The sequence below is a fragment of the Thalassophryne amazonica genome, chromosome 11 (assembly GCF_902500255.1).
Source record: "Thalassophryne amazonica chromosome 11, fThaAma1.1, whole genome shotgun sequence".
NCBI lineage: Eukaryota > Metazoa > Chordata > Actinopteri > Batrachoidiformes > Batrachoididae > Thalassophryne > Thalassophryne amazonica.
The window spans coordinates 74,696,937-75,273,652 of NC_047113.1; the positions used below are offsets into that span (position 1 = coordinate 74,696,937).

General features: G+C 42.2%; 1 protein-coding gene across 2 annotated transcripts; it reads left to right on the top strand.

Moving 5' to 3' along the window:
- Positions 1-34,935: 34,935 nt before the first annotated feature.
- On the top strand, positions 34,936-313,244 carry LOC117520851 (protocadherin Fat 4). Of its 2 annotated transcripts, XM_034182185.1 has the most exons (17): positions 34,936-40,542; positions 190,776-190,907; positions 217,904-218,165; positions 220,847-221,197; positions 223,916-224,838; positions 228,230-228,404; positions 261,096-261,276; positions 264,082-264,332; positions 264,624-268,973; positions 273,517-273,621; positions 275,978-276,285; positions 292,886-292,971; positions 295,811-295,990; positions 296,418-296,542; positions 300,227-300,444; positions 307,874-308,135; positions 309,900-313,244. In XM_034182185.1, exons 1-17 carry the CDS (start codon positions 35,440-35,442, stop codon positions 311,804-311,806), a joined length of 14,919 nt encoding a protein of 4,972 aa, XP_034038076.1. In that variant the 5' UTR covers positions 34,936-35,439; the 3' UTR covers positions 311,807-313,244. The 2 variants fall into 2 exon arrangements, with proteins under 2 accessions (XP_034038076.1, XP_034038077.1); XM_034182186.1 differs by lacking the exon at positions 273,517-273,621.
- Positions 313,245-576,716: the final 263,472 nt, after the last annotated feature.

Genomic DNA, 576,716 nt, shown 5'->3' on the forward strand with positions numbered 1-576,716 from the left:
GACAGATGATTTTAACTCCTTAAGTGTTATTTTGACACTCTTGATGTCGAGCCTTGCAGGTTGTTGTGGTTGTTTCTCAGACTTGATTGTGTCACTGTTGTTGCAGTTATTTAAGTCTCTAAAGGTGTACTGTTAACTGTCTAGCAGTTGACGGAGTACTCACAGGCAAGGCTGGACTGTCATCTGAAAAGGGCTCGGGCACTTTCTGATCACCTGAGGGCCCAGCGCCGTTATATATACGATATATATATAGGCCTATATATGATGTCTGGAAGCATATGCTAAAGAAGAATGTATGTGAAGTTCTGTATATGTATGTTTTTGAGGGTGAGAGATAGAGAGAGAGGAGGATAAGGTCACTAACTTTTTTTCCCTGATTATGAGCCCTGATATGAGCCCTGGCCAGTGAATCTCAATGTGAAAAAAAAATATATATATTCATACCATTTTCCTTAGGCAAAAACTGAAAACGGGTTTCACAGACCCAAACACCTTACGAGGGTTAAGCAAAGCAATATTTTACTAACACACGCAACACTGTAAGTTGGACACCAAATCTAGTCAGAGCATTATTTGACACCAAAGCTAAGGCACCACACACACACACACACACACACACACACACACACACACACACACACACACACACACACACACACACACACACACACACACACACACACACACACACACACACACACACACACACACACACACACACAGGTGCTCCAACTCCTAATTCCCTAATGTATTATGTCCATAAATATAGATGGTCATATGAATAACATGGAAACAGTAGGGAAATTGTGCTGCATAGGCCATGAGGTAAATATGATTTCTGTTAATAAACAGTAAGAAAAGGGCCGTGTTGTGCACAACTCCATCTGGGCCGCTATTGTATGTTCTAAGTCTTACTGAATAAGATTAATCCCTTAATAATAATTTCCTAGGTTAAACATTTTCATACTTTCAGTTTACAATTGCTCCAGTCGAGAGATACTGTCAGTGAGCTTACTGAATGGAATGTTAATAACAACCAAAAATATTTTATGCCAGTTCCACAACGTATCACACATGTCTTTCTGCCCCTTCTCACCAGGCTGGCAGTAGCTACTCCACCTTGGAACGGCTACCAGTGATTGCTAAACAGTAGCACAGCTAGTCGGCTTCTTACCTATCCATCTACCACGCCACGAGGCAGCTAATACTTAATACCAGATGTCTTGATAATGACATGGCATGCCATTACAGAAGGAAAAGATTACAAAAATACATTTTGTATAAAATCATAGTTGCACAACACACGACAAGCAGTAGAGCAGAAATAAGATATTAGTTGGATTTGAGAAAGTGAAAGGGGAATGCCATAACTAACACGTACTAGCAATTACTTTAGACACACAGCACAGGTTGTCCTTGTGACAGTTCAAGACAAATGGAAGAGTTCTATATGCTGGCGCAACAATACAAGAGAAGTCAAAGTGTATGAAAATAAATCAAATGGGTACATGTTTGTGACTGATTTGAGAAAGTCAGGATGACGACTTAGTTTCAGGTAATAAATGGGAAAGGAAACGCCAAAGCGGTGAATAGCTACACTGCATTGGCTAGCTACTAGCAAGTGTTGAGATGAATTCTAACCTCAATCTCTCCCTGCCTGGGTCACGTCTCTCTCCGTCTCCGTCTCCATCTCCTCTTCACTCTCCACCACCTGTGCTCTCGACGCCGGTCCCGGGCTAGTTTGAAATGATGGACCGGGGGCCCCACTACCCAAACCCGAGGTCGAGCTTGTGGTTTTAAACATATCTGTGATTTTGGCACATTTTGCTGTGTCGTCTTTTAATTTCTGTTTTCTTTTTTCCTTTCGCTTCTCAGCTCCACTCTTTTGCTTCTCCATTTTGTGCACAACTCTCCGTTCTCCACTCGAGCTCGGACCGAATAGCCAAAACTTTGAATGATGACTTGGATCAGGTGGGGGCCTGTAGGGAGGGGCGGGCCTTCGAGAACCAAGGAATTTCATTGGACTAGCCCAATGTGCCTCAGGAGAAGCATCCAATGGGCCTCTATGTGTCATTTTTTACTGTCGCAATCAATAAAAAATATAATTATATACATATATTTTTAATGACAGACCTGAGGGGGCCAACAATGCGCGAGGGCCTGGCAGAATTTGCCGGTACGCCAGATAACCAGTCCAGCCGTGCTCACAGGTGTTGGTGCTGTTGCCTCATAAATACAGGGTTCTTAGTTCAAACCCAACCTGATGTCTTTGTCTGAGGTTTTCCCATAGTTAATGACCAAACATTTATGAATCCAAGCAGAGTTAAAATACTCTCTATAATGTTGAAAATCAAATTGGTGGTGGAGTATTGAGTGTATAAACCCTGATTGTTTTCAAAGACAGGTCACATTTGGGAGCATGCAACTACCAGGGGTCCTGGATGGAAACCACCCGAGCAGGACAATGGCCCATCCCCACCTATAGAAAGTAACCATCCATCTGCATTTGCCAGATGATATGTGGGTGACCCGTTGCCCTTTTCCAGTTGCTGTGGTCTTCAAGTCTGAGGCACCAGCAGGATGGATCATGCATGAAGAAACATCATGTGGCTAAAATGTTGTAGCTGATACTCCTTCAAACAGTGACACAAAGTCATTCCAATGGCATTCAAGGCTCCTCCAACGAAACCTAGTGCCAAAGACATCTAGTCATCTAGTCCAACTCCAACAACCAGGACCCTAAAGACTTCAACCTATGTTCTTTTGCAAAGGTATCAGCAACACCAAACATCTCCCTCTTAAGAACTCATAACTCCATGAAGCTACTCTGAGGTCTTTATGGAACTCAAATATTGAGGACCCAGAGGCATGAATGTCTGGATAAATTTGACACTTTCACCACATAAAGAGGCACTCCTGATAGCCAGATCTCAGACATCTTAATCTTGATACAGGACAGCAATGTCTAATACTTGATATCAACTCTAGACCTTTTATTTGCACTTTGTAACAGAATCATTCATGTCATTTTTGACTTGTTCTGAATCAACTCAAACCCCAGTTAAAAATATATCTAAATTAAGACTTCCACGTGTCCATTTACATTCTGATGTCAGTGACAAAAGACATCTGTTCCAGTAGGTTATCTGTTCAAAAACTTGTGTGGTCTGGTTTGAGCAGATATACTTCTTGGCAAATAAAGAGATGAACTTTCCAAGCATTAAAATTCCATGTCAAGCGTGCCTTGGGGTTTGTCACTATGCCGACAACACAAACTTAAACGGCACAGAGAAAAAAAAGAGGTAGGAAGCTGATAAAGCCCCCTTTTTATTACCCAGAACCCCACTGTTTCCCGGGGAGCACATATTTAATTACAGACGTGACGAGGAAGACATGAGGGATTTCAAATGCAGGGAGTCTGTCATCCGCCGCCCCGAGTGGAAATCGCACTCTCACCACACAGCATGCTGTACAGATTAGCTCGGGGTCGGAAATTACAGAACATCTCCCGACCTCAGTGGAACTCTCTGCAGGAGCTCGCCAACTTTCAGGGCTGGCTTCCTCCAGTCTAATGAATCTCTTTTTAGATGTAAAAAGAGGCTGTTTGTGGCTCCTGCAGAAGATGCATATTGATTTTGCTTCACGCTGAACACGTCGAGCATTGGGTTTATAAATAGATTTCGTCCTTATTTAACTATTTTTCAGCAACAGCTCAGGACCGGTCTCTGACTAGAGCTTTTGTTCGCACTTGAAGGGCATATCCCGAGGCAACTCGAGCAGCAATGCATCTGATACGGGTGTAACTGAAGAAATGCTTATGATGTTAAATGTAATGGGGTGCCTCAGGGATCCATCTGCAGCCCGTCTCTTTTTCACCCTCGTGACACCATTTATGATACGTGATCACTGAATCGTAGGACACAAATCAAGGGATCCCCTTTTCCCTGGCGGGAGGTACGCGCTCACCCACAGTCAGCACATTTTAACAGGACTTTTCTTTCCACATCTTTCATGGATGAACATTACACTTTCAACAGCTATTATTTTCTGCCTTGACAAACATGAAATCTATCCCTTGGTAATAATAGAACTGCGGGAGGCATTTTGAAGAGGTGGCTCAATGTACAGTAAAAGATTTACACACTCCTCCAATGACAGCTTGAAGGCTTTTATAAACCACACAGTCCACAGAGGTACCAGGGGGAGCACACCTGACTACACACAGAAGTATGCAGGACACCACACAACATATTCTCTGTGAGCTGCGACACATGATAAAGCTGACAGTGACGCTTTGCTTAAATTAAATTGAAAAAAAAATATGAGAAAAAGCATATTTTTATTACCTTTGAATTTGCACAATGTTAAATTGCACAAAAAAGCAAAAAAAGTGTAAATGTTAGTATGAAGTGGTTTTTCAGGTGATTAAAAAACAACAAAAAACCGACAATGGTAACTTTTCTCTGCTTTTACAGGTCACATGACTTCCAGAAAGAGTAATATGACATTAGAAACAAGAGCAATCAGAGATTTCTGACATCCGCCAATCCAGTTCACCTCCAAAATTCAAGTAATGATGAAAGGTGAACATAATTAAAGGCTTCTGGAAACATCAGTATGCTTCACCATTGTCTGGCCAGTTTAGCTACACTATCTGTGGTGCAAATTTAGTGATAATCCGTCAAGTACTTCTGATGTAATCCTTCAAACCTATATAAATGGGAAATCTTGATCCAGAATCTGGATCCGGATCCAGATCACCTCCAAAATGCAGTGGAGTCTTCCATGCCCTAATATCTATCTGTGGTGCAAATTTGGTGAGAATCCGTGAAGTAGTTTTGCTGTAACCCTTCAAAGCCTATATAAAGTGAAATTTGATCCAGAATCCAGATCCAGATCACCTCCAAAAATTGAATGAGGTCTTCCTTGGCCTAATATTCATCTGTGGTCAAAATTTCATCAAACTCTGTGCAGTAGTTTTGACATAATCTTACCAACAGTCAGACAGACAGACAAATAAATATTGGTGGACGTAAATATTTGGTGCACTATGTGGAGGAAGAGAGCAATATCACCCAAAACCTTACAGGAGATGGAATTACGGCATTATTAGATTCAAAACAACAATGAAATGACAATATTGAGCCAGACTTGCACGTTTGTCACTATGATCGTGTAAGGTCTGCTAGAATTACAATTATCAGAAGATGACAAAACCCATTTTCATCACTCAGTGAAAATGCTGTCATTTCTCTATTGTGGTTTGTCATAATTCTGAAAATATTGCTTATATTTTCCACAAATCTGTAACTGAAACTCACCACAGCTCCATTAATAATTCTAAAATTTTTCTCATGTGTTTTATGAATCTTTTACAAATAAACACAACTATAAGTTTAATTTACTAGAATCAGTAACTGGAGGCCATTTACATGTCTTTCTGCCCCTTCTCACCAGGCTGGCAGTAGCTACTCCACCTTGGAACGGCTACCAGCGATTGCTAAACAGTAGCACAGCTAGTCGGCTTCTTACCTATCCATCTACCACGCCACGAGGCAGCTAATACTTAATACCAGATGTCTTGATAATGACATGTCATGCCATTACAGAAGGAAAAGATTACAAAAATACATTTTGTATAAAATCATAGTTGCACAACACACGACAAGCAGTAGAGCAGAAATAAGAGGCCATTTACATTAACATTTACGTTCAGTTATGTTCGGCTTTCTTTAACTGTAGCTGTTTTAGATTTGGCTAGTTTTATTTTAAGGTAGCCGTCTGTTCTGTTAAGCTTTGATTCACTTGAAGATACAATTAGCTTTTTAATTAGCTGTATCTTCAGTTTCACATTTAGGGAATAACCCTGTTGTGACTGATGATTTGCAGATGTTCATGCTGGTTATATGGTCGCAAATTGAGCCTTACTGGCGACACGTAAGCAGAGCCTGTAAAAGGAGTTTTACAAAGCTGTAAAATGGCTATTGGACCCTTTATATCTACTTAAGCTAACTAAATCTAAAATGGAAAAATATTGCGCTAACATTCAGATAGCTTTATGTTTAGTTAGATTTGTGTTAAACTTGTTCAGATTTGGCAGTTTTAAATTAAGTTTGATTTAACTTCAGTTAGTCGTTTACGTTCTATTAGCTTTTTGGTCATATTTATCCAGTTAGATTTTATTCATTTACTTTAGTTCTATTAGCTTTTTGATTACATTTATCCAGTTTGGTTTTATTTATTTACTTTGGATTCAGTTACCTTTATATATTAAGTTCTTAAAAGCAATACAGCTAGATAATCGCTTTAGCTTTATGTATGTTTCATGGTCAGCATGGTGTAGCTCAGTTTGATTAGATTTTTTGATTGCAATCAACAAGCTTGTTTTCATGTCAGCTAAATTGCCAAGTAACAAAGTTAGCCGACTCGAGAAGCCACAGGGGCTCGACTGTTTGTATATAGTCAAAAGGTCATACTTGTAGAGACGTTAACTTATCTTAGGGGTGACGTTCATGTAGTGGTGGGCAAAGCCAAACAAAAAGTTAGCTTTGATAACCATTAAACTGCTAACTGAAAAGTTAACTTTTATAACGCTAAACCGCTAAAAAATTTAGTGGAAGTTACCGCTAGACGCTAACTTTTGGTATTGACTCGGTCACGCCACATCGGATTACACTGTTGGCTACTGATAAGCCAGTTTCGAGCAGAAGCACCGCATGGGCTGCTGGACACTCAAACGATCACAAAACACAAAATTAATGCATGAAAAATCAATAAATAAAAAATAAGACGCCAAACTTCATCTTTATCAAAAGCAGTAAATTGCAGTACTAGAAGTCACAGTTTATATAGTTACAAAATTGTTAACAGCACTATGGCTCATCCATATTGCATTCACAAACACAAAACAAATGCACGAAAAAAAAAAAATAAAATTACTGACTTTTAAGCTGCTTACCGAGTGTCCACAGTGTAACTTCTTTCGGCTCTATCTTGCAACAACAGCAGGGCTTGTGTGCTTTGACCTGTGAACTTTAAGTGTTAGCTAGGTAGCTCTCTGCGTTCATAAACAGGAACTAACATGTATGATTTTAGGGTTTACAAACATTTTGGACTGTTAAACTTATTCACTTTACCAGCAACAAACATGTTAGCAGACTGAAAGTTAGCAGAACTAAATTTAGTGGAAGGTAACTGGTCTGCTGATGGTTTTCAAAGTTAGCTGAAAAGCTAATCCGCTAACAAAAACTTGAGCTTTGCTAATTAGCAGTTAGTGAATTTGGTCACTGGTGACCAAAGGTGGCAATTAGAGGGGCTTTGTTTGTCAAATGAAACGTTGCTTAGCAATGTAAACTTTGATATTTTAGCCATTTTTGCACGACCCAGCATAAAAGCACATTGAGAACCATGCTTGACACCGCTTGACTAAATGAACAGCTTGGATGTTCTCATCATATGAAAAAGTCACTTTGTATGACTAAAAAAGGTTTTTTGTTCACTAATTATAAGAAAATCATTTTTCCAGGCGCACCTTTGCTAATTTAGTCAAGATCATACAAAGTGTTAGTAATTAAGCAGTGACTGGTGATGTAAGGGCAGGAAAAGGTTACATAGTCACAACAACAATCCTCCATGTCAGCCTCAACAGTGCTACGCTTTCCAACAAACTGAGTATTCAAACTTAATTGCAAGAAAGCTTTGTGCAGTTTAGTGCAGATTATTTCATTTTTCAGGTGGTTTTTAGCATTCAAGCCCTGTCCTGGAGGAAATTCTATTGGAAATCAAGACAAAATGCAATGATCCTTCACGCTATAAAAAGCTCTGCAACACCCCTGAGAATAATTCAAACATGAACTTATCTGGAAGGGTAGTCGGGCCTCGCTCAAGTAAATTACCCGATGATTCTCGCGAGTGCTTAACCCAGGAAGCCATCAGTCTGACATCAAACCCAGTGTGCCATTTAGACCTCCTAATTTAGCCCATGTCATTAAACCAGCATCATAAACTCTCCCAAGTACAGCTTTCTACAATTGGAATATTTTCATGGTTTAGAAAACGGCACCTCTGCTGATGTGGTACGTAATACCTTCATTTTGGGTTTTGCCAAGCCATTACCTTTTATTTGTGATGAGGGAAAAAGCTTACGATATGATATACATCTTTACAGCTTTAGAAATGTTGCCGGAGTGGCATTGCAGCAATGAGCAGAAAACTGTTGATGTGTGCTTGCACCTGCAGGAAAGAATGTCAACAGGTTTAGAACTTCAAATGGCACGAAGAAACTTGCATTCTCCTCAGTAATTTCCTATAAGTAGTGGCACATTACATGTGTAGCATGAGACAAAAGTACAAGATCCTAGCAACAAATAATACTGTATCCTTATATGACTGTAAGGATACTCTTTAAAGTAGACCTGCATTGAAATAAATGTGGTCAGATTTCAGAAAGAAATAGCTGATATGTATTTATAAGACCCTTGTGAATGCAGTAAAGTAAATCTGTAAGCCCAAATTTCAGCGGCGAAATCTTCGTTTAAAAATGACAAATTTGCAGCTAAAATTTAGCCCTCTGTGAAAACAGTTTGTACAGCCGTATCATTTCCATGACGTCAGGGACAAGACGACGCGCTCCTGCCTTCAGTCCGATCCCGCATTGAAATTGATTTTATCTGTTAGTAATGTTACTTATACACGTCCTGGTTTCAACATCCAAAAGTAAGCTACAATGAATGTGAGATACAGATCTGTGTGCTCAGATCAGCAACGACATCGACAGCGGGCGCCGTTCTTCCTCTCCCGCTCTCTGCCTCCGCTGCGCTTATTAAGTCTGCGGGCTCGTTAACGAGCTCGTTAACTGCCGACGCGGGCCACTCACATCGCCCGTGTCTGCTTTGCAGCTGGTGTTGTGCCAGATTCAGCGCACAACACCGGCATCACCTCTCTGTCTACTGAATGGAGCTGCAGCACACTTGGCACAAGTCCTGAGATTACGCTCACTGCTTTAATGTGAAGCGGTGGTACACCTGTTGCAAAATCCACAGCACCGCACGTCTCTGCAATCAGAGCCCCAGAGCTCCATGGACGCTGAGAGAGGTTTATATATTTTTAATGACTGGGATTCTTTGTGGGTTTCGCCTCCATATCCTGCGATAGTACCGGAGGCGAAAGACAGTAAATTTTCATTGCGACACCACTCAATCAAACGGGCGTATGAAAAAGTCCCCCAAAATAATTTTCAAGCACAAATAAAAGAAATGTGTACTCACCAAACGTACCGCAAGACAATATGAAGTTTTAAAAAACCGTCGATCCTTCCGTATAAGACAAAAAGGTAAGCGATGCAAACTGATGTAAATCCACTAATTACAACTGGCGCAATGCATGCTGGGAGAGGGTCTTGTCCGTGACGTCTTGGCAGCGTCCATGATGAGAGGGACAATTTGCGCAGGGCTAAATGTTAGCTGTAAATTTGTCATTTTCAAATGAAGATTTCTCCGTTGAATGACAGATCTGGGCTTGCAGATTTACTTTACTACATTCAGAAGGATCTCATGTATAAATGTAAGTCATTTTTTGTTCAAAAAATCTGACTGCATTTTTTTCAATGCAGGTCTCCTTTAAAAGGACAAGTACAGTTATTTAGAACATTTAGCTAGTCTCCTATTGCCGATGTATAAAGGCTGACTGGCAATGTTTTAGGTGCAAAACATAATCGGATACCCAATCGTGGCTTGACATTAGGTATAAGCGGTGTTAAAAGTAGAACTACAGAACATTTTGAGCTATCTTAACATTTTTGACCATGTTTTTGTGACATTAGGATGCATCAGGATCCAAAATAGTTAACAGTCGGATGTAATTTGTGCAGAGGTAGTTAATATATCTCCTTGACAGAAGACAGTTGTGAGATATAAACAGATACATTTTAGCTTTGTGGAAAACTGGTAAAAAAAAAAAAAGTATCGCATAGATTATATGATGTAGCAACCCAGTCACCCAGTCTCACGGCATGTCGGGATTCAGGAGCGTGAAATATACATTAATTTATTGGTTCATGATATTGTGACAAAAAGCGCCTCATTTTCGTCACGGCAGCACAAATTAATTCTCATTCATTCCGTGATGGCTGCGCGAAATTAAAAGTGAAGTGGGGGGGGGGGGGGGGGGTCAGGGGTGGTTATGGTTAGGGGAAGGAGTAGGGTTAGTAATAGTGAGTTTAAAAAAAGTCACGAAAATTTGACTCATTTCGTGACGGGAGGACGAAAAAAATGTGACACTGGGCTGGCTGCAGCATTGTGTCCATGTGCATAAACATTTGTGTAATGGGACTTGTACATACAGCAATGTGTCCAAACTAGTCAAAATTTTGGAAAATGTGTCTAAACTTTTGACTGTTATCGAAATAGTGAGAAATACCAATTTTGCCTGCTATTTTAGTAAATCAGGTCAATTTCCTGCATTTTTGGAATCGAGATTTCAATTTCAATTTATTTTTTCATTTATATCGCACCAAATCACAACAGAGTTGCCTCAATGTGTTTCACACAAGTAAGGTTTAACCTTACTAACCCCCAGAGCAGCAGTGGTAAGGAACAACTTCCTTTGAGGAAGAAACCTCAAGCAGACCAGAATCAAAGGGGTCACCCTCTGCTTGGGCCATGCTACAAACATAAATTACAGAGATCAGCCATTCCAAGCTAACCTACACATCAAAGCCTTTTTTTTCAGATTTCACCAAGTGTTTGAAACTGTAGCATATTACAAACATATATATCTGAAGTTACTACACTCAACAAAAATATAAACGCAACACTTTTGGTTTTGCTCCCATTTTGTATGAGATGAACTCATAGATCTAAAACTTTTTCCACATACACAATATCACCATTTCCCTCAAACATTGCTCACAAACCAGTCTAAATCTGTGATAGTGAGCACTTCTCCTTTGCTGAGATAATCCATCCCACCTCACAGGTGTGCCATACCAAGATGCTGATTAGACACCATGATTAGTGCACAGGTGTGCCTTAGACTGTCCACAATAAAACTCTGAAAACCACTCTGAAAGGTGCAGTTTTATCACACAGCACAATGCCACAGATGTCGCAAGATTTGAGGGATCCTATGGGCACCACACAGATTAAGGAGCAGTACAACTGGTTTAAAGACGGCTGCACAACGGACATGTTGTGACATGCCATTCGGAAGATTCAGACGGCTGTCGGTGGCTTTTCAGTCGTGTGACTATCCGAGAAATTGTGGAAGAGCTGGGCATGTCACAACATGTCCTGTGAGGCTTCAACACGAAGGCGCTTTTGCTGCGCCATCAGCTTCGTGCCGATGAATTTCGCTGCAACTCTTTTCATGGCAAAATCTTCTGTCACAGTGGAATGTGCCGAAAAAAGTGCTGATGTCGACCTCTTCCACAGTTTCTCGGATAGTCACACGACGGTCCCGCATCACCACAGAGTTCACTTTGGAAATGATCCGGTCATTTCAGCATGTTGATGGCCGACTGGAGCGTGGTTCGCTCTCCACGTGCGGCCGTCTTTAAACCAGTTGTACCGCTCCTTAATCTGTGTGATGCCCAGAAGATCATCACCATAAGCCGTCTGAATAATTCGAATGGTTTCCACTTGGCTGTCGCCCAGTTTCTGGCAAAATTTGATGCAGTCGCGCTGCTCCAGTCATTCCGCCATTTCCTTGCAAAGAAAAAAAGAGGAGCGACTACACCCATCCTCACACAAAGGCTGCTTACAATCAAATGACGCAATCGAAAGGCGTGAAAAAACTGCGCACGAAGGTTCAAGGTTGGCTCATGCAAGCACACGTGATTCAAATCCATCAGGTTTTTGAAAAAAATAAAAAGGTCGGATACTTTTCTAACAGACCTCGTATATATATATATATATATATATATATATATATATATATATATATATATATATATATATATATATATATATATATACACACACACAGTAAGGAAAATAAGTATTTGAACATCCTGCAATTTTGCAAGTTCTCCCACTTAGAAATCATGGAGGGGTCTGAAATTTTCATCTTAGGTGCATGTCCACTGTGAGAGACATAATCTAAAAAAACAAATCTGAAAATCACAATGTATGATTTTTTTTTAATAATTTATGTGTATATTACTTACTTATTAATAAGTATTTGAACCACTACCAACCAGCAAGAATTCTGGCTCATACAGACATTTTTCTTTAAGAAGCCCTCTTATTCTGCACTCTTTACCTGTATTAATTGCACCTGTTTGAACTTGTTACCTTTATAAAAGACACCTGTTCACACACTCAGTCAATCACACTCCAACCTGTCCACCATAGCCAAGACCAAAGAGCTGTCTAAGGACTACAGGACAACAGGTAAGCAGCTTGGTAGAAGACAACAACTGTTAGGATTATTTATTAGAAAGTGGAAGAAACACAAGATGACTGTCAATCTCCCTCGGTCTGGGATTCCATGCAAGATCTCACTTTGTGGGGTAAGGATGATTCTGAGAAAGCTCAGAACTACACAGGAGGACCTGGTCAATGACCTGAAGAGAGCTGGGACCACAGTCACAAAGATTACATTAGTAACACATGATGCTGTCATGGGCAGCAAGGTCTCCCTGCTCAAGTCAGCACATGTCCAGGCCCATTTGAAGTTCACCAGTGACCATCTGGATGATCCAGAGGAGGCATGGGAGAAGGTCATGTGGTCAGATGAGACCAGAATAGAGCTTTTTGGAATCAACTCCACTTACCATGTTTAGAGGATGAGAACAACCCCAAGAAAACCATCCCAACCGTGAAGCATGGGGGTGGAAACATCATACTCTGGGGGTGCTCTTCTGCAAAGGGGACAGGACGACTGCACCGTATTGAAGGGAGGATGGATGGGGTCATGTATTGCGAGATTTTGGCAAACAACCTCCTTCCCTCAGTAAGAGCATTGAAGATGGGTCATGGCTGGGTCTTCCAGCATGTCAATGACCCCAAACACACACCCAGGGCAACTAAGGAGGGCCTCCGTAAGAAGTATTTCAAGGTCCTGGAGTGGCCTGGCCAGTCTCCAGACCTGAACTCAATAGAAAATCTTTGGAGGGAGCTGAAACTCCAAACCTGAAAGATCTAGAGAAGATCTGTATGGAGGAGTGGACCAAAATCCCTGCTGCAGTGTGTGAAAACCTGGTGAAAAACTACAGGAAACATTTGACCTCTGTAATTGCAAACAAAGGCTACTGTACCAAATATTAACATTGATTTTCACAGGTGTTCAAATACTTATTTGCAGCAGTAACATACAAATAAATTATTAAAAAAAATCATACATTGTGATTTCTGGATTTTTTATTTTTTTTTTTTTGATCATGTCTCTCACAGTGGACATGCACCTAAGATGTAAATTTCAGACCCCTCCATGATTTCTAAGTGGGAGAACTTGCAAAATCGCAGGTTGTTCAAATACTTATTTTCCTCACTGTATATATATATATATATATATATATATATATATATATTTATTTATTTATTTATTTCAGCTCTTATTTCCCAAATATAAGTTTGTTCAGGCAAAAGCAACAGAGTATTAAAGTGTGGTTTTCTGCATTTTGTTGGTGAAAACCTCCTTACATATCGACTTTATGCGTCACTGCTGTTCACTTCTACACGCTCCACCCCCTGCAGTTCCTTGTTGTACCATGAAAAACACAAGTCTGGGGTGGCAGGGCGTTAAAGACCCCCATGTTTTAGGTCTTCCATTGGAAACACACATTGCACCTTGACAAATCAGGTTCCTGCAGTGGAAAGTGCCAAAAGGTCCTGTGTATAACTGTCTCCTGCACCAGCGTCAGGAGTTCCTCCGTCCAAAAAGAAGGTCCAGTGCAGCTGTGAAATGGGATAAGGGGTCTAATGAACAGCAGCACACTCCAGTCGCTGCAATTTGTCACTGTCCTCCTCACTCCTCTGCAGCCTCCGTGTAAAGTTTCACACTCGTCTCACAGGATCGGCCTTCTCCATTTTCTCGTCTCCATCCGCCACATCAACAGAGCGGTTTGTTTGCAGTTTGTGTTTCTGTTGGTCATGTCGACTGTAAGAGCCCATCTGTGTCTATTAATGCTTAAACTGTTTCATTTCTGCTTCATAGCACATTGCTAATGCTGTTGTGGTTAGAAACTGCATTAAAACTTCAGTGTTTCCCTGTTAAACATAAAGAATTTTAATGGCCATGCTGAATTTGCAGCGCACACGCGGCTTCCCAGTGTGATACCGAGCGAGACGTCGCTGAACCCCGAGCAGGATGATGATCAACACTTTAATTTATTTATTTTAAAAAGTCAAACGGTAAAGAAAATAAATAGGGAAGAAATGGATGGATGGAAGCAATAATACATACATATATATACACATACATATATATATATATATATATATATATACATATATATATATATATATATATATATATATACACAGTGGTCCCTCGCTATAACACGGTTCACCTTTCGCGTCCTTGCAGTTTCACAGATTTTTTTAGTCCAATTTTACATGCTTTTTTTTTGTTGTTGTTTTACAGCGCATTGTGTTCTGCGTCCTCATGAAGCAGGCCGGTCACGGCACCGCGAAGGGAGAGTACGCGCACTGTGTTCTCTGTGTCTGTTTATAAGAATCTTCTCGCCCAGAAGAAAAAAGAGCGCCAACAACTACCCATAACTGTGTTCTTCACTCGGAAAAAGACACCTGCACCGAGGTGTGACTCAGTGGAAAAAGGCACCTGGAAACCATTCGAAAAATTTATCTGGCTTTTGGTGAAAATTTTATGGGCTTCACAGAGAATAAGGTCTGTTATTACAGCTTTAAGGACCCCTTTAAGGACGCTCAGCACGCCACGCTCCGAGCTGCGACGACGCAGCACAAGCCACCGGACCATTTCTAAACGGATGGCTCTGTGGATACGAGACCGTCGTGTGCGCTTTCTCTGGTTATCACAAGAGCTGGACATCAGCCATTTTCCGGCAGATTTCACTTTTAACAAGAGATTTTGTCATGGAAAGCCGTGCGGAGGCTTCGCGCGTCACGACCGATTCGCTTTGGAAGCAAGACAAAGGAACACCTCCGTTTTGGCATGTCAGAGGACAAGTTTGAAACATATGAATGAAATCCATATAGTTTTTGAAGAAAATAAAAAGGACCGTTACTTTATTGCCAGACCTCATATACATATATACACACACACACACACACATATATATATATACACACACACACACACACACACACACACACACACATATACATACATATATATACACACACACATATATATATATATATATATATATATATATATATATATATATATATATATATATATATATATGTGGAGTGTCCTTGCCTCAAGAGGAGGAGTTTGAGTATCTCGGGGTCTTGTTCACGAATGAGGGACGGATGGAGCGTGAGATCGATAGACGGATTGGTGCAGCATCTGCAGTGATGCGGTCGCTGTATCGGGCCGTCATGGTGAAGAGAGACCTGAGTAGGGGGGCAAAGCTCTCGATTTACCGATCGATCTACATTCCGATCCTCACCTATGGTCATGAGATTTGGCTCATGACCGAAAGAACGAGATCGCGAGTACAAGCGGCCGAGATGAGTTTCCTCCGCAGGGTGGCTGGGCGCTCCATTAGAGATAGGGTGAGGAGCTCGGTCACTCGGGAGGAGCTCGAAGTCGAGCCGCTGCTCCTCCATGTCGAAAGGAGTCAGTTGAGGTGGCTCAGGCATCTTTTCCGGATGCCCCCTGGATGCCGCGCCGGAGAGGTGTTCCGGGCACGTCCCATTGGGAGGAGGCCCCAGGGAAGACCCAGGACACGCTGGAGGGACTACATCTCTCGGCTGGCTTGGGAACGCCTTCCACGGAGGAGCTGGGGGAGGTGTGTGTGGATCGGGAGGTCTGGGCGGCTTTGCTTGAGCTGCTGCCCCCGCGACTCGACTCCGGATAAAGCGGAAGAAAATGGATGGATGGATATATATATATATATATATATATATATATATATATATATATATATATATATATATATATATATATATATATATACACACATACACAAACACACACACACACACATATATATATATATATATATATATATATATATATATATATATATATATATATATATATATATATATATATATACGTGGTCTATTAGAAAAGAAACCGACCTTTTTATTTTTTTCAAAAACTATATGGATTTGAATCACATGCGATTACATCAGACAAGCTTGAACCCTCGTGCGCATGCATGAGTTTTTTCACGCCTGTCGGTTGCGTCATTCGCCTGTGGGCAGGCTTTGAGTGAGGAGTGGTCCACCCCTCCTGTCTATTTTTTCGTTGTTTAGGAATGGCTCAGAGACTGCCACTTTGCTTGATCAAAATTTTTTCAGAAACTGTAAGGCACATCCGAGTGGACACCATTCGAGAAATTCACCTGGTTTTCGGTGAAAATTTTAAGGGCTGATGAGAGATTATGGCATGTTACTGTCGCTTTAAGGTCAACCCACGGAGCCGGAGGGCGCGCCGCGCTCCGAGCCGCCGTCAGCCTGTTTTGAGCTGAAAACTTCCAAATTTAAGCCTCTGTTGACCCAGGACGTCGTGAGAGAACAGAGAAGTTTCAGAAGAGGTCGGGATCAGCAGTTTATCCGGACATTCCACTGTTAAAGGAGATTTTGTAATGAAAGACGTGCGGACGGATTCGCGCGTCGGCAGGCAGCCGCTCATGGCCCGGCGCCACAGAGAAACATCTCCGTGTTGATAACCATTCGTAAAATTCAGGCGGCTTTCGATGGTTTTCAGTCGAGTGAGTATCCGAGAAACTGTTTAACAGCTGGGCATGTTCAAACTTGTCCTGTAACACTTCCTATATATATATATACACGGGGTCTGTTAGAAAAGTATCCGACCTTTTTATTTTTTGCAAAAACCATATGATTTGAATCACGTGTGATTGCATCAGCCAAGTTTGAACCTTCATGCGCATGCATGAGTTTTTTCACGCCTGTCGGTTGCATCATTTGCCTGTGAGCAGGCTGTGTGTGAGCAGTGGTCCACCCCTCTCGTCGGATTTTTATTGCGAATAAAATGTCTGAACGATTTGGAGCTTTGCTGCATCAAATTTTTCCAGAAACTGTGAGAGACCTCCAGGTAGACACCATTCGGAAAATTCAGATGGCTTTCAGGGACTATTTTATGGGGATTACACAAATTAAGGAGTGCTCCAGCCGGTTTAAAGACTGCCCACAGCGTGTGAGAGCGCGGCGCACTCCGAACGCCGATCGACAGGCTGAAACCCCGCTGAAACAACCAGATCATTTCCAAAGTGCAGGCTTTGTTGATCCGGGACGTCGTCTGACTTCCACAGAAATGGCATTGCTTTGCGCCATGCAGCTCCGTCTCGACGCGCGAATTTCTCTGCACGTCTGTCTCAATGTGCCGAAAAATTGCTGATGTCCACGTCTTCTGCAATTTCTGTGGAAGTCAGACGACGTCCCGGATCAACAAAGCCTTCACTTTGGAAATGAACGGCACATTCCACTGTTACAGGAGTTTTTGTCATGGAAAGAGGAGCGGAGAAATTTGCGCGTCGGGATGGAGACGCATGGCGCAAAGCAACGCCGTGATGAAGCCTCACAGGACATGTCCTGGCATGTCCAGCTCATTCACAAGTTCTCGGATAGTCACACGACTGAAAAGCCACCGAAAGCCGTCTGAAAGCCATCTGAATGCCGTCCTGTGAGACCAACACGGAGGTGCTTTTGTCCGCGCCATGAGCGGCTCCGTGGCGCATCCCTCCGCTTCTCTTTCCATGACAAAAACTCCTGTAACAGTGGAATGTGTCAAAAAATTGGTGATGTCCACGTCTTCTGCCATTTCTGTGGAAGTCAGATGACGTCCCGGATCAACAAAGCCTTCACTTTGGAAATTATCTGGTTGTTTCAGCCTGATGAGTGGGAGAATGAGTCAGAGCAACCAGAGGAGTGAGAGGAGACTCACGTGCTGCCCGACATCTCTGCACCTCCTCCAGTCCGGTGGAGGAAGAAGCGTGCGCACAATTAAACCCTGCTGCACAACATTCAGTTTGATTGCTGACACCAAGTCAGCTAAAAGTCAAATTTCAGTGCTCTTCAGCACGCTCCTGCAGGTGTTGCACCTGCTGCATGTGCCTGATGTTTGGGAAAATGCGCCAGACGAGAGCCGCATGAAGCCACACATCTGGCGCTGTCCTCCTCCTCCTCTCTGCGCCACTCCATGGCACAGAGCCCAACTACGCATGCAATCACAAAGTTATTCTGAAAAACTGGAGCGATCTGAATTCGGTTGGATGAATATGGGTGTGTGTGTGGAGACAATTCACCTCGTTCACAATGTGACAGAACTTAACGATGCACTGTTACGCGCAATAGCACGTAACAACGCGGAACACTATTCTTGACCGTGCGTAATGGTTCCTGATAATTCTCCGGTAACATGTGCCATTAATTGTAAGGTGTGGTAACAGGTTGCAGCAGTTCCTGAGGACGCCTGACGCCTCTGCCCCGAATAATCACATTCGTGATCAGCAGCCAAGAATGTGTACTTCGTGGCATTCGTGACTTGTCGTCGTTATGTGTAAACGCAGCATAAGGAAGGGAGACGAATGAAAGACGACATTTAACACCCCCTTAGGGCACTTTAAGTACCTGGTCATGCCGTTCGGCCTCACCAACGCCCCCGCGACGTTCCAGGCTTTGGTTAACGACATTCTGTGGGATTTCCTGCACCGATTCATCTTTGTATACCTAGACGATATCCTCATCTTCTCACAGGACTCTGAGACTCATGTTAGGCATGTCTGTCAGGTCCTTCAGTTGTTATTGGAGAACCGGTTGTTTGTGAAGGCCGAGAAGTGCGAGTTCCATCGCACCTCTCTGTCCTTCTTGGGGTTCATTATCTCCTCCAACTCCATCACACCCGATCCGGCTAAGGTAGCTGCGGTGAGAGATTGGCCCGAACCGGTAAATCGTAGGAAGCTTCAACAGTTCCTAGGGTTCGCCAATTTTTACAGGAGGTTTATTGAGGGCTACAGTCAGGTAGTTAGCCCCCTTACAGCCCTGACCTCCACCAAAGTCCCCTTCACCTGGTCGGATTGGTGCGAAGCCGCGTTTAGGGAGTTGAAACACCGGTTTTCGACTGCACCAGTTCTGGTGATCCTTGCTGCCAGTTTACTGTTGAAGTGGATGCCTCTGACTCAGGGATAGGAGCCGTGTTGTCCCAGAGCAGGGAGTCCGACAGTGTTCTCCACCCCTGTGCTTACTTCTCCCGCAGGTTAACCCCCGCTGAACGGAACTATGATGTTGGCAATCGGGAACTCCTGGCTGTGAAAGAGGCCCTTGAGGAGTGGAGACATCTGTTGGAGGGAGCTGTGGTCCCGTTCGTGGTTCTTACTGACCACCGGAACCTGGAATACATCCAGACTGCTAAGCAGCTGAACCCCAGGCAGGCCCAGTGGTCATTGTTTTTTGGTAGGTTCAACTTCAAGATCACCTATTGCCCCAGGACTAAGAACGTCTGGTCCGTCGCACTGTCCCGGGTGCATGAAGAGGAGACCAAAACCAGGCTGTTGGACCCACCGGACACCATCTTGCCGGAGTCCGTCGGTACCCTCACGTGGGATGTGGAGGGAGTCATCAGGGAGGCCCTGACCCGACACCCAGATCCGGGAGGTGGACCATCGAACCGGCTGTACATGCCACCTGACGCATGGACTGCTGTATTGGACTTCTGTCACGGTTCCAAGCTCTCCTGCCATCCGGGTGTGCGAAGGACTGTGGCAGTGGTCTGGCAGCAGTTCTCGTGGCCATCAGTAGAAGCGGACACACGGGACTACATCCGGGCTTGCACCACCTGCACCAGGGGCAAGGCAGTACACCAGCCGGAGAAGGGGCTCCTCCAGCCAGTGCCTGTGCCTTGTCGCCCCTGGTCCCACATTGGACTGGATTTCATCACGGGCCTCCCTGCGTCCCAGGGGAAGATGGTCGTTTTGACGATAGTGGACCGGTTCTCAAAGGCGGCCCATTTCGTGGCCCTCCCGAAGCTCCAGACTGCCCAGGAGACTGCAGACCTCCTGGTCTACCACGTCGTGCATCTGCATGGCATCCCCACAGACAATGTGTCTGGAGGAGCTTTTGTAAGGAGCTTGGGGCCATGGTGAGCCTGTCGTCCAGGTACCACTCACAAACAAACGGTTAAGCAGAGCGGGCTAACCAGGACCTGGAGCAAGCCTTAAGATGCGTCACTTCTGCGTACCCGACAGCCTGGAGTCAACACCTGGCCTGGATCGAGTACGCACACAACAGCCAAGTGTCATCCTCTACCGGCCTCTCCCCGTTCGAGGTCTGTTTGGGGTATCAACCCCCGTTGTTTCCGGCCGTCGAGGGAGAGGTCGAGGTGCCCTCGGTCCAGGCCCACCTCAGGAGATGCCGTCAGGTGTGGAAGAAAGCCCGCTTTGCTCTCCTGAAGGCCCGGACACGGGCTAAGAACCATGCGGACCGCCGACGAGCCCCAGCCCCAGCTTACCAGCTTCTGGGCAGGAGGTTTGGCTATCCACGAAGAACATCCCTCTGCAAACAGACTCCCCAAACCTGGCCGACCGTTTCATCGGACCTTACAAGATCATCAAAGTCATCAGCCCAGCTGCAGTGAAGCTTCAACTCCCGGCCTCACTGCGGATCCACCCGTTTTTTCATGTTTCCAGAATCAAGCCATATCACACATCGGACCTCTGCTCCCCTGGACTGACGCCACCTCCTGCGCGGATCATCGACGGAGAACCGACTTGGACAGTAAAGAAGCTCCTGGATGTCCGTCGGAGGGGCCGGGGGTATCAATATCTGGTAGACTGGGAGGGGTATGGCCCAGAGGAACACTCCTGGGTGAAGAGGAGCTTCATACTGGATCCCGCCCTCCTGGCGGAGTTCTACCAGGAGCATCCGGACAAGCCGGGTCAGGCACCGGGAGGCACCCATTGAGGGGGGGGTCCTGTTGTGTGGGCCGCTGAAGAGGAGGTACTGCTGGCCCACCACCAGATGGCGCCGTGCCATGCAGGCACCTTTTTGCCCTGAAGAGGGCGCACTGGCCTGTTGGCCTCTTTTGGCACCATCTAATCTCTTTTAGTGAACTAAACTCACTTAGTCGACTCATCTTTTGACGGTAGTCGTTGCACAAAGAGCTTAGTTGGCTAAAGTTTTGCGTTACCCAACTAAAATTTTTAGCCTGCTGCAGACGAGGCTAATCTTATTTTAGTCAACTAAACCAGTGTCTCACCTCAAAAAAGGTGGCTATCATGGAGGACGAAAGAAAGATACTTGCGGCGGACGCGGGTGTTCCGGAGCTGGAATAATACATTGGAGATGTTTATGGACTCTGAGGTCGTGAGCGCTTCTCCTTTGCTGCGTTGGACTTGGACATGTTTGTAGCAGAGGGACCAACCCGGACGTAAACACAACTGTCACGCATTAGAGGCATTTCTTGGCAACGGCACTTGCGAGGCTGCTATAACCATAAAAATTGTTAACTAAAGTAAAATCTAATGTAGAAGTTTAGCCGTCGATGTGAAACAGAGATTAGATGGATAGTGTTGGGCAACTAGCCTTAGTCGGCTCAGTAAGTTTAGTAGACTAAAAGATTAGACTGTTTTATGAAACTGAGCCCAGAAGACATGTTTTCAAGCAGAATGGGACAAAATAACTCCTGAAACGCTTTAGTTTTGGTGTCCTCAATGCTAAAATATCATTTAAGTGTTGTGAGAAGGAACGGTAAAATTACAAAGTGGTAAATGCTTCAATGTTCCCAATTTTATTTATATATATATATACTGTATTTATTTGAATGTGTTGCCGACCTGGAATGCAGGAATGAATGTAATGAAATGAAGTTGACCACAAAAATATGAAATATTTTAGGTTCATATTGTTTGCATGGCCATCAAAGTAAATGGCCCCTGTTTTCCATACTGCCCCAACTTTTCTGATTTGGGGTTGTACTGTGGGATTGTACTTAGTGTTGGATTTTCATTTGTGGAATATGAACACAATGTTGTTTTTAAAATTATTTTAATATGAATCATTCAAATATACCACATTCCAGGTTTTAAGGCTCCACAGTCAAAGCCACAGCTGTGATCAATTATCATTAAATATGTTGCAAACATAAATCAACTAATTTCCCTGTTGACTCGAGTGCAGAAGTGTCACTTTATGGAGGTTGAGAAATGAAAAAAGCAGATAAATAGAAACATTTTGGTTTTCCATACAGCCTAACTAATATGAAGAAGCTTTTTTCCCTCCAGAGAAACAAACCAGTTTTAAAGAACTATTTCCCAAATTCTGCTGTGTAATGACAGTTTTTACTTTCTTCACCATGATGCAACACTGACACCTTTAGGTCACAGCTGAATATTTCAGACAGACTGTGAACTGTCATTTTTATTGAAAACAATTTGCATGTTTCCTATCTTTTTTTTTAATCTTCACAGTTTGTATTGTGCTGATATTTATTGAACAAATTCAACAATGAAGGATAAATACAAATTGAAAATAAAACTTTTAAACCTTACTGCCTGCACACACTGAAATATGTCGATGTACAACCCCAGTTTCAATGAAGTTGGGACATTGGGTAAAATGTAAATAAAAACAAAATACAGTGATTTGCAAATCCTCTTCAACCTATATTCAATTGAATACACCAGAAAGACAATCTGCACAAATATGTTTTACTTTAATAAAAGCAATATGATTTGAATATTAGCTGGTTTTAATCCCTTCCTAATACATAATGCAGCAGATAACTGAAACAATGCTTCAAATGGTGATACAAGCACCAAATGTGGCACAAATACACCGTAGACATTAACTCTTTAGAAAGAAAAAAAAAACTGACTGGCCAATTGAATTTTCAATAGGCAGCCAGGTGGGTCATTGAACCGGTGACACAGGGGTCAAAATTTAAAATGTTCCAATCAAACTTAAAACTACACCACATTATTTGTCTGATCATAAAGACCCCAAAAAGGTACAGTTTGGACTATCTATGACTGGGAATGTTATGGGGTAAAAACAGAAAGAATGGTGACAAAGAGGGGTCAAAAGTTAAAGTTGCTCCAATTTTGGTAAAAACTGATGCAAATTATTGGTTGAACTAATACGATTAATAAATGGGATAGTTTTGACTGTGTTGAATGCTTGGTCTCCAAAGTAAAGGTCAAACAATGTCAACATCTGTTGCATTCTGTCAGGACTTGTGGCAGCTTGACACAGGAATCATTAGGAGACACATGCAGACTCACAGGCGTGGTCGGTTGAGATGAATAAAATGCTTTATCTCAAAACCAGGCATTAGATTTGGTACACAGGTAGTCAGACATAGAGACAGAAGTATCAGACATGGTACAGGCTGGGACATGGTCCATAAACCAGGCTGGGTTCATACACACGACGTAGAGGAATAAAGCAGGCAAAACAAATGCAGAGTCATAAAATAGGCAGAGTTCAGGATACAGCAAGACAGAGGTTGGAGCAAACTAGCAAGGTCAGTAACCACAGAGCAACAGGACATGAACGAAGGCGAGAAAGTGAAGTCAACAATTGGGCAGTGAGCTGTGGAACTGTGAGGGCTTAAATAGGGAGGAGACTAATTAGGGTGTGATGAGGTGCAGGTGTTCCACTAAAACTAGAGTGGAACTGATACTGGCTGATACACAAAAGTGAATACAATAAAAGTGGCAAAACAAACTATTGGTTAAACAGAGAATAAGTGATGAACAGAAATAAAACCGGTGACTACAGAATAAAGCAATGACACACGATAAAACGATAACAGAAAATAAAACCCAAAACTAACAGAACACAACATGACAATAAGACACTGAAGAGAAATAAAGCAAAATGAGAGAATATATAACTACTACAGAAGATCATGAATAAATGAATGACTGCAGAACTAAATGATAACCAAAGAATAAACCGGTGACTAAGGAATGCACAAAGAAAAGCAATAAACTGAGACTTAAAAGTCAAAGTATAAACATATGAAAAGTAAGGCCAAAAACCACAGACGAAATTAAGCAATAAACTCAGACCTAGATCCTGAGCCGGGGCTGTACCTGACACATTCTATGACATGTGACATATGTTATCCTGTAATGTGATAACTAAGCATGACACATGGTCCAAACTATTCCTTTTTAAAACCCTGTTAACTCAACTAATAATTTGCACCACTTTTGCCAAAACTGAAGAAACTTTGACTTTTAACGCCTGTACAAACTGAAGATGACCTTTGTCACCATTTTTGCTGTTTTTATCCCATAACTCCATAACATTCAGTCATAGATAGTCCAAACTATACCTTTTTGCAATCTTTGTGATCAGGCAAATAATGTGGTGTAGTTTTCTATATGTTTGGAGCATTTCTTAATTTTGACCCCTGTGTACTTTTTTAATGACCACTGTTTTTTTCAAAAGAGTAATGTCTAAGGAGTATTTGTGCCAAATTTGATGTTTGTATCACCATTTGCAGGATTCTGCTCTAAATATTCTCTTATCTGCTGCACTAGTGAAGTTCATGCAGATGACTTTTTCAAACCACGAATCCATCTGTCAATTTGTGAACAAAAACATTTGATCAGAACTGAGGAGTGAGACCTGCTCAGAGCAGCACCCCTTGTGGCAGAACCCCCACACTACCAGCTATTACATTTCCATGCACATGGCTGCTCGTCACTGTCGTTACCTCTGGATATATTTAGCTCATTGTCCCAAACCAACAGACCGTTTGATTTATTTGGGAAAAGTTGGGCAAACTGTCTCGATCCCTGTGTCCGTGCACCCTGCAGCAGACTTTCCCAGTTGAGATTTAGGCCCTCGTGGTGAGAAGCAATGCACGCCAGGAAACAGCAGGCCATCACATTAGCAACAAGGGGTGGCGGGGCAAAAACCAGGATGACAGTTTAGAAGCCAAAAGCATGTTAACCAAAGACAGACAATGTCAGCGTTAACACTCGGCTGTTCACGCACCAGTTATTAGAAAAGAGGTGGTGTTGTTTTGCAGGCTCCTGCCTCCTCAAGGCACACAATAACCTTTTTGTAGCGTGCATTTTAAGGGCCTATTCAACCCAAACTCCCGCTGCCTGAGAATGAAACTAATGATTTGCTTGTAAAAGTACCAATTTAGCCTCTTTTTTTTTCTGAACGTGGCTTTACTGCCGAAGATGAGACAACAAGGCCAACCCTGAAAACCAAGGACAAAGAGCATCTCATCATCTGCGCTCATATTTCATTTTATTCAATTTCAAACTTGATTGCCCTTTTTTTTGTCTGGATGGTTTCGTTCAGGTCCCATTTCTATGCACTTCACAATGACAGGACGTGGTGCAGGAAGGGCTGCAGTGCTCCGTCTTCTCATTGTTTCCTGCATTTAATCTTTATGACTAAACTTTGACTTTAAAGTACGCTGATAGATTTTATGAGCACTACTGTGCTTTTTAAAATAATTTATTTATATCTCACTTTGTGACCCTGCGACAGAGTGGCGTCCTGTCCAGGATGCACTCAGCCTCTTGCCCAATGACCATTTAGATAGATTCCAGCTCTCCCGTGACCCTTAATTGGAATGCACGGGTATAGAAAATGAATCAAAGCATTTCTCCCTTTCTGACATCACAAAGATAAATGTGACTGTTACCTTAAACCAGACAAATCCAGACTAAAGACTGTCTGTTCTCACTTTCACAAAACATATATATTAGTGTTATTATATTACATATATTAGTGTTGTACTGTACTTTAACCTCCATCTTCAGTTATGTTAATTATAACTGGAGCAGGAGTTGATCTCATCATGTCTAAATTCTGGGACCGTCAGGGAAACACAGGGCAAGCTGGCGGCGGCTACATTAGCATCCTGTCCATCACTTTGCTGGCGAGAATTCATGTTCTGTGAGTTGTTTCTTCCACCTGACTGATTCCTGCTCTGTCTCTCTGTTTTGAGGTGCTGTCTATGAAGTCTTCACTGATATCCCTACCTGACCATGTCATGTCTGGACTGAAGTCACTGGACATTGTTAATCATCACTCATGATGAATTGTGTATCATGATGCTTGCTGGGCTTTACTGTGGGGATCCTTATTCCTGTTTTGCATATTTGTCCATTCTTATTGTTGTTTGTTTGGCCAGATGCTGACCCCTCTGAGTTTGTTCTACTTTAGGTTTCTTCTTGAACTGTTGCCACTGTTGCCGATGTGGTATGATTGGACCTAACCCTTGTGCAGGGCCTTGGGGTGACTTTGTTTTGATTTGGTGCTATAAAAATAGTTATTTATGTTTTTAGGAGTAACTCCAAAATAACTTCTCCACTACTTCTTCTTTGTTTGTTTGTTTAATTTCAGCCATTTTGGTGATCATGGACAGTTTGAGAGGGTGAGTTTCCACCTGTAAATCTTCTATACCATTGTCACCAACCGAACGGTTCCCCTAAAAATCAGTCCCTCCTGATGACGCAGTTCATGACGTGGTCACAGATTAACACTTTGTTTCTGCTTCAAACTGCACACCAGTCATCATCTATCTCAGCTACAGATAGCTGAAGCTTTTGTACAACAATAATTTCCACATAAATTCAGCATTATTTCATAATAAAAGGTTGCAGAAGCAATCAGAGTGCCACGGCTAATGAGCTGCTAGATGATGCATTCACTGCGCATCTGACATTTCAAAGCATGATGGAATTTCACTGAGTTTCTGCTTAAAAGGGCCTCACTTCTTCTTAAAACTGACTTTAAAATGATTTAAGAGGTTTTACCTTTATCATCTGATGGGTCATAATCCCATTAATCCATTTGATTGCTTTGGGTGAAGAGACTCTGTCTCAGACGTGCTGCTGTGGTCCGAAATGATGCATGCGCAGATGCAAAAGGCGGACTGATTTTTAGGGCCAGACCGTTCGGTCTGTGACACCATACTACAGTGCATCCAGAAAGTATTGACAGTGCTTCAGTTTTTCCACATTTTGCTATGTTGCAGCCTTATTACAAAATGGAGTAAAATTTATTTTTCCCCTAAAATTCTACTCACAACACTCCATAATGACATGAAAATGTGTTTTTTGAAATTTTTGCAAATTTATTGGAAAACAAAAAATAACAAACTAAGAAATCACATGTACATAACCATTCACACCCTTTGCTCAGTACTTTGTTGATGCACCTTTGGCAGCAATAACAGCCTCAAGTCTTCTTGAATGTGATGCCACAAGGTTGGTTCACCTATCTTTGGACAGTTTTGTCCATTCCTCTTTGCAGCACCTCTTAAGCTTCATCAGGTTGGATGGGGAGTGTCGGTGCACAGCCATTTTCTGATCTCTCCAGAGATGTTCAATCAGATTCAGGTCTGGGTTCTTGCTGGGCCACTCAAGGACATTCACAGAGTTGTCCTGAAGCCACTCCTTTGATATCTTGGCCGTGTGCTTGGGGTCACCGTCCTGCTGAAAGATGAACCGTCACCCCAGTCTGAGGTAAAGAGCACTCTGGAGCAGGTTTTCATCCAGGATGTCTCTGTACAACTCTGCATTAATCTTTCCCTCAATCCTGACTAGTCTCCCAGTTCCCGCTGCTGAAAAACATCCCAACAGCATGATGCTTCACTGTAGGGATGGTGCCTGGTTTCCTCCAAATATGATGCCTGGCATTCACACCAAAGAGTTCAATCTTTGTCTCATCAGACCAGAGAATTTTGTTTCTCATGGTTTGAGAGTCCTTCATGTGTCTTTTGCTGCAGAGATGGTTGTCCTTCTGGAAGGTTCTCCTCTCTCCACAGAGGAATGCTGGAGCTCTGACAGAGTAACCATTGGGTTCTTGGTCACCTCCCTAAGGCCCTTCTCCCCAATCGTTCAGTTTTGACAGGCGGTCAGCTCTAGGAAGAGTCCTGGTGGATCTGAACTTCTTCCATTTACAGATGATGGAGGCCACTGTGCTCAATGGGACCTTCAAAGCAGCAGAAATGTTTCTGTACCCTTCCCCAGATTTGTGCCTTGAGACAATCCTGTCTCAGAGGTCTATGGACAATTCCTTTAACTTCATGCTTGGTTTGTGCTCTGACATGCACTGTCAACTGTGGGACCTTATATGTAGACAGGTGTGTGCCTTAACCAAATCATGTACAATCAACTGAATTTACCCCAGGTAGACTCAAATTAAGCTGTAGAAACATGTCAAGGATGATCAGTGTAAACACAGCTCAATTTTGAGCTTCATGCCAGAGGCTGTGAATATTTATGTACATGTGATTTATTCATGTTTTATTTTAAAGAAATTTACAGAAATCTAAAAAAAAAAAACAACCTTTTTCACATTGTCATTAAGGGGTATTGTGTGTAGAATTTTGAGGAATGAATGTCATCCATTTTGGAATAAGGCTGTAACATAAAATATGGAAAAAGTGAGGCACTGTGAATACTTTCTGGATGCACTATTTGAGGTGGCAAAAAGCGGCATTGAAAGGTTGATGTTTCTAAAAAATTTTAAATTCTTTTTCTTCTTATTATTATTGCTGTTGTTTGTTGTTGTTATCATCAAATGATGACCAGTTGTTTTGTTTTTTTTCTGACACCACTCTTTGGGTAAGCAGATGTCAATTTGGTCTACTTGCTGTAGCTTGTTGAGATATTGATGATCCAGCAGATTGCAGCTTTGTATTCTGTGTCCATTTATCACACAAAACAGGCAAACTGCAAAGTGTGTTTTGGTAATTGCTACCAGAAAGACCTTTATTTTATTTATTTAGTTAACATCACACATTGAAATAGTTGTGACATGACCTGTGGCCGGTCATACACCCATTTTCCAACAGATGACCAACACTTTATAAGGACTTTTTAACCCACCACATCCATGAAACCGTTGATTGTCAGAGAAAGTTACCAGGTCACAGAAGATGAACTGTCAGCTGTTTTAATCTGGTGCACTTCTGAAAACCCAAATTGAACACTTGACGCAAAGGTGCATCGATGATCGAACACTTTTCTGAGCACAAATAAACATTAGATCCTAAAACTAACACTGACCGTGTTAAATTAACACGGCCAGTGTTAATTTAACACTGGTGATTTTACTGTGTGGCATCTACATTTTCCAAAGGCTGTGAATTTTCTCAGCAGATTTCATGGTGATGTTCTGTGTTCTTCATGCAGTCCAAAGGGACCAACAGAAAATAAAATTCAAAGAACACAAATGGAAATAAAACCATCTTCATGATTGTTTGACTCCGAGTCAAAGAAGTCCAGGTTCAACGTTAAACCCAGACAACATAGAATCTGTTTTGGTGATGTGACAGCGAGGCCAGAAAGATGATTTCAAATTTTATTCTCAATCATCATGTCAAGTTGACTTCTAGGATTTGTGGCAGTGTGTGAAAACACTGGTCACCCAAACATCACACATTGATATCAAAAGCCTCCTGAGAACTGGGGATTGAGCCAAGCTAATCAGGTTAGCCTAGCGCATCCTGTGATGACTAATCTACTTTGATGCTCCGTCTGCTCCCAAAACAGTGAATCAGTGTCAGACTGCACTGGTCGAACAGCTGCCAGCAGTCCAACCTGCGTTCTAATTCAATCACATCAGTCGATTCATGTCCAGGCAGCTGCAGAGCTGATGATGGAAGCCACAAATTGTCAAATACCAAACCTGTAGGAAAGTTGTAATCACGCTCTGTTATGCTATTTCACAGGACAAATCAGGTGCAGCACTAATGTTTCATTAATTATCAGATCATCTGCATAGAAAATCATTCAGATATAACTATTCATTATATATGCTAACAGCTTCACTTCTCACATACAATCACTTCCTCGTTTTAATTCGTAACTTTACTTTATTTAAATCCTCGTCAAGCCTCTGAGAACTATATTCATCTTTGGCAATTGCTGTGTTTGTGAGAAATTATGATTTTAGAAAACTGAGCTTTGGAAGTGAATCCATGAGAATTAACAGGGCAAAAATCCACCATATACTCAAAATGGCTGCGAAAGAAAGAAAGAAATATATGGCCTGAGTTCGATGCGTGTTCACGTCAAATTTCCTATAAAGAAATTTTGAAAACAAATGCAGTGGTGTTGCACTTGAGTCCTCACTCACTTATCTACAGAACCAGAACCACGACACTGAATCATGCTGGTTGAGAATCCAAAAACCTTCACTGGCCAGGTTCAAACAGAGTGAAAAATACAGTGTTTTGGTATTTGAAGTACTTCACAATGAAGTCCCTCAGGACTCCGACAGGTTGGTAGAGTATGTATAGCATCAGTAAGAGGTGTCCGCCTTGTTTAGGATACAGTTTCCCATTAGACATCACACTTCACTGCCTTATGGAATATCATCTGTGACTCCAGTGACCTTGACCTTCACATGTATGACTGACCTTTGATTGTCGCCAGGAATATTCTGTTTTACACCTGCAAATCTGGGTCTGTCAGGATTTGGCCCTGACCAGGACTTCGATTCCATTTTTCCCTCTTTCATTTTTCCACCATCTGCTCCAGCTTTGATTTACTAGTTATTTTATTTTCATCATGTGTTTATTCTCTGTTCTATTTTGTTTTGCCACTTTGTTTCTTTGTTACTTTTCATTCTTTGGCCATAGTTCAGTTCTGTTCTAGTTTTGTTCTGCCAGTTTGTTTTCATTTTTATCATGAGTGTATCACTTGTTTATTTAGGTCCTTTCATTTGTAATATTATCTGTTGTGCTTTAATGTCGGGTTTTGTTTTCTGTTATCATGTCGTCTCTGTTTTGCTTATAGTTTGCTTAACCACTTTGTTTTCTTTGTCAGTTCCTGTTTCAGTTGTGCTTTAATGTTTCTTTGTGTTTTCATGTTCATGTTCGGTTCCTAGTAATTTATTATTCTGCCCTCGCTTTCTGTTTGCTTCTTGTGCTGTTTTCCCTCATCCCAGTTGTTTGTGTTCACTCTCACACCCATCTGATTGTGTTCTCACTTCATCATTGCACCTGTCTCGTGTCTTTGTCTCTCACCTTTATGCTGTCTACTCTGTGTTTTCCATCACTCATTCTCTTGGTACATGTTCACGTATCTCTGTCTTTTCATCACTCCACCTTGTGTTGTCCTCCCTATCTTGCACCATGTATAATCTTGGATTCACGCAGCCACACCCCTTTCTTGAAACTTCTCCCCACACCTGTGCTTTTTTCCAATCACTTCCTGTTCTACGTCCATTATGTTCACCTCCTCACTGTTAGGTTCGTTGCACTTCACCGTCTTCGTCCCAGCTCTGTTTTTGCCTTTTGCCTGATTGCCAGTCAGTGTTTGATCCTGCATTGTTTTTTGGACTCAGCCTTTGTTTTGCCCTCTGATCACTGTGACGCCGTGTTTTTATGAACTTTGCTTGTTGAATGACCACACCCCAGCCTGTCGATTGCCTGTACCGTTGCCATGCCAACTGCCTATCTGTGTACCGTACCTGAATTTTTTTTGATAAAGCCTTTCTATACCTGTGTCTGTGAGTCCTGCATTTGTGTCCAGCCACCCAGTGTCTGCAGTTGTGACAGGGACATTTTTGGCCCAAATCGGACTGAAAATCAAATGACTTGACCTTAACCTTTGCCAAAATGAAACCTTGAAATGACCCCAGGCAATTCTGGTGTCATCCACATACTAAGTGTTGTGGAAATCGGCTAAAGAACCTGGGAGTATCAGGCCAACAAACTAACTGACTTCCATTTGTAGTACTGAAAATACTTTCTTGAAATAACGGTATTTGAAAAAATACTGTTAAGCTAACTACTTTGACAAATATTACTTTAAAGAAGTAATGATGAAATTTATTGTATTTTCAAACACTGCTGGCACAGCAGTATTTTAAATACTGATTCGTTGTGGTGGTCTGATGATAAAGATCAAATCTTCTGGGGCATCATGACCTTCCACAGGATAGTCAGATTAATGTCAAGGTTGGGTTTTTTTGGTTTTGTTTTTTGAAAATTGCAGCTGTCACATATTTCACTCAAAGAAGGCTCTATCAAGTGTAATAGTAAAAATACCAAAATACAAATGATGATTCCAACAAGCTTGTGGAGTGTTTGAAATACCAACATGATGAAATTCATGTATCAAAGAAATGCAGCCAAACTGTTATTCACAGCTGTAAGCTATGGTTGTCAGGAGAAATTCTGTTCTTCCATAAGCCCTTCCGGTGATCTTTGGTATCTTAAAGCTGAAGAACCGTAAAACTCTCAAAATCTAAATTTTATACATTAATACTGTGAGGTTACAGCTCTGTCTGCCAAAACAAATCATGCATTTCTGCCATTTATAGATGCTTTTTTTAACAGAATTTTGGGTTTCACAAGTAGGAAATGTACCAGAAGCCATAAAAAGCTCACATTGCCCACTAGATGGCGACAGAAGCTGCTCAAATGTGCATCAAGGTTTCAACTGTTAACGTTTTTCAAAAAGTTAACGTTTGACCAAAATAAGATGGACTGACACCCAAAAGTCATCTTATAGTCACATCCCTGCCCTTGTTGTTGTGTGGGCCGCTGAAGAGGAGGTACTGCTGGCCCACCACCACCAGAGGGCACCCTGCCTGGAGTGCGGGCTCCAGGCACCAGAGGGCGCTGCCGCCTAACAGGAGTAGCCGGGGTGACAGCTGTCACAGCTGACACTCATCACCTATGACAGCTGTCACCACTCATCTGATCAGCATCAGTATATCAGCAAGACGTCATCTCCACCTCTTTGCCGAGATATCGCTTTACCAGGAAGGTAACGTTCTCAGCTGGCTGTGAGATTTATTCGACAGTAACCTTTTGTGACTTTTTGTGTATCGTATAACAGACTCTTTTTCCAACAAGAGGTGGAGTTGGTTTTCCTGCCGTGTGAATTGCTGGGTGCATACGCGCCCACATTTAATTGTTTTTTGTTCCTCGCCAGCAGTACCAGATCCGACACGCGGAGGCAGTGGCCACCTGGGAGTTCGGGACTTGGCGGCTCCAGTGTTCCCGGGGTCTGGTGGCGGAGGAAATCGTGTGGTTCCGGTTCTACTTTGGACAGACGTCTTCTATCTTCGAGCCTGCCCACACGACACCTTTTGTAATTTGACCTTTTGTCTATTGTTGCAATCTGTTGTGTTTGTTGTGCCCTTTCACAACAGTAAAGTGTTGTATTTGACTTCCTCCATTGTCCGTTCATTTGCGCCCCCTGTTGTGGGTCCGTGTACCTACACTTTCCCAACACTTGTGGTCAATTTACTTGGACTCTGGGCTGAGCAGGTCGGATCACAGCTGACCCTTCTCACCCTGCACACGGTCTATTCAAACCACTCCCCTCGGGCAGGAGGCTACGGTCCATCCGGACCAGAACCTCCCGCCATAAGAACAGTTTCTTCCCCTCTGCCGCTAGACTCATGAACACCTCATAACTCAGTCACCTTAACCTTAACTCTGTCACTTTATCATTTTATCACGGGTCACTTTAGACAATGTACTTTGGTTTTTAATTGCACTCCTCCCACTGCACTGTTTTTTCTGTTTCTCTGTTTTTCTGTTGCACACAGCCTTTCATATTTCATATTTCTTTTTTTTTTTATCTTAGATTTTATCTTATTTTGACACATATGTTATATTTTATCTCTTCTTAATGTTGCACCATTGTACCGAAGCAAATTCCTCGTCTGTGAATCCTGTTCACTGGCAATGGCAATAAACTTCTTCTGATTCTGATTACTTGTTTAGTTTGTGTTTTTATTGTTATTATTATTCATCCATGAACTCAAATAGTAGGTGCATACATGCTTTTGCTGTTTTGTGGATTCCAAATGATTACAAATAATCAAATAAATGATTCCATTTTAAAGGTTATAAAATATGAACTGGATGTCTTCTAATTTTGGACCTTTGAAAACAAATCAGGCTAATTTTTGTTGGTCCTGCTGTTAGAAACAAAACTAAGAACAATAAACTCTGTCACTCAAACTCTTCGTGTGATTTCTCACCAAAAGTGTGTGACTTTACAGCTCAAACCCAAAGAAATGTGGGATAAACTTGGAAAAATAGTTTACTGGAACTTGCAGCATTTTTCCAATAGATGGCGCCACGTAATCACGCAAATGAAAGTGCTGCTGCTGTCAAATATCTGACTCATTACAATAAATTCTGTTATTAAAATCAAAGCTTTATCAAAAAAGCAAAATTACAAAAGAAGCATATTGTTCATAATTGTGTCAAGCAAATCAAAATGCAGAGCAAATTTTCAACATGCTAAATAAAATAATTATGAAACCTTGCAACATCAAATCAAGAAAGCAAAAATAAACGAACCAAACATCTTATGTTCCTTTACAGACTTTGGGATATAAAGTATTCAGTGTAAAAAAAATATATATATTTAAATTAGCCGTTGTTCCTTCTGGATATTTCAAATCTGGCAACCTATTGATGGACAGCTTGTGCACAAAATCAGATTTTTGTTGAAATGGGCAATCATCTGCTTTGATCAATCAGTAACTGACTGTTTTACTTTCACTCATGTTTGTTTAAATATTTAAATAAATGTGCACAGCGGCTCGGACTGGCACCATGTAGATTTCTACACACTACTCATGAAGCTCTCACACTTTGTGGATTTTAGATATGTGAGGGATTATTTTTTTGTTTGTTTTTGAAGTTCACATCCTGACGTCATCACCACAGTTCCGTGTGGAGCTCTGACGACATCCTCACCTGTCAGGTTTGAATGACAGCCTCCAGCACGAGCGCGGCGCGCTGCGCAAATGTTGGCGGAGCAGAGCGCAGGAAGGGCGGGCGGGCAGCGGAGCAGCCGTCCAATGAGATCAGAGATGGGAGGGAGTTTGCAGAACTCCCAGCTTTGTCCCAAGTTAGTGGGACTCCTCCTGAGTGCAATATGAGTGAAACGCCTGCACCGTTATTCCACGGGACGGTGCGTAAAGCGGACTTTGGATAAACTTTTTACGCATCACAAAGGGAGCCGGCAGTTACTGTTTTCTCATACAAAAAATAGGGGACTGTAAGCATTCCTTCCTGAGCATGTTTGTCCTCCTGAAGAGCTGAAGTGAGACTTCCCTGATCACACCGTTCAGAGAGGATTTAGTTACGCTGGATTTGTGCGCTGCGCAGGATAAACTTGTGGGCACTTCGTGGGAAGAGGCGCGCCGCGGTTCTCGTCTCCCATTTAGTTTCTTTGCAATTTTTTTTATTTTTTATTTTTTACTGGATTTAAACATGTTTTAGCGACTTCTCCAAGCTGAATAAAGTGGATGCATCTTAGGCATGGACTCTGTCTGAAAAAGGAGGACCGGATTACTGAGAATGGCGCGCGCAGGTAGGAGTTTAGACCGGCTGCATTTGATTTTGCTCATGCTCTGGACTTTGTCCCAGGACTCAGCATCCAGTCAAGTCCGACAAGAGTTCCAGGTCCTGGAGGAGCAGCCCGTCGGCACCTATGTGGGCACGATAGAAACCAAACCCAGCTTCACGTACCGCTTCAGCGAGAACCACAGACTTTTTGCAATTAACGGCACCACGGGAGTCATTTACACCTCGTCAGTGATTGACAGAGAAATTCTGCAGAGTGATGTCATCAACGTGGTGGTGCTGTCCAGTCAGCCCACCTACCCCACTGAGGTCAGGATCATAGTGTTGGATATAAATGATAATTCTCCAGTGTTCCCGGACGCGTCCATCGTGGTGTCCTTTAAGGAGGATGCGAGCAGCGGCCGGCAGGTGATCCTGGACACGGCCACAGACTCAGACATAGGAAGTAACGGAGTTGATCACACCACCTACAGAATCGTGAAAGGCAACGAGCAGAGGAAATTCCGTTTGGATATTACAGTCAACCCTAGCGGGGAGGGGGCATTCCTGCACCTTGTTTCCACCGGAGGCTTGGACAGGGAGGTGACCCCCTTCTACCAGCTTCTGGTTGAGGTGGAAGACAAAGGAGAACCCAAAACGTTTGGCTACTTGCAAGTAAATGTCACCATTCAAGACATAAATGACAACCCACCGATTTTTGACCAAGAGCAATACCAAGCCAGTGTTTTTGAGGATGCGGCAGTAGGGTCGAGCATTCTGGAGATCACAGCATCAGATCAGGATGAGGGGGCCAATGCTGAGATTAGGTACTTTCTGGATGAGGGGTCTCCTTTTCAAATTGACCCCAAAGCCGGTACTGTGGTTATAAAAGAGGGTTTGGATTATGAGAGCAAAAAAGAGTACTCTTTGACCATACACGCGGTGGACAACGGGGTGCCTGCCCTGTCAGGCCGGACAGAAGCCACCATCAAACTGTTGGATGTGAACGATAATGACCCAGTGGTTAAGTTTCGCTACTTCCCCACCACTTCCAAATTTGCCTCTGTTGATGAAAATGCACAGATTGGCACTGTGGTGGCTTTGCTGACCGTATCAGATTCTGACTCGCCTACAGCTAATGGTAACATATCGGTTTCCATCTTAGGAGGCAACGAGCAGAGACACTTTGAAGTTCACACTTCTCCAGTGCCTAATTTGAGTTTGATCAAAGTGGCCAGTGTGTTGGATAGAGAGCGAATTTCCTCTTACAACCTGACCGTGTCTGTGTCCGACAACGGCAAACCCATGGCCAGGTCCTCTTTTGCCAGTCTGGTTATTTTTGTTAATGATATCAATGATCACCCGCCCATATTTCAGGAAATGCTGTACAGAGTAGATATCAGTGAAGACATACCAAAAGGCAGCTACATTAAAGGGGTTTCTGCAACAGATGGTGACTCTGGGCAGAATGCCAACCTGCGCTACTCCCTTGTGTCTGGAAATGCTTTAGGCTGGTTTTCCATCAGTGAAAACAGCGGTCTGGTTACCAGTGCCGCCTTACTGGATAGGGAAATAGCATCTGAAATAGTTCTCAACATTAGTGCCAAAGATCAGGGGCTGCAGCCGAAAATCTCTTACACCAAACTCATAGTCAACATCACTGATGTGAACGACCAAGTGCCCACATTTACACAGAGCACATATCACATTTCCCTGGTAGAGCACGCCCCTGCCGGCACGGAGCTGCTGGTGCTGTCTGCCTCAGATGACGACCTCGGGGCCAATGGAACGATCCGGTTCTCGTTTGATGCAGACACTCCAGCCGGCATCCAGGAGCTGTTTCGCCTGGACGCCGTGTCAGGCCACTTAAGCACAGCCGTGGAGCTTGACAGGGAGGATCAGGCCACCTACTTACTCCACATCCAGGCAGCAGATTCAGGCAGCCCCCCTTTGCACTCTGTTGGAAAAGTCAACATCACCGTGAAGGATATCAATGACAACAGGCCCGTTTTCTACCCTGTGCAGTACTTTGCCAATGTGAAAGAGAACGAGCCCTCGGGCTCTTATGTAACCACAGTTTCAGCCACAGACCCTGATTTGGGTAGAAATGGCACAGTCAAATATATAATTACGGCTGGAGACACGTCCAAATTCCGCATTAATAGCAACACGGGGAAAATCGCCACGCTCATCCCACTGGATAGGGAAGAAAAAACTGCCTACCAGCTACAGGTGACAGCTGCAGATGGCGATGGCCTGCGCTCACACACCCACTCCATTGTGACTGTAACAGTCACAGACATGCAGGATAACCCTCCAGTCTTTAGTCAGAGAGCCTACAGTTTTGTCATGTTTGAGAACGTGGCTGTTGAGACGGTTATAGGCACCGTGTCGGCGACCACTGTAGATCTGAACACAAATATCACATACCTAATCACATCAGGGGATCAGAGGGGGCTTTTTGCTATAAATGACATAGGTCAGATCACAGCATCAAGTCAGATAGACCGAGAGGAGCAGGGTTTTTATCAGCTCAAAGTTGTAGCCAGAGCTGGGGAGATCACAGGAGAAGCTTTCGTTAATGTCACGGTGAAGGACTTAAACGACAATGCTCCTCATTTTATTCACGCTATGGAGCATGTCAGCGCAGTTGAAAATTGGAGCACAGGGCACGTCATATTCCAGGCTAAAGCCTCAGATCCCGATGAAGGTATGAATGGTATGGTGGTCTACAGCCTCAAACAAAACCCCAGTGACCTGTTCCACATTCATGAGAAGCACGGGCTGATCACACTGACCAGGCCGCTGGAGGTCACCATGAGTTCCTATGAGATTGAGGTTATAGCGTCGGACATGGGGGTTCCTCAACACACGTCCAGCCTCATACTCATCGTTAGCGTTTATGACGTCAATGACAACTCCCCTGTGTTTGATCAGCTGTCGTATGAGGTCATCATCTTGGAGTCTGAGCCTGTCAACAGCCGCTTTTTTAAAGTGGAGGCCAGTGACAAAGACTCTGGCCTTAATGGCGAGATCATGTACGACATTGCAGGTGGCAATACAGGTGATGTCTTCGGCATTTTTCCAGACGGGCAGCTGTACATCAAAGCAGAGCTGGACAGAGAGGTACAGGATCGATATAACTTATTGATCATGGCCACAGACAGAGCAGTGGAGCCGCTGTGCGCCAGCGTCAATGTTAGCGTGATTTTAGATGACGTAAACGACAACCGTCCTCTCTTCAACAGCACAAATTACGTCTTCCATTTTGAGGAAGAGCAGAAGAGGGGGTCACTCGTCGGACGAGTTTTTGCTGAAGATAAAGACTTTGGTGCAAACAGTGAGGTCAGATATTCATTTGAGACTCCGCAGCCCAACTTTGAGTTGAACACAATCACGGGGGAGTTGACCAGCACGCTGCGGTTAGACCGCGAGTTGCTCATGAGACAAAGAGGCGCTGCAGTGTTCAGCTTTGCAGTCGTCTCATCAGACCAGGGTCTCCCTAAACCCCTCAGAGACCAGGCCAAAGTGCAAGTTTACATTCAAGACATCAACGATAACTCACCCAAATTCACCAAAGACATTTACCAGGCCTCCATCTCTGAGTCGGCGCAAAACATGACACAACTGCTACGGGTCTCTGCCTCTGATGTGGACGAGAGCAAAAATGGACTGGTTTACTATCACATCACTGAGGGCAATGAGGAGGGACACTTCACCATTGATGATGCCTCTGGACAGATTACTCTAGTTGGAAAGTTGGACTATGAATCTACGTCCTCCTACTTCCTGAAAATCATAGCTGTTGATGCTGGAGCTGTGCCCTTGTCATCCTCTTGTATGCTCAGCATCAGCATCCTGGATGAGAATGACAACGCCCCCTCCTTCCCGAAAGCTTCACTGTCTGTGGATGTACTAGAGAACATGAGGATCGGTGAGCTGGTGGCCTCTGTGACCGCCACTGACGCCGATTCTGGCCAGAATGCTGACATAACGTACAGCATCACGGCCTCAAACAACCACGGCACTTTCAGCATCAGCCCCAACACCGGCAGCATTTTTCTGGTTAAAAAGCTTGACTTTGAAACTCAGTCGCTTTACAAACTCAACATCACAGCAAAAGACAACGGCAGACCGTCCCACTCATCATGCATTCCTGTGGTCATTCATGTCAGAGATTTTAATGACAACCCTCCCATATTTTCTCCAGGTGATATTTTCAAGTCCATCCCTGAAAACCTTCCCCTCCTAGCCTCTGTCATGACGATTACAGCTCATGACACAGATGCAGACATAAACGGGCAGTTAGAATACTCCATTGTCCAGCAGATTCCCAGAGGAAGCCACTTCAGCATCGACCCAAGCACCGGGCTCATATACACCAGCAAGGAAATCGACAGGGAGTTCTCCAATCTGTTTGAACTGACAATCAAAGCCACCGATCAGGCTGTTCCTGCAGAATTCCGCCGCTTTGCCCTGAAGAATGTCACAATATGGGTCACGGACCAGAATGATAATATTCCCATGTTCGTGTCCCAGAACGCCCTGGTGGCAGAGCCCAACATTCTCATTGGTTCCATCCTTACAACAGTGGCAGCTGTTGACCCCGACGAGGGTGAAAATGGGGAGGTGGAGTACGAGCTTGTGGAAGGGGACTCTGACACTTTCATCATGGATCGGTACAGTGGGGACATTCGCCTGGCCTCCCAGCTGGTACAGTCCAAGCTCATGTACACCCTGACGGTATCCGCTACAGACCACGGCACTGAACGCAAGGCCTCCAGAACAGAGCTGACCATCATCCTGCAGGGGATCGATGGGCCGGTTTTCTCCCAGCCTAAATACATCACCATCCTCAAAGAGGGACAACCGCCGGGCACCAACGTGATCTCCCTGGATGCCTCGAGCCCGCGGGGCTCTGCCACCAAAGTGGAGTATTTCATCGTGGCGGTGCACAGCGGCGGGAAAGCTGTAGGGCGCCTGTTCACCATCGGGCGTCACACTGGAGTGATACAGACGGCGGCAGAGCTGGACCGAGAACAAGGCTCCGACCTCTACCTGGTGGATGTATACGCCATAGAGGCCGACGCCAGCCAGCCGAGGACGCAGCGTGCTGAGGTTAGTACACCGCCGAGCTCTCGGGTCTCTGCAGGTGCCGTAGAGCCGCTTTGTGTTCTGGACTGTTGGTTGTTGTGATTTGTTTGGCAGGGAGAGGGAACAAACTCAACCACTGGCATTTGTTTGAGACGTTTGGACGGAGTAAGTGTGATGAGATCAAGGTCTGAAGTGGAAGAAAATAGTCTGTCCAAGCCAGACATGAAACAGAGCCTCTTACTGCATTTGTCTGCTCATTAATTCCATTTTTTATAACAGCTTTGTGTGTGTGTGTGTGTGGACATGTTACTCTTTGGCGTTTTTAACTTTATCCTTTCAGAACAGCCATCAGTTTTCCTCTGCTGCTTTTCTGAGCTGAAATCTTCTTATCAGTGTGCACAAAGTGTGGGGGAGGTCCACACTTTTAAAAACCCCCACAATAGGTGTAAATCATTCCAGGCTGCTGTTTCTGGGGTCGAGGCCCGTGATACTTTGCTTCATTGTCTCTGAAGCAGCAATGAAAAAGTGTTTTAGTGCAGGATTGCATCACCGGTTTGTCTTTGAGCCGGGGGCTATTTTGACACCAGGGTGGTCCTCAGGTTCTCTGACACCTTCGTGAACTTCTCCACAGGCAATAAGTGACCACTGAAACTAGACGCCCGTTTAAAACTCTGTGACACAATGCTGAGGTTGCAGGAGAACGAGAGTGAAATTTAAACTGTCTCCTACAGGGCGTGGCCACGACTTTCTGAGAGAGGAGGGGCTTAGTACTAACTAAGCGCCTCCTCAGTTGGAGTAGAGTGGAGTTCAGTCTGAGTACTAGCACTCAGGCTGAAGTTCATTCTTGGTCTCTGGTCCACCTTTTCACTTCGTCTGTCTTGTCTCAGAATTGAAAGCAGTTCCACTGCAGTTGCTCTGAGAGTGACATAACGCCGTTAAACATGTCACACTTTGTGAAAATGAAATCTTAGCACACTGCAGTTATTAACAGACTCTAATGTCAGCAACAAAAAGAGCTCAATATCTGTCTCACGATTTACAACATGTTCTTGGTATACTTTTTTTTTTTTTTTTTACCTTTTGGCCTCATGTAATTGTAAGTTGACCCCATTTGAGCTGCTGAGCCCATTTCCTGACATAAATTCACTTTTGAATAATAACAGGGTTGATGTTAAATCTAATTTAATCATGATCTTCATAATTTACTTTTTAATGTCTCAGTCTCACCTCCTCCAAAAATTTGCTCTTGACTTGGTCTCCACCACTCCAAAATTACTTTGTCTTGGTCTTGACTCACATTTGACCTTTTAAGCTCTTGGTCTTGACTTGGATTGCAATCACTTTTATATTAATGATTTTTTTTATTTAATTTTTTTTATTTATTTATTCAGCACACAGAATAACAACACAGACAACAACAAAACTCATAAAAGAACAACATACATTGAACCCTTGTGGTCAAAAGGGTGAAGGTAGAAGCAAAGCTTATATAGATACACTCCTCTTATACCATAAAAAATAAAGAATATATATATATATATATATATATATATATATATATATATAAAAATAAAAAAATACATGCTGCGACGGTTCCGTGCACGCGGAAACACAGCAGGTTTTCCCCAGCAGCTGAAAAGTACACGTCACCCACGAGATTCGAACCTGTGCCTTCCAAAAGCTCTGATTGCAGCCAGAAACCTTACCAAGTGAGCTACCATTGCCATCCTGTAAAAGGTGCTGAACACTGCCTTATATCAGGAAGCACATGGACATATTAAAAAATAAATAAATAAAACAGCACACCATATAAAAACATTGCATTGTATTAACTCCCTCTCATCAAGCGGGCAATAGAAATATGATTCATCTGTTCCTATGTAGATGACCCATGGTCACTGACGTATAGTCATGAAATCACAAGAATGAGAAGCTGTTTGCTCATCTCATTCATGTCCACATCTGCTGGTGTGTGTCCTGCCATCCCGCACGTCTTGCTGGCTCGCACGCGCGTCTTGCCGACACACGTGTCTTGTGGACAACACGCCGCAGGACATCGGCGCGTCACGTGGAACAGAGCTCACGTGAGTGACATGACAGTCAGATCGCCTGCTGTGTGTTATGATCTGACGATCCATTTCAACCTGGGGGCAGCCTGTCCATGTGCATGCCATGCATGCGCGCGCTCGCTTGCTGCAGCCTGTCGCCACAGTGATATATGTTTTTATTTTTGTCCACTTGATGACAGCAAACAGACACACATGTCACAGTGGTCAGTTGTTAGTCCATGTCCATCTAAACACAGTACTATCCAGCTGGGATGTCCAGAATGACAGATCTCCATGGCTGCTTCTGTCATAGCCACACCTCCTGTCAGTTCAATGAGCACACACACCAAAGCCACACTTAGACAGATTTGACTGCGAGTACGACAGTGATTGTCTGCAGACTGTTGTGATGCCAAGAGTGCAAATGGCCACACATTTTCTAAGTGCCATGCGAGCGGTGTTAGATGTTCGTGCATATCACCTGGAATTTGGCCGACACCTGCCGCGAGAGGGTTCGATGGGCTCGCGCAGCGCACGCTCTGTCTTTCAGCTGCTGGTGTGTGCAAATAGTTGTAGCAACAGGTGTACAAGGTGTTGGAAGCAGCTATGGAATCACATGGTTTGCATACAATTCCTGCTTCATGCGCACTTAATGCGCAATTCGTCCAAATTCACACTATGTCTGAAGGGGCCCTAATGGAAACACAATGACTTTTTATAGTAGTTCGGATCTTTAGTTTCTCAAATTGTAGCTGGAATCCCTCATTTTAAACAGATCCTGGACATGTAGAAGCAAAAGTTTATTTTTGACTTTATACATAATTTGTATTGTGATCTAATCAACCAAGTCCCAGAATTTTTAAATTTGTAAACAAGCAAATAACAGATTCATTGGCTCATGATATGGATTATTACTGATAATTCTTATAGCTTTCTTTTGCAACAGAAATATTGCATTAGTATTAGTTCTATATGTATTTCCCCAAACATCAACACAGTATGTCATACATGGAACAAATAATGTACGATACAAAATGGCCAAAGAATGTTGGGAGAGGAAGTCTTGTGCTTTATGTAGAATTGCAATGACTTTGGCATTTTAGATTTAACATGTACTTAATATGCGTTTTCCAGCTTAATTTATCATCAATATAAACACCAAGAAATTTTGTATCTGTTACAATTTCATTTTCGATATCATGTAGTAATACATTTCTGCTTAAGTTTCTGGACTTATTACCAACTATGATACACTTAGTTTTACCAAAATGGAGTGATAATTTGTTTGAATCGAACCACTGTTTAAATTTATGGAACTCATTCTCCATCATGTCTAGGAGCTGTCCCAAATAATCCCCACTATAAAACACACAGTCGTATCATCAGCAAACAAAATACAACTTGCTGACTAAGAAACCAAACATATATCATTAATGTACAAAAGAAACAGCAATGGCCCAAGGACTGGACCCTGGGGCACCCCACATGTAATGCTCAAGAACTCAGAATTTGTCCCACCAATGTAAACACACTGATACCTATTGTGTAAGTAAGTCGTTATCCAGTCATGTGCCAATCCCCTGATACCACACATCTTTAATTTGTCCAATAGCAAAGTATGGTGAATACTATCAAATGGTTTCTGTAAATCAAAAAGACCCCTAGTACAGTATATTGCCTGTTCTCAATGGTGTTGGAAATTTGATCAGCAAAATCCATTACTGCCAGAGAAGTAGTGCAATTTTTTTTTTTCTAAAACCGTATTACTGCTTGCTAAGGATATGATGTTTAGCTAAGAAATCATTACAAATACCTTTTCCAAAATTTTACAAAATTCTGGTAAGAGGGAGATTGGCCTATAATTTGAAAAGACATGTTCGCACCAGATTTGAACAATGGTATCACTTTAGCTATTTTAATTTTGAAGGGAAATTTCCCAGTCATTAATGACAAATTACAGATATATGTTAAAGGCGTAACAATATAAAGGTGTAACAATATGATCAATAATATTTTTTATCAAAAATATTTCAAAGTTATCACTATCAGTTGATTTTTTTTCCCCTTTAAGTTTATGAACTATGTCAATAATCTCTTTTTCATCTGTTCCTTTAATCAACATTGAATCCACAACTGTTTCAGTTGTATTGCTGTAATCCAAAGACCACATGTTTAAAGATACAATAGAATTTGCTAAATTTTTGCCCATGTTAACAAAATAACCATGAAAATGATCTGCTATAGCTTTCTTTTCTTTAACAGTTGTATCAGTATTTGTATAAAAAGCAGGATATTCTTTAACAATTTTTTTCTTATGTATAATTTCATTTAAAAACTTCCAAGTACTCTTTATATTACTGCTTTACTGTATGTTTTCAATAATGTTGCTCAGATTGTAACTTTATCTTCTGTGTTATGCACAAAAAACCTTTCCCAGATTTTTTTTTCCATTCGATTATTTCCAAACCTCCATCTTTAGACGTCTCTATCTAAGGGTTGAAGTGTCTGGTAGCATGGACAGCGTCTCTGTGAAGATAATTGTGGGTGTTTTAAAATGACTGATGATACAGTTAACTGCTTACCTTAGCTTAGCCATCATCCTCTGGTGCTGCTGTCCACTAAGTGATTACAAACTGACTGCGGCCCGTTTTGTAGGACACAGCTCATCATCAACAACTGTTTTTATGTTTTACTCATTTTCAGGACACACTAAACTGGCAGCATTTATTAAATTATATATTGTGATAAATCTTCTATTGACCAGCTCTAGCTCTTAAGCACTTTAAAAAAAAAGTCACGCTCTGTGTTTACAAATGTCAACTTGAACATTAGCAGAACATGCAGGTTTGATGCAGAAGGTCCAGACTTTCATTTATGACCTTGGCCTGGCCATCAGACGTGTATCTGTGTGAGGTGGAAATGTTGTACAAATATTCATTTACCTCAGCAGTGATGTTCATGTTTGTGGGTCCTCTACCTTTGAGACGGGAAGACGCCTGTGAAGACTCCTTATGGAGTCATGAGGTGTTTGGTAATATGCAAACACTGATATCTTTGTAGGAGGATGAAGGTTCAAGTCTTTAGGGACTTGGTGCTTCCAGTCTTACTGTGTGGTTGTGAGACTTAGATGCTAACCAGTGACCTAGGCAAATGGTAGATGTTCCTGGTACTAGGTCTCTTCATTGGGTACTGCTGGAGTGACTTGATGTCAAATGAGCAGTTAGTTAGCGAAACTTCAATGAGTATCGCTTGCATTGTGAAGGAGTGGCAGATATGACATTTTAGACATGTGGTGTATTTCGCTGGTCATGATCCAGCATTCAGGGGCCTCAGTCTTGAGAAACCCAGAGGCTAACGACACACCCATTTTTTTACGGTAGGTGGGTTATGGACCAGTTGTCTGCCTGGGTGGTTCCCACCCACGACCAAAGATGGATCTGTGGTGTGGTGGATGCATTGAAGGTTGGCATCAGGCCATGCTCCCAGACCTGACCTAGCCAAGTTTTTGGTAAACCTGTGTTAGTTGTCTTAATTTAAAAGGTTTGATCAGCCAAATGGAAACATCAAATCTTCACCTCGATCAGCAATCTGCTCTCCTACCACCCATTTTCCTACTAACCCTAAACTTTGTCACCCATTGGACAGGCTTTACTACGCCACCTCTTCTCCTCCATGAGACTCAACAACAGTCATAAAAACAAAGTGGACAAATTCACACTGAGCCTCAGTCCATCAATAGTTCTTCAGTGAGGTACAGTGGTGTCAACTTTTCAAATAAGACTAATGTTTTTGCAGTCCAATGTTTATACACCAGAAACCCAGTAGCGACCGGAGGATAACTTCTCTCCCTGAGGTCATGACCCCTTCACATTCTCTATTTCCCGTTGATTGGATGCATGCAGAAAGACGGCGTTTTCCTCCTCTGTTGCCATATGTGATGGTTTGGAAATACTCAGAGGATTTGGCTGAACACATTTTATCGATGGTTAGAATCTTAATACAGCTGTACGGGGCTCGAGTTCTTCTTCTTCTTGGCATTTTAGTCAGATTCGTTGTTAGTGAGTGTTGGATTGATCCACCAGTGCTGGATTGTGTTTGAGGTCTGGGAATCGTTTTTAACATTTATTTTGACCAGGAGATGGTCATAATCAGATCCACAAAAGTCTGGTCATCACAAGCAGAAAGTGTGTCTTTAATTAGTTGAATGACAGAAAAGTAATCAGTAAGTTTTACAAACCGGTGTGTAGATTTTCATTTACAAGATTTAACTGGCTTTAAACTTCCAATTATGCACTGGTTTAAAGTGCTTTAAAAATGCTTCAGAAATGCTTAAAACAAGATTTAACGAGACAATGATCCAAATGCCTTCAAACAATCTAAACCAACAGTAGATTGTCTAAAAGTATTTATTTGAACTTAAAAGTACTTTAAACTTCTAGTTTAAAGTACTTTTAAGTTCAAACACTATCTAATTGTTCCCTCACTCTAAATTACTTGAATTCTGGTTGAACTGATGTACATCAATTTAAAAGTGTTTTTAAGCAACTTGGATTTAAATGAGATATATCAGCTATTTATGGGTTAATATAAAACACTTCTAATCAACCGTTTAATGTCTGGATCTGTAAGTGATTTAAATTATGGTTTTAAAATGTTTTGTGTCAAAGACGTATTTAAGATGCATTTAAACCATATTCATCATATTTAACAAGATATTTTGTTTTTCTCTGATTCTAAATGGCCCTAAACAACTACAAAAAAGCAAGATTCAAATTATCTTTAATCTGCCTAAATTAGACATAATCTGCTGATAAAGTGCTATCTGTCAATGAGTAACTGTCTTAAAATACATTTAAACACTTAAAGCAGGTTTTAAAGTGGTTTAAGTAGAGAGTGTTCTAGTTTAAAATGACTCTAATCTAATAAAATATTTCCAGATCTGATTTTAAAATACTATATAACAGTGAGGAAGCGGTAAAATGCTTTTAAATCCATTTAAACACTTTTAACCTTCATTAAAGCTACATTCATAATATGATTTTAAATCTAGTTTCAGACAGCGCTGATCCAGAGGAAACTGATTTAAAATATACAATCCGACTAAATGAATGTGTTTTTACTGTTAAAACAATTATCTTTGGATTTTGAGGTTTTATTTTTAGTTAAAATCGTCAATCTGAAGACGTCTCCTTTGGTTCTGAGAAACTGTGATGACATTTTTAAAAACTTTTATATTGACCATATGATTTGTCATTTCATCGTATTCCACAGCTAAAGCGATCCACAAAGTCAACCCGGGGACATTAAAAACTCCCAGCAGCCCCTGCTGTGTTGGTCCTGTTGGCATTTTGGAGGATGTTTAATGTTTCACTGCTTTGTGTCGTCACAACCTTCTGTGTCCTCGTGAAAGACAGAACCAGCATCCGAGGCGGCGCTGGTGGAGGAGGTCGTTGTCTTTGCGTTTTATGGCGGCTGGTGAACTGTTGTTGGCGTCTGGAAAACGTTTAGTCAGCAGGTGTGTCACATGAGCCGTTAAAGACGAAGCAGCTGCACGGTGTTGATCGGAGCAAAGCTTTAAAGGTGGCAGAGACAAAAACGTCCTCGGTGCGACCTATTGGTGCACGTGACCTCTGGAGGTCCTGATCCTGTTTATGCACGATTCCTGTGAGAACTGGTCAGATTCACAGCTTCAGTTTATCACTTGCAGAGCTGCAACTATTGATTGTAATCATTATTGGTCCTTATTGATGAATCTGTTCAGTGTTCGATTTGTTGAATTTATAAAACGTCAAAGTGAAAAAAGCCACTTTCTCAAAACTTCAGCATCTTATTTCTTGATTTGACTGAGAAAAGGGTCCAAACTGGTTGAATGTTGTTCTTTGACACAGGATTTAAAAAAGTTCAGTTTGCAAATTTCACGGCAGATGTTGAGTTTTGTCCATTTGTAGATGATCTTTGGGCTTTCGAGTGTTTGTTAGACAAAAATGGTTTGTTTTGTGTTTGTCAACCGTATGACTGATTGGACATGAAGAAGAACAGTGAAACGTCTGACACACCTCGTTGTTTCGTCCTGATTGGCTCTTGCAGTCGTGCACGTTGCTGTGATTGTTTTGAACTCACTGGGAACATAAATGTTTTTTTGGAGGGGCCCTTCAGGGCCATGTCCATCCTCATTGTTCCGGCTGCACAGTAAACACTGTGAGTGTGTGTGTGGAATGGACCTTGTGTGTTTTTGGCAATCAGGAGGATGTTTGTTTGTTTTTGTTTGTTGTGTTTGTGGTGCGTTGCACATTTGGGAGCGTGCACGATGCTGACACATCTACAGTTTTCAGATTAAGGAAAACAGACGTGGAGTGACTCCGGGGGTGGGGGTGGGGTGAATTCTGTCTGTTCCGGAGCTGCAGGAATGACGGAAGAGGTGGTAAATATTTGGAAGTGCCGGACAAAGGAATACTGAAAGGCATTGTGGGAAATAGCAGTAACAATGTTTGTGACCACGTCAATGCAGCTGCAATTATTTTGTGAAATTTTTTTAGAGCAGATGTCATGTGACTGTGTGCAGTTTGTTTTTCAGACTGGCTGTAGGAGGCGCTACATTCACTTGAGACATTGTTTACATAAAGGGCCTGTCCACACGGAGACGAGTTTAGTCTTATTCACAAAGGTTTTAGTATTGCATGAGCATTTCCTCCACATGGAAATTGCATTTTTGGAGCCTGAAAATGCTACTTTTTGAAACCAGGTTCCAGGGTGGATTAATCACAGATCTTTGCCTTTGTGTTTATGTGTCCAAAAAATGTGACTTTTGTGAAACGATAATGTTGTCGTCTTCTTCTACCATGTTTGCATACAGCGCGTAAGGTGTATGCACATGCGCTACATCTTCTTCATTTTTCTAGTGAGAGCATTACAACGCCACATACAGGCCTGGCATATATAGTACAGCATTATTTTTTTGTTTGTTTTGTTTTGTTTTTTCAGTGGTTTTGTGTATACGTAGATATTTCTCAAAACGGTGCTGTGTTTACAGAAAACGTTTTCAAAATGGAAAAAAGAACTTGTATAGAGAAAGTTCCAAATCCGTGTGTACAAGGCAAATGTTCAACAGCCGCCATGTTTGCATGAATGCTAATGAGTAAGATTCGGAATTGATAAGATTTTAATCTGTCAATTCTGTTTATGTAGTACAGTGTCTTAGTGGTTAGAACTGTTGCCTCACAGTGAGAAGGTCCCAGGATTGCTACCGATCTGGTGCTTTCTGTGAGGAGTTTGCCTGGGTTTTATCCGGGTGCTCTGGCTCCTCCCACTTCCAAAGATGTGAAGGTTAAGTGGTCGCATAGTGATCACTTGTCTCGTCACTGTAAAATGTCCACTCTGATTACAAATGAATGGCAGCTGGTTGCTTTGCCTCTGTCTCCTTTAGGTAATATGTCCAAAGGGTGATTTGTTGTCATTTATTCTTTTGACTTCTTCCATTAGGGGGCGCCAGAACAGATCATCTGTCTCCGTCTCACCCTCTGCATTTTCCTCTGCCGCAGCTATCACCTGTATGTCCTCCCTCGCTACATCCTTAAACCTCCTCTTTGGCCTCCTTCTCCTCCTGCTTGGTGGCTCCATCCTCAGCATCCTTCTCCCTATCTACCCTGCCTTCCTCCTTCGCACATGTCAAAACCACCTCAGTCCCCTGTTTCTCTGTATCTGTATCATCCCTCTGATATGTTAATTCCTAATCTTGTCTATTCTCATCACCCCCTCGTCATACACGATGGAAATTAGGAGCAGGTATGGTTGAAGTTGCATGTAGCTTGAAAACAGCTTGTTATTTCATTTGTTCCACTTCCAGATTCTCGGCCTGGTGGCCACCAAAGCCACCACTGCTCATCTAAGAATATGGTCAGGCTGTAAATTCAGAAACCACATATTGCAATAACATAAACAAGCACATTCAATAAAACTGTAAGTAACAGAGGTTGGGGTTTTGCAAGTACAGCTTTCTTTATTTTTTCTGTGTTTTGATGCTGCTGTGAGGGGAAAGTGACTGCACCATTAGAGGCCATGTTGAGGCTTTAGAGAGAGAGAGAGAGAGAGAGAGAGAGAGAGAGAGAGAGAGAGAGAGAGAGAGAGAGAGAGAGAGAGAGAGAGAGAGAGAAAATTCTCTGAAACCTAAAACCTGTAAAGGTAGTCGAGGGAACGAGGTGGCGAGGAGAAGGTCATGCAGGAAGGACAATATGATCCGCGTCTGTGTGAGAGCTGAAAAGTGAATTGAATAAAAACTGAAATATTGATGACTGCACTCCTGGAGAAAGGTCAAACAAAGCGATGCATTTAATATTTTGCTTCTGATTTATTAGAACCCAAACTGCTTTGATAGTCAATTTTCAGTCAATAGTTCATTTTCCTCATCAAAGATTTTTTTTTAAACAACTGTAAAAAGACGTAATGTCGATCAAATGAGATCTGTGTTGTAATTCATGCTTTGAAATTTTGAAGGTTTATGTTGGTGGGTGGTATCTGTACTGAGCTGGTGAAATCGGGACATGCAATTCGAAACGGTAATCAAAGAGGTGACAGCTGGCCACTAGAGGTCAGGGATGAACTGGTGCTGAGGACAGCCACGCATCTGTCCATCTGTAATATTACTTGTGGGCATGGAAACAGTGAGGGCTACAGCAATTTGACATTTGACCCCAGTGACCTTGACATCTACCCAGATAATTGTTCTCCACCCTGATAAGGTCAGCCTCTGGCTCTAGCTGACCTTATCAGTGTATTTCTGGAGCTCACCCCTTGTTTGGGCTAAGTTTGATGCAAATCGATGTGGAAAAACAAATACTGACCTTTTGACCCCAATGATCGTGACCCCAGTGTTTGACCTTTGTTAAATTCTTATCTCACCTGGTTAATTCCACAATCCACCTACCAAGTATGGTGCAAAATGAAGTGGATGGAGGGGAAAAATGTAAATTTTGACCTTTCACCCAATGACATTGACCCCAGTGTTTGACCTTTGCTAGAGTCTTATCCCACCTGGTCAATTCGAGGACCCATGTACATATGTGTAACAAGTTTAGCACAACTCTATGTGGGGGAAAAACTGACCTTTTGACCCCAATGTCCTTGACTCCAGTGTTTGACCTCTGCTCGATTCTTATCTCACCCACTTAATTCCAGGACGCACCTACATATGTGTAACAAGTTTGCCGCAAATCAGTGTGGGAAAAATTGACCTTTTGACGCCAGTGACCTTGCTCCCAGTGATCTTTGTCAAACCTGACCTTGAGTGGACCATTTCTGGAGCCCACCTCCGAATGTCTGCCAAGTTTAGTGAACATCTGAGTGGAAAACCAAAATTTTGACCTTCAATGAAACTGGCTTTTGCCAAAGCAAACCCTTTAAGGATAACTCCAGACTCACCGTTCATCCACATGACAAGTATGAAGGGAAGAACCAGGAAGGGAGAACAAGCTAAGTTTTCAGAAATGACAGTATGATGCGAGCAAACGGCAAACTCACCACAATGTTCAAGCACAAATGGAAGAATATTTTTATTGGTTGCTGCAGTCAAAATAATTCACTTTGGTACGATTTACGAGGTCTATTAGAAAGTATCCGACCTTATTATTTTTCAAAAAACCATATGGATTTGAATCACGTGTGATTGCGTCAGACAAGCTTGAACCCTCGTGCACATGCGTGAGTTTTTCCACGCCTGTCGGTTGCGTCATTCGCCTGTGAGCAGGCTTTGAGTGAGGAGTGGTCCAGCCCCCTCAGCAGATTTTTATTGTCAGGAAATGGCGGAATGATTTGGGCTTTTTTTCCATCAGAATTTTTTCAGAAACTGTTAGAGACTGGCAGCTGGAAACCATTCAAAAATTTTATCTGGCTTTCGGTGAAAATTTTACGGGCTTCACAGAGGATCATTTCTAAATGGATGGCTCTGTGGAGCCGGGACCGTCGTGTGCACTTTCTCTGGTTATCACAAGAGCTGGACATCAACCATTTTCCGGCAGATTTCACTTTTAACAAGAGATTTTGTCATGGAAAGCCGAGTGGAGGCTTCGTGTGTCACGACCGATTCGCTACTGGAGCGAGACAAAGGAACACCTCCGTTTGGTCTCACAGGACGGCTTTGAGATGGCGTTCAGACAGCTGTCGGTGGTTTTTCCATCGAGTGATTATCCGAGAAATTGTGGATGTGCCTGGACATGCCAGAACATGTCCCGTGAGGCTTCATCACGGCGTTGCTGTGCGCCATGCGGCACCGCCGCGACGTGTGGAATTCCTCCGCAGGTCTGTCTCAATGTGCCGAAAAAGTGCTGATGTCCACGTCTTTTCACAATTCCTGTGCTAGTCAGACGACGTCCCGGATAAAACACAGCATCCAGTTTGGAAATGAACGGCACATTCCACTGTTACAGGAGTTTTTGTCATGGAAAGAGGAGCGGAGGCTTCGCGTGTCGCGGCAGTGCCACATGGCACACAGCAACGCCGTGATGAAGCCTCACGGGACATGTTCTGGCATGTCCAGGCACATCCACAATTTCTCGGATAATCACTCGATGGAAAAACCACCGACAGCTGTCTGAACGCCATCTCAAAGCCGTCCTGTGAGACCAAAACGGAGGTGTTCCTTTGTCTCGCTCCATCAGCAAATCGGTCGTGATGCGCGAAGCCTCCGCTCGGCTTTCCATGACAAAATCTCTTGTTAAAAGTGAAATCTGCCCGAAAATGGTTGATGTCCAGCTCTTGTGATAACCAGAGAAAGTGCACACGACGGTCCAGCTCCACAGAGCCATCCGTTTAGAAATGATCCGGTGGTTTGTGGCTCTTGATGGCGGCACGGAGCGCGGCGTGCCGAGCATCCTTAAAGCCGTCCTTAAAGCTGTAGTAACAGTCCTTATTCTCTGTGAAGCCCGTAAAATTTTCACCGAAAGCCAGATAAATTTTTTGAATGGTTTCCAGCTGCCAGTCTCTAACAGTTTCTGAAAAAATCTGATGGTAAAAAAGCCCAAATCATTCCACCATTTCCTGACAATGAAAATCCGCCGAGGAGGCTGGACCACTCCTCACTCAAAGCCTGCTCACAGGCGAATGATGCAACCGACAGGCATGGAAAAACTCACGCATGTGCACGAGGGTTCAAGCTTGTCTGACGCAATCACACGTGATTCAAATCCATATGGTTTTTGAAAAAAATAATAAGGTCGGATACTTTTCTAATAGACCTCGTATATTGCTGCCAAATAGGATTATTGGGATTTTTTGTGATTGGTGCTCGTGTGCATCAACACAACAGGAGAAACAGTTTGTTTTATTCTCCGACTGTTTGTCTTTGCTCGATGTATAGACTCGCTAACTCCATAAGTATTTGGACAGTAACAGGTTTTTGTATTGTTGCTTCTTTGCACCAACACAATGAAGTTGAAGCAAACAACATATTGTTGTTTTAATTAAAGCAGTTTAACAACGTTTGACGAATTATAGTCATTTTTATGCACACTGCCATAGGTAATTGTGCAAAATAAATTATTATTAATAATTATTTTTAATACAAATAATCATTTTTTTAGCCAGTGTTCTTTCATGTGATCGACCACCATGAACATTTCCAAGTCACTGAATATGTCTTGGACTTCATTTATGTCATTCATTAAGAATACATATACCATACCATATTTACCATATAGTAAATATGTCTGGACCAGGAAATTCTTAAAATCTGAGTGACTGTGCACGAAGGACGGGTGAGGGAAGCCACCAAGACACCCAGACAACTCTCAAGGAGTTCTAGGCTTCTGTGATGTGAGAAACTATGCATCATACAACTTTAGTATGTCAGTTATACTGCACATAGAGAAGGATTTTCTTGGACAAAATGTAGAACTGCACTTAGTTTGCCAGAAGGCACATGAGAGAACTGGACTAGACTTGATTGGATTTCTTGTCTAAAAATCCTCCACTGTTCCACTCCACCATGAGGTCGAGGCAGGTGGTGCAACGGCCAAAAGTTGCACCAGGCATCTCGTTTATCCAATCACAGCCATCGAAACCTAAAGAGTTGTCTTGGTGGCATCCCTCACCAGTCTCCTTCTTAGTGATGTCTGCTGAATGTGCAGTTGGAATAGAAACCTTTAACTTTAGATGCAGATAATGTGGCAGAGCCTTTAAATTCCGGTGTTGAGGCTTTTATGTGCGCTGCAAAGATGACATGTTGGATGTGATGTCATATTTGTCATCAGGAGTGCATTTGTTGCTCCATTTAGGCACAGCGCTTTGGAAAGCATCGCTTCATATACAGTTTTTTCATAACATCTCTGCAAAATGTCACTCAGAGTTGTTTTTCTCTGCTCGCTCCCAGGAGCACGTTGTTTTGGAATCCATATATGGTTTTTGGAACGTTCTGTGACCTGAGTCATGTTCTGCAACAATAACGTCCCAGTGATGTTAAATCCAGAAAATTAGCCCTGAGATTTGCTCTGTATTGTGTAAATAGTTGTGCGGTAAACTGAATTGTCGCTGTGCGGCGGCTCCACCCTGCTGCGACTCCAAACAGGGTTTAAACAGAAGTTTCACACACTATTTTTGATCAACCGCTCCGTTTGCATGCAGAAAACACACATATATTTGAAGAAAACCCTGTCTGCTCTGTGGTAAACTCCTTGGCTCCGCCTCTTTTTGCCCCCCATGCAAACTCAGTTCATTTTCTGGGCTTAGAATAATAAATGGCTGCGGCCTGCACCATGCACGCTTGGCAGTTTTTGCATCATCAGGTTTATTTTCAAATCACAGATACATTTCTCTTGTTTTGTGACTTTGATTGTCACGCCTCATTAGGGAGGGGTCGCTCCGCCATCTTCAGCACACGCGGTTGACCTAAAATGCAGAGTTCGACCGCCGTGAATCTCCTCCGGGAACGCTTTTCTCCTTTGGTCCACGGAATCAGGCGTGATCAAAAGGGAGCCATCGAGCGGCAAAAGCAGAAAAGTCCATCAGGAGTCGTGATGTAAAGTTTCCAAGCTTTACTGTCACTCAACCGCAACAAGGCTGATTGGGAGACGCTGACGCAGGAACGATCAGGTATACGATTTAAACTTTCGCCGAGCGAGTCCTACATACAAAAATAAGTCTTAGTCTGACTATGACTCTGTCCAAGATATTTCTCCATCACTTTTCTCTGTGACGGGACTATAAAATCTGCCCGAGTCTGTCCAGCTTTGAGAAAAATAATGTTCCACTGCGTTCACTTGTAAAATGGAGGGAGTTGGACAGAAAAAGGGGAGAGTGGAGGGTTGATTTTGGCACGTATTGGCTGCGGTAATAATGGATCCCAGCTCCGGAATGATTTGTTCGTGCACGTGACTTCCACAGTTCTCTCAGCAGCAGATACACACACAGCAAATTCTCATTGTTTGCAGAACTCGATGCTCGTCTGGTTTTTGCACATCTCACCCCCCCTGACTGTCCATCAGCGGCGCCTCCAATGTGACATTTAGCTTGTCACCTCCTGCGCACGTCCTCCCACCTCCAGGGACATCAGACGAGAAGGGAAGATGGGACGTGTATGGCTGCAGAGTAACATGCACGTGCACTCACCTCCACAGTCTGCAGTCGAGTCCGGACAGGTAATTTAGGAGTTCAGGAAGGAAAAGAGGAAGATTGGTGTGGGGAGGGCAATGAGGTAATGGGTTTGGGGAGGGGAGGGAGGCAGCTGGAATAGAACTTTAGTGTCAGATGGAGGAGATGAGCTGAGATGCAGTGACATGAAAAAGATCAATCCCAAAAGCAACTTTCATTTTTTCCTTTGTAATATTCCATAGACGTATCTGCCACCTGCTGGTTGGCTAACAGATGCTGGTTTGCTGATTGATTGCGATATAATGTGGTCGACCATTTCCACACAGGAATGCCCTAAATTGGAGAAATAAACAGTTATATTCTGATTGTTTATCAGCATCGAGTCACGTAGTCAGAACTCCAGACAACCCTGCAGAAAGTACATATGAATTCGGGTCGTGCATGTTGACTGTATAACACTATGTGATACATATTTTGATACATGGGATATGTACAATTAAGGAACAATACTTTTTATTATGGATTGATTTGTTGTGATTTGATTTAGATATTCTCGTCTGTTTTGGACCCACCTAGCTGGCAGCATAACAACCACTTATCACTTTTTACTGTAAAATGCCCATTCTGACTGAAAATGAAAGGCTGCTGCTTGCTTTGCCTCTGTCATTTGTCACTAATGTGACCAAGGAGTGATGGGGTCCCAGCCATACTTGTCAGCATTGTAAACAATGCTACCGGAGTGCCCTCTGCTGAATATACAACATAATGACATGATTTCCAAGCGGTAACGTGTTTTTCTGCATTCTTTATGTGGTAAAATAAAAGTTGTCGTAGCATTAAAAATAACAAATAATGTTCATGAAAGGCTGATATCGCCTGATATTATCAGCCATGCGATGCATCTGTCAGGCTCTAATTTTAATATTGTCCTGAGATGATCTGAAACCAGTAGCTTCAATGGGTTTGGAAAGTTGTGCGCCAGTTAATGTAACTTTTATGGACATTAGAATGCCCAGTGCTTTAAGAGTCACACGTCAAGACTTTCTGTGCTGCATTCATCATCATCATTTGTGAAGATGTACTTTTCAGGGTTTTTGTAGTTGTGCTGTAATGTGACTGCTGCAAAGTGTTTTTCTGCTCTGCTGTGCAGGTCTGAACTCCTAAACAATAAGCCAAACCACAGTCAATTTGCAGCTGTTTTCCATTTTACAATTGAAATATTTCACCTTTCAAAATGTCCCTGCTTGACTTTTCCGGCACCCGGTTCGTGTGCAAGTAGTTAAATATTAAGAATCTTGCAAGATTCCTTGTAATTCTGTTTACGCTCTGTGTTTGACAGCTTGCTGGCCTTCTGGTGGACCTTGACAATCCGCCGGCCCAGTGTCAGCTAATGGATTTTTCCTGTATCATAGCTTGTTTAGTGTTTTATTCTTGTTGTTTTCACGATTTTATTACTTTTTTTATTTTGTGGGCTTGGTTTACGAAGAGGAGTGTGTTTCATGCAAATGCTTTGAGCATATTTTCCATCTCTGATTGGCTACATAAGGTGTGTCCAACAATGTGAATCCGGGAAACAGAACGTTTTGCCCGACTATAAACACCTGATTAGTTAATCGAGTGCGAGCTGTTCAGGTCCAGATGGAACGTGACCAGGACAGGAAGCCCTAGGACCAGCGGCAGCAAGGAACATAATACTTTATAGCAACTTATTGCATTTTTCAAGTAGACAGATGTAAATAGCGTCAAATCTGCACAAGATGCGATTGATTGGCTGATTTCATCAGGAGGTCAAACCCATCAGGATCTGGTGTCGCAGACCGAATGGTCCCCCTAAAAATTGGTCTCCCCTGATGATGCGGTTCACAGATTAACACCTCGTTTCTGCTTCAGACTGCACTCAGTCATCATCTGTCCCAGCCACAGATATCTGAAGCTTTTGTACAACAGTCATTTCCACATAAATTCAGCATTATTTCATCATAAAAGGCAGCAGAAGTGATCAGATTGATGATGCTAAATGAGCTGCTAGCTGATGCATTCACTGCATGTCGGACATTTCAAAGCATCACGGAATTTTGCCTTGTTTCTGATTAGAAAGGCCTCATTTCTGCTTAAACTGACTTTAGAATGATTTAAGAGGTTTTACCTTTATCATCTGATGGTTAATAATCCCATTAATCCATTTGATTGCTTTGGGTGAAGAAACTCCGTCTCAGACGTGCTGCTGTGGTCCCAAATGACGCATGTACAGATGCAAAAGGTGGACCGATTTTTAGGGTCGGACCGTTCATTCTGCAACACCGGATCCATTCAAGTAAAATTCCACGTGCATGCAGCTGCGTCTGGTGTTAATGAAGACACTGCATGGGAAGAAACAGAGCTATAAACTTGCAGCAATGTTGTAAAAACGCAAATCGAGCTTGCAGGGTTGTTTGGCCTCGGTGGAGGTGTGCATGCTCTCTACGTGCACTTCCTGTTTGCGCTACAGCACCTTACAAAGTTCCAGCAATAGATTTTGTTTCTTGGTAAATTTGCAAAAAGTCCGTGGTCGGTTTAACATGTAGCTGAGCGGAACGTCTCAGCAAAATAGCTTGTGGTCACCAAGACAGTCGGTGGTGAGCCGGAGCGTTGTTTTGGTATCATTGGAGCAGAGCTGGCTTGGTGCTCGTGCTACACTCTTCTGTTTTTCCGACACGGTCGACTGATCATTTTCTCTTTTTTGTGCCGAGGTGATCATGCACACTCCCTGTAAAAGGTTTGCATTCAGAAAATTGCATCTTGCACGATACGCGTCGTCTCTGCACGACACCCAGATGAGGCTGGCAGCCCTCGATAGCAAACACAACACTGTGTTTATGCAAATTTCAAACGGGCCTGTCAGAGTCCTGGCTTGAAATAACGAGACGTTTTGGTGAGCGCGGCCTTCCTTTCCCCTCCACTTTAATTGAAACCAGCTGCAGAAGGTTCTGCGACACGCAGGTCCAGAGATTCAGACGCTCACTCTGCATTGTTGTACCTGAGCTGTTCTGCACGCCGTCCTCAGACCAAAGTTGGCTTTTTTGTTACATTGGACGATATCTCAAACTGCAAACAAAGGACCGTCTGACTGTTTGCAGGGTGACTCTGGTTTCTATTATGTTAGTTGATATGATTTTTCTCTGTATATATGTAAATAGTTGCATTGGCCCGATCGTCTGAAGATGCTGAGATGTAATTTACCAAACTGCTCTTCTCAAACTCCTTTTTATGGCCTTTCCTTTCAAAGCGAGGCTGTGATTTCATTGTTTGTGGCTGTATTTGTGTTTATGCATAACCTCTCTTCTTTCTCACTTGCTATTTGGAAAAAAATACACCAAATTTTGGCGCCTCTTAATCATTTTTCTGCAGTTATCCTGAATCGTTGACATGTTGGCTCGCTATGCGGCAAAATGCGAGCCAACTGAGAAATGAGTTACCCAGGGGTTTGTCTAAACTTGGCTGTCCTGTCGTTGACAGACAAACAGTAATGAAGTCTTTCTCCCCGCACACTGTTTCTTACGGTGCTACGTGAGGAGTTAATACACAGCATGCCCTGTAGGTGGCACCACTTTGTTTATGGTTCAGTGAGAACAATAATCAGCTGTTTTCATTATCAGTTATTTGTCTTAAGTTCATTTCTCAAGGGGCAAAATGTTAAATTCCTTGATAACTAGCGCAGCCGTAGTTGGGATTCAACAAAGTTCCGTAATGAGGAGGCTCTTTGAGGAAGATGATCATATTTAAGAAGAACTTTTTGACATACAGGTAGCAGAACTTATTCTCAGCATTTAACTAATCCTATTTCTAACTTGAATATTGTATAATTCAGACTAGAAGATGGCCCTGATTACAAGGTGATCCTGCTTCTTCAACACATTTTGAGGAAAAAGAGTTTTCCAAGACCTTTTTTTTAAATAAAGAAAAAATGCAAATACATGTACATTTTATGCCCCCCCCCCCCCCCCCATTTCTTTGCTTTTTTTAACCCTCTGGGGCTTACGCCGTTGTATACGATGGCTAAGACCAAGCTTTACTAAATTATAAATAACTTTTTATGATATGAGATAGAAAGGTACTTTTTTTTTTTTTTTGCTGAAAAGTTAACTCCGCAGACTTTCAAGCCAGCCATTGGCCATCTTTGTACTCCTCATAGAAGCTGTGTGATGATGTGCGCAACGTGAGTGTCCAATCGGAATTGGTTCACCGTCACATGGTTTTCCAGAATCCAATCGTAGGGCAGATTTACCTCATGTGAAAAAGCCAAAGATCGTTTTCAGGAGTGATATATTACTACTTGGCCCGTTTGAATAGCCCCCTGAGTCCTCCAATGAGTACATACTATTAGTACATACTCAGTTTGCCCTGTGCCATTACGCACAGCGATCAGTGAAAGCAGGAGCACACGGAGAGCCTCTGATGACAATCTCACGTGCTCAAACAAAGAATGTGTAACTATCAGGATTGCTACACTAGTTTGCATGTGAATGTTACTGGATAACGCTGTTGCTTTCTCTGCGTAAAGCACTGTTTACCATATCAATGGACAAAAAAAACACATAGACCATTTTGTATATATTGTTCAAAATGTGCATTTGTGTTTATTTTTTTACCTTTTTGTTGTACAGTCTTTCACACAAGACCTCAAATTACCTTTATAAAGTATCAAAACCGTTGTTTATTATAGTTTGCTGTGTGTGGAAAATTATTTTTCGCTTTATTTTTTCCTTGCCTATTTTTGATTGTAAACCTTTATTACACTTATAAAACACAACAAAAACATGTATATTCTGAAAGCACAGGTTGTCCTGAAAAAAGAGAGACATAAAACTTGATTGTGGGATGCAGGGAGAGCTGTTAACAGCAATAATAAATCATTTATGCCAGGCGAGTGAACTGTCCAAAAAATGCCCTCGGACCCCAGAGGGTTAAGCTAAAGGCTAGTTGAATGTTAGCATTCATGCATGGTCTTTTTGAGCTTCTATTTTCTAACATTACGTGCTTGCACAATATTTCTTGTTTACTTGGCAGTTGTTTGATGATTGCTGAGATTATCACCATGAGATTAAACTATGTCCCATAACTTCTACTTAGTTGCTAGTTAACGTATACCGCCTTTCAAGGGACTACCCACCAGGATGGTCCCTGTGTCTCTTCATTATGGAGCACTGTAAGTTGGTTTGGGTGGATCCTGGGAAGGGAGTTTAGTACCATGTACTGTTGCAGATGTATGTGACATAAATATATAGGTCTTGAATACAAAACAACCATTTTTTTATTTCCAAGAACAAAAGTCTTTATTTTCAGAATAATATACTAATTCTTCTTGATTTAGTGATACCATTAATTATGGTTTCTGGACATTTGTGTCATCTGACCAATAGAAAGGTGATATGACTTCATTAATGTTTAATAGTGAGCAACAGTCATTCTAAATATCCACTACACATACGAGGTCTGTCAATAAAGTATAGGTCCTTTTTATTTTTTTCAAAAACTATATGGATTTCATTCATATGTTTTTACGTCAGACATGCTTGAACCCTCGTGCGCATGCGTGAGTTTTTCCACGCCTGTCAGTGACGTCATTCGCCTGTGAGCACTCCTTGTGGGAGGAGTCGTCCAGCCCCTTGTCGGAATTCCTTTGTCTGAGAGGTTGCTGAGAGACTGGCGCTTTGTTTGATCAAAATATTTTCTAAACCTGTGAGACACATCGAAGTGGACACGGTTCTAAAATTAAGCTGGTTTTCGGTGAAAATTTTAAAGGCTGATGAGAGATTTTGAGGTGATACTGTCGCTTTAAGGACTTCCCACGGTGCAAGACGTCGCGCAGTGCTCTCAGGCGCCGTCATCAGCCTATTTCAAGCTGAAAACCTCCACATTTCAGGCTCTATTGATCCAGGACGTCGTGAGAGAACAGAGAAGTTTCAGAAGAAGTCGGTTTCAGCATTTTATCCGGATATTCCACTGTTAAAGGAGATTTTTTTTAATGAAAGACGTGCGGACGGATTGCAGCGTCGGCTCGCAGCCGCCGCGATGCTCCGCCACAGGAAAAACACCTCTGTTGAAAGCCTTAAGGACAAGTTGGAACATGTCCAGCTGTTAAACAATTTCTCATATACTCACTCCACTGAAAGCCATCAAAAGCCGCCTGGATTTTACAAATGGTTATCAACACGGAGGTGTTTTTCCTGTGCCGCCGCACCGCGCCGGCTGCGTCCCGACGCGCGGACCCGTCCGCACGTCTTTCATTAAAAAAATCTCCTTTAACAGTGGAATATCCGGATAAAATGCTGAAACCGACTTCTTCTGAAACTTCTCTGTTCTCTCACGATGTCCTGGATCAATAGAGCCTGAAATGTGGAGGTTTTCAGCTTGAAACAGGCTGACGACGCCGCCTGAGAGCGCTGCACGACGTCTCGCACCGTGGGAAGTCCTTAAAGCGACAGTATCACCTCAAAATCTCTCATCAGCCTTAAAATTTTCACCGAAAACCAGCTTAATTTTTCGAACCGTGTCCACTTCGATGTGCCTCACAGGTTTAGAAAAAATTTTGATCAAACAAAGCACCAGTCTCTCAGCAACTTCTCAGACAAAGGAATTCTGACGAGGGGCTGGACGACTCCTCCCACAAGGAGTGCTCACAGGCGAGTGACGTCACCGACAGGCGTGGAAAAACTCACGCATGCGCACGAGGGTTCAAGCATGTCTGACGTAAAAACATATGAATGAAATCCATATAGTTTTTGAAAAAAATTAAAAGGACCTATACTTTATTGACAGACCTCGTATAATGACTGAGCCACAATGTTGGCCGTAGCAGCTTAGCCCGTGACCTTAATCAAATTCAAATCACTTTCTCCTTGGCAGATCCTCAGTTGCTTCAGTAAGTTTTGTCGAATTAGGAACCAAACTCTTCAAGTTACTTTGTTCTCTCTCTCACACACACACAACACACACACACACACGCACACACACAAACACAGATAACCTAAACCAAGCCCCACACGTGCTACCACACAGTGGCTTAATTAGATGCATGAAAACCACTGGAAGCATCAGGCAGTCACAGTCCAGCACCCAGGTCCGGGTCTACAGACACCACATTGGTCAAAGGCAGCGAACGGAGCATGAACCTCATGCATGTTTTGATGGTGCACGAAAACCAGCACAGAAAAAAAAAGTATATGTGGAGTTGAACCCAGAATCTTCTTGATGTGAGGTTCTGGTCTGAACCACTGTTCTACCTCAAAAATGTGATGCTTTTATCTCTTTTTCTTTCACTGTGAGATGGGTTTCCTTTTGATCTTCTCTGGAAGATTCTTTCCTTATGATGACGCAAAGGTCTGGAATGTGACACACTCTGGACACGCCCCCTACTGTTGGAGTTGAAATTACATCAAGATTGGATTTTAGCTTTTCCACTGAATCTAGATTAGAGTAATAATATAAATGCATGTAACTGGTAGAAACGCTGACTGGTTAACAAAGCGATTACCTTCATCAGCCAGCAGAGGGCGGAGGATTTTAGTTTGTCTGTGTGCAAAATTTCAAAAGTGAGGACAGATTTTGAAAAATTTGTGACATAATTGTGTGTAAATAATGAGCCAGTTCTGCTTTAAAATCATATTTTATCTTTGTCCCTGTATTTCAACTCAAGTACCTGCCTTATGATGTCATAAAGACCAGTAGAGATCCAGATTTTTAAAGTGTTCTCACTCACCTTTTTATCTCAACTGGTTTTAAACTACTTGTCGTTTGTTTGACAGTAGATTTTATCAGATTTGCTCCCGAGTGGTTTTGCAGTCACAATTTTTAGGGAAAATCTAATTAAAATGTTGAAGTTATTCGGCCACCCTGCTCCGGCTGTGCTGTGTTTAAGTGCGGTGAAGCTTCCGGTGTAAAAGTAGACCTAAAAGCTCTGCAGCTGCCCCGTTTCAGATCTGTCGTCCTGCAGATTTACACATGAGCCTGAAGAGGATTTGGCTCATTTGATGCAGTTATTTGATAATGAGTTAGTGATGCGAAGGAACAGCAACACTCCCAGGGCCTTCACAGCCAGTCCGCTGACCTCTGACCTGTCTTGGCAGCTAAACACCCAGCTGTGTGTGTGTGTGATATTTCAGACCCTGTGATTGTGTGTCGGCAGGCTGATAAATGTTTGTGTGTGTGAGAGCGTGTGCACGTGTGACAGAGTCCCGCGGCACCTCAAGCTGGCAGCTGTAGCACAAACGCTGCACGCTTCCTTTGCTCCTGCTGATGTCTGAAGAGGCGGAGGCACTGTCGTAATGATGCGGTTATTACTTCCCATCATGCACCACTGCAGGCTGGTGCCGTAAAGCAGTGCAGTGTGTGTGTGTGTGTGTTTCTGTTTGTCGCTCGTCAAGTGATGTTGTGATGTAACCTAAAATTATAGTATTTGCTGTCACCCACATGTTGTTTGAGCTCCTTTTTCAGTCCCCCCCCCACCCCACCACACACACACACACACACACACACACACACACACACACACACACACACACACACACACACACACACACACACACACACACACACACATTTAATTTTGGAAACCATCTCTTTGAGAGCACCTTAGTGCCCCCTGCTGGGCCTCTGAGGACGGCGTCTTTGCATCAGACCTGGCGTTTTGCCAGCCAGACTCATGGAACCAGTTTGATCCCCTGAGTGTCGAATGCCCCCACCCCCCGCCCCCCGGCGTTCTTATCCCCGCAGAGGTCGCATGGACACGGTGCCGTTTAACAGCAGGTCCAGTCTCTCCCAGCAGCCGGGATTGTATATCGACCTCGTTTCTCTATTCCCGCGAGGTTTAAATGATTAAGGAGGCAACTGTTTAAATATGAAGCAGATTTGACATCGACACTGAGCAAATATTCAGAGGATTGTCGTGGTTTTTAGGATCTTGATCCCCAACACAGGAATTTCATCTTTGGTATTTTCTGTCCGGGTGGTTCAGCCTGAAGCTATGAAATATTTTACAGTTAATATGTTTTTCATTTTGCCCTCATCACACGACTTGAACAGGGGTGGATCCAGCTTCAGGTGAAAGGGGAAGAGATGGGTGGGGGTGTGGGGGTCTTGGTGAATGCTATACCTGCGCAAAACAAATTAAAACCTAACGCTTTTTCCCCTCATTCTCATGCAGTGTGGTAAGCTCAGTCCTGATCATTTTTCATACAAAATTTTTACTTTAAACATAGTAAATGTTCTGTAAAAAGGGACCCAAGTGGGTTCCATGATGTGGTGGATATGTCAAAGTGTGGTGCCATCACATGATCCCTGACCTGACCTAAAACGTGGATGATGAATTAGCAGTTGATGAATTACAGCTGTTTCTCTTAGTTTTGTCTATTAGATGAACTAATTTAGGATGCTAATTTTAGCATCTTAATAGATTAAATTCAGTATTACAGTGCTGTTGTAATTTTGGACCTGAGATGACACTTTGTAAATAGGAAACAAATGAAAATTTACAGCACGTAGAGGTGAAATAAAGCATATTTTAAAGTAGCAGTGGGCGGTACACCGGTGTCATAGTCATCACCGCAGTGATGGTACGTCACAATATGGATTGTGCAATACCATCAACGCAGTCATAATACAGAAGACATGTTGGGACAATTTTTTTCATATGGCAAGGAAAGCTAACACAGAGAAAATAATGAAAAATAATGCTAAATATCCATTAATTTTGAGATCAATAAGTGGTTTAGTGCAGCTCTGATGAGCAGCACAGCGCTACTGCAGCTGTGATCAGAGCTGCTGCAGATGTGATCAGAGCTGCTGCAGATGTGGTGTGTGCACTGCCATTCATTGTCTGCTCCCTCTGTCAATATTCTGGTGAGTCAAAACACCTGTTAAAATATACGTACACATAACTTGTGGGCATGCATGCTAAAAACAAACACTGCACAGCAGAAAACATGGAGGGAAGCTATTTTCCTACAAGCTGTCGTCCTTGCTTTCCTCTTTAGAAGTGATTTGCTTCATGTTTTCTGCTGTGCAACAATTACATTGAGCATGCATGCGCACCAGTTATGTGCATGCATATTTTAACAGGTGTGCACTAGTTACATGTACATCAGCACAACTCATTCTAAAATAATTTTCACAATAACACATACATACAATAACACATGCAGCACATCCAAGAAGGACACGTCCAGGCTGGACAAACTGATCAGGCGGGCCGGCTCTGTGGTTGACAGGAAGCTGGACTCTCTGGTGATGGTGGCAGAGAAGAGAACACTGTAAAACACAATGCCAGTCACGCTCTGCACACCAGCTGAGCCTCTTCAGCCACAGACTGCTCCTTCCCAAGTGCAGGACCAACAGACTGAAAAACTCCTTTGTCCCTCAGGCCATCAGACTGTACAACTCCTCACTCGGGGGGAGGAGGAGTAACAGGAAGACAGTGGGCAGGAAGGAGAGGAACAGTAGTAGCCAGTAAGCCAGTAGTGAGCAGTATTTCTAGTATTTATATTTGTATTTACATTTGGCAAATAGTTTTTACTTCTACTTTTGATACTCTGTGTGCTTCTTACCCTGATTGCTGCTATACAATGCTGCTGGAACCTCAATTTCCCTGAGGGCGTCTTCCCAAGGGATTAATGAAGTTCGATCTAATCTAATACAGCAGTTGTCGAAATGTTTCAACAGAACCAATGGAGGTTTTGCGCTGCAAACTCATTCAAATTTAAAAAGCTGAGCCTGACCGACATATCAGTTATGAGTGACCATATTTTTTTTGAAAGACGTGAGGACGGATTGCAGCGTCGGCTCGCAGCCGCCGCGACGCTCCGCCACAGGAAAACACCTCCGTTGGAAGCCTTAAGGACAAGTTGGAACATGTCCAGCTGTTAAACAATTTCTCATATACTCACTCCACTGAAAGCCATCAAAAGCCGCCTGGATTTTATAAATGGTTATCAACACGGAGGTGTTTTTCCTGTGCCGCCGCACCGCGCCGGCTGCATCCCGACGCGCGGACCCGTCTGCACGTCTTTCATTAAAAAAATCTCCTTTAACAGTGCAATATCCGGATAAAATGCTGAAACCGACTTCTTCTGAAACTTCTCTGTTCTCTCACGACGTCCTGGATCAATAGAGCCTGAAATGTGGAGGTTTTCAGCTTGAAACAGGCTGACGACGGCGCCTGGGACCGCTGCACGACATCTCACTCCGTGGGAAGTCCTTAAAGCGACAGTATCACCTCAAAATCTCTCATTAGCCGTTAAAATTTACCGAAAACCAGCTTAATTTTTCGAACCGTGTCCACTTCGATGTGTCTCACAGGTTTAGAAAAAATTTTGATTAAACAAAGCGCCAGTCTCTCAGCAACTTCTCAGACAAAGGAATTCCGACGAGGGGCTGGACGACTCCTCCCACAAGGAGTGCTCACAGGCGAATGACGTCACCGACAGGCGTGGAAAAAACTCACGCATGCGCACGAGGGTTCAAGCATGTCTGACGTAAAAACATATGAATGAAAGCCATATAGTTTTTTAAAAAAAATAAAAAGGACCTATACTTTATTGACAGACCTCGTATGTTGGTATCATCATTTTTTATTCAGCTGTGTAATATCAGTATCAACATCGATCCACAAAAAGAAAAAAATCCGGTTGGGCTCTTCTTATTAATTCATTAATTAACAACCATGGAAGTTTTAAACAAATAAAACTGTTCAAAAAAATCTTTGGTTAAACCTTTGTTATTAAAAAACAAAACAAAAGCATAATGATTACAGGGGTCGTGTAGTGCAAAAGTAGTTGTCCCGTAATATGATACCATCATCATCATCCAAAAAGTGAAAACTTCATATGGCATATGGCACCTCCCCATTTGAATAATGTTTTAATATTGACAGCGTTACCTCGTATTTTTAGTTCTGCTTAAAATTATGAAACAAGAACCAGGAGCATTTAAAAACGAAAAAAAAAAAATAAAAATAAAAAAGTTTTTGTTGGGCTTCTTTAATTAAGCTCTCCTAAAAAAAAAAAAACACAAACAAAACAAAATCAAATCATTAGGACACAGATTATCCTCCTCGGCACTCATGATCCCATTGTTGGTGTTGTTTACGTTGTTGTTTTGGTCTCTCATCTGCATGCTTCAGTTCTGTCTCACTTTAATTAATTCTCGCTCTGAAATTAGCTGAAGTCCCGGGATGACTCATTTAGGATGTATATGATTAGGACCAGCCCGGAAGATCAGAGGGTTTTTTTTTATGTTAATTTATCTACCAACCCCCCCCCCCTCAGCTCCCACAATCCTCTCTATCTCGATCAGTCAGCGGCCGAACCTTGAGTTGGTGTTTCATTCTTTCCGATCATAAACTCCGAGGCTCTGGAGTTCAGATGGAAATGAGGTCTGTCCTCTTTCTTCGCAGAGGGGCAGATGAACAGACAGCTCACGGGACGGACGGGTGAAGTGATGGCGTCCCGTGCGGCGGCTCCCTCGCTCTCCAGGTTTCCATTGAATGGAGATTACATCGCCTCTGAACCCGCCTGGCAGACACCAAACAGGACTCACAGGAGTCTTTTCACACCCCGCCATTGTTAGCCAGGGATTATTCTTTGGGTTGTTATCCCATTATACTCTAATGGAACCAATTTTCTGCTTTGGAATTCAGCTTTTTCATTGGAGCAGAACACGCCAGAATTATTTTTTCTTTCTTTAATGTGCTATTTATCATCTGCAGTACATAAAAGTTTGTTTTCTTGCACTGGTGAATTTTTCAGAATGAGCTCAGTGAGGTTTTGAATCCAAAGAGAATGAAAGGCATCAGAGGTCTGATGCACTGTGCGCTATAGAAACCAAGTCAAACATAAATATACTTACATATGTCTAATGGTGGTTTTGACCTCATATAACCTCAGAGGGACTTCATTATGAAATTATTCAGACCAGTCAATCACAGGCTTTTTGCCCATCAATATATGCTTTAGATCACCCATCAAGACGTCTTGGTGAGATATACAAACAAAAAAAAAAGTGTTTTTCAGGTCATGTTTCCTTGACCCTTTGACCTTTGACCAAACTACTCCATACTACTTCAGAATCTAATCATCTTTATCCAAGTAATATTCCCACCATGTTTGAAGGAAACCTGTCCAGCCGTTTTGGAGTTATCTAGTCCACAGACACACACAGTAAACACCCTGCTGCCGTCTGCACACCGGTTATAAAGATGGGTGATTTTATGGAGACGTGCTAATTATTTTTACTGTGATAACATTAAACAAATGGTGAGAAAATCTGCAAACAGACCACTATTTAAAGATCAGTGGGACACGTCTGTTGATGTCACAGTTCTTCACCACAACATCTGCAACATGTAACCATATTAATTTAATTCTGTTTTTAGATAACTCCAATTAAAATCAAATAGAAATCCGTTACTGTCAGCAATGAAACCATCAGCTGTTTGAGTACCACATGAGCACAGTGCTGGTGGGAAACTGGCAGTGGCGCTTTTGTAATTGTGTGATTGTCACCAGTGTTGGTCTGTGTGTTAGGCAATGTGACCCCAAGAAACCTATTGGTTTTCGGGTCAAAAGGTCAAGATCACTGGAGCAGAAGAATCCTGTGAGCACAGTAACTTCTTTTTTAACTGGCAGAGTCACCAAACTTAGTGTGTGTGTGTGTTGTGTGTGTGTGTGTGCGTGTTAGGTAAACTGACCCTGACCTTTGACTTTGGGGTCGAAGGTCAGGGTCATTGAAGAGGACTTTCTAAAAAAATATTGCGAGTGCAATAACTACTTTCCTAAATCCACAGTTGTCACCAAAGTTGGTATGTATGTTAGACATGGTGACCCCAAGACGTCTGTGACCTTTTGGGGTCAAAAGGTCAACATTACTGGAGAGTACTTTGGAAAAAAATCTTGTTAGCACAATAATTTTTCTTTCTTTTTCTTCTTTTTAACTACCTAGATCACCAAAGTTGGTGTGTTCAGTGTATTGACCCTAAGAATCCTCCTGATGTTGGGGTAAAAAAAAGGTAAAGGTCACTGGAGCGAACCTTGTAAAATTTCTATGAGCGCAGGAGCTTCTTTCCTGGTTGTGTGATTGTCACCATTGTTGGTATGTGTATTTGGCACTGTGACACCAAGAATCCTATTGCCTTTAGAGTTAGAAGATCAAAGGTCAAGGTCACTTGAGTGTAAAAATCTTATTTTTTTTAACTGTCACCAACTTTGACATATGTTTTAGGTATATTGACCCAAAGAAGGCTATTGACTTTGAGGTCAAAGGTCAAAGTCACTGGAGCAAAAGTTATTACAAAATATTCTGAGTGCAATAACTACTTTCCTAAATCCACAATTGTTACCAAAGTTGGTACATATGTTTAGACACAGTGACCCCAAGAAGTCTATGACCTTTTTGGGTCAAAAGGTCACCATTACTGGAGAGTACTTTGTAAAAAAAATCTTGTTAGCACAATCATTTTTCTTTCTTTTTCTTTATTTTTTTTAACTACCCAGATCATCAAACTTGTTATGTGTGTTTGGTGCATTGAACCTAAGAATCCTATTTATGTTGGGGTAAACAGGTCAAAGTCACTGTAGCATAACTTTGCAAAATATTGTGAGTGCAATTACTTATTTCCTAAATCCTTGATTGTCACCACCATTTGTATGTGTGTTTTGCATGATGACCCAAAAAATTTGATTCCCTTCGGGGTCAAAAGGGCAAAGGTAAAGGTTATTGGAGCAAACTTTGTAAAAATCATATGAGCGCAGCAATTTCTTTCCTAACTGCGTGATTGTCACCCAACTTGTTATGTATGTCAGCCATGGTGACCCCAAGAAGCCTGTTGATTTTGGAATGAAAGGTAAAAAAAATAAAAATCAGTGAACTGTACTTTGTAAAAGCCTCCTGCAGAAAAGTGGCACTTGCCAGTTGTACTGAAACTAACTGTAACAGTTATGATTTGGAGGGTGGTGGTGGGGTGTGTGTGTGTGTGTGTGTGTGTGTGTGTTGATCCTTCTTAACTCAAATTCCTGGAATATTTTAGGTATTTTTTTTTTTCCGACATCCTCCTTTTTTCATGGACAGGACATCAACTTGGCTTTTCAAAGTAAAGCTCTTAACAGGTCATTAAGCTTTTTTTTCTTCTGTTTTTAAAATGTTTTTTTTTCTCCTTTTTTATTTTAGTTTTTCGCCACTAAAACCGTCTTTCACGTCTGATTAGTGACACTTTAATAAAGTCGTTTAAAGTTCAGCGGACTGAATTTTCCACCTTTTCTAGTGTTTCTATGGTCACGGGGAAACGACCTGCATTCAGGCTGCATGCAATCTTTTAAATGCAAATCCTTTAAAAGTAACTGTGTAATTCTGTCTATGGCGGCTCTCCCAACTTGGCGGCGAGAGAAAGTGTTTTTTTTTTTGGGGGGGGGGGGGGGGGGTTATTCCGGCTAACCACAGCAGTTTTTCTTTCTGTCTTCTTGATCTGACAGCGATTGTCTAAGCCAGTTCTTAAGGCGTGACAAAAGCTTGGCAAAATCTTTACATTTCTTTTCCTACTTTCCCTCTTTTCCGTCTCTAACTTTTCCTGGATGGGCCAAGGTGGACAAAGGCTGTTCTCTCTTCCACTTGATTGGGTCAGAAGGCTGAAGTTAAATGTTTGGTTCGAAATTGTCTTAGCATTCCCAGCATCATGTATTCACCCCCCCAAACCACTTTTTTTTTTTTTGCGGCCCTGAAGGAAAGCTCGGAAAACTATGTCGAATCGGCCACAATCGAATCACTTACGGTGAGCTCACAGCGAAGGAATTAATGCATTTTATATGAGGATGGCGAGTCTGAGGCAAAGTGCCCCAGTCACGTGAAAAAAGTCTCCCTCTCTCTCTCCTTGCCATTACTCTCCTGCCTCGCTCGCCCCTCTGTTTTAGTTATTGAAGTTATAGCTGTCACCCACTTCACAAGGAGCAGAGCCAGGGGAAGCAGGTCATTGACTTGATTTTCATGGGAAGGCTGATGCGGCCATTCAGGGTCTGATAGGTCTGGTATTGACAGCCCTGTGGGTGAGGGGAGGGGTGCACGCCGCCTTCATTGTGCCCACGGTTTGCTGAGGAAAAACAAGAGAAGGCCTGCGAGACAAAGAGCTGAATGGGAACAGTAGCCCCTGTGTCCCCTTCACTCTGACTGCTGCTGCTGGGAGGCTTGTGTCTTCCTTTCTGGCCTCAAGTGCTGCTCCCACCCTCTCTCAAACACCCCACCACCTCCGACTCCCGCTCTTTTTTCATCCTGTCAAGTGGCTGCAGAGGTGTTGCCGTTTCATTGTCTGACCCCTGACACCCTCCCTCCGAGTCCCATCGCCCGTGAGTGCGGAGGTTGTTTGTTATCTTCATTTGCAGAAGAGTGGCGTCCGCTTGCATCTATCGTATACCGTACGGGGAGCCTCAGCGGGGTTAGACTCGGGCTTCGGGCCAATATTTACTGATTTTAAGGGGACCTGTTGTCCAAAATCTGATTATATCGGCCTTTTTGCATTTAAATTTGATTTGGCATTTTATTTGAGCCATTCTCAAAAAATGCTATGCACAAAAATGTGCACAATATTTAAAATAAAGAAACAAATAGACAAACAAAAAACCTCAAGCCTGAACCAGCTTATTTTAGCATTGCCCAATGCACATTGATTTACTTAAGAAAAGGACTATGTTGTCCAATGCACATTTACTTGTCCATCTTGCCTATTTTTGGAATTTAAAAGTACTTATGTTAAGTAACAGCACACTGTAGTGTGCACATCCGCAAGGAGCTCATGTGCACATCACAGCGTGTGTTGCTACTTAAGAAAAGGACTATGTTGTCCAGTGCACATTTACTTGTCCATCTTGCCTATTTTTGGAATTTAAAAGTACTTATGTTAAGTAACAGCACACACTGTGGTGTGCACATGTGCTAAGAGCTCCCCCCCCATGGAAATGCTGTGTTAAAACACGAGTTTTGAGACTTCTCATGCTGTTTCCATAAACGTCTTCAAATGTTTGGACAGATCTATTGGAGACAAACAATTAAATGTAAAAACTCATACGGTAGAGAAGATTTGGGCAACGTACCACCTTTCATCTCAGAAAAGGGTTTTAATTTGAAATGGTTCATTGTTTGCCTTTCATCAGAGAGGTGGTTGTTGGTGCAGTCCTGGTCTCAGTCATGGAGCTTGTTTTTTCACCGAGGCCTGGCCTCTTATCAGAGATGTAGAACACTAGTCTAGGTTTAAGGTTATCGGGCCACTTTTATCAAGGCGTCTCTTTGAAGTCAGCACTGGCTTGACTTCCCTCGTGATGAATACTGTATGTGGGCTTAGTCTGGGCAGGCGTCCAGGATGTGTGAAGGATGGAATCACTTCTGTTGGCTCGTGTTAATATGTTCCAAAACGTGAAATATTGCTAAAGTTTGCCAAAGATAATTATAGTCCAGTTGTTTTGTTTTTTTTGGGGGGGGGGGGGGGGGTTACCCCCACCTTTATGTTTGTACATACACTTACATGCGTATTTAGTCGTACAACTAAAGTAATAAAATCCTCATCAGTGTCCATGGCGGTGTGTTTGGGTTTGAGTTGAAAGCAAATAATGAATCTGAGCTCATGGTGCAGACTGTCAGATTTAATCTGAAGTAATTACATCCAAATCAGTTAAGTGGTGAATTATTACACTTTTTGGACTGTGGTCCCAGCGAAAGTAATTGGATGATTGGTTGCTGAGCTGCTTCATGGCCAGATGTGTTTTGGGTGGAGGCCTAAAGGTGAGACGACGTCAAAGACATTGTTGAAAAGAAGACACACGATGTCTAGGCTCGAGTTTGTCACAAGACTAGATTTTATGGTTTTGTTTTTAGTTTAAGTTTAGTTTAATGTCTTTCTCGGTGCTGATCTACCGTAGCAGTGACGAGGGAAGCAATAGGACAAAGGGCCTTATCTTGATGATCTACGGTGTATGGTTGAATGCATATTGTGCACTTTGTTTTGTGCAGGTCATCCAATTTAAGCACAAAGTAGAGTGAAATGACTGTCATTATGTTTATATATATATCACCTGTATTCACCTGATAGAGAGAGGGCTGTTCATTTCCATAGATATCAATAACAGTCGTTGTCCAAATATATATGGACCAAACCTATCCACTGACATGAAAATGACATAATGAGTTTTTTTGTCGTGAGTGTGATGTAATCCTTCGGCCCTGTCAGAGATAAATGTGTGACCTCACACTCAGATTAAATGACTCTCATCTGAAGGTGTCTTGATTCCAGGCGTCAAACGTGATTCCCCCCCTTTTTTTAAGTAACTGCTTTTTTTTTACACGCAGCGACTTAACTTTGACCCCTCCCGCCTATAACCTTTGTGGAGCATTTCCTGACCTCTAACCTCCGCTCGCTTTGGCTCAAACCAGAAAATGGGGTCAGCGTCGCCGTCTTTCCGACAGCCGGTAAACGAGAACTTTTCAGATCATGAGAGTTCTAAAGTCAGAACATCAAAATGACGATAAGGCGACTGGTAACCATTAAGCCTCTTGAAACACAATCCTGGATCCCTGAAAGAATTTGGGAGAACGCACACATACCTCCTCACGTCGGTGACCGCAGCGGATTGGCACGGCAGACTTTGTCAAGAGACTCTATCCTCCTGACCCCCCCCCCCCACACACACACACACACACGTCTAACACTGGCTCCTTTTGAAGTGTGGATTTTCTGGAGAAGTGTTCTGCGGCCCCCGTCAAATCCAACACCCAAATCTGCCCATTGATGTCTGTGAGCCCCCGTCTTTCAGACGGGGGATGTGGTGGCTCGGTTTTGGGTCGTGAGCTCTTTCTGGTAATGTACTGTATCAGGGAGTGCTTCTCTCCTGGTATGTGGGGATTGAAAGGAATGGTCATGTGCCGGACTGATTAAGACGTCGGCGCTGACCCGGGGTTAAACACCCCCCCCCCCCCCCCCCCAAGAGCAAAAACCACCAGGCGACAAGTTTGGATTGATGCGGTAAAATGGGTCACACAAAAAGTGGGACAGTATCTTGTCCCCACTTCAGAAGTTTAAACTTTACCAAGACTTGGATCAAGATTTCTCTTAAAAGAAAAAAAAGCCTCTGGCTCGCCTCGTTGAATCCCCATCCTGACTGTAAAGATGCCTTTTTGTTTCTTTTATCGCCCCCTGGTGTTTGGTGAGAATCAGATTTAGTTGAGGTTTGAGCGAATGTGAGTCTACATCCTGAGACACTGCAATTTAGGAGTTTGCAGGCAGACGTGAGACATCCTGGCTGCTTTTTGTGGATTTTAATGGCTCTGTCCACATTACTGGATGAAGTGACCTAGACCAGATTTTTTTTTTTTTTTTTTCATTTTAAACACAACCCAGTCTCATGCCATTTCATGATGGCATCACAGAAAGTAAATTAATCTGCTCCCGTCATGAAAAATGCCACATTTTCGTGACGGGAGCATGAATTAATTTTGTGACATTATCACGAAATGATGAGTGACGTGAGGGTGTCTGTGGGGGTTAGGCTTAGGGAAATGGAGAGGGTTAGGTTGTGGTTACAGTTAGGGTTAGGGGAATGGACAGGGTTTGGTTAGGGTTAGTGGAAGGTGTAGGGTTAGAAATAGTAAAATAAAAAAACTAAAACCAAGTCATGAAAATTTGGTTAATTTTGTGGCGGGAGCACGAAACAAAAGCGTGACACTGGACTGGCTAAAAAAATGCCTCTTGACGAGGAAAAAACACAAGTTGCACCAGAATACAAGTCATATCTTTTTTCTGTATATCAACTCTTTAAATTGGAATTTTTGTACATTGCTGTAGCGTACTTTTTAATACTGTCACTTATTCTTTTATTGTTGGCGGTTTGTTTGATTAGTGGTTTGATTCCTGGGAAAGCCCTACATAAATAGTTATTATAATGAATATTTCTAATAAAGTAACCTGTGAGTTTTCAGTATAAAGTTGCTGGACCTCCCAAACTTGTAAAAAAAAAAAAAAAAAAGAAGCAATTTATAATCCAGAAAATATAGTATGTAGATGAATTATATTGACACCTGGCCCGTTTAGTCATCTTCACAGCCACCATCCAATTCGGGAATTGACAACGATACCATCTTTCTTGACACTGAGAAATTGCCATGATGACCAGTCAGAGTGATCATTTAGGCTACATTCACATTACTGGCTGAAGTAATCTGGATAGGATTTTGTTTTTTAATCTGAAGTCTTCACATACAAGGTTGTAAATGATTTACATACTTGGGGAAAAGTTCCCATCTTTTCGAAATAGTGTGGACATCCTACGTATCCTGTATTTTAAGAAGTATTTTGTTCTCCTCCTCCGCCCAAACTTGGAGCTCATGTGTGTGTTGTTTCTGGAATGGGCCATGTTATAGTCAAAGTAACAGCCCAACAAACAGACATGAACTTGACTCCAGTGATTGAATTTTGGCAGATTTGACCCATTTCTACAAAACCTAGTATGTCCATTGTGGTTGCCGCTTAAATGTTCTCCAAAGGGTTAGTGTTGGTGAAGGTCATGGTCGCTGGTATCAAAGTTAAACAATTTTTTTACTCTGATGTTGACATGAGAATTCCAGAATCCACTTGCATATCTGTGATGTTGGGAGCAAATCAGTCATTTAGGTGAAGTTGTGGATCACTGGGGTCAACTGGTAAAAACATGTAAATATGTCTTCATCATAAATGTAAATGTGGAAATTCAGGATGAGAGTACTTGAGTCAGTAATTTGAATCAATCCAGAATATGAATGTGAACCACCGCCAGAAATCAGATTTGGTGAAAAATCTATTTCCGGCCACTTCAACAGGTCATTCAGACACAGCCATATTCAAGTCAAGATAAGAAAATATCAGACTTGGCATATTCACCCAAGTTTTGTAAGAAAAAAAAAAAAAAAAATAGAAGCAACTTCAGCCTGTAATGTGAACGTAGCCAGAGGTTGCTGATCAGTTTTCCAGTATTAATAATCAGTCGCTGATTAAACACTGCACCAAAGAAAAGGGGAATATACTTGTGACTTATCAGCGTGGCCAAAATTCTTTTTTTCCCTCTCTGTCCCATTTTCTAGATGATTGACAGCACGATCCTCAAAACTCTGTCAGAAGACAAGTGGAAATCCTGCACTCCGTTAATTCAGGACTGCTGTCCTTCCTGGCAGTGAAGTCACATTAAAAAGTCGTGACCTCTTTTGATGGTTTACTTAAACTCGGCTGAGCCGCATTTGCGCCAGCAATCAAACGTAACGCCATCTGACGTTAAATTAAGAAAAAAAAAGGCGAGAGTCAGATCCTTGTGCGTTTTAACTACAGGGAGACGGATTCGAAACTTCTCTGTTGCCAAACCGGTGCTCAGTGTTGGAGCTCCCTCGTTTTATCCAACCTGAACAGTTTGTGAAGATGTCTCCGAGATGTCTTTGTTGTTAAATCTGTCAGTCTTGTGAAAAGCGTGCAAAATCTCGCTAAGTGGAATTATGAGGGAATCTTGCCCCTGAGACTGTCTTTGTTTGTTAAAGTGAAGGTTTTGACTGCAGCCCGTCGCCCTGGCATGGGGCTTCTTGCCAGGATCTCTTGGGTCCAACAGGTAATTCCCAGGCATTTCCTCTTGTTTGGCTAAGGAGTGGGGGGGAAAAAGCAACGTCTATCCATTATATCCATGCCTGCATGGTAAAGTCATCAACCAGCTGGAAAAAAAAAGTGCTGCAAAAACCAAAGCTGGAGAAAGTTCTTAGCGCTCATTACTTCAATCAGAGAAGACGTGACCCATCGGGGAATGTTTGTAAATTGAGATGTGAAGGAAGAGAATAGGCTTTTTTTCATGATACATTTAGCTTTTAGTGATGAAAATAAAGTTTACACAAGAAGAAACCGTTAATTGCCAGTTTTTCCACTCGGGTCCTTGTACATCTGAAGAAAATAAAAGAAGACAAATTGCTTTCTGAGAGCCATCAAAGCTTCAAACTACTCGTGTGTCTTAGGCAGCAACAATTAACACTGCTATTTATTTTTAAGAGAGCAGAATTGAAGGGCTGCCCTCATGATGAAACATCTGCACCCAGTCTCAAATCCATCACTTTCAGAGGACAGAAGAGTGAAAATACAGTTTGCCCCCCCCCCCCCCCCCACAAATATCCTGCGTGTAGAATTACTGTACTTTCTAGAGTATAAATTGTACCTGTGTTTCTGCATGTGGGGCTCACTTGTAACACTCATTTTCTTGGGGGCAGGTTTAACAATATAGAGGAAGTCAGTGGAGCACATGTGCACACCACAGTGGTGCTGTTATTTAACATAAGGACCTTTAAATTACACACACAAAAAAAGCAAGATGGACAAATAAACATGCTTTGGACAAAGTACTGGATGTTATTTGATGTGGATGAACACAGATTGCTAAACCACTGCGTTAAGACACCACAATAATTTTTAACAACTTTATCATTGGGGACTTTTGTGCGTTGTTGTCATGTGCTTTTATTATTGGGGTTTATTTTGATGCGTGCATTCACTTCTGAGAAAGCCATTGTTGTTGTTATTAATGAAGGCCTGAGTTTTCTTTAAGTAATGTGCAGGACCTCCCAAGCTATTAAAAAAAGGTGACTGATATTCTGGAAAACGCAGTAATCAAATACTATTTAACTCATTTTCAAGAACCAAAGTGAAACAAAAAAAACAATTTGACATTAATTTAATCCTGATATTTAAAACATGTTTTGAAAACAAGCAAGATAAAAAAAAAATCTGTAAAAGTTGTTGAGTGTCGTTGTCTTTGAAATGATTTATCTTAACAGATTCCAGGATGCTTCTCATAATACACACTGGAGTTATTTTAAAGCATATGAAGATAATCTGGAACAAATAAAACCATAATGCACATCTGCTCCCCTTTCACCACAGCATCCGCATCCAAGATACCGCTCAACCTCCTCGAGTCCTGGGTGGCAACCACCCAGGCAGACAACCAGTCCATCCCCACGTCTTGAAAGTAGCCGTCTCTCTGCTGCAGCCGGGTGAAGCGTGACCATGTCTTTCGCCTTCTCCAGCCATTCTGGCATGTATCACATCAGAGTGACTGTTTCTGAATTCTGCATGAAAAACATACATCTGAATGTACGTGTGTGTGTGTGTGTGTGTGTGAGAGAGAGAGTGGAGGTTGGGCTTCCCTTTGTGGGTCTTAGTGGGATCGTCTCGGCCCCCAGTGGACCAAGATAAAAGCCTTGTGCAACACTGAATTACTGGCCTTTAGAGGATTTCCACAGCACTGAAAAGCTAGTGTGATAATTCAGCCGCGATGCTTCCCTGGTGGTCTCCTCCTTGGCATCCCTTAATAACTATATTAGCAATTAACATACCAGGCCGCACCACAATCCGACCCTGTAGCCGCACTCTCAGATTGTCCCTTCTTTGTCATCTCACCCAAAGGGATGACTGCGGCCAGCCTTAAAGAGCTGTGAGAAGACATCATCCATGCACTCCCTCACCCTCATTCATTACGGCCTTTTGCCATAATGGATAACAGACTCCAGATAATGTCACTTGACAATATAACGCAGTGCACGCTGTTTATTTTCAGAGGCCTTTCCTCGAAGATTGCACGAGATTAATGAGCACATTGAACAGCTGAAGGCAAACAAGGTTCGAGAAATGTGAATTTAATTCCTGTTTTCAACACCGTTGGCACAGTGAGTGATGTGGGGCCCCACCAGGATTACAGGATTCTGGGCAGCATTCCTCCAGCCGGGCATTAATATGATGTCATTTTGACTAAATCAACAACAGGATAAAACAGCATTCTTGGCGTAGGCAGGCTGTTTTTAACTAACGAGTCTCGACTTATGTCCTTATGAGCTTCTTTCGGAGTTTAGGCTGTTTTGCAAAAAATGTCTCCAAAACGGCAAAAAACCACACCAAAATTATTACGATCATACTTTTTAAATGTGCATTCATTCATTTTCTGGGTGTCACATCTTAAGGTGCCCTGAATTAAGTACAGTGCACTGCTAGCGGTCTCGCGCGAGGTGCATTTCCTTTGTCGACATCGGCCTTAATGAGGGCTGTAAACATGGTGAAGTCAGTGTGTTTGACTGCATTTTGCTGATTTACTAATGGAAATTATTACAGAATGTATTAAAAATGAACTTCTCCATATAGAGCAAATATATGGCAACAATTTCCCATGATGCTCTGCATATTTTGGACTATCTCTACCAACCGATACAGTTGGATTGTAAAACTGGTCAGTTCCCAACAACTCCAGGGCTTCTACTCTGGGCCAAAATACATTGTATTTATGGGGCGTTCAGCAGGGTTCATACCTCCACCTCAGACCCACCGTCCCTTTAAACAACATCAAGCCCCAAAACTAAAACCCAGTCTTCAATTTACTCTAGTGGACCAACCCTGTTTGTCTACAAGGAAGAATTCCATATTTTTCTGAAAATGGGGAGATAAAAACGGGGAGGTCTATTCCAGTGACCTTGACCTTTTGACCTCCCAATCAGTGGGCTACTTGGGGTCACTATGTGTAATGTACATTTCAAGTTTAGTTACAATTGGCCAAATACAACTGAAGTAATCTCGCTCGGAAATGAAATGTCGGACTGAGCAGCCCAGCCTCACACGTTTTTTTTCATGATGCATTCAAGAAATGCGTCACATTTTTGTGACGCATTTCGTGACTGTATCACAAACTAAAAGATCCAATCACGTTTAGTGATGTCATCATGAACTGGCGTGAAATCAGTTGGGTCGACTGCCCACACATCGTGACGTCTCGCCCACTGGCTGCACCTTGGGTTAAAAAAACAGCAGATGCTGGTGATCACATGATCTGTCTCCGTCACTCTGTCGTTATCTCCGACTTTATCTGTCTGTCTCCATCAGTCATGGTTGAAGTGTTTCCCAGTCTTTAAAATGAATATCACGGGACTGGCTCCTTCTATGCTGAATTGTTTCCTGCATCATGTTTCAGACGTTGTAAATTTCTTCGAGGCACAGCTTGTTTCATTTTGTCTAGAAGGAACAAAGTAAATAAAATAAAACTCCACCCAGTGAATCCTTTCCCCACAAAAACAAAATAAAATTTGCTATAAATGTTCAGATGCTGCACGTTTTGTTTCCGTCCTTATCCCGAGTCCAAGCATGTCCTCTCCTCTCCATCATTGCCACACAAACCAGACGATCACTGAACGATGAGACGTACGAGCGGGATGATACCGCCGATGATTACCCACCTAATTTACTTTGTCCTAATAGGAAACGGGCCGATTCGTCCTCCAATCTGCTGCCCGCCCCCGGAGGCCTGTGATTGGAGATGTGTATGGTGCAGAAAAACCAGGGATGACAAATAAAGTCTGAACCCTTGAATGCCAAGGTTCTGCTTCCCGTGGCTGTGTTTGCAGTATGGACCCCAGAGGCTGTAGCCCCTCCGCCCGGGGGGTTGTCAGTTACTGATGGCACTGTTGTTGGTTCCAGTGTGAAGGGGGCCGAAGAAGCCCCACCACGATCCCACTTGTTAAATAGCATGAATTAATGAAGTGGCAGAGCTGGGAACTTCCTACCCCTAAAAAAAGAAGGCCACTTCCTTAGCATTTCTATGAGCCCCCGATTTTCTTTTCATCTTGTTGCTCCCCCCCACCATAACCCCACCCCTGCCTACACCCTCAAAAACATTTCTGGAAGTTTTTTAGGTTGTGAACAACAGCTGATCAGCAGCTTCAACAAGCAAAACACTACATAATTGTCTGTTGTATCACTGAAAGTGGAAATGCAAAAGTTACTGGCAGTTATGGCTAACCACGCAGACGTTAACATGAAACAGAGCTGCAAATGAACCTTTCCATTTAGGTTTTTTTCTCCCTCATGCAGATCCCACAAGATTTGTTCTGATTTGACTATTTCGGTATTCACACATGCACGTTACATAGCTAAAAAAAATGGATTCTGATGTAATTCACCGCAAACTGTAGGTTTGACATAGGAGGCGATATATTCAAATTCAAACATCACTTTATACATTAGTGAACTTTGAACTGGGTCTGAGTCTGGGTAAGGACCCATCTGATGGACCTCATGTCCTGTGTAGGCTATACTTGTTCTTCTTCTGCTTCTTTTTGTCATATATTCTAATTTTCATTTAGTCATTTCCTACCAAATCGCAAAAAATACAAAAAGTGCATTATTGTAGTTTTTATAATCAATTGTATCAAAACACCTAAATGTAGGTTTGTATATACGTGAAAACAAATTGCATCTCAGCAGTAACGTCTATGTCTCTGGGTTCTTGAACTTTCAGATCAGGAGATTTCTGCGAAGACTTGTGCATTCATGAGGTGTTTGGTGATACTGAGATCATTGCAGGAAAACAACGGGCCCAGTTTTTTTGGGTCTCACTGTGTGGTTGTGAGACATAAGGCGACGACTGCACTGCAAACCTGAACAAGTTAGCAGAACTCAAAAATATTGAGGCAATCAATTGCCACAAAATTTTTGAGATCATAAGCTTAAAAGTTGATTGTTCCCAGAACGTAAAAGTTTGTTTATATCTTTGATTATATGTTACTCATGATTACAATTAAATTAAAGTGTTCATTAAGTAAAGGTAAGTTCCTTCAGCTGTTCCCTTGTTTTTTCACTCAGGGATATTGCATGTTAATTTGGCACAAGTTTTACACCGGATGCCCTTCCTGATGCAACTTGAAGAAATGTTACAGGGGTGGGGTTTGAACCAGGAACCTTCTGCTCTGAATCAAGCACACTAACAACTTGGCCACCACCCCTGCTAAAGTGTTTATTAAGTCAACTCATATTTTCATATATAATTACTTAATTCTTTTAAGTCATGCTTAAGTTATGCTTTGAGGTTTGCTTACTTAATTCAGAATTAGTTCAAGTCAGTCAACAATTCTGTTTCATTTACTCAAAAAGCAAGACGATGTTACACAAACTTGAAATATTTAAAGAAGTAGAACTTTTTCTTGAAATTTTGAGGATACACTAAATCTTTTTAATTAATTTGAACATTTGGCTTTATAGTGTGGATGTTTTTGGTACTAGGTCTCTTTGGAGGATCTTTGTGTGCCACTGGAGTGACTTTGTGTCAAACAAATGCTTATTTAAGAAGACTCAGGGTGCTTTCACACCCACCTTGTTAGATCCAGACCTCAGGACTTTTCAGTTTGGTCCAAATCAAAATTTCATGTGTGAACACTTCCCCGGACCAATGTTCTGAAAAAAGGACCGAAAGTTAGTCCAGCTGAAAGAAGTTTGAAAGCATTTTCAGTGTGAAAGCATGTTTTGGATAGTTTGAACTTTTGGACCAGTTGACGCAGTTTATCGTCACCCATTAAACAGTAGAAGAATTAACTAAACACATCAGTTTCGTCCTTATCTCTGTGGCAAATGGTAAAAGTTTTTTTTTTATCTTTCGATGGTGTGATGCTGGTAAAAACAAACCACATTAATAATAGTGTAATTACAATGAAACAAGACCAATTATACTTTTCTGTGTGTTCCAACGGAGCTACAAACCAAACGGACAACAAGCAGACGTTAGACGCACGGAGGTCTACAAGCCAATCGATGTCAAGTACAGACATGATGATAAGGTCAGGATATAATTGAGTCGTGAGAAGTTTAATCTGACTGCAACATTACAATGTGAAACCAAACACACAAGCATGAACCTTAGTTTGGACCTTGCTCCAGACTTTCAGGTGTGAAAATGCCCTCAAATGAAGAGTATCGCTTGCATTGTGAGAGAACGTGAGCTATGACATTTTGGTCATGTGGTGCATGTCTCTGTGTGTGATCCAGCATGTAGGTGCCTCAATGTTGAGGACCTGTGTTGTTTGAGAAGGTCGAGGAGACACCCACATTTCACCTGGCTGCAGGAGATAGATGGTCACTTTTGTGAGATAGGGATGGAGATGGATTGGTGGCTATCCAAGACCCAAGGCAGTTCCATGGTGTGGTGGATGTGATAACAAGCTGCACCAGGGCATTCTCCCAGACCTGATGTGTCCACTCCTTCATACTGCCATCAGCACCAGAAAATCTCCATCGGTGCGGCTGTACTACAAATACATGCTTATTTAATGCACATTTAAGATGCTGAGCACGCACATGGCATATGTGGACAGGAGGTTCACGTGGCTGTAGACATGTTGACACCCCTTGTTCTTTCATTTGGGGCAAACAAGTCAATTTTATGGAGACAGATTGGCCTCACAAAGGCCGCACCTACCCTGTCTCATCTCAAAGTCCTCTGAATCTGGCCCTGCAGTGAATCACTCGGACGCAGACCGGGCCGCTTTGCAGATAACACAGAACCTTTTGAGGTAAAGCTGGTTGGCCGCCAGTTCTCTAATGGGAGCGTTTTATACTTTGAGTTTTATCTGCTGCAAAGGCCCCTCCAACGTACAAAGGCTGGAATTCCACTCGTAAAAGCCGGATACTGCAGAGCAAAATCACATAAATAAATAAATGAAAGGAGCAATCGGTCAAGGTGAGTGGAAGGGCAACAGTGCGTCCATTGAAGCCAGCAAAAAAAAGTCGCTTCGATGGTATCTCGTCCCTGGAGCAGACATGCACACTTTGCCACGTCGGGGCGGTGCAGACGTGCTCAGAGCCTCAGCTCTTTTGTGCAGTTTTTAGAAGCACTTTAAAGATCCTGATCCTGAGATTTGATAGGAATGTTTCCACCGTGCTGTCTTTCCAGACGAGCAACATTTTCATGGCGACTACTGCGAGTAGAGTAACTGATGTAGACGTCCGCCAACACTATTTTCTCATGCAACCAGCGACATTATTGCTATTGTGGAAAAACAAAGGGGCTGTGTAACTGTTCAGGTTGGTGGATGGTTCTCCACCAAGATATCTTAAAAACTGTAAAAGGCATTACCAGAAATAAGAAGCATATGGGAACTCAGGCCCCTGGCATGCAAATGCATTTTAGACTATCAACCTTGACTTTAAAAATAAAATGCAAAAAAAAAAAAAAAAAAAAAAGGATTTTTTTGGTGGGGGTTGCATAACTCTGCCTATAAAGGAGTTTGACGACTAAAACAACAGCGAAAAACGTCCAGCAGTATGTCAGTTGTCAGGAGGAGAAAGTTGTAGAAGACAGACGGTGGCAGCGCTTCGGCCCGTGTCCACATAGCATGTTTTTTTTTTTTTTACTGGCAAAGAAGTACTGAGAGGGAATACTTCATCTCACTACTTACTTAAAATGAAAAATTGCTCTTAATAGAGTTTGTTTCTATGAAATCAAGAACCAGTTAACTTGCTTGCAGTGTTGGGCTGGTTTCTTTAAAACGTAAGTCGTTATAGTTACTCTCCACTTCTCCCAAAAAGTAATGAAGTTATGGAGTTACAGCATTATAGATGTAATGAATTACTACGGAGAGTAACGATTGCGTTACCTAAGAAAAATGTTTAATGAATTACAACCCCAATTCCAATGAAGTGTGTAAAATGTTAATAAAAGCAGAATACAATGGTTTACAAATCCAATTCGACCTATATTCATTTGAATACACCACAAAGACAAGCTATTTAATGTTCAAACTGATAAACTTTACTGTTTTTGTGCAAATATTTGCTCATTTTGAAATGGATGCCTGCAGCATGTTTCAAAAAGCTGGGACAGTGGTATGTTTACCACTGTGTTACTCAGTAAGCGTTTGGTAACTGAGGACACTAATTGTTGAAGCTTTGTAGGTGGAATTCTTTCCCATTCTTGCTTGATGTACGACTTCAGTTGTTCAACAGTCCGGGGTCGCTGTTGTCATATTTTGCACTTCATAATGCGCCACACATTTTCAGTGGGTGACAGGTCTGGACTGCAGGGAGACCAGTCTAGTACCCGCACTCTTTTACTATGAAGCCACACTGTTGTAACACGTGCAGAATGTGGCTTGGCATTGTCTTGCTGAAATAAGCAGAGACGTCCCTGAAAAAGACTTTGCTTGGATGGAAGCTTGTGTTGATTCAAAACCTGGATGTACCTTTTAGCATTGATGGTGCCATCACAGATGTGTAAGTTGCCCACGCCATGGGCACTAACACACCCCCATACCATCACAGATGCTGGCTTTTAAACTTTGAGCTGGTAACAATCTGGATGGTCTTTTTCCTCTTTTGTCTGGAGGACACGACATCCATGATTTCCAAAAACAATTTGAAATGTGGACTCATCAGACTATAGCACACTTTTCCACTTTGCGTCTGTCCATTTCAAATGAGCTCGGGCCCAGAGAAGGTGGCGACGTTTCTGGATGTTGTTGATGTTGTTGATCTTGCTTGCCTCTACTGGTGGTTGGCTCTCACTGCGGTATTGTATGACTGTTCCGGAGCACAGCGGTGTTTTTCTGTATCTGTTAGCTGTTTAATCTGCGCAGTTAGATTGATCTAGTTATCTAGATTACGATTTGTTTCCCAGTGTAATCTTTACGTGCCTTAACTAAAGCACTCCTTCTGAATCACCTCTAAATTATTTACACATTATTCACTTTGCGTGTTTTTAGGAATCCGCTAGCTTAGCGTAGCTACTAGCTCTTAGCCGATTTAGCATGGCGGCTTCTCCTGTCTCTCCCACACTTTTCTGCTCTGGGTGTGAAATGTTTAGTTATTCCTCGGCCTCCTTTAGCAGTAACGGTACTTGTAATAAGTATAGCTTATTCGTAGCTTTGGAGGCCAGGCTGGGCGAATTGGAGACTCGGCTCCGCACCGTGGAAAATTCTACAGCTAGCCAGGCCCCTGTAGTCGGTGCGGACCAAGGTAGCTTAGCCGCCGTTAGTTCCCCCCTGGCAGATCCCGAGCAGCCGGGAAAGCAGGCTGACTGGGTGACTGTGAGGAGGAAGCGTAGCCCTAAACAGAAGCCCCGTGTACACCGTCAACCCGTTCACATCTCTAACCGTTTTTCCCCACTCGACGACACACCGCCAAGGATCAAACTCTGGTTATTGGCGACTCTGTTTTGAGAAATGTGAAGTTAGCGACACCAGCAACCATAGTCAACAGAGCAGGCGACATTGAAGGAAATTTGAAACTGCTGGCTAAGGCTAAGCGTAAATTTGGTAAGATTGTAATTCACGTCGGCGGCAGTAATGACACCCGGTTACGCCAATCGGAGGTCACTAAAATTAACATTAAATCGGTGTGTAACTTTGCAAAAACAATGTCAGACTCTGTAGTTTTCTCTGGCCCCTCCCCAATCGGACCGGGAGTGACATGTTTAGCCGCATGTTCTCCTTGAATTGCTGGCTGTCTGAGTGGTGTCCAAAAAATGAGGTGGGCTTCATAGATAATTGGCAAAGCTTCTGGGGAAAACCTGGTCTTGTTAGGAGAGACGGCATCCATCCCACTTTGGATGGAGCAGCTCTCATTTCTAGAAATCTGGCCAATTTTCTTAAATCCTCCAAACCGTGACTATCCAGGGTTGGGACCAGGAAGCAGAGTTGTAGTCTTACACACCTCTCTGCAGCTTCTCTCCCCTGCCATCCCCTCATTACCCCATCCCCGTAGAGACGGTGCCTGCTCCCAGACTACCAATAACCAGCAAAAATCTATTTAAGCATAAAAATTCAAAAAGAAAAAATAATATAGCACCTTCAACTGCACCACAGACTAAAACAGTTAAATGTGGTCTATTAAACATTAGGTCTCTCTCTTCTAAGTCCCTGTTGGTAAATGATATAATAATTGATCAACATATTGATTGATTCTGCCTAACAGAAACCTGGTTACAGCAGGATGAATATGTTAGTTTAAATGAGTCAACACCCCCGAGTCACACTAACTGTCAGAATGCTCGTAGCACGGGCCGGGGCGGAGGATTAGCAGCAATCTTCCATTCCAGCTTATTAATTAATCAAAAACCCAGACAGAGCTTTAATTCATTTGAAAGCTTGTCTCTTAGTCTTGTCCATCCAAATTGGAAGTCCCAAAAACCAGTTTTATTTGTTATTATCTATCGTCCACCTGGTCGTTACTGTGAGTTTCTCTGTGAATTTTCAGACCTTTTGTCTGACTTAGTGCTTAGCTCAGATAAGATAATTATAGTGGGCGATTTTAACATCCACACAGATGCTGAGAATGACAGCCTCAACACTGCATTTAATCTATTATTAGACTCTATTGGCTTTGCTCAAAAAGTAAATGAGTCCACCCACCACTTTAATCATATCTTAGATCTTGTTCTGACTTATGGTATGGAAATAGAAGACTTAACAGTATTCCCTGAAAACTCCCTTCTGTCTGATCATTTCTTAATAACATTTACATTTACTCTGATGGACTACCCAGCAGTAGGGAATAAGTTTCATTACACTAGAAGTCTTTCAGAAAGCGCTGTAACTAGGTTTAAGGATATGATTCCTTCTTTATGTTCTCTAATGCCATATACCAACACAGTGCAGAGTAGCTACCTAAACTCTGTTGAGATAGAGTATCTCGTCATAGTTTTACATCCTCATCGAAGACAACTTTGGATGCTGTAGCTCCTCTGAAAAAGAGAGCTTTAAATCAGAAGTGTCTGACTCCATGGTATAACTCGCAAACTCGTAGCTTAAAGCAGATAACCCGTAAGTTGGAGAGGAAATGGCGTCTCACTAATTTAGAAGATCTTCACTTAGCCTGGAAAAAGAGTCTGTTGCTCTATAAAAAAGCCCTCCGTAAAGCTAGGACATCTTTCTACTCATCACTAATTGAAGAAAATAAGAACAACCCCAGGTTTCTTTTCTTATCTCACCCCACTTAATTCCAGGACGCACCTACATATGTGTAACAAGTTTGCCGCAAATCAGTGTGGGAAAAATTGACCTTTTGACGCCAGTGACCTTGCTCCCAGTGATCTTTGTCAAACCTGACCTTGAGTGGACCATTTCTGGAGCCCACCTCCGAATGTCTGCCAAGTTTAGTGAACATCTGAGTGGAAAACCAAAATTTTGACCTTCAATGAAACTGGCTTTTGCCAAAGCAAACCCTTTAAGGATAACTCCAGACTCACCGTTCATCCACATGACAAGTATGAAGGGAAGAACCAGGAAGGGAGAACAAGCTAAGTTTTCAGAAATGACAGTATGATGCGAGCAAACGGCAAACTCACCACAATGTTCAAGCACAAATGGAAGAATATTTTTATTGGTTGCTGCAGTCAAAATAATTCACTTTGGTACGATTTACGAGGTCTATTAGAAAAGTATCCGACCTTATTATTTTTTCAAAAACCATATGGATTTGAATCACGTGTGATTGCGTCAGACAAGCTTGAACCCTCGTGCACATGCGTGAGTTTTTCCACGCCTGTCGGTTGCGTCATTCGCCTGTGAGCAGGCTTTGAGTGAGGAGTGGTCCAGCCCCCTCAGCAGATTTTTATTGTCAGGAAATGGCGGAATGATTTGGGCTTTTTTCCATCAGAATTTTTTCAGAAACTGTTAGAGACTGGCAGCTGGAAACCATTCAAAAATTTTATCTGGCTTTCGGTGAAAATTTTACGGGCTTCACAGAGGATCATTTCTAAATGGATGGCTCTGTGGAGCCGGGACCGTCGTGTGCACTTTCTCTGGTTATCACAAGAGCTGGACATCAACCATTTTCCGGCAGATTTCACTTTTAACAAGAGATTTTGTCATGGAAAGCCGAGTGGAGGCTTCGTGTGTCACGACCGATTCGCTACTGGAGCGAGACAAAGGAACACCTCCGTTTTGGTCTCACAGGACGGCTTTGAGATGGCGTTCAGACAGCTGTCGGTGGTTTTTCCATCGAGTGATTATCCGAGAAATTGTGGATGTGCCTGGACATGCCAGAACATGTCCCGTGAGGCTTCATCACGGCGTTGCTGTGCGCCATGCGGCACCGCCGCGACGTGTGGAATTCCTCCGCAGGTCTGTCTCAATGTGCCGAAAAAGTGCTGATGTCCACGTCTTTTCACAATTCCTGTGCTAGTCAGACGACGTCCCGGATAAAACACAGCATCCAGTTTGGAAATGAACGGCACATTCCACTGTTACAGGAGTTTTTGTCATGGAAAGAGGAGCGGAGGCTTCGCGTGTCGCGGCAGTGCCACATGGCACACAGCAACGCCGTGATGAAGCCTCACGGGACATGTTCTGGCATGTCCAGGCACATCCACAATTTCTCGGATAATCACTCGATGGAAAAACCACCGACAGCTGTCTGAACGCCATCTCAAAGCCGTCCTGTGAGACCAAAACGGAGGTGTTCCTTTGTCTCGCTCCATCAGCAAATCGGTCGTGATGCGCGAAGCCTCCGCTCGGCTTTCCATGACAAAATCTCTTGTTAAAAGTGAAATCTGCCCGAAAATGGTTGATGTCCAGCTCTTGTGATAACCAGAGAAAGTGCACACGACGGTCCAGCTCCACAGAGCCATCCGTTTAGAAATGATCCGGTGGTTTGTGGCTCTTGATGGCGGCACGGAGCGCGGCGTGCCGAGCATCCTTAAAGCCGTCCTTAAAGCTGTAGTAACAGTCCTTATTCTCTGTGAAGCCCGTAAAATTTTCACCGAAAGCCAGATAAATTTTTTGAATGGTTTCCAGCTGCCAGTCTCTAACAGTTTCTGAAAAAATCTGATGGTAAAAAAGCCCAAATCATTCCACCATTTCCTGACAATGAAAATCCGCCGAGGAGGCTGGACCACTCCTCACTCAAAGCCTGCTCACAGGCGAATGATGCAACCGACAGGCATGGAAAAACTCACGCATGTGCACGAGGGTTCAAGCTTGTCTGACGCAATCACACGTGATTCAAATCCATATGGTTTTGAAAAAAATAATAAGGTCGGATACTTTTCTAATAGACCTCGTATATTGCTGCCAAATAGGATTATTGGGATTTTTTGTGATTGGTGCTCGTGTGCATCAACACAACAGGAGAAACAGTTTGTTTTATTCTCCGACTGTTTGTCTTTGCTCGATGTATAGACTCGCTAACTCCATAAGTATTTGGACAGTAACAGGTTTTTGTATTGTTGCTTCTTTGCACCAACACAATGAAGTTGAAGCAAACAACATATTGTTGTTTTAATTAAAGCAGTTTAACAACGTTTGACGAATTATAGTCATTTTTATGCACACTGCCATAGGTAATTGTGCAAAATAAATTATTATTAATAATTATTTTTAATACAAATAATCATTTTTTTAGCCAGTGTTCTTTCATGTGATCGACACCATGAACATTTCCAAGTCACTGAATATGTCTTGGACTTCATTTATGTCATTCATTAAGAAATACATATACCATACCATATTTACCATATAGTAAATATGTCTGGACCAGGAAATTCTTAAAATCTGAGTGACTGTGCACGAAGGACGGGTGAGGGAAGCCACCAAGACACCCAGACAACTCTCAAGGAGTTCTAGGCTTCTGTGATGTGAGAAACTATGCATCATACAACTTTAGTATGTCAGTTATACTGCACATAGAGAAGGATTTTCTTGGACAAAATGTAGAACTGCACTTAGTTTGCCAGAAGGCACATGAGAGAACTGGACTAGACTTGATTGGATTTCTTGTCTAAAAATCCTCCACTGTTCCACTCCACCATGAGGTCGAGGCAGGTGGTGCAACGGCCAAAAGTTGCACCAGGCATCTCGTTTATCCAATCACAGCCATCGAAACCTAAAGAGTTGTCTTGGTGGCATCCCTCACCAGTCTCCTTCTTAGTGATGTCTGCTGAATGTGCAGTTGGAATAGAAACCTTTAACTTTAGATGCAGATAATGTGGCAGAGCCTTTAAATTCCGGTGTTGAGGCTTTTATGTGCGCTGCAAAGATGACATGTTGGATGTGATGTCATATTTGTCATCAGGAGTGCATTTGTTGCTCCATTTAGGCACAGCGCTTTGGAAAGCATCGCTTCATATACAGTTTTTCATAACATCTCTGCAAAATGTCACTCAGAGTTGTTTTTCTCTGCTCGCTCCCAGGAGCACGTTGTTTTGGAATCCATATATGGTTTTTGGAACGTTCTGTGACCTGAGTCATGTTCTGCAACAATAACGTCCCAGTGATGTTAAATCCAGAAAATTAGCCCTGAGATTTGCTCTGTATTGTGTAAATAGTTGTGCGGTAAACTGAATTGTCGCCGTGCGGCGGCTCCACCCTGCTGCGACTCCAAACAGGGTTTAAACAGAAGTTTCACACACTATTTTTGATCAACCGCTCCGTTTGCATGCAGAAAACACACATATATTTGAAGAAAACCCTGTCTGCTCTGTGGTAAACTCCTTGGCTCCGCCTCTTTTTGCCCCCCATGCAAACTCAGTTCATTTTCTGGGCTTAGAATAATAAATGGCTGCGGCCTGCACCATGCACGCTTGGCAGTTTTTGCATCATCAGGTTTATTTTCAAATCACAGATACATTTCTCGTTTTGTGACTTTGATTGTCACGCCTCATTAGGGAGGGGTCGCTCCGCCATCTTCAGCACACGCGGTTGACCTAAAATGCAGAGTTCGACCGCCGTGAATCCTCCTCCGGGAACGCTTTTCTCCTTTGTCCACGGAATCAGGCGTGATCAAAAGGGAGGCCATCGAGCGGCAAAAGCAGAAAAGTCCATCAGGAGTCGTGATGTAAGTTTCCAAGCTTTACTGTCACTCAACCGCAACAAGGCTGATTGGGAGACGCTGACGCAGGAACGATCAGGTATACGATTTAAACTTTCGCCGAGCGGAGTCCTACATACAAAAATAAGTCTTAGTCTGACTATGACTCTGTCCAAGATATTTCTCCATCACTTTTCCTGTGACGGGACTATAAAATCTGCCCGAGTCCTGTCCAGCTTTGAGAAAAATAATGTTCCACTGCGTTCACTTGTAAAATGGAGGGAGTTGGACAGAAAAAGGGGAGAGTGGAGGGTTGATTTTGGCACGTATTGGCTGCGGTAATAATGGATCCCAGCTCCGGAATGATTTGTTCGTGCACGTGACTTCCACAGTCTCTCAGCAGCAGATACACACACAGCAAATTCTCATTGTTTGCAGAACTCGATGCTCGTCTGGTTTTTGCACATCTCACCCCCCCTGACTGTCCATCAGCGGCGCCTCCAATGTGACATTTAGCTTGTCACCTCCTGCGCACGTCCTCCCACCTCCAGGGACATCAGACGAGAAGGGAAGATGGGACGTGTATGGCTGCAGAGTAACATGCACGTGCACTCACCTCCACAGTCTGCAGTCGAGTCCGGACAGGTAATTTAGGAGTTCAGGAAGGAAAGAGGAAGATTGGTGTGGGGAGGGGCAATGAGGTAATGGGTTTGGGGAGGGGAGGGAGGCAGCTGGAATAGAACTTTAGTGTCAGATGGAGGAGATGAGCTGAGATGCCGTGACATGAAAAGATCAATCCCAAAAGCAACTTTCATTTTTTCCTTTGTAATAGTCCATAGACGTATCTGCCACCTGCTGGTTGGCTAACAGATGCTGGTTTGCTGATTGATTGGCGATATAATGTGGTCGACCATTTCCACACAGGAATGCCCTAAATTGGAGAAATAAACAGTTTATATTCTGATTGTTTATCAGCATCGAGTCACGTAGTCAGAACTCCAGACAACCCTGCAGAAAGTACATATGAATATCGGGTCGTGCATGTTGACTGTATAACACTATGTGATACATATTTTGATACATGGGATATGTACAATTAAGGAACAATACTTTTATTATGGATTGATTTGTTGTGATTTGATTTAGATATTTCTCGTCTGTTTTGGACCCACCTAGCTGGCAGCATAACAACCACTTATCACTTTTACTGTAAAATGCCCATTCTGACTGAAAATGAAAGGCTGCTGCTTGCTTTGCCTCTGTCATTTGTCACTAATGTGACCAAGGAGTGATGGGGTCCCAGCCATACTTGTCAGCATTGTAAACAATGCTACCGGAGTGCCCTCTGCTGAATATACAACATAATGACATGATTTCCAAGCGGTAACGTGTTTTTCTGCATTCTTTATGTGGTAAAATAAAAGTTGTCGTAGCATTAAAAATAACAAATAATGTTCATGAAAGGCTGATATCGCCTGATATTATCAGCCATGCGATGCATCTGTCAGGCTCTAATTTTAATATTGTCCTGAGATGATCTGAAACCAGTAGCTTCAATGGGTTTGGAAAGTTGTGCGCCAGTTAATGTAACTTTTATGGACATTAGAATGCCCAGTGCTTTAAGAGTCACACGTCAAGACTTTCTGTGCTGCATTCATCATCATCATTTGTGAAGATGTACTTTTCAGGGTTTTTGTAGTTGTGCTGTAATGTGACTGCTGCAAAGTGTTTTTCTGCTCTGCTGTGCAGGTCTGAACTCCTAAACAATAAGCCAAACCACAGTCAATTTGCAGCTGTTTTCCATTTTACAATTGAAATATTTCACCTTTCAAAATGTCCCTGCTTGACTTTTCCGGCACCCGGTTCGTGTGCAAGTAGTTAAATATTAAGGAATCTTGCAAGATTCCTTGTAATTCTGTTTACGCTCTGTGTTTGACAGCTTGCTGGCCTTCTGGTGGACCTTGACAATCCGCCGGCCCAGTGTCAGCTAATGGATTTTTCCTGTATCATAGCTTGTTTAGTGTTTTATTCTTGTTGTTTTCACGATTTTATTACTTTTTTATTTTGTGGGCTTGGTTTACGAAGAGGAGTGTGTTTCATGCAAATGCTTTGAGCATATTTTCCATCTCTGATTGGCTACATAAGGTGTGTCCAACAATGTGAATCCGGGAAACAGAACGTTTTGCCCGACTATAAACACCTGATTAGTTAATCGAGTGCGAGCTGTTCAGGTCCAGATGGAACGTGACCAGGACAGGAAGCCCTAGGACCAGCGGCAGCAAGGAACATAATACTTTATAGCAACTTATTGCATTTTTCAAGTAGACAGATGTAAATAGCGTCAAATCTGCACAAGATGCGATTGATTGGCTGATTTCATCAGGAGGTCAAACCCATCAGGATCTGGTGTCGCAGACCGAATGGTCCCCCTAAAAATTGGTCTCCCCTGATGATGCGGTTCACAGATTAACACCTCGTTTCTGCTTCAGACTGCACTCAGTCATCATCTGTCCCAGCCACAGATATCTGAAGCTTTTGTACAACAGTCATTTCCACATAAATTCAGCATTATTTCATCATAAAAGGCAGCAGAAGTGATCAGATTGATGATGCTAAATGAGCTGCTAGCTGATGCATTCACTGCATGTCGGACATTTCAAAGCATCACGGAATTTTGCCTTGTTTCTGATTAGAAAGGCCTCATTTCTGCTTAAAACTGACTTTAGAATGATTTAAGAGGTTTTACCTTTATCATCTGATGGTTAATAATCCCATTAATCCATTTGATTGCTTTGGGTGAAGAAACTCCGTCTCAGACGTGCTGCTGTGGTCCCAAATGACGCATGTACAGATGCAAAAGGTGGACCGATTTTTAGGGTCGGACCGTTCATTCTGCAACACCGGATCCATTCAAGTAAAATTCCACGTGCATGCAGCTGCGTCTGGTGTTAATGAAGACACTGCATGGGAAGAAACAGAGCTATAAACTTGCAGCAATGTTGTAAAAACGCAAATCGAGCTTGCAGGGTTGTTTGGCCTCGGTGGAGGTGTGCATGCTCTCTACGTGCACTTCCTGTTTGCGCTACAGCACCTTACAAAGTTCCAGCAATAGATTTTGTTTCTTGGTAAATTTGCAAAAAGTCCGTGGTCGGTTTAACATGTAGCTGAGCGGAACGTCTCAGCAAAATAGCTTGTGGTCACCAAGACAGTCGGTGGTGAGCCGGAGCGTTGTTTTGGTATCATTGGAGCAGAGCTGGCTTGGTGCTCGTGCTACACTCTTCTGTTTTTCCGACACGGTCGACTGATCATTTTCTCTTTTTTGTGCCGAGGTGATCATGCACACTCCCTGTAAAAGGTTTGCATTCAGAAAATTGCATCTTGCACGATACGCGTCGTCTCTGCACGACACCCAGATGAGGCTGGCAGCCCTCGATAGCAAACACAACACTGTGTTTATGCAAATTTCAAACGGGCCTGTCAGAGTCCTGGCTTGAAATAACGAGACGTTTTGGTGAGCGCGCCTTCCTTTCCCCTCCACTTTAATTGAAACCAGCTGCAGAAGGTTCTGCGACACGCAGGTCCAGAGATTCAGACGCTCACTCTGCATTGTTGTACCTGAGCTGTTCTGCACGCCGTCCTCAGACCAAAGTTGGCTTTTTTGTTACATTGGACGATATCTCAAACTGCAAACAAGGACCGTCTGACTGTTTGCAGGGTGACTCTGGTTTCTATTATGTTAGTTGATATGATTTTTCTCTGTATATATGTAAATAGTTGCATTGGCCCGATCGTCTGAAGATGCTGAGATGTAATTTACCAAACTGCTCTTCTCAAACTCCTTTTTATGGCCTTTCCTTTCAAAGCGAGGCTGTGATTTCATTGTTTGTGGCTGTATTTGTGTTTATGCATAACCTCTCTTCTTTCTCACTTGCTATTTGGAAAAAAATACACCAAATTTTGGCGCCTCTTAATCATTTTTCTGCAGTTATCCTGAATCGTTGACATGTTGGCTCGCTATGCGGCAAAATGCGAGCCAACTGAGAAATGAGTTACCCAGGGGTTTGTCTAAACTTGGCTGTCCTGTCGTTGACAGACAAACAGTAATGAAGTCTTTCTCCCCGCACACTGTTTCTTACGGTGCTACGTGAGGAGTTAATACACAGCATGCCCTGTAGGTGGCACCACTTTGTTTATGGTTCAGTGAGAACAATAATCAGCTGTTTTCATTATCAGTTATTTGTCTTAAGTTCATTTCTCAAGGGACAAAATGTTAAATTCCTTGATAACTAGCGCAGCCGTAGTTGGGATTCAACAAAGTTCCGTAATGAGGAGGCTCTTTGAGGAAGATGATCATATTTAAGAAGAACTTTTTGACATACAGGTAGCAGAACTTATTCTCAGCATTTAACTAATCCTATTTCTAACTTGAATATGTATAATTCAGACTAGAAGATGGCCCTGATTACAAGGTGATCCTGCTTCTTCAACACATTTTGAGGAAAAGAGTTTTCCAAGACCTTTTTTTTAAATAAAGAAAAAATGCAAATACATGTACATTTTATGCCCCCCCCCCCCCCCCCCCATTTCTTTGCTTTTTTTAACCCTCTGGGGCTTACGCCGTTGTATACGATGGCTAAGACCAAGCTTTACTAAATTATAAATAACTTTTTATGATATGAGATAGAAAGGTACTTTTTTTTTTTTTTGCTGAAAAGTTAACTCCGCGGACTTTCAAGCCAGCCATTGGCCATCTTTGTACTCCTCATAGAAGCTGTGTGATGATGTGCGCAACGTGAGTGTCCAATCGGAATTGGTTCACCGTCACATGGTTTTCCAGAATCCAATCGTAGGGCAGATTTACCTCATGTGAAAAAGCCAAAGATCGTTTTCAGGAGTGATATATTACTACTTGGCCCGTTTGAATAGCCCCCTGAGTCCTCCAATGAGTACATACTATTAGTACATACTCAGTTTGCCCTGTGCCATTACGCACAGCGATCAGTGAAAGCAGGAGCACACGGAGAGCCTCTGATGACAATCTCACGTGCTCAAACAAAGAATGTGTAACTATCAGGATTGCTACACTAGTTTGCATGTGAATGTTACTGGATAACGCTGTTGCTTTCTCTGCGTAAAGCACTGTTTACCATATCAATGGACAAAAAAACACATAGACCATTTTGTATATATTGTTCAAAATGTGCATTTGTGTTTATTTTTTACCTTTTTGTTGTACAGTCTTTCACACAAGACCTCAAATTACCTTTATAAAGTATCAAAACCGTTGTTTATTATAGTTTGCTGTGTGTGGAAAATTATTTTTCGCTTTATTTTTTCCTTGCCTATTTTTGATTGTAAACCTTTATTACACTTATAAAACACAACAAAAACATGTATATTCTGAAAGCACAGGTTGTCCTGAAAAAGAGAGACATAAAACTTGATTGTGGGATGCAGGGAGAGCTGTTAACAGCAATAATAAATCATTTATGCCAGGCGAGTGAACTGTCCAAAAAATGCCCTCGGACCCCAGAGGGTTAAGCTAAAGGCTAGTTGAATGTTAGCATTCATGCATGGTCTTTTTGAGCTTCTATTTTCTAACATTACGTGCTTGCACAATATTTCTTGTTTACTTGGCAGTTGTTTGATGATTGCTGAGATTATCACCATGAGATTAAACTATGTCCCATAACTTCTACTTAGTTGCTAGTTAACGTATACCGCCTTTCAAGGGACTACCCACCAGGATGGTCCCTGTGTCTCTTCATTATGGAGCACTGTAAGTTGGTTTGGGTGGATCCTGGGAAGGGAGTTTAGTACCATGTACTGTTGCAGATGTATGTGACATAAATATATAGGTCTTGAATACAAAACAACCATTTTTTTATTTCCAAGAACAAAAGTCTTTATTTTCAGAATAATATACTAATTCTTCTTGATTTAGTGATACCATTAATTATGGTTTCTGGACATTTGTGTCATCTGACCAATAGAAAGGTGATATGACTTCATTAATGTTTAATAGTGAGCAACAGTCATTCTAAATATCCACTACACATACGAGGTCTGTCAATAAAGTATAGGTCCTTTTTATTTTTTTCAAAAACTATATGGATTTCATTCATATGTTTTTACGTCAGACATGCTTGAACCCTCGTGCGCATGCGTGAGTTTTTCCACGCCTGTCAGTGACGTCATTCGCCTGTGAGCACTCCTTGTGGGAGGAGTCGTCCAGCCCCTTGTCGGAATTCCTTTGTCTGAGAGGTTGCTGAGAGACTGGCGCTTTGTTTGATCAAAATATTTTCTAAACCTGTGAGACACATCGAAGTGGACACGGTTCTAAAATTAAGCTGGTTTTCGGTGAAAATTTTAAAGGCTGATGAGAGATTTTGAGGTGATACTGTCGCTTTAAGGACTTCCCACGGTGCAAGACGTCGCGCAGTGCTCTCAGGCGCCGTCATCAGCCTATTTCAAGCTGAAAACCTCCACATTTCAGGCTCTATTGATCCAGGACGTCGTGAGAGAACAGAGAAGTTTCAGAAGAAGTCGGTTTCAGCATTTTATCCGGATATTCCACTGTTAAAGGAGATTTTTTTTAATGAAAGACGTGCGGACGGATTGCAGCGTCGGCTCGCAGCCGCCGCGATGCTCCGCCACAGGAAAAACACCTCTGTTGAAAGCCTTAAGGACAAGTTGGAACATGTCCAGCTGTTAAACAATTTCTCATATACTCACTCCACTGAAAGCCATCAAAGCCGCCTGGATTTTACAAATGGTTATCAACACGGAGGTGTTTTTCCTGTGCCGCCGCACCGCGCCGGCTGCGTCCCGACGCGCGGACCCGTCCGCACGTCTTTCATTAAAAAAATCTCCTTTAACAGTGGAATATCCGGATAAAATGCTGAAACCGACTTCTTCTGAAACTTCTCTGTTCTCTCACGATGTCCTGGATCAATAGAGCCTGAAATGTGGAGGTTTTCAGCTTGAAACAGGCTGACGTCGCGCCTGAGAGCGCTGCACGACGTCTCGCACCGTGGGAAGTCCTTAAAGCGACAGTATCACCTCAAAATCTCTCATCAGCCTTAAAATTTTCACCGAAAACCAGCTTAATTTTTCGAACCGTGTCCCTTCGATGTGCCTCACAGGTTTAGAAAAAATTTTGATCAAACAAAGCACCAGTCTCTCAGCAACTTCTCAGACAAAGGAATTCTGACGAGGGGCTGGACGACTCCTCCCACAAGGATGCTCACAGGCGAGTGACGTCACTGACAGGCGTGGAAAAACTCACGCATGCGCACGAGGGTTCAAGCATGTCTGACGTAAAAACATATGAATGAAATCCATATAGTTTTTGAAAAAAATTAAAAGGACCTATACTTTATTGACAGACCTCGTATAATGACTGAGCCACAATGTTGGCCGTAGCAGCTTAGCCCGTGACCTTAATCAAATTCAAATCACTTTGTCCTTGGCAGATCCTCAGTTGCTTCAGTAAGTTTTGTCGAATTAGGAACCAAACTCTTCAAGTTACTTTGTTCTCTCTCTCACACACACACAACACACACACACCCACGACACACACAACACAGATAACCTAAACCAAGCCCCACACGTGCTACCACACAGTGGCTTAATTAGATGCATGAAAACCACTGGAAGCATCAGGCAGTCACAGTCCAGCACCCAGGTCCGGGTCTACACACCACACTTGGTCAAAGGCAGCGAACGGAGCATGAACCTCATGCATGTTTTGATGGTGCACGAAAACCAGCACAGAAAAAAAAAGTATATGTGGAGTTGAACCCAGAATCTTCTTGATGTGAGGTTCTGGTCTGAACCACTGTTCTACCTCAAAAATGTGATGCTTTTATCTCTTTTTTTTTCACTGTGAGATGGGTTTCCTTTTGATCTTCTCTGGAAGATTCTTTCCTTATGATGACGCAAAGGTCTGGAATGTGACACACTGGACACGCCCCCTACTGTTGGAGTTGAAATTACATCAAGATTGGATTTTAGCTTTTCCACTGAATCTAGATTAGAGTAATAATATAAATGCATGTAACTGGTAGAAACGCTGACTGGTTAACAAAGCGATTACCTTCATCAGCCAGCAGAGGGCGGAGGATTTTAGTTTGTCTGTGTGCAAAATTTCAAAAGTGAGGACAGATTTTGAAAAATTTGTGACATAATTGTGTGTAAATAATGAGCCAGTTCTGCTTTAAAATCATATTTTATCTTTGTCCCTGTATTTCAACTCAAGTACCTGCCTTATGATGTCATAAAGACCAGTAGAGATCCAGATTTTTAAAGTGTTCTCACTCACCTTTTTATCTCAACTGGTTTTAAACTACTTGTCGTTTGTTTGACAGTAGATTTTATCAGATTTGCTCCCGAGTGGTTTTGCAGTCACAATTTTTAGGGAAAATCTAATTAAAATGTTGAAGTTATTCGGCCACCCTGCTCCGGCTGTGCTGTGTTTAAGTGCGGTGAAGCTTCCGGTGTAAAAGTAGACCTAAAAGCTCTGCAGCTGCCCCGTTTCAGATCTGTCGTCCTGCAGATTTACACATGAGCCTGAAGAGGATTTGGCTCATTTGATGCAGTTATTTGATAATGAGTTAGTGATGCGAAGGAACAGCAACACTCCCAGGGCCTTCACAGCCAGTCCGCTGACCTCTGACCTGTCTTGGCAGCTAAACACCCAGCTGTGTGTGTGTGTGATATTTCAGACCCTGTGATTGTGTGTCGGCAGGCTGATAAATGTTTGTGTGTGTGAGAGCGTGTGCACGTGTGACAGAGTCCCGCGGCACCTCAAGCTGGCAGCTGTAGCACAAACGCTGCACGCTTCCTTTGCTCCTGCTGATGTCTGAAGAGGCGGAGGCACTGTCGTAATGATGCGGTTATTACTTCCATCATGCACCACTGCAGGCTGGTGCCGTAAAGCAGTGCAGTGTGTGTGTGTGTGTTTCTGTTTGTCGCTCGTCAAGTGATGTTGTGATGTAACCTAAAATTATAGTATTTGCTGTCACCCACATGTTGTTTGAGCTCCTTTTTCAGTCCCCCCCCCCCCCCACAACACACACACACACACACCACACACCCACACACACACACCACACACACACCACACACACACCCACACACACATTTAATTTTGGAAACCATCTCTTTGAGAGCACCTTAGTGCCCCCTGCTGGGCCTCTGAGGACGGCGTCTTTGCATCAGACCTGGCGTTTTGCCAGCCAGACTCATGGAACCAGTTTGATCCCCTGAGTGTCGAATGCCCCCACCCCCCCCCCCCGCGTTCTGATCCCCGCAGAGGTCGCATGGACACGGTGCCGTTTAACAGCAGGTCCAGTCTCTCCCAGCAGCCGGGATTGTATATCGACCTCGTTTCTCTATTCCCGCGAGGTTTAAATGATTAAGGAGGCAACTGTTTAAATATGAAGCAGATTTGACATCGACACTGAGCAAATATTCAGAGGATTGTCGTGGTTTTTAGGATCTTGATCCCCAACACAGGAATTTCATCTTTGGTATTTTCTGTCCGGGTGGTTCAGCCTGAAGCTATGAAATATTTTACAGTTAATATGTTTTTCATTTTGCCCTCATCACACGACTTGAACAGGGGGGATCCAGCTTCAGGTGAAAGGGGAAGAGATGGGTGGGGGTGTGGGGGTCTTGGTGAATGCTATACCTGCGCAAAACAAATTAAAACCTAACGCTTTTTCCCCTCATTCTCATGCAGTGTGGTAAGCTCAGTCCTGATCATTTTTCATACAAAATTTTTACTTTAAACATAGTAAATGTTCTGTAAAAAGGGACCCAAGTGGGTTCCATGATGTGGTGGATATGTCAAAGTGTGGTGCCATCACATGATCCCTGACCTGACCTAAAACGTGGATGATGAATTAGCAGTTGATGAATTACAGCTGTTTCTCTTAGTTTTGTCTATTAGATGAACTAATTTAGGATGCTAATTTTAGCATCTTAATAGATTAAATTCAGTATTACAGTGCTGTTGTAATTTTGGACCTGAGATGACACTTTGTAAATAGGAAACAAATGAAAATTTACAGCACGTAGAGGTGAAATAAAGCATATTTTAAAGTAGCAGTGGGCGGTACACCGGTGTCATAGTCATCACCGCAGTGATGGTACGTCACAATATGGATTGTGCAATACCATCAACGCAGTCATAATACAGAAGACATGTTGGGACAATTTTTTCATATGGCAAGGAAAGCTAACACAGAGAAAATAATGAAAATAATGCTAAATATCCATTAATTTTGAGATCAATAAGTGGTTTAGTGCAGCTCTGATGAGCAGCACAGCGCTACTGCAGCTGTGATCAGAGCTGCTGCAGATGTGATCAGAGCTGCTGCAGATGTGGTGTGTGCACTGCCATTCATTGTCTGCTCCCTCTGTCAATATTCTGGTGAGTCAAAACACCTGTTAAAATATACGTACACATAACTTGTGGGCATGCATGCTAAAAACAAACACTGCACAGCAGAAACATGGAGGGAAGCTATTTTCCTACAAGCTGTCGTCCTTGCTTTCCTCTTTAGAAGTGATTTGCTTCATGTTTTCTGCTGTGCAACAATTACATTGAGCATGCATGCGCACCAGTTATGTGCATGCATATTTTAACAGGTGTGCACTAGTTACATGTACATCAGCACAACTCATTCTAAAATAATTTTCACAATACACACATACAAAACACATGCAGCACATCCAAGAAGGACACGTCCAGGCTGGACAAACTGATCAGGCGGGCCGGCTCTGTGGTTGACAGGAAGCTGGACTCTCTGGTGATGGTGGCAGAGAAGAGAACACTGTAAAACACAATGCCAGTCATGCTCTGCACACCAGCTGAGCCTCTTCAGCCACAGACTGCTCCTTCCCAAGTGCAGGACCAACAGACTGAAAAACTCCTTTGTCCCTCAGGCCATCAGACTGTACAACTCCTCACTCGGGGGGGGAGGAGTAACAGGAAGACAGTGGGCAGGAAGGAGAGGAACAGTAGTAGCCAGTAAGCCAGTAGTGAGCAGTATTTCTAGTATTTATATTTGTATTTACATTTGGCAAATAGTTTTTACTTCTACTTTTGATACTCTGTGTGCTTCTTACCCTGATTGCTGCTATACAATGCTGCTGGAACCTCAATTTCCCTGAGGGCGTCTTCCCAAGGGATTAATGAAGTTCGATCTAATCTAATACAGCAGTTGTCGAAATGTTTCAACAGAACCAATGGAGGTTTTGCGCTGCAAACTCATTCAAATTTAAAAAGCTGAGCCTGACCGACATATCAGTTATGAGTGACCATATTTTTTTTGAAAGACGTGAGGACGGATTGCAGCGTCGGCTCGCAGCCGCCGCGACGCTCCGCCACAGGAAAAACACCTCCGTTGGAAGCCTTAAGGACAAGTTGGAACATGTCCAGCTGTTAAACAATTTCTCATATACTCACTCCACTGAAAGCCATCAAAAGCCGCCTGGATTTTATAAATGGTTATCAACACGGAGGTGTTTTTCCTGTGCCGCCGCACCGCGCCGGCTGCATCCCGACGCGCAGACCCGTCTGCACGTCTTTCATTAAAAAAATCTCCTTTAACAGTGCAATATCCGGATAAAATGCTGAAACCGACTTCTTCTGAAACTTCTCTGTTCTCTCACGACGTCCTGGATCAATAGAGCCTGAAATGTGGAGGTTTTCAGCTTGAAACAGGCTGACGACGGCGCCTGGGACCGCTGCACGACATCTCACTCCGTGGGAAGTCCTTAAAGCGACAGTATCACCTCAAAATCTCTCATTAGCCGTTAAAATTTACCGAAAACCAGCTTAATTTTTCGAACCGTGTCCACTTCGATGTGTCTCACAGGTTTAGAAAAAATTTTGATTAAACAAAGCGCCAGTCTCTCAGCAACTTCTCAGACAAAGGAATTCCGACGAGGGGCTGGACGACTCCTCCCACAAGGAGTGCTCACAGGCGAATGACGTCACCGACAGGCGTGGAAAAACTCACGCATGCGCACGAGGGTTCAAGCATGTCTGACGTAAAAACATATGAATGAAAGCCATATAGTTTTTTAAAAAAAATAAAAAGGACCTATACTTTATTGACAGACCTCGTATGTTGGTATCATCATTTTTTATTCAGCTGTGTAATATCAGTATCAACATCGATCCACAAAAAGAAAAAAATCCGGTTGGGCTCTTCTTATTAATTCATTAATTAACAACCATGGAAGTTTTAAACAAATAAAACTGTTCAAAAAAATCTTTGGTTAAACCTTTGTTATTAAAAAACAAAACAAAAGCATAATGATTACAGGGGTCGTGTAGTGCAAAAGTAGTTGTCCCGTAATATGATACCATCATCATCATCCAAAAAGTGAAAACTTCATATGGCATATGGCACCTCCCCATTTGAATAATGTTTTAATATTGACAGCGTTACTCGTATTTTTTAGTTCTGCTTAAAATTATGAAACAAGAACCAGGAGCATTTAAAAACGAAAAAAAATAAATAAAAATAAAAAAGTTTTTGTTGGGCTTCTTTAATTAAGCTCTCCTAAAAAAAAAAAACACAAACAAAACAAAATCAAATCATTAGGACACAGATTATCCTCCTCGGCACTCATGATCCCATTGTTGGTGTTGTTTACGTTGTTGTTGTTTTGGTCTCTCATCTGCATGCTTCAGTTCTGTCTCACTTTAATTAATTCTCGCTCTGAAATTAGCTGAAGTCCCGGGATGACTCATTTAGGATGTATATGATTAGGACCAGCCCGGAAGATCAGAGGGTTTTTTTTTATGTTAATTTATCTACCAACCCCCCCCCCTCCCACAATCCTCTCTATCTCGATCAGTCAGCGGCCGAACCTTGAGTTGGTGTTTCATTCTTTCCGATCATAAACTCCGAGGCTCTGGAGTTCAGATGGAAATGAGGTCTGTCCTCTTTCTTCGCAGAGGGGCAGATGAACACAGCTCACGGGACGGACGGGTGAAGTGATGGCGTCCCGTGCGGCGGCTCCCTCGCTCTCCAGGTTTCCATTGAATGGAGATTACATCGCCTCTGAACCCGCCTGGCAGACACCAAACAGGACTCACAGGAGTCTTTTCACACCCCCCATTGTTAGCCAGGGATTATTCTTTGGGTTGTTATCCCATTATACTCTAATGGAACCAATTTTCTGCTTTGGAATTCAGCTTTTTCATTGGAGCAGAACACGCCAGAATTATTTTTTCTTTCTTTAATGTGCTATTTATCATCTGCAGTACATAAAAGTTTGTTTTCTTGCACTGGTGAATTTTTCAGAATGAGCTCAGTGAGGTTTTGAATCCAAAGAGAATGAAAGGCATCAGAGGTCTGATGCACTGTGCGCTATAGAAACCAAGCCAAACATAAATATACTTACATATGTCTAATGGTGGTTTTGACCTCATATAACCTCAGAGGGACTTCATTATGAAATTATTCAGACCAGTCAATCACAGGCTTTTTGCCCATCAATATATGCTTTAGATCACCCATCAAGACGTCTTGGTGAGATATACAAACAAAAAAAAAAGTGTTTTTCAGGTCATGTTTCCTTGACCCTTTGACCTTTGACCAAACTACTCCATACTACTTCAGAATCTAATCATCTTTATCCAAGTAATATTCCCACCATGTTTGAAGGAAACCTGTCCAGCCGTTTTGGAGTTATCTAGTCCACAGTCACACACAGTAAACACCCTGCTGCCGTCTGCACACCGGTTATAAAGATGGGTGATTTTATGGAGACGTGCTAATTATTTTTACTGTGATAACATTAAACAAATGGTGAGAAAATCTGCAAACAGACCACTATTTAAAGATCAGTGGGACACGTCTGTTGATGTCACAGTTCTTCACCACAACATCTGCAACATGTAACCATATTAATTTAATTCTGTTTTAGAATAACTCCAATTAAAATCAAATAGAAATCCGTTACTGTCAGCAATGAAACCATCAGCGGTTTGAGTACCACATGAGCACAGTGCTGGTGGGAAACTGGCAGTGGCGCTTTTGTAATTGTGTGATTGTCACCAGTGTTGGTCTGTGTGTTAGGCAATGTGACCCCAAGAACCTATGGGTTTTCGGGTCAAAAGGTCAAGATCACTGGAAGCAGAAGAATCGCTGAGCACAGTACTTCTTTTTAACTGGCAGAGTCACCCAAACTTAGTGTGTGTGTGTGGTTGTGTTGTGTGTGTGTGCGTGTTAGGTAAACTGACCCTGACCTTTGACTTTGGGGTCGAAGGTCAGGGTCATTGAAGAGGACTTTCTAAAAAAATATTGCGGAGTGCAATAACTACTTTCCTAAATCCACAGTTGTCACCAAAGTTGGTATGTATGTTAGACCATGGGACGCCCAGACGTCTGTGACCTTTTGGGGTCAAAAGGTTAAACATTACTGGAGAGTACTTTTGGAAAAAAATCTTGTTAGCACAATAATTTTTTCTTTCTTTTTCTTCTTTTTAACTACCTAGATCACCCAAGTTGGTTGTGTTCAGTGTATGACCCTAAGAATCCTCCTGATGTTGGGGTAAAAAAAGGTAAAGGTCACTGGAGCGAACCTTGTAAAATTTCTATGAGCGACAGGAGCTTCTTTCCTGGTTGTGTGATTGTCACCATTGTTGGTATGTGTATTGGCACTGTGACACCAAGAATCCTATTGCCTTTAGAGTTAGAAGATCAAAGGTCAAGGTCACTTGAGTGTAAAAATCTTATTTTTTTTAACTGTCACCAACTTTGACATATGTTTTAGGTATATTGACCCAAAGAGGCTATTGACTTTGAGGTCAAAGGTCAAAGTCACTGGAGCAAAAGTTATTACAAATTATTCTGAGTGCAATAACTACTTTCCTAAATCCACAATTGTTACCAAAGTTGGTACATTATGTTTAGACACAGTGACCCCAAGAAGTCTATGACCTTTTGGGTCAAAAGGTCACCATTACTGGAGAGTACTTTGTAAAAAAAATCTTGTTAGCACAATCATTTTTCTTTCTTTTTCTTTATTTTTTTTTAACTACCCAGATCATCAAACTTGTTATGTGTGTTGGTGCATTGAACCTAAGAATCCTATTTATGTTGGGGTAAACAGGTCAAAGTCACTGTAGCATAACTTTGCAAAATATTGTGAGTGCAATTACTTATTTCCTAAATCCTTGATTGTCACCACCATTTGTATGTGTGTTTTTGCATGATGGACCCAAAAAATTTGATTCCCTTCGGGGTCAAAAGGGCAAAGGTAAAGGTTATTGGAGCAAACTTTGTAAAAATCATATGAGCGCAGCAATTTCTTTCCTAACTGCGTGATTGTCACCCAACTTGTTATGTATGTCAGCCATGGTGACCCAAGAAGCCTGTTGATTTTGGAATGAAAGGTAAAAAAAATAAAAATCAGTGAACTGTACTTTGTAAAAGCCTCCTGCAGAAAAGTGGCACTTGCCAGTTGTACTGAAACTAACTGTAACAGTTATGATTTGGAGGGTGGTGGTGGGGTGTGTGTGTGTGGTGTGTGTGTGGTGTTGATCCTTCTTAACCTCAAATTCCTGGAATATTTTAGGTATTTTTTTTTTTCCGACATCCTCCTTTTTTCATGGACAGGACATCAACTTGGCTTTTCAAAGTAAAGCTCTTAACAGGTCATTAAGCTTTTTTTTCTTCTGTTTTTAAAATGTTTTTTTTTCTCCTTTTTTATTTTAGTTTTCGCCACTAAAACCGTCTTTTCACGTCTGATTAGTGGACACTTTAATAAAGTCGTTTTAAAGTTCAGCGGACTGAATTTCCACCTTTTCTAGTGTTTCTATGGTCACGGGGAAACGACCTGCATTCAGGCTGCATGCATCTTTTAAATGCAAATCCTTTAAAAGTAACTGTGTAATTCTGTCTATGGCGGCTCTCCCAACTTGGCGGCGAGAGAAAGTGTTTTTTTTTGGGGGGGGGGGGGGGGGTTATTCCGGCTAACCACAGCAGTTTTTCTTTCTGTCTTCTTGATCTGACAGCGATTGTCTAAGCCAGTTCTTAAGGCGTGACAAAAGCTTGGCAAAATCTTTACATTTCTTTTCCTACTTTCCCTCTTTTCCGTCTCTAACTTTTCCTGGATGGGCCAAGGTGGACAAAGGCTGTTCTCTCTTCCACTTGATTGGGTCAGAAGGCTGAAGTTAAATGTTTGGTTCGAAATTGTCTTAGCATTCCCAGCATCATGTATTCACCCCCCCAAACCACTTTTTTTTTTTTTGCGGCCCTGAAGGAAAGCTCGGAAAACTATGTCGAATCGGCCACAATCGAATCACTTACGGTGAGCTCACAGCGAAGGAATTAATGCATTTTATATGAGGATGGCGAGTCTGAGGCAAAGTGCCCCAGTCACGTGAAAAAAGTCTCCCTCTCTCTCTCCTTGCCATTACTCTCCTGCCTCGCTCGCCCCTCTGTTTTAGTTATTGAAGTTATAGCTGTCACCCACTTCACAAGGAGCAGAGCCAGGGGAAGCAGGTCATTGACTTGATTTCATGGGAAGGCTGATGCGGCCATTCAGGGTCTGATAGGTCTGGTATTGACAGCCCTGTGGGTGAGGGGAGGGGTGCACGCCGCCTTCATTGTGCCCACGGTTTGCTGAGGAAAAACAAGAGAAGGCCTGCGAGACAAAGAGCTGAATGGGAACAGTAGCCCCTGTGTCCCCTTCACTCTGACTGCTGCTGCTGGGAGGCTTGTGTCTTCCTTTCTGGCCTCAAGTGCTGCTCCCACCCTCTCTCAAACACCCCACCACCTCCGACTCCCGCTCTTTTTTCATCCTGTCAAGTGGCTGCAGAGGTGTTGCCGTTTCATTGTCTGACCCCTGACACCCTCCCTCCGAGTCCCATCGCCCGTGAGTGCGGAGGTTGTTTGTTATCTTCATTTGCAGAAGAGTGGCGTCCGCTTGCATCTATCGTATACCGTACGGGGAGCCTCAGCGGGGTTAGACTCGGGCTTCGGGCCAATATTTACTGATTTTAAGGGGACCTGTTGTCCAAATCTGATTATATCGGCCCTTTTTGCATTTAAATTTGATTTGGCATTTTATTTGAGCCATTCTCAAAAAATGCTATGCACAAAAATGTGCACAATATTTAAAATAAAGAAACAAATAGACAAACAAAAACCTCAAGCCTGAACCAGCTTATTTTAGCATTGCCCAATGCACATTGATTTACTTAAGAAAAGGACTATGTTGTCCAATGCACATTTACTTGTCCATCTTGCCTATTTTTGGAATTTAAAAGTACTTATGTTAAGTAACAGCACACTGTAGTGTGCACATCCGCAAGGAGCTCATGTGCACATCACAGCGTGTGTTGCTACTTAAGAAAAGGACTATGTTGTCCAGTGCACATTTACTTGTCCATCTTGCCTATTTTTGGAATTTAAAAGTACTTATGTTAAGTAACAGCACACACTGTGGTGTGCACATGTGCTAAGAGCTCCCCCCCCATGGAAATGCTGTGTTAAAACACGAGTTTTGAGACTTCTCATGCTGTTTCCATAAACGTCTTCAAATGTTTGGACAGATCTATTGGAGACAAACAATTAAATGTAAAAACTCATACGGTAGAGAAGATTTGGGCAACGTACCACCTTTCATCTCAGAAAAGGGTTTTAATTTGAAATGGTTCATTGTTTGCCTTCATCAGAGAGGTGGTTGTTGGTGCAGTCCTGGTCTCAGTCATGGAGCTTGTTTTTTCACCGAGGCCTGGCCTCTTATCAGAGATGTAGAACACTAGTCTAGGTTTAAGGTTATCGGGCCACTTTTATCAAGGCGTCTCTTTGAAGTCAGCACTGGCTTGACTTCCCTCGTGATGAATACTGTATGTGGGCTTAGTCTGGGCAGGCGTCCAGGATGTGTGAAGGATGGAATCACTTCTGTTGGCTCGTGTTAATATGTTCCAAAACGTGAAATATTGCTAAAGTTTGCCAAAGATAATTATAGTCCAGTTGTTTTGTTTTTTTTGGGGGGGGGGGGGGGGGGTTACCCCCCACCTTTATGTTTGTACATACACTTACATGCGTATTTAGTCGTACAACTAAAGTAATAAAATCCTCATCAGTGTCCATGGCGGTGTGTTTGGGTTTGAGTTGAAAGCAAATAATGAATCTGAGCTCATGGTGCAGACTGTCAGATTTAATCTGAAGTAATTACATCCAAATCAGTTAAGTGGTGAATTATTACACTTTTTGGACTGTGGTCCCAGCGAAAGTAATTGGATGATTGGTTGCTGAGCTGCTTCATGGCCAGATGTGTTTTGGGTGGAGGCCTAAAGGTGAGACGACGTCAAAGACATTGTTGAAAAGAAGACACACGATGTCTAGGCTCGAGTTTGTCACAAGACTAGATTTTATGGTTTTGTTTTTAGTTTAAGTTTAGTTTAATGTCTTTCTCGGTGCTGATCTACCGTAGCAGTGACGAGGGAAGCAATAGGACAAAGGGCCTTATCTTGATGATCTACGGTGTATGGTTGAATGCATATTGTGCACTTTGTTTTGTGCAGGTCATCCAATTTAAGCACAAAGTAGAGTGAAATGACTGTCATTATGTTTATATATATATCACCTGTATTCACCTGATAGAGAGAGGGCTGTTCATTTCCATAGATATCAATAACAGTCGTTGTCCAAATATATATGGACCAAACCTATCCACTGACATGAAAATGACATAATGAGTTTTTTTGTCGTGAGTGTGATGTAATCCTTCGGCCCTGTCAGAGATAAATGTGTGACCTCACACTCAGATTAAATGACTCTCATCTGAAGGTGTCTTGATTCCAGGCGTCAAACGTGATTCCCCCCCTTTTTTTAAGTAACTGCTTTTTTTTTACACGCAGCGACTTAACTTTGACCCCTCCCGCCTATAACCTTTGTGGAGCATTTCCTGACCTCTAACCTCCGCTCGCTTTGGCTCAAACCAGAAAATGGGGTCAGCGTCGCCGTCTTTCCGACAGCCGGTAAACGAGAACTTTTCAGATCATGAGAGTTCTAAAGTCAGAACATCAAAATGACGATAAGGCGACTGGTAACCATTAAGCCTCTTGAAACACAATCCTGGATCCCTGAAAGAATTTGGAGAACGCACACATACCCTCCCTCACGTCGGTGACCGCAGCGGATTGGCACGGCAGACTTTGTCAAGAGACTCTATCCTCCTGACCCCCCCCCCCCACACACACACACACACACGTCTAACACTGGCTCCTTTTGAAGTGTGGATTTTCTGGAGAAGTGTTCTGCGGCCCCCGTCAAATCCAACACCCAAATCTGCCCATTGATGTCTGTGAGCCCCCGTCTTTCAGACGGGGGATGTGGTGGCTCGGTTTTGGGTCGTGAGCTCTTTCTGGTAATGTACTGTATCAGGGAGTGCTTCTCTCCTGGTATGTGGGGATTGAAAGGAATGGGCATGTGCCGGACTGATTAAGACGTCGGCGCTGACCCGGGGTTAAACACCCCCCCCCCCCCCCCCCCCCAAGAGCAAAACCAGCCAGGCGACAAGTTTGGATTGATGCGGTAAAAAGGGTTACACAAAAAGTGGGACAGTATCTTGTCCCACTTCAGAAGTTTAAACTTTACCAAGACTTGGATCAAAGATTTCTCTTAAAAGAAAAAAAGCCTCTGGCTCGCCTCGTTGAATCCCCTCCTGACTGTAAAGATGCCTTTTTGTTTCTTTTATAATCGCCCCCTGGGTGTTTGGTGAGAATCAGATTTAGTTGAGGTTTGAGCGAATGTGAGTCTACATCCTGAGACACTGCAATTTAGGAGTTTGCAGGCAGACGTGAGACATCCTGGCTGCTTTTTGTGGATTTTAATGGCTCTGTCCACATTACTGGATGAAGTGACCTAGACCAGATTTTTTTTTTTTTTTTTTTTTCATGTTAAACACAACCCAGTCTCATGCCATTTCATGATGGCACACAGAAAGTAAATTAATCTGCTCCCGTCATGAAAATGCCACATTTTCGTGACGGGAGCATGAATTATTTTGTGACATTATCACGAAATGATGAGTGACGTGAGGGTGTCTGTGGGGGTTAGGCTTAGGGAAATGGAGAGGGTTAGGTTGTGGTTACAGTTAGGGTTAGGGGAATGGACAGGGTTTGGTTAGGGTTAGTGGAAGTGTAGGGTTAGAAATAGTAAAATAAAAAAACTAAAACCAAGTCATGAAATTTGGTTAATTTGTGGCGGGAGCACGAAACAAAAGCGTGGACACTGGACTGGCTAAAAAAATGCCTCTTGACGAGGAAAAAACACAAGTTGCACCAGAATACAAGTCATATCTTTTTTCTGTATATCAACTCTTTAAATTGGAATTTTTGTACATTGCTGTAGCGTACTTTTTAATACTGTCACTTATTCTTTTATTGTTGGCGGTTTGTTTGATTAGTGGTTTGATTCCTGGGAAAGCCTACATAATAGTTATTATAATGAATATTCTAATAAAGTAACCTGTGAGTTTTCAGTATAAAGTTGCTGGACCTCCCAAACTTGTAAAAAAAAAAAAAAAAAGAAGCAATTATAATCAGAAAATATAGTATGTAGATGAATTATATTGACACCTGGCCCGTTTAGTCATCTTCACAGCCACCATCCAATTCGGGAATTGGACAACGATACCATCTTTCTTGACACTTGAGAAATTGCCATGATGACCAGTCAGAGTGATCATTTAGGCTACATTCACATTACTGGCTGAAGTAATCTGGATAGGATTTTTGTTTTTTAATCTGAAGTCTTCACATACAAGGTTGTAATGATTTACATACTTGGGGAAAAGTTCCCATCTTTTCGAAATAGTGTGGACATCCTACGTATCCTGTATTTTAAGAAGTATTTTGTTCTCCTCCTCCGCCCAAAACTTGGAGCTCATGTGTGTGTTGTTTTCTGGAATGGGCCATGTATAGTCAAAGTAACAGCCCAACAAACAGACATGAACTTGACTCCAGTGATTGAATTTTGGCAGATTTGACCCATTTCTACAAAACCTAGTATGTCCATTGTGGTTGCCGCTTAAATGTTCTCCAAAGGGTTAGTGTTGGTGAAGGGTCATGGTCGCTGGTATCAAAGTTAAACAATTTTTTTACTCTGATGTTGACATGAGAATTCCAGAATCCACTTGCATATCTGTGATGTTGGGAGCAAATCAGTCATTTAGGTGAAGTTGTGGAATCACTGGGGTCAACTGGTAAAAACATGTAATATGTCTTCATCATAAATGTAAATGTGGAAATTCAGGATGAGAGTACTTGAGTCAGTAATTTGAATCAATCCAGAATATGAATGTGAACCACCGCCAGAAATCAGATTTGGTGAAAAATCTATTTCCGGCCACTTCAACAGGTCATTCAGACACAGCCATATTCAAGTCAAGATAAGAAAATATTCAGACTTGGCATATTCACCAAGTTTTGTAAGAAAAAAAAAAAAAAATAGAAGCAACTTCAGCCTGTAATGTGAACGTAGCCAGAGGTTGCTGATCAGTTTTCCAGTATTAATAATCAGTCGCTGATTAAACACTGCACCAAAGAAAAGGGGAATATACTTGTGACTTATCAGCGTGGCCAAAATTCTTTTTTTTCCCTCTCTGTCCCATTTTCTAGATGATTGACAGCACGATCCTCAAAACTCTGTCAGAAGACAAGTGGAAATCCTGCACTCCGTTAATTCAGGACTGCTGTCCTTCCTGGCAGTGAAGTCACATTAAAAAGTCGTGACCTCTTTTGATGGTTTACTTAAACTCGCTGAGCCGCATTTGCGCCAGCAATCAAACGTAACGCCATCTGACGTTAAATTAAGAAAAAAAAAGGCGAGAGTCAGATCCTTGTGCGTTTTAACTACAGGGAGACGGATTCGAAAACTTCTCTGTTGCCAAACCGGTGCTCAGTGTTGGAGCTCCCCCTCGTTTTATCCAACCTGAACAGTTTGTGAAGATGTCTCCGAGATGTCTTTGTTGTTAAATCTGTCAGTCTTGTGAAAGCGTGCAAAATCTCGCTAAGTGGAATTAATGAGGGAATCTTGCCCCTGAGACTGTCTTTGTTTGTTAAAGTGAAGGTTTTGACTGCAGCCCGTCGCCCTGGCATGGGGCTTCTTGCCAGGATCTCTTGGGTCCAACAGGTAATTCCCAGGCATTTCCTCTTGTTTGGCTAAGGAGTGGGGGGGGAAAAAGCAACGTCTATCCATTATATCCATGCCTGCATGGTAAAGTCATCAACCAGCTGGAAAAAAAAGTGCTGCAAAAAACCAAAGCTGGAGAAAGTTCTTAGCGCTCATTACTTCAATCAGAGAAGACGTGACCCATCGGGGAATGTTTGTAAATTGAGATGTGAAGGAAGAGAATAGGCTTTTTTTCATGATACATTTAGCTTTTAGTGATGAAAATAAAGTTTACACAAGAAGAAACCGTTAATTGCCAGTTTTTCCACTCGGGTCCTTGTACATCTGAAGAAAATTAAAAGAAGACAAATTGCTTTCTGAGAGCATCAAAGCTTCAAACTACTCGTGTGTCTTAGGCAGCAACAATTAACACTGCTATTTATTTTTAAGAGAGCAGAATTGAAGGGCTGCCCTCATGATGAAACATCTGCACCCAGTCCTCAAATCCATCACTTTCAGAGGACAGAAGAGTGAAAATACAGTTTGGCCCCCCCCCCCCCCCCCCCCCACAAATATACCTGCGTGTAGAATTACTGTACTTTCTAGAGTATAAATTGTACCTGTATGTTTCTGCATGTGGGGCTCACTTTGTAACACATCATTTTCTTGGGGGCAGGTTTAACAATATAGAGGAAGTCAGTGGAGCACATGTGCACACCACAGTGGTGCTGTTATTTAACATAAGGACCTTTAAATTACACACACAAAAAAAGCAAGATGGACAAATAAACATGCTTTTGGACAAAGTACTGGATGTTATTTGATGTGGATGAACACAGATTGCTAAACCACTGCGTTAAGACACCACAATAATTTTTAACAACTTTATCATTGGGGACTTTTGTGCGTTGTTGTCATGTGCTTTTATTATTGGGGTTTATTTTGATGCGTGCATTCACTTCTGAGAAAGCCATTGTTGTTGTTATTAATGAAGGCCTGAGTTTTCTTTAAGTAATGTGCAGGACCTCCCAAGCTATTAAAAAAAGGTGACTGATATTCTGGAAAACGCAGTAATCAAATACTATTTAACTCATTTTCAAGAACCAAAGTGAAACAAAAAAAACAATTTGACATTAATTTAATCCTGATATTTAAAACATGTTTTGAAAACAAGCAAGATAAAAAAAAAATCTGTAAAAGTTGTTGAGTGTCGTTGTCTTTGAAATGATTTATCTTAACAGATTCCAGGATGCTTCTCATAATACACACTGGAGTTATTTTAAAGCATATGAAGATAATCTGGAACAAATAAAACCATAATGCACATCATCTGCTCCCCTTTCACCACAGCATCCGCATCCAAGATACCGCTCAACCTCCTCGAGTCCTGGGTGGCAACCACCCAGGCAGACAACCAGTCCATCCCCACGTCTTGAAAGTAGCCGTCTCTCTGCTGCAGCCGGGTGAAGCGTGACCATGTCTTTCGCCTTCTCCAGCCATTCTGGCATGTATCACATCAGAGTGACTGTTTCTGAATTCTGCATGAAAAACATACATCTGAATGTACGTGTGTGTGTGTGTGTGTGTGTGTGAGAGAGAGAGTGGAGGTTGGGCTTCCCTTTGTGGGTCTTAGTGGGATCGTCTCGGCCCCCAGTGGACCAAGATAAAAGCCTTGTGCAACACTGAATTACTGGCCTTTAGAGGATTTCCACAGCACTGAAAAGCTAGTGTGATAATTCAGCCGCGATGCTTCCCTGGTGGTCTCCTCCTTGGCATCCCTTAATAACTATATTAGCAATTAACATACCAGGCCGCACCACAATCCGACCCTGTAGCCGCACTCTCAGATTGTCCCTTCTTTGTCATCTCACCCAAAGGGATGACTGCGGCCGGCCTTAAAGAGCTGTGAGAAGACATCATCCATGCACTCCCTCACCCTCATTCATTACGGCCTTTTGCCATAATGGATAACAGACTCCAGATAATGTCACTTGACAATATAACGCCGTGCACGCTGTTTATTTTCAGAGGCCTTTCCTCGAAGATTGCACGAGATTAATGAGCACATTGAACAGCTGAAGGCAAACAAGGTTCGAGAAATGTGAATTTAATTCCTGTTTTCAACACCGTTGGCACAGTGAGTGATGTGGGGCCCCACCAGGATTACAGGATTCTGGGCAGCATTCCTCCAGCCGGGCATTAATATGATGTCATTTTGACTAAATCAACAACAGGATAAAACAGCATTCTTGGCGTAGGCAGGCTGTTTTTAACTAACGAGTCTCGACTTATGTCCTTATGAGCTTCTTTCGGAGTTTAGGCTGTTTTGCAAAAAATGTCTCCAAAACGGCAAAAAAACCACACCAAAATTATTACGATCATACTTTTTAAATGTGCATTCATTCATTTTCTGGGTGTCACATCTTAAGGTGCCCTGAATTAAGTACAGTGCACTGCTAGCGGTCTCGCGCGAGGTGCATTTCCTTTGTCGACATCGGCCTTAATGAGGGCTGTAAACATGGTGAAGTCAGTGTGTTTGACTGCATTTTGCTGATTACTAATGGAAATTATTACAGAATGTATTAAAAATGAACTTCTCCATATAGAGCAAATATATGGCAACAATTTCCCATGATGCTCTGCATATTTTGGACTATCTCTACCAACCGATACAGTTGGATTGTAAAACTGGTCAGTTCCCAACAACTCCAGGGCTTCTACTCTGGGCCAAAATACATTGTATTTATGGGGCGTTCAGCAGGGTTCATACCTCCACCTCAGACCCACCGTCCCCTTTAAACAACATCAAGCCCCAAAACTAAAACCCAGTCTTCAATTTACTCTAGTGGACCAACCCTGTTTGTCTACAAGGAAGAATTCCATATTTTTCTGAAAATGGGGAGATAAAAACGGGGAGGTCTATTCCAGTGACCTTGACCTTTTGACCTCCCAATCAGTGGGCTACTTGGGGTCACTATGTGTAATGTACATTTCAAGTTTAGTTACAATTGGCCAAATACAACTGAAGTAATCTCGCTCGGAAATGAAATGTCGGACTGAGCAGCCCAGCCTCACACGTTTTTTTTCATGATGCATTCAAGAAATGCGTCACATTTTTGTGACGCATTTCGTGACTGTATCACAAACTAAAAGATCCAATCACGTTTAGTGATGTCATCATGAACTGGCGTGAAATCAGTTGGGTCGACTGCCCACACATCGTGACGTCTCGCCCACTGGCTGCACCTTGGGTTAAAAAAACAGCAGATGCTGGTGATCACATGATCTGTCTCCGTCACTCTGTCGTTATCTCCGACTTTATCTGTCTGTCTCCATCAGTCATGGTTGAAGTGTTTCCCAGTCTTTAAAATGAATATCACGGGACTGGCTCCTTCTATGCTGAATTGTTTCCTGCATCATGTTTCAGACGTTGTAAATTTCTTCGAGGCACAGCTTGTTTCATTTTGTCTAGAAGGAACAAAGTAAATAAAATAAAACTCCACCCAGTGAATCCTTTCCCCACAAAAACAAAATAAAATTTGCTATAAATGTTCAGATGCTGCACGTTTTGTTTCCGTCCTTATCCCGAGTCCAAGCATGTCCTCTCCTCTCCATCATTGCCACACAAACCAGACGATCACTGAACGATGAGACGTACGAGCGGGATGATACCGCCGATGATTACCCACCTAATTTACTTTGTCCTAATAGGAAACGGGCCGATTCGTCCTCCAATCTGCTGCCCGCCCCGGAGGCCTGTGATTGGAGATGTGTATGGTGCAGAAAAACCAGGGATGACAAATAAAGTCTGAACCCTTGAATGCCAAGGTTCTGCTTCCCGTGGCTGTGTTTGCAGTATGGACCCCAGAGGCTGTAGCCCCTCCGCCCGGGGGGTTGTCAGTTACTGATGGCACTGTTGTTGGTTCCAGTGTGAAGGGGGCCGAAGAAGCCCCACCACGATCCCACTTGTTAAATAGCATGAATTAATGAAGTGGCAGAGCTGGGAACTTCCTACCCCTAAAAAAAGAAGGCCACTTCCTTAGCATTTCTATGAGCCCCCGATTTTCTTTTCATCTTGTTGCTCCCCCCCCACCATAACCCCACCCCTGCCTACACCCTCAAAAACATTTCTGGAAGTTTTTTAGGTTGTGAACAACAGCTGATCAGCAGCTTCAACAAGCAAAACACTACATAATTGTCTGTTGTATCACTGAAAGTGGAAATGCAAAAGTTACTGGCAGTTATGGCTAACCACGCAGACGTTAACATGAAACAGAGCTGCAAATGAACCTTTCCATTTAGGTTTTTTTCTCCCTCATGCAGATCCCACAAGATTTGTTCTGATTTGACTATTTCGGTATTCACACATGCACGTTACATAGCTAAAAAAAATGGATTCTGATGTAATTCACCGCAAACTGTAGGTTTGACATAGGAGGCGATATATTCAAATTCAAACATCACTTTATACATTAGTGAACTTTGAACTGGGTCTGAGTCTGGGTAAGGACCCATCTGATGGACCTCATGTCCTGTGTAGGCTATACTTGTTCTTCTTCTGCTTCTTTTTGTCATATATTCTAATTTTCATTTAGTCATTTCCTACCAAATCGCAAAAAATACAAAAAGTGCATTATTGTAGTTTTTATAATCAATTGTATCAAAACACCTAAATGTAGGTTTGTATATACGTGAAAACAAATTGCATCTCAGCAGTAACGTCTATGTCTCTGGGTTCTTGAACTTTCAGATCAGGAGATTTTTGCGAAGACTTGTGCATTCATGAGGTGTTTGGTGATACTGAGATCATTGCAGGAAAACAACGGGCCCAGTTTTTTTGGGTCTCACTGTGTGGTTGTGAGACATAAGGCGACGACTGCACTGCAAACCTGAACAAGTTAGCAGAACTCAAAAATATTGAGGCAATCAATTGCCACAAAATTTTTGAGATCATAAGCTTAAAAGTTGATTGTTCCCAGAACGTAAAAGTTTTGATTATATCTTTGATTATATGTTACTCATGATTACAATTAAATTAAAGTGTTCATTAAGTAAAGGTAAGTTCCTTCAGCTGTTCCCTTGTTTTTTCACTCAGGGATATTGCATGTTAATTTGGCACAAGTTTTACACCGGATGCCCTTCCTGATGCAACTTGAAGAAATGTTACAGGGGTGGGGTTTGAACCAGGAACCTTCTGCTCTGAATCAAGCACACTAACAACTTGGCCACCACCCCTGCTAAAGTGTTTATTAAGTCAACTCATATTTTCATATATAATTACTTAATTCTTTTAAGTCATGCTTAAGTTATGCTTTGAGGTTTGCTTACTTAATTCAGAATTAGTTCAAGTCAGTCAACAATTCTGTTTCATTTACTCAAAAGCAAGACGATGTTACACAAACTTGAAATATTTAAAGAAGTAGAACTTTTTCTTGAAATTTTGAGGATACACTAAATCTTTTTAATTAATTTGAACATTTGGCTTTATAGTGTGGATGTTTTTGGTACTAGGTCTCTTTGGAGGATCTTTGTGTGCCACTGGAGTGACTTTGTGTCAAACAAATGCTTATTTAAGAAGACTCAGGGTGCTTTCACACCCACCTTGTTAGATCCAGACCTCAGGACTTTTCAGTTTGGTCCAAATCAAAATTTCATGTGTGAACACTTCCCCGGACCAATGTTCTGAAAAAAGGACCGAAAGTTAGTCCAGCTGAAAGAAGTTTGAAAGCATTTTCAGTGTGAAAGCATGTTTTGGATAGTTTGAACTTTTGGACCAGTTGACGCAGTTTATCGTCACCCATTAAACAGTAGAAGAATTAACTAAACACATCAGTTTCGTCCTTATCTCTGTGGCAAATGGTAAAAGTTTTTTTTTTTATCTTTCGATGGTGTGATGCTGGTAAAAACAAACCACATTAATAATAGTGTAATTACAATGAAACAAGACCAATTATACTTTTCTGTGTGTTCCAACGGAGCTACAAACCAACGGACAACAAGCAGACGTTAGACGCACGGAGGTCTACAAGCCAATCGATGTCAAGTACAGACATGATGATAAGGTCAGGATATAATTGAGTCGTGAGAAGTTTAATCTGACTGCAACATTACAATGTGAAACCAAACACACAAGCATGAACCTTAGTTTGGACCTTGCTCCAGACTTTCAGGTGTGAAAATGCCCTCAAATGAAGAGTATCGCTTGCATTGTGAGAGAACGTGAGCTATGACATTTTGGTCATGTGGTGCATGTCTCTGTGTGTGATCCAGCATGTAGGTGCCTCAATGTTGAGGACCTGTGTTGTTTGAGAAGGTCGAGGAGACACCCACATTTCACCTGGCTGCAGGAGATAGATGGTCACTTTTGTGAGATAGGGATGGAGATGGATTGGTGGCTATCCAAGACCCAAGGCAGTTCCATGGTGTGGTGGATGTGATAACAAGCTGCACCAGGGCATTCTCCCAGACCTGATGTGTCCACTCCTTCATACTGCCATCAGCACCAGAAAATCTCCATCGGTGCGGCTGTACTACAAATACATGCTTATTTAATGCACATTTAAGATGCTGAGCACGCACATGGCATATGTGGACAGGAGGTTCACGTGGCTGTAGTACGACATGTTGACACCCCTTGTTCTTTCATTTGGGGCAAACAAGTCAATTTTATGGAGACAGATTGGCCTCACAAAGGCCGCACCTACCCTGTCTCATCTCAAAGTCCTCTGAATCTGGCCCTGCAGTGAATCACTCGGACGCAGACCGGGCCGCTTTGCAGATAACACAGAACCTTTTGAGGTAAAGCTGGTTGGCCGCCAGTTCTCTAATGGGAGCGTGTTTATACTTTGAGTTTTATCTGCTGCAAAGGCCCCTCCAACGTACAAAGGCTGGAATTCCACTCGTAAAAGCCGGATACTGCAGAGCAAAATCACATAAATAAATAAATGAAAGGAGCAATCGGTCAAGGTGAGTGGAAGGGCAACAGTGCGTCCATTGAAGCCAGCAAAAAAAAGTCGCTTCGATGGTATCTCGTCCCTGGAGCAGACATGCACACTTTGCCACGTCGGGGCGGTGCAGACGTGCTCAGAGCCTCAGCTCTTTGTGCAGTTTTTAGAAGCACTTTAAAGATCCTGATCCTGAGATTTGATAGGAATGTTTCCACCGTGCTGTCTTTCCAGACGAGCAACATTTTCATGGCGACTACTGCGAGTAGAGTAACTGATGTAGATGTCCGCCAACACTATTTTCTCATGCAACCAGCGACATTATTGCTATTGTGGAAAAACAAAGGGGCTGTGTAACTGTTCAGGTTGTGGATGGTTCTCCACCAAGATATCTTAAAAACTGTAAAAGGCATTACCAGAAATAAGAAGCATATGGGAACTCAGGCCCCTGGCATGCAAATGCATTTTAGACTATCAACCTTGACTTTAAAAATAAAATGCAAAAAAAAAAAAAAAAAAAAAAGGATTTTTTTGGTGGGGGTTGCATAACTCTGCCTATAAAGGAGTTTGACGACTAAAACAACAGCGAAAAACGTCCAGCAGTATGTCAGTTGTCAGGAGGAGAAAGTTGTAGAAGACAGACGGTGGCAGCGCTTCGGCCCGTGTCCACATAGCATGTTTTTTTTTTTTTACTGGCAAGAAGTACTGAGAGGGAATACTTCATCTCACTACTTACTTAAAATGAAAAATTGCTCTTAATAGAGTTTGTTTCTATGAAATCAAGAACCAGTTAACTTGCTTGCAGTGTTGGGCTGGTTTCTTTAAAACGTAAGTCGTTATAGTTACTCTCCACTTCTCCCAAAAAGTAATGAAGTTATGGAGTTACAGCATTATAGATGTAATGAATTACTACGGAGAGTAACGATTGCGTTACCTAAGAAAAATGTTTAATGAATTACAACCCCAATTCCAATGAAGTGTGTAAAATGTTAATAAAAGCAGAATACAATGGTTTACAAATCCAATTCGACCTATATTCATTTGAATACACCACAAAGACAAGCTATTTAATGTTCAAACTGATAAACTTTACTGTTTTTGTGCAAATATTTGCTCATTTTGAAATGGATGCCTGCAGCATGTTTCAAAAAGCTGGGACAGTGGTATGTTTACCACTGTGTTACTCAGTAAGCGTTTGGTAACTGAGGACACTAATTGTTGAAGCTTTGTAGGTGGAATTCTTCCCATTCTTGCTTGATGTACGACTTCAGTTGTTCAACAGTCCGGGGTCGCTGTTGTCATATTTTGCACTTCATAATGCGCCACACATTTTCAGTGGGTGACAGGTCTGGACTGCAGGGAGACCAGTCTAGTACCCGCACTCTTTTACTATGAAGCCACACTGTTGTAACACGTGCAGAATGTGGCTTGGCATTGTCTTGCTGAAATAAGCAGAGACGTCCCTGAAAAAGACTTTGCTTGGATGGAAGCTTGTGTTGATTCAAAACCTGGATGTACCTTTTAGCATTGATGGTGCCATCACAGATGTGTAAGTTGCCCACGCCATGGGCACTAACACACCCCCATACCATCACAGATGCTGGCTTTTAAACTTTGAGCTGGTAACAATCTGGATGGTCTTTTTCCTCTTTTGTCTGGAGGACACGACATCCATGATTTCCAAAAACAATTTGAAATGTGGACTCATCAGACTATAGCACACTTTTCCACTTTGCGTCTGTCCATTTCAAATGAGCTCGGGCCCAGAGAAGGTGGCGACGTTTCTGGATGTTGTTGATGTTGTTGATCTTGCTTGCCTCTACTGGTGGTTGGCTCTCACTGCGGTATTGTATCACTTCCTGTTCCGGAGCACAGCGGTGTTTTTCTGTATCTGTTAGCTGTTTAATCTGCGCAGTTAGATTGATCTAGTTATCTAGATTACGATTTGTTTCCCAGTGTAATCTTTACGTGCCTTAACTAAAGCACTCCTTCTGCTGAATCACCTCTAAATTATTTACACATTATTCACTTTGCGTGTTTTTAGGAATCCGCTAGCTTAGCGTAGCTACTAGCTCTTAGCCGATTTAGCATGGCGGCTTCTCCTGTCTCTCCCACACTTTTCTGCTCTGGGTGTGAAATGTTTAGTTATTCCTCGGCCTCCTTTAGCAGTAACGGTACTTGTAATAAGTATAGCTTATTCGTAGCTTTGGAGGCCAGGCTGGGCGAATTGGAGACTCGGCTCCGCACCGTGGAAAATTCTACAGCTAGCCAGGCCCCTGTAGTCGGTGCGGACCAAGGTAGCTTAGCCGCCGTTAGTTCCCCCCTGGCAGATCCCGAGCAGCCGGGAAAGCAGGCTGACTGGGTGACTGTGAGGAGGAAGCGTAGCCCTAAACAGAAGCCCTGTGTACACCGCCAACCCGTTCACATCTCTAACCGTTTTTCCCCACTCGACGACACACCCGCCAAGGATCAAACTCTGGTTATTGGCGACTCTGTTTTGAGAAATGTGAAGTTAGCGACACCAGCAACCATAGTCAATTGTCTTCCGGGGGCCAGAGCAGGCGACATTGAAGGAAATTTGAAACTGCTGGCTAAGGCTAAGCGTAAATTTGGTAAGATTGTAATTCACGTCGGCAGTAATGACACCCGGTTACGCCAATCGGAGGTCACTAAAATTAACATTAAATCGGTGTGTAACTTTGCAAAAACAATGTCAGACTCTGTAGTTTTCTCTGGGCCCCTCCCCAATCGGACCGGGAGTGACATGTTTAGCCGCATGTTCTCCTTGAATTGCTGGCTGTCTGAGTGGTGTCCAAAAAATGAGGTGGGCTTCATAGATAATTGGCAAAGCTTCTGGGGAAAACCTGGTCTTGTTAGGAGAGACGGCATCCATCCCACTTTGGATGGAGCAGCTCTCATTTCTAGAAATCTGGCCAATTTTCTTAAATCCTCCAAACCGTGACTATCCAGGGTTGGGACCAGGAAGCAGAGTTGTAGTCTTACACACCTCTCTGCAGCTTCTCTCCCCCTGCCATCCCCTCATTACCCCATCCCCGTAGAGACGGTGCCTGCTCCCAGACTACCAATAACCAGCAAAAATCTATTTAAGCATAAAAATTCAAAAAGAAAAATAATATAGCACCTTCAACTGCACCACAGACTAAAACAGTTAAATGTGGTCTATTAAACATTAGGTCTCTCTCTTCTAAGTCCCTGTTGGTAAATGATATAATAATTGATCAACATATTGATTGATTCTGCCTAACAGAAACCTGGTTACAGCAGGATGAATATGTTAGTTTAAATGAGTCAACACCCCCGAGTCACACTAACTGTCAGAATGCTCGTAGCACGGGCCGGGGCGGAGGATTAGCAGCAATCTTCCATTCCAGCTTATTAATTAATCAAAAACCCAGACAGAGCTTTAATTCATTTGAAAGCTTGTCTCTTAGTCTTGTCCATCCAAATTGGAAGTCCCAAAAACCAGTTTTATTTGTTATTATCTATCGTCCACCTGGTCGTTACTGTGAGTTTCTCTGTGAATTTTCAGACCTTTTGTCTGACTTAGTGCTTAGCTCAGATAAGATAATTATAGTGGGCGATTTTAACATCCACACAGATGCTGAGAATGACAGCCTCAACACTGCATTTAATCTATTATTAGACTCTATTGGCTTTGCTCAAAAGTAAATGAGTCCACCCACCACTTAATCATATCTTAGATCTTGTTCTGACTTATGGTATGGAAATAGAAGACTTAACAGTATTCCCTGAAAACTCCCTTCTGTCTGATCATTTCTTAATAACATTTACATTTACTCTGATGGACTACCCAGCAGTAGGGAATAAGTTTCATTACACTAGAAGTCTTTCAGAAAGCGCTGTAACTAGGTTTAAGGATATGATTCCTTCTTTATGTTCTCTAATGCCATATACCAACACAGTGCAGAGTAGCTACCTAAACTCTGTATCTCTGAGATAGAGTATCTCGTCAATAGTTTTACATCCTCATCGAAGACAACTTTGGATGCTGTAGCTCCTCTGAAAAAGAGAGCTTTAAATCAGAAGTGTCTGACTCCATGGTATAACTCGCAAACTCGTAGCTTAAAGCAGATAACCCGTAAGTTGGAGAGGAAATGGCGTCTCACTAATTTAGAAGATCTTCACTTAGCCTGGAAAAAGAGTCTGTTGCTCTATAAAAAAGCCCTCCGTAAAGCTAGGACATCTTTCTACTCATCACTAATTGAAGAAAATAAGAACAACCCCAGGTTTCTTTTCAGCACTGTAGCCAGGCTGACAGAGTCAGAGCTCTATTGAGCTGAGTATTCCATTAACTTTAACTAGTAATGACTTCATGACTTTCTTTGCTAACAAAATTTTAACTATTAGAGAAAAAATTACTCATAACCATCCCAAAGACGTATCGTTATCTTTGGCTGCTTTCAGTGATGCCGGTATTTGGTTAGACTCTTTCTCTCCGATTGTTCTGTCTGAGTTATTTTCATTAGTTACTTCATCCAAACCATCAACATGTTTATTAGACCCCATTCCTACCAGGCTGCTCAAGGAAGCCCTACCATTATTTAATGCTTCGATCTTAAATATGATCAATCTATCTTTGTTAGTTGGCTATGTACCACAGGCTTTTAAGCTGGCAGTAATTAAACCATTACTTAAAAAGCCATCACTTGACCCAGCTATCTTAGCTAATTATAGGCCAATCTCCAACCTTCATCTGCAGAGGAATGGTCTATTTGAAGAGTTTCAGTCAGGTTTTAGAATTCATCATAGTACAGAAACAGCATTAGTGAAGGTTACAAATGATCTTCTTATGGCCTCGGACAGTGGACTCATCTCTGTGCTTGTTCTGTTAGACCTCAGTGCTGCTTTTGATACTGTTGACCATAAAATTTTATTACAGAGATTAGAGCATGCCATAGGTATTAAAGGCACTGCGCTGCGGTGGTTTGAATCATATTTGTCTAATAGATTACAATTTGTTCATGTAAATGGAGAATCTTCTTCACAGACTAAAGTTAATTATGGAGTTCCACAAGGTTCTGTGCTAGGACCAATTTTATTCACTTTATACATGCTTCCCTTAGGCAGTATTATTAGACGGTATTGCTTAAATTTTCATTGTTACGCAGATGATACCCAGCTTTATCTATCCATGAAGCCAGAGGACACACACCAATTAGCTAAACTGCAGGATTGTCTTACAGACATAAAGACATGGATGACCTCTAATTTCCTGCTTTTAAACTCAGATAAAACTGAAGTTATTGTACTTGGCCCCACAAATCTTAGAAACATGGTGTCTAACCAGATCCTTACTCTGGATGGCATTACCCTGACCTCTAGTAATACTGTGAGAAATCTTGGAGTCATTTTTGATCAGGATATGTCATTCAAAGCGCATATTAAACAAATATGTAGGACTGTTTTTTTGCATTTACGCAATATCTCTAAAATCAGAAAGGTCTTGTCTCAGAGTGATGCTGAAAAACTAATTCATGCATTTATTTCCTTTAGGCTGGACTATTGTAATTCATTATTATCAGGTTGTCCTAAAAGTTCCCTAAAAAGCCTTCAGTTAATTCAAAATGCTGCAGCTAGAGTACTGACGGGGACTAGAAGGAGAGAGCATATCTCACCCATATTGGCCTCTCTTCATTGGCTTCCTGTTAATTCTAGAATAGAATTTAAAATTCTTCTTCTTACTTATAAGGTTTTGAATAATCAGGTCCCATCTTATCTTAGGGACCTCGTAGTACCATATCACCCCAATAGAGCGCTTCGCTCTCAGACTGCAGGCTTACTTGTAGTTCCTAGGGTTTGTAAGAGTAGAATGGGAGGCAGAGCCTTCAGCTTTCAGGCTCCTCTCCTGTGGAACCAGCTCCCAATTCAGATCAGGGAGACAGACACCCTCTCTACTTTTAAGATTAGGCTTAAAACTTTCCTTTTTGCTAAAGCTTATAGTTAGGGCTGGATCAGGTGACCCTGAACCATCCCTTAGTTATGCTGCTATAGACGTAGACTGCTGGGGGGTTCCCATGATGCACTGTTTCTTTCTCTTTTTGCTCTGTATGCACCACTCTGCATTTAATCATTAGTGATCGATCTCTGCTCCCCTCCACAGCATGTCTTTTTCCTGGTTCTCTCCCTCAGCCCCAACCAGTCCCAGCAGAAGACTGCCCCTCCCTGAGCCTGGTTCTGCTGGAGGTTTCTTCCTGTTAAAAGGGAGTTTTTCCTTCCCACTGTAGCCAAGTGCTTGCTCACAGGGGGTCGTTTTGACCGTTGGGGTTTTACATAATTATTGTATGGCCTTGCCTTACAATATAAAGCGCCTTGGGGCAACTGTTTGTTGTGATTTGGCGCTATATAAAAAAATTGATTGAATTGAATTGAATTGAATTGAATGTATGGCTTTCGCTTTGCATGGCAGAGTTTTAACTTGTACTTGTAGATGTAGCGACGAACTGTGTTTACTGACAATGGTTTTCTGAAGTGTTCCTGAGCTCACGCAATAAGATCTTTTACACAATGATGTCAGTTTTTAATGCAGTGCCGCCTGAGAGATTGAAGGTCAATGTTGGTTTATGGCCTTGTCGCTTACGCATAGAAAGTTCTCCAGATTCTGATTATATTATGGACTGTAGATGATGGAATCCCTAAATACCTTGCAATTAAACATTGAGAAACATTGTTCTGAAACTGTCGGACTATTTTTTCACGCAGTTGTTCAGAAAGTGGTGATCCTCACCCCATCTTTGCTTGTGAACAGCTGAGCTTTTTGGGGATGCTCCTTTTATATCCATTCATAACACTCACCTGTTTCCACTTAGGTGTTCTTTGAACACTCATCAACTTTCCCAGTCTTGTGTTGCCATTATCCCAACTTTCCCAATGTGTTGCAGGCATCTTTTTCAAAATGAGCAAATATTTGCACAAAAACAAAAAAGTCTATCAGTTTGAACATTAAATACCTTTTCTTTGTGGTGTATTCAATTGAATATAGGTTGAAGAGGATTTGCAAATCATTGTATTCTGTTTTCATTTTCATTTCACACAACGTCCCAACTTCATTTGAATTGGGTTTGTAAATGTATCCTTAATAGAATCAATTATTAACAGAAAACTTTGTACACTAATCTACACTATTTTAATGTTGCTGTGGGACAACGTGAGACAAGACACCCATCAAATTTAATATATCATTACTATGTTTATAATAGTAGAACAATCAAACATAATAGATACATTGCATCTGGAAAGTATTCACAGTGCTTCACATTTTCCACATTTTGTTATGTTACAGCCTTATTCCAAAATGGATGAAATTTTTTTTTCAGCAATCCAAAGATTTGACATTTATTGCACCTCAACAGACCACAACTGGCCATCAAACCAATCTAAAATTAAATGATGCTTGTTCGCATGTATATTCTTGCCTTTTGTCTCAGTGAAGAGGAAATAATGTCTGTAGTTCAAGTTGAAAAACACTAATGATGCGTGTGTGTCTCGACCGCTGGAGTCAGCGAATGCGTGTTTGTGTTTATGCGTGAACTCCTGCCCACCTCTGCCTCTGGTTGGTTAACCATGAAATTTTACTCTTCCTTAGCCAGTCACCATCACTTATGCCATTGTCTCACCCCTCCCTCCCCCTTACTAAAGGAAAAAAATAAAACTTTTGCAGCTCAGCTGTGGCTGAGAGATGAAAATGGCTTCAATGAGCTTAATTATAGTAACTCCCCGCATTTATTGTCAGTAATGATAACGGCATTGTAACGATGGCAACAGTAATTTGTTAGATTACCTGTTTCGGAAAAAAAATGCTATTTGTAACACCCATATTTTAATACCGTTATTCCCATCCATGCTAGCTTCTACTTGTAATATACAGTGATATAAAAGTACTCACCCTCAGCACCCTCAGGTGTCTATCGAATCTGCTATCACAGTTGATTTTTTTTTTATCTCAATTGTGACAGATTTTGTGTGGTAAATTGGCTGACAGTAGACTAAAACTAAAAATTAACTTCTCATTCTGTGAGGTTGAAAACTTTTGCTCCATTTCATTATTTGCCTGAAAAGGTGCTGCAGTGACATTGGACTGCAATTCTGAAAAGTTCAGAAATTTTCTATAATGCTGTTGGAGCAGCACTACAAAAAAGTGGAGTGCTCTGAAAAAAAGACCCTGGGTGCAGCACGTTTCCTGAAGGCAACTGCATGCGGCCACATACATTCTGTTCTCATTTAGACGCTGCCACCTGGGGGGGAGTACAATATGGACACGGTCCTTAAGTGATCCTCATCATAATATCTTTGTGTGCAAATTATCTAAAAAACAAATGTGCAGATTTTGGGGACTCGTGTTGGGAAAGGCAGAGAAAGGGGTTGACTTTGCAGCGAAGGTTTGATATTTGCAGAATTCTCGATGTTTTGCAAGGCACTACTGCTGAAATACAGTTTCTCTGCCGGCACTTTGTAACTTCCACGTAGAAGGAGGGACAGTTGGGCAAATCCTTGTGCTTTGGCACCAACACCCGAAAGAGAATTCTGAATGTTTTGTCATATGTGATTATCGTTTAGTCAGTCAATGTTATTTCAAGCAAACCAAATCTATTTTCGGCCTCATATAGAAGAAAACGTCTGCGGTCTGTTGGCAAATAAACATTAACACGCTTGTGCATGATGCCAGGTGACTCAATGTGCACGGAAACAAAAATCTGAGTCTGAATTTGTTGTGGTGACTTTGGCACATAAAAGGTCTGTATGTTTTGTACAGTATATTAGAATCAATTGAACCCTCAACCAGCTTATTTTGACCAGTTTTCTGGAAGTTAGTTTTGAAATGTAATAGGTTACAGATGAATAATTACTCTGTTCAAAGCATAATAAGTAATGTAGATTTTAAATTACTTTGTCAGAGTAATGTAACTACATTTCTAACAAATGTTTATAACTGGACACTGAAGGAATGATTACGGCCAAACTTTTATCCAAAGTTCTTCAACATGACTTGAATTAACATTTCATTATATCCAACTGTAATCTTAGTAACTATATTTTCATATACACATTTTCTCAATAACTGTAATGATTGCAGTTACATTTATTTTGTAATTTAATAACATGCAAATACTTACCCTGCATGTTGGCGATGCAACAAAGCACGTTATTGTTTTCACTTGTGCGTGTGGACAAGAAAACTCAAAAATATCTGGACAGATTTCCTTCAAATTTGGTGGGAATATCACTTAGAGATGATTACATTTTGGAGTTGTTTGGTCCAAAAACACCTTTTTGGTATATTTGAACAACAAAAAAGGCTCAGATGGATGATCTAAAGCAGGGGTCTTCAACTCCAGTCCTCGAGGGTTGGTGTCATGCACCTTTTAAGATGTGTCCCTGATCCAACACACCTGAATCAAATGGCTGAATTACCTCCTCAGTGTGCAGTCAAGTTCTCCAGAGTGCTGCTAATGACCTCATTAAGTGACCCTGATCTAAAGCATGTACTGATCTGCAAAAGATTTCTGTGAAGGCTCTCAGTTGTACAGGTGGTTTCCATAGTAGAGAAGCTTGAATCTTTGACTGGCAACAAGCAACCCAGTCCAATCGAAGATTCAAGCTTCTCTACGATCTGCAAAAAAATTTTTTTTATATTTTTGGTCCTTTGACTCCACCAAGCACTAGCACACCTAACCTTGAGTGGACCCACGCAGTTTGCTACCCAGTCTACAAAATGATTCTGCCGTGATAGACAATGTCCAACTCAGAGCTACCACGTTGGTGGCACATTTGAGGGACACCATATGAAAACCGCTTAAAATCATTGACGTTGCCAAGTCTACAGTATAGAGGAGTATAGTTGAGTTCCAATATTTGAGAGCCTCCGATCTCTGTATGGTGTCGATAAACCCGAAGGCAACCCACTGGGATAGGGCAACTCTTCCAACAGGCTTTTAATGACTAACCTTGAGGAGAAGAGGACATGAAGTTATCCGACAAAGTCACATATAGTCAAAAACACTATTATAGACATATACTGTATATGTACTTGTACATTTATGTCATGGTGTGTGGAGCACGTGGGGTATCAGCCTTCCGATGCCTTAAATTAATGTTCGTGACTGCAGCAGTGAGCCGGTCATCAACTTTTCTCATTCCCCCCCCCCACAAAAAAAAAAAGAAGTGACCAGCTTCCACCCCGCAAAAACATTCCCCCTGCCTCGGGCCTGAGCTCATTATCTCCGTGCTGTATTTCCCGTCGTAGGAACCCCGCGGCCACCGTCTGACTCTCATCCTTCTTTGCAACAAAGACACGAGAAACCGCAGGTACTGATGCTAAACTAAATCCTGTTTTTCAGTGAAAGCAGGGAGGGCCTCTCTGAGCCGGCCCTTTGAGGAGTTTATGAAATTAACCAATTAAGAGTCTGGGCATAAAGAGATAGAGACAAGAAAGAGGCGTAGTGAGAGAGGGGAGGAAAGAAAGGCCCTTCTCTTTACCCCAATCTCTCTCTCACTCTCTCTCTCCCACAGCCCAGCATGGATTAAGCAGCCTGTCTCAAGGAATGAATGGTTGTTCACATGGCCGAGGCCTGTTACTCACAATGAAGTAGTGAGACAATAAAACTCACGCCATGGAGTCTGCTCTGTCCTCCACTTCATAGTTTTCCACTTCGTCTGCAACGGCCGTTTTCATCGTTCATTAATCTGTCAAGGTTTGTTTTGTTTTCTTTTAAAATGATATTAATAAATCTGTTTTTCATCTAAAAAAAGAGTAAGAAATATAATGCAATGCTAAAATACCATCGGCCGTATGAGCATTGCCTTCTTTATAATTTGCAGTTGTTTAATTGGTATTGCAGTGCAACGTGTGTGTGTGCGCGTGTGTGTATATATATAATTGTACAATTATTGTTATTTACATTAAGTATTAAGATCATATTCGGTACTTCAGCATTTCCCATAATCCCCCTGGCGGCCCCCTGTGCTTCCCAGAATGCACCGCGGTGCCAGCAGAGTTCTGCTGTCTCACAGCGCATGTAAACAACAGCAAAGCAAGGATGTGGATGGTGTTGATTTAGCGACTTCACAGGCGATTGTAATGATGATACATTCTCCCACGTTGAGAGGGTTATCTAGACGAGGTGTAGCACCTGTGATGGACATCTGCTGTGCCCCGATGTTGATTTATTGTCCATACTTCACTGTGAGTGCTGAGCTCCTGACACCGGAACTCTGTTGAAACCAACCTCTTGCGTGAGTTACGGGCCGCAAGATGGCGCATGATTCACAACTGCGAAACGCCGAATTGTTTTACGTACAGTTTGTACATGTTCAATAAAGCCCCTCTATCAATCAGTCAATCAGTCCATCAAAAACAATATTTATATTTTAACTGCATCTGCAGGATGCCGTGCGTATGCATATACGAGGTCTATTAGAAAAGTATCCGACCTTATTATTTTTTTCAAAAACCATATGGATTTGAATCACGTGTGATTACATCAGACATGCTTGAACCCTCGTGGGCATGCAAGAGTTTTTTCACGCCTGTCGGTTACGTCATTCGCCTGTGGGCAGTCTTTGAGTGAGGAGTCACCCACCCGCTCGTCGATTTTTTTCATTGTTTAGGAATGGCTCAGAGACTGTTGCTTTGTTTGATAAAAATTTTTTCAAAACTGTAAGGCACAACTGAGTGGACACCATTCAATAAATTCAGCTGGTTTTCGGTAAAAATTTTAACAGCTGATGAGAGATTTTGGTCTGGTAGTGTCGCTTTAAGGACGGTCCACGGCGCCTGACGGCGATCTGCGCTTCGAGGCGGCAGCGTCTCGCCGTTTCAAGTTGAAAACTTCCACATTTCAGGCTCTGTTGACGCAGTAAGTCGTCAGAGAACAGAGAACTTTCAGAAGAAGTCAGCATGAGGAGTTTATTCGGACATTCCATTGTTAACGGTCATTTTGTAATGAAAGAACGTGCGGGCAGAGTCGCATGTCGGGCCGGACCCGACCGCGGGGCGTCGCGGCAGGAAAAACACCTCCGTTGGAAATCTTAACGGGCAAGTTGGAACATGCCCAAGCTGTTAAACAATTTCTCAGTTGAATGAATGAATGAATGAATGAAAACTGTTTATTTCGAACATTTGATACAACAACAATTACAAGATAGATCAGTAAAGACAACAACAAAAAAGTTCCTACTGTGTACCCAACATGTCCGAAAAGGGGTAGGGTGAAGCATCAGCTTATTTATCCCTACCCCTTCTTCCCCACAACCAGTAATACCCTTTGCCACATATACACATAAATTCCTACACACCTAAACCGATATCAATATATATATATATACATATATATACACATACATATACACATCAACATACATACACATATACATATATACACATATATATACACAAACATAAATATACACCTACACATACCTACTTACATACAAAATACTATATATTTACAAGCCGAAGCAAAAAACAAAAACACCCTAACCCTCATTACCCTTCCTCCTCCCTATACCCAGAAAAAAACATATTTTTGTACCGCTGTTTGAACTGGTTCATGCTTGGACATTGCTTGAGCCCCACTCCCAATCTGTTCCACATCCTCACCCCACAGACAGAAATACAGAAACCTTTTAATGTTGTTCGTGCCCACTGATGCTTTAAATTAAATTTCCCCCTCAGACTGTAATCCCCTGATCTGTTAAAAAACATATTTTTAATATTTGCTGGAAGTAAATTGTTTATTGCTTTATACACAATTTGTACTGTTTGAAAATGAACCAAGTCTGTGAATTTTAAGAATTTGGATTGTAAAAATAGTGGATTTGTATGATCTCTATAGCCAGTATTATGAATAATTCTTATAGCTCTTTTCTGCATTACTGATAGTGATTGTGTTGTACCTTTATAAGTATTACCCCATACCTCTGCACAGTACTGTAAATATGGTAAAACCAGTGAGCAGTAAAGAATGCGGAGTGAGTTGTGGTCCAGAATATGTTTCGCTTTGTTTAGAACTGAAATGCTTCTTGACAGTTTACTTTGTATATGTTTTATATGAGTCTTCCAGTTTATCTTATCATCTGTTATCACCCCCAGAAACTTATTTTCATGTACCCTTTCAATATCTACCCCCTCGACTTGTAACTGAACCTGTATGTCTGTATTACAATAGCCAAATAACATGTATTTTGTTTTACATAAGTTTAATGATAATTTATTTCTGTCAAACCATATTTTCAATTTTCCCATTTCTATACTGATCCTCCTCAGTAACTCCTGCAAATCCCCCCCTGAACAAAAAATGCTTGTGTCATCTGCAAATAATACTAATTTTAATATTTTGGAAACATTGACAATATCATTTATATAAATTAGAAACAGTTTTGGACCCAATACTGACCCCTGTGGGACGCCACAAGCATTGTCCAAGCATGATGATGTATATTCCCCCAACTTCACAAACTGTTTTCTGTTACTTAAGTAGCTTCTCACCCAGTGCAACACCAACCCCCTAATCCCATACTGTTCAAGTTTATTGATTAATATGTCATGATTAATTGTATCAAAAGCCTTTTTAAGGTCTATAAATATTCCAACTGAATGTAATTTGTGGTCTATGGCGTTTGTAATCTCCTCAACTGATTCTATTAATGCAAGTGATGTTGAACTATGTGCTCTGAATCCATATTGACTATCAGTAAGTAATATATGTTTATTTATGAATTTGTCTAATCTATTATTGAATAACTTTTCTAATAATTTGGAAAATTGTGGAAGCAAAGAAACAGGTCTATAATTTGTGAAGTGGTGTCTATCCCCAGTCTTATACAGCGGCACAACCTTAGCTATTTTCATTTGATTGGGAAATTTACCGGTTTGAAATGATAAGTTACAGATGTATGTTAATGGTTCTACAATCCATTCAATGACCTGTTTTACCACCACCATATCAATTTCATTTAAATCGGTAGATGTTTTATATTTACAATTATTCACAATGTCTATAATTTCATTTCCATCCACTGCTGTGAGGAACATTGAACAGGGATTTCTTTCTATGAGATTATTATCCCAATCCTCAGGTTGGGAATCTGGAATTTTTTCTGCCAAGCTTGGTCCAATATTTACAAAAAAATTATTAAAACCGTTGACTACCTCATCCTTATTTTCCTTCTTGACATTATTATCAATGAAATACTGAGGGTAACTCTGTTTTTTATTACCATTTTTGATAATGCTATTTAATATATCCCATATTCCTTTAATATTGTTTTTGTTTTTATATAATATGTTACTATAATATTCCTTCCTACATACCCGTATAATATTAGTTAATCTATTTTTGTATTTCTTATATCTATTTTCTGCCTCTTTAGTCTTTAGTTTTATGAATTCTCTATACAGTGTATTTTTCTTATTACATGCATTTCGTAACCCTTTCGTCATCCATGGTTGAGCTTGGATTTTTTGTTTTCTGTAGTCTTGTTTAATTGGACAATTTTTATCATATAATGATGTAAATATTTGTAAAAAAGTTTCATATGCACTATCAACATCACTTTCACTGTATACCTTTTCCCAGTTTTGCTCCTGTAAATCCTTCTTTAGTGTGTTCATGTTTTCCTCTGTCCGCACTCGCCTGTATTTTATTTTCTCCTCTGGCTGATTCCGCCGATGGTTTCTATTATAAACGATGAAAACTGGTAGATGATCACTAATGTCATTGATTAATAATCCACTCACAGTGTTATTCTCAATATCATTGCTGAATATATTATCAATTAAGGTGGCACTATGGGATGTAATTCTGCTTGGCCTGGTGATTTTTGGATATAAACTCATACTGTACATTATACTGATAAATTCATCTGTTATTTTATGCTTATTTGGATTGAGCAGATCAATATTTAAGTCACCACAAATGAACACAGTTTTTTGATTAGTTTTTGAGAACATTTTTCCCATACAGTCAGTGAATGTTTCAATACAAGATCCTGGTGCTCTATATATACAGCTGACTAATACATTTTTGCTTTTTTCTTCACATATTTCAATAGTTATACATTCTAATAAGTTATCAATCACAGTTGTCATATTGTCTACTATTTTATAATCCATGTTCTTATCCACATACACAGCCACTCCTCCTCCACTCTTATTTTTTCTGTTTACACAATTAAATTCATATCCATCCAGTTCAAAATCCATTCCTTTATCTTCATTGATCCATGTTTCTGATATAGCAATTATGTTAAATATTTTTTTAAACTGACTTAAATATTCTTTAATGTTGTTAAAGTTTGCATATAGACTTCTGCTGTTGAAATGGATTATTGATAATTTGTTATCCGTTTTAATGATCCGATTAAACTGTTCATCTGTATAATAGCAACAACTGTCATTGATATTTGAGAAGAAATTATTGTCCGGGTCTATATCGTGCTCCAAGTCCAGTACATTGTGGTCTGTGTATTTAAATGTTCTCAGTTCTACTTTTCCATGATCAGCAATCCTTTGAGTTATATCCTTCTTGTCTCCAGATGTAGATGAATAGGTTCCTCTGGTCTGTGTCATGGTGATGTGATGTGTTTGTGTCCTCATACCTTATTGGTCATATTTGTCCAGATCCTCACTTTAAGAAACACTATTGTTCATATTTGTCCAGCTCCTCGATGTTCCTTATTGCCATGACTTTTGCTTGTTCTGGTGATCCGTTCAGTTTGATGAATATTTTACAGTTTGAAGTCCATGTGTGCTGGATTTTTCCCTGTTTCTTCAAGAAGCGTGCTTTCCTGGCGATGTCGGCATTCCGTTTGGTGAGATGTTCATTGATGAATACGTTTGTCCCTTTCAGTTTTCTTCCTTGTTTTAACAGTGCTGTTTTGTGTTTTCTGTTGATGAATCTCATGATGACGGTTCGTTTATCACCGTCATTTCTCCGGGGCAGAGGGTGGCATGCTTCAATGTTATTTAAATCCATTTCTATACCTTTAGATAGGAGGAAATCAGCAACCTGTTTTTCCACAGAGCTGACCTCCTGTTCACTGGGCTCCCCTCCGCTCTCATCTGTTACCGCCCGTGCGTAGGACCGTGGTTTGATATGAAGACCTGTGATGATGACGTCGTTAATTCTGGTGTACTGCTCCAATTCAGCCACTCTATTTTCCAGCTGCACCAGATGCCGGTCTTTCTCGGCATTCTGGAGCCGTAATGCCTTCACCTCCTCCACCAGATCTATGATTGATTTCTGTTGCTGCTTTACAACAGAAATCTCCTCTGATAAAAAGTCCAGAGATTTTTTAATATCGTCACCTTCCTCCGCTGTCAGAACCTTCTTAGGCCCCATGGTCGGCTTATGAGCAGCTTGTCGATCGCCGATGTTAACAGCCTGCGTTGTTTGTCACCGGGATGGATCTGCACTGCGCTGGTGCCGCGCGGCCTCGGTGTTTCCGCGCTGATGGATCCGCGGTGGCTGCACGAGGCCTCGGGGAAGCGGCACTCGTGACGCAGCGCGCGGCCTCAGTGAATTCACCACGTTGGGCCTCGGACGTTGTTGCTGTCCAGTCGCTGGGCTAAGTTGCTGGTTGAGGTGGTATTCCCACTGTCCGGGTTGGCAAACACCGGCGTGGCAGATGGCAACTACAAACACCACCTCTGAAAACTCAGGTACAAACTTTTTGCAGCTCGCTCTGACGACACGCAGCTCTGACTGACTGTGACTGACGCAGCTCTGACTCTGACTCAAGTTACTCACTTGTTGAAAGCCATTAAAAGCCACCTGAATTCTACAAATGGTTTTCAACACGGAGGTGTTTTTCCTGTCGCGGCGCACACAGATTTGCCGAGTCGTCACGGAAACGACTCGGCGAATTTGCGCGTACGTCTTTCATTAAAAAAATGTCCTTAAACAGTGGAATGTCCGCATAAATTCCTCATGCCGGCCTCTTCTGAATCTTCTCTGTTCTCTCACGATGTCCTGGGTGAATTAAGCCTTAAATTAGGATGTTTTCAGCTCGAAACAGGCCGACGACAGCGCCTGGAAGCGCTGCAGGACGTCCCGCTCCGTGGGAAGTCCTTACACCGACAGAAACACCCCATAATCTCTCATCAGCCATTAAACTTTTCACAGAAAACCAGCTTAATTTCTCGAATAGTATCCACTCGGATATTCCTCACAGGTCCAGAAAAAATTTTGATAAAGCAACGCGCGCCGTCTCGAGCAGCGTGTGAAACAAAGGAATTCAGCCGAGAGGGCGGGACCACATCTCACTCAAGGCCTGCCCACAGGGAAATGACGTCACCGACACGCGTGAAAAAACTCATGCATGCGCACGAGGGTTCAAGCATGATTGGTGTAATCGCATGTCATTCAAATCCATATAGTTAAAAAAAAATAAAAGGGTCGGTTTATTATCTAAGAGACCTCGTACATGAACTTTTGACAAGAGCAGAAGTTAGCTTTGAGTTAGCAGAAGATAGCGCCCACGCTGATATCCGTGAAATGTCTTCTGAATCACTCCACAGGTGTTATCAGGTTAAAAAAACAGCGTTTTCAGTTTTAGAAGTGTTTATTTTTTGCTAGCTTTTACATAATATATGAGAAAGAGGTCGTATTTACACACAAACGAAACAGATGCTTGTAGCTAGCTGGACCAGCCGCTGATGTCACGGTGCAGCTCTACTCTGATGGCTACTCTGGCTGTCACATTGCCCCTCAAAAAAAAAAAGAGGAACAGAATGAAACAGAATGTGACTTTTTAACATCTTAAAATACCTCTTTAAAATAGGTCACGAGTAGCCAGATTTGAACTTGTCCAAGGTCTGTGTCCCAAAAATGCTCCCTGTGAATTTGAAGACTCTGGCAGTAACAGGACTGGACTATGCTGAGCACAGACAGATGGGTGGACAGACAAATGGATGGACAGATGCAAAGTCTTCCCAATATCCTATGGCCATATTTGCCGGTGTCACAGAACGAACAGTCCCCCTAAAAATCGGTCCCCCCTGATGACGGCGTGATGACGCGGTTCACGGATTAACACCTTGTTTCTGCTTCAAACTGCCTCCAGTCATGATCTATCTCAGCGACAGATATCTGAAACATTTGTACAACGATCATTTCCACATAAATTCAGCATTATTTCATCATAAAAGGTGGTGGAAGCGATCAGAGCGCTGCGGCTAAACTAGCTGCTAGCTGATGCGTTCACTGCGCATCGGACATTTTAAAGCGTCACGGAATTTTGCCTCGTTTCTGTTTAAAACTGACTTTAGAATGATTTAAGAGGTTTTACCTTTATCATCTGATGGTTAATTATCCCATTAATCAATTTGATTGTTTGGGTGAAGAGACTCTGTCTCAGACGTGCTGATGTGGTTCTAAATGATGCATGCACAGATGCAAAAGGCGCACCGTTGGGTCTGCGATACCGGTAACCACTTTATGTCCACTGTGTTTATGGCGTTGACATGTTATTCTCAATTTTCACCGATATGCATCCCGGAAGGCCACAGTTTGAATCCTGGTCCTTCTTGGAAACTTTACAGAGTCTGGGAGGGTGTTGGTAATCACCTGAGATGTTCCATCATTGTGCCGTGGTGTTTCATCCTTGGCTCAATTTTCAAAATGTTCATAAGTTCTTTTTTCTGTTGTGAGGTTTGATATATTTTGGCAATCTTTGCACTCCCACAGAACTTGCAACATTGTTATAAACAGTGTTGTGAAAAGTAACTTTGACAAGTTACTTTTTAGTTACTTTTTTAGTTGCTTTATACAGTTGCTTTATGCAGTTACTTCATTAGCAGCATTATGCAATTACTTTATTAGAATCTGCCGAAAACTTGCAACTGATAAGTAATGTAACTAATAAGGTAACGAGTAATATAACTTGGTTACTCGTAAGATTGAGCAATCAGAAAAGTAACTCATCTGCAGAGTAACTAATACTTACTTTTTTGAGTACTAAATCTTAAAAATAACCAAATTAGATTATGAGTAACTTTATTAATTACATTCAGCAGCTGCCGACAAGGTGTCCGCAGCTGCTAATGAACTAACTGTATGAAGTAACTGTAAAATATAACTGTATAAATTAACTAATGAAGTAACTTTCCAAAGTTACTTTCCCCAACGCTGGTTATAAAAGCCACAGTGTCAACAGTTATCATGTTGTAGACTGTGTACTTTTTTGGACGTACGTCCGTGAAAGTGAGAACGGGGCTAAAAGGGTCTAGCTTGATGATCAGTGGTGGAGGGATTAAAACCCATAGTGTAAGTATGTTTGGGGTGTGTCCAACTCCACTTTGCTATTTACAAGGTACGTAATCAGAGCACCAATGAAAGCGTAGAACACTAAGAAGTTATATTTAGTCACTAAGTTAGTAATGGGCAGAAGATGAAGATGATGAGGAGAAGCAGCAGTAATGCACAGCTCTGCAGAGTGAAGATGTTATGAACCCATCTACATAATGCATATCGAAACAGTGCGCAGTAAAAATCACAGAGAAACACTGCACTGGATTTAAACCAGGTTTTTGGTGGTCTCAAGCACCATCTATGCACCTCATGTTCAGACCGACATGCCCATGAGGTCACAGAGGAGCGAAAATATAATGTTAGTTAAACAATGGGAGCACTGGAAGTAAAATGACAAATGCTGGTCAGAAACTAGCAATGACACTTTAAAACCTTCTATATGGCACTTTTTTCTTATCCCTTCTTCAGTGTCAATGTGGACATGATCTGGATGTGAAATAGATCTTTTTTTTACCATGACAACACAAACAAAGCTCCAGAAAACAAACCGACGTGGAGAAAAAACAGTACAGACACAACAAATCACATTCCTGCTGGCACACTCACACACTAAGTCCTGGTGGTCAGAGGACAAACGATGACTTGTGTCCAGCATTACGGTAAGATGTGTCCCCGGAGAGTCAGCATTTACTACAAAACAAATAGCAGGAAGCTGTGCTGGCGGCGTACTGAGAAGTCAGACAATCCTCGCCGTTGTTTTTCGATCCTTCCCTTCTCCTGGTGACTTAACTTTATGACCTCGTCCAGGGTCGGGTCGTCTCTGTCAGATGTGTTTACATCCAGGCTCGAAGTGGTTTGACACACAAAAAAAGTGGTACTGGCTATTGTTTCGCTCACATCGTGACTCAGAGATTGTTTGTTTGTCAAGTTTGTTTGTTCAGAATAGAAACAAAAACCAAAGAAGGAAAAGTTCAGCTTCCTTCTGAAAGGATTTTTGACTCACACACAATGAAATAGACATCAAAGAAATCCGTGACCTGGTTCCAATTGATTTGGCCTATGCTGATCTTAGCATCTATTTGTGCTAATTGTTCCTATTTGGTTTAAAAACTCTATTTGAGGATCTTCGATAGTTTTCTAAGATTACTGACACAGAGGCAAAGCTCTGACACAAAGTGTTTTGCTTTCAAAACAGAAGGTTTCCAGTTCAAAACCACTCGTGCCCATTCGCTATGTAATGTAGAGTTGTAGCAGGTGTAAAACGTAACGACGAATGTGTAATTTTTCAGTATATAAGTTGCACCAGAGTATAACTCGTAGGATCCTCCCAAAAGTGACTTATACACCGGAAAATATGGTTCTTTTAGTTGATGCCTCCAAATCAGGAACAGGTGGGCAGAAACACATTGGGTCTGGGAGCTTGGATTGGTGCCACATGTTACAACACTGACTACACTATAGAACCAAACTGGGCCCTGGATGGCAACCACACAGGCAGAAAACCAGCCCATCCTCACCTCTCAAATATAGCATCTATCTGCCACCGCCAGGTGGCATGTGGGCAAGTTCTTGTCCTTCTCCAGCCACTTGGGTCATCAACACTGAGGCACCTGTGTGGTGGATTAGAACACATGGCCAAAATGTCATAGTTGGCATTCCCTCACAATACAAGTCATAAATTGTTGTACCATAAAGATTCAGAGGACAAGAATCTTAGATTTATACATTATCAGTATGAATTAAAGAGTAATCTTTGACAGAAGTCCCTGTCATGACAGTGTAGGGATAAAGACATCTCTGATTCTGCCATCCAAAGAAGGCAGGGGTGGAGCCTACCCCAGCATCAGACAGTGACTGATTTGTGGCTGTGAGGTGGAGGAGGTAGCATCCAGGTTAGTGACTGCAAGCAGCAGAGTTGAGTTGGAATGGCCATTCTTTTTAAACTAATGTGCATGTTTCCTCTTGGTCATGAATTGATGGCTTCAAGGAGGACCAGCTGCTTCCTATTAACTACAGCCGTTGTTGATTAGGTGAATCTGAATGAAATCTTGGAATCTAAGTCTTCATAGCAATATTTATGCTTGACTATATTTCTCACCTGATTCTCCTGAAGTAAGCGGTTTTGGTTGACACAAAGTCAGTCAAGCATATTTCTATTGGTGTCATTAAATGAGCTTTTGTAGTTTTCAGGGAGCTGATGTATACCTGAGAGTCTGCAAACTTTAAAAAGCAGAAATGCCACTTGAAAAGATTTTCCCTGTGGATTCTACTTTTAGTATTAAATAGATACATTGCTAAATTCATATTATGTGACTGCATTAGCTGTACTTCATAAAAAAAATATATATCTGTAGTTCTGCAGCATTAAACATTTTATTTCGTCTTCACCGTAATCTTTCCACGTACTGTAAGCCTTATATCAGCACAGCTTCGAGCAGCGAGTACCGGCGGTTTGGTTGTAAATCCTGCCCAGTAGTTTTTAAAGCTGATTTACAGACATGATGGCCACAGTCTGTTACAGAGGGAACTAAAACTGCCTGTGCTCTGTTTATCTTCTAAATCTGGATTCTTAAACCTTTAATTAGTGTCAAAAGTGGTTTAATTAGCCTATTAATTTTCATGTCTTCAGTCCAGGCCAAGATATTGCTTTGCATGAATACACTTGCGGAATGCGTGGAAAGTGACCGAGACGTATGTCATCGCTGAGAATCTGATTCCTCCACACAGCAAATGCATCCACCTCCACCACAATGACTTTCTGGAGAAGCGAGTTTACTCCTGCAGTCAAGTATTTATGCTGCTGTGCTTTTCTTTTCAACAGAAAGCAGATTTAGCCTCATTGTGTTATCATAACGCAGGAGCAAAGATTTGGAAATCCTGATGTTTCATACTTTTGGACAATGTCATCAAGATAGAAATAAACAACCTGGCAAAGCGAAGGCGGAGCGGTTTGGAAAACTGATTACAGGCCATCGATTTGTAGCCCACACTTGACCAAAGAATCAACATATTTACTGTATAAAATTTCAGGAATAGACGAGTTTGGAGTGACTAAACTAAAAACGAGACAAAGAAAGAAGGAACACGCTCAGCAGAAAAAGCTCAGTCTTTGCCAGACGCTGGCCAACAGCAAGGTCGATGGGAGTGTGCTGCTCAGAGTGGCATCCTCCTTTCTGTGCCGGATTTCATTTACAACCTTTGTTGAAAGCTGCCCAAAAATAATAGTCGTCACTGGTGGAATCCATAGCAGCGCGGTAAAACACTCGACCATATCTCATCGCTCCCTCCACCATGATTCAGTCAGTTCTTCCTTAAAGCAGACGTACCTCTCTTAGGTTTTTCATGTGTGTGTCCTGCACTTGGTTTGATGTTTAGTGTCTGTAATGCATTTGTTTTTAAGTGAGTGAGTGTGGGTGAGATAATCCCGAATATGTCAGCTTCCATTTGGTTTACAGACCATTCTGAGTGATTCACTGCAGCCTTATCTTAAGACTTTTAAGATAAGGTTGACAGGTCTCATACCCCCACGCACAAGGTCCCACCTGTAGTCTTCACACTGTGGGAGTTGGGTCAGGTCAGTTCTGGGAACTTGCACTGATGGTGGTTGCCCCCCATCCAACACTCTATACAACCACTTTGGACCCAGGCAGACCACCCATCTATCCAACCTTGCTTAAGGTAGATGGAATGTGGGCATCCCCTTCGCTTTCTCCAGCTACTGGGGTCCTCAACACTGTGGCACCTGCACACAGGATCACACCCAGAGAAACGCACCACATGGTCATAATGTTGTAGCTGAAGTTCCCTCACAGTGCAAGTGATACTCCTCATCATCTTCCAAAGAACCACTTATTTGACACAAAATCATTCCAGTGGTACCAAAGGATCCTCCGAAGAGACCTGGTACCAAAGACATCCAGTCATCACCTAAGGTCAGTGCTTACTGTTCAAGCCTCACAATCATACAGTAAGCCAGGAAGACTGCAAAGATATCACTATCACCAAACACGTCTGTCCAGTGACCTCATGACTCCATAAGCTCTTCCCAGGCATCTTCCAAACTCAAAAGCAGAGGACCGAGAGAGATGAACATCACTACCGTGATAAGTGCTGTGATAACTCATCTGAGTCTCTTGAAGCAACTGCTTGTTTGACACAAAGTCATTCCAGTCGTACTCAAGGATCCTCAGAAGACTGTGGGAATTAATGGTAATCGTTGGTGGGGACGCAGTTATTTGCTGTTAGTTGATGTGGAATCTGTAAAGGAGAACAGACACATGGAAACTAACACACAAATCTTATTGCTGCTAAGGCATGAGTTGTAAGGAACATGGAGACCTGAGAATCCCATTGGTATGTTTTGGGAGCTGAGTGATGGCTCCTAAACCTGCGGTGCATCATCTTGAGGAATGCTCACTACTTGAGACATTTTTTTCACTTCACCCACTGTTTGACATATTCAATTCAATTTATTTTCAATTTATTTCATTTATATAGCACCAACTCACAACAAAGCTGCCTCAAGGCACTTCACACAAGTCAGGTTTAACATTACCAACCCCTAAAGCAAGAACACAGGTGACAATGGTAAGGAAAAACTCCCTCTGATGATTTGAGGAATAAACCTCAAGCAGGCCAGACTCAAACTGCCACTGACCTTTCACTGGCACAACCAATGACAGAACAGTGGTGTGCGACTTCATCAGACTTGGCTAAACTGTGCATGATCCATTTAGTGTAATTTCTCAAGATGTGCAAGCAATACATTTTCATGTGACAATATTACTAAGACAATTTAATAGGAACACAATATACTTAAAGTATATTTTATTAAATTAACGAAACGTCATGTTTACTTCCTAAGTATACTTTATGTTATACCTGTAAATGTACTGTGTCAATAGTTCTTGCATCTAAATTGGCCTAATTTTTGGTTTACAAAATATATTTGTAAGAGTAGGAAAGTCTAAGTACACAATAGTTTTATTTTACAGTGCTAGTGAACTTTTTTCTTATAGTTATATACTTGTATCGCACATTTTGGTTTATGAAAGTACACTTATCAAAGGGATTTTAGTGTTTTGCCGTCTGATTGGAATTTGAACCAAGGACCCTATTGTCACAAGTACACCTCCCTAAAAACTCAGGCCATGGAGTCCAGTTTTGCAGCAAGTGATAAATGTATACCTGAAGACAGTTGCTTCTTATACAAATATCAGCCACTAGACATATATAGTTGTCAGTTTACACAAGTATAGGTACATTTTCATATGTACTGTCAGTATAACCAAAGTATACTTAAACTTTCCGCTGTACCTGTCGGTATACACAAAATATGCTTACACTTTTCCTTATATTTGACAGTATACACCATGTGTACTTAGATATTTCCATACTTGTCAATATACGCCAAATATACTTTGACTTTTTATTTTTTGTATGCTAAGCTAAGTATACTCTAAGCACATAAGTACATCACAAGTAAACTGAAAGTAGACTCATTTATTTTTAGTTTAAAAGAGGTATACTGCTAGTGAACTTTGTTGGAAGTGATCGCTATAAGCTAAGACTGTAAAACTGCGTTGTCAAACATTATGAACACACTTTGTCAGGAAGTCATTTGGATATATTGTCTGTGAAGCAGGTTTTATTACGTGTGACTAATCGGGACGCAGGAAAACAGAGGTTATGGTCGTTAGCTTACATCCTCATAACCGCTAACATTTAGCAGCCGCACTCCCTTTTGCATGACTTTTGCATGACTCAGCAAGTTTGTTTTATTGAGTGAGGGAGGAAAAAAAAATCCTCAACCAAAAAAGGTGAACAGATAAGATGAAGATTTTTACAGTTTGGACAAACAAACAAACAGCTTGTGAGGAAGCTGAGTCAGTCCTTTTTGCTAGCGCTGCACACATGGTCGACTTGTTTCTTTGGTTGTTTTATAGCGGTTCTCTTCCCTAGTGTTGCACTGATGCCATCTTCTGGAATCAATTATGTCCACTTTGTCCAGCTGATCACTGCAGCACGCTAAGGTCTTTGCACACATTTGGGTTTCATTGTATTGCAACAATCCATCTTATAGTCAAAGTTCAGGAAATGATCTTTTCTCAAAAGACAAATAGTGAAACATTAATACAGATTGTTTTCTTAAACTTGGCCAAACTGTAATGAACATCTGCAAAAACTGCACATCTTAATATGCTGCTAAATGTGTCTCAGTAGTTTGTCACTTCAGCTCCTTCTCTGCACTTTTCCCCTAAAACTTTAATTATTCATGGAACATTTCTCCAAAACTTTCTCCAGCTCCGAGCCGGGCGTTCCCACTCACGGTGACAGTTACCATTCATTAGCGTCTCATATTTGCCGGCACTGTTTTAAACAAAGGAGATGAAGCAAACACTGGCGAGTGTCTAATGGTCTCTCCAGCTGTTGATGCTCTAATTGCAGAGGCCTCGGCGTGCGGCGTATCCGTCTTTGAGGCCGTGGCAGAGCGCTGAGAACAGTTGGAGATGAGACGACACATGCCGAGTTCAGGTTAGTGCAGGCTAGCGTACAGTATATCACTCACCATTGTGATAAATAGTTTCCTTTCCCAAACACAGCTGCCTAGGCAAATCTGACTCCCCCCCCCCCCCACGCTCCTTCACTTCCCCAAGAAAAACGAAGAAGGTTGGGATAAACGTTAGTGTCCATTCCCACCTGAAATCACTCAGTGGTCTATGAAGAGGTCTTGTCTAGGATCCAGTGTGGGATGTATTATCCATATCCGCCTCTGGAACACTGTTTGACCGTCTTCCACAATAAATTTTCAACGTGTTGTCCCAACTGTGGACAACCAAAAGCCTTCAAATGATCATTTGAACACCTGTGAAGATGTTACAGACAATGACTTTTTTAAGAGTTTATTATGCACAAAAGGACCACAAATTTAAATAGAATCAGTGTTCTACAATCAATGAATGGCCCGATTTGTTGCACTTGAGTAGGTGTGTGAGGACTTGGATTGTCTAGGTTCTTGGTTGTAGTGTAACTGTAAGATCCAGGCTTCACTCACGTCCTCGAGTCAGCCCCATCAGAGGTGTCTGTTTGTGGTGAAACTGTCGAATTTGGTGAAAAATTAATTTACTTCGGCAGTGACAATCCTGTCTCTGGGACCTCAGTCTTTGATATCGAGAGAAACCTTGGGAAACTTATGAAGATGCTGGCGACCATTGCAAGAGAATGAGGGTCCGCACATTATGTTGGTCCTGTTGCTTCCATTCTTACTGTGTTGTTGTGACACCTGAATCCTTTTGTTTTCCTTTTTCGTGGTACGAAAGAAATCCAACACTAGCTGTGTACAAACTAGCTGTTGTTCTTATTGCATGTTCGATAGTCTGGCAACTCAATTTACCTTTCTTGTGGTTTTGTTTTTGCATCCATCAGTGCATATTCTATGGATGTGAAACCTCTCTTTGCTCACATGGAGTGGAGATGATGTGAAAAGGAAAACAAGTGAAAATTTTGCCAACACTGAAACATATGCTCTCCTTGAGGAACAGAGGTTGGTTCTACATTCTTGGGTTAAATTTTAATATGTTAAAACTACATACTAATGGATTCCTATTTGTGGTACTTGGAGAACACGGTAAGAAACTGTGAAATTCTGGAACCAAAAATGAAAATTTTATGTCCAATTTTCTTATTTTCATCCACTGGATAAAATCAAAATCTATCCTTCAACTCATGAGTGGAAGTCAGAGTTCTGGCGATTTTTAAAACCCTTTCTCAAAGTAAGTGTCGCATCATGTCTGTGTTTTGAGGCACTGCTGTCTTTTCCTTAGACCAGTACAACAGGCTAAAACCATCTCAAATGGGTGGTCTAAATTTTAGACCATTGGACTAGAGTTAGATGGGTCTAACTTGCTAAGTTTGTCTCCTCTTTGACTAAACTCTAAGTATTAAGACTTTGTCTTCATCTATCTCCCTGAGAATTGCTTCATACAACCGGGTCTTGGACACTAGCCATAACCTAAGGTAAGGAGTGAATGGTTGTGGTACTTGACTTTGTGCTCGATGGATATTTACTTAACGAGACTCAAATCAGGTGGAACACTTTCCTCATGAAGAAATAGACTTTGGACCAAGGTTCCCTTCCCAACCAATTTTCACTGTTGTCAACAAATGTAAAAGTATATAATTTTACTTCAAGCTTTCTTTCCCCACTAATTTTCATTGTTGGCAGCAAATGTAAATGTGAATAATTTTACATTATTATCGTACTGCTGTGATGATCCAAGGTGTCAAAGTAATTAAATAAAAAGCAAGAATGGTAACGATTCACTGGGTCATTTGGATCGTCTGCAATGACTGAGCTAAAAATTGGAATGCCTGGTTCCAGGTAGACACTTTTCAATGCAAACACAAAACTAGAACGCAAGTTTTTAAAAATCAGATGTCTCAAGATAAACTAAAGAATAGCAGTATTAAAACTGATCAATACTTCAAGACAAAGCAACTCCACAACATCTTCAACACACTATTTTTTACCCTAAGAATAAGAACTTTTGCATGCTTTCATTGTAGTTTCACACAATTTTTACCAGTATTTCTTGAACAAATGTCCTGCTGTTGCATTGAGATGATGCATAATAGCACAAAAATGGAATTGTCACCAAAGCAACCGAGAGCTATTTGCAAATGTTGCTTGTCAGTGCTGCTGTCAGTAAAGCAATGTCACTGAACAGGTCATTATTTCAGGGAGCAAAGATAAGACTGTTAACGAAAGACAGAGGGCGAGAAGGTTGTGTGAATGTTTTGTAAAATACATGCAAGAGAGCATGTTTGCAAGTAAAACCAGTGAGATTATGAATTAGCTGAAGCACCGCCACAAAGAAAGCAATCATCTATCAACTAGCACTCATTCTTGCACCTCTCCTGGACGAACCCCATGCTTTTCTCATGCTTTCCTGATTTCAATCCTTAATCTGGCAGAAAACAAACAAACAAGCAGTCGTTTGTGTGAGATTACGCCAAAATCTTTTTCATGCGTGACAAAACCCTTTATTCTGTGTGCGTTTGTTTCACACGTGCATAATGAGCCCAGTCGTTAAATATACCCAGCAGGCCAGGCGCGGTTTTCCACACTTGTGCTCACCGTCCATCTGACCTTAATCTGGATTACTTGATTTTCTTTCTTTGGATTAACGTCTTGTGGTTCAATTAAACATCACGCAGCCCACTGACTTTGAATCACGGTATTAGAGTGCTGCAGGGAGCTCGAAAAAAGCTTCAGTGTTTGTTGCTCCGTGGGAATCCAGAGCTCGGCTGTCCGGCCAAGCCATCTGGCCTGAAGAGATTTTCTTTGGCCCACTAAGACTATGAGTTTCATGCTTTGTGTAGACATTCTGAGACAATGTGGAGACACACAGCGAGGTGGCCAGATAAAGACCTCCAAAGACTGGAGTGTTAATGATGAATAGCAATCCTCAAAAATATTGTTCCTCTGATTGAGTTAAAGCTTCATAGACAGAGACCTGTTTTTTTTCCTGGAGAGCTAATTTTAAAATGGAGTGTGGAAAGAAAGTAGTTTAAAAAAATGATCTTGGTGGATGAATGCATTCAAATATCCATGTACATTTTCTCGGTCCACCCCTATAATCTACTTGAATCTATTCCAGGTTCAAACCGATTTAGCAACAAATGAACAAATCAGTGAGATCTCTGTAACTCTGTAAGAATTATAATAATGGATAGATTTGGCCAGGATACTTAACCACTATTGTAGTAATTATTACAATAGAGGGGAAACTATAATTGATTGGAAAACTAAATAACTTGCAGCAGTTATCAGGAAAGTGACTGTTTGCAGATTTGTAGTCAGATAGCAGATGTATATTCATTGAAAGTGGCATTTACATGAGTTTACTAACATTATTACAGTGGTGAGTGAGGTTGCTCTGTTATAATTATTACAATAGTGACAATTATTACACTGGCGTGCTGTCCTTGATGTACCCCGCCTCTTGCCCAGTGACCATAGGGAAAGGCTTCAGTCCCCTGTGACCCAACCAGTACAAAGTGCGATCAGAAAATAAATGAATGAATGAACGACTATTATTACAACAGCAGTCGTAACATTGATAAGAAGTTGGGCTACCATTATGTAGAGAAGGGTTTGATTTCTGGACACACTACCTGTCTGTGTCCTTGGACAAGACACTTTTTTCCCAGTCTACCAGGCTGCCAATGGGTGAAGGCTCTGGAATCCTGAGGTAAGCACCAGCACCACCAATCAAATGACACTCTCACTCATCTTCAACTGCTTATCTGGGACTAGGTTGCAGGTGACAAGGATCTATTTAGGCATTAGATAATTAGTAGTATAATATAATGCCTAAATAAATGACATTTGATTGGTGGTTCGTATGTCACATGAAAATTCAGTAAGGTATATCTTATATATTATATTCCGATTCTAAGGTGGAACTATGCCAGTATACAAAGGTATATCTAAACAGGAAGAGTAAAATAGGAGAGTAGAAAAGAGCAGAGTAGAACCACTTAGGTGCCTGGTCTTGACATTGATTCTGAGGTCAAGTCACCTTGTCCTTGATTATTCTGCTCCAAAGGTTAACCATCTGGAAACACTCACCTGAGGAATATTCAAACTAAGTTTGGTGAAAATCAACTCACCCATTTCCACGTTACGTTGTACACACACAGACAGCTGAGTGATTACAATGCCTAGTGCTCTTGCTGGTGGACTGGGTAATCATGTTGAACCTCAAGTAATTTTCCACCATGTTTCTGGCTTTGGTGGAGGTACCCTTTTATTTCCAGTCTTTTCCTTTCCTGTCTGTGACAGCGCCCAGCCACCCTGCGGAGGAAACTCATCTCGACCGCTTGTACTTGCGATCTCGTTCTTTCGGTCATGAGCCAAATCTCATGACCATAGGTGAGGATCGGAACGTAGATCGATCGGTAAATCGAGAGCTTTGCCCACCTACTCAGCTCTCTCTTCACCACGACGGTCCGATACAGCGACTGCATCACTTCAGATGCTGCATCGATCCATCTATCGATCTCACGCTCCATCCGTCCCTCACTCGTGAACAAGACCCTCGAGATACTTAAACTCCTCCACTTGAGGCAAGGACACTCCACCGACCTGAAGAGGGCAAAGCACCTTTTTCTGGTCGAGAACCATGGCCTCGGATTTGGAGGTGCTGATTTTCATCCCAGACGCTTCACACTCGGCTGCAAACCGCCCCAGTGCACGCTGAAGGTCCTGATTTGACGAAGCCAACAGAACCACATCGTCTGCAAACAGCAGAGACAAGATTCTGTGGTTCCCAAACCAGACCCCCTCTACACCCTGGCTGTGCCTAGAAATTCTGTCCATAAAAATAATGAACAGAACCGGTGACAAAGGGCAGCCCTGGCGGAGGCCAACGTGCACTGGAAACAGGTTTGACTTACTACTGGCAATGCGAACCAAGCTCCTGCTGCGGTCGTACAGGGGCCGGATAGCCCTTAGCAAAGGGCCCCGGACCCCGTACTCCCGGAGCACTCCCCACAGGGTGCCCCGAGGGACACGGTTGAACACCTTCTCCATATCCACAAAACACATGTGGACTGGTTGGGCGAACTCCCATGAACCCTCGAGCACCCGATGGAGCTTGTAGAGCTGGTCTAATGTGCCACACTGCTCCTCCTGAATCCGAGGTTCGACCATCGGTCGAATTCTCCTCTCCAGTACTCTGGAATAGGCCTTACCGGGGAGGCTGAGGAGTGTGATCCCCCTACAGTTGGAACACACCCTCCGGTCCCCCTTTTTAAACAGAGGGACCACCACCCCGGTCTGCCAATCCAGAGGCACTGTCTCCGATCGCCACGCGATGTTGCAGAGGCGTCAGCCAAGACAGTCCCACAACATCCAGAGACTTAAGGTACTCAGGACAGGTTTCATCTACCCCAGGAGCCTTGCCACCGAGGAGCTTTCTAACCACCTCGGTGACTTCGGCCTGGGTAATGGATGAGTCCGCCTCTGAGTCCCCAGTCTCTGCTTCCTCTTCGGAAGACGTGATGATGGGAATTTAATTTGTCATTTTTTTTCATCCTGGGATCTATTTTAGATGTTTTGGGGCTCATATTTTCACTCTGGGCAAAAGTAGAGTTTCCTTTTAAGGAAGGAAACAGGCTAGTTAGAAATCTAGCTACTGTATTCCACTCAGCAAAGCTAGCAAGGTTAGATAATTAGTGTGTAGCTTGCTCTTAATATAAGCATGTGAACACAGTAATATCAGCTCAAATGTTTTAATCAGGTAAGATTGGAAGGGCACAGACTAAAGGACAATCATTTCACCATTTGGCATTTTCATTTTTGGGGGGGCTTTTTTCAGCTAAAATGATTTGTTTTCTAAAGTTGTTTCTTTTCCAGGCAACACCTTTCCAAGTTTCATGATCATTTGCTTCATTATTTTTGGACTAATCCTACTAACAGTCCAACAAGAACATGTAAAAACATACTTTCTTAGCGGGGTTAATAATGCCATAAATTCTGTGACGTTATTACGGTATTTTCAGTTATATTTTGACCATAATTCTCCCCCGACTGCTCACATTGCCAGCGAGCCACTTTAGTTGTGGTTCCTTCTGCATGACCATTGACGTCAACTCATTTGGTGACATTATCCCTTCTAGAATAACTGAGACTGTGAAAAAAAGAGTCTGTGTAACGACAATAAACTCAATTTTGCAACCAGAAAGGCCAAAGTTTGAACCTGTGGATCTTCTGGGAAAGCACGTGGTGAAACACTAACATCCAGGTACCCTTGAGAGCAGTTTTTAACCAATTATGTGACCCACAACCACCCAAATAAAGCTTCTTGGCTACCAGCAGCAAAATGCTGAGCAGCTTCCAGGTGTGAATGAGTGAGTGACTGAGTGAGTTTGTGCCAAAATGACCACCAACCATTCTGTGATGAAATAACCTATGGTTGCGTCAGATGGAAAACAAACTTCTGAGTGTGTGATGGAGAATCTCCGTGCAGGAACATTTCTTGTCATCAGAAATGTAAAGAAATACAGTTTGCTTATTGTTTAACTGGTGAAAATAAACAGCGGTACAGCAGAACTGAAGTTAGGTGAAACTCGAGCCAGTTGTCAGTGGATTCTCAAATGAAAGAGGAGCGCTTGTGTACAGTGAAAAATAGAAACAGGAATTAAGAGATAGAGAGTGAGATGTTCACAGACAGGAAAGGAAAAGACTGGAAATAAAAGGGTACCTCCACCAAAGCCAGAAACATGGTGGAAAATTACTTGAGGTTCAACATGATTACCCGGTCCACCAGCAGGAGCACTGGGCATTGTAATCACTCAGCTGTCTGTGTGTGTACACGTAACTTGGAAATGGGTGAGTTGATTTTCACCAAACTTAGTTTGAATATTCCTCAGGTGAGTGTTTCCAGATGGTTAACCTTTGGAGCAGAATAATCAAGGACAAGGTGGTAAAAATATAGTCTGAAACATTTTTCAGGGTATCTCCACAACCAGTAGGGCTGGGGGGACTATTTCAAGGTTACATCAATCAGTAAATTATGTGAAATCAAATGGCACGAGTGACATTATAATAATGTCACAAAAACATCACCAAATGGCACAATTGTTATAAAGATACATTTCCAGGATACTTGTAACCAATAGGGTTGGATGAACAGTGTCTTTCTAATTGGTCTTGCTGGTACCACTCCTCTTGTATCTTGAAATGACCAGTGTATTCTTATAGCACAGAATTATGTGTACACAGAAGACAATATTATCCCCACTGGGGGAAAAGGCCAATAAACACAAATGTGGATCTGTTATCTGTAGATGTCTGTCTGTCCATCTGGTGCTAGATCTCAAATGCTCATTAGATTTCCTTCATTTTAGTTTGCCTGTGCTGCCAATTTATGTACACAAAACAGAATTTTTGTAACTTGTTGGCCAACATTTCTGCAACTAAGGTTGGGCACATTTCACATATGACTTGATACTGGTACCACTACAGTTTTTGCAGCATTTTACTCGCTCTGAAATAATAAATACAAAATTTTGTCTTGTATGATACTATAAAATTCTATGATCCAGAAACATTAGATAAAGAAAAATCTACAGCAGTTAATTAAACTGTTAGTTTATATGGAGAGTTATGATATACCGTAACTAGTCAATAATGACTGTAATATTAGTTGCTGTAGATGCCCAAAGAACATCCCATAAAACGCAGGGGTGGTGGCCAAGTGGTTAATGCGCTTGGTTTCAGTTCAGAAGGTTCCGGGTTCAAATCCCACCCCTGCCACATTTCTCCATGTAATGTGGAGTTGCGTCAGGAAGGGCATCCGACGTAAAACTTGTGCTAATTCAACATGCAGATCCACTTTGGATTTGCTGTGGCGACCCCGAGTGCAAACAAGGGAGCAGCCGAAGGGACTTACTTACATTGTCAAGTAATTATTTGACCAGTAGATGTCAGGATGACAATGAACTGCTGTGGCAACACCAAACATAGCATAATCTCTTCATATCTAACACTGCTTTAGAACTTTTTTCTTTGGCTAGCTTTCAGTTTTATTACCAATAGCAACGTTACATCGCGATGAGCCGCCGTTGACTCCACTGTGTTTCTGAGCCAGGTGCTACGAAATGCTGCTTCATGACGCAGTCATGCTAGGCTAATTCACAATTCAAACATTGTCCAGCTCGGTCAAGACAGCCGGGTTGCAAATCCATTTCTGCTCCAGCAGCAGTTTTTTTCCATGTTTAGAATTTAAGGGCAGTTGTGTAAAAACTCTGTCCATGGTTCTGACGATACTAACAACACAATAACAATCCAGATGTGCTCCAGTACTAAAATTCAGCACAGATTCATTTAGTGTGACTCGGTAGTTGGAAATACTGATGTAATTTTTTCAGTACCGATTTCTGTACCAACTCTATCTGCAACCATGTGGTGGATTCGTGGTTGGTTCTGTGTGCATCATGATATCATGAACTATACCAACTTCTTGCCGTTAAATGTTTCATTTCTTGCTGTGGTTTTCCATGTGGACGTTGCTACACTCTGTTGCTATGATGGATTGGTCTACTGCGATTGGATTCAGATCCAGTCGGGCAGCAGAGAGAGGGACTGAGAAGTGTGGAGGTGGAGGAGGCACATGGGGGATAAGAGCAGAGAGGAGCAAGGAGGAGCCCCTTTTGATCGAAGGGCCTCACTTTAAATTTTTTGTCTCCCAGTTGTCGCCCTCATTCCCTTTTTCCACTTTCTAACCCCGACCCCCTCCAGTTTCATCTGTTTGTGCCAAGCGGCTAGTTTGGGCCGTGCTCGCGAGGTGGAGGCAGCGTGTTGGGCGGGTGGAGGTGGAGGTGCCGAGTGCTTCTGTCTGTGACTGGATCACACATGACACTGTGAGCCCTTTTACCCTGACGAGCTCTTCTTAAATCCTCCTGACTGACGGCAGCCAGACGTGCACCAGCTTAGACCTAACCCCCCCCAGCTCATCCATGAAAACAGTGTTTCCGAATGTCTTCATGATGCTTGATGATCACATTTTCCTGAATCGCTTTCTGCAAAAAGTTGCAGAAATGTTATGTTGGTTTGTTCTCGGTGTCTAATTAAAAATGTCCCAAAGCTGCTCAGTCTAAAAAGGTCTCTCAAAGATTCCACTCTGCCCTTTGGTGTGAATGTTGGATTAATATTGACTGCGTCACGGGTCTATTTGTTTGGGTGTGGAGTGACTTTTGGATGGATTGTGTATCTTATGTTTCATCCCCACGTCGTTGCTGTAGATTATTGATATTGACTTTTGACTTTGTTGTTGGTAGACTAAACAATGTGCTCACGACTAAACCTCAACTTTGTTCGACTGTTTTAAGAAGCCTTTTCTCCGGGTGGCTGCTGATTGCTGGTTTCTGTTGTGAGTACAAAAGAAAAGCTTTTCTTTTTTGTTCTCTCAACAGTTTGTCCTCCCCGATAGTCAGCTTGGTTTCACTCCCAAAGCTTCAAAAAATGACACTTTCTCAGAGCTTCTTGGTGTAACTATGTGCATGTGGAAGACGCCCTTTGGTGTGTACGCAGTACTGTGCTAGTATTCAATCTTCTTTTTTTTTCTGCTTTTGAATTGTAAACAGACATTAGGAGGCTTTTTTGGCACAGTTTTGAAGGTGTGACCCTTGTAACGTCACTAGGACATTCTCTGAGGACCTTTTGGTGTATATCTCCGTGATGTTGAAGACTGTCAGACACCAGTGGAACTTCCTTTGGTGTTCCACTTTGAATTGATGCATTTATTGGCTGAACATTTGGCTTTCCGTGCATATTTTTTCATGTTCAGTCAAGTCGAGGAGCATGCGCCAGTGCTCTGCAGCAATGCATCCACTGCACCATAGAACCTTTTTAGGTCCTGGATGGCAACCACCTAGACAGTGACATTAATCAAACTGTTATATTTCAGAAATACTCGATCTGCTCCACCTCTCTTGTGGCCTTTATAATAAGTGTGTACAGAATATGAATGAATGAATTTGGCATTTTCCTGCTAAGTTAACAGTTAACTATTTTTCAGTAGAGCTGTAGTAATTAATAGATTAATTGGTGATTAATCAACTATTACATTTATTGGCAATTACTTTCATACTCAATTACCAAAAAAAAAAGTGTCCAAATTCTCTGATTTCAGCTGCTTAAATGTGATTTTTTTTTTTTCTTTTTCTGGTTTAATTGCTAATTTCGTCACTCCTCTTGGACTTTAAAGGGAATATCTTTGGGTTGCAGCCCTGTTTTTGAACTAAATCTGAAACACTTCTTTTATTTAAGCAGTAGTGTTTCTGAAAGGTGACCTGACACAGCTTAGTTTCGTGCATGGACATAAAAAATATTTTAGGAGCTCCCACAAGTCTTACTGTCATCAAGTAACGGATTCCACATGCAGATGGGTTCCAGATCCGCTGCAGCGACCCCGAGCTAAACGGGAGAATCCAAAAGAAATCTGCTGATGTTAGAGATGTAAAGAAATCATCCCTTCTTCACTCCGCCCTCCGTTCTGTTGTTTCATCAAAATGCATGTCAGAGCTGCTGCAAAGGTCAACTAACAAATGACACTTTTGTGCAAAACTGGGGGTTTGCCCCCTGAGTCACCGAGGGCCCCTACAATGCAACTGCTCTGAGGAATTAATGGTCACCTCCTGACCTGGCACGCTGACCCTCTAAACTCTGGAGAAAACCCATAGGTGTTATGGATGATGGAGAGAAAGGAGTAGGCTGAGAAAAAGCCATCTCGGACTATGAGCCGCTTCCTCTCACGGGCGTCTTTTATGAGTTGACAATTAATAGTCGCTGTAGGTTCCCTGAATGCAGACTTTAGCCCGACTGTTTCTCGGCCATTCAGCTGCATTCAAGCGTGCCGCCAGACAAAAACATTAAAAGGCAAGATGCCTGTGAAGCTGATTGCCCGTAAAGGCTGTTTTTGAAACTTAAACTTTTGTTTTGCAGACACTGACGCTGGGATGACCCCCACCGCCGTCGCCATCACTGTCGCTGTCGTCGCTGCCGCTCACTGAAGTAACCGACCAGACACATGCCAAAGCACAGCCACTTAAAAATACTCATCTTTCAACAGCTCTTCTTATTGCGAGCCTCTTCAGTTTGGGACCACTGAGAGAAAACAGATCGTATCGTAGACGACATTTGTTTGCTCGTGCTCGACATCGGCATGCAGGAGTTACAGTCATTTTCAGCTGCCGCGTAACGACACGCTACATGTCGGTCGTTTTTTTGCCGCGCAGACGGCGAGGTGTCGATGGTTGTAAATCACGAGGAGAGCACCTCAAATTATCTGTGTGGGAAGAAGGGGGTCTAGTTTCACTGAGTGAATTTTGGTTTGCATCTGTAAAATGCAACGCTGGGAATGAACGTGAACAGCGAGAGATAATGAAATGTGCAGGCAACACAGGAAGACCATTGAAGTTCTTTAATCCGCTAATGATGCCTCACAGGCTGAGAATTCTTCTTTGGCTGCAACATTTCTTCCCATGCTATTTTGTCTTGGTTGGGGGTGTCTGGGGGGGAGGGGGGTGCATTCAAATACCTCATTAATTAAGATGGATGGGACTTCTAAAATTCCCATCATCATGATAATAAGAGAGTGTGAAACATGTGACGCCTTATAAGACCTTCTTGCATGAATCACATTGCGCGTCCGGTGCGATGCAGGAGGGGCAAGCTTCCAGTTAGTGCATGCATATGTTCAATTGGTGCATGGTTTGCATTTATTTGTGAGTGTGAAAGAGAGAAAAGAGGCAAAACCATCACAGGGTTGTGTTTCTATGAATGTCCTCTGCAGGAAGAACTGTCCCTCATTGTCAAGTCATTTGACAGAAGTCTTTTTCTTTTTTAATGCCACCTCATGTTAAATTCATCAGCATTTCTCTGTCATTTCTCTCTTTCTCTCTCTTTCGCTCTCTCTCTTTGCCTGACAAAATGTCTTGGAGTCAGGCAGCCTTGTTGAGCAGTTTCCTGCTGTAGCCTAAATGATCGCTGCAGATGTACCGTGCACCAACACAAAGACCAAACACTTTAATAGTTAGGAAACAAAAAAGGAATATGTTTAGCCCAACATGGACAATTGGCCATAAATGCTAATTTTCTGGTAACCACTTTCCAAACCATATAACTGGAGAGGTGAAGTTAAAACATTTTTCCCCATTTATGGGTGCGATTGGGTTCAGTTGAGTCCAGTCCTGTTCAGGCCCTGAGGCCCTTTGGTGCTTCTCTCCAAAAAGTCTACAAGTCCCCCTGGACGCGATACCAGTCTGACTCAGGTCACTTCCCCAACCAAGGCTTGTACCATTTACAGTTGGGTGGACTGAGACAGTGTAGATTAAATGTCGTGTATAAGGACACAGACAAACAGAATGAGTGAGATTCAATCCCAGGTCTACATATTGGCAGGCCAGATCCTTATCCACTGAGCTACCTGTTCTACAGTCCAGCACATTACACTATGTAACAAATTTTTATTTTTGTTTTGTTCCTGGGTACACAGTGTGTTTTCCTAACCTGATATGCCTTAAATAAATAGAAAATAGCTGTTATTCCACAGAAACTTTGCTTCTGTGATCAGGACAGTGATATTTTGAAATGTGTCTGTTTTCAAGAATATTCTCCATTTTCCTTGACTACTACTTAACTGCTAGAACTGTCCAGAATTTTCTAGAAGCTTCCAGAATTATCTAGAAATTTCAAGAAACTTTTAGAACTTTCTAGAACGTAAAAAAAAAAAATGAAATCAAAGTTTGTGCTGAATGTAGTCATTTTTCCATAGACTTTAGACATAAGCAGTTGAAATGTAACACTTAGAAGCCAGGAACAAAAATTATATTACATAGTGTTATCAAAATCAACTTTGGCTAAATGTTACACCTTTTTTCTGGCTCTGATGTCATCAACTAACCCGTTGCTACAGACATGCAAAAGGGGCCTTGACCTGTAAGATCGAGACATGCCTGGGAAGAACTTTTTTCCTGTGCCGCCGCACCGCGCCGGCTGCGTCCCGACACGCGCACGTCTTTCATTAATAAAATCTCCTTTAACAGTGGAATGTCCAGATAAACTGCTGATCCCGACCTCTTCTGAAAGTTCTCTGTTCTCTCACAACGTCCTGGGTCAACAGAGGCTTAAATTTGGAAGCTTTCAGCTCGAAACAGGCAGACAGTGGCGGCTCAGGGCGCGTCGCGACATCCCGCTCCATGGGCAGTCCTTAAAGCGACAGCAACACTCCATAATCTCTCATCAGCCGTTAAAATTTTCACAGAAAACTAGCTGAATTTCTCGAATGGTGTCCACTTCGATGTACCTCACAGTTTTTGAAAAATTTTGATCAAGCAAAGCGCCAGTCTCTCAGGAAGTTGTCAGACAAAGAGATTCCGACGGGAGGGGTAGACCACTCCTCACTCAAAGCCAGCCCACAGGCGAATGACGTAACCGACAGGCGTGAAAAAACTCACGCATGCGCACGAGGGTTCAAGGTTGTATGATGTAATCACACGTGATTCAAATCCATATAGTTTTTGAAAAAAATAAAAAGGTACTTTAGTTTTATCACAGACCTCGTATGGTGTGTTTCTCGGGTTGCTATCCAGCACACAGGTACCGCAGTGTTGAGGACCAAAAAACAAGTGGAAAACGCCAAGGGGACAACCACCTTCCACCTGGCTGTGGCACATACTTGGCTACTTTCAGGAAGTGGGCAGTAGTCTATCCTGGTGGTTATCTGTAGTGTGATGGTCAATGTAGCAGTGCACGATCCCAGACCCAGATGTTATCTCCCTGTTGTGTAATTTTTGTGAGTTACTTCCTTAAAATGCAGGAATGGACGAGGCACAGAAACTCACGTCCCTGCCCCCACCCCGTTATGCGTCTTGTTAATTTTTTGGGAGGGTTTTCACATAAACATCGGTCTGCAGGGGGTTCCTGGAGTTTTTCACACAACAACCCTCCTGTAAGTTCTGTTTTGGATTAAAGACGGTTTCTGCCACTCCCCCATTTGCACCCATTCTTACATTCCGGACTCGCTGTAGTTCAGTCGTCCGCTTGTGTTTGTTTAAATGATGCAAACAGCAGTTCAGCAGCATCTTTCTTCAATTATCATATTTTCACCTCACTGATTAACACCACTGTGGATTTCTGTGTTTCCAAATGCTGATCGATGACCTCAAGCCAGCTTTTTTCCATATTAATCGAGCTGATTTCTATCTAGCATCATGAACAAACAAGCAGACTGCAGTCAGACTTTTGGAACAAGTCTTTTGATCCTGGCTTCAGGCCGTAACATTAACAATGATGGAAATAAGACCTAATGAACTGATATTGAAATCAGTCCCAAACCTTATTACAGTAATTATTTAACTGAGCTTTCTAGGTCAAACTGTTCCCTAGCGCAGGGAGGAACTGTGATCACAGACGTGACTTACTAATAATCAGGTCAAATCCAGACAAAGATTTTTCACTAATGTGTTTTTTGTCCGCCCACAGCTCCTGTAAATCTCATTCATTCATCACTGGCTGACAGTTGCTATGAAATTGATGCCATAATAGTTGAAAGCTTCTTGCAGTCCTTCCAAATGACTTGAAAACAAACATTAGACTTTAGAGAAACATGTTAGACATCTTCGGGATATCAGTGTTTAGCTGTTAACCAGCAGCAGTGTCCTTGGCGGCCACCGGACCACCAAACAAACTCGACAAACAAGCTCATTCCAAACTACATGTAACTTCAGAACCACATAAATGTTCAGAGGTGCTCAAAGTCTTTCCATTGAAGGGCCAGAAACTAATCTGGATGGAGGGCCAAGGGCAAAAAGTAAATGTGGATGTTATGTGAATCACATACGTGCAGTTATGTTTAATATTGAGAGAAAATTAGCAACCCACTAACTACACTGCTCTTTAATGTGTTTAACAGTAATTTATTCATTTACATTGAATGTGACAATTACATCCTTCACCAACCACACGCTTGGTTGGTTGTGCTGTAAAAACCCAAATCGCACAGTTTAACAATCAGAAAATAACAGGTTGTGTCTCTGAGTTAGTACATTCCTGTGAAGAAAACATTTTTTCTTTCACAGACCTCATGAGCTGCATACCTTACTCAACGATTGGCCTCATTTTATTCTTTCCTTCATGGCTACATTCATACAAAATCCTTTCTGCAATGTCGTGTGGAGGTATGACCCTGGTTTTTTTGTTTTAGAACATAACCGTTGTCATGGCAATCTCTCAGCGGCGAGAATAATTATCATTCCTGGATGGGATGATGGAATTCTACATCCAGGGTCAATCTAGACACACCCATGTGTAGGTTTGTTTAATGTGGGAATGTTGTTACACGCCAACAAACAGGGTCCTTGACATAGCTTCAGCTTGGTCCAGTGGCTGGGAAATCCCAGACGATGGAGGTCTGAGGACCTGCTGCAGCCTTCATCAGCCTTCAGAGCTGTTGGATTGTAAACCATCTCCTCCTCTGCCTGATCTCAACAGTGGTTAGAACATAACTGCTGTTAAGCAATCAGAATGGCCTGTACCAACTTCACTTGCTCCTAATTCATCATCAATCCAGCATCTACTAGTCATCCAGCAGTTTGCAGACACGTTTTTTACTGTTGATCTGGTGCATCAATGTGTTCTGACTCCTACACTCTTCAGTGCTTGTATGGACTGGATGTTGGGTTGGGTTGTGGAAACCAGTGACTTAGGTGGTTTTGTTGGTGACAAAAGGTTGACTGACCTTGACTAAGTGGACGATACTGTGATGTTTGTTGAATGAATAAATACCCTGATTGCATCAGTTGAGAAGCTGAGTGAGGAATCTTAGTGTCTGGGTTGGCTATTGTCCTGGATCAAGACTAAGATCTCTGCTTTTAATGACTTCCTGCACTCGGCCACCAGAAGTGTATCTATAGTGTATATGTATGTGGTGAAAGTGTTGAACTTGTAGAGGCATTCAGTGACCACGGCAATGACGTTCATCTCTCTTGGTCCTCGGTTTTTGAAATCGGAAGATTCCTGGAAAGAGGTTATGGAGTCACAAGGTCACTAGACAGATGTTGAGGTCACCAGACCTGATTATGGAAGACCCCATTGGTTGGAGAAGATGAAGTGGACCTGGCTGCAGCAGATAGGTGGTTATTTTGACAGTCAAGTCTCACATTTTTTTTCATCCTCCCGTCACAAAATAATTAAAATTTTTCTGATGGGTTTTTTTTTAACTCACTATTACTAAACCAACTCCTACCCCCAACCCTAACCTTAACCATAACCTAAGCCTACACCCTCCCCCAACCCTAACCATAACTACCCGACCCCCATGCCCCCCTCACTTTTAATTTTGTGCAGCCATCGCGGAATGTATTAGAATCAATTCCTGCTGCCGTGACGAAAATGAGGCGCTTTTTCTCACAATGTCATGAACCAATAGATTAATGTATATTTCTTTGAGTTTTTATATATAACAAAATACACACAAAAAAACAAAAACCAACCAAACAAAAAAAAAAAAAAAACCCACAAAAACATGACAAACAAACAAGCAAAATAACAAAACCCCACAGGGCATATATAAAAAGCATAACTAAGTACACTGCTACATCAATAACATTAACATCTTAGCACGGATACTTAACAATAAGAGGTGGATGGGACTCTAAACTTCCTTACCAATCAGGGTCAGTGTCATAATTAGAAAGATGAGCCAAAAATGGCTGCCATATCTCTGAGAATTTAATATGATTGTCGATTATACCGTATCGAACTCTCTCCATATGTAAAATACCAATGAGCTCACTCAACCAAGTCTTAAACTGAGGTACAATATGTGACTTCCAGAGTCTTAAAATCAGTTTCTTTGCAATTACCATTCCATACATAATTGTGCTCTGTACCGAAACACTCTGTCTAAGTAGCAAAGGAGAAATCCCGAACAATACTGTCTCCGGAACAGGTTCAAACACACAGTCATACACATCAGAAAATCACTTAAATATGTCACACCACAAGTTATACAGTTTTGGACATGTCCAAAAAAGGTGGGTCAGAGATCCCTCTGCTGATTTACATCGATCACATAGTGAAGAAATAGTAGGTTATAGTAGTAGATTCTGTCCAATTTGGTATTTGAATAATGGAGCCTGTGCATCACCTTAAACTGGATTAACTGGTGCTTGACATTAATAGAACAAGATCGAATCCTGCCAAGGCCCTCCCTTCAAATATCATCCCCAATCTGCATTCCCATCTCCTCTTCCCAATTTTTTTTCAAAAAGTGTGTGGCACAAACCACATGTTCTGAAAATATATTTACAAAACCAGACAGACCCAAAAAAAGCTTATGAAGCATTTTTCCTTCCGGGAGAGACTCAGCGTTAGGCACATATTTACGGACGTAATTCCTGATCTGCAAATATTGGAAAGAATGTGTTGTGGGAAGAGAAAACATATTTTTTAATTGAGTGAATGTAGCAAACTGTTTATTAATATACAAATCTTTCAAAGTGACTAAACCTTTTAACCTCCAAGTATTAAATGACCCATCCGAAAGGGATGGGGAAAATGCATGATTGCGATATATTGGGGCATGAATACAAGTATCTGGCAACCCACAACTCTTTTTAATTTGCCGCCATATTTTCAGGCTATTAAATACTATCATATTATCCACCTTAGTTGCCGTGGGTCCAGGTGTTGCGAAGAGAAGAGCTGGAAAGGAACTGTTCTTAACACCACAAATTTCAATGGCAACCCAGGGGGAGTATCAGCAGACACTTGCATCTTGTAACTTGCCTGCCAATAGACAAGGGCCCTGGCATTCGCTACTCAGTAATAATGCAGGAAATTTGGTAATCCAAACCCTCCCATTTCTGCTGACTTATGTAAATGAGTTTTTGAAATTCTATGAGTTTTGAAGCCCCAAATAAAAGGCATAACTATCAAATCTAACATTTAAAAAAAAGAATGTGACAAGAAAATAGGTAAATTTTGAAAAAGATACAAAAACCTTGGCAGGGAGATCATTTTAATAGCATTTATTCGACCCACCATAGAAAGAGGAAGTATCCTCCATTTTTCAATATCCCTCCTCAATTTTTCCACTTTCTTAAAGAAAATTCAACTTAAAATTAGCTTAGGATCTTTTGACAGAACTACTCCAAGATATTTCAGTTTATCTGTAATTTTGAATGGGAGATTATGCAAAAATTCAGGATCAAGATCAGCACCTAGCGACATAAATTCACTCTTCCACCAGTTAATAGTGTATCCCGAAACCTCACCAAATGTTCTTATAAGATATAGTAGAACTGGAACAGATTTTTCAGGGTGTGACATGACGAGAACATCGCCCGCATATACAGAAATATGATTCTCCATGTTACCCAGTCGGATGTGTTCAATAAATAGATGGTTCCTAATACTAATAGCAAGAGGCTCAATGGCAATGGCAAAGAGCAATGGGCTGAGGGGACACCCCTGGCTTGTCCCACGAAGTAACAAAAATGATATTGACCTTTCTTGATTTGTCAGGATAGAGGATGATGGATGGGCATAAAGTATTGTAATCCACGAAACAGAATGACTACCAAACCCAACGTCCTCCTTCACCATATAGGCCCATTCCACTTGGTCAAATGCCTTCTCTGCATCTAAACAGAGGGCAGCCACCCTAGACACCTTGCTATACCCACTACACATTATATTTATTAATCTCCTAACATTAAAAAAATGAAAACTTTGGGAACAAACCCAGTTTGGTCTGTTATGTGTTGGACGCAGCTCGGAGAACCGACCAGCGTTTGAAGGACCCAGTATGAAATAAGCAGAGCACGGTACAAAGGCTAACTGAATTTAATACATAACAGTGATACAAAACAACAAAAGAGTGTGCGGTCTGGCATGGTGGTGATACGGTGCGCTCCCAGCAGCGCTAACGGTCCGGAGCCAGAAGCCGTTCGGACCCAAGGACCCCGCCGACACCCCCCAGGTGGCCGCAACAAACCGAGTCTGTGAAAGAAGGAACCATTATGTGAGTCCACACTCTACACACAGAGAGACCACTCAAAGGTGTACATAAACAGCAAACACTTCCTGGCTTAATTGCTAATCAGCTTCCCAACCTGCAGGCATGGAACATCCAGTTCACAAAACTCCACTGCAGTGGAAGCCGATACATGACTAACGTACAGCTCAATACAATAAGGTGTGAGGGACACCACATTTACTGACTGTATAAACGTTAGTCACAAAATCTAACGTACCTCAGGAAGTGTGCTGACGAGCGTGAGACCTCACCCCCTCCTCTTTCACAGACCGTGCATCAAACCCTGGATGTTCTCTGCATCCACTGATGATGAGATGGCTCCGAGACGACGATCTCACCAGTCTGGTCACAAGGTTGAGTCTCTGGCAAATACACACTGTATACTCCAGTCTTAAATGCCACCATGTTCCAATCCATATAGATGCACCACAGCTGTGAGTCCTGACGAGCCGCAGGTGATCAGGGTGAGGTCCTGATAACCTCAGCAACACAGCCACTCAGTCCCAAATGCAAGCCACCTGGAAGGAAAAAACAAAAGACAGAAACAAAAAGGCAGCCAGGCCCCCCCAGCCATACAACAGTACCCCACCCTCACGGGAAGCCTCCCGGCGACCACACAAACCTGGCCCAGGAGAAACACCCCCCTCCAGGGACCATGGCTGGAAACCGCATCTGCATTCGTCTTCCAACAGAATGGTTGATGTCCTCTCCTCTGGCTGCATCCTTGCCTTTGTTTCAGTCAGTCACTTAGCACAGGTGTGGCCAAGAGTTCTTAAACCTGTGTGGTCAGCCTTTATCCAACCATGTTCGGTTATTAGTCATAAAACAAAAAAGACAAACACAAACAACCAAACCACCCCCCCCCTCCCCAGGGGACCGTCCTATCAAACCCCGGGAAGAGGAGAAAAGAAAAACCCCAAACTTAAGCTTACAAATAAAAGCGCTAAACCCCCCCCCCCCCCCCAAACGACATGTAGGGACGAACACCCCCCAGAGGACTTCCCGCCAGCTCCAGGAGTAATAACCACAGCCGAGGTCCCTCTGGGATCCAACGTCACCCACGGGGACTCCCAGCGCCTCCCAGAGGACCACTCGTCAACCCCAGGAGACGCCTCCCCTCATGACCAACGGACCCAGCCCCGGCCGTCTATGGCTAGATGGACCCACAGCCCTTTCCCCCCCAGAGGACACCACAGTCAAACCCTGAGGGCGGAAACTGGGGGGAAAAACAAGAAGAGAGAAAAAAAAACATACAAACAAAACAACCCCAACCCCACCCCCTTGGCGCAGTGGAAACTGGAAGCACGTCCAGTGTCACCAACCGTGACTATACCCCAGAAGCCAACCGGGAGGAGTGGAACAGCGGTTATGGCAAACGGCACAAAACGGCGCCACTCCTCCGACTTCTACACCAGCCACTAGCTGCGGGTATATCCCACTGCCCCAAACCTCAGCCACGCCGATGGCAGACGGCCAAAGGCGTGCTGAAGCCGGAGGTGGAACAGGGAATCAAAAAACACCCCCCCCCCCCCCCCCAGGTGCAGAGGTTATCCAGGAAACGCCCAGTATAACCAAACTGCACCACTCCAGCAACGCCGACACTACGGCTCACCCGGCTGGAGCCAGAGGAGAAGAGAGGGAAGAAAAAGAAAATACCCCAACCCCCCCCCCCCCCTCCCGGGTGCAGAGGCAATCTGGGAAATGCCCAGCACAACCAAACTGCACCCCTCCAGCAACGCCGACACTACGGCTCACCCGGCTGGAGTCAGAGGAGAAGAGAGGGCATAACAAAAACAAACAAAAAAAAAGAAAAAAAAAAACCCAAGTACCACCCCATCACCCCCCAGGGGACCGTCCCATCAAACCCTGGGGAGGTGAAACAAAAAGAAATAAAAAGAAAGACTAACAGACCAACATACAGCTGTTTGGGTCCTTTTTTTTTTTTTTTTTTTTTTTCTCAGACAGGCTGCAGGGTCACAACCCCAGACACAAACAGTGGAAAAAAAATAAATCCCACACAAAAACCAACTCAAAAAACACCCACACGAAATGAACTAACACAAAACAAATCAGTGACGTATACCGTTAAGCTCAAACAAATCGAACACACCTGTTCTAACTTAAGAGCTTAACGGTAATGTGACTAAGTCACCAAAAGAGGGAGCCAAAGTGCTAAAAATGAAAAAAAAACCCTTTGGTGACAGAAAACAAACGAGCTGCATCTCCGTGTGCAGCTGTGTGCAACACACAACCAAAATGTGCTCAACTAAATAACGCCGGAGCTGATACAACAGACGCAGTAGTTATCTTTATCCGGGGAAACGGGGCTACAACTGTAACACAGGAAGCTCAGTGACCCGTGCCACAGAGCTCTGCCGTGCGCGTGCACCCATTACAGACACACTCTTGCAGCTCCCGTTTAAACCTCTTATCCGGTCGGAGCGTGACGCGAAGCCATCGCCAGTCACACTCCACCACGACCCACGGATAAGGCACAAACACAGGAACACGGCTGCAAGAGAGCACAAATCAGTATTCAGTAATGGGTCTCAAACACGCACCATCCGGGCGGAGAGCACCCGCAACTGATCCGGATAACTACTGAACGTCTGCTGCCGCCTTCCCGGCGCGTTACCGTCTCTGCTACCGCTGGGTCCGTGATGTTTGGCCAGAGACTACTGTTATGTGTTGGACGCAGCTCGGAGAACCGACCAGCGTTTGAAGGACCCAGTATGAAATAAGCAGAGCACGGTACAAAGGCTAACTGAATTTAATACATAACAGTGATACAAAACAACAAAAGAGTGTGCGGTCTGGCATGGTGGTGATACGGTGCGCTCCCAGCAGCGCTAACGGTCCGGAGCCAGAAGCCGTTCGGACCCAAGGACCCCGCCGACACCCCCCAGGTGGCCGCAACAAACCGAGTCTGTGAAAGAAGGAACCATTATGTGAGTCCACACTCTACACACAGAGAGACCACTCAAAGGTGTACATAAACAGCAAACACTTCCTGGCTTAATTGCTAATCAGCTTCCCAACCTGCAGGCATGGAACATCCAGTTCACAAAACTCCACTGCAGTGGAAGCCGATACATGACTAACGTACAGCTCAATACAATAAGGTGTGAGGGACACCACATTTACTGACTGTATAAACGTTAGTCACAAAATCTAACGTACCTCAGGAAGTGTGCTGACGAGTGTGAGACCTCACCCCCTCCTCTTTCACAGACCGTGCATCAAACCCTGGACGTTCTCTGCATCCACTGATGATGAGATGGCTCCGAGACGACGATCTCACCCGTCTGGTCACAAGGTCGAGTCTCTGGCAAATACACACTGTATACTCCAGTCTTAAATGCCACCATGTTCCAATCCATATAGATGCACCACAGCTGTGAGTCCTGACGAGCCGCAGGTGATCAGGGTGAGGTCCTGATAACCTCAGCAACACAGCCACTCAGTCCCAAATGCAAGCCACCTGGAAGGAAAAACAAAAGACAGAAACAAAAAGGCAGCCAGGCCCCCCCAGCCATACAACATTGGTCAGCATGAATGATGGATGACATACATTTATTTACCCAATTTGCTAACAACTTAGTAAAAATTTTCATGTCTGAGTTTAACAATGCAATAGGACATTAAGAGGAAGGATCAGTCTCATCTCTGCCCTCTTTTAACAATAAAGAGATATTAGCTTCATAAAATGTGGAAGGAAATTTCTGAATATCAAATGAGTGATTGAAATCCTCATAAAAGTGGAGCAATCCTCTCAGAGTACTTTTTATACAGTTCAATACTAAAACCATCAGGGCCAGCTGCCTTGCCATTAGGGAACAATTTTATAGAATCCAAAATCTCTTGAATGCTAATGTCAGAATTTAAAGCCTCTTGAGCAGCATCATTCAGATTAGGAAGCCTCAAATGCCCTAACCATTCAGAGACATCTCCTTTTGCTTTTGACATGTACAACTCTGCATAATATTCCCTAAAACGATCATTTATACACTTAGGATCAACAACCAACTCCCCAGATTTTGATTTACTACTAGCTTGTAGACCTCTTAATTGTTGGGGCTTATCCCCTAATTCAAAATCTTTCTGTCTAATCTTAAACAATTGGTCACATACCTGACCATAAAGGATAGTATTACATTCATATTTTAACTTAAAGATATTTTGTAAAATGGGAGAACTGGAGGACAACCTATAGTCGAATTCCAGCTGTGATAGCTCAGTTTCAATCTCTAACAGCCGTTTTTGCCTTTCCTTTTTCAGTAAAGATTCAAAGGAAATGATGTGACCACAAATCACAACTTTGAAAGTTTCCCATAAAAGGGAGTCTGTGACGTCTGAGTTGTCATTATTCTCCAAAAATTCAGAGATCTTAGTAGATATATACTGACAAAATGAGCACCAGAAAGCAGTGTTGGGCGAAAACGCCAGGTATACTGCTGATTTTTATGATTAAGGTCAAGAACCAGTGTAGTCAGAGAATGATCAGAAATTAAAATATTGTGATGTCTTGAAGAAACCACATTTGATATCAGTTTAGAATCAAGTAGGAAATAGTCGATTCTTGAATAGGACTTATGCCTTTGTGAGACAAAGGAGTAATCTCTATTTGTAGGATGTCCAAGTCTCCAAATATCAACTAGATTCAAGAAAGCCATCAAGGTATTTAAAACCGCAGAAGAGGAGGATGACTGATTCAGTTGGACTGATCTATCCAAGCAATTATCAAGCACACAGTTAAAATCACCACCTATAATTAAATTTGTATCAGAAAGAGGAGGCAGTAAATTAAATATGTTACGAAAAAAGGCTGGTTCATCAAAATTAGGACCAGACTGGGTTGTATTTTGAAGATATGGGGATGTACCAGTTGTGTGCCTGAGTAGTTGCCATCCTGGACCCAGTGCAGCTCCATGGTCTTGTCATGGTTGGGGCAAAGTATAGGACTAGCGCAATCTTCCAGACTTGACTTGACTTGGTGCATCAAAGTTCACCATATGTGGAAGGGTGTGTTCTCTTTATATTCCCTTTGAATGTGATGAGTCACAAGATGATAACATTTATTGTTTTTGAATTACAGTGTTCATGAACTGGAGGGGATGACACATTCATTTATTTATTCATTCACTCACTGCATTGTAGAGGATCCATGCCTAGGCTTTTTAATATTCTGGAAAATCCCAAGGAGGTAAAGTTCAACATTACTTAGCACACATATAAAAAAACCCAAGCTTTCAAATATATTACATTTTATTTATTATTTTGATTGTTTTATTTAGTTGGGCTGTAAAATGTCAGCAGTAGTATGGGGAAGTGACAACCTAAATGTACAAAAAAAGCTGATTTGTGACCAAAGTGTTAAAGGTTAAACATCAATGAACAACACTTATTCAGTGATTAAGGAGCCCTTGAGCAAGAGTCTGAGGTTTTCATGCATTCCAAATTAAAAGTATAAATGTCACATAGCTGATTTTACTGAGGCTCTACATGTGCTAGTCAGATGTTCGGTGATTGATTTCAAGCTTTTAGCTTGTGATGACATGTAGCACAAATATTTACGATTGTATATCTTGAAATAAACATCACATAACAGAGACTTTTGGGTAATTTTGGATCTAAATCATGCATTTATTGCCATTTATTCAAAAATTTGTGATTTGTAGAAGAAATTGACTTTCATAATTTTCTCTGTAAGTAACTGTGACTTCATAGAATTATTAATAATTGCAACTCAGCATGTATACTATTTATAATGGCTTTAAATTCACATAATAGCAGAAACGTCTACTTAAAAAGATCAACTGACTACCATGTTATCGAAATGATTAACAATGGAACAGAGTCATTTTTAGTAAATGTGGCAGAAAAATACAACTACCCACTGAAGAGATTCTTTGAGCAAAAGTATTGTGGCACTTGATCATCAGATAGTCACTTTTCAAGTTTAAAATAGTTTGTTTCGTAACCTGCAAACTATCTTTTGACTGTCATAAATCGTCCAGATGGTGCTTACTCTGACTGCATAATGATGCTTTTGGACAGTTTTGATTCTGTTAATGTGTTCTATTTCAGCTGTCTGGCCATAGCTGGAACTTGTATTTCCAATTTTGGAGATTTCATTGTTTTCATATCAGTGAAAGAATCACAAGCTCGTCTACCATCTGGCAAAACTCTCTGGAAAAAAAGAAAAATCAAAATGAACACAGTTTTTCAAAAAGGTTCTGGCAGTGAACACAAAATATTAATCTCTAAAGTAATGAGTGAATGTCTCTCTTCTAGTACTGATGCCCAAAATCAGCTTATCAGACATGTGATATGATACATCATGATGTGAAACATCACTCCTGTATTTGCTATATTTATCTGCTATATTCGAAATTTGTGTGTGATTACTGTGTTTAACATAACTTGATGACATAGCTATAAATCATGTCGGAACAGTTTAATTCTTAAAAATATGTCCCAGATGTACATAAATGTTTGGTTTCTCTAATATGAGATAACGTTACTGGAGTTATATTATATCAGTGCAAACCTTACAGCTGGGCGAATTTGGTCTCTTTTTCCAAGACATGGGACCTTAAAAAACCCCAAACATTTGCCAAGTATTAAATCTCACCTGTATCCCCATGATGCCATCAATTATTTGAATTTCCCCAACCTCCTCACCCTCTACTGGTAGGATACATCTGCAGCCGATGCCCCTACCAAAGGTGTCGTCTTTTTTTGAAAACTGAAATATGGTCACCCTAAATAGTAGTAAATAAATGTGACTGTCAGTCCTCTTTTGTCTTTATCCTGCTTTGTCACACATGCCAGAGCATCTTAATAATGGTAAAGCCAACTTTAAATCACAGAGGACAGGATTCAACAACATTTTGCGGAACTGGACTTTAGGTCAGGGAAGAATTGGTTCAATTATGAGTCCCAGGTTAGGTCTATGAGTATCTGCCATTGCAGCATGCAACTGCAACTGCCACATTGCCAAACCTCCACAGGTCCGGGATAGCGAAGACTCAGACAGACAATCAATCCTTCCCCTCTTCTCAAAAGTGACCGTCCATCTGCCACAGCCAGGTGAACTGTGGGAATCTCGTTGGTCCTTTCCAGTTGTTGATGTACTCAACACTGATGTACCTGCATGCTAAGAGAAGCACACCACACTACACCACTGATGCCCTCATTGGAGTCTCCCAAAATAACAATCGAAACAATAATTTATTTAGCAAAAAAATAATTCTTGGATTCTTAGAACAGACAGAATACCAAAGACATGCAGTCATCACCTTCTGTCTCTGGTTAGCGTCCAAGTCTCACAGCCATACATGGACAAGAAACACTAGTTGGCCTTTTACTCTCCTGCATAGGTATAAGCATCACCAGGCACCTCTTTTGAGGGACCTCCATGACTCCATAAGCTCTTCTCAGTACGCTCTTCACCTCAAAAACCCAGGTCCAGGAAAACTGAAACACTCTCATTCCTCACTCAGCTTCTCCAGTGCGTCAGTCAGAGTATCACTGATTACGCAAAGATCACAGCATTGTTCACAAAGTCAAGGTCAGTATACTTTTTCTTGTTGACAGTGGTACCTAAGCTGCAATTCTGCAGAACCCAACCCAGCACCCAATCCTTGCAAGCACTGGCCAGAGTAGGAGACAGAACTTGTCCCTGAGGTCAGAGACATATGCATATTTAATTCTTCAATTTCTTTCCTTTCCTTTTCTCTCCCAGTATTTTGAGAGCCAGCTTTATGACATCACAATGATCTATATGTACGCTGGCGAGTCAGACATCTGGGTTTAATCTCAGGCTGCCTTATGATTACTCAAAGACCTTCTGACCCATGTTTTATGTCCTCTGTATATTGGTTGAGGTAATAATGGTTGGTCACTGCTGCGCCTTCTAGTTTCTGAGCAGTTTTCCACCAAGAATGGTTGATCATTAGCTTTACGTTTTTGTTTTTTCGCTTTGTGTCCCTTCCCTGGTCTGCATGGTCTGAATGGCGTAATTGCGGAGAGAGCGATAAGATGCCACTGGCACCAACATGCGACTGTGAAGCGGCCGGCTAAATCTTTGCAGCGTCCTCTCTAAAAAGACAGACAACTGATAAAAGAAAACAATTCTTTCCTTCTGTCTTCAAAGCCTACTTTCACAAATAGGCTAATTATTTTGTTTTTACCTTTCATCTCACAAGAAGGAAAAAAAAAATGCTTGTTTTGATGTTTTCTAACCTTTGAATCTGCAGATGTGGAATGCGTTGCGTTTAATAAGCTTTGGTAATTTGGATGATAATTTTGAATTGTACTTCAGCTTCAAGGACAGCAATCGCGCATCGCGCCTCCTTTAGCTCAACTCTGATCTTGCATAAGGTCCAATTAAACTTTCCATCGAACTCTCTGAGGTACAAATAATAGGAAAAGAATTATGGCTCCGTGCAGGGAGGAAAAATCCAACTTCACACTGCTGCTGGCCGGATGCAGGACCAGTTAAAATGACAATCCATCACGATTTGTTTCCACTCTCCTGTGTGCAAGGACGTGGACGAGACCAGATCCTCTGTGAAACAGGACGCTGGTCCAGAAGATGTGGCGGGTTATTCGTTTTGCGGGATTATGTATCCCAGCAGAAACGCTCAGAGGGAATCCTGCTTGGCAGAGGGGTGCAGGGGTGCTGCTGTAGACAAACAATCTTTTAACAGTTGGTGAACTGCTCCACAGAGAGGACAGCATTCCCCTTTATTAAAACCACTTGTCCAACACTGTCTCCTCTTGATGGTTACATAAGGACAAGGTGCTTTGTGATGGATTGCAGACTCTCCTGTTTTGTTTTGTCTCTTTCTTTCACTCTCCTGCTTCTTTCCGTGCAACTGCAATAGATTTGGGGGGTACTGGCCGGAGGGAGGGATTCGATCGCATCCTGACTTCTCTCTTGTGCAGTGTGTTGAGGTTTGGCTGGTGTCCAGCTTTGTCTGCTTCTTCCCCAGCACATTCCCAGCTCACTCAAATTCCTGTCTCCGGAGCGCGCACACACATGTTGCCGAGCCTGATGACTGCGGTCGGAAGATGAATGATGCTGCAGGCGTTTGTTTGACAGATCGAGCCAGTCGCGAGTGCACACGTGTTAAGAAAGCTGTACGCAGGAGCGCCTTGTGACCCGCGTCTTAATTGTTTAGTTGTGTCGCACTGTTAAGAAGCAGACCAAAGCTGGCACTCTCACCCGTGTTCTTGACCTAGAGAACCCTTGAAGTCCAATGCCAAAACACCCATAAATCTGGAGCTAAGAGGCTATGACGTTATAACTAAACAGTCGAAATATCCACAAGGAACAGTCGAGGGCTGAGCAAAGATGAAGTGAAATCAAGATGGTCTTTGTCAGCAGGAAATGAATAATGTTGAATGTGGCATTCTGTCACCACGGTGAAACTTTACAGTTGCTCTTACATAGCAGGGCATTCATCAGATGTGCATGGATCGTGCCATACGGTTTTCAGATTAAGTGAGGCAAACACAGACGCAGGCCTGGGCTTTTTCTAGACGCTCGGTAATCCATTTCCAAAGTTGAGAGGATGACCGTTTCCTTTATACAATTCAGTAGCTCTTAAACAGTGCAGGAAATTTGGGGAAATATGATTTTCCATCATGCAGGGAGTAAGTTAAAAGCCCCTGAAAGTTTGATCCTTTGTTTAAGTGGTTGTGGGAATTGGGCTGGGATGTCCCTGCTGACCTGGGTGCGGTTCTTTGAAGGTTTTTGCAGTTAGTGGTTGGAAGGGATGCCACCTCTCTGTCTGAATATGAGAAGTTTCAGTGATGAGTCTCTGGCTCCATTTGAACTTGTTATAATTTTCTGCTTCTGTTGGAGTACTCTGTTAAACGGCACAAACTGTGCCATCATTTCTGTCTTTTCAGTCTCAGAGCCCCATCCTTGAGTTACCTAAAGTAATTTCAGATACCCATCATGTCAATGTAAACAATCTGTGTTTTTTGTCATGGAAACAATGTGTTTGAAATGGACAGAATGGAATAGTTGATTTAGGGTGCATCCGGAAATATTCACAGCGCTTCACTTTCCACATTCTGTTATGTTACGGGCTTATTCCAAAATGGTTGAAATTCTTTTTTTTTTTTTTGCTCAAAATTCTAAGCACAATACCCCATAATGACAATGTGAAAAAAAGTTATTTAGTTTAAATTGATCAAAAATAATAATAAAAAAAATCCCAATAAATCACTTGTACATAAATATTCACAGCCTTCACCATGAAGCTCAAAATTGAGCTCAGGTCATCCTTGAGATGTTTCTACAGATTAATTGGAGTACACCTGGGGTAAATTCAGTTGATTGGACATGATTTGGAAAGGCACCCCTGTCTACATATGAGGTCCCAAATGTCAGACCACAAACAAAGCATGAAGTCAAATTAATGGTCTGTAGACCTCTGAGACAAGATTGACTTGAGGCACAAATCTGGGGAAAGGTACAGAAATATTTCTGCTGCTTTGAAGGTCCCAGTGAGTACATTGGCCTCCATCACCTGTAAATTGAAGAAGTTCAGATCTACCAGGACTCTTCCTAGAGCTGGCCGCCCATCTAAACTGAGCAATTGGAGAAGAAGGGCCTAAATCAGGGAGGTGACCATGAACCCAATGGTCACTCTGTCAGAGCTCCAGCATTCCTCTGTGGAGAGAGGAAAACGTCCAGAAGGACAACCATCTCTGCAGCAATCCACCAGTCAGGCCTGTATGGTAGAGTGGCCAGACGGAAGCCATGCCTTAGTAAAAGACACATGGCAGCCTGGAGGACTCTCAGACCATGAGAAGCAAAATTCTCTGGTCTGATGAGACAAAGATAGCGGTCTTTGGCATGAATGCCAGCCATCATATTTGGAGGAAACGAGGCACCATCCCTACAGTGAAGCATGGTGGTGCAGCATCATGCTGTGGGGATGTTTTTCAGCAGCAGGCACTGGGAGACCAGTCAGGATGGAGGGAAAGACAAATGCAGCAATGTATAGAGACATCCAGGATGAAAACCTGCTCCAGAGCGCTCTTGAACTCAGCCTGGGGCAATGGTTCATCTTTCAGTGTGGACAATGACCCTAACCACACAGCCAAGATATCAAAGGAGTGGCTTCAGGACAACTCTGTGAATGTCCTTGAGTGACCCAGCCAGAGCCCGGACCTGAATCTGATTTAACATCTCTGGAGAGATCAGAAAATGTCTGTGCACTGACGCTCCCCATCCAACCTGATGGAGCTTGGGAGGTTCTGCAAAGAGGAATGGACAAAACTGCCCAAAGACAGGTGCACCAAGCTTGTGACATCATATTCAGGAAGACCTAAGGCTGTAATTGCTGCCAAAGCTGCATCAACAAAGTTACAAAGGCTGTGAATAGTTATGTACCTGTGATTTTTTAAATTGATTTTTAATAAATTTGCAAACATTTTAAAAAAAACTTTTTTAATGTTCTCATTATGGTGTGTTGTGAATAGAATTTTGGGGCAAAAATGAATTTACTCCATTTTGTAATAAGTCTGTAACATAACAAATTGTGGAAAAAGTGAAGCACTGTGAATACATTCTGGATCCACTGTACATACTTGATCCCAGTCTGTCTCCCTTAGTACTGCTTTATAACACCATGCCCTGGATTTGAGAAACCATTGATTTTGTAGCAGAAACACTTTGAACGGTCTGCATTTTTAATCCAGCGTAAGCACAGATGCCAGTGGAAATATTCTCAGCAGGCTGGCACTGTGTTGTGAAAAGAGTCATTGATCATCTCACATTTTAAACCATAATCATTTCAGTGGATTTCAAAAAACTGAAGTCAGGTCATGTTTGGGGGCATGCAGTGGTGCTGTTTGGTGTTACATCCATCACTGCAAGGAGCTGCCTTGACTGACCTGAAAAGTTGACACTTGACTTGAAATACCAATCAATGCTAGTCAGTGAAAATAAAACTTTTTAAGACATTATGAGCTCATAATTTGGGGGTGCCATGGAGCATCTGCTTTCTTGTAGCAAGGTAGAAGCCAACGACAGCAGTGTTGTTTGGCAGATGAGTCCAATCTTTTTTTTCAACCTCTGATAAGGGACAAGGTCACGGAGGCAGCAGACCAACCAAGTTAGCCCAGATGTCCCTCCCACAGCCACATACTAAACTAATTCCTGGCCAATCTTTGGCCAAATTGGATATGTGATCTATCAGGCATTTTTGGAGACTTCCTAGGTCAGGGGTAGGCAACCTGTTCCAGAAAGAGCCATGAGGGTGCAGGTTTTCTTTGCAGCCACTGACTCCACCAGGTGATTTCACTGATTAACTGATTCCATCTGCTCAAAGTGATATTAATCAGTAAAATCACCTGGTGGAGTCAGTGGCTGCAAAGAAAACCTGCACCCTCATGGCTCTTTCTGGAACAGGTTGCCTACCCCTGTCCTAGGTGGTACTTACTGTTGGACGTTGGCCTTTTCTGGAACCCTAATGTCCATCCCTAATCTGGAGCAACACTTAGATGGCAGGTGATGGTCAAGTGGTTAAGTGTTGGGCTTGAGACCAAAGGATCCTCGGTTCAAATCCCAGGCTGTCACTAAGGGCCCTTCGGCAAGGTCCTTAATCCCCTAGTTGCTCCCAATGTGTAGTGGGCACCTTGCATGGCAGCAGCCTGACATCGGGGTGAATGTGAGGCATTATTGTAAAGCTCTTTGAGCATCTGATGCAGATGGAAATGCGCTATATAAATGCAGTCCATTTATGGCAGTATTCAGTTTTAAGATGGACTTTTTTTCTATCTGGCTTATCACACCTGTGGGATCTCAGTGGCATTCACTGAGGTCTGAACGCAAATGTGGCTAGAATCCGACTAACTCTGGGATCATGATGTCAAACCTCTTCACTACATCGGCGCCCTCGTCACTGTGGCAGCGCTCAGCACAGCTGCAATGACAAAGGCAGCAAACAACTTTCTTTCCAGGGGATGCCTTGATATCAAGAAAATCTAGACACCTGCCACTTCCACGTCCAGATCCACACACACACGCGCACACACACACACACACACACGAGCTCTCAATTCCAGACACATCTGTTTTGGCTTGAACCAGATTGAGTTTGGACGCGTGTGACCTGGATTTGAAAAACTGATCTAAATGCTATCTGTCTAGAAACCGAATCAGATTGAATCTGGCTCGAGCTGCATTGCCAACCCCAGTCTGAGCGGTGCCTTATTAATGCGGATGCTGCCCCAATCTGCCTTTTGACCATTGGCATTAAGAGCTATGAATTTCTGACTGCAGGGTAAAGCAGTAAGTACCTTTGGCTTCTCCCTTGTTTTACTTGGGGTCATCACAGAATATCCGAGGTGGACCTGCATGTTGATTTGGCACAAGATGTAACCAGATGCCCTTCCTGACACAACTCCACCTTACATGGAGAATAGACAGGGTTGGCCTTGATCCAGGAAGCTTTCACACTTCTCACCAAGACTCTTTACGGATTGAAAACGAGTTGGCCCAACAAATTCCATTGTATTGACTGCTCCAGACCGCCTTGTAGCAGCACCTATGTTCATCGCACTCGCAGGAGATATGAGCATTTTAAGTAAAATCTTTGGCAGCAGCTGTAATTGACCTTTCCTGGAAGTTAAGACAGCAATCTATTTCTTTTCATAATAGCACACAGTCATAAAATCATGTTAAATATTTATTTATTGTATTCTCAGTAGAAAGACTCGTCCTGACTGTTCAATTAATTTAATGTTGTTTTATGTGATAGAAAGCCAAAGTTTGTGTCATCTATTTTAACAGTGTGTGATTGTTGTTCTGTTGTAGGATGACATGTTATGTTTGGAGTTACATTGTGATCCGAGCTTTCGAGACTTTCTATCCAAATTGGGCTCTTGTGCACATCAGTGAAAAATGGATGATGCAAAGTGGACTCATTCAAACGCATTTGCCAAGTACAGCGAAAGCTGGAAGCTCCAGCCTTTAACCCCAAGTCATCAACAGAATCTAATGAGACGTTTCATCTTTCTGAAATGATTGTTTCCTGCAGGAGGTGTTCGGCGTTTCCAGTTTCAGGACCAGATCAGCTTTTACAGTCCAACTGTTACATCAGCGCCACTCGGAGGTCACAGTTGTTTTCCATGAAGTCTACTCACGGATAAATCTTGTGGGTTATTGATGCACGTTTTTCCCTCTTCATTCAGAGAGTTGTTGTCTTCAGCGGGATAAGCGTACACTGTATTACTCATCCGTAATGAAATCCAGCGCTCAATTATTCAAACCCTGTAGTGGTTAAGGAAGACAACTGACATGGCAACTGACAAAACGTGTGCTGCGTACGATTGCAATAGACAATAGACTTCCTCCTGCTGTGACTTTCCCCTTGTCCCTGTGGTAAAGACTTGGCAGAACGTCAAGTAGAAGTAATTTCTTTAAGGCAGAACCATAAGGACCCATAGCTTTGATTTATTTTTAAAAGGGTTGTGATGTGATAAATCATTTTTATCTGCCCTATGAGTTTTATATAGCTTCTAGGGCCCATTGGTGCTGTTGCTTATACACGAAGAAGATGAAAGTCTACCTGCCTTTCATATTTGTACCAGTAACTACAATTTTGTGTCTTTTGGTACTTTATTGGCTGTATGCCTGAGTGAGTGCATTGGCTTGTGGCAGAACAGGAAATCATGGAAAATGTATAGGTTTGGTTGTACGTGAGGACCGTTTTGAGAACCAATACCTTAGGTCACTGGTCAGCATCCAAGTCTCACACCCATAGAGTCAGGCTGGAAGCACCAGAAGCCCAAAAGACTTTGGCAATGCCAGTATCTTTGCATGAAACTGAAGGTCAAACAGCTCTGTTCAACAACCTTATGACTCTCCAGATGTCACTCAGAGAGTGCATACCTCCGCCATGCCCACGTATCTTCTAGATCAAATTAAAATTAAAATCCCTCATTTTCTAGGACATTATGTTCACCAAATTTTATTGAAATCTACTTGTTTCCTTTTGAGTTATCCTGCTAACAGATAGACAGACAAACAAACTAACAATGGTGAAACCATTACCTGAGTGATGGATTTCTTCTGGGGTGTCTCTTGATCTCAAAGGCTGAGGACCCAGAGACGTGAATGTCACCTGCTGAAATTTGCATGTCAAAGATTACAAAAATCCAACTTGTTGCAAGTTGTTCGCACAGATTTCTCAAGCAAATGTAGCTTGTCTGTGGAAATATTCAGACACATCCACAGATCACTAAATTGAAACAAATTTAAAATTAAAAAATTAAAAATTAAAAATTTTTTAAAGCAAAAAATGCACACATTATTATACTATTCTGTGATCTGAGATCCTACAGATGTTGTTCTGGACCATCGTGGTGAAGAAAGAGACTCATATACACTACTAGTCAAATGATTGGACACCCTTTCCCATTCAGAACTGACTGGTGCTGTACCAGTCAGGTTACACTCCTGTCCTCGCCTATGAATCTTCATGAACTTTGGCTAATGACCAAAAGAACATGGTTACAGATATAAGCAGATACATATGAGGTTCCTGGGTACTAGAGGTATGAGGTACTAGACTCAGGGACATGATGAAAAACTCAAATATCTGAGGAGGAGTGATTAGAGCCACTGCTTCTTCACATCGAAAGGAGCCAGCTGAGGTGTTTTGGGCGTCTGATGAGGATGCATCCTTGTTGTCTCCCATGGGAGGTCTTCCAGGCAAATCCAACTGGGTGGATTCCTCAGGACACACAAAAGGGATTATATTTCTCAGATGGCTTGGGAACATCTCGGGATCCCCCTGGAAGAGTTGGAGGACTTGGCTGAAGATATGCAAGTGTGGGATGAGCTGCTTGGTCTACTGTCACTGAGGGACCCTTATTAAGTGGCAGAAAATTAATGAATGAATGAATGTCTTTGTCTCAAAATTCAGAAAAATGGCTTCAGAATTTTTCTTTTTGGAATAATCTGTAAATCGGCTTCTGTAAACATCTTTAAATCAACATCCATGCAAAATTATTTATTCTTTTATTTATGTAGCCCTTCATTGTATTTATTGCAAAAAGTGCAGATTTTCATCAGGAAGTCTTCTTATAATAGCAAGATGTATAAATAAAAATGACCTGATTAAATGAGATTTTCTGAATTAAAAAGGAAGCTAGATCACATGACAGAGTCCCAGAAATCTAAATCATCCCACCTTTCAGTCCCATGTATTTCACGCTAGCTCTGGGAATTCAGTGGTAAGATGAATTTACCACTGCTCGGTTCGTACTGTTGTCTCAGCCTCTTGTACAAACACCTTCCATCACTTGAGGTATCATAATCGATGGTGCTAAGAAGCACTCGATGCATGAGTCATTCAGACCGACTCATAAATAATGACACGCTGGCAGCCAGTTAGCAGCAGCTGCAACTTGAAACAGTAGTTGATGAAACACAATCGCTGAGCTTGTAAGCTAATGTGTTTCACCTGCCACGGTCCGGTCGTCTGGATCCGCCGCCACAGACAGGTACACACGGACCCAAACCTCCTTTTGCCTTCCTGCGGCTCCCCCTCCTGACCTCACCTCCTCCTCCTCCTCCTCACCCTATGAATTTTTCCACTAAAATCAAATCAAATTTATTAATTTATATAGCGCCAATTCACGATAAAATCGTCTCAAGGCGCTTCACACAACATAAAAAACAATTAAAAATTTAAAACACATAAAAACGACCATAAAAGAAAGACAACCATAGAAGAATACAAGAATAAGAACACATCATAGCACTAATGATAAAACAGGGAAAACAAATGAGTCTTTAACCGTGATTTAAAAGTCTCCACAGTGTCCGACTGCCGAATGTGTGCCGGCAGATCATTCCACAGAGCTGGGGCACGATAGGAGAAAGCTCTGTGACCGGCAGACTTTTTATTCACCCTGGGAACACACAGAAGTCCTGCACCCTGAGAACGCAGGGCCCAAGCTGGTACATAGGGGCTTACCAGGTCAGCCAGATAGGGAGGTGCAAGTCCATGAACAATTTTATAAACTAATAACGGTACTTTAAAATCTGATCTTGCAGGAACAGGAAGCCAGTGCAGGGACGCCAAAATGGGCGTAATGTGGTCAAACTTTCTGCTTTGTGTCAAAAGTCTGGCAGCAGCATTTTGAACCAGTTGAAGACCCCTAATCCTGGACTGCGGTAAGCCAGAAAATAGAGCATTACAATAGTCCAATCTAGAAGAGACAAATGCATGAATCAAAGTCTCAGCATCAGCCATAGACAGGATGGGACGAATCTTCACTATATTTCGCAAATGGAAGAAAGCAGTCCTAATGTCTCTATTGTGGAGATCAAAGGACAACGTAGGATCAAAAATTACTCCAAGGTTCCTCACTTTATCCGTATGATGTATAACACACGAACCTAAGCTAAGTGCTAGCTGATCAAATTGATGCAGATACCTTGCTGGACCAAGAACCATAACTTCAGTCTTATCAGAATTTAAAAGTAGGAAGTTACTAGACATCCAACTTCTTACTGATGCAACTAGGCCACTAGTTGCATCAGCACTAGTGGCCTAGCACTAGCACTGCCGGCCACTAAAGTTCTTTGATATGCTCTTGTCCCACGAGAGCACAGAAATTGCAAAGTAGGATTACGAGGCCTGATTATTTCTCCAAACTGCACTTCTGCCCTAATTAGTTCACTCCTCAGAAGTGGGCTGTGCATTATTTACACATTAAGGGGACACGCAAACCAGGAGATGAATATTCATTGTTTGTTGACTTTGTTCCAGTCCCTCAGGCAAAAGTTGAGTCAAGAGCCGATGTCATTGTGGCTTGTTTATGCTACTTTTGTAGCATCGGTGCCGGGAAGGTAATCTCTTATTCTTCTGTAATTATGTGCATTCATGCAAATACACAGACACAAGCAACAAAAAAAGTGGGTTTAATAGCAGGAGGTCACATGTGTTCCGTGATGAGATTTGTTGTAATTGTGGCCTAACACACAAGCTGGTGTCATATCTGTAAACTGCGCAAAGAAGGATGTGTTCAGTCACAGATCTGCAACGACTTTCTGATATCATGCTCTGGTTCTAATGAGCGTAGCTTGTTTTTGCCTTCTTTGCAGGATTACTCAGCTACAGAAGACATTTTCCTGATGCTTAGTGAAAAGCTCTGCCTCTCTCTGGAATCTATGCCATTGCAATTTGTGGCTGATTTGCAAAGAGGGACCACTGGCTCTCGTCACTAGAACTGGCTTTCACAAATGTTAATGAAGTGGTTGGGAACTTGAGGTGGATCTCAACAAAGGCACAGAGCCTGGACACTTAAAAATGTTTATTCTCAAACCACTTTTCCAGTGCATGCTGAAAAACCAAGATGAAATAGATACAGTTTAATTTTTATGCCTACATGTAGGGTAGGAAAAATGAATTCTGTACAGATTAAGTCTGGGAACATGCACTGGTTTGGTGCATCACCACATCCACCACACCAAGGAACCGCCTTGGAGCTTGTATCGCAGTAACCCAGGAAACCTCATCATGACTCCATAAACTCTTCTCAGGCGACTCGCGAACACAAACCAGAGAAACTAGACACATGAACATCTGCAATTTTAAAATGACATTTAAAAAGGGGCATGTGCAGAGGAGAGATGTGGGGTATATAGGGAGACAGATGCTGAGGATGGAACTGCCAGCTGGAGAAGAAGGAGGCCAAAGAGGAGGTTTATGGAGGTGGTGAGTGAAGGCATCAAAGAAGATGCAGAGAGGGGGGTAAGACAGAGATGGGTGCTCCTTTGTGGCTCCCCATAATGGCAGAAGCTGGACAATAGCAAAGATGTGTTTTTTATGAGAAGTGATTCTCACAAACATTGATGACTTTTGCTTGTGACCAAAACAGAACCGAACCCAGAGACTAGTTTAGTTAGTCTATACCTTCTGTGATGTGACACATTTTTAATTCATCCACAGGAATTCATGTCATAACTGATTTATTTGTACCCTGTTCACTAGCAAAGTGGCAAAATATGGTAGGTATTGTTTTCATTGATGTCTGTATGTGTGTCTGTAGACAAGATAACTCACAAAAACTTTTGAGAGATGGGGAGGGGAGATAATATTTGCATAGATATCTAGAAGTGATTACATCATTATTATTATTATTATTATTATTATTATTATTATTTTTTTGGTGTAATTTGCTCCAATGTCAAGGAAAACATGGCCTGAAAACTTAGAAGCCTAGATGGATCAAACTTGCTGCCAATATTACTTGGATAGATATCTAGAGGTGATTTGATTTTGGAGTATTTTGATCAAAGGTCAACATGGTCCAAAAATGTCATCTTTTTTTCATATATCTCAACAACTAAGAACCCTAGATGGATGATCTAAAGCATATTTTGATCAGCAAAATATTTGTGATTGATAGGCATGAATGACTTCATAATGAAGCCACACAGACGTCATATGATGATGTCATAAATGGTCAAAAACACCATTACAGACAGATGTATATTTACTTGTGCATTTATATTGTAGTCTTCAGAGTGTGGAGGGTGTGCAACAGCCCTCTGATGCCTTCCATTACATTCAAACACTTAAATTCGTTGACACCAGTCTCTAAGAAACTGGATCCAGTTGTGTTTTGTTCTGCTTCACTTTCATCTCTTAATCTCTGTTTCACCAATAAATATGAATATATGCAGACAGGTTAGATGATAACCAAAGCACTGCATGAGACAAAAAAATCATTTTTTTTTTTTTTTCTTAGCTGACACTGAGGCAGATGCTGCTGTGGTCGATGATGTCACATCACGGATACATTTAGATTTGTATGATCGGAGCCGATCACTAAATCACATTTGAATGGATCAGCATCAAACTTATTTTACCATTTTCATGAAGAGAACAGAGGAAATTTTTCTTTAACATCATTTTGGAGCAGATATACCACAGCGGTACATTTCACGTGCATCCATGCCCCCCCCCCCCCCCCCCAAAAAAAAAAGCTACAAGATGACACAATAGAACATTTTGGCCCAAAGTTTCCACTCCGTGTGCCTTTTGTTTGTCTGCAGAAAGAGTTGATGGCATTTGTTAGGTGGTTTCCTGCTACTGTTGTTGGGTAAGAATAAACCATTGCATAGCCCCCCGCACCCCCACCTTGGTGGTCTTATGGCCTTGAGGCTCCATTCTCCTGTGTAAATGGTATCAGGAAAAACCAAATAACCTCCAAACCTGCACCCATTGTGGACGTTTAAGACCTGATTTCCCTCATTTCCTGCTTCACTTCAGTAAGGCGTCAGGTTTTATATGCATCTTTTTTTTGGGGGGGGTGCAGAGAGGAGGCAAGGTGGGGGCCCTGTACAGGAATTACCATAATCAGTGTCAACATTAATGGAGATCGTCTCACTGCAGAATTCAAACATTTCTTTTCCATATTTATGGGAGCAATAAACAGCCGATGTGCAGCAAAATGTCTGTTATGATTCCAGAGTGCGTCGTGTTTACGGCCTTTGAAATGCATATTTGGGTTACTGGATGAGGTGGAGGCAATCACAGCTTTAACTTGTGGGAAAGGAGTGGAAATGTAATATCGCCACTCCAGACAGAGAACATCTGAAACCATAAATGTCTCACTTTCACTGTCTCCATGGTTTCCTTTTTCTCTGACATTTGCATAGCTAAGTTTAGACAAACGACTTCTCATCGTCTTCCTGCTCCAGGGCTCAAAAATAATGTTTTAAATGCCTTTTTGTTCCTTTCTTTCTTTCCAGCCCTCCGCTAATTTGTGGTTTGAATTCAAAATTTCAGTTAAGTCCCTCAGATTTTGTTTTTCTCCTTTTCTTATTTTTCTGTTTTCCGCACTGTTCACTGTGACATTGTTATTGGTTTGTGTAAAATAATTCAGCTGCCATTTAGAAGAAATAAATAAAAGAAAACCACTGATGGGTTTCAAAATGGAAAACTGGTTCTTGCAGTTAAGAAGATGAAAAATGGCTTCTGCTGCTCTGTAATTACTTCTTTTCTTGCATATTTCACGGAGTATTAGTTTTTCAAAGACAATCTTTTTTTAAACTGTATATTCAACAAACCAGGCCCGAGACAACCAGTGACCGAAGGCGATGACTGGATGGTTTTGGATCTCTTTGGAATGACTTTGTGCCAGATTTAAGGAGACTCAGACGAGGAGCATCACTTGCATTATGAGGAAACATCAGTTTGGCGCTTTGGCCATGTGGTGGTTGGACCTCAATGCCCGGGGTGCCTCAGTGCGGAAGATAGATGGTTCCTTTTCAGAGATGGGGAGAGATCAATTGTGCTTCAAGACTTGACTTGCTTCAACAAAAATATAATGCAGCACTTGTTTTCGCTCTCAATTTTTATTTATTTTTTGTTTGTGCACAAAAAGTGTTTCTTTGTATGAAATTTTGTTCACAAATTTGTTAAAATCCATTTTTGTGATCACTTGACCTTTGACAACAAAAAGAATCCATCCACCTGGTTGTTGAGATGTACCTTAGTCTGGCCTGCATTGTGCCGCGTATCTGCACTATGCTGCGCCCGGGGAGGGGGAAGCTTTGGCCTGCCTCTTCTTCTTCTGTGGTTTTGAAGCTTTACTGCCAGCAAAGTTTAGCAGAGTCCAATGGGATGAATAAACTTTAGCAATACAGGTATGTACTGATTAAAAAAAAAAACCTATAAAGATTTTTTGCCAGATTGGCGTAGGGTAGCATACAATTTCAGAGGCTTGGTGTACAGTAGCGCAGTGTTATGTCGACTTGCATACGTTAGCGGAGTGTTGCATAGACTTGTGCAGAGCACTAGATGCAGTGCTCTACGGCAAATGTACGGAAAAAAAAAATTAAACATGTTTAATTTTGTGCATCCATTTCGCGGACCCCTTTGCATCCCTCAGCGTATTGTCACGTAAAGGTGCATAAGCTCGGTGTAGTTGGTACGCTGCATTACACTACGTTAGCCGGGTGTGAACGGGGCTTACAGCCTGCTCTGAAATGTGCAGCGGATCTTAAAAATGATCGCAATTAGATGAAGGATCTGGATGTGGCGTTCTGGCCTGGTGCGGTTACACGCGTTCTACAGTTATAGTCTGGCTGGAAACAACAACAGATGCTGCTTATGGTTGTGAAACAAACTTTCAGTTCACATGCAGCAGCTCTGGTGCACATTCCTGCAGCCGGCATGTAAATTACACACTCCCTGAAATCTCGTGACATGTGTGGCCTCGTGTTATGTGAGAAAACTGCACATGACCACAGGTTTGTGAAAATGGGTCCTTTTTTTAACAACTTAAACCGGTTTCCCATTGCAGATTTTTGACACCCGAATGTGTACTCCTTTTATTGTGTGTGTGTGTGAAAAAACAGTCGGACATCAAATGAATACATGAAGACATGCAATCTGTGACGTTGTAGAATGTTGTGACCAATCAGGAAGGTTTTGAACACCACAAACTGAACAATATGACAGTTTGGTGCTGATCAGGGCTAATGTTGAAGAGTTTGTGAAAGTAGACAGCCTGGTGTAATATGCAGGAATCAAGACAATCCTGGTTTAGTCATGCACAGTGTGCCGTGAGAGCATGTCACGCTGTTCCACTGCCACAGAGATATTAGGTGTTTGGGCAGAGTGGCTAGAAGTCATGGTTTGTTAGAGTGCCACCAATTTTATTCAGTTCAGTTTATTAGTGCCACTTCACAACAAAACTGTCTCAAGGTGCTTCACATGGCAAAGGTCTAATTTTTACCAACAGGCCAACCATTATGTACTGGGGATCGTACGTACTCAGGTGTATTTGGCAATAGTTGCGCTCGATGTCACAGGATTTGTACCTACTTTTTTAAACAATCGGGCCCAATTTCCTCATTTTTGACATTGTGACAGCGATCGCGACCAGAAATTTGCAACAGAAGATGGACATAAGTTATTCAAAATTGTAAAATTGGAAATCATTGTCATGAATTGAAATTTGTGACTACAAAAATGAAAGTAAGTCCCTTCAGCATCTCCCAAGGTGGATCTGCATGTTGATTTTGAATGTTTTACACCGGATGGTCTTCATGATGCAACTCCTTGTTGGAGAATGGGCAGGGGTGGGTTTGAACCAAGAACCTTCCACACTGGAAACAAGTGCACATAACTGCTTGGCCACCACTCTTTAATGTGTGAGTACATAATGGTCATTTTTTAAGGATAACTAACAACTTCTGCTCATGCAGATTGATCATTTGTCATCAGAAATTAGTAATTCAAGAGCAAATGTGTAAATGGGTAAATAACAGTGCAAGAAGACAAATAATTTGTCTTATGAACATCTAAATTATATGCTTTCTTTTTTGGTTTTTCTTCACAATATTCTCACATTCCCATTTCGACTGTGCAAAATCCAATTTAATTAAATATAATTTTGATATTAAAGTAGTCAAATCAGCTAAATACTTCAAATAGACTATTAAATCTTTGAGACGAAATTGGCCATTTAAAAAGTCTTCACATTGGAAATCTGTTTAAATCTGTTTTTATGTCATTTGTGAGGCCATGAGGAAATGTGTAAAATGTTCAGTTTTTAGTTTCCATGTTTAATGACCGTTTCTGTATCAGTGGGATGTAGGAGGTTTGCCGTAGTCCCACAGTTTAATTTGGTGCATGTCAGTGTGTACCATTTATCACAACCACTTCTGGTCTTAACTGTACTATTACATATTTTGTACATTTTATTCTGATGTTTGCATTAAAAAGTAATATTTTTTTTTACTTTTTAGGTTTCCAGTTAATGTGCTCCAGTTAATCACTTGACATTTTCCTCTCCAGCCTCTCTGGGGTTTTATGAAAAGCTGCAGAATGATAACTTCTCCCTGCTGTCATCTGAAATCCAAGAAGATGGACATGTTTTATTTCTTTGCAGAGACCTTAACCGCTGCAGCAGGCAGTTTGTCCGACTGTAACGGAAAGGCCAATGTTTATTTTTTCTCTGCAGGTGGAGATTACACTGCAGGACGTCAATGACAACCCGCCTGTTTTCCCCAAGGATATTCTTGATGTGACCATTGAGGAGAACATCGGAGATGGCTTCAAGATAATGCAGCTAACAGCCACGGATGCAGACGAGGTAACGGCTCCCTAAGATTTTGTTTTATCTCGGCTTGTCTGTGTTTTCTACGCTTGTTTTTCACTCAGAGCCTCTCACAGTGTATGTTCTGGAAGAAGACGTAAGTCCTGTATTGTCACTGAAGCATGCTGGTGCTGGTGCTTGTCCCCTGATTCCAGTCCTTCACAGGATACTTCTCCATCCATGGCTGGTACTCCTTTACAGCTGGGTGGACTGGAACAGATGAAGAAGAAGTGTCTTGTTCAAGGACATAGATGGGTATCATGACTAGAAATTGAAGCTAGATCTACATATCGGTAGTCCAGCTCCTGTTCACTTGAGTTTTACAGGTGTCTGTACTGGTAAAGCAGGTAGCTGAGAGGGACAAGAAGTTGGGCCCGTTTTTATGGGACACTGAAAAGGTTTGTGTAAAGTCATATTCCGAAACTCATTAAGCCAGTGGGTAAACATTAACATCAGATGAAATAGGTTCCACACTAGAAAATCTTTATGACAGATAACCGATAACTTTTAGTATTGGTTCGGACGCGGCCATGACAGATTACACTGTCGGCTTCTGATAAACCAGTTTCACTTTCACTTTTCGCTGCTGGGTAAATTCAAGGATCACAAACACATAAGAATGCACGAAAAATTTATAAATAAATAAATTTAACCCCAAACACTATCATCATCTTTCAAAAGCAGTAAAACATAGTATTAGAAGTCACAGTTTATCTCGGTATTAGACACACTGTCATTTATGAACTAAAAAAGCTGCTGCTTTTTTCACACGCTTAGAACCCTGCTGAACCGAAATACGTCCATTAATGCATTGATTGATTAAAAGACACGTAGTAAATATAAATTCTTACTTGTTAGTTTCTGTGGGATTCATCTGAATAAATAATCCACATAAAAGGTTCCCTTTTTTAAATCCAAACAGTGTCTAAACGGTGAAGAAAAGTCCCCTGCACCATGAGAGCTCCTCTCCCCCTCCGAGTCTTGGTGATCAAATTATACCGTCAGCCACAAAAAATAAAATAAAATAATGTTAAAATTAGTCTGTTTTGTTTTTGTGTTGAGCCGACGACACTCACTGTAATAGCCAAAGTGAACCTGAACTACACTACCCACAATGCTTCCTGCATCAACCGGCCAATCACGTTTTGCGCTTAATGATGACCTCATCAGCAAGCGACAGGCAGCCAGTCTGCCACAAACGCACAACAGATGGGCAAAAATGTTTGATTTTAGGGATTACAAACATTTTTGACCATTAAACTTGGCTCACTTTACAAGCAAAAAAAAAAAACAAAAAATGTTATTGGACTGAAAGTTATCGGAACTAAATTTTTCGGAAGGTAATTGGTCCAATGATGGTTTTAAAACTTAAATGAAAAGCTAATCTGCTAGCAAAAACATTAGCTTTGATAATTATCTGTTATCGGATTAGTTGAACTGTGCCCACCACTGAGGAAATGTGACTCCAACAGTTACTGCTGTTGTCGAAATTAAACAACATGACAAAAATAACAACAAAAAAATAAAGGTTTTTTATATATTCTTAGGTTAAAATTTTAGTATTTTAGAGCTAAATACTAGTCGATTCATGTTTAGGGTACTTGGAGTACAACCCCAATTCCAGTGAACTTGGGACGTTTTATAAAATGTAAACAAAAACAAAATACAATGATTTGCAAATTCTCTTCATCATATATTCAATTGAATACACCACAAAGACAAGATATTTAATGTTCAAACTGATAAACTTTATTGTTTTTGTACAAATATTTGCTCATTTTGAAATGGATGCCTGCAACACGTTTCAAAAAAGTTGGGACAGTGGTATGTTTACCTCTGTGTTACATCACCTTTCCTTATAACAACACTCAATAAGTGTTTGGGAACTGAGGGCACTCATGATTGCGTATAAAAGGAGCATCCCCAAAAGTCTCAGCCATTCACAAGCAAAGATGGGGCAAGGATCACCACTTTGTGAACAACTGCATGAAAAAATAGGCCAACAGTTTAAGAACAATGTTTCTCAATGTTCAACTGCAAGGAATTTAGGGATTCCATCATCTACAGTCCATAATATAATCAGAAAATCCAGAGAATCTGGAGAATTTTCTACATGTAAGCGGCAAGGCCGAAAACCAACATTGAATGAATGACCTTCAATCCCTCAGGCAGCCCTGCATTAAAAACCAACATCATTGTGTAAAGGATCTCACCGCGTGGGCTTAGGAACACTTCAGAAAACCATTGTCAGTTAACACAGTTCATCGCTACATCTACAAGTGCAAGTTAAAACTCTATCATGCAAAGCAAAAGCCATACATCAACAACATCCAGAAACACCGCCTCCTTCTCTCAGCCTGAGCTCATTTGAAATGGACAGACGCAAATTGGAAAAGTGTGCTGTGGTCTGATGAGTCCACATTTCAAATTGTTTTGGAAATCATGGATGTCGTGGCCTCTGGACAAAAGAAGAAAAAGAACATCCAGATTGTTACCAGCTCAAAGTTCAAAAGCTAGCATCTGTGATGGTAGGGGGGTGTGTTAGTGCCCATGACATGGGCAACTTACACATCTGTGATGGCACCATCAATGCTGAAAGGTACATCCAGGTTTTGGAGCAACATATGCTGCCATCCAAGCAACGTCTTTTTCAGGGACATCCCTGCTTATTTCAGCAAGACAATGTCAAGCCACATTCTGCACGTGTTACAACAGCGTGGCTTCGTAGTAAAAGAGTACGGGTACTAGACTGGCCTGCCTGCAGTCCAGACCTGTTGCCCATTGAAAATATGTGGCGCATTATGAAGTACAAAATATGACAACGAAGACCCCAGACTGTTGAACAACTGAAGTCGTACATCAAGCAAGAATAGGAAAGAATTTCACCTACAAAGCTTCAACAGTTAGTGTCCTCAGTTCCCACACACTTATTGAGTGTTGTTAGAAGGAAAGGTGATGTAACACAGTGGTAAACATACACTGTCCCAGCTTTTTGAAACGTGTTGCAGGCATCCATTTCAAAATGAGCAAATATTTGCACAAAAACAATCTTTATCAGTTTGAACATTAAATATCTTGTCTTTGTGGTGAATTCAGTTGAATATAGGTTGAAGAGGATTTGCAAATCATTGTATTATGTTTTTATTTACATTTTACAAAACATCCCAACTTCATTGGAACTGGGGTTGTACATCGTAAGGAACTTTCAATACTATGGGGTTAAGTTCAGGAACCAAAAACAAATTGTTTTGTCACGATTTCCCTATTTTTGCCCACTGGAAAATTGTACAGCAATTTCAAAGACAGAAACTGGAGTCATTCAGCTGTCAAACACGCATTTTCAACCATCGTCCAATCAGGGACTGGATATGTAGTGACGTGGAGATGTCTGGAGTTTATACTTGATGTGGACATGTCCTGTCTCTGGCAGCCAGCCTGTGAGCAGGACTTATGTCCCTTTTGTCCTTTATTTCACAATTATGACAGAGTTTGAGGGGACAGCAAGCAGCAGCACCGCAGCAGCAGCAACAGCCAGTTTCTTTTTTTTTTTCACCTGCGCACACAATCATATCGTCTGTGAAGATAATTTTATTAACTACACAGATGTATAATAAAACAAATGTTGACTGGTTTATAACACAATTACTACAGAGTTGGAGGGGACAACGAGCAGCAGCACTGCTGCAGCAGCAGCCAATTTCTTTTTTTTTCACGTGCACACATGAACAAATCGTCCGTGAAGATAATTCTATTAACTACACAGATGTATAATAAAACAAATAGTGACTGGTTTATAACACTATTATGACAGAGTTGGAGGGGAGAGCTAGGAACTGCAGCGGCAGCCAGTTTTTTTTTAATTGTTCACATGTGCGCGTGTGAACGGGACAGGAGGTTCTCAGACTGGGTCCTGGAGAGGTGGAAGTACCGCTGAAAGGGGCCATCATCCAGATGCAGCTCCTGCAGCAAATAATAAACCTCCCCGAATTGGGAACGTCTCATGAGGATGTTGTGAACCCAGGGACGGTGCTGCTGGGGACATTTGTCAGCTTTCCACAACATATAGAACACAGCAGCTCGCTCCGTGTGATCAAGGTCCGCCATGTTGACTTGACAGCGAGCGGAATGGAAGCTCCTCCTATTTGATGACACACTGGGGCGAATTTTCGCAGCGAAAGCACACACCGGGCAACGGTGGCGCATTCATCGCCAGGTGAGGGACGCGAATTTGTCGCGTGGTGTCCGACGTGAATGCGGCATGAAAGTTGCAGGACACTGACCCTCGACACTGGAGTTGAAGACCCCTGCTTTAGAACTTTGGACTAAAGTTAGACGAGTCTATCTTGCCTAGTCTGTCCCTACAGTGCACCACCATTTTTAGTCTAGCCAATTCCCCGCAGTACTGCTTCATAAAACCGGGCCCTGGGGTTCAGTGATAGTCAGGCTACCTGTCTGTGTCTTTGGACTAGACACTTAACATGCATTACCTCAGTCCAACAAGCTGTGGTAACGTGTCCTGTCTTGGATGAGGACGTAACCTGTGATGGACTGCTGTCCCATCCAGAGGAAGTTGTAGTTCTGTCCACTTCACATTATGGAATCCGGGGATAAGTACCAGCACCAATGGGCCTCAGGGCCTATACCAGACTTACCTCTCTCCTATTTTGTGTTTCTCCGTGTCTTGAGCCGCAGTAGACGGGTTTTAGAGGCCTGTACAGGTGTCAGTGTTGCAATTAAACTGGTGAAGGACAGAAAAAGGTTTTTTAATGACATTTAGTCTACAATGGGAATATTAACCTGGCCTCTGGGAAACCTACAAATCTGCAATATTTATTATTAAACCTATTTTCTTACCACATCCATCAAGATCCTCCACAAAGCCAAAATTAAATTTGTAAAATGAAACCAAAGTGCTGCGGCATCACTTTATGTGGTGTCACAAAACTTATAAAGTCTATACATCTCTTTATTAGTATAAAGAGACTCATAACAAGAGCAAAGTAAACTTAATTCAGCTCTCCTTCACATGCGCTAACACCAGCACGTGCACTTTTAACAGTCTGGAAAAAAAAACACACTTGTAACTATTTCTCTCTGGTGTTGTGATGTTATCTGAGCTACGTCGGGGCCACTGGGGCCACACAGCCAGGAGGAGAGTGTCCAGGCATTGATTTTTCATCCTACCGCCCCGATAGTCTCTTCATGGTCCCCAAAGTTCACATTACCTCACCGGCATCACTCTCAATTACTTGAAGGCTCCATCTTCAGCTGCTTTAGGCAGGATACGGACATTAAATTGTGCGGCCAGCCAAAGGCAAAGTCTCACAGCATCTCCAAGGCCTGCGGTCCTTCGCCAAAGCCAAGGGACACAGTTGAAGCAAATGGAAAAAGTCAGGCCGTAGAGGGGAGGGAGATCAGAAATATGGACTCAGATTTAATGTTAACTTCAGAGGCCACACATATTTTATTATTGCACAGCTGCAGCCTCACCACCGTCTTCTAGCTCTCAATGTGAGAAAACTCAAAGCAGGCCCACGTCTGGTCATTTGTCCTTATCTGAATCATGTATTGGCTGTAAATCTCAGACCTGGAGTCGGGTCAGTGTTTTCATTACAAGGACTTTAAAGGTATTATTGGATTATTGTTGTTGTTGTTTTTTTTCCTTCTTCTTCACTGCCAAACTCTTCATGACTTTTATCTTGAACAGTTCAGCATCTGGGATTCGAGTCAAGCTGTGCTGTTTGGTCATTACAGCGTACTGGTGCCTTGAAAGGATGATGACATACACTGGTTTTGCTGATCAGACATATGATTTTCTAAAGGTTTGTGCATGTAAAACTGCAGTGGCACTCACCAAAAATTGTGCATGCTGATTCCCTCATGGCGTGCACTGAGGATGTGAAAACACCATGTATCGTCCATTTGGCACATTTGCTTTTATGCATATGCAATTTGAGGTGTGTCCACCTGAGGCTGTATGTTGTGGGTGTCGAACGTGCAAGTAGGTGAGGTTTAATGAATTATGAAGGTCATGGGGGAATTTAGCAGGTTGTGATATCAGGGTATAAACTTATTGCACTTGACAGACTGCTGTTTCTGCTGCCAAGACAAAAAGAAAAACCTCTCATTTTAAACATCAGGGATATTAAAAGAGTTAAAGGTGTTGTGAAAGTGTAGGAACACGGACCCACAACAGGGGGCGCAAATGAACGGACAATGGAGGAAGTCAAATAACAACACTTTACTGTTGTGAATAGCACAACAAACACAGCAGATTACAATAATAGTCAATGAAGTCAATTCACAAAACTGTGTCGCGTGGGCAGGCTCGAAGATAAGAGACGTCTGTCCAAAGCAGAACCGGAACCACACGATTTCCTCCGCCACCGAACCCCGGGAATACTGGAGCCACCAAGTTCCGAACTCCCAGGTGGCCACTGCCTCCGCTTGTCGGATCTGGTACTGCTGGCGAGGAACAAAAACAGTTAGATGTGGGTGCGTCTGCACCCAGCAACACGTATGGTGGAAAACCACCTCCACCTCTCGTCGGAAAAAAAGGAAACAAAATATCTGCTATCCAACACACAAAGCAACAGGTATTCCTGTCAGGAAGACAACAAAGTCGGCTGAGTATGTTACCTCCTCGGTAGAGCGATTGTTGTGTGGGCCGCTGAAGAGGAGGTACTGCTGGCCCACCACCACAAGAGGGCGCCCTGCCTGGAGTGCGGGCTCCAGGCACCAGAGGGCGCTGCCACCTTACGGGAGCAGCCAGGGTGACAGCTGTCACCCATCACTGGACACAGCTGTTCCACTCAACACAGAGGTATATCAGCAGAACGGCGTCTCCACCTCAGTGCCGAGATATCGCCTTGAGATTAAGGTAACCTTCTCTGCAAGCATATACTGAAGACTCTGATAAACCTTGTTAAACCTTTTCAGGACAGCTGACTACAGAAAGCGACTTGCTTGGATAAGTACTCACCTTCCTGCTTCATTGTGACAAGAGGTGGAGGCGGCTTCTCCCCTCTCCGTCTACTGGGTGCTGTCGCATCCATACCTGTGTGTTTGTGCTCTTTCCCGCCAGCAGTACCGGATCCGACGAGCGGAGGCAGTGGCCACCTGGGGATTCGGGACTTGGCGGTTCCAGTACTTCTGGGGTTCGGTGGCAGAGGAGATCTGGGTGGTTCCGGTTCGACTAGGACGGACGTCTCCTACCTTCGAGCCTGCCCACACGACACCAGCAGATTTCGGCTTTAAACTCCAAATTATTAATTGTTGTATTGGTTGTGCTCTTTTCACAACAGTAAAACTTGTTATTCACCTTTCTCCATTGTCCGTTCATTGCGCCCCCTGTTGTGGGTCCGTGTACCTACACTTTCACAACAGCGATATCTCGGCAAAGAGGTGGAGATGTCGTCTTGCTGATATACCACTGAAGATCAGATGATTGGTGACAGCTGTCGTAGGTGATAAGTGACAGCTGTCACCCTGGCTGCTCCTGTGAGGCAGCAGCGCCCTCTTGTGCCTGGAGCCCGCACTCCAGGCAGGGTGCCCTCTGGTGGTGGTGGGCCAGCAGTACCTCCTCTTCAGCGGCCCACACAACAGGACCCCCCCCTCAACGGGCGCCTCCTGGCGCCCGACCAGGCTTGTCCGGGTGGCGGCGGTAGAAATCGGCCAGGAGGGCCGGGTCCAGGATGAAGCTCCTCTTCACCCAGGAGCGTTCTTCGGGTCCGTACCCCTCCCAGTCCACCAGATACTGGAAGCCCCGGCCCATCCTACGGACATCCAAGAGCCGGCGCACAGTCCAAGCCGGCTCGCCATCGATGATCCGGGCAGGAGGCGGTGCCGGACCCGGAGCACAGAGGGGTGAGGTGTGATGCGGCTTTATCCGGGACACATGGAAAACAGGATGGATCCGCAGTGAGGCCGGAAGCTGAAGCCTCACTGTGGCTGGATTGATGACCTTAAGGATCTTGAAGGGACCGATGTAACGATCCTGCAGTTTGGGGGAGTCCACTTTGAGGGGGATGTCCTTTGTCGACAACCATACCTCCTGCCCTGGCCGATACGCAGGGGCCGGGGTCCGCCAACGGTCTGCATGGACTCTTGCCCTCGTCCGGGCCTTTAGCAAAGCAGAACGGGCGGCGCGCCACACCCGACGGCACTTCTGCAGGTGGGCCTGGACCGAGGGCACACCGACCTCTCCCTCAACCACCGGAAACAGCGGGGGCTGGTACCCCAGACACACCTCAAAAGGGGAGAGGCCGGTGGCTGAAGACACCTGACTGTTATGGGCATACTCGATCCAGGCCAAATGGGTACTCCAGGCCGCCGGGTGCGCGGCCGTCACGCAGCGTAGGGCCTGTTCTACTTCCTGATTGGCCCGTTCTGCTTGCCCGTTGGTCTGAGGATGATACCCGGACAAGAGACTCACCGTGGCCCCCAGTTCCCGGCAGAAGCTCCTCCAGACTTGCGAGGAGAACTGGGGACCGTGATCGGAGACGATGTCTGTTGGAATCCCATGCAGCCGGACGACGTGGTGGACCAGGAGGTCCGCTGTCTCCTGGGCAGTCGGGAGCTTCGGGAGGGCCACGAAGTGGGACGCCTTGGAGAATCGGTCCACTATCGTGAGGATGGTAGTGTTGCCCTGGGACGGTGGGAGGCCCGTGACAAAATCCAGGCCGATGTGGGACCAGGGGCGATGAGGCACAGGCAGCGGCTGGAGCAGTCCCGATGCCCTGCGGTGGTCAGCCTTGCCCCTGGCGCAGGTGGTGCAGGCCTGGATATAATCCCGGACGTCGGCCTCCAGGGACGCCCACCAGAAGCGCTGCCGGACAACTGCCACGGTTCTTCGCACCCCCGGATGACAGGAGAACTTGGAGCCGTGACAGATGTCCAGGACTGCAGCTCTGGCCTCTGGTGGGACGTAAAGTTTGTTCTTCGGCCCGGTTCCGGGGTCCGGGCTCCGTGCCAGGGCCTCCCGGACGGTTTTCTCTACGTCCCAGGTGAGGGTGGCCACGATAGCGGACTCCGGGATGATTGGTTCCGGTGGATCCGACAACTCCGTTTTGACTTCGTCTTCATGCACCCGGGACAAGGCATCCGATCTCTGGTTTTTGGTCCCGGGGCGATAGGTGATCCGGAAGTCAAAACGGCTGAAGAACAGTGACCAGCGGGCTTGCCTGGGGTTCAGCCGCTTGGCGGTCCTGATATACTCCAGGTTCCGGTGGTCAGTGAAAATCGTGAATGCACGGACGTTCCCTCCAACAGATGTCTCCACTCTTCAAGAGCCTCTTTCACCGCAAGGAGTTCTCGATTGCCGACGTCATAGTTCCGTTCGGCCGGGGTCAACCTGCGGGAGAAATAGGCACACGGGTGAAGGACCTTATTGGTCTCTCCGCTCTGGGATAGCACGGCTCCTATCCCTGAGTCCGAGGCATCCACTTCAACCACAAACTGGCGACTAGGATCGGGCTGCACCAGAACGGGTGCAGACGAGAAGCGCCGTTTCAACTCCTTGAACGCAGCATCGCACCGATCCGACCAGGTGAAGGGGACTTTTGGAGAGGTCAGGGCTGTCAGGGGGCTAACTACCTGACTGTAGCCCTTAATGAACCTCCTGTAGAAATTCGCAAAGCCGAGGAACTGTTGCAGCTTCCTACGGCTGGTGGGTTGGGGTCAGTCTCTCACCGCCGCAACCTTGGCCGGATCAGGAGCGACGGAGTTGGGGGAGATGATAAACCCCAGGAAGGACAAAGAAGTGCGGTGAAACTCACACTTCTCGCCCTTAACAAACAGCCGGTTCTCTAACAACCGCTGCAGGACCTGACGTACATGCTGGACATGGGTCTCAGGATCCGGAGAAAAGATGAGAATATCGTCCAGATATACGAAGACGAATCGGTGCAGGAAGTCCCGCAAGATGTCGTTAACCAAGGCTTGGAACGTCGCGGGGGCGTTGGTAAGGCCGAACGGCATGACCAGGTACTCAAAGTGACCTAATGGGGTGTTGAATGCCGTCTTCCATTCGCCTCCCTTCCGGATCCGAACCAGGTGATACGCATTTCTAAGATCCAGCTTAGTAAAGATCTTGGCTCCATGCAGGGGGGTGAACACGGAATCTAATAATGGCAACGGGTATCGGTTGCGAACCGTAATCTCATTCAGCCCCCTGTAATCAATACATGGACGAAGTCCGCCATCTTTCTTGCCCACAAAAAAGAAACCTGCCCCCATCGGGGAGGTGGAGTTCCGGATCAGCCCGGCAGCTAATGAGTCCCGGATGTAGGTCTCCATTGATTCGCGCTCAGGTCGTGAGAGGTTGTACAGCCTGCTAGACGGGAACTCAGCGCCTGGAACCAAATCAATGGCACAATCGTATGGACGGTGCGGGGGAAGGGTGAGTGCCAGATCCTTGCTGAAGACATCAGCAAGATCGTGGTACTCAACCGGCACTGCCGTCAGATTGGGAGGGACTTTGACCTCCTCCTTAGCCTGGGAACCGGGAGGAACCGAGGATCCTAAACACCCCCGATGGCAGGTTTCGCTCCACTGAACCACCACCCCAGACGGCCAATCGATCCGGGGATTGTGCTTTAACATCCATGGGATGCCCAAAATCACGCGGGAGGTAGGAGTTACAAAAAACTCAATCTCCTCCCGGTGGTTTCCAGACACCACCAGAGTTACTGGTTGTGTCTTGTGTGTGAGTAAAGGGAGGAGGGTGCCATCTAGTGCCCGCACCTGCAACGGCGAAGGAAGTGCCACCAGAGGGAGCCCTACCTCCTTTGCCCATCTGCTGTCTAGCAGATTCCCTTCTGACCTTGTGTCCACCAGTGCTCGGGCTTGAAGGGTTAAATCCCCGCTCAGGATTGTGACTGGGAGTCGTGTGGCAATTTGTGTGTGTCTCACTTGAATGTCTTGACCCCCCCTTAGCCCAGTCTCTAAGGGCGAGTGTTGACGTTTTGGCCGTTTGGGGCAGTCTCTCTGTGTGTGCTCTGTTGAGCTGCAGAGAAAACACTCTCCACGGATCAGCCTCCCCATTTTGGCCCTGTGCGTCTCCCTAACAACGTCAACAGGGGGAGCTGTTGCCCCACAAAGCGCTGCGGCTGTGGAGCGTGGGGAGGGCGGCCCCTTTTCGAACCCGGAAGGGAGAGGGGCGGCGCGTATCCGGTCACGTCCTTCGTCTCGCTCCCAACGGCGTTCCTCTAACCGATTGTCTAATCGTATAACGAGATCAATAAGCCCGTCCAAATCCCGCGGTTCGTCCTTAGCCACCAGGTGCTCCTTCAGGACCAACGACAGTCCGTTTACGAAGGCGGCACGGAGGGCAGTGCTATTCCAGCCGGACCTTGCAGCCGCGATGCGGAAGTCGACTGCATAAGCAGCTGCGCTTCGGCGCCCCTGTCTCATTGACAGCAGCACGGCTGAAGCGATTTCTCCTCTATTTGGGTGATCGAACACTGTTCTGAATCCCCTCACAAACCCATCATACATCAGAAGGAGCCGTGATTTTGCTCCCAGAGCGCTGTAGCCCAAGCGCGTGCCTTACCGTGAAGCAGATTAATCACATAAGCTATCTTACTAGCATCAGTCGCGTACATGACGGGACGTTGTGCGAAGACGAGCGAACACTGCATAAGAAAGTCCGCGCACGTCTCCACACAACCCCCGTACGGCTCCGGAGGGCTTATGTATGCTTCAGGGGAAGGTGGGAGGGGTCGTTGAACGACCTGTGGAACATCACTGTTGCGCACAGGATCGACAGGAGGGGGAGCCGCAGCAGCGCCCTGAGGGCGCGCTTCCACCTGCGCGGCGAGAGCCTCCACCCTGCGGTTAAGGAGGACGTTCTGCTCGGTCATTAGATCCAACCGAGCCGTAAAAGCGGTGAGGATTCGCTGCAACTCACTGATCATGCCTCCTGCAGACGCCTGTGCGCCCTGCTCTTCCATTGGCCATTCAACAGCCGGTTGACGCCCCTCGGGGTCCATGACGTTGGCCGAGATATCCTGTTGTGAAAGTGTAGGAACACGGACCCACAACAGGGGGCGCAAATGAACAGACAATGGAGGAAGTCAAATAACAACACTTTACTGTTGTGAATAGCACAACAAACACAGCAGATTACAATAATAGTCAATGAAGTCAATTCACAAAACTGTGTCGCGTGGGCAGGCTCGAAGATAAGAGACGTCTGTCCAAAGCAGAACCGGAACCACACGATTTCCTCCGCCACCGAACCCCGGGAATACTGGAGCCGCCAAGTCCCGAACTCCCAGGTGGCCACTGCCTCCGCTTGTCGGATCTGGTACTGCTGGCGAGGAACAAAAACAGTTAGATGTGGGTGCGTCTGCACCCAGCAACACGTATGGTGGAAAACCACCTCCACCTCTCGTCGGAAAAAAAGGAAACAAAATATCTGCTATCCAACACACAAAGCAACAGGTATTCCTGTCAGGAAGACAACAAAGTCGGCTGAGTACGTTACCTCCTCGGTAGAGCGATATCTCGGCAAAGAGGTGGAGATGTCGTCTTGCTGATATACCACTGAAGATCAGATGATTGGTGACAGCTGTCATAGGTGATACAGCTGTCACCCTGGCTGCTCCTGTGAGGCGGCAGCGCCCTCTTGTGCCTGGAGCCCGCACTCCAGGCAGGGTGCCCTCTGGTGGTGGTGGGCCAGCAGTACCTCCTCTTCAGCGGCCCACACAACAAAAGGTTTACATTGTGATTGTCTCATTAAGTACAAATGACTCCATGCGTAACAGGTGGACCACAGTTCTGTGCTTTTCTACACTGAACACAAAGTACATTTTAAAGTAACTCATGATTATGACTGTCATTGATGTGTCACGTGTTGCCCGGGATGATCATGGCTAACGTGATTTGTTCCCTGTGCTTTTCGCCAACAGAACACAGCATAATTATTCACCAGTTTGCTTAACAATAATTGGATAGAACAATAATTAAATTTCTGAAATGGGCAGATTTTCTCGTTGCCCGTGCGTTAACTTGCTCGGTTATGTGTCATAGTTTGAGCACGTGGCTGGTTGAATTTGATTTTGTACTCACAGTCATTAACAGACACAAAAATTCTCATTCGTACACACGCCCGCTGACATGTGTACGTCTTTTCTTACTCACCCGCAAGCATTCTCTAACCTAACCCTTCTTCTTCAATGTTGCACTCATTATGTGAGGTCTATAGAAATCAGGCCCTGAAGTTCATGGCCAAGTAGTTTGTGCGCTTGGTTGCAGTGCAGAAGGTTCCTGGTTCAAACTTCACCCCTGCCACATTTCTCCATGTAATGTGGAGTTGCATCAGGAACAGTGATGCCAGTAATGCGTTACTTAGTAACGCGTTACTTAGTAACGTGTTACTCTAATCTGACCACTTTTTTTGTAACGAGTAATCTAACGCGTTAATCTTTCCAAATCAGTAATCAGATTAAAGTTACTTCTCCAAGTCACTGTGCGTTATTATTATTTTTGCATTGTGGGTCGATAGCAGCATTAAACTTGGTCCGTGGGCAGGGGGTTGGGGTTCGACTGAACTGCCCACTTTCAGCGGGCTGTGAGCTTTTCATCCGCAGTTTTCTGCAGCAACTCGTCCTCACCTCTTAAAGCACAGTGACAACAGCACTGAGCTTTACAAAGACATTTTTATGTTTTTTTCTCCTTTATTTAGAATTTTGAGCTGAGCCGCTCCGTATCTGGTCGTTAAAACCAGCTGGTCCTCCGCGACGCGTCAACAACTAACACTATTTTCCACTCAAATGCACCTAAACGCTCTTTCTGAGGACCACATGATGTGAAAACGCAATAAAACTTTCTTACTTGTAAATCTGGTCATGTTTTCTGCATAAATAAATGTTATCCATTCTTTGTGCTCAAACGCCAAAGCAGGGGCGAATCCAGATGGAATGGGGGCGTGGGGCAAGGATGTGCCCCCCCCCCACAACACCCCTAGATTAAAAGGTCCAGTGTTGAAGCCTTTTTTTACTACAACTACTAATACTACTTATAATAATAATAATTTCGACAAGTAAAATGTTTAGACAGAATTTAAATGTTAGAAAAATGTTAAAAAGAATTTAATAGTTACATTTATAAACAATGTAGGCTAGAAATTGCAAGTTTTACTGTTACAGTGCTGTCAGCAGTTAAATATGAGGTCAAGAAAGAGGTCTTTATTTTACTTTTTATAAAACAAGTATTTATTTTCATTGAAGTCAAGAAAGGGTGACTATAAAGTGAGTTTTGGCAAAACAAGTATCATTGTCATGTTGAGGTGGCAGAGGGTTGTTGTCGACAGCTGAGGAAAGTAACTAAAAAAGTAACTAGTAATCTAACTTAGTTACTTTTACAACTGAGTAATCAGTAAAGTAAAAAAAAACTGCCAAAATTCAACAAAGGGAAAAAAATGAACGAGGGAGCAGCTGAAGGGGCTCACTTTTTACTTGAAGGTTTTTTTTTCCTAACAGCTAGCAGCCAAAATTTTTGAATTTTTGTTTTGATACCAGCGACAGGTAGACGTCATGGATGCAAATGTCAAAAGCAGAGGAAAGTATCACGCATCAGCCCTTTTTAAACAGACATCCTGCTACACTGCTGTGAAGACGATCCCTTCTTAGCCCATCGTAGTTTGTTTACACTGAACCAAATAAAGCCAACATAATTCTGCCCCCAGCGAGTGGTTTTTAGACCGCAAGCCAGCGTTCGGGAATCAGAGGCATGATGTGGACATCATCGTCATCCTTCAAATTTCAAGACATTTTATGCATTTTTGAGAAATTAAACCCTTATATCACAATTTGGAGAAGAAGCTTCATGCCTCGTTCTAGAACCAGAAGGTGCACTGCAGCCTCTGGGAGTTGTGGCCAGTTTCTGAAACACAAAACCTTCTGATTTAGTCCACATTCTGATATTGCACGGAACACATTGATTACATCGCCATTACCATATGTTCAATGGCCTTATTTGTGAACACAGTATGTCAGAGTTGAACCAGATGTGGTTGAGGGTTAGGACAAGGTCATTTTACTTTGAGGAAAATCAATTAAAACTCAAGTTCACAGGCACGTTTTGGGCCATTACTTATGAAGAGGGGGCATTTAAAATGTTTTTTCCAAGGAGCTGGTTCTAGATACAGCTATCTTCTATTGGTCATATGACCTTTGACCTTGGGTAACAGTAAAAGGTCAAATTTAAGTTCATAATGGTTTAACTTACAGAGTTTGAAGCCAATATGGATTAAACCTGGTAGGAGATGTGTGTGAATTTTCTATTGTCTTGTCATTGAAAACAACACAACATCTGGTTTACTGTCACCCAATCAATCAATCAATCAATCATTCAATCAGCATCATGTGTTTATCTACTGATTTTCTTTAATATAAGTGGTTCTGTCTGTAGGATGCTACATTTTGCTTTCAGCCCCAGATTGAAATGCAAATGAAAAAAGGCTGCTGCATTTACAGAGAATGTAGAAGAGGCTTTCAGGAATTACAGATTCTGGAGAAGTTTACTCCAAACTTCAGTACGGCCATGAATAGAAGCCCACACGTCTCCCCAGCCTTTCTCAGAGTCAGGACAGGCCAGCCAAGTCTTTACCCACATCCTCACGCAGGAAGCTTAAGTTGCACTGACACTGAGCGCAGGGAGTGTGTTGAAGCTCTTGTTGAGAAAGCCACATGTGTGAGTCTGAAGAGCGGAGCTGAGAGTGCGAGCTGCTGCCCGGCTGAAGCCTCCATGCAGACATCGTGATCCCATCCCATTTACCAACATGTGGGGTTCATGTGTGCAACTGTTAAAATGCTTTTTCTACACAGCCACTTTTACTATTCTTGTCCAGCACATTGCAACCCAAACAACTGGAACGACTTGGATTTGGAAGGAAGTTGAAATAAGGCTTGAACCAAGTCCCTGAAAGTAGACGTGTCACAACCACCTAAGGTGGAAAACTCACCACACATAATTTACTAGGTATATATCCCTCATTGATTATGTACAGGACCCGTCAAACATTTGGACACACCTTCCCATTCAATGGGAAGGTGTGTCCAAACAACTGATTGGGAGTGTATAATAGCGATCCCAGGGTGGTGGCTGTAGTCAGGTGTGCATCAATGAAGGATTACAAAATCAAAAAATGTGCCAGTCATATTGAAAGGTATACCACATTATTTGTCTGACTGTGTCGACTCCAAAAAGATGTAGTTTGAACTGTCTATGATAGAATGCTATGGGGTAAATACAGTGAGAATGGTGGTAAAGGTCTATTTCAGTTTGTACATAGTCAAAAGCTAAAGTTGCTCAAATTTAGTACAAAGTTTAAATTATTGGTTGAGCTAATACGTAGGGCTCTAAACACATATAGTTTGGAGTTTGGTTGAGCTATGGGATAAAAAACAGCAAAATTGGTGACAAAGGTATATTTCAGTTTGCACAGGGGTCAAAAGTCAAAGATGCTCCAATTTTGGTAAAAAGGTGATGCAAATTATTGGTTGAGTTCATAGGAATCTATCAAGGTATAGTTTGGACCATCTGTCTTAGTTATCATGTTATGGGATAACATATGTCACATATCATCGAATCCAATGGACAGTGACCTTGTTTGACCTTTACTTTGGAGACCAAACATTCAACAGTCACAACTATTCCATTTATTAATCCTATTAGCTCAACCAATAATCTGCATCACATTGACCAAAGTTGGAGCAACTTTAACTTTTGACCCCGTACAAAATAAAATTGACCTTTGTCGCCATTTTTGCTGTTGTTACCCTATAACTCCTTAACAGTCAACCATAGATAGTCCAAACTATATGTATGGAATCTCTATGTTCAGACAATAATGTGCTGTATATCTCAATATGATTGGAGAAATTTTACATTTTGACCCGGTCTATTGACACTAGTAAGTCCCTTCGGCTGCTCCCTTGTTTGCACTCGGGGTCGCCACCGCAAATCCAAGGTGGATCTGCATGTTGAATTGGCACAGGTTTTACGCCGGATGCCCTTCCTGACGCAGCTCCACATTACATGGAGAAATGTGGCAGGGGTGGGATTTGAACCCGGAACCTTCTGAACTGAAACCAAGCGCATTAACCACTTGGCCACCACCCCTGCTACCCCATCTACTGACACTACTGTTTCCCAAAAACACAAAATGTTTCGGCATTTGCAAGAAATACACTGCATTTTTGTGCTTTTGGAGAAACCACAAAGGTTTTATTAGTTTTCTGAGCTGATGTGGAAAGTATGCAGCAGGTTAAACCTTTCTTAATGAAGAAAAGCGTAACAATGGGTGTTCTCTGGGAGTGTTGGCTAATGTGTTCCAGAGCCTCACGCCGACACTCCTGAACACATTTCCACAACACACCAGCCATCGCTGCACCTTGTCCCAAAGCTGTTGGCGACGAGGCGCTGCTTGTTTTTCAGGCGTCTGTGTTGTGATTGGCTCATTTGTTGGGAGCTCTCGCATACAGGAAGTTGGCTATCCCCGCCGGCGCTGTCTGCTTCGCACTTCTCATAGGTCCTGCACGCTCCCCAAAAACCACTCATCTGCTAAATGAGTTTTCCTCTGCTCCAGTCTGGAGCAGCTCTGCTTCAGTGGCCTCAGGATGCTGACATTTGATTGGTCAACTCTCTTTTTTTCCACTCCAGAAACCCACCGTGTCTTTAGAGGGCTGTAAAGTCGACCCACTCATAAGTGGAGGTCAGGAGGGCGACCGCGGGGGCGGCGTTTATTAGTCTGGGTGTATATGGCAGCACCTTTTAATATTAACTAGAATTCACATCATCTATTAATTTATAACTAGTCAAAACTTAAACTGTAGGAAGAAAATCTACATCTGGAGAATCTAAACATTTATAAAAAAATAAATAAATTAGACAATTAAATGAGAATTATCGGTATCTCACACTTAAAGCTGTAGTTCCTTTTTTTTTACCATGTAAGCCATAAAAAGTATTTTCTTTGGCAATACTGCATTTTTTTTCCTTCGTATTCAAATAAAGGATTCCCAGTCTTATTCCACAAATATAATCAAAATTTGCCTTGTCTGGAAACAGTTTAGAATTTTGACCCATGTGGGTTCAAACACAAAGCCAAGTTGCCATGACACTTTCTGTGGTGATGTCACTGATGGCGTTGGTGGATTTCCCCTCCGTCAATGGCATGCAGGGAAACTTGGTCAGCGTTCCATCTTGGAGCCGAAGAAACATGGGGTAGATGTTTAATTGTAACAGAAAGGGCCAAAAAAAAAGTAAAACTAATTGGGCTGAATGCATTTGTGGCTCATAAAAATTTGTGTGGCAACGCCAAACAAACGGGCGCAGCGGGACTTTTGTATGTCTCTGGCAGTATATCCTGCTCTTGGGGCACTTAAATTCATCGTCTTAATTTTCAACATTATTGATAAAATTGTTGATTGAACTGCTTTCATATGTATACACAACATCGATCATGAAGACCATTTGTCCGACTTAACAATGTGGTGAAGGCAGTATGACTATTAATGACATGATGACCACTATTCTACAGTCAGCATGCTAATGGATGTATAAACGGAAGTATGACAGAAGCATAATTTATTTCTGAATTTTCGTTGTTCGTCAAATTATGTTTACAAACATCCTGGATTACAGACTGCAACCAGTCAAAATACAGTTTAAGCTTTCTAAAAGGGAACTTCCCACTAGTCTTAGGGTCCACTAGTCCTAGTCGTAGTATTAAGGAAAGCATGTTGAGTTGTTTTGAGATTTATGGTAGGCTTACAAAAGTGTGACAATTAAAAAAAAATTGAATTATGGTGAATTACCATTATTTGTTGAAATTATTAAATTTATTTGTGAACTTTAAAATCTGTTTGGGGTTGTAATATACATCATCAAATACTATAAAGAGGTTAGGACCACTGGGCCCTAGGACTAGTGGACCCTCCCCTTCCAAAAGGTAATCATGTCACTTTGGGAGCAAGTTGTGCTAAACAGTATTAGCTTTGTTGCTAGCGTCATGCATACCTGGAGATACAGGTAAAGATTTCTTAATTAGTTGCTAATTCATTGATTGTCAGTGCTTTTCCTGTTTTGTTTGTCAGTTTCATGCTAATATCCAGCGCCATAGCTAATCCAAAGTGATCACAGTTCGTTGTGGTCATTGCGTTGTAGGCGTCTCACTACTAACAGATTCAGGTTCAATGTCCAATGCAGATATGTGTCTTGGTTATTATGATCAGCCAGTACTGAAGTATTTGATGTTAAATTAAAATATCTGTGACATTCTAGACACCTTAAAGGAAATTCCAAGTAATCACAACATATTTAGAGACATCTTAAATTACTGCCATTGCAAATTGTTGGAACTCGGTGGCGAGGAAGATCATCTCTTGATCAGTTCCTCAATGGGATATCTGTGTGTTGGTTTGTTTAACGTACAAATGTCGTTGCGCACCGACAAACACATGGTCCTTGACACATCCTTAGCCTAGTTCGTTAGCTGGGAAATCCCAGGTGATCGGGGTGTAAGGACCTGCTGCTGCCTTCACAGCCTTTGTGTTAGAACCATCACTTCCTCTGCCTGATCTGCTGTTGAGGACTTCATGTTTCACCAGAACCCGGTTAGCCGTTTCATGTTCAGGGTTTCTGTTGGGCCTTCAGGGTTACCATAGCGGCCATGAGGCACAGAAGGTCCCCACCGTATTTCACCCCAACAGGCAACTTACTACTTCATCCGTTACCCAGCTGTGATGGTGCGGATGAGAGATTGGATTTTGACACCAGAAATTGTTGGAACTAATCATATTGTAGTTGTTACTGTTACGCAAATTGCATTTTTAGTTAAAAGTATATAAAGTGTGTTTTTGGCTAAACAAGTGAAGCTTATATGTTAATGCAGTTTCTTGTTGAGTCTTGCGACCGTGAGGCAGTCGGAGTGCGTGGACATTTTTAAGTCAAGACTTAAAACCTATTTTTATTCTCTTTCTTATGAATAGTTTTTATTTTTTTAATCTGTTATATTATCTGTTTACTTCTGTTTTTAATTATGTACTTGAATTTTTAAATTTTTATTCATTTATTTTAATTTTAATGTTGAACTGTTTTGTGTGAGGCGCCTTGAGACAGTATTTGTTGTGATTTGGCTGATTGAATTGAATTGAAATTGTCTTAATTATATTATTTTCAGTAGGAAACTTATGATTCACATGCTTGTCTGTGTTAATATTTGTTCTTTATGCGCACGGCCATTTATGTCTGTGTGCACGTTGAAGTCTCTTGCTCTGTCTTTGAACCCTATCAGAAAAATAATTGTCAAAACTGCAAATGTTAAACTTGGGACTGTAGCCCAGGTGGCTGATGGGATTGCCAGATCTGGAGCCGGTGATTGATGACAGCAGGGTCCTCAGATGAGTGGAGCCACAATCTGTCCTCATCCGCCCCATTGTTACTGAACCTAATCTCAGACAAGGTCAGAAAGACATGGTTTTATGATCTGCCATAAAACAAGCATCAGGAAAGAGATTGGACCGAGTCGTGAACTCAGACGTATGATATCAACTTCAGGATTGCCGAATAACTGCCATGCTAGGGCTGAATGGTACATTAGCATTTATGCAGAAGGGTGGATTTCTTTTCCGCTTTTAAATTGGGGTTTGATGGAAAAAGTTGTGAAGTGGGACCTGCTGTCATAAAGGGACTGGGTAATTAGATCCAACACAGAATGTGGTTGAGCCAAACGGACTCAACATTCACATTGGCAGCACCAAATTGCACAAGAAACTATTTTTCCTGCACCCATAATAAGAGACCATAGTTTCTCTAATGCACTTGAGTCCACTCGAACCCAATGTGGTGCAATGATTCCAAAGGCAGACGTAGCTAAGCTGGATGAAACTTTGAGCTGACAACAGCAGGCCCTGGTTGCTATGGCAGTATTTACATTGTCAGCTAAATGGAAAGAAATCAGAGTGAGGTCACTGCAACCGGTAATGTGAACGTGCCTCCACATCAGCCAGTTGGACTTGTGAAGACCACGACTCCAGCGTCTAACATTATCCCCTCAAATCTCCACTTGGATTTAATGCTGCTATTACAGCCAGTGGAAGTATATTTTAAAAGCAGTTTGTAATGCGAGCACCAGTGTCTAGCTGGGCAGTGAACGTGTTGGTTTGCAGGTGCATGAATGGATTAATGCAGCGCCTCTCCTCATAAGCCGTACCATTGTCCTGCTAGGATCAAACAGCAGCAGGCAAACATCAGGCGCAGATGAAAGTCTCTTTTGGATTCACTCCTAACCAGCCCGTAACTTAAGCTGTTGCTTCATGTCGCTGAAAAGTGCTGGCTTTTGATGTTGCTTTTTCTTTTTTGGCAGAAGAAGCTCGGAGAGACAGTTGGTCTGATCTGCTATTGTCTTTGTCACAGATATAAAAGTCGAGCTCTGTCATCAGGCTCATTCAGTTGTCATATCACATTCAGTCACCCTCTCCCGTTCCAAAGCCTTTCTAAGTATCACATGTGTCGTGGCGCTTGTGCTCTTCCAATGTAACCGGGGAGCTATTAGTCGCATTTACAGAGGAACACTATACCACAGACACCAAAAGTTCAAAGATTAAGAGCAAGTCTCAATGGAACATCGCCATTAAATGTCTGTTTCTTTGTGTCTTTCTCTCTGATGGGGCTGTTCTTCTTCCAGATAAGTTTTGGTAGAACATTGGGCCATAATCAACAATGTCTTCCGAAGGGCATTTTGACATCTGACAGTCTAGAACAAGATTTGTAACAAAGTTCATGTTTTCATACTTATGATGCAGTTATTTGCTTTACATTGCAGTTCACACTAAAGACGTTTTCAAGACTTGTGTTCTATCTTCATCATCTGTGTCAGCTGCATTTGCTTATGCTTGACATAGTTTGGTTTGTCTACATGCCCGTGTGAGATGTTGGCTTGTTTTCAATGTATCAGTTTTTTCCATTTGAATGGAAAAAAAAATTGTGCATCTTTTCATATTGAATTTGGCTTCTTCTTATGACCAAATCACAGTTAAAAACAGGCACTGTCTCACAGTTCAGGGGCTGCATCCTTTTAAGGCTGCATTCATCATAGTGGTATGACTAGGCTGCATCATTCCAAAGACTCCTTGGAATGTGGTCAACGGATATAAGGATACAACAGGTGTATCCTTCCTTTTCAGTGAAAAAAGGCTGCATTCATTGGCCGCACACATCGTAGTGGTTTGACGAGGCTGTTTCATTTTCAACCTCCTTGGACTGTGGCCAACGGTGGCAGACTTCTCTTCACTTGAAAGGAAGGATACATCAGGTGTATCCTTTGTTGCCCAATACCTTGAGTTTTTTTGTTTGTTTGATTGTTTTTTCAAGGCAAAATGGATAATTTCAGCCTCCATATGTACAATTTTAAATAAGCAATGTTTCTAAGTAAAGTATAAATAAGTATTAAAAATGATTAACTGAACTATGGGTTACGCCCACTGTAGCTTTTCACACGCAGCTGTCAAGCCGCAATGACACAAGAGAAAAATGATCATTCACTTTCAAAATGTTTGTTTTAGCCTCAGCGGTTGCAGAAAGCCAAATCTTCACAGGATGCAGCCTAAGAAGGATGCAGGCCCTGCAGTGGGACACAGCCTTGGTCTCCTCCTCTCCCCATGTGCTACCACGCCTATTTGTTACTACTTTCATTTCTTTTCTTCTTTTACTGTTTAGTGAGTGATGATACCTTGTTTCAGCTTTCTGTAACTGGTCCGAAAGTTTGAACTGTCCAACTAGAGTTTTCAAACTGTAAATGAACCGGACCGTGGTTCAGTTTGACCCAGCCCGGGACCACCTCTTTTGACCGGACGAAATGTTGGTCCTTTTGTCCAGACCATGGTCCCACCTACTGCTTTGTTTAGCAACAACCTGAAAAATCCAACCATCCAGACCAAGCCAGGTAGACGTGAACGCATCTTAAAGGGGTGAAACCACCTCCCACCCCATCAACACTATCTGTTAAAAAATCATGTACCAGATTATGAGTCATTACTTCCAACTCTTTAATTTGTGTGAGTCCTGATGTAGCTAATAAAAGTAAAATTAGCCGTACGGCATATGAAAAATGCGCACAGATTCAGAGCTATTTTTAGCCGGGAAAGTGACATAACCTCAGGTGCTGTCTATTACCTGTCTGAAGGTCAGTCCACTTCATGTCTTACTCCAGGACACACTGTCAGTCGGGGCTGTTTTTGTCTCCAAATGTAATATGGCTTTAATTTGGGTTTCAAATCAAATTCTTGTATTTTGCGATCAACAAAAGTCCATCTCACCTGTTTGTAACCCACAGTGTATTCAGAAAAAACTAAACAAAACAAAACAACATTGGATACGTTTCATGAAGATTGAATAATAATGATTACATATGTGAAAGTGGTGTCTCTGATTTCACTCCTGCTGTGTTCACACAGAGAGACTTAGAATTATTGTTCCACTGTGTGGTGCTGCTGTCTTTTTTTACCCACAGGAAAACAGTGTTGCTTCACCAGAACCCAGTTGTCTGTTGCCCGTAGCTTAGCTTAGCCATCGGTTTAGTTCAGCTTGGCCAGTAACACAAACGGTGAAGCTGGTCCACGTCCAGTTGTTCTGTTAACAGCGGCCACTCGTCGCCATGTTCTGGCGTCTTGCATGTAGCATCTTAGCTTAGCCTGGCACGATGTGACGCCATGGCACAAACCACAAACATGACCGGATCTATGCTTTTGGGAGAGGAAACATGCTCTTTAAGAATTTTCTCCTGGCCACACAAAAGGACAGCGTGGCAGCGTGTTGTTGGATTACCACAGAGATCGTGCGATGGGCGCGCAGTTGGATATATTGTATATATATATATATATATATATATATATATATACTCGTATCCACAGAGCCATCAGCTCAGAAATGGTCTGGTGGCTTGTGCCGCGTCGTCGCAGCTCGCAGCGCAGCGCGCTGAGCGTCCTTAAAGGGGTCCTTAAAGCTGTACTACCAGACCTTATTCTCTGTGAAGCCCGTAAAAATTTCACCGAAAGCCAGATAAATTTTTCGAATAGTTTCCAGGTGCCAGTCTCTAACAGCTTCTGAACAAATTCTGATGGAAAAAACCCCCAAATCATTCTGCCATTTCCAGACAATGAAAATCCGACAACGGGGCGGGACCACGCCTTCCACAAGGCGTACTCACAGGCGAATGACGTCAATGACAGGCGTGGAAAAACTCACGCATGCGCACGAGGGTTCAAGCTTGTCTGATGTGAAAACATATGAATCAAATCCATATAGTTAAAAAAAAATAAAAAGGTATGATACTTTATGGACAGACCTCGTATATACGTATGTGTGTGTGTGTGTGTGTGTGTATGTGTGTGTGTGTGTAGCGCCGATCTTGTGTGTTGTAAAATGCGTAGCATCATGCCCGGTCCTTCCTCTATTGTCTCACTCAGCGCTTGTCTTCTTCTCTGCTTTCTTCTCTCCCTCTTCTGTTGAACCTCTTCCTCAGTCGTCCCATAGTAATATGTGCACGCTGTTTTAAAAGAGGTTAACAACACAACAACCGCCACTTCCATAAAATCATCAAATTATGTTGTATTCGTGGTGCGCCTTTTAAAAACTTCAGACACACTGCCATACACTTACAATACATGTCCCTGAGTCAAACGTGTCGGGGACGGGGTGCATCGTGGACCGACTGTGTCGGAGTGTGGCGGGGTGTGTCTGACAGTGTGTCGTCACAGGTGGGTTGAACCTTTAAGTCTGTTCCTTTGTTTTCGAGAACGCGCCACAGAAAAGTCTTACAATGCAGGGTTGTTTGCACCTGTGTTCTGTTGTTGTCGTAAACGGAAAATATGTGCCAATTGTTTCTAATTAGCATCTGTAAATGCCCCGCCAATCCCCATTAAAGGGAATGAAGCTGCAGGGCTGAGAGTACACACACATACACACAAATGGAAAAGAAAAGTTGAGGGAGAAGTCAAGAATGTCACAACAAAGATCTAAAGACAGTGAAGTGCCGGAGTCCAAACATAAGATGAACCTCAGAAGTTCTGCTGCAGAAAACGAGCAGCAAATGAGCTGCCATACTGAGTAGAAAGTAAAACCATGTATGGAATGGTGTTACTCCTGCAGTGAGCACGTTAGCTGGAAAATCACACACAAAGAAAGGTTCTCTGCCTCTTCTGGAGATCCTTAGTTACTGCTGGATGACTTTGTGTGAACGATGAGTCTGGCAGATTCTGGTGATCACTTGGATAGTAAGGGAATGTCTGTGCCAGTGTTTTGGCCTGTTTTTCTTTTCTGTGATCCAGTATGCAGGTGCCTCTGTGTTGAGGACCATAATTACTGGAAAAGGCCAATGGAATGTTCAATTTTCACAGTGTTGCAGCACAGAGACTATTACTTTTGAAAGGTCCCAGTGTCTGTCTGGGTTGTTGCTACCCATGCTCCAGGGCAGTCCTGTGGTGTGCATGCTCCCAAACCTTTATCATTTCTAAAGACAAAAGTCCCCAAAATGTCTTGACCCATCTTACTCCTTAGAGCCCAAAGGGTATTTTATTGATTTTACTATTCCTTAAGAAATTCCCATTTTAAGGTACTTTCTTTATATATAATGCTCATGTGGTGCACATGAAAATGTTCAGAACAATCTTAGCTTTTTGCATGTCAGACATATATTTGTCTGGAACACTGTGTAAAGATATGACATATTAATATAGAAACTAACTCATTGCCCATGGGGTCCCACGGGCTCTGGATTGGGTAGTTTTTATAAAATAGGTAGCTGTCATTTTGCAATTATGCAAAAGTTCTATCACGATTTTAACTGAAAGTGCAAGAAATAAAATGAGAAATTTTTGTGAATAATTGTATTTATTAAATGGCACATTTAGTTGATGTCATGTTTGAGATATTTCCTTTGTTCAGAGCTTATCTGGTTACCAGAGAGTGATTAATGGTGATAGCAGCATCCATTGTTCACTGTTGTTACCTAATATCCCTAATTTCTCCCAAAATATGAGTCCTATCAACTTTGCGTTTTCGCTGCGTTCATCCTTGACCCAAAATACATAAGCATACCAAACGGCAAATATAAGCTCTCCCCACATTTTCCGTGATCGACATTATACACACACACACACACACACACACACACACACACACACACACACACACACACACACACACACACACACACACACACACACACATACACAGAGGCCACTAGATGATTTACCGCCCCCTGCTGGAATGGCGTGTGAGTCCAAAATTTAATTATCAATGTCTATTGTTCACTGTTGTTCCCTAATATCCCTAATTTCTCCAAAAATATGAGTCACATCAACTTTGCGTTTTCGCTGCGTTCATCCTTGACCCAAAACACATAAGCATACCCAACGGCAAATGTCCGCTCTCCCCAGTTTCTCTGTGATTGAAGTTATACACACTCATGCACATACACAGAGACCACTTGCCTTTTACGCAGGAGAGTGTCATTGAGACTCTGAGGAAAATATTGTTTTTAATTCATATTCTGTGTTGTCATCTTGTGATTTGTTTTCATTCTTGAGACCGCCAGCCTTGCCCTTAAGGAGTTGCTCCTGAGTAGAGTAGCATGGGGTAAACTGATTTCCCACTCGATAAAGTTGCTTTGATGCTTGTAATCACGTTGCCCTACTTCTTCTTGGCCTGAGAACTCACTTCGGAAACAAAGTTCAACAACAAGTACATTTAACCTACTGGCATTTATTTTGCTCTGCTCCCTGAGAATAGTTGGGACAAAGATTCAAGAAGATTGCAGGAAAATATGCTTGGCTCGGGTTACATTCATCCATCAAATATAAATGTGTGCTGCAGACTAAATTATATTCCTATATTTGCTGTATTATGTACTCTCTCTAACTCTGTAACCTATAAAACTTTGCAGCTGTTTTGCTGACAATTAACAGTTTGTTGTTCTTTCACCTTAGGGTCCAAATGCTCTTGTGACATATACCATCATCAGTGGGGCTGATGATAGTTTTCGGATTGACCCTGAATCTGGCGATCTGATTGCCACCAAGAAGCTGGATCGGGAACGCCGTTCAAAATATTCCCTTCTGGTACGTGCTGATGATGGAAAACAGTCGTCTGACATGAGGCTGAACATCACCGTCAAAGACGTCAACGACCACATCCCCAAGTTCTCACGTGCTACATACTCGTTTGATATCCCCGAAGACACGACACCAGGTAAAGTCCAGGTTAACATAACGCAGAATCAACATGAAAGCAACCATATATCAGTCTTAGAAAAATAAAAGTAAATATATTTTACCCGGTTTGCAGTGGTGGCCACACTTCAGCTGACAGCAAATTCAATTAGCTAACCTTTTCATGAGTAGATTACCTTTTCAACCATCTTTGGAAACTAGTAGAGGACCAATTAGCTTTCAGTTCAATCACTTCTGCTGACTTTATGTCAGCTAACATTTTTTGAACAAACTTTAATGGTCACTGGCGGCCTGTCCAGGGTGTACCCTGCTTCTTGAGCAGTGACCGCTAGGATAGGCTAGATTAGATTATTATTAAATTGCATTCATTAGAATATTATTTTTCATATGTATTTTTATTGCTTAATATTTACTATTTGTTGAATATTTTCTGCACTGTGAATAAATTCTGTGCTGTATTGAAAACTTCTGTTTAATTTCATTAAATCATTAAAATTTTACATACAATACATTTATACATTCATACAATAACATTTTGATTAGCATCAGATCTTGGGGTGCTAAAGCTTGTTGGGAGCCTCCATGTTTATTCTGCAACAACATTTTAGTTCTTTGAGATCAGTTTTCAAGATTTTAGAGCCAAAATACCAATCCAAATCTAAATTTCTATAATAAAACTTAACAGATTAACAGTTATTGCAGCTAATTTTTAGGTTATCTGTGTCCACCACTGGGAGGCTGTATATTCTCTCAGTCTTGCCACGCAAACATGCTAGGCATTGGTAAAGATAATTTTTTCAGGGCAGTACACTGACATTGGCCTCGTGAATGATTATTAGAATACATCATTCACTCATTGAAAACTTCAACAAACTATTTTTGAGTGAATTACATCTCAATTAGCCTAACATGCTGTCGTGGACTAGCTAGCTGGTAGGTAAGTTATCAATGAGCTAGCTTTTCCATGGCAGCATACTAAGCTAATATCTTATGACTTAACAGCAAACTATGGACTTTGAACTTGTTTTTGGAGCAGTTTAGACTTTAGAAAGTTTGTATTTTATTAACTTTTTGGATTAGCTTCTGTGATAATGACAGTAATTTCCATGTTGGACACTATTTATGTCTTTCGCTTCAAAGGACAGTCATATCAAAGGCAGTAATGTGTTTGAACCACCGAATCAAAATACCTTTGTTTAGTCTTTAATGCTGAGGATTCTTTATCATAATGTATTTGATATTTAGAAACCTTTTTAATGTTTTTGAAGCATCATTGATTTAGGATTCATACTCTGTGCCATACCTTGATACAAAATGAAATTTAAGCCAAACACAACTTGGCTCAGGATTTAAGGAGCTCCCAAACCACTAAGGAGCAAATCATGTGTAATACATTTAAAGAATATCTATTTTTGTCTCTTCCCAGCCTGTGTGCTAGAAGAGAGTACTGAGATAAGTTCCATGTGCCTCAAATGACAAAAAACTGCTTGATAATCGGTCGGAAACATTTCTGTGCATAACTCAAACACTTTGTTTGGATTAATCCCCCCATGGCAGTCCTCTTCCAAGACCACCTGGATCTCAGTTTTAAATTATTGCACAGATTATTTGCTACTGATAAATTAGGCAATGTTCAACATTTTGGACATTTGTCTCAAGTGCCATCAGTCTGATTGAAGGTTTTATAAGCTGTTGGGAGTAACCGTGGATCAATTTAATTCTGTTCCAAGATCAACGGGATTTGGCCCTGAATCCTGAGTCTTCAAGGATCTGAGCTAACTCATAAAGAGTTGCACATATATTCATGTAATTCACTGTACAGGGGGGAAAAAATAGTAACATTTTGGATAATGTCAAAAAAGAAGTTGTGGATCAGTGTTTAGTCATTTTGGTTCTCAAACGAGACAGATTCCGTCTCCAGATGGTCTTCAGTTTCCTTTATGCCTCCTGTTTTTGACAAATGTTAATGTGAAAGGAAAGAATTAAGAGTTTTAAAGGACATCTGACTTACTCCAAAATCAACAGGATTTACACCAAACTGACAAGAACCTCCTTTGCTTTCGCTGCACCACTTACAGGAGAGTGAGAGAAGTTAGATCAGAGGGTGTGGAGTTGGGGTCCCAAAATGGGATACATGAGAACTTGGCCGCCAGTGTGAACTGGGCCTGGGGCTAACCTGTAGACCTGTGTTCAATACCTGGTTATGCTACAGTACCTGTGTACTTGGACAAGAGGGTTAGGGTTAGGGTTAATCTGCTTTGTCTCAGTACATCCTGCTATATATTTGGTACCATGATCCAAACAATGAGGTAGTAACTTGTTGGACTGGTGTCCTGTGCAGGAGGAGTCATAGACCCTCATCTGCTTTATGGTACGGAATCTGGGGATAAACACCGGCACAAATGGGCCTCGGAGCCTGTATGGAACTTACAAGAGAGACAATTAAGAGACAAATGCATATAAATACTACACACTGTAAAAAGTCATGAGCTGAATATTAACTCGAGGAGGTTCACTGTCATTAGACCGGAGGCCAGGAATTAAGTTTTAAACTCATTAATTTCAGTCACTGGCAAAGCCATCACTGACTTATTGGTGTTCATGAATAACTTTAATAACCCCCCACAGATGTGTCATTTTGTGCTATAAGGCAGTAAAACCTTAAATGGTGCCTTTATGTTACCGTGTTGCCTTGCACAGGCTCCATCGTGGCAGCGATTCTGGCCAGCGACTCTGACTCAGGGGTGAACGGCGAGGTCACTTACTCGCTGGAGGAAGATGACGAGGACGGTACCTTCCTTCTGAATCCGGTGACGGGAGTTTTCAACGTGACACGCTCACTGGACTTTGAAATGCAGCAGTACTATATTCTGACCGCGAAGGCCCAGGATGGCGGCGGACAAGCGAGTGTTGTCAGGGTTTATTTCAATGTCCTGGATGTCAACGACAACCCGCCGATCTTTAACACCACCGTGTACAGTGCCTCTGTGTCAGAGAGTCTGCCGCCTGGCTCCAGCATCGTCACTGTCGGGGCCAGTGACGCTGATGACGGTACGTACCCGGCAGAAATTACATGGAAGAACCAAAAAGTTTATTGATTCTTCGACTCCTCACAGGTCCTCAGTCTGTTTTCCACTAAACTTCATATTTGGATGACGGTCAACCACAGAATTGACCTTAAAGTGCTTGTTTTGTAAAATTGTCATTGGGATCAAAGTTTAAAATTTAAGTTTTACACTTGGATTTGTGCTAAACGCGGAACACATATGGGCATGGGTCCTTTAATTGCTCAGATGAGATCAAATTTGCCAAAATTCAATCATTGGGGTCAATGTCATTGGGTCAAAAGTCAAAATTTAGATTTACACTCCGATGTCCATCAAGCTTGGCACACATATGTAGGTGGGTTCTGAAGTTGTCCGGGCAAGATCAGACTTACCAAAGAGCCATCATTGGGGTCAAGGTCATTGGGTTCAAAAGTTAAAATGTGGGTTTTGTACTTGGATTTGTACCAAACATGGAACACAGATGGACATGGGTTCTGGAATTGCTCTGATGAGGACAAATTTGCTAAAGGTCAGTCATTGGGGTCAAGGTTATTGGGGTCAAAAGGTCAACATTTAGGTTTCCCCCCATCATTTGCCTGAGAGTTTACCTCATCCCAAGTCCTTTAGCTGACTTCTACCAAACTTGCTATATCAGTGAAGCTCAGCTCTAAAATTGTTCTTAATTCAGGTCTCAGGATTTGTTTATCAACCCAGTTTGGTTGAAAATGTGCGCACACTTAAGTGGATTCCAGAACTGCTCTGGCAAGGTCAGCCAAAGATCAAATATTTGGGTGAAGGTCATGGTCATTAAGGTACTATTACTTTGTACTGCTACAATGTATTACAGATTAACCACATTGTGATATTTATTGGTTAACTTGACTTCACTCCAGTTTAGATGTGACACTTGAATTAAACTCGGCTGATTTGTCCACTTTTGGAATATTGTTTATTTAGAAACCGGCCAGTATTTACTTGTGTTATTACTTTGGTTTTAATTCCCCAGACTTTCAAGGATCATCTATTAAGCAGTACTGTACTTTAATATTCTGTAAATTTGAGGAAGCTGTGCCAAAATGAATTTCATGTCAACCTGTCATTTTGGTTGTGGTAGTGAGACATTCTGAGCCTGTGTTTATTTTTCATTTTGATTTTGCATAACACACAAATGATTCCGGTGACGTAAAACATCCTCAGTGTGTGATTACGTTGGCTTGAAGTTCAGTTATTTCTGCATTCAGGTGGTGGGTTTAGTGTGTCTGAAGTGCCATGTGGTATTTGAGCGCTCAGCGCTCCTCTTCTCTGCTGTAATTATGGCTTCATCTGGGCCTAATGTGGACATTGTGACCTACATTCCTGGGAAATCTGCTGTGTAGTTCTCGACCAGAGTCTGGCTTCTTCCTGCGCTGTCCTCACAATCTGGCCGCCTCGTCCACACACTTGTATGCTTCCTCCTTCCTAGCCCTGACCCCTCTGACCCTCAGACCTTCTGTCTGCAGACGGCGAAGCCTAAACTCAGGTGGAAGTAGTTTTGTTGATAAGCGCTGACTTGTGTACTGAGAATACACACTGCGGTGTGGGAAGGTGCCGGCGGTTTCCACGTGAATACAATTACAGACGTTCCTGTTTAAGCTTATGTCAGCTCCCCATGGGTGGCAAGCCATGTGCTTTGGGCCACATTTCAAGGTTGCATACTTTCCTCCATCCATCCATTCGATTATGCTGTAGTTATGTCATTTAAATAAATGTTCCAATTGTTTGGGCGATTTCTGAAACTGCACGACTGCACTATCGCTTTAGGAAGTGGTTTGCAGTGCTGTTTCTCTTTTGATAGCAGTCCGGCAAGTTCCACAAATAGACCGCCCACGAGGACAACAGCAGCAGGCAGCGCTCCAGCTGTTGTGCCTTTACAATTTGTGGAAATGGATGTTGATAACATATAAGAGGGTAATTCAGACATATATTTAACAAGTACTGTACATATTAATGCATTCGATATCAGGGTATAAAAAGTACTTGGCAATAGTACCTGTGGACATGAAAACTGTAGGCTCTATGGCAAACAAGTAACATATGGCATCAATAATGATGTTATCATCTTATTCAGCAACATAAATCTGACTTGTGCCCAAGTGCCCTTCTCTTGAATGACTGACCTTTGGTTGACCAATTCCAAAATCCACCTACAGCCAAGTTTGTTCCCAAATGGGTTTAAAATCAAGAAGGTTGCCCTTGAACTTTGCCTATACGAACACTTTCAGGGAAATTCCAGGGTCATTCTTCATCCACATACCATGTTTGGTTAAAATTGGCCAAAGGACCTAGGGGGAGTAGGCAGACCCCAACTAACCCTTGACAAATTTGACCTCAACCAGTATTTCTCAACATTGCACCCAGTGAGTTAAAACTTTATACAATCTCAAGAAATGTTGGTTTCTTAGCATGCAAATGATGGAAAACCATGCCTTACTTTTTCTGGGTCAAAAAACTTCAAACCTCAAAACCTCAAAACTTCTCCATTGACCCTCATATATGTGCTGTATTTATGCAAATTAGTTCAAAACAGTATTGTGACTTTTGAGTCCAATGACCTTAACATTAAGGAAATAACAAATAAACAGACAAATGCTCAATTTGGAGCATGAAATTCAGCAGAGGGCAGATTAGTGCAGAAAAACACAGCAAAAGGTGTCTTCTGATCTGAGTACCTTTTGTTTTCCAGGTACAAATGCTGAGCTCTTCTACAGCATTGCATCCGGTGACCCCCAGGGCCAATTCGAAATCACCAAGGATGGAATCCTCCAGAGTAAGAAGGATTTGGACAGGGAAACCCAATCCTTCTATAACTTGGTCCTTACTGTCAACGACATGGCTCCGCCTCCTGTGACCCGCTTCACCAGCACTGCCCAGGTATCAATCATTCTCCTGGATGTCAATGACTGCCCACCAACATTCATATCCCAGAAGATGACCTACATCCAGGAGAACACACCCGTAGATACGGTTGTCTTTACTGCCCAAGCCGCAGATGCTGATAGCGGTCCCAACAGTTACATCGAGTACTCCCTCCGAGGACCTTTTGGCAATAAGTTCAGCATCGGAACAATCGATGGAGATGTCAGACTGGTTGGGGAACTTGATCGGGAGGAGCTTTCCAACTATACTGTCACAGTCATAGCCACAGATAAAGGTGAACCTCCCTTGTCTTCAACCATGGATGTGACTATGATGGTTCTAGATGTCAATGATAACACGCCAAGCTTTTCACAGAATATCTACGACATAGAGATTGAGGAGGACACTTTGACAGGGACTGACGCCATCCAGGTTTTTGCCAGCGATGCAGACGAGGGCAGCAATGGGCAGATCCGGTTTTCTATTTCAGGGGGCAACACTAACTCTGATTTCAGAATTGATTCTGTCACAGGGATGATTTCGGTTGCCAAACAGCTGGACCGTGAGGTGAGGACATCTTACTCACTGGTGGTCCAAGCTACCGATCGAGGCAGCAGCCCGAGGACAGACCGGGCAACAGTCAACATTGTGTTGCTGGATGTCAACGACTGCTCGCCCGTGTTTGAGCTCTCGCCTTACACTGTGAATGTTGAAGAGAACATGGAGAACCTACCACGAAACATTCTCCAGGTCAGTCTTTGATCTTTTTTCTTTTCTGTGAAATGCCATTAACTTCATGAACAAACAGGATCTTCTTCACTTTCATAGGATCTCACTAAAATATGAAATGCACGACAACGCAGTTCATGTCCTAACCCCCTGTTTACTACATGAGCCATGACTTCACTTCCGTTGTTTTCCCCCTGGTGTACCTTTCAATGAAATGAGGCTCCAGTTATGTGTTGTGCAGACTTGGTGGGTTTACCACATAAGACCACACATCTGTAGGCTAACCTGGCAGTGCCTCTTTCTGTGGCTATGAAGTGCAGGAAGGGCTGGGGCGCCCACAGTGAATTTGGGTTGACTTGCGGTAGTTAAATGCTGCAGCATAAGGGGAAAAATCCGACTGTCTAATAGTTTCATACAAAGAAACCATTAATGCCCACAGTGTCTGTACTTAATCTCCAGACCAGCCGGAGGGGCAGAGAAATTTGTGCGGTTCTTTGTAGTCTCCCTGAGCCGGCTGGAAAGGTCTGATTAGACAGAATGAACTGGTAATGATCTTCCCTGCCTCAACAATTACTTTCACACTGCCATGGAGCACAGTGCAGTCATTTGCCTTCAATGTTTCAGTAGAGTGGTGAATAGAAAACGGTAGCGACTCTGTATTTTCCCAAATTTAAATTTGTGTGGTTGTGTGAATCCAGTAGTGTAGGAGAAGCAAAGCTAACATTTCCCTCACAGCACATATCTAAACGGTAATTCTCTGTCTATGTTAGTCTATCCAGCAACAACAACAACAAAAAAAAACTTTGAAAACCAAACAAACTTAGAATTAGAATGTTGCTGAGAGAAATTTTAAGACACATCTTCAGGAAATTTGACATGTTGGCTGACAAAAATGACAATCTAATTGTTTTTCTGAGGCACATTTTAAATCCTCTTGCTCACAGTAGAGGTTCTCAGCTCATGCTACCTTTAGGCTGTTAGCATTATATTAAGTGATGCAAATGAGTTTTCATGCTAGCGTTAATCTGTTACCATCACAAAATATGATGCTAGCAAGTTTTTAAGCTAAAATTAGCCCGTTACCATCACATTATATGACACTGGTGTGTTTTTAAACTAATATTAGCTCATTTACATCATTTCATGTGATTCTAGTGATGTTTCATGCTAGCATTAGCCAGTTAGCATCACTTTATGTGATGCTAATGGGTTTTAATGTTAATATTAGCCTATTTGCATCACATTATGTGGCACTGGTGAGTTTTCAGCTAATATTCACCCATTGGCATGATGTTTTGTGATACTAGGGAGTTTTCAAGATGTTTGAACAGTTAAATCCATCATGCTTTAAGGCACTCCCCTCACTCAGGTCCTCAGCCACCACAAGTACATGCTTTTATTAAAAGCACATTATAAATACTTTTGCTCACAATGGAGAAATTTGGCTCATGGCCTAACACCTAAGCCTATTATACGACATTGTAGAATGTAACTTTATTAAAGTAAGGAAATGGTGCTGCAACACAGTGATGGCATTTACTAATTATAAACTGCAACTGGATTAAATATATAGAATTTGTAAAGACCTTGGAACAAGTTTCTCTGTATTTTTCCAATTGCTTGAATAATAATTATTTTATATTATATTATATTATATTATAATAATATGATCACAACAGAAATTGCTGTGATCGTAGTAAAATATATATTTACTTGCCAACTCATATTTCATGAATACTATGACTAACCCAAGTTATCCATTGCTATTTGGGAGATTTTATATAATTCAAAAACTTAATTTAATTCATTTATTAAAACATATATTTTATGTATTTTTATTTGGGTGAATTTTGACTAGGTTAGAAGGGATTTATCCACAGGGATTTTATGACTTTTCTTATTCTTTATTTTTGAAAGAATGTGTTTTCATTAGATTGGTGACATCTGTTTGATACCCAATACATGCAACAAGATCAGTATCATTGCCCATACTGATCTAATGTTTTGGCTTATTGCATCAGTAAATCATTGGAGTCAGTCATTGGAGTATATCTTGTATTTTCCCTTTGATATTGGTAGAGAAACAGAATTGGTTTTCTGGGAAAACTCTCAAGCAATAATGTCTTTCGTTGCTATTATTAATGGTTACAGTTTGGGTGAATGTTTTGTTTTGTGGCAACATTTACAGACATTAATAAAAGTTTGATGTTAGAAGTGTTTTTGAAACCTAAATTCCATTTATGATGGTCTGTAGCTGTGAGAAAGTTGACTTGATGAAATGGAAATGAGATGAGGCTCAAAAGACTTAGCCAGTTAGTAAGTCAGTGGTGACATTATTTTATATTTAATAATAATAATAGTAATAATAATAATAGAAGTATTCTTTTAAATAAAACAGCAAATATATGTGCATCCAAAACCTATTAAAACATTCTCTACAAGGGGGAGGCAGGGCACCCCCCTACAACTCCCCTCCCACTGGTTGTCACAATGCCTAATGCCAATAATTGGTAGTTAGTTCAATTAACTTTATTTATTTAGCACCAAATTATGAACCAGCAAATGTTTCAGTATTACATTTCTTGTGTTAAGGCATTTGAGTGTAAAATGTTGTGATTCTGCTGTTTATTTCAATGGACTATGATGTCACATCTTAACAGTGTTGCTGTTAATTCAACTCTCAAGTGTTCATGAATGAGTGAAAAATGACAAAAAGAAGTTCTTGAGTATTTTACAAATCCAAAACAGTTAAAATTCTGGTGTTGATCAAAAACACAACAGCAAGGTGTTATTCTAGTTACGTCTGGAGTTAATTTGTCGAGCATTTTTTTTATAATATTATATATATATATATATATATATATATATATATATATATATATATATACTTAAAATATAAATATATAAATACATATAAAATCATCATAAACTTTGATTGTTTTTATAAGCTGTATCCTGTTTCCTGGGTTTAGTTGCAGTATTTGGACTCCAAACAACAGTCATGTGACTTTTTCCATGTGTGTGACTTTCATTACTACTATATCAATGGATATAGTAGTAATGGCAGTGGAGGACTGCAACACGGACACACAGATCGGATCTGGTCACCTGCTGAGTATAATGTGGACAGTCAACTAGTGACATCAGATTTGAATCAGCTGGCAGCCTGAACATTTTTTGATTTTTTTTTTTTTTTTTTTTTTTGCCATTTCTGCAGCTTTAAAATTCTTAAGTCATCATTTACTTATCCAAAAGCAGCTGTTTCTCTTAGTGAGTGATTAAAATGCACATTACTGGTATATGGCATGGGCAGTGAAGGGAGTGCACAAGGGAGTTTTGAATGTGGATACATTGACAGTGATGAGATTGTGTGAAAAGTGATAAATTGAGAAAATCTTAACACATTTTCCAGGTTGTTGCCAGAGATGATGACCAAGCTGCTAACGGCCAGCTAAGCTACATGCTAAGTGGTGGGAATGAAGATGGAGCATTCAGTCTGTCATCGAGTGGACAGCTAAGCCTGACTCAGACTCTGGACCGCGAGATTCAGGGGAAGTACACGCTGCTGATCACTGCAACTGATTCAGGTATGACCACAGTTGAAGCTTTGAGCCGTCAGAGTATTTATCCTGTGAAGACGTCGCTAATCAGGACCATTCAAGTCGTCCCTATGCGGACATTGTTGAGTTTTGCTAAAGCTTTTGTGATCCGCCAGCAAAACCGAGCTGAAAAAGAATATTTTCACAAACTACCAGCAGTGTCAACAAACAGCATTTTGATTTCATAGTGCGCTCTTTTGTGTGGCATGATAAGCTAAACATTCTGGCGTTTTTAGCTTGCAAAATAGTGGGTGTTTTTTGGACCTGTCCCCCAGAAGGCCTTTCAGCGGCTTTGATTGAATAGTGTCCTGTGTTTATTTAGATACGGCGGTGGAGCTTGTTATAGCCAGATAAAAGGTTAACTTGTTATTGCATAGAGGCCAGTTAATGTGCAGTTGAAGGAGTACATGCGTAGCCCCGTAGCCAAATCACATGGTATCCCAGTTAAGTATATGTTCTCTGAGTCGGACTGGCACAGCCGTCGGGGTCTGAGGGTGGTTCTGATTCATTCCTGAATTGACCATGTGACCATTTTGTAGTGCCGTGTATTTTTGGCCATGTACAGGGTTTTTGGTGAGAATTTGGACAATGTTGTCCAAAGTGTAAGACGTTTGCTTAATGTGTAAAATATTGTACATATTTATTAGATATATATAGTTAATTTTTTTTAAATCAACATTCCATCAGCTTTCAGCTACTTGTTTAGATTGTCTTGCTTTTTATACCATTGGGTGGTTTGTGCCACATGGACAAAGTTGCCCAACAAGCATACATACTAATTAGGATTCAATCCCTTTTTATACGTTTCACAAGGAATCCATATTTAGAGCCCTGACAACAATTCCACAATATTTTGACAAGACTTTTCAGTACATTGTTGTTGAGAGGCAGAAAAAGGGATTTGGGGTAGAATAACAAAATATCAGAAAGCCCATAATCATACGGGCCAAATTATCCAGCAGCATTTTCTCACATTTTTGAGGCCTGGGCTCAGACGGCAGGGGAAATGGTTCTCCCAGGCAGGCACAATCTGGCAGGAAATGTTGAAGGTGGACGTTGCAGACATGTCTCCATGTCTGCTGTCTGCCGTGGGCCATTTTCAACCGCAGACATTCATCTTAACATGTTAAAGTGCGCGTTTATCTTCCCGTGCTGCCGTGTGTGACGAGTACAGTTCAACAAAGCATCAACCAAAATAAGAGTGCTCTTATGTCACAGTTTGTTTAAAAGTCTTCCAAAATTTGGTAAAAGCAGCGGCTGACACAACTGCGGCCTGAGGACAGACACTTTGTCGTGAGCTTATTTTTTAACACTGGAGAAGCAGTCCTATATCGGCCCTGAGGCCTGTTGGTGCTGCTGGTGATCCCTGGATTTAGAAGCGTGAAGGAAATGAAGACCTACGACTCTGTGGATGGAACACCAATCCATCACAGGTTATTTTTCCCCAGTGAAAGCTGGTCCTCATTTATAGCTGGTGGACTGAGACAATGCAGATGAAGTGTCCTGTCCGGGGGGTTAAACCTACATCTACATAGCCCATTTCCTTGTTTCACTGCGCTAAAAGAGACAGATACACTCGCATTTTACACACACAAGGGCAGAGCAAGTATTATCATTAGGACATTAGGCATGTGAAGCTCATCTCTGAAAACGATTCGATATGCACCCCGATACACTACGAGCGATACAATACATATAGCGATACATGACGATACTGATGATACGATTCACCCCTGTTCCCGATTTGATGCGATCTGATGTGTATTTGATGGCGATTCAATTTCTCACAATGCGATATGATGCGATTTGCTGCAAAACGATTAATGATGGGTATTGATAAGATTTTATCGATATCGATGCCATTGTCGATTCCGTTTATCGTTCCGATTCTTTATCGATTCCCTTATCAATACCTCCAGTGAATTTTCTGTGTACTAAATGTAGGCTTTACAGGTTTTCTGTGTCAACAACATTTTATTGAGTCTTAAAGTAAATAAATATGAAATTGATCACTGGATCCTTGATCTCTGGATATAAATAAAAATGAATAAAATCTGCACATGCTCACTGGATCCTTGATGTACATGATGGATCCTTGATCTCTGCACATAAATAGAAATAATCAAAATCTGTAGTTTTTGTCAAAAGCATTTCCTTTCAGATATTAATGACACAAATGTAACTCCATAGACTTTGAGCTGACTTTGAGCTGAGCTCTTCAGCCGGCTGTGCTGCATGTCAGGATGTAATTCATAAGAAATGGAGGACATCTCATTTTGGGAGAAAAAAATGTTTTGGCCGCTGTAGTTTATTTTCTGTATTATAACATTTGGAAAGAGGTGTCGTTTGATTCAAAACAGCGATTTGCTCTGAAGTTATTAATTCCGACCGAAATCTGTGCGGCTCTTTGGAGCTGTGCACTTAGTCCCACAAAACAGAGGATATACACATCTTCAACCACTTAGTCCAATTAAGGGTCGCGGGGGGCTGGATCCTATCCCAGCAGTCATAGAGCGCGAGGCGGGACCCTGGACAGGACGCCAGTCTGTTGCAGGGTCACATATAGACAAACAAACATTCACACCCACACGCACATCTACAGATTTAAATTTTCCAATCCACCTATCCTGCATGTCTTTGGACGTGGGAGGAAACCGGAGCACCCGGAGGAAACCCACGCAAACACGGAGAGAACATGCAAACTCCACACAGAAAGGCCACAGGCGGGAATTGAACCCATGACCTCCTCGCTGTGAGGCAGCAGTGCTAACCACTAATCCACTGTGCTGCCCAACAGAGGATATTATTATTATTATTATTTCCATTACCTGATGGACAACTTCAGTTTGCGCACCGGCTGGTGCTCACACCAGAGAACCATCGCGTAAAACTCAGGTGTGGAACGGAGGACGATTCTCGTTTCTTGCCCACAACAACACGAGTCACAGTTCGTGACTTTAATCCACACAAAGCGACTCATGATTGACATCTTTAAATGGCTTTGAGAGGGGTTAATGAAGAAATTGCGGACTTGCCGCTTCTGAAAACCAGTGAAGCAGAGAACCAGCGAACAGCGAGTCGAAGCACTGCATTGTTGCTTCAAGCTTCAAGCAGACTCACTGCAATCTGCAATCAACATAGAGACATGATCATTTCCTGATAATTACCCTCAAAACAACGGCTGCTCCAGTGTCCCAAACTGAAGGACCGATAAGGGAATCGCGAAGCAAAAAGGCTATTGATGTCATCATTTTTGTCCTTCCATGGTGCATTCAATGTGCATCGGAAAAAAAATCAATGTGAGCAGGCAGCAACCGATCCATCGCGATTTCACCCATCAATTGAATCGATGCACACTGAATGAATCAATGCATTCGCATTGCGCACGTTTTTATCTAGATACCGATTCGTATCGATTAATGTCCACATGCCTAATGGACATGTGTCATCACTACTGTCTGCCACAAATATGCCACTATTTGCCACAAACAAGTCACACAATGCCATACAATTGCCAAGGTTTGGCGAGTGATTAGGTCATGTTGAAAACACTTGTCACGCAGTTTGACTCATCACAGCCTGAAAATGTGCTCCTGTGGACAGTGGTTCCTCCTGCCAGGACGTTTCAGTGTTTTCGGTAATGATAAACTCATTAATCAGAGTTTGGGTTCAGGAGTCTCAGGCTGCAAATCGATGATATGAAAAGAACTCTTCAGATTCTGGTTCTCATAAAAGGTTCTGGCTCAGATCACCACCACAGTTTGGCACACTTGTGTCATTATTTGAAAGATCTAAGTGCAGCTATGAAACATGGCATCCATGCAAGCTGCATAAAAGTGTTTTACAAGGAGTCATGGTGGGAGGAAACATGGAGATCTGATCTGTGATATTGTTTTTTTCCCGTTTCTCTGATTGTAAAAACTTGTTTGGAGCATTTCTGAATGTAGGAAGATCATGTGGTTGCAGGGATCATGTTGGGGTAAACAGGAGATACATGAAGCTCAGATCTACAAGCCAAACTGTAGCGTATAATGTTAGGTCCATATGTATTTGGACAGTGATGCCCCCTTATTGTGTTGTCTCTGAACACCAACATGAAGGGGGCGAAATGAAACAAGATGTGCTCGTAAAGTAGACTGTCAACACTCATTCATTTCAATTCTACACGGCACAGTGGCACCGATAAGGATTTTCACACAAGAACACAGAGCAAATTGATTCTCCCATGTGCCTTCTGGCAAACTGCAGACATCACATCTTGTTTTGATTAAAATCCTTTTCCATTCCACTTGACCGTAGAGCTGAATACCTGGTGATGCAACAGACAAATGCTACACAGACACAGAAGCCTATAACTCCTTCAGAGTTTCCATACTAGGTGCCTTGGTGGCTTCCCTCACCAGTCACTCTGTTTTTCAGACCTGCTTTTTCCAGACAGATTTAACATACAATACCACACTGTTTGCATTTGCTGATTCATATTTTTTTCCCTGCCACCTTAGTAACACACTTCTAAGGGTGAAAAAAGATGTGATTTCCAAAGTGTTTGACACTGTAATGAAGTAGCTCTCAAAAAAGTGAGACTATATTTATAACAACTGTATAGTTTCCCGAGAGCTTGATAGATGTTGGCCGTGACCTCCTGTCTGTCTCTCACTTCCTTCTGTCACGCTCTTGTTGTTGTTACAGTTTGGCAACTTGAGAGTGCAGTCCTGTCTGTCACATCCCAGTTTATTTAATTTTTATTTTATTTTTTGCGCGCTGTGCATTAGGATGACAAACCATCCTAAATCTCTGTGGTGATGCAAGTGCATGAAGAAGATGAGCTAATGAAACCAGAAGGCGAGATGAATGTATCAAAACAGCGATTTAGATCTGTCTATGTCACAAAAACTTAAGCGCAAATGTCAAATCTCTGCTGTTTTCCACGCTGATTGTCTGCCGGAAATATAAAGGAACTTTGGCTTTCTCCATGTTCTCATCCAGCAGAAGATATGAAACAGGAGTGCTGGAAGGTGTGCAGATAAACTGTTACACAGCTGTGAAAAATAAACCCACTTTTGAGGAAAAGGCAAAAAAGTTGCCCCCCCCCCCCCCCCCCCCCAAAAAAAAAAAAACACACCTGACTTTAACTTGGTGAAGATCAAATGCCAACACAAAATTAAACACCTAAAAGCTTTTTATAACAGCCCATTTTACAGTTCCAGTTTAGGTCTGTTTCCTTTTATTTTTGCATTTTGTTCACAATGATGAAATCTGTTTTTTTTTTTTTTTTTAATTGTCAAGTGTGAACCAAATGTATGTCTGACCAAACTGAGATTTGAGAAGTTGCATAAAAAGTACAGTATTACCAACGGGAATTTTTTTTTCTGCTTTGTTTGATTTTAGAAGATGCAATTTCTTAAATGTGTCGTCCTTCACAGACGTAAAGCTTGAGTGAGATGGAAAGAAAAATCTTTAAAGGGGGGATTTTACACAGGATGTCAAGTGGATAAGCAGATGGAAAGATGGACAGATAGATAAGTCTATCCCCTCCAGTATGTTTACATGATAACTCGAAAATGCAAAGTGCTGTTATTTTGTAACTCACCAAATTAAAAGGTCATATAATGAGGACAACTCCTTTCAAAACTGGTGTACTTTGATGCCTCAATTAACTAAAAAAAGAGACAGAAATCTTTGTTTTTTTTCTGTGAGAAGGAAAATATTTTACAACCCTGAATCTGAAAAAGTGGGGACATCATGGTAAATGGAAAGAAAATAGTAAAACAACATCCGTTAAAAAAAGTAAAAAAATAAAAATAAAATGAGTCCTCACTTCACTGCTTCACCGCAGGGAGCTTTGGTGGCCTCTGCTCACTCTGACAGGCTTGCACTGACCTGCCAATAAATCAGAAATCTTTTTACTTGCTTCCTCTTCCCCCCAAACCGCCACACTGTGTGCCTGACACGTTCCAAGTTAATGGGAAGTGCAGGTTCCATGCAGATAGGGTGATATATTTTGGCACGAGTATGCAGTTGAATAATGGAAACTCTTAATGTAACCCTTTTGCACCCAGTGCAAGGTTTTGCTCAGGTATTTCTGCCTGGTCTAATAGTAAAGTGTACTTGGGCACACCCCAAATGGATTTGAGTCATCTGCACAGCTCATTTTAGCATCTGCGATCAAAATAGGGCCCTAAACCCCATATGTATTCAACCATACAAAGCAGATAAAAGCCAGTTTTTCATAATACGCCTCTTTAGTTTGTTGTATTTATTCACTTTGCACACACACAGTTTATTTTCAAGGTAAATTGCATGTGGTTAATGAAAAGTGAGATTTTGATTTCACAGCTGACATATTTGAAAGAATGTGAAAGTTAATTTCAGGCTGTGTGTGCACATAAACCTCTGCATCTATACAGGCCTGACCGCACAGTTACATGCATGCATGCATTTTTGTGTGTGATTGTGCGACTGCGCTCGTCCGCTTCAGGATGCATTAGCATGCACCGCATTTGGTCTCACGTACAGGAAAAAGAAAGCACAGTAAATCCCTTCGTCCACGCCTGTTATGGTGGAACTCCCATGTCTTTCACATCACTCCATAATGCCGCACTGTTTGTATATGGCTTGTTTTTTTCTTCTTCTTCTTTCTGCTGGTGGGTGAGTATTGGAGGGGCTAAACCAGTGCTTAGCAGACAAAGAATTTCAATGAACATCCCTATTTAAAAGCCAGATCTTTCATTCAGTTAAACAGCTCCCATCAATCTGGAGTTTAAACATTCCAGTCGTCTTGACTGTTTTTTTCCCAGCCTTCAGTGTTTGGATAAAGATCTGTCAAAGTCCAGTCAATTAAATGCCAATTTCTAAGAGGAAAAGCTTTGCTGTGTATGTGTCCATCACACCAATTAAAGCGGAACATAACTAGAAATACTCACACTGTGACCCCAAAGGTCCAATTAACTGATGTATAGAATGTTTCCAGTAAAAGCAGAAACCGCTTTACAGCTGTATCACAGAACACGGCGTTAAAGCTACACTGTGTAGGATTTAGTGACGCCTAGTGGTCATGTTGCAGGTTGCACTATGGTATTGCCAGTCATGATATTTTTTTCCTTTTCACATTGTTGATGATGGGATTTATGCTCATCCACATGGAGATGATTTAAGGCGTATCCACAGACGTTTTGATTCATATCGGCATTTCTGCTGATATGTAGGACCAATACGCAACCTTTGTGAAACAATGAAGTTATAGCGCTACCTCTCTAATGCCACACGACATCACGTTACAACAACAACGGAGGACTACAAGCTTGTGTTCATGCTACAGACATTCTTGTTGGGGCTACTACAGCAAAATCTTCTGCTCCTATTTGACGACATGGAGCAGCAAACGGTCGCATCTTGTAGCTTAATCAGTTTTTAATCCAATGTGACTCTAAGCAAAAGTTGGCCTTCATCAACGGTCCACGCCAGTGCCTCAGCTTTCACTCTTACGTTCGCATTTGTGTTTGCCATCACGCTTGATGTGCATGCTCCATGTCTTCTTCTCTGTTTTTTTGTAGAAGCGTTACAGCACCACGTAAAGGCCTAGCATATATTCAACAGCATTTTCAGTTGTTTTTAGTGGTTTTATGTATACACAAATATTTCTTCAAACCATGCCGTGTTTACAGAACACTTTTTGAAAAAGATCTTAGAGGGAATTTTTCATTTGTGTGTGGACAAGAGATCATACTGCTTCCCTTTTTCTAGTCATTAGCAATATGGATGATCGTCCACTTCACAAAAATGAGCATTCTCAAACTTGTTATCCTGCACTAGCGAACAGTCGACACCATCGAGGGGAGCAACAGCGTAGTCCTCTTGTTTTTTCTTTAGTTTTCCGGCCATGCTGCAAAATGCAAAAGGCGGACTAAGTATGTCCCTTTTGGGCTTCTATATTTCCCTGACTCCATGATGGGGCCCACTCCCACATAGATATACGAAAGTCTCGTTCAAAGCTTCTAAAAGCACAATGTTTCATTGTTTCGCGTAATTTACACACTAATGAACAGATGGTTATAAATGCTATATTACATTTCTTTTACTAATAAACGGCCCCAAATCCTACACACAGTAGCTTTAACCCCTTAACGCCCAAATTTATATAGCTGTATATAAAAAAATGTTTTGTGTGTGTTTTTGCCTTTAAGTAGATGGTAAATAATGTTGAGATTATTAATTTCACTTTTGCACAAAAACTAGATAGTAATATTGGGTATTCTGGTAATGACTTTATGTTATAATGTTATAATAATAATGATGGTTTGTTGCAAATTTGCGACAACGGGCATAAAGGTCAATTTGGTAAGTTGCATATTTGAGTCAGAGATTGTAGCATATATGCGACGATGGGCATTAAGGGGTTAAAGATGAAGAAATAACACATTATTTCCAGCAGGGGTCTCCAAACTGCTCCCGAAGAGCACCTGTCCTATACTCTTTGGTGGGCACAGCTAACCAAAAAGTTAGCGTCGATAACCATTAATCCGATAACTGAAACGTTGTCTTTTAAGATGCTAAACTGATAAACTGCTAAAAAAAATGTATCTTTATTACAGATAACTGATAACCGATAACTTTTAGTATTGATTTGGACGCGGCCACATCCAGTTACACTGTTGGCTTCTGATAAACCAGTTTCACTTTCACTTTTCACTGCTGGGTAAATTCAAGGATCACAAACACATAAGAATGCATGAAAAATGAATGAATAAAAAAATAAAACCTGTCATCATCTTTCAAAAGCAGTAAAACACAGTATTAGAAGTACAAACTAAAAAGTTGCTGCTTTTTTCACACGCATTGAACCCTGAGGCTTAAACAACTGAAGTACATCCATTAATGCATTGACTGGCAGATTAAAAGACATATAGTAAAAATAAATTCTTATTTTAGTTTCAGTGGGACTCGCCTGAGGAAATAATCCACATAAAGCATCCTTTTTTTATCCAAAACAGTGTCTAAACCAGGGGTGGCCAAGTTCGGTCTCGAGAGCCACATTCCTAACACTCTTAGTTGTCTCCCTGCTCCAACACCCCTGAATCCAATGACAGACTTGTTAGCAGACTTTTAATGAGTCTTTCATTGGATTCAGGTGTGTTGGAGCAGGGAGACAACTAAGAGTGTCAGGAATGTGGCTCTCGAGGACCGAACTTGGCCACCCCTGGTCTAAACGATGAAGAAAAGTCCCTCTGTACACAGCTGCGCCGTGAGAGCTCCTCTCCCCCACCCAGTCTTGGTGATTAAATTATGCCATCAGCCACAAAGAAATAAAATAAAATAATGTTAAAATTAGTCAGTTTTGTTTTTTATTGAGCCGACGACTCACTGTAGCTTCCAAAGTGAACCTGAACTACATTACCCACAGTGCTCCCTGCGTCAACCGGCCAATCGCATTTTGCACTTAATGATGACGTAAACAGCAAGTGACAGGCAGCCAGTCTGACTGCCACAAATACACAACAGATGGAGCAAAATGTTTGATTTTAGGGTTTACAAACATTTTTGACCATTAAACTTTGCTCACTTTACCAGCAAAAAAATGTTATCGGACTGCAAGTTATCGGAACTAAATTTATCAGAAGATAATTGGTGATGATGATGGTTTTAAAACTTATCTGAAAAGCTAATCCGCCAGCAAAACATTATCTTATTATCTGTTATGGGATTAGCAAAACTGTGCCCACCACTGCCTATACTGTATGTTTCCTTGCCTACATGCTCTGCTCATACCCGATTATTTAACTGATTACCTGAGCAAACATGACAGAGTTAATTAGCTGTGGGTGGAGTTGGGGGAGTTGGAAAACATGCAGAGAAGGTGTTCTGCTGGCATGTGGTTGGAGAACCCTGATAGACAGTATAAATGTGGACAACAACACATATCAAAGAACAGAGTTAAATTAGTAGTCACCAGACCACAAATTCTGAGCCACATAACACAACAAAAAATTGGCCGTAAGGTCAGGAACACAAACGTAAGTTGATGTTTGATGGTCAACCCATCTTATACTTGCCAAAGGTTAACTTCTCATATGAATAAATAAATCAAGACCTTGCTGCACATTTGAGCAGTTTTTGTCACCATCTAGTGGACAATGTGAGCATTTCAGGGCTTCTGTACATTTCCTACTTGTAACCCAAAATTTAAAAAAAGTTATTTCAAGTGCGTGATTAATTTTTTTGGCATGCAGATGTTTAACGTCCCAGTATTAATGAATGGAAAGTTTTGATTTTAAGAGTTTCACCGTTCCTGAGTTTTAGGGTCTGAAAGGTTTTGCTGCACAGCTGTGAACAACATAAAAGATAAGACCTTTAAAATAAATGTAACAGATATAATATATGATTTGTGACTGAATTTAAGACTCAACCAACCTGCAAACTATTTAAGTCTTTGAACAGACAGTCCACACTTTAAGAATGAAACAAAGGAGACCGTACGTAAGACTACACATTGGTGACATATGTAGGTGCACAATCGTTCAGTGCTTTGTAGGTCAGCAGTAAAACCTAAACATTTGATATCTCAAGAAAAGGGGAAGAAGGTGAAGCAAGATGAGCACCAGAGAGAGAAATATGATTGAGTTTCCACCACAGGACAATGGATCAACAAGAATAAAAACATGACAAACAAATTCATCAGTCAGGGTTTCTGCGTCCGCTGTGGAGAGGACAGGATAAAAAACTGTAAATGAAAAAAGGCTTTTCTTATCAGCCACTAAAGTGCAGGTCAAAGGAGACTTTTAAAGAATAACTGCAGCTGTGTTTTTAAGATGTCTCAAAGGTTTATGATGTGTACATTCTTGGATTATTTATAAATTAAGTGATGTTACAAAAAAATTCTTGCATATTTTAATCAGGTTTCAATTTTATGCGAGTGCAAAGAAATCTGCCCCGTTCAGGTGGAGAAAAATACTAAAGTGACAAATGAGTGAAAAGAAAACATTAGTGTAGATGTTACCATGAGACAAACAGAATTTCAGCAGAGTGCATTTTTAAGTGGAAAAATACAAAAACAAGGTCGTGGACGATAACTGATGAAGTTTTGTAAAAAAAAAAAAAGTATGGCCAGGGCATTGTTGGATTATTCTTCAGGACTCCCACAATAAATCTGGAACAAGGTCGATTTGTGGACGTTTCAGGCAGACTGCAGCGTCACCACAACACGAAAGAGCCAAACATAGTATCAGGTTCCTCAAGTGAACTTTAACAGAGGAGCAAGCAAGGTTCTCGATCCACTCTTTAAAAAAATACAAGAAAACACAACCTTTTCACTAACAATGTGGTCTTACACACACACACACGTGCACACTCGTGCACACACACACACACACACACACACACACACACACACTTTCCTAGAGCAGCCTGTAAATACTGATTGGGAATACTTTGTGTGTGTGTGTGTGTGTGTGTGTGTGTGCACTGCTTTTGTAGCTAATTGGGTTTTTTTTTAATGCTGTGGGTAAAAGTTTCACAATGATGTTTTTTTATCTTGTTTCTGTTTTAGAAACCCAGTTATAACCTAGCTCATCTCTAAATTCTTAAGCACTTTGTTATCGCATTTTTTTAAAGAAATACATATCTGTTCATGCATAAATCCACAGGCATCAACACAAACACCGACTCACCTGTTATACAACTGTAGTCCATTTTACTAAACCTGCGTCCGATCACTCAGAATGTACGAATGTCAGTTCAGAACATATCACACAACCTCCCCTGTAGTGCATCCTGGAAATAAGCCAGCGTGTAGTACGGACACCCCTTGGATGTACTATGCTACAGTGGTTACAAGAGTACTTGGCCCTTGGCAGAACTCAGCCAAACTCAGCAAAACCTTGGGCCGGGTTAGGGTTTGGCAAGGGGGGCAAGTGGGAGCAACTTTTTTCTTGGAATCAAATGTCGTCTTTCATTTTTTAGCACTTGATCGCTGACTTTAATGCTTCCTTAAGGAGCTTTATTTATACTGGTGTTTTCAACAGCTAATAGCCATCTCGACTTAAAGTTTTTGCAAATGCACACATCGGACCTCTGCCCTGTTATTATAAATAGACATGTGAACTGGGTTTGCTAACATGCAGAACCAAAGGTTCTTGAAATGAATCAATGTCTCCACCTGGTGACATTTGCCATTAATGCAGGTACAGTAGACTTCTAGTCTAGTCAGAAGAGCTCTAGTTTTCTGTCATCTTGCAGGCTGAATCCTTTCCAACCACCAACACATTAATAAAAAAAAAATAAGTTTAAAAAAATTGAACCAAGCATGATATCTATTTTTTGTTTTCACACACACACACACACACACACTATATATATATATATATATATATATATATATATATATATATATATATATATATATATATATATATATATATATATATATATATATATATATATATATATATATATATATATATATAGTATAAGAATTTTCCGCAAGTGGAAACAAGTGCATTTAACCACTTGGCCACAATCCATGCCTAATGACTTTGCTTGTAATTTATTAAGCCAAAATTAAGTGATAGTGGGAGAAAATATGCTTACTGGGTAGTGACTGAGTGCCTTTAAAGACCAAGTCTATTTAAATTTTCATTTTTCTTCCTGCTTGTTGCAAAACTGATGTGGAAATAGCAAACAATCACCAAACAAACAATATCCATTTAGAAATACATAGAAATTGAAATAAATCCTGTCACTGTTATTCACTTTATCAATATGTTATGAATTCTGTAATGGTGAATCCAATACAACACTTTCTATTAATATTTGAAAGCCTTCATATTTATTGTTTATTACTATTAAACCTCAGTGTGACTATGTCAGAATCTGAGACACAAAATGGTTAGACACAATTGCTGGACTTAGACACACAGGTGGGAATTCAAAAGGCTTTACTTGGTTGCCAGGCAGGGTTTGGTACACAGGGCAGCAGACAGAAATCAGTATTAGTGTCCAAAACATGCGCTGGCAGGGTGAGATCAAAAAACAGGTGGACAGTCGTTACACAGAAAGACATAAACTAGAAAGCAAGAACATCGTGAGACAAGGCTGGAAATGCTGACAAAAGCACTGATGATGTGGCAAAGGCAAGCAAGAAATATGGGGCTTAAACACAGGAGGTGATCAGGAGACATTAAAAACATGCGAGAAGGCAAGATCAGGAATGGGGCGTATCAAACGGAGGACAACAGGAAAGACACATGCAACACCAAACCCACAGACAAAGGACAAGAGAATACTAGGAACAGAAAACCAACCATAACAGCAAAAGATGAAAATAAAACCCAAAATAACATAACAAGTCCAAACATGACACCAACATATTTTTCCTAAATTCTAAAATGGTTTTCTGTCACTTGGTACAAAGTAAATGACGCCTTTAACACACTGGGCCTTTACTTTTCAGAATGTCATTTTGGCAGTAGTTGCTCCGAAACAAAACATGCACAGGTCACAAAGGTTAAACACAAATGATGCAATCCACTATTTTGTGTTTTATACTTGTCTTTGCACTGTTCCACTGCTCAGGCCTGTTAAAACCTGTTGAGTCCCCATAAACCGGGAAACACTCACTGAGTGGTTGACAGATGCTAAACAGAGATTTGCAAAATACTTCACAAAATGGCAAATGAAAGCACCATTTTATTAAAAATGCAAAAAGTCATCACTTCATTAAATTGTCACAACTGGCTGTATAACATAAGAATAGCACAGTTTTCATCTTTTAGGATGTTTTCTTTACTTGCCGACAGACCGTTAAACCCTATCCTTAACATATAGAGAAGAAATTATGTAAAAGCAATCAGAAACAACACAACATAAATAACTGTTGAGACGTCAAAATCTTTGGGTCTAATTTGACAAGTGCCTCTCAGACCGCTGGGTTATTTCAAATATGACTTTGTTGTAAGGCCAAACATATATATATATATATATATATATATATATATATATATATATATATATATATATATATATATATATATATATATATATATATATATATATATATATATATATATATATAATACACATTCTCCAGAGGAATACTGGAGCTCTGACAGAATGCTCAGTTTAGATGGGTGGCCAGCTCTAGGAAGAGTCCTGGTGGATCCAAACTTCTTGCATTTACAGATGATGGAGGCCACTGTGCTCATTGGGACCTTCAAAGCAGCAGAAATGTTTCTGTACCCTTCCCCAGATTTGTGCCTTGAAACAATCCTGCCTGAGGTCTTGTTTGTGCTCTTACATGCACTGTCAACTGTGGGACCTTATATGTAGACAGGTGTGTGCCTTTCCAAATCATGTCCAGTCAACTGAATTTACTCCAGGTAGACTTCAACTAAGCTGTAGAAACATCTCAAGGATGATCAGTGGAAACAGGACTGAGCTCAATTTTGAGCTTCATGGCAAAGGTTGTAAATACTTATGTCCATGTGATTTCTTAGGTTTTTTTATTTTTAATAAATTTGGAAAATTCTAAAAAAAACCAAAAAAAAAAACAAACTTTTTTCATGTCATTATGGGGTATTGTGTGTAGAATTTTGAGGAAAAAAATAATTTTATCCATTTTGGAGTAAAAAATGAAAATGCGAAAAAAGTGAATACGTTCTGGATGCACTGTATTTCCACTGATTTGCACCTTGTTTGAAAAATCGGACACCAGAGCAAAATGACAGCTGTGGTTAGAGGGTCTGTTGAGTGAATTTAGCATTATGATGCTGTCAATTTCATTGCAAACACATAAAACACTGAATACAAACAGAAAAGTTTGCAGTTCAGAGAAAGCTGATTTAGGCCATAGATAAATTATTTGGAAAAAGTGAGTATGTTGGTTGGTGAAACAACACATTTATATATACGAGGGCTGTCAATAAAGTAACGGTCCTTTTTATTTTTTTCAAAAACTATATGGATTTCATTCATATGTTTTTACGTCAGACATGCTTGAACCCTCGTGCGCATGCGTGAGTTTTTCCACGCCTGTCGGTGACGTCATTCGCCTGTGAGCACTCCTTGTGGGAGGAGTCGTCCAGCCCCTCGTCGGAATTCCTTTGTCTGAGAAGTTGCTGAGAGACTGGCGCTTTGTTTGATCAAAATTTTTTCTAAACCTGTGAGACACATCGAAGTGGACATGGTTCGAAAAATTAAGCTGGTTTTCAGTGAAAATTTTAACGGCTGATGAGAGATTTTGAGGTGATTCTGTCGCTTTAAGGACTTCCCACGGTGCGAGACGTCGCTCAGCGCTCTCAGCCGCCGTCGTCAGCCTGTTCAAGCTGAAAACCTCCACATTTCAGGCTCTATTGATCCAGGACGTCGTGAGAGAACAGAGAAGTTTCAGAAGAAGTCGGTTTCAGCATTTTATCCGGATATTCCACTGTTAAAGGAGATTTTTTTAATGAAAGATGTGCGGACGGGTCCGCGCGTCGGGACGCAGCCGCCGCGACGCTCCGCCACAGGAAAAACACCTCCGTTGAAAGCCTTAAGGACAAGTTGGAACATGTCCTGCCTGTTAAACAATTTCTCATATACTCACTCCACTGAAAGCCATCAAACGCCGCCTGGATTTTACAAATGGTTATCAACACGGAGGTGTCTTTCCTGTGCCGCCGCACCGCGTCGGCTGCGTCCCGACGCGCGGATCTGTCCGCACGTCTTTCATTAAAAAAATCTCCTTTAACAGTGGAATATCCGGATAAAATGCTGAAACCGACTTCTTCTGAAACTTCTCTGTTCTCTCACGACGTCCTGGATCAATAGAGCCTGAAATGTGGAGGTTTTCAGCTTGAACAGGCTGACGACGGCGGCTGAGAGCGCTGAGCGACGTCTCGCACCGTGGGAAGTCCTTAAAGCGACAGAGTCACCTCAAAATCTCTCATCAGCCGTTAAAATTTTCACTGAAAACCAGCTTAATTTTTCGAACCGTGTCCACTTCGATGTGTCTCACAGGTTTAGAAAAAATTTTGATCAAACAAAACGCCAGTCTCTCAGCAACTTCTCAGACAAAGGAATTCCGACGAGGGGCTGGACGACTCCTCCCACAAGGAGTGCTCACAGGCGAATAACGTCACCGACAGGCGTGGAAAAACTCACGCATGCGCACGAGGGTTCAAGCGTGTCTGACGTAAAAACATATGAATGAAATCCATATAGTTTTTGAAAAAAATAAAAAGGACCCTTACTTTATTGATAGCCCTCGTATGTATATTTATTTATGTATTTGGCCGATCTGAGTAGCGGCTCTGATCAGTCTGATGAGGTATCCCTTTTGCTTTGTTGCTTGTTAAGTGTGAGAAAACCTCTGTTTACCCCGTTATGTTTGGCAAACTGTGCAATGGGACAGCTGACACTCTGCACACAGCTCCGCCGAGCCCATTCAAGTCCGCTGGACGGGGAAGCATTAAAAGAAGCTTTGTCGCAAAGCAACAGGCTCTCAGAAGCCGAAAAATGTCAATTTTGCCTCATTGGCGACCGATTCTCTCGCCACCTTCAATAATGATCTGCTTTGTTTACACTGTCTCTTAAGAGCATAATCTAGACGCAGTCTATAAACCTTAATTAACCATTTAGCCTTAAGCTTCAGGCTGCAGATGGGCCGTCGCGCACATTTACACATTCATGCGTCAATCTGTCCTGGACTCCTCGGTTTAATGAAGTCAATTGTTTGGACATTCCACCGTTTTCCGTCGTCGATTCTTTCTTTGATTTCATCGTACCACTAAAAAAAAAAAAAAACATCCTCAATCAAAGACTGAAGGAAGAGATTAACTGGTGTCAGCAGAGACACTCAAACCTGCTTCTTAGTGCGGCTTAGTCGGAGCAACTCAGGCATTTCCCAGGAGGTGAGCGCTGCTGTTTCTCTTCAAATCAACCCCCTGCAAGGATCTCTCAGCAGCCAGCGTGCACGTAGCAGCTGCAGCAGTCAGAAAACAAGAAGCTTAATGCGAATTAACACATGCGTTTCTGCCCCCTCTGGTTCAGAAAGTATGGCTGCAGCACCTTGTTGGACGTTAATGTGATTTGTCCGCTGGTAATGTACACTAATAAGGTGCTTAGATCCAGCCATATGGTGATGCTAGACAATGCTCGCCGCTTTGGAAGCTTACACAGAAAACTGTCTGTGGATGTTTGGGATGAACCAGATGGTCCACTTTGCTCTCAGGTTCCTGAAAGCCTGTTATTTAGGACGCTGATTGGTCAAGGTCACTCGGGTTTTCACCCGTTCCCTCCATGTGTGACGAATACCAAAAACAAACGTCTTAGAGCCGAGCTCGGACAGAGGAATTGTAGAGCATGGAATGCAATTCCCAGCAGGAGTTAACATGCACTTAAAGTTCTGTGGGATTATTCTGAAATATCAAACATCACTGTGTCATTCCCCTGAATTGAAGTGCATATAATGTAAACACTCTGCATTTAATTAAATGACAATAATGTTTGTAGCTTAAGAGAAAGCAGAGAGGAATCCTCGTGTGACTCAAGTGCTCGGAGCCGTCTGATGGATTGAGTTGCTTTGCGTGAAGCGAGGTGCACTGACGCCAGTGCCATTCTGCTTTATCCCTCGGTGTAATTACTGCTCAGGGGATAAAAATTTATCTGAATACCATCAGGCTGATGTCCTCCATGGAGAAAAGCAAAAAAAAACAAAAAAAACAACAAGGCATCAGTCTTTAAGACGGGGTTATCACCAGGCCTTAAATCGGACTTATTCCGTATGGAATCCATCGCACTTTGGAGCTCGGCAACTCCATCACAGAAACCATCTCATGGAATCATGGTACCACAGGGTGGGTTATTTTCTTTACTGATTGCAGGAGTATGCCGCTCTGCACCATTTCCTCCACGTACAATAAAAACCACCATGAATTTAAATCAAACATGAGGGGTGTTTGCTTCCCAAACAATTTTCTAGCCACAGAAAGATTCCTCATGTAAAACACACAGTTTATGAGGATTTGAATGTCGCTGGTGATCATTTGTCCACGTGGGTCGAGTCCCGATGATGTGAGGACAGAGTCACTATGTGAATTCTCTCAGATCATGATGGTTTGACGTAATATGTTGTGGTCACACTTGCATTTTAGTAATGAATTTTTTTGTTGTTATGTATTTCAAACAATTTCACTTTGCCATGTTTTCCCAAATATAAAGATGGCCCTGATTATAAAATGACCCCACCTATTTATCTATAAAGGAAGATGCATGTGTGTGTGTGCGAATATGTGGCTCGCATATCTCTCTGGCTATTTGTCAGATCGACCCGGATATGGCTTGCGCATAGCACAATGATATGCATCCTTTATTATGAAAATTTTTGGAATTAATTTTCATAGCCTTTATTTTGAAACCTTTATTTTGATTAACATTCGTACTTCGAAGATGATGTGGCTCGCTGATGTTACTGGGAGATAGTTCATGTTGCTCGTATCATTTCAAAATAAAACATTTAATGCCAGGATCCCAACAAATACTTTTACTGTGAAATGCATGCTGTCAGTGTTCTTTGCGACTGCGTTTAACTTGACAACACTGAGGAGATGTTAGCTAAAAATCCATTTTTGCCAGCACTAACAAATTTCCCACTATTTGTACAACGTTTCAGTAAGTACATAAGCCGAATAAAATCTTATATTTTCCCACAATTTGTACAATGTTTCAGTAGGTACATAAGATGAATAAAATCTTATATTTGCTGTGAGTTCAAGTTTAAATAAACTGTGTTCAGGAGGTGGGGTACTGAGTATTTGCTGTTTCAAATATTCTAAATGTTCCATTTAATTTTGTCTGAGTCACTTCCAGTAACCTGTTTACTAGGAATCCTTTTGTTTTCATATAACTGACAATAAACAGATTTTTAAAAACAATATGAAATACTATAGTCAAATAATATAACATAAGTAATCAATCAATATCTTTTATTGTCACTATAAAAACTATAAAAACAAGTACACCTGTTTGTACATCCCACCTTCAAACACAGCCTCATACGACCATCCATGGGAAATCTACTTAAGCTTCCAATTTTCTATAAGAATACAAACTTCCTACAGGTGCTCAAGGAAGCCATCCGACTGAAGAAGGAGTCCTTTCGGGATATGGTATCTCGGACGACTCTGGAGGCATTTGCAAGGTGCCGACAGGTCTGAAGGACAGCAGCCTGGGGTGAGGCAAAGCAGCAGGTGTGGGAGGAGTTCGGAGCAACCATGGAGAAGGAGTTTCAGTCGGCACCAAGGTGCTTCTGGTGGACCGTGAGGCACTTCAGGAGGGGAAAACAGGGAACCATCCAAGCTGTCTACAGTAAGGATGGCACTCTGTTGACCCCAACTGAGGATGTAATCCGTTGTCGGAAGGAACACTTTGAGGAACTCCTGCATCAGACCGGAGTGCCCTCTATAGTAGGGGCAGAGCTGGAAGCTGATGGAGGATTTTCATCAGTTTCCCTGGTGGAAGTCACTGAGGTAGTCAAACAACTCTGCAGTGGTAAGGCCCCAGGGGTTGATGAGAGCCGCCCAGAAATGCTGAATGCTCAGGCTGTGGAGGGAGTGTCTTGGATGAGTCTCTTCAACATTGCGTTGACATCTAGGACAGTGCCTAAGGAGTGGCAAACTGGGGTGGTGGTCCCCATATTTAAAAAAAGGGGACCATAGAGTGTGTGCCAACTACAGGGGCATCACACTGCTCAGCCTCCCTGGTAAAGTCTACTCCAGGGTGCTGGAAAGGAGAGTTTGGCCGACAGTCGAACCTCTGATTGAAGAGGAACAATGTGGGTTCTGTCCTGGTCGTGGAACAACCGACCAGCTCTTCACTCTCACAAGGATCCTAGAGGGTACCTGGGAGTATGCCTACCCAGTCTACATGTGTTTTGTAGACTCGGAGAAGGCGTATGATTGGGTACCCCGGGAGATACTGTTGGAGCTGCTGCGGGAGTATGGAGTGAGGGGGTCCCTTCTCAGGGCCATCCAATCTCTGTACTCACAAAGCGAGAGCTGTGTTCGGGTGCTCGGCAGTAAGTCGGACTCGTTTCCAGTGGGGGTTGGCCTTGCGCCTTGTCACCAATCCTGTTTGTGATATTCATGGACAGGATATTGAGGCGTAGTCAGGGGGAGGAGGGTCTTCAGTTTGGTGGGCTTAGGGTCTCATCACTGCTTTTTGCAGATGATGTGGTCCTGTTGGTTTCATCAGCCTGTGACTTCCAACACTCACTGGATTGGTTCGCAGCCGAGTGTGAAGCAGCTGAGATGAGGATCAGCACCTCTAAATCTGAGGCCATGGTTCTCAGCAGGAAACTGATCGATTGCCTACTCCGGGTAGGGAAATGACGTCTTGCCCCAAGTGAAGGAGTTCAAGTACCTTTGGGTCTTGTTCACGAGGGAGGGCACAATGGAGCGTGAGATTGGCCAGAGAATCGGTGCAGCAGGGGTGGTGTTGCATTCACTCTACTGTACCATTGTGACGAAAAGGGAGCTGAGCCAAAAGTTGAAGCTCTCGATTTAACTGGTCAATCTTTGTTCCTTCTCACCTATGGTCATGAGGGTTGGGTCATGACTGAAAAAACTAGACTGCGGTACAAACAGACGAAATGGGCTTCCTTAGGAGGGTGGCTGGTGTCTCTCTTAGAGATAGGGTAAGAAGCTCAGTCATCTGTGGGGAGCTCGGAGTAGAGCTGTTGCTCCTTCACATTGAAAGGAGCCAGCTGAGGTGGTTCGGGCATCTAGTAAGGATGCCCCCTCGGTGCCTCCCTAGGGAGGTGTTCCAGGCGCATCCATCTGGGAGGAGATCCTGGGGAAGACCCAGGACAAGGTGGAGAGATTATATTTCCACACTGGCCTGGGAATGCCTCCGGATCCCCCAGACAGATGTGGTCAATGTGGCCCGGGAAAGGGAAATCTGGGGTCCACTGCTGGAGCTGTTGCCCCTGCTACCCACTCCCGGATAAATGGTTGAAGATGAATGAGTGAGTGAGAATTAAAGTGCACTGAGAGAGAAAAAATGGGCCAGATTGCACAAAGCACTTGTCCAATAAATTTGGAAAACTCTTCTACCTTACCTGTTTTTTACTAGCAGTACTTTGGGCACATGCTTTCTGACAATCCAGGACCTTTCAGAGGAGTTTTGCCTGTCCTTTATGCCTGAGGAACAGATGCTCACTAGGTGGGAAAGCGGATTCATCATATTGGTCATTTTTATTTGGGCAGATATAAATATGTTTCTATGGGTCCAAAAATTTGGTAATGGTATAAAAAACAAGAAAATGGATATTTAAAGAAGAGTCAGTTTGCAGGCTGTCTGAATGTGTTTGTCAGTCTATATGTGGCCCTGCGATAGACTGGTGTCCTGTCCAGGGTGTATACCGCCTCTTGCCCTGTGACTGTTGGGATAGGGTCCAGCCCCACTGTGACCCTTAACTGGAATAAGCAGATATACAAAATGAATCGATAGATAGATAGATAGATAGATAGATAGATAGATAGATAGATAGATAGATAGATAGATAGATAGATAGATAGATAGATAGATAGATAGATAGATAGATAGATAGATAGATAGATAGATAGATAGATAGGTCTGGTGTCAGCTGACAAACATGGAAAGCGTTGCCTCATGAATGTATTTTCAACTCATTTATCATTATGTTAATTAGGACAATATGATCTGTCCCCCTTTGTTACAAGCAAACTAAGTTTTGGTTGGCTTGGCATTAAATATTATATGCAAATGGGGGAAAAACAGGCTGTGGCTGACTGCGCACTTATAAAATGTGTAAAATTTACAGAGAGAGAAAAGAATAAAAGGCTCATGGGAGAATATTTGCCAATGGAAAGAAATGCTTTTCTAACCACAGTGCAAAGCAGCCACTGGTAGCCAGTTGACTTCCTGCTGCAAGTTTCCACCAACTCTTTCCGTGGCAAAATGATGTCATTTGTGGAACAGCAGTGGGCCAGGTCATGTGCTCTGTGTGCTGCCAGACTGAGGCACATTTCCTGGCCCTATCTCCCACTCTTCTTCGACTTGAAGTCATGAGCTGACACCTGCCTCGGCGGCCTGTCTAACTCGCAGGTCTTGACACCGGCCCCTGGATTTTGTCAGGTTCCAGCAAAGCCTGTTTGGAGATGTTGGCATTTCTCAGCCCTCTTGGAGAGCATTCCACTTGTGTTGAGTCACTCCATCCACAAAAAGAGGAGGGGTAGCGGATATTTAGTTCATAAAAAGCTGTGGGATTGTTTTTCTTGCTATTCCAGGTCCGGCATTCAGATGAAATTTAAGAATCGGAAACAGACGGCGTGCTGAGCTGCAGCCTTGACCTGGTTATTCAGCAGCGGTCATCGTATGAATCTTTGAAATGTCTCACTCATGCCGTAGCTATTTGAAACAACTGTCATTTACATACATTTGCATAGCTGCCACGAGATAGTGTTCGCCGATGACTAAATCTATCAGCTCATGCCGTGTAACAAGATAGATCTGAAATATTTACACATTGGACAACAGGTTGGGGGAAACAGCTGCCAGGGGTTATGTGATATCGGTGATCCACAGGAGGCTAAGAAGGCACGTCCTCAGACTGCACAGAGCTGTAGGATGCGATGTGATACCCCAAGAAAGATTTGGAAAATGCTGCATTAAAACTGACGGCTGTTGACAGCATTAGTTCAACACAGTGTTCAGGGTCAAAAAGAAGAGCATCATAGGGTTTGGGAGGATGTGAGTATGATTTAGGGCTCAGCAGTGTAGCATAACCTGTTGACCAACAGAGGCATTACAGGCTAAAGGTCAGGCAGGAAGTTGTACATATCCAGTACAGAAGCGCACATCCTGTGCATAACTACAGTGTTTTAAAGGACAACGATCTGTTCCACATGGACATGTAGGTCTACACAGTTACCCTGTATCTTCACCTGCTTCTGCTCCAATGTGGCCACTCTCACAGTTATTTTTTTACCTCCGCCAAGGAGGTTATGTTTTCGGTTGCATTTGTTTTTTTGTTTGTTTGTCTGTCTGTCAGCAGGATAACTCAGAAAGTTTTGAACGGATTTTGATGAAATTTTGAGTGGTTGGAAATGACAAGAGGAACAAGTGATTAAATTTTAGTGGTGATCCGGATGACGATCCGGATGCCGATGCTAACGCGTTAGCATGTCTATGGCAATTTCAGTGTTAAAAGTTAGCATTAAGCAGTTGCAGCTGTCATCACGTTCGGGTGCAGTTGTTTTCAAATTGTAATATTTCTTAAATTTATTTTTGTTTATACGAGGTTTATTAGAAAACTAACCGGCAGGTTTATAAAAAAAAAACTATATGGATTTGAATCACGTGCAATTACACCAGACATGCTTGAACCCTCGTGTGCATGCGTGAGTTTTTTCACGCGTGTCGGTGACGTCATTCGCCTGTGGACAGGCTTTGAGTGAGCACTGGTCCAGCCCTCTCGGCTGAAATCCTTTGTCTGAGACACTGCTGGAGACGGCGCGCGTTGCTTTATCAAAATTTTTTCATGACCTGTGAGGGATATCCGAGTGGACACTGTTCGAGAAATTCAGCTGGTTCACGGTGAAAAGTTTAACGGCTGATGAGAGATTGTGGAGTTTCTTTTGCTTTAAGGACAGCTCACAAAGCGGATCGGCGCGGCGCGGTCGGAGGTGGCGTCCGTCTGGCTGTTTCGAGCTGAAAACATCCTAATTTAAGGCTCTGTTCAGCCAGGTCGTCGTCAGAGAACAGAGAAGTTTCAGAAGAAGTCGGCATGAGGACTTTATGCGGACATTCCACTGTTAAAGGAGATTTTGTAATGAAAGAACGTGCGGGCAAATTTGCCGACTCGGTTCCGTGACGACGACGCAAATCTGTCTGCGCCACGACAGGAAAAACACCTCTGTGTTGAAAACCATTTGTAAAATTCAGGCGGCTTTTGATGGCTTTCAACAAGTGAGTATCTGAGAAATTGTTTAACAACTGGGCGTGTTCCAACTTGTCCGTTAAGGTTTCCAGTGGAGGTGTTTTTCCTGTCGCGACCCCCCGCGGTCGGGTCCGGCCCGACATGCGAATCTGCCCGCACGTTCTTTCATTACAAAATCTCCTTTAACAGTGGAATGTCCGCATAAACTCCTCATGCCGACTTCTTCTGAAACTTCTCTGTTCTCTGACGATGACCTGGGTGAACAGAGCCTGAAATATGGAAATTTTCAGCTTGAAACAGCGAGACGCCGCCGCCTCGGAGCGCAGAGCTCCATGGGCCGTCCTTAAAGCGAAACTTACAGACTAAAATCTCTCATCAGCCATTAAAATTTTTACCGAAAACCAGCTGAATTTATCGAATGGTGTCCACTCAGTTGTGCCTTACAGTTTTTGAAAAAATTTTGATCAAACAAAGCAGCAGTCTCTGAGCCATTCCTAAACAATGAAAAAATCGACGAGAGGGTGGGCCACTCCTCACTCAAAGACTGCCCACGGGCGAATGACGTAACTGACAGGCGTGAAAAAACTCTCGCATGCCCACGAGGGTTCAAGCATGTCTGATGTAATCACACGTGATTCAAATCCATATGGTTTTTGAAAAAAATAATAAGGTCTGATACTTTTCTAATAGACTTCGTATATTAATAATCTAATGATTATTATATACAATTTTAGAGAAACAGACAAAAAGAAATAGATCACTGTGCCAAGGAGGGAATCTCTTTAGGGTCAGTGACCCTATGGCCTTGTTTAGAGAAGTGTTTCATAAATGTTAAAAAATTCATATATTTGCAGTTTAGATGAATAATAAATTGAATTTTGTCTCTTATTTGTTTTTGTCTATAAGCACATGCAATATCAATATCAGTGCTCAGATGACAGTAGCTTCTGGGAAAGGTGCAAGTTGCAATAAACTGTGATGCCAAGCACTAAGGATACATGCTATCCAGTCACAGCAGATGAAACGTTTTTTACTACTGAGCAGACATCATTGTTAGACTTTTTTAGGTTCAATGATTCCACGGCGTGTAGATGTTATGGCGTCAGTGACCCCATGGCCTTGGCGGAGGTTTGCACTCTCTGAGTGCTTCTAGTTTATATATATTTTTTGGTCAAATTCAATCTATTCCATAGTAAATGCCACAGGTTTTTTCATGCAAATCCCTGAAACTTGTCTTGGTACCCACCAAGGGGAAAAGTAGGTGAAGATCTTATGAGCTACCTTTGTCGCCTATAGCCGGCCAGATATGTGTAAAGTATCACTGCGATTGTCTGTTATGGTAAAAGCACCAAATTTTGCATGTACATTAACACACACACACACACACACACATATATATATATATATATATATATATATATATATATATATATATATATATATATATATATATATATATATATATATATAATTTAACCCTCAAGTGATTTTATTTAGCCCAGGCATATGTTTTTGTGCACAGTTTTACTAATTTTAATTAGATAAAAGTTTCTGACCATGAATCTATCAATCTGTTTGTCCTGCATTTGTTCATAGAATTTTGCAAGGATTGGCCGATCCATGTGGCAAGTATAATCCAAACTTGTGCAGGGTCACTTACGACCCCGAGAAGATCTATTAGATTTTCGACACCATAGCTTCTGATGATATTGTAATTTGCCAACTCTAATCATTATATTTTACTGTTTTGCAAGGAAGCACAGCCAACAAACCTAGAAAAGCAAGATTTACAGCTGCACAAGCACTGAGACTGATTCTTGATGCCCAGAGTCACAAAGGGTGACTGATGGGTTCATTGAGATTTTTGTTAGTCTTGGCATATTTGCCAGTCACCGGTTCTTCTATATTTGATGCTATATTTATCCTACCATATTGGTCACTAAAATTGCTTGATTGCTTGAGGGTTAATAAATATGTATTATGCCAAGATCAGTTGTGTTCTTTTTATGGATTCAGCTTGTTTTAAACTATAGAATACAACATTTCTGTTTGTGTGACATATAGCAGATATGTCAGTTCAATTCAGTTTATTCAATTTATAAAGCACTAACTCACAACAGCGTAGCACCAAGGCGCATTACACAAAATAATTCAAAAACAATTTAAAATGAATTAAAAGATTAAAAAGCATAATTAAAATGTTTTAAAGAAGCACAATACAGGAGTAAAAATGAAAAAGAATTCAAAAGGATGCTGCTAACCATAGGACTGAGAAAACAAATGTGTCTTAAGTCTGGTCTTGAATGTGTCCACAGAATCTGACTGTCTCATTGATGCTGGGAGACCATTCCACAAGACAGGGTCACAATAAGAGAGGGCTCTTTGACCCACAGACTTTTTCTTTCTATGTGAAATGATTGTGTATTTTATAGTAAAAGAACCAAATTTTGCACAAGCATTCCCTGATATTCATGCATGTTCTATATCCGCTTACTCCAGTTAAGGGTCACTGGAGTGCTGGAACCTATCCCAGCAGTCATCAGACAAGAGGCGGGGTACACCTTGAACAGGACATCAGTTGATACAGTATTGTTTGATATATAATTAAAAAAATAAATATTATGCCAAGCTCAATTTTTCTCTCAACATAACAAATAGCAAAATCCAAGATGGCTGAATATCTTCAAAATACTCATTACGATATGTCTTATAGACACAAATGCATCCTTTTCTGTTTTCTTACCCATTGGATCCATTGCAACTACAATTACATAAAAAATAAAATTTAAAAAAATTGAGTTTGCCATATCTGAATTTGTTTGCTATATATCAACCAAAATCTGTGCAAAATTTTATGCTTTTTCCATAAAACATGCAATTGTTTCACATATCTGCCCTGCTAATAATGAAAAGAGCTCTGATGTGGTTGGCATTCAATTACCGGACAAATCCGTATTCATACAATATTCCATTGAAATAATTGTTTGGTGTTTCTGCATCCAAGCTAGTGATCAAGCTAACTGTGGTGGCATGTATGACTCAGTTTCAGCTAGCTTTCCTTGCTAGCTTGTAGCTAGTTCCCAAACAAGTTTTCTGAGCCCATAACCTTGCAGATATAGCAGACACAGGGTTTCTACTTATTAAACACTTTTTAATTTGGTGACCTACAAGTCTTGTAGGTCAAAGAATAAGTGCTATCTTCTTGTAACAAGAAGACAGCATTTAGTCTTTTATGAGTTAGTGTTCAGACAGGCTGGCTGTGATCCAGTAACCAACTCATCTACTTGTCTACATTTTTTCTTAGCAATCTGACACTTGCTACCAGAGAATAAAGTAATAAAGCTGACATTAGCATTTAAATGTATAGTTTATTTGTTCTTTATGGTCTCATTCAACGTACCATTTTGTGGATATTATTCTTTTCTCTGCCTTAGTGAGTTACTGATCATCAAACACAGTTGACCTTCCAGTAGCAGCAGCCACCTGAGAAATATTGGGACACTTCTCTGACTTGGAGTGGTCCTCAATTAAGAAGATAAGCCATGGAGATGTAGCTGCTATAATCTGTTGCCATGACAACCTCCTGAATGAATGGTGACTCATGTCAGCTGTGTCTTGTAGCGCTCTTGAAACTGCCGACTCGCGCGTCGGAGGATGAGAAAGCTTCAATCAAGTATGATGTTAAGTAATCCTGCTGAGTGCAGTCGTTTGCGGCCACATGTTGTGGTCGCTTGATTGCGTAATTACCCTGTGATGATATAGACCGAGCGCTACCTAAATTACATCCCACAATTTACATTTTCCACTTGGAGCTGGTTCATGCTGCTGGGAATTCTTTGTATTTGACACCAGATTTGTAAGCGTAGACCTCAGTGTCCAACCCCAATGATTTAGTGGCATTTTGTTTATGATCCGTCTTCTGATAATCATAAATATTTGTCATGGTGCACACACATATTCACCGTTGTCTATAATTGGTTATAAACATGCAAGAAGTGCAGAATATGACTCACTTTGGTACTGAGTCGCTGAAAGATGGTGTTATACGGTTTCCGGGCTTCTTCTTGGGGTAAAACGTGTTTACTGTTAGCTCTGGTTGTGTGATTTATTTAGCTTCTGGAATTCAGCTCTGTTTATTCTGAACAGAACAAGAAGTGATGCATGTTCGCCAGAGACCAGAAAACGTGGATATGTGAGAAGCTTCAGGTCACGTTTCTGTTTATTATCATGAAACCAGACTGTGACGTGACGCTACAATAAACTCTCTTTGAATCTAATTTGTGAGGAATCTGCTTCCCCGCTGTAAGGAACCTGTGCAGGACGCCAAACCCACAGTAAATTTCTCATTTGCTCAGTAAATGGGAACCCCTCTTTCTTCACTCAAACATTCAGTTGTGCTGGACGTCATTTTCCAGACGACAAGATGCATTTGATTTTTGCCTCCATACTCAAAAATGTCAAGTTTTATTTCTTCAGAAGTTGTTTGTTGCAACAGAACACCAATATAAATGTAGATAGTCCCCTGAGATTTTTTTTTTTAATAATTGCTAATTGCTAGTAGTTTTGAAAGCCTTGAAACTGATTGGTCAGTCCAAGATATGGGGTTTGGGAACCTTGAAGTAGCACAGAAGAGACTTTTGTGGCCATATTCCAAATGTTTATATTATTATGTCCACCAAGGACATAATAAAACCATCAGTGTATATTTATTTATTTTCTTGTCTGTCAGTTAGCAGGATTACGTCAAAAGTAATAAACGGATTTTCATCAAAACTACTACATTTTGGATGTGATCCGGTGTCACAGACCAAACAGACTGCCCCTAAAAATTGGTCCGCCTTGCCTCTACTGCGCACGCGTCATTTCGGACCACAACAGCTTGTCTGAGACAGACTCTCTACGCCCAAAGCGATCAAATGGATTAATGTGTTTATTAACCATCCGATGACAAGGCAAAACCTCTTAAATCATTCTAAAGTCAGTTTTAAGCAGAAACAAGGTGATAATTGGCAAGTCATTACTGGCGCTCTGAAATGACATAGGCACCACAGCAGCTACTGCGCACTCTGATCGGTCCGCCGTCTTTTATTATGAAATAATGTTGAATTTATGTGGAAATGATTGTTGTACAAAAGCTTCAGATATCTGTCGCTGGAGTGCAGTTTTAAGCAGAAATGAGGTGATAATCAGTGAATTGCTGGTGACGCTCAGAAATTAGACTGCTGAGCTCTGAAATGACACATGCGCAGTGAAGGCAGGGCGGACCGATTTTTAAGGGGGACTGTTCAGCCTGCAACACAGGATTTGGATCTGGATCACCTCCAAAATTCTGTATTAAGATTTCACTTTATATGAAGGATTATGTCAAAACTACTTACATCAAAACTACTTCATGGATTCTCCCGAAATTTCCACCACAGGTAGATATTAGGGCATGGAAGACGCCACTGATCCAGTGATTAGAGGTGATCCAGATCCAGATTCTGGATCAAGATTTCACTTTATATAGGCTTTGAAGGATTATGTCAAAACTACTTAATGGATTGTGGAATGGAAGGCTCCACTGCATTTTGGAGGTGATCCGGATTGGCGGCTGTCAGAAATCTTGGATTGCTCTTGCTTCTGATTATTTTGGGCCCCTACGCTCATTGACAGGGTTAACATCTGACACCAGGAGGACCTGGTCTGCCACAGCAACTGCCACTCCCTCTGTGCACCGAGACTGTTGGAATGACCCAACCAAAAGTAGGTGTGTCCAACCATGGAAATCTGGCCACTTCCAGGTCTTCGTACCAAGCTTATGGAGTCATGAGGTTACTGGACAGACGTGTTTGGCAATGCCAGTATGTCTGCAGGCGAACGAAGGTCCAAGTCTTTCAGGTCCTGGTGCTTCCTGCCTTACTGTATGTTTGTGACATTTGGATGCTAACCAGTGTCCTAAGACGATTACTGGATGTCTTTGGTACTATGTTTCTTCAGAGAATCTTTTAGTACCGCTGGAATGACTTTGTATCAAACGAGCAGTTACTCAAAAAGACTAGGATGAGGACTATGACCTGCATTGGGAGAAAGTGTCATCCATGACATTTTGACTATGTGGCCCATTTCTCTGTGCATGATCCAGAACGCAGATGCTTGAGTTTTGAGGACCACAGTAGCTGGAGAAGGCCAAGGGGGTCCCTGCATTTGGCGCACCTGGCTGCAGCAGATAGATGGTTATCGAAGTGATGGTTATGGAGATGTGGGAATGGGCCATTTGTCTGCCTGGGTGGTTGCCATCCAGGACCCAAGTCAGTTCAGTGGTGTTGTGGATGCGGCACCAGCGCATGCTCCCAGACTTGACTTGACTGGGCCTCTGATGTATGTAAGTAGTTTAGAACAGCTGAGTACATGAGCCAAAGAGGTACCACATTTGGATCAAGCTCAGCATTCCGGATCTGGATCTGTTCTGTTTCTGGATGGAAGCGTTCCATCTCTGACATCTTGCACATCTCAGCTTTAGTCAGTCCTCAGGTGCTTCGCGTCATAAATAATGTAAACACATGCAAATCATTACCATTTCAAAAACAGTGCCAAGCCTTTAAAGATGTCACCAAATCCCCCATTGTGGCTCTCAGTAACGAGGCTGAACTCGTGTTTATGTTCGGAATATAGATCAAACTATTCCGTGTGCCATTTAAGGAAGAATTAAAAAGGGCAGCTTCATGAAGGCAGATGTTGAATTTTTTTAAATGTTTTTCTGCATTGCAGCTCATTTTCATCTGCTATTGATTTAAATCCTTCCCTCGGGGGCCCACTGAGCCCGGTTTCATCACTTGCTCTGGGAGGGGGGAAAACGCTTAGATTTTTGCTGAAAATAGCACTTCTGCTCACTCAGATTCCACAGACCGACTCACGCATAGTCGTGCACCTTAAAATAGATACTTTGCTGCGGAGATTAAATCTACGAGTGTCCAGGACCCCAGGAAGGACGCCCGAATGATTCAGTTTCAGAGACACTGAAGCCTTTTGATGTGTGCTGCGCTGATGTGGATGTATGGCTGCTGGAAACTCATGAAAACAGCAGCCAAAGAAGTTAAATGAAGGCGGTGTAATCCAGCTGCGGTGTGAATGACTTCAGTGAGGAAGTCAGTGCAAATGACAAGTACAAAAAAAAAAAAAATCAGCAAGTGTTTAAGTCAAAATAGACGTGTTAATGTTGCTCACGTCCACTTTACCATCTCACTGAAGAACAAAACGTGTTTTGAGTCTGGCAGCTCATTGACTCTCTGTCACTCCTGCTTATTTTTGTTCTTTTTAATCCTTTGGATGAAGGTCAACAGTATGAATGTCATCAAGATTCGATCCGCCGTCAGATGATTTTTTTCTGAAAACCAGTTCAAAGAATTTATCTGAAATTTGGACTAAACAAACTTGAAGGGACTGCCTGGTCACAGTAAGTTGCACTTTCTGATTGAGTCCCTGTGACCCCCCCAGGACCCCAAATGTTAAAAAAAAAAAAAAAAAATGCCATTTTCACACTGTTTGATTTATTGCAGTAAATATCTTCATATAATGCATCTTTAATTTGGTGCAAATAATCCTTGGGGGGCTGCCTGGTCATAGTAAGTTGGACTGTCCAATTGAATCCCTGTGCCCACCCACCCAGAAGGGTAGCCAATTTCAGGTGAATACATATATGCAAATCTCTGTCTGTCTGGTCTTCTGATCCTGCATCGCACTGAAATCAGCATGTGATCACCGTGATTTTCATTCTGTGTCATTTATGTTGACCCTGGAGTAACATCAGGGGGTTCATTTTCATGTGCCCCTCATGCAGTGCTGCCAACCATCCCGCTTTGGGTGGGACAGTCTCAGTATTTACCCCCGTGTTCCACGTCTCACATGTGTGTGAGCGGGACGTCCATTACGGGCATGTCCCCGAAGCCCCTAGTTACGCTTTGCACCCTTGGCGCTTGTGGCCACGCGTGCGTGTCCCACATAGGAAAATTTAAATGTTGGCAGGTATGCTCATGGATAGATAGAGTTAGGTACTATCATTTTAGACAAAAGTATTAGCAGGCTAATTAGCCACAACTCTTCTTCTTCTTTTCGGTTTTATAGTGGTTGCCAGACTGACAACTACATTACCGCCACCGTCTGAACAGGAGGGTGTCCACCCCTCTGTTGCCACATCACGCCAAAACGGCTTATCTGATCACTTCGTTCTGGGTTGTCTGGCTGGAAGTGTTAATCAGCACCAAATCCAAACACATGGCATTTCTCACAGCGAACAAGCCTTTCATCCGGGACTGTGAGCATTTAAAAAGACAAAGAGGAAACTTTTATCAACAACACTGTGCACTTGGAGGTTCTGTGATAGTGGAGTGTGGTCGTGGTGATACTGATGTGGAAAAAGCTGAGTCCAAAATGTCTTATTTTTACATTGCTCCATAAACATCAGTCATCAGGGTGTTTGTGAAATGACAAAACTCTTTGATCCAATGTCGCCATCATGATTATCTTATCTATCTATATTGATCTATCTACCTATCTATATCTATGATGAAATGATGATTGTTATTCCATTCCAGGATATATGATTTCAGCGTTCGAAAACTTCAGCTAGCAAAGTTCTCGCCCGTAGGGAAGGTAGTTTGATCATGTTACCTAATATTCCTTTCCCCATATTTGGTCAAAATGACTCTTTCATTGTCCATTATGAGTGTTTGTCTCTGAACCCCAATTTTGGCTTGTCTCTGTTTCACCAGGTTCTCCGTCTCTGAGTGGAACTGGAACGGTGACAGTTCTGGTCGATGACGTGAATGATAACGTCCCTCTTTTCACCTCCTTCACTTTCCATACAACCATCATGGAGGACGCGCCAACAGGGACGGACGTGCTTTTGGTCAACAGCTCAGATGTAGATGTTGGGGTCAATGGCGTTATAAGGTACCGTAAGGCCTTTGCGCTTCTTCACCTCCTTTTAATTTGGATGTTGATTCATCAGTACTTGTTTGTTTTTTTGCAATGTTTGTATGTTCTTTTATGTCTTTTTGAAATATTTGATCATCATTCGTGGACGATTTACATGACTCACATAATTTCTTTTGGTTTCTGATTTTCATACCTGGTCTTGAACCTGTTTTTACAAAACTCTGTTTGTAAATATGTTTAACTTATCTGGTTTCTTCATTTTGTACAGATTACAGGTGAGTCAGTGGGATAAGGTGTTGATCTACCAATACGTAGGTCTGGGTTTGATTCCTGGTCATGCTACCTGTCTGTGTCCTTGGATAAGATCTGCGTTATTCCAGTCCACCCAGCTGCAAATGGGTACTGACCTTGGCAGTGGAAGTGCACTGTGTCTGACCACCATCCCATCTAGAGGAGTCTTAGACTCTAATCTGCTTCTTGAAGATACACACTGAACAAAAGTTTGTTGGATTTACATGATTTAAATATGTGCATCATTTGTACATGATGACAGTGTGTCAAACATAACGTACTTATGTTAGTGAATATAACATAATCTATTTCTCAAAAGAGCATTATGTTATTTGGACACATTCTGATAATGTGAAACCAATCTACATATTTAAGTCATGTTTCCTTTTTTCACTGCATTCAAGCCAGAATTTTGGCTGCGCTAATGCCTTTGAGGGAACCCTAACCCTTCATCTCCAGCTTTGTGCAGATTTTAGTCAAATGTTATTGCTGGGACGCCTTCAGAGAACTTCCCCAGCCGTCTCTTGCCGGACGCTGACTCAAATGCGACCCCATCTCCCTCCCCAGTCAGTAACCCCACCAGGTGCACCTTGGAGGGTACTGAAGCCCAAACCACTTTCCCCAAACATGTTAATGAAGATGTTAATTGTCTATGACAGTGCACGTTGTGCTCATCAGGGTTCCCAGGGGCCCTTAATGACGACCAGAAGCAGTTACTGTCAGTTATTAGTCTTGATTCTCACACCCCCATCAAAGTGAGTCCCAAACCTGGGTTTATTCTCTTCCAGAAAACATGCACCTCTGTTTTGGTGCTGATGGGATCCATTCTGCAAGGAATCATGAAAACATGTACTGTTGTGTACTTATATTTTTTTTTTCATTTTGTGTTTAATTTCTGTATTAATTTATCAACAGTCTGAAAATATTTTTTGTAAAATATTTCAATTTCTTACTGTGGACCTTAACATATTCACCCCTGCAGAGATATGAAGGCAAACCCAGTATCTCCAAACCACAAATCTTATAGAATTTGAATATATTTTCATAGAATATAATATTATAGAATTTGAAAGCACCATTTAATTTTGTTTTTGGAAATTCTTGGAATTGTGTTTTCCTTTAAATCACAGTTTAAAACTGCTTTTTTCTACATTTTCCAGACTAAATTAAATTCAACTGAAATGGGTAAATTAATTCTGAGGTATTTTGTAATTGAGTGAAGAATTAAAAGTGTGAGCTGAGAAACAAAATAAAATCAGATACATTGTTCAGTTCAATATTAATTAATAGAATGTGATGACAGTTGCTGTAACTTTGCCTGTTATTGTAGTAAACTGGATTGAAACAGTGCCCTCTATAGGACACATCATGAGTAAACTGAATGGTTCCCTTGAGTCAGTGCTACAATAAGATTAAATAACTCTTATGGGGACATAAACATGTAACACTCGGCATCAAGCATTTCTAACACATAAGTGCACTGCTATATCATTGTAACACATGATATGATCCTTTCACACATTACGGTAACTCCAGTGCCAATAAAAACAAGAAACAATGATAATTTCATAGAGTTGGAGATAATAATACAGTATAGTAACAGTGTTTATTTATACATTTTTTAAATGTGCCATTACATTTCTTGAATAGATGGGAAACAACAGATGTGTAACTTTACACAAAAGGAGAATAATCAAAATGTCACTGTTATCGCCATCAATGCAGGTTTTGACTTCACCAGTGTCAGACTGTCAGCAGTACTACTAAAAACATTTTCCATTGGTTACCACAAATGTTGCAGGCATTATTTGGAATGATGCATTGTATTAGGGCTTATAAAGGTATTTCAACAGTTAGTAATGAAAATAAGTGAGTGAAATTAATAATGTATTCCAAACAGTTATGGAGTCTTATTGACACATGACACTGTTAATTAACATTGTATAAGGACTTATAAAGGCATTATTAGAGTTAACTAATGAAAATAAATGAGTGAAATTTATAAAGTATTACAAACACTTATGTAGTCTTATTGACACATAACACTATTAATAAACATTGTATAAGGACTTATAAAGGTATTATTATGAAAATAAATGAATGAAATGAATGCCTACATACATACATACATCTTCAACTGATTATCTGGGATAAGATACAGTATCCACATCTGCTGCAATGAAATATACATTTAGACAAGAATGATTAATCAAGATGTTCTGTTTTAGCAAATGGAGCTATAACACATGAAATAATGATGTTTATTCCAAAGCAAGAGTCCAGGATCATTCACACTTGGCAGAGGTATGCACTCTCCATCTGCATTGTTATTATGTTCCTGTAGATTTTTAAATGATAGTGACTTCTGGCTTGAGCATGAACTACTCAATTCCCACACAAACAAAAGTAGAATATGGCAGGTTTTATGGTTTTACTGCTTCACGGCTCACTCAGTCAGCTGTCTTCCCTCACTTTGTCACATTTCATAATGTACTCACTCAGACATGTCATACCTCATCTTTCCTGCAGTTACAGTTTGACCGGAGGACACGGCCAGTTTTCCATCAACCCCGCCACAGGACAGATCATCACCAGCTCCCTGCTGGACCGAGAAGACCGTGCCAATTACCAGCTGCTGGTGGTGGCAACAGATGGAGGACAGCCCGAGGGCCTGTCCAGCTCTGCCACTGTGTCCGTGACGGTCGCCGACATCAATGACAACCCGCCTCGCTTCCACCACCATCCCTACGTCACCCACATCCCCGCCTCCACTGCAGCAGGTCGGTACCCGGAACACATTGGAACATTTTAAACTGTGATTGCTTCTTTTCTTACTTAGTGGGTTTTCAACATGTATGACTTAAAAACTACGGAACCAACCTTTACTCCTTTGGGCTGAGGTCCATCGGATGAATGCCATCAAGATCAACACATGTTGCACCATCTGATGACTTTCTGAAAAACTGTTGTTCAATAACTAACTATAAAATAAAAGTCACTATAACAAATACAAACTTGGTTTGTGTTCGCGACTTATTATAACCCATATTTTTCCTCATGTGTGTCTTCAGGCTCCTTGGTGTTTGCCGTCACCGTGACTGATGAGGACTCAGGTTCCAACGCCCAGCTGCATTACTCCCTGATGGGGCGCAACTCAGACAAATTCAAGATCGATCCCGTGAGAGGTGCTATTACAGCCAACGAAAAGCTGACGGGAAGCTCAGAGGTCACCCTCACAGTGCGAGTAAAAGATGGCAGCGTGAATCCCAAAATGGATACAACGACCGTCACCGTCCGCTTTGTTAATGGAGGAAATTTCCCCGTAATAAAGCTGAACGAGCACGCGTTCATATTCCCCGAGAGCCAACCAACAAACTACGTTGTTACAATGGTGACGGGGTCTTCCGTGAGGGGAGGACCACTGTCTTACTACATTGCAAGTGGAAACCTGGATAATGCTTTTCATGTAGACCAGCTATCAGGAGAACTGTCAATCAGGCACCCACTGGATTATGAGCACATTCAGAAATATGTTCTCTGGATTGAGGCCAGAGACCAGGGCTTCCCACCTTATTCTTCTTATGAGAAAGTGGAAATAATGGTGCTGGACGTAAATGACAATCAGCCTGTGTTTGATAAAGATCCCTTCCATGCTGAGATACTGGAGAACCTGTCACCTCAGAAGGTGCTGGTGGTCTCCGCCATTGACCTGGACAGTGGACCTAATGGACAGCTGGATTACGCCATCATGGATGGCAACAGGGACAACAGCTTCAGCATTAACCGGGGCACTGGTGAAATAAGGACCACCAGGCCACTGGATCGGGAAAAGGTGGCTCAGTATGCTTTAAAAATCAAAGCCACCGATCGGAGGTCACCACCAAAAAGCTCAGTGGTCAAAGTGCTAATCAGTGTACTTGATGTGAATGACAACGCCCCCAGGTTTTCCAAGATATTTAGCGCCACAGTTGCTGAAAATGCTCCAGTAGGTTTTACGGTCACCAGAGTCACTACCACGGATGAGGATGCTGGTGCAAACGCCATTAGCAGATATTCAATCACAGATAACAGCCTTCCTTTTAATATTAATCCAAACACGGGCGACATAACGATCAGCAGGCCACTGAATAGAGAAGATAGCGATCATTATATTGTCAAAGTGTCGGCCCATGATTCTGGCTGGACCGTAAGCACAGACGTCACAATATTCATCACAGATATTAATGATAATGCCCCAAGATTTAGTCGGCCCTCTTACTATCTGGACTATCCTGAGCTGACAGAGGTGGGTTCTCTGGTCACACAGGTGTCTGCCTCAGACCCTGACGAGGGCATCAACGGTAAAATATTCTTTTTTATCCGGTCCCAGTCAGAGTATTTCAGAATTAACTCCAGCTCTGGAGAGATATTTGTGAAGCAGCAGTTAAAATATCAGAACTCATCTGGTGCCAGTAGCATGAACATTAATCGCCACAGCTTCATTGTCACGGCCTCCGACCGTGCAGTCAAGCCATTGATGAGTGAGACAACTGTAATCATCAACATTGTAGATAGCAATGATAATCCTCCAGAGTTTGATTCCCCACGCTACTTCACTCCTGTCACCAAAAGTGTGAAGGTTGGCACCAGACTTATTAGGGTGGTAGCCCATGATAAGAAAGACTTTGGTCTGAACTCTGAGGTTGAGTATGTAATATCAGGTGGAAACAGCTCCAATAAATTCAGACTAGATCAAACAAGCGGGTGGGTTACGGTTGCATCCTCTCTAACATCTGATATGAATAAAGTCTTTCTCATCGATGTAATAGCCAGCGACAGAGGAAACCCACCGTTGTCAGCACGGACATCAGTGCGAGTGGCCATCACGGAGGAAAACCATCACACGCCCGAGTTTTCACAAAACCAAATCTCAGCTACAGTGCCCGAGAGCCTCGCTGTTGGAACAGCAATAAGGACAGTATCAGCCAGAGACAAAGACAAAGAAATGAACGGTCTTATCACGTACAGTATTACATCAGGAAACGAAAAGGGCCTGTTTGCTCTAAATAGTAAAACTGGAGTCTTATCCCTCGCTCAGCCGCTGGACTTTGAGGAGAAGCAGCAACATGATCTCAGAGTTTCAGCCACTGATGGCGGTTGGATTGCCAAAACCAGCTATGTGAGCGTGACTATTCATGTGACGGATGTCAATGACAATCCGCCTGTGTTTGATCCTGATGAGTATTTTCCCATTGTGCAGGAGAACGTTCCCAGTGGCACCACTGTGGTCAAAATGAACGCTATAGATCGTGATTCAGGAGCAAATGCAGTCATGGCGTATGTGATACAGTCGTCAGACAGTGACCTCTTTGTTATTGATCCAAACACGGGCACCATCACCACCCAGGGCTTCTTGGATTACGAGACTAAGCAGGTTTACCACTTAACAGTAAAGGCTTTCAACGTCCCAGATGAGGAGCGTTGCAGCTTTGCCAATGTCAATATTCATCTGAAGGGAGCCAATGAATACGTCCCGCGCTTTGTTTCCAAACAGTACTACTTTGAAATATCTGAAGCTGCTCCAAAAGGCACAGTGGTTGGGGAAGTTTTCGCCAGTGATCGAGACCAAGGTGATGATGGAGTGGTTTACTACCTCATTTTTGGGAAGAGCAGAAGGAAAGGCTTTGGCATAAACAAGAAAACAGGCCAGATTTATGTCACAGGTACTTTAGATCGTGAGAAAGAGGAAAAGATCTCACTGAAAGTCTTAGCAAAGAATATGGGAAGCATCCATGGGTCAGATATTGATGAGGTATTTGTCAACATCACAATCCTTGATGCCAATGATCCTCCTGTTTTTAGTCAAGAACTGTATGATGTGCAGGTTAGCGAAGGTCTCTCACCCGGTGGTCTGGTTATCTTTGTTAGTGCTGAGGACTCAGACTCTGTCCCAAGCTGGAGCAGATTTTCATACTCTATTTCTCCTGAGTTTGACAAAAATGTTTTCACTATCAACTCCAAAACGGGCCAAGTGTCTGTAGCTGCAGAGCTCGACAGAGAGAAAATTCCTGTGTACAATCTCATAGTGTTTGCTGTAGATACTGGGTCACCTCCCGCAACTGGAAGTGCCACCATAATTATTAATCTGGAAGATATCAACGATAATGGTCCAACATTGACAACGGTCTACGCTGACGTAATGGAGAACCAGAGGGCTGGCACTCCAGTTACAACACTTTCAGCCTTTGATGCAGACCTACCACCAAACCAAGGCCCCTTCCTATACAGTCTCCTCGCTTCTGGCTCTGCCAACATCTACTTCATCCTCAAGCCATCCGGAGTGCTCACCACCAGTCGGGAAATCGATCGAGAACAGATAAGTGACTTCTACCTCTCTGTTTTGATTAAGGACTCAGGTGTGCCTCAGATGTCCTCAACTGGTACAATTCATGTTAAAATCAATGATCAGAATGACAACCCTTCAGAGCCAAGGTCGATGGAGATCTTTGTCCACTATTTTGGAAATATGTTTCCAGGAGGTTCTTTGGGAGATGTTAAACCCAAAGATCCTGATGTTCAGGATAGATTCCACTGTTCTCTCATTCCTCCATCATCCGGTATGTTTAATATCCCCACTGGAACATGTAACCTCAATTCTAAGCCTCGTTCAACAGATGGAACTTTTGAATTAACGATCCGTAGCAGCGATGGCGTCCACGGGTCTGTCAGCAGTACAGCCCGAATTTTCTTCATGGGATACAATAATGCCACAGTGGACAACAGCATACTCATCCGTCTCCACTCTGAAGGCATCAAAAGCTTCCTCACCAATCACTACCTCAGCTTCTTACGCATTGCCAACTCTCAGCTAGCAGGACTGGGCACAGGGGTGCTGCTTTATGGTGTATTTGAGCTCAACAATCAGACTTTCCTCATGGCAGCTGTGAAACGGGGCCACGGACAATATGTAAACCCCAGTGGTGTGGCCACATTCTTCCAGAGTATCAAAGACATTTTACACAGACAGAGCGGTGTGCAAATAGATGCGGTGGACCATGATCCCTGCACTCATAACCCATGTCAGAATGGAGGCAGCTGCAAAAGGCGTCTCAGTGTCGGGCCCGATATGAAAACTGAAGAAAGTGTCCCAGTGATCTTGGTTTCCAACCACCCCCTGCAGCCATATGCCTGCAGCTGCAGACCAGGATACACAGGAGCACTGTGTGAAACAGACATTGATGAGTGCCAGCCTTCACCCTGCCACAATGGTGGCACCTGCCACAATCTGGTTGGGGGCTTCTCCTGCACCTGTCCTGAAGGTTTCACCGGGATGGCCTGTGAAAGAGATGTCAACGAATGCCTTTCCAATCCCTGCAAGAACGGCGCGCTATGCCAGAACTTCCCAGGTGGCTTCAACTGCCTCTGCAAATCTGGCTTTGCAGGTATTGTAGACACACACAGCCCCATTTTACTGCTAGTCGCAGAGTGACTGATGCTTAGGCTTGATAAAAATCCACACATGGACCCGAAACATGCATCGATAAGAACTCTGTGTTTGGCCCAACAATAATATTTGCTTCTGGACTATTCCAAGAGCTGTTGTAGCCATAGCATACAAGAACCACTGCCAAAACGGGTTTAGTTTTTCAGATAACTAGTTGGGGGGAGTTGGGGTATCAGCTGTGATGCGTATCGGCCGGACATGTTTTCTTTAAAAGACAGGGACAATGTAAAACTGACCCAATCAGGATTTTAGTGGAGACTTCACAAGCAGTTCACCCGTATCGCATTTCACATGTGCCTTCATGTGTACTCAGCTTTGACCACACACAGATGGACTCAAGTTCAGCTGTATATAGAAGAATGTCCTAATCGAGGATGTGTGTATTTTGAGATGACAAATGAGTACTTTGATAAAAGATTCAGTCAGGCCTTTTAGTTTGCAAATGTAACGAATACCCTCTGTTATTACTCTTGATAAAGCGGAGCAGATTTTAAGTGGAATCACTGAAAGAATCCTGATTGCTGTGTTGCATCTGAACAGCATTTTCAAAGCAGGCTATTTGCTTCAAGTCATTAATGTCCTTTTTTTATCGTGATAATAAAAAATGACCACAAAGCTTTAGGTTTTATCAAGATTAACGACCCTCCTGAAGAAATGCACCTATTAACTTACAGTAGTTTGCGTGGCCTCGCACTGAACTCTCAACATCCTGTTTTTCCCGCCTGATTTTGGCAGCAGAATCTGTCTCCATTAAACAATTTGTCCCAGGATTTAAAGCGGGATGTGTATTTACAGCAACTCATTGTCAGTCTTACTTATTGTTGTGTTATCAGTCGTGCCTTTTGCACCACAGGAACTGTTTCAGAACCTTTTCAGGAACTTTTTAGTGTTGCAGAAAGATACATTGGGCCAATTTGTTTCTGACAGTTTCTAATCCTGCTCCAGCTGGAGTATTTCCAACAGATGGAAAACTGTGGAAGTATCACCTGTCTAAAATCTGAGGCATGTTCCTTCTGTGACTGATCTGGTATCGAGTACCGACTTGCCAATTCCAGTCTATTTGCTGACACCCTGTCCACACATATACGGGTATTTTGGAAAATGTAGCCTTTTCTGCATGTCTTTTATCCACACAAAAACTCTGAAAAGGAGAATATTTGGAAAATGGTGGTGTCAGTGTTTGTGTGCAGACAAGGAAACAGAGGTCTTGTTTTTTTTTTTTCCAGGCTTCTGGTTGGCCATCATGGCTGCATAGTAATGCTGCATTCACATGTTGAGTGTCGAAAGATTTGTCAAGCCAACCATCAAACCTGAATTACTGTAGTTGATGAGTGGAGACGAGGACAGTAACATTCTTCTTTGAAAGAGCCTTTAGCCTTCTGCACAGCATTATATTAAAACAAGAAGCTCTTTCTCTGATGGTAGTGTTAAAAGTTAACTTTTTGTGAGGCTATACAGTCGATTAATGTCTCTGTAATATCACACAAATTACTTACATTTACTTAATTAAAAATAAGTGACTGTCTGTACTTGCACCAAAGTGTTCCATGTGGAATTTTATCTGAAGATGCATGAGCACACCCAACGTTACGTTTGTTGGAATGCCCACCCCCTATATATTTCAATAAAATGTCTGATTTCATCACTAATGAAAAAAATAAAATCACAAATAACTTACCTTTTTACTGCCAGACGGTGCCAGATCTGTACCACCTTGTGCACAACTCTCGATGTCATCGTCATGCGATTACTATCCCTGCACACTGATCACATTGTCACAGGTAAGATGCGGAAGCAACAAATAAAACATTGTGAAAATTCATGAGTTCTTGCATTTCATGATGTGTTTGGGTCACAAAAATAATTTATTTTAGGGTGAGCCAACCAACTTTCATATAAAAAAGGGTGTGGGCAGATAGTCAAGGCGAGGTATTCTAATGCACAGATATGGTAAATAATCCATCTCTCGCTGTCCATCTTTTCAAAACATTAACAATGCTACTGCGGCAAGTGTTAAAAGATTTGGCAATAAGTGCTGTTGCAGTGTGCGTTTGCTGCACTCAGTGCCAGCGGTGGCAGAATTTTTCTGACTACATCTCGCTGAAAACGATGAAAACTTTGGTTTACCACCTGCCACTTACAGCCAACATGTGAATGCAGCATCACCACCTTTTGCTTTGGTGTGCAATTGATAGCATTTTAAAATGTGTTTTGCATTTTCACGTGGATGGAGATATTTTTAAAACTTAAGGTGGAAATTCCACATTTTCAAAAATACCTGTTTATGTGTGGGATTAGTCTGAGACTCTGCTCGTCACCATTTGGAGGCTTTTGTGCCATTAACCTTTGAGACCACTGGCTCTATATGTAGAAGTTTGCTTAGCTGCAAAATTCTTGTCAGCTCTTTGTTGTGCTTTGTTTTATTTGTTGGCAGTTTGATCAGGACAGATAGTCAACCCACTGAGTCTGGACTGCTTGAGGTTTCTTCGATAATCAAAATTCCTGAGGGAGTGTTTTCCTGACGACTGTCATCATTGTGCTTGATCAGGGAGTGGGTAAGGTTAGACCTTCCTTGTGTAAAGTGCCTCGAGACAACTTATGTTGTGATTTGGTGCTGAATCGATAAGTTGAATTGAACATCTCAACTTAAGCCCATAATCATCTTACAAAGAACACAAAACAGTGATGAGTTTCCAGATGGTAAAAATCACACACTTGTGGAAAAGTAAAGTGGTTGTTGGGAAGGTGTCGTGACACGGACCCACAACAGGGGGCGTTAATGAACAGACAATGGATAAGCCAAAAAGTAACAATTTAATGTTGTGAATCGCACAACGAAGTACAGACAATGACAATATTGCGGAATGTCAAACATACACAAGGTGGCGTGTGGCAGGCTCGAAGATAGAAGACGTCTGGTGATAGAAGAGCCGGAACCCACACAGCTTCCACCACAAACGGATCTGAAGAACACCGGAGCCGCCAAGCCCTGCGCCCCAGGTGGCCACTGTCTTCAGCAGTCAGACCCGGTACTGCTGGCAGAGAACAGAAACAGTTTTGACGAGTGTGAGTTCGCACACTCAGTAATCCCACAGTCTGTGTTCAGTAAGGAGGGAGAACCTCCACCTCTGACAACACACACGGACAGGTCCTGTGACAACCACTTATCTGGTTGGGATGGGAGGCGAAGCCGTCGCAGTCCACACCAAACGCCAATACAGCAGATACGGAACACGTCACAGGAAAACGGCTGCAAATGAGATCAGACTATTAGTCAAAGTTAAGCTTAGCAGAGAAATTACCTGTATGGTAGCTGATTTCTCGGCGGGGAGGTGGAGTTGCAGTCCGGCTTTTATGGAGGTTGATGTAGATGAGTGACAGCTGGTGGTGATGATGTGACAGCTGTCACTCCACTGGTTTCGGTGCCCTCTCATGCTTGAAGCCCGCACTCCAAGCAGGGCGCCATCTGGTGGTGGTGGGCCAGCAGTACCTCCTCTTCAGCGGCCCACACAACAGTGGTTGAGATGTAAAAATCATTGAGCACTTCATGACGAAAAAGAGTTGATGATATCATTCAGTGTCAACCACTGTTGAGAGAAACTGATAGCTTTTAAAACAAACAAGAATTATTGAACCTGGGACGGTATGGTGCCTCCCCAAACAGAAGGTCTTCCATTCAAGACCACCTAAGCTCCATTCTCCATGCCCATTTATGTCTTTGTTTCCTTGACCTTTGAGATCAAGTGACACCTGGCAAATGTTTATAGAGTCACGTGTTTGCTGGGAAAAAGTGTTTGTTGATGCTCATATGTTTGCAGAAGAATGAAGGTCCAAGCCTTTTCAGGTCCTGGTATTTCCTGTCTTAATGTAAGGTTGTAAGACTTGGACGAGAACCAGTGACCTAAGATGATGACGGGATGTCATTGGTCTCTTCGGGGGATCCTTGGGTACCACTGTACGGCTGTGTCAAACTAATACTTTCTAAGGGATACTGAGATGAGGAGTATCACTTGCATTGTGAGGGAATGTCAGCTTCAGTATTTTGGCCATGTGATACATTTTTCTGTTCAGAATCAGAAGTAAGTAAGTTCTCACATACAAGGAATTTGATCTGGTGTCATTGGTCTGGTCTTATTTAAACCAAATTTAATGTTGCGCTAAGTTTGAAAACATGATTTTTTTTCCTGCAGAAAATCTGCCAACAGAATGAGATTTTTCCTCTTTTCAAATGAAAGTCTCAAAATGTTTTGGATCAGATGATGTCATGGTAGATACATGCTCATGTTATTCCAGAATAGCAGTGTTTGTCTGAAGAATTTTCTTTAGTCATGCATCATTCAGGCAAAGTATTAATTGATTTGATTGGTTTCTCAGAATGTGATGACTCTTCAGTCTAAAATCGACTGTGCTCCCGTCTGAGTTTTCCTGTCTTGTCTTTCACCCCATCCATTTTAATTTCCGTTTTCATTTTGTGAACCCAGGTAAAATGTGTGAGTCCATCATCAATCACTGTGAGTGTAACCCTTGTTTTAATGGCGGCTCCTGTCAGAATCGCGTGGACGGATATTACTGTCATTGTCCATTTGGTAAGTAATAGTAGGAAACATTCAGTCTGTTAGTCAGAACCTCTAAATTGAAAAGCAAGATGGACAGTTTCAAACCTGACGACTCTCCAAAGAGAAAAAAGTTATTTCTATATTCACTCTCATAATTACTTTAAAGCAAGCATGGGCTGCCACTTTATTTTCTGTCAACATTTTTCATATTTCATATTGCTGTCATAAATCATTAAGTTTTTTGTGTGAAAAACCTCTATTTGTGAGTTTCTAGCAGCACATAATGGCTTTGACAATGTTTTACCATTTTTCAAGCTATCTACAGTAACTGGAATAGTTCTTATAGATTTTGTTCAAACCTTTCCTTTCCATTTGTTTCCCTTTATTCTGGAACCACTTTAAAATCAACTAGTGATTAGGGCTGGGTATTAATCAAAATTTTTGATACCAGTACCGATGCCTTCACTTCGATACCGGTTTCTGAATGATACTTTTTTCGATACCAATTTTATTTTATAATTTTATTATCAACAACATTTTATTGAGTCTTAAAGTAAATAAATATGCAATTGGTTGCTGGATCCTTGATCTCTGGACTTAAATAAAATCTACATGGTGGATCCTTGATCTCTGAACATAAATAGAAATAAAATCTGTAGTTTTTGTCAAAAGCATTTCCTTTCAGACATTTTGGCATGAATGTCTCTCCATACCTCTGAGCTGAACTCTGCTGCACGTCAGCACAGTATGTCTCATTTTGGGAGGAAAAAACATTTTGATCGATTGCAGTTTATTGTTTGCATTACAACGTTTGAAAAGAGCTGTTATATGGCCGCTCTGAAGGACCGATAAGGGAATCATCAAGTCTTGATCACATAATTAACCTCTGGGTACCGAAACTTGGCACTCAAAGACAAGAAATGCTTTGATACTCGATGCTACCGAAGCATTTCGGTCGGTGCCACAAAAGAACCGAAGTTCGGTACCCAGCCCTACTAGTGATACTTGAAAATGTCTGGCATTGGCAATCTACAACCTGGTGTCACGGCAAGTTGAGCTTCAGCAGCACGAAATATACATTAATCTATTGGTTTGTGATATTATGACGAAAAGCGCCTCATTTTCGTCACGGCAGCACAAATTCATTCTCATTCATTCCGTGATGGCTGCACAAAATTAAAAGTGAAGCGGGGGGGTCGGGGTGGTTATGGTTAGGGTTGGGGGAAGGAGTAAGATTAGGTTATGGTTAAGGTTAGGGTTGGGGGTGGGAGTAGGGTTAGTAATAGTGAGTTAAAAAAGCTTCGTCACAAAAATGTGACTCATTTCGTCACGGGAGCACGAAAAAAAAAACCTTGAGACTGGGCTGCAATCCATCATAAATAATTGATCTGTTTTGAGTTTTGTTTTTTGTTTTTTTGTTTTTTTCTCAGACGTGTATTTTAAAGTGGAAATACAGTTGAAGACCGTGTTGTCTGGATCAACAAATTCTCCCAACTCGTCACATTCTGACACAAAACCATTGTGATGGAACATCAATAAGGGACAAGCTAGGTAGCCCCCTTGCGGCATTTATTGATGCATGGGGAAGTGCTGACCCTAACCCTAACCATAACCCAGACATAGATAATTGTTCCGAGTTGGAGCCAAGCACATAGTTTGATATGTTATCAGAAAGAAACAACGGTATTGTACATTATCGTGCTACCCTGAGCATTCCATATTGATTTCAGTTTTGGCCGTCCTGTGAACAGAGCTGACTCAAATTCAGCGCCATGGTCCACTGTAGATTTGGCCAGTGTTAAACTATAATTTTGTTGCACATTAACCAGAGCCTGAAAACTTATTTGAGTAAAAACACTTTCGCACACATTTTCTTGTGACATCATAATGCCCCCTAGCATTTAATTTTCTGGAGCTAATCGTGGACGTTTCTCAACAAATCTGCTTCAAATTTGGCCCAGTCATCCTCTGTGAATTGGGCCGGTGTACACTTTAATTTTTTTGGAATCTGACCCAAGCACTTAAATTTTGGGGTTTCAAACTTTGTCCTTTGTCACATCATAAGGCAGACTGAGATGAAAGTTTTCATTATACTTAAACACACTCCTGTGGCATAATTAAGATATTTTCAGCATGTTGTGTGACACAATTACTTTAGTAATGCCTTGAGAATATCATGAAACTTGCAAAAGCCAGAAAAGTACCTCAGAAGTTACTCAAGATGATCCCCACCTTTAGATCCCTTAGATTAGAAACCTTTGATGACAGTGATCTTGTACTGTGTCTGTGCTGTATAACAGAACTACAGTGCTCTTGTCACAGCAGCACAGTGAATCATTCAATGGCATCCTCTCTTATTCTTCTTTTGCTCTGGTTTTGTCCTCAGGGGTTTTCGGAAAGCACTGTGAGCTGAACAGTTATGGCTTTGAGGAGTTGTCCTACATGGAGTTTCCGTCTCTGGATCCCAACAATAACTACATATATATCAAATTTGCCACCCTGAAGAGCAACGCACTGCTCATGTACAACCATGATAACCAGACTGGAGACAAGGCGGAGTTCCTGGCACTGGAGATCTTTGAAGGGCGGATGCGCTTCTCCTTTAACTTGGGAAGTGGAACTTATAAACTGATGACCATGATCAAAGTTTCAGACGGCCAGTTCCACACAGTCATTGCCAGGAGAGCTGGGATGGTAAGAATTACTTTTTAATGGGAGGAAAGAGTTCATATATTCTATGTTTTAAAACACACATCCTCAAAAGATGGTTCAGGGAAAGTGAGCACCAATGTTATGTGTCAGAATGCCCTACAATAACTACAAAACGGCTCATGTTTTTCCGTGGGGGGAGGGGGGGTGTCGGCATGCCTGTGACATAGATCAGTCCAAGTCTGGAAAGGTTGGTTAAATTTGTGCTCATTTTGAATGTTCAACATTATGTAGCGCTAGGCCAGACTCTCCACTGCATCGACCACGCCACGCTCTGCTCGCTCTGTGCAGGCTCAGCACAACTTGATGTCTGAAAATCACAACAAATGAAAATGAAAATAATTATGCTAAGATATTAAGAGTTGAGGACAGAATTCACCATGTTTACTCAAAACTACCTCAAGTTGCCTTGGGCCTCCCTTGAGGCATCCTAATCTGTCCACATGCAGGACAGAGTCCATGAAGTCTTGAAAAAAGTGACTTCCCTGACTTTTACTGTGATGTTCCTGCTTGGAAAGATTAGACGCCAAACGCTGCCAGGCAAGAGCTTGTTTCAAGAAATCGGTCAAGGTGTATGAAGCTGCAACTCAGTTTATTATGGTGTCCAAAATGTGACCAGGTTTACCTGCTGAAGGCCACCGTTGTTGGGTTAGTCAAGCCTATTTTATTTACATCTACCCAACTTTGGTAATAATGATAATAATGATCATTTCAGCATGCGACAGACTGGTGTCCTGTCCAGGGTGTACCCTGGCTCACACTCTTTGACTGCTGGGATAGGCTCCAGTGCCCCATGACCCTTAATTGGAGTAGGAGGGTATTGAAAATGCATGGATGGATGGATGGATAATTGTAATTTCCTTTATTGTCATTGTACATTCATACAACAACATTTATCCTCTGCATTTAATTCATCCTAATTATATTTAGACACAATCTAACCACTAGGAGCAGTGGGCAGCCAGAGTCCAACACTCAGGGGGCCAACTCCAGATGTAGAGACTCTGCCTTGATCAGGGGCAGAGAAAGGAGCAGACCCTAAATAAGCATGTTTATGATTGAGGGAGGAAACCAGAGCACCCGGAGGAAACCCACGCAGACACGAAGAGAACATACAAACGTCGCACAGAATGGGCAGTTAGAGATCCCACAACCTTCTTGCTGTGAGCCATCAATTCTAACTGCTAAGCCACCGTGCTGCCAAAACCATTTAAAAAAAATCAATATAATTTGAAAACATATGCAATGCAAGTCCAAAATGTAAAAATACGCCCCCTTTAATGATTAATTAGTGAGCTAGCCCAGTTAATAGGATGGGTGGGCGGGCTTATCTGCATGTTGCAGTCTTAAAAATAGGTTTGTTGATATTGTGCACAACCACATAATGTATTTTGCCAATGTGTGTTCATCCTGTAGTTTTAGACTGCAACCCAGTTAGCAATTCTCAAGAAGTCAATACGAGACCAACTGTACAGTCTCACTCATTTAGTTCCCAATCTTGTAACCACCTACTTCAAAATAAACAGCTGTAGGCAGCAATGAATGGGTGATTTCATTGCTTGCAGTCTGACAGAACACAGATTGCAATGAAAACTAAAGAATATATGCTGCTGCTATTTAAGAAATATTATCAAATATACTGACGTATGACTCTTAATGCTTTCGGCGTAAGACCGAACCCTTGAAACTGGGCATGTCACTACCACCTAGGCTGACAAAACAGACCACCCATAATTTACAATATCCCAAGGTAATATTTATGTATGATAGCCATCCCAGGGTGATAACTAGAGGCAGGTAGGGATCAATCCAATAATTTTCATCAGTTTTTACCAAAACTGAAACCCTTGTCCAACTTGACCTTTGTCAGCAGTATGACTGGAACATTTTAAAATTTTGACCCCTTTGTAATCCCTCAGTGACCCCGACATGGCTATAGCTACAATCCTGGGATGGCTAACATACAATTGTCAAGTCCCTATAGATAGGTGACCAAAATGCCATATCAAATATTTGGCCATCCTGGGTGGAAGTGACCAACACATCTGGACTATGGATTATTTTATACATTTATATTTTCCATAGTATCACAAAATGGAGTTTCTGTTGTGCATAGTGTACATATGTGGTGGGTCAGCAGGTTGTTCAGATTTTGGTTTGAGGAGTAAAAACAGAGAAAACGCTGAGAAATACTTCATGCTATATGGACGATATTTTCAACAGTACTTATGTTCTGGAAGCTGCATTCAAAGTTCGGCCGCGTGCAGTCGTCCTTTTTGCACCATAATAAGATAATTAAACTCTCCCAAACCACAGGTAGCAAAGCTTATGGTTTTCATGGTTGGTAATTATATTTCATTGCTTGTTGTGATTTATAATACGAGCATCCAAAAAGGCCCCGAAGATTGAATTCTGTCTCTTGTGCTCTGAATGAAAGGCTTCTGTCCGCCAGCACTGCAGTGGTAAGGAAAGAGGGCAAAAATCCAACCAGGCCCTGTCAGACCTTCTCTAATGTAGCTCTCCTGCTGGACTTCAAATCTGTCATTTCCCACTGTGCACAGGGAGTTTCATAGGAAACTGGTAAAATCGTTAAATTGTCAGTTTTGAGATGGTGTGGAATGACGAGATGGAAAGGAATACAGCACACGTCGAGAACTGTGATCCTGCCTGCTCCGTGGCTTGAAAATGTGATGCGGAGGTGGTCGTGTTCAGGTTGTTGGAATGAGAGAAAAAAAAATATTTGTATCGTACCTGAAGTGCCAACTCCCTGAGGCGGTGTAAAGTGAAACGGATCGGCGTGTTTGGAAAAGGTGTTGTGGTTCATTTCTGTGGTTGGGTTTGAGGTTGGTTCTCAGTTCCTGCCCTTCATTCTGAGACTGTGAGGAGCAGACAAAAATCACTCACACATTCTCTGCTTCATTAGAAAAAAGTTTAAAGATTCTGCTGCAGTGGTAAATAATCAGGATAGTCGAATAATGCATACCTGAAGAACAAGTAATCCTAGAATTTTAAATTACCAACATTATTAGACATCTCTTATGTTATGTATTAGACATCATGCCATGTAGTAAGATGGTGGTGCCCTGTATTACAGCGGCTACTCCAGTTCACGATAGCAATGTGTGTTTTATATTAAATGTGTAGTCTGTACCATTACAGTCTTATGCGAGAATAGGCTACAACAGAAGCTCATTACTCAGACTACAAAACTCCAACCTTTTTGAAAATACTTTCTGGAGTTATACCGGCTTTGGAACTCAAAACACTCCGCAAGCTAGGCATTCTACATGGGCAAGACCTAGGGGCCTGCAAGGCAGCGGACTCCCCTTCCACAGTCAGCCAACACTGGAGGTGGTGCAAGTGATGTGAGAGACCTAGCATGCATTGCAAGAGGTGTGCTAGACCTAGCAAGAGGGGCAGTCGAGCTAGTATCAGCACCAGGCTAAAAGCTAACCCCTACAGCCCTGCACTTCCTTCTATTCTGCTATTCAACGTTTGTTTGCTGTAAAACAAAATGGGCTACCTCAAACTGGATTTACCTCCACAGAGAAGGGTGAGAGACTAGCACCATCATCTTCACAGAGGCATGGCTTAATCACACTGTTCCAGAATCCAGGTGGAGAGACAAACAACATTCTAGGTGAACAAGAGCTATGCTCTAAGCGGTAAATCTTTGGGAGACGGTATATATACTGTCATCAACAACAACTGGTGGACAAACGGCAGTTGTACACCAGTCACTGTTCTGAGGATGTAGAATTTCTAGCACTTAAAATCCCGTCTACATGCCAAGAGAATTCACAGCCATCAACGTCACAGCTGTGTACATTCCACCCAGTGTAAACACAAAGGACACACTGTCTACATTGTATGAGTCTGTGAGCTCAGTGCAGAACTCTAACCCAGATTCTGTCTCCATAATCGCTGGCAATTTCAATCAGGCCAAACTGAAGACGGTACTTCCACATTTTTATGAACATGTGAACTTTGTGACCAGGACAGACAACACTCTTGACCACGTCTACACCAACATCAACCAGGCATTCAGAGCTGTTCCCCACCCCCACCTGGGGAATGCTGACCATCTCTGTGTTATGTTAATCCCAGTTTACAGACCACTATTAACCAGGAGCAAGCCATCTGTGAAGCAGATCAGAGCACGGCCAGAGGGAGATACCTCAGCTCTACAGGACTATTTTGACTGCACAGACTGGACTGTTTTTAGGGAGGCTCCCACTGCCAACTAGCATGTTAACCTAAGGGAATACACTGAGTCTATGATGGGATACATATCTAAATGCATGGAAGATATGATCGTCATCAAAAACATCACCATGAGAGTCAACGAAAAGCCCTGGTTCACCAGGGAGGTACATGAGCCCCTGACAGAACGGAATACTGCTTTCAAGTCGCATGCCTTAAATCTGCCAAGGCCAAGTTGAACCAGGGCGTAAGAGCAGCCAAGCGTGCCTATGGACAGAAAATCCAATCACACTTCACAGAGGCAAAAGACCCCAGACGCCTGTGGCAAGACAGGCAGTCACTCACCGACTGCAGGCCAACACCCCCACCATGGGAGGGCAACACAGACTTCCTCAACTCACTTAACACCTTCTTCAGCTGGTTATGAGGAAAACAACACCCCCACACCAGCAAAAGCTCCTTCCTGCTTGGACAATGAAACACTTCACCTGGACCCAGCTGACGTGCAGAGGACTCTATTCAAGGTGAACCCCAGGAAAGTTGCAGCCCCTGACAACATACCTAGGCATGTGCTTCAAGACTGTGCTGACACATCTCTTTAACACCTCTCTGAGCCAAGCCATCATACCAACATGCTTCAAAGCCACCATCATCATACCGCTACTCAAAAAATCCCCAGCCACAACACTGAATGACTACCAGTCCATATTACTCACTCCCATCATGATGAGGTGCTTTGAAAGGTTAGTCCAGCCCCATATACCATCCAGTCTCCCCACAGCACTTGACCCATTCCATTTTGCATACCATCCCAAATGCTATACTGATGATGCCATAGCAACAGCACTTCACCTACACCTGGTTGCACCTGGGAAACAAGAACAGTTACATGCGAATGCTGTTCATTGATTTCAGCTTTGCCTTCAACACAGTCAATAGGCATCAGCACCCCACCATGTAACTGGTTACTGAAATTTATTACAGACAGACTACAGTCAGTAAAGAGTTGGCAAAAACTCTTCAGAGACCACCATCATGAAAAGAGGAGTCCCCCAGGGATGTGTGCTGAGCCCTCTTCTTTTCACACTGATGACACGTGACTGTTGTGCCAGAGACAATGCAAACCACATCATTAAGTTCGGAGATGACACAACAGTGGTGGGCCTCATCAGTGACAATGAGAACTCAGCCTACAGAAAGGAGATAAATCAACTCATCAACTGGTGTGACATCAGTAACCTACAATTCAGTGTCAACAAAACAAAGTAAATAACTGGAATTCAAGAAGAAACACATGTCACATACCCCACTCACCATCAATGGCAGTGCTGTGGAGTCTGTGAAAAGCACCAGGTTCCTGGGGGTACATATCACAGATGACTTGACATGGACAACCAACATCACCTCTCTTGTCAAGAAGGCACAGCAATGCCTCTACTTCCTAAGCAGGATAAGGAGAGAGGACCTCCCCCTTCTACCCTCACCACCTTTTACAGGGGCGCTATTCAGAGCATCCTCACCAGCAGCACCTCAGTATGGTATGGTAGCTGCCCTGTTGCTGACCAGAAGGCCCTGCAGAAGGAGTTGAGGACAGCAGAGAAGATCACCAGATCAGCCCAGCCATCCATTCAATCAATCAATTCAATCTATTTTTTTTTTTATATAGCGCCAAATCACAACAAACAGTTGCCCCAAGGCGCTTTATATTGTAAGGCAAGGCCATACAATAATTATGTAATTATGTAAAACCCCAACGGTCAAAACGACCCCCTGTGAGCAAGCACTTGGCTACAGTGGGAAGGAAAAACTCCCTTTTAACAGGAAGAAACCTCCAGCAGAACCAGGCTCAGGGAGGGGCAGTCTTCTGCTGGGACTGGTTGGGGCTGAGGGAGAGAACCAGGAAAAAGACATGCTGTGGAGGGGAGCAGAGATCGATCACTAATGATTAAATGCAGAGTGGTGCATACAGAGCAAAAAGAGAAAGAAACAGTGCATCATGGGAACCCCCCAGCAGTCTACGTCTATAGCAGCATAACTAAGGGATGGTTCAGGGTCACCTGGTCCAGCCCTAACTATAAGCTTTAGCAAAAAGGAAAGTTTTAAGCCTAATCTTAAAAGTAGAGAGGGTGTCCGTCTCCCTGATCTGAATTGGGAGCTGGTTCCACAGGAGAGGAGCCTGAAAGCTGAAGGCTCTGCCTCCCATTCTACTCTTACAAACCCTAGGAACTACAAGTAAGCCTGCAGTCTGAGAGCGAAGCGCTCTATTGGGATGATATGGTACTACGAGGTCCCTAAGATAAGATGGGACCTGATTATTCAAAACCTTATAAGTAAGAAGAAGAATTTTAAATTCTATTCTAGAATTAACAGGAAGCCAATGAAGAGAGGCCAATATGGGTGAGATATGCTCTCTCCTTCTAGTCCCCGTTAGTACTCTAGCTGCAGCATTTTGAATTAACTGAAGGCTTTTTAGGGAACTTTTAGGACAACCTGATAATAATGAATTACAATAGTCCAGCCTAGAGGAAATAAATGCATGAATTAGTTTTTCAGCATCACTCTGAGACAAGACCTTTCTAATTTTAGAGATATTGCGTAAATGCAAAAAAGCAGTCCTACATATTTGTTTAATATGCGCTTTGAATGACATATCCTGATCAAAAATGACTCCAAGATTTCTCACAGTATTACTAGAGGTCAGGGTAATGCCATCCAGAGTAAGGATCTGGTTAGACACCATGTTTCTAAGATTTGTGGGGCCAAGTACAATAACTTCAGTTTTATCTGAGTTTAAAAGCAGGAAATTAGAGGTCATCCATGTCTTTATGTCTGTAAGACAATCCTGCAGTTTAGCTAATTGGTGTGTGTCCTCTGGCTTCATGGATAGATAAAGCTGGGTATCATCTGCGTAACAATGAAAATTTAAGCAATACCATCTAATAATACTGCCTAAGGGAAGCATGTATAAAGTGAATAAAATTGGTCCTAGCACAGAACCTTGTGGAACTCCATAATTAACCTTAGTCTGTGAAGAAGATTCCCCATTTACATTAACAAATTGTAATCTATTAGACAAATATGATTCAAACCACCGCAGCGCAGTGCCTTTAATACCTATGGCATGCTCTAATCTCTGTAATAAAATTTTATGGTCAGCAGTATCAAAAGCAGCACTGAGGTCTAACAGAACAAGCACAGAGATGAGTCCACTGTCCGAGGCCATAAGAAGATCATTTGCAACCTTCACTAATGCTGTTTCTGTACTATGATGAATTCTAAAACCTGACTGAAACTCTTCAAATAGACCATTCCTCTGCAGATGATCAGTTAGCTGTTTTACAACTACCCTTTCAAGAATTTTTGAGAGAAAAGGAAGGTTGGAGATTGGCCTATAATTAGCTAAGATAGCTGGGTCAAGTGATGGCTTTTTAAGTAATGGTTTAATTACTGCCACCTTAAAAGCCTGTTTTACATAGCCAACTAACAAAGATAGATTGATCATATTTAAGATCGAAGCATTAAATAATGGTAGGGCTTCCTTGAGCAGCCTGGTAGGAAGGGGGTCTAATAAACATGTTGATGGTTTGGATGAAGTAACTAATGAAAATAACTCAGACAGGACAATCGGAGAGAAAGAGTCTAACCAAATACCGGCATCATTGAAAGCAGCCAAAGATAACGATACGTCTTTGGGATGGTTATGAGTAATTTTTTCTCTAATAGTTAAAATTTTGTTAGCAAAGAAAGTCATGAAGTCATTACTAGTTAAAGTTAATGGAATACTCAGCTCAATAGAGCTCTGACTCTTTGTCAGCCTGGCTACAGTGCTGAAAAGAAACCTGGGGTTGTTCTTATTTTCTTCAATTAGTGATGAGTAGAAAGATGTCCTAGCTTTACGGAGAGCTTTTTTATAGAGCAACAGACTCTTTTTCCAGGCTAAGTGAAGATCTTCTAAATCAGTGAGACGCCATTTCCTCTCCAACTTACCGGTTATCTGCTTTAAGCTACAAGTTTGTGAGTTATACCACGGAGTCAGGCACTTCTGATTTAAAGCTCTCTTTTTCAGAGGAGCTACAGCATCCAAAGTTGTCTTCAATGAGGATGTAAAACTGTTGACGAGATACTCTATCTCACTTACAGAGTTTAGGTAGCTACTCTGCACTGTGTTGGTATATGGCATTAGAGAACATAAAGAAGGAATCATATCCTTAAACCTAGTTACAGCGCTTTCTGAAAGACTTCTAGTGTAATGAAACTTATTCCCCACTGCTGGGTAGTTTATCAGAGTAAATGTAAATGTTATTAAGAAATGATCAGACAGAAGGGAGTTTTCAGGGAATACTGTTAAGTCTTCTATTTCCATACCATAAGTCAGAACAAGATCTAAGATATGATTAAAGTGGTGGGTGGACTCATTTACATTTTGAGCAAAGCCAATAGAGTCTAATAATAGATTAAATGCAGTGTTGAGGCTGTCATTCTCAGCATCTGTGTGGATGTTAAAATCGCCCACTATAATTATCTTATCTGAGCTAAGCACTAAGTCAGACAAAAGGTCTGAAAATTCACAGAGAAACTCACAGTAACGACCAGGTGGACGATAGATAATAACAAATAAAACTGGTTTTTGGGACTTCCAATTTGGATGGACAAGACTAAGAGTCAAGCTTTCAAATGAATTAAAGCTCTGTCTGGGTTTTGGATGAATTAATAAGCTGGAATGGAAGATTGCTGCTAATCCTCCGCCTCGGCCCGTGCTACGAGCATTCTGACAGTTAGTGTGACTCGGGGGTGTTGACTCATTTAAACTAACATATTCATCCTGCTGTAACCAGGTTTCTGTAAGGCAGAATAAATCAATATGTTGATCAATTATTATATCATTTACCAACAGGGACTTAGACGAGAGAGACCTAATGTTTAATAGACCACATTTAACTGTTTTAGTCTGTGGTGCAGTTGAAGGTGCTATATTATTTTTCTTTTTGAATTTTTATGCTTAAATAGATTTTTGCTGGTTATTGGTGGTCTGGGAGCAGACACCGTCTCTACGGGGATGGGGTAATGAGGGGATGGCAGGGGGAGAGAAGCTGCAGAGAGGTGTGTAAGACTACAACTCTGCTTCCTGGTCCCAACCCTGGATAGTCACGGTTTGGAGGATTTAAGAAAATTGGCCAGATTTCTAGAAATGAGAGCTGCTCCATCCAAAGTGGGATGGATGCCGTCTCTCCTAACAAGACCAGGTTTTCCCCAGAAGCTTTGCCAATTATCTATGAAGCCCACCTCATTTTTTGGACACCACTCAGACAGCCAGCAATTCAAGGAGAACATGCGGCTAAACATGTCACTCCCGGTCCGATTGGGGAGGGGCCCAGAGAAAACTACAAAGTCCGACATTGTTTTTGCAAAGTTACACACCGATTCAATGTTAATTTTAGTGACCTCCGATTGGCGTAACCGGGTGTCATTACTGCCGACGTGAATTACAATCTTACCAAATTTACGCATTCAGGACTTATACCCGTCCCGCTGCTGCAAGAGAGCCATCAATATGATCAAAGACCCAACCCAACACACGAACTGGTCCTAACTGGTCCATCCGCCAAGCGCTACTGTAGCAAAACTACCAGACTTAGCAACAGCTTTGTCCCACAAGCCGTCAGGATAATTAACTCACTCCTTGGTCTTCACTGAGCCACCTGTGTCCTGGATCATTGATAGAGAAACATGCCACATGGCCAAAATGTTGTAGCTGATGTTCTCTCATAATGCATGCAATCATCGTCATCTGCGTCTCCATAAGTACATTTGACACAAAGGACCCAAGGATCTTCCAAAGAGGCCTAGCCTTAAATATAGCCAGCTTTAGCACTAGTTAGCATCTAAATCACACATCCATACAGTAAGACAGGAAGTACCAAGACACAAAAAATGTGGATCATTGCTTTTCTGTGCCACTAAAGACCTCTGTCCATTGGCCTCTTGATTTAAAAGCTCTTCCAAGGTGTCTTCCCAAAGTCAAAGGCCAAGGACCCAGATACACAAATGTCACTGTGGAGATAAGTGAACGTGTCTTTAAGCTTGACACTTTCACCACATACAGAAATACTTCTGATGGGCAAATCCGAGCAGTCATTGAAAGCCTGGATCTTAATCTTGATCCAAGATGATCGCAAACCCAGACACCAGTCAATGCACTTACTAAATGACCATACAAATACATTTTCATTGTAAAAAATTAACATAAAAAAGCAGTAATAAAGTTGACACATAAGCAACACGGTGGCTTAGTGGTTAGCATTGATACCTCACAGCATGAAGGTCCCATGTTTGCTGGTCCTTTCTATGTGGAGTTTACATGTTCTTCCTGTGGTTGATTGTAGGTGTAAATGGGAGTGTGAATGTTGTTTGTTCATGTATCTGTCGTGCATTACACTGGTGGCCTGTTGAGGATGTATCGCCTCTTGCCCAGTGACCTCTAGGATAGGCTCGAGCTGCTACATCACCTTAAAACCCTGTCACATTCACCTATGCTTGCAGTATGTCTGTGACAAATTGGGTGGACGCTGTAAGAACCATTTGACAGCATCCTCCACATTCATGGAGACCATACCACATCCTTGTTGGTTTCTGCTGTGTTCTTACTATATTGTACAAGTTAAAAATATGCAGTGAGGATGTGGCCGAATCAGGACACAGTCAGACCTAAATAAAGATGTACTATTGTCTGCATTGACATATTACTGATGTAACTGAACCCAGTAGGGACTTCTCTGACATAGTACAGGTGTGGTGCAGATGGGCTGTCTCAGCAGTACTCTGGACTACTCGGTGAAATGTGCCACTCGCTATTCATGGTGCTGCAATACAGTTGCACAAAATTCTCCTCCACCTCCTTGTAGAAATCGAGCACGTTTGAGTGTGTTGAAATAAAGAGAGGATTTCTTACTGTAGTTTATTGTTGAACCCACATGTGGACACAAGAAAACTTGCCGAATGAATGAAAATTTGCAGCTCATGGTGCATTATTGATAAGGACAGGATGGACACAGTGAGGATGAGGATGCAGTGCGACGTGTGAAAATATGGGACAAAGTACAGGTTTAAAAAAGTACCACATTTTTCCATTTTGACTATGTACCTGAGTTTTCAGCCTGCAGTATGTTCTTCATAGTCTTGTTCAGATTGTGAAGGGGCTTTTAATATGCAGGTTTAAACCATGGATAGCACAATTAGACAAGTTTATAAATTCTGTATCATATACTGAGATCAAAATAAACAACAAAATACTGTAAACTGTAGTTTGACAGATTCAGAAGATCAGCAGATTAGCAACAGCAGCTCACCATCAATGCTTTGATGAGCAGAAATATTTGTTTTAGAAACAACAAGAAAACAAAATGCCTAAAGACAGTTTGTCAATGCTGACGCCACAACAGAAAGAGCTGGTCCTTTAATTTATTAGTCAGGGGGAAACAGTGATCTACAGTGGCGCTTCCTCCACATTTCCTTCAGTCTCTGCCAAGTGAAAACACACTCCTTGTCTTTTTGTGTTACATTCGGAATTTATTTCCAAGGATGTTTCTATGAATTTCTTTAGAAGAATATTTACCCCTGTTCAGTGTGACACACTTGACAGTGTATGTGAGGGAACGCTGTCCCGCCTTTGATCGCAGGAAAAGACATTAATAAAATGTTCATGTGCTTCTGATGTGGTTTTATGGCTCTTCGGAAACCATCAAGAATGTGTTGGAGACATGAACGGTGTTGTACCTCATCTTGGCATTGTAGACTGGGCACTTTACTCAGACGTGTTGGTAGATTTTATTTGTGCAATTAATAAAAAAAAGGGGGACAATGTGGTCATGCTCGACATGTCCCAATTTAATGCATCCCACATACTTTAGGACGACTCAGAAAGCTGGCAAAAAGTCAACTCACTCCATTGCAGTCATCTGGTTCTTTCTGCATTAGTTCCTTGTGGTTCTTAAGGGTGACTGAAGTCGACCAAAAAGACTGTGTGAGTACATGTGTGGGGGGGGGTGTCACGTTCACCCGGATAATTTGTGTCTGTGTTTACTTAAGATCCAGGAGAGTTAGAGCACGAGTGACCTGGTTTTTCAACACCTTCACACACTTTTCTGGACACTTTCCCTACCAGGTAATTTCTTTTCTTCAGGATCAGGTCGATCCCTCTCAGAACACAGAAAAATGAACATCTGGGCAAAAGCTTTACTGCTATCAGAAATGCTGAACATTCAGCATCCATATGTTACACTTCTATCACACCACTGCTGAGCTAAGTGAGTACGTTTGGCACTTTCACCACATGCACATGCACTTCTGATGGTCGAGTCCAGGAAGTCATTAAAAGCCTGGTTCTTAGACTTGATTCAGAACAATTGCAAACCCAGACATTCCGACTCCTCACTCAGCTTCTGTAGTCAGAGCCTCAATTGATACCACAAAGATCACAGCATCTTCTGCAAAGCCAAGGTCAATGAACTTTTCCTCAACACCAGAACACGTCCCTCATCAACACCAGAAGTCATGTATGAAGGCCAGCTGTGATGTCCAGAAGTAGTTTCATGTTGCAGTTCTGAACAGTCATACGTATCACGGACTGTTTTTCTTTTTTTTCTGAGTGTGTTTTGTTACATTTGTAATCCCTCATGTCACAAACACACTGCACATTGTGTCACATGTGCAGGAGTCTCACCAACATGCACATTCAGTTTAGGCTTGTGTGTGTGTGTGTGTGTGTGTGTGTGTGTGTGTGTGTGTGTGTGTGTGTGTGTGTGCACTTTTTTTAAATGGCTCGCTTAGGTGATCCATCCATCACTGATAGGACACCTTGTATTGATGGTTTTATAATATATACACTTAAAAATACAAATATGTAAATACATGTGAACTCACTATAACCTTTGCTTATTTTTATAATCCATATTCTGAGTCACAGAGCTCAATGTGGGCTTAGTTGCAGCATTCGGACACCAGATATCAATCATGTGATTGTTTCCCTGTGTGTGACTTTTATAACTATAGCAATCGATGTGTATAAGATGGTCAGATGACGACAGCAACACAGACACTCAGATCGGATCTGGTCACCTACTGTACTGTATATAAGTGAACAGTCATTGAGTGAGATTAGATTTGAATTGGATGTGCAATAAATCCAATTTAAACTGTTAGTCAGAACAAAACTTTGTTGTCCAGGTCAGGTCTAGGAACGTGTGCTCAAGCCGTGTAATCCCCCCCCCCCCCCCCCCACACACACACACACACACACTACAGAACTACCTTGAGTCCTTGTCAACCACACAGGAAGACAGTTTGTCCACCCTCTCAGTACTAGCCATCTCTGTTCAGTGCTTGCATGGACTGGGCGTTGGCTCAGGTTCTTAAACCTCTGGGGCTTACGCCGTCGTATACGACGGCTAAGACCAAGCTTTACTAAATTATAAATAACTTTTGAATGATATGAGACAGAAACATACTCTTTTTTTGCTGAAAAGTTAACTCCGCAGACTTTCGAGCCAGCCATCGGCCATCTTTGTACTCCTCATAGAAACTGTGTGATGACGTGCGTGATGTGAGTGTCCAATCGGAATTGGTTCACCGTCACATGGTTTTCCAAAATCCAATCATAGGGCAGATTTCCCTCACGTGATAAGTCAAAGATCATTTTCAGGAGTGATATGTTACTATTTGGCCCGTTTGAATAGCCCCCTGGTGCTCCAATGAGTACATCCTATTAGTACATACTCAGTGTGCCCTGCGCCATTACACACAGCGATCAGTGAAAGCAGGAGCAGACGGAGAGCCTCTGATGACAATCTCACGTGCTCAAACAAAGAGTGTGTAACTATCAGGATTGCTCCACTAGTTTGCATGTATGATAACTATGCTTTCTCTGCATAAAGCACTGTTTACCATATCAATGGACAAAAAAGGCATAGACCATTTTGTATATATTGTTCAAAACGTGCATTTGTGTTTATTGTTTGAACCTTTTTGTCAGACTTTCACACAAGACCTCAAATTACCTTTATAAAGTGTCAAAACAGTTGTTTATTATAGTTTGCTGTGTGTTTTGAATAAATGTGTGTGGAAAAATTATTTTTCGCTTTATTTTTTCCTTGCCTATTTTTGATTGTAAACCTTTATTATACTTATAAAACACAACAAAAACATATATATTCTGAAAGCACAGGTTGTCCTGAAAAAAAGAGACATAAAACTTGATTGTGGAATGCAGGGAGAGCTGTTAACAGCAATAATAAAACATTTATCCCAGGCGAGTGAACTGTCCAAAAAATGCCCTCGGACCGCAGAGGGTTAAATGGTTTAAATGTCTTTGTTAGCAAGGACATGTGTACTGACTTTGACTTTGCAGACGATACTGTGATCTTTGTGCATAGTAAATTTTGCAGAGTAAAATATACTCCGCCGGGATAACATTTGGTCCCAGTCTAAATAGAGTAAAATACTCTCTATTTTAGAGTGGAATCAGCTCTACCGTCTTGTCAAATCAAGTGTTTCTACTCCAGTAAGAGTTGATTTTACACTGTGATAGAGTTGATTTAGCACTGTGATAGAGTATATTTAACTCTGTTTGGACTGGGACCAAGTGTTATCCCAGCAGAGTAAATTTTACTCTGCAAAATGTACTGCATGGAATCAGTGGATGCCCAGATTGTAGTACTTGGCAAACTGAGAGAGGAGTTAATGTCTGGCTTTGTGATTGCACTGGATCAAGACTCAGTCTGCATGAATGCAGTGAATGTGTGAAACATGTACAGAGATTCACTTATCGCTGCAGTGACATAATCTCAAAGTCGAGGATCCAGAAACATTTGTGAGAAACCTGGGAAGACCTTATGGAGTCATAAGATTGCTGGACAGAGGTGTTTGAAGATGACAGTAGCTTTGCAGGAGAACAGTTTTCAACGTCTTTAGGGTCCTGGTACTTTGTATCTTACTTCACTGTGGTGCGACTTGGACATGAAACAGTGACCTAACACGAAGACTGCTGTTGAGTGAATCTCCTCCACTTTTATGGCTCTGTTGCAGATAATGACTTTTATTGTCACTCTGTCCATCTGAGGGACAGTCCAGTGGCCTTAACTGTCATATTAAACAGTTGGCAGCTTTGTTGTCATTTGGCGCTATATAAATACAATAAATTAAATTAAATCAAATTAAATTATTTCCTAGTACTTTTTACTCTTTTTTGACCTTGTCTTTTGTTTGTTTTATTGTCTGTTGTAATTTTATTGTTATTCTTAATTCATTTACTTACGATTGGGGGTAACTTGGTGCCCATTTTTTAATTATGTACTGCACTTTGGTCAACTGCTGTCACTTTAAACGTGCTTTAGAAATAAAGGTTGAGTTGAGTTTTTCAGCAAGCTAATATAGACCACTGATTATGATCTAAAGTTAGTGTTCAAATTTACAATATAGATATCGAGGTGATGTATCCTAAAACCAAAAATCAGGCATCGAAACAACCTCTTTTTTGCTTGTTGCTTTAATTGTAAGAGAACTGTTGCCTGTCATGCCCCTCTAGGTGGGGTGTCTCTGTTCCACAGACGATGTGTATGATGTAATAGCTCATACAACATATTGACTTCTGTGATAGCCAATTACTCTAAGGCTTAGATGTGTAGCAAGGAAATGACAACATGAATCAGAGACAGAGTCAGGATGCTCACCATGTAACCCAAAGTGGTGCTCCCAATCCTGGCATGTTTTCCATTTGTTACTGACCTACTAAGACCAGATCACCTTAGTCAGGTGTCCCATTGGCTGAACAGTGGCACTCCTAATTTGGCTAACTACGTGCAGTTAGAGTACAGAGAAATGGAAAATATGCAGCACTTTGTGTTCTGAGGACCAGGATTGGGAAACACTGGTCAAAATTCATTCATTTAGTTATTTTCTATTTCTTATCCGAGTTCGGGTCGTGGTGGCAGCATACTAAGCAGCTTCTCCCACACTTTCCTATACTTGGCCAAGTCCTCTGTCTTTTCCAAGGGAATCCCAAGGCATTCCAAAGCCAACTGGGAGACAAGAGATTTCTCAGTTTTAGAACAAGGATATAGAAGTTCAAACCATATGAATGTGGTGGGTAGAAAATACTGTGTGAATTTCAATGTTTTGTTAACCTTACTGTTTTGTTTCCAAGCAGGGAACTGATAATTGTTCATGTTAATAACAGAAATTGTTTCAGATAAATCAAAATGCAGTTCATCCACATGTCAGCACTCAGTACTTTAACAAGTGCTGTTGTGGTTCTGATAGTCTGAGGTGGCGTCTGTGAAGCTGTTTGCTTTGGGGAATGATATTTGATGGGTTGTGTGTCATCACACAGGCTGCTTCACTGACAGTGGACCTGTGCGGCGATGACCAGGAACCAGGTTACTGTGCTGTGAGTAACGTGGCAGTTCACACCGACTGGTAAGAACACACTTTCCCTCGTAATGGTCACAGAAACTACATGCTGTAATTTTTGGAATATAAGTCACAGCAATCTGCACACATCTGCATAAAATCATATCCAATATGTTGTCCAAAACACGTTTATCTGTCCATCTTGCTCATTTTTGGAATTTAAAGGTCCTTTTAGTACACACCGCAAGCTGAGGGCTTCCTGCTTAAATCCACTGTTCGCATCTCCATCTGTGTCCATCCGATTTGCACAAACTTTATCAAGTAACATCCAATATGTTGTCCAGTGCATGACTATTTGCCCATCTTGCTTTTGTTTGGAATGAAAAAGTCCTTATAACAAGTAACAGCACATGCTGTGGTGTGCACATGTCCCACTTCGGCTTCCCTCCTGCTTATATCCACACTGTCACTTCATCTGTAATTTTTTTTTTTTTTACATTTCCCACAGTCTGTCTGTGGGAAATGCTGCAAACAACTGAATGGAATTATAATCATAATATGAAATGTTGTGTTTATTGCATCAGTGCCTAGATCATTTGTTTCCAAGATGGGTTCTGGCCTTTCTTGGGGCATGCAAACCTATTGAGGGGAGGGGCTTGAACAGCAGGCAGGCAGTAAAACTATGGAGTGAGCCTGACTGTGAACCAACTCAGTTACCACAGTCGGAGTCATGCTGGTCAACAACATTCATGCCAAATGTACAGTTCCATGTTCATGCTTCATGCTTTTTGTTACATCTTGCACCAATACAGATTCCTTCTACACTCATCAATGGTGAATAAAGAAATAGCTCATAAATGCTTCGACATCTTGCAGAAGTCATCCATTGGAGTGGCAACTAGCTGAACCTCATGTCCTGCACGACACAAGCTGTGTTGTCTTGCACATTTTGTTTTACATTTGAATTTTATGATTTTATTTAATTTACATTATGTTGAATAGGTTTGTATTTAGTTAATGATTAAAATTTGTATTGACTGATTTTTCAAAGAAGCATGGATATTTTTAAATTCATGATTTGATGGCAATAAATTGGTTATTATTAGTAGTAATCAATATTTATTTATACAACATAAATAAAAAATAAATATTAAAATAAATTTAATTCTTCATTTAATTCTTAATCATGTCTGCCAAACATGACTGAAATTAAATAAAATAAAAATAGAAAACCAAAAAAAATTTAACATTAAAACACCCCAGTGAAGTCATGTTGGAGTCCACAGGGGTGGATACTTTTTTTATAGGCACGATAAAAGATCCCATATGATTTTGCTAACTGAAATATGACTCAGGTGGAAACGATAAGCAAGAGTGGACTGATGCTGTCAGACAGCCACAACTCAGGTTAGTCAAATTTATTTTGAAAGGTATGTGGAGTCAAAGCTGAATATATTTTTAAGAGGAAAGAAAAATAAAATTGTGATCATCAAACAAACATGTCAGTCCAAACCAAAATATGTGCTTTTTGCTCTTCCAAGGGGTTTGCTGTCAGAAAGGTTTGGGAAGCGCAGCTTAAAACTGTCACACTGATGAATGGAATCACATTTTGGATTGAATGGGTACATGTTGAAAAGAAAAACACAGGATATTAGACAAGCATTTGACTTCTTTCTTTTATAAAAATGACTTTCCTTTAACTCTTTCGCCACCTGTTTTCCCCCTTGGATGTAAAGTTCACCTGTTTGCTCACAGATAGTCAGAAAAAGAAACTAATGAATAAACTAAGTTTGGAATATTTGGAAAACAGCTGTTTTATGAGTGTATGTAAAAATTAAAACCATGGCTTCAGTTTAAGCTGCAGATGTTTCATTGAAAGTTTGCTTTCTGCTTTTTTGTTGTGTTTATGTGACAACTTTTTGTTTTATATTGAGTATATTATATATATTATATATTATATTAAATTGTTTATTTGACCCACAGACACTTCAGTGTGCTATATCTGCACTGACACTATGAAAAATATTAAAAGCATTCAATATCATACAACAACTCTGAATCAGAAAAACGTAGAACCATATGGAAAATGCAAATAACAAAATAGAAAACTAAATTTCATGAGACACAAATGAAGAATGTTTTCTGTGTTTTCTTACCCACTAAATCCATTCCAATCACAATTTTAAAAAACTGAGCTCTAATGAAGTGTAATCTACTACTATAAGCAACAGACTGGTCATCGTCTGTCCCAAAGTTCTTGAAATGGAGCAATATCTCCACCTGGGGGACATTTACAATTAATGCAGGTACAACAGTATTTCACCAGCGCTTGTTTTCAGTTTTCCTGCATGCTGAATCCTTTCCAACCACAATTACATTGTTTTTTTTAATAAAAAAAAATCAGCTTGGCATATCTATTTTTTATTATTATTATATGTATATCAATGTTGATTTTATGGTGAAAGCACCAAATTTTACACAATCATTTCACATAACTGCGGTCACTAGAGGAACGTGCAGTTATGATTAAAACTTTTGTTGTCATCCTCACTCACACATTCCACCCAACCTTTAATTCTGGTTTTGTATTCCTGTTCTGTTGTATATTTCATCATGTTTTCGGCGACACAGCAGGCATCAGTTGGAGGTCAACACAGTTCATCGATATTTTTCACTCAACAACCTCGCTGCTATTCCCTGTTGGTAATAGTTGGTCTGTAAAAATGTTGCTCAGATTTACACACTAGACAAAACACTTTCTAAACCTTCATTAGCTCGACTGCATGATCACTTCCTTTCTACACAAGAACCACTGAGGTGGGAATTTTGAGTGAACTGTGACGATTGGAGTTGATCGCACAGATACGTTAATGTTTCCTTTATATGCTGTTCTTCATGTGTGCAGGATTCTGGACATTCAGCCCAACAGGCTGTCAGTAGGGGGCGTCAGATCAATAGAGCCCGTCCTTCATCGGCACGGCCAGGTCGCCACCCATGACTTTGTTGGCTGCATCATGGAGTTTGCCGTCAATGGCCGCCCATTGGAGCCTAGTCAGGCGCTGGCATCGCGTGGCATCCTTGACAGGTCCACACTCTGTCTCCCCTCATTCCTGCCTTCTCCCTCGTCTTCTCGACTGTCCATCATCTGTAACCTCTTCCACTCTCACTGTGGGACATCTGTTCACACTCACAAACCCTTTGAGAGTCCTTAAAAAAACATTTTAAAATGCAAACTGCACCATTTGTTGAGAGAAACCAATTGCAGAGAGATTCTGCAGACATTTTTCTGTCTTGCTTGTGAATAGCAAGGGGACAGATCTTTTAATATGCTAATTTCCTGCACTTCCATGTTTTTTTTTTTGTTTGTTTGTTTGTTTTTTGTTTTTTTTTAGAACTAACAATTCATCTGCTTTTTGGGGGGAGTTTGTTTGTTGGGGCAACTTTTCTTTTTGGCTGCAGACTGTGCAGTAGACTTGTCAAAATGACTGTGTGATTGTGTGTCGTATGTGTAGATGTCCAAGACTGGAAGGAGCCTGCACGGCCAGCCCCTGCAGACATGGGGGCACCTGCTTGGACCACTGGTCGTGGCAGCAGTGTCAGTGCATGGACGGATTCACTGGCAAATACTGTGATAAATGTAAGCACATGCCTCTGACGTGTCTTCGTGGCTGATGTTGCTCTAAATTGTAGTGTATCCTCATTTCATGAGTCATCAGACTGCACCATGCACTTTATTTTAGACCACACTGCATTTTGCATTTGGAGTTCAAATTATTCATGTTAACAATTCAGAAGTAAAGCAACCCAGGGCTACAGATTCTTGACTTTTTTTGGAAGAAAGAAAACAATGACCCATTGTTGCATTTTAGTTCTGCATAACATTAGCTGAGATTTATTGTGAACTTACTGGGAAGACTTTAACCTTGAAGCTAAAACACTGGCTCATCTCAGTCTGTACAAGCATGGAAGGGAATGGCCACCAGAAACAAACATCTAGAGCTCAATCATCACCAGAAATTACTTGTTTTTTTCCCTTGATGAGATTATTCAGTCTACCAAGAGAAATGATCCAGAATCCGCATCTGGATCTCCATCAACACCATAATTTACAAGGTTCTACTTGATAGCATTGTTCAATCCGCTAATTTTTGTGAAGAACAACAGATAAATTTTGAAGAGACTGACCGAGAATGCCATAACTGATTATGTAAAAGCAAGTAGAGAAATACTCCAGAATCTACATTTGGATCTCCATCACCATCGGTATTTACTACTATTACTTTTCAGTATTTACTTCTTATGAAGAAACAGAAGCTAGTGTGAAGGCTGGCGTGAAGGCCAGCTCCATCACAACTTTCAGAGAGGGTTTGACATGGCCGATCATTTTGTGCAGCCCCGTGACCGCGGTCCGAATGGTCCGACCTGCACGAGACATGCTGTACGAATGTTGCATCCACAGTCAGATAGCAGTATGACCTCATCTTGACCGCCGTTCAGTTGGGTTTCCAGCACGATGCAAATGTGGAGTGCATGTGCTGTGGCCGAACAGTTGTGCCGACTGCTGTACAAGGCATTCCATTTTTTCACGCGCACCATTTGAATCCTCCTTCGTGCACCATTCGGCCTCATTCGTGTTATGTGTGAAGGGGCCTTAATCAACTTTTCACTCTCTGGGGCAACCGCCAGGAGAATCATCAGCATGTGAATGAACCCTAACATTCAACAATCCACTATCCTTCTAAAGACTGATACATTTTGGAGAAACTGAAAGGAAAACAATTGATAAATGTGGTAGAAATTTGTTGACAGTGCCTTATCTCATGATGTAAAATTAGAGATGTTCTCCAGAATCATGTATGGGTTCTTCTTCTTGGTAAAAGTGATTATCACAGCTTGACATTTTGATCATTCTCTGTCATTCCACAGAGGAAAAATTGATACCTTTTTGAAAGATTTATCAAAATATTAAGAATTCACCCCATTAACATAGAGTAGATAGAGTAAGAACATAATATTTGTAACCAACTTTGTACAGTGTCGTCTTGTAAGTGTCTTGTAAGTGTTTGCTGCAAACCATGTAGATCTGTTCTGGGAACACTTTACCATCACATTCAAAGTGTTTTATTGAGCAACACTTTGGGAAAAAAAGAGCTATCAGCAGTAGCTTTATGTATTTTGCGTGCTGTCAGCAGAACATAAACCAGAAAACAGAAGCGCTGCTGCAGTGGAACTGATTAACAGCACCGTGATCAGCAGCATGTGCTTTTACAGAGTAAGACGTGATGCCATTCAATTCTTAAAATTTGGAATTCTGGGAGATTATTAGCCTTATCACAATGATGGACAATTTTAATGCTGGTTTTGTTTGGATCAGAGTGACTACACAAACTCTGAAGTTATGCTATGTACATATGTCTGCTAGTTGTGGCAATGGGTCACCATACCAGCTAGCATGGCTACCTAGCATTTAAGTAACTCAAAAAATTAGCCTATTGAACTTGTTTGCAAGGAAACTTGAATAAATTGTACTCAATAACTTGAGGTTACCACAGTGTTAATCAGATGGTTGTCAGAAAATATCTACAGAAGGAACGGAGGTCATTGAGCTCTAATTCCAACCTCTGTGCCACAGCGTGCAAATACAAGCAACAGTGACCTCCAGGACCTTGTGATTAGCAACAGAACTTCACAATTGGAGCAGCGCTAGTCGGCAACTTTACAGTAGTGTTCAGAATAATAGTAGTGCTATGTGACTAAAAATATTAATCCAGGTTTTGAGTATATTTCTTATTGTTACATGGGAAACAAGGTACCAGTAGATTCAGTAGATTCTCACAAATCCAACAAGACCAAGCATTCATGTTATGCACACTCTTAAGGCTATGAAATTGGGCTATTAGTATAAAAAAAGTAGAAAAGGGGGTGTTCACAATAATAGTAGCATCTGCTGTTGACGCTACAAACTCAAAACTGTTATGTTCAAACTGCATTTTTAGCAATCCTGTGAATCACTAAACTAGTATTTAGTTGTATAACCACAGTTTTTCATGATTTCTTCACATCTGCGAGGCACTAATTTCGTTGGTTTGGAACCAAGCTTTTGCTCGTTTACTAGTGTGCTTGGGGTCATTGTCTTGTTGAAACACCCATTTCAAGGGCATGTCCTCTTCAGCATAACGCAACATGACCTCTTTAAGTATTTTGACATATCCAAACTGATCCATGATACCTGGTATGCGATATATAGTATATATATAGTAGGAAAAACATGCCCATATCATGATGCTTGCACCACCATGCTTCACTGTCTTCACTGTGAACTGTGGCTTGAATTCAGAATTTGGGGGTCGTCTCACAAACTGTCTACGGCCCTTGGACCCAAAAAGAACAATTTTGCACTCATCAGTCCACAAAATATTCCTCCATTTCTCTTTAGGCCAGTTGATGTGTTCTTTGGCAAATTGTAACCTCTTCTGCACATGTCTTTTATTTAACAGAAGGACTTTGCGGGGGATTCTTACAAATAAATTAGCTTCACACAGGCATCTTCTAACTGTTACAGCACTTACAGGTAACTCCAGACTGTCTTTGATCATCCTGGAGCTGATCAATGGGTGAGCCTTTGCCATTCTGGTTATTCTTCTATCCATTTTGATGGTTGTTTTCCGTTTTCTTCCACTCGTCTCTGTTTTTTTTTTTTTTTTTTTTTCCATTTTAAAGCATTGGAGATCATTGTAGATGAACAGCCTATAATTTTTTGCACCTGCGTATGTTTTCCCCTCTCCAATCAACTTTTTGATCAAACTACGCTGTTCTTCCGAACAATGTCTTGAATGTCCCATTTTCCTCAGGCTTTCAAAGAGAAAAGCATGTTCAACAGGTGCTGGCTTCATCCTTAAATAGGGGACACCTGATTCACACCTGTTTGTTCCACAAAATTGACGAACTCACTGACTGAATGCCACACTACTATTATTGTGAACACCCCCTTTTCTACTTTTTTTTTTACTAGTAGCCCAATTTCATAGCCTTAAGAGTGTGCATATCATGAATGCTTGGTCTTGTTGGATTTGTGAGAATCTACTGGTACCTTGTTTCCCATGTAACAATAAGAAATATACTCAAAACCTGGATTAATCTTTTTAGTCACATAGCACTACTATTATTCTGAACACTACTGTATCTGCCATCATGGCAAACAGATTGTGATAATGTCTAGCATCTACAGAGTGGACAAAATATCTTCATGTACCTCATACTTCAGTTGATGTAAAGAGCTAAACAAGTCAGAATGAGGACCTTCTCCATTTTGTTTCCACAGATATAACAGCAGACACGGCTCTGTCGTTAGATGGAACTGGTCGTCTGGACTACTCCCTGAGGCAGGGCCCGAAACGTGACATTCTGCTGAGACAGGCGATGGAGGGTGCGACCTCTGAACCAACTCGTCCCAGTAGCCTGGAGGTCAAATTCAGGACGCGGAGCAAGAGCGGTACTCTGCTGCATGTGCAGGAGAGCAGCAACTACACGACGGTCAAGGTGAGAGTACGACTGGATTTCAAATGTCAAACTTTGTGTGACATGTAGAACCATCAGTGAGGAACCTGTTCTGTGAAGCTGTTCTTTCGTGCAATGAAAATGTCTACGTTTTATCTAAACACGAGCATAATTAGTAGAACAAGGACACGTTATAACTAAAACTTCGGTCTACACTACAAAAACTGTCCCTCTCAAAATAAGCCAAATAATCCAAAATCCAGCTAAATTGTCTTGTATTAAGCAAAAAAAAAAAAAAAAATCTGCCAGTGGGGTAAGAAAAATTTAGACCGAATTCTTATTTTAAGATTAGACTCAGTCTTAAAATAAGGAAAACAGTCTTGTTCCTTTGCTCGGATGATTTGAAATCCATTGCCTTTCATTGTTACTGAATAAATACAGCTTGATATTAGCTGCAAAAACCTATTAAGAAAAAGTGACATACATTGTCCCAAAATAAGACATTTTTTTTGTCATGTAAAAAACGTTTGACAAGATTATTTTTCTATTTAGACAAAAATTAAGTCAAATTTTCTTTAAACAAGTCTTTTTTTTTGCGTTTTTAGATACCAGTTTTTGCAGTGTAATGTCAGTTGAACGATACAATGATTTGGTTAATTTTGGAATTTGACGTTTTAAGTAATTTGAAGACCCAGCTTAGTAAAATGTGACTATTTTTCTCTAAAACAAAATGAGGAGAGATGTCGCCGTGTATGATTTGGCCAAAGGAGGTGCAGATTCAAACCTGTATTCATAGGCTGAACATTCAAGGTCAACGTCTTTTTTTTTTCTTTTCAGTTTCGAATTGTGTGCAGCACAGTGGCTTAGTGGTTATCACTATTGCCTCACAGCAAGAAGGTCATGGGATCAATTCCCACCTGTGGCCTTTCTGTTTGGAGTTTGCATGTTCTCTCTATGTTTACATGGGTTCCCTCCGGGTGCTCCGGCTTCCTCCCACATCCAAAGACATGTAGGTTAGGTGGATAGGAATCTTTAAATTGTCTGTAGGTGTGTGTGTGGGTGTGAATGTGTTTGTCTGTCTATATGTGGCCCTGTGACAGACTGACGTCCTGTCCAGGGTGTAGCCTGCCTCATGCCCTATGACTGCTGGGATAAGCTCCAGCAGTCATAGAGTCTAGCTTGGAGAGATGGAGATATGCTCAGGAGAGAAGAGGAATGAAAGTCAGTATGTGCAAGACTGAGTGCATGTGTGTTGATGAGAGGCAGTCCAGTGGAATAGTGCAGTTACAAGAAGTAGTGGTGTTGAAAGTAGGTGAGTTTAAATACTTGGGGTCAACTGTACAAAGTAATGGAGAGTGTGGTAGAGAGGTGAAGAAGAGAGTGCAGGCAGGGTGGAGTGGGTGGAGAAAGGTGGCAGAAGTGATTTGTGACTGAAGAATATCTGCAAGAGCGAAGCGGAACGTTTGCAGGACAGTAGTGAGACCAGCTATGTTGTATGGCTTAGAGACAGGGGCACTAACAAAAAGACAGGAGGCAGAGCTGGAGGTGGCAGAGCTGGGAGTGACGAGGATGGACAAGATTAGGAATGAACATATCAGAGGGACAGCTCAGGTGGGCTGGTTTGGAGACAAAGTTAGAGAGGCTAGATTGAGATAGTGCTGAGGATGGAGCCACCAGGCAGGGGAGAAGAAGGAGGCCTAAGAGGAGGTTTATGGATGTGCTATGGTTCTTGTGACAGAGGAAGACACAGAGGGCAGTGTGAGATGGAAACGATTGATCTGCTGTGCCGCCCCCTATCCAGAGCAGCTGAAAGAAGAAGAAGAATTGGATGTGAACCAAAGATCCTCATGGTCATATTTGTTGTTGTGGTGGCGGTGGTGGTAATCCCTCAGTGGCGAGGAACATTGGCTCTTGATTGATTCCCGAACGAGATAAGCATTTCATCCCAACAGGCAATTCCCTACTCGCTCCATTGCCCAGGTGTCATGATGCGGAGGAGGGGGTTGGACCTTGACACCCTCATGGTCATGAATCCTAAGCCCTATCCCCTAGACTATTAAGTCCAGCTTTGCAGCCAGTCATGAATGCATACCCGAAGACACCTGCTTCTTTTAGGTACAAGTATCACCCAATACAAATGTAGTTGTCAGTTTACCAAAACATTTCCTGTAGATTGTCAATAAAGTATACTTAAACTTTCCACTATATTTGTCAGTATACACCAGGTCTACTTAGATTTGTTTGGGATGCTTTTACTGGTAAGGTTAGACTTTAGCCTTGTGAAGCACCGTGGTGCGACTTATTTTGTGATTTGGCAATATATAAATACATTGAATTAAAATTAATATTTGTCAGTATAAACTAAGTATACTTTAAGTGAAACTTGTTCATTATATATCTGATATGTACCCATCACATCAACTGAAATTATACTCACTTATTTGTGGTTGAAAAGAAGTATACCCCCAATAAACTTGGATTAGCTTCTTTTTTGCTAATGTTAGCACAGCAGCTGCATTACCGGTCTTCAATAAGACATTCAAACTTTTAGTGTTGCTGTTGGTGTTTTACACACCTCTTTGTAGCTGTTATCAATAAATATGACCTAAGGTGACAACTGGATGTGTTAGGTACTAGCTCTCTATGGAGAGGACCATTGGGTACCACCAGAATGACTTTGTGCCAGAACCTGGTTATTTCGATAAACTAAGATAAGTAGTATCACTGGAATTATTGGGGAGCTACAACATTCTGGCCATGTGGTGTGTTTCTCTGGACACAATCCAGCACACAGGTGCTTTGGTGTTTCGAACCCCAGCAGCTGGAGAAGGCCAAGGACACACATTTCATCTGGCTGTGGCAGATTGATGGTTACTTTGGAGAAGTGGCAATAGACTAGTTGTCCGCCTGCATTGTTGCCATTCAGGACCCAGTTTTCTGCATAGGTAAATACATGTAATACCGTGTCAACCACAAATACAAACCCCAAATTGAATTTATCGAAAATAATTACAGTTTAACTCAAAACCACGGTAATCGTGGGAAAGAAATGACAAATAGATATTTTTGTTGACTTCTCCAGCCCGGCCAGCTGCTGAGCATGATGTTTGTTTGCTACATAACATGCTCAGTGGATGTTTGAAGTTGCCAGATGTTGGACAGTTGTTAGAATGTAATTAAGTGAAGCTGTTCAGCGGTGTTTGCTTGTTCTGTACTTTTGCTTTAGTTACATAAATCTTGTCGCTGTAGATGTTGAAGTTGTTTAATTGTTGATCGTGTTCAGATGATGCAGCTGATTATAAACTGAAACAGATTACTGCAACTTCAATCATCCATTTAACATATTTTGCCATAATAAGTGCCTCTGGAGATTGAACCTCCAGACTTTGTCGAGCTTCAACTCAATGTAAGAAATCCTCTCCGTGCTCAGGCAGGCTGTTCGTTTTCTGAGGTAATTGTTGCCATGAGTAAGATGCAGAGTGTACCAACTAAAATAAGCAATTTTGGAAAACATGGTCACATATCAGTGAAACAGAAATACATTTTTATGTAATGCTAGTGAAAAAAAAAATTATCATGCAAGACAATGATAAGTAAAATGGGGACCAAATTATTAAAATGAACACAAATTAATAAATGTGTAATACATTCATTGAAAAAATGCACACTAACAACATTTGTTCAGAACCTTTTAAAAACTCGATGTTTTAAATAATATTCATGAATAAATTGTTAAATTTAGCAATGTTTCAAAGAAATTAGGACTGGCTTGTTAAAACACGCACAAATTGTTAAACATAGTGTTTCAAAGAAATGGGGGATTTATAATTAAAACATGCACAAATTAATAAATGTGTGACATATTTGTAAAACAACGTCAAAAACAAACACTGTGGAATACATTTGTAAAATATGGCCTCATTTTAAGTAATATTAGGTGGAAAAAATGTTAAAATGCAGCAGTGTTTCAGATAAATGAGGAATTTATTATAACAACATGCACAAATTAAGAAATATGTAATGTATTTGTAAAACACAGCTACAAACAAACTCTGGGGAACACATTTGTAAAACGGCCTTGTTTCAAGTAAGTGTTAAAATGTAGCAGTGTTTCAAAGAAATGAGGAATTTATTATTTCAACATGCACAAATTAATAAAAGTACGACATATTTGTAAAGCAAGGTCACAAACAAATACGGAGGAACACATTTGTAAAACATGGCCTTGTTTTAAATAATATTGGGGAAGTGTGTGTGTGTGGGGGGGGGGTTGTTAAATGTAGCAGTGTTTCAAACTAATAAGGAATTATTACAACATACACAGATTTAAAAATGTGTAATGTAGTTGTTAAACATGGAAATCATTCAGGAAGAAATTTGTAAATCACTGGTAGATTTTAAGTATGTGGAAACAAATTTGTAAAACCTGGCCACATCTATATTTAAAAGAGGAATGCATGGTTGAAACATGTACAAATTAATAAATGTGTAATGCATGAGTACAACATGGCCACAAACAAACACGAAGGAACAAATGTGCAAACTGTGACCACTTTTTTTTGTCAAAAATGGCAAAGTTTCAAATAAATTAGGACTGACTTCAAAGTAGCACAAATTAATAAATGTGCAACTCATTAGCTAAAGGTGGCTGTGATCCAGCACTAAGGAACAAGTTAGTAAAGCATGTCTGTGTTTAGAAGAAATATTAGGGAATGAATTTGTAAAATGTGGCGATGTTTGAATTGAAATAAAGAGTTAATTATTTAATATATGTTCACAGATTAATAAATGTGTAACACATTAATAATACTCAACATTTGCACGTTATTTGTGCTTGTTATAAGAAGGGTTGTGCATGTCTGCTCACCTGAACATATTTTCAGCCCTGAAGTTGTACTGCCACCAGTCCCCGGCCCACACACATATCCCCCAGCATAAACTATGGATGGGACTTTCTAACCCATTTTCCTGTCTTCTCTTTTTTTCCTCCTCTCATCCTGTCCAGCACTCCTCCCTTGGACTGATCCTGGGCAGTTGCTCAAACTGGCCTTAGCACTCATTCATCCTCCTCAGTTGTCCTTTTAGCGCCGCACCACCACTACTACCATTCCCCCTTTTCGGTTTTTTCGTTTAGTTTTCTGCCGCTGACCAGGCTCGTGCTTGTCGAGTTGCTGTCATGGCTGCATAAATAGCCCAGAAGAAGTAGTGTGACAGGGGAATACGCGTTGTATATGTGCTGAGAAGGGGCTCTATATATACTGAGAAATAAAAAACAAGATGTTTAATAGATAAACCTCATGATTGCTTTTCCAGGTTTGGAGTCCTCAGTATTATTTGGCTTGGGGGATTTTCCGTTTTTCCCATTTTAAATCAATTCTTCCGGAAGCTACTTATCACCGCTGATTTTAGGAGTCGATGAAAAAGGAGGAGAATGGGATTACTTTTCCATCAAAGCGGGATCTACTCATAGGCGATGAGATTTCCATACACGGTGTAAGACACACTTTTGTTGTCCATGTGAAAGTGTGGCTGATGAATTTATTTCAGAGATACACTATCTGGGCTTTTTGAGTGTGTGTGTGTGTGTGTGTGTGTGTGTGTGTGTGTGTGTGTGTGTGTGTGTGTGTGTGTGTGTGTGTGTGTGTGTGTGTGTGTGTGTGTGTGTGTGTGTGTGTGTGTGTGTGTGTGTGTATTCTCTAGTGGGGTTTTGTTTGAGTGTGTGTCCTCTGAATTTACTCTCAGCTGGATTCTGATCATCTGGCTGAATAACATCAGCAGTGCTGAAGTCGTGAGAACATGATTAATTGGAACAAGTCCTGAAGATTGATGAGCCTCCAGCTGCATTTTTGTTTTCGATCTCTGACTGAAGCACCAGATTTTGAAGGCAGGGTTGTTGCATTTATGTGAAGACAGTTTTCAAAGAGAAGACTTCACCTTGTGATTGATACAAACCTTGATCATTCACCAGATGAAGATGTGTATTTTTGTCCTGAACTTAGAATATACTTTAAATTCCAAATCAAATGGGTAGTTGACCCAGGAACAGCCTGCAAGCACTGACAGTACTGTCATATGCTGTTAAATGCACATGCTTATTATATTACACAGATGGCTGTGCAGTTGGTGTACCATCATGTACAAAGTACAGTCAAAAGCATGTGAAGTTCTTCTTTGATGCCTCTTCAAAGATAAAGTGACTTGTGAACCCAAATTATAACTTTCTAGGGTGGCATTGATACAGCTGAGTCATCTGCATATACTTGTAATTAGCACTGACAAATTATTTATTTTATGATTTATTAAGGCAATAATTCAAATATCAAGATATCATGAACAAAAGTAGTTATGTCAAAACAGACCTTTGCCTTAATTTGAAATGTCTCAGTACATCGATTAATATGACTCGCGTAGAGATGGACACTGAAAAATAACAAAATAGTGACAAATCCTTGGAAAAAAGCATCATGTAGCATCAGATTGAGATCAACTTGATCATGACCAAGGCCTGAGCTACAGCGACACCTGACCTATTGGAAGGTTTTCAAGCTGATCAAAGGAACATAATCAGAGATCAAAGTCAAAATGTCAAAAATGGCATGGTCACCCCAATATTTGGAGCGATGATAGTCTGGAGGTTAAAGCACTGGGCTTGAAACCAGCAGATCAAGTGAAGTCAGGCCTCCAAGCATGTGCTGGTACTATGCTTCATCACATCCATGATGCCATAGAACCATAGGATCCTGCCTGAATGACAACCACAAACATCTATATGACCCAGCCAGGTGAAACGTGGGCATCCCTTTGGCCCAGAGCATCCTCGGTTCAAATCTCCATCATACCTGAAATTTACTAAGGGGTTTAGACAAGGTCCTTAATCCCTATGTTGCTTCCAAGGTGCAGTAGCATGGCAACACCATGACATCGGTATGTGAATGGGTTAATGTGAAAGATCATCTTTCTGTCAATATCTACAATCGGCTTTCATCAGTTTTTGCTGAGTCAAAGTTCAGAGCGATGACACGATGTCTTTAGTGCTAGGTCTGTTCCTTCCTTGGGTCCTCGAATGACTGTGTCAAACAAACATTTTCTTAGGGATGCTCTGATGAGGAGTATTACTTGCATTGTGTGGGAATGTCACATACGAGATTTTAGCCATGTGGTGCGGCATGATCCTTCACGCTGGAGCCAAAGTGTCGAGGACCCCGAGGGAGATGAAGGCCAAGAACACACCCACGTGTCACCTGGCTGTGGCAGATAGATGCTTACTTTCTACATGTGCAGATGGACCAGTTGACTGCCTGGGTGGGCACCATCCAGGACCCAGGGGGTTCCATAGTGTGGTGGATGTGGCCATGTGCAGCATCATTTGTACAATCTCTTCATCTTAACATCCTGTACATTTGAAAACTTGCATTCACAGCATCCAACAGTTTCATCAGCATGCTTTGATATTGTCCATTCCTTCCAACAGCTGAGAAATGGAAACATCCACTACATCTCAGATGCAGGCATCGCTGGAAAGGTGGAGCGGACTGTTGGGGACGCGGTGCTATCAGACGGCCAGTGGCACACTCTCCACCTGCTCAGGAACGGCTCAAACACTGCACTACATGTGGACGACATCCACACCAAGATCATTCAACACATCACCCAGGACTTTGGAGGTCTCAGTGTTTCAACCTTTTCCCTGGGAGGGATCCCGCCTGGACCGGCTCAGCAGAAAATGGCAGCGGGTGAGGCAGTGTGTGTGTGTTGATTTCATTGTTGTTTCTGCTATGTACGCTGTCTATGTGCTGATCATATTTGTTAGCAGGACTGAGAATCCAGAAAATAATCAGGAAAATTACCTGAAACCTAGTGAAGATGTTTTCCCTGACATGAATTCAAAATTAAATCCAGGATGGAGTCATAAAATGGAGTGTAGTCAGAAAAAATAATAACAATGAATTGCATTTCTGAATGAACTGTTAGTTGTTAAAACTCCTGATTGTATTTGAGCATGAAAACATGAAGGACAACAGCAATCTGACATTTTATCCTAAACAGCTTGACCTTCACCTAAATCATTGACCCATTTATTACTTTCACAAGACAATTCTGGAATCCACCACATTTGGTGCAAATCTTGTCCATATTTCTTAATTTTTGCCTAAATTAATTCTTTGAGGGTAATTTTGGAGTCAACCTTCACCGACTGACCAAATTTTGCTGAAATTATAGCAAAAGGACAAGTACGCCAAGAAAGATACAGGCAGGCATGATCTTTGATGTATTCAACCTCACTAGGCAGCTCCAAAACCCATCTTGACCACAATGACCCCAGTGATTGACCTTAGGATTTGAGCTGATCTGGGCAGTTTCACAACCCACCTCCATATGTGTTTCCAACTTTGGTGCAAATCCAAGTGAAAAACTTGAAACCTGTGATCTTGACTTCAGTAAATTCGATCTCATCTGGGCAATTTCCCAACCCACCCCCACATATGTGCAAAGATTGGTAGATTTTTGACCCAACTAATCTTGACCTTTGCCAAACAAACCCTTTAAGGGAATCTCTGGGGTCACTCTTCATCCAAACGCCGTGTTTGGTGGTAATCAGCCGTAGCACCTGAGAGGATTAGGGGGACAAACAGACACACATTGCTCAAATATATTGTTTGTTCCCCACAAAGACCCTGTTGGACTTGTGTGAGCTTTGCCTGCTCTGAATGTACATTTGGTTTTCGTCACAGATTAATATGCATTTGATTTGTTATGCATGCCTTTGATAACTTTTATTTTCATTTCATTTATTAGTCCCATCTTGTAGGATTAAATCAGACAAAGGAAAAGGTGAATGACAGGGTTTTCATATAGTACTGGTACTCTGGACTGATATGGTAAAATCGAGCAATTTGACTGATTTGTTGACCTCTTTGAGGGCATGTTTCAAAACAAAGGCAGACTGGTGGCAGACTGCCCGTTACCTCGACGTGCATCTGAACAATGTGTTCTGTTGTGTGTTCACTTTTCCAGAGCTAATGAAAAGAAACAAATGGATTTAATCTGCACTGGGATAAATTCAATAAAAATCTATTTACATCGGCGAGGCAGTGCTGTGAGGCAACACACACAGCAAATGATTGAATTAGACACGGAAACGTTCATCCAAGCCAGATGTATGTCTTTAAGCTAAAACGGGTCACACGATGGATTCTATACTGGAGAAAACATTTCATATTTATTCTCATAAAATTGCCAGTGTGTGATTCGGGTGATCTTTAATATTTTTTCAAGAGCGCTACAAAGAAAATCAAACTTCGTCCTGGGCTTGAACCCCTCTAAACAAAATTTCTTCAGCTTTGATTATAGCTCTCAAATCGTCTTATTTACAAAAGATGTTTTCAAAACCCATCATTCTGGTGGCAATCGGAAATAGTTCCACTCCAGGCCACTGTTTTGTCCGAGCTGCTGTTTTTTGTTAACTAAAAAACATTTTTCTTTTCATTCGTTTGTAGGTTTCGATGGCTGCTTGGCCTACGTGAAGTACAACGGGGAGATCTTGCCATTTACTGGAGAAAACAGCCTAGTTACGTTAACCAAGACAAGTCTGTCTGTCAAGATTGGTTGCAGGGGTCCCAACCTGTGTGAGAGCAACCCATGCTGGGATGGCTTGATGTGCGTCAACCAGTGGTACACATACCAGTGTGTCCCACCGGGCGACTGCGCCTCCAGTCCCTGCCAGAACCACGGAAGCTGTGTGCCAGACCGCTTTGGTTTCAGCTGCGTCTGCTCCGAGTTCTACACAGGGAAGTCTTGTGAGACGTTAGTGGCCTGTCTGGGTGTGCAGTGTCCTCAGGGTACCGTATGTAAGACAGCCAGCAATGGTGGATATGTCTGCAGCCCAAGCCCCGCTGCAGACGAGATGATACTGCCCATCTGGGCAGTTCCGGCTATTGTTGGTGGCTGCGCGACCATCCTCGCCCTGGTTGTGCTCAGTCTGATCCTGTGCAACCACTGCAAGGACCGAAACAAGACTAAAGTACCAAAAGAACCCAAGGAGAAGAAACCCAAGGAGAAAAAGAAGAAGAAAAAGAAGAAGGGTAGTGAGAATGTTGCGTTTGATGATCCAGATAACATCCCCCCATATGGCGATGACATGACTGTACGGAAGCAACCAGAAGGGAACCCCAAACCCGACATAATTGAGAGAGAGAATCCTTATCTGATTTATGATGAGACAGACATTCCCCACAACAATGAGACTGTCCCCACTGCGCCCTGTGCCCCCTGCAATGGCCCAGATGCAGATATTGAGCACTATGATATAGACAATGCTAGCAGTATTGCACCATCAGATGCTGATATCATCCAGCACTACAAGCAGTTTCGTAGCCACACACCCAAGTTCTCAATCCAGAGACACAGCCCGCTGGGCTTTGCAAGACAGTCCCCCTTACCCCTCGGAGCTACGAGCTACACCTACCAGCCTCAGTACACCCAAGCCCTGAGGTCCACCCAGCTCAGCCACTCCCATTCAGCCTGTCCCACCCCAAACCCTCTCTCCAGACACAGCCCAGCCCCTTTCACCAAGCCCTCATCTTTTTATCGAAACACGCCAACCAGAGAACTTAATTTGTCGCGTCGTGAGGGCAGCCCACTGGACTTGCATAATGACGTCTGCCAGCCACCGCCAATGTTCAATTATGCCACCCGGCTGGGGAGGCGTAGCAAGAGCCCGCAGACCATGGCCAGCCATGGTCACACCTCCAGGCCAGGCAGCCGCCTGAAGCAGCCAATTGAGCAGATCCCACTGGAGACAGGACCGCCTGTGGGGCTATCTATCGAGGAAGTGGAGCGCCTGAACACTCCACGCCCTCGCAACCCGAGCATCTGCAGCGCCGATCATGGGCGCTCTAGCTCAGAAGAAGACTGCCGCAGGCCATTGTCAAGGGTCCGCAACCCTGCCGATGGCATCCCTGCTCCAGAGTCCTCTTCAGAAAGTGACTCACATGACTCCTTCACCTGCTCCGAGATGGAGTATGACCGGGACAAGCCTGTGACATACAGCTCCCGGGTTCCTAAACTCTCCCAAGTCAATGAATCAGACGCTGACGATGAAGACTATGGTGGAAGGCTCAAGCAGAGGCGATACTCTAGCCGGAGGGCTGAAGGGGGACCTGGCACTGCCCCGATGCCCCCTGTAGACCAGCATTACACCTTGTCCCACAAACTGGGCCAGCAAACTGGGAGCTTCAACTGGGACAATCTGTTAAACTGGGGCCCCGGCTTTGGACATTATGTAGATGTGTTCAAGGACCTAGCTTTGCTGCCGGAGAATGCAGCAGCAAAAGACATTGAAATGAACAGTGGTGACGGTTCTGTGACCATTCTAAATGAAGGAGAAGCTGAACAGTATGTATGAGGCTATTTATTACAATGTTGTAGAATATGGTGACCTTCTCCCTTAAAAAGAAAACTGTATATTGCGAGAGAACTTTGGCGTACATGCTGTTTGTTTTTTACTTTATTCAAAATGATAAGACGACTTGCAATGCAGTAAGGCAGAAAACGCTTCCTGTAACATGACTGATTTTGTCTTTGGCGCCATTGGATGACTTTAAAGGCCTTTTATAAACCCAGACTCAACTAGACCAACATTACAACATATTTTGTGAAACTGAATGGCTTAAGAGAAACATTAAATCTAAATCAAAAATTTCTGTTCCTCATTACCTACTGAACATTGCCTGTCCGTTGCAGTAATGTCAATCGAATTCACAGCTTAGAGATAGGAGTTGAGGTGACATTAATAATCACATTTGCCAGTTTAGTAATAAAGACCTACCACTCGACCTTCTCCCTGTCATTATTAAGTAGTTTTTTCATAATTATAAGTTCGTAAGTCAGAAGTATGAGATTTCATAATTGTAGTTCAGCATCTCACAGTTACGACTCAGAAATTCCAATCAACATAAAAACATTCACCCAGTTTTAAACCATATGACGGGCGAGCCTGGTGTGGCACAAAGGTGTTATAGGGCTGGTGTTGATGTGTCGTAATTATGTTTTAGCATCTGATGATTATGACTTAGTGTCTCATAATTTTGACTCACCATCTTATAATTATCACTCAGCATTTCATAGTAATGTTGTAATTATAACGTAGTGTCATGACTTTTCTCGTCATCATGATTCAGGATGTCATAAATATGACATGGCATCTTGTAATTATGACTTAGCATCTCATTCGTTAGTAGTTAGCATCTGGTAAATATGACTTGGTGTTTGTAATAAGTGTGTTTCTGGGTGCTTGCGGAGATTTGGTGAAATTTTCCAACAGTTCCAAGATTAACTATGTCCACAAGCATTTGTGAATTTTAGTTTGGGTCAAAACTGTTCTTCATCTGTGTTTCTGATCTTAGTTCAGTCAAAGGCAGTGTTATTTGTCGGGGAGACTACATTAGCATTTTCTGACTAGCCAAGCGTTCCAGGAAATGATGATGTACGGATCATGTCATCATGACCCCAAACTAAAATATGTTGAATTGTGTACATTTTGTTGCTGTTCATGAGGAATCATGGAGCCATGTGTTGGTGTCCTTGTCCATTATTTTGACTTGTACGGTTTCTACATTTTTGTACTGTTTATTAACTTAAATTACTTAAGCTGTGTTTTTATGGATATTTTCATACGCTGAAATGTATGTTCTTACTTTCAGGGAAAGTAAGATTGAAGACTTATTTTTTACATTTGTTACATATGTAACATCAATATTTTCCACTTTTGATAAAACTATAACATGCTGTATGCTTTGTACCTGTAAAAAGACAATAACAGAATAAAAAAGGTATTTATTTAAGATGTTTTTTCTTTTTTCTGTAGTTTATTTTATTTATTCATTTTACAAACTATGAAACCCTGAAAGGGGAAATTTGCAAAAATTATTCAGTGTGCAGAAATTCAAAAATACTTGCATTGCCCTCATTTTAACCTGAGTTCACATAAATGTCATTCACATTCCAAAGCGACACAGTTGGCTGAGATTTCATCAAAAAGTAAGCAAAACTCTTCAAATTGAATATACTGATGTAAACAAAGTTCAAAGTTTTAAGATTTTGTAGCTTTATTTAATTTTTGAGTGTTTGACAAAAATGATCAAATATAAATGGTTGAAGGAAGTGAAACTTGTTGGCAAAAATTTCATGACTTCCTCATTTCTTTCATACCAATGATGTATAGGGGATATAAAGAATAGCTGTTTCAACCAGCTGGCTAATATGCACCTATCAACTAACACAGGCAGCAGTTTGGCCTTTGTCATGTCCCACAGCACCCTATACACAAAGTTCTTGAAATGGAGCAGTATCTCCACCTGGTGGTGGTGACATTTACCATTAATACAGGTACAGTATTTCTCTAGTTATTACTATTAGACATAAATATGAAGTCATATAGGACCTTTCTGTTGGTCACATTAATCTTGGATGCTCTTGAAACTTCAAACTCATGGTCATAACTGTTGTATTTTCTGGAGTGTAAGTCGCACCTGTTTAAAAAAATGCTTTTGAAGTGGAAATAAACACATATAACTCACAATGGAGCATAATTCGCATTTTTCTCCGTATTATCAGCTCTTTAATTTAGATTTTTTCTTTTTTTTTTTGTGCATTATTGCAGAGTAGTGTATTATAATTGACATTTATTATTTTATTATTGGAGGGGTTTTGGGGGGGAAGACCTATATAAAATTATTATTATTACTGCTACGATTATTTTTATTATCAAAGAATGTGTGATTTTTCAGGATATAAGTAGCAACTGAGTACAACTTGTAGGATCTCCAAAACTAGGAAAAAACACCTGAAACTTATACTTCGGAATATACGGAATTTAACTTAAAGGGTTTGGAACCAATATGGGTGCTGAAGGGACTTTGTGTTCATCAAGAACAAACTGGTTCTATTTGACAGAAATAGTCAAATATCAGGGCCGAACAGAACCATTATATGACGTTATCACTGAAACACAAAGAATTAATTTGTGCCAACTGGTTTCCAAGGTGATTGTTATGGACACGCTAGTTAGTTACTTAGTGTGCATGTCCTTGTTGGCGGTAACAGTTGCCACCTTCAAACTCATGTAGCATTCTATTGAGAAAAAACTAAAACTTTCTGAGCTTTAGTTTAAAACATTCTGAGTCTGAACAAAAAAGGTTTTTCAGGACCACAATGAATGTGCACCATCAGGCTCAGAGCCAAGCAAAACATCTCGTGGACTCTGGTGCAGGGCTATATTGCTTTCAACAATTATTTACATCTGGGGGTTTATTAAGCAGATTTTTTTTTAGGTCATAGATTAGAAATTCAGGTTGCAATGTGCTTATCTTGTCTGTCATCGAGGGTAGTGACGCCATGAGAGAAAATGCAGAGAGCTGTAAACCCGAAGAAGACTGGCACGCTGAATCTGGGTAGATTACTGCAAACTCACAGAGGGGCTCAGTCCTGCAGGAACCTTTAGGAAGTGGAACCACTTTGGGAAGGCTGGAGCAGTCATAACAACAGTCACACTCTTAATGTGTGTCTGGGTGTAAATAAACTCCACAGCGCCTCCTCTGGTGCTGAAAACCACATGGCAGGTATTCGAGACACCAGACATAGAAGACATCAGGGCTTTGACCCCATAGGAAAGCAGGAACAGTTTGGATCCACAAAGGGCACATTGTTCCTCAGTACCGCGGGAAGTAAAACATTCATGAGGGCTGACATGAATCTTCCTGATTCATTAGGGTGGCAGATGAAGGGTCATTGCTGGTTTTGGATTTTGTCCAGATGGTTCCTGGGCTTCATGTGTGGCAGAGGATCTTATCATGTGCATATTGATTACCTGCAGAATATATCCTGAGTGTGAACAGTGCATGCTACATGACAAGACCAGCGTTTATTATTCCTGGTTACTCAAATGCATCTAAAATTTGGTATGCAAAGGTTTTATGGGAGGTCTTCAGTTGTTCTGTTTCTTTGGCCATTTGTCTTAAATAATATTTTAATAATAATAAAGCTGTTGTTGAGTCATGATGACCTTCATCTATTACAAACCAGATTTGTTTTCCCCTTCACTTTGGCTGCAAATTGTGTCCTAATCCAGTTAGACTGTGCTGTGAAATTTCTTGGACAACCTTTCAGAGTAACACACTTTTAATGTGTTTTTTAATTTCTTTAAAAGTTTCTTTAAGCTATTCTAGGGAGAATAAAGAATTTAGGTTTTTCTCTCCCATTATACAGAACGACACTACCATGGTGTTTGTATTTCTTCATAACTGAGGTAAATGAAGTCCAAGATATATTCAGTGACTTGTCAGAAATATAAATAAATAAAAAGCTGGTTATGAAAGTGATGGTTTGTAACCCCAAATCATAAAACAATATGTAGTGATTCTGATTTTAAACCCAAGATATTTTGATATTGAACCCAAGATTACTCTTCCTTTGTGATTGTGTATTCTGTTAAGGGCAATTATATATTTTGACTAGAACTCAGATTCAGAACTCGGTATGCACCTCCACCGTAGAGGTCCTGAGTTCAGCAGCATTTGTTTGTGTGTTTGTTTGTTTGTTAGCAAAATAACTCAAAAAGTAATGAACTGATTTGAAAGGAAATTAGGCAAATAGGTGGACAAGACTGAGAAATAAATGATTCAGTTTTGGAGATGATCCAAAATATATTCTGGAACTGAGATCCGGAAGAATGTTTGGCCCAAAGTAACATTTAACTCAAAAAGTTGTGAATGCCTATTGATTAAATTTGGTGAGCAGATAGATAATGACCTAGAAAATTGGAGATTTTGTTTTAAAATTGACCTGGAGCATATTTTCAGGACCATATGTGGCATTGGCAGAGGTATGCGATATCTGAGTGCCTTCTAGTACTTGGTGAGACTTTTGAGTTTTTGCAGTGAGCTGGCTATAAGACTGCTTCCTGTCTTGGGTGATTTGCTTTTGGCGGAGGCAAACTCAAGCTAAGGTTCTGGTTTTAGAGTGCCAGGAAAGTCCTCATGGATAAGCTTTATAAAATAGTAAAGATGCCGAGCTCAGACTGGAACAAACTGATTTCCAAGCCTGTTATGCCAAAGTCAGCTATAATGTATTTTGCAGCTGCCCGCACGAACAATTCATTTTGAACGAAGGTGCAAAATAGGTGGCGTTGAATTTCCACTGGAGTAGACGGGGAACGCAAAATCCAAACATGTCATCAAAACATGATTCCCATTAAGATGATTTCCATGTTGACTTAAGAGTTCCCCGGTGTTTAGAAAAGGATGTGGCACTGAGTAACTATTGACTTCCTTAAAACAGAGTTCCTCCCCAAAAATCCTCCGAAAAGCTTGTTTATAGAGATTGATTGTTGTGTCCTCGTAGAACAACAGCGACTCTCAGACCTTTGCTTTAATGACTCCTAATTAAAAGCACATTCACTACTTGAACAAACAACACATTTTCACTCTTTCATTGGCTGTTTGATTTGACCATGAGTGTGCACATGTTTAAGAAGCCTGAACATCAGAATACTAAAAAGAAGCTCAAACAAACCATAGATAATTATGCATAAAGCCAAGAACTCAACCCTATATCAGGAGTAGGAAGTAACATTTTTCCACTTCCATGTTAAAGCAGTCTTTGAGGAGTAAAGATAGGAAAAACATCTCCAGTTTGTCAACAAATATGCAAATTCTTGAAAAATTAAAATAAAACAATGTTCCTAGAAGAAAGATTGGAAAGATTTGAATATTTCTTCCTCTACAGTGTATAATATCATTAAATAATTCAAGGAATATGGAGGAATTTCAGTATGTAAAGGGCAAAGGTGCAAGCCTGAAAACTCGTGATCTCTGGTTCCACAGACGACATGACCATCATTCATCGATAGCTGATATAACCACATGGGCAAGGAGATATTTTGGGAAATGTTTGCACTGCAATATGGCCTTAGATTCACAAATGCAACTTAAAACTTTACTGTGCAAAAAGAAGCACTATGCTAACCTTGTCCAGAAGTGGCATTGACTGCTCTGGGCTCTGAGGTATCTGGGTTGGACCATCACACAGTGGAAACATGTATTGTGGTCAGATAAATCTCTGTTCCAGATCTTGTTTGGAAGGAATGGACGCTGTGGCCAAAGGCAAAAAGGACCTTCCAGCAACAGGTCCAAAAGCCAGGGTCTGTATAGGGTATAGGGCTGTGTCAGTGCCCTTGGCAAAGATAATTCCCACTTGTGTGATGGCAGCAATAGTACAGATGAGTACACTGACATTTTCAAGCAGCATATGATGCCTTCAAGACAGCATCTTTTTCCAGGGGCATCCATGTATTTTTCAGCAAGACAATGCAAAATCACTATCTATTACATTGCAAAGGCACAGCTGAGGAAGTAGAGAGCACTGATGCTGCACTGGTCTGTCTGCAGTCCTGACCTGCGCCCAATAGAGAATATGTGGAAAATCTTAACACTTTAATCATTAAAGCACAAATGATGCTCCCCTGCATCCTGGTGAAGCTTTTATTCAATTTGTCTAAAATTTGGAAAGATGGGATTGTTCTTAACATTTTGATATGCAACACGTGGGCATTATACTCAACAAAAGTACCTTAAAAGCTGAATTTTTTTTTTAGGTAGGGTAAAAATTGAGAAAAGAAGATGAAGAATAAGATGTGTTTGCATGACTAATGGGACAAAAAAAAAATAATAATAATTAAAGTGCTTCATCACTTGTAGACTCAATGCCAAAATGTCTTGAGTGTTATGAGAAGTACAAAGTAGTAAACACTTGAGTATCATGACTGTTTTTGGAATGTTTTACTTGTCTTAAATGCAGGAAAGGATGTTTATTCACTAATGAAATGAAGTTGACCAGAAAAAGTCACTGTGGGTTTTTTATTTGCATCTTCTACACCATTCCAAATTTTTTTTCTGATTTGTGGTTGTACAGAGTTACGACATCCAAATATACCGAAAACCCAAATCTTCTGCACATTTTCCTCATCAACCAGCGTGTTAATGAGGCTCTGCAGGCTGATGGACAACTCACCTGACTGATAAAAATATTAACAAACATCTACAAATTATCGCCCCACTCTTTAAGGTTGCACTCCATTCCACATCTGCAGGAAAGCTGTGCCGCTCGCCCTCAGTCAGCCTTCTTGAATGCCGTGTGTAGTGCAGCCAGTAGATGCATTTCAACAAACATTAAAGCTTCAGTGAATTGCTGGGAAATGAAAGGGAAAGATACATGTGAGGAAGACTCTGCCATCTTTGCTTTTCTCCCTCCGCAACTGTAAAGCTGCGGTTGAACTCCGGCAGCGAAAGCTTGGATGAGGCAGGCGTGCTTGGCATCACGTTTAAGATAATTTATAAGAGTGTATGATGAATGCTAAACAGACAATGTGGTCATGTGAGGCCTGGCTACAGCACCACCGTGCTGTCAGGCAGCTGCTCCACAGCACTCCACACTCAGCTGTACATCTGCTCGTGATCCGGCGTGACATTCTGCTGCTTCAACCATTTCCACTTTTGTTTGCTTTTCTAATTCAGAGAGATGTTGCTCACTCGTGCCGCTTTGCTCGTTGTGTGTGAGCTGTTGCTGCTTGGGAAACGTTGCGCTTTCAGGGCTTGTGGTCCTGTCATAACCTTTGCCTTCTCTGACCCCTGGAAATGCAGATACTGCCAGAACAAACTGCAGCTGCTGGAAGCAAAAGGAAATTTTTACAGAGGATTCATATCCTTATAGACAAGAACTGATTCAGTTTTCAAGGTCATAGGTCAAAGTCAGGAAAAATCTTGGCAAATTGGAAAAATCCAAATCTCTAAGATTAAACAAATTTTCAAAAATTCATAACTGTCAAAAAAGTCAAAAAGTTTATTTGATATTTGAGAGCGTGATGGCATACTTTATCTACTGACAGTTTGATCCAAATCTGATCCAGATTACAGATTTTGCGTCCATTTAAATTTTACATTGAAAACACCATTTAATGTATATTTTACATTATATCTTAATCAAACATGCCCCAATCACTCTCATATTTGACTGTGAGGTGCAGACTGGCACTCACTATTACCTGACAAAGTTGTATCCGAATCTGATCCAGATTGTGGATTTTGTGGACATTTGAATTTAATATTGAAAAGCGCATTTGGTGTACATTTTGCATTATATATCAATCAAAAGTGCCTCAATCACTCTCATTTTTCTGTTATGGATTTAAAGCAGTGACAAAATGTGCATAGCAGGGAGAACCAATGTTCTGTGAAAATTATCTCAAAAAGAATTCAGAAACTGTAATAGTTGGGGAAAAATCCCTGACAATACCACAACAAACCCTTTGATTCAAGCACCTGAACTAAATACATCCTCCTGAAGTTTGATCACATCCAATTTAACTTATGAAAAGTCACTTCTAACAGGACTTTGACCTAGAAAATGTTTTCCAAGGTAGAATTTTGAAGAACTGGAAACTAATGTTGGCGGTTGATTTCATATCTTGCCTCTGCCTGGACTCTTATTTTGGAAGCACTGACTTCCCCCACAGTTCTATGTTGCTGTAAACTTTACTCACCTTTTCTCCTCCTCTCATTGTCTTACTTGGTTTCACCTGTTGGATTTTGTCACACCTGTCCCACGTACTGCTAATTACATTTTACATACATCACTTCATTTCTCCACTGCCAACCTTTTGCTATTTTTGTCTGCTCAATATTTCTTGGAAACATTTGAGGACTTCCTGTTCCGTTTCTGGTGTTTCATAATGTGTATTGGGTCAAGTTAGAATTAATTTCATCAACACAGTCCAGTATTTATGCCCACTTTGCTTTGATGGATTGATTTTCATTTACTGTTCCCTTACTCCAGTAGTTTGCTACTTAACTCAGTCACTTCCTGGGTTAGTAAAAAAATAATTCAGTTTTATAGCTGACTGAAAGTTTTATACTCTGGAAAATGATCATTTTGTAAGGCTGACTTTTTTTTTTAAAGGCTGCACAGAATAACAAACACTGATGTTCAAAGTGAAACTAACTTTTTACACCAGCTGAGTGTTATCTTGATAGAAATTGAAAGTTGTTCCAAAAATTCACTGCTAAAATGTGACAACAACTGATCTAAACTTGATGTGATGGAAACTTCATTGATCCCAAAGCATTCGGTACTACCAGCTATCAAGGGCACTGCCAGGGATTTTGGGCCCCATGAAACGAAATCTGACTGCCCCCCTATTATTTTCTCATTGTTATAATTGTATTAGGGGCCTCTGGGCCTCTGTCAGGGCCCGTTCACACATAACATGAAAGACGCAGTAACCGAGAGAAAATTCGCAAACCAAAAACAAAATGGGGAACTGTAAAACATTCCACCTGCTGTTGGGAGTCAACTGTTGGAATCAGTGGCTGCAAAGAAAACATGCACCCTCTTGGCCTTTTCTACAACAAGTTGCCCACCCCTGCTCTAGTTGCTCCTGGTGTGTAGTGAGCACCTTGTATGGCAGCACCCTGACATCGGGGTGAATGTGAGGCATTGTTGTAAAGCACTTTGAGCGTCTGATGCAGATGGAAAAGCGCTATATAAATGCAGTCCATTTTAGTTATTTGGTATGTAATTGCAGTGGTGGGCACAGTTCTGATAATCCGATAACCGATAATTATCGAAGACAAAGTTTTCATTATCGGATTATCTTTTCAGATAACTTTGAAAACCATTATTGGACTAATTATCTTCCAATAAATTTTTGTCCGATAACTTTTAGACCATTAACATGGTAAACAAAAGTGAACAGATGTGTAGTTCTACCCTCTGCAAACAGAGGAGAGCTGCTTGTAGAAGAAACTGCTCTGTTCTCTGCAGGCAAAGGAGGATTGGTCACCAAAAAAAAAAAAAAAAAACCTAATTTTTTAAACCCCATACTGATACGCGGCCAGTATCACCCAAGTCATCCAGAGGCATACATTTTTAACTTATGGTTCAAATTTTAACCAAACTTATTTTGGACAAGTTATTTAAACTAACGTCACTTCTGAAGTTTTATAAAGTGAAAATATTAGCTATATGTTTTAGTTTTAAAGTAATGCGCTAATTTTTAAGGTTTTAGAGTGGGGCATGCTGTGTCCAGGTGCATTATGGGTGATAGGGTAATCTCAGTACGGTAATCTTAGTACGGTAATCTCAGTACGTTCACGACAGGAGAAGTGCATTTCAGACACTCTGATCAGGACAACAGCATTAAACTGTAGTACCTAAAACTCACGTGAATATATTCTCTGAGTTTAGACGTTATTGTGTTTGCTTTTATTAAATTCCATGCATCTTAAACGTAGCAAGTAGCAACACAGATTACCCGCAATTTTGTGTTTGCACGTTTTCAAGGTCTCTACTGCCATCTACTGGCCAGTAGTGTTCATGGTAGTATTCAAACTGAAGCTGAGCTGATATTTTCAATCACTGTACTCATACGTTTAAAAACCACGTCGGACTCGTGTTTCCAGAAGGAAAACGTAAACGGATGCTTTTTTTTCCAAACTTAATTTACAAAAACTCTCGATGGGAGACATCAAAGTTAAAAAAAAAAATTACAAGACAGGTCTGCGGTGTTTGCACAGCCACAGTGCAAGAGGTTGGATGCTTCTTTGGTTGGATACCCTTACAACGACCGACCAGAATATCAAACAGGTTTGATTTTCATTCAACCATACGATCACAATCAGGAGGTGGTCATGAGATGCTAAACACAACTCGTTAATCCATGTATAGAAAACAATGCAGGACGCGTGATTAACCTGAAACTCTGTGCGATCCAAAAAATTCTCGCACGAATGAAAAATCACCTGAAAAAGGGCCAAAACTCACACTGGCACAAGTAGATCATTCGCCCTATTGACGTTTCAAATCCCGCAAAACCTCAGAGAGGTCGCTGCACTGCGAGATCTCAGTAACATTGAGAACTACATTGAGATGCTTTGATCATGCTGCACTTTAACCGCTGCACACGGACAACACCATTAACAACGCAACATAAAACTATTTTTATATTGTAACTAAAACTCTCATGAATATATTCTCTGGGTTTATAGACGTTGTTATTGCATTTGTTTCATGTAAACATGTGAGAATCACAGGATGTCTCTCCGTTATTTTCAATGGGAGTTGCTGTGAGCTGCGCTCGCTTCCTGATCATGTCGTTCTGGGGGAAAGTGAAGTTTGCTCTTTAACGTCTTGATTAATGTTCTTTACAACACTGTTTGTCCACTTCGTACCAGACTAATATATATAATATATCTGACATTCGCTTTGCGTTAATTAAATTCCACGCAGATTAAATATAGCAGACACGGATTATTTGTTATAATTGTTTTAGCAAGTTTTCAGGGTATCATGCAGCAGTCTCTTATTAACGTGATGAAAAGCATAAAAAATACATTTTTGTTGTATAATATTAATTTGCAATTGTCATCATGTGGATTCTCTATATGTTGTTTGACTGCAGCGACTGTCTGGCGTGCAAGGGATTATGGTAAATGGACTGCATTTATATAGCGCTTTTCCATCTGCATCAGACGCTCAAAACGCTTTACAATTATGCCTCACATTCACCCCGATGTCAGGGTGCTGCCATACAAGGCGCTCGCTACACACCGGGAGCAATAGGGGATTAAAGGCCTTGCCCAAGGGCCCTGAGTGATTTTCCAGTCAGGTGGGGATTTGAGCCCATGAGCTTGTGGACTCAAGCCCAACACCTTAACCACTAGACCATCACCCTCCCCATGATTATGGGATACATCAATAGGGCAAATGGCAGTGTTCTATTTATTTTGACACCAGTTATATCAGACGGTTATCTAATTACAACTTGACTTTTTTTTTTAAAATGCCTTTTATTACAAATAAAAAATGGCATATTTTACAAAAGGACATTTATCTGTAAACACCAGCACATGACACATCTCACATTAACGTGTTGGTTTACATAGAATGAATCATTCAATCAGTGTGAGCAGAGGCACATTTTACCCACAATGCCATGTCTCTGAGATTGTTACAAAACCTCAGAATTAATGCATTATTCAACATTAAAAGTTATATATTATATGTTAACTTTGCACAAATGACAGAATTGACATTAATGGAGTTATTCTATCAGTATTCATTTTATTTATACACCAAACCATAACTCAGCACTGCTTTATTTTCCAAGACCTCTGCCTGATGGCAGTGTTATGATTGGGTAGAGAGTTTAGCTTTGCGGTTCCTCTCAGTTGTGTCTGTGCTGGAAGCCATGTAGTAAACAGAAGCTTCCAGCAGGGAGCAGGATGTTCAAAGACAGAAGTGCTGATTCATTGTTTGGGTCTGTTGTTGCTTTTGATGCTTCCAAAAGCGATCGTGGTGTTAAAACTCAAAATCAGCTTGTTAGTAGTTCTAAGTACAGTAGACAGAAGTAGTAGACAGTACTGGAATTTATTGGTTATCTGTAACTTCTGATACATTTTTGGGTGGTTTATTGTTTTAACTTTATCGAAGATAACTTTTCAGTTATCTTATACTTGTCCTGGCTGTGGTCTGTGTTTTTAATGTAACACGTCGTGCACACTGAGCCGTCATTTCCAGCTGTCAGTGAGTGGCTGAGCAGCGATCAGCTGAGAGGTGCCTTGCTGTGCTGTGTGTGTTCAGACGTGGCTGACTGGTCCCCATGTGATCATGTCTGTACATACATATCAACATTTCATGCACTGTGCCCCCACCCCGCATGTTGCAGGGGGGGGCATGACACACCCACACCACATGTGTTTGGGGGAGGAGCCGACACTCTGGCAGGCTACATGTGTGTTGCTAGGTTATGCCACACTCGTGTGGCACTTAGACACTTTTCACAGACAGCTTGAATGTGGTCACCTGCTGTCTACTGTCATGCCAGGAGCACGAATAGCCCCGCCTTTTCTATGTGCCCGGTGAGTGGATGTTTGTGTGTGGTACCTGGAATTTGGCCGACACCTGCCGACAGAGGGGCGGAATGGGCATTCGCTGTCTTTTGGCCGCTTGTGTGCACAAATGGTTGTGGTGACAGCTGTACAAGGCATTTGAGGCGGCTCCAATTTTTCACAAGTGACATGCAATTCCCTTTTCATGTGCCAGTCGGCTTCAATTGTGTTATGTGTGAAGAGGCCCTCAATCATGGGCCCCTAGAATCCTTCTCCTTATTCTCCCCTTTTTGGTACCTCTGCCAACATTAGACAAAATGAAACCAAAGGGGGGTGGTCAAGGGGATAAATGCGCTTGTTTCCAGTGAGGAAGGTTCCTGGTTCAAGGCCACTCCTGCCCATTCTCCATGTAATGTATAGTTGAGTCACGAAGGGTGTCTGGGTTGAAACCTGTGCCAAATAAACATGCAGATCCACATCTGATCTGCTGTGGTGACCTCGAGTGAAATGAGGGACGAGCCAAAGGGACTGATTTATTGAACTAAAATGTTTCCCGTCGACTGGGTTTCAAATACATCCACTTCAGAGAGGTTCAGGTACAGCAGATCCTATACAGGTCCTGTTTGGGGTTTGGCACAAGTTTTATGTTATGTTCTTCCTGACACAACCCCAGTTGTGTCATTTTAAAGTGGAACTACACTTAACGGGTTCAGTGGTTGGAGCACTGGCTTTCTCTGCAGAAAGCTGCCCGTTTAAGACCCGGCTGTGACTGGCACACGATGCCCTTCTCCTGTCCACCCAGCAGTAAAAGGGGTACCTGACTAATAACTGAAAGGTGTAATCTGACGAGGAAAGGAAGCGGCTACTTGACCTCATCATGCAGTGGCCCAGCACTTTTAGAGGTGTGTGTCATCACCCAACTTGCATGATCCACCACAAACACATCACTGCTTACCACAAAGTTGTCACAGCACCACATGTTTGCTGACGGTCCTCAGGGAGTGGCAAATGCTTTGGCCATCAAAACACTCGCACTCGTTGCAGGGTTGCCCCTTCCATGGCGCGCACACACTGTCTGAGTGACAGGCTGGAAAGCACCAAGTTGAAACTCCAAATCCAGGATAAAATGGAAGAAAACTGAAACAAAGTTGATAAAACCCTGGGCAGGACAAAAACGGCACTGAATGGTATGCCTATGGAGCAGGCAGTCGTCAGTATTGGTAGTGAATGCAGGTGTGTGTGTGTGTGTGTGTGTGTGTGTGTGTGTGTGTGTGTGTGTGTGTGTGTGTGTGTGTGTGTGTGTGTGTGTGTGTGTGTGTGTGTGTGTGTGTGTGTGTGTGTGGTCACTCCTGTGTGGGAGCCTTCAGTCGCAAGTATGGAACTCGCCATTGCCTTTAACACCATGACATAATATTTGGCTGTATATATTGCAAACTGCACTATTATGGAATCTATTATATCCATCTATTATGGACAGTAGAGCTTTGCTGGAGAATTTTTAAATCTTGACCCCTTTGTACGTGTTAACTGACACCTACGTGACTATAAACTACCACTTACAAGTTATCATACATCTCTGAGGAGGCTATGGTGCACTGAGTAACTATAACTTTGGAGGTACCAGTTGGGTCAAAATTGGCTTTGGGTCCTATGGATGCTCTGACCCTACGGTCACATTAGCTACAGGCGACAGATGCAAAGCAATGAATTGACGTTCAGAGTTGGTGTTTTGCAGTGACAAGAGACAATAGCTGGTATTCCGCCAGGCAGGCAGGGCCAAAATAGACGACAAGTGTATTTTATGCAAATGACAAGCGATGCAACATGGTAACTGCCAATCTGAGTAAAAAGACAGCGTGGTATCAGCTAGCAGCGTGCTCAAACAAAATACACCAAGATCACATGAAACACTCCATAACGGCTATTAACCGAGAAAAAAGGTTCACTGTTTTTAATCATATTTTGTAAAAGTTAAAGAGAAATAAACACTTGTAAATCTAAAAGCACTGGTTGTGTAACCAGATACTACCTCTGACGTTATTTACAAGACATCTTACAGTGGTGTTAGCATGCTAACTTGCGATACAGGAACATCACTGTGAAAGACATTGTACTGAAACAAATCCAGTGAACTTTTGTTCCGCAAAGCAGTCAAGCATGGAGGAAAAAGTCATAGCGACAGTCTCTGTTTTTTCGGTCCTTTATAAGCTATTATTAAATATTGCACATTTTAATGCCAAATAACCACGAGCTGGCCACATCCCAGGAATGCCCATCAAGCAACTAAAGGCACATGCTTGTTGCCCTCATTTGTCGCTAATGTGACCATAGGATGAGGTCCATCTGTGCCGGTGCTCATCTCTAGATTCCATAATGTGAAGTGGATGAGAGTCACTGACTCCTCCTGGACTGGATGGGATGCCAGTCCGATTCAGGTTTCTTCCCCAGACAACACCAGTACCCCTTTACAGCACAATGCAGACTAAGTGTCTTGTCAAAGGACACAGATGGGTAGCACGAGTGGGATTCAAACCCAAGTCTACATATTTGCAGGCCAGATCCTTAATCCACTCAGCAACCTGCTCTGCAGACTTCATGGACACATTAGGAATTCAAGGATAAAACAGCCTCCTGGTGTTGTTTTTATTTCAAAATATCAATTAATGTGAACTGTTCAAAATGCTATGAAACTAAGAATGTATGTTAGTTTTTGGTTTTTATGCACTGATATGTTTGTGCAGGTTGAATGTAGCTAGTTTCATGTAGATGTCATCCAGAATCTCAGTGATATTGACTTAAATCACAGTTTGGTAGAACAACAGTCCCTTCAGTGTCTTGTTGTTGAGCATGCTTTGTCTTTTTCTAGTTATTTTCCAGCCTGAAGATGACGGTGCCCGCTAACACGATGCTGATGTCTTCTCTCAGCTACGCTATACGGAACGCAGCAACAGCTGCTCGTCTCTATATGTAAGTACTGCAGATTTTTGCTGCGGCCTGGCTGTTGAGATGTTTATGAAATTCAGCTCATTTGCTGGTGCGAGCGTGTGAAGAGCACACATACATTTTTTTTTTTTACAGACGCAGGTGCACACGCACACACACACGCACACACACACACACACACACACACACACACACACACACACACACACACACACACACACAAATGCATACTGTACACAAAGCGACCGAGCTGTGAACCTTCTGACCTCAGCTGCTTCTCATGTGCTGCTTTCCAGACTATTGCAACCTGCGATGGTTATTACTTATGATGCCTGTAGGAAATGGCAAAGTCTAAACGTCACAGTTCACAACACAGCGTGGATAATCTGTTTCCTTAATTTAAAATTGGCTGTAGCGGATGCTTTGGGAGTTGGCAGCATTTCATTGGATCCCAGCCCGTTTATTATACTATGGACCTATACTGATCAAAATGTTCTGCCCCACCAAGCTGTAACTCTAACCCCCCAAAAAACACAGATTAGATGTGCACAAGCATATATATAATGTCTGTAATGGTGTTGATTGTTTTTTTTTGTTTGTTTACTATATCTGACTTTGTTGTTGTTGTTGTTCGTACCAATCAATCACAAATATTTGCTGATTAATATAAGTCAATATAATTTGCATCATCCATCAAGGTTTCTTGGTTGTTGAGATATACAGAAAAAGGTGTTTTTCAGCCATGCTTTCCTTGATCTTTGACCCGACTACTCCAACATCTAATCATCTTTAGATATCTAAAAGGTAAGACCATTCGGCTGCTCTCTTGTTTTCATTTGGGGTTGCCACAGTGGATCTGCATGTTGAACTGGCACAAGTTTTACGTTGGATGCTCTTCCTTATGCAACTCCACATTACTTATCTGTCCAGGAAATATTCCCACCAGACTTGGAAGAAATCCACCCAGCTGTTTTTGAGTTATCTTGTCCACAGACACACACACGCCAGTGAAAACAACACCCTGCCATCGCGGCTTCACCAACATGCAGGACCATTTCAAAGGACGGCGGCACTCATTAAAGTCATTAACGCAACCTGGGCTTGGCATTGGGCACATTTAGCAGCGCTCAGTGAAGATAGGCCTCGTTTTGCTAACACTTGAAGGAACTTTGTCACTGAAAAGTGTTCGCTCTGCTCGTCTTTCACCCGCCTGACGAGCTCACATGTACACACAGTGAGAAACAAAAGTCACGTGCAACTAATGACACTTTTTTCAGTTTGTGGAGGAATGCACAAACACTTTGCAGCTGATTGAAGCACATTCATTTTCACTACGTTGCCTTATTGTCCCGCCTTCACTCACTGGCTACTGCAGCCATCTAGTTCCCTTTGGATTTTCCCATGCTCCGCTATCTTTTCTCAAGTCTTAATCTTTTCATTCTGTCAGGCTGGCTCTCGGCAGCCTCTGCACTATTTCCAAAGGTCTGGGCTTCATGCTAATTGTGTCTCAATGGCAGGGTTACCTCCCACCTACATAATGCACCTTGTTTCCTCTGCTCGGTCTGGACTGCACCATTTTGACCTCATTGAAATTCAGGAGGGAGGAGGACTGTAAATGAAATGCCGGAGGCAACGGCAATGCAAAGCAACATTTATTTTTTAATGTCATTTTCTGCGGGTGGCCTGACTCATGGGACACTTTGAAGCATGAGGTGCATGTGATTGCTGATTTGCAACACACTGTTTTATTTGTGAATTTTCTACATGCATCAACCTTCATCAGGATTTCAGTAACAGTTTAGTTTTTTGACTTTTTTTTTGCAGAAAAAAGGGCAAGTGAGTTAAAGGTTATAAAATTACTTGAGTTGACATGAATGCTGAACGCTTCTTGTAAGTTAAAGGGGAGTCCTATCATGAAACGGGCACAGAAATCAGCCCAATTGTGTCCACACAGACCCTCAGTTGGTTGTTTTTCTTTAGTTGGGGTGATCTCGGCTATCTGGGTCTGAAATGACAGACATGCACCATTAACATCCGTTCAAGTGGAAATGCTTTGATCTTCTCTTCGAGCAATGAAAGAACACAGGGAGAGAAGAATAAAGAAAAAACATCATCAACAATTCAAATTTGCCCAATTATTGGACCATAAATAAAAGCCTAATTACCATGAATTGCTTCCATATTGTTGCTATATTTACAACATTTCTTCTCCCATTTTCTATTTTTTTTTAATTGAGTGAGTAAAACCAGCATTGACTAATATTGCTTTGCTTGTGATAGAGCTGCTTGACTTCATTGTGAAATTGCTGCCCTACTTAAAAATGGAGAATAAATATTTACACAGAATCAATGTGTGCATTTGTTTGGAAACACAAGTTGGAACTTTGCAAACTTAATTTGGGATTGTTGACCATAGAAGTTGTCACATATTTTAAACTCAGGACCTCAATGATGTAATCAGTGTTCCTAAGGAGTCAGAATTCCAAAGATGTACATCAATACACCCAACATTTATATATTTATAGCCAAGTAGCCTCTGTGTACGTGTGTGTGTGTGTGTGTGTGTGTGTGTGTGTGTGTGTGTGTGTGTGTGTGTGTGTGTGTGTGTGTGTGTGTGTGTGTGTGTGTGTGTGTGTGTGTGTGTGTGGCTTCAATCACAGAGAAACTGGAGAGAGGTGACACTTGCCGTTTGGTATGCTTATGTTGGGTCAAGGATGAACTCAGCGAAAACCAAAGTTGATAGAACTCATATTTTTGGAGAAATTAGGGATATTAGGTAAACAGTGAATAATTGATAATTAAATAAATTTTGAACTCACAGGCCATTCCAGCAGTAAATCATCCATATATTAACAGCTAAGTGGTCTCTGTATACGTGCACACGTGTTTGCATACATACATGCATACATGTGTGTGTATAACTTTGATCACGGACAAACTGGGGACAGCTGGCATTGCTGTTTGGTATGCTTATGTGTTTTGGGTCAAGTATTAACGCTGCCAAAACATTGATTGGAAACTACAGATATTATGTAACAACAGTGAACAATGGACACTAATAATTACATTCTGGACTCCACCATTCCAAATCATTATAGAAACTTTGCATAACACTGGTCAACAATTTTTTTTTCTTGCATGGACTTTGAGAACTGATTTAGGCTAATTCTCGGGTACTGAATCCGAATCTGAGCTCAGATTTCCTCTATCACATGACATTGTTTTGCAATTTACATATTCTGCATTCATGGATTATGCAAAAGTTGCTCATTCACTCACGAGGTTGATGCCACTAACAATGCACAAAAGCAACTTCAAAAGCATAGTTTTAAAATCAGGTTTACGAAATGTGAACATATCGTTTATGGCACCAAAGAGGTGTGCAAGACTGCAGCTTTTGCTTCAATGCTTGATACGAGAAACAGGGGAAGCCGGGGCACAGTGGATCACAAATGTTGTTTTGTGGCAGCATAAACACATTATGCATAGGTTTAGGTCATTCTATTGTGGATTTAATACAGCTGTTGTGTGGGCTGCCAGAAAAGGTGGCGGAGGAAATCGTGTGGTTCCGGTTCATCTCAGGACAGACGTCTTCTATCCTCGAGCCTGCCCACACGTCACCCTTGTGATTGACTGTCTGTTAAATTTCACATTCCTCTGTGTTGTGCTCATTCACAACAGTAAAGTGTTCATATTTGACTCTTTCATTGTCCGTTCATTTGCGCCCCCTGTTGTGGGTCCGTGTCACTACACTTTCACAACAGGATATCTCGGCCAGCGTCATGGATCCCGAGGGGCGTCACCCATCTGTTGGACAGCCAATGGAAGAGAGGGTGCACAGGCGTCTGCAGGAGGCGTGCTCGGTGAGTTGCAACAAATCCTCACTGCCTTTACCGCTCGGCTGGATTTGATGACCGAGCAAAACGTCATCCTTAATCGCAGGATGGAGGCTCTCACCACACAGGTGGAAGCGCACGATCAGAGCGCTGCTGCGGCTCCTCCTCCTGCTGACCCTGTGCCCGATATTAACGTTCCACTGGTCGTTCAACAAACCCCCCCACCATCCCCTGAAGCATACATAAGTCCCCCAGAGCCGTACGGTGGTTGTGTGGAGACGTGCGCGGACTTTCTGATGCAGTGTTCACTCGTCTTTGCACAACGACCCGTGATGTACGCATCTGACGCCAGCAAGGTGGCTTATGTTATTAACTTGCTTCGTGGTGAGGCACGCGCTTGGATCACAGCGCTTTGGGAGCACAACTCACGGCTCCTTACCTCTTATACTGGGTTTGTGAGGGAGTTCAGAACAGTGTTTGATCACCCTAACAGAGGAGAGACCGCTTCAACAGTGCTGCTGTCAATGCAACAGGGGCGCCGGAGCGCAGCCGAATATTCAGTCGACTTCCGCATCGTGGCTGCGAGGTCCGGCTGGAATAACGTTGCGCTCCGCGCCGCCTTCATAAACGGACTGTCGTCAGTCCTGAAGGAGCACCTGGTAGCTAAGGAAGAACCGCAGGATTTAAATGGGCTTATCGATCTTGTTATACGGTTAGACAATTGGTTGGAGGAATGCCGTCGGGAGCGAGACGAAGGACGTGGCCGGGCACGCGCCGTCCCTCTCCCTTCCGGGTTCGAAAAGGTTCCGCCCTCCCCACGCTCCACAGCCGCAGCGCTCCGTGGGGCAACAGCTCCCCCTGCTGACATTGCTAGGAAATGCACAGGGCCAAAATGAGAACAGCTGACGGAATGAGGAGGCTGGTCCGTGGGGAGTGTTTTCTCTGCAGCTTAAAAGAGCACATACAGAGAAACTGCCCCAAACGGCCAAAACGACAACACCCGCCCTTAGAGACTGGGCTAAGGGGGGGTCGTAACATTCACGTGGGACACACACATATTGCCACACGACTCCCAGTTACAATCCTGAGCGGGGATTTAACCCTTCAAGCCCCAGCACTGGTGGACACGGGGTCAGAAGGGAATCTGCTGGATAGCAGATGGGCAAGGGAGGTAGGGCTCCCTCTGGTGGCGCTTCCTTCGCCATTGCAGGTGCGGGCACTAGATGGCACCCTTCTCCCTTTAATCACGCACAAGACACAACCTGTAACTCTGGTGGTGTCTGGTGTCGGGAGGAGATCGGGTTTTTTGTGACTCCTTCTACCTCCCGCGTGATTTTGGGTTTCCCGTGGATGTTGAAACACAATCCCCGGATTGATTGGCCGTCTGGGGTGGTGGTTCAGTGGCACGAAACCTGCTATCGGGCGTGTTTAGGATCCTCGGTTCCTTCTGGTTTACATGCTAAGGAGGAGGTCAAAGTCCATCCCAATCTGACCTACATCCGGGACTCATTAGCTGCCGGGCTGATCCGGAACTCCACCTCCCCGATGGGTGCAGGTTTCTTTTTTGTGGACAAGAAGGATGGTGGACTCCGTCCATGCATTGATTACAGGGGGCTGAATGAGATTACGGTTCGCAACCGATACCCATTGCCGTTGTTGGATTCCGTATTCACCCCCCTGCATTGAGCCAAAATCTTTACTAAGCTGGATCTTAGGAATGCGTATCACCTGGTTCAGATCCGGAAGGGAGACGAATGGAAGACAGCATTTAACACCCCGTTAGGTCACTTTGAGTACCTGGTCATGCCGTTCGGCATCACCAACGCCCCCGTGATGTTCCAAGCCTTGGTTAACGACGTCTTGTGGGACTTCCTGCACCGATTCGTCTTCGTATATCTGGACGATATTCTCATCTTTTCTCCGGATCCTGAGACCCATGTCCAGCATGTACGTCAGGTCCTGCAGCGGTTGTTAGAGAACCGACTGTTTGTGAAGGGCGAGAAGTGCGAGTTTCACCGCACTTCTTTATCCTTCCTGGGGTTTATCATCTCCTCTAACTCTGTCGCCCCTGATCCCGCCAAGGTTGCGGCGGTGAGAGATTGGCCCCAACCAACAAGCCGTAGGAAGCTGCAACAGTTCCTCGGCTTCGCTAATTTCTATAGGAGGTTCATTAAGGGCTACAGTCAGGTAGTTAGCCCCCTGACAGCCCTGACCTCTCCAAAAGTCCCCTTCACCTGGTCGGATCGGTGCGAAGCCGCGTTCAAGGAGTTGAAATGACGGTTCTCTACTGCGCCAGTTTTGGTGCAGCCCGACCCTAGCCGCCAGTTTGTGGTTGATGTGGACGCCTCTGACTCAGGGATAGGAGCCGTGCTATCCCAGAGTGAAGAGACCGATAAGGTTCTTCACCCGTGTGCCTACTTTTCTCGCAGGTTGAGGGTTAGGGTTAGGGTTACGGAACTATGACGTCGGCAATCGAGAACTCCTTACGGTGAAAGAGGCTCTTGAGGAGTGGAGACACCTGTTGGAGGGAGCATCTGTGCCATTCACGGTTTTCACTGACCATCGGAACCTGGAGTATATCAGGACCGCCAAGCGGCTGAACCCCAGGCAAGCCCGCTGGTCACTGTTCTTCAGGCATTTTGACTTCTGGATCACCTATCGCCCCGGGACCAAGAACCAGAGATCGGATGCCTTGTCCCGGGTACACGAAGAGGAGGTCAAAACTGCGCTGTCGGATCCACCGGAGCCCATCCTGCCTGAGTCCACTATCGTGGCCACCCTCACCTGGGACGTGGAGAAGATCGTCCGGGAGGCCCTGGCATGAAGCCCGGACCCGGGAACTGGACCAAAAGACAAACTATACGTCCCACCAGAGGCCAGGGCTGCGGTCCTAGACTTCTGTCACGGTTCCAAGCTCTCCTGTCATCCGGGGGTGCGAAGGACCGTGGCAGTTGTCCGGCAGCGCTTCTGGTGGGAGTCTATGGAGGCCGACGTCCGGGAGTACATCCAGGCCTGCACCAGCTGCACCAGGGGCAAGGCTGACCACAGGAAGTCCCAAGGACTGCTCCAACCGCTTCCTGTGCCTCATCGCCCCTGGTCCCACATCGGCCTGGATTTTGTCATGGGCCTCCCACCGTCCCAGGGCAACACCACCATCCTCACGATAGTGGACCAATTCTCCAAGGCGGCCCACTTCGTGGCCCTCCCGAAGCTCCCTACGGCCCAGGAGACAGCGGACCTCCTGGTCCACCACGTCGTCCGTCTGCATGGGATCCCTACTGACGTAGTCTCGGATCGTGGTCCCCAGTTTTCCTCTCACGTCTGGAGGAGTTTCTGCAGGGAACTGGGGGCCACCATGAGCCTCTCGTCCGGGTACCATCCACAGACGAACGGACAGGCAGAACGGGCCAACCAGGAGTTGGAACAGACCCTCCGCTGTGTGACATCCGCGCACCCGACGGCCTGGAGCAACCACCTGGCCTGGATCGAGTATGCGCATAACAGCCAGGTGTCTTCTGCCACCGGCCTCTCCCTGTTTGAGGTGTGTTTGGGGTACCAGCCCCCATTATTTCCTGTGGATGAGGGAGAGGTCGGTGTGCCCTCGGTCCGGGCCCACCTTTGGAGGTGCCGTCGGGTGTGGCGCACAGCCCGTTCTGCCTTGTTGAAGGCCTGGACGAGGGCCAAGACCCATGCAGACCGCCGGCGGTCCCCGGCCCCTGCATATCAGCCCGGGCACGAGGTGTGGTTGTCGACGAAGGACATCCCGCTTCAGATACAGTCACCGAAACTAATGGACAGGTTCATCGGACCCTTCCGCATCCTCAAGGTCCTTAGCCCTGCCACAGTGAAGCTCCAGCTCCCAGCTTCACTGCGGATCCACCCGGTGTTCCACATCTCCAGGATCAAACCGCACCGCACCTCACCCCTCTGTGCTCCCGGTCCGGCGCCGCCTCCTGCCCAGATCATTGACGGGGAGCCGGCTTGGACAGTGCGCCGGCTCCTGGACGTCCGTCGAATGGGCTGGGGGTTCCAATATCTGGTGGACTGGGAGGGGTATGGACCCGAAGAACGCTCCTGGGTGAAGAGGAGCTTCATCCTGGATCCGGCCCTCCTGGCCGATTTCTACCGTCGACACCCCGATAAGCCTGGTCGTTGAGGGGGGGGTCCTGTTGTGTGGGCCGCCAGAAGAGGAGGTACTACTGGCCCACCACCAGAGGGTGCCCTGCCTGAAGTGCGGGCTTCAGGCACAAGAGGGCGCTGCCGCCACGGACACAGCCGGGGGTGACAGCTGTCACTCATTATCTCCTGACAGCTGTCACTCATTCATGCTTCATCATCTCACTCCATAAAACCCGGACGTCATCTCCACCTCATCGCCGAGATATCGTCAAACCGTTCAGGTAGTATTCTCAGCCTTGAAAGGGAACTGTGTATCAGTCTGAACTCTTTTTTGCAGCCGCTTTCCTGTGGTGTTCCGTGTCTGTGTGACCAGCGTTCGGTGTGTCCAACAACGGCTCCGCTGCACACCTCTACCAGATAAGTGGGTAGACAGGAGCTGCACGAGTGTGTGTTAGAGGTGGAGGTGGCATTCCCACTATTGTTGCTACTGGGTGTGCACACACACATATCTTATTGTCTCTGCTCCCTGCCAGCAGTACCAGATCCGACCTTCGAAGACGGTGGCCACCTGGGGACTCGGGACTTGGCGGCTCCAGTATTCTCCAGGTTCGGTGGCGGAGGAAATCATGTGGTTCCGGTTCATCTCAGGACAGACGTCTTCTATCCTCGAGCCTGCCCACACGTCACCCTTGTGATTGACTGTCTGTTAAATTTCACATTCCTCTGTGTTGTGCTCATTCACAACAGTAAAGTTGTTTTCATTGTCCGTTCATTTGCGCCACCTGTTGTGGGTCCGTGTCACTACACTTTCACAACAACAGCAGGTTATTGTTATAATTGTCTTTGGATGTCTTTTTTTTTTGCACTTGCTTGCCTCTACTGGTGGTTGGCTCTCACTGCGGTATTGTATCACTTCCTGTTCCGGAGCACAGCGGTGTTTTTCTGTATCTGTTAGCTGTTTAATCTGCGCAGTTAGATTGATCTAGTTATCTAGATTACGATTTGTTTCCCAGTGTAATCTTTACGTGCCTTAACTAAAGCACTCCTTCTGCTGAATCACCTCTAAATTATTTACACATTATTCACTTTGCGTGTTTTTAGGAATCCGCTAGCTTAGCGTAGCTACTAGCTCTTAGCCGATTTAGCATGGCGGCTTCTCCTGTCTCTCCCGCACTTTTCTGCTCTGGGTGTGAAATGTTTAGTTATTCCTCGGCCTCCTTTAGCAGTAACGGTACTTGTAATAAGTGTAGCTTATTCGTAGCTTTGGAGGCCAGGCTGGGCGAATTGGAGACTCGGCTCCGCACCGTGGAAAATTCTACAGCTAGCCAGGCCCCTGTAGTCAGTGCGGACCAAGGTAGCTTAGCCGCCGTTAGTTCCCCCCTGGCAGATCCCGAGCAGCCGGGAAAGCAGGCTGACTGGGTGACTGTGAGGAGGAAGCGTAGCCCTAAACAGAAGCCCCGTGTACACCGTCAACCCGTTCACATCTCTAACCGTTTTTCCCCACTCGACGACACACCCGCCGAGGATCAAACTCTGGTTATTGGCGACTCTGTTTTGAGAAATGTGAAGTTAGCGACACCAGCAACCATAGTCAATTGTCTTCCGGGGGCCAGAGCAGGCGACATTGAAGGAAATTTGAAACTGCTGGTTAAGGCTAAGCGTAAATTTGGTAAGATTGTAATTCACGTCGGCAGTAATGACACCCGGTTACGCCAATCGGAGGTCACTAAAATTAACATTAAATCGGTGTGTAACTTTGCAAAAACAATGTCGGACTCTGTAGTTTTCTCTGGGCCCCTCCCCAATCAGACCGGGAGTGACATGTTTAGCCGCATGTTCTCCTTGAATTGCTGGCTGTCTGAGTGGTGTCCAAAAAATGAGGTGGGCTTCATAGATAATTGGCAAAGCTTCTGGGGAAAACCTGGTCTTGTTAGGAGAGACGGCATCCATCCCACTTTGGATGGAGCAGCTCTCATTTCTAGAAATCTGGCTAATTTTCTTAAATCCTCCAAACCGTGACTATCCAGGGTTGGGACCAGGAAGCAGAGTTGTAGTCTTACACACCTCTCTGCAGCTTCACTCCCCCTGCCATCCCCTCATTACCCCATCCCCGTAGAGACGGTGCCTGCTCCCAGACTACCAATAACCAGCAAAAATCTATTTAAGCATAAAAATTCAAAAAGAAAAAATAATATAGCACCTTCAACTGCACCACAGACTAAAACAGTTAAATGTGGTCTATTAAACATTAGGTCTCTCTCTTCTAAGTCCCTGTTGGTAAATGATATAATAATTGATAAACATATTGATTTATTCTGCCTAACAGAAACCTGGTTACAGCAGGATGAATATGTTAGTTTAAATGAGTCAACACCCCCGAGTCACACTAACTGTCAGAATGCTCGTAGCACGGGCCGGGGCGGTGGATTAGCAGCAATCTTCCATTCCAGCTTATTAATTAATCAAAAACCCAGACAGAGCTTTAATTCATTTGAAAGCTTGTCTCTTAGTCTTGTCCATCCAAATTGGAAGTCCCAAAAACCAGTTTTATTTGTTATTATCTATCGTCCACCTGGTCGTTACTGTGAGTTTCTCTGTGAATTTTCAGACCTTTTGTCTGACTTAGTGCTTAGCTCAGATAAGATAATTATAGTGGGCGATTTTAACATCCACACAGATGCTGAGAATGACAGCCTCAACACTGCATTTAATCTATTATTAGACTCTATTGGCTTTGCTCAAAAAGTAAATGAGTCCACCCACCACTTTAATCATATCTTAGATCTTGTTCTGACTTATGGTATGGAAATAGAAGACTTAACAGTATTCCCTGAAAACTCCCTTCTGTCTGATCATTTTTAATAACATTTACATTTACTCTGATGGACTACCCAGCAGTAGGGAATAAGTTTCATTACACTAGAAGTCTTTCAGAAAGCGCTGTAACTAGGTTTAAGGATATGATTCCTTCTTTATGTTCTCTAATGCCATATAACAACACAGTGCAGAATAGCTACCTAAACTCTGTAAGGGAGATAGAGTATCTCGTCAATAGTTTTACATCCTCATTGAAGACAGCTTTGGATGCTGTAGCTCCTCTGAAAAAGAGAGCTTTAAATCAGAAGTGTCTGACTCCATGGTATAACTCTCAAACTCGTAGCTTAAAGCAGATAACCCGTAAGTTGGAGAGGAAATGGCGTCTCACTAATTTAGAAGATCTTCACTTAGCCTGGAAAAAGAGTCTGTTGCTCTATAAAAAAGCCCTCCGTAAAGCTAGGACATCTTTCTACTCATCACTAATTGAAGAAAATAAGAACAACCCCAGGTTTCTTTTCAGCACTGTAGCCAGGCTGACAAAGAGTCAGAGCTCTATTGAGCTGAGTATTCCATTAACTTTAACTAGTAATGAGTTCATGACTTTCTTTGCTAACAAAATTTTAACTATTAGAGAAAAAATTACTCATAACCATCCCAAAGACGTATCGTTATCTTTGGCTGCTTTCAGTGATGCCGGTATTTGGTTAGACTCTTTCTCTCCGATTGTTCTGTCTGAGTTATTTTCATTAGTTACTTCATCCAAACCATCAACATGTTTATTAGACCCCATTCCTACCAGGCTGCTCAAGGAAGCCCTACCATTATTTAATGCTTCGATCTTAAATATGATCAATCTATCTTTGTTAGTTGGCTATGTACCACAGGCTTTTAAGGTGGCAGTAATTAAACCATTACTTAAAAAGCCATCACTTGACCCAGCTATCTTAGCTAATTATAGGCCAATCTCCAACCTTCCTTTTCTCTCAAAAATTCTTGAAAGGGTAGTTGTAAAACAGCTAACTGATCATCTGCAGAGGAATGGTCTATTTGAAGAGTTTCAGTCAGGTTTTAGAATTCATCATAGTACAGAAACAGCATTAGTGAAGGTTACAAATGATCTTCTTATGGCCTCGGACAGTGGACTCATCTCTGTGCTTGTTCTGTTAGACCTCAGTGCTGCTTTTGATACTGTTGACCATAAAATTTTATTACAGAGATTAGAGCATGCCATAGGTATTAAAGGCACTGCGCTGCGGTGGTTTGAATATATTTGTCTAATAGATTACAATTTGTTCATGTAAATGGGGAATCTTCTTCACAGACTAAAGTTAATTATGGAGTTCCACAAGGTTCTGTGCTAGGACCAATTTTATTCACTTTATATATGCTTCCCTTAGGCAGTATTATTAGACGGTATTGCTTAAATTTTCATTGTTACGCAGATGATACCCAGCTTTATCTATCCATGAAGCCAGACGACACACACCAATTAGCTAAAGTGCAGGATTGTCTTACAGACATAAAGACATGGATGACCTCTAATTTCCTGCTTTTAAACTCAGATAAAACTGAAGTTATTGTACTTGGCCCCACAAATCTTAGAAACATGGTGTCTAACCAGATTCTTACTCTGGATGGCATTACCCTGACCTCTAGTAATACTGTGAGAAATCTTGGAGTTATTTTTGATCAGGATATGTCATTCAAAGCGCATATTAAACAAATATGTAGGACTGCTTTTTTGCATTTACGCAATATCTCTAAAATCAGAAAGGTCTTGTCTCAGAGTGATGCTGAAAAACTAATTCATGCATTTATTTCCTCTAGGCTGGACTATTGTAATTCATTATTATCAGGTTGTCCTAAAAGTTCCCTAAAAAGCCTTCAGTTAATTCAAAATGCTGCAGCTAGAGTGCTGACGGGGACTAGAAGGAGAGAGCATATCTCACCCATATTGGCCTCTCTTCATTGGCTTCCTGTTAATTCTAGAATAGAATTTAAAATTCTTCTTCTTACTTATAAGGTTTTGAATAATCAGGTCCCTTCTTATCTTAGGGACCTCGTAGTACCATATCACCCCAATAGAGCGCTTCGCTCTCAGACTGCAGGCTTACTTGTAGTTCCTAGGGTTTGTAAGAGTAGAATGGGAGGCAGAGCCTTCAGCTTTCAGGCTCCTCTCCTGTGGAACCAGCTCCCAATTCAGATCAGGGAGACAGACACCCTCTCTACTTTTAAGATTAGGCTTAAAACTTTCCTTTTTGCTAAAGCTTATAGTTAGGGCTGGATCAGGTGACCCTGAACCATCCCTTAGTTATGCTGCTATAGACGTAGACTGCTGGGGGGTTCCCATGATGCACTGTTTCTTTCTCTTTTTGCTCTGTATGCACCACTCTGCATTTAATCATTAGTGATCGATCTCTGCTCCCCTCCACAGCATGTCTTTTTCCTGGTTCTCTCCCTCAGCCCCAACCAGTCCCAGCAGAAGACTGCCCCTCCCTGAGCCTGGTTCTGCTGGAGGTTTCTTCCTGTTAAAAGGGAGTTTTTCCTTCCCACTGTAGCCAAGTGCTTGCTCACAGGGGGTCGTTTTGACCGTTGGGGTTTTACATCATTATTGTATGGCCTTGCCTTACAATATAAAGCGCCTTGGGGCAACTGTTTGTTCAACAGAATACAATGACAAAAAACACATGATTATCAAGAGTTCTTCAAAATTATTAAATATATGCTGAAGCATATACAAAATATAATCCAGCAAACCAGCTATGTAATGTGTGAGTGTCTTATACAGTGATATAAATCCTTTAGAAACTATTATAAATACAACTGTCTCATCATTTCTGTTCAAACATGAAAACAGTTGTTTATATACACAAATTAAAGAAATAATTCATGGAAAAATAAATGTATAAGCTTCAAAAAGTAATATGTGTCATCTACTTGATACTGGGGCTTAGTAAATCACTTTCTAGACTGATTCACTGTGCCCTGATTCACTGTTCCCCAGGTGCATGTGACACATGAGTCATGTTATCAAATAGCTGATAGTCAGCTGATAGAAGACATAACACATGCTCATCAGTTGGACAGGGTAGTCTTCTAATTTACTTTTGATATGAAAAAAAACTGACTTCACTTGCCACTTAGTTTTAACCTTAATGTATCCAAAAACAAAACACTAATTTATAAGGGGGATATCTTTATGCATAAAAATATGACATAACTGCTGCAATATATATATATATATATATATATATATATATATATATATATATATATATATGTCGTTTTACAGATATAGCTACTGATTCACCATGCCCCGTGATTCACTGTGCCCTGGTTTCCCCTATGTTTTCATATCTCAAAAATATGATGTGATTGGCAAAATTTGGCACCCCAAAATTACCCAAGATCTGTTAAAAAAACTCCATGCAAGAAAAATCATGTTGAGCAGTAGAATTTATTACCACCTTTGAAAAATGTCAGCTATGTATTTTATAAATACTACCCAATCTAGAGCTTGTGAATCCCCACAGGCAACATGCTACTGTGCACTTATGTCTGTATAAACTGTATATGACAGGATTCGTACAGCTTAAGGCAAGATAGATTTAAAACCAACGTCACAATAAGGTATGTGTACAGCTAAGTGCTGTTTGAAGATCTGCCAGCACTGGTACTGATATTGCTTTGATTACCACCATGCTGAGTTTGAAGGACTTCTGCATAAAATGTCCCAGACACATCCCCTGGGTCTGATTTCTAAGCCTTGCTGCAAAATGTTCCTTGAAAAGCAATTTTTTATTAAATTTACATTTGCCGATCTCATCACGTAATGTTGAACGTGTTCTGAGCGCCCTTACGAGAGGATTTCACGTAACTGCAATGCCAAAAGAAAACTAATAAAATGCTATTTTGTCATGGCATTTTAAGACCTGACAGACTGATTTAAGACATTTTAATACCATTTAAGGCCTTATTTTTACAATCATATCCAATGACTTTTAAAACTTTTTATAAGAATCCGCAGGAGCCCTGTTTAAAGTAACATTTCAGATTCAGTCTATCCTGTCCAGAGTAGAAACCCTGTCAGAACCCTGATATGAACATTCACAAAGCTTGCTTCCTTTTGCTTGATAATATTACAGAGCAAATAAAATCATACTGAAGACTGTCAAAAAAAGAGAGAAAATTAACATTCACAAACTACATTGTAAATAACTGTCGACTACATTTTGCCAGCCCTCTAATTTGTTGATTGTGGGTGCTGTGATGGTTGTAATCATGTGATGTATTCCAGCTGATCACCACTCATTATCTCTCCACAATTCAGAAGGTTTTGTGTTTGTCTTTGTGATTCCAAAGCTGACACCATCAAATGACGCATTTATAATTTTCAAAGCTGAATTGTACCTGTATGTATAATTTCAGAAGTAGAGCACCATGCTTGAAGAGCGCAGACCTCTGCCAACACTAGTTTCCAATTCCACAAAATTTTACCTTGGAAAAATAAACTGTTAGAACTGGTTTTTGATAAGCTAAATTTGATGTGATCAAATTTGAGGAGAATATATTTAGTTCATACACTTCAATCAAAGTTTTTTGTGGTGTTGTCAGGTTGTTTTTCAGCTTTTTGGTTTCTGAATTCTTTTTCAGATAATTTTCACAGAAAATTGGTTACAATTTGTCATTGCTTTTTGACAGCTGGTTTCCGACTGATAACTGTAAGATAAACAAATAAAATTGGAACCTCCATCCAATTTTGGTGGTGTAGGTAAATCCATAACAGGAAAATGAGAGTGATTGAGACACTTTTGATTGAGATATAATGCAAAATGTATATGGAAATGTACACTTTTGAATAATAATAAATTCAAATGTCCACAAAATACATAATCTGGATTAGATCTTGATCAAACTTTGTCAGGTGATAGTGAGCACCAGTCTACACCAAAGATTCAAATATGACAGTGATTGGGGTACATTTGTTTAAGTTATAATGTAAAATATACATTAAATGGGGTTTTCAGTGTCAAATTTAAATGGCCACAAAATCTGTAATTTGGATCAGATCCAGATCAAACTTTGTCAGTCGATAAAGGATACCATCCTACACAAGACTCTCAAATATGACATAAGTTTGATCTTTTTTAACAGAAGTGTGAATTTTTGAAAATTTGTTCAGTAACAAAGATAGGGATTTTTCCTGACTTTGACCTATGACCTTGAAAACTGAATCAGTTCTTGGCTATCAGGATATGAATCCTCAGTAAAAATTTCATAACAATATATGAAAAATTTTGGGCTCCAGGCTGTTCGCAAACAAATGGAGATAACAAGTGAGATTCATAAAGTACAATCATGTGTGCACACACATCTTGATAAATCTCATGCAGATAACGCATGTGCCCCTTTCTGCGACTGTGCGTACATAGGCTCCAGGCCATGAAACAAAAGCTCAGCATCTGATTGTCCAGCTACTTTAAGTTCGACACACACAGAGCTCTGTATTTTTGTACACCGTTAACCCAATGTGACTGTAATCATCTTTATAGTTAAACGAGCAGTCTTCCGGCAAAAAGTATTTACTTTCAAAGTGATCATAAACTAAAACAACAAAAGAAGGGTTCAGATGCAAAACCCAGCACTTCCAAAACCACAGACTTTTAGTTGAGTCCAACATGTACTTATTAAGGAATTTGAACATATTATTTTCATTTTATTGAGAGAAATCTGTTTTAAATGGATTTAAACTGCACTTTTCTCCATTTTAAAAAAAATGGACATCCTGGGTTTTGCATCTGAACTCTTCAAAAACACTCAGTGTCCTAATATATGTGGAACCATCTCTATCGCAGCATATCACATACACACACACACATATATATATATATATATATATATATATATATATATATATATACGAGGTCTGTGATGAAAAAAGCGGTCCTTTTTATTTTTTTCAAAAAATAAATGGATTTGATTCACATGTTTTTACGTCAGACAAGGTTGAACCCTCGTGCGCATGCATGAGTTTTTTCACGCGTGTTGGTGATGTCATTCGCCTGTGGGCAGGCCTTGAGTGAGGAGTGCTCCACCCCGCCCGTCGGAATCTCTTTGTCTGAATAGCCAGTGCGGACGGCGCGCGTTGCTTTATCAACATTTTTTCTGGACCTGTGAGGGATATCTGAGTGGACACTATTCGAGAAATTAAGCTGGTTTTCGGTGAAAATTTTAACGGCTGATGAGAGATTATGGGGTGTTTCTGTCGGTGTAAGGACTTCCCATGGAGCGGGATGTCGCGCAGCACTTCCAGGCGCTGTCGTCGGCCTGTTTCAACCTGAAAACATTCTAATTTAAGGCTTAATTCACCCAGGACGTTGTGAGAGAACAGAGAAGATTCAGAACAGGCCGGCATGAGGACTTTATGCGGACATTCCACTGTTTACAGACATTTTGTAATGAAAGACGTGCGCGCAAATTGTTTCCGTGACGACTCGGCGAATCTCAGCGAACAGGAAAAACACCTCCGTGTTGAAAACCATTTGTAAAATTCAGGCGGCTTTTGATGGCTTTCAACAAGTGAGTAACTGAGAAATTGTTTAACAGCTTGGGCATGTTCCAACTTGTCCGTTAAGGTTTCCAACGGAGGTGTTTTTCCTGTCGTGACTCCCCGCGGTCGGGTCCGGCCCGACATTCGACTCTGCCCGCACGTTCTTTCATTACAAAATGTCCGTTAACAATGGAATGTCTGAATAAACTCCTCATGCCGACTTCTTCTGAAAGTTCTCTGTTCTCTGACGACTTACTGGGTCAACAGAGCCTGAAATGTGGAAGTTTTCAACTTGAAATGGCGAGACGCTGCCGCCTCGAAGCGCAGATCGCTGTCAGGCGCCATGGGCCGTCCTTAAAGCGACACTACCAGACCAAAATCTCTCATCAGCCGTTAAAATATTTACCGAAAACCAGCTGAATTTATCAAATGGTGTCCACTCAGTTGTGCCTTACAGTTTTTGAAAAAAATTTTATCAAACAAAGCAGCAGTCTCTGAGCCATTCCTAAACAATGAAAAAACGACGAGAGGATGGGCGACTCCTCACTCAAAGACTGCCCACAGGCGAATGACGTAACCGACAGGCGTGAAAAAACTCTTGCATGCCCACGAGGGTTCAAGCATGTCTGATGTAATCACACGTGATTCAAATCCATATGGGTTTTGAAAAAAATAATAAGGTCCGTTACTTTTATCACAGACCTCGTGTATATATATATATATATATATATATATATATATATATATATATATATATATATATATATATATATATATATATATATATATATATATATATATATATATATATATATATATATATATATATATATATATATATATATATATATATATATATATATATATTTGTCCTTCTTCTTTTTTGGCTCCAACAAAACTTTTGGTTGAAAATAGTCGTCGTTGTTGTCGTCATCTACACACATCTCCAAAATACTGCTGAGATTCATTTATTGGTGACGTCATGATTTTCACCCATTATTTAGTCATTAAAAACTGTAATGCTTCACATACTTGTTCCTGATTGGCAATAAAATTACAGCTCAATTGATCTGGATTTTTCTGAAATTAGGAACAGAGTGATGGAAAACTCTCCGACGCCCCGGCCAGAATTATTTTTCACATCAGTCTGAAAGGTTTTGTTTTCCAGCCGTCCTGTGTAATGGTGTTGAGAAAGGGCAGCCCTGTCTGGTCTGTCTGCTTTGGGTTATGAAGTCACTTTGGAATAGAGAAACAAGACTGCAAGGATCAGGTTGGATCACGGTTCTTTCCCAGCTTCTACTCGTTACATTATTACATTATTTCTGATCAGACAACTAAGACCTCAGAAAAGGAAACAAAATCTCACCACTGCGTTCCCCACAAGTTAACCCTTAATCAACATCTAGTCCACACCAACCTGTCCAACCCACTGTCTCGCCCTCTTTACACCCATCACAGGGATTGAACCTGCAAAGATCTGGTTACGGTTTTATCCCGCTAACCGGGAGGCTGCAATCGTAATGAGGCTTAAAGATGACGTTCCCACGAAAACCAGTTCTCACTCTGTGGCTTCAGGGTTGAATCCTTCATCGGCCTGCAAAACGTTCTTCTCCTACGCTCATTCAACACATTAGTCCAGCGGCTCAACCTGCCGTCTGACTTAAAACATCTTTTGTTCTCTTGTGGGTTTAGTTTGACTTTTATTGAGCGCGCCGATTCATCTAATTCCAATTTAAAGTTCCCAGTCTCGGGCGTAGAAGGTTCCGATAATAAGCCACAAGTGGAGTTTGAATGTTTTCCTTGGTCACTGTTGATGTCACTGTCGGGCCGTTAAAATGCCAAAAAATGACTAAATTACTTAAACTTGTGGAGTGAGAGAGCAATGATTTCCAATAAGTGTCCCTATAGATTAGTGTAAGGAGCTGTTTTTGGGTGGCGCAGGATATGAGGTCACACAAAAGGGTCAAAAAGTGAAGCTTCTTCTTTGTCAGGCGGTTTGAGTTTGAAAATTCTATGATGTTTGACATTTTAATCATTTAATCTAATCACTTAAAAGCTACTTAATGCTGCTTTTGATTGTGATCTCCATCATATTTGCTGGATGCAAACACTGTTTTTGTTAGTAAAATGCCAAATTTAAGCAAATAATGCAAGTAAAATAAGGGTGTCATCTTGACTGGTAATGTTGCATTTGCAGACATTTAAAGTTAACTTTTTCCAAAGTTAGTCACGCGAAAACATTAAGAAATCAACCCTCTGAGTTCTCGACTCACTTTCTGCAAATTGCTGAACAGGAAATTCATGAGGATCAATAGAACATCTGTATTTGAGCTCGAAATGAATGCAAAACTCTTTCAGGGACCATTAACAATGTGCCACATCTGCAGTCAACAAAATGATCGGTGCAAATTTCTACAACTGGTGAAAGGTTGATATAAAAACCAGTGTATCAGAAAAAAATGAATGACAAACATTTACGTTTTCATCTGGCGAATGTACTCGTAACCTTGAGTTTACCCCTGTGTATGTGCAAAATAACCTGAAGGTTTGTTTCTATCCCTCATGTTCTTCGTTGTTCCTGCTGGTGTTAGTAAGAAGGCCAGCTTTTCAAAACGACATAGGTCCAGACTCAGTCAGGTCCTTGGCCATGCCCCCCACCGTGGAGTCGCTTTCTGGTGATCCAGCATTTCTCACTACTTGATGGAATACGGTGATCAACCCGCACTCTTGGAAGGATCCCCCATTCAGATTTTATTTCAGGTAAGAGAAAGTTGTTGGTAGCAACTCAAATGTTGACATTCTAAAAAAAAAAAAAAAACACAAGAAAAATGGCACTGTTTCACAACATATGCCAAAAACCTTACTGTTCCTCATATTATGCATCTTTGCTATATCATAATCACAATCACCAGGTCTTTTTTAATTAGCCCCACTTTTAAAGTTACATCCATCACCAGTGCTTATCATGACCCTTGGACTACTTGTTTTTTAACCTTATTTTGTTGATTAGTCAAGATTTGTTGATAGGATCAATAAACTGTTTTTATTTGGTTCTTCATCAACTGTTGTGATTTGTGATTGGTCTTTTCTTTATAACTTTGTAAATGAAACATCTTGAAAAAAATTTTTCAGTTTTTTTAAAGGATTGTAGCATGTGTATTTATGTCAATTAATGTTTAAAGTAGACCTGCACTGAAATAAATGCAGTCAGATCTTTGGACAAAAAATGACATATTTACACATAAGATCCTTCTGAATGTAGTAAAGTAAATCTGCAAGCCCAGATCTGTCATTCAACGGAGAAATCTTCATTTAAAAATGAGAAATTTACAGCTAAAATTTAGCCCTCCACAAAACTGTCATCACATCCGGGACGCTGCCGAGACGTCAGGGAGAAGACCCTATCCCAGCATGCATTGCGCGCGTCAACTGTAATTTGTGGATTTACGTCAGTTTGCATCTGCACCTTTTTCTTGTCTTATATGGAAGGATCTACTTTTTAAAACTTCATATTGTCTTGCGGTACGCTTGGTGAGTACACATTTCTTTTATTTGTGCTTGAAAATGATTTTTGGGGACTTTTTCATACGCCCGTTTGATTGAGTGGTTTCACATTGAAAATCTATTGTCTTTGGCCTCTGGTGTTACCGTCGCGGGCTACGGAGGTGGGACCCGCAAAGAATCCAAGTCATTAAAAAGATATAAACCTCTCTCAGCGGCCACGGAGCTCTGTGGCTCCGATTACCGAGACCGTGCGGCGCTGCGGATTTTGCCGCAAGAAGTCTGTCCTTGCGAGCAACAGGTGTCACTGGCCGCTCCGCATCAAAATGGCGAACGTAGTCTCTGGACTTGTGCCAAGTTGGCTGCACCTCCATTCAGTAGACATAGCCGTGTCTGCGACTGCACAGCAGACACGGGGGTGTGAGTGGCCCGCGGCGGCATTTAACGAGCGCATGCACTCGGTAAATGCATCGGAGGCAGTGAGAGAGAGGCGTCGGGGAAGAACGTCGCCCGTTGTCGATGCCGCCACTGATCTGAGCATGCAGAGCTGTATCTTGCATTCATTGCAGCTTACTTTTAGATGTTGAAACCAGGATGTGTATAACAGTAACATTACTAACAGATAAAATCAATTTCAATGTGGGATTGGACTGAAGGCGCGAGCGCGTCATCTTCTCCCCGACGTCATGGAAATGATCCGGATGTACAAACTGTTGGCCCCGGGTCTTCCCCGGGGCCTCCTCCCAATGGGACGTGCCTGGAACACCTCTCCAGTAAGGCGTTCAGGGGGCATCCGAAAAAGATGCCCGAGCCACCTCAGCTGGCTCCTTTCGATGTGGAGGAGCAGCGGCTCCACTCCGAGCTCCTCCCGAGTGACCGAGCTCCTCACCCTATCTCTAAGGGAGCGTCCAGCCACCCTGCAGAGGAAACTCATCTTGGCCACTTGTACTCGCGATCTTGTTCTTTCGTTCATGAGCCAAATCTCATGACCATAGGTGAGGGTTGGAATGTAGATCGATCGGTAAATCGAGAGCTTTGCCCCCCTGCTCAGCTCTCTCTTCACCATGACAGTCCGATACAGCGACCGCATCACTGCAGATGCTGCACCGATCCGTCTGTCGATCTCACGCTCCATCTGTCCCTCTCTCGTGAACAAGACCCCAAGATACTTAAAGTCCTCCACTTGAGGCAAGGACACTCCACCAACCTGAAGAGGGCAAAGCACCTTTATCTAGTCGAGAACCATGGCCTTGGATTTGGAGGTGCTGATTTTCATCCCGGACGCTTCACACTCAGCTGCAAACTCCTCCAGTGCATGCTAAAGGCCATGATTTGACAAAGCCAACAGAACCACATCATCCGCAAACAGCAGGGATGAGATTCTGTGGCTCCCAAACCGGACCCCCTCTACACCCTGACTGCGCCTAGAAATTCGGTCCATAAAGGTAATGAACAGAACCGGTGACAAAGGGCAGCCCTGGTGGAGGCCGATGTGCACTGGAAACAGGCTTGACTTACTACTGGCAATGCAATCCAAGCTTCTGCTGCGGTCATACAGGGACTGGATAGCCCTTAACAAAGGACCCCGGACCCCGTACTCCCAGAGCACCCCCCACAGAGCGCCTCAAGGGGCACGGTCGAATGCCTTCTCCAGATCCACAAAAACACGTGTGGACTGGTTGGGCGAAGTCCCTTGAACCCTCGATCACCCGATGGAGGGTGAAGAGCTAGTACAGTGTGCTGCGACCAGGACGAAAACCACACTGCTCCTCCTGAATCTGAGGTTCGACTATCGGTCAAATTCTCCTCTCCAGTACTCTGGAATAGACCTTATCGGGGAGGCTGAGGAGTGTGATCCCCTGTAGTTGGAACACACCCTCAGGTCCCCCTTCTTAAACAGAGGGACCACCACCCTGGTCTGCCAATCCAGAGGCACTGTCTCCGACCGGCACGCAATGTTGCAGAGTCGTGTCAACCAAGACAGTCCCACAAAATCCAGAGACTTAAGGTACTCTGGACGGATTTCATCCACCCCAGGAGCATTGCCAACCAGGGGACTTTCTGACTACCTCGGTGACTTCAGCCTGGGTGATGGATGAGTCCACCTTTGAGTCCCCAGTCTCTGCTTCTTCTTCGGAAGATGTGACAATGGGATTGAGGAGATCCTCGAAGTATTCCTTCCACCGCCCACAACATCCCCAGTCAGGGTCAACAGCTCCCCACCCGCACCGTAGACAGTGTTGGTGGAGAGCTGCTTCCATCTCCGGAGGTGTCGGACTGTTTGCCAGAATTTCTTTGAAGCCGACCGATAGTGGAGAACATGGTCCACTCGGACTCCATGTCTCCAACCTCCCCCGGGATCTGGGAGAAGCTCTCCCAGAGGTGGAGGTTGAAGACCTTGCTGACAGAGGGTTCCGCCAGTTGTTCCCAGCAGACCCTGTTTGGGCCTGCCAGATCTGACCGGCTTCCTTCCCTCCCAGCGGATCCAACTCACCACCAGGTAGTGATCGGTCGACAGCTCAGCCCCTCTCTTCACCCGAGTGTCCAAGACACGTGGCCGAAGGTCAGATGATATGACTACAAAGTCGATCATCCACCTCCAGCTCAGGGTGTCCTGATGCCACGTGCACTTATGGACACCCTTGTGCTTGAACACGGTGTTCATGATGGACAAACTGTGGCTAGCACAGAAGTCCAACAACTGAACACCACTCGGGTTCAGATCGGGGAGGCTGTGTTTCCCAATCACCCCCCTCCAGGTCTCACTGTCGCCACCCACGTGGGCGCTGAAATCCCCCAGGAGAACAATGGAGTCCCCAGTCAGAGCACTATCTAGTACCCCTCCCAGGGACTCCAACAAGGTCGGGTACTCTGTACTGCCGCTCAGCCCGTAGGCTGAGACAACAGTGAGAGACCTGTCCCCAACCCCAAGGTGTAGGGACGTGACCCTCTCGTTCACCAGGGTTAACTCCAACAAATGGCGACTGAGCTAGGGAGCAATAAGCAATGCTACCACTGCCCACCGCATCTCCCGTGGGCAACGCCAGAAGAGTGAGGCACCCAGCCCCTCTCCAGGAGTTGGGTACCAGAGCCCAAGCTGTGCGTGGAGGTGAGCCCGACTATCTCTAGTCGGTACCTCTCAACCTCCCTCACAAGTTCAGGCTCCCCCCCCCACCAGTGAGCTGACATTCCATGTCCCAAGAGCCAGAGGCTGTGAGCGCGGACCGAGCTGCAGGGCCACCTGCCCTCGACCGCCACCCAGTCTCCTCTCTGCACCCGACCCCATGGCCCTCTCTGCAGGTGGTGAATCCATAGGAGGGCGGGCCCACGTCGCTCTTTCAGGCTGGGCCCCGTGGGCTAAGGCCCGACCACCAGGAGCTCACACGCAAGCTCCAACCCCAGGCCTGGCTCCAGGGTGGGGCCCTGGCTCCGCCGTACTGGGCGACGTCTTGGTCCTTGATATTATACTGGTCATGGGAGCTTCTGAACTGCCCTTAGTCTGACCCATCCCCTAGGACCTGTTTGCCATGGGAGACCCTACCAGGGGCACAAAGTCCCTGACAACATAGCTCCTAGGATCATCCGGGTACGCAAACTCCCCCACCACGATAAGGTGGCAGTTCGAGGGGGAGACGCTTAAAGCACTTTACAGTAATGCCTCACATTCACCTTGAAGTCAGGGTCCTGCCATACAAGACACACACTACACACTGGGAGCAACTAGGGGATTAAGGACCTTGCCCAAGGGTCATTAGTGATTTTCTGGTCAGGCTGGGATTTGAACCAAGGATCATCTGGTCTCAAGGCCAACACTTAACCACTAGACCATCACCTCCCCCGGATGTAATGTTTAACAATTAAAACAATATTTCTGCTATAGTTGTGCAGGCCACGATAAAGAGGCTGACTTGGCTCTTAAAATTAAAATATATTCATTTAGTTCACCTTTTTGTAATGGAGTATCAATTGGTGTGTGTGGGTGTGTGTGTGTGTGTGTGTGTGTGTGTGTGTGTGTGTGTGTGTGTGTGTGTGTGTGTGTGTGTGTGTGTGTGTTACAAATAATCAGTCATGACAAATTCTGTTCATAATCTTAATGCTACAGATCTCATTAACGCAATAACACAAAACACAAAAAGTATTTTTTTTCTATCAGGCTGTAAACATGTTTATTTCTGCTCTAAATTTGGACATTTTAACATGGACTTGAATGGACCTCGCTCACTTTTGGAGCCAGCCTCAAGTGGCCATTCAAGGAACTGCAACTTTTTTTCTTTTTCCAGTGGGACTTTCTCTGAGGCCATCGAAGTTTACCGCTTGCATTTGACATGAGAACCTTTTGAGAAATTCTTCTTCGTGTGCGATTGGGGGGAGGGGGTGTTGTCTGTCTATCTGTTGACATCATAAACAGTAGTTTGGATGGTGGTCAAGTCTCATATTCACAACTTCTCCATCTCGTGTCAGCCACCATGATATCATGCAGATAAGAGAGGTGATTCTCTGGAGCTAGCAAACTTCGCTGTGCTTTCTGAAGCTCCTCTCGTGGCTGACCCGCCTCTGAACCTCTCCGATCTGTCTCGCAGTCTGCCAGAATAAGCAGAAGTCTCCTCAGGGTTCACTTTCAAGCTCTTATTAATTCACGGATGATAATGCTATCCTAAATACTTCAAAAGAGAAGAGTCAACAAGTCAATGAATTCATGCTAACCTAGCGCCCATCTTCCCTCTGAAGTGTACCACCCAGGTTTTCCGCTGATAAGCTCACCTCTGCTTAGTGTCTCCTTCCAGCCCGCGCACTTTGTAACAGCTTTAGCTCAATTACGCCATGTCCTGCTGGATTGAGAACTTTATATCTACAGCTGGGAAAACTCCTCCAAACTGAAAGAAACTTGAGTAAAAAAGTGACATCCAGAACAAAATCCTTCCTCTCACACACCGTGGCCCCACAAGATAAAGTCTCACCGCTTGAAACAAATGCAAGTTCTGTAAATGGATACTAAAATTACAGTGAACAAAAGTCAGATAGAGTTTGGTGTCACCACGATCACTTTGAACACTTATGGGCCTTTCACACTGAATACTTCAGGCCAATCCGTCAACGTGTCCCAATCCGTCAACGTGTCCCAATCCGTCAACACATCCGACGCATGACGTCAGACGCGTCACTTCGGAAGCGGCAAGGGGGCGGAGATTGCCACGTCACACTCTGGCTGTTTCCACAACCTGAAAAAAGTTCAGCGATCGCCATCTTGAATTTGGGTCAGCAAATAGCAGTAGAACGATTGTCCCATCACCCTGCTGGGAGAAGCTTTTTTCGGCTACATCTCCCACTTTTTGGATAAATGCAAAGTCCCAGTTTGCCCAACGGAGTTTAGTTCTGCAGCTTTATCGAGGTGAGAATAATGTAAAAATAAAACGTGACGTTTACTGAACTGCTGTGAAGGTTTAATGATCGGCTAACGTTAGCGTAGCCTTTTAGCACAGTTGATCTGAGTGAACACTTTTATTTGTAAATGGTTCAGTCTTTTTTATTTTTACCAAATAATGCTACAGCTTTTTTTCAGACACCACAAAAGCTCAACTTTAAATAAATTATTTTTCCGGGTGTTTTTTTCCATCGTTTTTTTTTTTTTCTTTTATATATATATATATATATATATATATATATATATATATATATATATATATATATATATATATATATATATATATATATATATATAAACTGTTTAGTGTTTCTTTATATTTAAAGAAATATTTTTATTTTTCCCAATCAGGAATATTTGCTGTGCAGACAACCAACCTTCCATTGAAAAGCTGAACACCACGAAGTCCAGACAAAAGAAAACATCTCTGCTCTTCAAAATAAGACAAAAGTGTCTTTAGCAACACCACCAGAGTTCAAAGCTGCAGAAAAGACCTTCATCTGGTCCCGAGAATCCAGCATAACATCACCTGCTTCTAAATAAAAGGCTCTTTCAACAGCAACTATTTTATTATTTTTTAAAAAGCTGTTTCATTTTATATTTTAACAATAAATGAACGGATCATTAAAAATGTCCACGAATCAAAGTCCAAAGACATTTGCACAAGTAGAAGCTCTCCACTTATTGCGCTCAAATTCATATTTAAGAAGTGACTCTGTCCTGATAACAACATTAAAGGCAATTACATATTTTGGTGAAATTACAAGTTGAAATGACCATTAAAAAAATTCATCATGAGGTTTACGTCACAGAAATCCTACTTTACAATCACACTGCAGTCATTGTTAAATTATTTCCTGTTGCATTTATAATAAACATTTGTATTTATTTACAGTGTCTGTTTTTCTGGTTGAAATGAGATATAAATAATCTACCAGACTTAAAAAAATGTACAAATTTCCATGTTATTTTGTTTAAAAATAAATGTCTGAGGTTCCTTATGTTAAACAAGAAATTATCTAATCTGAAATAACAGGTGGCTTTAATTTACAGATGAAAGGTTTCTAAAGAACCATTTATTGATTTATTTAGCTATTTTAATTACAAGTGTTCTAAAATTTTTTTAACAGTAATCAGAAATTCTGAGGTAACAAACAACAAAAAACATTTCGAAGGATTTTTCTTCAGAAAACTGCTCCATGAATGCGCAGTCCTGTGACACATCAGTGGTTTCTGCACCAATCCATTTTGCAGAGATCAGTGGTTTCTGCCACTAGTCTTCCGTGTTTTGGCCCAACGCGTCGTTCCTATTGGACAACGCAAAGGTACGTCACAGCTCAGAACATCGAAAGTTGGACTGGATTGAACCTTGACTGCGTCAGCCTGCTGACAAGCGGCAATGCACGCACTCATCAGAAGCATCTGGTTAGCTTGGCTTTTGACGCGACGCATCTGACGCATCTAAAAAGCAACGTGTCTCATTGAAAATAATGCCTTTTAGACCGATTTTTGACGCATTTGACGAATCTGACGTATTCAGTGTGAAAGGCCCTTTACAAGCAAATGTTTTTGGGTGTGATACTGTGTGAGCAGCCCAGTTTCTCAAAAAATGGAGATGCTAACATACACACTCAGTGGGTAAACTGCCCCCCCCCCCCCAAAAAAAACCAGCTTTTTGAAGCCAGTCAGTCACAAAAATTAGACAGACAAATGCTTCAAGGACTAAAATCTGCCACTTAGCAAAAGCGGTACAGCAGCTAGCCTAGCCCAGTGGCTACTATGGTCAGGTTGTTAGCATGTAGCTACAAGTTATTAGCTACATGCTGTTAACACTAAATAGCTATGAGCTGTTTAGAGTTTTTATTTCATAATAATAATGTAAGGTTTGTTTCCAGTAATGAACTCCACATTAGTATTAGCAACAGCATACCCCACATGTAGCTCTTCAGCTAATATATATGTTTATTTAATGGCTGAGTGGATCCTTGTCATTTGATTTGTGCTTTGTATGTCACATGACATGGATTATTTGTTCCATTTGTGTTGCATTGCATTTAGAGTGCAGTTTGGTTCCATTTAGAGTGCAAATTTGGTTCCATACATTTGGTACCATTGCACTCTGCACACACACACACATACACACCTACACACACGCGCACACATGCTCGCTGAAAGCTGGAACATAGCATTCAACGAGGTGAAGCCGAGTTGAATGCTATGTTCCAGCTTTCACCTCAGAAAATATTCATACCACTGAACTCATAAACATTCATTATTTGTATAATAATATATATTGTGGCATGCTGTGTAGTGTATTTTTGCTATCACTTTGAATATGAATTACACAGAAATGCTTTTTTAAAGAATTTGTTTTAAAACAAACATGTAAAAAGAGACTTTTACATTTATTTATTTGTATATCTGACTTCATGCTCTCAGTAACTATTGGTATCTGATGCTTTGTTAAGTTCAGCGCCGCCGTTCGGCATAAGCAGACTACGCAGCCTGCGTGGGGCACCAACCATGTTGCACTAGTTTGCAGGGCCTCCAATTGACTGAAAAATGTGTTGAAATTATTACATTATTACCAGTGATGCCAGCCCGGAGAACCGACCAGCGTTTGAAGGACCCAGTATGAAATAAGCAGAGCACGGTACAAAGGATAACTAAATTTAATTACATAACAGTGATGTGGAAAATATAACAAAAGAGTGCGCGGTCTGGCATGGTGGTGAAACGGTGTGCTCCCAGCAGCACTAACGGTCCGGAGCCAGAAACTGTTCGGACCCAAGGACCCCGCCGACACCCCCCAGGTGGCCGCGACAAACCGAGTCTGTGAAAGAAGAAATCATCATGTGAGTCCACACTCCACACACAGAGAGACCGCTCAAAAGGTGTTCACAAACAGCAAACACTTCCTGGCTTAATTACTAATCAGCTTCCCACCCTGCAGGCATGGAACACCCTGTTCACAAACTCAACTGCAGTGGAAGCTGATTAAACGACTAACATAACAGCTCAATACAATAAGGTGTGAGGGACACCACATTTACTGACTGTATAAATGTTAGTCACAAAACCTAACGTACCTCAGGAAGTGTGCTGACGAGCGTGAGACCTCACCCCCTCCTCTTTCACAGACCATGCATCAAACCTGGACGTTCTCTGCATCCACTGATGATGAGATGGCTCTCGAGACGACGATCTCACCCGTCTGGTCACAAGGTCGAGTCTCTGGCAAATACACACTGTGTACTCCAGACTTAAGTGCCACCATGCTCCAATCTGTGTAGATGCACCACAGCTGTGAGTCCTGACGAGCTGCACTTGATCAGCCTCAGGTGATCAGGGTGAGGTCCTGAAAACTCAGCCACACAGCCACTCAGTCCTAAACGCGCACCACCTGGAAGGAAAAACAAAAGACAGCACAGAAGACAGAAACAAAAGGCAGCCAGGCCCCCCAGCCACAACACTGTTTGCGTCTTTCTCTGTTCGCTGTGTCGCCTAACCAGGGTTGCCAGATGTGACGATTTCCAGTCCAATAAATGCTCAAAAATGCATGGAGTCACTAAATCCTGCGCAATTTGAACTGATTTTTAAAATGTGTGTGGCAATTCTATACAAAAAACTCATCCAGTGCCATATTTTTACCCTAAACAAACCAATTGGATGGGAAAACACCCAATCTGGCAACCCTGCACCTAACTGAAGTAGCACTGCTAGCCCACATTCGATTCTGACACGAGACAACAAGTTGCCACTATGCCACAATTAAACAATGACGCGACAGCAGGAGTCTGGAGCTGAAAAACAGAGGAAAAAGAAACAAAGATGATGCCCGTGCATCCCTTGCTGGTAAGTACGTGTTAAAGGTTTAAATTGTTTTGATTACTTAATGTGCAGTGGTGCTGCTTAAGCTAGGTTGCGTTGGCTTTGCTGATTTGATGTAGCTTTAAATGCTAAACTTAAACGCTTTAATAAATAGTAACGGTTTGAGTAGAACTTTTGTGTGTGTGTGTGTGGGGGGGGGGGAGTTCTCTTGTATGGGGGTGGGGGGCCTCCCTGACCAGTTATGCTTAGGGCCTCCAAAACCTTAGCAGCGGCCCTGGTTACGTTTCATGCATTCTGGGGCATTTAAAAATTTCTACAGTCTAACTTGAAAACTGTAATGTTAAGTAAAACCATTTGGTTTGGTGCAGTTTTAAGACAACATTCTTAAGGGCACCTTCACACATAGTGTGAATTTGGTTGAATTGCGCATTAAGTGCGCATGAAGCAGGAATCGTATGCAAACCATGTAATTTTGTAGCTGCTTCCAACCTGCTACACCTGCTGCTACAACTATTTGCGCACACCAGCGGCCGAAAGACTGTGCGCTGTGTGAGCCCATCGATCCCTCTCTCGGCAGGTGTCAGCCAAATTCCAGGTGAACCGCATGTACATCTAACACCACTCGCATGGCACTTACAAAATGTGTGGCCACTCGCACTCTTGGCAAGACAACAGTCTGCAGACAAGCATTGTCATACTGACAGTGAAATTTGTCTAAGTGCCCCACGAGTCTGGCTTTGGTGTGTACGCTAAAAACTGACAGGAGGTGTGGCCGCCCACTGAAGCAGCTGTGGAGATCTGTCATTCTGGACAACCCGGCTGGACAGTACTGTGTTTGAACGGACATGGACTAACAACTGACCACTGGGATGCGCGTGTATCTGTTTGCTGTCATCAAGTGGACATGGAGTCACCCCTTTGAGTCTGGTCTGCTTGAGGTTTCTTCCTCAGACGGAGTTTTTCCTTACCACTGTTGCTCTGGGGGTTGGTAAGGTTAGACCTTACTTGTATGAAGCACCTTGAGGCAACCTTGTTGTGATCTGGTGCTATATAAATGAAAATAAATTGAAATTGGACATAAATTAAAAACATATATCACTTGGCAATGGGCTGCAGCGAGTGAGCGTGCACGGCGCACACAAGGACAGGCTGCCCCCAGGTTGAAACGAACCGTCAGTTCATAACACACAGCAGGCGATCTGACTGTCACATCACCCATGTGAGCTTTGTTCCACATGATGCGTTGTCCTGTGTTGCGCTGTCCACAAGACACGCATGTCAGCAGGAGATGCACGCGGGCTGGCAGGACACGCTTCAGCAGATGCAGACATGAATGACACAAATGAACTGCTTCTCATTCATGTCATTTCATGACTGTGCATCAGTGACCATGGGTCATCTACAGAGGAACAGACGAATCATATTTGTATTGCCCACTTGATGAGAGAGATTTAATACAATGCAATGTTTTTATATGGTGTGTCTTTTATTTTAATATGAGTAAAACACGTCAATATCTGTGCTCATGCTGAAGGAAAATCCTCATTGGCTAACTGACTGTCTTCACGCTCTGTGATTGGCCAGTCACACACAGCACCCACCCCTACACAGACACATCTCTCTGCAGCCTCTCCCACACACACAGACACGGACTGATCTCTCTCTGTGCTTGGCTTGACTCTACCTCACATTGCTCTCTCAGTACTCCTTAAGTTTTCTTCAGCTCGGCTCTTTTTTGGTTTGTATGATATTTAAAGTTACTTGGTGAACTTGTTTCTTATCATACTCACTGCATTTGACAAGACAGGGCTGAAAATGGCTCATGTCGCATTGGTCACTGCCTCCACTCTGGTCATTTTTGTTTTGTTTTTTTAACCGTTTATTTGCTCTTAGTTAAAAAAGAAGAAAGTTGTGTTCAGTATAACAACTCTTGTTCATGCATACTTAGTAGTTCATAATTTCCTACTACAGTGAATGGCAATTCTGAGGCTGTTCTGTTATTCATTCATACACTTAAGAATATTCATGTTCTGAGTTTATACAAAAACTTGTTCTATAAAATAGTTCCTTTACTATTGTGATCAAAAACATTGACTCTCAATTCTGAGGCTCTTCTGTAAATATTCATTCATACACTTAAGAATATTCATGGTCTGAGTTCATAAAAAATGTTCTGTAAATAGTTCTCTTACTTTTGTGATCAAAAACATTGATTTGAATCTCAATTTTGAGGCTGTTCTGTAAATAGTTTTCAAATAAACAATAAATATAGCAACTTCTGATCAATCCATATCAATTTCAGACTTAAAATAATGTACTGATTTAAGCCCCACGCATTTTGGATTAAACCACGCTCACTTCTGGTTTAGGCTCCATCCACTACGAGTACAGATACGGATACAGATAATTTAGATGGTCGAACAGATACAGATACAGATAGTGGTGTACTCGCTCATTCCTAGTTTCCAGCAACTGTCACAGGACAGTGATGGTCACTCACTGGCAATCAGAGCTTTTGGAAGGTGCTGGATTCGAATCCTGTGGGTGACATTTATTTTTTATTTATTTATTTTTTATTTTGTGCAGCTGCTGGCAAAGGCTGCTGGGAAAACCTGCTGTGTTCCCGCATGCACGAACCATCACACCAGCATCATGCACATCTGCCCATTGGCACAATATTTCGTGGTGCACATCATTTGAACTGTTTTGCACTGTTTTGCTGTATTCTACCAAACTTCACACTATGTGTGAAGGGGCCCTAACTGAAAAGGTGTTTGTGGAGTTTGTTTAAATTGTTTCTTTAGACAGTAATGTTATACTTGGGAAAAAAATTGAACACTTGTTGATTTTTCTGCCGTTGGAATGATGATGATGAATCATCTGGGATTTAGGCCTGAAATCTGCTAAAGCACAGACTCTGTAAACTTCCAGCAATTGTGATGAGATCACATTTAAAAACAAGACAACACAAACATGTGCAAAAATCTGCACCCGTCTTCATGCTGTGTTATATGAAATGCATATCGCTCGGGTTCATAAGTGCTCGGAGGATACAGTTAAAGAGGCAACATTTGAGAGTTCATCAGGTCGGCCATGAAGGCATTGCCTGAATATTTCCAGGCAATTAAACCCTGTGTTGAGTCTTGTGAAGACTCTCCAAACTCTGCACCTGGTTCATATTCCATATTCACAATCTGCTTTCATTAGACTCTACGTCTTCCTCTTATTCGACTTCAACTCTCTGAGATCTAAAATACACGCAGATACTTAAACTGTCTTCGGTAATGGTGAGGCAAGGTGGAGACGACTCCTTCTGATCTGTTCAGGGACCGGGGGGGGGGGGGGGGGGGGGGGGGTGTCTTGAAATTTGGCAGCAGGGTGTGGTGGACTGTCAGAGTTCTAACAGCTCAGAATGAGACCAAAAGCCAAATGGACTATATTACAATAATTATGGGATCTATTAATGTTTTCTTTTTATACCCACCACTTGAACAAATCATTCTTGGAATCTGTTGAGGTATTTTTATGAGCCAGTTCAAAGGACTTATGGCACCACATTTCCTTCACATGGTTCTTGTCTTTGCTTGAACAGTGTCAGCAAATACTTTATCTGATCAGACGTATGCCTTAGATGTAGAAACCCACACTGGCTTGGGTTCCAATGCAGGATTCGGGATGTTCTACATTTTCTTTTTACTACTTAGCAAACAGAGGTGCCTCAGAGGTTAACAGATAGCAGTAAATTCCGATGTTTCATGCCATTATCTTGAGTAACAGCGCATATAATGGATTGTGATGGGTTTACTGGTCTTCCAAAGTCTTCTTTGGCTAAAAGTATGGAAAGCTACTTTTGCTGGCAAAAACAAAATAATTCATCAGGGACATGAAGACATTCAAGTAATCAAAGTTGGAGAGAATAGATGATTGGGTCAGCACAACTGCAACAGATCTGGGTTTTGCAGAAGAAACAGGAGCTGAATGAAACTTTTTAAAGCAAATCAAGAGTTTAGCTCAGCATGTCCTTTAGTCCAAAAAAGATCAAATTCTCCCTTTTCTTTCCTACCAGCCTTGGTAACATTTTCAGCAGTGTGAAAGATGTTTAAGCGGTGGTGAATGAAGTATGGACATCCTATTGGTCTTCTCCAGCCACTTGGGTCCTCAACACTCCAGCAATTATGTGCTGGATCATGCATCGAGAAACATGCCGCTTGGCCAAAATGTGAAAGCTGACACTCGCGCGCAATGGAAGTAATATTCCTCGTCATCCTCTGAAGAAACCAGGGGCCTCATGTACAAAGACTTCCATGGATTTCCTACTGAAACATGGTGTGCGCCAAAACCCAGAAACTGGTGTAAGTACAAAAATATTCAGATGTATCAAATTGTGCGTAGGCATGGATCCAAGCACGTTCCTTTTGTGCATCCCAATCAATGTGGAAATGAGCAGGGTGATGTGCAGAGCTGCAGTAACTACAGAGGCATAAAGCTGATTAGCCACAGCATGAAGTTATAGGAAAGACTAGTAGAAACTAGGCTTAGAAAACAGGTGAAGATCTGTGAGTAGCAATATAGTTTAATGCCGAGAAAGAGCACCACAGATGCAATGTTTGCTCTGAGAATACTGTTGGAGAAATACAGAGAAGGCCAGAAAGAGTTACATTGTGTGTTTGTGGACTTAGAAAAGCTTATGACAGGGTGCCAAGAGAAGAGCTGTGGTATTGTATGAGGAAGTCTGGAGTGGCAGAGAAGTATGTTGGGGTAGTGCAGGACATGTACAAGAATAGTGTGACAGCGGTGAGATGTGCAGTCGGAATGACAGACTCATTCAAGGTGGACGTGGGATTACACCAAGGATCAGCTCTGAGTCCTTTTTTGTTTGCAGTGGTGATGGACAGGTTGACGGATGAGATCAGACAGGAGTCCCCATGGACTATGATGTTTGCAGATGACATTATGATCTGTAGTGAGAGTAGAGAGCAAGTTGAGTCTAGTCTGGAGAGGTGGAGATATGCTTTGGAGAGAAGGGGAATGAAAGTCAGTAGAAGCAAGACTGAGTACATGTGTGTGAATGGGAGGGAGCCCATGGGAGTGGAATAATGCAGTTACAAGGAGTAGAAGTGGTGAAAGTGCAGGCAGGCAGGGTGGAGTGGGTAGAGAAAGGTGGCAGGAGTGATTTGTGACTGAAGAATATCAGCAAGAGTGAAGGGGAAAGTTTACAAGACAGTAGTGAGACCAGCTATGTTGTACGGCTTAGAGACGGTGGCACTAACAAAGAGAGGAGGCAGAGCTGGAGGTGGCAAAGCTGAAGATGTTGAGATTCTCTTTGGGAGTGACAAGAATGGACAAGATTAGGACAGTGGGACAGCTCAGGTGGGATGGTTTGGAGACAAAGTCAGAGAGGTGAGATTGAGATGGTTTGGACATGTGCAGAGGAGGGACCCAGGGTATATAGGGAGAAGGATGCTGAGGATGGAGCCACCAGGCAGGAGGAGAAGAGGGAGACCAAAGAGGAGGTTCATGGATGTGCTGAGAGAGGACATGCAGGTGGTTGGTGTGACAGAGGAAGATACAGAAGACAGGGTGAGATGGAAACGATTGATCTGCTGTGGCGACCCCAAACAGGAACAGCCAGAAAGATAAAGAAGAAGAAGAAGCAACAACAATAATAGTAATAATAACCAGTGCTACAATATAATTTTAGAGAAAGAAACAAAAGAACCTGATTAAACACAACAGAAAAGATAAATCCAGCTAACAATGAACATAAATAAATAAATATAGAAATAAATAGCTCTTTCCTGTGAACACATGACTCTTAAACCTCCACTTCACCCCTGTTTTATTTAAGTTTAATGACAATTTGTTTTGGTCAAACCACATCTAAGCTGTGTTTTTACACAAGAAAAAATAAAATGCAGTAAACGGCACATTTGTGTCTTTTTTCATGAAAATATGTTTTTAAAGATTACATATTACACTTTAGTCAGGCCTTTAAAATACCTTTGTGGACTCTTGCTGTAATATGTTGTCAGTGGTTGAGATAGTTGCTGTAGGCATCTAAAAATGCTCATAATCCAGTGAAACCTGATAGAAATCTCTGTGGTGTGTCGGTGATGTATGTATGTGCAAAATAAAACAAAACACTACTCCAGGTATGTTTTTGACGAGAATATAACATAACTTTGTTACAAGCTCAAATGATGATGTTGCGTGATAAAGGCCTTTTAATAATAACTCACTTAAAGAAATAATGGCAAAACTCACATGCAAGTAAAAAAACCCAAAATGATTAATCAAAAAAATAATTGACCAATGAATTGATTACTAAAATAATCCTTAGTTGCAGCCCTAGTGTTTAGGCTGAAATAATATATGTCTAAAAAAATCAAAGTACGGATTTTAAAAAAGAAGAGAAAAAAGGCCAGGGAAAGAAAACTAAATGAGGGAAAGCAGTTGCTTGGGGGGGGTCTTCAATATGGCTAGTACCTAAGGCCCAGAATTTGGTGCTACGCCCCTGCATTCACAACATTACACACACACTTATTGACAAATGCTGAATACACAGTGACAGTCAGGGCCTGATAAGACATTCTGCAGTGTCACCATCACGAAAAAGGTAACACATTAATAATAATAATAACAAAAAACACATTTGAATGTGCACATGCCCAAATGTGCCTGTGCTGGTTTTCATTCAGAGCAATTACACAAATAAACTATTTAACTACCAAGCAGCTATCCATTGTGCACCATGCCAGCCTCCAGCCTGATACACATCACATATGATTTGAACACTTATGAAATTAAAATTTTTCCTATTAATAAAAACAAATGCATCATGTGATGGTGCCTTTATAACAATATGTGTGCAGTCAGTAGCTCTGATCACATTAGAGAAACCAGATCTCGCTGCAAATTGTACTTTAATGTTGGAATGCAATGTACCTAGATGATATTCAGATGACTGCGTTCCACACAGCTGCCATAGCTCTGCTCAAGGTTGACTGGCACACTCCTGACTGATTGGCGAAGCCCCCCTGGAATGCCCCTGTTGCCAGGAATCCCAGCGTGGTCAGCACCTGTGTGGGCACAGAGAACCCCTGGCTCCTCGCCGTAATGCGCTCTGGGCCAGCCGCAGTTCTGCACACAACTACATTAATAGTGGCCTTGGTAAACGAAATCTACTTATGAGTTAATTATCGTCATTTGCAAGTAAATCCTCACATTCCCTAAATACACGCTCACGTCAGATTGCACCATTTGCAAGGTCCTCTGATGCTAACGCAGCCATTGTTCATGCCATTTTATGCATAACTTTGCATATGCTTTTATATCCACCCATATATGCACTAATTGATATGAGTTAATGTGGTAATTTGGCATTTGCTAATGTATTTACTAATCATTTAAGGTTGTTCAGTATTTTCATAAATGATGCAATTTTGGACACAGTTTGCTCTTGGTGCGTCAAACCTCAACAGTAGCAGGATGACTTGTAATTGGATGGCAAAGAAAATGTGCATGTCGGAGTCCACCAAAATTGGTCTCGAGAACAATACTTTGTGCAAATTACTTGATGAAGTGTATTGCCTCTTAAGAGAAATACAGGTTATTCTAACTTACCAATCACAAATCAGTGCAGCAAAATTAAAGTAACTTGTAGAATGCTTTGCTTACATCTCCTACCCCACTTAACATTTATGGCTAAAAGATGACCACAAGTGATGACTCATGTTGGTGCAAACTATAGTATATGTATAGTGTAAGATAGTACTTTTTATTGTCAGCTTGCCCAGCCGGTGTCTTTCACCTTTTTAAGTAGTTTATTATTGAGCAATATCAAATATTTTGTTGTTGAGGACCCCAACAACTGTAGAAATGTCTGTTTTCAACAGGTGGCAAGAGACTGGTTGTCTTCCTGGGCCATTACTATGTAGAACCCAAAGTGGTTCCCTAGTGTGGTGGATGCGGCAATGTACAACATCAGCGTATGCTGCTGAATTTGACCTGATCCACCCGAACTCTTTCGACCTTCATCTCCACACCTGTTGTTCATTATTTCACAGACAATTCAAACTGCCTGAAAATGTAATTAAATCATCTCTAGAGCACATTTTCATGCCAAGCCCGACATTCCACTTTGAGAAGAGAGATATTTTAAAAGACATGTACACTTCGAGGTCAACCACATCTGTGATCCACAGAGATGTGGTCCTGTAATTGAGGATCATTTGGCTGATACTCAAGCCCCGAGATGATTTACAGTGTCCTGATGGTTTTCCCAACTCCAACACCTTGGCATTGGAGACAAAAGAGGTCTGTCCTGTCATTCGTTCAGATAGATGACATGAATGAAGCTGAAAAAGAGTAAAACCTAGAAACTGAGTCTGTAATCTACACTCTGAGCAGCAATGAAACTCTTCCTCTATAGTGTGTCTGACAGCTTGGCCTCTTTGTGAGATCCAGTACCAAGACTTTTCCCAACTAAAAAAGTTTCCAAGTCCAATTGCAGTCTCAAGTGATTTTTGAGGTCCAGATCCTTTCCAGGTCAAGGACCTCTGGCTCCTGATTTGGTTTTGAGTTGTTCAACATCAACTTTTACTGACTTAGGAAAGCACTTTGTTTGCATTATTCCCATTCAATAATCTGGTTTGTGGAAAGAGGCATTCCACCAAGAACTCAGTGTGTGTAGTCATGTTGATTTTCTGTCTGTGTAGGCGTTTCAAACTGGATAAGAGAAGCAGGACATCAGAGAACAGCCAAGAGGCCCAGGTTTTCCTGGCACACAATAGCAGGAAGTGCTGCCACACTATAAATGGAAGCTGAAATAGTGGCAAAACTCAGTCAGCAAGGCCTTTCTGCCACCAGCCACTAAGATTTATGTGCATGTTTTACTCTTTTACGAATACCGAACTATGATAAGGGTAGCAGTCCCCAGAAAGTCGTGCATTCTGTCCATGTAGGTAGTTATTCATTCTGACACTGACAGTTTTGGGTTGAAGCTTTTGATTGCTGATCCTTAATGCCAAAAATCAACTGTATGATGTCAACCACCTTCATGCACAAAATGTCCATAAAAGTTGTGTGGATTCATTAATCCCAGGGTTGTAGGGTAGAAAAGTCTCTAGAAAAAGGGCCAGACACTTCATTGCCTTGAAACTCAGGAGCAAAGTCTTGTGTCCACGCTTGAAATGTACGACTACAACTACTCGTACAACTACTAAATGACATATATCACAGTTAAATTCTACCTTTTGTCTGGGGATATACTGTTTCTAAAACTGCACTGCATATTATAACACTTGTTCCTCATGCCGTAAGCGTATATTTTGTGTAGTTTTTTGTGGGAGGTTCATGATATGTAGGCAGAGATCTTGAGATACCGTGATGTTGAAAGCAAATCCTTTGACGAGTCCAATGTTTGGACAGCAACTCGTCTTTAAAAGTCCATCATCTGGATTAACCTGGTGCCCCTATCAAGCAGAGAGCACATCTCATGGATGTGTTTACGACACTGAACATAATATTTCTTTCACATTCCTCTGCCTCAGTCATCATGACATCATGAATCTTCACTTCCTCTATTCCGTGCACTTGAGAAGTTATTTCTCTAGTGAAGTTAAATGCTATAATTAGGATTCCAAGTGATCCACACTTGCCACACAGCTGTTAAAAAACAACAGGTCAACAACCAGATGAATCTATATTAAAAGTAAATCCCTCCATCAGTTTATTACACTTCAGCTGAAACAGTGATATTCTACAAGATCCTCAGGAAAGCTCAAAAGGCTGTGCAGTTAAAAACCAGCTGTCCACAAGTGAGTTAAACAGAGTGGGCCAGCTGTTACTGTGGAACTAACTAGAAACAAGTGAGCGAGTAGCAGGAACATAATTAGTGCCTATTACACCACCGTCTTATTTGTTCTTTGACCAGAATGTTGATAGATGGAGCCCGATCACATGGCAAAAAAACATGATGGGGTCATGAAAGTGATTCAGTATAGTAGTTTGTGATATTGTTATGAAATTGAGTACATTTTCATAATGGGGTCATGAAAACTGTGCAACTGTAATTGACAATATATTCACAAATAGAACAGATGAAATTATTAAGAATGGGATCTTGATGACAGATCTTAGTGATCATTTACCAGTTTTTTCAATATTTAAATACAAAAATTGGTACAAGAAAAAAACTTTTATAAATTTTTAAAGAGATAAGTCAGTAAAAGCCTTAGAGGCATTAAATTATGACCTTAAAAATCAAAATTGGGAAGAAGTTTATGTCGGCGACGTTAATGTAGCATATAATTCATTTATGAAAATACTGATGAAATCATATAATAAAAACTATAAATTAATAAAAATTATAGTAAGAAAAGAGTAAATAAACCATGGCTGACTAAGGGAATAAAAAATGCTTGTGTAAAGAAAAACTATTTATATAGGTGCTTTTTAAAAATGCAAACAAAGGAAACAGAACACAGATACAAAAAATATAAAAATAAACTATTGACAATAATTAGGAAACAAAAAAAAAAGATTATTATAGTGAACAATTAAATAAGAGTAAAGATAATATAAAGGCAACATGGGGAAATATAAATAGTGTGATTGAAAGTGATGGAGGGAGCGAAATCAACTTTTCCAAATTACTTTGTCAAGGAAAATAAAGAGATATATGACATAAAAGAAGTTGCAAATGAGTTTAATGATTATTTTTCAAATGTGGGATCAAGTCTGGTGGGAAATAAACTAATAGTAGAAGATAAATTAAATACACTTGTAAATACGGTCAATAGTATTTTCCTTGACAATGTGGAAAAAGATGAAATAAGAAATATTGTAAAAAACTGTGTAAGCAAAAGATCAACTGACTACGAAGATTTAGACATGATGACTGTAAAAAGTATAATAGAAACTTTTATTGAACCATTCACTTACATTTGTTATCTGTCTCTGTCAACAGGAATTTTCCCAGACGAAATGAAAATTGCCAAGGTAGTCCCATTATATAAAAATGGAGACAAACATATTTTTTCAAATTACAGGCCAGTGTCATTGCTTCCACAGTTTTCTAAAATTATGAAAAAGGTTTTTGTGACAAGGTTGGACAAATTCATTGAGAATCATCATATTTTAAATAATGCTCAGTATGAATTCAGAACAAAACATTCGACAGCTATGGCAATTATGGAATTAACAGAGAAAATATCAACAACAATAGATAATAAGGATTATTTTGTAAGTATTTTTATCGACCTGAAAAAAGCTTTTGATGTTATTGACCACTCAAGATTGCTTCACAAGTTAAAACAATATGGAATTAGAGGTATTGAACATCAGTGGGTAAAAAGCTACTTAGAAAATAGAAAACAGTTTGTTCAGATAAATAATACCAAATCAGAACTGTGTAACATTATTTATGGAGTACCACAAGGGTCGGTACTTGGACCCAAATTGGTTATTTTGTATATCAATGATTTTGTGAATGTATCTAAAGTACTTGGCAGCATATTATTTGCTGATGATACACATTATTTTACTCTGGATCAGATATACAGGAAGTAGTACAAGTGATAAATACAGAGTTGGAAAAAGTTAAACATTGGTTTGATATAAACAGATTGTCACTAAATCTTAATAAGACAAATTTCATATTGTTTAATGACAGAGTGGAAAAAAAATTATGTGTCATTAAAAATAGATGGAATGGACACACAAAGGGTAAAAGAAACGAAATTTCTAGGAGTCATGATTGATGAAGATCTTACATGGAAGTCACACATAAATTACACAAAAGGAAAAATAGCGAAAGCCTTTGCTGTTTTGCATAAAGTAAAATTTTCGTTAGTTATGGTTTATTAACATTGTACAAATCATTGATTGTCCCATATTTAACTTATTGTGTAGAAATCTGGGGATCAACATGTAAAACTTATACACAACCATTATTTATTCTGCAGAAAAGAGCTTTAAAAATGATTAAAAATAGTTGTTTTAGAGATCCATCTAATCCATTATTCATTAAGTATAGGGTACTTAAATTTCATGATTTAGTTGATTTGAAAATATTACAAACAATGCACCAAGCTAATAAAAATACCTTACCTATAAACATTCAAAATATGTTTGAAAAAAGAGTAAGTAGTTATAATTTGAAAGGAATAGAAGTCTTTAAAAATCCAAGATTCAGAACCAAAGTAAAGGAACGGAGTATTGCAGTGAATGGTGTAAAATTATGGAACAACCTCAACAAAGAAAACAAAGAATCAAGGTCGCTTAAATTATTTAAAAAACGTATTAAACTAGATGTATTAAGTAAGTATGAAACTATGAAATAAGTCAGTGGGTTGTGACAAAGTCTAAAATGTAATCTGTTAAAAATGTAATCTTTTAAATAATGGCTAAAATTATGAAATAAGTCAGTGGTATGTGACAAAGTCAAAAAATGAAATCTGTTAAATAATGTTGAATAATGATGCTTAAAATTGAAAGATTGTATTGTAAAAAGGTGCAGAAAATATAAGACTTGTTCTTCCCTCTGCTCCTTTTCATTCAATGTCTTGTAATATATTCATTTCTGCTTTTCTGTTTTTCTTTTAAATGAATGAAATAAATATTGAAAAAAAAAAAATATATATATAAATATATATTTTGTGAATTGTATCATGAAATTTGGGGTGACATGCAGAGAGTGGGCATGTTTGGATTATGGCTACCGAAAGTTGACCTCGTCATCAAAATGTAGCACATTTTGTGACGGGAAAAGAAAATCAAATCTGAGACTGGGCTAGATAGATGACATGTGCATGCCCACATATGCCTCAAATTTTGAATTTCCAAAGGCAGAATTTTAAAAAATGGCTTCTAATACTTGTACCATGCTACCATCCCTTAGATTTATGTCAGTTGTCTTCTTTGAATTTGCACAATATGGATACAGTTGGAGGTAATCCGGGTACCATTCAAGGGCTATTAAATGTCTGCTGAGTATGTGGATACTCAGCCCAATCTCACTTTTTTTTTGTGCTCCTGTCACGAAATGAGTCAAATTTTCGTGACAGGGTTATTGTCAACTCAATATTACTAACCCTACTCCCACCCCCAACCCTAATCTTAACCATAACCTAACCCTACTCCTTCCCCCAACCCTAACCATAAACACCCCGACACCCCCCCCCCCCCCCGCTTCACTTTTAATTTTATGCAGCATCACAGAATGAATTAGAATGAATTTGTGCTGCCGTGATGAACATGAGGCGGTTTTCGTCACAATATCACAAACCAAAAGATTAATGTATATTTCGTGCTGAATCAGGACTTGCCGTGAGACTGGGTTGGGATACTCTATGGATTGTGACATACTGTCAATAAAACAGTCAGATTCTGTAGAGACTTTCAAGTCCAGACTTAAGACGCACTTATTTCCCCTTTCGTGTGGTTAGCATACTGGCATAGTATGTTACTATGCTTGTTATTCTTTCAATTCATTTTATTAGGAAACGGAGGCCACTGCCTCAACTTTATCTAAATTCTGGGTTTTTTAGTGGAGCTTAGAGCTAGTGGCCGGTGGTCACAGTATTTCCTTTGTTTTTCTTGTTGCTTAATGCTGACAAATTATACTGTATTTGCTGTCTTTCTGATACCTGACTCTCTCTCTCTCTCCCCCTGTTTTTACGGTGCGGCTCCATCCAGAGATGGGTGTGTTGTCTGTTTTCTGTTCTGTACCCTCTTGTCCTGCGCACTGGCAACATTTCCTGCATTTTTGTTTTGTGAATTGTTCTGTAAATTGTGTCCAATGGCCCAAGCAGAGGGTCACCCCTTTGAGTCTGGTCTGCTTCAGGTTTCTTCGTTAAACCATCAGAGGGAGATTTTCCTTACCACTGTTGCCTGTGTGCTTGCTCTATGGGTTGGTAAGGTTAGACCTTACTTGTGTGGCAACTTTGTTGTGATTTGGTGCTATATAAATGAAAATAAATTGAAATTTTTTACCTACAATATAGTAAGGAAGCTTCAGTACTCAAATGCGCCCAGGGACTTTTGCTACGTTCAGAACCCTCAGACATTTAGAAAGACCCGACACAAAAAAAAACCCTACCTCTGGAAAAAATGCGTTCATGACATTACCTTGGACAGCAATTGAAATATGTTTTTAGAATTTGAGGCATCGACTACTTCGCTTAGCCTGTACCACAGTAGAGGTTGGAATCTCTGAACTTCCAAGGATTCTGAACGCAGCATCAAACATGGCCAGGACTTTTACACAGGAACTCTTTTTGGAGTCCATCACTCTTTTCGCTTTATTTGCTTGCATCTCCTGTTATAAAGAAGAAAATTTACCAAAAGCCATTCGTGATGGAAAAAAAAAAAAACATGATGAAGAGCCTAATGCATTATTTTTTTAAGCATACATCGAGCTGAAACACTTGAAGAGGAAACAGCATCTGGGACTGAAAACATCTTGATGCTATTCATTTGACCTGATTAAATATCACCACAAAGCGTGACACTGTGGTAATGTTCACGCAGTACGAGGAATCTTGGACGGGGGTCGGTGATCATTTGCATTGCATAAACGTTAGCTCTTGGATGTTTCTGGTGGCGCGCACCTGTTTGCACGTCAGCCTGATTCATAGCGGTCCTGGTGGAAGGATAACATCTGAACCTTAAACGGCTCCATATGGACACGTACGCTTGTTGAGAAGACTTTGATAGACGTCTTTCCTGATGTCCCATTCGCCGTGCGAAATTAGCTCCAAACCTTTCAGGCTGTAGTAACACGGGGACCAAATTTCAGCCATAAATTTACTGTGCAGCAGTTTGCTCAGAAGATGGACATTCAGCTAAGGACTTAATTTAATGACTGGAACATCACATGCGGCTCAGTTTGTGGAAGCATCACTGGTGTTTCACACGCCTTGTAAACTTTGTGTTTAATCAACTTGAGGACATCAAACGCTACCACAGTAACTCCACCATGTGTCAGCACTTAAGTCTCATTTTCATGTACTGTACACTATTTGATGTGGACTTGTAGTCATAAAACTGTTGACTGGAACCTTAAAAGTCTTCTTTGTTATGCGTTACTTTTGGTGGTGGTGGTGGTGGTGGGGGGGGGGGGGGGGGGGGGGGGGTGTCAATACTTCCTTTTTTGGTATTGCATCCATGTGGCTTTTTTTGGTTGTTTGTTTGTTTATTGTGGTCTGATGAGTGCAACTCATTTGTCTGTCTGTGGAAAATCTCAAAAAAGGCACATACAGTGGGGAAAATAAGTATTTGATCCACTGTTGGTTTTGAAAGCTTTCCCACCTACAAAGAATGTTGAAGTCTGTAATTTTAATCGCAGATACACTTCAACTGTGAGGGTGCTTTTCTGCAAAGGGGACAGGACGACTCCACCCTATTGAAGGGAGGATGGATGGGGTCATGTATTGTGAGATTTAGGCAAAAAACCTCCTTCCCTCAGTAAGAGCATTGGAGATGGGCAGTGGCTGGGTCTTCCAGCATGGCAATGACCCCAAACACACAGCCAGGGCAACTAAGGAGTGGCTCCATAAGAAGCATTTAAAGGTCCTGGAGTGGCCGAGCCAGTCTCCAGACCTGAACCCAATAGAAAATCTTTGGAGGGAACTGAAACTCCAAACCTGAAAGATCTGGAGAAGATGTGTTTGGAGAAGTGGACCAAAATCCGTGCTGCAGTGTGCAAACTTGGTAAAGAACTACAGGAAACATCTGACCTCTGTAACTGAAAACAAAGGTTTCTGTACCAAATATTAAGTTCTGTTTTTTTATTGTGTCAAATACTTATTTTGTGTAATAAAATGCAATTTAATTTTTTAAAAATCATACAATGTGATTTCTGATTTTTTTTTTCTTTTCGATTCTGTCTCTCACAGTTGAAGTGTACCTAGGATAAAAATTACAGACCTCTCCTTTCTTTGTTGGAGGGAAAACTAGAAAAATCAACAGTGTATCAAATACTTATTTTCCCTACTGTAGCTTCTTCTTTTCCCCAGATATAAAATTACCTGAGCAGCAAAGACATTTCTAAGCAAAATGATAACTATGAATCCCATTGCTCACAATGCTTATGCTAAGGTTAGCCCGTCAACGTCACTTTATGTGACTAGCATGTTTTCATGCTAATTTTCACCCAGTTACCATCATAGCATGTGACTCTAGTGAGTTTTCATCCTAATCTGAGCCAGTACACATCATGTATTGCGATTCCGACATGTTTTCATGCTAATCCCAACCAGTTCACATCACATTATGTGACTCTGGTGAGTTCTCATGCTAATCTGACCCAGTTATCATAAAATTATGGGCCTCTAGTTAGTTTTCATGCTGATCTCAGCCAGTTAGCATCACATTATGTGACTCTGGTGAGTTCTCATGCTAATCTGACCCAGTTAGCATCAAATTATGGGCCTCTAGTTAGTTTTCATGCTAATATCAGCCAGTTAGCATCACATTATGTGGCTCTGGTGAGTTCTCATGCTAATCTGACCCAGTTAGCATAAAATTATGGGCCTCTAGTTAGTTTTCATGCTGATCTCAGCCAGTTAGCATCACATTATGTGACTCTGGTGAGTTCTCATGCTAATCTGACCCAGTTAGCATAAAATTATGGGCCTCTAGTTAGTTTTCATGCTGATCTCAGCCAGTTAGCATCACATTATGTGACTCTGGTGAGTTCTCATGCTAATCTGACCCAGTTAGCATCAAATTGGGCCTCTAGTTAGTTGTCATGCTAATCTCAGAAAGTTAGCATCAAGTGATGTGATTCTAGCAAGTCATAATGCTAATTTGAGCAAGTAAGCTTCACGTTATGTGACTCTTGGGAGTTTCCATGCTAATCTGACCTTTTTAACTTTATTTATTTATTTCATTTATATCGGGCCAAATCACAACAAAGCTGCCTCAAGGTGCTTCACACAAGTACAGTGGGGTAAAAAAGTATTTAGTCAGTCCCTGATTGTGCACGTTCTCCTACTTAGAAAGATGAGAGAGGTCTGTAATTTTCATCATAGGTACACTTCAACTGTGAGAGACAAAATGAGAAAAAAAATCCAGGAAATCACATTGTAGGATTTTTAAATAATTTATTTGTGAATTATGGTGACAAATAAGTATTTGGTCAATAACAAAAGTTCAACTCAATACTTTGTAACATATCCTTTATTGGCAGTAACCACACCACGTTTGCACACACTGTAGCTGGTATTTTGGCCCATTCCTCCATGCAGATCTCCTCTAGAGCAGTGATGTTTTGGGGCTGTAGCTGGGCAAAACGGACTTTCAACTCCCTCAACAAATTTTCTATGGGGCTGTGGTCTGGAGAAGACCCAGCCACGTTGCATCTTCAATTATCTCACTGATGGAAGGAGGTTTTGGCTTAAAATCTCACGATACATGGCCACATTCATTCTTCCCTTAACACAGATCAGTCGTCCTATCCCCTTTGCAGAAAAACAGCCCCAAACCATGATGTTTCCACCGCCATGCTTCACAGTAGGTATGGTGTTCTTGGGATGCAACTCAGCATTCTTCTTCTGCCAAACACAATGAGTTGAGTTTTTACCAGAAAGTTCTATTTTGGCTTCATCTGACCACATGATATTCTACCAGTCCTCTTCTGGATCATCCATATGCTCTCTGGCAAACTTCAGATGGGCCTGGACACGTACTGGCTTAAGCAGGGGACACGCCTGGCACTGCAGGATTTGAGTCCCTCTCTGTGTAGTGTATAGCCTTTGTTACTTTGGTCCCAGCTCTCTGCAGGTCATTCATCAGGTCCCTCTGTGTAGTTGTGGGATTATTGTTCACCGTTTTCATGATTATTTTGACCCCACGGGATGAGATCTTGTGTGGAGCCCCAGATTGAGGGAGATTATCAATGGTCTTGTATGTCTTCCATTTCTTACAATTGCTCCCACAGTTGATTTATTCACACCAACCTGCTTGACTATTGTAGATTCACTCTTCCCAGCCTGGTGCACATCTACAATTTTCTTCCTGGTGTCCTTTGACAGCTCTTTAGTCTGGTTGAGTTTGGAGTCTGCTGTTTGAGGTTGTGGATAGGTGTCTTTTATACAGATAACGAGTTCCAACATATGACATTAAAATAGGTAACAGGTGGAGGACAGAAAAGCTTTTTAAAGAAGTTACAGGTCTGTGAGAGCCAGAAATCTTGCTTGTTTGTGGGTGACCAAATACTTATTTTTCACCATAATTTACAAATAAATTCTTTAAAAATTCTACAATTTCATTTCCTGGATTTTTTTTTTCTCATTTTGTCTCTCATAGTTGAAGTGTACCTATGTTGAAAATTACAGACCTCTCTCATCTTCCTAAGTAGGAGAACTTGCACAATCAGGGGATGACTAAATACTTTTTTGCCCCACTGAAAGGTCTAACTTTACCAACCCCTAGAGCAAGCACATGGGCAGAAGAAAAAAGAAAAAAACTCCTTCTGATGATTTGAGGAAGAAACCTCAAGCAGATCAGACACAAAGGGGTGACCCACTGCTTGGGCCATGCTAATGAAACAACTGACAATACTAATACACAGGAAATTTTTGGGAGTCCATGCTGGTGTCCAGGACAGGAGGCTTGCTTCCACTCCCACTTCTGGATGGAGCCGCACCTCAAAAAGACAGAAAAAAAAAACAGAATCATGTGGCAGAAAGACAACAAATACGGTATCATTTGTCAGCATTAAGCAACAAGAAAAACAGAAGTACTAAGATGATCACTGGCCACTAGCCCTAAGCTTCACTCAAAGACCCAGACATTAGATAAAGTTGAGGCCACAGCCCGCTCTGTTTCCTAATCAAATAAATTTAAAAGGATAAAAAGCATAGTAACATACTATGCCAGTATGCTAGCCATACGAAAGGGGAAATAAGAATCTGACTGTTTTATTGACACAGGTAGATCATTCTACAAAGCAGGTGCACGATAAGAGAAAGCTCTGTGACCCGCTGATTTTCTATTCAACCGAGGGCCACAAAGTAGTCCTGTGCCCTGAGAACGCAGAGCCCAGGCCGGTACATAGGGTTTAATTAGGTCAGCTAAGTACGGAAGTGCTTGTCCGTGAATAATTTTATAGGTTAATAGCAGAACCTTAAAATCTGTTCTCACAGGGACAGGAAGTCAGTAAAGAGACAGCAAAATCGGTGTAATGTGGTCAAACTTTGTGTTATGTGATGCTTGTGGGTTTTCAAGAAATGTGAATGTTCATTATCAGTCACTGCTCTAAGGCTCTACCCTCTCTCAGGTCCTCAGCCGCAACAAGTATTTTTATTTAAATTTTTTAAGCATATAAATCCTTTTTGCTCACAATGGAGGCACTGGACTCATGCTAATGTTAAGATATGCAATGTAAGCATCTTGACCAATTGCAAAGCCAATTGTCCAACGATTTTGACAGTTGTGGTGATGTCAAAAAATTGTGTATGTGGGAACAGGGTTTAAAATTTGCACAGCTGTTAGCATGAAATTTCAGACCTTTGGAGTGATGGTGGCCAAGTGGTTAATGCGCTTGGTTTCAGTTCAGAAGGTTCCGGGTTCAAATCCCACCCCTGCCACATTTCTCCATGTAATGTGGAGTTGCGTCAGGAAGGGCATCCAGCGTAAAACTTGTGCCAATTCAACATGCAGATCCACCTTGGATTTGCTGTGGCGACCCCAAGTGCAAACAAGGGAGCAGCCGAAGGGACTTACTTACTGGAGTGATGGTTAAAATCAAATGGAACACATCTGTAAGATTGTAAATTGCTTTTCTCCCCATTTCTTGGCTTTATCAACAAATTATGCAAATGTTTTACATTAAATTTACAAATAAATAAGAAAAACAATGGACATGATTAAAGTTCTTCCTTGCAACCTGCACTGTCCAAATCTGTTATGAGTTCTGTGTGTTCTTGTTTTCCATTTGTCTGGAAAAGTTGGAAACAAAGTTCCAAAGGTGTTAATCTGAAGAACTCATCCAGTAAAATGAGTTTATTAACACCCGACTTCAGGGGCTCTCGGCTGCGCGCCCACATCTGCACTTCAACATATCGGTACATAAATATTATACTTTCTTCCGCAGCGGCATCATATTGCGAAACTACAATGCGCTGCCTATTTTCCACAGATGCCTGAGCCCGTCATGGCGACGCTTTTCATTCCTTTCAGTCCGTGTGATGAAAGGGGACACAAAGCTCCATCCTCCCTCAATTACTTTGAACTTGCCCGAAAACAAGTTTAAAATGCTGGTTCTCACACACACCACCGGCCCAGAGGTGAGACTTGTGAATCAAGCTATAGATCAGGATCCCCAACTGCCCCCCCCCCCCCGGCTCCCCACCACCACCCAGGAAAAAGGAGCTAATTAGCTCAGATGTCCGGGCAAATAGGGTGAGGAGACATAGAAATAAGACCTTCCTCTCAAGTATCTCAAAAGATGCATGAAGTTTCCACCTGAAATTGGTTGAATTAATTGAAATAAATCTGGTCTTTCAGGAAATGATTACCTCATACATGCTGATAATATGAGCTCATTACACATTTTGTGGTAAATGAGGGAATCCCTTGGCTTTCGCTGAACAGATGAAGCCATGTGGAAGGTACTTTTCCTGGACTGGATCCGGGGCGGTATGACCACTCCAAAACTTGATTTCGATTGCACTGATCAAAAGAAACAATGCGCTTCTATATTTTATTAGAGACACAGAACTGGCAACTTCAAAGACTTTCTATTAATCCCATTTGAGGTATTTAATGAGGGCGTCTGGAGACAAAAGCCGACGCTGGAAGCCTCATCGCTGGCTGACCCGTGGTGGCAGATGCAGGTGCAACATCTCCCGTCCAAACTACAAACACCTTGTTTATTACTTTTAGTGTAAAAGTCACTGTTACACACTTTGGCAGCTGCATTTTAATTGCCATTCCAGGAAACATTCCCCAGCTTTCTTCATGATTCAGAAATGCAGCATAATATGATCATAACCAGGTCGCAGACACTTTTCTGTGATGTTTGTTGTTCTATGTAGAAGTGACAAAGTTGCACTCTTAATGTGGGGAAACCATTTCTTGCTGGTTTCTCCAAAATTAAAAACCGCATGGATTAATCAAAGGTATCAGAGGGCTGATCCATACGCTGTGCGCTCTACACACTACAATATAAATGTACAAGTAAATATACATACTATGTCTATAATATGACTATGCATGACTTCACCATGTGACGTCATTATTAAGTCATAAATATTTTGTTAATAAATGTATGCTTCAGATCATTCATCTAGGCTTCTTGGTTGCTGAGATGTACAAAAAGTCGTTTTCACAATGTTTTCCTTGACTGTTGACTAAACTACTCCAAAACGGAATCCAACTAATCTTCCTGCCAAGTTTGAATTAAACATGTCCTGCCGTTTTTGATGTATCTTGTGCACAAACACATATACACACTGCCAGTGAAAACAATGCCCGCTTTGCCAGGACACAGGGTAAAGATGGAAGTGGGTCAATTATTGTTTGTGTGAGAATGTCTACAGTGATGTTTTTCCCTAACCGCTCGTTGTACCTCTCTGTGTCCTTGGGTAAGGCACTTAACCTGCATTGTCTCGGTCCATCCAGCTGTAAATGGGTACCGGCCTCAGCTGGGGAAGCAACCTGTGTCAGACTGGTGTCCTGTCCGGCAGGGAGGAGCTGTAGGCTTTCATCCGGAGATAAAACACCAGCACCAACGAGCCTCAGGGCTGATATATTGGACTTTCACTTTTATCACAGAAAAACACTTTTCATCTTAAATATAGTTGTTTTACATAATCAAATTAGTATAATTGTATTATTTCAGTTCTAGTTGAGCACTGTTGAATAAATTTCTGTATTTTGTAGTTATTTAAACATCAGCGTGTTTTACATAGTGGGTGAGAAAAGTTAATGTGGACTTTTTTACAATATAATTATTCTGTCAGGTGCCTTGCTCGTGAACATTTGACTTAGTAGACACAGCTGTCGAGCTGAGGAGGTTAACCTTTTTTTTTTTACAATTTCTTGCCGATGGGTCCATGAGGTTTTACACCGCGAACATCTCAATCAATTTTTCCAAACATCTCGAATGTTATGTCGCTTTTATCACAGAGGCCTTTGTTTGACTCTATGTTTTGGATTAAAAATGCATTCCAGCATGAGTGTGGATGCTTGTGGGCACCGTGTGGACAGAAAACAAACACTTAATGCAGTCTGTTGTTACTTATCGCGGGTTTGGAAGAAAACCGACTGTCTGGATGTGAGTCCAAACTAGAGAACAGGATGTAGTGGTCCAAAAGTTCAGCAGGTTTGCCGTCTCCCTCCCTAACAGTTGACATGGTTACTGTTTTCCTTCTGATGACAGATGACTGCTATAGCCTTGAATTATTGACAGCTAAATTGGCCAATGTGTTTTGTTTTGTTTTGTTTTTTTGTTTTGTTTTTTTCCACCAGGCAAATCACACAAGAAAAAGAAACGTCAGTATGACTTTTGCTGATACTGTTCATTTTTGTTGATGTAGAGAAAATTGAAGCACAGTGGTGTGGTTTCTCTTTGCCATGTTAAGAACAAAATCAAAATTCTGCTGAAAACATTAATTTCTTTATGACAAGTAACATTATGTTACTGCATAATTGAATGCAGAAAGCTGTGTTGGACCACAACATGGATCTGTAATGGAGTACATTTGTGTTGTGTTTTTGTTTGTTTGTTTGTTTGTTTGTTTGTTAGTTTGTTTTTTTGGCGGGGGGGGGGGGGTGTCCTAATCCATTAACCTCCAAAGCACCTGCTCTATAAATAATATATGACAGAAAGTGCATTTTACTGGCAGTGACATTCGATGTTGAGATAATTTTATTGTCATTACAAGTGTAATGAAATTTCTCCCACCCAATCACCTCAGACAAAAACACAATTACTCCACAATTATTACAAGTTGAACATAATAATGGCACACATCAGAATTAGAACATCCATACATATATACATTTGATTGTTAATGTACGCTAAACTAAGTCTGTCATCCAAATTGAGGCAATGTGAATGTGTGTGTTGGGGGGGGCAGCAGCAGTGTCTCCTGCGCAGCCGCAAGGTTGGGGGAGTTGCAGGGCAGAGGCAAGGGGGAGGGGGTGGTAGGGGTGGGCTTTTGTGGGGAGGGGGTGTGCGAGCTCATGTGTGCAGATGAGATGAGTTCGTATCAGTCAGATGAGTTTGTGTCAGTTACTGTCAGTGTGTGCATAATGTCTGGAGTTGCCTTGACAACGTCAGACTGTCCGGGAGGACAGAAGATAAGAAGGCAGCCGACTGGTTCACCAAGGCCGTAGAAATTCTTTTGGAGGAAAAGAGCGGGGCGTTTTGACCTTCAGAAGCTTATAAGTCTGCCATGTTTAGGGCTGAGCAAAGAAAACACATTTGTACCTCTCCTGAGCAACCAAATCCAATTTATGAGTATTCCCTGGTTTCTGACATCTTCCTTTGCAAAGCGTAAATTTGCTCCGAGATGTTATCCAACTTCCGTCTGAGTTCAAGGGTTAACACAGTCTGAGAATGTATCACCTTGCCCAACTCATTAATCATGATGGACAGGTGAGGAGTCATGGTTCTGGTAGCAGCCGTCTTGACATTTCCTTGTAGGTCAGGGCAGCACATAAACCAATAAGTACCAGCCCTTCTACAATAAAACCAAATATAAATAAATCTTCAACGTCCTCCACAGAGAGTGGTACCAAGCACACAACATGCCATTTCTCTCAGGCGTCGAGAACATAGCCCGCAAGGTAGGTTCCATCTGGGCATGCAGGGTCCCCCAGGCCTGATTTCCTTGTTGAAAAAATGTTGCGTTCAGAGACCAGCTGATCCAATTCAATGGTTAATCCAATATTGTTTGAAGAATTCACAGTCCGGTGAAGTAGGGACTTTGAAGGTTGGAGCAGAGACAGAGGAGAGAGGAGGAGATGTGACCGCCCTTGCCGGAGTCCCAAACACAAACACCTATTTTCTATTTAGCAAACACTATTACCTATTTGCAGGGCAGCATGGTGGCTTAGTGGTTAACACTGTTGCCTCACAGCGAGAAGGTCATGGGTTCAATTCCCGCCTGTGGCCTTTCTGTGTGGCATTTGCATGTTCTCCCCATGTTTGTGTGGGTTTCCTCCGGGTGCTCCGGTTTCCTCCCACATCCAAAGACATGCAGGTTAGCTTGACTAGAATCTTTAAATTGTCCATAGTTGTGTGAGTGGCTGTGACTGTGTTTGTTTGTCTTTTTGTCACCCTGTGACAGACTGGCATCCTGTCCTGGGTGTACCCCGCCTCGCGCTCTATAACTGCTGGGATAGGCTCCAGCCCCCCATGACCCTTCATTGGACTAAGCGGTTGAAGATGTGTGTGTGTGTGTGTGTGTGTGTGTGTGTCTGTGTGTGTGTGTGTGTGTGTGTGTGTGTGTGTATTACCTATTTGCAGTGGCCATTCTAGAGTCTGTTGGGGCCCCTCCAACTAGCATTCATCACCATTTTGTTACTACAGCTCTTGGTGAAATTCTATTATACCTACATTAATGGTAAAGGTCCACCAGGTGGCGATATTGCTCTATTTTAAGAACCTTCAGTACAGACTGCTGTGGGACACGGCACTGAACCTGTTGCTTATAATACAAGATAAGTGTACTTGTACTTTTTTGTCAACCATCATGTCATTACTTCTAGCTTTTTCCTTTTTTCTATATATTAAGCATTAAATGATCCAGTAATATTATTCCTCAAAAAAGTTATCTTATGTAGGGCGTTACTGTTGACCTTAGCATTTGTCCAAACCACCAAAGCTGTGGCTGCATTTCAAGTTTGCCAGAACTTGGGCGGCCCCGGACTGGCCTGGGGCGCCAAGTAGTTGCCTGCCTTGCCTGTTGGGATGCAGTGCCTCTGCCTCCCTGTTTAAGTCCAGTTCCACAGAGAAATAATCCTAGTAGTTATGTTTTCATATTGTATATGTTCTGACACATTCCTAATGGGTCCCAAGGTGCTTTAATGCTACACAGAAACCTAAAAGTCTGGACTGATATCATTTTAAATGTACTGAAAAAAGTGAAACTTGAACTAACTTTAAAAAAATACTGAGTGAAATTCATACAGTGCATGACTATAAACACATATGTAAATCAATTATCAAATCCAACTGAATATACAGCACACACAACTGTGTAAATAATGGAATGAAATTCACTGTAGACTAACTGAGAAAGAGTCTGGATTTACATGATTCAAATATGTACAGTACTGTGCAAATGTTTTAGGGACATTTAATGCATGTTAAAATCATTAAAAATTATGAAAACCTTATAAATATGCATAAACAAATTAAATGTGTGATCAATTTCAGCTGTATTGATAATAGATGTGATTCTATTTTCGTGTGATTTTTCGTTATATAAGTCGCAGGACCTCAAAAACTGTTTTAAGACCACTTGAGTTAAAGAACGAGTAATTGCATTTTGCAATCATTTTAATATTGCGTGATCATTTGCAACTGTGTCTATGAGATCTACTGGCCAGCACACTTACAAAGAAATTACAATACTTACTATTATTATTATTATTATGGAAAAACATATAGCTCACATTCACTTTTGTTGTTGTTTTTGTGTTGACATGCCAATTTAAAAAAAGCATGGGGGGAGGGGGGGGGCATCAAATGCTGTTTTTATTCCAACTCTGGATGCCTAAAACTTTTGCACAGTACTGCACGTCAGGTGCACATGATCAGAATGTGTCCAACTGACATGTTTTTTCATGCATATAACTGTGATACATAAGAGCATCACAGCATGATTGTGCACCTGTTGTACATATTTAAATCACGCATCCTTTTTATTTTAAAGTGTTTCCATTCCAGCATCATCCTCCAAACTCTATAGCTTATTGTCAAACATAGTTCTGCTTAAGGACACAAGTGTACTAAAGAGCTTTGATGTGTGGAGGAGCTTCACAGAAGTTTGCCTTCTTAATCATTAATCATGCCCTTGAAGCGTGAAAGTTTTCTCAACTGAAATGCATAAAGATCTTTATGAGGATGAAAATATAGATTCATTTCGGCCAGGTCCTGTGCGGTACAGACTGGCGCGTGTTTGGACTTTAATCATCCTGAGGATCATTATGTGCAAAACAAACAAAGTCATCAATCCTCAGTCATTCTGATTAAATTATTTAGATATTAAAGTTCCCCATCTCATAAACCTTGTATCACATTTCTTCATGCAAACTGTATCTGTGCTATCAAACCAAACGAGCGCCTAATGAAACGCATTTCTACATCCAAGACTAACTCCGACATCCAGTCCGGACTCTCCACAACAGCTTTTGTTTAGCCTTAAATCACTGCAAACTAAATAGTTCCAATGGATGTCAGATGTTTGTCATGGCGGACTCGCACAGCTATATAAACTAGTAATAAAGTGGGAATTCAATAAGTGGTGCGAGAGTTTCATGCTGTCTTTGAGTTTTTCAGTTTCCAGAAGTTTGCTTACTTTTGAATAAATGTAAAATAAACCCAAAGCCATGAAAGCACGTGGAAGCCTGAGGCGGCATTTCTCCGCGCCCTGAGGGAGGCGCGTTATCTGTAGCGTCTACAAGCCTTTTTTTTTTAGCTCAGGGTCATTACATTCCCAATGCTGTGGAGAATCCGCCAGAATCTATCACTTCTTCAACTGTAATCTGATTAAAACTCGCCCGCTTTTGAAGTCTGTGAAGATGGCGAATCAGTCCCGTTTATTTCTCTGTTCCTGGAGAATCACGGCCGTTTGTGATTAATTAGCCGCAGCACGCATCCCAAAGCCTTCCAAACACCCTCCAGCTTGTTACCACGAGCTGCCAACTGCAGCTAATGTTTCCACCTGTTCGTTTGATGACCAAAACGCTTCGCTCGTCTCTCATTGCTGTGATGTTCACCAGGGTGCCCGAGCTGAAGCACAGACCCATTAGTCTCATCTAGATGATTAAATAAGAACCTAGGATGCTTACATGGCCCCTGAAACAATGGCAGTTCTTAGAGTACGAACACAGTTTCTGTGAAATGGATCATTTTTCACGTGTTCTACAGACTTATCACAAAGAAATGCATATATTTTTTATTTCAATGGTTTACAATCTTACAATGGCTGTTATTCTTCAAATTTTTGGACATTAGACTTCAATCCTGTTCTATCAGGCTGGATTTATTCCTCCATGGGTGACTTCAGGCGTGCTGAACAGCAAAGTGATTTTTTTTATCCTCTTCAATATTACAGGACAGTGCATCCAGAAAATATTCACAGCACTTCACTTTTTTCCACATTTTTTATATTACAGGCTTATTCCAAAATGGATGAATTGAATTTCTTTTCTCAAAATTCTACACACAATAACCCATAATGACGATGTGAAAAAAGCTTTGTGATTTTTGCTAATTTATTAAAAATGAGAAGAAAAATAAGAAAACACATATACATAAGTATTCACAGTCTTTACCGTGAAGCTCAAATTGAACTCAGGTGCAGCCTGTTTCCACTGATCATGCTTGAGATGTTTCTATAGCTTAACTGGAGTCCGCCTTGGATAAATTCAGTTGATTGGACGTGAATTGGAAAAGTACACACCTGTCTACATATAAGGTCCCACAGTTGACAGTGCACGTCAGAGCACAAACCAAGCATGAAGTCAAAGGAATTGTCTGTAGACCTCTGAGACAGGACTGTCTCAAGGCACAAATCTGGGGAAGGATACATAAACATTTCTGCTGCTTTGAAGGTCCCAATGAACAGAGTGGCCTCCATCATCCATAAATGGAAGAAATCTGGATCCACCAGGACTCTTCCTAGAGCTGGCCGCCTGTCTAAACTAAGTGAATGGTGAGAAGGGCCTTAGTCGGGGAGGTGACCAAGAACTCGATGCTCACTCTGTCAGAGCTCCAGCATTCCTCTGTGGAGTGAGGAGAACCTTCCAGAAGGACAGCCATCTCTGCAGCAATCCACCAATCAGGTCTGTATGGTAGAGTGGCCAGGCAGAAGCCACTCCTTAGTAAAAGGCACATGGCAGCCCACCTGGAGTTTGCCAAAAGGCACCTGAAGGACTCTCATGCCATGAGAAACAAAATTCTTCGGTCTGAAGGGACAAAAATTGAACTCTTTAGTGTGAATGCCAGGCGTCATGTTTTGCCAAGCACTGCTCATCACCTAGCCAATACCATCCCTGCAATGAAGCATGGTGGTGGCAGCATCATGCTGTGGGGACATTTCACAGTGGCAGGAATGTGATGCACGGGGAGTGAGAATGTGACGTCCTCGGGCATCAGGCATGGGAAGCTAGGTTTGGTGAATGCTGCTTAGAAACAGTGCAGTAACACAGCAGGACTTCTTCTCAGACTAGCACGGCATGTGGAAGGAGATGTTGATCATCAAACAAAAGTTTACAGAAAGCAAATTCAGGATGAACCACAGTATTGCACATGGGTCAAAGCATCTTGGGCTGTTGGTAGTTTGTGGCATAAAGAAGAACCTTTTAGATAGAACCTAGCAACCAAATTCTGACATGCCTGCCTCACCCAAACATGGAACACATCCACACTGAAGGGATAAAAATGCTCATGATGATTTTTTGAGGAATGCCCATAGTGGTCTGCAGAGACTCTTGCTCCATTCATCTTGACCAGTGGTTCCCAATCCTGGTCCTCAGGGACCCCAAACCTGCACATTTGTCATCTTTACCTGCTTTGCCAAAAGCTGATTGGGTCATTCAGGTGTGTTCAGCCAGTGACACTTAATTCAGGAAGTTGCCTGGAGGTAGAGGGAAAATATGCATGTTCAGGGTCCCTGAGGACCAGGAATGTTGAACCCTATAGTGACACGCACTTGACATCTTTGACACAGATTCAGGCAAATGCATTCTTTTTGAATCAGCAATAAAACAAAATATGGAACTGATCAAATGTCAAGACCATAGAACCACTTACTGAACCACTTTATCTTTGACTAACACAAAACAGTCCATGTTTAATCCACACTGGATCTAAACTGTTTTGACTTTGACCTTGCATGACTTTGAAAGGACAAACTAGACTGTCTAAGGGCATGCGATCACTAAACACCAATATGAAGTAATATCAACTGTCTAAGAGTAACCACATGTGTATTGTTTAAAACAATTTCTTAAAGTAACCAGTCTAGCTAAGGTTGACATTTCTTGGTCACACAAGGTCTAAGGCCATATGAATAGAAGAAAGGTGTAATAACCATATTTTTCACGATATCCAGAAATAGTCATTCTACACAATTTTGACCAACAAAAAGGTGTAACAGCAATCAGGTGTAACACTAATCATAGGTGAAATGTTAACCAATTCCTCAGACTGGCCATTCTAAATTATCCTATACACTGTAAAGCATTGGGCCCATGTTTGACCTTGGCCCGTTACCTTGTTGATTGCTGACTGTTCTCCAGGTCAAGTTAATTTGTTCTGGGCTAGTACTCAAACATTTCACCAAATTTCGTTTAGGTCTGATCAAAACTTTTCAAGTTATGGTCACGTGGAAGAATGAAAGGACACACACAAATGAAAACAGCATCCCCAGATGTACTCCCGCTACACCCACAAGTAAATATCGTATATAGTAAGTATAGTATATAAGTATATATCCTATATATATAGGAAAAAATCTTCCATATTTCCTGGAGTATAAGTGATTTTTTTTTTTTTTTTTTTAGTTGGGAGGACCTTTACTTCTACTCCAGACTTGCATACCAAAAAATGACATTTGATATCAAAAATAATATTAATAATAATACCAATTTATATGGGGCTTTCATATTAATCAATACATTAAACAAAATAGACTCCAATAACAAAATAAACTCCAGTACTATAAGTACACTGCAACAAAGCATAAAAATCTAAATTAAGCTGCAGATTAAAAAATAAATAAATAAAACATCTAATACACGTACGTGTTAATGTTGTGTTTCAAATGTGGACCAGCAATCCCTGTGTAACAGAGCATCCAGTGTGCTTTGTCCATCTTGCTTATTTTTGGAATTTAAAAGTCCTTATGTTAGTCGTGCATGTGCACACCACAGTGTGTTCTGTTAATTTGAGTGCCTGTCTGCTGGTAAACCTACTGTTGTGGAAACACTGAGTTACAAAATGTGCAAAAAAGTTACACTTCTAGTCTGGTGTGACTGATGCTTCATAAAATATGGCACTTCCGATGACTAAGATGTACATGTGGTGCAGCTGGCAGGAATGTGTGGGTTCTTTGCTGGCATGTTTTCTGGTTACATGAAAATAATTAGTTATTGCTCTCCTTTTGGAGGCATAAAAACCATTCCACATCTGCTCCTTGTGTCCTTTTTCTGATGTTTCTCCTCTTTCCCGTTGCTGATAAAACTTCCAAGTAGTGACATGAGCTGTAAAAGGTTGAGACAAAGGAACTTGTAAGAGTTTGTGAACTTTGCCTCATGTTTCTCACCCCAGTACATCTCCACAGGAATACACACATAAACAGGAATGGCTGTGATAAAAGAACATTAATCCCTAAATTTGACAAAGGGATTACGGTGTTAAAGAGCGTCACCGTCACTGTTCTGCTTCCTGGCCCCTGCGTGTCATCTGAACTGTGTCAAATCCTTTCAAAGGCGGGACTCCGCTGTGGTGCAGTCTCACCCGCTGAGTTTATCCTCTGAACGCTATGCTGATGACTAATTCAAACAGACGGGTTAACATGGCCAAAAACAAGAGTCTGCTCCTGAAACTTAGAAGCACACGTTTTAGATCCTTTCTTCTCCTAACTGATTATTGTGTGGGTAAAAGAAGAGGAGGAGATGACTCAGATCTGAGTTATTCTCACACACAGCTGCTTTAGTTTTCTGTGACAACCGCAGAGAAAGAAGCCGTGAAGATTGTGGATTACTGCACTGCTTGTCCGGACATCAGATTGAAAATAAAATGTCAATTTATATTTGCATGGTGGAGCAGAGACTTATTGGTATTGTGCGCCATGACTAATTACTGTTCTCTTTGGTACTTTTGTGTTGCATCTTTCATACAGATATTGCGGGATCAATGGATACCCTCTTTGTAGTACTTGAGGAGTCAGAGTGTTTGGGTTTCTAAATGTCCTGGATCAAGACTAAGATCTAGGCTTTCAGTGACCTCCTGGATTCAGCCAGTGTTGATCTTGTAGAGATGTTCACTTATCTCGGCAGTAATGTTCATGACTCTGGGTCCTTGGCCTTTGAGATGTAATGGCACCTAGGAAGAGCTTGTGGAGTCATGAGGTTGCTGGGCAGGAGTGTTTTGGCAATCGTGATATTTTTGCAGGAGAACAGTCTGAAGTCTTTTAGGCTCCTGGTGCTTCTTGTCTGTCTGTATGGTTGAGACTTGGATGAACAGTTACTTCAGGAGATTAAGATGATATGTATAGTTTGCAGTGAGGGAACATCATCTACAACATTTTGACCATGTGATGCTTTTGTCTGGGCACGATCGATCCAGTACACAGATGCTTGAGTGTGGAGGAACCCAATGGCTACAGAAGGCCAAGGACATGTCCACATTTCACCTGACTGCAGCACATATAATTACTTTCAAGAAGTGGGGAGGGTTATTTGCCTGGGTGATTGCCAGTTGTACAGCCAGTTGCAACACAACAGACCCTAGCTTGACACTCAATAGTGCAGAGTCAAAGACAGAAAGCACAAGTCCTTGTGGAGGGTGTCCAATTTGATATAGATTTGCTTGTTTTCAGATATAAATATAAACAGTCAACATTATAGGCATAAGAAGAGGTAGTAGAAGTATGTCCTGTATAGGCCCTGAAGCCCATTGGTGATATAAATGACCAAAGAGGTTCCACTGTGATTACAAGCCAACGACCCATTTTAGTGCTGTTTTGCACCATTGTGTGTGGTGTGTGTGTGTGTGTGTGGTATACCGTATGTTTACGCCAGTCAGTCATAACATGGTGACCACTGACCGATAAAATGAATACCACTGGTTAACAGTAGGTACATATCAGTGGGTGGGACACATTAGGCAGCAAGTTTTGTCTTTGAAGTTAATTTCTTGGAAGCAGGAAAAATGGTGATGCATAAAGACTTGAGGGGTCAAATGCTGGTATAGGTCTTCAGGGGCGGTACCAATGCCACTAGGTTTCACTACCAACACCTCACATTTATGCATAGCCACTCAAACAGGTTCTGCCAACAAGTCACGTGTCACACCTCCACATGGTGGTCCTCGAAATATATTTGTAATTTGCTAATGTTGATGGTGGCAATAAGCTGGTTTCTGGCACATTTTAATAACCAGAACCTGTGGCTAAATGAAGGACAACTTTAACAGAAAATACCCGGTCCTTCAGGTCCAGGTATTGAGGTGAATCACCCTGCCTCACCCACTGTAGATGTTCTATGTCTCCCATTGGGAGACCAGATTAGGTAAGTAAGTACAAAAGATTTGGGTGACTTTGACAAAGGCCAAATTAAGATGGCTAGACAACTGGGCCAGAGCATCTCCAAAAGTGCAGCTTTTGTGAAACCTCCCAGACTATAATGGTCAATACCTACAAAAAGTAGTCCACGGAAGAAAAGTGATCAGCGAGTAACAGGGTCATGGCCACCAAGGCTCTCTGGTGGGCAGCAAAAGGCCAACAGAAGAGCTACTGTAGCTCAGATTGCTGAAAAACTTAATGCTGGTTCTGACAGAAAGGTCTAGTGGAGTCCATACCTCAAGGGGTCACTGCTATTTTTGTTGGCAAAAGAGGGACCTACACAATATTACGCAGGTGGTCAAAATGTTATCGCTGATCGGGGTATAGCTGTGTATATTTCTAAAATGACTTAAGAGAACTGCTTTCAATATAATTTATTTAAACTTAAGGCCTGTTCAGGTTCTGCTTATGCCAATACCATAAATGTCCTGAATATGTAATAAACATGGTCTACAATAAATTAAGTTTCATAATGAGCCATGATTTGCCACAGTTTTCAGGCTGCATGTGAACCAGATGTGCACTAACTTGGTCTTGGAACAATAGATCCGGCGGTACCAAACCCCGAAGGATGGTTTTCCTGTGTCTTTGCACATTGGAAACATAAAATGAATACATCACACAGGGAGGACTATTCCCTGGGGATAATTTTTCATTCTACATTCAGCTCACATTTTTAATGACATCATCGTGAACTGGCTCGCCTGTATGTTGCGAGTTGCTTGACTTTGGCTACTACCAACTTTTACTGTATGTCTTGTTTTTAACCAAATATCAGCCTGAACTGGGACTGGAGATGAAAATTTGTTCACACAGTGCGTGTGTGACATTCACTTTGTTTTTAACGCAGCTCATCATTCCCCAAATGCCTTTTTTTCCTGCTTTTCTCCACTTTTCATCATTTCATGCACCATGAAGCTGACTGCTTTGTGTTGCCAGCAGGCACCCTTAATGCCCGCCAGCACTTCAAAGGAATCGCTCAACATTTTAACCTCATACTCCAGCTAAATGACGTGAAATGGTCCAAAATTCTCAAACAAGATGATGGGGAAACGCCGACTAAAGAATAGGTCATTTTCTTCCTGGAAAACGGCATTACAGAATGTGACAGCAGCACATTAATCACACGGAACAAGAGTGGTTAATGTTGTGCTAAATTTTAGGATGTGTATTGCACGCTAACCTTTTAGTATGTGCCGCTGCTGGGCTACTTATTATAAACGTTTTTGGCTGTAAGTGTTTTGAAAAGTTGGTCATAAATTTTGGGAGTTGGCAGTTGCTGGGTTTTTTCGATCCATACAATGACGAAAGTCCACATTATGAAATTTCTACACCCACTCACACTCACGCACTGGATTAAGACCATTATTAGTGGAGTGCTCTTGGTTAAATAGGTGTCTGTACAGTAGTGTTCAGAATAATAGTAGTGCTATGTGACTAAAAATATTAATCCAGGTTTTGAGTATATTTCTTATTGTTACATGGGAAACAAGGTACCAGTAGATTCAGTAGATTCTCACAAATCCAACAAAACCAAGCATTCATGATATGCACACTCTTAAGGCTATGAAATTGGGCTATTAGTAAAAGAAAGTAGAAAAGGGGGTGTTCACAATATAGTAGCATCTGCTACTCAAAACTATTATGTTCAAACTGCTTCTTTAGCAATCCTGTGAATCACTAAACTAGTATTTAGTTGTATAACCACAGTGTTTCATGATTTCTTCACATCTGCGAGGCATTAATTTTGTTGGTTTGGAACCAAGATTTTGCTCATTATTAGTGTGCTTGGGGTCATTGTCTTGTTGAAAACACCCATTTCAAGGGCATGTCCTCTTCAGCATAAGGCAACATGACCTCTTCAAGTATTTTGACATATCCAAACTGATCCATGATACGTGGTATGCGATATATAGGCCCAACACCATAGTAGGAGAAACATGCCCATATCATGATGCTTGCACCACCATGCTTCACTGTCTTCACTGCGAACTGTGGCTTGAATTCAGAGTTTGGAGGTCGTCTCACAAACTGTCTGCGGCCCTTGGACCCAAAAAGAACAATTTTACTCTCATCAGTCCACAAAATATTCCTCCATTTCTCTTTAGGCCAGTTGATGTGTTCTTTGGCAAATTGTAACCTCTTCTGCACATGTCTTTTATTTAACAGAGGGACTTTGCGGGGGATTCTTGCAAATAAATTAGCTTCACACAGGCATCTTCTGTCACAGCACTTACAGGTAACTCCAGACTGTCTTTGCTCATCCTGGAGCTGATGAATGGGTGAGCCTTTGCCATTCTTGTTATTCTTCTATCCATTTTGATGGTTGTTTTCTGTTTTCTTCCACGTGTCTCTGTTTCTTTTGTCCATTTTAAAGCATTGGAGATCATTGTAGATGAACAGCCTATAATTTTTTGCACCTGCGTATACGTTTTCCCCTCTCCAGTCACCTTTTTAATCAAACTACGCTTTTCTTCTGAATAATGTCTTGAATGTCCCATTTTCCTCAGGCTTTCAAAGAGAAAAGCATGTTCAACAGGTGCTGGCTTGATCCTTACATAGGGGACACCTGATTCACACCTGTTTGTTCCACAAAATTGACGAACTCACTGACTGAATGCCATACTACTATTATTGTGAACACCCCCTTTTCTACTTTTTTTAAATAATAGCCCAATTTCATAGCCTTAAGAGTGTGCATATCATGAATGTTTGGTATTGTTGGATTTGTGAGAATCTACTGAATCTACTGGTACCTTGTTTCCCATGTAACAATAAGAAATATACTCAAAACCTGGATTGATCTTTTTAGTCACATAGCACTACTATTATTCTGAACACTACTGTATGTGTCATACTGTGAGCACAGAGGGATAACAGTAGGCCAAGATATCAAAACTTTCCAGTGCCCACTCAGGTTGGGCAGTTGGATAATTCTATTTACCCCATACTGCAACAGACTTCTGTTGTCCCTGTTGCTAAGAGAAATATGTTCATTCATACAGGGGATTTCCTCAGATACATTCTTAAGAAACTGCTACCATCCTTGATTTCTGCACTTCTTAATTTGCATGAGATGTTTCATGAGAAAAATGAGATGTTGCATGAACACACCATGCAGTTGCGAGAGCTGGCTGGCTGAAATTAAGTGGGAAGAATGTCCTGGAGGAGTTACTATGCAGCTCAGTTCAGAGTGACCCAGTTGTCCAGCATGAAAATCACACCAAAAAAAAAAAACAGATATCAAGAAGACTTTGTCTGCTTGGAGATACACGGAGATGCATTGGGTCGTCATGAGCCACACAACCAAAATGACATTGAAAGATGTCATAGAAATACACTTTTACATTTCTAAAAGTGGCACAAATAACGTTGTTTTTTTTATAGAACTGATCCATTCTTGGCAGCATGGTGGCTTAGAGGTTAGTACTGTTGCCTCACAGCAAGAAGGTCGTGAGTTCAATTCCTGTGGCCTTTCTGTGTGGACTTTGCATGTTCTGCCCGTGTTTGCCTGGGTTTCCTCCGGGTGCTCCGGTTTCCTCCCACACCCAAAGACATGCAGGTTAGGTGGATTGGAATCTCTAAAAAAAATTGTCCTTGGGTGTGTGCGTGGGTGTGTCTGTGTTTGTTTGTCTGTTTGTGGCCCTGCGACAGACTGGCGTCCAGTCCTGGGTGTACCCCGCCTCGCGCCTTATGACTGCTGGGATAGGCTCCAGCCCCTTGCGACCCTTAATTGGACTAAGCAGTAGAAGATGAATGAATGAATGAATGAATGATCCATTCTCAAGTAGAACATTTCAATCAACCTAAACTGACTTACAGTAATTTGGAGCACTGTGTTTTGTTTTGTTTTGGGTTTTTTTTTTGTAAAGTGAAGAAGTAATTGAACAAATACATTAAAATGTCCTGCTTACAGTGAGGTTGATTTAATATTGGGGCTGTATATTATTATCATTACTACCTTGATAATGTGCAAACCAGCAAAAAGTTACAGCAACTGGAATTTTATCAGTTTGTTGCACAAAGTGATGATTGCCACTCTTAATGTGGGTGTGGAATCCATTAGTTTAGTGGAGAAGTTAAAGCAGGAAAACCATTACAGTGATAGCCGTTACTGTTGGAGAAAGACATTCTCATCACTTCCAAATTGGGGAATGTTGGTGACTTGTAGGACTCTGACAGCAAACATCTTCACACATTATTAGTTTACTGTTGTAAGATGGTGTTTACTGTGAACTTTTCATTCTGGCTCAGTTCTGCTTTGTTCTCTGTCCATAGTCAAGTTGCCGATGAAGTGGCAGCAAGGATCTTGGAACTGCAGTTTGGAGTTTCATAGATATTTCTGTCCATTCATTACCCAACCATCTGGTCCACTGAGATTCCTCCAGGACTGGGACATGTGAGATCTATGGAGAATATAGAAATCTGGTGTGTGCTAAGAACCTCTAGAATAATCTAATGGGTAAATTGTGGAGAATGATTGGTAATAGTATACTTAGATTAGAGTTTAGATTAGACAGAACTTTAGTGATCCATTGGGAAGACTCCCTCAGGGAAACTGAAGGTATCATCATAATAGGCACAGGCCTGTATGCCATTTCTGCCTGACTATGACATATTTAAAATTTTAACAGACATTTCATGCATTGCACAATTGCACAATTAGTAAATCATTTATTCAATTTCAATTCAATTTAATTAGCTTATAATGTGCCAAATCACAGCAATAGCCAACTCAAGGCACCTTACACGGAGCAATTCAACATAAAATTTAAATAAATAAATTAAAAATGAATAAAAAAATTCAAATACATAATTAAAAACAGAAGTAAAAGAATAAAACAGATAAAAAATAAAAACTATTCATAAGAAAGAGAATAAAAATAGGTTTTCAGTCTTCACTTAATAATGCCCACGGACTCTGACTGTCTCACGGTCGCAGGAAGACTGTGACACTTTAGACACTTCCTAATCATTAATACATGTCTAACTCATGGTATAATAGTGCATTGTTCATGGTTTATTAAGTATGAAAAACAATGAGTAAACACATAATGTATTCATTAAATGTAAAGCATTAATTAAATGTATTAGTTAAGTACTTATTAAGTATGAGTCATTCTTTATTAATTATTTGTTACTAATTCATTCTGTATTTATTCATGAAAATTCAGTAAGGCTTATCTTCTATTATACATCCCAAATCTAAGGGGGAACCCTCCCAATGCCTACTCAGAGACACCTAAATATCCTTACAAAAGGCAGAGCCACTTAGGTGCCTGGCCTTGAGAACCAAGGGTGGTAGGTTAAAAAGCTCTTTTATCCCATGGGAACTCTCCCTACCCACGTAAGCAGCTCATGGATATAGACAGCATTATTACACAAGTTACATTGTACACAATCAGGGCAGTAAACAACAAATCCTAGGTGTTCATACAGACGAAGGTTGTAGTCTACATCTTCCTAGTCTGTGGACTTGCTATAAAACTAAATTATAGCTAACTGGCTAAGCTATAAATCTGGCTATGTTACTACAGAACCAGAAGCTATGATGCCATATGTTTTAATTTTCTAACTAAAGTTCACCCTGCTAGCTAGGTTATGGATTGCTACTATAGGCAGACAGATTCCATCCTCTGCGTGCTTTATGATGGAAACCTCAAACTTAAGGCTTGGTCCCAATGGGGAGAGGATTAATTGGGCATGAACTGAGTATACAAATTTCGGGAGTTTGTTGTTGTCCGCAACAAAATTTGCCAAGAATGACAACTGTCTCAGAATGCAACGTGGTCTCATGGCAAGTTGTGATTCAGCAGCACAAAACATACATTAATCTATTGGTTCATGATATTGTGACGAAAAGCGCCTCATTTTCATCACGGCAGCATGAATTCATTCTCATTCATTCCGTGATGGCTGCACGACATTAAAAGTGAAGCTGGGGGGTCGGGGTGGTTATGGTTAGGCTGGGGAGAAGGAGTAAGATTAGGTTATGGTTAAGGTTAGGGTTGGGGTGGGAGTAGGGTTAGTAATAATGAGCTAAAAAAAAAAGCTCCGTCATGAAAATTTGACTCATTTCGTCATGTGAGCACGAAAAAAAAAAAGTGGGCTGCAGTATGAATTATGGATATATTAATAATGTATAGCGAATATATGACGAACAATCATGGATGTATAATGCATGTATTGAGGAAATGGATCGGACGCATTGTGATTATCACAGAAGTATTATGGATGTATTGAGAATGCATTGGACACGTGAAATAGTGGTTGTATTGCGCATGCGCAGCATCTGCATTGCGGTCATAAAAGAAATGCACTCGGGCCTTTCGGCATCACTATTCACACCAACACCACAGCCTCTGGAGCAGTTGCTGGACTTGGACAAGTTGATTGTTATGTTGCTGGATGGCAGCAACTATCACACTACGTCTTTGGGGATCCATAACTACATCTGTACTTCTCCACAGCTGGACTGGCAATGACTGGCAAGTATGTTGATTTCTGTCACATTTATATAGTACTTTGGGTATACGTGAAATGTTTGTTATGCATTCTGAAATTGTCCGCAAATCAGATGCAAAACAGACGTAATACAAATGCTTTATTCGTGGCCACTCTGTATGCATTCGCCACAACTTATTTTAGTTGGTGATGTGGACGTGATAGGCACGCTATATATCCATTTTACACACTGTCCCAGTCCATTGCCAAGCCGCAATACCCAGTCAGTTGCGGATATCAGCAGATAACAGCGGATATACAGCGCACAGACTGAGTATGTATTGAGTATGTTTTACTTATGTATTGTGTATGTAAGGCGGATGTCATCCGCAACTAAAATTTTGTGCAGCTCAAAAATCCTGGCAATAGAAAAACGTGCCTCTGCGGATAATTGCGGATGTCGGCCGACTCAAACATGCATGTTTCACGGATATTGCGGATATTTAGCGAATATAAACCAAGTTTGTGCGCAATTCATACGCAAATCTTCCTAAACGCCAGTGGGACCGGGCCTTTAGATATTATTTCTGGATATCTATTAAAGAACCCTTTGACCCGAAGAACTAATTTGTCATACAGAAACCCTTGTTTAATCAATCTGCTAGTACGTTTGTGGTGTCTAATGGAAAAACCTTGATAATTATCACAGATTCGACCATTTCTGATGAGTTGGGAGGTGTGAACACCGTATGTTGGTTTACTAGGTATGTTACTACTCATATAAGGAAAGTTTATAATATGAAAGTCAAAATCATCCCGTTTGTCAAAAACTGCTGTTCTAAACTGTCTATCTATAATGCTCAACTCTATAGCTAATTGTGAAAGTTTGCTATTGTTTTCTGTAGTGCTTTTAAGCTCTAATTTGGAGGGGTAAATGTTTTTAATTTCATTCTCAAAATTAGGGTTATTTAAAGTATGTAGGTCATCAATGTAATGGAAGGTATTGCTAAAGGTTTTTGCTGAATCTGTTTTAAGCGCTTAATTAAGTGTATTTATTATAAAGTGCTACCTAATAATCATTATGTCAACTTGCCATACACACAAAACTAGATTTATATTTTGTTAATGTCAAGTTGTCATAATAAGGACATGCCAAACAAATTTAATGTCAAGTTCTCATGACAAAGACAACTTCTGGTCATGTCACTTTGATTAATGTTCAAGTTGTAATATTCAAGACAACAACAACCAAAAAAAGTCAACTTGTCATTACAAAAACCGAATGACACTTAAATCATAAATGTCATAAACGTTTATGACATTGACATAATGCTGATGCCATTCATGACTGTCATGTAACAGTTATGACAGTGCCATGTCATGTCATTATTATGATGATACCTTCAAGTAAAGTGTTACCAAATGTTCCTTCTATGGCTGAACTGGCTTTGAACTCAGACATGCCATTTACTGAGATTCTACTCTTCAACATTTAAATGTTTCTGAGGCATCAGTTTTTCCAACCACTGGACTCTGTTTGTACAAACTGCTTCACTGCAACATTTCTGTCATTACTTGTGTGGAATTTCTTTGTTGTGCTTTGATTTATTTATTACATCCACCAAGGATGTAATAAAATAATCAGTGTTTATGTATTTGTCTGTCTGTCTGTTAGCAGGATTACGTCAAAACTACTTCACAGATTCTCACCAAATTTGCACCACAGATAGATATTAGGTCATGTAAGACTCCACTGAATTTTGGAGGTGATCTGGATTCTGGATCAGGATTTCTATTTGTACACTTCACTTTGTCGGATTTTGAGGATTACATCAATTCTAGTCAACAGATTTTCAACCAATTTTTACCACAGACTGGCATTAGGCTTTGGAAGACTCCATTAAATTTTTGGAAGTGATCTTTATCCAGATTCTACATCAGGTTTACACTTTGTAGACTTTAAAGGATTACATCAAAACTACTTCATGGATATGATGTCATGATGTAAAACCAAGATTTTTTTTTTTTGTTTGTTTCATCTTGTGAATTAAATATCAGATTGCAACATCTTGATCAGTCAGACCATTCTGGATCAGTAGGCAATTATTGAATTGGGTTGTGGAATCTAGATCCAGGTAAAGTCCGGGTCACGATGTGAATCACATATCTGTTATTTTAAGTCCTCATCAAACCTTGGCAGATGTCAGAAATCTTGGATTGCTCTTTTTTATTTTGTTATTGTTCATATGGCCAAAGCAGATGGTCACCCCACTGAGTCTGGTCTGCCTGAGGTTTCTTTCTATAATCATAAAAATGCCTGAGGCAGTTTTTCCTAGTCACTATTGTCAGTGTGCTTGCTTACTGAAGTATGTTGCTGCATAGCAAAATTCTTTATTCCATTCATTATTGTATCAATTTCTGTGTACACAAATAGAAAAAATAGAGACATTTGGTTAAAATGTACAATTTTAAGTAGTTGCTTGTTTTGGCAGGCATATTTACTTGTTCCCTCTGGCAGCCTGGCAACACTGGTGTGTACATACTCAAACCTTGACAGCTGGATCGCAGTATAAAGTTGTCTATTAACACACTCATTTGAAGTTTTCTCGAGGGAATTTTCTGCAGTAATTCTACACGAAAATGTCTCAGATGTCCTGCTGACAGCTTCATGTAGCGCAACGTTCAAAAAACAAAGAACATTTGGGAAAACAAACCGGGTCAGGCTGGTCTGTCTCACATTTATCACTGACTGAACAATTAACTGCTTTTAAGTTTCAAATTGAAATCCGAGTTCAGATCAGAAGAGCTGACATTTTAATTGGGCTCTAACATGCAGTAACGGCATAAGAAGTTCAAATGCGTGATGGAATTATTCCATGAAAATCAATTTCACCAGCAGAGGTGAGTTCAGCTGTCAAACACGCCCTAGCTATGACTAATTATTGTTGATGTGATATCCAAGCAGCACAAATGTCATGAGATCATATTCTCTGGCAAAGACAACAGAAGCTGTTTTCACACCGACTGTTTTTAAACATCAGAATTGATTATCGAATGACGGATGTTCTAGTTAAACCCACCTTCTCACTGATTTTTTTTTTTTTTTTTTACTGTTTGTATCATTTGTTCTTCTCCAATCCTGCTGACAAATAAATTATTATGAAAACACACGTTATTTTGTGGCAGTCTTGGCAATCCCTTGGAGGTGAGGACGATTGTTTCTTGATTGATTCCCGGACAGGATGGTGGACATGGAAAGTTGCTCTAGAGATGCCTGTGCCTGTGTTTGCTTATCATAGGAATGTTGTTGCACAATGACAAACACATGCTCCTTGACAGATCCTTAGCCTGGTTTGATGGCTGAGAATTCCCAGAAGGTCGTGGTCTGAGGACCTGCTGCAGCCTTCATCTGCCTTCACAGCTGTTGGGTTAGAAGCCATCACCTCCTCCACCTGATCTGCTGTTGAGGACTTCCTGGTTCACCAGTGCCCAGTGAGCCATCTCGTAATCAGGGCTCCTGTTGGGCCTTTATGGTTACCATAGAGGCCACAGGGTGCCAAAGTTCAAAGCAACCCCCTACTTGGACGGTAGCAATATGTCACAATGAGAATGACATGGATTTGTGGTTAGGCTTGTTGGATGTTGGTAAAAACACCGATACAGGTCTGGAGTTTAATTTGATATAAACTCTGGTAAAATTCTTCATTATTTACATGGCAAACAGCTTCACTGGAGGCCATTACAACAGATTATCTGTTGTAAAATAGTATACATAAAATTGGTTTTTCAGTGTGTTTGTAGGCCAGAAACACCTGGACTCTTACCTGTTCTGTGACACACCCATGCATTGTGGAGCACATGACCACATGGTCTGTTGGTGCAAAGTAGTCTATTCCTTTTTAAGGATTTTGAGGGCAACATACAGATGTCTGGACATTTGTCACCATCGAAGGCCCTTGAGCCAAAACTAACCAAACTTAGTGCATCGATTGTCCCATTGATTAGGAGAATAGACAATAGCAATGCTAAAATCCATCCATCCATGTGTTTTCTGTACCTGCTTCCTCCAATAAAGGGTCACGGGGGGCTGGAGCCTATCCAATGGGGCGTGAGGTGGGGTACACCCTGGACAGGACACCAGTCTATCTTAAGGCCACATATAGACAGACAAACACATTTATGAGGTCTGTTAGAAAAGTATCGTACCTTTTTATTTTTTCCAAAAACCATATGGATTTGAATCACGTGTGATTGCATCAGCCAAGCTTGAACCTTCGTGCGCATGCGTGAGTTTTTTCACGCCTGTCGGTTGCGTCATTCACCTGTGAACAAGCTTTGTGTGAGCAGTGGTCCACCCCTCTCGTCGGATTTTTATTGTGAATAAATGTCTGAATGATTTGGAGCTTTGCTGCATCAATTTTTTTCCAGAAACTATGAGAGACCTCCAGGTGGACACCGTTCGGAAAATTAATATGGCTTTCAGGGATGATTTTATGGGGATTATACAGATTAAGGAGTGTTACTGCCGCTTTAAGGACGGCCCACAACTGCTGAGAGCGCACCGCGCTCCAAGTGCCGATCAACATGCTCAAACAACCAGATCATTTCCAACGTGAAGGCTTTGTTGATCCGGGACCTTGTCTGACGTTCACAAAAAGGCAGAAGGCGTGGACATCAGCACTTTTTCGTCACAATCCACTATTACAGGAGTTTTTTTCATGGAAAGAAAAGCCGAGGGACGCGCCATGGAGCCGTTCATTACGTGGGACAAAACCACCTCGGTGTTGGTCTCACAGGACAGCTTTGAGATGGCTTGCAGATGGATTCCGGTTGCTTTTCAGTCATGTGATTATCCGATTGTGATTGTGCATGAGCTGGACATGCCCCAACATGTCCTGGAAGGCTTCATCACGGCGTTGCTTTGCGCCATGCGGCTCCACCGCGACGCGTGGAACTCCTCCACACGTCTGTCTTAATGTGCTGAAAAGGTGCTGATGTCCACGTCTTTTCACAATTATTGTGCTAGTCAGACGACATACTGGATCAAGACAGCGTCCAGTTTAGAAATTAACGGCACATTCCACTGTTACAGGAGTTTTTGTCATGGAAAGAGGAGCGGAATTCCGCACATAAACCTCTCCTCTCAGATGCCGCATGGAGCAAAGCAACGCCGTGATGAAGCCTTCCAGGACATGTTGGGGCGGTCCAGCTCATGCACAATCACAATCGGATAATCACTCGACTGAAAAGCAACCGGAATCCATCTGAAAGCCATCTCAAAGCCGTCCTGTGAGACCAACACCGAGGTGGTTTTGTCCCGCGTAATGAACGGCTCCGTGGCGCATCCCTCCGCTTTTCTTTCCATGAAAAAACTCCTGTAACAGTGGAATGTGCCGATAAGTGCTGATGTCCACGTCTCCTGCCTTTTTGTGAAAGTCAGACGAGGTCCCGGATCAACAAAGCCTTCACATTGGAAATGATCTGGTTGTTTCAGCGGGGTCTGAGCATGTCGATCGGTGCTGCGCTCTCAGCAGTAGTGGGGCCGTCCTTAAAGCGGCAGTAACACTCCTTAATCTGTATAATCCCCATAAATCGTCCCTGAAAGCCATATTAATTTCCGAACGGTGTCCACCTGGAGGGTCTCTTACAGTTTCTGGAAAAAAAATTGATGCAGCAAAGCTCCAAATCGTTCAGACATTTATTCGCAATAAAAAAACGACGAGAGGGTGGACCAGTGCTCACACAAAGCCTGCTCACAGGCGAATGACGCAACCGACAGGCGTGAAAAAACTCACGCATGCGCACGAAGGTTCAAGCTTGTCTGATGCAATCAAACATGATTCAAATCCATATGGTTTTTGAAAAAAATAAAAAGGTCCGATACTTTTCTAACAGACCTCGTACACCTGCACGTACACCTGCGGACAATTTAAAATTTCCAATTCACCTATCCTGCATGTTTTTGGATGTGGGAGGAAGCCACACAGAAACAGTGAGAACATGCAAACTTCACACAGAAAGGCCCCAGACAGGAGCAACGCTGACATGATTTGCTTGGGTCATATTCAGTGAGTGCAAAATCATATTTAGATGATTAGGTGATCCCAAGACCATCAAGTTACCAAAAATAGCATATTCAAGATGGCTTCCACAAAGGCTGCCATTTTTTCCCCCAACAACATATAAAGGACAGAATTTTTTAAAACATTCAATGACAAGAAAGTTTTACGTTACAATAAATACATTTTTTTTTTTTTTTTTTGTCTACATGATTTCATTCATGAGTTTTAAGTTCAAAATTATGTCCAAAATGGGTGACAAACAACCATTTTCCATTCAACTGCCCCTAAAATGCATCATAGCAACAAACAATGTAATTAATAACAGAACATTTGGTGGCCATTTTGAATGCCACCTTGACAATCTGGCTTGAGCCCAGTTTTTATTTTGGGGAACATACCGACTGTATTTTAGTACTGTCTAAGGACCTGAAAAAGTCACTAGGTTTAGTTTGGGGTGACAAATGCAGTTGTCCTCACTCCGTTACTATTTATACTGGACACAAAATTTTGACAAAACCTACAAATGACATCAAGGACCGACCCAGTGCCAAATTTTATTCACACCTGGATTTGCCAGTTTATGGCAAATGGTTAGAGGTTAGAGTCCATGCACCAGGCTATTGGTTCAAGACCACTCTGGGAATGGTACTGTATACCCGACTAATGGTCAACCAGCCGTAACATAAATCCCTGACTGATTTCACTTGAGTACGTATAAGGAAAGATCTGGTCTCCAGACGTCCTTGTTGAATGTGTGCTTCTCTAACTAACACAGCCACAAAGCTCAGGAATGAATATGAGACTTGCCTTATTGGGAGTTTTTCTGGATATAAAGTTTAACATCTATTTTTAGACATCTGGTATCTTTGATTCATTTGTTGAAATGATGTATAATGTTCCTCCTTCAAAGATACAAGCTTGATTTTCAGTGTGGATCATTAGAGCATGAATGTACTGTAATCTACCACTGGGCAAGAGGTCAGAAGAAAATGTAGATGCTTAAACACCACCTTAACTCTTTCATGGAAAGTTAAGTTTGTAGCTGAGTCATTTATCCTGCGTTGTTTTAGATTTGTCTCATTTATTAATCATATTTTGTTGTATTTGATTGTGAAGCATTTCTGGTGTTGTATAAAAACATTCTTCTTATTGCTGCTGATGGTTGAGGATCTACAGTTAGTGTTGTCTGACATCTTTTTCTCTTGGAGCGCCTTGATTTTTCACTGTTAAGGAGGAGATCCAGTGGACTGAGATGCAGAAGGCGTTGCAGAAATGACACTCTCAAGTGCTTCAAGTGCAGTAAGTGTTGGTTCACTTTGTGCACAAATCTGTTTAATTACCAGGACACATCTCTCCTTTTACGAAATTGGAATGCACCCAGCTCTTAAAGGCAATTACAGAAACACACTGACTGGTGTAAATCTTGTAATCCCTAAAACATCCCAGATTAATTCTCACTGTCCATATAGCTCAATATTTTTTTTTTCTGGTGAACCTGCACTGAGACGGTGCCGAGACATGATTCAGCCCCGTGTTTTTGGAGGTGCATGAATGTGGGATTTGTTTCTATAACAGCAATAATGACTACGGTGCACCTAGACAGTATTCACAGCACTTTACTTTTTCCACATTTTGTTATGTAACAGCCTTATTCCAAAATGAAGTAAATACATTTTTCCATCAAAATTCTACTCACAACACCCCACCCTTTGCTCAGTACTTTCTTGATGCACCTTTGGCAGCAATTACAGCCTCAAGTCTTCTTGAATATGATGTCACAAGCTTGGTGCACCAATCTCTGGGCAGTTTTGTCTATTCCTCTTTGCAGCACCTCTCAAGCTCCATCAGGTTGGATGGGAAGCATCGGTGCACAGCCATTTTCAGATCTCTCCAGAGATGTTCAGATTCAGGTCTGGTCTCTGCCTGGGCCACTCAAGGACATTCATAGAGGTGTCCTGAAGACACTCCTTTGATATCCTGGCTGTGTGCTTAGGGTCATTGTCCTGCTGAAACATGAACCATCGCCCCAGTCTGAGATCAAGAGCACTCTGGAGCAGGTCTTCATCCAGGATGTCTCTATCATTGCTGTATTCATCTTTCCCTCAATCCTGACTAGTCTCCCAGTTCCTGCTACTGAAAACCATCCCCACAGCATGATGCTGCCACCACCATGCTTCAGTGTAGGGATCGTGCCTGGTTTCCTCCAAACATGATGCCTGGCATTCACACCAAAGAGTTCAATCTTTGTCTCATCAGAACAGAGAATTTTGTTTCTCCTGGTCTGAGAGTCCTTCAGGTGCCTTTTGGCAAACTCCAAGCAGGCTGCCATGTGTCTTTTACTAAGGAGTGGCTTCCGTCAGGCCACTCTACCATACAGGCCTGATTGGTGGATTGCTGCAGAGATGGTTGTCCTTCTGGAAGGTTCTCCTCTTTCCACAGAGGAATGCTGGAGCTCTGAAAGAGTGACCATCGGGGTCACCTCATACGAGGGAACGTTGAGATGGATCTGACATGGCAAGCATGCTGGTATGACCTGAACGTGCCACGTATAATAATGTCCACCTCCAGTGTCTCTTCACCCCAAGCCCCCCCCCCCCCCCCCCCCCCCCCCGGGATTGCAAAGGAACTGTTGATATGTATGTGGCACGCTTCATCATGTACAGCGAATGCTATCAAACTGAAAGCACCGTGCGCTACTGCTCGTACACCGCAACGGGCTGTTATATTCACAGTAGACCTTACAGTACAGATATTTGTCCATTCCTTCCCATGGGCGACGTAAATAATGTGAACTATTGTTTCCATCATATCTCTATGTAACACAGGCAGCTGCACCTCTCTGTGGTCTCATGCACAGTCACATATCATTGCATACGTCAGGCTCAGAGCTGAACGCATCTCACCGCTGTAATATATGATCACCTTCTAACTCTGTAGGAGATATGACATGGAACTGTTGTGCCAGGCCATGACACCATTAATAAACATGAATCTCAACTCCAACAACGGCCAAGAGTGTTTCACTGCACGGACATGGACATGGAGATGAACCACAGCCTGTGGTTACAATCCTCTCACTCTGCAGTTGTGGGCTGTAATTAACCACACAAAGATAAATCCTATGTGATAATCCAACCATTGCGGTGTGCAGAGTGGCGTTGTGCTGCTGAAGTGAGCCAAAACACACAAAAAAATTAATTAAAGTTCCTTGGAAAGGCTGCGTCTGATGCATGGGACAGCATGGCCCACTGCTAACAGTGTCCAGTAGCTGGCAGTGGCGCGCACATGCACCCCCTGTGCACATATACCTGCTCATTCAGCCGTTGTGACCACACACACACCCAGCAATCATGTTATCAGTCCAGCACCTCTGCTCTACACACACATGCACGTGAGGTCAGTAGTGCTGGGAAGTGGAGGATGAGTGCAGATGTGATTGCATGGGTGAGTGAGTGACTGCACCCTGCTGGCTTTGGCATATATGGCGTGACTCTGGTCCATACGTTGTTTGTACTCTGGTGTCCAGTAGCGGCAGGGACTGTGCAAAGGGAGGAACACAGCGCTGCATCCCACTCTGTCCTGTGTTTGCCATCCAGACGTTTGAAGATCGGGCCATCTACAGCTTCTTTTATAGCCATCTGACAGCAGTCTGTGTCCTCTACCCAGGGCTTAATTTGAGGGGGAGCAAGCCGGAGCGCGCTCCGGAACCTCGGACGAGCGCTCCGGAACCTCTGACGTTGGCTCCGCCAGCTATTTATACTGGATCCGTGATCCGCCACCTCTCTTGACTAACAAAATATAAAAAAAAAATCACCGCGATTGCTCTCACTGCCAATCACACCGCCGCCCTCCTGTCTGCTGTGCGGAATTACGCCAAATCTGGCAACAGGTCCAGAGGCTACGCTCGCTGTTTTGATCCGGATGTTGACCGCAGCTGCAGAGCTCCGTGGCCACTGAGAGAGGACTTGGATTCTTTGCGGGTCCCGCATCCATACCCCCACGTTCACACCGGGAGCGATCAGATGCTACAAATTCGCGGGGGTCGTGTGGCGATGGATGCGCCTCCTTCGCCCGGTGTGTTGCTCTGCTTGGGTGAACTTTCGCTGCGAAAATTCGCCCCGGTACGTCATCAAATAGGAGGAGCTTCCATTCCACTCGCCGGCTCTGGTTGTCAGTCAAGTTAACATGACAGACCTTGATCACACGGAGCGAGTTGTTGTGAAAAGCTCCCGATACAGAGAGTATTATTATTTGCTGCAGAAGCTGCGTCTGGATGACGGCCGCTTTCAGCAGTCCTTCCGCCTCTGCGGGACCCAGTTTGAGGACCAACTGTCCCGTTCACGTGCACACATGTAAACAATTAAAAAAAAAAAAAAGAAACTCCGCTGCTTGCTGCAGCTCGCTCCTCCCCCAAAAAACTCTGTCATAATTGTGTTTAGAAACCAGTCACCATTTGTTTTATTATACATCTGTGTAGTTAATTAATAAAATATTCTCCACACAGACGATTCGCTCGCGCGCGCATGTTAACAATGAAAATAAAAAAAGAAAGAAAGAAACTGCGCTGGTTGCTGTGAGGCTGCTCCTCGCTCTTTCCCCCCAAAAAAACTGTGTCATAATTGTCTTTAGACACCAGTCACCATTTGCTTTATTATACATCTGTGTAGTTAATAAGTAAAATAATCTCCATGGATGATTCCCTCGCGCGCGCACGTAAAATAAAAAGAAAAATAAACTCCGCTCCCACTGCTGTGTGCTGCTGCTTGCTCCAAAAACTCTCTCATAATTGTGAAATAAAGGACAAAAGAGACATAAGTCCTGCTCACAGGCTGCTACCAGATACAGGACATGTTCACATCCTCAGTCAAACTCCAGACATCTCCACGTCACTACATATTCAGTCCCTGAATGGTCATCGCAGTGTGAAGAGACAAAAAAGTTCAGATTTTCAACTTGGGGAGGAGGGCAACACGACGTGACGCCACGCAATATCGCGCCACAAACGCGCAAACGCTCAAAATCGCTTCACTCGCGTCACTTCACTCGCGTCCATCGCGTCGTGCTGCGCGGTTTGGCGCCAAAATGCATCATTACATAGGAATTACATGGCAACTGTGGCTGCAGTCGCTCGTGTCGCGTCCGGTGTGAACGCGGAGAACGTAACTCCTGCGATAAACTCTATCCGGATTTGGTGTGACTAGTGTTATTAGGCCTACAATACATGCCCAGTTTATTTTCGGTGTGGTGCACAGCGTTGTTCGCAAGCCCACCCAACCCCCCCACCCTTCTTTTTTTTTCTGCACCGGAGCCACCCATCCTCTGCGCTCCGGGACCTCCCACTTTACAAATTAAGCACTGCCTCTACCTGTTGTCTACATGTGCTTTGGATGCCATTGTGCAGGTGTGGACGAGGTAATCTGGATGTGTTCTGACACTGCTTACCATGCCTCTTTTCAATTTCAATTTAATTCAATTTAATCAGCTTATAAAGTGCCAAATCACAACAAAAGCCATCTCAAGGCGCCTCACACAGAACAATTCAACATAAAAAATAAATAAATAATTAAAAATAAATAAAAAATTCAAATACATAATTAAAAACAGAAGTAAAAGAATAAAACATAAAAAATAAAAACTATTCATAAGAAAGACAATAAAATGGGTTTTAAGTCTTGGCTTAAAAATGTCCACAGGTCTGCCTGACTTCTTCTTCACCCTGGGAACACAGAGAAGTCTTGCATCCAGTCCCACTTACGCATCCTCTTTTCCTCCCGATTGCTTACGATTATGGCAATATTTGCCGGGCATGGCATGGTTCCTGCGCATTCTTACTATGTGTGATGGTGGCTTTAGTTTTGCTTTTTTTTTTTTTTTTTTTTTAATAAATTTCCAAAAAAAAAAAAAAGTATTTTTTCACATTGTCATTATGTTGTATTATGTGTAGCATTTTGAGGGGAAAAATGAATTTCATCCATTTTGGAACAAGGCTGTAACATGAAAAAAATGTGGAAAAATCTTATTGAGTTAATGTACAGCAATAAAAAGTACTCACCCTCAGGAGGAATATAGCGCCTGTACAGTCTGCTATTGCAGATGTTTTTTGTTTTGTTTTGTCTCTACTGTATTGTGTTAGATTTGAGTGACAAAATCAGCTGATAGAAAGAGCAAAACTACGAGGTCTGTTAGAAAAGTATCCGACCTTATTATTTTTTTCAAAAACCATATGGATTTGAATCACGTGTGATTGCAGCCAAGCTTGAACCTTCGTGCACATGCGTGAGTTTTTTCACGCCTGTCGGTTGCGTCATTCGCCTGTGAGCAGGCTTTGTGTGAGCAGTGGTCCACCCCTCTCGTCGTTTTTTAATTGCGAATAAATGTCTGAACGATTTGGAGCTTTGCTGCATCAGCTTTTTTCCAGAAACTGTGAGAGACCTCCAGGTGGACACCATTCGGAAAATTAATATGGCTTTCATGGACAATTTTATAGGGATTACACAGATTAAGGAGTGATCCAGACGGTTTAAAGACCGCCCACAACTGCTGAGAGCGTGCCGCGTTCCAAGCGCCGATCGACAGGCTCAAACCCCGCTGAAACAACCAGATCATTTCCAACGTGAAGGCTTTGTTGATCCGGGACGTTGTCTGACTTTCACAAAAGGCAGAAGGTGTGGATATCAGCACTTTTTTGGCACATTCCACTGTTACAGGAGTTTTTTTCATGGAAAGAAAAGCAGAGCGACGCGCCATGGTGCCGTTCATTATGCGGGACAAAACCACCTCCGTGTTGGTCTCACAGGACGGCTTTCAGGTGGATTTCAGACGGCTGTCAGCTGCTTTTCAGTCGTGTGATTATCCGAAAAATTGAGCATGAGCTGGACATGCCCCAACATGTCCTGTGAGGCTTCATCACCGCGTTGCTTTGCGCCATGCAGCTCTACCGCGACGCGCGGAACTCCTCCACACGTCTGTCTCAATGTGCCGAAAAAGTGCTGATGTCCACGTCTTTTCACAATTCCTGTGCTAGTCAGACGACATACCGGATCAAGACAGCGTCCAGTTTAGAAATGAATGGCACATTTCACTGTTACAGGAGGTTTTGTCATGGAAAGAGGAGCGGAATTCCGCACGTAAACCTCTCCTCTCAGCTGTCTGAAAAGGTGCTACAGTGACATCAAGGTGTCTTTCTGAAAGGTTTGGGGATTTTCACTTCAAAGTGTTCAAAGTGATTGCACAAAAAACCTCACAACTCTGAAAAAAGCTTATGCTTCAGCGTATGATTTTTTTTTTTTTTTTTTCTGGATGAAAAAAAGATGCTGGCACCAGGGGAGAATGTTGTATGGACACAGGGCCTAGTGACTAAATGCAAACCCTTTGTGTTCCTCAAACTAAACACTACTTTGGTGTTGTTTCCTGATTTTTAGGGCAGTGTGATGGTGAAAGTGGTGAGTGGCTCTTAATGTACTGTAGAGGTGCACCAGGAAAGGCATCCAGTGTAAAGCTTGTGCCAAATTATTGTGCACATTCATAATGGATCCACTGTGCTTCACATGGACAAACAAAATGGAGAAGTTAAAACTGAAAAACTGTAAAATGTGATTGTGCATTAATTATTATGTGGTAACTATGTTTCAGTCAGCATGGTGCATCATGTGTCATACCAGGCCAACAGAAACAACATGCAGCTTTCATCTGTCATACCCACTATTAATGAGCTCCATTCAAATCCATATGTAGTATTTAGTTCATTTTTCTTTCATGTAAAAATGCCTCCCTGTGGTTTGTTATTTCATATTAATGCCATTGTTCAGTCATCAATGATGAACATTGTTCCTTTCTGCTAAGTAATCCATAAATTGCTGTGTTCTCATGGCTCAGTGCTCTAAAACATGTCACATAACTGTCTGGGTTCAACTCTGATCAAACATACATATTTCCATTTTTCTGCATTTAATTAAATATGATCATTTAAAAAAAAGCTGTAAATCTGAGAAGGAATGTAAGCCCAGGAATGTTGTTGCTTTTAATTACACGTCTGCTCATGCGTGTATCCTGTTTTCATCTGGAATGCAGTTCCGAAGAAATTAACACAACACATCCATAGAATGCAAAAGCATAACACAAGCTGTAAATCAGGATGTTGAGTAGATTTTTAATAAACAACCATACACTAAAAAACATCTGAAGAGTACCAGAAAAAAAATTATAGAAGATGGAGCCATTGCCAGTTCTATTTCTGTAATCTCCAGTGATAATATAACAACTGTAGAGCTGTTCCTGTATATGTGTCTCCAGATGTGAGAGGATTACTTTCAAAATCTATTATAATAAAATGACTAAATACAGGCTACAAAATGTCATCTGTAATCTAATTCCCCAATAATAATCTGGTTATTTTTCAATACGTTTACACTAATGCCAAACTCCTAATCACAAGAAATGAAATTTTAAAATTACATTTTTTGGGGGTGTATTCTATTATACAGCAAACATATTCAGTGTCAGAGAAATTTTAAAAAGATTTTGCAATTTATCCTACAATAGCCATGGAATGTAATGTCATTTTCTTCTCTTAACTGTAAAAAAATCTTTTGCAGTCAAAAGGAAATAATGTTAAACTGTTGATGCAAGTTTACATCATTGTTTATCTCAGTGTAGATGTTGTCACTGAACAAATATTTTGTCAACATCTGTTGTCTAACAAAATAAACATTGAAGCTAGTGAATGCCAAAGTCACAATTCAAAGAATTTCCCATAAATAACAAGCTTTTTTTTTAAAAAAAAGGGCTGATTATAATAATGGTTTGATGCTTGTTCCATTCTGTAACTATGGAATAGATGTATCTGTGCTGTAATGAAATATATTAAAATAAAAAGTAACTTGTGCAAGTAGCTTCAGAGAAAGGAGCACAAAACTTCTGGTATGGCAGCCCATGGCCAGCAGCAGTAACTTTTACTTAACAACAGAGTGGCGAGCACTTTCTCATGCCTTCTAATGCATTCCAAAAAAGTAATCCTCATTTTTCCAGAATTTATTTTATCAAGAAAATGTTCTCTAACTGCAGGAGAATATCAGTTTTTTCACACACACACACACACACACACACACACACACACACACACACACACCACACACACACACACACACACACACACACACACACACACACACACACACACACACACACACACACACACACATACACAGAAATCATGATTACTTAACATGGTTACATCTAATCCTCAGAGGTCCAGTCCTGTGTGTGTTAAATCACAAAGCATAAGGAAACGACTAAAACAAATTATCATACTGCTGGCGGAGTTTTATCTCTAAACTTGCTCTGTTTTGATGATGTTTGAAATAAACGCTTAATCTGGGGCTGCCGATTTAACCAATGGCCTGGTCTGGATCATATGATTCATCCAAATCAGTCTCACACATAGCCCAGAGGAAACTTCAGATACCAGACTTAGTCTGGGATTTGGTCTATGGAGGATTCCAGTCCAGTGACACTGGATAGTGTTTTACAGTTTTTGATGTTGATTATTAGTAAATGTGGAGCAAGATGCAATCCCCTTCAGTTATAACTAATACACTCCTGATTACCAAATGGCTCTATTTTCTGTGACGGTTCATCTGGACCACGCCCACTGTGAAATCAGAGTAGCACGTCTGTAAGATGTGTGTCAGTAAGCCTGGCGTCAACAGAGCTGGGGGCCATTTATCAGTCTGGGCTCAAGGGGCCACTGGGAAAGTGAAATTCAACCGGACACTGGAGCTTAATCTGCACAGGTGTCTGCCTTTAAACCGCCAGCTGCTCGTGGCATGCAACTCTTCCATTTCGGTTCAGTGGCCATCATCTGCTGGAGTATAAGTCAACCCTTCGTCTGGGAGCATTCTTAGAGCTTGGTGTTATTTTTAGGAGTTTGGGCATGTATCCGGTATGGCACTGTTAGAATGGGGGAAACGCGAGCAAAGTGCAAAGTGTAAACACACAAATATTGACTGTCTTTTGTTTTGGCTGTTCCTATTTTTCTCAGGGTCTGCTCAGTAGATTTGATATGGAACACATTTTGCACTGGACAAACTCCCTGATGCAACTCCAGCTGCACCTGGAGAATGCAGCACAGGTGGGTTCCAAAAGCAGATCCCACCTCTGCACATCTACTCCGGTCACAGCCACAGAATCCTGTAGCTCCTTCAGATTTTTCTGTGTGTCTTGGTGGCTTCCCTCACTTGTGTCCTTTATGCACTGACAGTAAACTACTCTGTCATGTGGAAGTTCGCAATGACTTGTCATGCGGACAATTTGTTAATGAATAAAATGCTACTTTTGTTATGTCTGAAGAGTCAACTGCACCACAATAAACTAAACAACATTTATAATAATAATTACAGGGTGATCACCCCATTTATGAAACCTTTAATTTTGGTAATTAATGCGATATTTTTTGACAATTTCCCCACCAATTATTCAACATTTTGTATAATACCAGTGTGATACTAAAACACAAATGGAAAAAAACCCAAATCAAAATAATAATAATAAAAAAAGTTAAAAAAAATTTTTTTTAACCTTTTTTATAATAAATAAATAAAACTATACAGATTCATGGTGTCACAAACTGAAAAAATACTTCACTCCAACTCCAGGGGTGAAGAAATTATCATCATCATTATTTATAAAGCACTTAAAAAAAAATACAAAGAGCTGTGTAGTTTCAACAGTTAAATATTATAAAATTGCAACAAACATTTGAAGAAATTTGAAACAAAACTGTACTCATCACACATCAAAAGAAATTTCTTACAAATAAATTAAAAGCATTAACTACAAACAGTATAAGCTGGTCTACAGCCAACCTGTTTCCACAATAAATATAGTCAAAGTTTACTAATTTTAGACCACTGTGAATGAAAATTATGTTTGAAATTGTTGACTGGCTCTAGTTTTTTAAATGTATCCATTATTTGTAAAGGTAGGCTCATTGAGACAACAAAGTCTCATATCTCAAGACATGTTAGTACTATGCTACTAAGGGTTCATAACCCTTTTGCTGATTTTTAAAGTGTAACAAAAAGAAAACAGGTGAAATGTTTGAGATGTTGTGTGACACAGCCTCAATAAACTTTATGTAACTGCAACTGCATCACTTGCAACTGGTGTGTAGTCAAGACAAGTTCTTCACATTCTTTTGCATTTTTTCATATTTCTACATAGATCTTCATGCCCAAGGAATCCAGAGGAGGTACTGCATCTAGTCAAGGTCTTTGACATTGGTCACCGGAGGCCGGCGGTGACGGAAGCAGTAATGCCATACAAGTGGAGATGACGCAGCGGAAGTTTTGAAAATTTTCCTAGGACCACAACGAACATCAGCCTTGCCTGACTGATGTCAACTTACAGCTTCTGCAGACTCTGATGGACCTTGGCACTGGTCAGTGGAAAACAACTTTTCACTCTCTTGTGGCAAACAACGGGCTAAGCGTCAGCGCGTGAACGGGCCATTAATTCTTTGTGCATTTAGAAAAATCTCAACATTGGGAAGTTGAGGTTTCTTTCTTTCTCAAAAATGTTCTATTGTGTAGAAACAAATTAAAGTCATAATTTTGCTGTAGTTGTAAATTCTGGATCTGTATTGTTTAACTATGTTAAAAAAGTCACAATCACAATATTGGTTAAAGAGTTCTATTTTCTGGAAGCTAAGGCCTATTGAACACAACTGCTTGTAAAACATTAATCCTTTTCACAAAAAAATGTGCAGCGTCGTTTCAACCAACTCTTCAGTGACCATGAAATGTCCAGTGTACAGTATGTGCTGAAATATCTGACATGTGGCATACAAAAGCAAACATCTGCCTTTCAGCCTCAACATCATTTTGCAGTTCAAAGCAAAGATTAATGACAGCAGGAACAGTAAAGCCCTCCACAAAACTCCATCAGCTCACGCTTGAGTGGACTAGCACAGAAGAAATGTAGTTTGGCCGGCCTGAGACACTCCCAGGAGTGTCGCGTCCCACGGGGAGCCTGCCGCCGGCCCACCACCACACCACACAGGAGCCTACTGTGGAGCCCCAAGCTGCTGTGTATACAAACGTCACGTGCAGTTAAGGTTTCAACAGCTTTGTTTTATGACGCTTTGGGAACGGGGCTTTGGAGAGAAAAATCACATGTACATCATCTGCTTTCTGACGCGTTATCAATCACGTTAAATTATACGTTGCGTTTCTCTCAAATATCTCTCAGACAAAATGCCCACTACCAAATATCACACTGAGCCACCAATCAATAGACTGGCATTCCCAAGGTTTGGGAATTTACTTTGCATAGTCTTTAATCACAGTAAATATAGCCTGTAAAACAAAACCTCCTTAACAACCTAAATTATATTAGAGAAAAGTCTGTTGTATGGAAGGACCTGCTGGATTTTGACCTCCAAACAGTGGTGAGCATGTGGACAGCTTTCAACAATGTCATGAGCAAAGATAGACAAGAATGAAGGTCCACATCTTTGGGGTCCTGGTGCTTCTTCTCTTAAGTCTCTTCTCCACCGAGCGGTCCAGGTCGGCATGGCACAATATAGTACAGGTCGGAATAGTTAAGTCTGGCTTGGCTTATGTTTCCACCCCCTTTTGTTTGGTAGGTGGAGCATGTAGACATCTACATGCATGTCATCGAGGGCACGTACACTTTTGTGCGGCCTCGTCCCCTTCACACGGAGTCCACGCAGTGTAACTTTTAACTTTTTCAGGTCATGGGATTTATTTTGATCGCATTGCTAACTGTGGTAAATGCTGGCATGAATGAACGAGGCACTGTGACTCTTCCAACTTTTAAAATAAGTCAATTTTCTTGTGGAACATAGTGCCGGAGTCCTTTGGTTCAGACTGAGAAATGCACCGGGAGCAGACAAACACAGAGGGACCTCTTCAAAAATGCTCAATTTCTTCAGCCACGACAAGAAACTAACATATTTCCAGATGTCATTTTCCAACATCATCCATCAGGCTGTGATGATGAATCCAACTGAAACGACACAACAGGTCAGATTAAAACTTTATATTTACTCCGTGTGTGAATGGTTATAATATTTAAAATAGTCTGAACTGTTCGCAGGATGACTGCAGCTTTCGCTTTAGCTGTTGAGCCAATCAATGCACAGCAGTGGGTTAGAGCCTCTCTATGGTAACCGGTCCATTATTTCAGGACCCCAGCTGAAGGGTGCCAAAAAATGGTATGGTATGGGTCTGTTATTTTGGTACCCGTTCCTAAATCTGGATGTGAAAATGCACAAAACAGCGTGCTGTGCTGACCAGGACTGCTTGGCAGAAATGGGGTTTTACTGTATGGTTGTGAGACTTGGACAGCTAAGGTTACAACTAGATGACTTGGATTGCCTTGGATGATCCTTTGGTACCACTGGAATGAATTTTTGTCAAACAAACAATTACTTAGGAGTATCACTTGCATTGTGAGAGAACATCAGCTATGATGTTTTGGTCATGTGGCATGTTTCTCTGTGCATGATCCAGCATGTAGGTGCCTGAGTGTTAAGGACATCTGTAACTGGAGAAGCTCAAGGGGACACCTTTGTTACACCTGGCTGCAGCAGGTGGATGGCTGCTTTTTGAGTGGAGAGATGGACCATTTTTCTACCTAGATTGTTACCATCTAGGACCCAGAGTGATTTCATGGATGCAAGAGAACAATGCTCCCTGACCTGACCTTCTCACAAACTGGAAGACAGTGACGCCTGTACAGAAAAGTACCACGTTTGTGAAAAAAAGCAGTTTGTTTATTACAAGGGCTTGGCATAGAATGGTCACAATTCAAACACAGGTCGGTAGACAGTGAGGTAGTCAACATTATCCAGGTCTGGAATTCTACATTCATACTCCAAAAACGCTATCTGTGTGTGCTTTATCAGTTCAGACCTTGGGCTAAGGTCCAAAATCGGCAGGCAAAAACTCCAAAAAAGCAAGCAAGGGTCTGTACACACTGAAAACTAGAATAACAACATGAAGCATGAGAATCAAAGTGCAAGGACTTACCATCTGGCAACAAGTGAATGCACAATTCCTGCTATTCCTGCTATGAAACACCACCAGGGAATAATCAATTTACAGTAAGTGAATGCCAGTGGTGTGTGATTAACCAGAATGTAGGGGTGGGTGAGAGTGTGAAACTGAAAATAACCAGGAACAGTCAATGCTGCAGAGAAGTGGAAGGCCATGACTAGAGAAGGTAAGCAAAATCAAACAAGTAGTGAATCATAAAAATATAGTGACATAATGTAAAGGTGAGTACAAAACCAAGACAAATCAGGAGAGAGATCGACTTGGCTCTCTATCTATTGACGAGCAGAGATGGGAAACAGTGGAAGAGAAACGTCTTAACTGCTCTCTAACAGCAGGTGAGCAAACCTTACACCTGTTCTCGCTACTGCTGCTGAATACACACAATGTGACAGACCTGACCTTTCTTTTAATGTCTATATAATGTGAGGAAAGTTCACACATTCTGTTTAGTGCATTATTGCTTTGGGCAACACAAACATCTGATGGTGACAATCTTGAGAATAGTGACAGTAAAATTCAAACAGATGCATTTAACCACCAACCACTATAGAATGTCCTGATTTTGGATATACCTCACAAGGCAAAGTTAACATTTGTGTGACCAGCCAGAGATTTGAACTTTTATGAAACAAGATTAACTCAACTGACTGACAACCTTAAAGTAAAATCTTTGGCCCCATTTATAGTACATTTAGATGGATTCAGAGGTCTGTGTATTAATGTAGTTGCACCTATTACATTAAAATAGATTTTCAATTAACTTGACTTAATTGTTACAACCCTAGTTGGTAGATTTTTTTTTTAAATGCACAAATCAGTAAAGGCACCTACAATGATGCCAACTCTGGCTCAATCAGATTAGATTTTTGAGGAAAGCACCAATATTACTGACCAAACTCAGTGGAAATAATTAAATATAGACCTCCAAGCAGGGTGATAATTACTGCGTGAGATGACAACAATGCAAAGACTGCCATATAGCCCTTCTTATATGTTAAGTTGGTGTGTGGTTTTATAGTAGAGGTGATAATGTGTGGAAATTATTTATAAAGTAAAATACCAGTAACACCAAGATGGCACCTCTAAGGGACAACAGCTATTTTCAAAACAAACCTTACTGTAGCCTCCCCCAATACACCACCAAGAAGTGGTTTCAATCTGAATAGGTGTTCAAATGCCATTTGGATGGCATTTGGACAAAAACAGTGAAACAGTTCGAAATTAGCACACCACGAAACAGCGCTCCGACTGGCAGGTGTGCAAGAACCCGGTGTGAGAGTTTGTGCATGCGCCGGTGTCTTTCGGGCAGGAACACACAGTGCTAGGTGTGGCACATCGCACCGCTTATGTGGAGGAAATATAAAAAACCAGCCGGTACCTGTGGGACCACATTGTGCTGCTTATGTGGAAGAAACAACAACAAAAAAAACCCAAACATATGACCCACTGGACGCGAACCTGCGCCATCCAAAAGCTCTGATTACCAGTCAGAGACTTTACCACTGAGCTACAGAGCTGTTCTTTGAAAGCTGTGGGAATCTGCCTCATATCAGGAAGGACATGGAAGTACTACAAAAAAAATTGAAATCCCATACCATATAAAAACACTGCATTTATCAAGCGAGCAATACAAATATGATCCATCTGTTCTTCTGTAAATGACCCATGGTCACAGACATACAGTCATGAAATGACATGAATGAGAAGCAGTTCACTCGTCTCATTCATGTCCACATCTGCTGGCACGTCTCAAACCAGCCATGCGCATGTGTCTTGTGGACGATGCGCTGCAGGACACCACGTCATGTAGAACAGAGCTCACGTGGGTGACATGACAGCGAGATCGCCTGCTGCGTGTCTGACAGTCCAACAGTCCGTTTCAACCTGGGAGCAGCCTGTCCATGTGCGCACCATGTGCACGCTCGCTCGCTCGTTTGCTGCAGCACGTCACCACAGTGATATATGTTTTTATTTATGCCCACTTGATAACAGCAAACAGGCACACGTGCGTCACAGTGGACAGTTGTTTGTCCATGTCCATCCAAACACAGTACGTGGTGTCCAGCTGTGATGTCCAGATCCACAGATCTCCACAGCCCCTTCAGTGGGAGGACACACCTCCTGTCATCTCGGCACACAGACCAAAGCCACACTTGTGTGGGACTTAGACAAATTTTTCTGTGAGTACGAAAGTGATTGTCTGCAGTCTGTTGTCATGCCAAGAGTGCAACTGGCTACACATTTCCAAGTGCCATGCGAGCGGTGTTAGATGTTTGTGCATGTCACCTGGAATTTGGCCGCCACCTGCCACGAGAGGGTGCGATGGGTTCGCACAGCGCACACTTTGTCTTTCAGGCGCGTATGTGCACAAATAGTTGTACCAACAGGTGTACGAGGTGTTGGAGGCAGGAACAACATTACATGGTTTGCACATGATGCCTGCGTCATGCGCACTAAATGTGCACTTCGTCCAAACTTCGCACTATGTGTGAAGGGGCCCTTAGTTACTGCGCAGAAATGAAAAGTTTACAGATGGATGGACAGACAAAGTAAAAATGTAACCCCCCGCCCCCCTCAGCTTCGTTGCTTGGGTCTTTTCTGTGCAAAGTCTCATCTGTTCCTGGTAAATGAAATAAATCTTTTCTCTTTCACATTCATGGAAACAAAGACTAATTCTTCCTTTTGGAACTAATTAAGGACTGATTTCTCAAAAACAGACTTTAAACTAAACCTGTGCAGCTCCCTTGTGCATGTGTCATACGTAAGTAGTCGTGTTAACTGCTCAGGATGAATTGGAACAAAAAGTGGCAGCTAAAATTCCTTTTCCATCATTAACACACAACATTTGGTGGATGTTTCTCGAGCACATTTGCATCCACCTGTTGACCTTGACTCCATTCTCTTTTGGCCTTAGTCCGTGTCTGGGGAGCTTGCACGTGATGCACCGACACTGTACAAGTGAAGTGATGTCACCCCGCCAGTTGGCGTGCCAAAAACTTCAGTTTTCACTGTAAGGGCCTCCCGATAAGGATTTTCTTCAAGCCCCAATATTGTGAGACTCGCTTGAGGAAATCCTCAGTAAGCGTGAGCACATAACTTCTATTCAACAGGGCGGTGTGCTCCCCACACACACACAGAGCAGTGTGGTGTGTGTGCGTGTCTTCATGGCATTGCATGTAGACCGGCATGCGATTTAGGAATAATGAGTTCATGGGATCTTGCTTGCTTTGGCTTGAGATAAAGCTATTCCTTTTCCAGATTTTAATTTAGCTGAGCCTGCATCACTACCTGATCGAGCCCCTGATCCACATCAGGCTTTGGCCACCTACAGCAAAGCACTCACACATGGCGGCAGATTGACCCGCCCGCTGTTGCTGTTACATCTCTCAGAGTGAGTTGCAGCAGTTTGTCCATCAGCTAGAAATGAAATGAAGACTTCAGTCCAAGAAATGTTTTCAGAAGAAGCAAACAATAGCAAGCGAAGACAAATACGAGTATTGTCAAATAACGGTTTGGATGCAATTGTTGCTTATTCTCATAATCACGTAGCTGCTGTAGTTATATCATGAGACTACAATATAAGAAATGTTTGTGTTTGTTTCTCTGTTCCACTTGTCCTCTGAGTTGCTTTTGGCCAATTAGCACCAAATTTGCTGTGTGCATGTTGGTTGACCACAGCATTGACCTGAAGGAATTTGCTTTGGCAGAGGTCAAGGTCATTGTGGTCAAATGTAAACAAAAGAAATAAGAATAATAAGCTTGGCACACACTAGGTGGGTTTTGAAATTGCCTAGATGAGGTTGAATTTGCCAAATGTCAGTCATTGGGTTGGTGGGTTTCGGAATTGCCCAGGTGGGGTCAAACCTCTAAAATGTCAGTTGACTGAGGTCACAGGTCAAAATTCACATGTGTCACAATGAATATTACACTTACATATAGTAAATTTCACGAATGCCCTGCAAGGGCTAAGTCTCATCTCTCTGTTGTCCTACTCTTGCCAGGTCCTTTTACTGACTTCTACCAAACTCAAATGTCAATGACGGTTAGCCCAAGAAACTACTTTAAAAAAAAATGTAGTTTTGCAAAGATCAAGGAATTAGGTTTTCCTGCTCCCCACACACAACTTGATTTGGACCAAATGTGGAACACACTTAAGAGGATTCCAGAATCGCTTTGGTAAGGTCAACCCGAGGTCAAGATTAAGGACAAGATTATTGCAAGTCAACTGTCAGATTGCCTGAACCCAGGTGTCAACCAACCTTGCTCCTGGAGAGCACCTGCCCTTCATGTTTTCAAACTCTCTGGTCCACTCTCAGGTCGAGAGCTGGAAGACACCAATTTTAAATAAATCTGGTGTTTCTTGAGCAGTGTAAATATGGAAAGAATGCAGGGCAGGTGTGCTCCAGGAACAGGGTTGGAAAGCACTGGCGTAACCATTACTGTCTTCATGTTCACATCTACTATTAGAGTGGTTATAATCAAACTCATGATTACAATATCATTGTTAAAAAAAAAATCACTGGATTTGCCCCTTGATCTAAATCTGTTCCAAACTTTAATGAGTTCTTCTTTGGTCTGTGTTTTACCCTTCCACCAAGTTACATCAAACTCAGCCATGCACTTTTTCTTAATTCAATTACCAGCCAAACAAACCAACAAGCCAGAGCACCCGAAGGAAACCCATGCAAACATGGGGAGAACATGCAAACTCTACACAGAAAGGCCACAGGTGGGAATCAAGCTCATGACCTTCTTGCTGTGAGGCAACAGTGCTCACCACTAAGCCACCATGCTGCCTCTCACCCTTACAATCCATCCTAATTCTTCTTGTTTATTTAGCAGTTATTCAGCCCACCTGGTGCCCAGAGTGGAAGCCCATTGCAACAAATGGGGGCAGGAAGCCGGGTCCTAATCACAGCCCCAGCTGCATCAGACCTAATTCAGTCATTAAATCAGATGGTTTGTTTCAGCAAATTTAATTTCAATGAGATACAGATACAAATGTGTTGAGCACTGCAGCTCATTGGGGTGAAGCTTAAGACGCAGGTTCAAGTTCAGCAGGACGTTTAACAAAATTGTGGCCTCCAAGTAATCGCAGGATGTGGTCAAATATTAAATGTTGTCACGTAGGTATGCGTATTAGGCATGTGAATCTCATCAATGACAACGATTCGATACACACCTCGATACACTGCCAGCGATACGATACATATAGTGATACATGATGATAGTGATGATATGATTCACCACTGTTCGCGATTTGATGTGATTTGATATATGTTTGATGGTGATTCAATTCCTCACAATGTGATATGATGCAATTTGGTGCAATACGATTAGGGAAGGGTTTTGATACGATTTTATCTATTGATGTCATTGTGGATTCTGCTCATAGATCAGATTGTTTATCGATTCTGCTTATCAACACATCTTGTGAATTTTCTGTCTACTAAAAGTAGCCTTTACAGGTTTTCTATGTCAGCAACATTTTACTGAGTTTTAACGTAAATGAATATGAAATTGGTCACTTGATTTCTGTACGTAAATAAAAATCAATAAAATCTGTACATGCTCACTGGATCCTTGATGTACATGATGGATCCTTGATCTCTGGACATAAATAGAAATAAACAAAATCTGTAGTTTTTGTCAAAAGCGTTTCCTTTCAGATATTAATGACACAAATGTAACTCCATAGACTTTGAGCTGAGCTCTTCAGTTGGCTGCTGCACGTCAGGATGTAATTCATAAGAAATGGAGGACGTCTCATTTTGGGAGAAAAAAAAAACTGTTTTGGTCAGCTGTAGTTTGTTTATATTATAACTAGGGATGGGTATCGAGAACCGGTTCCTTTTGGGTATTGTTAAGAAATGATTCGATCCACCGACATCAATAAGCTTTGAGCTTAACGATTCTGTTATTGGTCCTTCAGAGTGGCCGTTGTTTTGGGGGTGTTTGTCAGGAAAATGATCATTTCTCTACATTTATTACAGACCCTGCAGCAGGTCCGTAATCAACTTTTCTGCAGTGCGGCTTTGCTTTGAACCTTGAACCAATCGAAGCAGTGGTTCGCAGATTGAAGCAATGCTTCTATTGATTGCTTCGTTTACTCTTTCTTTCTTTAACTTAATTTCCCCCCGCTAAAACCCCAAAGAGCATATGTCTGTGAGTATTATTTATCTTTTCTATGTTAAACCGACCTGTTATGGTGTTCTGAAACAGTTGATAGATGTATTTTATAACTTAAAAACGGGAGCGATGCTAACGTGTTAGCATGTCTATGGCATTTTCAATATTAAAAGTTAGCATTAAGCAGTTGCAGCTGTCATCACGTTCGGGTGCATTTGTTTTCAAATTGTAATATTTCTTAAATTTATTTTTGTTTATATATTAATAATCTAATGATTATTATATACAATTTTAGAGAAAGAGACAAAAAGAACCTGAATAGAAACACAATAGAAAATATAAAAGCAACTAACAATGAACATACATAAATAAATAAATACATACATACAGAAATAAATAAGTGTTTCCTGTGAACACCTAGTGACTCGTACACCTCCACTTCATCTCTGTCTTATTTAAGTTTAATGACAGTTTGTTTCGGTCAGACCATATTTTCATTGTGTTAATTTCTTCAGTGATTTCCTCCAGAACTATCTGCCAAACTAGAAAACTGCTGCATCCTAGTAAGAGCAGAATACTACTAGAATGAATTTGAATAAAGAAAGTTGTTTTTTTTTTTTCTCTCGCCTAAATGGATGCTGCACTCCAGATTATTGTCTGGAATAGTCCCGGATTGCATTTCAGAGCTTCTAGAATTGAAACATTTTCATGCGGGTGGTGTTGGGGGGTAATTTTGGGTTTCAGCTTTTTTTGTTTTTCACCACTTTCATCCCTGAATATGCCACTTGTGAGTCACTTTTGTGCGGATTAAAGTTACTAACAGGGACTCCTGTCTTGTTGCGAGAAAGAAACAAGAATCGTCCTCCGTTCTGTTCACACAGCTCCAAACGCTGCGCGGCTCTCTGACGAGTCAAGTTAGAATGATAGAGTCCAGTCGGAATTAATAAATTCAAAGCAAAACACCGTTTTGTTTATTTTTATTTATGTCCAGAGATCAAGGATACACTGATCAATTTCATATTTATTTAATTTAAGACTCAATGAAATACACAGAAAACCTGTAAAGCCTACTTTTAGTACAAAATTCATGAGGTATCGATAAGGGAATCGATAAGGAATCGGATCGATAAGCAGAATCGATAATGGCATCGATATCGATAAAATCTTATCAATACCCATCCCTAATTATAACATTTGGAAAGAGGTGTCATTTGATTTGAAATAGCAATTTGCGCTTAAGTTTTTAATTCTGACCAAAATTTGTGTCGCTCTTTGGAGCTGTGCACTTAGTCCCACAAAACAGAGGATATTTTTATTATTATTATTATTATTATTATTATTATTATTATTAATTCCTTTACCTGATGGACAGCGTCATCAGCGCTGGCTGGTGCTCATGCCAATGGACTTGTCGCTTTTGAAAACCAGCAAAGCAGAGAACCAGTGAACAGCGGGTCGAAGCTCAGACTGTGGAGCCATCTGGCTGGAATGACAGACAGGTATCGTACTGATATGAGATGCCATGCAAGCAAATTATCAGACTATTATTTGGTGTATAAGACAATGAGAAGGGATCCCAGCACTGAGCCTTAGGGCATCCCTGTAGAGAAACAGTGGGATGCTGACCACTGTCCTAGCCCTGATACATTAAAGCCCTGATACATTTGAATCCTATCTCACTGAGTGACACAGGATTCAAAGCAAGAATACACTTTGTCTTAGATGCCTATGTTTGAGAGTAAGAATGGTAGAATAAACCGTCCTGAAAGCAGCTGATAATTTAAGCCAGATATGTATTGAAGACTCAGCTAGTTGTTAAGGCTGCTGTCACAGACAGCACAAACATTTCAGTGGATTAGCCACTTATAAGTCGTGATTAATTTAGATCAAAAAGGTCATTCCATTAGAGGAAATCTGAGACCTGCTGGAAAAGCTTCCTTCCGATAGATGTAGGAATGAGAGACACACCACCAGCTGATAGTTTTCAACCTCATTAGACTTGAGAGAAGGGTTTTAAAGCATAGATGTTACCCAGGCCATCTTAAAAATGATGTGTCAGAATGCCAGAGATGTATTTATCACATGATTAGTGGTGTGATGGTGGGAGATATGGCTTCAGGAAGAGTGGCAGGAATGGAATCAAGGGGGTATGTAGTAAGATGGCTACATGTCAGGAGTTTAGATACCTCACTCTCAGAGAGAAGGATGAATTCCTAAAACGATGTGTCAAGTGGTGACAGAGCAGAGACAACCACTGAGGAGAAGTGGATGTGAGAGAGTTTTCCAAGGTTCCAGCAAAATGGGACCATTGGAAGGGTAGAAGAGGGTTGTTCCATGAGGCACACAATGAACCAAATGATGCTACAGAAGTTAGAAAGGTGCAGAGGTGTGATCGTTAAGTGTGTCAGTGGTGCAGTTTCTAGTGAGAATAAGGTCAACATCTTTGCATGAGTGGTGCAAACCTGTTTTAAATTGAGAGCATGGATTAAGGACATGAAGTCCACAGAGCTAGGATTGTCTAACTGCATGTACATATCACCAAGGATGAGCATGAGACACTAAGGGATTGAAGACAGAGGGTTCAAGTCATCCACTAAAAAGTTGTCCTGGTGGACAGTAAATGGTAACCACATATTTAACTGGAGCAGTCACCACGATGGAATGATATGCGAAGGAGACACACTTGTTCAGAAGCAACAACGGAGTATACGAGGTCTGTCAATAAAGCAACGGTCCTTTTTATTTTTTTCAAAAACTATATGGATTTCATTCATATGTTTTTACGTCAGACATGCTTGAACCCTCGTGCGCATGCGTGAGTTTTTCCACGCCTGTCGGTGACGTCATTCGCCTGTGAGCACTCCTTGTGGGAGGAGTCGTCCAGCCCCTCGTCGGAATTCTTCTGAAACTTCTCTGTTCTCTCACGACATCCTGGATCAATAGAGCCTGAAATGTGGAGGTTTTCAGCTTGAAACAGGCTGACGACGGCGGCTGAGAGCGCTGAGCGACGTCTCGCACCGTGAAAAGTCCTTAAAGCTACAGAATCACCTCAAAATCTCTCATCAGCCGTTAAAATTTTCACTGAAAACCAGCTTAATTTTTCGAACCGTGTCCACTTCGATGTGTCTCACAGGTTTAGAAAAAATTTTGATCAAACAAAGCGCCAGTCTCTCAGCAACTTCTCAGACAAAGGAATTCCGACGAGGGGCTGGACGACTCCTCCCACAAGGAGTGCTCACAGGCGAATGATGTCACCAACAGGCGTGGAAAAACTCACGCATGCGCACGAGGGTTCAAGCATGTCTGACGTAAAAACATATGAATGAAATCCATATAGTTTTTGAAAAAAAATAAAAAGGACCGTTACTTTATTGACAGCCCTCGTATTTCCATTTGTTAGAAAGTAACAAGCCCATCCCACCCCCTTATCCGGACAAACGGGACCTGCGGGTGTATGGGGGGTAGGGGTGGCTAGGTTTTGTTACAGCTTGGAACAGTTGTGCCTTCTGTTTGAGCCAGAGACAACAAGAATAAAATAGTGACTCATCACTGCTGTACAGAGAGTAAACTGGATTAAGGCAAATAGGAGAGCTTGCCTTTGTTTCAGTGGCCTTGCTCAGTGGACACACACAGGTGCAGTAGAGTTGCTGGTCTTTACCCAAGTAGGTCTTCAGAGGAGGGCTGACACTTTAGTGGCACCTCTTACTGAAATAACATGGACTTAACTAAAAACAGCTGTCCTCGTGATTGGAATTATTGACCCCTGCTGAGTATGCCCTCGAGATTTCAATGAGAAAAGGTTTGATTTGAGGGTGTGTGCCCTCAACATGCACCTCAATGGTTTTCCGGTTCTAAAACCAACCGAGTTGCTGTTCCAGAAACCCCCACAAAATTCCCCAACACACTGAAGCTCCATTGGGAGCCCTTTAGGTTTTACAGTCTTGCTCAAAGACACTTTAACACACACATAGATTGAACTAACTACCTTTGGAATGAAGGTTCTACCACCTGAACTTCAGTTACCCCAGAGCGGTGATCCTGTTAATAATCCAACAAACATACATAACCTCTTTGGCAGCCAAAATTATGCCCCTTACTGTGATTATGTAGGTGCACAGGGGGGGAACAAATGTAAAAACAAATATTTGGGAATTTCTGGCTTTGCCAAACTATATAATTTACCCTGGCATGTTTGGATGTTTAAACATAATTATAAGGATTAAAACAACCCCAAAATGTACAACCTCGATAATGACAAATGACACATTTATACTGGACACATAAAAATCTGACTTGAGGGAATTTCAAGGCGTAGTAAATTTTACATCCACCATTTGTATATGTGTCTTTGGTTCTTACACTGTATCATGTGTGTGCTTCAGGGCTTTTGGGGCATCACGCTGACTCCAACATTTTGCCAAACCACTTCACCTGTCTATGTTTCAGGCTTCTCTCTCCCGAGTGTCTCAGTGAAGCATGTGTTTTGACTCTTTTGTATGATTTCACATGTTGCTCTTTTCCTCTGAAAAACATCGAAACATCATCTCCAGTAAATAAGTGAACTGTTGTTGCTTTTGTCCTGTGTTCATTACACTAAGTACAGTTGTGTGCATCAACTGTCCGACAAAGACTCTATGTAGGCTTTGTGTAGGGCCTCATTAGATCACTGTGATCTCAAGTAACAATTCTTCATGGTAATTACTGTATGTAAAAGTTGCGAACACAACCAGTAAGGTAAAGATAATAGGAAAAATATGGCTCGATTATTTTTTGAACTAACATCATTCAGCAAAATACGAAGAATCTACAGTGGTGGATGGGGCGGGGGTTGTAACCCCGACTGACCAGAGGTGTGATAAAATATGGGCAAGGTCTTACATAAACAAAGGGAGATTGATGAATGCTGCTTCATGCAGAATTACAAGAGTTCCAGTGTCTAAAATACACACACACACACACACACACACACACACACACACACACACACACACACACACACACACACACACACACACACACACACACACACACACACACACCTCAAACATGACCTGCACTTGAATTACCAAATGGAATGACTATACTGTATATTTTGGAAAGTCCTACCTGTTGTCTTATCATGTTTGTTCCCTTACTCTTTTGAGGTCGCAGGAAAAATGGGATTTTTATATTATATTATTTATTTATTTATTTATGTGCACTCTGATAGCCAACAAACTTGGCAAACACATACAGGTGGGTGCTGGACAAGCAGCGTAGCGAGGTCTGCCAGAAAGATTCAGATTTTACTCCAAAGCTTCCTGCTGAGAATTTGCACGGGTATGTCCTGCAGAACCTGGGCAACCATGTGTCAACAAATGGTGACATCGATGATGAGATCAAACACCATCTCAAGTGTGCAGGAAATGCCTTTGACAGGTTTCGTTTCCATGTTTTCAACAACAGAGATGTTTGACCCAAGGCAAAAATCTTCCTACAAAGGAGTTGTCATCCAGTCCTGCAGGGTGGGTCTGAGACCTGGGTGGCCTATGACACCCACTTGAAGACCCTCGAGCAATTCTACCAGTGCTCCCTGAGGAGCACTCTGATATCACTCTGATATCCTCTGTATCAGGTGCGAAGATGACTGTGCCAACATCAGCATCCTGGCTGAAGTCAAGTTCAAGAGCATGAAATGTGTTATCATCAAGACCCAGCTTCGGGATGAAGCTGGGCCCAGGATGGATGACAGCCAAAATACTACAAGACACCCTGAAGCACATCCTCAAGAGGTGCTCCATCAACTGGAAGACCTGGGAAGAATGGGTGAGGGACCAAGCCAACTGGTGAGCAATGATCCACAAAAGAGTGGAAATCTTCAAAAAAAAAAAAAAAAAATGCTGGTGAACACAGAGGAGAAAGAGGAAGAGAGAGCAAAGACCAAGATCCTGACTGGCAGAAACTTCCTGCAGCATGTATCAGAAACAGTGGGCGTCAAGATTGGCCCTGTTCATTTATCTCCACCTCCAGCATCCTGTCCTGGAATCAATCAAGAGACAGTCTTCCTCGACACCAGTGGATTGGTACAATGACGAATGTTGAATAGGAACCTTTCAGTCATCAACTCATGATCAATGGGAAATGTGCACGCTCATTAAACTGTATGTTCTAACTCACTTCTCTGCTGCCTGCAGTTTGCCAACGCAGATATTACCTCCTCCACCCTCACAAGTTGGATCCTGTCTAACATATAGGAACTGACAGCAGGATCTGACATCTACATCCTCCTACACCCTGTCATCACAGGGACCACCACCAAAAACTGTTCTAACATCCCAAACATTATCACAGTGAATTAAACTCTAACTTTATCTTGCCACCAGAGTCTTTATGGTAGAATTACCATAAATTTGAGTCTGGTCTGCCTGAGGTTTCTTCCTCAGAGGGAGTTTTTCCTTACCACTGTTGCTCTGGGGGTTGGTAAGGTTAGACCTTACTTGTGTGAAGTGCCTTGAGGCAACCTTGTTGTGATTTGGCGCTATATAAATGAAATTAAATTAAATGAAATTATTCAGGTACCAACCAAAGGTCAAACACTGAGGTCAGTTGTTAAAATTAAACATTTTCACTCCAAATGGCACTGTACTTGGCAAATATATGGATTGAAATTCCAAAATTACCCGAGTTAGGTCAGATTTGCAAAAGGTCAATAATTGGGAACAAGGTCATGTCTGCCTGACTCTGCTGGTGCTTTTACTGATTTCAACCACACTTGGTATGTCAGTGAAGGTTGACCCTGATATTGTCCCTAAAGAAACTGGCAAATGGATTTGGATTCGGACCAAATGGAGCACATTTGCACATAGCACATAGCGCCAAATGAAGACATCACGCAGTCCAGAATGGCGCTATCAAGGTCAGCAAGACATCAATCATGCAGATGAAGCTTAAGGTCACTGAGATCAATTGTGTAATTGCTATAGTCCTTACTGTCGTCATTCCTGCAGGTACTATTACAGAGTTGTTAACAAATAAGCAAAGACAGAGTGAAGACATCGGGGGGGGGGGGGGGGGGGGGGGTGCAAAAACCCAAACTCAGCATGTTTCTAAAGTCTTGCAGGCAATGCGATAAAAGCCTTACCCTATCATTTCTCACTGGAATTGATGTTCAACCAACAGTCGAAACAGCATTTGTAACTTGGACATTAGTCATAACAGAATCCACTTTCACACAGTGACTTTCACACAAGGACAAAATTATACCCCTTTTTCATGTGAGCTTGACTCAAACAAGCCCCTAAATCATTTAAGTTGTCCTCAGATGTTCCTCCAAGAAGTTAAGGAAACATAAGTGGAAAAACAAAAAACAAAAAAGGTAGTTCAAGAGCTATTAGGATACAAGATGAACAAAAAGATGATAAACATGTGCTACTAATGACAAGCATCTGTGATGGCAAGAACATGTTGCTGTTCAATTCCTGCACAGAAATCAAAGACATGTGCACGACAGAGGGTTAGAGCCTGTACAGGTTCAGCTAAACATGGCCTAATACTGTGTAGGGTGAAAGATAAAACAATCACGGTCTGCCGAAGAGGATTTGTTCGACGTGGGAACAGAAACGTGGCAAAAGATGCTTGTTGGTTCAATCTGTACAATTTGGTAAACAACTGTTGCACAAGAATCATGTTCCTGTTTATCCAAAATAGCTGTGTGATATCACAAAGTGAATATGAAAACCTCTTTGAGCAGCAATTCTTAAAAACAAGAAGTTTCCTGTCCACAAAATATCCAAATAATAACAAATCTATTATGAAGTTTTGTTAGGTCTTGATGTTGGGTTCAGATGGATCCAGCTGGCTCCATAATACAATTGATAATCAGGATCATTCAGGTTCGGTCTAACCACATAGCAATGGACATCCATGGTGAAACCTGATACTTTCGAAATTACAAATAAACTTTTGTTACAATTTGGGACTTTGGTCAAATGTACAATTTGAGGAGCGTCACAAACAATAAGATATTGTCTTCCTTTTCCAATGAGAGAGCTCAAAAAAATTGCAGGAAATTTAGCTTTGCCCTCTAAACAAGCAAAGATGTGACGGCAAACACTGACATCTCTGAGCTTGCGCTGATGTCATGCATTATTGCCATTCAGGACCCAAGGCAGTTCCATATGGTGGTGGATCCAACCATACAAGCAGTCAACCAATCCATCCTCACCTTTCAATAGTAGTCATCTGTCTATTAGGGATGTAGAGATTAATCGATATGAATCTGTATCTAGATACAAATGTGCGTGATGCAAGTGTATCGATTCATTCAGTGCACCGATTCAATTGTCGTCTGAAATCGCGATGCATCGGTCCCTGCGTGCTTCCAATTTCAATTCAATTTAATTCAATTTTTTTTTTTCATTTATATAGCGCCAAATGAAGACATCAGGTAGTCTAGCTTCGAGTTCAGTCTTAGTTGAGGAGTTGATGCATCGCCATAGTGATAAATAAGGTTGTTGTTCCACAAAACATGGCAGCAAAACTGTAAACTTAATAAGTGAGTGATCAGAGACCACTGATGTAAGAGGCATGATGTCAATACTCGTGACACCAATACCATGTGTGAGAACTAAATCCAGGGTATTTCCACTAATGTGCATCGAGTCCTGAATGCACTGCCGCACCAAATACATCAAAGAATTCAGAATATGGGCCAGGAGGCCTATATACAGTGACAAAGTACTACAGCTGATTTTTATTCTTCTGATCTTGGCAGTGCGTAATATCCTGAGCAGACCGGAGAATCAGATACTCAAACGAGTTATATTTGTGACCCCCAACAGCTAATAAGCTAAACCTAGATTTATAAATAAGAGCAACACCCCCGCCTTGCTTCGCATCACGAGAGACGTGACTAAATGTATATGCTGGTGGGCAGGCCTCATTTAAGGGGAGGACAGCTGTAGGTTTATGCCAGGTTTCACATAACCCAATCATATCTAAGTGATGGTCATCAATTAGATCATTAACCAACAATGATTTTGACGATAGTGATCTTATGTAAATGAGACCCAGACTAAGGACCTCAGTGGGGTTGACAGTTGAACTGTTTGGTTTTAGGGGTGGTTCCAGAGTAGCATATATAAGATGCCTAGAAGTAGGTTTAGGTTTGAGAAACTGGTTTGTAGGTAGCAGACACGAAATCTTTGCTATTGCTGGACCAACCATTGGGCCATCCAATGTAGTAATGGGTATTAAGTTTGCAAAGCATATCCAATCTGTTTCAATCTTTTTGGCACATTGAATGCACCATCACTGATGGAAGCCTGAAAGCACATTTCTACCGCATCAAATCTATTTCAAAATGAAGGCCTGCAAGAACAGCAGCAAGCAGTTGGAAGATGTTTTTGATGCACCTAAAACATTTAAACCAGGCGTTTGGAGAGATTTTGGCTTTTTTTTTAAGATGGGAAACTTGACAAGTCACAGGTCGTTTGGAAAGAATCCCATGGCTGTCACTGCACCACTCGCCAAGCCTGGTAAGAAAGTATCTCAAATTACTTTTGCCATTCATTGAGTGACTCACTTTGTCACTCTTTGAGAGTGATGTTGTTTTACTGTTTAGTGTACTGTTTCAGTTCTGGCAGTGTGATCTAACAGGTTCCACATATGAGGGAACTGATTCTTGTTCCTTAATGTTGAATCTGGTAAATTTGCTGCTTATAATGAGTAAAACAAATCCTCTGCCTCTATTAGAATCAGAAGAAGAAGACGAATACCATTGCAGCTTCTTATTTTCTATTTGAATTTTTGGTATAATTTCTTTGCATCATGTTGAATTTCATCGTATCGCTTTGTGAGGAATTGAATCGCCATCAAAAACATATCAAATCGCATTGAATGTGGAACGGGGTGAATCATATTGCATCTGTTGTGTGGGCCGCCAGAAGAGGAGGTACTGCTGGCCCACCACCAGAGGGCGCCCTGCCTGAAGTGCGGGCTTCAGGCACGAGAGGGCGCTGCCGCTTCAGGAACAAGCCGTGGTGACAGCTGTCACCCATCATCCGTGACAGCTGTCACTAATCATCCAATCCACATCTGGAATAAAAACAGGAAGACACCTCCACCACACTGCCGAGATATCATCTTCTACCAGAGGTAATATCCTCAGCCTTTTTGTGGTATTTTGTAAATCAGTTTATTGTGAGTGCTTGCAGGAGTACCGGTCCTTTTTGTGGAGGCTGTGCAAGACGGCACTCTTTTTCCTCTGAGGGATCGCTGCAACGTATTGAGTGAGAGGTGGAGGTGGAATTCCCACCAGGATTGTTACTGGGTGTTCACACACCCACCCTTGACTGTCTTTGCTTTCTGCCAGCAGTACCAGATCCGACACGCCGTGAAGGTGGCCACCTGGGGACTTCGGGACTTGGCGGCTCCAGTATTCCTCGGGTTCGGTGGCAGTGGATATCGTGTGGTTCCGGTTCGTTTCCAGACGGGCGTCTCCTATCGTCGAGCCTGCCCACACGACACCTTTATTGATTGACTTTTGCACATTCTGTAATCTGCTGTGTTTGGTTGTGTCATTCACAACAGTAAAGTGTTATAATTTGACTCCTTCCATTGTCCGTTCATTTACGCCCCCTGTTGTGGGTCCGTGTCACTACACTTTCCCAACAGGATATCTTGGCCAGCGTCATGGACTCCGAGGGGCGTCACCAGGCTGTTGAACAACCAATGGGAGAGCAGGGAGCGCAGGCGTCTGCAGGAGGCGTGATTGGTGAGCTACAGCATATTCTCACCACCTTTACGGCTCGGATAGATCAAATAGCCGAGCAAAACATCCTCCTGAACCGCAGGGTGGAGGCTCTCTCCACGCAAGTGGCGGCGAGCGCTCAGGGCGCTGCGGCAGCTCCTCCTCCTGCCGACCCTGTGCTGGATATAAATGTTCCAGTGGTGGTTCAACAACCCCTCCCACCATCCCCTGAAGCATACATAAGCCCTCCTGAGCCGTACGGAGGTTGTGTGGAGACGTGCGCGGACTTTCTTATGCAGTGTTCGCTCGTCTTCGCACAACGTCCCGTCATGTACGCGTCAGACGCAAGCAAAATAGCTTATGTGATCACTCTGCTTCGGGGAGAGGCACGCGCTTGGGCTACGGCGCTTTGGGAGCAAAATTCACGGCTCCTTCACACGTACACTGGGTTTGTGAGGGAGTTCAGAACTGTGTTTGATCACCCTAACAGGGGAGATACCGCTTCAACTGTGCTGCTGTCGATGAGACAGGGACGCCGAAGCGCAGCTGCTTATGCGGTCGACTTTCGCATCGCGGCTGCGAGGTCCGGCTGGAATAACGCTGCGCTCCGCGCCGCCTTTGTAAACGGACTGTCGTCAGTCCTAAAGGAGCACCTAGTGGCCAAGGATGAACCGTGGGAATTAGATGGGCTTATTGATCTCGTTATACGGTTAGACAATCGGTTGGAGGAACGCCGTCGGGAACGAGACGAAGGACGTGGCCGGGCGCGGGCCGTCCCTCTTCCTTCCGGGTCCGAGAAAGGTCCGCCCTTCCCACGCTCCCTGGCCTCTACGTCCCGTGGGGCGACAGCTCCCCCTGCTGACGAAGCTATGGACATGAGCAGGGCCACATTTAGACCACCTAATAGACAGAGGAGGTTTCCACGTGGGGCGTGTTTTGTTTGTGGCTCAATGGAGCATCAATTGAGCAATTGCCCCGAACGGTTAAACACCAACGCCCGCCCCTAGAAACTGGGCTTAGGGTGGGCCAAGAAATTCACGTGGGACACACACATATTGCCGCACGGCTCCCAGTTACAATCCTTAGTGGGGATTTAATCCTTCAGGCCCCAGCACTGGTAGACACAGGGTCAGAAGGGAATCTGCTAGACAGCAGATGGGCCAGGGAGGTAGGGCTCCCTCTGGTGGCGCTACCTACACCATTGCAGGTGCGAGCACTAGATGGCACCCTACTCCCTTTAATCACACACAGGACACCACCAGTAACTCTGGTAGTTAGATTCGTCTTCCTATACCTGGATGATATACTCATCTTTTCTCCGGACCCTGAGACCCATGTACGGCATGTACGTCAGGTCCTGCAGCGGTTGTTGGAGAACCGACTGTTTGTGAAGGGCGAGAAGTGTGAGTTTCACCGCACTTCTTTGTCCTTCCTGGGGTTTATCATCTCCTCCAACTCCGTCGCCCCAGATCCGGCCAAGGTCGCAGTGTTGAGAGACTGGCCCCAACCTACGAGCCGTAGGAAGCTGCAACAGTTCCTCGGCTTCGCAAATTTTTACAGGAGGTTCATTAAGGGGTATAGTCAGGTAGTTAGCCCCCTGACGGCCCTGACCTCACCAAAAGTTCCCTTCACCTGGTCGGATCGGTGCGAAGCCGCGTTTAGGGAGTTGAAACGCTGGTTCTCGACTGCACCGGTCTTGGTGCAGCCCGATCCTAGTCGCCAGTTTGTGGTTGAAGTGGACGCCTCTGACTCAGGGATAGGAGCCGTGCTATCCCAGAGCGGAGAAACCGATAAGGTTCTTCACCCATGTGTCTATTTTTCCCGCAGGTTGACCCCAGCAGAGCGGAACTATGACGTGGGCAATCGAGAGCTCCTTGCGGTGAAAGAGGCTCTTGAGGAGTGGAGACACCTGCTGAAGGGAGCGTCAGTGCCTTTCACGGTTTTCACGGACCACCGGAACCTGGAGTATATCAGGACCGCCAAGCGACTGAACCCCAGGCAAGCCCGCTGGTCACTGTTTTTTGTCCGTTTTGACTTCCGGATCACCTACCGCCCCGGGACCAAGAACCAAAGATCGGATGCCCTGTCCCAGGTGCATGAACGGGAAGTCAAGACCGAGCTGTCGGATCCACCGGAACCCATTCTACCGGAGTCCACTATCGTGACTACCCTAACCTGGGACGTGGAGAAGACCATCAAGGAGGCCCTGGCATGGAGCCCGGATCCCGGAACAGGACCGAAAGACAGATTGTACGTCCCACCAGAGGCCAGAGCTGCCGTTCTGGACTTCTGTCACGGGTCCAAGCTCTCCTGCCACCCAGGGGTGCGTAGGACTGTGGCAGTGGTCCGGCAGCGCTTCTGGTGGGCGTCCCTGGAGACTGATGTCCGGGCTTACATCCAGGCCTGCACCACCTGCGCCAGGGGCAAGGCGGACCACCAGAAGGCACAGGGACTCCTACAGCCACTTCCTGTGCCTCACCGCCCCTGGTCCCACATCGGTCTGGATTTTGTCACGGGCCTCCCGCCGTCCCGGGGACACACCACCATTCTCACGATAGTGGACCGATTCTCCAAGGCGGCCCACTTCGTGGCCCTCCCGAAGCTCCTGTCGGCCCAGGAGACGGCGGATCTCCTGGTCCACCATGTCGTCCGGCTGCATGGGATACCAACAGACATCGTGTCAGATCGCGGTCCCCAGTTCTCCTCGCAGGTGTGGAGAAGTTTCTGCCGGGACCTGGGGGCCACCGTAAGCCTCTCGTCTGGGTATCACCCACAGACTAACGGACAGGTCGAACGGGCCAACCAGGAGTTGGAGCAGGCCCTTAGGTGCACGACCTCCGCACACCCGACGGCTTGGAGTGAACATCTGGCCTGGATCGAGTACGCTCATAACAGCCAAGTGTCCTCTGCCACCGGCCTCTCCCCGTTCGAGGTGTGTCTGGGGTACCAACCCCCTTTGTTTCCTTTGGTGGAGGGAGAGGTCGGTGTGCCCTCGGTCCAGGCCCACCTGCGGAGATGCCGTCGGGTGTGGCGCACCGTCCGTTCAGCCTTGTTGAGGGCCCGGACGAGGGCTAAAGCCCATGCAGACCATCGACGGTCCCCGGCCCCCGCATACCAGCCCGGGCAGGAGGTATGGCTTTCCACCAAGGACATTCCACTACAGGTCGAGTCTCCTAAACTAAAAGACCGCTTCATTGGACCCTTTACCATCCTCAAGGTTCTCAGTCCTACCGCTGAGGCTCCAACTCCCGGCCTCACTGCGGATCCATCCGGTTTTCCATGTCTCCAGAATCAAGCCGCATCACACCTCACCCCTCTGTGCACCCGGTCCGGCACCGCCTCCTGCCCGTATTATTGACGGGGAGCCGGCTTGGACAGTTCGCCGGCCGTCGAATGGGCCTGGGCTTTCAGTATTTGGTGGACTGGGATGGGTATGGACCCGAAGAACGCTCCTGGGTGAAGAGGAGCTTCATCCTGGACCCGGCCCTCCTGGCCGATTTCTATCGTCGCCACCCGAACAAGCCTGGTCGGGCGCCAGGAGGCGCCCGTTGAGGGGGGGGGTCCTGTTGTGTGGGCCACCAGAAGAGGAGGTACTGCTGGCCCACCACCAGAGGGCGCCCTGCCTGAAGTGCGGGCTTCAGGCACGAGAGGGCGCTGCCGCTTCAGGAACAAGCCGTGGTGACAGCTGTCACCCATCATCCGTGACAGCTGTCACTAATCATCCAATCCACATCTGGAATAAAAGCAGGAAGACACCTCCACCACACTGCCGAGATATCATCTTCTACCAGAGGTAATATCCTCAGCCTTTTTGTGGTATTTTATAAATCAGTTTATTGTGAGTGTTTGCAGGAGTACCGGCCCTTTTTGTGGAGGCTGTGCAAGACGGCACTCTTTTTCCTCTGAGGGATCGCTGCAACGTATTGAGTGAGAGGTGGAGGTGGAATTCCCACCAGGATTGTTACTGGGTGTTCACACACCCACCCTTGACTGTCTTTGCTTTCTGCCAGCAGTACCAGATCCGACACGCCGTGAAGGTGGCCACCTGGGGACTTCGGGACTTGGCGGCTCCAGTATTCCTCGGGTTCCGTGGCAGTGGAAATCGTGTGGTTCCGGTTCGTTTCCAGACGGGCGTCTCCTATCGTCGAGCCTGCCCACACGACACCTTTATTGATTGACTTTTGCACATTCTGTAATCTGCTGTGTTTGGTTGTGTCATTCACAACAGTAAAGTGTTATAATTTGACTCCTTCCATTGTCCGTTCATTTATGCCCCCTGTTGTGGGTCCGTGTCACTACACTTTCCCAACAGCATCGTATCATCGGTATTGTCATGTATTGCAAGATGTATCGTATTGCTGGTAGTATATCTAGATGTGTATCGAATCATTCTCAGTGATGAGATTCACATCCCTACTGTCGACTGTAGCCAGGTGGAATATGGGCATCACCCTGTCTTTCTCCAGTCTCCTAGTTTGTCTAGGACTAGAAATGCCCCTATTTACTCACTGCATTCTACCATGTACATGCCCAGGCTTTTCCCAGCAGTGGCTTCCACTAGGAAGTGGTGTCACACCCCCTTATGCATACGACTTTTCTCTTGGTGCAAAAAGTTGTTGATGTTTAACAACACTGACTTTTCTTTTTGTTAACAGAACAAAGAGCCTGAATTTTGCACCCTTCAAGTCCTCAGTATGCTGCAGCTCTGATTTATGGAATTCCCCCATAAAACCACTGTTGACATGATCTGGATTTGTTATTAACATGTGCTTCTTATATCCCACAGTGCGATGGTTAATACCATCATGTCAGAGATACGAGTATTTAGGTTCATCACGGTGGGTTGCCATGAATCCTTTTAGAGAAGCACTTAGGATCCTCCTTCAGGTGTAAAACCTCCTGGAGAGCTTCTCAGAAAGATGGATTTTCTCATTCTTATCTCGTCTGTTATCTCCAAACTGTTCCACTTCTTATCTACTGCAGGAGCTGCATGGCTACAAACAGGATTAGGAGGGGAAAAACACATTCTAGAGAAATGAGATTGGATCACAATTTACACATCAAAATATCTTGCTACCAAACATCATCATCAATGGGCTCTTGATGTGGATTTCTAATTAGGATGTGATCTGTTTCCTGTGTTATTTATTGGAATGAATGTCTGCTGTTGGCAGGAAAATTGCACATTCTAACTGTCAAACTGACATGAATGCACTCATACTTTTGGAGCTCTGTCAGATGGGTTTTGCTGCCACTGTTGTGAGAGGAAAGCAAGCAAAATAAAATAATTACAGTATGTTATTGACACAAAGCTAACTTTATGACCTCCACAAAGCAGATGTAAGTCTGTGGCTTATGCTGTAGAGGCCATTTAAAGTACGAACACGTCTTAGCGTGACAGTCATGTTGTCACAGTTATACCTCTATTACATTACAGTCATTTTACTGACAATTTTAGACGGGGATACATCAGCATAACAGTAATTATCATCTTTACAGTTTAAAGTGGCCTTCAGCATAACAATGACCATCTTTACGCATACAAACCACTGAACAACATCGGTCCTGCTACACTTATAAACTCTGGAAGGTAAATTATAAAAGTTGCCAGCTGGGTAACTTATCTAACTTACCTTCCTGAGCTGAATAAAAGCTTTGCATGATGTTGAGTTTACTTGTGCTTTTTTTAAGGCAGCAATTGAACTTAAGTTTTTAAGTTGAAACTCCCTGATACTTTTTACAGTGTACTTATCTCTGGATTCCGTAGTATTCTAGTGGTGTCTACAAGTCCCCCTGGATAGGACGCCATTCTGACTAAGCTTATGTCCCAAACCCACATTGGTACCCATTTTCAATTACAGCTGGGTGGATTGAGACAATGCAAATTGAGGTTCTTGTCCAAGGACACAGACAAGTACTACAACCAAGATTCAAACCCAGGTTTACATACTGGCAGCTCCTTATCCACTCATCTACATAATTACCATCTTTGCTTGCATTTTTGCACTTTCAGTCAGTGCATTTTATGTGTAAGTACACATCAGAGTGTGTAATTTGAGAAGTCAATAAAATAAAGACAGAGAAAGAACATGCATGGTAAGTGCAAGTAGGCATGTTAGAGTTGTTAGTATTTTAGTAATTCTAGCGTAGAATTGTGCAATTACAAACATGCATACTGTAGTATACTATACTTTCAAAAATGTTTGTCTGTTTCTTCTTCTACTCTTCTACTGCTGCCACTACTAAGGACAGGAGCAGACTGCAGCGTACCATCCACGCAGCAGAGAAAGTGATCGACTGCAATCTGCCATCCCTACAGGCCCTGTATATCTCCAGGGTTCTGAGGCGAGCAAGGAAGTTAGTGGCCGATCCCTCTCACCCAGGACACAAACTTGTTGTCACCCTCCCCTCTGGCAGACAGCTGAGGTCCATCAGGGCCTAAACCTCAAGACACAACAATAGCTTCTTTGACAGTGAACATACAGTGAGGAAAATAAGTATTTGAACACCCTGTGATTTTGCAAGTTCTCCCACTTAGAAATCATGGAGGGGTCTGAAATTTTCATCTTAGTTGCATGTCCACTGTGAGAGACATAATCTAAAAAAAAAAAAAAAAAAATCCGGAAATCACAATGTATGATTTTTTTTTTTAATAATGTATTTGTATGTTACTGCTGCAAATAAGTATTTCAACACCTGTGAAAGTCAATGTTAATATCTGGTACAGTAGCCTTTGTTTGCAATTACAGAGGTCAAATGTTTCCTGTAGTTTTTCCACCAGGTTTTCACACACTGCAGCAGGGATTTTGGTTCACTCCTCCATACAGATCTTCTCCAAATCTTTCAGGTTTGGAGTTTCAGCTCCCTCCAAAGATTTTCTATTGAGTTCAGGTCTGGAGACTGGCCAGGCCACTCCAGGACCTTGAAATGCTTCTTATGGAGCCCCTCCTTAGTTGCCCTGGCTGTGTGTTTGGGGTCATTGTCATGCTGCAAGACCCAGCCATGACCCATCTTCAGTGCTGTTACTGAGGGAAGGAGGTTGTTTGCCAAAATCTCGCAGTACATGACACCATCCATCCTCCCTTCAATACGGTGCAGTCGCCCCTTTGCAGAAGAGCACCCCCAGAGTATGATGTTTCCACCCCCATGCTTCACAGTTGGGATGGTTTTCTTGGGGTTCTCATCCTCTAAACATGGTAAGTGGAGTTGATTCCAAAAAGCTCTATTCTGGTCTCATCTGACCACATGACCTTCTCCCATGCATCCTCTGGATCATCCAAATGGTCACTGGTGAACTTCAAACGGGCCTGGACATGTGCTGGCTTGAGCAGGGAGACCTTGCTGCCCTGCAGGATTTTAAACCATGACAGCATCATGTGTTACTAGTGTAATCTTTGTGACTGTGGTCCCAGCTCTCTTCAGGTCATTGACCAGGTCCTCCTGTGTAGTTCTGAGCTTTCTCAGAATCATCCTTACCTCACAAAATGAGATCTTACATGGAATCCCAGACCGAGGGAGATTGACAGTCATCTTGTGTTTCTTCCACTTTCTAATAAATAATCCTAACAGTTGTTGTCTTCTACCAAGCTGCTTGCCTGTTGTCCTGTAGTCCATCTCAGCCTTGTGCAGGTCTACAGTTTTGTCCCTGGTATCCTTAGACAGCTCTTTGAGTGTGTGAACAGGTGTCTTTTATACAGGTAACAAGTTCAAACAGGTGCAATTAATACAGGTAAAGAGTGCAGAATAAGAGGGCTTCTTAAAGAAAAATTAACAGGTCTGTGAGAGCCAGAATTCTTGCTGGTTGGTAGGTGTTCAAATACTTACTTGCAGCAGTAACATACAAATAAATTATTAAAAACCATACATTGTGATTTCCGGATATTTATTTATTTATTTATTTATTTATTTATTTATTTTAGATTATGTCTCTCACAGTGGACATGCACCTAAGATGAAAATGTCAGACCCCTCCATGATTTCTAAGTGGGAGAACTTACAAAATCACAGGGTGTTCAAATACTTATTTTCCTCACTGTAGTTTTGTCTATTTCAGTGATTTTCAACCTTTTTTGAGCCGCGGCACCCTTTTTGTATTTACAAAATCCTGCGGCACACCACCAACCAAAATAATATTATAATGCTATTACCTCTGGTTTTGCGCAGAACCCAATTATCGCAATAGAAAATCGATACAGAAAACACCGCATTTCGAAAATCCTCAAGCATTTTGCGCTCTGATCTCAAGTAGGGCTGTCACGATTACGAATTTCTGTAGACGATTAATTGTCAGACAAATAATTGCGATTGACGAATAAATTGTCTATTTTTGTTCTTTTTTTCCCCTTCTTTATATTCTACTATTGTAGTATAATTACACAACTCTGGAAGAACGTTTGGCTTCTGTGAGTGGAGAAACTGGGAATGGTGCAACATTTTTATTTTATCTTCATTTTACATACAGTCCCAACTTTTTCTGATTTGTGGTTGTTTCTGTTGCATTTCTGAAATTGTTTCTCCTCATCAGTCACGTTTTGTGCTTAAACACTGCATTAAGCTCAAGATTGAACAAATAAATACCTTTGGAAAATAACAGCTGTTAAAGTTCAGAGTTCTCACCTGCTTTTTGTGATCTGTGCGTCTGAACATTGTTTTTTTTTGTGTGGCTCAGTTCATTCATATATTCTCATTTTTTAAATATGTTTTTAAAGATATTTGACCATTTATTTCATCTCATGATCTCATAAATTCAGCATACGACGCGCACATGGTGTGAACAGGACGGTAACGGCAGAATCACACCTTTAGAGAAAGTTCAGAGAGAAGTAAAGGCAGCTTCATGTTTCCGTTTTGTTAACGTTCACTTGGGTTTAAAATCCTCTCTCTGCTCCGTGCTCGCTGCGCACTGAACGTGTCGCGCCTGCATTCAGGAATCTCCCTCACCCACCCCCTCCCTCGCAGTCTGCAGCTTGTTAACTCCGCGCGCGCGCACACACAGGCACTGACACACAAACCAACAGCTCCGCATTTTAGACGGCTTTTGAAGGAGACGGCATTGTTTTAATCGGCCGTCAGCCTCCTTGTTATTGTCCCGCCTTAAGACGAGAGCGAGGCTGCAGCACGCGAGGCTGAGTCGTTTTATGCTTTATGGATAAAATAAATAATTCATGGTAATCGCGAATATGAAAAATACCCACGGCACCCCTGACGATCGATCACGGCACCCTAGGGTGCCGCGGCACTCCGATTGAGAATCACTGGTCTATTTGTCTATTTGACTTCTCTACTTCTTACAGAACTGTTTTCCTTTTCTTTTTATTGTTGTTAATGCACCAATAACAATTCCCTGTATGTGAGAATTTACTTGGCAATAAATTCACTTCTGATTCAAATTCTGATTCTGAATTCTGATTCTTAAAGGTGACAGAGACATTTAAAAAAAAGTGTTTCCTGTTAGTCATCAGCTCTCAACCAATAGAAAACATGCACATGCCTTAAACCATCAATGCTCTCACTCACCTGATGCTGTTTACCGATCACTGATAAGACCTCCCCTCCTCTACCACCTCCCTATCCTCTGCCTAGGGGTAGGCTCTGCTCCTGTCATTTCCATTGGCAGGATTTGTGATCATCTCAACCTGACTTCCTGCCATGATTGGGACCAGCATCAAAACTTCTAGACCAGTGGTGTCCAAACTATTCCAGAAAGGGCCGAGAGGGTGCAGGTTTTCTTTGCAGCCACTGACTCCAGCAGGTGATTTCACTGATTAACATCACTTTGAGCAGATGGGATGAGTTCATCAGTGAAATCACCTGCTGGAGTCAGTGGCTGCGAAGAAAACCTGCACCCTCTCGGCCCTTTCTGGAATAGTTTGGACACCACTGTCCTAGACATAATGACTTTAACTTAGCTTCTGAGTCTTTAACCAGCTGCTCTTTAACCAAGAGAAGAAGAACATGAGTGCACCGATTGAACGTCTTTAAACAACATAAAGTAGAATTAATGCTGGCATACACTGAAATGTATTTTGCATGAATGAAAAAATAACCAGAGTTAAAGATATAGAAGGCCTATGAACTCATTTCTGGGCCTGCGGAGTGTTACCAAATTGAGTAAACCAACATTTCTGTGGAAAGCAGCATTCCTGTCTAAACTAAGAGCAGGGTATTTAGTGTGAAATGTGCATGGCATACCCTATAATTCTCTGTGTAACCTCTTAAACCTAAATGCTGCCTGACTGCTTGTTAGAGCTTCGGGATTTTAATCCTCCTCATTCATTGTGTTGTTTAAAATGATCTGGTCATTGGATTTGGTTTACACCACAGCAGATAAAATAATATATGGTGGCAGGGGAGCTGTAAGTGCATCATTCCCGAAACGCTGTTGAGTGGTTTATTCTGACATTCAATCTCCTGTTCGGACTCTCGCTTTAAAACTACTGTCAGTTGTCATCTCTGTGAAGACACAGAGTTTTGGCGAGCGCACGGTTTCCACTTCAACGTCCAAATCGACCTATCCCATGTGGTTGTTTGGTTCGTCTCTTTCCTCTGAGTGGCCCGCTTCCTTTCACCCCAGCAATCCCTCGTTCAGGTGAGACACAAACGTCTCCACCAGACTCCCAAATACTGCAGCTGTTTGTGTGTATCTCATCCAAGCAAAGTGAACGCATGTGCAGAACTATGTGATTTTTACAAAACTGTGAAAATGTTTGATTTACCTGGAAAAAGCATCCATTCAATCCTGAAGCAAATGATGTTAATACATTTTTTTTATCATACTTAGATGGCAGAGGTATATGTGTTGAGGGGTGTCATAATTCAACCCCTCATCCATGTCGTGACACTTGGGTAATGGATCAAGTAGGGGATTGCTTGCTGGAGTCCTGCGAGAACCATGAATGTGAGATGGCTAACGGGGCTCTGGTAAAACAAGAAGTCCTCAGCAGTGGATCAAGCAGAGGAGATGACGGCTGTGAAGGTGGATGAAGGCAGCAGCAGGTCCTCAAATCCCAGTGGTCTGGGATTTCCCAGCCATTGGACCAGGATAAGGATCTATCAACAACATTCCCACCTTAAACGAACTCACGCACAGGCGTCTCTCCACCAACCCTGTTTTCTGAGAACCGGGTCACTAGTGTTGTGTGGGCCGCCAGAAGAGGAGGTACTGCTGGCCCACCACCAGAGGGCGCCCTGCCTGAAGTGCGGGCTTCAGGCACGAGGGGGCGCTGCCGCTGTACAGGAACAGCCGAGGTGACAGCTGTCATTCATCAACTATGACAGCTGTCACCCATCATCTGCACTTTACCCTGGATAAAAGCAGGATGACACCTCCACCACGTCGCCGAGATATTGTACTTCTTTGAGAGGTAACTTTCTCTGCCTGCATTGATTGATTGCAAGAGCTACTTTGTTGCAGCTGTCTACCCAGAGGACCGGCATGGGTCGCGACTGTTTCGTTCTACTTCCCACCACATAAGTGCCGGTGGAAATCGTGTGGTTCCTGTTCATCTCCAGACGGACGTCTCCTATCGTCGAGCCTGCCCACACGACACCGTTATTCATTGACTTGTATTTATTCTATAATCTGCTGTGTGTGGTTGTGTCATTCACAACAGTAAAGTGTTCACATTTAACTTCCTCTATTGTCCGTTCATTTACGCCCCCTGTTGTGGGTCCGTGTCACTACACTTTCCCAACAGGATATCTCGGCCAGCGTCATGGACTCCGAGGGGCGTCACCCAGCAATTGAATGACCAATGGGAGAGCAGGGTACACAGGCATCTGCAGGGGGCGTGATTGGTGAGTTGCAGCACATCCTCACTGCCTTTATGGCTCGGTTGGATCAGATGACCGAGCAAAACATCCTCCTGAACCGCAGGGTGGAGGCTCTCTCCGCACAGGTGGCAGCGAGCGCTCAGGGCGCTGCTGCAGCTCCTCCTCCTGCCGACCCTGTGCAAGATATGAATGTTCCAGTGGTCGTTCAACAACCCCTCCCACCATCCCCTGAAGCATACATAAGCCCCCCAGAGCCGTACGGAGGTTGTGTGGAGACGTGCGCGGACTTTCTCATGCAATGTTCGCTCGTCTTTGCACAACATCCCGTCATGTACGCGTCTGATGCTAGTAAAGTAGCTTATGTAATTAATCTGCTTCGAGGAGGGGCACGCGCTTGGGCTACGGCGCTTTGGGAGCAAAATTCACGGCTCCTTCATACGTATACTGGGTTTGTGAGGGAGTTCAGAACAGTGTTTGATCACCCTAACAGAGGAGAGACCGTTTCAACAGTGCTGCTGTCAATGCGACAGGGGCGCCGGCGCGCAGCCGAATATGCAGTCGACTTCCGCATCGCGGCTGCGAGGTCCGGCTGGAGTAACGTTGCGCTCCGCGCCGCCTTCGTAAATGGACTGTCGTCAGTCCTGAAGGAGCACCTGGTAGCTAAGGAAGAACTGCGGGATTTAGATGGGCTTATCGATCTCGTTATACGGTTAGACAATCGGTTGGAGGAACGCCGTCGGGAGCGAGGCGAAGGACGTGGCCGGGCACGCGCCGTCCCTCTCCCTTCTGGGTTCAAAAAGGTTCCGCCCTCCCCACGCTCCACAGCCGGGTCCGGAAGGGAGACGAATGGAAGACGGCATTCAACACCCCGTTAGGTCATTTTGAGTACCTGGTCATGCCGTTCGTCCTCACTAACGCCCCCGCGACGTTCCAAGCTTTGGTAAATGACGTCTTGCGGGACTTCCTGCACCGATTTGTCTTCGTATATCTGGACGATATACTCATTTTTTCTCCGGACCCTGAGACCCATGTACGGCATGTACGTCAGGTCCTGCAGCGGTTGTTGGAGAACCGGCTGTTTGTGAAGGGTGAGAAGTGTGAGTTTCACCGCACCTCTTTGTCTTTCCTGGGGTTTATCATCTCCTCCAACTCCGTTGCCCTGGATCCGGCCAAGGTCGCAGCGGTGAGAGACTGGCCCCAACCTACGAGCCATAGGAAGCTGCAACAGTTCCTCGGCTTCGCAAATTTTTACAGGAGGTTCATTAAGGGGTATAGTCAGGTAGTTAGCCCCCTGACAGCCCTGACCTCACCAAAAGTCCCCTTCACCTGGTCGGATCGGTGCGATGCCGCGTTCAGGGAGTTGAAACAGCGCTTCTCGAGTGCACCCGTCTTGGTGCAGCCCGATCCCAGTCGCCAGTTTGTGGTTGAAGTGGACGCCTCTGACTCAGGGATAGGAGCCGTGCTATTCCAGAGCGGAGAGACCGATAAGGTTCTTCACCCATGTGCCTATTTCTCCCGCAGGTTGACCACAGCAGAGCGGAACTATGACGTGGGCAATCGAGAGCTCCTTGCGGTGAAAGAGGCTCTTGAGGAGTGGAGACACCTGCTGGAGGGGGCGTCAGTGCCTTTCACGGTTTTTACTGACCACCGGAACCTGGAGTATATCAGGACCGCCAAGCGACTGAACCCCAGGCAAGCCCGCTGGTCACTGTTCTTCGGCCGTTTTGACTTCCGAATCACCTACCGCCCCGGGACCAAAAACCAGAGGTCGGATGCCTTGTCCCGGGTGCATGAACATGAAGTCAAGACCGAGCTGTTGGATCCACCGGAACCCATCGTACCGGAGTCCGCTATCGTGGCTACCCTTACCTGGGACGTGGAGAAGAAAGTCCGGGAGGCCCTGGCATGGAGCCCGGATCCCGGAACAGGGCCGAAGAACAGACTATACGTCCCACCAGAAGCCAGGGCTGCCGTCTTGGACTTCTGTCATGGGTCCAAGCTCTCCTGCCACCCAGGGGTGCGTAGGACCGTGGCAGTGGCCCGGCAGTGCTTCTGGTGGGCGTCCCTGGAGGCTGATGTCTTGGCTTACATCCAGGCCTGCACCACCTGCGCCAGGGGCAAGGCGGACCACCAAAAGGCACAGGGACTCCTTCAGCCGCTTCCTGTGCCTCATCGCCCCTGGTCTCACATCGGTCTGGATTTCGTCACGGGCCTCCCGCCATCCCGGGGGCACACCACCATCCTCACGATAGTGGACCGGTTCTCCAAGGCGGCCCACTTCGTGGCCCTCCCGAAGCTCCCGTTGGCCCAGGAGACAGCGGATCCCCTGGTCCACCATGTCGTCCGTCTGCATGGGATACCAACAGACATCATCTCGGATCGTGGTCCCCAGTTTTCCTCGCAGGTTTGGAGAAGTTTCTGCCGGCAACTGGGGGCCACCATGAGCCTCTCGTCTGGGTATCACCCTCAGACCAACGGACAGGCTGAACGGGCTAATCAAGAGCTGGAGCAGGCCCTGCGATGTACTACATCCGCACACCCGACGGCTTGGAGTGAACACCTGGCCTGGATCGAGTACGCGCATAACAGCCAAGTGTCCTCTGCCACCGGCCTCTCCCCGTTCGAGGTGTGTCTGGGGTACCAGCCCCCTTTGTTTCCTGTGGTGGAGGGAGAGGTCGGTGTACCCTTGGTCCAGGCCCACCTGCGAAGATGGCGTCGGGTGTGGCGCACCGCCCGTTCAACCATGTTGAGGGCCCGGATGAGGGCAAAGTCCCATGCAGACCGTCAACGGTCCCCGGCTCCCGCATATCAGCCCGGGCAGGAGGTATGGCTATCCACACGGGACATACCCCTCCAGGTGGCTTCCCCCAAACTAAAGGACCGCTACATAGGGCCCTTCCGGATCCTCAAGGTCCTCAGTCCCGCCGCAGTGAGGCTCCAACTCCCGGCCTCACTGCGGATCCATCCAGTCTTTCATGTGTCTCGGTTGAAACCGCATCACACCTCACCCCTCTGTACACCCGGTCCGGCGCCGCCTCCTGCCCGTATCATCGACGGGGAGCCAGCTTGGACAGTACGCCGGCTCTTGGATGTCCGTCGAATGGGCCGGGGCTTCCAATATTTGGTGGACTGGGAGGGGTATGGTCCCGAAGAACGCTCCTGGGTGAAGAGGAGCTTCATCCTGGACCCGGCCCTCCTGGTTGATTTTTACCGTCGCCACCCGGACAAGCCTGGTCGGGCGCCTCCTGGCGCCCGTTGAGGGGGGGGTCCTGTTGTGTGGGCCCCCAGAAGAGGAGGTACTGCTGGCCCACCACCAGAGGGCGCCCTGCCTGAAGTGCGGGCTTCAGGCACGAGGGGGCGCTGCCGCTGTACAGGAACAGCTGAGGTGACAGCTGTCATTCATCAACTATGACAGCTGTCACCCATCATCTGCACTTTACCCTGGATAAAAGCAGGATGACACCTCCACCACGTGGCCGAGATATCGTACTTCTTTGAGAGGTAACTTTCTCTGCCTGCATACTATACTGATTGATTGCAAGAGCTACTTTGTTGCAGCTGTCTACCCAGAGGACCGGCGTGGGTCGCGACTGTTTCGTTCTACTTCCCACCAGATAAGTGGCACTCAGACGCTGCACGAGTGTGTGTTAGAGGTGGAGGTGGAATTCCCACCGTTATTGTTACGGGGTGTACACACACCCACACTTGACTGTCTTTGCTCTCCGCCAGCAGTACCAGATCTGACACGCTGAGACGGTGGCCACCTGGGGACTTCGGGACCTGGCGGCTCCAGTATCCTTCGGGTTCGGTGGCGGTGGAAATCGTGTGGTTCCGGTTCATCTCCAGACGGACGTCTCCTATCGTCGAGCCTGCCCACACGACACCTTTATTCATTGACTTGTATTTATTCTATAATCTGCTGTGTGTGGTTGTGTCATTCACAACAGTAAAGTGTTCACATTTAACTTCCTCTATTGTCCGTTCATTTACGCCCCCTGTTGTGGGTCCATGTCACTACACTTTCCCAACAACTAGTTAATCACTAATCCTGATTGAAATCCAACAAACAGATGTGGATGAAAAAAGAACCTCCATGATGGAGATGATGAGTCTGAATTCTTGCCTTACTTATTCAGAAGCTTTTCATTGCACACAGTCTCAAATCTTGTGATCCGCTTTTGAAGAAAATGTTCACTGCTACCACATGCAGTGGCTTCAAACCAAAGCAAACACTCCCACCAGTGTGCGCACCAAGACGGATGACGGCAGGACCCGAGGCCTGGCGCGCACGAACGCAGCCCTCTTCAGTATTTATTTTCACACTTCAAAGCACTGGCAGCAGCTCACTTGGTGTGTGCCGTCCAGTCCAGCGCACCCCTGACTGCCACAGTGAGGATTTGCAGCCCACAAAGTCGCGCACTGTGTGCTGCGCCAACGACCAACTCCACATCTGCAGCACCCCAAGAAATAGCAGATTAGCATCCAGGAGGAACCGGGGGGTTTGAGGGTCGGGGGTTAGAGGGACTCCTCTGAAACCGCTCTTTGCTGTGGGTTGAGCCGCTGCTTTGTGCAGCTTGGTGTGATCACAAAGCCCACATTAAAGGATGGCATCTGTTTCTCACCAAAGCATAGATAAGTCACATCCTGCAGGCTGGGAAGTTTATCACCGCACTGACCGGACACTATCAGGACCCCCCCCACACACACACAAAAAAAAACACCCGAATGATACCCTACCCACGAAACACACCTGAGAAGCATGATGGCGGCTGCGGGATGTGGAGATGCACGTGCGACTGAAGATGGCTCTGGTTTCCTGGGATCCGTTTTAACTGTCTGGGAATTCTGTCTCTCCTGTGAGTGATTTCCTCAAAGGAAGTGGAAAATCAGTTAAATGAGCAGGAAAATGTTCTGGAACAACATTTTCAAAGTCGTCATTAGTGAGAAACGCTGCACACACTGGCGTGATTACAAATCATTTCATCTCACTGTCATCACATTTTATGTCCCTTTGCACAACAAACGTCCACAGATGAAGGATCTGTTTGCTCAGCGTTTAATTAAAACTCTTCCTATAATTACAACATCACACTGAATAACACTCAACTGGGAGTTTAACTTTCAATCCAGCTGTTTTTTTGTCAGCAAATATCAAACTTTTAGCTTTAATTTTGTGACGATGCTGTTGTTATTCAGAGAAGTCATCTCTCTCGGTGCTTTTGGCAAACCTGAGCAGAGAGTGTTTTTCTTTCTTTGTGAAAGGCTTTTTGTGATCCAATCTAACATGAAGGCACAGGCTGGAAAAAAAGTGTTCCCAGCAGACCTCTCCTATCACAGCCACTGACGCTTGTAACTTGAAGAGCTGTCCTGGATGTCTTGGTGGCTTCCCTCACTCTAGCTTTTGAGGATGACCTGCTTTGGATATATTTACAAACCTGTGTCAGACGCTTTGCATTTCATAATGAAAGGCATCAGAGGGCTGATGCAGACACCACAACATAGAGAGCATCCAGAAAGTATTCATAGCGCATCACTTCTTCCACATTTTATGTTACAGCCTTATTAAAAAAAACTGAGTTAATTCAAAATTCTACACACAACACCCCATAATAATAAGATAAAAAGTTTTTTGAAATTGTTGAAAATTTATGAAAATATACAAAAAAAAAAAAAGAAATCACATGCAGTGGTGGGCACACATAACCAAAAAAATTAACTTCGATAACAGATAATCAGATAACTGAAAAGTTATCTTTGATAAAGATAAACCGATAAACCACCCAAAAATGTATCGGAAGTTACAGATAATCAATAACCGATAAATTCCAGTATTGTCTCTGGTACATTTACAATTACTAAGAAGCTGAAATTGACTTTTAACACGATCGCTTTTGAAAGCATCAAAAGCGACAACAGACCCAAAGAATGAGCCAGTATTTCCATGTTTGACCATGCTGCCCCCTGTAGGAAGCTGCACAGACGACTGAGCAAGCTAAGAGTAGCCACAAAGTCCAGCTCTCTACCAATTACAACACTCCGGTCAGGCGGAGGTCTTGAAAAATAAAGTCATACTAACTTATGGTTTTGTGAAAATACTGATAGAATAACTCCATTAATGTCAATTCTGTCATTTGTACAAAGTTAAAATATAACATATATCTTTTAATGTTGAATAATGCACTAATTCTGAGGTTTTGTAACAAACACAGACCGCAAAGCATTCTGGGTAAAAGTGCCTCTGCTAAACACTGATTGGTTCAGTCATTCATTATGCAAACCAACACGTTAATGTGACGTGTGTCATGTGTTGGTTTAAAGATAAATGTGCTTTTGTAAAATATTCCATTTTTATTTGTAAAAACAGGCATTTTTACAGAGCCCTGGAAGTGTCATCGCAAAATGTTTTGCATGTGGAGAGAATGTGCGCACATTTTATTAGTGCCATGCGCACGTTTGATGATGTGCGCACGTTTTATGATGTTGTAAAATGTGCACTCAATATTAGTAAGTAAGTAAGTAAATTTATTTATATAGTGCCTTTCACAGACATAAGTCACAAAGCACTTCACAGGTTAAAATGCAATAATAAATAATAAAAACATAGATAAAACAAAGGACAAGGTTAACAATTGGTCAGTTCTGAAAAGCCTTATCTTGACACATAAATGTTGGCTTTACACTGTGCGTGTTTTGGCCATTTTTCAGATGAATTTTCATTCGTGCGAGAATTTTTTGGACCGAGTTTCAGGTTAATCGCGCGTCCTGCATCGTGTAGTGGAGTAACAAGCTTTAACATCTCACGACCACCTCCTGCTACTGAAGAGCTACAAGCATCCAACCGCAGAGCTGTCTTGTAATGTTTTTTTTTGTTGTTGTTGTTTTGTTTTTAAACTTAATTTGTAAAAAAAAGAAAAAAAAAAGCCATTTGCAAAGCCAAAAATTTGATTTGACCACCATCTGATATAACCGGGTCAAAATAAATAGAACACTGCCATCTACTGGTACCCAGACACTTAGTACTTGGGCCGAATACTGCCATGAACATTACTGGCCAGTAGATGGCACTAGCGGCCATGAAAACATGCCAAACAAAATTCCAGATGCCAATGCCACGTGTCTTTTACTAAGGAGTGGCTTCCATCTGAGCACTCAACCATAGAGGCCTGATTGGTGGATTGCTGCAGAGATGGTTGTCCTTCTGGAAGATTCTCCTCTCTCCACAGAGGAATGCTGGAGCTCTGACAGAGTGACCATCAGGTTCTTGGTCACCTGCCTGACTAAAGCCCTTCTCCCCCGATCGCTCAGTTTAGACAGGCAACCAGCTCTAGGAAGAGTCCTGGTGGATCTGAACGTCTTCCATTTACGGATGATAGAGGCCACTGTGCTCATTGGGACCTTCAAAGCGGCAGAAATGTTTCCATTCCCTTCCCCAGATTTGTGCCTTGATATAATCCTGTCTCAGAGGTCTACAGACAATTCCTTTGACATCATGCTTGGTTTGTGCTATGACTGTCAACTGTGGGACCTTATATGTAGACAGGTGTTTGCCTTTCCAAATCATGTCCAATCAACTGAATTCACTGCGGGTGGACTCCAACTAAGCTGTAGAAACATCTCAAGGATGATCAGTGGAAACAGGATGCAGCTGAGCTCAATTTGAGCTTCATGGCAAAGACTGAATACTTATGTACATGTGATTTCTTAGTTTTTACCTCAATTGCAGGAGGTCATGCTTTCACCCCTGTTTGTCTGTTTCTTTGTTTGTTTAGCCTGGAGCCCAAAATTTTCCATATGCCGCTATGAAATTTTTACTGAATATTCATATCCTGATCCGCAAGAACTGATTACATTTTCAAGGTCATAGGTCAAAGGTCACAGTCAGGAAAAATCTTGGAGAACTGGGAAATCCCTGTCTTTAACACTGAACAAATTTTCAAGTACTGAGATACACCTTGTGATGCAACCTGAACTAATCTTCAGTGATGTAGTTCGTGCACTGACTTCATGTACAGACTGCCGTCTGCTTTCCTCACTCCAGCAAAACATTTTGTCAGAAATTTGTCCATCTTTTCATCCTAACTTCATCCTCTTCATCCTGACAGCTCTTCATGCTGCCAAAGGCAGCATAGCGGATTTGTTTTTTTGTGTGTGCGTGTTAGGAGAATTAGTAGCATTAATTAGCTCCTTCAGCAAAACAAACTCCACCATGTTTAGCTCAACGTCGTCCCCACTACTGGGCGGTGGTCGCAGCGTGCAATGGTATAAAACGTATGGAACCAAATTTGCACGGTAAATGTAATGCAACACAAATGGGAGGAATAATCCATGTCACACGACATACGAAGCACCAATCAAATGACAAGGATCCACTTAGCCGATATATAAAGTGTAATAATGGACCTGAGACTAAATCCAGGTTGGACATCAACATGCGGTTTTACTTGTTGTTTTCCTCTCAGTCTGGATTCTTTCAGATCAGTTCATGGTTCTGTTTCTGCATCAGAACAACAAGCTCATCATCTGGCCTGAATCCAGGTCAGATCAGTTTTATTCGTTGAGGTTCAGCAGGACGGCGTCCACCTGTAATAAAGGCTTCCTGCTCTTATAAACGCTCTCGCTTTGAAGAAATCAGATAATATCCAGCCAAAAATTGTGAAAAGAATTTCACAGCTGCTTTATGACCTCAGCAGCATCCATATTAAAACTGCACAAAGATCACTTTGAAGAAGCTTATTTCTTATTAGTCTTTCTTACAATTTATAAGAAACTCAGCTTGTATTTTATCACATTTTTGCAGTTATTTGATTTGACTGATCGCCAGAAGCTGTTTGCAAACCTGACAATTAATTAGCTTTTTTCAAATAAAATGAAAACACAAATAAAAATTCTGACATTTACCCTTTTTCTGGAATGTTTGGAAAATGTAATTAGTTTTCTGTTACTCTGCCAACAGGAGAAAGCAACAAAAAACAAAATAATCATAAGTCTCTAGATGCTACAGTGTGATGCTGTTCACAAGTGCCTCAGGTCTGGGAGAAGACCTGAGGCACTCAGATGAACAGTCCACCACCCCCTGAAAGTGACCATCTGTCTCCTGCAGCCAGGTGAAACGTCTGCGTGTCCTTGGCCTTCTCCAGTCTACGTTATCCTCAACAATGAGGTACCTGTGCCGGATCACGTCCAGAGAAACATGGCACACAGCTGAAATGTTGTAGGTGATAATGGGAGTGAATCTCCTCATCTGAGTCTCACAAACTTACCGTTCATTCGACATGAAGTCATGCTGCCAGTGCCTGAGGACATCTAGTCATCACCTTAGCTTAGTGTCCAAGCCTCACAATGATACAGTTGCACCAGGACCCTAAACACCTCGAGGCTCATTAAACAAACCATGAATAAAACTTTTAATGTGTATAAGTATTAAAAAATATAAATCGTGTATTTATCAGACAGGCGCATGCCAGTCGTATGTGCATCGATAAATATCAGCGGTTGATAAATCACAAGCACATATTCACGCACCTGTCATTAGCATTCACATTCACAAACACCTTCCATGAACATTTGTTGGTTGTGTTTCTCCCAATATATCTATTGTGAAACTGACATTGAGGTGCTTGTGTGTGGTCTCAACAGTGGGATGACAAAAATAAATGCAGCGAGTGGCAACACTAGATGGCGACGATGAGTCCACAGGTAGTTTTGAAACCAGCCAACTGTAACGACCATTTGACCTTTCACTCATCCATCCATCCATCCTCTGTCTCCAGTACAGAATCACAGGGGGGCTGGACACCCTGGACAGGACGCCAGTCTGTCACAGGGTCACATACAGACAAACAAAGACTTTCACACCTGCACGCACACTTACGCTTACGGACAATTTTCCAGACCACCTAACCTGCATATCCTTGTATGTGGGAGGAAGCTGGTGCACCTAGAGCGACCCCAAACAAACACGGGGAGAACACGCAAATTCCACACAGAAAAGCCAAATGTGGGAATCGATCCCATGACCATCGTGCTGTGAGGCAACAGTGCTAACCACTAAGCCACCGTGCTGCCCCATTCACTCATTCACTTATTAATTGCATAAGTGTTACTACATTTTCTGGAGTATAAGTTGCACCGGTCAAAAAATGCCTCTTGAAGACAAATGAACATGTTGCACTGAAGTATAATTTGCACCTTTTTTCTGTATTATCACCTCTCTAATTTGTTTTTATTTATATATTGATTTTCATTGTTGTTGTGTACTTTCATTGTTGGCATTTATTCTTTATTATTGGAGTTTATTCTGTTTCGTGCTTTGATTGCTGGGAAAGTCCAAAACAAATAGTAGCTGTTGTTGTTAATAATAATAATGAATGAGTGTGTGTGTGTGTGTGTGTGTGTGTGTGTGTGTGTGTGTGTGTGTGTGTGTGTGTGTGTGTGTGTGTGTGTGTGTGTGTGTGTGTGAGTCCCAACATCTCCCAAACTACTAAAAAAAGACTGCAAACGTACCTGCAAACATACCGGTGTCACAGACCGAACGGTCCCCTGCCTAAAAATTGGTCCGCCCTGCCTTCACTGCGGATGCGTCATTTGGGACCACAGCAGCTCGTCTGAGTCTGACTCTCTAGACCCAAAGTGATCAAAGGGAATAATGTGATTATTAACCATTAGATGACAAAGTAAAACCTCTTAAATCATTCTAAAATCAGTTTTAAGCAGAAACGAGGTGATAATCGGTGAGTCGCTACTGACACTTTGAAATGACAGAGGCACAGTGAACGCAGCAGCAGCAGCTTGTCTGGCTGCTACGCTCTGATCGTTTCCTCCATCTTTCATGATGAAATAATACTGAATTTATGTGGAAATGATTTTTGTACAAAAGCTTCAGATATCTGTCGCTGAGATTGATAATGACTGGAGTGCAGTTTGAAGCAGAAACGAGGTCATGTGAAGTGAAGGCAGGGCAGACTGATTTTTAAGGGGGGCGGTTCGGTCAGCGACACCAGCTTCACTAAAAATCTCCATCCTGTGACCTCAGGACTCCATCAGCTCTCCTCACATTCTACGAGTTGTATTTATTTGGGATGTTACCGATTGCTGACATCATTCACTATTTCAGTATTGGACCTTTGGAAGTAGTTGGACATTGTCAAAAAAAAGCGCTCTTTGTAACCATATCATCAGTAAAGCTACCTGAATTAATAAAAATAATTAACAAAACAAGTCAATCAATCAATGAGAAAATATATATTGTCCTCCAGACTTTACGATAGAAACGTATGTTTTCAATGAAGCCGTTTTTGTTTCGTATTCCTACTCATGCAATCAGAGGTCAACAGCAAGGTCGTGTATCAGGCAAACAAACTCACGCCCGAGCGTGACCTGAAGCGTGCGTGCTCGCTCCTGAGGAAATGATGTCGACAGCTTCAGCACAAACAGAACTTCAGAAAATGTTAGCGAAGTGTGCGAGCTGCCGCTGCACAGCGCCGTCACACCCACGCGCACTTCCTCATCACAGCATGGCTGTGCAGCTTCCTCTTCCAGTGCCTCCAGGGTCCATCTGGATAACCTGAATAAGAACAAGACCTTCACATGACTACACAAGCATGGAAACAAGGAGCTTTCCAGAAGACCGGGGGTGGGAGTGCTGACAGGTTCACTTCCAGGGAAATTTGGATAACTTATTGTCAGGGCTCGTAAAGTTTGGTTGCACCTTTCACAGTTGTATCTGCTTGAAAATATTTTGGGGTACAAACTAATTCTGACAGATTGTTTCATGTAAGACTGGACACAGCATGAACATGTTCTGGATTTGTGATACAAGAGTTTCAGAGGAGCCACGGGATAACCGCCTTTCCATTCTTACACAGTTTTCACATGTCATTTCAGGTTAAGTGGAATCTCTGACTTCTTGCCGGTGAATTCTGCTGTTCATCCAGGATGTGTTCTGGCTCTAACACTGTTCAGGGCTTACATGAGCTGGGTGTTGGATAAGGTCATAGAGTCCAGGAACCTGGGTGCCATTTTCGTTGAGAAAAGGTTCACTTACTTGGAATTTTTGGACAATGCTGGTGTGTATGTGGAACCAATGGACGAAACTCAGATCCGGGTTTTTAATGACTTCCAGAACTGAGCCGTCAGAAGTTTATCTGCATGAAGTGAAAGTGTTGAACTTGACAAGAGTCTGACTCATCTTTGTGGGGACATTCAAATCTTTAGGAGCTCAGATACTGAGGTTGAGAGATGTCTGAGAAGAACTTACAGGGTCATTACATCACTGGACTAAGGTGTTTGGTAAAGCTGATACCTTTGCAGAAGACCAAAGGTTCTGGTGCTGCTAATGTTACCGTATGGTTATGAGACTTGGATGTTGACCAGTGACCTAAGGTGATGAGTGGATGTCCTTAATGTCCACCTGGGCCTCCTCCCAGTTGGATGTTCTAAGAAGACCTCCCCAGGGAGACCAGCAGTAGGCATCCTCACCAGATACCCAAACCACCTCACGCTGGCTCCTTTCAGTGTGAATACCCAGCAACTCTACTCCAAGTTTCTCCCGGGTATTCAGGTTTTCCAGCCTATCCCTGAGTGTATGTCCAGATACCCAATGTAGACGTCTCATTTCTGCCATTTCCTTGTTCTTTTGATCATCACCCAACATGCATGACCATAGTTGAGGATTGGAGTGTAAAATGAGTAGTAAATCAAAAGTCTTGCCATCTCGCTCAACTCTTTGTACTTGGCAACAGTCTGGTACGGTGTCCACAGAACATCAGACGTAACCCTGTCTTTGACTTACTATTTACTAATGTTAGGGTTAAGAAATAACGTATTTTGAACCATCCAAATTTGAAAAAATGTTTTGATGGTCATGTATTTGTTTTGGTTCTTTAGTTAGTGTTCTGGCAACATATTTTTATTTTGTTTCGCCATGTGGGATTATTTTTTAATCCAAATTTTGCTATATAACCTCCTGAGACCCAACAATGCAAGACAAGAGTTTCACAGCTTTATTTAAAAATAGTTCTATTTCATTCCTCCTGACCGCCAGAGGGCGGTGTTTTAGCACCTGGATAACTACATGTGCGCAGCACAGAGGTCGAGAATATATACCAACAAAGTCACACCATTGAATGTGACCTGGGTGACGTCACTGGTTGTCTTTATATACCAGACGCACCCAGCGCTCGCTTCTTTTCTACATTCTCGCATTGTTAGAGCTTGAGAACGCATTTAGCTGCGATTGCCGCTCTCGCTTGTAGCCTCGCAACCCACCTTCGGTTGGAGCTACGTGCACTGCACATGTCCTCCAGAGGCTGCGAGACATGGCTTCACCGTTTTTTGTATTCTTTGACGCCTGTCGTGAGTACACCTTCCTAAACGCCGGATGCGCACCTTGCCGCTGCCCTGCTGGATATTTTCCTCTGTGCACATTAGCTGTGTTGTTTCCATGAAAGCTGGCTATTTGTTTAGTTGTGTCGCTAACCCCGTTAACTACGTGGTAGTGTGTGTATCAGAACCAGTATAGTGTACTGTGTTGGGCTTGCCGTGAGTGTTTTCCACTCCTTGAAGTACTTTGTCTGCACTGCCGCCATTTGCTAAGTTTAACAGCTCCGCTAGCAGCTAGTGTTGTCGTCGTTGCTCTAAGTGACTTAGCACTTGGGCTGTGAGTTTTTTCGGCTGTGTGCATCGGGTTATTACTGTGGCTGTGAGTGTTTCACGCTCCGGGCCTTGTATTAGCTTTTGTCGAGTCTGCGGCTGTGAGTGCTTCACGCTCCGTGCCTCATGTCAAGCCGACGGCTGTGAGTGCTTCACGCTCCATGCCTCGTGTCAAGATGACGGCTGTGAGTGCTTCACGCTCTGTGCCTCGTGTCGAGTCTGCGGCTGTGAGTGCTTCACGCTCCGTGCCTCGTGTCAAGTCGACGGCTGTGAGTGCTTCACGCTCCGTGCCTCGTGTCAAGCCGACGGCTGTGGGTGCTTCACGCTCCGTGCCTCGTGTTACTATTTACACTGCGTGTGAGTCACGCTTTGTCTTTCCATTTGTAACCATCAGGGCTTGCGTTAGCCATCTGCACGCAGTCCACAATGTTGACAGGGCCTTTGTTGCATGGCTGTAGTACCTGTTTGGCTCCCTTGAGCCCAGATGATGGACATATGTTTTGCCCCTCCTGTCTTGGGATCGGAGACCTGAGGGAAGCCCTGAATGGCGATGCCTGCCTTAATTGTGCCAGCATGCCACTGGCAGAGAGATCTGCTAGACTTGCGGCATTGGAAAGTGGAATATCTAGTGCGACTTTGGCCTCCAGCCCCAGGAAGGACCCAAAGCGCCGTAAACGCCCACATGCAGGAGCCCCTTCTGCTAAGAAGGTTACTCATGACCATGCTTTGGCTGAAAAGGTCGAAACGTTGACTTCTGAGTTTGCTCAGATTAAGTCCTTGCTTCTGAAACTACAGCCTAAGGATGCAGTGACAGTTCCTGCTGTCCCTAATGAGGTTGATCAGACCAATGTAGTTATTCAGTAGGAGGATGATGTCGTGTCTATTGCTGCAACTGATTCCTTGTACATGACAAGTGATATAAACTGTGTGGAGGATGAGGATGAGAGGAATCTTTCTCCAAGCCATTCATCAGTGGGCTCTCATACCTCCGAGGCAGAGTCCATGCCGCAAACCGAACCTGGACTATCCTTTGTCAAGCAAGCTGTTCAGTTGGCTTTATCCAGGCTTGGGGTCGACAATCCCCCTGCGGAAACCACCGTTTCAAGTGCCTTTTTCAAAGTCACTCAGAAGCCTGAGTTCAACGTTCCAGTTTCACAACTATATATCGAGGAGCTCCACCGATGTTGGGCGGACCCCAAATCATTGACCCATCTATCACAGGACTGCAGAGCCCTTAGCTCTATGTGTGATTCAGCGCAGTATGGTCTGAACCGTATGCCCGCCGTTGACAGCATTATTGCGAACCTGGTTGTGGCTCCAGCTGATGCTGCTCGGCCGGATGCCCGCTGCCCACGCCCTCAGTTTAGGGTCACTGATGACCTCCTCACCAAAAGCTATGACATAGCTGCTCGCATCGGTCGCCTAGGCAACTCACTGTCCCATTTAGCCCTTGGGCAGAGGTTGATGATGCTACGCAAAGTCTTAGTGATGCCTCACTCCAAACCTTTGCTTATATGTCCAGAGAGCTTGGCAGACTGATGTCAACCCTTACCATCACTAGACGTCAGGTGTGGCTTGCGCAGTCTCCCCTTTCCGAATCCTGCAGAGGCACACTCCATTCGCTGACGGTTCTTCCAGGCCAAGTATTTGGACCTGCGGCCCAACAAACTTTAGAGCGTGCTGTCGAGGCTAGTAAATCTCGGCAACAGTTTGTTGACCTACACCGGTCTTCCAGACCTCAGCCAGTCAGACGTGCTACAGCTTTTCACTCTACATCCAGGCTTCCGCTGACTCCCAGAGCTGCACGTGCTTTTGCAGTTGAGGGCCAGCTCTCCCAGCAGCCTGCCTTTCATGAGCCTACGGGCAGACCCCCGAGAACTGAACGGTTTCGCAGAGCTTCCAGTAATCGCACCCAGAGGTCCTCAGGGATGCGAGGCAGAGGTGGTCGGGTCTGAGTGCCAATGTTTGGCCCCCAGCCGTTTTTCACGAAATCAACTCAGCCACTGGGAGGCTCAAGTTCAAGACCCATGGGTCATTTCAACCTTGTTCAAAGGTTACAGAATTCAGTTCGGATGTCGTCCTCCAAAGTTCAATGGGGTGAGGATGACTGTTGTTTCCAACTCGGTGCAGTCTGCTGCCCTACAACGGGAGATTTTGGAACTCCTGGAGAAGGGGGCCATAGAGCCAGTTCACAGATCAGACCAGCTCAGGGGGTTCTATTCAATTTACTTCCTTGTTCCAAAGAAGGATGGCGGCTTTCGTCCTATGCTCGATCTCCGACGTCTGAATCGTTATATCAAAGTGCTGCAGTTTCACATGCTCCGCACAGTAGACGTCCTTCAAACTATCACACCAGGAGAATGGTTCACAAGTGTCGACTTAAAAGACGCCTATTTCCATGTGCCAGTGGCGCCTCATCACAGGCAGTTTCTCCGCTTTGCTTTCGAAGGTCAGGCATACCAGTTCAGGGTGCTTCCTTTCGGCCTCTCTCTTGCCCCTCGTACATTTACCAGATGTATGGCTGCAGCACTAGCCCCACTGCAAGCTCTTGGATTAAGAATCCTTCCCTACTTAGACGATTGGCTTGTCTGCGCTCCGACTCAGGAGCAGGTGCACAACGACACAGCTCTTCTACTGAACCATGTCTCTCATTTAGGACTCACAGTGAACTTTGCAAAGAGTTCTCTTGTTCCCAGTCAACAAACGACCTTCATCGGCATTGCCATCAACTCCCTGACTATGACTGCATCGCCATCCCAGCAGAGAGTGGACGATGTAATTCGTCTCGTCTCACACATTCAACGGGCTGTGACGCTGCCTTTTGGTTTGCTGCTCTGGTTGATGGGCAAATTGACTGCAATGTCGCTAGTGGTATCTTTGGGACTTCTATTCTTACGTCCCCTACAAATTCGGATCAACAACCTAGGCCTCAACTCGAAGTTGCATCAGCACAGGCTTGTAAGACTCTCCAACCAGTGCCTTCTGCACCTCAAACCCTGGGGGAACGTGGACTTCATCTGCAAGGGTGTCCCTCTAGGCCCTGTTCCTTCTCACCGAGAGGTGGTTATTACAGATGCATCACTCAAAGGTTGGGGGGCCGTGTGGAATCACAGGATGGTGAGGGGTGTCTGGAGTCCCCAGGAGAGACTCCAACACATAAACGTGCTGGAGCTTCACGCTGTGCGACTGGCTCTCAAGCATTTCCTCCCAGCCCTGAGAGGAAGACATGTTCTTGTCCGGTCGGACAACACGTCAACAGTCTATCACATAAACCATCAGGGGGGCACCAGGTCCAATCACTCTTTGGCAGAAACTCGGAAACTTCTCTTATGGGCGTTGCCTCGCCTTCAGAGTGTCAGAGCAGTTCATCTGCCCGGTGTACAGAACAGCGCAGCGGATTTACTCTCCAGACAGAAACCACCACCGGGAGAGTGGAGACTGAACCCGATTGTGGTCCAAATGATCTGGCAGAAATATGGTGCAGCGGAAGTGGACCTTTTCGCTTCAAGCACCTCGACACATTGCCCACGATGGTACTCCCTCTTAGAACCAGACAGCCCGCTGGGGCAGGATGCATTGGCTCACCCGTGGCCGGATTGCCTCCTTTATGCCTTCCCTCCTCTCCCGCTGCTGATGTTGACACTGCACAGGATAGATCAGAGCAGCCACAGGGTGCTGCTGGTTGCTCCATTCTGGCCTGGGAGGATTTGGTTTCCCATGATTTACAAACTCCTCGAGGGAGAACCTTGGGCTCTCCCGGAGAGGAAGGATTTGTTGTCACAGCTACAGGGGAGGATTTGGCACCCTCACCCAGAACGCCTTCAACTGTATGTGTGGCCGTTGAGGGGCCAGACTCCTTGTTAAGTTCTTGTGACCAGGCTGTTGTTCAGACTATCCTTAATTCACGTGCTGCTTCTACCAGGGCTTTGTATGACAACAGATGGAAGCTGTTTGCGCAGTGGTGTGAGAAACAAAAGTTAGACCCGGAGCATTGCCCTGTGCCTATTCTCCTCACATATTTACAAGAACTGCTGGAGAAAGGACTTTCTGTCGCTACCTTGAAGGTTTATGTTGCTGCAATCTCTGCCCGGCATGTCTATGTTGATGGCCGGTCAGTGGGTTCACACCTCTTAGTGTGTCGTTTTTTGAAAGGTGCTCTACGTTTGCGGCCTCCAAGGCTTGCACACGTACCTTCATGGGACCTTCCTCTAGTCCTGGAAGGTTTAAGCTTATCCCCTTTCGAACCAGTTGAAAGTGCTGATATATATATATATATATATATATATATATATATATATATATATATATATATATATATATATATATATATATATATATATATATATATATATATATATATGATTAAAAAATACATACATTTCTGACAAAAAAGCTGTTGTGGGATGTTGTTTTTATGCAATAAATAAATAAATACAATTTTAAAAATGCAACATTTTTAATTTGTTGTAGTTCCAGAGGTTCCAATAAAATATACTGTAATTTCATTTGCACATTTCAACAGATGACACATGTTGTTTTGCACAGTTCATTAAAATCAATAAATATTTTCAGTCATAATTTGTCCAGAGCTCATTCTGGAAGAAAAAAAAAAACATTATTTGTTTAAATGGGAAACATACAATTAATTGCAACAGTTTGTTATAATTTGCTTTTCATGTTGAAAGAAACACCTATTGTGGGCCAGTTGATATTACTAAATTAAGTAAATATAGCATTTTTTATTTTTTTATTTTTTTTTTTAAGAGTGTAACATGAGCCAAGAAAGAGTCTGTTTTGGTAATGAAGCGTGTCTTAGACATTTTTCTCACGTTTGCCTTCATTCAGTTAATGAAGGAATAACACACACGTGGCCGGGAAACAGCTTGGCGGATATCATCTGAATACTTCAGGTCCTTCATGGGCACCCACACACGAAGCAGTGCTGTCATTACTTCACCGCTCACCATATTTCGACGTAATTACTCGTAAAACTGAAACTTCACAATGACCTCATTACTTCCTTTCTGCTCGAATATGCTGTTAAAAGTTAAGTTCTTCCCTTTTTTGCTCGAGGTGGCCACATTGGATCCGATATGGATCTGCATGGTGATTTGGCAAATGGTTTATTCCGGATGCCTTTCCTGACAAAACTCCACATTACATGGAGAATGGGCACAGATGGTCTTGATCCAGGAATGTTCAGTTTTGGACAAAAGTGCAGAAGCCACATCAGGTCCAGATCTATATGGACCTAACTGTACAGCTATGACAACAGGCCTAGGGTGTCATATGTGAAACGGGTTTCAAAATCCAAGTCCTTGTTCGTGTTGTGACACCTAAGTCAATCAATCAATCAATTTTATTTATATAGCGCCAAATCACAACAAACAGTTGCCCCAAGGCACTTTATATTGTAAGGCAAGGCCATACAATAATTACATTAAAAACCCCAACGGTCAAAACGACCCCCTGTGAGCAAGCACTTAGCAACAGTGGGAAGGAAAAACTCCCTTTTAACAGGAAGAAACCTCCAGCAGAACCAGGCTCAGGGAGGGGCAGTCTTCTGCTAGGACTGGTTGGGGCTGAGGGAGAGAACCAGGAAAAAGACATGCTGTGGAGGGGAGCAGAGATCAATCACTAATGATTAAATGCAGAGTGGTGCATACAGAGCAAAAAGAGAAAGAAACAGTGCATCATGGGAACCCCCCAGCAGTCTAAGTCTATAGCAGCATAACTAAGGGATGGTTCAGGGTCACCTGATCCAGCCCTAACTATAAGCTTTAGCAAAAAGGAAAGTTTTAAGCCTAATCTTAAAAGTAGAGAGGGTGTCTGTCTAAGTAACAGATCAAGTAGGGGATTACCTGTTGGGTAAAATACGGTGGGGACCTTGTGTGCCCTGTGGCTGCTACGGTAACCATGAAGGCTCAACAGGAACCGTGAACACGAGACAGCTAAAGGGACTTGACAGTGGATCAGGTGAAGGAGGTGATGGTTTGTAACCCAAAGGCTATGACCCCATTCTTTTGGGATTTCCCAGCCATCGGACCAGGATGTATCAAGTACCATGTGTTTGTTGGTGTGCAATGACATTCCCACATTAAACGAACCCACACACAGGCGTCACTAGACCAACCCTTCATCTAGGTTTTCGATGCATCCACCATCCCATCCAGGAATCGATCAAGAGACCATCTCCCTCACCATTTTGGGATTTCCACAATGAATAACAGGACATCCAGCCAGCATGCAGAAGGATTCAAAAGGTTCATGTGATTTAACGCACGGATCAAAACCAGTACAACTAAATGAACAAATCTTTGTGGATCCTTTTACCCACATAAAATATTTGATCTTTTAAAATTCTGTCCATCGTCAAGAAACATCGTAAGTGCTCCTCAACCCATCGCTTCCATTCACAACATAAATAATATGATGAAACTGATAATGAAGGAAAGTGTTTGTAAATGAGTGTGAGCCAATCGGCAGTGAAAGCGGCACAGTTCCGCCTCCAGGCCGAGTACATCCGATAATGAGCCGCTCTGATCTAATAAGTAACATCTGAGGATATCTGTAGGTTGCCTCTTATTTTCTTGTTTCTTCTTTTTCTTGTCTATTTCTTTTCCAGTGAGGATGACTGGTACAGCTAATGTCTTCCAGCTGAACCCCCCCCCTTTTTTTTTTTCCTCTTATCTTTGCATGAGGTGAAGTTTCCACTTCCAGAATCGGCTTCCCCACAACTGCCGTCATCAGAAAGAGAAATGGAAGCACAGGAATTTTTCTTCTTGGATTTGGTCTGCAGGAGTCATCTACTACATTAAAGAACCATTCATCACAATCCTTATATAAAACCCTGACACAGCTTCTGATGTGGCTCCATATGTGAAAGATAAAGATGTGTCCAAGTTAATGCACGTCACTTCCCTCCCCCGTAAAAAATTGCTTTTGGTTTTAATAGTTCCGTTGCATGAACACTTTTGAGTGATGGCCTGTGGTGCAATGTTTATGATGGACCATGTTGCATTAAGACGTGCACCACCTGTTTTTGACATACTGCAGTCCTCCTGAAGCTACACCATAATGCACTTCTCCAGCATCTGAACAGAGGAGATGATGTTGCTGAGACAGCGAGCACGTGTCACACACATGAACCATGCGATGGTTGTTTATAATTAATACATGTGGCCTTCACTGACAGAGCAATACTGTGTGATGACTTGTGACTGCAAATGTGACTGTTTTTACTGTTTGCTTGCTTTTTTCACAAGAACCACAACAGAACAATGGACTCGACATGTTACGATGACAGTCTGCTTCTGTTAATGCCAACTCAGGGTGTCCTGAGAACCCTCGTCTGTACTGGCAGTGATGGATACACAGAAAATAATTCCTCCATAGAGTGCATTGACTTTATTTCTAAGTGGATCATCCACCTCCACATCACCTGAACAAGGAGTTTGTGATCCACAAAATCATGCAGAGTGCATCTGCCTGCGTGCACACCCATGTGTATGTACTCTGTGTTGCATGTGTATAGTATCTAGTCTTATACTTCATGATGAAATATGGCATGGATCACATCCCATGGGATCGGGTATGACCCAACCTTAAGTTACAACATTCACACATGACATCACACACATTCCTGGACACAGCATTCAAATTTTACAGCAAAACTCTAGAAGAGGGAGTGAGCAAGTTTGTTTATCCCAGCTAGCATGTGTAAGCAATAACTCAAAAACAATAACTCAAAAACAACTTCTTTAGGCTGTTTCCATTAGGGGGCACCACAACAGATCAATCATATCTCACCCATATTGGCCTCTCTTCATTGGCTTCCTGTTAATTCTAGAATAGAATTTAAAATTCTTCTTCTTACTTATAAGGTTTTGAATAATCAGGTCCCATCTTATCTTAGGGACCTCGTAGTACCATATCACCCCAATAGAGCGCTTCGCTCTCAGACTGCAGGCTTACTTGTAGTTCCTAGGGTTTGTAAGAGTAGAATGGGAGGCAGAGCCTTCAGCTTTCAGGCTCCTCTCCTGTGGAACCAGCTCCCAATTCAGATCAGGGAGACAGACACCCTCTCTACTTTTAAGATTAGGCTTAAAACTTTCCATTTTGCTAAAGCTTATAGTTAGGGCTGGATCAGGTGACCCTGAACCATCCCTTAGTTATGCTGCTATAGACGTAGACTGCTGGGGGGTTCCCATGATGCACTTTCTTTCTCTTTTTGCTCTGTATGCACCACTCTGCATTTAATCATTAGTGATCGATCTCTGCTCCCCTCCACAGCATGTCTTTTTCCTGGTTCTCTCCCTCAGCCCCAACCAGTCCCAGCAGAAGACTGCCCCTCCCTGAGCCTGGTTCTGCTGGAGGTTTCTTCCTGTTAAAAGGGAGTTTTTCCTTCCCACTGTAGCCAAGTGCTTGCTCACAGGGGGTCGTTTTGACCGTTGGGGTTTTACATAATTATTGTATGGCCTTGCCTTACAATATAAAGCGCCTTGGGGCAACTGTTTGTTGTGATTTGGCGCTATATAAAAAAATTGATTGATTGATTGATTTCCATCTCACCCTGTCCTCTGTATCTTCCTCTGTCTCACCAACCACCTGCATGTCCTCTCTCAGCACATCCATAAACCTCCTCTTTGTCCTCCCTCTTTTCCTCCTGCCTGGTGGCTCCATCCTCAGCATCCTTCTCCCTATATAACCTGGGTTCCTCCTCTGCACATGTCCAAACCATCTCAATCTCACCTCTCTGACTTTGTCACCAAACCGTCCCACCTGAGCTGTCCCTCTGATATGTTCATTCCTAATCCTGTCCGTTCTCTTCACTCCCAAAGAGAATCACAACATCTTCAGCTCTGCCTCCTGTCTTATTGTTCGTGGAATATGTAATGAGTGTCACACACCAAATTAAAAGAGCATATAAGTTAACGTTGATTTAAAGATTAATTAAAAAGCATTTTTAATTTTGTCTATGTAATATACCATAGCTACGAGGGGCGATTGAGAAGTTATGACTCACTTGGTGCAATGTTGAGAAATGTTGATTTCTCAGAATACAAAAGATGGAGAACCACCCCTAATTTCTCTGGGTCATGCTTAAAACGTCTCAGTCACCCCTCTTATCTCTGCCACCTGTTGGATGGTTAGTGTACAGTGGAAGGTCAATGGAAAACTATAAACCACTGTGGCTTCAACCTGCATGTTTTCTGCTACCATTGGAGCACTGGGCATGTCATGTGCTCTTTGGACAGCTGCAACCACGAGCACCAATCTTCACACCACATAAGCGCCATCTAACAGGATGAGATAGCAACTGCGAGGATAAACTTTATGCCTAGTACATGTGCAAAGACGGGATATAATGTGCAAGACAATTGGAAAGCAAAGGGATAGAGAGAGAAGAAAGAGGAAGACAGAGGACAGGAAGGAGAGGAACAGTAGTAGCCAGTAAACCAGTAGCGAACAGTATTTCTGGTATTTTTATTTATATTTGCAAATTATTTTTTACTTTCACTTTTGTTACTCTGTGTGCTTCTTACCCCGTGTGCTGCTATACAATGCTGCTGGAATCTCAGTTTCCCTGAGGGAGTCTTCCCAAGAGATTAATAAAGTTCTAATCTAGTATAATCTCTAGTTAACAATGGATAGAACACATGGCTGGGAGGCAACCCAGTCTCACGGTATGTCATGATTCAGCAGCACGAAATCTACATCAATCTATTTGTTTGTGATATTGTCACGAAAAGTGCAAAATGTTCGTAATGGGAGGACAAATTTATTCTAATACATTCTGTGACGGCTGCACAAAATTAAAAGTGATGCAGGGGGGGTCTGGGGGTGTTAGGGTTAGGGGAAGGAGTAGGCTTAGAGCTGGGGGTAGGGGTAGGGTTAGGAATAGTGAGTTAAAAAAAAAAAAAAAACCCCGTCACGAACATTTTAATCATTTCGTGACGGGAGCACGAAAAACAAAAAACGTGAGACTGGGCTGGGGAGGACATGAGAAATTATATCACCAACTGTTGGGAACCATTGCACTTGTTTGTTGCCCCCTGATGTTGAAACATAATAAAACATAAGTGAATTAAGAGTTGCAGTCAGTGCAGGTTCTGTAACTACTATATATGTTGCTACTAAATGCATTAATGAGGAGAATAAGTGTAAAGAAAGGGTCACCTAGCCTGCTCTTTTTCTATTTCGACCTGCAGCAGCCACAGCTGATTGGTGAACACTGGTGGGCTCCTCGCTCTTGATTGTCTGAGGACTTTGTTAATTAGCAGCTGGTGGAGGAGCAAGAGTTGGAAAATGTGCACAGCAGGTGATGTCCAGGAGCAGGTTTGGTTAAACAGTCATGTTCAGGACATTTTCATACAGCAAGGAAGGAAGGAAACTAGGTCAGTGAATGTTTAACATATGAGTTGATACTGATTGCTGAAAGCTGTTGACAGAAGATGAAATTACAAAGTTCTTTCACACAGTTCATATTTACAGGCGGGTGGATTTCACTTCGATAGTGATATTTTTGAAAACAATTCATTGAATATTTTTTCACATTTTTATTCCTTGACTCATAAGTGTACAATCATAAAAGCCAGCCGCCCATAATAAAAAACAATAACTCATAAAAAAAAGAAAAGTAGTGTTCAGAAAACAAAGGAAAAATCAAAGGACATGAAAGCTCCAAGAAAACAGCAAACAGCTCGAGACTTTCAGCTATTTAAAACACGGCCAAAATTATCCCAAATTTTGGTGAATTTCACGTTTTTTTCGCTACATATCCACATTGAGTGCATTTTTTAAATAGATAAGACAAAAAACTGATGGATGATCAGGGATCAGGCCGATGATTTTTCCCTTGAAATCATACTGAGCACTGATGAATATGGACAGTAAGGGCCCCTTCATACATACTGTGAATTTAGTCGATTTGCGCATAAAGTGCGCATGAAGCAGGAATCGTGTGCAAAACGTGCAAAATCGCAGCTGCCTCATACACCAGTTGCTACAACTATTTGCGCACACCAGCGGCTGAAAGACAGAGTGTGAGCTGTGCAAACCCATCAAACCCTCTCGCGGCAGGTGTCGGCCAAATTCCAGCTGATACACATGAACATCTAACACTGCTCGCTTGGCACTTACTGTACATATATATATATGAGAGAGAGAGAGAGAGAGAGAGAGAGAGAGAGAGATCGATACCCTAGATATTGTAGGGGAAACCGAGGCATGGTGAGTCATGGTGAATCAGTAGCTATATCTGTAAAACTACATATCTATTTGCAGTAGTTAACTGCAGCAGATAACTTATTATTATTATCACATGCACCTGGGGCACAGTGAATCGAGGCACAGTGAATCAGTCTAGAAAGTGATTTACTAAGCCCCAGTATCAAGTGGATGACAAATATCACTTGTTGAAGCTTATACATTTATTTTCCCATGAAGTATTTCTTTAATTTGTGTATATAAACAACTGTTTTCATGTTTGAACAGAAATGATGACAATTGTATTTCTAATAGTTTCTAAAGGACTTATATCACTATATAAGACACTTACACATTACATAGCTGGTTTATTTGATTATAGTTTGTATATGCATCAGCATATATTTAATAATTTTGAAGAAATCTTTATAATCATGTGTTTTTTCATTATATTCTAAGTTGATTCACTGTGTCCCAGACACTGCTTCACTGTGCCCTGTGAATCAGTGTCTGGGACACAGTGAATCAAAAAATTTAAAATCAATTTTAAACACCTTTAAATTACACTTGGGGAGACATAAATAACACAGCCTTATAAACAATAACTTGCTGTATTAAATCCACAATTGAATGACCTAAACCTATGCATAATGTGTTTATGCTGCCACAAAACAACATTTGTGATCCACTGCGCCCGGGTTTCCCCTACATGTCTTTATTTACAATTGAAGTCAGTAAAACAGTCAGATTCTGTGGAGACTTTCAAGTCCAGACTTAAGACACACTTATTTTCCCTTTCATATGGCTAGCATACTGGTATAGTTTTGTTTTATTACACAAAGTTACACACATTAAATCGGTGTGTAACTTTGCAAAAACAATGTCGGACTCTGTAGTTTTCTCTGGGCCCCTCCCCAATCAGACCGGGAGTGACATGTTTAGCCGCATGTTCTCCTTGAATTGCTGGCTGTCTGAGTGGTGTCCAAAAAATGAGGTGGGCTTCATAGATAATTGGCAAAGCTTCTGGGGAAAACCTGGTCTTGTTAGGAGAGACGGCATCCATCCCACTTTGGATGGAGCAGCTCTCATTTCTAGAAATCTGGCCAATTTTCTTAAATCCTCCAAACCGTGACTATCCAGGGTTGGGACCAGGAAGCAGAGTTGTAGTCTTACACACCTCTCTGCAGCTTCTCTCCCCCTGCCATCCCCTCATTACTCCATCCCCGTAGAGACGGTGCCTGCTCCCAGACTACCAATAACCAGCAAAAATCTATTTAAGCATAAAAATTCAAAAAGAAAAAATAATATAGCACCTTCAACTGCACCACAGACTAAAACAGTTAAATGTGGTCTATTAAACATTAGGTCTCTCTCTTCTAAGTCCCTGTTGGTAAATGATATAATAATTGATCAACATATTGATTTATTCTGCCTTACAGAAACCTGGTTACAGCAGGATGAATATGTTAGTTTAAATGAGTCAACACCCCCGAGTCACACTAACTGTCAGAATGCTCGTAGCACGGGCCGGGGCGGAGGATTAGCAGCAATCTTCCATTCCAGCTTATTAATTAATCAAAAACCCAGACAGAGCTTTAATTCATTTGAAAGCTTGACTCTTAGTCTTGTCCATCCAAATTAGAAGTCCCAAAAACCAGTTTTATTTGTTATTATCTATCGTCCACCTGGTCGTTACTGTGAGTTTCTCTGTGAATTTTCAGACCTTTTGTCTGACTTAGTGCTTAGCTCAGATAAGATAATTATAGTGGGCGATTTTAACATCCACACAGATGCTGAGAATGACAGCCTCAACATTGCATTTAATCTATTATTAGACTCTATTGGCTTTGCTCAAAAAGTAAATGAGTCCACCCACCACTTTAATCATATCTTAGATCTTGTTCTGACTTATGGTATGGAAATAGAAGACTTAACAGTATTCCCTGATGTTGGATTTATGTATATATGGATGTCAGTTATCACACATTCTTTTATTATACATTCTTCTAGTCTATATTCCTTATATTATACATTCTTTTATTAATACTTTAGTAATGGAAATAAACTCATTGTATCTGTTAGAAGTCTGTTGCTGACTTCTTGATGACCTCTTGATAAAGTATGTTACAAATGAATGATTACATGAGTTGTTTTTATCCTTGCAGTTAGAGAGAAAAAGGAACTTATGTGATGTCGCAAAGCGAGGTCAGACGAGTTGATGTCCAAAACAACTTATCAAACCATTAAAAATATAATAAAATATAAAATAAATAATAAGGAATGAAAATGTTTGTATATGATCATATGAATTGCTTTTGTGCAAAAGAGTTGTAAAGATTGAATATGATTCCAAAAGAAAGTATGCTGTATTGCAAATTGTGTTACTAGCTGTGTTGCCAAATGATGTTTCTACTGCACGCATGTGGTTTCAACCACAGGAAAGAACAAAAGGTTAACCGACATGTGCTGACTGAAGATAACACCTGAAGAACGGAGCCCAGGAGAGAAGTCCTGACCGCACCTTCCCCAAACCAGTAGCCTGAGGTCGCAGAAACCAGAAGTCGCAAATCTTGCTCAACTGTAGTTGCAAGACCTGTTTATGATTGCTCAACTGCTTATGCCACGTATGCTGACAACCGCACCTGTATGACGTCCTAATAAAAAGAGCGAGAGTGCAGCCAGAGTTTAGTGCAGTTTGGAGATTGTTAGAATAGTTTGTCTCTGTGCTGCACTCCTCGCGAGCATTTACAATTGAATTCTACTCTCTGACTCTTATTTGACTGTTGTGTCTTTCTCTGTTACAGTTTTATGATGTTTAGGTGGTTTTAAACCTAACATTACTTTGGTCCTTCGAGCCGGAGGTCAACATACCTGAAGGGTTCCAGCGGACGAGACTGACACCAGGAAAATCCTTGGCCAAGGTACCGAGACCCTTTGACGGGACTGGCTCGGTCCGCCGGCTGGGATCCGGAAGGTTGAAGACTAATCCGTGAGGGGAAGACAGCGGTTGAGTGAGTAGAATTTTAATTGAAAAACAAACTATAAGTATGTGTGGTGACAGGTAGTCACATAAACGGACAGGACAGTGAATAGTGACAGGAAGTCATGTTAAAACCCTGAGAATTCTAGACAATGTCAGGTAATGTTAAACGCAGTTAAACCCCGTAAGGATGAACAGAATCCTCTAGTATCGAACTAGTTAAACTCTGTATTAGGAGGCACGGGCTCCTCTGGCGTCTAAATTAATACCGGTGAAAAAGTGTGACAGTGTAATAAAGGTGACTGAATGAGAGTGACGGGTCATTAGATCCTCCTCTATATAAAATTACGGGAAAGTAAACAGCGACCACTGGTCAGAGGCAGAGGCAAGGATTTCCCGCTTCCTTCGGGGAGGAGAAAGGGAACTCACTGGCTGGTGGAAAATTAAATTCGCTGTCCCGTAAGAAGCACATAACCAGTGTTTAGAACACTGTAGGTGTTGAAAACCCACTGGTCTAAATTTTATCTTTATAAAAACAAAAAAGATAAAAATAACGTAAAAATGGGGAAGTCAAACAGTAAGACACAAAGGCAGGCTCCGCGGGACCGTCTAGGTAACAAAGATTGGAAATTTATGGAACTAAAAGATCCTACACATGTCTCATATTTAGACACATGGATTACAAAACATGGATTCGACGGCCAAATAAACAGACCTTCATTGTCAAAATTAAGAGAATCTATTAAAAAGAAAAACAAAAATGATGAGTGGAAAATGATGAAGGAGGGATGGAACAAAATTATTGCATGGGAGGAAGCTGCAGATCAAAGACGAGAAGGTGAGAGGAAGAGTAGGGAGAAAGACAGGGAAAAAACAAAACAAGACTGAAGGAGGAAATTCAGAAATTTTCTTGCACAAAAAGGAGGACGATGAAACCACCTGTCCACCCATAAGAGTGCAAGTGTATGTTGAAGAAAGACGCGGAGAAAAGGAACAGATAAATGACACCAAATCAGAATCAAAACAAACTGAAAAAATGACTGATTCTACAAAACCAAGTCTGTATCCAGACCTGGAGCAACAAACGGATGACAAACCACCAGCATATCACTCACCGCCGCCCCAGAGACCAGTTACAAGGTCCTTGACACGATCTCGAGAAATTCTGTCCCCTCCCAGTGCACCTGAAGCATCAGGGTGGGATTGGGTTAAACTAAAGGGCTCAAAATCACCACCCGTATACTCACTTGATGGTACAGAACAGTACCCCATGATACAAGTAGCTAATCCAAATGTGGCGGTGGATCAAAGACCTACACTTTTGGTCTACCGCACTTGGACAATGGACGACATAAAGTCCGCATTAACAGGGGTGGCGGATCCTCAGGAAGATGTTGAACAGTGCTGTCGAGATTTAGAAAACCTCCGTGGTTCATATAATTTAGATGGCACGGAGGTCCAGCAGGTTTATATGGGAGCTTTAAAGAAATACTGGGGGGTTGTAAAAGGGGATTGGTCACCTGCAAGTGGCGACGGCACAGCTTTACCACATAATAGCGACATACTGACCCAGCGAGTGACAGCGTTACAAAAACGAATCAAAGAAAAATTCAAAAAACAAGCTAATTATGCTGATATTAATCGTACTAAACAAAAAGACGATGAACCTTTTGAAGATTACAAGTTAAGAATGGATAAGGTTTTCCGTGCAAACAGTGGTCTAGTACCAGAGCAGGAAGAAGGAGTATACGAACAACAACTCAAAAACGCCCTCCATCAAAACAGCAAACAGGGAGTTAAACATTGGATTGAAAAACACATGATAAATTTTCCCACATCCACGTTAGATAACTATGTTGACCATGCTATGCATGCTGATAAGGTCCAATGTCAGAAGAAAAATACAGGGAAAACACCTGCTGTTTTCCTGGCTGACCTGACCGGTGATCCAAACGAGGACCTCTATTATCAAAGAGGATACCCGGATCGTGGTCAACAAGGCCGAGGGAATTTCAAGGGAAGATTTCAGGAAGGACGCCGACACATAGAACAGAGAGGTGGACCTCCACGTTGGAGTCAAATAGCGACAGATTCAATGACAGGGGAAATCAGAAGAGACAGGACTTTCCACCACCAACAGGGCCGCGACAGTGTTGGATCTGTAATGAGGAAGGACACATCTCTCGGGACTGTCCTCGCAGAGGACAAAACACACATCAGAGTAAATGACTAACCGACCAATCACCAAAATTAGGTCCAGACATGCCTGTTGATCTTGATCTGCAGGAACTCATGTCAGTTGAAAGTGTCCGACCAGAAATAACGCTTTTGGTGAATGGACACTCTGTGTCCTTCTTGTGCGATTCAGGTGCCTGTAAGACAACCTGTAATGTGAAGATTCCTGGTGTCCATCGCGGAAGCGAAATATATTGGGTTCGATCAGCAAATGGGAAATTACACCAGTCCCACTGTCTGACCCAATATGGCTGCGGGACCCTGAGGGACAATCATGTTACATGCCTATTTTACTGATGCCTGAATGTCCAGTTAATCTGTTGGGCAGAGATGGACTTTGTCAACTGAGACTAGCACTGGTGCCTCAGGGGAATAATATGATTGTGAAGCGAAAAAATGATTTACAACCTACAGATCTTAATGTCCTGACCACTGATGCAACTGATAAGTTTTATTACACATTGGATATTCCAAATGTTGAACCGCAAAACTTTGCTTCTTTACTCCTAAATTGGGGAAGGGACACCCTAACACAGGTCCAGGACGAAATGTCAGCAGAACAACTCCACATAACTATGTGGTACAAAAATACGCCAGGTCCCGACTTGCAATATGAAACCACCTTACTCACTCTTCCTACTCCACGACCGTTGGTGACCTATATCTACAGTGATGGGATCTCCAACGCGGCGTGCGGAGTGGAACAGTTATCGGACGCTGTGATGCATTTGTACAAACAAAGCGGGCCACCACACGTTTCCCTGTTCAAAGATTCTGTTGTCCCTTGGCATTGCTTATCAGCACTAGTGGACATGGGACAAAAAAACACCAATTGGGTGAGGAAAACTAGGGATATTTGGGAAAGCCCTCAGACAGGGTTGACTAGGACTCAAATTTATCTTCCAATCGACGCTCCTGTTGGAGTTCATACTGATGATAGCTCTGATGCATGAAATTTTGTACTAACTCAAGAAGAGCAGTCACTCCTTACGGAAGTACCGCCACATTTGTGGTCTTCAGGGCCAACTGATGTTGGACTAGTCAAGGGAGCACTACCTGTAGTCATCAGGCCAAAGACTGAATACAGACCTTGTATCAGACAATATCCATTAAAACCCGATGCATTGGAAGGCATCAAACCCGTCATAGCAGATCTTATTCAAGCAAAGGTCATTGTGGAGTGTCCTGATTCACCATGCAACACTCCAATTTTTCCGGTGAAAAAGGCAGCTCCTTCCACTGGTTGGAGAATGGTCCAGGACTTACAGGCTGTTAATAATGCTGTAGTCCAGAGGGCACCTTGTGTACCTGACCCACATACATTGCTGAATTCTCTTCGACCTGATGCTACGTTCTTCACGGTTGTGGACATCAGCAATGCCTTTTTCTCCGTTCCTGTAGACAAGGATAGTCAGTTCTGGTTTGCTTTCACCTTTGCGGGAAAGCGATACACGTTTACTCGCCTACCGCAGGGCTATTGTGAAAGTCCCACAATTTATTCGCAAGTAATGTCTGCCAGCATGGCATCCTTTGTTCCACCAGGAAACAGTCAAATTCTCCTGTATGTTGATGATATTTTGCTGGTCTCACCCGATAAAACAACATGTGTAGGAGACACTCTTGCTCTATTATTCCACCTGGCGAAAGAAGGTCACAAAGTCAGTAAGAATAAATTGCAGTAAAGTATTTGGGTCACAATTTGAGTTGTGAAGGACGAACAATCGTAGCAGACAGGAAAACAGCCATTCTACAGGCCCCCAAACCACTGACTAAACGACAAGTGATGTCCTTTTTGGGCCTGACAAACTATTGCAGAAGTTGGGTGCCTGACTATGCACAAATTGTGCACCCTTTAAACAGATTAATGTACACTGAAGACATTTCAATGAACACAACTGTTAAATGGACCTCTGAAGCAGAAGACGCATTTTCAAAAATAAAACAAGCATTAACCTCTGCAGCTGCTTTGGCACTTCCAAATTATAACAAAACTTTTGTACAAATGATTGACTGTAAGGGCCACTTTATGACTTCCGTACTCACACAGCAACATGGAACCAAACTCCGCCCAGTTGCGTACTACTCTGCCAAATTGGATAGTGTGGCTTGCGCCCTCCCCCATTGTGTACGTGCTGTTGTGGCAGCATCAATGGCTGTGGAATGCAGTGCTGGCGTAGTCCTCTTCCACCCACTAATCCTCAAAGTGCCACACGCAGTGTCGGCATTGCTGCTACAAACCAACATGACCTTTTTATCACCGGCACGCCATCTGTCTTGCATGGCCACGCTGCTGTCCCAACCGCATGTCACAATCGAACGATGCACCACACTGAATCCTGCAACTTTGATTCCACTTCCTGATGACGGGGAACCACATGACTGTCTAGATTCGACTCAGACTGTAGCAAAATCCAGACCGGACTTACAAGACACGCCCCTGACACTTGGCGATGTAGTTTTCGTGGATGGATCTTCTAGGAAGAATGATATGGGCATAACTTTAACAGGTTATGCTGTAGTCACAAATACTCGCGTTCTGCGAGCCGAGCGCCTGCCACCGCATTTCTCGTCTCAGGCTGCAGAGCTAATTGCTCTCTCACATGCCTGCACTTTATATAAAGACAAACCAGTCACTGTTTACACTGACAGTCAATATGCATTTGCGTCCGTTCATGTATTGCTCAACATTGGAAAAACAGGGGGATGGTGACCTCCACTGGTAAACCTGTCACACATGGAGAACAACTAAACCGCCTCCTGGCTGCTGTTCAGTTACCCTCCAAAATTGCAGTATGCAAATGTGCAGCTCACACAGGGAAATCTGACTCTGTATCTCAAGGAAATCATTATGCAGATATTTCTGCAAAGGCTGCTGCAGCAGGAGAGCTTAGTGTACTCCATGTTGACCCAGTACAGGACGTCACACTTCCTGTTGACAAAAACAGTTTGTCTTCTCAAGTTCTCTCTGATATGCAACATCAGAGTTCAGATGTAGAAAAGGACTTATGGACTAAACGCGGAGCTACTATCCGTGATGGCATTTATTGCTGACCATTGGGGAAACCCATTTTACCTAAAAATTTGTATAGATGGGCTGCCATATTGAGCCATGGAATTTCTCATGTCTCCACAGGGGGGATGATGAGCCAGATTAATGCCATCTATACAACCTTTGGATTTAACACGTACTCTAAACATTTTTGCAGAGCATGTCTCACGTGTGCCAAACACAACTCCCAAGGCAATTTGAGACCTAAAAGAGGAAAATTTCCCACTCCTCAATATCCTTTTCAGGTTATACATATGGACTACATTCAACTAAGTAAAAGTGAGGGCAAAGAATATTGTTTAGTAATTGTGGATGCCTTTTCCAAATGGGTAGAACTTTTTCCAACCAAACGACCTGATGCATTGACTGTAGCCAAATCGTTATGCAAAAACATCATACCCCGCTGTGGCATACCTGAACGAATCTATAGTGATAATGGCGCTCATTTTGTAAATGAAGTCATTAAAAACATAGGAACTATGTTTTGCATTGAACTAAAAAACCACTGTGCGTACCACCCTCAGAGCGCAGGATTAGTAGAAAGAACAAATGGAACAGTAAAAAACCGACTCAAAAAGACAATGGAAGAAACAGGGAGACCATGGACTCAGTGTCTTGAACTAGTACAGCTGTACATGAACATCACTAGTACTATAGGATTGACACCATTTGAGACCCTTTTTGGAAGACCATTTAAATTGCCTCACTTTAAAAGTCCCTGGGACATAGAAGATGAACCTAACCTAGCAGATTATATGAGAAAAATGCTCGAGAAACAGAAAACACCCACTGACGAAGAAACCCCCATCTCTCCACAGGACGACCTGTTGGTGAAACCGGGTGACTGGGTTCTAATCAGGAGCATCAAGAGGAAATGTTGGCATTCACCTAAGTGGGAAGGACCATATCAGGTCCTGTTGACAACCCCAACAGCCCTTAAATAGCAGAGAGAGGAACTTGGGTACACCTCACACATGTTAAAAGGGTCATCTGGGCAAACCCGGTAATCAAGTAAGGGAAGTGAAGCAAAGTCTGGTAATAGTGTGGGATTCTGGTGTTAAGATCCAGGGTTGACACGAAAGCCAGTGAAGTTTTTACTGCCACTTACCTGAACTTAGGCTGACACCGGCTTTGACAAGATGGCCTTACCTAAACTGATGTGTATCACAGGAAGTATACAGGTGGTACTCCTGTTACTTATCTATTGGGGATGGTACTCATGGATTTCACAACCGTACTCGTGTAAAAGAATACCCCTAAGGGGGAAATTGGCTGAAACTTGGACAATTGACACTGTAAATAGAACTGAACAGGTGATCCATGAGTATGATCCTACGGTTAACAATTATGATTATGACCCTGCAATTGATGATTATAATCGCAACAGAGTGAGACGCTCTTTTTGTAGGGGAGGATGTACTGGGACTGCTGGGGCCAGACAGTTCACTAATCCTTGCTCCCCGACTACAACTGATACAGTCATTACCAGAGACCTTTATGTCTGTTACAATGCCACTCAGTTTGTTTCAAAAATTGTTATACCTTTTTCAATCATACGGGTGGAAGGACAGGCCACTCCAGAAATGAGTTCCGGCACTCACTGGAAATGGCATGAATGGTATCTCTCCAGTGTTGATTGGGACCAAGATTGGGGAACAATTTTTACGTATACTGGTAGTGACTGGACACCATATCCTACCACCCAGCATGCCAAAGAGTGGAAGCGTAGACTAACTCTGACTCGACATGATAACCATCTCCTGCTGTCGTTTAATACTACCGATCAGCCGCTTCTAGAAAAACCTCCCAGAATACACTCATATACAGAGGCATCTTGTTATCATTTAACATTATTTGTGTACAGGCCCGGTGTTTACACTGACCCACATACCGACTTCTCAATTTGTACTAACATAACAAAACGAACTGACTCTTCTCCGACGACACCCACAGCGGTAGGACTGTCATTGGGTCCACAAACGTCTGTGACAAAAATTCAGATCATAAATGGGAAAATTGAAACCGATGATTGGTTTTTGGTGACCACAGGAATTAGTGGACAAAGAAACAATTGGTTGCTCATGGCAGAGCAGGCAGCAAAACCTGCCAAAAAGACTGTGTAGTGTGCTTAGGGCCTCGTCCAATACTGCGTGTAGTACCAGCCCCTTTGACCTCCGATTGTTTGCTTGAAATTATGGTGAACACGTTCATTCCTTTGAATCACAGGTGCATAAGTTGGGATACCATCTATCCTGTGGCCAACATGGCCAAGAATAAACCCCTGTTCTCTGAAGATGTGGCAGAGGGAAATTTTACCTGTGTTAAGCTTCCAGGTACTGGTCAAAAGTTAGGGGAACTAAATGAGACCGTGTGGTGTAGCCACACTCTCACACCACCAAGCCCTTTTAAACCCATTGCTAGAAGCGATGTGTGGTGGTGGTGTGGAGATAATAGGATTTTTGATAGATTACCAAACGATGCCTCGGGTCACTGTACTCTAGTATCATTCCTTTTGCCTGTACAAGTGCTGCCCATGACTGGTGAAGAACTAACTTTAAATGCCAAAGCAGTCGTCCCTGAACATTGGACCCGCACTAAGCGAAACGCATGGAAGACTGCTGGAGATCCAACTTACATTGACGCCATAGGGGTCCCTAGAGGGGTTCCAGATGAGTATAAATTAGCTGATCAGATCGCAGCTGGTTTTGAATCCTCTATTTGTTGGTGGTGTACTGTTAACAAAAATGTAGATAGGATCAATTACATCCATTACAATGTTCAAAGATTAAGCAATTGGACTGAGGAAGGATTCCGAGCAGTGCGCTCCCAACTAGCCGCCACATCCTTGATGGCATTCCAGAACCGCATAGCCCTTGACATGCTGTTGGCTGAAAAGGGTGGGGTTTGCGCCATGTTTGGAGAACAGTGTTGTACGTTCATTCCAAACAATACAGCGGCTAATGGCAGCCTGACCCTGGCTATCGAGGGTCTGCGCACCCTGAATCATAAAATGAAGGAGCACAGCGGAGTTAACACTGCGTTTTGGGACTCGTGGTTGGATATGTTTGGGAGATATCGCACATTAGTCTCATCTGCACTCATCTCTATTGCTGTCTTTGCTGCTATTTTGACCTTGTGTGGATGTTGTTGTATACCCTGTCTACGATCTCTAATCACTAGAATGATCACCACTGCTATCTCACCAGCAGGAAAAGACAATGCTCAGATGTACCCCCTCTTAGGAGACAACCCTGACACAGATGATAAAGAAGGCTGCTGTCATGATGACTTTGATGACAGCGTGCACTTGCCCGACCTGTTCCCAGACCCAGGTTACTACGGTGAACCTGATGACGACAATGACCTCCAAGCCTCCCGAGTGTAAATGCACCCTTACCACTGTTGGATGATCCCACAACTGAAAATCTGAAAAGAAGTGGTTGTTGGAATAAATTTTGTTCATGGGTGAATGTTCTATACCGTAAGAATGCATGATAACAGGGGGGAAATGTTGGATTTATGTATATATGGATATGTCAGTTATCACACATTCTTTTATTATACATTCTTCTAGTCTATATTCCTTATTATACATTCTTTTATTAATACTTAGTAATGGAAATAAACTCATTGTATCTGTTAGAAGTCTGTTGCTGACTTCTTGATGACCTCTTGATAAAGTATGTTACAAATGAATGATTACATGAGTTGTTTTTATCCTTGCAGTTAGAGAGAAAAAGGAACTTATGTGATGTCGCAAAGCGAGGTCAGAAGAGTTGATGTCCAAAACAACTTATCAAACCATTAAAAATATAATAAAATAAATAATAAGGAATGAAAATGTTTGTATATGATCATATGAATTGCTTTTGTGCAAAAGAGTTGTAAAGATTGAATATGATTCCAAAAGAAAGTATGCTGTATTGCAAATTGTGTTACTAGCTGTGTTGCCAAATGATGTTTCTACTGCACGCATGTGGTTTCAACCACAGGAAAGAACAAAAGGTTAACCGACATGTGCTGACTGAAGATAACACCTGAAGAACGGAGCCCAGGAGAGAAGTCCTGACCGCACCTTCCCCAAACCAGTAGCCTGAGGTCGCAGAACCAGAAGTCGCAAATCTGCTCAACTGTAGTTGCAAGACCTGTTTATGATTGCTCAACTGCTTATGCCACGTATGCTGACAACCGCACCTGTATGACGTCCTAATAAAAAGAGCGAGAGTGCAGCCAGAGTTTAGTGCAGTTTGGAGATTGTTAGAATAGTTTGTCTCTGTGCTGCACTCCTCGCGAGCATTTACAATTGAATTCTACTCTCTGACTCTTATTTGACTGTTGTGTCTTTCTCTGTTACAGTTTTATGATGTTTAGGTGGTTTTAAACCTAACACCTGAAAACTCCCTTCTGTCTGATCATTTCTTAATAACATTTACATTTACTCTGATGGACTACCCAGCAGTGGGGAATACGTTTCATTACACTAGAAGTCTTTCAGAAAGCGCTGTAACTAGGTTTAAGGATATGATTCCTTCTTTATGTTCTCTAATGCCATATACCAACACAGTGCAGAGTAGCTACCTAAACTCTGTAAGTGAGATAGAATATCTCGTCAATAGTTTTACATCCTCATTGAAGACAACTTTGGATGCTGTAGCTCCTCTAAAAAGAGAGCTTTAAATCAGAAGTGCCTGACTCCGTGGTATAACTCACAAACTCGTAGCTTAAAGCAGATAACCCGTAAGTTGGAGAGGAAATGGCGTCTCACTAATTTAGAAGATCTTCACTTAGCCTGGAAAAAGAGTCTGTTGCTCTATAAAAAAGCCCTCCGTAAAGCTAGGACATCTTTCTACTCATCACTAATTGAAGAAAATAAGAACAACCCCAGGTTTCTTTTCAGCACTGTAGCCAGGCTGACAAAGAGTCAGAGCTGTATTGAGCTGAGTATTCCATTAACTTTAACTAGTAATGACTTCATGACTTTCTTTGCTAACAAAATTTTAACTATTAGAGAAAAAATTACTCATAACCATCCCAAAGAGGTATCGTTATCTTTGGCTGCTTTCAGTGATGCCGGTATTTGGTTAGACTCTTTCTCTCCGATTGTTCTGTCTGAGTTATTTTCATTAGTTACTTCATCCAAACCATCAACATGTTTATTAGACCCCATTCCTACCAGGCTGCTCAAGGAAGCCCTACCATTATTTAATGCTTCGATCTTAAATATGATCAATCTATCTTTGTTAGTTGGCTATGTACCACAGGCTTTTAAGGTGGCAGTAATTAAACCATTACTTAAAAAGCCATCACTTGACCCAGCTATCTTAGCTAATTATAGGCCAATCTCCAACCTTCCTTTTCTCTCAAAAATTCTTGAAAGGGTAGTTGTAAAACAGCTAACTGATCATCTGCAGAGGAATGGTCTATTTGAAAAGTTCAGTCAGGTTTTAGAATTCATCATAGTACAGAAACAGCATTAGTGAAGGTTACAAATGATCTTCTTATGGCCTCGGACAGTGGACTCATCTCTGTGCTTGTTGTGTTAGACCTCAGTGCTGCTTTTGATACTGTTGACCATAAAATTTTATTACAGAGATTAGAGCATGCCATAGGTATTAAAGGCACTGCGCTGCGGTGGTTTGAATCATATTTGTCTAATAGATTACAATTTGTTCATGTAAATGGGGAATCTTCTTCACAGACTAAAGTTAATTATGGAGTTCCACAAGGTTCTGTGCTAGGACCAATTTTATTCACTTTATACATGCTTCCCTTAGGCAGTATTATTAGACGGTATTGCTTAAATTTTCATTGTTACGCAGATGATACCCAGCTTTATCAATCCATGAAGCCAGAGGACACACACCAATTAGCTAAACTGCAGGATTGTCTTACAGACATAAAGACATGGATGACCTCTAATTTCCTGCTTTTAAACTCAGATAAAACTGAAGTTATTGTACTTGGCCCCACAAATCTTAGAAACATGGTGTCTAACCAGATCCTTACTCTGGATGGCATTACCCTGACCTCTAGTAATACTGTGAGAAATCCTGGAGTCATTTTTGATCAGGATATGTCATCAAAGCGCATATTAAACAAATATGTAGGACTGCTTTTTTGCATTTACGCAATATCTCTAAAATCAGAAAGGTCTTGTCTCAGAGTGATGCTGAAAAACTAATTCATGCATTTATTTCCTCTAGGCTTGGACTATTGTATTCATTATTATCAGGTTGTCCTAAAGTTCCCTAAAAAGCCTTCAGTTAATTCAAATGCTGCAGCTAGAGTACTGACGGGGACTAGAAGGAGAGAGCATATCTCACCCATATTGGCCTCTCTTCATTGGCTTCCTGTTAATTCTAGAATAGAATTTAAATTCTTCTTCTTACTTATAAGGTTTTGAATAACAGGTCCCATCTTATCTTAGGGACCTCGTAGTACCATATCACCCCAATAGAGCGCTTCGCTCTCAGACTGCAGGCTTACTTGTAGTTCCTAGGGTTTGTAAGAGTAGAATGGGAGGCAGAGCCTTCAGCTTTCAGGCTCCTCTCCTGTGGAACCAGCTCCCAATTCAGATCAGGGAGACAGACACCCTCTCTACTTTTAAGATTAGGCTTAAAACTTTCCTTTTTGCTAAAGCTTATAGTTAGGGCTGGACCAGGTGACCCTGGAACCATCCCTTAGTTATGCTGCTATAGACGTAGACTGCTGGGGGTTCCCATGATGCACTGTTTCTTTCTCTTTTTGCTCTGTATGCACCACTCTGCATTTAATCATTAGTGATCGATCTCTGCTCCCCTCCACAGCATGTCTTTTCCTGTTCTCTCCCTCAGCCCCAACCAGTCCCAGCAGAAGACTGCCCCTCCCTGAGCCTGGTTCTGCTGGAGGTTTCTTCCTGTTAAAAGGGAGTTTTTCCTTCCCACTGTAGCCAAGTGCTTGCTCACAGGGGGTCGTTTTGACCGTTGGGGTTTTACATAATTATTGTATGGCCTTGCCTTACAATATAAAGCACCTTGGGGCAACTGTTTGTTGTGATTTGGCGCTATATAAAGAAATTGATTGATTGAATTGATTGATTTTACGCTTTTTACTCTTTTAATTCATTTTATTAGGAAACGGAGCATGCCGTGGCCTCAACTTTACCTAAATTCTTGGTCTTTTAGTGAAGTTTAGGGCTAGTGGCCGGCGATCACCTTAGTATTTCCTCTTTTTCTTGTTGTTTAATGCTGGCAAATTATACTGTATTTCTTGTCTTTCTGATGCCTGATTCAGTTTTTTTCTCTGTTAAGGTGCGGCTCCATCCAGAGATGGGTGTGATATTTGTGCTGGAGACCCTCCTGTCCTGTGCACCAACAGCATTTCCTGTATATTCGTTTTGTGAATTGTTTCTGTGAATTGTTCGGTAATTTATGTCTGTAGCATGGCCCAAGCAGAGGGTCACCCCTTTGAGTCTGGTCTGCTTGAGGTTTCTTCCTCAGAGGGAGTTTTTCCTTACCACTGTTGCTCTGGGGGTTAGTAAGGTCAGACCTTACTTGTGTGAAGCGCCTGGAGGCAACTCTGTTGTGATTTGGCGCTATATAAATGAAAATAAATTGAAAAAAAATTCAATTGAAGATGGGTAAAGATGGCATTTGTTCCGTACTGGACCTGTGAAGTACCTTTGAAAGTTCTTCTCCTTCACACTCTTTTAATAGGTGTGATCATCCCAGCTCTGCTCTCTGTAACATTTTTAAATTTTCCAAAGGCTTACAAGTTGTTTTTTTCATTCATGTAGTTTTTGGTTCCAAAAACGTGTCCAGTGCTGATTGCAGTAGAAGCAGCATCAGGATCATCTTCAACACTGAATTAAACTTCACTGGTAATTTTGAACTGAGTGACACTAATGCTGCTGTAGACTGTGGTCGTTGTATTCCGGCCCTCGTTTCAACATCTATCACAATCACGTCTCAGCCTTGATTTGTATATTGCAACACAACAGAAGTATGAATTTCCATCATTATTAAATTGCTATTGTTTTGACAGTCATCTTTGTCCGTCTCTGCATTTTCATCACCAACACATTACTGAGCAGCAGATGCTTCGGTGCATGTTGCACTGTGGACTCATTACCAAAGTCTGGACATCATTTCAGGCAGCAGACATATTTATACATTTAAGTTCCATGTCTGAAATTTGGTGAGCAAATTATGATGAAAACAGGCACGAGGCTTTCAAGACTAAACCCACACTTCTGATCCAGTTTTCTTCCAAACCACAGTTTCACCAAATCCAAATATTTTGGGAGTTCTTTTTCTTGGCCTCCTTCCACAGATCCACTTTTCTGTACTTATCGAGGTCCAGATCACAGAGGCGTGATTAATAAGGTAGCCCAGAAGCCTCTTAGCATACCCACCACCTCCGAGGCCTCGGGGAGGATAGGCATTGCCAGGCCAGTTGGGAATTGAGCACAGTCCATCTGAAATGACTTTACAGCCTGGTTCTTTACTTCTGTACTCATGATGGTCTGGTCAGGGTTATATAACACCTGCACCCAACAAACCCATCATGATAACCAACCAACAAAATCCAACCTGACCCAAAAAAGGAAAGAAACTAGGTCTATGTTGCAATGGAATCCGTACCATTTTGGTATAATATGATTTCTTATTTTATTCACATCTTAAAAAATCTCGAGAGCAGTGCAAACAACAAGGATTTGCATGTGACTGTAGGTTACGCTACGTATGCTGGGGAGGTGATGGTCTAGTGCTTAAGTGTTGGGCTTGAGACCAGAGGATCCTCAGTTCAAATCCCAGCCTGACGGGAAAATCACTAAGGGCCCTTGGGCAAGGTCCTTAATCCCCTAGTTGCTCCCAGTATGTAGTGAGCACCTTGCATTTCAGTACCCTAATATCAGGGTGAATGTGAGGCATTATTTTAAAGCACTTTGAGTGTCTAATGCAGAAAATGCAGTCCACTTACCATTTATGCTGCATTCACATGTTGGCTGTCAGCAGCATATGGTAAAACATGATTAGCTTTATCGTTGAGGAAGATGGGTTATTTAAGTGCAGAAAGTCACCTGGTTTTAATCAGTTAAGTGTCAATAATTACTGATATTACAGAGAGTAATTAATCTATAACCTCGTACAAAGATAACTTTTGAAGGCTCTATTAGAGCCAGGGCTTTCTGTTTTCATTTCGTGCTGTTCAAACTGTGCTATCTTTCAAAGAAATGAATTATTGTGTGTGTTGTTAGCATCTGTCTCCACATATTGTGTTACATATTTTAGGATGCCATGTGACCTGTAATAGTGGAAAAAGTGTTCCCATTGCAGGTTTTTCAAAATAAGGCTTTTTCAAATTGCCTGAAAAACCACCTCACACGTGCATCGAAATTTTTTGCAATTTTTGAGTTTTATTTTTTTGCTTTCATTTTCATGAAGCATATTTTTTTAATTTGTTACTTCAAACTGCAGTTTGGAGGGTAACGGAAATCCTCCAAATGATGTGCAGAAGCTACAGCGTGCTGGGTAATCAGGAGAGTTGGGAGTTTTCCCGGTGGGCTGGTCCAACCTGGGGGGTTGTGAGGGGGTGTTAATATATATGCATACATATATGACCACCACTGTTAGGCTACACAGCAAGACACTTGGGCTGCTGTATCTTAAAGAGAAGACATTAAGTGTTATAAATGTCTTACAATCACGAAAATTCACAAGAAAATAACTCAAGACTGCTTCTTTTGCAACGTTATTGTTTCCAAAGCCTAAGGTAGGGACATATCATTACATGTTTAACACCCCTATGCATTCATTACAGTTAGTTCAGTCCAATCAAGTCCTGTGCGCTCAGATGGGACTTGCGCTACTAGTAAGTATAAGAGGAGAGGCCCGTGAGTGAAAAGATGGACAGAAAAAAGCCAGGTGGAGCTGAAAAAGCTAGATTAAGAAAAAGGAAAAGACACTGACTTGGCTGGGCAGACACTGTACGATATTTTCAGTTGTTGTACTTGGCTCCAGCTCAAACTGTGCGACAAAACCGCAGGGTTTAAAAGTTCAGAGCGCACGATTCATGTTCTCACACTGTACGGCCCGATGCTCTGATGCGATCTGACTGCTCACATTGTACCTTCAAAAACCACACGTCGGGGTCGCGTTTCTTTTTTTTTTTTTTTTTTTTAATTATTTCATGCCTATCAGCGCGCACAGTGAGTGAAATCAGGTGGGGGGAGACTGAGCGCATATGCGCGCACACAGCAGACAGCAATGTGATTCATGAGAGGACAAAGAAGAAAACATAAACATTCATAACAAGTGTTACTACTTACACTGTTGTATAAATAAACTATATTTCATACGGAGTCATACAGCTGTGCAAAGTGTAGCAACTTATTCCCTCATCTGTCGTGAATCCTGTTGTTGTCTGCTGTGTGTGTGTGTGTGTGTGCGCGCGCGTGCATATACGTTCAGTCTCCCCCCACCTGATTCCACTCACTGTGCGCGCTGATAGGCATGAACTTTAATATGATATTAGGTTATTGCGAGGGAACGCAATAAAAAAAACAAGACTTTACATGAAATATCAAACAGGGTTGATATTCATCCGACCATATGATTCCCCATCGGGAGGTGGTCGTGAGATGTTACACGCAGCTCGTTACTCCATGTAGACTGCACGATGCAGGACGCACGATTAACCTGAAACTCTGCGCGATCCAAAAAATTCTAGCAGGAATGAAAAATTGGCTGAAAAAGGGCCAAAAATGGTGAGTTAACAATACTGTTCTTGTTTTAATGAACTAGCTTTTACTTTCTATTATAAGCCACCCAATTTTCACAGTCAGTCAGCACATAAATGCTGGATTGAAATGCCACAGCAGAACTCATCGCTGTGCGCTGGCGGTTTTTGGGCCGGTTGGATATGAAACTCCCGGGCTGAAAAATGTTCCCAGCACGCCCCTGTGCAGAAGCACAGGTATAAAAAATGGGTTTTCTTTCAGGATGTCACTGCTGAAGTTAATGGGTCAAGAGCACGTTCACTGCCTAAAAGGCCCGTGAGTTAGCCAAAGTGAAGACATTCTGAATGTGAAAGGGAAACCTGGCTCTGGTGAGAGGAATTTGAGAGCATCTGGTCCTTGGGCTTATCCCAGGAAAATAGGCTTGATGTGACTTTTTCTATACATCTTGTTGGTCGATTGTGATGCAATTGTGGTGGCAGGCTGGGTCACAGACCTTGATGTGCTGATTTCCATCTGCAGAAACCAGCTCTGCCATTGTAATATCCCCTTTTTTGGCCTTTGTCTGCTGAGAAAAGGCTGGTAAATGTTCCACTTTGCTTTAGAGTTTGTAATGCCAAGTTAGCCCCGAGTAATTCTGTGTGTATTTAGTTTACAAGAATACTGTCGTTTGCTGTCTTTTTTACTGTCTTTTTTTTTTTTTTACCAATCTGCAGAAATCTTAATTGATTAATTAGAAAATGACATTGTGCACATCCTCTGATTTGTTTATTTATGCAAATAAGTCACTGGCAGACAGTTTGCAAATAATTTATCGGGTTTTATCTTTCCACTACTGAATACTGCATGCAGGAGGAAATAATATACATGATTAAACCAATATGAATTTTTAGTTTTGCAGTCCGGCCAAAATGTGTGCAAAATAAGCATGAATCATAACCGTTCCTGTACCAAGACGTGACCGCAGCGGCAAACTCTTTCCATGCTGCAGTGCATCACAGGATTTAAGCGCGGGTGCAGCCATTTCTTACTATTCAAAGAAACACAAACCAGAGCACCAACCCTTCTCCCCCTCTCTGACAAATGTGTCACAGCCCCTTCGCATCCTGTCAAGTTATGGACAGATGTTAACACACGACAATCAATATGGGCCATTTAACCCCAGTGGCACCGTCCGTCTACAAATTTTGGAGAGTGGTCTTCAAGATTTGCTGCAGCACACAGCAACGCAGACCTCCACCAGAGTTTGGAGCCGGCCAGGCGGTGCCAGATGTTGTTTGAAATGATGGGGAGAAGCCAAGGGGGAGTTGTGCACAATTTGAGATACTGTGATGTGGGCGATGTGAGCAACACAGCAGATGAAGGCAGCGAGGCCCGTGTCTGCTTTGGCGAGCGCCGCAGTAATGACTTTAAGGCATGAAGGCAGAAAATTAAAACCAAGACAGAGGGAGACAACTGCCATAGTTCAACATATGACTTTCTGGATTTTAAACTTTGAAATATTGTTTATCTGTGTTTGCAATAAGTTCAATAAGGTGTTCATAATGGATTTGTGCGAGCAGCCTGTATCCTAGAAATCAATCACTTTGTTGCAGTGATGTTATGACACATTTGTAACAGATACATTTGTGCAGCTGTTCATGTTGGCCGTTTCTTCCGCGATTCCACCCTGTAAAATACACAACATCAGCCCTGGCAAAATAAAAAATCCTAAAGCAGCTCCAAACGTCGTGCTCCATGGCTGAACCAAAATTTAAGAATGTTGATTTTCCCAGCTGAAAGGTCTTCTAGGTTCATCACATTTGTATCCACTGGCAGACTCTTCATCAGCATCATCCCAGTGCACCAAGCTGTAAATGGATACGGACATTGGCTGGGTAAGTAACTTACAGTGGACTGCCATTTCATCCAGGGGGAGTACTTGACACCCATTGATTTCACATTATGGAATCTGTGGACAAACTCCAGCACAATAGGCCTCAAGGCCTATGTGGGACTACATAGGAGGCCAGAATAACAAAACTGGGTGAAATCCTGAATGTGTGAGGACTCCAATTTTTTTGCCAGGGGTTGCATGAGGTTCATTCATTCATTTTCTGCAATTTATCTGGGTTTGAGTCACATTTCAATTGACCAAGAAGTAGGGTTGAGGGTACGGATAAAGCTTTTTTGATGAGCACAAGCAAAATTCTCATTGGCTAACTGACTGTCTTCACACTCTGTGATTGGCCAGTCTCACACAGCGCCTGCCCCTCCCTACAAAGATGCATCTGTCTGCAGCTTCTCACACACACACAAGCAGGATCTCTCTCTGTGCTTGATTGGATTCTACCTTACGTTGCTCTGTCAGTAATCTAAGTTTTCTTCAGCTCGCCTCTTTTTCAGTTTGTCTGATATTTAAAATTACTTGGTGAACTTGTTTTGTATGTTACGCGGTGCTTTTAAAAAGACAGAGCTGAAAATGGCTCCGGTCTGGTTTTTTATTTATTTATTCATTTTTTTTTAACTGTTTGTTGGTGATATAAAGTCAGTTGGAAAACTTTGCTTGTATTGAACGCGGTGCTTTTGAGAAGAATACAGTGAACAAGGCTGACACATTATTTCCCTGTTTGCCATCACTGGATGTTTGCATGAATCACAGAGTTCACACAGATCATTAAAAAATTAACAGTCTTACAGCCCATTTACACACATACACACATATAGCTGAACACACAAAGTAGCCTATATTCATATTTTTATTAAATATGGCAGCATGCAGTATCTGACACTTTCTCAATGCAGTTCATAAAAATAAACTGGTCAGTCGAACAACTTCTCTCTCTCCCTCTCACACAGTCACTCAGTCACACACACATGCACACACAGACACACACACACAGACACACACACACACCTTAATCAATATTCTTTAACTTTGTGTGGGAAAAAAATGCCAAGAATGTTAGGTAGTAAAAATAAATAATTGAAAAAAAAATCACAGTTTGATCATAAAATAAAAAAATAAAGTTGTGTTGAGTATGACAACTTTTGTTCATGCATACTTAGTAGTTCATAATTTCCTACTACATTGAATGCCAATTCTGAGGCTGTTCTGTAAATATTTATTCATACACTTAAGAATATTCATGTTCTGAGTTAATAAAAAACTTGTTCTGTAAATAGTTCTCTTACTTTTGTGATCAAAAACATTGATTTGAGTCTCAATTTTGAGGCTGTAAATATCAATTTCAGACTTATGATAATATACTGATTTAAGCCCCACCCATTTTGGGTTAAACCACGCCCATTTCTGGTTTAGGTCACGGCCACAACGAGTACAGATACGGATACAGATAATTTAGATGGTTGAACAGATACAGATAGTGGTGTACTCGCTCATCCCTACCAAGCAGCTCACTGCACACTTCCCTGTCCTGAGCCAAGTCCTCCAATTCTTCCTGGGGGATCCTGAGACATTCCCCATCTGGGAAATGTAATCCCACCAGCATGTCCTGGTGCTTCCCAGGTACCTCTTCCCAACTGGATATGCGTGGAAGTCCTCCTTAGGCGGGTGGGGGCAACTGTGTGGCATCCTCACCTGATGCCGGAACCACCTCAGCTGGCTCCTTTTAATGTCACATTTGAGATTCTGTCCCTGTCCCTAAGTGTAAGCTCAAATAGCTCAATGTCAGTGTATTTCATCTTCAGATCCAGTCTTTGATGGAAGACTTCCATGATACCCGATGAGCCTCATTTCTAACCATGGATGTGCAACTTTGTTCTTTCATCCTCACCCAAAGTTCATGACCATAGGTAAGGATAGGAGCACAAATCAACTGCTAAATCCACAGTCTTGCCTTCTGGCTCAGCTCCTTCTTCAGTGGTCCTGCACAACATGAGGTAGCAAAGGAAATAACTATGCTGTGACCTAGTACCGAATGTGGGAGTAACAGAGTGACTTGTTGGTGACTTACTCCCACCTTTGCCTAGGGCGTTATGGTAAATAACTAGCTGTGGTAACGAGCACATCCCTAAAGCTAAGGAATGATTGTGGCTTATTCAGAGACACAAAGCGGGTTTTTTTTTTGGATGGCATTTGTGTGGCAAAACCAAAGAAGCACACCCAGGACTTGTTTCTATTAACAATCCAAGGTTCATGATTAGCAAAAGTTTTGTGCCATGTGACCTAAAGCTCCAGGAAACACATTTGCACTCAACAATCTAGAAAGCGATTCGAGGACATGCGATACGTCTAAATGTTTCTCAACTGATATTTAGGTGGATTATATGCAAAGCAGACTTTGGTGCCATGGGCTGATCTCCCATATCGCTTAGCGGGGTCACTCACGTAACCCTTTGAATTGGCCACAGATGTGCCATCCGAAATGAAATGTCACTGGTGACGGGAGATGACCAAAGATCACTTGATTGAACATAGTTTAGCTCAAGGTTGGGGTTTAGATTACTCTCAAAACTAACAAGAACCAATGAGTAAGTTTTGATAGGCAACTGAGGAAATGTGATTACTAACGTTATTCACATATTGAAGGTAAGTGGACACACTTTAGAAAATAGTTGAGAAAACGTAAATACTTAAGGCAACCAGCTGCTCAGTTTGAGTTTGCTCCATATAAAAGCACGTCTGAATTTTAATTTTTTTTTAGGTAAACTCAAAAACATCTTTGCAGCCCGTTGCACTGAGTTTAAAATTTTTCTCAACAGTCAGTCCCTTCAGCTGCTCCCTTGTTTGCACTCGGGGTCGCCACAGCAAATCCAAGGTGGATCTGCATGTTGAATTGGCACTGGTTTTACGCCGGATGCCCTTCCTGGCGCAACTCCACATTACATGGAGAAATGTGACAGGGGTGGGGAATTACTTTGTATTGAGCTGCTCTGCTCTGTGTAAGCCTGATCCTGTCAGATCTCACAAGCTTAGTAGGGAAGGTCCTGGCCTCATGTACAAAGCGTGCTTACTCACAAAAACCTGGCATACCTCCATATCAAAAGTGAAATGACTGTGGAAATATGCGGTACGTCACGCAAAAATCCCGGCTGGCGTACGCACTCAGGTGTTCGCAATTATATGGATGGATATAAAAGCATGCACAAAGTGATGCGTAAAATGGCACTAAAATAACTGCGTTAGCATTGTTAAAGCACCTTGCAAATAGTGCTATCCGATGTGAGTATATACTCAGGGAACACAAGGATTTACTTGCAAATGACAATAATTGTGTCATAAACTGATTTCGATTACCAAGTCCACTGTTACTGGAGTTGCACACAGAACTGCGGCCTGCCCAGAACGCAATACGGTGAGGAGCCAGGGTTTGTCTGTGCCCACACAGGTGCTGACCACCCTGGCATCAGGGGCATTCCAGCGTGAGCTGGCTGATTGGTCAGGCGTGTGCCAGTCAACTTTGCATCAAGCCATGCCAGCTGTGTGGAACGCAATTATCCGAATGTCATCAACGTACATTCCAACATTACAGCACATTTTGCAGCGAGAGACGGTTTTCCGAATGTAATCGGACCTATTGACTGCACACATTTTGCTGTAAAGGCACCGTCACATGATGAGTTTTTTTTTGTTGTTGTTATTGTTGTTTTGTTAATATGAAACATTTTCATTCCATCAGTGTTCAAATCATGTGTGGTGTACAAATGAGCATCAGGCTGGAGGCTGCACTGTGCACAATGGGGGGCTGCTTAGTGGTTAAATAATTTATCCATGTATACTCAACAAAAATATAAATGCAACACTTTTGGTTTTGCTCCCATTTTGTATGAGATGAACTCAAAGATCTAAATCTTTTTCCACATACACAATATCACCATTTCTCTCAAATATTGTTCACAAACCAGTCTAAATCTGTGATAGTGAGCACTTCTCCTTTGCTGAGATAATCCATCCCACCTCACAGGTGTGCCATACCAAGATGCTGATTAGACACCATGATTAGTGCACAGGTGTGCCTTAGACTGCCCACAATAAAAGGCCACTCTGAAAGGTGCAGTTTTATCACACAGCACAATGCCACAGATGTCGCAAGATTTGAGGGAGCGTGCAGTTGGCATGCTGACAGCAGGAATGTCAACCAGAGCTGTTGCTCATGTATTGAATGTTCATGTCTCTACCATAAGCCGTCTCCAAAGACGTTTCAGAGAATTTGGCAGTACATCCAACCAGCCTCACAACCGCAGACCACGTGTAACCACACCAGCCCAGGACCTCCACATCCAGCATGTTCACCTCCAAGATCGTCTGAGACCAGCCACTCGGACAGCTGCTGAAACAATCGGTTTGCATAACCAAAGAATTTCTGCACAAACTGTCAGAAACCGTCTCAGGGAAGCTCATCTGCATGCTCGTCGTCCTCATCGGGGTCTCGACCTGACTCCAGTTCGTCGTCGTAACCGACTTGAGTGGGCAAATGCTCACATTCGCTGGCATTTGGCACGTTGGAGAGGTGTTCTCTTCACGGATGATGCGAAGGAGATGTGTTGCACTGCATGAGGCAAATGGTGGTCACACCAGATACTGACTGGTATCCCCCTCCAATAAAACAAAACTGCACCTTTCAGAGTGGCCTTTTATTGTGGACAGTCTAAGGCACACCTGTGCACTAATCATGATGTCTAATCAGCATCTTGGTATGGCACACCTGTGAGGTGGGATGGATTATCTCAGCAAAGGAGAAGTGCTCACTATCACAGATTTAGACTGGTTTGTGAACAATATTTGAGGGAAATGGTGATATTGTGTATGTGGAAAAAGTTTTAGATCTTTGAGTTCATCTCATACAAAATGGGAGCAAAACCAAAAGTGTTTCGTTTATATTTTTGTTGAGTATAATTGTTCCTAAGGAAAACCAGCACAGACACATTTGGGCATGTGCACATTCAAATGTTTTTCTTTAAATTATTATTAATGTGTTTTCTTTTTCTTGATGGTGGAACTAGAGATGAGCTTCTTAACAAGCCCCCGACTGTGTTCAGTATTTTTCAGTAAAAACGTGTGTAATGTTAATGTCACTGTCAGCCGGCGTGCACCTAATATCTTTATACTTCAGTGTGCTCACAGCTCAGTTTAGCATTTACACACACAAACGTACTTATTCAATTTCCATTTTACATTACAGCGAGCTCAGAGAACCATGATCATGAGCTTTTGTTGTTTTTGCACTTTGTGAAAGTTCTTAATTATTGCTCAACAACAACACAGAGAGGATGGGGGGCGTCATCAAACACGCAACACTCCACACTTGGTGCCGTCAGTATGACACAACCAGACTATTTGAATACATTTGCATATTCAGATAGAGGCATGGCCAGGGAGGAGTTTAATGTGTGTTAACGTGCTAAATTCCACGTTCAGTGGGATGTACAAACCAAACGTGTATTTATTCATGCCTACGCACACTTTGATACATCTGAATACATTTGTGCTTACGCCAGATTCAGGGTTTTGACGTACGGCAACGTTTAGTAAAAGTCATCGCAAGTCTTTGTACATGAGGCCCCCTTGTTAATACTTGGAAGAGGAGTCTCTTTAGAAGAACAGGGGCTGTGCTTCTTTCTTTAGGCAAAACTGGAATTGAGTGAGGAAGGGCAGTCAGCATAAAACTTGTGCCAAATCTCAATGTGGGTCTGAACTGGATTTGCAGTGGTGTCCCTGAAGGAATGGGGGCAGCCCAGGCAAGATGAACAACTTGCATTGTGAGGGAATATCAGCCAAGGCTTTTTTTTTTGTCCGTGTTGTGTGTTTCTCTGAGTAAGATTAGAATGCAGGTGAGTAAGTGTTGAGGACCCCAGAGGTTTTTCTGAAATATTTCAGCAAGCTTATCTACAGGCATGAGAGAGACAAATAAAGAAAAATACTTAAAATGACCAGAGGTGAAGAGGACTGTGATTGGGGGGTTTAGCCATGCTAATGCTCCCCAGAACCATTTTCTGCAGTGAATTTGCAAGGAGAGATATGAAGGATGGAGGCAGCTGTTTATCCAACTCTTTGCAAGCTGAACAAAATCTATCTTCATATGCCAGCAGTTTCAGTACCATGTGAGTCTTCTCCAAAACTGAAGCCTAACACCACCAAAATGATCTTGTTTATAAATAAAAAAAGACCAGATTGACAGGTCAGCATTTTTTTAAACGTCATGTCGTCCTCAGAAAGAGACATTAGGCACATTTTGGTGGGGAAAAAGTGTTAGTATTTATAATGTGCCGCAGATCAGCTGTTTTAGTAAGGAGACACACAGCGGCACAGTTTTAAAGAAAAAACAACATAACAGCATAAAAAACCATAGCTCTAAGCATCACCGTGCTTTGAGAGACAACTGCTGCTGACCAGCAGATGAAAAGCTGGCAGCTCGCTGAAAGTGGGTAAATTTGTCAGTTCAGCCGAACCCTGGCCGGTTTTAATGCTGCGATCGACTCACAGCACAAAGATAATCGTAACGCACAGTGACTTGGAGAAGTAACTTTAATCTGATTAGGGTTAAACTCCTCTCCTTTCATTAAGAAACAATGCACTGTGCTCTGGTCAAGTCTAATCTCGTTATCAACAGAAAATTAACGGGAAAAATTTTTAGTTTGGCGTGACATTTCTTGCTTGTGTGTGGTGACAGCGTGAGATTGATGTTGAAAGCGTGAGTGTCACACCAGATGCGTGAGAGTTGGCAACCCTGCAAGGACACTCCTGTGCTTGAAATGGCCAATCAAGTAGGGATGGGCTGGGTGGTTGACATCTTGGACCCAAGGTGGTTTCATATTGTGGTGGATGTGACAACACAGGATACTACTTCATGCTCCCTGACACAAACTAAGCTCTCAGCCAATCACCACCCAATGTTCAGATTTAGAAATCCGTGGCTTGGTCACCTCACAATCAAAAAACATGTTTGGTTCCAGACCTACTGCTGTCAGACAGAGTGGTTGATTGAGACTCGGTCAGTGTCTGGAAGGTGGCTTGTGTTTGTGTCAAAGAGGTGCCTTATCACCCTCTACTGGTAGGCCATCACTGTTCAAATAGCACTTCACCAGAAATAGGTTTCAAAGTTTTGATTTCCTTCCAACTCACATTTTATGAATACTGTCTATACAAACTAAAGGTTTGAACATTGTGGAGTTGTGTTTCAAAGAAGAGGCAGGAGAATTGTTTCCTCATGAGTTTTCATCGTGCATGTTGGTACAACTTTGTCTAGATCCATTTCAGTTCCATGCAGTGTGCTGTTTGTTTTGGATCTTTCTGTTGGACTGCCACAGTAGTGTTTAGTGAGCCGGATCGACCCACATTTCCCAGTGGTTTCTCCACACCATCAAAACTGGTCCTGGTCAGTTCCCGTTAACAAAGTGTAGTGAAAGGTAATTGAATTTGAAGAGGGAAACCTTGAATCACCAGCTTCATCTCTGTGAATCTTTTACAGGTCTGAATGACACTGGATTCCATGCAGGAGGTGTTGGTCTAGTTATGGCCCACTGAGCAAAAGGCCCGTGGGGGTTTATCAGAAACTACTTGTGCTTATGGTAGATCTGTCCACATGTTTTTTTTTTCTTTTTTCTGTCTTTCCATTTCTACTGCTCTTGCCTGATGCCCAACATACCAATTAAATTTGTTTGTATCACACCAAATCACAATGTACGTCACCCCAAGACACTTTATAAAGGGAAGGTCCAACCCTACCCACCCCTTGAGCAAGTCCATTGGCAGCAGTGGTAAATAAAAACTCCCTCAGGCATTTGTTTTGCTTAACCTTCTGAGTGTGGTCTGCTTGAGGTTTCTTCCGATAGATAGATAGATAGATAGATAGATAGATAGATAGATAGATAGATAGATAGATAGATAGATAGATAGATAGATAGATAGATAGATAGATAGATAGATAGATAGATAGATAGATAGATAGATAGATAGATAGATAGATAGATAGATAGATAGATAGATAGATAGATAGATAGATAGATAGATAGATAGATAGATAGATAGATAAGCAAAGTGCAACAAAGAATTGTAACACACAGTACTCCGGTGCAGAAAAAAAAAGGGCAGGGGGAGAGGGGGGGGCTTGCGAACAACGCTGTGCGCCACACCAAAAATAAACTGGGCATGTATTGTAGGCGTAATAACACTAGTCACACCAAATCTGGATAGAGTACAAATTCCTGTTTAATGATGTACAGTGGTCCCTCGTTTATCGCGGGAGTTACGTTCTCCGCATTCACACTGGGCGTGACGTGAGCGACTGCAGCCACAGGTTGCCATGTAATCCCTATGTATGGACGCGTTTTGGCGCCAAACCACGCAGCGTGACGCGAGTGAAGCGACGCGAGTGAAGCGATGCAAGTGAAGCGATTTTGAGCATTTTGCGCGTTTGTGGCACGATATTGCGTCGCTTCACGTTGTGTTGCCCTCCTCCCCAAGTTGAAAAATCTGAATTTTTCGTCTCTTCGCGCCGTGCTGACCAATCAGGGACTGAATATGTAGTGACGTGGAGATGTCTGGAGTTTGACTGAGGATGTGAACATGTCCTGTATCTGGTAGCAGCCTGTGAGCAGGACTTATGTCTCTTTTGTCCGTTATTTCACAATTATGAGAGAGTTTTTGGAGCGAGCAGCAGCCCCACAGCAGCGGGAGCGGAGTTTTTCTTTTTATTTTACGTGCACGCGTGAGGGAATCATCCATGGAGATTATTTTACTTATTAACTACACAGATATATAATAAAGCAAATGGTGACTGGTTTCTAAAGACAATTATGACAGAGTTTTTTTGGGAAAGAGCGAGGAGCAGCCTCACAGCAAGCCACGGAGTTTCTTTCTTTCTTTTTTCTTTATGTGCACGCGTGAGCGAATCGTCTGTGTGGAGAATATTTTATTAATTAACTACACAAATGTATAATAAAGCAAATGGTGACTGGTTTCGAAACACAATTATGACAGAGTTTTTTTGGGGAAGAGCGAGCTGCAGCAAGCAGCGGAGTTTCTTTTTTTTTTAATTGTTTACATGTGCGCGCGTGAATGGGACAGTTGGTCCTCAAACTGGGTCCTGCAGAGGCAGAAGGACCGCTGAAAGCAGCCGTCATCCAGACGCAGCTCCTGCAGCAAATAATAATACTCTCTGTATTGGGAGCTTTTCACAACAACTCGCTCCGTGTGATCAAGATCCATCATGATGACTAGACACCAAGCGGAATGGAAGCTCCTCCTATTTGATGACGCACCGGGGTGAATTTTCGCAGCGAAAGTCCACCCAAGAAGAGCGACACCAGGCGAAGGAGGCGCGTCCGTCGCCACGCAACCCCCGCGAATTTGTAGCGTCTGATCACGCCCGGTGTGAACGAGGCATTAAATCCACGAAGTAGTGCTATTTTTTACACTTATTATAGATGCTTTAAGGCTGTAAAACCCCTCACTACACACTTTTCTCAAACAAGCATTAACATTTTCTCACTTTTCTCTCTTGTGTAAACACACTCTTTTTTCTTCTGTGCGAGAAGATTATGAACAGACACACGCAGAACACAATGCGCATACTCTCCCTTCACTCACTGCCTCCGGGGGTACGGATGCGGGACCCGCAATGAATTCAAAGTCCTCTCTCGGTGGCCACGGAGCTCTGTGGCTACGGTCAACATCTGGATCAAAACAGTGAGCGTAGCCTCTGGACCTGTTGCCAGATTTGGCGCAATTCCGCACAGCAGACAGGAGGGCGGCGGTGTGATTGGCAGTGAGAGCAATCGCTGTGATTTTTTTTTGTATTTTGTTAGTCAAGAGAGGTGGCGGATCACGGATCCAGTATAAATAGCTGGGCGAGCCAACGTCAGAGGTTCCGGAGCGTGCTCCGGCTTGCTCCCCCTCAAATTAAGCCCTGGTAACACATGCAAGTCAGAGAACAAGCAGCTCAGCATCCAATTATCTAAAGTCCAGCAGTCAAATTGAATTGAATTTTTAATTTTTATTTGGCACACACACAAAAACTTAAAGAATTTTCTCACAAAACCAAACGATGAAAAACAAAAGCAAACAAAACCTCAAACAATTTAAAAAAAAAACAATTTCCCGGTTGTGTGCGGCCAAAAGGGTGTGGGCTGAAGCAAAGGCTTATAAACGGCCACCCCATCACGAGTTGTCATATACACATATATATGCAATCATAACAGCAACTACAAAAAAGAAAAGGACAAGAAGATGAGCAAAACATTTTGTAGATTAAACAATCCACCAAAACATCCGAACACAGCAGAACAATCAGCAGTATGACGCACAGATTAAACAGAAGAACAGAAACAAAAACAATTTACCTAATTTATTGAACAATAATAAGCAATTTTGTTATTTTTAGATCTTTTCAGGCCCGCCAAAGTACCAGATAATTTAATACTATCAGGGCAGTCATTCCAGATTTGAACCCCTTTGACAGATACACAATGACTTTTTACAGTAGTGAAATATGATAATATGACTCCCTCATTTTAAACAATTACTGGATATGTTGAGGTAAGAACTGTATTGTATGAACTGTATTGTAAAATAATCAACCAAGTCCCAAAATTTCAAAATGTGCAAACAAGCATACAGTGGATTCGTTGGCTCCCGATATGGTTTTCTACTTATAACTCTTATAGCTTTCTTTTGTAACAGAAATATTGGATTTATATTTGTTTTATATGTATTTCCCCATACCTCAATGCAGTAAGTCATATATGGAACAAGCAAAGAATGATACAAAATGCTGTGGGAAGAAGTATTGTACTTTGAATAAAATCGCGGTGACTTTTGAGATTTTGGATTTAACATAAATTATAAGAGTTTTCCAACTTAGTTTGCCATGGATAAAAACACCAAGAAACTTAGTTTCAGTTACCATTTCAATTTCAACATCATTCAATAATAAATTTCTACTTAAGTTCCTGAGCTTATTTCCAAATATAGCACACTTAGTTTTACTCAAATGAAGTGATAACTTATTTAAATCAAACCAATGATTTAATTTTTGTAGTTCCCTCTGTTGTGTGGGCCGCTGAAGAGGAGGTACTGCTGGCCCACCACCACCAGAAGGCGCCCTGATTGAAGTGCGGGCTTCAAGCACGAGAGGGCGTCGGAGCAACAGAGAGTGACAGCTGTCACTCGTCAACAGCACCAGCTGTCACTCATTCTACCATCACCATAAAAGCCGGATTGCAACTCCACCTCCCCGCTGAGAAATCAGCTACCACTCAGGTAACCTTCTCTGCGGTGATTTTCTGTGACTAAACATTGTTCTGTGTGCAGCAGTTTTCCTGTGGATACAGTCTGAAGCTGGATTGGCGGATAGTGTGAGTGCGACGTCTTCGCCTCTCACTCCTTCCAGGGAAGTGACTGACAGGAGCTGCACGGTTGAATCTGTTTCTGGAGGTGGAGGTTCTCCCTCCCGGAGGAACTGAGTACGGAGAGATTTCTGGGTGTGTATCCACACACCCACCATTAACTGTTTCTGTTTCTACCAGCAGTAGCAGGTCTGACAGCTGGAGACGGTGGCCACCTGGGACCCAGGACTTGGCGGCTCGGGTGTTCTTCAGATCCGTTGGCGGTGGAAGCCGTGTGGGATCCGGCTCTTCTCTGGACAGACGTCTTCTATCCTCGAGCCTGCCCACACGTCACCTTGTGTATGATTGACTGTACTCCTCAACTGCAATTGCCTGTATTCCGTTGTGCAATTCACAACATTAAATTGTTACTTTTTGGCTTAATCCATTGTCCGTTTATTACTGCCCCCTGTTGTGGGTCTGTGTCACTACACTTTCACAACACCCTCTCCATCATGTCCAGGAGCTGCCCCAAATGATCCCCACTACAAAACACAGTCATGTCATCAGCAAACAAAATACATCTCACAAACTCAGAAACCAAACCAATATCATTAATGTACAATAAAAACAGTAACAGCCCAATGACTGAACCTTGGGGCACACCACATTAAATCCCCAAAATGAACACACTGGTACCTGTCTTGTAAATAACTAGTTAACCAATCAAGGGCCAGTCCTCTAATACCGTACTAATTATATATTATAAATATATGAACCAATTTCCCAAACAATCAACGAGCAAAAGTCATGGACTTATGTGTTAGAACATAAATGGGATCATCTGTGAGTTCATGGTTCTAATCCTTGGAACCACATCCATCCCAATACATCCCATTTGTCCAGAACCAACATCCCAATCCCCAGAGCACTCATCATCATGCAGTCAGACACCGAACCTCCACAGTCTCCAAGGCCACGGCAATCTCCACTGAAGGCATGGTCAGTCCACAAGGTCAGCTCATCCTGGTGGTGGTTGGCCCTTGGGGACACACTCCAGGGTTTGAGTTAACACAATCCCAATCTCTGTAGTACATATACTGGACCTACATTTATACCCATCTACCAATGTACGTACTAAAGGGACATAAACGTTTTTCAGGACTTTGGTCAAGATCTCAGCAACTGTTTGGTGGATTTCCTTCATGTATGGTATGCTAGCTGAGGTGTTGTGGTCTTTCATCTGCCTCTCTACCCTCCCTTTGCCTCCTCTCATGTGTTGTGTGTTTTCCCTCCAGGTGACGCACTGCAGAGCTGAGGAACACCTGCAACTCATCATCTCCTCACACCTGACACTCATGAGCTCCTGATCAGGAGCGTGTCACTTAAACTCTGGCGTTGAGTTCAGTCTTTGCCAGATTCTTCCATGAAGCCAGAATCTACATTGACATTGACATTAATCCACGACTTGCTTGACCTTGTCTACGCTGTCGCTTCTATGCACTTTGAAGTCTGAGCTATCTGCAGCTCATCTCAAGGTAACCTGGCCTTTCTATTTTTCACAATAGAGTACTTTGTCCTTTGGTGTGTCCAGATGCCTTCCAGTGCAGCTTCCATGCTGCAACGTTTCCTGGCTTCCATGCCACTACCTGCACTACTACGTCACTTTGGAACTTGCTTTTGTGCCACAGCTCATCTGCACTCAGCCTGCTGCTCTGCTCTGTCCAGCTAAGTTCCTGCCGACTCTGAGTTTGTGAGATTCCACCTCTCACCCTGCTCCTGTTTGTGACTGTGCATTACCAAGAACTGTTACCAAGAACTATATGAACTGTTATGCAGAACTACTAACAACTTCCAAGTCGATTCTGAAGCCAAGTCCAGCTTAATTGAACTGCATCATAAGGTGTGCTGTTGCTGACGTCTGACTTCTCTGAACAATTCCTAAACTGTAAACATTTGCTGTTTTAAGCCTATCATGAACATTCTGTTGTTTAAGGCTTCCAGTGTTACGAATGTGTTCACTCACCTTCCTTATCCTCATCCTCCTAGAATGTTCTTTGTCCTCAGCTCTGTGCGTTCCATCCTGCCTCCGGTTCCAGTCTCAATATCCAGGATTCCAACTCACTCTGTAACTCCCAAGCCTGGCTCTGTGTGCACTGCAGCTCCTGGATTTCCACCGCTACAAGCGGGCCCTGTCTCGGCTCTGCAGGCACCATCTCCAGCTCAGCACTTTAATTCCTCAGTTATTCATTATGGTAAATAAATCTCTTTTTTACAATCCATTCTCGTCCTTGCTCCCAGCATTTTAGTCCATCGCCTGTAATGGCCCTAACCACAACAAGAGGGGTGGTGGCCAAGCGGTTAAGCATGCTTATTTTCGGTGCCGAAGGTTCCAGGTTCATGCCCACCCCTGCCCATTGTAAAGGTACTGCAGAGTTGCATCAGGAAGGGAATCCGGTGTGAAACTTGTGTAAAATCAGCATACAGATCCACCTTGGATCTGCTGTGGAGACCCCGAGTGAAAACAAGGGAGAAGCCGAAGACACTTACTATAGTATGATGTTAGCATCTATGCCTGTTGTGATGTGCATTATTCCACTTTACAATGTATTTTTTAACAGTTCCAACTAATACATTGGGCAACTTGTACTGCAGAAAGTACAATAAAATTTTGTTAGCACTTACTGCCTTCATACCCATGGGTACTGTTACCTCGTTACACCAATTGTGCCATTGTCTAAATACTGTACCCGACTGTCTGTTACAGCTTCTAGGAGTGAAACTTCCTTCTGACTCCTGTCCTTTGAGGCACCCAGTGGGGGGAAATGCAGCTGATCACAGAATACATGTTCAAGTGTAATTTTGTCAAAGGCAGAATGAACTCCGAAACATGTGGTTCTTCTGTTTAGCTCGGTATGTTACGGCAGCCTGAGTTGGCCACAGATCCTCCAGGACTGAAGTTGTGTTTTGTACTTGGAGAAGAAGATGGAGAAGAAGCTTCCATAAGAAAACAACCAGAAGCTCTGTTGTTTGACTTCAAAATAACAAGCCTGTGTGGAGAAATTTATTGTTACAAAGGAACAGAAATGCAAACATACTTTGATGATACCCCCCCCCCCGTATGCCAGGACCCCTGCGTGTACCTCAGGCGGCATTGTGTATCGATGAACATGTTCCATTCTGGTCGCTCTGGGATTGGAGGGTAAAGCAGCACAACAGTCACGCCCGAGCTGAGAACAAAAAGCTTTTTTACAGTTTGACGGCTGTTTGATATTGTTACCAGTTTCCTGCTCTGCTTTCAGCTTTAACTTCTCTGCTGAACTCTGTGACATCACACAGAGAGGTACCGCTACCAAAGCTCACATAATGAAAAGGTGATTAAGGAGAGGAACTCGTTATCTAATGACCTCAGTGTGTGGTTACCGTCCTGCAGAAAGAAAAAAAATAACGTAAAGTATGGAGCAGCGGGATGATGACATCAAGCCCACACCCATTTGGAAGCAATTCTAGGAACTATCATCTGAAAGTGTTTGGTCGTGATGCCATTACACATTCAGAAAAAGAAATGGCTCTCTGGAGGTTTGGAACACAAACACACACCATCTATTTTGTAAAGTTGAAAAGGAAATTCTTCATTCTGGGGGGAAAAAATTCCAGGAAAATACATGATTTTAATGTCTTGCATGTTGAATTTTTTTCTTGAAAGACAAAGGTTTTATCAGTCTATTTTAATGATTAATCATATCAGGATGTTCATAAAAAAGCTTGGTTTTGCAAATAGAATTTCCGTTTTCTTCCATGCAGTACAAAAGGAGAAACAAAAGGTTTTTGGCTTCACAGCTTTTATGTGGATCTAACATGGAATCTGTTGCAGGTGAGACTCAACTTCATCTCCACCTTTGTTGACATATAGTGATGACATCACAGTAGAGCTTGTAAATAAATTAAACTTTAGAATTTCTAGTTATGAGTGAGAGTGTGAATGAGTTTGTCTGTCTAGATTGTGTCTGCCGGTCTGTCCAGGGTCAACCTCGTCTTTTGAGGCTCCAGCCCTGCCATGACCCTAAAGTGGAAGAACAATCCTGAAGAGCAAATCGGAACATGTTCTGAAGTATCATAACAACTTCTTGATCCATCTTTGTCGATATTGAACAAACTTGGTATACATAGTAGTTACGGCCATCATCTGCACCAGATTTATACTCGGGATCCAGTTTATATTTGGATTATCTTTTTAGATAACTTAAAAACCATTATCAGACTAATTATCTTGCGATAAATTTTTGTCCGATAATTTTTAGACTGATAATATGGTAAATAAAGCTGAACAGCTACAAACATTTATAAAATTTAAAATCAGTTGAATACCTACCTGTTAATAACTTCTTGATCCATCTTTGTCGATATTGAACAAACTTGGTATACATAGTAGTTACGGCCATCATCTGCACCAGATTTATACTCGGGATCCAGTTTATACTTGGATTATCTTTTTAGATAACTTTAAAAACCATTATCGGGCTAATTATCTTGCGATAAATTTTTATTCAATAATTTTTAGACCGATAATGTGGTAAATAAAGCTGAACAGCTACAAACATTTATAAAATTTAAAATCAGTTGAATACCTACCTGTTAAATGTTTCGTAGCTAATGTGTAGTTCCACCCTCTGCAAAACAGAGAAGAGCTGCTTCAAGAAGAAACCGCTCTATCCTCTGCAGGCAAAGGAGAACTAGTCCCCCAAAAAAACCTCAATTCTTTTAACCCCATACAAATACAAGGGCAATATCACCCAAGTCATTCAGAGGCATACATTTTTAACTTATGGTTCAACTTTTAACCAAACTAATTTCGGACAAGTTATTTAAATTAACATCATGTCTGAAGTTTTATAAAGTGAAAATATCAGATATATGTTTTAGTTTTAAAGTAATGTGCTAATTTTTAAGGTTTTAGTGTGGATATATGCTGTGTCCAGGTGCATTATGGGTGATAGGGTAATCTCAGTATGTTCACAACATGAGAAATGCATTTAAAACACTCTGATCAGGCTCTATGGACAACAGCATTAAACTCTAGTGCCTAAAACTTTCATAAATATATTCTCTGGGTTTATAGATGTTGTTATTGTGTCTGTGTTTATTAAATTCCACGCATCTTAAATGTAGCAGAGACAGATTATCTGGAATTTTGTTTTGGCAAGTTTTCAAGGTCTCTATTGCCATCTACTGGCCAGTAGTGTTCATGGCAGTATTGGCCCTGAAGCTGGGCTGATATATTTTCAATCACTGTACTCGGCTATAGCTCAAACTGTACCACAGAACCGCACAGTGTAAAAGTTCAGACCGCACGATTTATGTTCTCACACACATTGTACGTTCAAAAACCACATGTCAGACTCGTGTTTCCAGAAGCAAAATGTAAACAGAAGCTTTTTTTTTCCAAACTTAATTTACAAAAACTCTCGATGGGAGTATGGAACCCGGGAGAGGTCACTTAAAGTGATATTTTTTCTGGCCATGATAATTTGTGCACACGTTTTCCTTTAATTGAGCCCACGAATTAATAAAACGTGCTCTCAAATTAATAAAATGTGCGCACGTTTTCCTGGCCATGATAATTCTTGCGCACGTTTTCCTTTAATTGAGCCCTCGAATTAATAAAACGTGTGCACGTTTTCCTTTCGTTCAAAATGAACTTCATAATGTGACCTAAATTGTCATCCTCACGACGGGAAGACGCGTTGTCCTCAGCATCCATGTGCTTAAACTCCAGATGATGTCATGCTGGGCAGCTAGAGTTCTCTATATGTCCTTGTGCACCCAAACCATGATGATACACTCTGACCAGATCCATTTCTAATGGGGAAATGTATTACACTGTCTCCTGGTTTGTTGGCTAATAGCCAACATTTATGTGTCAAGACAATACTGAGTGCACGTCTTACAAATTGTGGCCACGTTTAAGTAGATCGTGCCCTTGTTTTACGCAAACGATGCTTAAAATGTGCGCACAATAACATAAAACATGCACACAATATAATAAAACGTGTGCACAATATAATAAAACGTGCGCACAACATCATAAAATGTGCGCACAATATAATAAAACATGCACACACATATAATAAAATGAGCGCACATTCTCTCCACATGCAAAACATTTTGTGATGATACTTCCGGGGCTCCGTATAAAAGCCTGTTTTTACAAATAAAAAAAATGTAATATTTTACAAAAGCACATTTATCTGTAAACATCAACACACGACACACATCACATTAACGTGTTGGTTTACATAATGAATGACTCAACCAATCAGTTTTTAGCGGAGGCACATTTTACCCAGAATCCTTTGCGATCTGTATGTGTTTGTTACAAAACTTCAGAATTAGTGCATTATTCAACATTAAAAGATATATGTTATATTTTAACTTTGTACAAATGACAGAATTGACATTAATGGAGTTATTCTATCAGTATTCATTTTATTTATACACCAAACCATAACTCGGCATTGCTTTATTTTCCAAGACCTCCGCCTGACGTAGTGTTGCGATTGAGTAGAAAGTTGAGCTTCATGGTTCCTCTCAGCTTGCTTCTGTGCTGGAAGTCATGTAGTAAACAAGAGCTTCCAGCAGGGGGCAAGATGTTCAAAGACAGAAGTGTGGGCTCATTGTTTGGGTCTGTTGTCGCTTTTGATGCTACCAGAAGCGATCGTGGTGTTAAAACTCAAATTCAGCTTGTTAGTAGTTGCAAATGTACCAGAGACAATACTGGAATTTATCGGTTATCTGTAACCTCCGATACATTTTTGGGTGGTTTATCGTTTTATCTTTATCAAAGATAACTTTTCAGTTATCTGATTATCTGTTATCGAAGTTCATTTTGTGGTTATCTGTGCCCTCCACTGCATGTGATTACAAAACTGTAGACCTGCACAAGGCTGGGATGGAGGGATGGACTACAGGACAACAGGAAAGCAGCTTGGTGAGAAGACAACTGTTGGTGTAATTATTAGAAAATGGAAAAAGCACAAGATGACTATTAATCTTACTTGGTCTGGGGCTCCATGCAAGATCTCACCTCATGAGAGACTACCTGAAATGATAATTCTGAGAAATGTCAGGATTCAGCTCAGAACCACATGGAAGGACCTGGTCACTGACCTGAAGAGAGCTGGGACTGCAGTCGAAAGATTACATTTGTAACACACAACCCTGTCATGGTTTAAAATCCTGCAGGGCAGCAAGGTCCCCCTGCTCATGCCAGAACATGTTCAGGCCCATTTGAAGTTCACCAGTGACCATCTGAATGATCCAGAGGAGGCGTGGGAGAAGGTCATGTGGTCAGATCAGACGAAAATAGAGCTTTATGGTATCAACTCCACTCACTGTGTTTGGAGGATGAGAACAACCCCAAGAACACCATCCCAACTGTGAAGCATGAGGCTGGAAACATCATTTTGGGGGGTTCTTTACTCCAAAGGGGACAGGACAACTTCAACCGTATTGAAGGGAGGATGGATGGGGTCATGTATCGTGAAAATTAGGCAAACAACCTCCTTCCCTCAGTCAAAGCATTGAAAATGGGTTGTGGCTGGGTCTTCCAGCATGACAATGACCCCAAACACACATCCAGGGCAACTATGGAGGGGCTCCGTAAGAAGCATTTCAAGGTCCTGGAGTAGCTGACCCAGTCTCCAGACCTGAACTCAAAAGAAAATCTTTGGAGGAAGCTGAAACTCCAATTTTAACCATTTTATTTTTTATGTGTCATTAAATGGCCCCATCAAAATTTTCTACCTGCTTTGTACTACATACGACGCACATGTGTCAGTGTATGCTAGTTGACATTGTGACTTTATTTACAGATGTGCATGAAATAGATAGTGTCAAACATATTTCTGGACAGTTTGAAGGTAAAACATTTAATTATGTCATGAACTAAAACACAGCATTGTCTTAACAGCTTTAACACAAATATAGTGTAAATCTGACATCAGCACACTTTATTTCATTAACAATGACTGAGCAAATCTGAAATCCATTCAGTGGTTTGTGTTTGAAAACTTTATCGAAGAATTTTGAAAAACTTTCTGAAACTGTCTGTCAGTCAAGAACTGAGCAAAGTGCGTCTTCTGAAGGATCAGTTCATTCTTTTCATTCATTTTTTTTTTTTTTTTTTTTTTTTTTTTTTTTTTTGCCAATGATCCAGGTCCGGGTCATGGTGGTAGTAGACTAAGGAACTTCATCCCATACTTTCATATCATCAGCCAGGTCTTCTAACTCTTCCTGGGTAAATCTGAGGCATTCCCAATCCATCTGGGAACTATAATCCCTCCTAGGTCAAAGCATGTTCAACTAGGTCGAGGCATGTCCAACTGGGAGGTTGTCCCCAGGATGTTCTCCCAGTTGGACATGCCTGGAAGTCCTCCCTATTAAGTCCATCAGAAACTAGAAGCACTTGGAGAGCACAAATCTCAGCCAAGGCCATAGGGTCACTGACGTCACATGGAATACCCCTTGGCAAAGAGACTTATTCCACATCGTTTCACGTATCTACCGTCATGTTTCAGGTTCAGTGGTTAACCCTCTGGGGTCCGAGGGGATTTTTTTGAACAGTTCACTCGCCTGGCATAAATGTTTTATTATTGCTGTTAGCAGCTCTCCCACAATCAAGTTTTATGTCTCTTTTTTTCAGGACAACCTGTACTTTCAAAATATATATGCTATAGTTATGTTTTATAAGTGTAATAAAGATTTACAATCAGAAATAAGAAAAGAAATAGTAAAGCGAAAAATTATTTTCCACACACATTTATTCAAAACACACAGTAAACTATAATAAACTAGTAACACATCACTCCTAACAACAATTTTTGTTGTGTCACGTGAGGTGAATCTGCCCTATGAGTGGATTTTGGAAAACCATGTGATGGTGAACCAATTCCGATTGGACACTCACATTGCTCACGTCATCACACAGCTTCTATGAGGAGTACAAAGATGGTGGACGGTGGCTTGAAAGTCCGCTGAGTTAACTTTTCAGCAAAGAAAAAGTACGTTTCTATCTCATATCATTAAAAAGTTATTTATAATTTAGTAAAGCTTGGTCTCAGCCGTCGTATACGATGGCGTCAGCCCCAGAGGGTTAAACCCTTAGATCTTCAGCAAATGTATTTATAAAGAGAAACTGCAGAACGTCACAAGTTTTTTTTTTTCTAATAACAAGTTTATTCAATGAGGAGAAACAAATGCTAAATTATTGTTGTGTCGTAACTTAATTTTTGTTCAGCCTTTGTGACCCGTCTTCATGAAGTTTGATGCAAAAATGTTGAAATTGGCCCTATCCTGCAATGATAAAGAATCCTTAAAAAAATTACTGGATCTGGATCGTGTTCTGGATCATTACCAAAATTTAATGAGTTCTAAGTGAGGCCAAGATACACCCCTGGTAAAAATTTCATTGAAATCTGTTGAGGATTTTTTTGAGTAATCCTGCTAACAAACCAACCAACCAACCAACAAACAGATGGACGCAACCGAAAACATAACCTCCTTGGCGGAGGAAATTATCAGTCCAGTGACTCTGAACATTTAGAAACTACAGGTTCTAGATAATTGATTATCATACATAATTAAATTAGATCATTTTAAAGCAGCACTTTGCCCTACAAATAATTCTGATGTTTGCTCGTTTCCTCTTAATTGTGTTCTTGCAGCGGTGCAGTGGGAAGACTGATAACGGTGACGGTAACTACTGAAACCACTGATATACCATATATTTTTGACATATAAGTCACCTTTTTGTTTACTTTTAAACTAGTTTGGGAGGTCCCGTGACCTTTTTCTTGTAGTGTTTCCACACACACAGAGGCTTCGAGGTCCATTAAGCTGAACGTATCCTTTTCCATCTGTCCGGAGGGGTTTAAAACATCTAATCTAATCTAATCTAATCTAATCTAATCCGGTGCCCGGTCCACGTGTGTTTGCCTATTGTCATTATTTATAATTTATGTCAAACCATAGTGTTTCTTATGAAATATGTTTTCCACAAATATGTGATTTCAGCTTGTCTCTCACGGACCAGCGAATACTGATGAATGTTGCGATTTTTGGATTTGCTAATGTTGGTGAATAATTAAGGCCGCATCTCACGGAGCCAGAATGCTGATGAACGTACCAAATATCTGTTGCCCTTGAGAAACAATTGCTTTGTCTGGCTGCTTCTGCAGAAGAGAAGGAATGAGGAGGAAGAAAAAGAAGGAAGAAAAAAGTACACTGTTTGGGTTAGAGAGTGGCTGTGAACCAAAAAGAACTTTACAACCGTTTACAGATGCTTAAAACTCTTTTACAAATGTTTGCAAGAGTTTGCGGAAAAATAAATCTGCGGAAAAATTTTGTACATGTTCAAAAGATTTTTGCGATAAATATTTTTTATGACCCTAAAAGCTGATGCATGATGCATTTTTTGGCCAATGTGACTTTTTTCTCTGGAAAATATGATTAATTCATTTCTGCTTTGTTGACAAAGAGTAGGTGGATATGTAACAGGAGACGCAACGCCGGCATCACTGACCAGACAAAGGAGGACTTTCAAAATTCAATGGCAACAACAACAAAATTATGTTGGATAAAGACATTCTGTCACAGATAACCACAGTCGACATCGCGGCATTGATGCTTTATTTGACAAACGAAATGCAGAGGGAGGATGACGAGATTCAATGCATGATAATGAAACAGCTTTCAATCTTATAACTCTCAGCGCATAAATGTGTGACGTGGAAATTCTCATCCCACTCCTCAGCACATCTTCACATTTAAAGTACCTCCAACGGGAAGCCTTTCAGCAAAGTTTCACTGGGTAATGCATTAAAACCAGGTGGACATTAAAACGTAAAGCAGAAGTTAAAACTTTTGACTTTAATGCATGTAGCACTCAGCTCCCGAGCTTTGCTTCTCTCGAGTTTTTTAATAAGTCATCCAGGTGCTCGGTGGAGTCCATCTATCAAAGCGGACTTCAACCATCTGCAGCTGGGAGATATAACTGACACTCTTCATCTCAAAAGTCCCTTCAGGACACCCCCAGGCAGTGAAGCTGACGCTTTGCCGTCCTCCACTGGATCCTGTCAGGCAGTGTCGGAACCAATGTGGATTTACACCTGGCAATTTGCAGATGAAAAAAAGAAGAATTAGCTCTTCTAAGTTCAGAGTCGAGAGCTGAAATGGATTTTTCTTTTTTAAATCCTTCTTCTTTTTCCCTTCATATCACATCCGACTGTCAAATACCATATTATGCAAAGCTGTCTCAGGACCTGAGATATGCACATGGTGGATAAATCAGCAGTTTGAAAAAAAAATCTTCCTGGATTGTAAATCGTTATATACAGGTCTGATTTTCTGAAAGTTGTGGGTGATGTTGTTTCCTTCCAAATGGTTTCATACTTTTTCATGGCAGAATGAATGGTAATAATGAAAGACAACATAAAAGTTATTTGTTGCACCTTAAAAAACAATTTAGATGAAGAAGTGATGAAATATTTCTAAAACACTGTTATGAACATATATGTCAAACCCAAAGGTGGGACATGAACCAGTTTCTGTCCCAGCACAGAACTCTTAATAATTAGGCTCTTCCAAGGCTAAACACAGTGTCTCTCCATCTCAAAGACGAAGGACCCAGAGACATGAATGTCACTGTCAAGACAGGTCATCATAACATCACTGAAAATCTGGATCTCAGTCTCGATCCAGGACAATCTCAAACCTTGACACTCCGACTCCTCTGTAAAGATCACATCATCATCATCATCCACAAAGTCACGGTTAGTAAACCTTTCCTCACTGACAGAGGAGCCTACACCAACCCTACCTGTCACCGGTGGCATAGAACAGAATGGGAGACAGAACATCGCTCTGACAAAAAACAGAATTCACCTGCAAGAAGAGTTCCTACATTCCACACATCACCCACAGTAACTGTGCATCAGCTGGTTATGATGTCCAGGAGCCCAGCCAAAAGACTCAAATATATGCAAAAAGTCAACAGACTGCATGTACTAGGATGGAGCTAGGATCAAATATGGATAAACTTTCATGAGTTGTATTCACACATTATGCAAGAACTGAGGATAAACGCCCAAGTGTGAGAGAAGCATTTTTTATTTTTATTTTAACATAGTGTTTTGGAAACAAATCAACTGAGGTTTTTATAGAAAAGATGTTAGCGCAGAATTTCATTTGGCGGCCCCCCTACCATCACTTCAGCACCAGATGCCTCATTATTCCATAGGCTACACTGTTATGTGTGTAACGTACCCACAGTCATTAGCATTATTTGTAATTATCTTACATCATACAGGTGTCATTCTTGTTTTTAACCTTAAAGGGGTAGCAAACTCATAAATATGTTTTAATTAACTTCTACATACAGAGTGATGTATAAGTATGGCTCATTAATTTAACAATTTGAAAGTAAAATCAGCAGGCAGGAGACTGCATTTATAGTAAACACGTTAAATAGTTTAATTTCTTTCAGATGTGCAATGGTGTGCAAAATGTTCAATATCCAAATACAAAATAGAATCAAATGACATTCACATTATCTTACAGAAAAATAAAGTTGTAATCAAAATTAAATACTTAAATAATAAATACAATACTTAAATAATCTCCAAAATGAACATAGAAATCCACAACATAACAACGTGTGTGCACAGCAATACACAAACATTACACTGGGGGCTATTGCTTTAACTTTGGCCTGCAAACCATTGAGAGCTGAGCTACTTTTCCCACCTTTTGCACCAAATTAATCTGAGGAGTTGATCTGCCCTGCTGTTTAACTATAAGTTTTTCTTCGTAAGGAAGACTATCGAATGGCTTCGCCATAATCCGGTCCACAACATTCAAATTGTCTGCCATTATGTGCAGCTTGCTACCTAGCTAGCTCGCTAGCTGGGACTGGCGCGAGGCTAATGTGAAGTGTGTCCGCCTGTGAGTGCGTTGTAGTGATGTTAAGCTCGAGTCAGTCTGCTTGACACAGCATCGAGCTTTTTGAACCAGAAGTGTCAGTGAGCAGCGTTTCGAGCACGCCCCCATCACGTGACCACTGCAAGCGAGGCCTCGTTACATCACACAAAGTCTCCGGTTCAACTCAGAACAGAATGAAAATTAAAAAATGCTCCCACGGATGTTTACACCAAAAGATCGCTGATTCGCTCATTTCGCTGTCAATCAAAAAGGGATTCAGCCTCAGACAGATCATCCAATCATCATGCAGAAGCTGAGCGTTCGGGCCAGCCGAGGCCAGCCCACTGCCCCATAGACCCCCAGACACGCTGAGCGTCCGATGGGCGGGACAAAGCCCAGCATTTATCCAATGACTCGTCTCGTTTCGCTGGATGCTTTGTGTCGTGCTTTGTGGACTCAGCGTCCACACGGTTTAAAGCACTGTGAAGCTGCGGGTTTGAGTGAGAGGAAAGCCGCGTCGTTACCAGTGATAAGAAGCTGATTCTGAACAAAAGTTGAGCGCGTTGCAGCGCATATTTAGTCAGTGACATGTACACACAACAGTATATATTTGATCACTTATTTTTTGACATTTTAGGGGAAGCTGAGCTTCTCTTGCAGTCTTAGAGCAATCGCCTCTGACTTTAAGACACCTAAAGCACTTTACACTAAACGAACGGATCATTTCGCAAATAATGACAACAAAAATTGTAATATTGGACATGCAAACCTACCTTTTTCTTGTTGTTTTTTCTCGTCTTCCAACTTCTTCTTTTTTCTTTTCTCCGCTCCGGAGGGATAATTTCTTTTCTGAGACATGACTTGCACTCACTTCATTCCTCATGATTAGTCATCGACCACCTGACCCAAGCGGTGCATCTAAATTTGCCCAACGGTGGCAGCAGCCAACAGGAGGCATCAATTAACCTAATATTGGTATTTTGTCAAAATGAATTAATTTTTTTCAGGTGTAATACAGTTTTGCTTAAATTATTCAATATTATTTTAATTTCATGTATATATTTACTTTTTTATCACAACGTCTCGGTGCTCTCTGGGCCCCCTGGTGGCGTGGAGGCCCTAAGCGACGGCGTAGTTGGCGTATGCCTTGGGCCGGCTCTGTATAGTGTATATATATATATCGAAAATAAATATATTTGCAGAAAATGAAAATCATGAAACAAAAGAAATTGTCAGGCACTTGGTTTGGTTTACATACTGGAGAAGAGTGAGAGCTTACACTCACCTGCTACTTTATTAGGAGGATTTAAGTGAATTGAACGTGGCACGGTTGTTGGTGCCAGATGAGTTGTTCTGAGTATTTCATAAACTGCTGATCTACTAAATTTTTTCACACAGAAACATCTCTAGGGTTTACAGAGGATGGTCCAGAAAAATGAAGACATCCATTGAGCAGCAGCTGTGTGGATGAAAATGCCTTGTTGATGTCAGAGGTCAGAGGAGAATGGGCAGACTGGTTGAATGGGCACGTCAGTATGGACCAACATCTCAGAGGAATGTTTCCATAGTCTGCTTTTAGAAAATATCATTCTCCAGAGACAGCTCTCACTAAAGTGGTGAATGATCTTCTGCTTGCAATGGATTCGGACACCACTACGGTTCTGGTGCTGTTACATCTCAGTGCTGCGTTTGATACAGTGGATCATCATATTCTACTTGATAGGCTGGAAAATCATTTTGGGATCACTGGCAGTGCCCTTGCATGGCTGACGTCATACTTGACCAGTTGTTCTCACTGTTTTGTGCAGTAACACTACCTCTAACCTTAGTGACATGAAATTTGGGGTTCCACAGGGGTCCGTCTTAGGCCCCCTGCTTTTCTCCCTTTATATAGCACCCCTTGGGCACATATTGCGGCATTTTGGGATTACCTTTCACTGCTATGCTGATGATACTCAATTATACATGCTGATAACTGCTGGTAATCTCATCCACATAAAATCCTTAGAAGACTGCCTTGTATCAGTGAGAAGTTGTATGTCTAGAAACATTCTACTTTTAAACTCTGATAAGACTGAACTGATGGTTCTTGGTCCAGTGAGACATCGGCATCAATTTGACCAGTTAATGCTTAGCGTAGGTTCATGTGTCATACATTATGCTGACAAAGTGAGGAACCTTGGGGTAATTTTTGATCCTACATTGTCCTTTGACCTCCACATTACAAATATTACAAGAACTGCTTTCTTCCATCTGCAAAATATAGCAAAGATTCATCCCCCCCTGTCTATGGCTGATGCTGAGACCCTGATCCATGCATTTATCTCTTCTCGATTGGACTACTGCAATGTTCTAGTTTCTGGTTTACGGCAGTCCAGCATTAGGGCTCTCCAATTGGTTCAAAATGCTGCAGCCAGACTTTTGACATGAAGCAGAAGGTTTGACCACATTACACCCATTTTGGCATCCCTTCACTGGCTTCCTGTCCCAGTGAGATCAAATTTTAAGGTTCTGCTACTAGTCTATAAAATTGTTCACAGACTGGCACCTCCCTATTTAGCTGACCTAATTAAACCCTATGTACCAGCCCAGACTTTGCGTTCTCAGGGTGCAGGACTACTTTGTGTCCCTAGGGTGAATAAGAAGTCTGTGGGTCATAGAGCTTTCTCTTATTGTGCCCCTGTTCTGTGGAATGATCTCCCTGTGTTAATAAAACAGTCAGAGTCTGTAGAGATTTTCATGTCCAGACTTAAGACACACTCATTTTCCCTTTCGTATGGCTAGCATACTGGCATAGTATAGTTTTACGCTTTTTACTCTTTTCATTCATTTTATAAGAAAACGGATCATGCCGCAGCCTCAACTTTACCTAAATTGTGGGTCTTTTAGTGAAGCTTAGGGCTAGTGTCCGGCGATCACCTTAGTATTTACTGTTTTTCTTATTGTTTAATGCAGGCAAATTATACTGTATTTCTTGTCTTTCTGATGCATGATTCTGTTTTTTCTCTCCTTTTAAGGTGCAGCTCCATCTGTCCTGTGCACCAGCTGCATTTCCTGTATATTCATTTTGTGAATTGTTCAGTAATTTATGTCTGTAGCATGGCCCAGGCAGAGGGTCACCCCTTTGAGTCTGGTCTGCTTGAGGTTTCTTCCTCAGAGGGAGCTTTTCCTTACCACTGTTCCTCTGGGGCTTAATAAGGTTAGACCTTACTTGTGTGAAGCGCCATGAGGCAACTCTGTTGTGATTTGGTGCTATATAAATGAAAATAAATTGAAATTGAAAAATTTGCATCACCTTGTTGAATCTATGCCATGAAGAATTAAGGCAGTTCTGAAGGCAAAAGAGAATCCAAGTCTACAATCAAGGTGTACCTAATAAAATATATGTATTTCCCATCCCTTCTACAAAAGGTATTCATTGGTATTTATCCAGCTTCCTTGTTAATCTAAACCTATACTAATTATTTTTCCCTAATTTATGGTCATCCTGTCCAGGGTGAACCCCGCCTCACACCCTATGACTGCTGGGATAGGCTCCAGCCCCCCACGACCCTTAACTGGAGTAAGTGGTTGAAGATAGGGCAGGTGATGGTCTCGTGGTTAAGGTGTTGGGCTTGAGACCAGAAGACTCTCGGTTCAAATCCAGCCTGACTGGAAAATCACTAAGAGCCCTTGGGCAAGGTCTTTAATCCTCTAGTTGCTCCCGGTGTGTAGTGAGTGCCTTGTATGGCAGCACCCTGACATCAGGGTGAATGTGAGGCATTATGTGTAAAGCGCTTTGAGCGTCTGATGCAGATGGAAAAGCGCTATATAAATGCAGTTCATTTAAGATGAATGAGTCTGCAAGATATTACTTACTGTCTCTACTAATCAAAAATATGAAATAATAACACAATTTTGCTTACATGGAATTTTTCGGATTTTGGGAATTTTGGGGCGCTGGATCCAAATCTGGTTTTTGCCAGTCACATCATGTTTTTGAGATATAAAAACATATTTCTCATATCAAGCATTGAAGGAAAAGCTGCAGTTTCACACACCTCTTCGGCGCCATAAACGATATTATGGCTCTTGTTCACATTTCGTGAAGCTGGTTTAAAAATGATAATTTTGAAGCTGCTTTTGTGCATGATTAGTGCTTAGTGATTAGTTATCCATCAATACGGAACATGCAGACTGCAAAAAAAATGTGATGTAACAGAGAAAATCTGAGCTCAGATTCAGATTCAACACCTCAGAATTACCCTAAATCAGTTCTCAACATCCATGCAAGAAAAAAAAAATTGTTGACTAGTGTTTTCATTATAAAATAGAAATTATCAAGCAAAATTACTTCTTCAATTAGAAATATACTATTATAATAACACAATCTATAATACCATTATAAATGTTCTTTATACAACGTATCTACTTTTAAATATAGAAGGGAAATTATCTGTGATACTGTTGCAGTTTATAATAAGTTATGCTATATTTTACTGAATCATGGGCTGTATCCGGCTCCCAGGTCTCCTGTTTGACACTCTTGGTTTAGAACATATTTTGTAGCTTTTGGCCATTTACCTTGGATGGAATCTCTTCTCTTTCTGAATATGACTTTGACAAATACATTTGTAATGGAATACGATTGTATTGAGTTGTGTTCAGTGTGTAAAAACCCAAGTAGTTGTCGTCAAGTACTCCCAGAAGATTAATAAGAAAAAGGGATGATGGGAAAAAAGCAAACTTTTAAAAATTCTCACCATTAGCTGAAAGACAAAGTCTACAACTGTATTTCTAATCACAAAACTCCAACAGATGCTCCATCGATCCAGAAACGAAACCAGAAAGACGGAAGTGCTTTTCTTCAATCCAGCGACACCTTTGGAAAAAAAATGGCCGCCCACTCGCGGCTGTGGAGCCTGTTTTCGTCGTCAAGTCTCAATAGATGCACTTCCTCTGCTTGAACCTCGTAACTCGGCACAATTGGTTTTGATCTGAGCCAACGTCAACTGTGATAGACTGCAAAAATATTTTGGTCTCCTTCTTTGTCCGAAGATGCTGAGAGAGTTTTAACATGTTCTCATGACGACGACGACAACAATGACTCGAGGCTTCCAAACGAACCTCATCTGAACTTTTGGCTCCAACAAATGGTTCCCGTCCTTTTTGATAATATTTTCTGTGTGCATATTTAAAGTCCATAAATGTGTTTCACAGTTATAAGGAACATACGAACACAAAGGGAGTGAGCAGAGAGTGCTGACTGGACTGAATAAAAATATGAAACTTAAGGGTCAGCGAAAGGATCTGAGTGTTTTACAGCAAGCAGCAGTGACCTCGTATCTTTAATCTGCAAGATCTCCTCGAAGAATCTGAAGAGGAAAGAACACAAAAGCACTACAGAGGCTGCAGGGACTGATATTTTGTGTCAGGACAATAGAGGAATGCTCTCCATCCATGAGTGGAGATAACAAGGAGGCTGACTCGACAGCTCATACATTCTCATATCGTTATATCTAAAGTGTCATATTGTGCGAAGTATTTAATCTATCTTTCTAAAAGTGGCTCCAGAGAGGGTCATTTTTTTGTTATCGTTCTTTTTTTTTGATGGGTTGAGACGGGGCACTATTATTTAATGGTGGGGAATCACCGCTTGTAAATCAAACTCTACATGTGGACATCCGTCTTATTGTTATTGTGTGTCGTGGTTCATGTCCCTCCTGTCTGTCTCCATGTCTTGCCTCCTTTTAGTATCTGGTGGTGTTCTCCATTTTGAATTTATTTTACAAGTGTTTTCATCCTTGCTTAAGTTTGTGTTCCCAGTTCTGTGAATTATTTATGGTCAATTCCCAAGTGTCTATTAAGTGTTTATTTTATAAATGTGTATTTAGCTCCAGTTTTAACTTTTTATCAAAGTTTGGTTTTATTTTTAAAAGTCCTGTGTTGGTTTAATTCTAGATTTTTGTCAGTTTTGCCCAACTTCCGGTTTTACTTTGACATTTGCTCTTTCTTTCTGTTTGCTCTCACACCAGTGTACATTCAAACATCTGTGCACCTGCCCTCAGTTGTAATGACCTCTCAATCTACTAAAACCATGTTCTTGTGGTTCCTGGTTGCAAGTACGTTAGTTGTTTTTGCTCGTGTGGTTCCCCAGTGTTCATGGTTTCCTAGTTTGATCTCCAGTTGCTGACTTACACTTTTTAATCTGTGGTTCCTGAATTTCACCTGTGGATTTTTGGACTTCAGGTGACACGGTGGCTTAGCGGTTAACACTGTTGCCTCACAAGAAGGTTGTGGGACTGCTTCCCATTTGGTCCTTTCTATGTAGATTTTTTGTGCCTTCCCTCCAGGTCCTGCAGCTTCTTCCTACTTCCAAAGATTTACGGGTTAGGTGAATTGGTAACTCTAAACTGATCGTGTGTGTGTGTGTGTGTGTGTGTGTGTGTGTGTGTGTGTGTGTGTGTGTGTGTGTGTGTGTGTGTGTGTGTGTGTGTGTTGGAGCCTGTTCCCTGTACATGTCTTATGTATGATGTCATTGTGTTCAGTCCTGTGTCTGTAACTGTTAGTCATGTTGTTTCCCTCTTTTTGCACTCAATTCTTGAGTTCCACTTTCGTTTTTTGTCTTTTCTTCCTTGGTTTTGTATGTGATTATTTTATGCTTCTCCCTTTAGTTTGAGTATGTTGGTATGGTTTCTTTTCTACTCACTCCCAGAGGTCCTTTGGATTTGTGTCACATTGTCTTCATCAGTTTATGTACGTATGTAGGCGTGTCTTTGTCACCCGGTCTCCTCTACACAGCTACTCCACATTTTCTAATCACAACACCTGTCACTCGTCAGTCCATTTGTGTCACTATTTAGTATGGTACTGTTCACCTTTGAGTTGTTTGATTATTCTTTGACACCCCCCGTTTGTAGCTATTTGTAAGATCTTCGTGCTGGTTACCTTTTGTCTGATCCCCTTCCCCTGCCTGTGTGTCCGTCTGAGCGCTACACTAACTCCTGTTGTGGATTCCTTCTGTTTGTTGGACTGAACTTCTCGTAGGCACATAAAACACCTTTTTTTCCCCTTACTTCCTGTGTGGTTCCTGCCTGCATCTATTGGGTTCAATCCTGGAACAGGGCACTCAACACTATGTGGCCCTGCAACAGACTGGCATCCTGTCCACCCCCACCTCACCCTATGACTGTGGGATAGGCTCTGTGACTGCTGACTGGCGTAAGTGGGTATAGAAACAAATGAATGAATGAATTTTGGGGCTTTGAGCATTGATCAAGTACGAGGTCTGTCCATAAAGTATAGGTCCTTTTTATTTTTTTCAAAAACTATATGGATTTCATTCATATGTTTTTACGTCAGACATGCTTGAACCCTCGTGCGCATGCATGAGTTTTTCCACGCCTGTCGGTGACGTCATTCGCCTGTGAGCACTCCTTGTGGGAGGAGTCGTCCAGCCCCTCGTCGGAATTCCTTTGTCTGAGAAGTTGCTGAGAGACTGGCGCTTTGTTTGATCAAAATTTTTTCTAAACCTGTGAGACACATCGAAGTGGACATGGTTCGAAAAATTAAGCTGGTCTTCAGTGAAAATTTTAACAGCTGATGAGAGATTTTGAGGTGATTCTGTCGCTTTAAGGACTTCCCACAGAGCGAGACGTCGTGCAGCGCTCTCAGGCGGCGTCATCAGCCTGTTTCAAGCTTAAAACCTCCACATTTCAGGCTCTATTGATCCAGGACGTCGTGAGAGAACAGAGAAGTTTCAGAAGAAGTCGGTTTCAGCATTTTATCCGGATATTCCACTGTTAAAGGAGATTTTTTTAATGAAAGACGTGCGGGCGGATTGCAGCGTCGGCTCGCAGCCGCCGCGACGCTCCGCCACAGGAAAAACACCTCTGTTGGAAGCCTTGAGGACAAGAGACTGCTACCTGCTGCTTTGGACTTGAACTAACAGTCTTTTTCAAGACTTTTTTACTTTTTTACCTTTTTATTTTTTTAACTTTTTTACTGTGCTCCAACGCCTAAGGAAGACCTCTAACGGTCGAAACATCGCGACGGAGCACTTTTATCAGCTAACTTTCATTAGCATTGGCAAGCTAACTAGCTTGCTAACGCTTTCGTTTTTATTTTTTTTATTTTTATTTTTATTTTTATTTTTTTTTATTTTAGCACCGTTGTTGTGCGTTCCCTGTGCTGCTTCATGGCCTGTTTGGTGCCTTGATTGGGGCACTCCTTCTGCTGAATCACCTCTGGATTATTTGCACATTATTCACTTTGTGTGTTTTTGGGAATCCGCTAGCTTAGTGCAGCTACTAGCTCGGTTTAGCATGGCGGCTTCTCCTGTCTCTCCCGTACTTTTCTGCTCTGGGTGTGAAATGTTTAGTTATTCCTCGGCCTCCTTTAGCAGTAACGGTACTTGTAATAAGTGCAGCTTATTCGTAGCTTTGGAGGCCAGGCTGGGCGAATTGGAGGCTCGGCTCCGCACCGTGGAAAATTCTACAGCTAGCCAGGCCCCTGTAGTCGGTGCGGACCAAGGTAGCTTAGCCGCCGTTAGTTCCCCCCTGGCAGATCCCGGGCAGTCGGGAAAGCAGGCTGACTGGGTGACTGTGAGGAGGAAGCGTAGCCCTAAACAGAAGCCCTGTGTACACCGTCAACCCGTTCACATCTCTAACCGTTTTTCCCCACTCGACGATACACTCGCCGAGGATCAAACTCTGGTTATTGGCGACTCTGTTTTGAGAAATGTGAAGTTAGCGACACCAGCAACCATTGTCAATTGTCTTCCGGGGGCCAGAGCAGGCGACATCGAAGGACATTTGAAATTGCTGGCTAAGGCTAAGCGTAAATTTGGTAAGATTGTAATTCACGTCGGCAGTAATGACACTCGGTTACGCCAATCGGAGGTCACTAAAATTAACATTACATCGGTGTGTAACTTTGCAAAAACAATGTCGGACTCTGTTGTTTTCTCTGGGCCCCTCCCCAATCGGACCGGGAGTGACATGTTTAGCCGCATGTTCTCCTTGAATTGCTGGCTGTCTGAGTGGTGTCCAAAAAATGAGGTGGGCTTCATAGATAATTGGCAAAGCTTCTGGGGAAAACCTGGTCTTGTTAGGAGAGACGGCATCCATCCCACTTTAGAGGGAGCAGCTCTCATTTCTAGAAATCTGGCCAATTTTCTTAAATCCTCCAAACCGTGACTATCCAGGGTTGGGACCAGGAAGCAGAGTTGTAGTCTTACACACCTCTCTGCAGCTTCTCTCCCCCTGCCATCCCCTCATTACCCCATCCCCGTAGAGACGGTGCCTGCTCCCAGACTACCAATAACCAGCAAAAATCTATTTAAGCATAAAAATTCAAAAAGAAAAAATAATATAGCACCTTCAACTGCACCACAGACTAAAACAGTTAAATGTGGTCTATTAAACATTAGGTCTCTCTCTTCTAAGTCCCTGTTGGTAAATTATATAATAATTGATCAACATATTGATTGATTCTGCCTAACAGAAACCTGGTTACAGCAGGATGAATATGTTAGTTTAAATGAGTCAACACCCCCGAGTCACACTAACTGTCAGAATGCTCGTAGCACGGGCCGGGGCGGAGGATTAGCAGCAATCTTCCATTCCAGCTTATTAATTAATCAAAAACCCAGACAGAGCTTTAATTCATTTGAAAGCTTGTCTCTTAGTCTTGTCCATCCAAATTGGAAGTCCCAAAAACCAGTTTTATTTGTTATTATCTATCGTCCACCTGGTCGTTACTGTGAGTTTCTCTGTGAATTTTCAGACCTTTTGTCTGACTTAGTGCTTAGCTCAGATAAGATAATTATAGTGGGCGATTTTAACATCCACACAGATGCTGAGAATGACAGCCTCAACACTGCATTTAATCTATTATTAGACTCTATTGGCTTTGCTCAAAAAGTAAATGAGTCCACCCACCACTTTAATCATATTTTAGATCTTGTTCTGACTTATGGTATGGAAATAGAAGACTTAACAGTATTCCCTGAAAACTCCCTTCTGTCTGATCATTTTTTAATAACATTTACATTTACCCTGTTGGACTACCCTGCAGTGGGGAATAAGTTTCATTACACTAGAAGTCTTTCAGAAAGCGCTGTAACTAGGTTTAAGGATATGATTCCTTCTTTATGTTCTCTAATGTCATATACCAACACAGAGCAGAGTAGCTACCTAAACTCTGTAAGGGAGTTAGAGTATCTCGTCAATAGTTTTACATCCTCATTGAAGACAACTTTGGATGCTGTAGCTCCTCTGAAAAAGAGAGCTTTAAATCAGAAGTGTCTGACTCCGTGGTATAACTCACAAACTCGTAGCTTAAAGCAGATAACCCGTAAGTTGGAGAGGAAATGGCGTCTCACTAATTTAGAAGATCTTCACTTAGCCTGGAAAAAGAGTTTGTTGCTCTATAAAAAAGCCCTCCGTAAAGCTAGGACATCTTTCTACTCATCACTAATTGAAGAAAATAAGAACAACCCCAGGTTTCTTTTCAGCACTGTAGCCAGGCTGACAAAGAGTCAGAGCTCTATTGAGCTGAGTATTCCATTAACTTTAACTAGTAATGACTTCATGACTTTCTTTGCTAACAAAATTTTGACTATTAGAGAAAAAATTACTCATAACCATCCCAAAGATGTATCGTTATCTTTGGCTGCTTTCAGTGATGCCGGTATTTGGTTAGACTCTTTCTCTCCGATTGTTCTGTCTGAGTTATTTTCATTAGTTACTTCATCCAAACCATCAACATGTTTATTAGACCCCATTCCTGCCAGGCTGCTCAAGGAAGTCCTACCATTATTTAATGCTTCAATCTTAAATATGATCAATCTATCTTTGTTAGTTGGTTATGTACCACAGGCCTTTAAGGTGGCAGTAATTAAACCATTACTTAAAAAGCCATCACTTGACCCAGCTATCTTAGCTAATTATAGGCCAATCTCCAACCTTCCTTTTCTCTCAAAGATTCTTGAGAGGGTAGTTGTAAAACAGCTAACTGATCACCTGCAGAGGAATGGTCTATTTGAAGAGTTTCAGTCAGGTTTTAGAATTCATCATAGTACAGAAACAGCATTAGTGAAGGTTACAAATGATCTTCTTATGGCTTCGGACAGTGGACTTATCTCTGTGCTTGTTCTGTTGGACCTCAGTGCTGCTTTTGATACTGTTGACCATAAAATTTTATTACAGAGATTAGAGCATGTCATAGGTATTAAGGGCACTGCGCTGCGGTGGTTTGAATCATATTTGTCTAATAGATTACAGTTTGTTCATGTAAATGGGGAATCTTCTTCACAGACTGAAGTTAATTATGGAGTTCCACAAGGTTCTGTGCTAGGACCAATTTTGTTCACTTTGTACATGCTTCCCTTGGGCAGTATTATTAGACGGTATTGCTTAAATTTTCATTGTTACGCAGATGATACCCAGCTTTATCTATCCATGAAGCCAGAGGATACACACCAATTAGCTAAACTGCAGGATTGTCTTACAGACATAAAGACATGGATGACCTCTAATTTCCTGCTTTTAAACTCAGATAAAACTGAAGTTATTGTACTTGGCCCCACAAATCTTAGAAGCATGGTGTCTAACCAGATCGTTACTCTGGATGGCATTTCCCTGATCTCTAGTAATACTGTGAGAAATCTTGGAGTCATTTTTGATCAGGATATGTCATTCAAAGCGCATATTAAACAAATATGTAGGACTGCCTTTTTGCATTTACGCAATATCTCTAAAATCAGAAAGGTCTTGTCTCAGAGTGATGCTGAAAAACTAATTCATGCATTTATTTCCTCTAGGCTGGACTATTGTAATTCATTATTATCAGGTTGTCCTAAAAGTTCCCTAAAAAGCCTTCAGTTGGTTCAGAATGCTGCAGCTAGAGTACTGACGGGGACTAGCAGGAGAGAGCATATCTCACCCGTGTTGGCCTCTCTTCATTGGCTTCCTGTTAATTCTAGAATAGAATTTAAAATTCTTCTTCTTACTTATAAGGTTTTGAATAATCAGGTCCCATCTTATCTTAGGGACCTCGTAGTACCATATTACCCCATTAGAGCACTTCGCTCTCAGACTGCGGGCTTACTTGTGGTTCCTAGGGTTTGTAAGAGTAGAATGGGAGGCAGAGCCTTCAGCTTTCAGGCTCCTCTCCTGTGGAACCAGCTCCCAATTCAGATCAGGGAGACAGATACCCTCTCTACTTTTAAGATTAGGCTTAAAACTTTCCTTTTCGCTAAGGCTTATAGTTAGGGCTGGATCGGGTGACCCTGGACCATCCCTTGGTTATGTTGCTTTAGACGTAGACTGTGGGGGGGTTCCCATGATGCACTGTTTCTTTCTCTTTTTGCTCCGTATGCATCACTCTGCATTTAATCATTAGTGATCGATCTCTGCCCCCCTTCTCGGCATGTCTTTTTCCTGGTTCTTTCCCTCAGCCCCAACCAGTCTCAGCAGAAGTCTGCCCCTCCCTGAGCCTGGTTCTGCTGGAGGTTTCTTCCTGTTAAAAGGGAGTTTTTCCTTCCCACTGTGGCCAAGTGCTTGCTCATAGGGGGTCGTTTTGACCGTTGGGGTTTTTCATAATTATTGTATGGCCTTGCCTTACAATGTGGAGCGCCTTGGGGCAACTGTTTGTTGTGATTTGGCGCTATATAAGAAAAAAGTTGATTGAAGTTGATTGATTGAAGTTGGAACATCTCCAGCTGATAAACAATTTCTCATATACTCACTCCACTGAAAGCCATCAAAAGCCGCCTGGATTTCACAAATGGTTATCAACACGGAGGTGTTTTTCCTGTGCCGCCGCGCCGCGTTGGCTGCGTCCCGACGCGTGGACCCGTCCGCACGTCTTTCATTAAAAAATCTCCTTTAACAGTGGAATATCCGGATAAAATGCTGAAACCGACTTCTTCTGAAACTTCTCTGTTCTCTCACGACGTCCTGGATCAATAGAGCCTGAAATGTGGAGGTTTTAAGCTTGAAACAGGCTGATGACGCTGCCTGAGAGCGCTGCACGACGTCTCGCACCGTGAAAAGTCCTTAAAGCGACAGAATCACCTCAAAATCTCTCATCAGCTGTTAAAATTTTCACTGAAAACCAGCTTAATTTTTCGAACCATGTCCACTTCGATGTGTCTCACAGGTTTAGAAAAAATTTTGATCAAACAAAGCGCCAGTCTCTCAGCAACTTCTCAGACAAAGGAATTCCGACGAGGGGCTGGACGACTCCTCCCACAAGGAGTGCTCACAGGCGAATGACGTCACCGACAGGCATGGAAAAACTCACGCATGCGCACAAGGGTGCAAGCATGTCTGACGTAAAAACATATGAATGAAATCCATATAGTTTTTGAAAAAAATAAAAAGGACCTATACTTTACGGACAGCCCTCGTATATGACCTGTGGAATAAAATCGGCATTGATTAAAGAGCACTGACCACATCCTACCTGTTCTCTATGTTTCAGATTTCATCTGAACTCAAACGAGAACATTCTAACATCATGTTTAATTATTTGCATGACATTCTACACACGGCATCGTGAGAATACATTGTGTAATTTGAGTTTTTGCCAGTTTGCTTCCCCACTCATCCAACATCCTTTGACTGATTTCAACCAGTCTTACTGTATGTGGATGAAGGTCCACCCCAGAATGGTCCATAAAGGTGTTTGTTTTGGTAAAGGTCAAAATTTTGTCCTCCCAGTTGAAGTTATACCAAAGCTAACATACACACATGGGTGGATAACAGAATTGGCAGAGTATGGTTAGTCAAAGGTCACACCATGCAATATGTATTATTATTGTTATGATTCTTCTTATTATTATAAAATGTGCATTGGGATTCCAGCACTTTTCAGTGTTCTACAATGCTGTTGATACCATAGATTAACAGGCCCCAACTGAGTATCAGTTTTTGTTTTTTTTTCCCAAAAAAAACAGACAATCTGGCATCAAAAACCAGCAATGGGTGACCGACCTTAGTCCCATGATTTTATGATTACATGCAGAAATGCTCCAGCTGCAACCAACCTTCAGACCTGGAACAGCTCATTTCAGACTTGTGACATGTGTAATGGAAGTCCATATATGGACTGATGCTTGCTGTGCCACACAAGCCGACTTAGCCAGTTTGCCCTTAGTGCCACAGGTACATACGGTGCTGCCTTGAAAGCACTTTAATCACGCTGACCGTGCCGCATTATTAAGCACAGAACATTTTATGAGGTTTCTCTTCATGTGCCAGGCAGAAATCACATAGTTTTTTGAAATGCTCATTGTCCTTCAGTCTCTGCACCATCTGGTCTCCAACCTTTAGTGTAACTGATGGCTTCTCGTCATCCACACAGGGTGGATCAGAGCAGAGCTGCTGTTAATGCTGCAACGGCACCAGAAGGTAAATAACACGGTGCTGCTGAAAGGAGAACATCATGCTGATCCAAAGCAGTTTACGGCTGCAGGCCTGAAGAAACAACATTTATTTATTATTTTTTTAAAATGATGATCTTTTCCACAAGTTGTGAAAAACACTCCACGCATCAACAGCCATGGAAGTTTTCAGAACCAGAATTAAAAAAAATGGAGCCAATACTGAGGGAACAGGTTTTGACAGCAGCGATAAAAGATGCTATAAATTGATATTACAGAAGTTATCGTGGCAGATGAAGCAAAGTCTCAGATTGTTAATCAAACCTGAAATGTGCAAATGTAATTCAGCCTTTTCGTCTTTAATTCTGACACTTTGTAAGACTGAGGAAATGATGTAAAACTACAGCATTATGCACTTTAAACAGCCACCGTCTGCCGGCCATAAAACTGCAGGTGCAACAGGCGAGACATCAAGTCAGTCAGACAAACCTTTTCTCAGAGGTTCACAGCAGCAGCTTGTTTCTGAATCAAGCTTTGTGTGAAAACTGTAGCCAGTCGTGTTTATCCCATTACAGCAAATCTTTAACATCCATTAATAATGGATCTGTGCTCCATTTGGCTGCAATGATTTATTAGTTTTTACAAAAATGTCACTTGTTTTGACATCTTTTGGCACAGATGAATCTAGGATTATCCCTCAAATTAAAAACGACCTCGGAGATGATCCAGGACCGACACGCAGCCCGACTGTGACCCGTGGAGACGAGTCATCTGCTGGGAACTGGAGCAGCTTCAGCTCCGCTCCCCCAATGAGGCAGCGATGCCACACAAGTTGAAATGGGCCTAAATGGGTCCTTGTGGAGATGGAGCTGAAAATATTATGATTGTGTTCATAAAGCTTTCACTCATTTTGACAGGAAGGCAGACAGCTTAACAAGAAGGCATTGTATCACTTGCACAAAAAAGTCATAACCCCCAGTGAGGAACACGCTCTTAGCAATGAGCTGATAAGTGATGTGAACTGTGGAGTTTATGTAAGATTTCAGCACAGCGTGCACACTTTCCCTTCAGTGCACCAGCTTGAATTTAAGAGGGAGAGTTAAATAAAAAAATCCTGGACAGTAAAATCAACGATCATATAACCTGAACTGTATTAAGGGCCCCTTCACACATAGTACAACTAAGTACAATTCAGGGCGAATCACGGAGGAACAGCTCATATGAGCAAACCACGAAAACATCGAGCCGACGGGCAGGCATGCACAATGCCGCTGCGACGGTTTGGTGCACGCGGAAACACAGTGCAAGCAGCTGCATGATGTGGTTACACATCGTGCGACTGCTATGAAATTAAAAAATACATGCCACCCACGAGATTCAAACCTGCACTTTCCAAAAGCTCTGATTGCCAGCCAGAAACTTTACCACTTATTTACCATTACTATCCTGTAAAAGGTGTGGGAACATGCCTGATATTGAAGGACATGGACGTATTTTAAAAAAATACAACCACAAACACCATATAAAAACACCATATTTTATTGAATGTCTCTTATCAAGCAGCAATACAAGTATGATCCGTCTGCTCTTCTGTAGATGACCCACGGTCACAGATGTACAGTCATGAAATGACATGAATGAGAAGCAGGGCGCTCTTATCATGTCCACATATGCTGGCGGTGTGTCCAGCCAGCCCCGCGTGCTTGTTCTGCCCAACATGCATGTCTTGTGGACGGCGTGCCACAGGACAGACACCGCATTGTGTGGAACAGAGCTCACGTGAGTGACGTGACATTCAGATCGCCCGCTGAGTGTTATGATGTAACAGTCCGTTTCACCTGGGGTAGCCTGTCAATGTGCGCGCTGTGCACGCGCTCGCTCCAGCCCATTGCAATAGCAATATATATTTTTATGTATGTCCACGTGAAGACAGCAAGCAGACACACGCGTGTCACAATGGACAGTTGTTAGTTCATGTCCGTCCAAACACGGTACGTGTTCGTCAACCTTGACATCTAAAACCACAGATCTCCACAGTCACTCCTGTCAGCAGACACACCCCCTGTTAGTTCAGTGCACACACCAATGTGTCACTGTGTCTGTTTGCAAAGCCACACTCGTGGGGGCACTTAGACAAATTTCACATCCAGCTCAGCAGTGATCATCTGCTGACTGTTTTCGTGATGATAGTGCGAATGGCCACACATTTTCTAAGTGCCAGGCGAGTGGTGTTACTGTAGATGTTCGTTCGTGTCAACTGGAATTTGGCCGACACCTGCCGCAAGAGGGTTCGATGGGCTCTCACAGCGCACACTCTGTCTTTCAGCCGCTGGTGTGCGCAAATAGTTGTAGCAACAGGTATACAAGGCGTTGGAGGCAGCTACAATTCTTCATGTATTGCATATGATTCCTGCTTCATGCACACTTCATGCACAATTTGACTACATTCATACTGTGTGAAAGTGCCCTAAGGAATGTGTAATCATGAAAATAATTTAATGTCATGATGATGAAACTCAGCAAATTAAATTAATTGGTACACAGCTTCAAAATGTTTTAACATTTTGACCTTTTTATGTTTGTCTTGTGAGTCTTAAGTTGGGCATGGCTGTCCTGCTTGCCCCTTGCACTTGCAATCAATCATCTACTCCAGTAAAGCTTAAAAGACCTGCTCATTCACTCACTTACTTTCTGCTAGTTTATGTACCTCCTGTGCCAGCCATGCCCAGCCTTGCCACCTGTTCCGCCCACGCCTGTGGTACACTTTAGACTTTTTGAACAGATCCTTAGGTTTTGGACTTTGACCTCATTTCGTTTTGGTAAATAAAATCGCTTTCACTTAATGTGTGGTTGTCTGCATTTTGGGGTCCAATTTACTCATCTGTGTAACACTATGTACAGTAATCCAGATGACAGCAATGGACTGACGTCTTCATGTGGTTCTCAGTGTCAAACAAACTAGCACATACAAGTACTACTAGGTTGCAAATAAGGTTAAATTCCCTGCTGGAAGAAAATAGCAACAGCAGCATATGCTGTGTTTTGGTGCTGGTATGTTGGTCACCAGCATCCTATGCGGCTGGGGTGCCAGTGAGAAGTATTTGTATTTATTCATACTAAGTAATAGTACTGGTGGGCAGTGAGGACTATGGGAGTCTTGTTGACATCGGTGACCTCAGCCTTTACCCAAATGACTGACCTCTGGCTGTCCTTGCCAGGGCAATTCTGGAATCCACCTAAGCGGGTGCCACATTTGGTCCAAGTTGGGTTGAGAATCAAATTTGTTGCCTTTTGCCAAAATTAATTCTTTAAGGGTAATTCCAGGGCCAACATTCAGTGACATACCAACTTTGGCAGAAATCACTAAAAGAACAAGGGAGGAGTAGGATAATAAAAAGAGAGGTAGGCAGATGTGACATTGGCCCCAATGATTGACCATTGGGAAAATTTACCTCAGCTGGGCAGTTCTGGAACACACCTACATGTATGTTTGGTTTGGTAAAAGTCACAGGGGCAGAAAGAAAAAAAATCTAAATTTTGATCCCCAGTGACCTTGCCAAAACAATTCCTAAGTTGATCATCATCCACATATAAAGTTTGGTGGAACTTGGGAAAAGGAAATGGGGAACAAGCAGGCAATTGTTGCTCAGATGAATTTTTACTTTGCAATTCAATCAATCAATCAATCAATTTTTTTATATAGCGCCAAATCACAACAAACAGTTGCCCCAAGGCGCTTTATATTGTAAGGCAAGGCCATACAATAATTATGTAAAACCCCAACGGTCAAAACGACCCCCTGTGAGCAAGCACTTGGCTACAGTGGGAAGGAAAAACTCCCTTTTAACAGGAAGAAACCTCCAGCAGAACCAGGCTCAGGGAGGGGCAGTCTTCTGCTGGGACTGGTTGGGGCTGAGGGAGAGAACCAGGAAAAAGACATGCTGTGGAGGGGAGCAGAGATCGATCACTAATGATTAAATGCAGAGTGCATACAGAGCAAAAAGAGAAAGAAACAGTGCATCATGGGAACCCCCCAGCAGTCTACGTCTATAGCAGCATAACTAAGGGATGGTTCAGGGTCACCTGATCCAGCCCTAACTATAAGCTTTAGCAAAAAGGAAAGTTTTAAGCCTAATCTTAAAAGTTGAGAGGGTGTCTATCTCCCTGATCTGAATTGGGAGCTGGTTCCACAGGAGAGGAGCCTGAAAGCTGAAGGCTCTGCCTCCCATTCTACTCTTACAAACCCTAGGAACTACAAGTAAGCCTGCAGTCTGAGAGCGAAGTGCTCCATTGGGGTGATATGGTACTACGAGGTCCCTAAGATAAGATGGGACCTGATTATTCAAAACCTTATAAGTAAGAAGAAGAATTTTAAATTCTATTCTAGAATTAACAGGAAGCCAATGAAGAGAGGCCAATATGGGTGAGATATGCTCTCTCCTTCTAGTCCCCGTCAGTACTCTAGCTGCAGCATTTTGAATTAACTGAAGGCTTTTTAGGGAACTTTTAGGACAACCTGATAATAATGAATTACAATAGTCCAGCCTAGAGGAAATAAATGCATGAATTAGTTTTTCAGCATCACTCTGAGACAAGACCTTTCTGATTTTAGAGATATTGCGTAAATGCAAAAAAGCAGTCCTACATATTTGTTTAATATGCGCTTTGAATGACATATCCTGATCAAAAATGACTCCAAGATTTCTCACAGTATTACTAGAGGTCAGGGTAATGCCATCCAGAGTAAGGATCTGGTTAGACACCATGTTTCTAAGATTTGTGGGGCCAAGTACAATAACTTCAGTTTTATCTGAGTTTAAAAGCAGGAAATTAGAGGTCATCCATGTCTTTATGTCTGTAAGACAATCCTGCAGTTTAGCTAATTGGTGTGTGTCCTCTGGCTTCATGGATAGATAAAGCTGGGTATCATCTGTGTAACAATGAAAATTTAAGCAATACCGTCTAATAGTACTGCCTAAGGGAAGCATGTATAAAGTGAATAAAATTGGTCCTAGCACAGAACCTTGTGGAACTCCATAATTAACTTTAGTCTGTGAAGAAGATTCCCCATTTACATGAACAAATTGTAATCTATTAGACAAATATGATTCAAACCACCGCAGCGCAGTGCCTTTAATACCTATGGCATGCTCTAATCTCTGTAATAAAATTTTATGGTCAACAGTATCAAAAGCAGCACTGAGGTCTAACAGAACAAGCACAGAGATGAGTCCACTGTCCGAGGCCATAAGAAGATCATTTGTAACCTTCACTAATGCTGTTTCTGTACTATGATGAATTCTAAAACCTGACTGAAACTCTTCAAATAGACCATTCCTCTGCAGATGATCAGTTAGCTGTTTTACAACTACCCTTTCAAGAATTTTTGAGAGAAAAGGAAGGTTGGAGATTGGCCTATAATTAGCTAAGATAGCTGGGTCAAGTGATGGCTTTTTAAGTAATGGTTTAATTACTGCCACCTTAAAAGCCTGTGGTACATAGCCAACTAACAAAGATAGATTGATCATATTTAAGATCGAAGCATTAAATAATGGTAGGGCTTCCTTGAGCAGCCTGGTAGGAATGGGGTCTAATAAACATGTTGATGGTTTGGATGAAGTAACTAATGAAAATAACTCAGACAGAACAATCGGAGAGAAAGAGTCTAACCAAATACCGGCATCACTGAAAGCAGCCAAAGATAACGATACGTCTTTGGGATGGTTATGAGTAATTTTTTCTCTAATAGTTAAAATTTTGTTAGCAAAGAAAGTCATGAAGTCATTACTAGTTAAAGTTAATGGAATACTCAGCTCAATAGAGCTCTGACTCTTTGTCAGCCTGGCTACAGTGCTGAAAAGAAACCTGGGGTTGTTCTTATTTTCTTCAATTAGTGATGAGTAGAAAGATGTCCTAGCTTTACGGAGGGCTTTTTTATAGAGCAACAGACTCTTTTTCCAGGCTAAAAATCTCTCATCAACTGTTGCGTGTTTGTATGTTGTCCATCTCATCCAAATCTACTTTGTAATGTAATTTCGTACTGGTTCAAATATTCATCACTGATGTTGTCATCTAGTATTCTGTCAGATCCCTGCGATCTCTCAAAACAATGGCTACGTTAGAGTAAATACATCTGTCAAAGTTCATCAACAGTCGTAACCATCTCAATGCCAGCCAAGAGCCTCACAGTGCCGTTCAAACAGCTCTAGGATTTGATTCTTCTGGCTTCTTACCCTTCATCAAAGAGAAGTGACTGGGTAAAAAAATGTTTTGATTCTTACTCTGCACGCCGGTGAAGCAGGGTATTGTAATCGGTCGTGTGTGTGTGTGTGTGTGTGTGTGTGTGTGTGTGTCTGTGAACAAGATAACTAAAAAGAGATGATCTAAATTTTATATTGATCTGGAAAATCTTTGTGATTGATTGATATCATGAACGATCACACATGGCTATATCCCAGTGTGCAGAGGATGCATGGGTTTGCATCAGCCCTCTGATGCCTTTCATTTATTTCTGCACGTGTTTCACAATTCATGGAAGTGTAATAAAATCAATCAGTCATTTAAAAATCATTTGCCAAAGTCTGATAATGTTGAAAATCTTCGTAAGCCATGACAAACTCTTAATATAAGTCCATATCAAGATTTCTGTACATTTACAGAACTATTAATTGTCACTGGTGCAACACCTCAAAAGCTGGCTACACGACACAATGCTGGACATATGATGACGATACATGAAAGAAGACCTCAAAAGCAGTTGCATCACAAATTGACAAAATCTAATTTCTCACCCTCCAGTAACCCCTCAGGGACTCACACGAAGCAGGACGTAGTGTTAAATGAGAGCCAGTCATTGTTTTACAGTGTGCCAGAGGAGCGCGGCGACCTCCAGTGCTCTGACATCTAATGAAATATTCCTGATAAATTGTGCTCTGGCAGGTCGAATCAGGTTTCTGCAGTTTTTTGTGGGTATCATGTTTGCTGACTGCATAAATGTAATAATTGAAATGTAAAGCAGGTTTCCCGTGGTAGAATATTTACACAAAACCCCTCACATATGGTACAAATTGTTGGACAGCTGCTATCAATCGGAGGGGCAGAGCACAAAAAAACAAATGAATTTTGAATTAAGAGGGAGTGATGTAGAGTCTGCGAGCCTCTTTAGTCTTCCGTCTACCTCTTCAACATATATATTTTGTCTCAGCAGGATGACGTTTCAGAGCTCCACCTTCCACATGCAGCTGTGAGGGTAGTTTATCTTCCAAACTGGGCTAAACTCTGGGATATTTCATTCGTTTTGCAGCGATTATGATGTGGAACTGTGGTTCTATACTTTGCTAATTCATGGAAAAGTTGATGCACATCTGTTGAACCACAGTTGGATTCTGACTGTAGTTTTTCAGCTGATGCACTGTCTATGGGGGAGGCATTGGAAGGCTTTGAGATCAAGAGATGCCTGAGAAGAGCTTATGGAGTCATGAGGTCACTGAACAGAGGTGTTTGGTGATGCTGATATTTCTGCAGGAAAATGAAGGTCCAAGTAGTTATTGTCCAGGCCTTCACTGATCAACAGTTTCTATTTACCTGTACTAATCTATAAAATTATTCACAGGCTTGCCCTTTCCTATGTAGCTGGTCAAATTACACCCTACGTACCAGCCCGGGCTCCGCATTCGCAGGGCGCAGGGCTACTTTGTGTCCCTAAGGTGAATAAAAAGTCTGCAGGCCACAGAGCCTTCTCTTATCATGTCCCTGTTTTGTGGAATGTTGTCTCTACAGAGATAAAACAGTCAGAACTGTGCTTCCTATCTCTTTAACTCATGTTATTAGGAACAGGTCTTGGTCTAACTTCATCTAAATTCTGGGTCTGTTAGTGAAGCTCAGGGGTAGCAGTCGCTGATCACCTTAGTATTTTCTCTGCTTCCCTTTCGATTCACTGTTGGTGAACTCATAACTTAGGTGCAGTTATTTCTGGCTGACTGATTCTCCTCATTTTCTCTCTGTCTGAGGCATTGAGGAGACATCAAGGGAGTTGGACCGACCACGAGATGCCCTGGCTGAAGCTGACACAGTGGCCCGTGCTGAGGGTGACCTCTCTGAGCCACTACAGTCTGCTTTTGGAATTCAGTCTTCCATGAAGACAGCTTTTACAAGAGTGAAACTAGCAAGGCGATGGATGGACGCTGGCCCTGCACTCCAGGGTGCTGGACATATCTCACGACGCCCTGCCTGCGGCCCCAATGACTGTGTGCTCACCTCAGTCATGCATTTTGTTTTTTATGTTATTCTGCTTTTTTGCTGTTTCTTCAGCTTGGTACATCTTTGTAAAAATCATGTAACTGTTAGAATGAAGCAGTGGGTCACCCCTCTGAGTCTGGTCTGCTTGAGGTTTCTTCCTCAACATAATCAGAGAGAGTTTTTTCTTACCACTGTCACCTGTGTGCTTGCTCTAGGGCAGGGCTATTCAACTGGCGGCCCATGGGCCAGAACCAGCCCTTTAATAAGTTTGGACCGGCCCGCGGCCCAGCTACCCATAAATAATAATAAATACACAATCAAAAGCTCATTCGCCAATTTTCTGCATTTTATGACACTTTGTGGCGCTTTGCAGCACGTTGAGTCCTTTATGGCACATCAGTACTGTTTCCAAACAGACCCACCTCACGTGAGGGCATTGCGGGCACTTGAACAGTTGGTGGCGGCAATGTACCGTATTGGTTTGCAAACTGCTAATAAACTCGAACGAAGAAGACGACAACATGGCGCATTCAAAGGAGAAGAGATGTAAAGTTGAAAATGAAAATAGAAGATTTAATGATGACTGGACTGATGAATATATGTACGTAGAAAATGCCAAAGGCAATCCTATGTGCCTGCTGTGTTGTGACTGTTGGGCAGTGAATAAGGAATATAACATGCGGAGGCACTTTATTACGACTCACTCCTGTTTTGACAATGAATATCCACCGGATTCTGATGCTCGTCAAATAAAAATAAAAGGACTTAGTATGAACTACAAGCGAAGCACTGCAATCTTCTCCCGTAGCTGCACTCTGCAACAGAAGACAACTGCAGCATCCCTGCGTGTTGCAGGTTCTTGCTAAAAAGAAAATGCCGTTCACTGACTCCAAAACAGTGAAAGAATGCATATTAGCTGCTGTCGACGAGGTGGTAGCGCACAAGCTAAAACAGCAGGTAATCAAGTCAATCCCTCTGTCAGATACAACAGCTGCAAGACGACTGGATGTTTTAGCCACAGACATTTTCGAGACTCTTCTAAGTCAGTTGAAGAAAGCTGAATTCATGTCGCTGGCTTTGGATGAGTCAACTGACAGCTCTGATATAGCACAACTTTGTATGTGCGGTTTTTCAACGGTGACTGTTTCAAGGACGATCTGTCGGGCCTAATTCCACTGGAAGGACAAACAACAGGGGAAATCATTTTCCAAGAGATTATTGCTTTTTTAAAGACAGTGGACTGGATCTGGAGCGTGTTAACCTGCTGGTTACAGATGGAGCTCCCTCGATGGCAGGAAGGGTCAAAGGACCGTCTGCACAACTGTCTGCTGTTGCACCAAAACTACAGTGTCTCCACTGTCTCGTTCACCAGAGTGTCCTCTGCTCTCAGCTTAGTGGTGAGTTGAAAAGTACCATGTACAAGTGATATCATGCATCATTTGAATGGTCTTAATCTGAGTCTTCAGGGGAGGGATAAAACAGTGGCTGATGCGGTTGAAAAGCTGACTGCTTTTATTTAAAAAAAACTAGACATTTTCACATGTGATCTTAATGACAGGCTGCTGCACTTTTCCACACTCAGTGACTTCATTTGTATATTATTTGATGTTCTGTTAATCAAAAAGGGAAAAAAAATGTAGTAGCATTGGTCTCAATTGTACATCCGAGAGTAATAGTACAGGTCACGAGAATGTCCGGCCCACTGGTCATAGTATTCTGACAAATTTGGCCCCCGGAAAAATATAGCTGAATAGCCCTGCTCTAGGGGTTGGTGAGGTTAGACGTTACTCATGTGAAGCACCTTGAGGCAGCTTTGTTGAGATTTTGTGCTGTATAAATAAAATAAATTATATATAAAAACACCTCCATGTTGATAACATTTGTAAAATCCAGGCGGCTTTTGTGGGCTTTCAGTTGAGTAAGTATCTGAGAAATTGTTTAACAGCAGGGCATGTTCCAACTTGTCCTTAAGGCTTCCAACGGAGGTGTTTTTCCTGTGGCGGGCGCGCCGCGCCGGCTGCGAGCCGACGCGCCAATCCGTCCGCACGTCTTTCATTAAAAAAATCTCCTTTAACAGTGGAATGTCCGGATAAACTGCTGATTCTGACCTCTTCTGAAAGTTCTCTGTTCTCTCACGACGTCCTGGGTCAACAGAGGCTTAAATTTGGAGGTTTTCAGCTTGAAACAGGATGACAACGTCACCTCGGAGCGCTGCGCGACGTCCCGCTGCGTATGAAGTCCTTAAAGCGATAGAAACAATCCAAAATCTCTCATCAGCCGTTAAAATTTTCACCGAAAACCAGCTGAATTTCTCGAATGGTGTCCACTCGGATGTGCCTCACAGTTTTTGAAAAAATTTTGATCAAGCACAGCGCCAGTCTCTCAGCAACTTCTCAGACAAAGGAATTCCGATGAGGGGGCTGGACCACTCCTTCCACAAGGCGTGCTCACAGGCGAATGACGTCACCGACAGGCGTGAAAAAACTCTCGCATGCCCACGAGGGTTCAAGCTTGGCTGATGTAATCACACGTGATTCAAATCCGTATGGTTTTTTAAAAAAATAATAAGGTCGGATACTTTTCTAATAGACCTCGTATAATTGAAAAGGCCCCATTGTTAATTTTATACTCTTTGAGTTGTTGTTCTGTAAAATAATTACATTGTCGTACTATTTTTTTCAGTGAAAAAGGAGTCAGGGTCGATTTCAAGACCAAAGGGGCGGGAAGCAGAATTACAGTGAGTAAATGTTTCCAAATCGAGCTCCTGGGCTGAAATAAACTGATCACTGTCAATGGTCATTATGTTATCTATAGATTTTTATCAATAATCACAATCAACCCAAAACCAGTACAAAAAATAAGCCAGTTTTATCCTCATTCATATTTATTCAGTTCTTCTATGTCTTTGATAACTAGTACCTTAGCTTCCTCAGGTGTACCTTTAAGTTTAATGTATACTTTACAGTTCATAACCCATGTATTCTGTATTTTATTTTGTTTCCGTAAATATCTGGCTGTCTTGGCAATGTCAGCATTCCTTTTTATTAAATGGTCGTTCAGATAAACATTCGTGCCCTTTAGCTTTTCCCTTGTTTCATTAGTGCAATTTTGTTTTTCCTGCTCACAAACCTCAGAATCAGAGCTGGCGTGTTGTTGTCCTTAGCTGGGAGAGGGTGGCAAGCCTCGATGGTGTCCACGTCCAGATGAATGTCTCTGGTCATGAGAAAAGCTGCCACTTGTTGCTCCATGGAGCTCATCTCCAGCTCGCCGGTTCTGTCCACGCTGTCTTGCGGTCACAGCGTGCGCATATGACCAGGGTTTTATCTTCAACCCAGTCACAATAACATCATTTATTCTTGAGTATTGTTCCAAATCATCCACTCTTCGCTCCAGGGCTGCGATTTTCCTGTCCTTCTCCTCGACCTGCGCCCGTAATTTTGCAACTTCCTCCACAAGTTGCAAAATCTTGTCTTGTTTTGATTTGATCTCACAGACTTCATGTGAAAGAAAGTCGAGTGCCTTCCTGATGTCCTCATTCTCCTCCGCTAATGGGGTTCTTTTAGGTGATATGATGACGAGTAGAGTGACTTAGCTTTAGGGTAGCCAATAGCCAGCAGAGCTAGTTAACCTCCGCCGACGCCGCGGGCCTGGATGGATCGTCTCCGCCGACGCCGCGGGCCTGGATGGGTCGCCTCCATCGACGCCGCGGGCCTGGATGGACCGCCGACGCCGCGGGCCTTGTAGTCAGTAGAAGAGCGGAGAGAAGTCCAGGCGCCGAGGACTCAGTCCATTCACAGGGGCGGGAGCGGCCCGCCTGCTCTTCCTGCAATTTGATTGGCCACCTGTGTGACAAAATGACAACATGCAAAGTGTTTTTTTTTTATTATTATTAATGCAAATATATTAAAGCTAAAAAAAACTGCATCTGGTCTACTCTAAGTAGTGCAGGATCTGGTTAGTATTCGGACGGGAGACCTCTTTGGAACACCAGCGGCTGTGTGTTTCTCCGGGTAAAACTGGACTTGCGTCTGGAAGGGTATCCGGCATAAAACTTGTGCTGAAAACCAGTGTGGATCTGGCTGTATCTGCTGTGGCGACCCCACACAAAAATGGGAGCAGCTGAATGGACACCAACATTAAAACTAACAAACTAAGAAGACGCATGTACATAAGTATTCACAGCCTTTGCTCAATACTTTGTTGATGCACCTTTGGCAGCAATTACAGCCTCAAGTCTTCTTGAATATGATGCCACAAGCTTGGTGCACCTATCTTTGGGCAATTTTGTCCATTCCTCTTTGCAGTACCTCTCAAGCTCCATCAGGTTGGATGGGGAGTGTCGGTGCACAGCCATTTTCAGGATGTTCGGTCAGATTCAGGTCTGGGCTCTGGCTGGGCCACTCAAGGACATTCACAGAGTTATCCTGAAGCCACTCCTTTGATATCTTGGCTGTGGGTTTAAGGTCACTGTCCTGCTGAAAGATGAACCTTCACCCCAGTCTGAGGTCAAGAGCACTCTGGAGGAGGTTGTCAACCAGGATGTCTCTGTGCACTGCTGCATTCATCTTTCCTTCAATCCTGACTAGTCTCCCACTAAGGAGTGGGAGACTTACTAAGGAGTGGCTCCCGTCTGGCCACTCTACCATACAGGCCTGATTAGTGGATTGCTGCAGAGATGGTTTCCTTCTGGAAGGTTCTCCTCTCTCCACAGAGAGATGCTGGAGCTCTGACAGAGTAAACATTGGGTTCTTGGTCACCTCCCTAACTAAGGCCCTTCACCCCCAATCGCTGAATTTAGACGGGCAACCAGCTCGAGGAAGAATCCTGGTAGATCTGAACTTCTTCCATTTACAGATGATGGAGGCCACTGTGCTCATTGGGACCTTCAAAGCAGCAGAAATGTTTCTGTACCCTTTCCCAGATTTGTGTTTCTGTCATGATTTGCCCCTGCTCTGTTCGTGATTATTATGTTTTTCTGCCAGTCTGTCCTTATTGATTCTTTTATCTGCTTTGACAAAAGTTTGCCAGTTTGTTTTGCTTTTGTCACAGCTGCTTGTTTTCTGTTTGTCACACTTCAGCCACATCTTGAGTTCCATTCTGGTTTAGTTTAGTCTTTGGTCCACTGTCTTTGATTTTTGTTCATCATGGCTTTTGTCACAGCTTGTTGTTTTATGTACATCACTCTTCAGCCACATGTTGAGTTCTGTTCTTGTTTAGTTTAGTTTTGATCCACTGTTTTTGTTTCATGATTGCTTGTGTCACTAGTTTGATTTCTCAGGTTTACCACATTAGTCTTCAGTTGTATTATTCATGTCAGTTCTGTTCTAGTTCCAGCTTTTGATTTTCTTGTTGCCCTTGCTGCAGTCTTTCCATTTCTTTCTAGTCTTTCCATGCAGCCTTTGGTTCGAGTTGTTTTTCTCTGTCTTGTTAGTTTAGTATTGTTAGATTATGGTTTCTAGTCATGCCCATGCTGTCACTGCACTCCCTTGTCTGTCTCGTCTCATCTTGGTATTCATGTGTTCACGCCCAGTCTCATTTGTTTCAGTCTCACCCTTTGATCACTGCACTCTCTTGCCCTTCACCAGTAAATCCTCATCTCTGTTGGCCACACCCATTTTGTTTGTCATCTCCTCATCCACCTGTCACAGCACTCTCTTGTCTCACATAGTTGCCTCTCATCTTTGCCAGGTCAAGCCCTCCTCCTGCCTGCTCAGCACACCTGCTTCAAATCACATCCTAATTAAGCCACTGTGTATTTAAGCCCCGCTAGCCCAGCTATTCACAGCAAAGGCTGTGAATAGTTATGGACATGTGATTTCTTAGGTTTTGTATTTTTAATAAATTTGCAAAAATCTAAAAAAAAAGAAACTTTTTTTACATTGTCAGTATGGGGTATTGTGTGTAGAATTTTGAGGAACAAAATTAATTATATCTATTTTGGAATAAGGCTCAAACAAAATGTGGAAAAAGTGAAGTGCTGTGAATACTTTCTAGGTGCACCGTGTAAATATATACACATTTTAATACTTTTTTTTTTTTTTTGCAAATCCAGAATAAACAAAACACATCTACATCACAAGGAAAAATGCATCGCACCTCATATCCTCAAACTGTTCTGAAATCAACATACCAGCCATGACAAACAAGAAATTACAGTCACTCATGTCCAGTGTTGGGCAAGTTACTTTAAAAAAAGCAATTAGTTAGAATTACTACTTACTGAGTTACAGCATTATGAAAGTAATTAGTTCGTTACTTTAAAAAATATGTTTAAATATGCCAGTGAAATTGCCCCCCCCCCCCCCCCCATGGAACTTTAAATTCAACAGAATGTTCAATTAATTGTAATAAAACTGAATATTAAATATGTTTAATGAATTAAATGTACACATAATACTGTAGAATAAATTATTAACAGACAGCATTGTACACTAATCTACTGTTGCTGTGGGACCATGTGAGACAAGACACCCATCAAATTTAATAAATTATTGCAGATGTTCTCATTGCTAGGTATTATCTGTAGATTTTATCATTACCATTTGTCATGGCTTTTATTTTAACAGTGTTATTCCCATAAGTGCTCTTGTCTCACATCAAATGACTATTTAAACTGGCGTCCATAACAAAAGCAGCTGGTCACCTAAGACAAACACAATGCAGATTATTTTGTTTTTTTATACTTTACTACAATTTACTGTTATAGTCTGCACCATACTTAGTTATCACATCGTGGGGTAACACGTCGTAGAATCCAATGGACATCAACCTTGTTTGACCTTTACTTTGGAGACCAAGCTTTCAACGTGGTCAGAACTATTCTGTTTATAGTACAGCAGATAACTGTAAGAATCATTCAAATCTGGTTACAAGCACCAAAATTTGACTGTGTATACCTTTTGGTACATATTGTAGAAAAATAACTTTAGCCATTTGAATTTTCAATAGGGGGCCAAGTAGGGGTCAATTGAAGAATTGCACAGGGTCAAAATTAAAAAATGTTCCAATCATATTGAAAGTCATACCACATTATGTATCTGATGACAATGATTCCAAAAAAGTATAGTTTGGACTATCTATAACTGAATGTTCTGGAGTTATGGGGTAAAAACAGCAAGAATGTTGACAAAGGTCAGTTTCAGTTTGTACAGGGGTCAAAAGTTAAAGTTGCTCCAGTTTTGGTGCAAATTATTTGTTAAACTAATAGGATTAACAAATGGAATAGTTCTGATTGTGTTGAATGTTTAGTCTCCAAAGTAAAGGCCAAACAATGTCGATGTCCATTGGATTCTATGACATGTGACATATGTTACCCCGTAACATGATAACTAAGCATGACACATGGTGCAAACTATTCCTTTTTAAAATCCTCCTAACTCGACCATTAATTTACATCATGTTTTATCATAATTGGAGCAACTTTAACTTTTGACCCCTGTACAAACTGAAAGTGACCTTTGTTGCCACGCTTGCTGTTTTTACCCCATAACTCCAGAACATTCAGTCACAGATAGTCCAAACTATACCTTTATGGAATCTTTGTGATCAGACACATAATGTGGTATAGCTTTCAATATGATTGGAACATTTGTTTGACCCCTGTGCAGTTCTTCAATTGACCCCTACTTGGCCCCCTATTGAAAATTCAAATGGCTAACGTTATTTTTCTGAAATATGTACCAAAAGGTATACACAGTCAAACTTTGGTGCTTGTAACCGAATTTGAAGGATTCCTCTGCAAATATTCTGTTATCTGCTGCACTATTATTGATCCTATTCACTAACCAAAAATCTGCATCACTTTTCCCAAATAGTTGCAGCTTTAACTTTTGACTCCTGTACAAACTGAAATTGACCTGAGTCACCATTGGTGCCATTTTACCCCATAATTCCAAACCATCCAGTCATAGATAGTCCAAAAGTTTTGTAATGTTAATGATCTGACTAATAATGTGGTGTACTTTTCAATCTGACTGGAGAATTTTTAAACGTTGCCCCGTGTAATCCCTCATTGACCCCTACCCAGTTACAGCTGCCACCCTGGTAATGGCTAAGGGCAGGCCATGGTACACTGATGCTGAAATGTATGAGGGATGATTGACAAGTTTTGAGCCTGACCCAGAAAAAGTCGGGCATGGTTCTCTATCTTTTGCTTTCTGAGAAACCAATATTTCCTGAGAACATGTAAAGTTTTGACTCACTGGGTACAATGTTGAGAAATGTTGGTTTTGTGAGAATGCAAAAGATTGAGAACCACACCTTACCTTTTCTGGATCAGGCTCAAAACTTTGTAGTCATCCCTCGTATGTGTCGGATATTCCCGTTAAGTGGTACTGAAAATCTACTTGGCAAATGGACTAACTCAGGTGCCTGCTTTCTAGGTCATAAAGGTAATTCTAAATCAGGGTTTAAAGGGCTTAACTGAAGTCCCCTATCTTTATTTTCACACTTTATGATATACTAGGTAGCACGGTGCTTAGTGGTTAGCACTGTTGCCTCATAGCAAGAAGGTTGTGGGTTCAATTCCCGTGGCCTTTCTGTGTGGAGTTTGCATGTTCTTCCCGTGTTTGCGTGGGTTTCCTCCGGGTGTTCCGGTTTCCTCCCACATCCAAAGACATGCGGGTAAGGTGGATTGGAATCTTTGAATTGTCCTTAGGTGTGCGTGTGGATGTGTCTGTGTTTGTTTGTCTACTTGTGGCCCTGCGGCAGACTGGCGTCCTGTCCTGGGTGTACCCCGCCTCACGCCCTATGACTGCTGGGATAGGCTCCAGCCCCCCGCGACCCTTAATTGGACTAAGCAGTAGAGGATGGATGGATGGATGATATACTAGTATCCATAAGTACAACGCTCCTTTGTAAGTTCGACTTGTATCCCTGGAAAACGTGTTTGTAAATGTCTCAGTTTAGAGACGTGGAAGCGATGTGCAGACCCATAACACATCAGTGGAAACTGCATTCCTGATCTATTTCATACTTATGGGGGGTCACCACTAAATCAGCGGTAAACTGTCTGGGCGCTGACCAGACTCGTGAGACATTCCGTGTTTCCATTCCAAGAGGGTCTGACTACATCTTTGTGGCTTCTGGGTATCCCATAAGTCACAACATTTTTGAATATTTGCAGTGTTTTCCACCGTTTTCTTCTTGATGTGTTTGACCTCACAGCTGCAACACGATCTGATTCATAGGAGGATTCTTTTTTGTAGCCCTGTGGAAATAGTCTGATCAGCAACACATGACTAGAAATTAATCACTTGAAACCTGTGGGGTGAGACGAGTGCCAGCTGAGAAAATTATTCTACTTCATCTTACCTATGTATGTAGCCCTGAACAAATTGACTTGGTAAGGGCTTGTTTGGTGATTCATCAGGGGTCCATTCGCCTTCTTTTATGCCATTGGTTTCTGTTCCGTTTCATAGCTCCAGACAGAGCCATGATGCTTGAACATTCTTACCAGTCTCAAAAAGTTGGAGTCATTTGGACGCAGGAAAAAGTTGAGACAATCTGCAATATGCAACAATTGCTCTATCAGTGCCACTTTTTTGTCAGTGTGTATGGTGTACAGTGTTGCCACAGTTACTTTGAAAAAGTAATCCAATTACTGATTACTGATTACTCCTTGAAAAAGTAACTTAGTTACTTTACTGATTACTCAATTGTAAAAGTAACTAAGTTAGATTACTAGTTACTTTTTTAGTTACTTTCCCCAGCTGCCGACAACAACCCTCTGCCACCTCAACATGACAATGATACCTGTTTTGCCAAAATTGACTTTATAGTCACCCTTTCTTGACTTCAATGAAAATAAATAATTGTTTTATAAAAAGTAAAATAAAGACCTCTTTCTTGACCTCATATTTAACTGTTGACAGCACTGTAACAGTAAAACTTGCAATTTCTAACCTACATTGTTTATAAATTGTTATGTGCAGACGCGAGTTGAGGAGCGGACCAGCGTCTGACTGAACCCAGCGCTAAAATAACCAGAAAGCAGTTCCAAAAACAAAACAATTTTATTTTTCTCCTGTGCAATAATTGGTGTACAACATAAATGTGCATTTGTCTGGCGAGGTGAAGGACGGCACGCTCTCCAGCGCCCAAATGGATCAAAGCTAGACGCTTCTGGACCCAGACTCACCGCCGAACACCCCCCAGGTGGATACGACAAACTGACTCTGAAGGATGGAAAAGGTGAGGTAAGTCAACAGCTACAACAAATATCCTTCAGAGGCACACACTATCAGCAACACATTCAGGTCTGAATTTAAGCTTTATGTAAATGAGCAGCTTCTCACAACAGGTGGAGGATCATCATTCTGTACGCCACGGCAGTGAGAAGCGAGCTGCACAATTCTCATCAGTATTCAAATATACTGCGTAACAAAATACCAAATTACTGTTAACACTTATTCAGACAATCATCACCTCTGATGTGTGTTGACAGCATGTGTCCCTCACCCGTCCTCCTTCACAGGCACGATGTGTCAAACCCAGGCGCGGTCCTCAGCGTCTCACAAACGAACGTCACAAGGTCGAGTTCCCGGCAATTCTGCTCGAATTACTCATGGCTTAAATGCAGAACGCCATCTCATTATCTGCTTCAGCTGAAAGTCTTTAAGTTTGCACGTGAGCATCATCCACAGGTGCTGCAAATCATGCTGATGAGGGTGAAGGACTCTTCTGCCAGTACCTTCTCCACAGACAAAAACCAGTTTGCATACCACCTGGAGAGCAAAGAAAAGAAAACAACACCAAAATGTCCAGCCAAACCCCCTAACACACAACATAAATGTAACTATTAAATTCTTTCTAACATTTTTCCTAACATTTAAATTCTCTCTAAACATTTTACTTGTTGAAATTATTATTATTATAAGTAGTATTAGTAGTTGTAGTAAAAAAAAAGGCTTCAAAACTGGACCTTTAATCTAGGGGTGTTGTGGGGGGAGCACATCCTTGCCCCACGCCCCCATTCCATCTGGATTCGCCCCTGCTTTGGCGTTTGAGCACAAAGAATGGATAACATTTATTTATGCAGAAAACATGACCAGATTTACAGGTAAGAAAGTTTTATTGCGTTTTCACATCATGTGGTCCTCAGAAAGAGCGTTTAGGTGCATTTGAGTGGAAAATAGTGTTAGTTGTTGACACGTTGCGGAGGATCAGCTGTTGTTAGCAGCAGATACGGAGCTCAGCTCAGAATTCTAAATAAAGGAGAAAAAAAGCATAAAAATGTCTTTGTAAAGCTCAGTGCAGGTGTGCTGTTGTCACTGCGCTTTAAGAGGTGAGGATGAGTCATAGCTGTTGCAGAAAACCACGGATGAAAAGCTCACAGCTCGCTTAAAGTGGGCAGTTCAGTCGAACCCCAACCTCCTGCCCATAGACCAAGTTTAATGCTGCTATCGACCCACAATGCAAAAATAATAGTAACGCACAGTGACTTGGAGAAGTAACTTTAATCTGATTACTGATTTGGAAACATTAACGCGTTAGATTACTCGTTACAAAAAAAATTGGTCAGATTAAAGTAACGCATTACTAAGTAACGTGTTACCGGCATCACTGATGGTGTACCACAAGGACTCGTCCTTGCACCTCTGGTTCTCAGTCTGTATATTGCACCCCTTGGCCATATTCGTCAGAATGATGGAAAAACATTTGCTGCTATGCCAGTGGCAGTTGTTAGTGATGATGACATTTCTATATCAAGGAGCTACAGATCTTGCTCTGAAAACACAGGCATCAGTATGAAAAGTTTGTGTTCATCATAAAATTGTTTGAAATGTTTGTTTTTTATAATAATGTTCATATTTTTCCTTATGTGACGACCAACACTGCCTTTTATCAAATGGTAGTCAAAAATCAACCAACCATTAAGATGCTTTTGTTTTGACCTTTCTTTTTGGATTAGCTTTTCAGATAAAGTATTTTTCAAAACCATTAGCAGACCAATGACAATTTCATCATTAATTTATTAGTGTGATTTCAAAAGTGTACAGTAGTTCATAAAAAGAACACGTCATGCATACACAGAAATATAAAAATTGTCAAAAAATATAAATTGTCCAGAAATATTAAAAAATATATATATTTACACTAAATTTAGTTCCTCTAACCTTAAGCCAGCTAACATTTTTTTGTTGTTGGTGTTTGTTTTAGTTTAGTTTAGTTTTTTGCAAATAAAGTTTAATGGCCCAAAAACATGTCTAAACCGTAAAATCATGTTGCATGTCAAATATGTTTGTTCCTCTTACACAAATACACAAATCCAATAAGTGAAAGTTAATTATCACTCGGAGGAGGAGGAGGTCAAGCCAAGGTGTTATTTAATTATTAAAATTACATGTGTATTTTTTTTTCAATATTTCTTGTTCATTTAATACTTTCTGCACTATGAATAAACTACAGGTTGAATGCAAACAACTGTTGAATTTGATTTGTTCATTTAATTATTTTATGTACATCATCTGATCTTAAAATTTAAAAATTAAATATTTTAAAAATTAAAATTGAAGCTCTTGTCTGACTTTCAGGGTTTTTGAGGCAAAAAAATAAATACTTTTTTAAAAAGACAAAGCTAAATACATATAATAAAACTTAGCATCGCTTTAAGTTAACTTAACTTACAGTTAGCTGATTAGCGGTTATTGAAGCTAACCTTCATCTTAGCTGTGTCCACCCCTGCTTTTATCATATACTGAACACTGGGATTGTTTGGGATTTTGACTCAGGTAGAGCACTTGAATTCATGGTTTTTCCTAAGCGCCCCTTCACATGGTCAATTACAGTGAAACAGCGCAAAACAGTTCGAAATTAGCGCACCACGAAACATTATGCTGATGGGCAGGTGCAAGAGTTCGTGCACGCACCCGTGTCTTTTGAGCAGGAAAACAGTGCCAGGTGCAGCACATCGTGCAACTTATGTGGAATAAATAAAAAATAAAAACCAGGTAGGTACCTGTGGGACCACATTGCACCACTATGTGGGGGAGAAGAAGAAAAACAAAAAAGGAAAGAGAACAGAACATACCACCCACAGGATTCATACCTGCACTTTACTGATTGCCTGCCCAACACTTTACCAAGTGAGCCACCATCACTGTCCTGTAAAAGGTGCTGAAAACTGCCTGACATCAGGAAAAACTATGCACCATATACAAACATTGCATTGTTTTAAAACCCTCTTATCAAGCGGGCAATACAAGTATGATCCATCTGTTCCTCTGTAGATGACCCATGGTCACTGACGCACAGTCACGAAATGACATGAATGAGAATCAGTTTGCTCGTTTCATTCATGTCCACATCTTCTGGTGCGTTTCCAGCCCGCGTGTGTCCTGTCGGCACGTGTGTCTTGTGGATGGCGCGCCGCAGGACACCGCGTCATGTGGAACAGAGCTCACGTGCGTAATGTGACAGTCAGATCGCCTGCTGCGTGTTATAATCTGACGGTCCGTTTCAACCTGGGGGCAGCCTGTCCATGTGTGCACGCTCAATTGCTGCAGCCTGTTGCCACAGTGATATATGTTTTTATTTATGTCCACTTGATGATAGCAAGCAGACACATGCCCATCACAGTGGTCAGTTGTTACTCCATGTCCATCCAAACATAATACTGTCCAGCTGGGATGTCCAGAATGATAGATCTCCACAGCCGCTTCTGTCATAGCCACACCTCCTGTCAGTTTTTAGCGCACACACCAAAGCCACACTCGTGGGCCACTTAGACAAATTTCACTGCCAACACGACAATGGTTGTCTGAAGTCTGTTATCGTGCCAAGAGTAGGACTGGCCACACAGTTTCTAAGTGCCATGCGAGCGGTGTTCGATGTTCGTGCATGTCAGTTGGAATTTGTCCGACACCTGCCGCAAGAAGGTTTGATGGGCTTCCTCAGCGCACACTCTGTCTTTCAGCCGCTGGTGTGTGTAAATAGCAACAGGTGTACAAGGTGTTAAAGGCAGCTATGAAATTACATGGTTTGCATACGATTCCTACTTTGTGCGCACTTAATGCGCAATTTGACCAAATTCACACTATGTGTGAAGGGGCCCTGAAGACTGGATTAGAGTTGCTCTTAGACCACAGACTGATTTTTGAAAGTTCCACATGGAACAGAATTCTGCTGCTGCTGCTTGAGTTTTAACAATAACATTTGACCCCAATACTTGGATCTTCTCTTCCAGATCACATCAGATCAAATTTTAAGCTGTTACTGAAATAAACTTGCATATTTTAGGTTAACTCACGTCCTAAATACTCAAGATTTCTACACTCAACCGCTAGAAATCTGTCGGTGGAGGCCTGCGGGATGTCAGATGTTCTCCACACTGTAGAAACTGACAGATGTGTTTTATCAGCACCATGTTTTAAATTAATCAGTTATTTCACAATGTTTTTCAGGTAGATGCGCAGTTTATTGAAGCATCCTTTGTGAGTCTGCAAACACAGAAACACAGGATCCACTTGAACTCATCACATCTGTCCAATTATTCTGACACAAATTGAATACTTCTGCAGAAATCTGTTACTAGTTGAATCTCTTTGAAATGTGTCTGCGTGGCATTAAAGATGACATGGTACACTGCGATCACGTCCTGAAGTTTCATGGATGAAAAATGTCTATGCTGTGTACAAAAAAAGCAGATGTCAGTTTCACGTAAACTGAAAATTAAGTTGATATTTTGAATGCATATTTTAATTTTAATTTTGAGTGTTTCCTCTCATGAAACAGGTTTTGTTGTCTGTGTTTTGGCTGAAACCAATCCAGTGTTGGACATGGAAATGGTTTGGTTGTTTAGTGGAAAAATGATGACCTCAGCACCTTGTTTTTAAATGAAGTGCAAATCCCAACTCTTCAACCCAACTCCACAAAGGACGGTGAAATGTAACACTGTCATTTTTACCTTCGACCCAAATCGGATGTGGTTTTCATTCCCAGTACCCAAGAAGTATAAATCACCCAAAGGTGTGTTGGTCTAAATATGAAGTGCAGTCTGATGCAGTGCTGGTGCGTTGGTAATGTCTGGCAATGGAACGTGATCATATCATATTTGTAGTATTTATAGAGTTCAACACTAAGATGTGCATTATATGCCATATTTTCCAGAGTATAAATACCAAAACAGGCTTCAAGAAGTGGAAAAAACCCAGTAAGTCACACTGGCATATAAGCCACACCTTTTTCTGTATGCGGGACTCACTTTATAACAGAGAGTGAATTTAAAGATAAGCGGGAACTCTGTATAGCACATGTGCACATCACAGCATATGCTGTTACGTAACCTTAAGGACTTTAAATTACAATAATAAGCAAGATGAGCAATGTGGGATAGAAGTCTATGGAGATTTGTACAGGAAGCCCTCACATTGTGGTGCGTACCATAAGAACTTTTAAATCCCAAACATAAGCAAGATAATGCAGTGATGGAGAAGATATTGGATGTTATTGACACAGATGAACATGGACTGCTGGCCCACAGGTTTGGAAACGCTGCGTTAAAAACAAGAGTAAATTAGATTATTTATTTATTTATTTATTGGGGTATTTTTAACAGCTCTTTCATCTGGGACTTTTGTGCATGGCTGAAGTGTACTTTTATTATTGGTGTTTTGTTTAGTCAGTGCATTGATTTCTGGGAAATTCCTACATACATAGTTATTACATAATTGTGTTTATAACACATGTACCCCCAACTTGTATACACAAGGAAACAGAACTGAAAACAACCTTAATCAAGGTAAACACTCATGCAAATGGACTGCATTTATATAGAGTGTTTTTCCACCTGAATTGCAAGCTTAAAATGCTTTACAATGATGCCTCACATTCACCAATTCACACAGACACACTCACACATGTCAGGGTGTTGCCATGCAAGGTGCTCACTATACACTGGGAGCAACTTTGGGATTAAAGACCTTGCCAGACGGTCCTTAGTGATTTTCCGGTCATGCCATTGTTTGAACTGAGGATCCTCTGGTCTCAAGCCCAATGCTTAACCACTAGACCATCAGCTCCCAGTGTATAGTGCCCAAAGCAGGTCCATGGCTAATGAAGAGAAAAAGTCCATCCCCTGTGATCCCAACACCCAAACCGGTGCTCAGATTGCATGGCGTCTAAATAGCACAAACAAGTTGTAGAAATAATTTCTGTACAGGCCCTGAGGCCCATTGGGGCTGCTGCTTATTTCTAGATTCTATAGAGTTGAAGCAGATGAGATTCTATGACTCTTCTTGGATGGGACACCAGTTGAACTTGGGTCACTTCTCCAGCCAACGCTACCCATTCAAGTTGAAGTTTCACTTTATTTATCCTTAAAAAGGAAATTTAGAGTGCAGCAGGATGTCCCAAACACATGTACAGCAGAGCACCATCACCAGATGCCCACAGCAACTGTACACACAACACAAGACACTCACCAATAAAAACACTCCATCCCCAAAAAAACAATAACAAAAGTGAATGACCAATACACAACTAAAAACTGTCATCATAAACATGGACAGAAATAAAAAAATAAATAATACAAGATTTAAAATTCCTGTAAAAAATTAAAAAGTCAGTTCAATGCATTCAAATTTGTAATGGTCACAGGTATAAAAGAATCCCTGACATGACTAGTCCTCAGCCTAAGGTACGTTTACACACAGGCAAGACGCGTTACGAATGTCATATTTGCATCATTCTTGGCACATTCCTGACATTCTTAATGTGACTTAATGCATCTGAATAGGTTTCTTAATAGTGCGTGTTGCTGCATGATATTCGTGACTTTCGTGGAGCATGTTTTTGGCTGTCAAAAAATCTTCCACAAATGTCACGCACCACCCTCATTTCGCCTCATGCCATGGAGGTCACAACTGAGCGTGTTGATCCATCTTGATTAGTGGTGATCCTTAATAGAGCGTGACAGTGTTCTTCTCTGACGTGCGCACAATTAAACCCTGCTGCACTGCATTCAGTTTCATTGCTGCAGTATGCTGAAGAAGGACAGTGACGCCAAGTCGGCTAAAAGTTTCGTTCCCATGCTCATCAGCGTGCTCCTGCAGGTGTTCCACCTGCTGCATGTGCCTGATGTTTGGGAAAACCCACGAGACAAGAGTTGCGTCAAACCACACATCTAGCTCTCTCTCCGTCTCCTTCTCCTCTCTGCACCAATCCATGGCACAGAGCCCAACTAAGCATGCAGTCACAAAGTTCTTCTGCTGTGGATTTTGAGGAGCAAACTAGAGCAATCTGAAATGTTCAGCAGTTGACAGTTGGATGAATATGGGGGTGTGTGTGGAGACAATTCACCTCATTCACAACGTGACAGAACTTAACGATGTGCTATTACACGTGATAGCGCGGAACATTATTCTTGACCGTTCGTAATGGTTCCTGATAATTCACCAGCAACACGTGCCATTAATCGTAATGCATGGTAACAGGTTGCAGCAGTTCCTGAGGACACTTGGAACCTCTACCTCAAATCATCACATTTGTGATCAGCGGCCAAGAAGGTATACTTCGTGGCATTCGTGACTTGCCGTCGTTATGTGTAAACGCAGTTTAAGGAAGCCTAAAACGGTGGCCAGAGAAGAACAATTAAACTCAACCAAAGAGTGGGTGCTCAGGGCAGTTCAAAATTTGGTTTGTCTTTCCTCTGACCCATTTATCATAAATATGTTGTAGCTGTGGTAGCAGTACCCTGACCACTTTCGATGCCACGTTTACCAGCTTTATTAGCTTGCATTTGCTGATCCTTGGAAGACCACCGTACCACACCACCATACAAAATGTCAGTACTGATTCAATAAAACACTGATAAAACAAAGTCATCAGAGTCCTGCACACACTGAATGATTTCATCTTCCTCAAACAGAAAAGTGTCTGTTGGGCCTTTTTGCAGACAGCATCTGTGTTTCTCTCAAAGGATAATTTACTGTCAATGATGGATCCTAAATATTTGTCCTCGTCCACTATCTCAACATTACTGTTCTGAATAACAGTTTGTGAGACATTTTGCTTTAATCTACCAAAATCAATTATCATGTCTTTGTCTTAGAAACATTGATAGACAGATAAAAGTTAATCATCGACTACAGGGCCACACCCCTCCTCCTCCTCCTCATTATTCAGAAGGCTCACTATGACAGTGTCATCTGCAAATTTCACACAGTGCGTATTCTCATATTTACCTCTGCAATCATTAGTATATAACATAAAAAGCAATGGTGATAGAACACAGCCCTGTGGAGAACCTGTGGAAGAAAAAGCTTTTGAGGATAAAACACCGTTAACCTGAACACACTGCGACCTGTTGGACAGAAAATCCAGTATCCAACCAATTAAGTAGGCTTCAAGTTAAAAAGAGTCTGAAGTTTCTCAGCCAGCAGATAGGGCTGAATAGTATTGAATGCTGAAGAGAAGTCAGTAAAAAGGAGCCTCGGGTGAGTTTTTGAGGTTTCCAAATGTTTATGAAGGAAATTTAACAATGTAAGTTTTGCATCCTCAACACCTCTGCAGCCCTGTGATCAAACTGGAGCTGATCCAACTGTTCCTCTACCAGCTTCAGTAACTCCTGCTTAACCAACCTCACAAAGGTCTTCATCACCAAAGAGGTGAGAGCTACAGGTCAAAAGTCATTTAGGACCTTTGGGTTCTTACACTTAGCCACAGGAATGATTGCGGAGTGCTTCAAATCTTTGGCACTGTTTGCATCTGGACTGACTGAGTGAAGATCACTTTGAAGATCTCACTTAGCTGACCAGCACAGGACTTAAGGACTCAACCACTGATATTATCAGGGCCAGGGCTTTTCCTAACATTGGTTTGTTTAAATAATGATTTGACCATAGACACGTCAATATCAAAAGCAGAAGAATCACTGACCAAATTCCCCCCATATGACTGGTTTCCAAACTAAAATCATTGTTAGAAAATCTCATATAAAAAGCTTTTAGTTCATTAGCTAACATCATATCAGAGTTAAAACCATTTAAAAACGCAGTGTTACTGCCTTTATGTAGGCCTGTCATTAATTTCATACCATCCCACACAGATCTGAGATCAGATTCATTAAATTTGTCTTCAATTTACTCTTGTACTGAAATTTAGCCTTAACAATTTCAGCTCACACAACTTTCCTAATTTCAGCATATGCCTTCATATCACCACTATTTAAAAATAGTCCTCCTTTCCCTTGGCAGATGTTTCAGTTCGTTAGATATCCAGAGCTTATTGTTAGGATAAGAAACAACTATCTTAGTTGGGATCACACTGTCCACACAGAAAGAGATGTAACTGCACACAGCATCTGTCAGTTCATCAATGCTGCTGGATGATTCCTGAAAGATGGACCAGTCGGTAAAGTCAAAACAGCCCTGTAGAGCCAAAGTGCTCTCCTCGTTCCACACCTGAAACACACCAGCCTGCACTTTGTCTCTTTGCAGCACAGGTCTGTATGTGGGGAGAAGATGCACCATGATGTGATCAGAAAACCCTATAGGAGGACCCAGCAAAGACTTATAGTCTCCTTTCATGGAGCCATAGCTGAGATCCATTATTCAATATTCTCAGTCCACCCATTCGACTGGGTGGACGAGACAATGCAGATGGAGGGTTTCATCAAAAGCCACACACAGGCAGCATGACTGGGAATCAAACCAGGTCTATATATTAGTAGCCCAGATGTGTAGAGCAGGTAGCTCAGTGGATAAGTTGGATAAATTCCAAAGGTATTTCTGTGATGCATTTATAGTGTACCAACCCAATCATGTGTACTACGAAGTAAAAAAGGTGATGGTTTCCTTTCAAGCAAACACCTGAGCAGGTGGTTTCACTAATGGGCTCGTCCTCTCAACTTAAAGCCCTGGGCCCGTGTCATAAAGCAGTCTAATCTTGTTTAGTCAGCTAAACTCACTTATTGAGTATTTTTTTACATTCTTCCTTGTTTTGTCATTAGTTTTATTGTGTTTTTCTTGTTTTATCATTAGTTTTATTGTGTTATGATGTGTTTTATTCTTGTGTTCTTTTATGGTTTTGTCTTTTATAGTGTTTTTTAAAATTTTTAATTCAGTTTTTTTTCTGTTTTATGCTCTGTGAAGTGCCTTGAGGCAATCTCATCATGAATTGGCGCTATATAAATTAATAAATTTCATTTGATTTGTTAGTTGTTGCACAAAGCGCTTAGTCTGCTAAAGTTTCACTTTAGCCGACTGAAGTTTTTAGGCTGTTGCTGAGGAGTTAAACTTATTTTAATCAACAAATCTTCAGTGTGTTACCTCAAAAAAGGGGGCTATTATGTACCACCACTTGATGGAGGAGGAAGGAAGGCGAGACGTGCGGCGGGAATGGGTTGATCCGGAACTGGAATAATCCATTGGAGATGTTTACAGACACCGACACCAGACTACTTCTCCCCTGCTGTGGCGGATGGCCTTGTTTGTAGCAGATGGACAAACAAACAAAACTGTCCCACATTGGAGACATTTTTTAGCAACGGCACTCATGAGGCTGCTATGACCGTGAAAATCATAGGCTAACGTAAAAGAGCTAATCTACAAGTTTACAAGTCTTTGATGTGAAAGATTATACAGATAATGTTGGGCGACTAACCTTAGTTGAACTAAGTAAACTTAGTAGACTGAAAGATTAAACTGCTTTATGAAACCAGGCCCTGGTTATCGAGGAAAACCTGCACCATCCTGGTCCTTCATGAACATCCCTGCTGTCCACTGCCATGACAAGGCCCTTGAAGACGTCCCTCAAGAGCCTTTGAATTCCTGTATATTCACATTCTAATATATGTTTATGCAAGTTCAGTTGAGTTTGGATTCCACTGTCTGTATGAAACTGTATCCAACGTTTGGACCCAGGAAGACCTCTCACTCCAAACCGACCATCTGTCTGCTGTCGTTAGGGGTGAGGCGCTGAACATGGATGTTACTGTTTCTAAATCAAACAATCAGATGGACTGAAACTTGGCTTTAGCAATTCCATCTTGCAGTTGTTTGATTAAAGGGGCCTTTCTTTGCAGGATAACTAAACGATCTGAGTATTTGTCCCATGTTGCTCTTATTCCATTGTTGTTCATCGTCCAGCGCTGAGTCACTCTGACTCATCAAATCAGAAGCACAAAACTGAAGTCCACATGAGGCACTGATTCCCCACACAACATACTTAAACATGCACTGTGGTTTTATCAGATCACTTCATTAGGCCGACAAAATTAAGGGCTGAGTCTATTAAATGTGTACGGAGGTCACGAAGTCCACATGGATCCTCCCGTGACAATCAGACTCTGAATTCTAAATTCTGTTCTTGATTTAGTCACATGGCACAGCTTCACACCATGACTCAAGTATTAAAAAAGAGTTGTTCTTGCTGCATATTATTATGTCAGTCTGGCAACAATATTTAATTGTAGATGTTGGAATGTGTCAAACCCAAAGACTCGTTTTGGTAATCCACATTAAGAGGATGATTTCAGTGTCATGTTCTTTCTTTTTTCTTTTTGAAGCTATATAAATCATTACACTGACAGCTCTTTGTTTAATCAAACACCAGGATTGTCCTTTAATTTCCTCACCATAATTTATGACTGTATTCAAGTTGTGCGTCCCACCGTGAAGCAGAAACTGGCGATTACAGTGGCCATGTGTTTGTCTGTCTCTGGCAATTGCTTCATAATGCAAAGAGCAGCTTCAATCAAACTTGGTGGATATGCTCAGTGGACTGTCCATTACCAGCACAGGTCATGTCAAGATCATAAGTCAAAGGTCAAGATCAACTCTGAGGTTTTAGCCCACTGTCCGTATCTTCATAATGTAAAGAGCAATTTCAAACTAACTTGGTGGATACACTCAATGGACCATCCAATCACATCACAGCTCATGTCAAGGTCATAAGTACAGATCAAGGTCAAATGTGAGGTCACAATCTGTGGTCTGCTGCAATATCTTCAAAACTCAAAGAGCAATTTCAATCAAAATCGGTGGATAGACTCAGTAGATACGTGGCAGCTGGTCTGCTCTGTGTCAGTATGGTCCCGTCAGATCTCAGAAGCTAAGCAGAGCAGGATCTGGTTAGTACTTGGATGGGAGACCTCTTTGGAACATCAGTGGCTGTGTGTGTTTCTCCAGGTAAAACTGGAGTTGCGTCAGGAGGGGCATCCGGCATAAACAAACTTGTGCCAATTACCAATGCGGATCAGGCTGTATCCACTGTGGTGACCCCGAACAAAACCGGGAGCAGCCAAATGAACAACAACTCAGTAGATTCATGACCATATCTCAGGAGGTAGAAGTCTTGTTGAACTGGAATTTTCTGCATAGCACTCTGGTCTCCTTAGGCTAACAAATGTATCAGATGACTGATGTCAAAGCAAAGTTGAAAATGAGCTGGTGGTGGGCACCGCACTGCAATTTTCTTTATGGATTATTACGTTACAGTCAAGCAGAATGCCAAACATGATGTGGAAATGGAACATCAAGCTGAAACATCAAAAAATCACAAAGGGAAAAACTGTAACTAATGCTGTTCTACAGCCAACTCGGGCTGCTATGCATATCTGTAACCTTTAGGATGTGGCTACCTGCCCGGCAAAAAGCTAAAGTGCTAAAGTCCTTCAGCCAAAGCTCTCCTCTCCACCAGATGTCACAGAAACCAGTTACGATGTTTTGAGATACCTTGCTTACAGAAAAACAGTGATCACATACTTTGGATACTTTTGGCCCTGAATGCAACACAAATGTTTATGGCACCCAGTTAATCAAGACTGACTTTTACCACATCCAGCTCAGTTGAGCACATCCAGCTCCCAGGAGATGTCGAGGTAGACTGGGAACCTGTTGGATAGATTTCATCTCCCCCAGGAGGATGTGGCCTTCAAACACACATGGATGTGGTTGTCCACGTGCTCAGTTATTCACAGTTCACTTGTTGCTTCAAAACGATTGTTCTTGATGGTTGCACTTCAATGATGTGGCATTTGATGCCGCTGTAGGGCAAAGACGTGTAAACGTCTCCAAAAAACAAAATTAAAAACTCTTCCAGGTTAGTGACGAAGTAAAAGTGAGTAGAAACAAAAAGAAAGTGGTTTTGGTTGCACTGGCATCACAAAACAAGATTATTTTCAAGCTGACTGGAAAATCTTAACTCGTCCTTCCTGGCATTGCTGTGTGCTGTTTGAGGAGTTGACGACTTAGTGCGCGACCACTGACTGTAATTGTTTGCACACTCACTTTTGCATCTGTGTGAAGCACATGTACCCACATTCAGCCTGCTGCCTCCACAACCCAGATCTGGATCAGTGCTGGGAAATGACGGGTGAATGTCTGCAGACTCTTGCAGTTTCAGCACAGCTCTTCTGTGCACATTGTCTGAATGCAGCTCAATATCTCTTTCAAACAGCAGCTGAATGGAAAAGTCCCAAGTAACATTTTACCAGGCTGCACACGCCTGGTAAAATGCACAGCCGCCTATGACCGGTTGTGACATAATGAAAGAACAGGTGTTTGCCCACATGCTGTTAAGTGTTGCCAAATGTTACTATCCCCATTATGTGAGAGCCGACGTAACAAAAACGCAAAGAATGGTGCGGCTTCACTGATTTTTTGGTTTCCAGATGCAGTTATTAGACATGCAGAGGGGAATAAAACACATCCTCATGTTCTAACCAAAGAATGTTAATGTTCTCACCTGCTGCAGCTCGCTTTGATGATGCCAGCATGAATCGCTTTTAACAGGATGAGGCCCTGTATTTCAGGTTTTCATAGTTCTTGTTGTGTGTATGTGGCTGCAGGTCGTCGGCAGGCTGCAGCGCTCAGATTACTGGTCGGTCCAAATCTCAGAGGAACCGAATGTGGAGTTAAAAGCTGCCTTAATAAAAAAAAACAAAAAAACTTAAACCTACCATTGCTGCCTCTCACTCACTTTTCTCTGATCAGTGATCACACTCACTCATTTATTTATTTATTTATTCCACAAATGGTCACTTCCTGAAGTGATTTGAAATATTCTTCATTTTATGCATTCAACACTTTGGTGTTGTTCCCTTAAAAGTAAAGCCTGACTGATATGGGTTCCTGGGAGGCCTGTTACCGATATTACAAAGTACAAATAGAATTGTGATTGCGACCCGCATCGTTACGTCCCACTTGGATGCAAACTCACAACCTCCAGGATGGGAGGTAAGCACGCTAACCACAAGACTAAAAACCATGGGATCTAGTCTCTGTAGCATCTTTTGTCCTTGGGGAGTGAGGTTTACAAACCTTTTCTGCACAGCACCACCTGCTGGCCTCTGTTACATGATGCTAATATATCTGCCAATTAAAAAAAGGCTGTGATTCCTAATGGGGCGATCCACAGAGCACCGTTCCTTCCTGTTTCATCCCAAATAGCAAATCGGGGCCTGGTTTGAAGCACATAGTAACTCCTTGATGCATCTTTTGTCAATCTTAAACAAACTTGGCATATGCAGTAGTTACAGCCATCATGGGCATCAGTTTTGAAATTGAGGTGAAAATTTTGAGCTGTTGCATTCTATTCAAGAGTGTGTGGTAACTTCCAGGTGTTCGTAGTCATAACAGTATCAGCCATTTCTTCCTAGTGAGTACAGAGCTTGAAACGTGTTTGATTGTGCTCAGTGGGGGTCAAACTGTGAAGCAGAAGCAGTGTGGTGTTTGCAGTTCTGGTCAAGGGCACAGCTTTACTTTTGTTTTTGAGTGGGTTGCCAGGTATGCAGGAATACTAAGTCCATTTAGGCATCTCCCTTGTTTTTACTCGGGGTCACCACAGTAGATCAGAGGTGGCTCTGCATGTTGATTTGGCACAAGTTGTACACCGGATGCCCTCCCCTGACAACTCGATATTGGAGAATGGGCAGGGGTGGGGTTTTGAACCAGGAACCTCCATCACTGGAAAGCCAGCGCACTGAGTCGCTTCGGCACAACCTCTACATAAATAATGACAAAATAAAATATAAAAATAAACATGGTTTTATGTAAATGTAGCAAATGCACAGCTCTTCTGCATTGTAAACATGGTCTTGATTGTTGTAAAACACCTAAACAACAACAACAACAATAATAATAATAATAATAATAATAATAATAATAACACATGGGGGAGTGTGGTAGTCAAGTAGATAGTGTACTTGTTGCCATGGAAGAAGGTTCCCAGTTTAGGATCACCAATTCTTCATGTAATGTGGAGTTGTGTCAGGAAGGGCATCCACCATAAAATTTGTGCCAAATCAACATGCAGATCCATCGCTGATCTATTTTTAAATAATAAAACAAAATTGTAGAAGCATATCTGATCAATCAGCTCAGAGACATTATCTGGTTACAAAAACATGGTTTTTACAGTAGTGTTCAGAATATAGTAGTGCTATGTGACTAAAAAACATTAATCCAGGTTTTGAGTACAGTGAGGAAAATAAGTATTTGAACACCCTGCGGTTTTGCAAGTTCTCCCACTTAGAAATCATGGAGGGGTCTAAAATTTTCATCTTAGGTGCATGTCCACTGTGAGAGACATAATCTAAAAAAAAAAAAATAATCCGTAAATCACAATGTATGATTTTTTAATAATTTATTTGTATGTTACTGCTGCAAATAAGTATTTGAACACCTACCAACCAGCAAGAATTCTGGCTCACACAGACCTGTTAATTTTTCTTTAAGAAGCCCTCTTATTCTGCACTCTTTACCTGATTAACTGCACCTGTTTGAACTTATTACCTGTACAAAAGACACCTGTTCACACACTCAATCAATCACACTCCAACCTGTCCACCATAGCCAAAACCAAAGAGCTGTCTAAGGACACCAGGGACAAAACTGTAGACCTGCACAAGGCTGGGATGGACTACAGGACAACAGGCAAGCAGCTTGGTAGAAGACAACAACTGTTATGAATATTATTAGAAAGTGGAAGAAACACAAGATGACTGTCAATTAGTAACACATGATGCTGTCATGGTTTAAAATCCTGCAGGGCAGCAAGGTCCCCCTGCTCAAGCCAGCACATGACCAGGCCCATTTGAAGTTCACCAGTGACCATCTGGATGATCCAGAGGAGGCATGGGAGAAGGTCATGTAGTCAGATGAGACCAGAATAGAGCTTTTTGGAATCAACTCCGCTTACCATGTTTAGAGGATGAGAACAACCCCAAGAAAACCATCCCAACTGTGAAGCATGGGGGTGGAAACATCATACTCTGGGGGTGCTCTTCTGCAAAGGCGACAGGATGACTGCACCGTATTGGAGGGAGGATGGATGGGGTCATGTATTGAAAGATTTTGGCAAACAACCTCCTTCTCTCAGTAAGAGCATTGAAGATGGGTCATGGCTGGGTCTTCCAGCATGACAATGACCCCAAACACACAGCCAGGGCAACTAAGGAGGGGGCTCCGTAAGAAGCATTTCAAGGTCCTGGAGTGGCCTGGCCAGTCTCCAGACCTGAACTCAATAGAAAATCTTTGGAGGGAGCTGAAACTCCAAACCTGAAAGATCTGAGAAGATCTGTATGGAGGAGTGGACCAAAATCCCTGCTGCAGTGTGTGAATGCTTGGTCAAGAAGTACAGGAAACATTTGACCTCTGTAGTTGCAAACAAAGGCTACTGTACCAAATATTAACATTGATTTTCACAGGTGTTCAAATACTTATTTGCAGCACTAACATACAAATAAATTATAAAAAAAATCATACATTGTGATTTCCGGAATTTTTTTTTTTTTTTTTTAGATTATGTCTCTCACAGTGGACATGCACCTAACATGAAAATTTCAGACCCATCCATGATTTCTAAGTGGGAGAACTTGCAAAATTGCAGGGTGTTCAAATACTTATTTTCCTCACTGTATATTTCTTATTGTTACATGGGAAACAAGGTACCAGTAGATTCAGTAGATTCTCACAAATCCAACAAGACCAAGCATTCATGATATGCACACTCTTAAGGCTATGAAATTGGGCTATTAGTAAAAAAAGTAGAAAAGGGGGTGTTCACAATAATAGTAGTGTGGCATTCAGTCAGTGAGTTCGTCATTTTTGTGGAACAAACAGGTGTGAATCAGGTGTCCCCTATTTAAGGATGAAGCCAGCACCTGTTGAACATGCTTTTCTCTTTGAAAGCCTGAGGAAACTGGGACGTTCGAGACATTGTTCAGATGAACAGCGTAGTTTAATTAAAAAGTTGATTGGAAAGGGGAAACCTATACGCAGGTGCAAAAAATTATAGGCTTTTCATCTACAATGATCTCCAATGCTTTAAAATGGACAAAAAAAAAAAAAAAAAAACAGAGACACGTGGAAGAAAATGGAAAACAACCATCAAAATGGATAGAAGAATAACCAGAATGGCAAAGGCTCACCCATTGATCAGCTCCAGGATGATCAAAGTCCCTCTGTTAAATAAAAGACATGTGCAGAAGAGGTTACAATTTGCCAAAGAACACATCAACTGGCCTAAAGAGAAATGGAGGAACATTTTGTGGACTGATGAGAGTAAAATTGTTCTTTTTGGGTCCAAGGGCCGCAGACAGTTTGTGAGACAACCCCCATTCTCTGAATTCAAGCCACAGTTCACAGTGAAGACAGTGAAGCATGGTGGTGCAAGCATCATGATATGGGCATGTTTCTCCTACTATGGTGTTGGGCATATACGAGGTCTGTGATAAAAGTAACGGACCTTATTATTTTTTTCAAAAACCATATGGATTTGAATCATGTGTGATTACATCAGACATGCTTGAACCCTCGTGGGCATGCAAGAGTTTTTTCACGCCTGTCGGTTACGTCATTCGCCTGTGGGCAGTCTTTGAGTGAGGAGTCGCCCACCCTCTCGTCGTTTTTTCATTGTTTAGGAATGGCTCAGAGACTGCTGCTTTGTTTGATAAAAAAATTTTCAAAAACTGTAAGGCACAAATGATTGGACACCATTAAAAATTTTAATGGCTGATGAGAGATTTTGGTCTGGTAGTGTCGCTTTAAGGATGGCCCACGGTGCCTGACGGCGATCTGCGCTTCGAGGCGGCAGCGTCTCACCGTTTCAAGTTGAAAACTTCCACATTTCAGGCTCTGTTGACCCAGTAAGTCGTCAGAGAACAGAGAACTTTCAGAAGAAGTCGGCATGAGGAGTTTATTCGGACATTCCATTGTTAACGGACATTTTGTAATGAAAGAACGTGTGGGCAGAGTCGCATGTCGGGCCAGACCCGACCGCGGGGGGTCGCGACAGGAAAAACACCTCCGTGTTGGAAACCTTAACGGGCAAGTTGGAACATGCCCAAGCTGTTAAACAATTTCTCAGTTACTCACTTGTTGAAAGCCATCAAAAGCAGCCTGAATTTTACAAATGGTTTTCAACACGGAGGTGTTTTTCCTGTCACGGCGCACACAGATTCGCCGAGTCATCACGGAAACGACTCGGCAAATTTGCGCGGACGTCTTTCATTACAAAATGTCCTTAAACAGTGGAATGTCCGCATAAAGTCCTCATGCCGGCCTCTTCTGAATCTTCTCTGTTCTCTCACAACGTCCTGGGTGAATTAAGCCTTAAATTAGGATGGTTTCAGGTCGAAACAGGCCGACGACGGCGCCTGGAAGCGCTGCGTGACATCCCGCTCCGTGGGAAGTCCTTACAGCGACAGAAACACCCCATAATCTCTCATCAGCCGTTAAACTTTTCACCGAAAACCAGCTTAATTTCTCGAATAGTGTCTACTCGGATATTCCTCACAGGTCCAGAAAAAATGTTGATAAAGCAACGCGCGCCGTCCGCAGCGGCTATTCAGACAAAGAGATTCCGACGGGCGGGGTGGAGCACTCCTCACTCAAGGCCTGCCCACAGGCGAATGATGTCTCCGACACGCGTGAAAAAACTCATGCATGCACACGAGGGTTCAAGCTTGTCTGACGTAAAAACATATGAATCAAATCCATTTATTTTTTGAAAAAATAAAAAGGACCGCTTTTTTTCATCACAGACCTCGTATAGCGCATACCAGGTATCATGGATCAGTTTGGATATGTCAAAATACCTGAAGAGGTCATGTTGCCTTATGTTGAAGAGGACATGCCCTTGAAATGGGTGTTTCAACAAGACAATGACCCCAAGCACACTAGTAAACAAGTAAAATCTTGTTTCCAAACCAACAAAATTAATGCCTCGCAGATGTGAAGAAATCATGAAAAACTGTGGTTATACAACTAAATACTAGTTTAGTGATTCACAGGATTGCTAAAAAAGCAGTTTGAACACAATACTTTTGAGTTTGTAGCGTCAACAGCAGATGCTACTATTATTGTGAACACCCCCTTTTCTACTTTTTTTACTAATACCACAATTTCATAGCCTTAAGAGTGTACATATCATGAAGGCTTGGTCTTGCTGGATTTGTGAGAATCTACTGAATCTACTGGTACCTTGTTTCCCATGTAACAATAAGAAATATACTCAAAACCTGGATTAATCTTTTTAGTCACATAGCACTACTATTATTCTGAACACTACTGTATATTTCAAAGTGTTTATTTAAAAATAAATACAAGAGACAATGCCAGACATACTGTCAGATTTATCCTGAAATACATCTGTCTCGGTTCATATTCTACCATCTTGCAAACAACCAACATACGTCACACTGCCTTCACTCTAATTGTTGCCATGTATCACTCAGCATTTCCAAAAATAGCCTTTTTGTCTATTTTGTTCCCACCTTGCTTGTGGCATAGCGATTGCTTGACTCTTGTCGTTGTAAAACACCCACTCTGACTGAAAATGATTGGCAGCTGGTCACTTTACCTCTGTCCCTTGCAGCTAATGTGACCAAGGAGTGATGGGGGTCCCGATTGGACTCGACAGGAGTGCAAGCAATGCACCATTTCCATTGTTCTTCTGCATAGTTCATTTAATAAAAGGTTTCAAATACCGTGGTTACTGATATGCTACAGTATTTTTCAACTGATGTATCGGTTGGGTTCGACTTAAAAGATTCACTTATTTGGTTCTTTGTTTGTCACACGTCCATTCACTGCTGCTTCCTAAAAAACAAGTTGCAGTTGAACTGACTTGGTTCTTTTAGGTTCATTGGGGCATCCTGCTTTTAACTGACATTTAATTGTGTGGTCTAGTTCATAAGTCCTTTGCTCATTGGGTATCTAGAAGAATATAAAGTTGAATTCAGCCACCACCAGGTGGTGATGCAGAAAAAAAAACAAGTCCGCTCCTTTGGTGTCATTGTGGACTGTTTGCATCAGGTCTGATCTGCTCTAAAGACATGTGCTGTGCCTCATCGTATCACCATATCTGCTACATGATGGAACTGTCTTGGGTCCAGCATGGCAACCACCCTAGCAGATGACCACCCTATCGCCACCTCTCAAAATTAATCATCTAGTGAACTAGCTACAACGTGGGCGTCACCTTGATGTTCACCAGCCACTGAGGTTCTCAACACTGAGGAACCTGCTTGTGGGACGAGGCCAAGAGAAATGTAGCACATGGTCAAAATGTAGCTGACGTTCCTTCATAACACAAGTGATACTCATAATGCGAGTCTCCTCAAGTAACCATTCCTTTGAGACAAAATCATTCCAACAGTACAAAAGGATTCCCCAAAGGGACATCTAGTCATCACCTTAGGTCAATGGTTAGCGTCATGTCTAGCAAACACAAGGACCAAAAAGACTTGGACCCTCCTTCTTCAGCCATCTCTTGACTCCATAATCTCTTCCTGGGTGTTTCTCAAGCTCAACTCTGAGAACCCAGAGGACATGAAGTCAATGCTGAGATAGGTGAATGTGTCTAAACGTTCACCTCAATGTTTGCATGCACAGACCAAAATGTGCCTTTAGCTCCACCCCATCCAGTCTGCTTGGACTGTTGTAATCTCTTTTAATGTGGTTCAAACTTTGATGATCTTCTAAAAAAGTTTTTTAAAAAATCTGTAATTTACTCCATTTTTCATTTAATTACGGCAAAACAAATGCACGTGTTTCAGCGTGCGATGATGTTATTTCAGTTCGTCCTTCAAACCGTATTGAACTCAACCTTCACAATCTTCCGTACTGCAAATTCCAAGCTGCTTCAGGGAATCGGATATTCCCACGGCTCCGTGGAACGTGAACACACGTGGCATTGTGAGCGCGGCAGAGGAAAACACACAACTCTGCTGGCACAAACAAAACGGCAGCAGGATCAATGAGCGAACGCAGGCATCACATCCAGCCAATCAGAGCACGCTAATCAATCTGCCATCTTTCATGTTACATCTTTTTGTTATTTGCCCGACCTCAACTTGGACACAACAGTCAGGAAGCATCCGTTTCTAATCAGGCTCCTGCTGGAGAGGCTGGGAGGAAACGAGCAGAGCAGGGATGAAGTAGTCCTAAAAGAACTTGGACCAGCAGCTGGTTTTGATGATATAATAAACAGTTAATACAAAATTAGATCAGATAACCCAGAGGGGAATGCTAATTACCCTGTTTTTGAAATCATGATAACCTTCAGTAGTACATCTGGTCCTTGGGTAATGCTCTAATTCATGTTAGTTGTGTTTTCTGCTCCTTACATTCACATCCTGCATGCGTTTCATTTTGTTCATTATTTCTATTTGCCTTTCGTCACCAAACTCGTGTCAGAGCTCATCACTGCAGAGAGATTAATTTTCCCTCTGATGCCGCAGTGCTCCATCTTTTTGTATTCATCCAGTTGTTGCCTCAAAGTCTGAGTCAAACTTGCCAAATGCCAGGATTCTCTGCAGGGGCGGATCTAGCTTCAAAGAAGGGGGGTTCTGGGGGAACTGTTTCCAAACTCAAATTTTATTTGTAAACATAGTAAATCTAACCCTACGGTCACATTATCTACAAGCAACAAAGGCAAAGTGGCAACTTGTCATTCGTGAGTGTTTTGCAGCAGTAAGAGACAACAGTTGCTCTGCTGTCAGCGAGGAGGGGCCAAAACAGACCAGAAGTTTATTTTATACAAGTACTAAGCAATATGACATGACGACTGCCAATCGGACTAAAAACAGGCAGTGTGACTTCAGCTGGATGCTCACTCAAATAAAATTATCAAAGATGATGGAAAATACTCTGAAACTCCTTATTTTTGTGTAAATTTTTCATATTTCTCATATTGTGTAAAGGTTAGAGAGAAATAAGCACTTCTAAATCTGAAAGTGCCGTTTTTGTAACCAGATAACACCTCTGAATTGATTTACACAACATCTTAGAGAGATGTGAGCGTGCATGTTCCAGGAACACCCATCAAGTGACACCAATGGCTTGTTGCCGTCATTTGTAGCTAATGTGACCGTGGTTCAGTCAACCTTTGTTAATGTAACAACTTTTCCATATTTTATCACGCAGTTCGTGTCAGCACCAGAGGTGTGATGGTCTAGTGCGGGGGTAGGCAACTTGTTCCAGAAAGGGCCAAGAGGGTGCAGGTTTTCTTTGCAGCCACTGACTCCACCAGGTGATTTCACTGATTAATATCACTTTGAGCAGATGGAATAAGTTAATCAGTGAAATCACCTGGTGGAGTCAGTGGCTGCAAAGAAAACATGCACCCTCTTGGCCCTTTCTGGAACAAGTTGCCCACCCCTGGTCTAGTGGTTAAAGCATTGGGCTCCTGGGTTCAAATCCCAGCCTGAACAGTGCAGTCAATAGATTTCTGCTGCTGAGTGTGCAGGAAGCAGAAAGGGCATTTCCCCAGCTGGGAGAGGTCACATGATATGGGTGTGCTAGATGTGACATGTACATAATGATGTGTGGAGCATGCTGGAGCACGAGCTGGCTGCTGAAACAGTTTAAGCTTCCACATCTCCTCATCAGCCTTTGTTTATGCAAGACCTTCCCATATTTGATCACACTTTTGGTCTGTGGCTTGAGGTTGGGGGATCCACCTTTGCTCTGGAGAGACATTTGCTGCATTTCCAGAACATTTGGGAAGTCCAAATTTCTCAAGTGAAAATTCCCACTTCTGACCTCAAAGTGTTCCAAACGTCTCCACCATCACAATTAATGTTTGTACATACAGTGAATCCAGAAAGTATTCACAGCGCTTCACTTTTTCCACATTTTGTTAGATTACAGCTTTATTCTAAAATGGAGTAAATTCATTTTTTCTCCTCCAGTTGTACTCACAACACCCCATAATGACAACATTAAAAAGTTTGGGTTTTTTTATTATTTTGCACATTTATTAAAAGCTCCAGTTAATTCCATTTAAGCTGTAGAAACATCTCAAGGATGATCGGTGGAAACAGGAAACACGTGAGCTCAATTTTTAAGTTTCATGGCAAAGGCTGTAAAGGCTTATGTACATGTGACATCTTGGTTTTTGTTTGTTTGTTTGTTTGTTTTTTTGTTTTTGTTTTTTAGTTTTAATAAATTTGCAAAAAATCTTTGTCATTGTCTTTGTCATTATGGGGCATTGTATTCTGAATTTTGAGTAAAAAAATATATATTTCATCCATTTTGGAATAAAGCTGTAACCCAGCAAAATGTGGAAAAATTGCAGCACTGTGAATACTTTCTGGATGCACTGTAAAACTAAATACTGTTAAATTTACATCTACACTGACTCACTTCCTTAGTAGGGAGATGAAACTGGTCTAAATAAACCAATCATGGTAAACCAATGGAGCTGTTGTGCATCACTGCATCTGCCACACCACCAAACTGCCCTTGGCTCTGGATGGCAACCACCCAAGTAGACCACTGGACCATTGTCACCTCATCAATGTAGACATCTACCTGCTGCAACCATGTGGAATGTGGCCATGCCCTGGCATACAAAAAAAAGGTTATAATTCTAAAATGGTTATGTGATATTTGTAATATTTTCTTTAGAATTAAAGATGAAACTAACACTGGAGACATTAACGTATGTTGGCAGTGACATACTGGGTCCTCAACCTTTGAGATCTAGATGTGGCTGGGAAGAGCTTGTGAAATCATGAGGTCACGGGACAGAGGTATGTTTGGCAATGTCGCTATCTTTGCAGAGAAATGAAAGTCCATTTATTTAGGGTGCTAGTACTGCCTGTCTTGCTGTATGGATGTAAGACTTGGATGCTAACCAGTGGCGTAAGGTGATAACCGGATGTTTTAGGTACTAGGTGTTTTTGAAGGATCTTTGGATACCGCTTGAATGATTTTGTATCAAGAAAGAATAAAATGAGAAGTATTACTTGCATTGTGATGGAGCGTCACCTTCAACATTTTGGTCATGTTGCCCATTTCTAGGTGCATGATCCAGCAGGTAGATGCCAGATGCAGGTAGATGATTGGGAATGGACCAGTTGTCTGGGTGAGCCAAGGCGGTTCCGTGGTGTCATGGATGCAGCAAAGCACAGGACCAGCGCATGCTCCCAAACTTGACTTAACTCTGACACTTCCTGGAAACCCTGATTCCCTTGTGATGGTGCACAACAACAAAATTACAAACTTGGTCACTGTCCAAATACTTATGGACTTGACTATTGTGTTTTTTTTCCCCACGTGATGTGAACCACATCTGATGAACATTACAACGCCTTTTCAGTGAGCCTGTGATGCATCAATGTGAAGGAAAACTCACGAAGACCTCCTCCGGCTCTTTATTCTTTTCTCTCTTTTTTGGGGGGTGGGGGGGTCTGCTAACTGGCTTTCACTATCTGCCACTAATGACTGTGATTGTTTTTGCACAGACTCAGCATCAACTGCTCCAAACCACATTATCATGATCCTACGTTTTTTTCCCCCCAAACATGGGTCTACTTAGGAGTCACGTACAGAGCCAACAGGATGGGCGAGACTTTTCCAAAATCTGTTTCTGCCTCGGACCATTCTGCAGATAAAACTTCCATGATGGATGGTCTTGTGCCTGCCGAGTATTGCAAGGAGCATAAATAAATACTGCAGGACTCGAGCTGCCTGGGACTCCTGGCATTCAGAGAGATAAAGGGAATAAATTAATGCGAGCTCCTGTAAGGATGCCAGTGAGGACGCGCTCAAACAGCCGCAGCTCCCCCATGATGTTTCATTATCAACAGAGCTACATCTGCTTTTTTTACACACTGGGTGAAACAAATCTGAGCAAGGGGGTGAGACAGTAACCTATTCTGTCTGTGTGAGCTGTCAGTTTTTGCATCTGCGGCACAATTTCTCCCTGATTGTCGTAGGTAATAAGTTAAAACCACGTCAACACGTAGTTAATATTCAACTACTTTGGACAAAGAACTGTGCACACTGTGTCTTACTCATAAAAATGACTTCTTGCTCCACAAACAAGGGCAACAGCATCAGAACTACATGGATATCAAAACATGTCATATCTTCTTTAGACGAGCAGAAGTGCAGAAATGATGCTTCATACATCATTATGCACATCTACCACACCAATGTCATGTGACCACTACCAGAAATGCTCAGTGCACACTCTCTGTGTCCAGCTCCCTGCATTTGGGTCCATAGTCTGAAACGGTTTGGTTTCACTCGAACCCCTAACCATAACAAATACAATCATTTTAATTTCCTGCAATTTCAGTTAAAATCATTATAGAAACTTTGGATAACTGATTACCACCCTTGAAAAATGTCAGCTACCTATTTTATAAACACTACCCAATCTAGAACCTGTGGATCCCCACAGCAACATGCTAGTTTAGTTACATTTTCTTTTCTTTGCTATTTATGATATTTACAGTGGGGTAAAAAAGTATTTAGTCAGCCCCTGATTGTGCAAGTTCCCCTACTTAGAAAGATGAGAGAGGTCTGTAATTTTCATTATAGGTACACTTCAACTGTGAGAGACAAAATTAGAAAAAAGAATCCAGGAAATCACATTGTAGGATTTTTAAAGAATTTATTTGTAAATTATGGTGGAACATAAGTATTTGGTCAATAATAAAAATTCAACTCAATACTTTGTAACAGTAGAAGCACTCAGAGAGTGCAAACCTACGCCAAGGCCATGGGGTCACTGACACCATAACATCTACATGCCGTGGAATCACTGAACCTAAAAAAGTCTAACGATGTTTGCTCAGTAGTAAAAAAAATCTGCTGTGACTGGAAAGCATGTATCTTTAGCGCTTGACATCACAGTTTATTGCAACTTGCACCTTTCCCAGAAGCTACTGTCATCCAAGCACTGATATTGATATTGCATGTGCTCATAGACAAAAACAAATAAGAGACAAATTTCAATTGCAAATATATGAATTTTTTAACATTAATGAAACACTTCTCTAAACAAGGCCATAGGGTCACTGACCCTAAAGAGATTCCCTCCTTGGCACAGTGATCTATTTCTTTTTGTCTCTTTCTCTAAAATTGTATATTGTATCATTAGATTATTAATATATAAACAAAAATAAATTTAAAAAAATATTACAATTTGAAAACAAATGCACCTGAACGTGATGACAGCTGCAACTGCTTAATGCTAACTTTTAACACTGAAAATGCCATAGACATGCTAATGCATTAGCATCGGGATCCGGATCATGATCCGGATCACCACTAAAATTTAATCACTTGTTTCTCTTGTCATTTCCAACCACTCCACAAAATTTCAACAAAAATAAATTTAAGAAATATTACAATTTGAAAACAAATGCACTCGAATGTGATGGCAGCTGCAACTGCTTAATGCTAACTTTTAACATTAAAAATGCCATAGACATGCTAATGCATTAGCATCAGGATCCGGATCGTGATCCGGATCACCACTAAAGTTTAATCACTTGTTCCTCTTGTCATTTCCAACCACTCCACAAAATTTCATCAAAATCCGTTCAAAACCTTTTGAGTTATCCTGCTGACAGACGGACAAACAAACAAACGCGACCGAAAACATAACCTCCTTGGTGGAGGTAATAATCTTTGTTGGCAATGACAGAGGTCAAACGTTTCCTGTAAGTCTTCACCAGGTTTGCACACACTGTGGCTGGTATTTTGGCCCATTCCTCCATGCAGATCTCCTCTAGAGCAGTGATGTTTTGGGGCTGTCGCTGGGCAACACGGACTTTCAACTCCCTCAACAAATTGTCTATGAGGTTGAAGTCTGGAGACTGGCTTGGCCACTCCAGGACCTTGAAATGCTTTTTATGGAGCTACTCCTTCGTTGCCCAAGCGGTGTATTCATCATTGTCATGCTGGATAACCCAGCCACATTGCATCTTCAATGCTCTCATTGATGGAAGGAGGTTTTGTCTTAAAATCTCATGATACATTGCAGGATTTGAGTCCCTCTCTGCATAGTGTGTAGCCTTTGTTACTTTGGTCCCACCTCTCTGCAGGTCATTCATCAGGTCCCTCCCTGTAGTTCTGGGATTTTTGTTCACCGTTCTCATGATCATTTTGACCCCACACAATGAGCTCTTGTGTGGAGCCCCAGATCGAGGAAGATTATCAATGGTCTTGTATGTCTTCCATTTTCTTACAATTGCTCTCACAGTTGATTTATTCACACCAACCTGCTTGACTATTGTAGATTCACTCTTCCCAGCGTGGTGCACATCTACAATTTTCTCTCTGGTGTCCTGCGACAACTCTTTAGTCTTGGCCATAGTTGAGTTTGGAGACTGACTGTTTGAGGCTGTGGATAGGTGTCTTTTATACAGATAACGAGTTCCAACAGATGCCATTAATACAGGTAACAGGTGAAGGACAGAAGAGCTTCTTAAAGAAGAAGTTACAGGTCTGTGAGAGCCAGTATTGTGCTTGTTTGTGGGTGACCAAATACTTATTTTCCACCATAATTTACAAATGGTGGAGTCAGTGGCTGCAAATAAAACCTGCACCCTCTTGGCCCTTTCTGGAACAAGTTGCCCACCCCTGAAGTAGGAGAACTTGCACAATCAGGGGCTGACTAAATACTTCTTTACCCCACTGTATTATGTTTTGCTTATGTGCCAAATTCGTGTGATTACTAGTACTAATAGTTAATGTTTTTGAAAGTGTTAATCTCTGGAAACTACTCCATGTAGGCCTATTCAAAGTGTTTAATGTTGAATCTGCAGTCAGCATGGATAAATGGTAATTTATGGCACTAACAGTGTCATATTGTTGCTGGAACATGAAAAATTAAATCCCGGATACCTGAAAACCTGCATTTTGATGCCAAGATCACACAAATCAAATAAGTAATGACATTTTTATGGCTAAACAATGATTTTTGGGTCAATTTAGTGGCCATTGTGAAATTAGGCGCCAACTAGAATTTCACTGATGCTGTAAAACAGATCCATTATTATTTTCGGTAGGTCATTTTGGTGGCCATCTTGGAAAATGTCTGCCATCTTGGATTTTTAAGTGGCCAATTGACCAGATTTGTTAAGTACCATCTTGGGAATCATCATGCCAAATTTGGTGCTTGAAACAGCATTTGCATGATTTTGCTGTAAAATTCAGACAGAGATGGTTTGGGCATGTGCAGAGGTGGAATCCAGGGTATATAGGGAGAAGGATGCTGAGGATGGAGCCAGCAGACAGGAGGAGAAGAAGGAGGCCAAAGAGCAGGTTTATGGATGTGCTGAGGGAGGGCATGCAGGTGGTTGGTGTGACAGTGGAAGATGCAGAGGACAGGGTGAGATGGAAACGGCTGACCTGCTGTTGTGCCCCCTAAGGGAAGCAGCCAAAAAAAAAAAAAATCATAATTCACTGGAATTTTTACATTTTATCTAAGTTCTGGAGTACTTCAATTCAAGTTCTTCATTCTGAAAAGTGTTGATGGGTGGATTGTGAGTCTGGGTCGTTGGTTGCTCTCCAGGACATGCAGTGGTGGATGCAGTGGCATTCAGCATTGTGCACGCTCCAACACATGACCTGACCGGAACCTTCGCTTCAGTCATGTGATTTTCAGAAACCTATCAAAAGCTGCTGTGTGCAGAGTATGCAGAAAGATACATGTAAAGATGGCTGAACAAAATGG

Bases quoted from the DNA above. Each gene is read 5' to 3' on its own strand.
- LOC117520851 (XM_034182185.1), top strand. From the start codon at position 35,440: ATGGCGCGCGCAGGTAGGAGTTTAGACCGGCTGCATTTGATTTTGCTC. The intron at 276,286-292,885 runs GTAAGAATTACT...GTCATCACACAG, and splicing joins TTGCCAGGAGAGCTGGGATG to GCTGCTTCACTGACAGTGGA. The intron at 300,445-307,873 runs GTGAGAGTACGA...TCCTTCCAACAG, and splicing joins GCAACTACACGACGGTCAAG to CTGAGAAATGGAAACATCCA.